This window comes from Equus caballus, chromosome 5 (assembly GCF_041296265.1).
Source record: "Equus caballus isolate H_3958 breed thoroughbred chromosome 5, TB-T2T, whole genome shotgun sequence".
Classification (NCBI taxonomy): Eukaryota; Metazoa; Chordata; class Mammalia; order Perissodactyla; family Equidae; genus Equus; species Equus caballus.
The window spans coordinates 103,302,927-103,781,481 of record NC_091688.1 but is presented as its reverse complement, the minus strand read 5'-3'; the positions used below and the strand labels follow the sequence as shown (position 1 = coordinate 103,781,481).

General features: G+C 45.7%; 4 protein-coding genes and 4 long non-coding RNA genes across 36 annotated transcripts; 3 read left to right on the top strand and 5 right to left on the bottom strand.

Moving 5' to 3' along the window:
* Positions 1-474: 474 nt before the first annotated feature.
* On the bottom strand, positions 475-38,530 carry TM2D1 (TM2 domain containing 1). 8 transcript variants are annotated; one of them, XM_023642019.2, is made up of 7 exons: positions 38,352-38,509; positions 36,563-36,636; positions 27,418-27,526; positions 21,801-21,892; positions 13,570-13,643; positions 2,474-2,615; positions 475-800 (listed from the first exon to the last, which is right to left on the bottom strand). In XM_023642019.2, exons 1-6 carry the CDS (start codon positions 38,477-38,479, stop codon positions 2,505-2,507), a joined length of 588 nt encoding a protein of 195 aa, XP_023497787.1. In that variant the 5' UTR covers positions 38,480-38,509; the 3' UTR covers positions 475-800; positions 2,474-2,504. The 8 variants fall into 8 exon arrangements, with proteins under 8 accessions (XP_023497787.1, XP_023497786.1, XP_023497788.1 ...); XM_023642018.2 differs by having other exon boundaries at positions 2,486-2,615; XM_023642020.2 differs by lacking the exon at positions 2,474-2,615 and having other exon boundaries at positions 38,352-38,510.
* Positions 38,531-44,761: 6,231 nt separating this feature from the next.
* On the top strand, positions 44,762-347,250 carry PATJ (PATJ crumbs cell polarity complex component). 11 transcript variants are annotated; one of them, XR_011438911.1, is made up of 46 exons: positions 44,778-44,862; positions 54,216-54,272; positions 54,373-54,539; positions 56,402-56,596; positions 61,257-61,396; positions 66,472-66,667; positions 68,642-68,770; positions 77,585-77,803; positions 79,663-79,765; positions 82,172-82,263; positions 83,504-83,645; positions 86,523-86,669; positions 89,902-89,975; positions 91,995-92,051; positions 101,530-101,664; positions 106,854-107,015; positions 107,334-107,405; positions 110,148-110,279; positions 128,881-129,090; positions 132,840-132,959; positions 134,813-135,220; positions 139,938-140,061; positions 144,252-144,426; positions 148,911-148,982; positions 150,297-150,474; positions 155,246-155,356; positions 159,046-159,123; positions 169,118-169,217; positions 212,609-212,805; positions 235,793-235,884; positions 253,392-253,464; positions 279,744-279,818; positions 283,890-284,007; positions 287,099-287,232; positions 306,420-306,503; positions 311,110-311,303; positions 313,512-313,659; positions 314,572-314,658; positions 318,024-318,138; positions 318,235-318,417; positions 318,830-318,867; positions 322,373-322,495; positions 323,227-323,331; positions 337,824-337,930; positions 340,911-341,034; positions 345,137-347,250. XR_011438911.1 is itself a non-coding variant. In XM_023642011.2 (45 exons), exons 2-45 carry the CDS (start codon positions 54,251-54,253, stop codon positions 345,281-345,283), a joined length of 5,721 nt encoding a protein of 1,906 aa, XP_023497779.2. In that variant the 5' UTR covers positions 44,778-44,862; positions 54,216-54,250; the 3' UTR covers positions 345,284-347,250. The 11 variants fall into 11 exon arrangements, 8 of the variants coding, with proteins under 8 accessions (XP_023497781.2, XP_070123665.1, XP_070123663.1 ...); XR_011438912.1 differs by lacking the exon at positions 340,911-341,034; XM_023642011.2 differs by lacking the exon at positions 318,235-318,417.
* LOC111773633 (uncharacterized) lies at positions 126,702-135,115 on the bottom strand. Of its 2 annotated transcripts, none has more exons than XR_002808315.2 (3): positions 134,588-135,115; positions 132,253-132,310; positions 126,702-127,046 (listed from the first exon to the last, which is right to left on the bottom strand). It is a non-coding gene; the product is annotated as an uncharacterized lncRNA (long non-coding RNA). The 2 variants fall into 2 exon arrangements; XR_011438915.1 differs by having other exon boundaries at positions 133,600-135,107.
* On the bottom strand, positions 193,605-194,730 carry LOC138924169 (uncharacterized). The gene is made up of 3 exons (XR_011438916.1): positions 194,633-194,730; positions 194,166-194,241; positions 193,605-193,723 (listed from the first exon to the last, which is right to left on the bottom strand). It is a non-coding gene; the product is annotated as an uncharacterized lncRNA (long non-coding RNA).
* On the bottom strand, positions 217,777-219,418 carry LOC138924168 (uncharacterized). The gene is made up of 3 exons (XR_011438914.1): positions 219,286-219,418; positions 218,352-218,411; positions 217,777-218,272 (listed from the first exon to the last, which is right to left on the bottom strand). It is a non-coding gene; the product is annotated as an uncharacterized lncRNA (long non-coding RNA).
* An 18,711-nt stretch (positions 347,251-365,961) lies between the features above and the next one.
* Positions 365,962-377,300, top strand: L1TD1 (LINE1 type transposase domain containing 1). Its single transcript, NM_001433613.1, is given in 4 exon segments — positions 365,962-366,095; positions 371,633-372,712; positions 374,963-375,265; positions 375,626-377,300. Coding segments are annotated over 3 exon segments (2,661 nt in total). The 5' UTR covers positions 365,962-366,095; positions 371,633-371,740; the 3' UTR covers positions 377,012-377,300.
* Positions 377,301-399,234: 21,934 nt separating this feature from the next.
* Positions 399,235-463,542, bottom strand: KANK4 (KN motif and ankyrin repeat domains 4). 11 transcript variants are annotated; one of them, XR_011439398.1, is made up of 12 exons: positions 435,520-435,624; positions 433,143-433,267; positions 431,148-431,235; positions 424,088-426,019; positions 422,696-422,807; positions 419,934-420,152; positions 418,449-418,536; positions 416,179-416,398; positions 410,205-410,347; positions 408,396-408,685; positions 406,837-407,037; positions 399,235-401,060 (listed from the first exon to the last, which is right to left on the bottom strand). XR_011439398.1 is itself a non-coding variant. In XM_070269004.1 (11 exons), the coding sequence occupies exons 2-11, from the start codon at positions 431,161-431,163 to the stop codon at positions 400,956-400,958; spliced, it is 3,144 nt and encodes a 1,047-aa protein (XP_070125105.1). In that variant the 5' UTR covers positions 431,164-431,235; positions 463,215-463,542; the 3' UTR covers positions 399,235-400,955. The 11 variants fall into 11 exon arrangements, 10 of the variants coding, with proteins under 10 accessions (XP_070125105.1, XP_070125109.1, XP_070125110.1 ...); XM_070269004.1 differs by lacking the exons at positions 408,396-408,685; positions 433,143-433,267; positions 435,520-435,624 and adding exons at positions 426,692-426,799; positions 463,215-463,542; XM_070269008.1 differs by lacking the exons at positions 408,396-408,685; positions 435,520-435,624 and adding an exon at positions 436,558-436,684.
* On the top strand, positions 436,937-441,611 carry LOC138924354 (uncharacterized). Its single transcript, XR_011439399.1, has 2 exons — positions 436,937-438,374; positions 439,028-441,611. It is a non-coding gene; the product is annotated as an uncharacterized lncRNA (long non-coding RNA).
* Positions 463,543-478,555: the final 15,013 nt, after the last annotated feature.

Sequence of the window (478,555 nt, the reverse complement as noted above, 5' to 3'; positions counted from 1 at the left end):
GACAGGCGCGGCTTCCTTCAGGCTCCGGTGCGTCACTTAAGGCAGCTGTGCTGGCGGTGCGAACAGACAGCAGGCATTAATCGTCTGTTCGGTGCTCCCACCTTGTCGGTACAGCTTCAGCGATAACTGCACTGAGCTAGGTGAGGCAGCATCTGGTCTGCCAAGAGCTACTCCATCACTCCCAGAGCAGAAAGGAAGAAGTGCACCCTCCAGAGGCCTGAATCCACCAGAGGCGCCGGCGTTGCCTCAGGGTTTCAGGCTCCTGATGATCTTCACCTCCCCGGATACCAACGCAAAAAGCTGGATCTGAAAGCTGCAGACAAACAGGTGGGCTGTCACACACAAGCCTGCAGCCTCAGGCAATATAAATGTATTTGTTCACACCATGGATTAACTGCTTTCAAGGATCAAAATGCAGGAGACAGCCACATTCAACATTTAAGAATGTTTTCTTAATAAGAAAGCACTAAAAAATGTGAGTAAGTCATACTTTTATTTTTCAGAAGCATAAATGACAAGTGGCAACTGTCTTCAGAAAAGACATTAAATACAAGGGTAACAAGCTGTCTATCTCACGGAGACAGTAGCCTGAGAAAGACACCATTACCACACAGCTCTCAAGAAAGTCCTGTTAAATCAACCTCAGAATAATATGCTTTTAACTAAAACAACAAAACAAAAACATCAACCACGACAAAAAATTATACAGAATCCATAAGGTGGTATGTGAAGAAGGAAAAAGGAAAATCTGGAAGTCCACAAACTGAGAGGTCTCTATTAGAATCAAGGAGGCCCAAATCCTAAAACAGAAAAAAGAAATACGTTAAAACACAATATTTTACAAGAGTCTAGTGAGGTTACTGGTCCAATGCAGACGCACGTTTTATGCTTCATCTGCTCAGGACACGCCCTCTTACTTTTGCAGCCCTTCTCTAAATACTGCAGAGGGCTCACCGGAACGACAGCACAGAGACCTGCCTTCTCAACGGGCCCTTCAGTCTGAATTTCACATTTGAGTCTGGAATTCCAATTAACTGTTTATATAACAGGCTACAGAGAATGGAATTGCTTCTTAAATCACATCTGCTTAACTTTTACACATTATGGTTTAAACACAATCTATAAACTTTCGAAAGAGAGAGAATTTACAGTATGAAAATAAGGTTACACGAAACTACACAACCCTTCTCATAAGCAGGAGTAGCAATTTCCGAAATGAAGATGCTTAATACAGAACGATACAGCAGTGGGGGGGAGGGGCGGCCCCAGAGGTGCGCACAGAAGACCTCAGCTCCACATCCTGCTGTGCACTGATTAGTTGTGTGTCAGTCTCAGCTTCCCTAGGTCTCATTTTGTTCCCTGGTAAGAAGAGGCAAGTGGATCTCTCAGCTTCATTTCCACTTTAACCCCAAAGACTCATCATTTACAAGATTTGAAAAACTGTTTGGACGATCAGTTGAATAAATTCCTCAGGTCTTGACCGGCTCTGTCACTGTTCAACTCTCACGACAATAACTATAAAGCGATTCCACACTTTCGCTGTGATGAAAGGGGAAATCTACCTGAAGGACAAAATTACACTTCACATCCTACTTATACACTACAACACGGAGAATAAACGTCCGCTCCCTTGCTGGCCTCTAGAAGCACTCTCTGAGAGTGAAACTCTCAAGTGAAAACCCTGGGTCTACAACTGCCGCCAAAACAGCCAGCCTGACTTTCCCTCCGAAAGGACCCCGTTCCTATGTCACACGGGACTTCTCCCTGGCAGAGAATGAGTGCACTTGGGAATTGTTTTCCTGATAGTCTACCAAAATTCTGAGAAGAATCTAGCATCATTGGAAGATTACTTATTAGGAGACTAAGGTACAGTCATGGAAATAAACACCTGTGGTAGCAGAGTCCTAGAGACCAGAGAGTTGAACCAGGAAGACCGATGTTGTCCCTGGCTTCTCCAGGTGTATTATCTAGTGAAAGCCGAGGCCAATCAACAACTCTCATGGGCAGGGCCAAACTCTGGGTTAGAACAAATTCTTACAGTTCTTCAGGGTTGAGAATCTATTCACTTTCAGGCTTAAGGAAGGGGAAGAAAGAGGTTCAAGGGTCATATTGACCCAGGAGAGGACAGCAGAAAAGATGTGCTGTATTGCACTACCTGCAACACACACTTTTGTCACAACCATCATACAACACTATGGAACATCTCGCTTTGACGTGATTTTTTTTCTTGTGAACTTTGCCCTCTAACCATATTCACTGCAAAGAACGAGAGTCTGAACTGAGAACTGCAGGAGCGATGAGCACACACAAAAATACTCTATGGAAGGGAGAGATGTCTTCGGCATATGCAGACCTGTGTTTCTTGACAAGCAAAATGAGAGGTTTACACCACTAGATGATCTCTTAAATGTCCTATGGTTCTCAAACTCTCATAATTTTATACAGATAATAAACTATAATTAAGGTTACATACACATTCACTTACTGTTTCTTTTAGAAAATATTTACGGATATAACTGCGTCTTTCTAAACGTCTCATTAGTAATACTCAGTCTTGTAAGTCTGGTTCCATAATAATCTATAATGTAACTACTTCCATCTGAAGGTCCAACAATCTAGAAGAGAAAATTTTCAAAATTACTCATTTTACAAAAGATATTTTCACAATACTTTGAGTTTACTTTTCTTAGTTGTTAATAAAATTATTTCAGTAGCACCAAAAACACAACTAACTCAAACTAACTCAAGCAAAAACAAATTAATTCAGTGGCTCACGCAGCTGAAAAGGATACTGGGGAGGGTCCCAGGATCAGAAGAGTTGCCAGTCCGTGCCCCACGCGGCGCCCAGCGGCCTCCCTGCCTCTCTGCTTGGCTCTGCTGCCCGAGCTCAGCAGAGGCGCTCCCAGCGGGGCGCCAACGGCTCCAGAGGCACATCCTGGAAGCGCAGCAGCTCCCGACAGGAAGAAGGTAAAATCTCCCTGCTCAGTGTGTATATACCAATCCAGGAAGGACTCTGACTCATCTGCTTGGTTTTCACGCCTATTGCTGGACAAATTACTGTATCCAAGGGAAAAGGATTAATATGATCAGCCAAACCAGAAGACGAGCGAATGTGACTGCCAGTCCCACCAGAACCACACGGAATGCAAAAGGAGGAGAGACAGAAAAAAACCCACACTCTCATCAGTCCTTTTGTCCACTTAACCACATTTGCGACAATCCGGTTAATATGACCTCCACAAGCTATCGTTCAAGGTAGCAATCTTCAAACGGTAGCCTTAGGGGTACACAAAGATTCACCAAGGTGTGTGTGAGCCCAGACAGTGTTAAGAGAATCAACTCTGGGACCTTAACTCCCACAAACACTCTCTGTAAAGCTGACCCGCCTGATACTACCACGGTGGAGGCACCACGCGAGTCCCCCTTCACTGCAGTCCTTCTCGGCCTGACACACACTTCCCATCAGAGCACACCCTGAGTCCTATGATGGCACGCTGCCGTGAGGATAAGGGCCTCTGCTGTGCCAAACAAAGCGATCGTTCAAAATACTGGACTCCGGGAAATCTCCTCTAATCAAGAGTCCAAAAGTAGGGTTTGCCACATCTTGTTCAAAAGACGCATTTCCAGTAACATTTTACATTTTTTTTATTAAAAATAATTTGCTAAAATTTGTAACATTTATGCTGTTTTGATCAATTATATATCATTAATAACTATAATGACAGCTCAATCCAGAAATCACAAAAAATTTAAAAATGTTTTAATGTAAATAAGATGATCAGTAGATTTCAAGCATAAATATATATTACGTTAGGATAAAATGCTATGGGAGAATAGGAATAGAATAAAAATTCAAGGAGAAAAAGAAACAATGTAAAAATTATAACAGTTAGTGAAGGGTTCATCAGTGTCTTTTTAAAGTGAATGCTGTGAGTATTAAGCCAAGAAAAAGAACGGGTGATGAGAAGTCACAACATGTTTTGAGACTGTAGGAGGAAGACAAAGAAAAGTAAAGCCTGGCCAGCAGAAATAGGCCACACCTTATGGAAAAAATTGCCTAATTTGGAATATGTGCACAGATTGGAACCAGCCTTCTGTCCTATTATCTTTTTCTTCCTATGCCATCTCCCTTGACAATCTCACTTATTCCTGCTGAAAAATTGGAAACAAGGAAAATAGAGGGTTGAGTGACCCTTTAATAGCATGCTTTTCTACTAAGTCCACCTGAGGCACACCTGACTCATGGAAATGGAACTATTTAACTAAAACTGATAGGCCCCAGACGTTCCACAATCTTGTCAAGTTAGCAGCTGCCATGTAGAAAAACGATAAGGGGTTGTTTCTGTTTTGTTTCCCTGTCCTGTGGACAAGGTAGCCCCAAAGCTGAGTCTTACCACCTGGTAATACATGATCCGATTTTGCACCCACTTTAGCCATCAATGGCAGCACTTCTTCCCCCTTGAACTATGCAGTGCCGGCTGCTCAGCACCAGCCCTATCATGGTACTCCAGGCCTCTTTCCAGAGACAGGCGCAGCCTGGGGGGGCACAGAATTCTCACCAATCGCTGGGGGACAAGTTCACTGGGGGCCTTCTGCCCGCAAGAAGACGTGCGTGAGAGGAAACAGGTCTTTTTCTCCCTCTGAAAGTAACTACATAAGCAAATGATGCTAACCAAAGGAACTGAAGATGGCAAGAGAAACAAGGGAGGAGGGGAGGGAAGGAGGGAGGGAGAGAGGACGGGTTTGGGTCCTTCACTATGTTCTCTAGCTCTAAAAAAACAAATCTGAGAACTACCTTATCTCCAGATATATTATTAAAGCCAATTTAAACTGAGGTTTCTGTTACTTGGGGCCCAAAACTCCTGATAACGCACTTGTCTTCAACGCCTCCGACACACACTGCCAGATCACCAAGCACAGCACTGCTGCTATTCTCTGTGAAGAGAATTTGAAGAGCTGCACCAAAGGCAACCAAATCAAGTCAGTGTGGGAGAGCACCGGACTGAAGAGAAAGCTGTCAGCAGGCCGCTGCAGGGTTAATCCTCTCTGGACAATCCACAAAATGAGGACTAGAACAAGCTGATCTCTGTGGTACTTTTTAAGTTCTATACCTTGTATGACTTGTCTGACTATGACGTTTAAATGCAAACACCTCTACAAGGTATTGTCAACATACTTTTCTATGAACTATCCCATCAAAGAAGAAATTGCTATCCCTGCTTAATTTTTAAGAAAACTATCAGCTGCAAAGATTTCAATTCTTCAAATCCATATTCCTTCACCAAAATTAGAAATTAAACCTGTTTTTGAGCATCTTATATATGCTTATGTACAACACCTGCCAATTATGAATTCCTCTATTATGAGTCTATTATTGTATTATTAATTACAAAGTTACAAATTTTAAAAAATAAGCCATACTGGGAATTTTTTTACTCAGTTAAGTATGCCTGTGTCCATTTGTTCACTGACAACAGAGTATGAAACCTAAACCGATGAGTGTATTTCTCTGCTGAGTCATGGCCTGAGGCCCAATCTGCAGCATGAAGCCCTTCCGCTCAACCAGCTGGGGGGGATTTCCGAAGTCTGCTGGGGGAAGCAAGACCACTCATACACTTTACTGCAATTGACCGAGCGAGAGGCTGCTGCAGGCCTTCAACCTTCCACGAGGGGAAACAGGAGGGCCACTACACTATGGGAAGATATTTCGTACAATGGATGTCAATGTCCCTTGTGTGGGCAGCCCTAAAGCCACAAGAAAGCAACTTCATATCCCTCTCTATTATTTCCGTGACTTCTGTAACAAATTACCGCAAATTTACTGGACTAAAACAATAGAAATTTACTCTCTCACAGTTCTAGAGGCCAGAAGTCTAAAATCCAGGTATCAGCACAGCCGCGGCCCCACAGAGACTAGGGGAGAATCCGCTCTGAGCCTCTCTGGCTTCTGGTGAATCAGCGCGCTGTGGCTCCCGGCGCTCCGCTCGTGGCCACACCACTCCAATCTCTGCCTTTGTCTTCAACTGCCTTCTCTTCTGGGTGTCTGTCTTTTCCTCTTCTGTCTCCTATAAGGACGCTTGTCATTGGATTTAGGGCCCACCCAGATAATCCAGGATTATCTTTTCATATTAAGATCCTTAACTTAAACGCATCTGCAAAGACCCTTTTTCCAAGTCAGGTGACATTCACGGGCTCCAGGGTCTGACACGGGCTCTTTTGTTCTCCCACACTCTCCTACGGAGAGGGCTGGCGATGGTTTGGAGGAAGGGAGTGGAATTTAATTTCTTCTTTCATGTCACTTCTGATCTTTTTCACCATGAAATTTTATTTGCAGTGTAAATGCAAAAAATCTTGAACTGTTTACTCAAACGGGTACACTTTTCTGTAGGTATAAAGTCTATAGGAAGAAGAGTAAATCAGAAAACTTTAGAAATACATATTAAAGTCAAGAATGTTAAGTGGTCACCAAATTTCCTGTTGTTTTTCCATTCTTTACCTTTGATCTCCACTCCAATTCTCTACAACCCTCACCCAACCACCCATGGGCACCCACACAAATAATGGGCATACACTTAACTTGGCATATGACTTGGATATGTATTTACTCTTAAAAAGCATGTGACGTTGTTTGAATAACTATGTATTTTTAATTTACTTGAATAATGTTTCTGAACATCTTGGTCAGTTTTGGACTATTTTCACAGTACACTATGATCGTAAGACACTTCCATGTGGCTGTCTGTACACACAGGTAAGTGCCTGTGATTGCCAGCTGGTGTTACAGAGGACACATCCACCCTCCTATTAGTGTGCACAGCCAGGTGGATGCCAACTTCCTGCTACCACAGACATCTCTGCACATGTCCTCTTGTGGACAGGAGCATGAGTTTTCTGGAGTAAATGCCCAGAAGTATCTCTCTATTTACATATGAGTCATGTGGGTGATTCTGTGACTCACCCGTTAGTTTACTGTGCTCATTCAACTACTAGGCTCTCACCATTTTCTTCTGGATTTGCAGAAATCATCTGTATATTCCACATATCAAATCCTCTGGGCAGTATCCATTTACACAGTCTATTAACTGTTACCTTAATCTGTGGTATCCTTTTTAAAAATTAAAAATTTCTTAATTTTAATGTAATCAAATCCTTTTTTTTTTCCTTTATGGTTTATGTTTTTGGACTCTTGTTTAAGAAGGCTTAATCCATCTAAGGTCATGAAGATATTCTCTTCAATTAGCTTTATTTTTTCTTCATTTTTTTGAGGAAGATTAGCTCTGAGCTAACATCTGCCACCAATCCTCCTCTTTTTGCTGAGAAAGACTGGCCCTAACATCCATGCCCATCTTCCTCTACTTTATATGTGGGATGCCTACCACAGCATGGCTTGACAAGTGGTGCGTAGGTCTGCACCTGGGATCTGAACCAGGGAACCCTGGGCCACTGAAGCAGAACATGTGCACTTAACTGCTGCGCCACTGGGCCAGCCCCTCAATTAGCTTTATACATAAAAGTTTATCTTCTCATAGGTAAATACCCGAAAGAATTAAATAGAGATTTAAACAGATTTTGTACACAAATATTCACAGCAGCATTATTCACAATAGCTAAAATGTGGCAACAACCCGAGTGTCCATCAACAGATGAACATATAAACAAAATGTGGTCTACATATACAACAGAATATTATTCAGCCATAAAAAGGAAGGAAGTTCTGATACATGCCACAATATCAATGAACCTTGAAAGCATTATGCAAAGTAAAATAAGCCAGACACAAAAGGACAGCTATTGTATGATTCCACTTATATGAAATACCCAGACAGAGACAGAAAGCAGATTAGAGGTCATAGGGACTGTGGGGAGGGGATGGGGAGCTCCTGCTTTATGGGTCCAGAGCTCCTGTTTGGGATGACAAGAAAGTTTGGGAAGTAGATAGTGGCGATGGTTGTGCAACATTCTGAATGTAATTAACGCCACTGAACTGTATACTTAAAAAAGGTTAAAACTGCAAAATATATATATATATTTTACCACACAAAAAGGAGATTTATTTTATTTGAACTTTATTGATGTTATGGTTTTGTTTGCAATTTATAAACTTTTGATTTTGTTTGTATAAGTTTCAGTAGCATTCTAATAAAAACAAATTAATTTAAAAAAAATGTGGTAACCAGTAAGTCCTTTAACACCTAAACTTAAACAACAGATCTGACCTCCCATTGAACGGCTTTGCATTGTCCTTGACGTCACACTGCTTAGGGAACACAAATAGTTTATCAATTTTAAATTTGAAATGTTGAATGAATTAAGGAGTGAAAGGAAAAAATAAAAATACTTTATACAACTCTATCAATGTGCCCTTTTCCTATATAACCCACTTCTGAGTTTCTCCATATAAAGAATGCAAATATTAACACTGGTGAGATCAAATCGTCTCCTGAAGACCGATTAACCTGGTGAAAACGTAAAATGACTCAGCTGTCTGCACTGGAGGAGAACGATGCACCCTGTGTCCGTCCCAGTTCCCCCAGAGAAGTACATTTACATTCTCTTAAAAGTCAAAGTCCATTTTTGTCTCCATAGCTGACTTCCGTGTGTAGTTAATTTTCATACGAGGCTGTTTAAAACCATCTGATTAGTCACATTTCAATGAGGCATCAAATTCCCAGGGAGCGCAGAGTCACGCCTTCAGAAGCCTGGCTTCACCTGGTCTGAAGGCCTGTTAGTGTCAACACTGAACGGACGGAAGCCCCATTCCTCAGGGAGGCTAAGACTCACATCACCTCTCCCGAGGGAGACACAGCTGTGGGATTGCTCTCAGAGCCAGCTTAAGGAACGTCTGCTGTTGGAACATTCCTTTAATTCACCAAATAAAAATCTGCCCACAGGAGAAGCGAACTGAGTGAAATCTACCTAAACAAGGTCACGGACAGAGCAGAGGCTACACAAATTCTCAGTCTCTTCAGTTTTCCAGTTTATTTTCCCAACAAATCATACAAGGGTTAAATGAATAATGCAGAGAGCTGTTTCAGACTTGACGTCTGTGAAATGTCCACTGGTTCAAACCCTGCTCCCCCTCTAGTGACCGAGCGAGGACTGCAGCCCTCCCGGCGCTGGCAACAGACTTAGCACAACCACAGGCTCGTCCTCCCTGCGATCCCAGCATGCATTTCACGGCCCGGGTGTGGGCTGTGTCTCTGACCAAACAAACCGGCTCGCACAGAAGTGAACCTGGAACCACAGTCTTATTTATGCTCTGAAGTGAAAAGCCAGGGCTTTAAAAAATTTTAGTAAAATTCAAAGAATTTAAACATGATAAAATCAAGATAACTCTTTTTTATCTTAAACCTGCAGTTCCCAAGGAAAGATTTTATTTCTGATAAGTGAAATCTCATTATCAGACCACTCTTGGGATAGTTAGATTGTAAGTTCCTTTACAGCAACTTATTATACTTAATTGGTGCTCACTAAACCCATTTTCATTGCTAGCATAAGACCTACTATTTACAGTTTATCACACCAACTTTTTATTCATTACCTCTCAAATGACTTTATGAAATTTAGAACTTTAAGGTCCTAAAGAAAAGCAATCGCTTTTAAAAAATGCCCATTTTTAGTTCTTCATGTTCCCTGTAATTGGCACAAAGCCACACTTTTCACAGGTTTGCTGCATTAAGTTCATGTCAGCAAAAACTTTTGAGGGCATACCCTATGTGTAGCATACTACTAGTGCCACAGGGGATTAATAAAAGTCTTTTTTTCCTCAAGAAATTTATGTGTGAAAACTCAAACCTGGTGTGTAAAAGTTAAAAAATAATATAAACGCAGTATATAATCCTACATACTTTTATAAAGTTTTAGCAGTGCTAAAATGAGTTACATATATTAAATGCCAAACTAATGAGATATTTTATAAATCTGATAAATTTATTTATAAAATTCATAAATGCATTAGAGATTATGCCTTTCTGTGAATTTCTGCTGCTTATATAATTATTAGTCCTTTAAGAATATCTACTCTCTGATGTTAACAGAAATGAAACTAATTTCTTCCATGATGCATAGAATTGTATAATATTGTCACAAAGAATCCCAACATACTTCCTTCTAACAACTTTCTACATGCCAACTCATATTTCCATTTTCCCTCTACCCATCTTCCTATTTCTGATTTATGGCTGTCCTGTCTCCACTTAACAGAAGAAATTTCTTGTCTTTTTTTTTTGGTGGAGTACACATCAGTGGTTTTGATATAATTAAAAATATCCAGGGATCAGCCCCGTAGCATAGTGGTGGCCAGACTGTTTGGCGTGTCTTGTATAAACGAGAAAAGAGGTTTAAACGAAATTTAAAAATTCTGATATTTTTTTCTCATAAAACAACTTAAACTGTCTAATCTATCCTGCATGATACATATAAAAATATCAAGCACAAAGGAATGAGTGTTTTAAAATCTTCAGAACTGCCTTATGAATAACTATATATACGGTAGTAATATAGTATAGTTACTTATAATTGACTGTGTACTACACATGTACCACTGATCCAGATTTTTGTTGAACACACAAAAGAACTAAATTAATTCTACATATTGTTTCATATCATTCATTCACAAGGTTCCATTTGCATATTTTTTTTTTAAAGATTGGCACCTGAGCTAACATCTGTCACCAATCTTCTTTTTCTCTTTTTTTTCTCCTCCTCCCCAAATCCCCCCAGTACATAGTTGTATATTCTAGTTGCAGGTCCTTCTGGTTGTGTAATGTGGGATGCCACCTTGGCACGGCTTGATGAGTGGTGCCATGTCCGCGCCCAGGATCCAAACCCGCGAAACCCTGGGCCACCAAAGCGGAGCACGCAAACTTCAACCACTCGGCCACAGGGCCGGTCCCATCCATTTGCGTACTCTTTAAGAACAAAAAATCAAAGGAAACTTCAAAAGGTTATTAACAAATAGACAAACTCATAAAAGCATTTTCAGTAAATACAGCAACATGTGAAGCAATACACGCATTATAATTCATATTGTTTGATTCAAAGATGAAATAACTAGACCTACTTTTTTAAGAGGATTTTCCTGGATTTTTGTTATAAACACTGTGAAGCAAAGTGTGTTTTTATAGGTATTGAGTTCATGCACAATATGTTTCTGGGATTGCAGCCCAATAGAAAAACACTGCTATTCACTGGGGAACAATATTTAATGGCAAGAAGAAGGAAAAACAGAGGATGGAGAGAACGAGGAAGGAAAGAAGAATAAATAAAAGGATGATGGACAAACGTAAAAGGTCTATAAGAAATAGAAAAAACATATTTGGGACAAAAATATTAACATAGTTTATGATATTTATAGTAAAAACTTACTTGATTTGCTGAAAAAAGTAATCCTCTCAAACTAACGTAGTCACCATCACACGTTAAGTATATTAAACGACATGTAGAAAAGGCTACAAGTCTTATTTTGCTACATTTGAAAAGTGATTTATTTTTCCCCTAATCTGACAGCAGTCTAAAGTGGCTGTGCCTATTAAAATGTCTTATTTAGGGAAATTCACTGCAGAATTCAAACACTCTAATTCTACCTCAATAATCTCTTAATGTGATGGTCTTAATTCCAGATCTTTAAGAAAAGAACTCAGGGGCCGGCCCGGTGGCGCAGCGGTTAACTAAGTTCGCACTTTCCACTTCTTGGCAGCCCGGGGTTCGCTGGTTTGGATCCCGGGTGTGGACATGGCACCGTTTGGCACGCCATACTGTGGTAGGTGTCCCACATATAAAGTAGAGGAAGATGGGCATGGATGTTAGCTCAGGGCCAGTCTTCCTCAGCCAAAAGAGGAGGATTGGCAGTAGTTAGCTCAGGGCTAATCTTCCTCCAAAAAAAAGAACTATTTGTTCTGAAAAGTTCAGGCATACATATACCAGAAAGCAGTGGCTCAATCAAATAAACTCTACAATTTGATATAAATACAGCTACAAAGCAATGATACCACCAAAGAAAGAACCGAGTGTGAAATACGAACCAAGCAGTTGGGTTTCAGAGACTCTACATTCTGGATATCTTAAAGAATCCCAGTAACATTAAATTCCTTGGATCCTCATTTAAAGTGAGAAACCTGCTTCTGAGCCACGCGCACAAGTACCTCAGCCTCTCCCTGCCTGCACGCCTGCCCACAATCAGAGGGCGGGGTATTCGGTTAGGCACATGTTTATGAATAAAGACAGGAAAATCCCAATTTTAAAGCCAAATATTTTCCCTGTTTAATTCTGGTATCTTATTGGTCCATATGCTGCCTCCTCCTCACAGTATGCTACCAAAAATCTCCTAGATTTTGACTTTCTCTTAAAGCATAAAGATAACGTTAAGCAGACAGAACTGAGGCGCGGAAATACTGCAGGAGAAGGAAGAGCGACTCTGGTGGTGATCTAAACACACGCTGACTGGCTGGCGGAAGACACTGGCTGCTCCATATGCTTCCTGAACGCTGCTTTGTGACATCTGTTGTGATAAATCCATCTCCTTCTCTAATTGAAGAATCCTTGGGAGTTAACCAAAGCCAGTTGAGTACAATTTAATAGAAAACATCTGGCAGACTCACCAACTGTGCCTGCCTCACACCACTGCAGCAGGAGAAAAAGCAGCGGTCACAGGGCTGTCTTGCACACGTCGCTGGGTTATATGGATCTGGCCTTGCCGAGGCCAGCCCTACTCCTAGATTTTCCACAGAGCCCAGACATTCCTTTTTCCTTTTTGGCTTAAGCTAGCTGAATTTCAATTTGGAACCAAAAGAATACTAGTATAGAGTGCCTGTCCAGTGCAAAAGAAAATCCTGTTTCTGACTCCATACATTCATATATAAATATCAGATTCCCACCAATATTCTACTATAGTAACTGACAACGTGGCTGTGACTATCAGGAAAAGAAACAACAAATTTGAGAAATAACCTCAATCACTCTTAGAGATTCATAATACGAATTATAAAGACTCTGAGAAGTTATCCAGTAAAGATATCTCTAACTCAGGGGCCTGGCCCCGTGGCCGAGCGGTTGAGCTCACGCGCTCTGCTTTGGTGGCCCAGGGTTTCGCCGGTTCGGATCCTGGGCGCAGACATAGCACTGCTCACCAGGCCACACTGAGGCAGAGCCCCACATACCACAACTAGAAGGACCTGCAGCTAGAATATACAGCTATGTACTGGGTGGCTAGGGGAGAAGAAGAAAAAAGAAAAAAAGAAAAAGATCGGCAACAGATGTTAGCTCAGGTGCCAATCTTTAAAAAAAAAAAAGGAAATCTCTAACTCAGTTGAACTCATATTTACAATCACATTTGAGTGTAGAATCCTTTTTTTTATGAAGTTCTTATGCCTTTTAGAACTACTATTTGGTCGAGCACAGGTCGAGCAATGCTATTTGGAACCATGGTTGCTATCCTTTAGACCCAGCATCTGAAGAAAAATTGAAACGAATTTCTAACTACTTTCTAACGTATTTAAAGTGCACCAGGAGGTCACAGAGCTCAAATCTGAACGTAAAAGCAGTTCGTCTGCTAGACTGGAACTAACTTACCTGCATTGAAATAAGAATGAAATCAATTAGGCTCCCGATTCCACAAAAGCCCACAGTGCAAAACTTCAACAAACCTAGAAAAGAAGGCACGGGCATTTACAACCTGGAAAGTCTTATAAATATTACAAACTGTGCCATTTCCCAACAAACCCTCATACATGCTACAAACTCTTTATATCAAGAATATAAAATTAACACTTTAAAAAATCAAATCTCCACCTGAAAGTAGGAGAAAAGTTTACAGGACTCTCTATACAGAAAAGTTACCAAAAATTTATTAATTCACTTAATAAATAAATATTAGGAACTGAAATAAAAATTCGATGTATTCTTACAAAATTTCTTAAGAAGAAAGGGCTCAAGAAATAAATCTTTAAATCTCAGTACACCAGAGTTACAGAACATCTTTCAGTCCTAAAATCCTTATTGATTTACTTACACTTATTACATTATGTGGTCCAAATTTTAATATACATTTACAGTAGAGAGTTCAAATAAACAAAGACGGTCAAGGCACAGAAAAAAAAAAATCAGGCAAAAACATTGATCTTGTAGTTAAATTGCAAACTTCATTAGTAACCCAATAATCTTGAATTTATCCTATACTTTTTTTTCTAAAAATCTCCTATTTATCAGCTCTACAGTCAGCATCAACGATTCTGTGCACTATATACCCCCCTGTCCTTGGTCCCAACCTTAGAGCTAAGGTACTATAACAGAGCACAGAATCTGGGACACACGCGAGGATGTAACACAAAGGCACGATGATGAAACCAGGAGAGGTGGGTTGGGGGTGAGTAATCTCTCTTCTATGTTTAAATCCCACCTGAGATATAAAAATGGCATGAAACAAGACTCTTTGTGAAAAGTTAGTTCTAACTATCAACTACAAATAGATGCCAGCTACAGTTGCAAGAGGGGACAAGGTCACCTCCTGCACACAATTTGGAAATACACAAATAAGACCAAAATATGTGGTATATTAGATGATTTTTTTTTTAAGCACTAAGAAGTATTAGACATCTAGCAAAACAATGTAGTAAGTGCTGGGATAAAACATGTTGGAAATAATTTAAAAACTACCAAAATATAGAGATTACTTAAAATTTTGCTTTTGGTTTTCTTCAAGACACTTATTACCACCCTAATATTTTAGTTTTGTTTACTATCTGCATCCTGGAAGCCCCATTAGGGGAGGGTTTTTATCTGTGTTGTTTACTTTTGTGACCTTAATGCCCACAAGATTGCCTGGCACACGGTAGATGCTCAGTATGTGTTGAATATATGGATAAACTTTCTCAGCTTTTCTGTTTCCCAAAGACCCCTAACTTTTTACCCATTATCTTATAACAGCTCCTTGAATTATTTTTTTCATTAGTTGCATTTTACTATAGTTGCCCAAGGAACCTTATCCATTCACGTGGTGTATTACATCCATTCACTCACTCACTGCATTTATGAAATGCATCCCTCTTCACATAGCAATTTAGTGTAAATTTGTAAATATCACAGTTTCCCGTCTTCAATTTGTTTACAAAAATTATATTAAGGGGCCTGCACCATGGCCTAGTGGTTAAGTTTGGTGTGCTCCGCTTCAGAGGCCCAGGTTCAGTTCCTGGGCTCGGGCCTACACCAGTGGTCAGCCATGCTGTGGTGGCAACCCACATACAAGACAGAGGAAGACTGGCACAGATGTTAGCTCAGGGCTAATCTTTCCTAGCAAAAAAAAAAAAAGAAAGAAAGAATATTAAGAATGGTCCAGCAAGTTTGTCTTTAATTAACCGCTACTCTACAAAGAAAATGTACCCATGTTAGAGCCTTGGCCCTCGTCATGCCTTCTTCCAACAACATTGTCTTTCTCAGGCCACTTCTTCTGAGAAGTCTTCCTAACCTGCCTGTCCAAAGCAGCATGCAGCCCCCACAGCCCAAGTGCTCCACCACGTCTTCCCTATGCATTTCCTTTATGGTTCTGGTCAGAAACCTGCCACAGCCTGATCCGTCGGTCTGCTCATTCACTCTCTGTCTTCCTCTGCCATGTAAATTCCTAAAGGCAGGGTCCTTATCTGTCTTGTTCAAGTCAGAATAGTACCTGACAGACAATTTGAGTTTGATAAATATTTGTCGCACGACCATCAAAAAACTAGAAACAATCTAAATGTCTAACAGGGAGAAACTGCCTCAAAAAATTAAGACGCTTCTAACAGTAAAATAGAATACTATGTAGCTGTCTAAAACAATGATATGGAAGTGTATTTACTGGCAAAGTAATGTGATAACACTCAAAACAGAGAAAGATAATGAGGACATTGAAATCTGGATATTCTCCTGACGAACCCCTTCTTCCAGTGCTTCAGAAAAACGAACAGGAGAGGGCCCACTCAGATAAAATGTTAGATGAGGGAATGATAGGTGTGTCTGGAACACTGGCAAGTGTCATCTACTCCCGGAGGAACGCACTGAAAGAAACCATAGAGCAGATCCACGATGCTGTTTCAGCACTTAAGGAATCTGCCAACCAATCCACAGCAACAGACAGCGAGGACTGCCACCCAGGGAAGAGCAGGACAAGAGGGCCGTGAGGCAGGCATCACCAAGGGGCCCGAGGACACTTTTGGGGGTGACAGACATGGTCATGATCTGGACTGTGGTGATTGCTTCACAGGTGTGTAGACATATGTCTACCTTAACAAACTGGACATTTTAAATACGTGCACTTTAATGTACGTCATTATACCTTAATAAAGCAGTTTTTAAAAATTAAGGAACTAAACTGACTGTTTAAAAAAATAAACTTGAAATTTTAAAATCATTACAGTGATTTACCCCCATCTCACTCCCAACCTGTGATATTAACGATGGTCCATCTATTTCTACAAATTTCAGACAAAAGGATGACTGTGCTAATAATGAAGGTGCTGATAATGCTATCTTAAACTTGTTTTAGCTTTTCAAATATAAAAATACCTTCTGGAGATAAGACAAGAAGGATGCTAAAGATAAAAGAGATAACGAGACAAGGTACAAGCTTAGAGCAGTACACGGACACGGCAAGCATCTGAGAAATGCTAGCCCCGCTGCTCCTTGTGCTACCACTATTTCTGTATCTACCACTATTATTATTATAACTGAGAAACTGAGACAGCATGAACCCACATTCTTTATAGTAGCATCATCCAACCTGGTCTCATCTCCTGCAAATTCCTTCTTCCTGTGTCACAGCCAAACTGCCCAAGTTCTCCCTGTGCAGGCACGAGTCTCTCCCCGTCGATCCCTGCATCTCTAGGTGCCACCTTGGGCTCTGCCTTGCCACCTCTGTTCCCAATCATCTAGGTAACCCCGGTCAGCCTTTTAAAACTTCCGGAAGGTCTTCTCTAATGCCCTCAGGATCAATTTAATGCTGTTCCTAGATGCTCCCTGGCACACTGCCCTTAACTCTCAGCATAGCACATATCCCAGGGTACAATTTATTACCTATCTGTCCCCTGTCCTTCTGTGAGCAACCTGAAGTCAAGGCTGCGTCAGTCCCACGCCGAGTCAATGTGACTACTGAAGGAACAAACTATACAATAATAAATTATCTTATTTGTAGACAAACACTGATCAACTTGAACACCACAAAGTAGCAGACATTCTAAACAACATTTACTAAAACCAATACAAACCATTACTCTTATAGATTTCATTATTTTGAGCATCAGCAAGTCCAATTTTTTAAAAGATGCAGTATTTGTAAAGTACCAAAAGTAGACTGACTTTTTTTTTTCCAATTAAAAAAATGTTAGATCTTTTTGTACAGATCCTATTTACTAATTTCTTACTGAGAAAAGGAATATCAGCTTTAGATTTTAAAAATTGTGGGGTTTTTGGTGAGAAAAATTCACCCTGAGCTAACATCTGTGCCAATCTTCCTTTCTATGTTTTGTATGTGGGATGCTGCCACAGCATGACCTGACCAGTGGTGTTCAGATCCGTGCCTGGGATCTGAACCCATGAACCCTGGGCCATCAAAACGGAGAGCTCAAACCCAACCACCACACCACTGGGCCAGCCCCTTAAAAATTGTTTAAAATTCCAAATAAAAGTGTTTGTAATCAAGAAGGATCCATTTTTATCCTGACCCATTACTACTACAGATTTCTTCTTTCAAAAAGATCATGCTGCCGGGTGACATTAATGAGGGCCATGTTTTGAGTGTACTTTATACTCCAGTAATTTAAACATTAAATTGTAAAAACACAAATTCAATAAAAAGGGCTTTGGGTATAAAATAAAAAGAACAAAGATTAACTTTTGGTATTTTTTGTTTTATTACAGGTTGAGTTCTGTCAATACTCGCCTGTCTGCCTAACTGCTTTAGAGCTCACAGGAGACCTCACAGTGAATGGCTGTCTGCCACACCAAGCGCTCTACAACAATCCAGTAACTAGTTATCACTAACGGAGAGCTTTCAAAGCTTAAAAAAGCTTACTCCACAAATCCCTTTATTTGTCTTATGACCTGTGGACATTATGTACCAGAACAAATTGGTAACTTCAAACTTAAAAAAAAAAGGAATAATATAATTAATGATTTTAAAGATTTGGGTTTAAAAACATACAACACTTTATTATTCTCATAATAAGAAAGTATTTACCTTTTAAAAGGAATATCACTATGAAAAGAGTATCTCTACTGCTAACTGCTCCAAAAGAGCTATTATCTTTGAGGATTCATCATCTTTTAATGCTACAGATGGGCAAAACAAAATATGCTAGTTATTGCATGCTAAAAAAAATCACAGATGTTAACACAGTTAAACACACAAAGACAGAATATTATTAGAAAAATAAGGCTCTGTGGTGAGAAAATGCTTCCAGCTAAAGCAGCACTGGTATATCGAGGAACAAATCAATCAAAGGAAGTAAAGGCATACAGGGTCACAGTTGTGGGCTAAAAAGGAATTTGCTAGAAAGAACATTTTTCTTAAAGGAATTTTTAGATCTTATCAAATTTTATTCACTCTCACCCCTCAAGAAATTTCCCTTGTTTAAACCTGAAGTAAAATTTATATAACGAAGTATCACTTTCAAAACTAAAGTACTTAAAAAGAACAAGTTTCATATCTTCATGGTTTACATTATTTATTCTGTTCTTATAAAACTCCAATGATCATAAACAGTATTAAGGAGGTATTTTAAAAAGCTATGTATAAATACCCCCACTGCTATAGAATTTTAGACTCTATCTATAACTATTCTCACACCAGTCAACATTGTACTATCCAGTTAAGAATTTTTTTAAGTGGTAGTAATCATTTCGGTTGAAAATACCAAAACTTCATCTTGGATTCTTAGTAAAAAAAAAAAAAAAGTAATTAAAAACATTTAAATTTCTAAAATTTACATTGTTAATTTTATATATTAGATTAAATTAGTTGATAAAACATCAAAATCCTTAACATTAAGAAACCTTAAATGCAAGTAAGATATGGACAAAAATATTTGAATGCTTAAAGAGGTAAGAGGATTTTCAGGTAAAGATAATGAATGTGACATGCCCGCTTAGCTCCTCCTACTCCAAGACCCCACTAAAAGATGGTAAGGGGTTTTCAAGTCACAAACTCAACAGAATCAAGAGACTGGAAGAGAAGACAACAGCAACAAAAATTCAGAAGCTGCAAAGCAGATAAATAAGAGGTGACAGACTTAATAATCTTGAGAAAGTTGTATCCTAATGCAACAGTCAAAATATCTGTTGAATTAATGAACATCCAAAGGTGGCTGTAATAATAAAGTACGTTACTTAAAGATTAGACACTGGAGCGTAAGTCAAACGTCAGCATTACATGTGCAAGTTTACGGAACCTCAGCCTCAAAGGAAAGGCTCTCTGGCTGAAGCTAAGGACAGATGGGAGCAGCAGTGGCTGGAGAAAGGCCTCTCCTGGCAGGAAATGCACTCACGAACCACAGCCACCACACAGAGGTCTACACAAAGCTTTACTGCCTATAGCTTTATTCTGCATGAAAAAAATTCACAATATACATCCCAACATATTATTATGTGCTTCAGCAAGTCAAATGCATTGCTTACGCCCTACGATATGAGAGCCCATCCAACACACATCACCAGAAGCAAAAAAGTCACTCATTAAGCCAAATATCTAAAATATACTTATTATTCAAAATCATCATAGAAGAAACTGTTCTAACAAAAACTGTTTCTCCTTCCCTCCTAACCTTTTAAAAACTTTTTAAAAGTTAGAAATCTTTGCAAAAAATGCATATGATCCTGTCCTCTTAAAGAGAACAGAGAAGAAATGCAGGACTAAGGCAGAAGGCCGTGGATGGAGTCTAACCATCAGCAAGTCACTTTACTCTCTCACCATGAACCTAGTCGCTCCCTCCCTTCGAAAAGAGAGTTCAACTAAATGATTTTTATTTTGGCAACCCAGAGGCCTTCTGTGTACAGCATGTGGTTTTCAGCCGCATTTCGGAAAGGCACAGTTGCCCCAACAACTGGCACCAAAGTGCAGCTGCACAAGACTCGGGCCAGGACCACTGCACCCATCTCCCCGCAGCCCACTCTGCCACCAGCCTGTCTCTGCTCTGAGCCATTTCCCACAACTCCTCCAGTGCCAACTTCCCGAAACGTAAATCTGCTTAAAAACTTTTATGGGTTCTGATGTCTGAAGGGTAAAGTCCAAACTCCACAAGACGTCAAAGCCTTTGACAGTCTGACCACAGGCTGGCTCTGCAGGCACTTTCCATCTCCTACCATTGTCTTCCCTACACCACACGCTAAATTACCCACCATCCTCTCAACACACACACTTGCTCTTCCACACCCTGTGCCTTTGCACACGCTGTTCCCTGTAACACCCTAAATCTCTGTAACCTGTTCACCCTTCAAAACCTGGTTCAAATGTGACCTCATCTAAGAAGGTCTCCCTCACACCCAAGGCCGACTACCTCAGCCCCTCATAGTGGGACTGCGTCAGAGCTCTCATAGAACTGTCACGGTTCTGTAAGGGCACTGTGTCATAAGTGGCATACCAACATATTTGTGTTGGATTTATTTTCTTTTTAACCAACATGAACTGTGATCTTCAACACTATTTCCAGAGCACTTAGTTACTACTTAACAGGTAGTAGAAACGTTGAATAAACGTTTGTTAACTGAATCAATTTGTGTATATAATTTTAAACTTTGACTTGTCTTTATGGCCTTATGACACTGAGTACAGGTAAGGCTGTCGGAAACATACTTCCCACCAGCCCACAGTACAGACTCCTCCGTGATCTCTGGTGGGTAGCAACATGGAAAGAACAAGATTAGCTTTGCTGGCTGGAGAGCAGAGCATTCAGAAGCTTTAAACTTGCTCAGTGAAGGGCTAATCGACAAGCAGACTACCACAGTGAATAAAGCATGATCTCCTGAGCAAGAAAATTAGGGTTCAAATTCAGATCACTAGTGGAGCGTCCTTGGGTAAATCTCTTAATCGTGTGATAATTTCTCTACCCATAAAACCAGGATGATAACAACAAGTTTGCCACAGAACAAAGCAAGGCCTCCGAGTCAGTAAATGCCTTAACCCCTCTGGTGACAATTCCCCTACCAGCTAAGGGAGATTTAAAGAGGATGATAAACTCAAAGCTCAAACAAGGACAGGCAAGTGAAGGTCTTGTTTACACAGAAGCTATCGTCTGACGTCAACAGTGCCCATCAGCACTAGCAGCTGCGGCAGACGTGCAGACGGCAGCTAGCTGGAGGGAGGGTGGGAAGCTCCGGTAATGGAGGTCGGGCTCCACACCGGCTCACACTGCTGCCCGTAGCTCCAACCCCAACTTCAGAAAGAAGTAGTTTCCACGCCACGGCAACACTGACAGAGGCTCAGGTGGAAGGCAAATACTTTTTGGAGGGATAGGAAGAGAAATGCATCTATTTGTCAAACATTTATTGTACGTTCACTGTGTGCCCAGCACCAGCAAGGACAGCTCAGGTCTGCTCTAAGTCAGTGCCTACACCATCTTGAGTGTTTTCATAGAGATGAAAATACAGGAAAAGTCAGTATTTCTTACCTCAGCTGAACTGTAGAGCCAACTGCTGGCTCTATACTCGAGAAGAACGCTATTTGACTCCAGTTACAGATAACTTGTCGCTGCTAACAGTGTGCAGAGATTTAATCCGTAAGAACAGGTACTTTACCCACAATACCACTTTCACGAGGATTTTTCTTAACGAAATGTACTCACCCAAAGCAGGGTATCCAAGGTAAAAGCGATCTGCTCCCAACCATCCAAGAAAGAGAGACAGTGCAACCGCCACCTTGTATGAATAGCCATTTCTGCACGAAATTAGAACCTGAGTGTCACATGCATGTATTTCCAACATTTAAACACTTCAGGAAACAAAACTGTTAATTATCATTTATTTGTCAATTGGTTTATTCATCCACTCATTCATTCATTCGATTAATGTTTTTGGGGTGGCTACACATGCCAGGCACTATTCTAGGCCACTGGGATATATTAATGAATGTGGCCTTGAAGAGCTTATGATCTAGAGGCAGCAAGCAATAATCATAGACCTATTTAAAAGGTAAATCACACATTATGCCAGAAAGTCAGAAAAGCTGTGAAAAAATGAAGTGGAGGAGGGGATGTAGAGAATCCAGCATGCTGGGGGTACAGACAGGGTCCACTGAAACAGGGCGATCAGAGTGGCCTCATGGAGAAGGTGACGTTTGAGCAAAGACCTGAGGGAGGGAGCCATTCCACACCTCCAAGGGAAGAGCATCCCAGGCAAAGGGACTGCTACTCAGGGGCAGCACGCCTGACACTGTGAGGTCTGTTAAGGAGCCTGGTGTGGCGGGAGTGGAGGGAGAGGAGGAGGAAGAGTAGGAGACGAGGTCAGACAGGTAACAGGGCAGAGGGCAGAGCACGCGGGGGCCTTGGACTCTGGCTTTCACTCTTAGATACGGGGAGCTACTGCAGGACTTAAGTAGAGGTGTCATATGGTCCGCTTTAGACTTTAAAACCATCATTCCAGCTGCTGTGCTGAAAACAGACTGCAGAGGAGTACTGGTGAGATATTGTCACAGTGATGTTGTACAACACGCCACCCAGAGCTCAGTGGCTTACAACAATAAGCAATTATTCTCACACCTGCAGACTGCGATTGCTGTGGGTCAGCTGCTCTATGGGTTCAGCCGGTGATGCTGTTTCAGGCGGAAGTTTAGCTGAGTTCGAATCCAGGCTGTGGATTCAGTTCAAATCAGTTCCACTGAAGTTTTTCTGGGGCCCAGGCTGAAGGTGCAGCAGCTACTTGGGGCAAGTCCTTTTCAGGACATATCAGCGAAGCACAAGAGGAAAGCTAAGCCCTACAAGCGCACGAGTCTCTGCTTGTTTCACACCTGCGAACACTGCACAGGCCAAAGCAAACCACGTGGTCAAGCCCAAAACCAATGGAGTCGGAAGGATACACTGCCCTGTTAACAGGGACTGAGAGGGATAAATTGGCTGAATAAATTCCAACTATCACAGGGTCAAAAGAGTCTGAAGGCTACTTCAGTAACCCAGGTGAAAACTAATAGCGGCTTCACCTGGAGTAACAGCAAAGGAAACAGTGAGAAGTGATCAGATTCTGGATATATTCTGAAGTACAGCCAACTGGATTTCCGGATGTATTAGACTTAGGGTATGAAAAAAATAAAGAAGCAAGGATAATGCTAAAGATCTCATCCTAAGTTACTAGAGGGATAAACTAGCATTAACTCAGGCGGGGAAGACTGAGGATGGACCAGACCCGGGAAGGATGATCAGGATTTCAGTTTTGGATATGTGAGTTTGAGAGGTTTATCAGACATCCAAGTGGAGTTGTCCAACACAGCCAGATTTACAAGCTTGGAGTTAAGAAGAGAGTCTGGGCTGGAGATATAAATTAGGGCATTAGAAGCGTACAGGAAGCACTCAAAGCCATGAGATTTCCAGGTGAGTGTAGACAGATAAAAGAAGAGATTCGCAGACTGAGCCCTGCGATACTCTAATATGAAGAGATCAAGAAGAGAAGAACCAGAAAGGAAACCAAGAAGGAGCTAACAGAGAGAAGTAGTAAAACCAGAAGAATACGGTATCTTGGAAGTCAAGTGAAGACAGTGTGTTAAGGCGAACAGAGTGATCAGCTGTGTCAATGTAACTGACAGGTCACATAAGATAATGGCTGAGAATTTACCAATAAATTTAACCAAGAGGAGATCATTAGTGACCTCAGCAAGGGCAATTCTGGTGACATGGTGAGAGCAAAAGACAGAACAGAGCCAGCTTAACAAAGGTTAGAAGGAAAAACTTGAAGAAAGGAAGTATTAGACAATTCTTTTGAGCAAAGGGGAGTAAAGAAATAGTGAGGTAGCTGGAGTTATTTTTAAAGTCAGATCTGATCCTATCAGTCTCCTGCTTAAAATCCTATGTTTTTTGCACTGTACTCACAATTAGGACATTTTCAGGGAGTTGGGGGAGGTGGTAAACAGCCCAGAGATTCTGTTTACGCATCCAGTATACAGGGATGTCAGACGTTACGTGGAGGGCAGTGGTGCCCCATCCACCTTGGAATGCGGCACCAGAATGAAAGTAGAGAAACAAATGAGGAAGCTTTGCAGAAACTCAAGCTATAACCTACTGGGCAGTAGCAGTGGGAGGGAGAAGTGAACAAAACTGGGAAATATTAAGAAGGCAGAAGCAACCAGAATACATGTGGGGAATGAGGGAAAAGGAGAAGCCAAGAATAACTCCAAAGTCTCTGCTTAAGAAACTGGGCAGGGGCTAGCCCAGTGGCCAAGTGGCAAAATTCGTGCACTCCGCTTCAGCAGCCCAGGGTTTTGCCAGTTTGGATCCTGGGCACAGACATGGCACCGCTCATCAGGCCATGCTGGGGTGGCACCCCACACAGCACAGCCAGAGGGACCTACGACTAGGATGTACAATTACGTACTGGGGGGCTTTGGGGAGAAGAAGAACAACAAAAAAAGAAGACTGGGCACAATGTTAGCTCAGGTGCCAGTCTTTTTAAAAAAAAAGAAAAAAGAAAAAGAAACTGGGCAGAACAGGTGCCATTCACTAAGACAAGGGAGGAAAGGATCTGAAGGAAGAGATGACAGATTCAGTTTGGGGCCTTAATATACATAAAGATAGTGAGAGAAGCCAAAGGAGTGGATGAATGAAAAGAGAAAAGGACCACGGAAACAACCTTGGGGATATCAGGATTTAAGGAAGAAGGAAGAGGAATCAAAGGAAATGGAAGAGTGTTTTATACTAGAAGTCAAGGAAAGAAAGTATCTTCAGAGAAGCAAATGCCAAATGCTGTAGAAAGATTAGGATATGGACTATAAATATCCATTCAACACAGCAACAAAGATGGCTGGTGAATTTCAGCACGCTCAAAAGCCATACTGCATTAGACAGAAAAATCCACAAACGTAAGTACTATAGAAATAAGTCTTTCCAAAAGCTTAGCTGGGAAGGAGAATGAAATTAGGTAAGCAATTACCTAAATAAATAAACTGCCCTAAAGAATAATCAGAAAACCGGGGGTGCCAGAGACTGTCTAGTTGTTCACCAAACCATATTTTTCTCATGGACATACAGCTAAACTACAGATTCTAGCCCACCCTGTAGTTAAGTGCAGCTATAACTGAGTTTTGGCCAACGAAATGGGACAGAAGTGACGTATGTCATTTCTAGGTCCGGCCCATCAAATAGTCCTACAGGGGGTTCCCTCCCTCCTTCCCATCTGCTGGCTGAATGGAAAGGACTCTAAGGACTGGAGGAAGCAAAGGCACAAGACGAAAGGAGCAGGGCTCCTGCACGACTCACTCACTTCACCCAGACCTCCAACCCAACACAAAGTGGACCATGACGTGAGTGAGAAATAACTTTTACGTGTTAAGCCACTGAAATTCTAAAGACAGCTGTTGCAGGAGTAAGCCTGCTCCAAGCATTACGGATGGCCGGTACAAACAGGTGTGTGGCTTGGTAATCCAGCAGACAGTTACTAGACTTCAGCTGCTGAAGGACACATTGCAGAACGGCTGTATCTGCAACACTATCATGGCGTTTTAATCAAGTATCAATACGACATACAGTTTGAAAAAGAATACACTAACATTGACACAACTAGAAGGATGCACAACTAAGATACAGAACTATGTGTGGGAGGGGGGCGGGGGGGATTTGGGGAGCTAAAGCAGAAAAAAAAAAAGATTGGCAACAGTTGTTAGCTCAGGTGCAAATGTTTAAAAAAAAGAATACGCTAACAGGAGTAGAAGGAAAATACGAAAGCTGGAAAGGGACACTCAGTGAATAAGAATTTGTTAGTGAGTCTTTATTTAGCAGCTGAGCAGCAGCTGGCTCTTTGGTGGGCATGCACTGAATGTCCTGATAAAGGAAAATGATATATCAGCTTATCTTAATTTTGTGACATCATTAAAATTATCCATCAACCTAAGTCTCCTTGTTCGGATTCAATGCTCATCAAGCAAATTCTATTTTGCATTTGTAGATTTTACTATAGGAGGGGAATAAGTCAGCCAGTAGACTTGGAGTATCTAGTTTCCTTGAGAGTTTTGTTTCTTATCATAACTGACATCAGTTTCTGGTGAGCATGATTCGCGCAGCTCAGTTGCATTGAGCCAAATCTACCCAGAGATGCCGAAAGAAAAATCAGAATTAACTTGGAAACTAAGCAACAGACCATCGTGGTGCCACCGTGACAGGCAATATGCACCTGCAAGGCCCAACCGCGGTAATTAGCTGGACTTAGCAGACGCCTTCCTAGTTGTTATATTATAACCTGTGATATCCTGGACCAACACTTAATAAATTATTGGTCATCTGGAAGGTTTAAGGTAGAAATACCAGTCTACAAATTTAAAAATTGACTAAACCATATCTAAGTACTTTGAAAATAATTCCTTTTAACAATTTTTACTTTACTAATGAGAAATCTTGGAACCCAAGAAGCTTAAGTGATCGGCTTAGGATTACACAGCAAGATAGAAGTTAAAGCCCCTCATTAACTCAGTGAAGTAGGGTCAAAAGAAAAAAAAGACTCCAGTAACAATTTCTAAGAATTCTAACAGAACTTGTAGAAATAGCCAAACAGTGGTTATTTCTTGATACCACTGCCGATAGGTGCCATCAAATAAAATGCAACAATGTACAGTTAAAAAGGTAAAAATATAGTGCCAGCAATTAATAAAAATGGGTAAACCTAAATGTTTTTATTACAAACAGAAATATAAGAATAAAATATTAGCTTTACTGTAGCAAAAATAAAAAGCAAACTTAAAAGTCCTTTAAACAAAGAACATTCCTAACAAAATAGACATTTGTCTTAATATCCCAAATGAACTTTTGAATTCTGTTTGCCATTACCATTCATCATCCATACCTACTACAAAGAATGAAATCAAGTTTCAAAATGCCCTTAACATGGAAATGATCGATAGTTAGCATTCTTTTGATACTATAGGTACACAATCCCTTATTTGCACTCTAGAAAGCCCCAAGTTTTGAAAATAGAATTTTTTCATAACTCATTTGGTTGTACAAACTAACTGAACTGATGTGGCATAAGCCCATTTACAGTCTTTATTTATCCCACACAGTGAACTACTGAGCTTTACTCAGTTAGTAAATTGCACTTATAAAATAATGTGCACACTTAAAATAGAGGTTTTCTGTCACAAGCAAAAAGATAAAAGTTATATTAGTGCAGGAGTTTCCCCATAAACTAACCCTTTATCTCCTCACTCTATTCAATCAAGATACAACACAGGCAAGTAATCTGAAAATTTAGCTTCAGTAATGTACTTACACATTTCGGCAAGATATGGGCTTGAAAAAACCAACTTCACGTCCAGTAAAATGTGTTTCATTGCCACCAAAATCCTTACAAGTTATGTTGGGTGCTGGAAAACATGGAACTAAACGCAGAAAAAGGTAAGAAACCATTATTGTTGTTCTGTAGGAAAGGACTGTGTTTTTTTTAAGACTAGTAAAGAATCCAAGAAAATAGAAGGTTCTAACCACCTCTTGAGATAACATCTCATCTAACAAGAGACTTTTAGGTAGGAAAAGCCACATTTTATGTATATAAGTATACATATTCATATATAAGACAAAGATAATATGACACAGCGGTCTCAACACAAAAACATAGGAGCCGTCACATTGCATTAGATGCACGACCCGTCTACTTCACTCTCCTGCCTCCGCCAAGGGGACAAGGGAAGAAGTGCACAAGGTCACTGCTCTACTTCATCTCTAGGGCACAGGACACTTCCTAAATTCTCATTGGTAACTCACTGGCTAATTCATGAAATTTAACATAATCTGATTTTGCATTTTCAGTTTATATCAACTGTTGTAGATGATGGCTGCCATAAACCAAGATTCTTTTTATTTATTCTGAACGTATTCTTCTATTCCCTCCAGGATTTGACGTAGCATGCTTTCTCAGCATTTAGCAATTTCGATCTTTACTCACACCCAGAGGACATGGTAAGAAGAGAAAGGAACACTTACGGAGCTTGCCATGTACTAGGCAGGCACTGTCCAGAAGCCTTTATAGCCTCGTTGTGTAAAGAACAAGGACTCTGGAGTGAGAATGCCCTACCTGGGCACTGCCCCTTTCAGAACCTTGGATTCGATGTAGACGAAAACAGCAGTAACGTCCCATGTATCAGACGACCACGGTGGGGGTTAACCATGCTGGAAGGCACCTCGCACAAGGCACAGCACGCAGCAGGCACCCAGCGAATGTTAGTGCCCTTCCTCCTTCACCATCTCTACCTACAAGGCACTCACGTTTCTAGCCTAGTTTCAGTAAATGCTTCTCTCTCTGTTTAGCATCAATAATTAGATTTTTTCTTTGAGAAAATGAAAATAGAACTTCATATAATAGTCCAAAAGACAACAGAGACTCCAGAGTTTTATTATGAGAGGAAAATGGTATTTATTTTCTATCTACTTTATAATTATCTTAAGATTTCCAACAAATCATTGTCCCTTTTTAGGCCAGAGTAGTACACTCAGAAAATGATACCAGGAAAAAACCAATAATGACTTAGCACCATGCTGTTGGGTTGCTGATAGTTCAAACTACATCACCCCATAAATTTTTTTTAATTGCTTTCTCTCCCCAAATCTCCCCCAGTACATAGTTGTATATTTTAGTTGTGGGTCCTTCTAGTTGTGCATAAATTTTATTTATGTATGTATATAGGTATGCATAAGTGTATGTATTTAGTGTATTTAAATTTCCAAACAAGGAGGTGCTGAACACTAAAAGGCACAGATTCAATACAACTGAGAACCATTTAAACAAGAAAAAAGTAATAAAATGAAGGGAAGAGGGAGAGTAAAGAAATAATTACACTAGGAAACAACTAAGGGAAGACAGTGATTGACCCACAAATTTAGCTTAGAACTTCCAGGTAGTTAAGGCAAAAAGCTTTACAGAGCTACTGTGCTATATCTGAAAGAAGGCGCACCAGTGCACCCACCTCTCACTTACGGGGGGAACCTGGTCTGGGTCACAACACAGGGAAAGAGAACGTTCAGAGAGAAGGTCCTCAGGAAGGCCTCTTACAGAACAGAGGCTTTCCACACGGCCACTTCCTACGCCGCTCCAGACACAGGCAAGGGCTTATGTTAACATCTACAGAGAGGCGGCAAAAGTTAACAATTTACACACAGCTGTTTGGCTACCTGCCTTGATACAGGGATAAAACGTATTGACTTTTGTGAATAAATCATCACGTCCCTTAAGTTACATCTCTTGAAAGGCTGCCATCTTAGGTCATGCTTTTGACCAGAGCTCTACAGTAGACAACTCAAAATTGAGACAAGCAAATGTCTGAAACGCTAATACATATTCTACATTACCAGCTGAATGGAGATCAATATGCTCTATTTCAACAACTGGAGGCAATTTTGCTGCCCAGGGGACATTTGGCAATGTCTGGAGACATTTTCGGTTGTCACCACTGGGAAGCTGCCACTGGCATCTAGTGGGTAGAGGTCAGGGATGCTCCTCAACATCCTACAACGCAGCAGACAGCCTCCTCACAACAAAGAGTTGTCTAGTCCAAAACATTAACCGTTCCGAGGTGGAGGGACCCTGCTCCAGATCAGCGGTCTTCAAAAGATTTTGCTCATGTGCTCCCTAAAAATAATTTTTTAGAACTATGTACTCTCTTACACATTTTTCAGTTGACATCTAAAATTTTTCATCATGGTTTTAAGTTGTTCAAAAAAATATAATTTCCAGCATTTGGAAATACTGCCGTTGAAATTGAAATGTTACAGCACTCTTCAAAATGGAATCTAAACACCACAGCAATTTGATAGCCATCAGGATCCAAGAGAGAACAGATAGGAAAGAGATCTCCTTTAAAACTTGGACATTTTATTTTAGAAAAAAGTACACATATAAAAGCTGAGGATCTGGAAATTGAGTCCTTTAAAGACAACTGTTATGGGCTGAATCGTGTCCCCCTAAAAAGAGATGTTGAAGTCCTAATCCTCAGTATCTCAGAATGTGACCTTATTGGAAACAGGCTCTTTGTAGATTTAACCAAGTTAAGATGAGGTCATCGGGTGCACCCTAATCCAATAAGACTGGTGTCTCTATAAAAAGAAGTTGAACACACACACAGGAAGATGATGTGAAGACAGAGGCAGAGACTCGACTGACGTGGTTGCAACTCAGGGAATGCCAAGGACTGCCGGCCACCAGCAGCAGCAGAAGAGGTAAGGAAAGATTCTACCCAGAGTCTGAGAGGAACACGGCCCTGCCAGCACCGTGATTTCAGACTTCCAGCCTCCAGAACTGGGAGACAGTAAATGTCTGCTGTTTTGAGCCTCCAGGTTGTAACACTGTTCTAACAGCCCTAGGAAACTAGCCCAACACCTCTACCTGTTTACCACTTGGAAGCTCTGTCTACCCACAGGAGCACGTGTACTCCAGTCTAAAGACAAGAGTTTAGGCACAAGCATGTAAGTTAGTCAAAGAGATGTCTGGTTTAAAAGTTAAAGTTTGGAGGCTGGTCCCACGGCCAAGTGGCTATGCTCGTGCGCTCGGCTTTGGCAGCCCAGGGTTCGCTGGCTCAGATCCTGGGTGTAGACCTACACACCACTCGTCAGGCCATGCTGTGGCTGCATCCCACACAGAAGAACTGGAATGACTTGCAACTAGGATATACAACTATGTACTGGGGCTTTGGGGAGAAAAAAAAGAGGAAGATTGGAAACAGGTGTCAGCTCAGGGCCAATCTTCCTCACCAAATAATCATAGCTTTAAAAAAAAAATAGTTTTTTGCTTTGATAAGGACCATTACACCTCCACAAAGAAGTAACCTGCAAGAATATCTATAGATAAACACAAACTTTTCCTCAAAAAGCATCTTTAAATTTTTCAAATCCTCAAAGTAGTAAGTTCTGGATTAGAGAACTGTATGATAAAACAGAATTCTATTACCAAATTTTGGATGATTTTTCTCCAAATGTATTACCTTGCACTTGCTCAGTTTGAAGCTGTCACTTTCTTGTGTTATGGCCTTGTTAGATCTTTGTGCAGACTATCAAAAATCACATCTTAAAGAGACAGTAGCAATATAGAACACTATAATTACGATTCCAGTTGGGGCTACTATCCAGTATACCCTGCCTAATAGAAATGCATTGTAACAATACCCTTGTAACGCTATTAAACATATTAAAGGTACGTGGCATGTCAAGCACTGTGCTTGGTTAGCATGCTCAACAAGGGTTAGGCACCCCTCTAGAAAATGGGAGACCGTCAACATTGAGAAGACTAAGAGAATTAACCTGGCATGGAGAATGAATATAACATTGTGAGTGAGTGTCAAATTAATGCAAGATTTTGTGAAATGAAATTATTCCATTCAAAAGAATCGACAACAACCCTGAGTTTATTCATTTTTTATGTACTTTATAGTTTCATTTGACTCATTAAAAAAAAAACCTGTTAAGTAGGCAGAACTAGTAATATGTTCCTTTTTCTTTTTCTCCTTTTACAAACAGGAAAACTGAGCTTCCAAGAAATTAAATGAGTTGACCAGTCTCATAAGTAGGTAGTACTCTCTAAGTCCTAGGCTACCATTCATTATTCTCAATCAACACTCTTTCCATTATACCATGATAATGCCATGCTCACAATGATTTCAGGAACAAGCGAAAAGAAACAAATCAATTAAGATGAGATTAAGGAAGCCAGTTACCAATAAACGTTAACTAGTAGACAAAACTAAGCAACAGGCCACAAGCCTGAAAACTATTCAATTTGCACTTTTCTTGCAAAAAGTTTGGCTCTGGCCAGTATCTGGGATTTACATGGCGTCAATTTAAGCCAATAAATACACACCATTTCTCAATTATTAAAAAAATCACTGTTTTTTAAATGCAAAAAAGCTAAACTAGAAATAATCAATGAAGTTTCCTAACAGTAAAAAGGACTGACTAGGGAGCAGGTGGTTTGGGATCCTACTCCAGGTAACATTGTGCCTCTGGACTCTAGTCTTGATCTGTCAAATGAAAGGGTCAGACTTCACATGAGCTCTGTAACAGGTTATGTTGCATAATGACCAGATAACTAAATGTGCCGATCTAGAATTCAGGGGAAAACAAAAGATAAAGCTGGCAAGAGCCAACCCTCTCTCCATATTTCCAGCACGAAGAGCAGCGTTCCTCTGGGAGTGCTGGAGTTGGAAAATCATCATTTTCCAACTATCACAGTAAAGAATAGTTTAGGCAGAATCATCACGGATCCTAAGTCTGGGGAAATTTTTGATGAGGAATAGGATATTTGCATGGTCTTAATAAGTCTTCGCATTTATTAGTTGCAAAGGAAAAAATATTAACTATAAAGTGGAAAAATAGTGATCAACATTTAACAAATAACATCACTAACGACAGGCAGATGGATATCATGTGCCTCAGATGTCAGATGCTGAGGACAGCCCATCACTTATGTAATTTTCCAGCCTGGAATGTATAACCTAAATCTTAAGGAAATATGAGACAGTCCCAAATGCGAACATTCTATTAAAATAAAGAGAACTGTAGTCTTCAAACATGTCAGTGTCATTAAAGACAAAGAAAGCTTTGGAAATGTGCCAGTTTAAAGAAAACTAAAGGCAAAACCTCACCCGAAGATCCTACACTGGGGAAGATGCTATGAAGGCATTATTTGGGTCATTTGATTAGAATGTGGATGGTAGAGTGAAGTATGTGTATTAATATTAAATTTACTGTGGTTATGTTAGAATATTTCTATTCTTAGGAAAAACACACAAACATACTGAGGGGCAAAATATAAATATCGGAATTCAGAGAGACAGAGAGCATGCATGGGCACACAATGATACAGCAAGAAAGATCACGTGTAGCAACAAGTGAACCGGAGTGAAGGGTACGTGGGTGTTCTTCGTACTCTTTCTTCTTTTAAAAGAACTGTTTTGTTTGTTGTTTGTTTTTGCTGAGGAAGATTCGCCCTGGGCTAATGCTCACTGCCATTTTTCCTCTTTTTGTATTTGAGCCACAGCCACAGCATGGCCACTGACAGAAGAGTGGTGTAGGTCAGTGCGCAGGAACGGAACCTGGCCAGCCAAGTGGAGCATGCCAAACTTAACCACTAGGCCACCAGGGCTGGCCCTCTTTGTACTATTCTTATTCTTGCAACTTTTCTGTAAGCTTGAAATTATCTCCAAATAAAAAGCTGAAAAACAACACATGCTGCAAAACTAATTTATGCAGGTAGAAGTCAGCATAATGGTCACCCATGGACGAAGGGCAGTGACTGTAAGAGAGCATGAGGGGGCTTCCGGCATGTTGATAATGTCGTTTCTAGATCAGGAAGCATTCGCAGGTGTGTTCAGTTTGTGAAAACTCACTTAAGTTACACTTATGTGTACTTTTCTGTTAATATATTTCAATGAAAACTAAAGAAAATAAAAAATGCCTTCTGCCAAAGGACAGAGAAGAATTTTCTGGAGAAGGAGTCTAAATACTTTTGTATTTCACTGATTTTCACTGATTGGAGAACTGAAAACACTTGCTTACATATGTCTCTGTAATCTAAGACAGAACACTCCTCGATTCTGTCTTCTTTCATGTATCATCTACACCACTCAGCAGAAGCCCGCCATGCAATAATTTCTCAATAAGTAAACTAAATAATTTCTCAATAAATAACATTTTATAATCTAAGTTAATTTTCATTAGTGGTTTTATCCTTTCAATTATTTTAATCCATTTAATTATTAAATTATTTATTACAAATACTTCTCAACAAATGAACATGCCTGTTAATTGGCACTGGGCTAACCGGGAACCACTGTAAGATCACGTCAATTTACTATCCTAGTCAAATTTCCTTTGTCTAGGTCCCAGTTCCTACTCTCTACTCCCAAACTTCCCCTCTTTGTAAAACTCTCTTCCCACTCACCCCTACCCGAAGAGCACAGTTGAAGAAAATTAAACTTAGTTTGAGCTTTCTGCAATAGTCCTTCATATAATCGGTGAAAAAACAAAGGAAGAAAAATTTTGGCTGGAGGAACAAGAGAGATTATTTTACTACACTTTTTCCAACTCTAACATTATTCTCCTGCTAATCAGCTCTATGTTAGGACCAAAAAGCTGGTTTCAAGGGTGATTCTGATGTCCTCTCTGGTCAGGACTTGGAAGTGATTCACCACGGCCACTCCACTAGCCTTTGTGTGTTTAAAAAGGGCAATTTAAAAAACCTCCTGTGGACAGCAAGCCTCACAGGTGCTGGGCTGGGATGGCAGAACCCATGCGAGCTCTCGCCTGCACACCGCTGTGTCATGCACAAATTGCACATCCATATGCAGAAGCCCCATGACTCACATTTGTCTCAGAAACTTTATTTTCTTTTAAAAATCATGATAATGATTTAAAGTCACTTATTCATTAATCTACAACATTTTATCTAGGTCCTCACATTCAGCGAGGCATTTGGTCTATTCTCTCCAAAGGAATAACCACGCCATGCCCTTCTATGCAAAGCTCTCCTCTGTCTCCCTGCAGCTCTCCACCCGCATCACCTGAGTGCGCACCGAACCAGCCGAGACCAGCCTAACCCTCCCAGTCCTTCTGACTTCCTGGCCGAGATGGGCCTAACCCTCCCAGTCCTTCATATTTCCTGGCCGAGATGGGCCTAACCCTCCCAGTCCTTCATATTTCCTGGCCGAGACGGGCCTAACCCTCCCAGTCCTTCATATTCCTGGCCGAGGTGGGCCCTAACCCTCCCAGTCCTTCTGACTTCCTGGCCGAGATGGGCCTAACCCTCCCAGTCCTTCATATTTCCTGGCTGAGGTGGGCCCTAACCCTCCCAGTCCTTCTGACTTCCTGGCCGAGATGGGTCCTAACCCTCCCAGTCCTTCAGACTTCCTGGCGTCTGATTACTTGATTCTGTATATGTCTATAAACTTATTTATCAATGAGTGCTTAAGGAGATTCAAACTTACTTCATACAAAAGAGACACCTAACTGGAGGGCAGAGCTGTTTTGGGGCAGAAACTATTCTTTCTAGTTGTATAATTTCCTTCAAAATCCTCAGAACTGCAAAGAACCCTGCCGGCTAGAGAAGGCTCTTTTGAGACAGCTGGCCACCTGCCTCCTAGTGGGAAGTCAGATACCTGAGTCACAGTGGTATGCATAGATTCTCAACATCTCTCATATAATGGTTGAATATCGGGAAGCTGATTCCTCTTTATGTGTGTTAACTCTATTCTCTGTGTTCCAAAAGCACAACATAAAAGACTGAACTGTAGATTCCTTGAAAATTTCCTTTAAGTTTAACACATCTACATTAAATAAATATATATATATTAAACAATATCTGCTATACAAGTCATGTATACATATGAACAATTATTGTTTATATGGTAAATTTTCACTACTTCAGAAAAGTAGCAAAATGTCAATTATAAAAGTTTAACAAAATTTACTTTCAAATCTATCTGCTGACTAGAATTGGGGTAACAGTGCGCCAAAATATAAAGATATAAAAAGATAAAAGGACATCTGCTTTTTAAAATACATACAAATTCATAATCAAGATATCAATTATTTGAATATATTTTTGAAAAAGTTTTCTGCTGTAACAAAAACAATTCCTTTAAGCTCATTTATATAATGAATCTGTTGAAGAGCTTTTCTTACAAAGAAAACATCAATTATCGGCTTATTTCCTAATACACAAAACAATCAGTATACAGTCAACTGGTGCTCTTTTCTCAAAATAATACCATGTAACACCCATCATTATGTACCATACCAAATAAGAAAGCTACAAAGCTCCAACAGACATCCACCTGCCTCCCTTCCAACACAGACTACATGAAACAATTCATTAATTTTTATCTGGCATTACACATATTTTAGAACAACAGAAGCTCCCCAAAATCATCACCAAAACATCTAAGAAAATACTGATGCATACTTAATCCTCACCGTACTGTTTTCACACTTGGGATGCACCTACGTATATTTCACAAGTGTACACTACGGGTGATATAGCTCCTCACCGCACCTTATTGAACTAACAGTCTCATTTCAAGTTCTTTTCGAGTAATTAAAAATCTAACTGAAGAAGCACCTTTGCATAACATAGGCTGGTGAATAAAGGGCATCAAGAAAGCTATATAAACTGATTCCAAAGGTTTAAAAAAACATGAACGAAAATATAAAACTTTCCAGTTTATATAATTAAGAGAATAAGATTCTTTTTAAAATTAAATATTAACAATCCCTACCTATCCTGTTGCCCAATTTTAAGTTGTTGTGGAAACCGAATAATAATTTTCTAACTCAACAAGAACACACCTTTATTAACTACTTTTAGTGACGATACATCGATCTATGAAATAATGTTTAAAAAATTCTTTTTAAAGACAGGTTTCTGGCAGTCTTACCATGAGCTGTGTAGTTTGTACAGTTCACCGGCTCTTGTGTAGCATCATTTATTTTTGGATCTTTACAAAGATATATAAGAAAAGTTAAGGAAATATAAACTATATTCCAACACAAAACATTATCATCTTTAATATCTCATATTATACACTCATGTTTATATTCACATATAGTGTTAGTTTGTCTAAGTCACCAGCACAAACGTACTTTTAGTGTCTCTAAATCCCTGAATGTAAATTCATTACAGGAAACGTGTATTAATATATATTAAAAGCTCTGTAGAGAATGCCATCCTTAAAGAACGTCAGTTAGGGTTTAAGCACAAAGAAAAAATGAAAATAAAACTCAACAAAATTATTATAAGAGAGTTTCAGGTTAAAAAAAAAAAGTTTCCAGAGATTTGGTTGAACTAATTTACGGGGCCCAGGTATTGTCACATACATGTAACCCAAACAACCCTGTGAGGTAGATACTCTTTACTCCCACATCCCAGCCTAGGGCACCTGTATCAGCCCACAGGGAAGACGGTTGTTTTATGTGGGTCTACAGCCTCTCCCCAACAGGATTCTAAGCTTTTGCAAACGTATAAAATGATCCTCTTACAGACATTAGAATACTTGAGTGTGTTTGGGGGTGGTTTTCTGTTCCCTAAATATTTTATTGACACTGAAATGGGATAAATAAGGCATTCACAAGATGTCTCTGGGGAGAGAGAGCCCGACACCTCTTTAAGGTTTCTGACTCACTACTGGAAACCTCATCTTTATGGCAGGAGTCACAGACACGTTCTGGTTACCATCACCTCGGAGTCCTACTAGCTCAGCCTCTCTAGGGTTGAAAAACCACAACTCTGCATAATGCCCAGTTATGTTCTTAAAATCAGAAACACTGGAGCGACTAATCACACAGCTGGTATGCAAACACACCGTCTCCTGCATCACTACTCACAGTACACGCAGCCCTACTCTGTGCAGCATTGTGCTCAGGAGCATTGCACCAACCCATCCCACGGCCTGCACGTTGGCACACCATCACTGTCAGCTACCTCACTACTCAGAGCACACGCAGCCCTACTCTGCGCAGCACTGTGCTCAGGAGCACTGCATGACTCATCCCACGGCCTGCACGTTGACACATCATCACTGTCACCTGTGTCACTACTTGGAGCACAAGCAGCCCTACTCTGTGTAGCACTATGCTCAGAAGCACTGCACTGACTCATCCCACGGCCTGCACGTTGGCACACCGTCACTGTCACCTATGTCACTTCTCAGAGCACACACAACCCTACTCTGTGCAGCATTCTGCTCAGGAGCACTGTATGACTCATCACACGGCCTGCACGTCAACACATCATCACTGTCACCTGCGTCACTACTCAGAGCACACACAGCCCTACTGTGCGCAGCACTGTGCTCAGGAGCACTGCTCTGGCTCATCCCACGGCCTGCACCTAGGCACACCGTCACCGTCATCTATGTCACTACACAGAGCTGGGCGCTGGCACGTCCCCGTTACGCAGGGCGCCGCATCCCGCGGGGTGACGGAGGGTGACACGACGGGTGGCGTGAAGTCGAGGACGACTATTCGTCGCCCCGGTCGGCGCCCTTCCTGGGGGGCCTGCCGCGTTCAGGCCTGGCCCCGGACCCGGACCCGATTCTTCGGGCCACCGCACACGCAGGCGAACATGCAGAGCCACTACGCGGCCCCCGCACCCCCTGGGCGGCCCGCCCGCCCCGCCGGGCCCGGTCTAGAGGCCGCGGTCCCCGCCCCCGGCGCCCCGGAGGATATTGTCCCACTCTGAGGTCCTCGCACTTGAGCGCGTCCTCGCCTGCGGCGGCGGACACGAGCCATAGCACGCCCAGCAGCCGGGCGGCCGCAGCTGGGGCAGCCGGCCGGGGCGCCCCGGAGGCCGCCATGCTGGAGCGGCGCGCACTTCCGGTTCCGCTGCGCCTGCGTGGGGCGGAGAGCGGGGTGGGAGGGCTCTTAAAGGGACGGCGCACCGGTTGGAGGCAGGGTCCTCCCGGCGGGTGGGAGTGCGGGGCCGGCCGGGGTGGTCTTGGAGAACTGCAGGGGGCGGAGGCTCCTAGGACGGTCGGCCGCCCGCCGTGCTGCGCTGGCGCCGAGCTGGCTTGCTGCAGCCTCTCCGTCGGCGGGAGCGGCCTGAGAGGCCCTGCAGGAGCTGGTTTGCGTGGTCCGGGCAGGCTTTGGGCGGGGGATGCCCGCCGGCTCACAGGCTGCGCGGGGACTCAGTGAAGTGGCCCGATCGGAGTCTGCTCTTCCTGTCACCTGGGAGGAGCGCTGTGGGGGACTCCTCACAAAGATGGGCTGTACACACTGTCCCAATAGTGAACGCGGGGGTGAGGGACAGGGCCTGCGACAGGAGACAGCGCTGCCACTGCACTCGGGGAGCTGGCGGTTTCTTTCTCCATCTCTTCTCCCTAAATTCCTGTATAGTCTAAAAGTTCTGCGGTAGGGATAGCTTGTATACTGAACAAAATGTGTACTTTTTAAAATGAAAGTCTAATCCTTTTTCTCGAACGTAAAAATACATGAATTTGAATGGTGCCTCTTCCTGCACAGTAGCTCTGATTTTGAAGAACTGTGTTATGCAATCGTTCTCAAACTTCAGGGAGCTTCAGAGTCACCCGGGGATTTGTTAAAAAGCAGAAGGATGGGTCCCACCTGCAGAGTTTCTGATCTGAAGATGCAGAAGGATAATTTGCATTTCTAACGAGTTCCCAAGGGATGCCGATACTGCTGATCCCAAGAACACACTTGAAGAACCCTGGGTGATAGAAGTATCATTTTGGAACAGGAGGACATGAAACTGTTTGCAATAATATTTTGGTATTGCAACTACATTTAAATTTTTTCTTAAATCAATTTTACAGCATTTCTATGCTAATTTTAAATTGACATTTATGCTTAATTAAAGGTTTAAGTGAAAGGAAATTTGAAATTTACTAGTTAATTTTTAAACTTCCTGTTTTAAGTGGACATCTTTCTTTTCTCTTTCCTTTTTTCCCTCTTTCCTCCCTCTATCTCTTCCTTCTTTTTTTCTTTTTTCTCTCTTCCTTCCCCTCCATAAAAATATTTGTCAGGCATTTATTATGTACCCAACATTAGGTCAGACCCTACAGAGTCAAAAAATGAAGAGAGAAGAACCCAGTAATTAAGCACTTTAAGTCTGATAGCAGAAAAGACAAGCAGTTAAAGTACTGTTTGCTAATTGTTGCAGTAGAAGCACGCACGCGCTATTAGCAGGACAAGGGCTTTGATGAAGATATTTCCCCCAAACAGTACTGGGAACACAATTTTTGTCACTAGCATCAGAATAATTCAAAATTCAGGTCAAAATGGAGGAACAGAGTTGTATCTTCACAGGATACATGACCACCTGAAAATGTACAGACTAGAAAACTAACCGTTAAGTTAAAAGAAACACCAATACTGTGTATAATCTACAGCTCAACACCATCCGTCAGCCTCATCCTGAGATGAAATTTAGGAATCGGGTAGGGGCCAAGGGTTAGGTACAGTCCAGGGGTAAAGATCAGAAAATCTATTGCACGTATTATCTGGTAATAAAAGACAGTGACTTTGCATTTTGACACTCTTTCAAAATGTTCTGGTTTGATTTTCAAAATACAGTCTAATGAAAATCAGAAGGTTATAGAAAGCAACTTTCCAGTTTGACTTTATTGAGATTATGACAAAATTAGATATTTTCCTGGTGACTGTAGGAATATTGCTGATCTCTGTATTTGTGTCATTTTTCATAGAAATTTTGAACAATTGACTATTTGAAAATGCTTATGCTTTGCTAGTTAATCCCACTGCAAAATCTATTTCTATGGTTCTAGTGATTATCTTCATTCTCTCCTGCAGTGTATAAACTGGAGAGAACGACAGAGTCTCCTTGTGAAAGTAGAGAAACAACGCAAGATTTTTGACTCTTAAACTGATGGTATATTAAAAATTTTACTTTCTCTTCTGACTGCCCCTTAATCTATTTTCTCATGGCTCAGTAAAATGTATTACTTTATTTCTTTGCAAGCATATCTCTGATCACATGATTACTACATTGTCTACTTTTAGTAAGAAAGTTCTTAAATCTCAATCCTAGACATGTTTTCAATGCCAAACTTCTTTGTCACATAAAAATTCTATAGAATTCTGTAGAAATTCTATGGAAAGCAAAGGACATGGATAGCACAGCCCGATATGGAAACTGTTGTATAGAAACATTAGGGTTGAGGATTACCGAAGCCTGAAGCAGGGCTTCCTCTTGGATTCCAGGGCTCTGTACATCGGATCTTTCCATTCCTAAGATGCCAGCACACACCTAATTACATCAACAGATGGTGTTGCCCATAGCAAAGCTTTCTGAGGAGACCACCCCAACTCCTGTTTCCATGGTTAGGACAGCAACATTAAAAGATAAAAGATTGTTACTCTGCAAAAATTTCTTTTTTATTTGACTTCGATGGGCGATGTTTTCTCTGGTGATGAATTCACAATATCAGGGCTCTGGCAGGCCTTTATCGCAGTCTTCTGCACATGTAGATTTCCACTAGATCCGTGCTGTTGACTCGCAAGTGTTTCAGATGGCGTCCTCTCTGCTGCACCAATCTAACTGCCTACCGTCCAATGAAATTAGCTCAGACCCATCACTTAATTAGGCCTACTGTATGCCAAGTATATTTCATCTTGATTGTCAATGTAAGATCTAAAACTGACTTTATCAGAGTCCTGCTTCTCAAAAAAACAAAACAGAATAAATGGACTTTTCTCAGTTTCACCACCAATATCTCTTTTATCAAGTTCAAAACTTAGAATCATCTCTGCCCTTGAGTTTTCTCCTCGTCCTTCGTTAATCCCTTTTTCTTGTGAGGAAGCAACTGATGTTTCTAAGTGTTCATTTTTTATCCTGTATCTTCACACTATTTCAGGTATTCATCCTTCCCTGTGCACCTTGCTATATGGCTGCTTCCTTCCTCTTTCTGATTCTACGCCCTGTCCCAAACTTTGTCAATCCATTTTTCACACTGCTTCCAGATTAATCTCTTGTTAAAAAAAACCCAACCTAGATCATATTCAAAATCCTGTTTAACCTCCTTGGTATGTATCCAAAGGAGTTGAAAACTTATGTCGACACAAAACCCTACACACAGATGTTTATAGCAGCTGTATTCACTATGGCCAAAACTTGGAAGCAACCAAGATGTCCTTCAGGAGGTGGATGGATAAATGAACTGTGGTCCATCCAGACAATGGAATATTACTCAGTGCTGAAAGAAATGAGCTATCAAGCCATGAGAAGACATGGAGGAAACTTAAGTGCATATTACAAAGTAAAAAAAGCCAATCTTAAAAGACTACACACTGTATGATGCCAACTGTATGACATTCTGGAAAAGGCAAACTAGGAAGACAGGAAAAAGATCAGTGGTTACCAGGAATTGGGGCCTGAGGGGATGGGGGATGAGTAGGCAGAGCCCAGAGGATTTTTAGGGCAGTGAAAATACTCTGTATGATACTCTAATGGTGAATACACATCATTATATGTTTGTCCAGACCCACAGAATGTGCAACACTAAGAGTGAACCCTAATGTACACCGTGCACTTTGGGTGATTACGACGTGTCAGTGTAGGTTCATCAGTTGTAACAGATGTCCCACTTTGGTGGGGGATGTTGATAACGGGGAAGTCTGTGCATGTGGGGGAGCAGGGGGTAAGTGGGAAATTTATGCACCTTCCTCTCAATCTTGCTGTGAACCTAAAACTGCTCTAAAATAAGTATTTTAAAAAATAAACCCCAGGGCCCAGCCTGGTGGCGCAGCAGTTAAGTTTGTGCATTCTGTTTTGGTGGTCCGAGGTTCACCAGTTTGGATCCTGGGTGTAGTCTTAGGCACCACTTGTCAAGCCATGCTGTGGCAGGTGTCCCACATATAAAGTAGAGGAAGATAGGCACGGATGTTAGCTCAGGGCCAGTCTTCCTCAGCAAAAAAGAGGAGCATTGGCAGCAGATGTTAGCTCAGAGCTAATCTTCCTCAAAAAATTAAATTAAATTTAAAAATTAAAAAAATAAACACCAATCATTAAATGTTAAAAAAAAATCCTATTCAGACATTTTCAGTGGTTCTTTAATTTCTCAGAGGTGAAGGATAAAGCCTCAGAACCTAGTGTTCTCTGTGGTATTCTCAGGCCTCTACCATCTGCCCTGACCTCACCTTAGTTACTGCTGCTCTTGGCTGTCCCCTTGCTGTCACCAGTAACTGTCACGCTCTTTCCCATCTATGTGCTGCTTCATTTATTGAGGACTTTCTCTGTGCCAGGTCTATGCAATACCTGTACTCCTTCATTTTACCTTCAAATCTGCCATATGAAGTGAGCACTGTTCCCACAATTTCAAGAATGAGAATTACAAGGGTTAAGTCACTTGCCAAAGTCACATATTTTAGGAAACAGTGGAGTCAGGATTCAAGCTCAGATCTTTTGATTTCAGAGATGTGTTCTTAAAAATTGCGTTCAGCTTCATTATTCTATGAATAAGGCAGTCTTGAGGGTTCTCAGAGGTAAACATTTTCAGAGTAAACTCATTAAAAAAATGTATTGAATAAATTTAAAAAATTTTAAATTCCAGGTAAGAGCCAAAGGGAAGCACACAGGAAATTAACACGACGATGTGGAGAAAATCAGATGAAATGTGGTGGAGAGAGGGGTCTGGGGTGGAAGCTTCTGGCCAGAAGGAAGATTTGAGTCTAGCCCAGGAGGAAGGGCTGGCCTTACAGGACGTTCCGGGCACTGGGAAGGGGATGGTGACCAATGGACAGTTTTGTTTGGTGAGTCCTAGGACATGGAGCAGGCCTGTCTGGCCAGAGTAAGATCCCGGAAAGGTGAAGTGGGAGATGAGTCAGCAAAGAGGGGCCAGTGTAGAGGCCTTGAATACTTAGGAAAGGAGTTTGAACTGTGTTTCACACTCAACCGAAATCACACTATTTTTTGAGAAAGAGGGGACTATTCCCTTCTCACAACCATCATCAGATGTTAGAGTAAGAAGAGACCCAATGTTTGCAGGTGATGCTTTGAGATCATTGACTTCCACCTGTGTGCTGCCTCCCGACTCAGGAAGCATTTCCTTCTCCATTTGAGCTTAAGCAAAGCCCATACACGTGTTAAGAACTAAGTCCTAACAAATGCTTACAACAAACATAATCTCTTTATTTTCTGAAAGTTCTGGCTTTATTCTAGTTGGTAATTTGTCGTGTGTATTTCCATCAACAGTTTGTTAGTTCCTGAGAAGCACGACCTTGCTGAAATTGTGCATCTTTTTATGGGCCTAACAAGTATTTCCTTTAAAACAAGCAAACCAACAATAACACTATGAGTGCCACGTGCATGATCTTACAACTGATGTCACAGTGCTTAACAAACACCACATTTATTCAAAGAGTACATACATGAAGATTGATTCTCTTTATCGTTAACGTGTGGACGTATTAGACAAAGTAAGCCGCCTGTCATCAAAATTCTCGAGTTAGTTACATTAATGAGAGTGGAATAATGCCATTGTCGTTGTCACACAGATCTTTCTCAAAGTCAAGTTATGATACCAAGGATAAGAATGTTAAAATGTGGAGTGAAGTCAATGCTGGATCTAGAGACAGGAGACCCCGTGTGGGTACCAAACTCTGGGCCAAGCCCTTGAGCTGCCAGGGGAGCGCTTTCTTCAGAGGGCATGAGGTCGTGCACCAGCGGCCGGGCACGGTGAGGCCACTACAGCTGGATCCTCTTTCCTCTGCTCAGCGAGAAGAAACAACCCCGGCGTTACATTTCTGAGAACTCCGCGTGGGGCCGCGGGTAGAGCGAACCCGTGGGAGGGATCGACGACGCGCCCTCGCTTGCCCTCCAGGCTTGGCGCGGGCACACCTGTACAGCCGGCGCCCCTCCACCTGGCGCCTCACCTGGGCACCTTTCCAGCCCCGCAGCCCGCCTCCACCTGCGTGGCCACAGGAGCCGAGCGCCCGCTCCGCCCCACCCGGCGGAGGGAGGAGGAGGGCACGGAGGCGGGGGGAGGGGAGAGGGACGGGGAGGGGGAGGGGATGAAGGGGACGGGGAGGGGCAAGGGACGGGGGAGGGGGGAGGAGAGAGGGGACGAAGGGGAGGGCAAAAGGGGGAGGGGGGAGAGGGGGGTGGAGAGGGGGCGGGGCGGGGGGAGCGAGGGGAGGGCCTCAGGTGAGGCGGCGGCCGGGCACTTCCGCCCAGGTGACGAGGCGGACGCCGCCCCGGGAGCAGGTACGGCGGCAACGAGCCGGGCGCCGGGGAGGGGAGGGGAGGGGAGGGGAGGGCAGGGGGCTCGGGGGCGCTGGCGCCGGCTGGACCTCGGGGCCCGGCTCGGCCCACATCCGCCCGCGAGTCCGCACAGGTCGGGCCTGGCCGCCCGGAGCCGGGGACGGGAGGCGCTGGCCGCCTCGGGCCGGCGGTCCCGGGGGTCGCAGGGGTCACGGCGGGCACGGGGGTCTCGATGGTCTCGGCGGGCCCGGTGGGCACGGGGGTCACGACGGGCACGGCAGCACGTTGGTCTCGGGTCGTCCGGCCCGGCCGGAGCCTCGGGGTGGGCCCCGCGCAGGGCTCCCCGGCTCGGCGCCCCCAGGTTCCCCGCCGCGCCCACCTGCAGGCCGCGTGGCGCCTGGCCGGGCTCGCTGCCCGCGCGCGGGGTCGGCCTCGCCCGGTGCCCCGAGGGTGGCCCCGGGTCGCGCGACAGGCCGGGGCCTCCCGGTGAGGGGAGGGGCCGCCCCGAGAGCAGAAGCAGCAACCTCAGTCCAGCCGGACGGAGACGCCCCTCCCGGGCTGTCCAGGCTGCTCCTGCGGCCGCTCGCTGGCACCCACCTTTGTTGGAGGACCGCTGGGGAGGAGGGGGCTGACGCTCACATTGGTTCGTTCCGCAGCCTCAGAAAAGTAGGGTGAGATCCTGACTTTTAGCTAAAATGAGCTTGATGTTTCTAGGCCCCTAACGGCCTTTATAAGGGCCGTTAAAAATTTAAAATAATTAGAAAGTTAATAAATGTCAGAGCTGGAAGGAACTTTATGGAGAAAATTTATAAACTAAGTTCTGAAGAGATTTGCCCTTGCTAATTGAGATCCTGTTAGTGACCATGTCAAATAAGCGTGGCATCAGAATAGTTTTGTTTCAAGTTGGAAAGAAATTGTATGAAGCCCTCATCTGTGTTTAGAGATGCCTTGGTAAGTTCTTGTATTTATTAATATTTTATAACTATAAAGCTAACATATATTCGTTGTAGAAAAACTGGAGAGAATTTTCAGGAAAGGAACTAAAAGCACGCACAGACCCACGTACTGTTGAAAATAACCACAAATAAAATTGGGGTATGATGTCTTTCAGTCAGTGTTCTTAACAAGGAAAATCGGTATACTGCCCCATAGTGGACTCACCTTTAGAACTCTGTGATTCTGAGACAGTGGCTCAGCGTTAGTAATCCTTGTAATTGTATTTTTACTTAAACGCATTAATAATTATCCTTAAGCTAAACAATCAAGCAGTGTGGGTTTACTTGCTTTGTTAAAGTTTACCCAAAAAAACATCAGGTTGGGGAAGCCAAAATGGAGTTTCGTTTGTTTGCTACTTAAGACTTCACTCACCTTGGGAGAAGAGCAAATTTTTTGAGAAACAGGACTATTCCACCTTAGTATTTGAGAGTGCTTGACCGTTACTATGTTTTTTTTGTGCTCAGATGTGTAGATTTGGAAACCCTTATTGAAGCCCTCATTGTAGGTTGTGGTGCAATTGGGGAGAAATTTAGAGCCTGTCCATACCCCTCCTCTAGTCATCGTTTGGGGCCCTGCTGAGATGTCAAGCCCACTTAATTTTGTGTCTGCACAAGTGTGCAGTCTGGAGTTTGGAGATGTGGAACTGGGCCCACTCACCGTATAAGTCCATCTTGGCGAGTCACTTGACTCTGGCCCGCTGTTTTCCCATTTGTAAACGATCCACCTCCCTGAGCTTTGGGGAAGTTACGAAATGATGTTTAAGAATGTGTCTTGTAAACTGTAACCCATCATTCTCCCACTTTTTGCTCCTCTGTGATGTTTAACAATGATAAAATTATGGAGTTGTGCTATTTTTATTGGGTAGAACTCAAGTTTGTGAGTGTTCTCACTCTGATAGTTACTTGGATGAAAGGCTTAGAGACCGAATTAGCTAATGAACAAAGTCTTTGTTAAAACAATGTGCAGGGATCTTTCTGAAAAGTCATAGGTTAAAACTGCACTGTCAGCGTGGCCAGCCACTGGCACCTGTCACTTCTTGGCACTTGAAATAGGGCTAGATGGAATTGAGATGTGCTGTGAGTGTAGGATACACGTCAGATTTTGAGGATTTACTGTAAAAACAAAGTCTAAAAAACCTCGTTAGGGGCCGGCCCCGTGGCTGAATGGTTAAGTTCGTGTGCTCCACTGCGGCGGCCCAGGGTTCGGATCCTGGGCGCGGACATGGCACCGCTTGTCAGGCCACGTTGAGGCGGCGTCCCACATGCCACAACTAGAAGGACCTGCAACTAAGATGTACAACTATGTACCAGGGGGGATTTGGGGACAAAAAGCAGAAAAAAAAAACAACACAGATTGGCCATAGTTGTTAGCTCAGGTGCCAATCTTTAAAAAAAAAAAAAAATTAAAAACACCCTCATTAATTTTTTGTATTTTTTTACATATTGAAATGATAATTTGTATATATTGGGTTAAGTAAAATACATTAAAAGTAATTTTACTTTTTTTTTAACCTTTTTCATGTGGCTACTAAAAAAATTAAAAGCTTACTTATGTGGCTCACATTATATTTCTGTTGAACACAAGTGGGTTAGGATTCAGTATGGGTATGTTTATCCTTAAGAGGGTTCAGTTTACTGGAGCACTTTCATTCCCATTTATGACCTGATTCTTTTAACTCCCAAGTTACAGTCCTCCCCACATCCCTCTCCTTTGTATTCATTGCATTGCTGAAAGTTTTTTTTTTGCAGTCTTCTGAGAAATCGCTATTATTGATTACACAGCAAATCTCAGCTAAAATAATTTAATTGTTCACTTTTTTGAAACCCCGAAAATATCTTCAATAATTTTGATTGAAAAGAGATAATAATAATAGTTGCTACCATTTATTGAATGTGCACCTTGTGTCAGGCCGAATGCTTTATCTTATGTAGTCCTTTCAGCTGTAAAGATTTAGTAATTTTTATTAACTCTATTTTACAAATGAGGAAGCTGAGGTGTAGGGAGATTTAAAGAAGGGGCCACAAGAACGCAGAGCTGGTCCTGGGACTAGAACCCAGCCAGGTCTCTGATTGAAAGCTCATAGGCTGTTGATTGTCCCATGTTTCAAGAATTGGTTATTGAATCCCCTGGAAAAAGCCGATTATTGAAGTAGATGTTTAGTTCCAATCCTGTTTTTGTGTTAGTGACTAATAGGAAACAACCACATGCTGTCAGCAGGAGACTGGTGAGTCAGTCGAGGATTCCAACAGTGGAATCCTGTTGAGGTTGCAGTGACGGAAGATGAGCTGTGTGTGTCCTCCTGCCGAAATCTTAAACATGTAAAGTTGAGCTAAAACGTATTGCTGGAGGGTAAATATACAGTATGATTACCGTTTATATAAAGACCTGACAAAGAATAATATTGTGAACGAAGATAGTGTGTGTTTTAAGAGATTAGGATTGGAATTCTGTCTGCATTGATTGCATGCGTTGTGAAGCTGTCTTGTGGTTAGAAGAGGTTGGTAAATCTCTGTGAGATAAGCATCCTCCAGTGTGGGTCTTTCTCTTAAAGGAAACTAAACCAAAGACCTGCCCTTTGCTTTGGCGCTCTGCACACCTCGCCTGGCTGGTGGAAAGCTCTGGGGGCCCAGGTTGCAGCCCTGGGGCAGACCAGTTTCCTTAGTTCAGCTCCTAATTGATTGGCGTGGCTTTGGTAATAGGGCCAGGGTAGGGCTGCCTTGAGAAACCCCGTTCTCCTTGGGGTTATTTTCTGAAGCTTCTTCTAATGAAGCTCCAGGACAGAGTGTGGTAAGAGGGGGGGATGCACTAAGTGGATGTTGAGGGTCAGGTTGACAAACATTCCCTCTCCACTGAAAATCAGAAATATCAGACTCTCCTTTTTAAAGTCAAGTCGTTAACACTTGACCGTCTCTCACCCCAAAGTGACATTAACTCCCTTGAATGACATCTATATTGTCTTCCCTGTTATTACCTCTTTCAAAGCCCTTTCCCCCTTGTGTTTTGAAATTGTGGGAAGTTTTCTGCATTTGCAAAATGGAGACGATAATACATTGTTAAGAAGATAAGTGGGATGTTTATACAGAAAGACTTTGCGTTATACATGGTAGGCACCAAAAACCAGTTACTTGACTTGGTGACAGAGAACATGGCTTTTGGGAAAAGACCAGGAGGAGGAAGGGGGTGAGCATTGGTGGGGAGAGTGTTCAAAGCCTGGTTTGGCCTATTTCACAGTTTGCTAGGATTGTTTTGAATATCCCAAGCCTGCCAAAAACAGCTCGACTGTATTTCTGGAGAGACATTCAGGTGCACAGTCTGCAGCGTGGGGAGAACTGAACAGAGAATTTGAGGTGGGAACTGCCCGTAGTGAAGAGTGTGAATGCCTGGGTCTTTTCAGTGAGGGACTGGCTGTGCCATCAGAGATCCTATAAGTGTGAAAATTGTCCAGATTTGGTTTTTTGTCCATCATTGGAGAAAACTGCCTCCAACAGGAGTACAAAAGCATGCCATTAAACAATTTAACTTTGTTCAGACACAGTGGCCAAGTTACAGGCAGAATATTCATGGGCATTGACTGACTTTGAATAGTTCAATGAGAATATTAGTATTTAGCCAGCTGAATTATTCTGAACTGACTCAATTTTCAGTTCTGATTCTGAGTTTACCACGGTATCTTTCAGCTTCCATTTTAACATGTCTGGTATGTCCGGCATTTATTGGACTTAAATATGGTCTATGCCTTAGGTATATGGCCCCAAAATATCAGGATTGTTCTGGAATTTATGTATCTGTTTCCCAGATTCCATGGATCTTGTATTTTGGCAGTAGCCAAAAATAGAGTATTTTTTACATCTGAGGGGTTTGGAAAAGGCTTGTCATTTGGTGGGGGGGGGGGACACGAGGCTAGGTCACCTGTCTTGAATCTGCATTAGCACGGCAGCAGGTGTGTTTATTTGCAGTCTGAGTGAAGAGCTGTTGTTCCTGTTTGTTTTCCATTTAATCAGTCCTTCATAAATGCTGAACTTTGAGGTCAAAGGCATGGTAATTAGACACAACCTGAGCTTTGCACTCCACAGGAAGTAATGGAAACCGAAAGTTGTTCCTGGACTTCAATGTGACTTCGTTAATAGTTAATAGCTCTCACGTGGTTCAGATTCCCTGGTTCCCTCGAGCTCTGGGGAATCCCATGGAGGAGTTCCGTGGGTCTGATTGTGATCTGCCCAGTTCACACCTGCAGTCCGAGACAGATTGCCACTGACCTTTTTCTCCCAAATTTTCAAGATAAGTGTAAGTCTCCTTATCTTGTATAAGTGTCAGCTGCATACGTGTAAGATATCTTAAGTTCAAGATAGGAGTATCAGATGTCTTGGGGAGTTACATTCTTGTGTGCTCCTGGGAGTCTGAAAAGTTCATTTCTTAGGGTCCTTAATTCACCTATATTCTTGAACTGAGGTCGATAAATCTTTTGAATAAGTTTCTTCCAGCGAGAAATTTAAATTTCTGTCTCTGCAGCAGCTTTTTTTCAAATATTCCATTAATTGGTGATGGCTAAGGGCATGGATATTTTAACCACAATATTATAATAATTTCCTTCAGTCAAATCCTACGGTGAACCAGATGTGAAAAATTCATGTCACAGGCCCTCCTGATCCGTGCTGGGGTGGAAGCTGCTGAGCACAACGGGCTCCGGTCCTCGGGGCTGTGTGGCGACAAGGACAGCAGCACACTGGCTGTGTGATGTTAGGCTGGGACTGATTGCAGGTGGCCCAGTGACCCAGCTTTACCATGTTTACGCAAACTTGAAATGCCCTGCTCTAAGCCCTGGTAGTTTCTTAGCCTAGCCGGTAGGTCAGAGTCGTTTGCCTGAAGACTCCTCCCACCGTAAAGCGAGTGAGACAGGTTCACTACCACCCGCGGGGTGCCGGCTGGGTGTTCCGCTGTGGACTTGTGCATTTCTTCCTCTGTCCTCCTGTACTCTCAGGGCGTCAGGCCCTTCCCTGGATGTCACTACACACCGTGGAACCGTAGTAAATTTCCAGGCCTGCTTTTGGACATAGTCTAGCCTTTATTAAACCCGGGGGGAACTTGGTGAGAATGCAGGTTCTCTGGGCTCACTTGAGACCTACAGAATCAGAAAGTCCGGGCTGGCCCAGCCATTCATGCTGGCACAAGCCCTTCGTGGTGATCCTGGTGCGTGCTAAAACAGGAGAACCGCTGACCTAGGGCAGCCCTGTCTGTCCCGATGCAGACCCTTCTGCGAGTGAAATGGAGCTCTGTCAGCTGTGATTCTGGGCAGTCGGACTCTCTAGGCCAGTGAGGACGCACGGTCACTCTTCTTCACAGCCTTCTCGCCTCCTGGGAGAGATTCTGCTGTGCTGCCCCGGCAGAGGCGGGGTTGGTCACCTCCCTTCACAGTTCTGGCCTGGGGGACACACTCCGCCAGTGCTGCACTGCCATATGGACAGTCACCCTGTGTGTTGTCCTCATCTTGCTCTCTCCTGAGGCCATCTGAGCCATTCTCTTTCTGTCCCTTCTATTCTTTGAGTTATAAGATTAATATACGCTTTTTGAATAAAGTTCAAACTAAAATCTGTATGGTAAAAGTCTAATTTGTTATCGCCCCGTCCTCACTTCTCCTTTCTAGAAGTAATCACTATTACTGAATTACTATCATCTTCCTAAATCTAGAAACCTACACACACACAAATGTGTATATTTTTTTCTTAACAAAAGGAGAAAATAATGCACACGTCCTGAAACTTGCTGTTTTCCCTAACCAATATTGTACATTAGGTCACGTCCCCGGGGCAATTGTCAGAGCGACTCGTGTGAGTGACCGTCTTAGCCGGCCCAGCCCTTGCTCATGACCCAGGGCTTCCAGGCAGGCGTGGGTACAGGCCAGGCGCAGACAGTCCTTGCTGGAGGAGTCCCCAGCCGCTGGGCACAGCTTCCAAAGAACATCACTTTCTTCCATATCAGGACATTATCAACACGCTTAAAATACATCGTTACATATAGACTGACATTGTCATTTATAAATGTGTTTCTGGCAGACTTTTACTGCAATTTTTAATTTGTTTGCAGGAGTAAAATTAAACCTTGGGACACATCTTTTTAAATGTTTTGGGTTGCCAGACAAGTTCTGAACAATATGTACAGAAACTTTTTCCTCAAAAGAAGCCTTTTCTGTTTGGGGGATCCCTAGTTTTATCGTCTACTAGTTACACAAATAGAGAATGTCAGTGTGATTACCTCCCATCCTCCATCCAGCCATGCCCCTGACTCCGTACTTTCTCAGATTATTTACAAAAAGCAGTTAAGACAGATGAGATCTTTCCTGACATTTTAAAATGAGGGACTCTGTTATCTGTTAAAAACCTTTGGCGTCCTTTGCAAGGGGGTCGTATCAAGCTGGAGTCCTCGCTGCTCCCTGAGCCACAGGCTTGCTGGCGGCCTTCTCCCTCCCACTCCCGCTTCAGTCCGTTGAGCCCTGCTTCAGTACATTCATGACTGATCGCTCCTGATACTTTAACTTCTCCAGGAGTTTTGTTATTAAAAACAAGCATTAAGTATCCTCGTACACACATCTGTGTGCCCTTCACAGGTGCTTCTTTAGGACACACAGAAGCAGATATTCTGGGTAAAAGAGAAGGTAGATTGATAGATGTTGCTAAGTTGCTGTTCTAAAAGATTGTGCCAATTTATATTCCCACCTGTTTTTCCATGACATCTAGAGTACAGGCCATTACTAATTTTTAAAAAATGCCAATCTCACACTAAAAAATAGCCTCTCATAGTTTCAGCTGCTTTCTTTGATTTAGAGAGGTGGATATATCAATGACCGCAGAACTTCGCTTGTCAGTCCTTTTGGCCGAATGCTGCTGTCCAAGAGGACAGCTCGCTGTGCGTGCCCGTCGGTCCCTCAGTTACTGTCAGTGCGCGTCGTGAGGCCTGCACCAGCGCCATGCGGAGTGCTTCTGCGATGCTCCATCCAGCAGTTCTGTTGCTAGTTCTTGTTGGGTCTAGTGACCACTGGGTAGAATACGTGGACCTCAACGCCAGTGGCATCCCTCACTGGTTTTTAATACGCTTTCTTACTTAATGACCTTGACTTAGAAGATAACGATCTCGTTCAGCAGCTGTATCCAGGGTCCACGTAAGAAAATTTGGGCTGTATGATACTGATATTTCTGTGGTTCAGCACAGCAGTATACTGCTAACAAAAACGACCACCGTGAAAGTGACATTTAGGTCATAGCAAAGGGTCTGCAAGCTTTTTGAGTTTCGATTACATTACGTTTTGGGCTAGTTGAAGCAAATCCCTGGAATTAGAAGCATTATCCCTGGGAAATGCCGTTTTGGGTGGTTAACTTTGGAGATTCTCTCAGATGACTAGGAAGAGTCTGGGATCCTTTTTGGCAGCTTGCGGATTTTTTTTTCCTAATGTCTCTAAAATCTTCTTGATCCCTTAATTTGGGTGTTCTTTCCCAGCCCGGGATCCTTTCTAAATCAACTTTATTAAAGTATAGTTTACACACAATAAAATGTACCGATTTAAAATATATAGCCCAGTGAATTTTGTCAAACATATACAGCTGTGTGAACAGTACCCCATTCAAAACATAGGACATTTCCATCCCCCCAGAAGGCTCCCTCACATCCCGTCCCGGTCAGCTCCTGCCCACCCTGCTCTGGTGGACTAACCTGTGACGAGACCGAAGCTCATATGTGTGGGGTCCTACCGTTTGTATCCTTTTAGTCTGGTTTCTTTCCTCAGTATATTATTTTTGAGATTAATCCATGTGTGTCTATCAGTAAATTTTGCCCTTTTAATTTCTGAGTATTCTGTTATGTTTCATACCGTAATTTGTTTATCTGTTCATCTGTTATTAGACATTTTGGTTTTTCTCTTTTTGGGCTTTTATAAATAAAGATGCTGTGAAGATTTACAGATAGGTCTTTCGTGGGCGTATGTTTTCATTTCTCTCGGGTAAGTGTTAGGACTGGAAGTGCTGGGTCAAGTAGTAAGTTGTATTTTTAACTTAAGAAGAAACTGCCAAACAGCTTTCCAGAGTGTTTGTGCCGTTTTACGTTCCTGCTAGCAACGTGCGAGAGCTCTAGTTGCTGCACATCCGTGTCAACACTGAGTATCGTCTGCTGCTTTGCTGTATAGTTTTAGCCGTCCTCATGGGTGTGCGTGGCACCTCGTGGTTTTAATTTGAATTTCCTGAGTGAAGTCTTCTGATGAAGAATGTTCTTGAGGTTTTCTTTAATTTTGGTACATTTAATTTTTCTTTAATCATTCTATAGTCGTGTATACACTAATGGAAAGTCACCTGTTGTATTTTAAATTTTTCCTCTAGGTTTCTTTAAAAGTGCTTGAAGACAGTAATTCAAAATGCCTGAAAATCCTGCTGCAGGTAGTCTGCATATATGCTTCTATCACTACATGAGTTAACAACTCAAAAACAATATGAGATGGGGTTTAACTTGTGCTCTGATTGTCCTTCTCCAAACAAGACAAACTGCAGGTCCTGCAGGTTCTCGATCGCCTGAAAATGAAGTTGCAGGAGAAGGGCGACGCGTCGCAGAACGAGAAGCTGTCTGTGTTTTATGAGACGCTGAAGAGTCCTCTCTTCAACCAGATCCTCACGCTTCAGCAGTCCATCAAGCAGCTGAAGGGGCAGGTCAGTTACCCATCAGGGTCTACCGTTGATTTGTTCAAGCCAGCAAAGAAAGATGGGAGGAGACAGAGACAGACAAACTGTCTCTAAATACTCTGAATTCGTCAACGAGGCTGTCTTGGCCCTTGTGACCTGTGGGTGGCCTTGACATGGACAGTTTAAAAATGTTGATAATAAATTTTGTGTTTGGCTTTGGGATATGGTTTTTGTACTTAAGTTATTTAAATGTGTAAAGGTCAGATGCTTTGAGAATTCTCAACGTTTTCTTCAAAATTATAAAATAGTGTTTAGCTTAAATATATCTCCTTCGTGAAGTCTTTTTTTCTAGCAAGCGCTGGACACGCCCTTGTAGCACATTGCTTATTCCTCTCAATAGTTATCAGATAGCTATCAAATGTCGTGAGTGTTATGATTAGAAAGCCATTGGAAACGGTGTACCTGGTGTTATCGCTGTGTCCTCCACCACATAGAACATGTGCCTGGACTCCTGCAGGACTAAATGGTGGCTGTTGAACTACGGGACATGTGGCACCACTGCTTAGAGTGAGGTAGATTAGTCGTCTTAACTGTCCGGTTGGTTGCTGTGTTCTGGGGTCAGGGATGGCAGATTGATTTTAAATCATCTGATCTAGAAGCTGAGCTTGAATATTAGCTATCCTGTAGATAAATTTGGGGAGAATTTTAAATGTAATTGGAGATAACGTAGCAGAGTTGTTAAGTGAAAATTAAGAAAATTTGGGAAAAAATGTTTTACTGATAAAATGCCTGCCATAAATATTTAGTGAGTGATTTTTTTTATAACTAATTAAGGATTAAACTCTGCACATATGTCTGTTCCTAGATCAGAATTTATGCCATAATTTTATCACTCCCCATGTCGAAGGTTAGTTTTCTGTGGTGCCTGGTCATGGAATGAGTGCCACATTGCAACAGTGAATGCTACTGGAGGCAATGGAAATTGGAGAAGATCACCCCAAATCTGTCACTCTTACTGGACTAAGAGTGGACTTAACCCACCACTCCATTATAATGACAGTCTTTTGTGTTTATATAGTTTGCAGTTATGTGCATAATTGTATTTTGTCCACTCACTATAAACCCCTGTGATTTTTTCCTGTGGCTGTTTGTGTAGAGTTTCTGTGGTGGTGATTTTTTCTCTGAGGTCCTATTGACATTCGTTCTTGATGTTACCTTTATTCCACTGTGTTGGCACTTGTATCAGCCAATGATATTTTAAAAATTAACCTCTGTTTTCCTGTTCCCCGTAATTACAGGAGTCTCCCTTTGTTACTAATATTTAAGTAGCTCTGCGAACCATTTGCTGCTCATCTTGGGCAAGTTGCTTAACCCCTGTGAGCCTCAGTTTTCATGTTCACAGTTGAAACACTAGAATAGGGCCATCGGAAGGATTAAATGGATAGTATGTAAGAGTTTGGGTTTAGTACCTTGCTCGTAGCACGCATCAGTACACAGTGCCGTTATTGTTATTTTTCTTAACACTACCTGCACATCCTCTGTGGCGCCTACGTTGAAGTTTACAGATCAGTGTAAAAGGGCTCAGCATCTTACACGCGTGTTAAATGACTGGACAGACGGGGAGAGTGATGAGCTGTCATGCCATTAACTTGAGGTGATAGTAGCAGGCAGGAAACGAGAACACATTTAGCCATTAAGCATTTTGTGTAACACTAACTAAAAAATGATAGCCTTGTAAACACCCAGATTCATGTACATCTCATTTCTTTCGCATGTATATGTTTAACATGCAAATTATGTGTGATGGGCAAAACGTATTTTGCTAAGTAGAAATAATTTCTTTTCTATGGGTTCTGTTGATGATTCTCTTTTGTTTTTCTCTCCAACAGCTCAGCCATACACCCTCAGATTGTTCCACAAACTTTGATTTTTCTAGGAAAGGTTTGTTAGTGCTCACAGATGGTGCCATTACAAACAGGAATGCCCACAGGCCCTCTAGTAACTTGACTGTATCTGGGTTATTTCCTTGGACTCCTAAGTCGGGAAATGAAGACTTTCACTCAGTTATTCAACAGATGGCTCAGGTAAGGTTCTATCTTGTTGTGAGAATATTTAGCTTTATATTGCCTGTTACAGGTTAGAAGAAGAACCTACACTCACCCTTTTTGCCTTAAAATGTGTTACTCTGTGTTTTGTTTGCTTGTGTTTTTATATTATTAGGAGGAATTGGTACTATTTTCTGACCTGTGTTTTGGAAATTTATTGGGTTAAAATTACATAAGGAGGGGGCTGGCCCCGTGGCCGAGTGGTTAAGTTAGCGTGCTCTGCTTCGGCGGCCCAGGGTTTCGCCAGTTCAGATCCTGGGCACGGACATGGCACCGTTCATCAGGCCATGTAGAGGTGGCGTCCTATATGCCACAACTAGAAGGACCCACAACTAAAATATACAACTATATACTGGGGAGATTTGGGGAGAAAAAGCAGGAAAAAAAAAGAAGATTGGCAACAGTTGTTAGCTCAGGTGCCAATCTTTAAAAAAGAAAAAATTACATGAGGAAATATCTGTGTGCATGGTGAGGAGAGCAGATAGACCATGACTCCAATTTGACATGTCTCTGCTCTTGTAGGAAAGAGACTCTTACAGTTTTGACCATAGGAGGAAAATTAATGTGTCTGCCAGGAGTGATGAAACTCCTCTGAAACTGTTTTTAATTTTATATCAGAACAGAATTAATGGGAGTTAGAACTAATGTAATTTGGAAAATCTGGGGAAACATTCAGAAGAGTCGTCATCCAGTTTTATCCCTGATGCCTGTTACAAGTTCAAGGACAGACATTGAGCTTTGGATGTGTTGGTTCTGTGTTTATTCACCTCTCTTTCTAAGTGTCTTAAAAAAATGAATCTTGAATTTAAAAGTTAAAAAGACCTTCAGGTGTGGTAGTTAAATAATGTTCTATACCTAATTGGTTTTTGACTTTATGGCTCTCTCCCCTTAATTTGACTAATTATTATTATTTTTATTTTTTAACTTTATTGAGGTCATAATATTTATAACATTGTGAAATTTCAGTTTTACATAATTGTCAGTCACCATATAAATATGCCCCTTTACCCTTATGCCCACCCCCAACCCCCTTCACCTCTGGTAAGCACTAATCAGTTCTCCTTATCCATGTTTTTGTTTATTTTCTATATATGAGTGAAATCATACAGTGTTTGTCTTTCTCTGTCTGGCTTATTTCCCTTAACATAATACTCTCAAGGTCCATCCATGGTTTTGCAAATGAAACGATTTTGTCTTTTTTTATGGCTGAGTAGTATTCCATTGTGTATATATACCACATCTTCTTTATCCAATCATCAGTTGATGGGCACTTGGATTGCTTCCAGGTCTTGGCTATTATGAACAATGCTGCAGTGAACATAGGGGTGCATAAGTCTCTTTGAATTGTTGATTTTAAGTTCTTTGGATAAATACTCTGTAGTGTGATAGCTAGATCATATGATATTTCTATTTTCAATTTTTTGAGAAATCTCCATACTGTTTTCCATAGTGGCTGTACCAGTTTGTACTCCCACCAGCAGTGTCTGAGGGTTCCCTTTTTCCACATCCTCTCCAACATTTGTTACTTTTTGTCTTGGTGATTATAGCCATTCTAACAGGTATAAGGTGATATCTCATTGTAGTTTTGATTTGCATTTCCCTGATTTGTGATGTTGACCGTATATTCATGTGCCTGTTAGCCATTTCTATATCTTCTTTGAAAAATCTCTGTTCATATCCTCTGCCTGTTTTTTGATCGGGTTTTTTGTTGTTTCATTGTTGAATTGTATGAATTCTTTATATATTTTGGAGTTTACCCCTTGTTGGATATATGATTTGCAAATATTTTCTCCCAGTTGGTGGTTTTTTCATTTTGTTCCTGGTTTCCTTTGCCTTGCAGAAGCTCTTTAGTCTGATGAAGTCCCATTTGTTTATTTTTTCTTTTGTTTCCCTTGCCCAAGTAGACATGGTATTCAAAAAGATCCTTCTAAGGCCAATGTCAAAGAGTGTACTGCCTATATTTTCTTCTAGTAGTTTTATGGTTTCCGGTCTTACCTTCAAGTCTTTGAATCCATTTGGAGTTAATTTTTGTGTATGGCCAAAGATAATGGCCTGCTTTCATTCTTTTGCATGTGGCTGTCCAGTTTTCCCAACACCATTTATTGAAGAGATTCTCCTTTCTCCATTGTACGTCCTTGGCTCCTTTGTCGAAGATTAGCTATCCATAGATGTGTGGTTTTATTTCTGGGCTTTCAATTCTGTTCCATCGATCTGTGTGTCTGTTTTTGTACCAGTACCATTCTGTTTTGATTACTGTAGCTCTGAAGTATATTTTGAAGTCAGGGATTGTGATGCCTCTAGCTTTGTTCTTTTTTCTCAGGATTATTTGGCTATTCAGGGTCTTTTGTTGCCCCATATGAATTTTAGGATTCTTTGTTCTATTTCTGTGAAGACTGTCATTGGGATTCTGATTGGGCTTGCATTGAGTGTGTAGATTGCTTTAGGTAGTATGAACATTTTAACTATGTTTATTCTTCTAATCCATGTGCATGGAATATCTTTCCATTTCTTCATGTCATCATTGATTTCTTTCAATAATGTCTTAGAGTTTTCATTGTATAGGTCTTTCACCTCCTTGGTTAAATTTATTCCTAGATATTTTATTCTTTTTGTTGCAATCGTAAATGGGATTTGTATTCTTGAGTTCTCTTTCTGTTAGTTTGTTATTATAGAAATGCAACTGATTTTCGTCAGTTTATTTTGTACCCTGCAACCTTGCTATAGTTGTTGATTTTTTCTAATAGTTTTCTGATGGATTCTTTAGAATTTTCTGTATATAAAATCATGTCTTCAAACAGCCGGAGTTTCACTTCTTCCTTGCTTATTTGGATTCCTTTTATTTCGTTTTCTTGCCTAATTGCTCTGGCCAAAACCTCTGGTACTATCTTGAATAAGAGTGGTGAGAGTGGGCACCCTTGTCTTGTTCCTGTTCTCAAAGGCTTTCAGTTTTTCCCTGTTGCGTATGATGTTGGCTGTGGGTTTGTCATATATGACCTTTATTATGTTGAGGTACTTTCCTCCTATACCCATTTTATTGAGAGTTTTTATCATAAATGGATGTTAGAACTTGTCAAATGCTTTCTCTACATCTATTGAGATGATCTTGTGGTTTTTATTCTTTATTTTGTTGATGTGGTGTATCACATTGATTGATTTGAGGATGTTGAACGATCCCTGCGTCCCTGGTATGAATCTCACTTGATCATGGCGTATGATCCTTTTTTTTTTCCCCTAAAGATTGGCACCTGAGCTAACAACTGTTGTGAGTCTTTTTTTTCTTTCCTTTTTCTTCTTCTCCCCAGAGCCCCCCAGTACATAGTTGTATATTGTAGTTGTGAGTGCCTCTGGTTGTGCTATGTGGGATGCTGCCTCAGCATAGCCTGATGAGCGTGGCCATGTCTGGGTCCAGGATCCGAACCAGTGAAACCTTGGGCCACCGAAGTGGAGTGCATGAACTTAACCACTTGGCCCCAGCGCTGGCCCCAGCGCTGGCCCTGCGTATGATCTTTTTGATGTATTGCTGTATTCAGTTTGCCAATATTTTGTTGAGGATTTTTGCATCTATGTTCATCAGCCACATTGGCCTGTAATTTTCCTTCTTTGTGTTGTACTTGTCTGTCTTTGGTATCAGGGTGATGTTGGCCTTGTAGAATATGTTGGGAAGTGTTCTGTCTTCTTCAAGTTTTTGGAATAGTTTGAGAAGGATAGGTATTAAATCTTCTTTGAATGTTTGGTAGAATTCTCCAGAGAAGCCATCTGGTTTTGGACTTTTATTTTTTGGGAGGTTTCTGATTACTGTTTCAATCTGTTTTCTTTTGATTGGTCTATTCAGATTCTCTATTTCTTCTTGTTTCAGTTTTGGGAGGTTGTAAGAGTCTTAAGAATTTACCCATTTCTTCTAGATTGTCCAATTTGTTGGCATATAGTTTTTCATAGTATTCTCTCATAATCCTTTGTATTTCTGTGGTATGTGTTGTAATTTCTCCAACTGATAATTATTTTTATGTGATGCTTTTGTTGCTTGATTACATCTATGAATTTCTCATGTTGTGAATGCAGCTGTTAACTAAAGCAATAAAATACTTGTCTGTCACAGGTAGAACCCATTTGAACGGATGGTGGCCTTTCTGTAATCTTTCAAATTATCCTAATACAATGGAGTATTAATGCATCACAATAGAATTAAAAAAAGAACCCTAGAAAATGCAGCTGTTCTGACTTAGGCTAATCACTAAACAGAAAGCAACTTTTTAATGTATCTCATTTGCAAAATACACTTTGCATCAAGAGAATTTAGAGATATTCAGTGTAAAAAGTAATTTGAATTTACTGTGGGAAAGCACATTTTCTTCAGGAATTTGCGTCCATCTGGGATTTATCTCGTGAGGTGAATGAAGTGTGGAAATCCCTCTCTGGCTCCCTGAGGCTGCAGAGCACTGCACGTTCCTCCCACGTTCTGCTGAAAATAATCGAGTGAGAGGGTTTCCCGGAATAGTTTATTACTGAAATGCTACGTGTCTTCGGTTTTATCGAGATGACCTAGGAGGAGCTGTTGTTGTATTCGCAAAGGAGCAGTTTCAGTTCCTCAGAAAGGGTGTGTCGGTTCGGTGTCCTTCCCTGCCTTTTCACCCTCCCTTAGGGCCGCCAGGTCGAGTACATCGATATAGAGCGGCCTTCCGCCGGAGGCCTCGGGTTCAGTGTGGTGGCCGTGAGAAGTCACACTCTGGGAGAAGTTGACATCTTCGTGAAGGAGGTCCAGCCAGGGAGCATAGCGGACAGGTGAGGAACGTGTTCATTTTGCGTTTTGCCAATTTTTGTCTGACTGTTCTGACAACAATGCTATAAAGAGAATAGAAACTAGTAATAAAAACAGAACAAGAGCAGCTAATGCTTCCCCTCCCTCTTCCACGCATTGGTCAGGCCGTTGCAGGTGCTCTCACGTATAATTGGGGCAGCGGTGTGGCTCGTGGTCTTGTTAACTGCCTCTTATAGATGAAGACAGAGTTCAGAGAGGTTCAGCAGCGCACCTGGCGTCACACAGCTGTTAATGCTGGAACCAGGATGTGAGCACAGGGTGGTCTGACTACACAGCTCGTGTTCCTCCTCCTCCACCGCTCTCACACGGAACCCGGTGCTTTAGCTGTGGTCTCGTCAGTAAGATGGGAATCTGCACTCTCAGACTATATCATTCATTAAACTTAAGATTACAGTAGCTTTTTTGGTGGTTGTATCACGCTGTTGATTATTTTACTTTTCTTCAATTGAAAGCCCCCTCGAGCCTGTGGGATCCCCCATTGCACTGTGTCTTGGTTTAATTTTTAAGGGGTGTGGAGCCTTGTGCTTTGTCTCTGTTTGATTTCAGGTCTTGAGTTTATTGTTTTTAACAATCACACTGTTCGTTACGTTTACTGCCTGTTAGAATAATAGCAGCAGTAGCAGTGTGATTATGAAAACGTTCTCAATTGGTGATAGAGTTTTGAATTCACATTCTCCACTCATGGGGGATCAGTTCAGGGCTTCCCAACTGGAAATAACAGATTCAGAAACGATGGGTTCCCGTGACCGTGCATCTGCGTTCTGCCACGCAGTGTGGCGTCCCTCACGTGCGTTCTAGGAGCCAGAGCAGCGGTCAGACACGTGTGAGGAGCTCTGTCCTATGCTTGGTGATTGGGTGAACAGAGTTAGGGTAATCGTGTGGCTTACTGTCCAAGCTGGAAAAGTTTTGGGAGCAAGAGGCTGTGCCATTACTAATGACACTGAGACCACAGGTATAAACCAGGAGGGATCTGGCAAACCTGGACAATCCAGGGTGAACCCAGACCTCAGGTCACTCAGTGTTAGCTTGCTCATGGCTGCGCAGTCCCTTGACAAAAAGCCTGTTTAACTTCGGCCCAACTTTTTAATTTTTTTCCTTTTTTTTTTGAGGAATATTAGCCCTGAGCTAAGATCTGCTTCTAATCCTCCTCTTTTTGCTGAGGAAGACTGGCCCTGAGCTAACATCTGTGCCCATCTTCCTCTACTTTATATGTGGGACGCCTGCCACAGTATGGCTTGAGAAGTGGTGCATAGGTCCACACCTGGCATCTAAACCAGTGAACCCCAGGCCGCCGAAGCAGAACATGTGAACTTAACCGCTGCGCCACCAGGCGGGCTCCCCCAACTTTGTAATTTTTTTAAACTTTAAAAAATTATATTTGGGATATAATTCACATAACATAAACATTGTGATTTTAAAGTGTACAGTTCAGTAATTTTTAGTGTATTTTCAATGTTGTGCGACTTTTTTGTGGTCCGTCATTATGTCTCAGTTACTCTGTACTAATAGGTCTGTGATCGCAAATTGGGGTGGGCACTTCCAAAAGAGGACTTTGCTGTTTGGAAGTGTGCAAAAAACCCCGACCAAGGCTGAGGAGTCAGGTGGCCTCCCAGAGGCGGTGGTGCTTGAGGGAATTTGAGAGGAAAGAGTGGGGTCTGTAGAGAGCAGAGGCTGTCGGGAGAGGAATAACGAGACGCTCTTGACCAGCAGCCCTGTGGGCAGAGGGAACACAGCTCATGTCCTTGGAGTGTGGCTGGTACTTGCCTGGCATGGAAGGTTAGTGCAGGATGGTGTGAGAGGGGCTGGGGCGAGGTAGGGCCAGCCAGGCAGGACCTTCTCGATCGTGCTAAGTGGCCTTCACGGTCAGTTCTTCCTTTCTTCTGAGGACTGTCCACACAGAGCTGTGTCATTGTGGGAGCTTGCCTGAGACCTGTTGGCTCTCAAAGTCATGGGAATCCGTTATTTCTGAACGTTGGGATGGAGAGACCAGGACTGGTCTCCCCTTGGATGCAAAGGTCAATTCAGTTTCATAGTATGGAGGAGTTAAATAATAAATAACAGTAGTGGTAAAACTAATTCTGCTCAATTTTAGAATGCATCAAAATCGTATTTTCCAGGAAACTTCTCTGTAGCTTGTTTATCTTAGGCTGAGTTTATATTCCCTGAGCAGATACTAACTGGAAAGAAACAAGGTGTCCTGGAAGTCTCTTGGGTAGGGAAAGAGGAGGATTACAGTAGATCAATTTCCAGAAAATAGAAAACTTGTGTGTGAGCAAACTAAGGACTGATTTATGCAAAATGAGTTACATCAGAATTGAAAAGATTCAAGAATAACTTATTCCTTTGGGATTAAATAATAAATTTTCCTAATGAACAAGCTGTGAATAGGAATTTTGGTGAAGAAGTTAGAGAAAGGACGACACTGGAGATGGGAAGATGAAAGTGATTCCGGACAGTGTCCTGTAGCGGTCACATTTAAAAATACGTGTTTTGGGCCCTGTGGCCGAGTGGTTGAGTTAGCATTCTCTGCTTTGGCGGCCCAGGGTTTTGCCGGTTTGGATCCTGGGCGCGGACGGGGCACTGCTCATCAGGCCATGCTCAGGTGGCGTCCCACATGCCACAACTAGAAGGACCCACATCTGAAAAAAAAAATGCAATTATGTATGGGCGGCCTTTGGGGAGAAAAAGGAAAAACAATTAAAAAATAATAAAAAAAATAAAAATCTAAAAATACGTGTTTCTTTAGGACTAGGGAAAAGTTCGTAGGCAAGATTCTCAATTTTGAAAATATGTATTTTGAAATTGTGAAAATCATTATGAAAGTGATACATGCATATAATAGAAAATTATAAAATAGAGAAATCTAACAAGGCAAAAAAAGAAAAACCCCAAACCTTTTGGACTTTGACCACCCTGAGACAACTAGGAAATACCCTAGAAGGTTTTCTTTTACTAAAGATAAGGTCATGGAGTACATTCAGTATCTTATTCTTACTTCTTAATATACCATAAGCCTTTCCTAATATTAATAAAAGAATATGAAAGCAACATTTTAAAATGCAACATGATCTATTGTGAGAGCCACCCACAGTTTTGGCCCCCAAAATGGAAATATCCAACTTGCTAGTTTCAAAGGAGAATCTAAAGTGGATGAGTCCCTGTGCTCAGAAAGCCTGAAATCGAACAGGAAGGATTTAGCTGGCTCTGTGGACAGCATCGTTAGTGTAAATGAATATGCCGTGAGTGATAAATGAGCGGTTCGGAGCACCAGTGAGGGAGAGAGACAGCTGGACGGCGAGGGAGGTCTGAATTTGGCTGAGCGGAGTGGAAGGGCATAGAAACGGAGGGAACCGTTTACACAAGAGCAGGACGTGCAGACGTGTCTGAGAGGAAAGAGTAGTTCAGAGTAGCGAGAAAAGGCGTTTGTGAGGCAGGAAGCTAAGCTGGAAGAGTGCTTTGGGGCCAGGTGTAGCCGTGTTTGTGTCTTAGAGGTCAGAAGTTATAAATTCGGGTCCATGACAAAGTTCTGCTGAACCTGCTGTGACCTGAGAAAAATGAGGGCAATAGAGTGGAATTTTCATGGTTCTAAATTTGTGAATTAGAATTCTTCGTTCAGAGATTAATCCCTTCTCAGAGAGAAAATGTTGTTTTATGAGACAATCCTGGCAAGAGTTTTTCTTTCCTTGTTGGTCAATAACTGCAGATAATCATACATTTTTGAGTTGGGAAATACCAGCCTGAAGAAAGCCTAGAAAAATAAACCTTGAGGGATTTTCGAGTTCGGTTTTAGGTATTAGACAAGGAGTCTCAGCTGGACAGTTGACGCTGGGGCTGGAAAGGAGGAGCTGGGTGGATGCAGGAGAGAAAGGAGGGTAAGAGAGAGCGGTAGGAACGGAAGAGGACGGTTCTGGGAGATCCTGGAGTCAGGCAGAAATCAGAGCAAGTCCTACTCCAGCACGCACTTTGAGAAGTCAAAGAGTTTACTTCAGGGGCTGGCCCCGTGGCCGAGTGGTTAGATTCGAGTGCTCCGCTTCGGCGGCCCAGTGTTGTGCTGGTTCGAATCCTGGGCGCAGACATGGCACCACTCTTAGGGCATGCTGAGGCGGCGTCACACATGCCACAACTAGAAGGACCCACAACTAAAATATACAACTATGTAGTGAGGGAATTTGGGGAGAAAAAGCAGAAAAAAAGAAAAAAAAAGAAGATTGGCAACAGTTGTTAGCTCAGGTGCCCATCTTTAAAAAAAAAAAGAGTTTCCTTCAGAATCAGATTTCTTGGATAGGATGCTAAGCTTGCCCGGGCTCTAGTTTCTCACGTGTATAATTTAACTACTTTAAAGGCGACTGAGGATTAAGTGAGATCACGTCGGCAGAGCATTTAGCACAGCACCTGGCTCATAATAAGTGCTCAGTAAAAATTAACTAGAATAGTACCTTTTTTTTTTTTTTAACATTTTGCTAATTTCTTTTAAAAATAGTTCCTTTTACTGGGGTTAGCAGTGGGGAGATTGGGGCAGAGAGTAGGGCTCAGACGTAGATTTGGAAGTAATCCCTGTTGATTTTCAAGGAGAGTGTGGCCTCTATTGACAAACGTTGGAGCAGTGAAGGACGTGGGGCCGGGATGCATCTGCCAGGGGGAGGTTGCTGGTGAGGATCTACTCACCCCAGGGTGGGACGTGTTGCAGTCAGGTTGGAAGGGTTCAGGAATACAGGGTATGTGCACGGTCCATACTGCAAAACCTTGGCAGTGGGGCCCTTGACATTGTTTTTGCTTATTTTTCTAGACAAAAGTCTTTTAAAATGTGTGTGGGAGTGTGTGTGTGTCAGGGGGTGCTCTACTTAATTGGTTAATTAGCTAATAAATGCTTTGATGACAAGCACTCTGAAGACCTCTGTTATATTATGTAATTATTTGAGTGAGTGTCCTAAATGAAGTAGTACCATAAGAAATAATCTCCTCAACTTGAATAATAGATTTTTTTTAAATCAGACTACTGTATCACTTAAACAATATTTTCTTTTCTGATTTCATCAAGGGATCAAAGGTTAAAGGAAAATGACCAAATATTGGCTATTAATCACACACCACTGGACCAGCGTGTTTCCCATCAGCAGGCGATCGCCTTATTACAGCAAACCACTGGGTCCTTGCATCTGGTTGTGGCCCGGGAGCCAGTCCACACAAAAAGCAGTGCTTCTACCAGCCCACCCGATACAACCCTGCCTGAGACAGTGAGTTGCAAGTTTGGAAAAATACTCAATTTTGAATTACGCCATTGATTTTAAGGAGTGCGAAGACATTTAGAGGGTGTCATTTTACTTGTCAGAGTTTGAAAAAGATAATAATATCTCCAAATGCAGCATTAGCATATTAAATAAGATATTTCATGGAGGGTTTTTTTTGGTTCTTTCCGATAGTTCTCCTTATTTAAGATTATTATTTAATATAGAGGGCAAATTGTAGTATTAGGTATAATTTATTGGGTGATGGAAAGAGTCTTGTGTTCCTTGGTGATGTAGCCAGTTAATTAATTAAGCTGAGAGTTTTTATTAGAGATTTACTGTTGAGTGTCTTAAGTAAGATTTGGTTATTTCAAAAGCATTATTTTTGTAAATTATATTGGGTGTTTATGACTAGCCTATTGATACTGCAAAATTATGGAAGTTTTTCTTTTTTTCATGTAAGGATGTATACTGAGCAATTTAGAAGAATAAAAGTATGTGTCTCTTTTGGGAATCTTTAAACTTGCTTTATAACATTTTACAGATTTTGGCCTGCATCTTTGGAATGCGAGCTAATAAATCTTATTTTCTTATAACACTAAGTGCTAGCTGATGTATTTAATTTTTATTCATTGGGACAAAAGGGAAAATAGACTGTCTGGGTACAGTACAAGGTCACAACAACACGAATTAATATATGGACGTTTTCCCTGTTGTAATCAGTCATATTTATTCAGCACAATTTACATAATAAACAGAATGAACAGAGTGGCGAGTTGTTTGGCCCTGTGGTTGAGACCCAGGGCTCTGTACTCAGACTCAGGAGTGGGGTCGAGTCCGGCTCGTCCACTCCCAGCCGTGCCACAGTGGGCGGGTTTCCTGACTTCTCCATACCTCAGCTCCCTCGTCTGTTACTTGGAACCAGTAACAGTGTCTGCTTCACAGAGATGTCGTGAGGACTAGTGAGAACGCACGTGGAGAACTCAGCACAGTGCCTGGTGCCACGAATGTTAGCTGCTCTCACTAATTCAACTATATTTTTGCACACATTGCTGCTGCCCAGGTATTAGATATTGTTCCAGACGTGAATTTATTAAATATTCCCAATATTTCTGGTCATTTTAACATTGCACAGTAACTTTCCAAGTTAGTGTAATGGAAGAACTAAGTAGTAAGTACGGCCTGGTGATCTTGAGAGGGCGAATATTGTCCTGCAGTTGGATTCTGCGAGTTTGGTGCGCGTTTCTGATGGAAGCCTGCCAGTGAGAGGGAGACACTCGTGTCTTTTCTGACTTGTGTCGTCCTATTGCTCTATCTTCAGTCGGGCCTGCTTTCCTCTCCCTGGTAGGAGTCTCCTGAACTGGTCTCGGCACCTCGTGTCCTTCTCCCCATCCGACTTCATGTTGCTGCCAGGTTAGCCTCCTGAACCGCCGCTGTGGCCCGGGCTCCCTCCTCTCAGACTGCCCTTCCTCCCACTCGCTCCTCCGGCCAGCTCCGCTCAGACAGTCCCTCGCGCGTGAATGCCTTCTTCTCTGCAGAGCAGTTAAAATGCCTTCTCTCCTTCATGCTTCCCATAGTCACTCACTGGATTTGACTGCTCGCCTCCACCCTCACAGCTTTATAGTATTTTGTGATGCTCTTCCACTTCAGATACGATGTAGCTCTTGGTTCCTACGGTGTGCTGTGCACTATGCCAGATGTTGGGCGTGGATGGGGCATGAGACTGTTCCGTCCTCTTAGGATCACAGTGTCCGATGATCCAGGATTCGGCCCTGTGTTCCAAGTTCTCTCTCTACTGGCTTGTAAGACCCTTAGGGGCAGGGACCATGTGATCATCTTTACATATCCCCTAGACTCTAGAAACTGCCTTCGTTAATTGTAAGAAGGTTTCCTTCGTGGTGTCTCTGTTGCTTTAGTGATCGCCGTGTTGAGAAGCTAAGACTGTTGCTAACACTCTGACTCTTCCTTGCCATGAATCTGTAGGTTCGCTGGGGCCACGTTGAAGATGTTGAGCTCATTAATGATGGCTCCGGCTTGGGCTTTGGCATCGTCGGAGGAAGATCGAGTGGCGTGGTTGTGAGGACGATAGTTCCTGGAGGGTTAGCAGACCGAGTAAGTTGACCTTCTTTGTTTTTGTTTGGTTTTATACAATTTAAGTTGTATGGCTTGAAATGTGATTTTGTAACATGGGTTACTAGGATATGTGATTCCACAACTAGAATTTAAGTAGATCTAAAAATTTTTTTTCCATAAATGTTAATGTACATTCATTCTGCTTTACTTTAGATATTTCCTAAAGCAACATTTTCTTCTTTCTTTTTTTTTTTTTTGCCTGTGATTGGTGGTCTTCTTGATTCCATCAGAGGATGATATTTTTTATTGAAAAGAACTGTTAATGGATATTGTATTCTGAGTGACTGTATTGTTCTCTCCAAGGTTATCTTCCAAGGGCCTAAATGTTAAAATCAGATGGTACAGTGATTGTAAACATGTGCAATGTTGTACATGGTAAATTTCACTTGAATTACAGTTTTCTAGCGTCATAAATCAAATGACTTCACTTCATTATTTAGCTGTGTTTAAACTGAAAGTGTGCCATTTTCAAACTTATTAACTATTTCTGCTTAGTTTTACACTGAAGAAAATGTTAAATTCTACATTTAGTTTTTAGAAAGTGGTTTAGAAATTTGGCTATGAAGTCACTTCGTAATGAGCTCAGATTATATAGACTGTCTGTGATAATCAGAATAATAAGTAAATTTCACTGACTAATATCCAGTTACGTATAAATTTATCCATTCTAACAAACACGTCAAGTGAGAATGAACTTGCTGTGCAAGCACAGCTTTGAGACGAGTCCTCAGCTCCTCATTTAACCAGCATCGCACCACCTTATACAGTGTGGAGCCGCGAACATTCCTACTCTCCCTTCAGCATCCAAGTGGGTGCATTTAGAGCAGTGGCTCTCATGGTTTTGTCTCTGGACCCCTGGGGGTACCTGAGTCTCTTGCAGGGGTTCTGTAAGCTCAAGACAAGTTCTCTAATAATACTGAGATGTTATGAGCCTCTCACTGTGTCAGCATTTGCACTTATGGTGCAGACACAGTGGTAAACTGGACCCGTGGTGCCTTGGTGCGAAACGGGGCAGTGGCTTCAGTCATTGCATTCTTCTTCGCCATGTGCTTGCCACAGAAAAAGAAGCAAAACGCCAGAATCACTTAAGAAAATGCAGTAAAAATTATTGGTTTTAGTAAATTTTGACCTTTAAGTGCATGTCTTTTTAATATTGTGTGACAAAATGGGATGTGCCATACGGCACTTCTGCCGTATACTGAAGTATGGTGTTTGTCTTGAGGAAAAGCATTTGTGAGACAAACCAGCGACTTTTTAACATGGAGCAGCATTTTTCTTTTTTCAATTTATTTTATTTTTTTCTCTTATTCAAAAAAGCTTTGGAGATGTAATTAACACACAACGTTATATTAGTTTCAGGTCTACAACATAATGATTTGCTATTTGTATATATTGTGAAATGACCACCACAATAAGTCTAGTTAATATTTATCACCACACGTAGTTACAAAATTTTTTTTTCTTGTGATGAGAACTTTTAAGGTCTACTCTCTTAGCAACTTTCAAACATACAGTGTGGTGTTATTAATTATAGTCCCCATGCTGTACATACGTCCCCAGCACTTATTTATTTTATAACTGGAAGATTGTGCCTTTGACCTCCTTCACCCATTTCACCCACACCCACCCTCCACCTCTGGCAACCACCAATCTGGAATAGCATTTTTATTTTTGAAAGAATAACTGACAGAAAAATTATGATTATTTAGACTTGACTGTTTGGCAGACATTTTCTTAAAAATGAATGATGTGAGTCTGTTACTTTAAGGAAAACAATTGACAGAATTTATTGGTGATGATAAAATTTGAACTTTCTAGGAAAAAGTTAGAATTTTGGAAAATTCGTGTTTTACCATGAGCTTGAAATTTCCCAGTATTTAAAGACTTGATTAGATTGTTGGTGATGTTGACCTACCTGATTTTTTGATATTATATAATGAAATATGTCAGTATTTGGAAGATGTGCATAACTGTGAATCAATATTTTCTGAAGAACAATGCATGATATAACACAATAATATATGGGTAAAAAATCCATTCAAAATTCAAGACTGATCAATAGATTTTAAAGAAACAGTATCTCAAAGTTTATTGATGTAGTTTAGATTCCACTTTGCAACTGACCTTTAGGAAACCACCACCTGTCAAGTTTTGGTGTGTTATCAACTAAGAATGGGCTGCAAGGGGGATTAAAATGTCCTTGGTTTTCCCGCTGTGTATCTGATTGAGGCCGGACTTTCTTTATATCCTTCAACCAAAACAACATGTCACGACATAGTGAATGCTGAAGCCAATATGAAAACCCAGCTGTCTTCATTAAAGCCAGGCACTAAAGAGATTTGCCAAAATATTTTAAAATACCACCCTTCTCACTATTTTTTTTTGTTTTAGAAAATATAACTTTAAAATAAAAAACATATACATCAATATATATAAATATTTTAAAAATTTCTCGCTGCCATTTTCTAATTCAGCAGATGTCAGCGGAGAGAACCACAGAGAGCAAAGCTCTTTGAGAGTCTCAGTACTGTTTGAGGGATAATTGATATACAATAAATGGCACATATATAAAGTATGCAGTTTAATAAATTTTGACGTGGGTTTACTTTAATTCTGTAGGGCAGACCAGCAGGCCAGACACAGGCCAGAGTTGGTGTTGCAGCCTGGACTCTGAAATTTGTAGGGCAGGTTGGCAGGATTTCTGTTACAGTCTTAAGGCAGAATTCCTTCTTCTCCAGGAAACCTCAGATTTTGCTCTTAAAGTCTTCAACTGATTAGATGGAGCCCAGCCACACTATTGAGGGTAATGTCAACTGATTGTCATGTTAATCTCATCTGCAAAATACCTTCCCAGTAACATCTGGACTAGTGTTTGACCAGACACCTGGGCACCATGACTCAGCCACGGTGACATATAAATCTGCCATCATACCATCTATCCCTGAGTCAAGGGGAGGAATGTATCCTTTGTTCGTGAAACACCCACGGAAGTTTCCCACACCCCTTCGCCATTCCCAGTAATTTCTCAGAGTGTAAAGGGGTTCTGAGACCAAAAAGATTGAGCATGGTCATTTTAACACTTCATATCACTTCATATGGGTCTTTATAACACTTCTATGGCACAAAACAAATAATCATCTTTAAAAAGGGTTTTTTGAAATTTTTTCTAACCTGGGAAGAATGAGATATTGTGGAGTATTTTGATATCTTTTCCCACGTCCCCTCCCCGCTTAGCAATTTTAAAGGCTTGTATGCAGGAGTAACATTTTTCAGCATGCAAAGTGGAGAGAGGCTGTGCAAAACAGAGGGTCCAATAAATTTAGAAAACACCAAGTTAAACAAAATCAGATAGCTCTCTTTACTGTAAAAGTTTTCTGAGCTATTAATATCCTACGGTGCATTATGGCCTTTCACAGGGAACATATGACATGCAGAGTTTCCCAGGTTAATCCCTTTGAGGCCCAGTTGGGAAAAGCCCAGGCCTGACTTTCGCCCTTGACTGGAAGGACTCTTGCTGTTTCAGGGCATCAAGGATGGGGAGGGGTGTGCCCGTCAGAGTCGCAACAGAGAACCAAGGGTTTACGCCAGACGTTGTTATCTGACTATTACCTGTTATTCTCATGTAATCCTTAAAACAGTCATCAACTTTATTCCCAAGTTATAGATATGAAAACTGTTAAGAAATTGCCCAAGGCTACACAGCTGGGAAAGGATGACGTCAGGATTGGGGCCACATTGGTCTGACTCTGCAGCCTGTCCTTTGCTGCTTAAATCTGTTTATCCAAAGTTGATCCTGCTGTTTTCCTGATATGCACCTGTCCGGGGGTGGTCAAGCCCATCATCAGGGAATAGCCAACTCCAGGAGCAACAGAGCTGTATGCTTCCCTGTAGGGAGTACGGGGGGACCTAACAGAGGGCACAGGGCAGCATTCACTCTCTCTTCCCCTAATTATAGCTTTAAAAAGATTAAAGGGGGTGTTGCTTTTAAAGTGTCCTCATGTTCTGAATATTAATGCTCACTGTTGATGGTGGCAGTCTTCATGGTAAGGGAATCTGGACGTCTTAGGTCATTAGTTCAGATGTGACCAAGAATAATAATAAAGTGATAGCTACATTCTGCTAATGGGGTTAATTAATACTACTTTCTTCAAAGACTATAAAATTGTATGATAGAAAGTTAGAAAAGGAAGTCAGTATTTCTTATTTAAAAGGGCTTCATAAAATTGCACCCTATATTTCCTTTTGTGTAGAAACAAGTCAATATGTATAGTTAGAGATGGGAGAGAGTTGAGGGGACGTGGTAAAGAACACTTACCCGAGGTCAGTGCACCTAAAGAGGCCTTGGAAGTGGATGCATTGGAGGACTTGCTGGAAAAGCATAGGCTAAAGATGTTACAGACAGCATTGAGTTTACTGCACACAGCTCCTCAGTGAGAGAGGAATTTATTTCCACTTATTCCCAAGAGGGATCCGAGGTTTAGGGAGGATTAGTAACTGACCTTTGACCTACAGTTTGATCAAAGCAGAGCCAGGATCTGAACTTGGGTGTTTCTGAGTCCACAGCCCTTACTGTCCTTCTGTCTGTCTGCTGCTATACAGTAAATGAAATGTAAAAGTACTGATTTAATGAGCTTTTTGGAAACAGTTATTGAGATCTAGTGACAGTGACCGAGCAGTAGGTATAGTCAGGGCCAGTTCCATGGGTAGGGCAAGGGTGGACCCACCTGCCTGGCGTCCTCAGCACTCCAGAATGACAGTGCCCGAAGCATATGTCTTTTGAGAATTCTGCTCAACTATGGCAAAAATTCCTAAAATTTTCAGCAGCTAGAAGTTTGGTGTCTTTTTTTGAAATTGATAATGAGCAGTGTAAAACTTTGTTTTGCAAGATCCCTTTCATGTGCTCTGGAGGAATTCTTGGGAAATCAGTGCTGACTGACCCCGTTGTGTCTAGAAGGTGCCGCTGGACACGGCCCCTTCAAAAGGTGTCCTGAGTTACTGCCCTTTTGGTGTGAGGCAGTTGTATTGTGAGTCAGACTATCGATCCGGTGACTGTGAATGCTCAGAAGGGTGGAAGCAACGGGGACTGGAGGCTGGTGTGGACGCTCAGGGAGGTTCAGTGAGAATGAGCAGGGCCCAGTGGGGCCGCTGGACTGTTGGTTGTTGCCGGCAGTTGTGCTTTGAGCAAGTCTCAAAACAGACGCGTTCCTCCTCCTTCACGACTGTTCCTTCTCCTTAACTGTCGGTCGACGAGGGCTCTGGGAATTTGAGTAGGACGGGCAGATGTGTTTAGTGCTGTCCTTTAATTCCTTGAGGGAAAGAGTGTTTATTTTATTTTCTGCCAATGACATATTGCCTTTTGATTAAAGACCACTGATAGAACTGGCCTGGAATTAAAACTAGTGATCGTTTTCTGAGTTGGGGAAGTATCTGGTGCCAGTTTTTAGTTTTCAAAGAAACAATCTGATTTCTTTATTTCTTTTGTAGCTCAGGCCAGAATTCCTTTATTTTTATTTAGTTATTTATTTTTTTGGTGAGGAAGATTGTCCCTGAGCTAACACCCGTGCCATTGTTCTTCCGTTTTGTATGTGGGATGCAGCCACAGCATGGCCCGATGAGTGGTGTGTAGGTCCGCACCTGGGATCTGAACCCGCAAATCCTGGGCTGCCGAAGCCGAGCACACAAACTTAACCACTACAACACTGGGCCAGCCCCATGGTTTTCAAATATTGAAATTATCATCCACCCAGCCTATCAGAGAACTGAAAATGCAGAGTAATGTATATTCTTTTTAGCTAATAACTACTAATAATGTATTTTTTTAAACCATATAAATGATACTGTTAGTGTTTTCACTGTAATAGTGTGTTGTCCTGTTACATCAGCTGTTTTAATTATTCTGCCTTCCTTACTATCTTTGCCCATATGCATAATTTTTTTTCTCTTTTGAAAGAGTATGGGTTAATAAACATTTATATTTGGATGTTTGATTAGCACACTGTCTATGCATCTTGGCACAGCTGTTTATTTGCTGTCATTGATTTATGATTTCTGTTAAAGAACAAAAAGGACTCTTTGCCTTTTAGTTTCCTTGCACAGTAGACAGGTTATGGAAGGAGAATGTCAATCAGAAAATATCAATAAAAATCAGCACTTGCGGCTGCTGGTCTTAAACGAGGTAGCTGTCATTTTGGTGTCTTTCCTATCAATCTGACTATGATTGTTTTTGCACTTATGAATTCCTTGGAACACCTGTTTTTCTGGAAGAAGAAAATGTTTGACTTTCGGTGACAGATGCAAATTATCTACATCATTTTAAATGGAGTTGAGGTAAAATAGGAAAAAAATAGTGCCTAGGAAGTGATTAAATATGTACTGACGGTGAAATGCCCTTTTTTGGCCAAGCCGAGTATGAAAACATGCATTAGACATGATCTTTATTCTTTGTTCAGGCTGTAGTTCTGTTCAAGGATGGTTTGAGTCACAGAGGCCGCTTCACTCTTGTTTGTGTCACGACCATGGACTTTCTCTTAAGTAGTTGCTTGTTTTATTTCCAATTTGTTGGCTTGATAAAAATGGAATATCACATTATCAGTGCTCAAAGCAGAAATCCAGCAATTCTTTATCCTTTTCCATCCTAATTTCCTCCTCACATCTGTTTTTCCCTCTGAGTCTTTCCGCATGTTTCTGAGTGGAATTGCGTTTCTGTTTCCTGGCTCTTTGGCTGCCTTCTGCAGAGCTCACAACAAAGCACTTAGCTTTCTACTCGTCATTTTGATCTAATGCCTGCCTTCATTCAGGTTTCTGCAAAATCAGAGAAGAGGAAGGATGGGGAATAGACTTTGTAGTTTTAGGGCTTTTTTCCCCCTTACTTTTTTCTTCTGAATTTCATCTGTGACTTAGAGGTGGTGCCTCCTGGAGCCAGGAATATGGCGGTTAGAACGACACCAGCCCAGTCGGTGCCCACTGCTCCCCCCTCAGGCTGTCCTCTCCCAGCTGCAAAATAGAGATTTTTCATCTTCACTTTATTCAAGTTTTTTGACAGTTATGGCAATTTCTTGGAGAATAGGGAAACAGTGAATTTACTGTCTACTAATGTTACTCTGGAGATTTCGAAGTATAAGGAAGTGACTACGTGAGGACAGGTCTTCAGGAGACAACTGATGTTGAACTTTGGTTCTGCCGTTTATTAGCTTTGTGACCTTGGGCAGGTCAGTCACCCTTTTTGAATCTCAGTTTTCTCATTTGAAAGTTTTCCTTCTCTGAAGGAGATCATGTACGAAAAGTCATGTTCAACCTGTAAAGTGCTCTGCAGGTGTAATTTCTTGTAACCAGCCACGTTTACATTCTGGTATTTTAAATACTGTAGTAAAGATAAGTAAAGAGAAGGCAAAATTTCTGATGGAAAAAATTCAGTGAAAAAGCAGGTTGATCAGCTTTCAGAAATTTCACAAATGAAGATAGAATGGAAAGGATACACATTTTGAACTGATACACTTTTGCTAATTTATTTTTTAAACTCTGTGTATGAAATGTATATATGTGTAAAAGTGTGTATAATGTCTGTACTCATTTTAAATAATAATAACAGTCACCAATGTACATATCCCCAAGTTTAAGAAATAGAACATTTTAAATTATAACAATAATGGTCATAATCACCAATGCACATATCACCAGTTTAAGAAACAGAACATTGCGTATCCTTTCTCTAAACTCCAAACTCATCCGGAATCGGGACTTTAAATACCTTCTGTATGCTAATGACTCCCAAATTTAAATGTGTAGTCTGGACTTCTCTGAACTGCAGATCTGTGTGTCCAGCTGCATTGCTGATGTCTCCACTGGCATGACAGATAGGCATCTCGGACTAGACGTGTCTGGAACTGGCCTCCTGGTTTCCGTGCCCCCCATCTGTTCCTCTGTGGTCTTCTTTATCTCAGTTAATAGCAACTCTGTCTCTCCAGGTGCTCAGGCTAAAAACTTGGAGTCTTGCTTCCTTTTCCCCCTCACACCCCACATGGAAACTACCAGCAGAGCCTGTTGATGGTTTATAGAAATACACCTAGGGTCTCGCTTCTCAGCACCCCCTGTGCCGGCCTAGTCCCAGCTGTCATCTTTTCTAGGTTATGGCTTTAGCCTCCTGACTGGTGTCTCTGCTCTCTCGTTTCCTCTCCTGTGGTCTATTTTCAGTACAGAAGCTTGAGTCATCTTGTTAAAACTCGGTCAGATAATATCCCTTCCCTGGTCATCACCCTCCAGTGACTTCCCTTCCCGATCACTCAAGCAGATGCTCCACACCGCTGACCCAGCCAGTGTGCTCATCGCCCCTTTCTCTTTCTCTTCCAGCCGCACTGACTCCTTGCTGTTCCCTAAAGGTGCCCTGAGCTTGTTGGCCTGTAGCGTTGCCACCTTTATGCCTGGGGCTCCTGATCTGACCCCCTCCTCCTCTGGAGGCCCAGGGCTCTCCCACCTCTTCCTTGTGTGCGTGACCATTGATGTCCTGGCTCCAGGCTGTTAGGCAGGAAGGGGTATCCTCACGTACATGCCTGTTTTAGAATTCCAGTTACTCCTCTCCGTTGAACACCACCCCCCCATCTTTTTTTTGTTTTATAAGGACTTTCTTTTCTCTGTTGCCAATTCAGCCATTCATTAAAAATGTTGTCTTTTATTCAGCATTTATAGATGGCTTCTTTGTCTGCTATTTTGCCAGAATTGAAAGTCCGATGAATTGTTAACTGGTGAAGTTAGATCATTGATTTTTCAGAATGGTTTCGTTTTGATCTTGAACTAAAGGATGGAAGACTCCAGACTGGTGACCACATCCTGAAGATTGGTGGCACAAACGTGCAGGGAATGACCAGTGAGCAAGTTGCACAAGTGCTCAGGAACTGTGGGGATTCCGTCAGGATGCTTGTCGCAAGAGACCCAGTTGGTGAAGTCTTTGTAACCCCGCCCACCCCCTCCGCCTTACCTGTCGCTCTGCCTGCTCTAGCCAACAGCGCCCCGAGCTCTGTGAGTATACAGATCGTTCATTCGTCGTAAATGCAGGCGTGAGACACTGCAAGATTGGAAATGGCTTCAGCTCCAGGTCCCCGTGGGTGTGAGTGGTGTCTCAGTGCTCGCCGGTGAAGCAGAGGAGAACCCAATTTGGAGACACTGGACAAGTTTGATTTTCTTTTTTGCTGTTTTCCAGGGTTAAGTCACTTAACCCTCCCTGAGCCTCAGCTGCTCATCTGTAAATTGGAGAGTAATAATTCTTGCCATTTCTATTTCATTGGAGTGGCGAAGAGACATCCAGATAGTGGAGGGGAAACTGTAAATACTGGTCAATGTAGGAGAGTTATCAGTGATAGGAACAGAGTGGCCAAAGGGAATAGACCTTAATCATGATAATATTATGATTAACAACAATCATAATAATTATATAATAATAATTATCATTACTATTAATTGATATCAAGCACCTGGAATTGTCCAGGTCATCTGAAGTCCTCACGGGAATTCTGCCAGATTGGTCTTACCAACGTCTCATCAGGAGAGGTCTTGCTAAGGTCTTAATAGTTTCCTCATCTAAGACCTGCTAACAGACGAGGAGGCTAAAGTCCAAATAGCTTGTTGAAGGTCACCTGGAGAGTAAGTTGCGAAGCTGGAATTTGAATTCGGATCTTTCTGGTCCATTCCAAGCTTTTGCCAACTACCTCACCGGCTGTGCATCAAGTAGATGATCAGACAAAAGGAAAGAGAGTTTTTGAAAGGAGGGGCCGGGAGGAAGAGGACAGAAAAGAGAAGCGACTGTGGTGGGAAGGGGGTGGAGACCACCGTTCATCTTGCCTTTCCCGACTGGGAACTGTTCGAGTGGAAGTTTCTGTCTGAGATACTAGAGCCATTTTTGTTTTCGTTTCCGACCTCAGGTTACAGCCGTTTTCTTTGCCCTCCGTTCCCCTCGTTCTCTGGAGCCTTCTACCCGGCACTGAGGGACCATGTCGCTGTGTGCTAGATGAGAATTTCATGCGATTAGTTATCTTATAATGTTAATGTTTTGAATTGAAAGCCAGGTGTTCTGTTTTTAGACACCTTGCTCTTTACAGAAACGTTTTAGCTTAGAAGACAAGTAATGAAAATAAGTTCTAGGTCAATATTTTTTGCTCACAATAATTATTACAATAATTAGTCTTACAATTTGTGTGTAAATTTTTCTTTCCATTGAGTTCTTTCAGATTCAAATTTACCCTGAGTGTTTTCTAGGCGGCTGCGTTAGTTTTCTGCTGGTGTGAAGCAAATCGCCACCGGTTTAGGACGCGGAGCAGCCTTCTCTTAGCTCCCGGTGCTCCGGGTCAGAACTCTGGGGGCTTGGCCAGGCCCCCTGCGGAGATTACAAGGCCAGAATCAAGGCCTGGCTGAGCCCTTATCTGGATTCTCTGGGGACGGTCCATTTCTAGGCTCCTTCCGACTGTTAGCAGAGTAAAGCTCCTGGCAGCTGCAGAACTGGTCTCTTTTCTTTGCTGGCTGTTAGCTAAGGACCCTTTCCAGCTCCTTAAGGCCCCTGCGTTCCTTCTCACGTGCCCCTCCATCTTCAGACTCCAAGCCCAGTCCTCGTGCTTCACGTCTTTTTCTGCCACGAGCAGGAGAAAACGTCTCTTTTCAGGGATTCCAGGTTAGATTAGGCTCACCTGGGTGGCCTCCCTCTTGCCTTGTAATGTAACGTAAACCCAGGAATAGCACCAGGGACCAAAGTCATGAGTTCTTAGTCTTAGAATTCTGCCGACCACAGATGCTGAGAAAATACTTGACAAACCACACACAAAGTGACTATGTGCACACGGTTATGTAACTAAACATTATATGTAACTAAAATTATTTTTTCCTTTTAGGACAAATCTGCTCTTTTTGAAACTTACGATGTTGAACTCATTAAAGAAGATGGACAGAGTCTTGGGATTAGAATTATTGGCTATGCTGGAACTCCTAATACAGGTAAGTGAATCATTTCTATTTTATATTTGGAAATAACTGTAAAAGATGTTAAGGTTTCTAGATAGTAAAATTAATATCTGCAAATTTTAATTTGAACATTGAACAATAAAACCAGGACTCTGTGAGAGCAACCAGTTACTTTCCAGTGATTCGAGGATGAGTTTTATCTGAATGGTTTTATGGCTGGCTTGATAGTTGTTAACAAAAGAATCTAATTGTCCGACTCATTGTATAACATTGGATCGAACCTCCTCTTGCTTCCAAGAGACAGATATTTTGAATATTCTGACTGTTACATTATGACATTTTACATGTAATAAAATAGGTACTGCGTATATTTTGTATTATGAATGTCAAAAAAGTATTACTGTTATGTTTAATCACTGGAGAAATAAGATAAAACAAATACTTTAATTACAGTTATTTTCCTTTCATTTAAAGGGGCTATACTGTAAGAGTAAACACATGGCCCGCCTATCTTTGAGTAATCCCCCCTCAGCTCCCGCATGCCAAGCTTTGGTAACTTTCACTGTGAGACTGACTCTATTATTATAAGAGAATCATGAGAGTAAGAAAAAATAAACCTTCTTCCCAAATATCTGCTAGTAACGTGAAAATCCACAGTTATGAAATGTTCTAGTTTTAAAAAATAGCAAGATTAGAGAGTGATTTAAAAAAAATTATTATTTTGCATACTTACAGCAGGTGGAAAGATTAAGAGTGCTAATGTATTCAGAGTCCTGAATGAAATTCATGTCAGACCACCTTGTGCTATTTTAGCCTAATGAAATAACTGCTATCAGACCGTTAGATTTTTCTAAGTGCTACCTTTTTTAGGTTCAGAATTTAAATAAGTTCCGAAAGAGCTGAGTATGGGTCGTATAGTGATGTTGCAAAAAAACTGTATTGAGTAGCTCCCAATATTCTGTCCGGTCAGAGAAATCATGGCTTAGTTTCTAAACTTGTGGCTTATGAACTTTTATCATATTAAGTTTTCAAGGTGTTCTTGTAAACCTAATGACAAATGTACAGGGTAAAATGAAAGTGAATAACTGATAGAACATTGAGAATGTTTGGTGTTTATGTTACCAAATAAAGAAAAGAATCATTTTACTTCTTCACCCTCGAAAGAAGTTTTTGAGGCTGGCTTGGGGGCAGTCGTGAATCCAAAAACTAGAACGTTTTAGAACTCAATATGCTTTTTAAGATGTAGTCTTTCAAAATAATTTCCCCTTTATTCCATTCATTGGAACTTTTGAGCAGTTACTTTAGTGGATTCTGGAAGGGGATAGAAAAATGGATATAAGAAAAGTCTATTCAGGGAGACAGACTTGAAAATAACTCTCAATTGTTCGAGGATAAGTGAAATACGTGTTTCAGCAGAGTTACCATCAAACCATCATCATATGGCATTGCAGGAAAGATTCGATTTGACAGATGGAAATGGAGACTTCGCAAGGAGAGAGCGTTTGTGCTAGGCATGGAAAAGGAAAGGATTTTGATAGAAGGGGTGAGGTTGACAGGAAGAAAAATGAAATGAGAAAAGGGATAAAATCATAAAAATACTAGTTTTGGTGGAATATCGAGTCTGTGTGTCTGGCCTTTGTCTTGTTGGAGGGAGCGTAGTTGGAAGATGAAGTAAAGAAAGGTTGGGGCAGATTATGGAGGTCCTTGAATGTGATTCTATGAAATTTATATTTTATTCTATGGGCAATAGGAATCCATTGATGTTTATTTTTTTTCTATAGACAATATTTTAAGCTCATTTGAAGTTAAAAAATAAAAATATAGAATCATCCAGAGTTGTAGTGTTTCATTTTCCAATTTCCCCTCCAATCTTTGCTCATAGACATGCACAGTTTTTATATAGCTGTAATTTTTCTATAGCCATTTATTTCTGTTTAAATGTTTTATTTTAGGATATAAGGATTATTCCATGTTGCGATATTATTCTAGTTTTTAAGGCTGTGTGTGCTTTCCTGTGTCTGGGAAGCTAACCGGAGCAGTGAGCTGAATATAGGCAGGAGGACCTGTTGGGAGCCTCGTTGCAGTGCTGGTAAAGGATGAGGACAGCCTGTGCCGGGTCCACGGTGAGAAGGAGAAGACAGGACAGGACAGTCCCCCTACCTTGGGCTTCCTGAATCCCAGCTTCTATTGGGGAGCGTTTCATCAAGCTTTCATTACTGATTATGTTTCCAGAAATAGTCATCAGCCACATCATTTCAAATTTGGGTCACTTGTGATGGTGAGAGTTTGAAACAATGCGTCAATTTCTCTGCTTGTGTTCCAAGTGGTATTTATCAAGCCTGCAGTCAGCCTTCAGCTAATGAACCTCTCGATATGAATTTTGCAATCAAGGCCTAATTAGAGCTTTCTTCTCTTTTCCGTATGTTTTGTGCACCTTAGGGGAAGCTTCAGGGATTTATGTGAAAAGTGTCATACCTGGCAGCGCGGCGCACCACAACGGCCAAATTCGAGTGAACGACAGAATCGTCGCTGTGAGTAACCGCCCTCTGTTTAGAATTGACTCGAGTTGGGGAAAAGTTATCTTCATTGCCATGTGTATGAGAGGGGAATGGCTTAATATAGTCTCATAGTATTTTAAAATTTAAATTGTTAGTATGGTGAAATCTCATTAATTTGGACTCTTATGGTCCTAAATTTGGTTTTTATTTACTGTCTGTGACAAAAGGGGTCACTAAGTGTATTGGTAGGAAAATGGTTCTGTGTGTGTATTTGGAAGGTAGCCTAGTTCTCCTCGAGAGCCTTCTGGGAGCCTCTTTGTGTTCCTAACTCACCATTTTATCCACAACTAACAGGCCCTCAGCAGCTCCCTGTCGTCTCTTCATGAAGGTAATTTTTCTAATAACAGCCATTTTGGGTACATACAAAATTGAGATATTTTATATACTGGAGCATATAATAATAATCTTTCATCAATTCAGACTGCTTGTTCCTCCATTGAGTAGAAATTAGTTAAATTTTACAGTTTACTTGAATATTTTTGAAGTAAATACATACACACATTTAATTTAGTGATTTATGTAGAAACAAATGTTCGTTGGTGTAACCTGAGTCTTTCTCCTCCAGTCCATCTGAGGAGGCCCCTTCGTGACTCTTGGCTTTTACACTGTCGCGCTTAGGAAGTGCCCTGTGATTTGCGGAGTTTGGAGACCAGCAGTGGCAGTGGATGCTCTGCAGAAGATGCTGTGGGAAAGCTAAAGGGATGGGCTGGCTAGTTGGCTGGGGTTGAGAGAGGATGGAATGCGTTTCCTGCTTGTGCTAGAACACTGGAAAACCAGTGGAGGGAGAGCAGCGTGTTTCTCCTGGAGAGTGCCGCATCTGCAGTGACAGGGCAGAGGATGAAGTGTTGGATGGCCTCTTCAGTTCTGATGTAATGATTTCTGTTGATACATCCTGGAAGCTGTGTGTAGCAATGACCACTTTTTATGACACTTTGAATTTTGAGTGGCGTCAGAAACTAAGGCCCTATACCTCTCAGGCTTCGGTTAAAATGTGTGACTTGGGCGCACAAGTTTGAATTTGCTTTCTAGTTTTTCGGAAAGTTCATCGGCATGTTTTACTTCTAATTTTGCCTCCTTATTCAAAAATACTTTTTTAGATGTAATACAAACTATTTTTGGAATAAAATGATTGCCTCATTTTATTCTGCCTTGCTAGAATTAAAAATAATAGCAAACTTGAAACCTCTCTTTGGTGTGTCTCTTAATGTCTTAGGTCGATGGTGTGAATATTCAGGGTTTTGCCAACCAGGATGTTGTGGAGGTGCTACGAAACGCAGGGCAAGTGGTACGTCTGACTCTAGCTCGAAGGAAGACATCTTCATCTGCTTCTCCACTTGAACTGCCTTCAGACAGAGGTGATTACTTCCAATGTCCCGCTCCCCGGCTTGTGGTCTGGGTTTGGAAGAGTAGCTCCTTTATGGACTTGGTTCTGTGAGTCTGGGAAGGAGAAACTGCCCGCTCACCCTGTGTAATGCAGCAGTGGAGAAACGCATCAGCTCGTTTGTGCGGTGAAGTTTCCTCTGCCTGCTGTAAGGCGCCGTCCACCTGTTAGAACGTGAGCCCGGCCTGACGTGCACCAAGCTCTGAGAGCTTCCGTAAATGGAGATGGAGATCATCTTCCCATAAAGCTTCCCAATTTCATTTATTGCTTATACTTGAATCATAAAGCTTTGACACCTTCTGTTCCAAGGGCTCTGATTTGTATGATGCTTTGACACTTTGCAAACTTAAGCTTCATATTCCTTCTAACCTTATATTTGATTCTGTCTGTTGATTTACCTTTTGAAATATAGTGAGAGAAAATAAAACCTGGATTTCTATCAAGAGCATTTTTATTTGTAAAATAACACTTGTTATTTTGGTTATAAGAATAGTAAATTTTCATTATGGAATACATGTATAATTGCATGCATGCCAATTTTTAATTATCAACTTATAAATGTATAGATCAGCAAAATTTGACCATCATGGGAACACATGTTCAAGTTAAATGAATGGCTGGTTGTATAACTAGTGAGTCAGAAATAATTCCATTAGAATGTGTCAGAAGATGAATACATTTTTTTCCCCTCTGAAGATATGATAAGCCTGGAAGCCTTTGCTTTCAACTGATATGGATTTATATTTAAATTGGAACTTGTTAAGTTTTATCTGATCATGGAAATTCTGCTGCAGAGAGACAGCCGCCCTGTCGACTGCACTGTACGTGTGAAATTTCAAGTTGCCTAAATGATACACATTGTGCCAGTGCTGTATTGACCTTAAAAGGTTTGCATAAACACTTGTATCAATACAGTGGTTTGAATAGCTCTGATACAGCTCTTGGCCTCCGTCTGCTGTGTCAGATGACTTGTGGCATCTGCGAATGCGCAGTTCTTTACCAGACACACTTGCATTTGACATTGGTGTTGGGATGTATTTTGACTCCTAACCTGGATTTCTTCCTCTGTAGTTTGGGCGCCCTCCCTCTGTGTTTCCCTGGCTCCTTTGAAGAGCACTCCCGGTGCGCTGTAGCGTTCGTCACACTCCGTTGTGGTCACCTGTTCCGTGTGTGGCCTCTGCACTGTAGGAGAGGGGTGATACCTTTGTCCCCTGCCCTACGTCACACGTCTTGTCGTCAGCATTTAAGTCTGTTTTACTGAAACAAACTGCACAGCTTCCAGGTCTTGCCTGATACCTTCCTCTCCTGTTCTTAGTCTTACTTTTTCTCCTCTACACTTCTGCCCTTTGCACACTTTGTATACTTATTTGTGTACCAATTTGTATACTACTTGTAGCACACAATCACGTCATGTACTGCTCCGTACTACAGAACCTTCTCCCCAGCTCTACCAGTGGCTTCTGGCTGGCGTTTCTTTTGCTAGCCTTGGGCTGTGCTTTTAGTGTGTGTCAATAGATTGATAATCTAAAATATCTATGTATCGTTTAAAATCTCATGTTAAGATCATAGGAACTTTTAGCTGGTTATGTTTTTCAACTTTTTATTGTAAAAATTTTCAAACATACAGAAAAATTGTAAAATGGTATAATGAACGCCCACAAAGCCACCACTTAGATTCAACGGTTAACGTTTTGCCGCCTTTCCTTCATCTGTTTATCTTTTTTCCCCGGAGCATTTAAGAGTGAGTAGCAGATGGTGCCACACTTCAGCCCTACGTGCTTCGGTCTATAGCTTCTGAAGGGAAGGATGCTCTCTTACGTAACCATGGTGTCATCATCACACCAGAGAAGTTTAATAGTAATCCCCGGGTGCCCGATTCCCAGAACATACTTACATCTCCCCAGTTGCCCTTGAATGTCTTTTGTAGCTTCTTTTTCCATTTCCCCTCTTTCCCCAAAAAACCCCCATAAAGTCAAGATCCAGTCATGCATTGCCCTTGTAGCATGAGTTACATTTTTTTGGTTTCTTAACCTAGATGAGTCCCCCACCCCTACTTTTTGAAGGGATCTGTCCATTTGTCACTAGAATGCCACATCCTGAATTTGATTGCTTCCTTGTGGTGTCATTTAACTTGTTCCTCTATCCACGTGTTTCCTGTGAGCTGGAAGCTAGATCTAAAGCCTCAGTTAGGGTCAGGTTAAATATTTCTGGTAAGAATACGTTATGTCACGTGTGACTATTTAAAAATAACCTAAAGTGACTCTTGCTCAGCCTCCCCTGTGTGTAAGGTACACACAGACCCTTGCGTGCTTGAGATTGAAAGCTTTGTATGTCCTGTTACTTTCCTTGCCTCAGTTTAGCTCAGGGAGAACCTCTGTGCCAGGGCATTCTCTCCGGGTCCCTCCCAGCTCAGGAGGCTGCCTCTGTGAGTTGTTTTCACACTTACGACAATGTCATGCAGAACCCCGGAGAGCCCAGCGCAGTGGGGCGGGCTGCCCTTGCTTGTATCTTACGTCCTGCTCCTGCCCCCACAGCAACGAGAGCACAAGACTTTGTGCTCTCCCTCCTTGCCAGGCCGCGTGGAACAGCATCTGATCCTCCTTTGTCATTGACTTTAATTTGCTTTTCTCTTCCTATTGCCTGGTTCCTTATTCTTTTCTATACTACCAGCAAGCTGATTTTTTTTAGGAATTGAGTGGTTATCAGACATGGCATTTTAAATAAAGGAATCCTGTATGTAAGTTACCTGAAATGTCTGTACCGAGGTTGTGAGATGGGAGACAGGAGCGGAATGAGCTCAGTGAAATGTGGTCTTCAGCGCAGAGATTCAAGTTAGCAATTCTTCTTTCAGGAGCTGTTGTAGAGCCGCCGAAAACACCAACCCTCTTTCTGACTGGAGCGGTGGAAACGGAAACTAACTTGGACAGTGAAGATGAGGACACTGAAGAAAGAATGGATAACCTAAAAACCAACAGCGTACAAGCCTTGGAAAGATTGGGTAGGCACAGAGCATTCAATGCATAGCAAAGTAATTTGTCTCTCTAGTTTGTTAACCATTTTCTCTCTATAAATGTGAGGAATTTTAGAGGCATTTTGGAGATATAAAGTAGGATATTCTTAATATCAACATCCTAACATTTGTGGCAGTTTGGGACCAAGCATATTGTTGTTAATCTTTGTTTGATTACGTTAATTTTGAATGCCTTTTTATTAGTATGTGATGGCTAGTTTTTGTCAGCACTTTTAACTACCACACACTTCAGTTTGTATGTTCTGTTCCCATTGATACAGCTATAGTGATACAGCTGTCTGTGTACACATGGCAGTTTCTTTTTCATCATAAAAGTCAATAATGTATACATTATGTGTTTCATCAAATTGCCAGGTTGCTGTATATTTATCCTTTAATTTTCTTCTTAATGTGCAACTTTGTCCTTTTTTTTTTTTTAAGCATGCTTTTTGGTGAGGAAGGTTGGCCCTGAGCTAACATCTGTTGCTGGTCTTCTTTTTTTCCTCCCCAAAGCTCCAGTACATAGTTGCATATCCTACTTGTAGGTCCTTCTGATGCTTCTATGTGGGGTGCCGCCACAGTGTGGCTTGATGAGTGGTGCTACCTCAGGGCCCAGGATCTGAACTAACGAACCCTGTGCTGCCGAAGCGGAGCATGCAAACTTGACCGCTTGGCCACGGGGCTGGCTCCAGCTTTGTCGCTTTGTGCTTCGATGCCTCGCTGCCTTAGTCGACTCCGTTCTGCAGCAGGTCGCATAGCAGCTTTGCATGGTTCCCTGCCAGCGGCGCCTGGGAAGCCTGCCAGCTGAGTGAGGTGGAGTACTTAGCGCCATCCGTGTGCTTGAGCGGCTCTGGCTGCTGGCTTTGATTGTCTTGTCTCAGGAAGGAATGGCCTAAGGAGGGAGTAACCCCTCGTTCAGGCTGAAACATTCCCTGTGATTTGGAAATTTACCTTGTTCTTTTGGACCCACGTAGGTGGCAGTTGATCTTTGCTATTTGACTCTAAGTGAACCCAGGTGGATTTTCAGTAAACTGTCAAGCGACACTCAAATACATTCTGAAGTTAGAAATACTTTTAGAAATATTTTATCTGCTCTTTTGGGATCAACCTCACTGTGTGTCTTTTTTCATGAATATGTATAGTTTCAGCTTGAGAGTAAGACCAAAATCTTCTAACTGCTGGGAAGTTAGCTCTCTTTTTTCTTGTTGGGGAGGAAAAATTTTCCCTTCTTCCCTTCTAGGTTCTGTGGCTGGTCTAATAGTTACAATGGCATAAGACAGATTAACAGCAGAAAAACAAACTTAACTGCATCTAGGAGCTCCATAAAAATATGAGACCCCAGGGCAAGTCGGGCAATTGAGGCTTGTGTGCCATCCTGAGCTAAGGAATGCGCCAGGGGCCAGGGCCTCCGAGGGGGCAGGGCAGTGCACGGGACGGTAGGAAGAGAAGATGTTTGCCCTGCCTGCAAAGTCTTTCCGATAAAACATCATCTCTGGTAATGGTTCTTGTTCTGGGACAGGGCCTTTTTCTAAATTCTTTCAGGTAGTTGAGGGAGAAGTAAAAGCTTTTCCTGAGTCTGCTGGGTCTTGATTGTCTTCAAGACCCAAAATAATCCACACGCCAAAGTGGCATGTTTTGGGGTGGCATATTCTGCTCCCCTTCATTGCCATTGGAATAATTGTTTCAGATCATCATACTATTCATTTTTTGATCATTTTGTGTAGCTCAGGATTTATCGAGCTGCTGAAAATAAATTAATCTCTTTCCTCTGGTACTTAGGCTTTTGTGCTGTGCTTTCAAACTCGTGACAGTGTGTGCTCTCATTGTACGACTGAAAGGTAAAAATATAGTTGAAAGAATTACAGGCAAAACGTCAACATTAGTATACATGTGTATGAAATATCATCTTTAAATATCATGTTTTTAAGCTTACAATTCAACAGTACATTGCAAATTTTGTTTAAATTAGCTTCCCAGATAAGAAACTGCTGCCCGGAAGAAATACAGCAGGCGAGATGGTAGAACTCTTAATGTAATTTCTTACGGAAACAGTAACAGGAGGAGGTACAAACGTGCAGGGCCCACATGAATGATATTTGTTTTCAATGGGATCTTTGGTTAATTATTCCCAGAATGTCATCTAGCATATCGGTTAATATTGTTATTTCATGGATCGCCTTTTGTGAATCTGGTAATTTAAGTTCTCTGGTGTTCATTGGTCTTGGTCTCTGATTTCTGAGGTTAGCCTGCTTTACCTAATGATTGAATTATGTAATTAAGCGTTATGTGCGTCCAAGATGAGCTGTCCGTGCCGAAGATGGGAAGAGCTGATATTGCAAGTGATGTTTGATTTTAGACAGATGGCATTGTCAATTGTGATAAGTATTCTGTGACTTGTCCAGTCTTGTGACAAAACGGAGAGAGTTTTTCTTTAACTTAAAAAAGGTGGAGGTTTGTTTATTTTCTGCTACTACTATGGGGTGTAAGTTGAAATTATAGTTTTAGTTCTTTGACTTCTGCCTATTAGGCATTATTCAGACTACCGACTGCACTGAGCTTCCGGCTAAGACCATATTGGGACAGGCAGGACACCTAAAATCTGTCTTAGCTCTTTACTTATCACAAAAGACCCGAGGAAAGTAAAACCCACAAAAGTAAAACCCAAGCTTCTGTTCTGATAAAGCTCGTGCAGCTCACTGGTTGCATTAAACCAGACAAGCCTTTCTGTGGCCCAGTGGAAAGTCTGCGTGGGCTGTGCAGTGTGCCTAGTCGACAGGGGAGATCCTGATGAGTTTTTAGTTTTCCTGTGGGTGAGCGGAAGGTACTACTTCGAAGTGATCAACATTTAAATTAAACCCTTGTTTGTCCTAACATATTATAAAGCAAATCCAGATGCATTTTACTTGTACACTGCAGGATGTTTACATATAAACTGTATATAATTCAAATTTCATTTATAACTCATCATTTCCGTTTCCCTTTAAAATATTCCTTCCCAACGAAAGCCCCTTCGTAATTTGGTCGCAGCCGGTCCTTACATTTCCGTTATTCTTATAAGTCACCTCTGTTTTACTTTACCCGGTAGAGCTCAGTTAATGCGTTTTCCTTTTTATTCATTTCCCATTTACTTACTGAAACTGCACTCTAAGTGAAGAATTTAGTAGTTAAGTGTGTTTGGCTCACAGTAGCTTCAACATTCTTTTTTTTTCTAATTCTGAAGGAGTCCCAGACTTTCCAGAAAATGAGCTGAAATCCAGGTGGGAAAACCTACTGGGCCCTGATTATGAAGTAATGGTATGTTAAACCTTCTAATAAAAACGCTCACGGCTCACTTCATGTCAGGCTCCTAACACTACAATTTAAAGAAATGGGAGAGTCGAAGAATCAGCCTGCCTTTATTTTTTCCTCCTGCCTTTCTTCTCTTTTGGATCAATCAATTCTGTTTTTTTTTTTTTTTTTTTTTTTTTAGCATCTTAAGCTGTAAGAACGGTTAAGGACTGCACACAAGTTTCAGTTACAATTAGCAGACACTCAGTCCACGTTGAAAACATTTAAGTCGACAGTAGGCAGAAAAATGTGAGAGGAGAAAGCGCTGGCCTTTAAATTTATAAGCTGTATCAGCTGCTTAAAATCGCTGGCATTTTTATGATTGCTTTTATGATCTGTTTGTTTTATTGTACACTGAAAGGGCTGTGGATATTAGTCCTATGTTTCACAAAGAATCTTACAGTTTTATGAGAAAAATGAAAGAATGATTATCAGATGTATCTGGGAGAACAGGAAGTAATTTAGGTTGGTATAAGTTTATAGAGCCAGTGGTCCATTAGACTTCCTTTCACCTGTTATTAGATTCATCGAGTGAGGGACTGGTTACGTTTCCCGGTATTAATCCACATGAGAGCAGAAAGCTATGCTTAGACAAGACTCTACAGTGTTCACTAAATGCGTTAGTAATCACACATTCTGTTGAATTCCTGTTGTCACTCACATTTCTGACATATGTTTATCATTAGTACTTGGCTGGTTGGAGATTCTTTTCCTCTTCTTGATCCAGAATATACAGCCACTATCTATTGTCAGAATTTCCCACCGTCATTAGGATGAGTCAAACAGTCCACACTTTCTCTTCTTGCTAGTTTTGTGCTTGCATGTCCTCATGCACTGCTGCTTCTTGACTTCATAGATTTCGGATGCTGTGTTGTTACCAGGCTGTCCTCTTTGAGAAGCATCTGTCACCTGGCAGATGGCCTTTTCTATCCTTAGTGCTTTGATAGTCAAAGTAATTTGGCGAACCAGTATTTATAAACGGCCAATTTTTTGATGGGCACTTTTTGTTAAAATTTTGTCCTCCTTGTAACTACCCTTCCAAATTTCATTGATCACATGGTGAGGTCGTAACAGAGGGGCCAGAAAGAGGAGACAGAATTTCAAGTTGGAAGTTTAAAGTGACAGCTTAGTCAGTGGAGTTGTAACTTGTTCTCAGGGATGAGGAGCAGGCAGGAGAAGCAAGGCAAGATGAATGCATGCACGTTTTCAGCGTTTCTTGTTTTATTTTCTTCCAGAACTTACTTATCTGCAGTGCAGTACTTTTAAAAACTTTAGTTGGGTCATTGTTGAGCTCATCCCTCCCTCCAGATGCACCCTATTTTATTAACAGCTTCCAGATGCAAGTCATCAGTATTTTACTTGCAAGGAATTCACTTCCATGGATGTCCGCCATTGAAGCTTAGAACAAGTTTCAGGCCAGGATTCAAAGCTCTAAGTATTCTGTGAGCTTCCCACCCGTCCAGGTCTTTCTGTCTGTGTCCTCGCCAGCTCCTTCTCCTGGGGAAGTGGTTTGAGCTTGCTGTGGAAAGTTGCATGTTTCAGTTTTTCCAAATTTGTCTGACTTTGCTGACCTTGCAAACTTTTGTTTTAAGGCCTGAATTTAAAAGTAAAAATGACCATACTCTTGGTTTTGTCAAAAGAATAAAATTTTTATGAATTCAGTATAATGGAGGATTATATTAAAATTTTAAGGATGATGGATTTTTAAAAATGGTATATGTATTTGCCCATTACCTTCTGGTTCAACTTCTAAATAATTTAGGAAAAAAAAGTGCTGTGGAGAACAATAAGAACAGAAAAGCAAATATTCTCTGAAATTTTACATTATGCGTTATATTTATGGATTTTAGAAATAGAGAAAAGAGATTAGAGTATAGGTCTGATGGAATTATCAGTATGTTGGTTTTTCAGATTTTTTCAGGAAACTTACAAAGAAATAAAGTTATGCTTTTACAAATATTGGAAATTTTTTTGTTATAAATTTAGGTTGCTACCTTGGACACACAGATCGCAGACGATGCTGAGTTACAGAAATATTCAAAGGTAAGCAGTGTTTTAAAAAATGTTACCAGTTTTTTATTATTTGAAGAACTTTCTTCAAGTTCTTGTCAAAGAAACGAAATTAGTGCTGTGACCTAAGTTTCCAGAACTTCATCTCGGATGTCTCCTGGAAGTGAGGTGAGTTCTCGCCGTTGGGAAGGTGACAGTCAGATGTGCCTGGGGAGAATGTGGTCCCTTGTGCCACGTCCAGAAGCCAGGAACTCAGGTTCGGCTGCTGTGCCCACGGTCAAGGTGGCACAAGAGGGACCTTGTGCCCGCTTGCCTTAGCCTCTCAGGCGCGACAAGAATCCGTTTAATAGGTCTCCTGAGAATCAAGACCACAAGTGTGGGCTTTAAAACATCCTTCAGGTCCACAAGTTTGAGGACAGAAAAATGGTTTATCTTCTGAGTACAGACAAGGTTTTCTCTTGAACTTAAAAAACGTTATAGTGAAAACTTTATTTCTATCGGCAAAATGCCGGAAGGTAACTTTACAGTTTCCCCAACATTTTTAGTGTCCTCTCACTACAAATTAATTTTATAGTTGCTATTTTGGGCAATCAAAAGGCAGGGTAATTGAAACTTAGAGAAACATTCTAGATGGGTGTCTCAACAAATGATGAGAAGGGAAAGGTGTTGTCAGAAAAGTTTCACAAGTTACACTGTCATCCCCTGTGGAGGACACCAGCCGAGCTCAGCCTGAGCTCGGCTGTCACAGGCGGTGTTCAGAATGAGTTTTCTCTGTCCCATGTGGGTTTGGGAAGAGGTTATCTCTTTAGATAGTTCTACCATTTCCTGCTTTGAGTATTTGTGGGGAATTTTCTCTTCCATAATTTTATGTTATATGGACTATAATTTTACAGGTTTGAATTTTCAAGGCTGCCTCTGGAGAGTGCTGCTTTCCTTCTGAGCTTCCCTGCCCTCTGAGCCTGTATGGGCAGCTGCCCGAGCTTCATCAGACGTGCAGTGTGAAAGCAGCAGGGCATAGCTTATAGTTAGTTTTAACTTATTTACAGAATATCTTTATATTAGAGTAGAGCAGTCACTAATTACTGCATCGTCTAAATATGTTGAGATGGACTGAATTCAAAATGAGAGTAAGAGAAATCCCTCACCAAATGTCAGTTGTTATTAATTACTGCAGTACAGTTGACCGACTACGTGGACTCGAGAGCCCAATGCCTGAGTTTGAATTCTGGCTTAGCCACTCACTAGCCTGTAAAGCTATCTAAACCCTGTGTCCCAGTTTTGTTGTCTGTAAAGGGGAGATATTAATTGGTACCTACCTCACAGGTTCTATAGGAATTAAATATAATGTGCCTGGGGTAGTTGCGAGCACATTATAGCCTGTTGTTATTATTTTAATTATCATTCATATAAATCTGGTGCTTTTCCCTAACATTGTACTTTAATTTGCACTAAACTCTCAGAATTTGGTGCTTTCTATCAACCTATCTTCCAGCTTCCTAGATCCTGTACCTGATCTCCTGCAAGGGCCCATCTGCTGAGGCCTTGATTTTTGTCATTATTTTTTTCTACTATAGAATTTCTGTTGTATTCCATTTTAGATAATGATTCTTTTGGTGGAATTCTCAGTAAAAAAGAAATCTGTACTTGCCATCTTTTTCTCTATTTCTTGAACATGTTAATCATAGCTTCTAAAGACTTTAAATAATCAGTTCTAGTATCTGGATCAACTGTAGATGTGTTCCTATTGTTTGATATTGTCTCTAGTTATGTTATTTGATGTATCTCTCATCATGCCACAGAATGTCCAACATCATCTGTGCCAACTACAAAAGGACTTGGGTGATGCTCTCTCGGTCCAGAGGACTCACTCTTTCTTCTAAGAAGACGGCAGAGTGTGTGCGCATGTGTGTGTGGGGGCGGGTGCGTGGGTGATCGTCTGTGAGACAGGCTGAGGTACAGTTCTGGTTCAGACTCTGGTCTGCCTTTGCTCCTGGGACCCAGCCTGCCAGGTGTTCCACATGAGTCTGAGGGTGTTTACCGGTCCCTTCTCCCTGGGAGGACCTGACCTCCACTTCTGTCTCCTCGGTACTTTGGGGCTGCTGACACATCTTTGCTTGGCTCTTGGAGGTTTCCTATTAGCTTTTTGCCTCCTTCCCCACGTGCTGTCGGAACTCAAGATGTCCTTGGGGAGGCCATGCTCCAGCCAGGTTCAGTTCTTCATGTAGTTCAGCTTTACCTGTCTGTCCTGCGTTCAAAGCCGTAGGACCCTGTCTCTCCACACTATGATAAGTGAGAAAGGATGATAACTGTGCTTTGTGGGCGTCTTAAAGAACGGTGTTCTTTCTCCAGGCCCATGTTCTCTCTTTCCTCCGCTCCCCAGCTCCTTGCCACGCTCTTGCTCATTCCATCTTCTTTTCTGATCAACTTCTATGCCATGTGATGTGTGTGTGTACTCAGTGACTCTAGGATGGAGGCGCAGAAAGTCTGTGAGTTGAACAGACTTTCAGAACTGCCTCATTGAAACTCACCACTGCGTTCAGTTGTTCATTCCTTCATCCCTCAAGTATTTTGTAGTATCTGCTCTATGCACGTCCTCTGCTGGTGCTGGGGTTTCAGAAGAGAACAAATGGGAAAAGAATCCCTGCCCTGTAGAACTTATGCTTTAGTGGGGGGAGATGGAAATAAGTAAGTGAGTAACATAGAATGGGTGACGTGTGCCATGCGGAACGTTAGGCAGGGAAGGTGGATAAGGAAGTGAGGAGAGAGAGTGTTTGCGCTTTTAGGTGGGTTGACCAGGGAAGGCCTCATGAAGAAGGAGGCATGTGAGGAAGCACTTTAGGAGGTGAAATAAGCAGCCTGATTCTTCTACATAGATGAACAATAATACATATGTTGTACATGATTACATCTGCTTAATCTAGGCCCTAATTAATGTGGCTCAGCACCAACACGTAAGACTTGTTTGCGCGTGGTGGTTTTAGCTTCCAGTTGTATGCTTCTAGTGCCTTTAGTCTCTAACCTTTTAAAGCCTCCTTTTCTTAAATAAGCTATTTTGAAACATTTCATTGTTTAATTGAAATTTTGTTGTGGCAAAAAGTTTTTGTGCTGGAAGGAGGAGTTTCCCGTGACTGCACTGTCGTCTCTCCATGTTCAGTTGTTGGCTTCCATGACCACATGCCTGTCGCACTGGCACCATCCTCCTGTGTCACGGACATGAGAGAGAGGAGGGAGGTGTGCCTTTTCCACAGAACATTGTCAAGCACATTTACTTTGTTCTACGTTGATTTCTTAGTTATGAATGTCCACAGATTGTTTCTTTATTTTGATGAGCTGTAAACTTCTAAATCGCCTTATAATTGGGAGTTTACTTCTTAACTCAGTAGCCTCTCATTTCTCCCTACAATGTGTAAAGGAGACTTCAGCCTCTCAAAACCCATTTCACAGATGTGGGTCTAAGGTTTGCACAGCTTGACTGACTCGCTCAGATGACACTGCCACATAGCAGTGGCGGGTGGCAGCGTAGAGCGTGTTCACTCACTCCTCAAGCGTTTCCTGAGCTCCTGCTCCCTGCCAGACACAGGGCCGCCAGCCGCCGGGAGCAACGCAGAAAGGCCCGCGCCCTCCTCGAGCTTAGATTCTGGGCTGGGTGGGAGCGTGATCACAAGCCAGTGAAAATAACTCGGTAAGATGGTTGTAGATTCCACGAGGTGGTGCAGAGGAGCAAAGAGTGTGATGAGAGCTCCCTGGGCCGCTGTAGAGGGAGCCGCCAGCAGAGGCCTTGAGCTCAGGCTTGGCGGACAGAAACGGCTGAGCTGGGAGACAGGAGCAGCGGGTACGCAGCCGTGCGGGGAAGGGCTGCGTGCGGGAGGAGTGGGAGCTGTTTCTGTGTGTTGGTCAGGCTCTTTGCAGAGTGGGATGCTGTTAAATGGGGCTGGTGAGGAAGAGCTGGAGCTGCAGGCCTCGGGGTCCTCGGCCACGAGCCGGGAACACAGTGGAAGGTTTTGGACAGGCTGGTGTCGTGATCTGAGGTCGAGGCTGATGGGGTCTCCTCTGTCGCGTCAGCTTTCCGATGAGGAAACTGGTACTTCGTGGCTGAGGCTGGTGTTAGCCTGTAGATGCCACTCGATCACTGCCCACACCCACCATTCTTCGAGGGACTGTGCTTCAGGAATCCTCTGTGGGTGTTCGGGCCCGTGCGCTAGGTAAGGCTTTCCCTTGAGGTGGGTGGAGTTGTGAGGAGACAGGGAGGGGAGACAGGCTTGAGCGTGGCCGCACTGCTCCCAGGAGGCCGGTGGTCGTGACACAGGAGCATAGAGAGATGCGCCTTTGGGGACCGTCCTCTTGGCAGGCGCTCCCTCTCGAGATGATCGCAGGACCGTGAGCAGGAGCGTTAAGCTCCATCCAGTGGTGTTTCTGCGGCCATCAACGTGTGTGGAGAGAGCATAATAGTGTCCCCAGCCTGGGAACCAGAACACCAGGTCCCGTGGTCTGGATTTGACCAGACCAACGGACAGATTTCACTTTATTTCCTTCCGGTGATATTCTCTGAACCAGAGGGCATGAAAACGGGAGTTTCCCCCTCACTCTGATGAGCACATATAATTTCTAAGGTGAGGGATGTGCCAGGCCCTGCAGGAGCCGGGTCACTGGGTTACCAGGCCAGCTCTGCTTTAAACCGTCCTCTCCTCTGTTTCTCACACTCGCCCTGTTGACCAGCAGCTGTTTCCTCCTTCCCATTTTTAGTAGATGGAAACAGAGTCTGCCCAAGATCACATGCAGCTCGTAAGTGGCAAAATTAGGAAACGAGTCGGGGTGTCTGGTTTCTGAGTCTGTGCCATTCTTGGCTCTTTTCTTTTTTCTTTTGAATGGATAGTATGTGGAAAGACATAAAATTAAGCTATGGAAGTATGTCCTGCAAAAAATAAGCTTTCCCCCCATCCCGTGCCCTGCTCTCCCAGAGGCACCTGCCACTGTCACCAGTTCTCAAGTGTGTATTGCACACTTTGCTGCTCTCTTTTTGAGGTGCAAAACACAGAACCGGGTAACTACGGTTAGCAGTGGTTTCTTACTAGGGCAGGTGGCCCATAGAAACATCAGAGAAACTTTTTCAAAATATGCTGGCCCTTTTCTGCTCCTCCTCACCAATATTCTGATCCTGTAGGCTTGGGTGAGGTCCCTAAAGGAAATTGTGGTCCCTGTCTTGCCTCTGTCCGTGGAGAATTCTCGTCCAGGTCTTGCTACAATGCATTCTCTGTATTCATGGGAGGAGGTGTTTCTTCTTCAGGACAGTTGAAGGAGGCTCGTTGGGAGGATGGCATTTGAGTCACTCTGAAGAATGGGTTTGCAGCAATGAGAGCAGTGGGTTTTCCGGGGGGGAAATACCATGAGCAAAAGCAGAGAAAGGGTGGGCCCCGCGAAGTGTTAGGCCAGGTGTCGAAAGCTTGGATCTCACCTGGGCCAGACAGGTGACATGAGTGGTATCTAAAACGATGAAGGGCAGCTGACGCTTGGCCTTGGTGTTGGGTAACTGAAGAGAACCTTCAGGATACTTCCATACAGAAGAGCACGTAGCGTGCGGTGTCTGAACGTTCAGAATTAAAATCATAGATGGGTGAGAAAAACCAACATAAATCAAGCTGTGACGGTCTGGTCGATTGTCTTCACAATCTGAGTGAACGCACCCGATTTTGGAGGCCGTTGTGCTGCCTTTCACCACTAGTTTAGAAGCTGGAGCCTTGCTCTCGGAAAGTTTGTTATTTGCGGTAAATTTAGTAATTCTCCCCTCAATCTTTGAACATAAATGGCTATTTGATATCTTCAGACTTGTGTGTGTGTGTGTGTGTGTGTGTGTGTGTGTGTATCGTGGGGTTCTTTCTGTTCTATTTTGAGTTCATCTGTTTTGGAAGCATCCTCCCCATCCCGCTGACATATCTATTCTTTTCCAGAAGTTTTTTTCCTCCTGAAGCAACATCATTTATATTCCCTCTTGAGCATTTTGATATCTTGTTTTTGGGTCCTAAAAGTAGAGCTTTTAGGGAAATGAATGAGCTGTGATCTGTTTTGTGACCAGTCTCCCCACTCATGGGTCGAGGGCGTCTGGGTTCTTGGTCTCATTTGATCTCCATCATTTTAACACTGACAGTAAATCTCATGGTGGCCGCACCGTCCTTGGATTCATTTTCTTCTATCTTTTGCTTGTCATGTCAGCATCATGAAAATCCTGCTGCTCATTAACTTTGTCAACTTAAATAGGACCCCTTGCAAAGCGCGTGGACTGAGCATCAAGAAGCGTAACGTGCGGTGTGTGAAGGTGTCAGTCACCTGTCGCACCCGCTCCTGTCACTTTAGCCCTCTGCCCCCTAAGAACTCAGCATCCTGCAGGGTGGGCAGCTGAAGGAGACAGGGGAGGCGGCTGATTTGTTAGCTGCTAAAGCAGCTGGGACAGGCAATCCAACGGCCCTGCTCCCGCAGGAAGCCTGCGGCCGTGCAGCGGGGCGTCTCAGAGACCCGGCCGCGTTCTGATTCAGGTCCAGAGCTGATGTTAGATGAGCCTGTTTCAGGCAGATGGGTTTCGTAAACATTGTCTCTGGTTTATTTGTCCAGTGTGATTGCAGATGGAGCACCGGTGTCCTTTTCATGGTTTGAGTCTCCAGGGAGCATGTGGTGTTTGCAGATTCTGGGGGAAGCCTGGAAGGGCACAGCCCTGGGTCTGGCAGGGGGAGTCCCCAGGTGGCCCTGCCACCCTCTGTGCTCCAGCCTCTCCTGACTTCAGCTACTCTCTGGTTGTCGGGAGAGGGGTCCACCCTGCAGGGTTCTCCAGGGGGGGCTGGGAGGCAGATTGGGATCAGTTCTCTCCTTGATCCTTTCACTTGTTACAGGGTATGCCGCTGTCTAAGTCGTGGAGATCTCTGCACACAGCAATGTCTTCATCTTAATTTGGACACTTATTTCTATGCAGAAGTTGCCACCACCATCTACCCAGTTGCTCAGAGCACAAATGTAGCAGTTGTGCCTTTCCCTCACTTTCCACGAACGTCTCCCAGCAACCTCTTCTTAGGGCCGACGCATTCTTCTCCCTCAGTCTCACCGTGAGCATCCCCTCTCTGTGAAGCCTCCTCCAGCCAGCTCTCCCAGTGACCTCCCGCTGTGTCTGATGCCGCGCCCCGGCTCAGTCCTGTCACGGCACTCGTCGGAGTCGTCGCTGTTGGCTCCTCACGACCGTCTGTTGGTGGACGGTTCATTTACTTGTTTGCTGGCTCTGTTGCTTGCTTCCTGTCTGTCAGCCACTCTCGACGCAGTTCCATGGGGAGACTGTGAGAACCCATGTCTTTGACGTACCCTATAATTGCAGCTCATGACTCGAATCCGTGCACGTAGTTCATACCCTATAAACCGGTGCTAGATGAGATGCCCAAACAAGGTGTGGGTCAGGGCTGTGCAGGTCAGTGTCTAACTCTGAAGAAAAAGGGCAGCCCCGGTCTCTAGTGTTTGCCGAGCTCTGTGGTGCGAGCAGTCCCATCAGGGCAGACTTCAAGCTCCCGGAGTGACGTCCCTGGACACTGAGCTGGGAAGCGATTCACAAACACTTCATTTCTGCGGGCTTCTCCGCGGGAGCAGGGCAGTTAATTACCAGCCTGCTCACTGAACAGCTAAACAGATCACTGTCTCGTCCGTCTCTTTCAGCCGCCCACCCCTTCAGGGTCCTCTAAGTTCTTAGAGAGTATTTCTACCATACACATATGACAGGTAGAAGTCACTTCAAGGACATATATAAAATGTGTAAAAATAATTAGGAAGTGATGGATTTTGAGTACTTATTGCATTTATTTTTAATACTATTTAATTGTAACTGTGTAATTTAATTTTTAATAATGGCTATATTTAAGAACTGGCTTGCAGAATTCTTGAAAGTTGAACAGTCTGCTCTCTGAGCAGGCTCCAGTACACCGCTGGAGATGACGGTGGTGGACCCATGGACCACTCTGCCTGATGTTTGGCTCACGAGCAGAGGAGGAGGGGTGTTGGTGAGGTGGGCGGGTAAACTGATGGCAGAGACACTCTCTGAGAGTCTCTGGTCCCCTTTTCCTACCGGAGAGGGTACCCGATGTCTCCTTCCAGCTCCAGGTACAGGATTTGGTATGACGATTAGATGGGAAGAAAGAAATCACGGGGAGGGAACGAGAGTGAAACAGTCTTCGCCTCCCCTCAGAGTGCTAGGACGGTGGCAGATCCTGAAGAGCCTGGCGGCCCAGAGCCTCGTCCTCAGGAAATCACGCAGGGCCTGAGTCCTTCAGGCCTGTTCTCGGTCGTTGAGGTCTTGGTCGGCTGGACTGCTCGCCACTTCGCATTTGTCTGTGTGTCTGTGGTGGGTTGGAAGTGAGCTCGAGGTGGTGTCTGGGGCAGCCCTGTGGGGCTCTGGGGACTCAGAGCAGGTGACTCGGGAGGTCATGGCTCAGAGAGAAGGGGTCACCGAGAATAGGAAGCAGGGAAGGAGACTTGTGGGTGCGTTGCTACCTTGTGTAGGGTTTTCTTCTTGCCAAGTGTGCAGTTAGATAAACAGACTATTTTAGCACCACTCACCATCTTTGAGTTTATACGGCCACAACAAGGAACCATGAGCTCTACCCGAGAGGTCATGGGAACGGAGTTTGGCGAATGCCTTTGACCCTTAAAGCCAACAACACGAAGACACTCATCTCTTCACGTTGACGTTGGCTGGAGAGTCTTAACCCTTGACTCAAATCTGAGCCCATGTGAATCCTTATAACCAGCAGCAGCAGTCCTAGAGTAGAGCAGTGATCGCCTGCCTTATTCCACACCCATGCCTCCCTCCAGATTGGAAACTGTTCTCGCTTAGGTTGGTGAGGTGGAAAAGGACACCTTGAGCGAGGTACCATCTTTCATGGGTTAGTTCAGATAACATTTAGTGAGCCCATGTTTAGTGCCTGGCACTGTTGTAGCGCCTTAGGTTATGGAGAGAAAAGACACAGACTGCGCTCAACCAGGGGAGCAATGAAGAAAGTCAGAATTTTAAGCACAGTATGTGTGAGCTGTGATAGAGGTGTGCACGGGGTTCTCTTGGACCCCAGACAAGGCCCATCAACTCACCTATCAGGAAGGGCTTCCTGGAAGTGACCCTGCCTTGGTATTGAAGTGTGAGTGGAAGCAAGTTAGGTAATAAAGCAAAGCTAGAATGTTGCAGGGGATGGGAAGCCTGCAGAAAAGGGAAACAGAATACATACTGGCAACTGTAGCAAGTGCGGAGCACCTGTGAGTTGAATTAAGTCAGGACTGTGCATCTGACGCTCCATTCCCAGGGTTTCTGAAAGGAAAAGAGTGAGAACAGGAAGACAAGTGACTTCGTGTTCTACCTGAGGCTGGTTTTCCCATTTTTGTCCTCTGGGGATTTTGGTGATCTGACTCGAGAGGTGGGGCTTTCATGTCAAAATAATTGTCGATGGAAGATTAACAGCTGGGTGTGTCCCTGTCATGTTTGATATTATTGCTGCAGCTGCTGCCCATCCATACCCTGAGGCTTGGCATGGAAGTGGATTCCTTTGAAGGACACCATTACATCTCCTCGATTGCTCCCGGTGGTCCTGTTGATACGCTGAACCTCCTACAGCCAGAGGATGAGCTTCTTGAGGTAAAATTTATGAGGAAGAAAGTCACAGGGTAGGGGTTTCTAGGTTGTAGGAAAATGTATTCTCACCAGAAATCCACTGAGTTATGTTATCACCAATGCCGGTGTAACGTGAGCTATTTAGATTGAAAAATACTTGACTATAGTTAACAATACCGCATCGTATACTTGAAAGTTGCTAAGAGAGTAGATCTTAAATGTTCTCACTGCCCCCCACACACATATGGTAACTAAGATGATGGATGTATTAACTAACCTTATGGTAGTAATCATTTCACAATACATATGTAAAATCATATCATCACCTTGTACACCTTAAACTTACACAATATGTGAATTATATCTCAATGAAGCTGCAAAAAGATAAATAAAATAAAGGCAAAGAAAAATACTAACAGCCTATGTAATGACAAAGAAAGTAGGTACTATGCTTTCAGTTCATTTTCCCCATCTTTTGGGACTCCTGAGATGTGCTTTTGAGTGCTGATTTAAATGATTGACTAAGAAAAAAGCTGATGTCCTGTTTCAGTCTGATAGTGTAATTAGTATTTTTGTAAGCAACATTACTTTTAAGAATATAATCTTTGACCCTTGTTTGCAACATGTAGTCAGTTTCATTTGCAGGTTTTGTTGATTATTTCTGAAAAGCATTGGATCTGGACGACCTCAGGCTTATGCACTATTGACTGGTTTTCAGTGGTCTCCCTGGGGCTCCCTCCCCAACGTGGCAGCCTCCCTGGGCTCACTCTGGCTCCAGCCTCTCCTCAGTCAGAGCAGTTCTGGAGCACTTGTGCTTTTATGTGACTTTCCTGAGACATTTGTAGGCTGGAAAGTTTGGCAGTTGACACAACAAACAAGCCAAACAACATTGGAACCCTTAATTTTACAGTTGAGAAAATAAAGCACTGACTTCCCCAACTTTACACCCTGGTGGAATAATGGCTTTCATTCGTGTTTTCTGATTCCCATTTCACTGTTTTTTCAAATATATCACAGTACCTCCTCAGCTCCTAAACAAATGACATGGGGAATGGTCAGACTTAGAGAAGGCTGTGTAGACCAGGATTCTGCCAAGAGTTAGGATCCACAAGAAGCCCCAGGTTGGGTTTGATGGAATCAGCCTTGTAGCCAAGATTGGAATCCCCGGGCCTTGATTATAGAGGTTTCTTCTAAAGTTTCTTTGCTCACGGTGGGGTGACAAGGATAGCAGATAGGTTTTTTATTGGGTGCAGCTGCATGTTTTTAACACTGTGGCCACTTAGGGGAGCGTGTTGGGAATTCTGGGTTGGATCTTGAGGTCAGAAGGAAGAGTGCTCTAACTAGGGGTCAGATTCTGTCCGAAGCCTGGGAGAGCAGGCTGTCGGAGTCCTGTTTTAAGCCGTAGTAAGTTGCTTGTTTGTAGAGGTGTTCAAGGAATGATGTTGGGCTGCCTGTTGCAGGTTCAAGCCCTAGATTTTACTGCGTCATTCGTGGTTTTTATTTGCTTGATCATGTCCTTCTCCTCTGACGTGTAGGGCATGTGGCAGAGCTTTGTGGGTCTCACACATGGTGATCTGTAGGTTGCAGGCAATTTGGAAACCGTTTCTAAGAAAGTAGTTGTTAGGTATTAAGAAATGAGATTGATTTGTTTAGGAGATGTGGAAATATGAGTAAAAACTGATTTACTTCACCTTTTTCGTGGCAAAATATACATAACATATAATTTAGCACCTTAAGCATTTTTAGTGTATGGTTCAGTGGCATTCACTCTAATTCCCTACTGGCACATGGTGGGTGTTAGATGTTGGCCGGATGTGAGGGGCCCGAGCGGGTGAGCCCAGCCAGCAACTGAGCCCTCTGGGCCTTAGCCGAGATCAGGATCCCATGGGACAGACTAAGGTGTGGTGTGAGAAGCAGCATGTAGACTTGGTGAATTCGTATGCACAGATTTCTGGTGAAAGACGTGGGATAGGGAGAGAGGCACAGGAGTGAAGGAAGAGCTGCTTCTGGTTCTGAATTTGTCACAGCCTGGGGGTCCCTGGACGCGCCACTTAACTGTGAGAGTCAGTTTCTTCAATAAATACCTGCTTCACCCTGTGTACGTGAGCATCTAATGGACTGTCGTCCCTGTAAACCATGAGGCATTGTCTCACTGAGAGATGGTGGCAGTACCGTCACTGAAAAGGCGTCAGCAGTCTTGTAGGACAGGACGAGTGCAGATGGAAGGAAGGAAGGTAGGGAGCAGTACTCGTACAGCTTCGTGTCCTCTGTGGATGAGCACCTGTACACGGTTTCTGACCACAAAGTCTGAATAAGTGAGACTTGGCGGCACGGCAGAGGGTGTCAGGGCCTGGAGAAATGCTGTGAGCTCCAAAACGAACTGTGAACTCCAAAATGAAACTTGCCGCCTTCTGAGGAACCGAACGTAGAAATAAAAAATCTCCGTAAAGTTAGCCAACTAAACTCCTGAACTTGAAGTGTGCATGTGTGTGTGTGTGATGTGCTCCTTAGAGCTTGAAGCCAGAAACACAAATCGGTTTGGGGTTAGAACACTGCGCGGAGTCTGAGCCAGGGCCGCTGTTTACAGCAGCCGTAAATCCCCTCAGATGGGGCTGGCGCTGGGAAGGTGGCCAAACCCTTTAGCCTTGCAGAGCAGTGAGGAGGACTCCCAGGCACGGCCATAATAACTGGAGACAATTCAAATGAATAAATAATGAGCTAAATAAATACTTAAATCTACTCCAAGATAAAACCCTGAAATGTGATTTTCTGATCTCTTGACAGTGTGAAGCTCACACTGATGCTCGTGCGGGCAGATCCTCCTGGACTGGGTCGCGAGCTTTGTTTTTAGGGTAGCTGACCACCCACCGGGTGGGTTTTAGAGCTTTCCCTGCTGGTGGCTCCAGCGGGCACTGTGGATGTGGTGTGGCCAGTGACGGTGCCTCCCTGCCCATTTTTTGTGTGAAGATTGACTTGTTTCCAAGGAAAACCTCTCCGCAGTTTGCTGTCCTCGGCCCTCATCATCAGTCACAGTCTGGGGAGAGGATGTTGACTGCTCCGCTCGGGCTGGCTCCTGAAGCGCGCGGGGGTCTCTACCACGTGGTGACTCCTTAGTAAATAGTTAAGATGCAGGGAGCTTGTGTCTGGCCCGATGGCTAAGTGCCCGTGTTCCAGGCCTGACGGTGGTTCCCAGGGAGGGCTGCCCCAGGGCTCCGACAGCGGCTGACCGGGCTCTTCCCCGCCCCCCACACCCCGTGCTCCTGCTCCCTGAGCAATGACAGGTTTTGTGGACAGCTTCCTCCCAGGAAAGTCGGCCCTGCCCGTTAGCTGGACATTAGCACTGCACCTGTCAGAAATTAGTGCCAGAGCAGAAGTATCTTCAAAACTAATAATAATGCTGCTGAACCCCCCCAGGAAGGTAGGAGGAGTCAGATGTCAAAGGTTCTTTGTGACCTGGATTCTGTTCATACCTCAGCTTTTTTGGGAGTAGCAGACAGATCAGCTTTCAGTGACTTTTAGTCAGAACTGAGAGAGCTCCTGGAGCTAAAGTCATATATATGAAAAATTAGGATAGACTTTTTTCCTAAATCATTTTTGGTGCGAAGTATTGTTATTGTGCACCAAGAATAATAGGAAATTTAGGAAGTTTTCTGGTGATAAGCATTAATCATTAAGAAGAAATAGTTATCTTTTTGTTCTTTTAAACATATGCGATGTGTAAAATAATGTGAAAAGTAACACACTGCCTGTGCTTGACGGCCGTGTTGGTAGAGCTTGTAAGAGTGGAACTGATGCAGAGTTCTGTGTGTTTCTTTTCTAAAGAAGTGGTTTCTCTAGGATGGTATTATGAGTTTATGGCATGTGAAAGAAAGTTGTGAACTATTGCTAAATTGTGACCGCTGAGTATCCTAGCCTCGACTGTTACAATCGTTACAGTGTTACCTCTACCTTATAAGTTGATGGTTCTTAACAGCCTTAAAATTAGTGCTAAGGTCCTATCCTAAGAACCTGAAATCAGCAATTCCAAAAGTCCCATGCACCCCTATGTTCATTGCAGCATTATTCACAATAGCCAAGTCATGGAAGCAACCTAAGTGCCCAGCAACTGATGATTGGATAAAGAAGATATGGTGTATATATACAATGGAATACTACTCAGCCATAAAAAAGGACAAAGTCGTCCCATTCACAACAACATGGATAGACCTTGAGGGTATTATGTTGAATGAAATAAGCCAGACAGAGAAACACGAACTCTGTATGACTCCACTCATAGGTGGTAGTTAACATATGGACAAAGAGAACAGATTGGTGGTTACCAGGGGAAAGGGGGGTGGGGGGAGGGCACTAGGGGTGAAGTGGTGTACCTACAGCATGACTAATAATGATGTACAACTGTAATTTCACAAGGTTGTTAACTATCATAATCTTAATTAAAAAAAAAATTAGTGCTAATGTCTATAGTGATACTCTTATGAAAAAGCAACAGGACACAGTCTCAGGAAGGCTGTAAATGGGACTGAGTGTGTGTAAGGAGCTGGGTGGAGGCAGGTGCAAGAATACGACATTGGAGGGTGGGAAGGGGAGACCACAGAGGTGGGAAAATCAGGCAGGGGGCTTACCCAGTTGTACTCTGCACACATTTTATACTTATTCACCCAAGTTCAGTGAAGGCGTAGCCTTAATTTTATAAATTTTAAGGATCTCCAGTGTTTAGTTAGTACTAAATATGATTTACATATAGGCCCTGTGTTTCCAGGGACAGTAAATCGACATCCTGTTTTCGTGTTGGTGGATTGCTACAGCGAGAGACTGTTTTCTCACTGGGGCCTCCCGGTTCTCACTCTGCCCTGTCCCCCAGGTCAACGGTGTGCGGTTCTCTCTCTGCCCTGTCCCCCAGGTCAACGGTGTGCGGTTCTCACTCTGGCCTGTCCCCCCAGGTCAACGGTGTGGGGTTCTCACTCTGCCCTGTCCCCCAGGTCAACGGTGTGCGGTTCTCACTCTGCCCTGTCCCCCAGGTCAACGGGGTGCGGTTCTCACTCTGCCCTGTCCCCCAGGTCAACGGGGTGCGGTTCTCACTCTGCCCTGTCCCCCAGGTCAACGGGGTGCGGTTCTCACTCTGCCCTGTCCCCCAGGTCAACGGGGTGCGGTTCTCACTCTGCCCTGTCCCCCAGGTCAACGGGGTGCGGCTCTCACTCTGCCCTGTCCCCCAGGTCAACGGAGTGCGGCTCTACGGGAAGTCTCGCCGGGAGGCGGTCTCCTTCCTGAAGGAGGCACCACCCCCCTTCGTCTTGGTGTGCTGTCGCCGGCTGTTCGATGACGAGGCCTCTGTGGACGAGCCGAGGGCCCCCGTGGCCTCCCCTCCCGAGACACAGGTGAAGAGTTGGGGATGGCCGAGAGCATGTTGTGATGTGACGGGAGGAAACTTCCGCCCTCTCTTATGTGGCCGTAGTAGCTCTCAAAGGCAACGATGCTTAGCTTTTCAAATGGTTCCTTTCCATTTGACGTCATAAACCTTTCCTTTTTTTCCTTGGAGTGTTGGTGACATTAACGTGCACACAGTTTGGTTTAGGGAACCTTTCTTTTATAATTGCCTGGGCTCGTTACTTTCGGCTCCCACTTCAACTCAGTTCATCTTAATAAGTTTAAGATGTTGGTGAGTGTTGAGTATCTAATGGACTTCCCTTTTTCAGAGCCTTAAAAATATGAAGATCTATGACCAATTTCGAAGAGAGTCTAACGATTGCTGTAACAGCCGTCGGAAGGTCAGAGGATACAGAATACTTTCTGGGCTCTCTGTCCTCTTGTTGAAGAGCATCGTGACTGTGAAACCATTTCAAGCACGTGCTTTGCCATCTTATGCTGGCTGTAACCTCATCTTTTATGTCCCTTTCTCCCTTTGCAGGCTCTTTTAGACTATAATTCCATGAACACCAGTGTTGATACATGGGGCTGTCCCTTTTACCTGTCTGTGGTCTGGCTTTCGAGATATGTGGGCCCTCGTCCTGCCTCCCCTACTATGTACTGTGTATCCTTAAGCAAGCACCTTGACTTCCTGCTCACGTTCCTCCTCTGGGAGCACTGCCCCGCTCGTCAGTTTACCTGAGAGGGGAATGGAGTAACGTGCTCCGAGTCCTTAGTGCAGCGTCTCGCACGGGGAGAGTGCTCCCCAGGTGGAAGCTGGCTCTGCGTGTTCTCGACTCCTCCCTTGTCTGTTTTCTCATTTCCTAAAGTGCAGGGGAGTCTAGCACTGTCTCATAGTCACACATGGTTCCATGTGATTAAGCTTGTTTTTCAAGAAAACTCTTGGCTCCTGTGGGCAGAGGCTTAACATCGTTTTGTATTTCACAGGGTTTTTATTCTGTACTGGGCATATAAGAAGTGCTTAGTAAATTATTGACTATTGATTGAAAATCTTTTTTTGATATTTATCTTTGGTAAAACATATTTCAAGGAAAGGACTCTAATGCCAAACTTTTGTGATTCTTGCTGTCTTTACTAAAATTAAATGTGGGTGATGGCTTACTTCTAAAGGCTGATAAAAATGCCTTCAATCTAATCTTACAGGGTGTGTAAGTCACTGACCCGGCTTTCTGACTCTGTGCTCCCATCTGTCATACTTTACCACAATGGGTAAACAACAGCTTTGAATTATGCTAAATGTCAACCTGGCTGCCCATTAGTTGATTGCTTTCCATTCTGTGAATTCAGGAGTTATGCAGAATTGATATAGTGATATATTTTAGTTTGGAGCATAATATCTTATGTACCTTGGATGCCTTGAAATTTCTATAAACTTGGGTTTTATAGTTGTGTGAGGTTTCTTATGATCCTGGCTCTCTTTTCCATCTGACTCTTTTTTCATTTATCCCCAAACCATCTTAGGTTCTTAAACCCTATCTGGTGAGGCAGCTCAGCCAAAATTCTAATGCTCATTAGTCAGTGAGGGTGTTAACTGCCCCAGTAGAGCATCAGTCAAGCTGTGTTAGCTGTTGGAACTTTACTTTTTATTGGAAGGTGTAAGTGTTTTCTCTTCAAGTGTATCATAGCCTCCCGTCAGCCTGATATATACAGAGGTTATTGATCCAGACTGTTCCCACTAATGTTAGGTTTTGTAATTCAGGAACCAAGAAATCGTTCCCGTGTTTAGATTCCATCCACCATGGATTCAGTATTGACTTTCCGTGACATGCAGGAACTGTCTGAGAACTGGACCAACCCTAATTTTAAAATGTTTTTGTATTAGCTCTGGTGCCTTACTCTTCCGTATTAGAGGTGTAGCCCTTTGGTTCCATTAAATGGATTTTTCCACAGGTCACTCAGTTACGTTTGTGGGAATGATGCACTTTCATTTTGTTTACTAGGATCACCTTAAGTTTTTGGAAGTCTACTTTTAAAAAGGATTATTTAGTCAGTAGCTTTATTAAAAAAAAAGAGTTTCAAAGGAAACCCACTCAAAGATGAATGACTCATTAATGTATGGAAAGAATATTTATCTGGGCCTACTGTGCGCCAGGCGTTCTTGTGGGCTGAGTGGACGACCGTGGTAGACTCTGCAGCCGCAGTTTCCATTCTAGCCTGGAAGCCAGGCATTTTGTCAGTTGCTACAGCTACAAAGAAAGCCAGAGTAATTCTGGAGCTTCAGACAGAAGTTCAGAGCATTTGGGGGAAGATAAATTGTGTGAAAACAACAATTCAGTGCCATAGGTGGTATAAAAACGGAAGGTTGGAGCAGCTCTCCTGCTGCGCAGTTGACTCATTCCCCCTCCATCACTTAGCTTCCTGGTTCTGTGTGGCGGTGACTTTTCTCTGACAGGAGGGGACCTGGGGAAGGCGGCTGGGGGCATGAAGGCAGAGAAAATAACCAGGGACCTGTGTACTGGGGAGTTGTGCTGACCTGCTTCCTCCAAGATCAGATTTTCGTTATTTCAACTCAGTCATTTTTACCTGTTTTTAGACTTACCTGACTCCCAAACATGTGGGTTTTTCCCAGCTTATTTTTCTAGTAAAGTTTTCTTGAAAACTTCTGGGAGCCAGCAGAGTGTTATCTGTGTGTCCTGCTCTGGTTCCTGTCTGTGTTGGCACCTTTCTCTCTGTCTCTCACTGTAATTATGAAGTCAGTGCTACTTAAGTGTCTTATAAGCTTTGACTTTCTTGATGTTCTTATTTTTACTTAAATTGCATATTTTTCCTTTTATGCTTCTAATGGGATGACGAACTCATTGAAGTATAAGAGGTCAGTGTTAATACTTTGAATGAAACAGGTACTTTACATTAAAAAAACTATGAACAGTCTGTGTTTTTAAGTCCTTGAATTTTCATGAAGATCTTGTGCTAGAGTGTATGTGCCCCGGTGCATGCCCCTTTTAAAAAGATTAAAAAGAAAAACTACGCATGCCAAAGAGAATCCCCAGTGTGAGAAGAAGCTATGAGATCTCTGATATGCTGTTTCTTTCCAGAACTGAAAGGACAGTGTTTCGAAGCATTTATGTTCTTTGTTCTTTCAGGCTGACCACAGCGTAGACGTCAATCCTGAAGAAGATGATGATGGGGAGTTAGCGCTGTGGTCTTCTGAAGTCAAGATTGTTGAACTAGTGAAAGACCACAGAGGCTTGGGATTCAGCATTTTGGATTACCAGGTATAAGAACCTAAATAGAGTTTTTTGGAGCAATTAGTTTATATTCAAGTTATGTTGATTTAGGCAAAGCGCAATGGTTCGATGTGTACACCACTGTCCAAAGATGGGGCTGTGGTTTCCACTGTTACCTTCACAACTGCTGGCTCCCTTAGTGAATCAGTGGTGGATGATGTAATGACGGGGCAGTAGGGAGGCAGCAGTTCATGCCCCTGGGTGCTTTTGGAGACTGGGACTTGATGACTCTTTTTTTTTTTTTTTTTGAAGAGACAAACGTATTTATTCTGCTAAAATCTCAAGCAAGCGAAAATTTACCAGGAGATTCTTTGTACAAACAGTGGGTAAGCCAGTAGCACCATCTTCAACTGTGGCTTCGCGAAAGCCAGAGGACTGTTTTTCCAATAGATCTTTTTTTTTTTCTATTTTATTTTTTATTGAGGTTATGATAGTCTCCAATCTTGTGAAATTTCAGTTGTACATTATTGTCTGTCAGTTGTGTTGAAGGTGCACCCCTCACCCTTTGTGCCCACCCCCCATCCCCCGTTCCTCCTGGTAACCACTAATCTGTTCTCTTTGTCCACGTGTTTGTCTATCTTCCACATATGAGTGGAGTCCTACAGAGATTGTCTTTCTCTATCTGGCTTCTTTGACTTATAATTCCCTCAAGGTCCATCCATGTTGTTGTGAATGGCACGATTTTTTGATGCGTTTTTTTATATGGAGGGTCTTTTTCTCCAGCTTTATTGAGATATATTTCACATACCGTAAAATTCACCCATTTAAAGTGTACAGTTCAGTTGTTTTTAGTACAGAGTTGTGCGACCATCACCACCATCTAATTTGAGAGCATTTTCATTACCCCAGAAAGAAACCCCGCACGTGTCAGCAGTCACTCTCTGTTCTCACTGCGCCCCTTCCCTTCACGCGAAGGTTGTTACCGTGTTGCTTACCTATTAATCTCAGTGAGTTTAATTAAGTAGAAATGCTCACGGTGAAATTATGTTTATATTTATATGTAATATAGAATGCATAATGTTTATGTATTTATATGTACCCCAGTTATAACTAGGGTAAAGTTACTGATACATTTGGGGGGGATGTGAATGTTCACAATACCACATCTATGTTTATACCAGTTTACTGGTTTATAATATTTCTAGACCTTCTGATTATCATGGGGAATTAAAACTGTTGGCAAGAAATCTCTTCACTTTTAAGATGCATATTTTAATACGTTAGTGCTGCCTAAACACATTGTGGTTTAATAAAGCAAAATGTACTCTATCAAAACACATAAAATGCTAAGTGATATAAAAATCAATTCTTTTTTTTTAATATAGTAAAGCAGTTGGGAACAGATTAAAAGAAAAGTACTTTGAGCATTATGTAAGAACATTCAGTTCCATATTTTGGCAGTGTGATTTAAGATTACTGAAATAGATTATACCTATTTTGTTTTTGCTGGCATATTTCTGTGCCAGTACACTCTGTTATTAGAATTTCTCTTTGGAATATTATTGAATTATGAGTTTTTGATTCCAAATAATGCATATTTTGGGAAATGTTTTTGTCAAGAAATATGCATACTGTAAGATTCTGGAAGTTTATCTATTGGTTAATATTAGGGCATAGGAAACAAATGGCAGGTCTGATCTCATTTTCTCCTCCCCACTGTAGCCCTGTCAGCTCACCCAGGGCAGGTGACTAGTAAATATTCACACAGTGATTGAATAAAGTTTAGGTTGGGCAAGATTAACTGGGACTAAATGAGCACTGGGAGTTTTGTTGCCCGTTTTGATAGGTGGAGTTAGTTTAGGAAACACCTTTCGGTTGTGAACCTAGCCATCCAGTGCCTCTGGATGTTTGTGTTCTTCTGTAGTGAAGATGTCGTGAGGCTCACTCCTGCCTCCGTAATGGCATCACCTGCAAGTGTTATTTTTGACTGTTGCACGTGTCGGAGCAGAGACGAGCTTCAGAAATTAAAAACAAAACTAAACCAACTTCAGTAAAAGAAGGAAAGAAAAAGTCTGTCATCCTTAACAGTTGAATCTCTAGTTAACGGAAAAATTCCTCTATCAGCACTGACTTTACACTTTTTAAGAAAATATACAGTCAGTTCTGCATGTGGATGGTTTTTTCTTCACTGCATTCCAACAGGTTTGCATTGTAACATACCTTTAGTTTTTTGGAATTTTATTTTTATGTATAAAATTCTAGGGTTTTCCCCCCTCTCGTCTTCCTCACCATCATTACACATACTGACGTTTATTTCTGCGCAAATTATATAAAGTAATTTTGCTGCAAAAGAAGTGTTAGATATTCCTTTTGTGCTTCTCAGAGACCTGATAGAAAAATGCTTCATTTTCTAAATGCTACTTTGACTCACATTAAAGGGCTCAGCTTATTTACTTCTGTAGCTGAACCTTAGAAGAAAAAACATTCAGTCTTAGACTGAATGTTGTTCTTTCGTCCACCTTAAGTACACGTGTAGTTATATACAGCACCTTTTCACCATTTGTCAGTGATAGGTAGAACTGTTATCCTCTGTGACATTTAGATGATACGTAAACACAATTTAAAATTTGGTTTTGGCAAGTTAATTAATTGGCTATACCGTTCCCTGTTCTAATTAGGTAATAAATTCTAAAGTTCAAAACGTTTTTCACAAGGCCAGGTGAAGGTTTAGCAAAAGCCGGGAAAGGCCAGCTCCCTGGTTATTATGGTATCTGATGCATCCTGTATGAATTTATTGGGTGGTTGCAGAGGGCCAGTGCAGATCCCCGCCCCCGGGATCCAATCAGAAGAGCCGTGGAAACGTCTTACCACAGGGAGAAAGTTTCAGTGGAGTGGAGAGCTTCCAGGTTGTAAAGGACTGGCATTAGGAGTATTGAAGAGATTGAAAATTTCCTTTGGAATATTAATTTCAGTTAACCACTCTTCTTGCTAACTGGTTTTTCTCTAGAATAGTAAGAACTTCCTTAGGAGCCTGACAAAATTATATACAACATCTATTTCATTGGTGCTTATGCAATTTCCTCATCTATAAAGTGGGGATAATAGTGTCTAACTCAAAGGATTGTTGTGGATTAAGGAAATGAATGTGTAAAGACATAGGAAATGTTGCATTATTGTGGAAATGTGAGTATTATTATTAATCATCCAGTTTAGAAAATAAGCACAGAAAGTTTTGATATCCTCGAAGATGGAGCCATACCACAATATGTTTGTACTCTATCAATTTTTAACTATATAGTTAGATTAGGAAAATTAATAAGTAGATGCCTTTGTTTAGTGAAGTCTAAATTTTTTTTTTTTTTTAAAGATTTTATTTTTTTCCTTTTTCTCCCCAAAGCCCCCCCGGTACATAGTTGTATATTCTTCATTGTGGGTCCTTCGAGTTGTGGCATGGGGGACGCTGCCTCAGCGTGGTTTGATAAGCAGTGCCGTGTCCGCGCCCAGGATTTGAACCAACGAAACACTGGGCGGCCTGCAGCGGAGCGCGGGCACTTAGCCGCTCGGCCCCGGGGCCAGCCCTCCGTGTGCATTTTATTACAGAGCATCCCTGTAAGAAACACTGGGCGGCCTGCAGCGGAGCGCGGGCGCTTAACCGCTCGGCCAGCGGCCAGCCCTCCGTGTGCATTTTATTACAGAGCATCCCTGTAAGAAACACTGGGCGGCCTGCAGCGGAGCGCGGGCACTTAACCGCTCGGCCCCGGGGCCGGCCCTCCGTGTGCATTTCATTACAGAGCGTCCCTGTAAGAAACACTGGGCCCCGGGGCCGGCCCTCCGTGTGCATTTCATTACAGAGCGTCCCTGTAAGAAACTTATTACGGCAGACCCTCCTGTTTTTCCAGCTTGCAAAAAAATTTCGTTTCTTAGAGACAAGCTGCTACATAGTATTCTCACTTTTAATGCTTATATGGAAGTTTAGTAGGTATTAAAAATTAACATAGTGGGTTCATATGCATTGTGTAAGAGCTAGTGTTTATTGCTTTAAAAGAAAATAATTACAAATTTAAGAATCCTAAATTAGTGCAGGTAATTTTTTGTGGGTTAATGTTCAGTGATGAAGCAGTTACTGGGTAGTCTGAGAGTCTGTAATTTTCAATTTCTGCCAAAAAGCTTGAAATAAATTTAGAACCATGTAGATTTTACCTTCAGTTGACCTTATAAATTAAACATGGCAAGTGGATATTTTCTGGTGTTTTGATTTATGTTGAACTTTGAATAACCCCTCATGATTATAATTCACTGGAAATGTTTGACTTTAGCCAATTTTTGAACATTAGCCATGAGATTGCCATCCTTGGTACTTTTGAATTTCAGTGATTTAGAAGGTAGAATTTATTAACCAATAACCCTCCTCCCACGTCTCCTTCCTTGTTTCTCTCCCCTCCTGATATGGATGGACTCAATTTTTGCCAAAGCAGATATTTTTGAAAGACTTTGGGTTGATCTCAGACCCTGTGAGAGAGAAAAATAGAAAGTGCGATAGCACAGCCACTGAGGGGGGTGGGTGTGTAAACACTGCTGGGAATGCTCTGAAATTTGCTGAAAGACCAAAGGAAATGATGACTCATTAAAAAGAGTAGTGAAAATATTCCTCCCTATAAAAATTAACAGTGATTAATTTTTCTTAATGGAAGAAGTGGGATATAAAACCCAAATAGCATGAAAATAAAACGGGGCGGCATTGCGGAGTCCTGGGAGTAGTACGCCTTCGTCTCTGCGGGAAAAACTTGGTGTGCAATTCTGGCCTGACTACTAACTCTGTGAGATGGAATCCTCTCTGAAAAGGATTTTCGAAAGTTGTAGGAAGGGATTCTATAAATTTCACGCGTGTGGCTTTTTTCATATCATATGTGCATTTCTGAGCACATTTGAAATGTTTTAAAACCACATAATACATACTTATGGCATAAAAATTCAAAGGTACATAAAGGTACCCCGTGACAGGTAAATTGATCTCTGACCATGATCCCTCACTTCTCCCAGTAAAAATGCCTGTTTTTCTTGTCCATCTTCCCAGAGATATTTTATACATACATGGTTATGTCATAATGTTGTTTTATTGCTTACTGTTTTTTTCCCCCACATAAATAGCATAGGTCATACACACTTTAAGCACGTTGCTGTTTTTCTCAATTATCTGTTCCTTCACTTTGGTGTTTATAGACCTACCTAATTCTTTTTAATGACTGTATGGTGTATTATTGTCCATGTACAATAACTTATTTGACCCATCTCCTGCTCCCAGTGGGTAGGCGCTTCAGATGAGGCTGTGATGGATATCCTTGCCATACCCTTTTGTAAAAAGCTGATACTAAATCTTGTGATAAATTCATAGAAGTGGGATTGCTCATCAAAAGACATCTTTTAAATTTTGGCTCATTTTTACCAAATTTCTTGAACATAACTGTTTGTGAGACTCGCGTCTATTCAGATCACTTAAAATTGATGCTTTCTTATGTGGAGTCGTTTCTTTATTCAGATAATTCTCCTGGAAAATAAAGTGTAAGCGGGTGTACAATTCATGAATTTGCTAATGGTTTTCCATGATATGGACAGATTAAGTGATTGCAATAGACAACCATCAATTTTGTTTCAACTTTGTATTGGCAGTAATTAATTTGTTGACTTTGGTAGCTAAGAGGGCATAAAAAGTCTATTCCTATTTAATCTTATCAGAAAATAGAATTTAGAAATGGAAGAAATTAAGGACTTTAATTTTTGCTACAAGATTTGAGATTTTGGGTGAATGCTACTGTTCGTACACAGCGTTCAGTCGCACGAGGAAGCCCAATATGTTTGTGTTCATATCAGCTGATTAGTTTGTGGAATCTGAGATACAGAGTTCTAAGTATCGACATAACTTTGGCATATGATAGTACAGGTGTTAGTAACATTAAAAAGTTAGATACAAACCTGTCCTGTTTCCAGAATCTAAAATAGAGAAGGCCCGTAATGTATTGCATGTTACCATGAAGTTCCGTGTCAGTGCTCAAGGGGTCTCATGACATGGCCACCAGCATCTGTTGCTTGTTTTCTTTTTGTTCTTGGTTTTTTTTAGGAACTCTTTGAGTCCGATTCGCCCATGTAGGATTAAGATATTGGTACTAAGCCAAATGCAGTCAGTCTGCCACTACTGGCAGTCTCCGTGCTCTTGCAAATGCAGCGTAGAGCTTGCTGTTGAGCAGGCCACGCAGCTGCGTGCGAAGGGCGCTTCTGCTGGATGGAACCTCAGGAAGTGATAAAGGCTGCTCTTTGCCCATCGTCATTTCTGCCCACATTTATTTTTGTTAGCATCAAAGCCTGTAAGCTGCAGTGCCAGCTGGGCTGGAGATTTCTTTTCACAGAGGATTTGCCGCCTCTCCCTCTATGGGAAAGTTCCGTATCTTTTAAATCATTTTAAGCTGCTTCCTTGGAAGAATAATTCTTAGTAGTGTGTTCCTGGAGTGGATTGATTGTGGCTGCTGGGGAAGCTCTCTCAAGGCTTAAAGATTGCTTTTTAAGCCTGCGAAGTCGGGGAACGAAGGGAGCTCGCTCCTGGTGTGTGGAGTTCGCAATGTGCTCAGGATGGTGACTGACTTCCGAACACCTCCGTGCAGCAGGACCAAAGGCATCAGGAGACCAGAAGCCACTTAATCAGAGATCAAAGAGGCTGTGTGGACGTCAGCTCGAAGTCCCGACGGTGCAGATCAAAAGCTCGCCTTCTCGCAGTAGCTGCAGGGATGGGTCAGCAGGCGGCCTCGGAGATCTTAAGTCAGGCCCGGTGTTGAACTTGGCAGGAATTTCATGGCTCCTCTGGAATACGAATTTGGCAAAAAACCCTTTTGTGTCTAATGGGGGAGAGAATGGAGGGCAGGCAGCAGTGCTCATCCGTGGGACGGTGCTCCCTCCTGGGCCAGCTCTCCTTCCAACAAGTGTCTCCACGTCACGCTGGAAGGCGTTGCTGAGGTCCTGGAGTGACGGATCTGCTCTATTACCTTCAGCGAGTGTTTCAGAAATGGCCAAGCTTAAATGTTAGTCTTATGAAATGGCCATGGACAGCGAAAATAGAGGCATGAAGGTGCTCATATTCATGCAGTATCTGGTAATTACGTCTCTCCTGTGAATGCTCAGGATGTCCACCAAGTTAGTGGGTGTCAGTCTGGCTGTGCATCTGTCTCTCCCATGTAATTAAAAACAGAGCAGTAACTCAAAAAGAAAAAAGAGCGTTGGTTTCAGAAGACTCTCGGTCTCTTCTGACGTCCTGTCACCAGCTCTGTCGTGGTGTGTTCTGGAAGTTCCCCGGTTCTGACGTCAGTGCTAGGAGATGACAGTCAGCCCTTCCCAAGGTGTGGCCGAACGATGACTCAGATCCACAGACAGGCCTGCGCTGTGGCCTGCTCTGCCCTGTTTGAGGGTGTCGTTTGGAGCCAGGCAGTGACCCAAACACTGGGACTGTAGCGTCTTCACGCACATAGGAGCAGCCATGCTCTCCCCAGCAAGGGCCAGGGGGTGGTGCTGCCTCCTTCTGGGCCAAGGGCCTAAGTTGTTAATGATGCCTGATGGGATCGGCTGCCTGATCCTCAACCAGCGTTTTCCAGGGCTCAGGTTCCCCTGTCAGCTGTTCCCGCTGTGCCTTCCTTTAATCAGGTATTACATCCGCTGGGACGCTGCTGTGAACACGGGACGGTTGAGAGCACTGCATGCACGTCAGAAAGGACCAGTATTTGCGTTCTGGCTGTGAAACCCTGCTGGGACTTTGGACAAGCTTGTTAGTCATTCTTATTCTTGGTTTACTAAAACAGAAATCCCTCAAATAGATATAATGTTTGCATTATAAAGTTGTGAAGACTAAATAAAAGATGTGTAAAGGTCCATGCTTTTCTAGGCATAAAATAATGTTACTGGTTACTGAAAAATGATGATGATAATGAACATTTTAAAAAATAGAATCTGAGCGCAGACTTGCTACACCTGTTATTCATTCTCTCCTTCAAAAAAATAGTTTCTAATATGAGCTGGTTTGGGGGTATAAAGATGAAAAGATATGCTGCCTTCAGAGGTCTTCTATTTAACAAGTGCATATTGAGCATCTCCTGTGCCAGGCACTGTTTCAGACGCTGGGAACACAGCAAGGAATGAAATCAGTGACAGACTCCACGTCCTGGTGGAGGTTAAATTCAATTGCAGGTAGAGAGAATGGATGAATAAGCATATGTTAAAATATAATAAAGGAGACAGACTTGAGAACAACTCTCTGCAACAGGTCAACTATTTTAGCAATGGGCGAAGGAAGATAAGAGCCTCTGGTGATGGTTTCTTAGGATCCGGAGAGGCCTCTCGGGAACTGGCGCAGGCCTTGTAGACAGACAGGAATGGCCTGGAATTGATAACTTGGTCCTGATTCCATGTCTTTGTTTTCTTTCTTAACTGTGGACTGTTTAATTTCTATCTAAACTTTCAAATTGTATTCCTCTTAATGAAAATCCTTTGAGAAACTTTGTATTCTAATATTTATTTGGAAAACATGACCACCATTTCACATGGCAATAGGAGCCGGTAATTATACACTGCATGCTCTGCGTCGGGCACGGGGAGAGGCTTTCTGTGTGTATATGTAAACCAATTCATCATCTCCACAGCCCCCTGAGGTGGGCCTGGAATCGTCCTCGTTTTATGAGTGAGGAGACTGATGACACAGGTTAAGGAATTGGCTCGAGATCACCCAGTTCTCAGGCAGTGGAGCTGGCTCCTCAGTCTGTGGTCTGGTGGCCAAACCGTCTTTGGACCAGGAGCAACACCGATTCTTCATACTGTGGCTCAAGTGAAAGATGGTAGAAATTTCCAATTGTCTTTCCAGAGAGACACACTTACTGCAGTTCCAGAAGATTTGTTCAGGTTACTGCTGACGCCTGATGGCCCCTCGCCCTGCTCGTCCCGCCTGGACAGAGCTCTGTCCAGACTAATGGCTTTTCCACTGCAGCGAGGAGAAATTGCGTGTTCCGCCTGAGCTGTCCCGGCGGGACCCCTTGGCCTTTTCCTGTGTGGTTTCCAGTTCGGCGGAGTTTGTTCTGCACGTTGTGTGCTGAACATCACAGAGAGCTGGTTGCCCTTTCAAAGATTCAAACAAAATCGTGGAATCTTGTCTAAAGACCGTGTCCTTGATGTGGCTGGCACCAGTCGTCAGAGACCCCCTCAGCCTGGAGAGGGGTCCCGTCTTTCAGTGCTGCCCGACAGGAGAACGAGGCCGCGGGACTCCGTGCTGTTCCCAGCCTCTCTTCCTGGGCAGGGCCTGCGGATCTGGAGTGTAGGGTCAACCTTTTATTTTCGTGTGTTAACGTGGAAGCTTCCCATCTGAGTGGTTAGCAACTCATAGCTAAGTCACACCTGCTAAGCTGAATTTCGAAGGCATAGATGAGAGCGTAATTGTTGACTCCTGAAACCCGTTTATCCTGGAACTTCCTCTCCATCATCATCTTCGTGATAACAGGAACAGTAGCGGCACTTACGAAGTAGTTACTGCGGGCTGGTGAGCACTTTGTGTGCCTTACTTAAACCTTCTAATGGCTGTAAAATCTGTGCTGCTGTTATTTTCACGCACAAGTGGGAAACCCGGGTCTCACAGATCAAACAACTTGAACAATATCACTCAGCTAGTATTTCTAAGTGTTTAGGTTGAGAGTTGGAAAATTAAAATAAATTCTAAAACTAATGTTAAAAGGGCTTTTAAAAGTTTTGTGTGTCTGTACTTTCCCTGCATCATAATAACTTTTAACTAATATAGTTTTTTTTTTTTTCCTGGAAGATATTGGCGTATTTCTTATTTAATAAGCTCATTTTCAACTTAAAAAATTTGGGGGGGCCGGCCCAGTGGCATAGTGGTTAAGTTCACATGCTCCGCTTCAGTGGCCTGGGGTTCGCAGGTTCTAGTCCTGGCCAGGGACCTACACACCACTCATCAAGCCATGTTGTGGCGGCATCCCATGTACAAAAAGTAGAGGAAGATTGGCACAGATGTTAGCTCAGGGACAATCTTCCTCACCAAAAAAAAGAAAGGAAGAAAATGGAGGGTGAAATACACATAACATAAAATTTACCATCTTAACCATTTTTTAAAAATTTGTGTGTGTGTGTCCGGAAGATTGGCCCTGAGCTAACATCTGTGCCAATCTTCCTCTATTGTATGTGGGCTGCTGCCACAGCATGGCTTCATGAACAGTGCTAGGTCTGCGCCTGGGATGCAAACTCATGAACCCCAGGCTGCCAAAGCAGAGCGCCCAAACTTAACCACTACACCACTAGGCTGGCCCCATCTTAACCATTTTTAAGTGTATAATTCAGTAATGTTAAGCATATTCACATTTCCACTAATGTAATTGTAACGGAGGCTGTAACTTCGTCCTTGGGCACTGCTCCCTGCCTGCTGGAATCCCAGCCACTGCAGCCAGATGATGGGGCTTTTAGATAACAGTGTGGTTGGTTTGTTTTCCTTACAACCAGCAAAAGTCCCGGGCCAGGAGTGAGTGGTAAACATGTAAACAATTACAGCACGACATAAATTTTTCAAGAGAAGAAACATCTAAGATGCATATTTAATATCCAAGGAAAGTACCTAATAGGAGACCAGAAGGGGATCAGAGGAAGCGGTTGTCTTCAAGGAGTGATTTCCGTGGGCTCCTGCTTGAAACATTTTAAGTCAGGTGCTTAAAATAGATTTCAAAAAAAATTTTTTTTCTTGCTTTTTCTCCCCAAAATCCCCCCAGTACATAGTTGTATATTTTAGTTGTGGATCCTTCTAGTTGTGCTGTGTGGGACAGTGCCATGTCCACCCCAGGATCTGAACCGGTGAAACTCTGGGCCACTGAAACAGAGCACGCGAACTTAACCACTCAGCCACGGGTCCGGGCCCCTAAAATAGATTTTTAAAGTGCTAAGCTATACAGAATAAAATGACGTGCAAGCTCATGTATTTTTTCCTCTTTAGAATAGATTTTGCCCTTCTAGCCAATTTCTCTGTCCACTTCTCTCCCACTGCACTTTTAACTGCCTTACTGACTGTGCTGCTCAGAGACTGCTTAGTTCCATGTGTGATGGGTGGAAAAATCTATTCCTAATGCCTAATAGTATTTAGGAAGTCATAAGACACAAGGAGCCAGGAGCCGTATCGGTTTAATCTGTCTTGAGTGCATTGAGTGTATTTTGTGGGTACTTTGAACATGATGGTGTTGTGGTAATTGGTATGGTTAGTGTAGTCCTTGGCTGTATTATAAAATAGTTAAAAATGGGGTTAGATTCTGATAAGATAGCTTGCTCATTATTCATGAGGATCATTTAGTTATTGCCTTGCATTCACCGTAAATACATTTATTTCTCTTTCCTAAAAGTAAATGCTTAGCTCCTTGGTCAGATCAGAAGCAGCTCTTATAATATAATTAATTACATCCGACTGTCTTAAACCAGAACTCTTCTAGTGATTTTAATTCAACTGATAGTTGCTGACGTGACTTTTGTTGCTATCTAAAAATGGCAAAGGAAAAAAAAAGTTGTTTTAAGATTCATCTTATAAAAAAGGGCACATACATATATTTGTTCTTTCTTTTGTTTTGGTGTAAAGTTGTGAGGAAGTTAGACCTTGTGTGGTCAGTGGCCTTTTTATGAGTTCTTTAAAAGAGATCACGAACTAAAATTACACCATCTTTGTGGCCACAGTGTACATCTTCCTTGTGGGTGCTGTGTTTTGAATTAACCTCCATCATTCCCTACTTTTTATAGTGGTTTTGTGGATGTTTTGGTAGAAATTAATGGCAAATTTGACTCAGGATCCTCTGTCAAATCTAGTTATGGGATGTTGGAGTTGGGGGAACAGATCGTAACTGTCGTGTGTCCAATGTTCTCGTCTTACGACTGAGGAAACCTACTCAGAGACATGGTGGACGTGTGCACCTTTGCGTGGCCGGGCTGGCCCAGGCTGCGCTCAGAACAGGAGCTTGACTTCCCGTCCACACCTGCCCCGCCACCAGTGGGCTGAATAGCTGTCCTCCTTGTCTCTCTTCTATGTATATTTTCTCCTTTAAAAAAAATCTCTGGATTCCTATTTCTTGACTGACTTTGCTAACAATGGAAATTTTAATTCAATGTAGCTGTACCTCAGAGCTTGCGCGGATTGCTGTTTCTTCCTTAGGATGTGGCTGTGTGTGTGTGTGTGTGTGTGTGTGAAAGACCCTTTCCTTTGCCTTTCTCTCTCCCCAGTTCCTTGTGCCCAGCTGTCTTTTAAATTTAATGGTTTCTTTCTGTAGTCTTCATTCTTGTGACTTCCTTGAGATCTTGTGTCAAAAATTTACTTAACTATTAATTTATTTAGATTTTAACTCAATACCTTTTAGTTCAAAGAATGATGCCACATTTAAGGGTGTGCTTTTCAACGCCTGAACATTTGGCTCCTGCTGCTTTCCTAGTTTTCTCTCCATTGACCACTGTTGAGTGGAGCAATTCTCTCACCAAATGTAATGTAGCTACTGGCTCGTTATCCAGACATTAAAGTACAAGATCCTTTACAATTATCTTTGAAACATACTTCCTCACATTAATGAATGAATATTTGTGGAATGAAGCTCAGTAGCCTAATTCTGTAGTGACGTGCACCCCAACACTGAGTTCATTGGCTGGAGATGTGTTCATTTGTAGAGCACTTTCTGTTTCCTGGTTATCTGAGCTTGTTTTTCTAGTCATTCCTTGGGATCGTTTCCCTTTGGTGAAGGACTCTCTTGATGCAGGAGAGCAGGCGTGTTGTGGTGAGCTATGCAACGGCACAGAACTTTGGTGACATAGAATGGACACCATATGAATTAACCCTGTTTCCTCTCTTGACTTATTGAAGACCAGTTTTATGTATTAATATACTCAGTTGACAATAAGTGTCAAAATTATCAAAAGGCAAAGTAATTTGTACATGAATTTTTACCTAAAATAAACCGTGGTCTCTCTCTTTGCCATCCCACTCTGGTCTCTAAATTGTTGTTACATTACTTAAGGTTTTTAAGTTCGTTTTGGATACAGAATAGATTTTTAAAAAAAGAACCCGAAAGTTATTCTTTATTTTGAGTCCATGTGGGTGAGTCATTGTCACACCTCAGTTTCGTTTCCTTTGTTGGAGTGATTGTGGAGCATACACATGACGAATGTCAGCACAGCTCGTGTCGTATGTCTCATGTTCCTCTTATTTTCAAAAACACCTCACCCGTGCATTGGCCATTGTATTAAAGGTGACCACTCTTCGTGTTTGTCGTTTCTCTGTCTGCGCTTTGTGTACCGTTCTGCTCCGTGCCTTCCCGCCGAGCCCCCGCCCCTACGTCTGCAGTCTCGGTCCTGGGCAGCCTCGTGGCTGGAGCTGCCGTGTCTCCTCGCTGAGTCTGTCTCTGATGGAGCCCACGTCTCCGTGCAGCCCCTCCCGCCCAGGTGGCACCCTGCACCAGCTGCAGTTTGTGTGAGCTCTTGTCTCTCTGCCCTGGGGGAATGTGCGCAAATATACATTTAATATATTTTACAGACACTTCAGAAACCTCAAACCCTTTCCATTTGGGCATAACGATTGTCACGTGTTTGCACCTGTTCATGTAAAAGGGTTCTTAGCTCGCCAATGAGTGAGTTCCTGAGAAAGTGAACGTAAAGTTTGGTGAACAGATGCGTGTCCTACCTGTACGTGCAGGCACGCCGCACGTTCTGTGCTCTCTTCCTTTCCGTCAGCTGGGTCCCGAAACAGAAGCCTCCAGTGGCCAAGGGTGTGATGTTTAAGGGGCTCAGTTTTAAGCCCTTTGGCAAGGAAACAATGATAACTTCCAACAGTTCACGCCTTCTTTCAACATTCGTCACTTAGCAAATACTCACCTGGAGGGAGAGGAGCCGCCTCGCTCGGTGGCTGAGAGCATGAACCCGGAACTTAACCTGCTGGTTCAAGTTCTCATCCTGCCGTGTGTCAGCTGTGTGCGTGGCTAAGTTACTGAGTCTCCCTCCGCCTTGGTTTTCTTAGCAGGAAGGTGGGGATAGTAACGGTGCCTCCTTCACATCGGTGTGAGGGTTAAATGGGTTCCTAAGAGTGAGATTTGGGCGCGTGCCTGGAGGATCGAGGTGGTGGTAGCAGTTGTTCCCAGATGACGGGACGTGGCCTTTGCCTGGTGTCCTCAGAGCCCGGGGAGGAGAGAGACCAGACATGCAGCCTTTCACTGTTTCCACTGCTGTTCAGTTCCTGCTGTGTGGCGGGCATGGTCGTGGGCCCTGGAAATACAGCGAGTAAGTAAACACCTCCAGGGTGCTGTGCACACGTCTGCAGGGGCCCCGACTCGTCCCCGGAGTTCAGGACAGCGAGGACAGTATGTCAGGACAAAGCTGTGTGGATGTCACAGAGCAGGGAGTGCCTGAGTCTTCTTCCGGGAGTCAGGGACAGCTTCTCTAGGGAAGCTCAGGACTGCCGGCAAGCCTGTCGATAAGGGGCAGGGGCGGGGAAGGCCTGCTGGGCAGATGGATGTTTGTGGGCCGTCCCAGAGCAGGCCAGAGCAGCTCACAGTCCCCGAATCGGCAGTTCTGTGCTGTGGGGTACGGGGGGTGGGCAGGGGTCCCCGTGGGGAGGCGGGAGGAGCAAGACGATGTGCAGATCTGAAGGAGTTTCTCCACAAGCAGTGAGGACTTTATCCTGAAGGAATCGCCATCACTTTTTTATTTTTAAAGATCCTTATTTTATCTCTGTAGAAAAAAGGGCAAGATTGGATACAAGTAGACCTATTGGGAGACTGTAGTACAGACGAGAAATGATGAGAAGCTGAGGTGAGGCGGTGGCAGCTTAAGTGGAGAGATGGGATCAGGTGGAAGAGGGAGACTCAGGTCGACACCCCCCAGCACTCGGGGAGGGGTGAAGGGAGTGAGTGAGTGCTCGGGGCCAGAATGCCGTCAGGGGTGCGGGAGGAGAGGAGTCTGTCACCCTGGATTCTCCCTCATGGACACATCCAGTGTTTATAATAAACATCAAACATGAGCATCACTTCGGGACCTCAGAAGTCCTGACACCGCTTTCTGTCAGGCAGGTACGGTGAGACGAGGCACCTGGATGGGCCGTCTGGGGTTTCAGAGCTGGGTACCAAGGGGATTCAGGTCAGATCTCCTCTCTTCTGGGTGGTGTTCTGATGGGAGTTGGCTGCTGTTAATTGATGGTAGGAGTTTGATGTATTTTTGAGAGCTGTAGGGCACAACTTTCATAAATGGTCGAATTGAAGCCAACATATGGCAGGCTGTTGGAACACGTATAATAATACAAAGCTTTTGAATAGAGAGGAAACAGCCCTTCAGAAGAGGAGAAGGGCTTGCGTGGTAAGAGAGGCTATTTCTGGTGTCTATGGTTGGTCTTGAGTGCCGTCTGCTGGCTGTTTGGTCTAAAACAACATCTTGATTCTTGAATACAGTGTTCCTTGCAGTGTTATTTACCAAAACAAGAAAAATTAGAGATTTTTTAAATTATGATAAAGGTGGTAAAAACTGATGGGAACTTGAGAACTTGACATGGGGTCTAGGAGTTGGATGGAGTCTTGAGAAAGGTCTTTATAACATTTTGTTTGATATAACACGGGTATGATATTGTGGGCTGTTTTTTCAGAAAACAGACTTTTCTGAGGAGAAGCAGCCTGGGTCAGGCTGGTTCTGGAGCATTTTGGGTGCAGCAGAGCCTCAAGGAGAGCGGCCGCCCCAATGGGCTGTGGCAGCTGCCGTTTTTCCGTGGGGCGGCTGCTCCGAGAGGACGGTGAAAGCAAGTGACTGTTGCTCATCCCAGCAACATCGTTCAGGCACACGGGAAACCAGTCCGAAAAGGCACCCTAGAAGACCCAGCCCTGACCACCCTTGGTGGGGCGTCTCCAGGAGGAAGGGTGTGTCTTTTTCTAAGTGAGAAGGAAGCTACCGTGGGGTTCTCTCCTCCAGGGAGACTGAGTGTGGAATGACTGGAGGTCTGAGCATGTTTTCGTGAGCAGGCACACTTGGTGCTGATTCGGGGTCTAAGCAAGACTGTGCCCACCACGACTTTTCTGTATTAAGGGAAATCTACTAATCTTTCCGTTTCCATTATTCCCTGGTTAATCTTCCTTTGCAATGTTTCTAATTATCATTTCAACCTGTTGCACTTTGAAAAGCTACTCACCTGTTTAGGTTAAAAATAGTACTTTTTGACTCAGCGTTACACGAAACTGCAGAGATTGCTCTCGCCATCCCAGTGAGATCATTTATTTGCTTTTGGTATATTTTACAGATGCAATTTTCTCTGAGAAAGTGTAGTAATATTAATATGAAGTAGTGCTCGCTGCTTGCGCATTTCATGAGGGGAATAAGCTAATAGGTAGTTTCCCTTCCCCCCAAGTAAAAAAGCCTTTCATCAAACACTGACATCCCAAATGAAGGACGTAATTGTACAGCTTATTTATTAGCGTGTCAAACTTAAAATGTAATGGTTTCATATTTCAGGATGGAAAGTGTGTCGTGATTCATGGTTGCCGGTGACAAAATAGACAGCTCCTTTATATTGCTGCTCTGATTGCCTGCTGATAGCCCGCTGCACTTTTTTGGGTTCTTTTCTGTTCTCTTCCTGTGTAATAGCTCCCTCTACTTGAAAAGATTGGTGTAATTGTAGTTTAACAATGTGTGCTTTATTAACGAGCACCCATGACTGTTTTTACCTTCGGTCCTCTTCATAAATATGTGATGTTAGACAGCAGATCGTGTTAGAAATTTACCAGGAATCTCTTGACCCTGGAGCGGGAAAGGAGAGTAAGGAAGTTACTAGTTAAGGAAAGTAGGAGGAGTTCTGTTTGAGGGCATTTTTCAAGGAATTAGCTGGGTAGCCTTTGTTGACTTAAATATAATTTATTTGGTTAAAATTCCATGCAGTACTTGAAAATGTGCCTTGATGTCTGAAACACAGACGTATACAAAACCGGGTCAGAAAACTTCAAAAGAACCGTCAGCCCCTTCAAACTGACAAAGCCTGGAACTTGGCAAATTCTCACTTTGCCGATTCCACAGTCTTAGGATTCCAACACAAAACGGGCAATTTCTCTCCACTTTTCCAGGAAGCGTTTGATAGAAACCAACAGTAGTGGGATCTCACGTTACCCCCTTTATGGAGCAGTGTGTGCATAATGAAACCAAAATAGACGAAGCAAAGCGAAAGCTGATGTGACTGGGACTTAATCAGTTTTTCTCTCCCTCACCGGGTGGGGTTTAGCAGTGGTACCATGTACCTCCACCACTAGGACAAATTAAGATGCTCTGCTCAGACATAAGATTTCCGTGTCAGCGGATCACAGCTCTGTTTCAAGTTTCTTCTGACTCTTATCTTGGAGGAGCAAGTGCCAGAGCATGGTAGTCTAGAGCAAGGACTTAGGAGCCAGGCTGCTTGAGTTTGAATCCTGGCTCTGCCACTAACCAGGTGGGTGATGTTGGCAAGTTTCCTGAAGTTTCTGAGCCTCAGTTTCTTCATCTGTAAAGATACAAACAATAAACCCACCCACATCGTGGAGTTCTAAGCATTAGATGAGTTAATGATTCCCAAGGACTTAGAACAGAGCCTGACACCCAGTAAGTGCTCTGTATCAGAGTTCGTTGAATAAAGTAAAACATAATAGTGGGGTTAGAAGTGGATTTTTGTTAACCAAATGTATTTATTGAATGTCAATCTTATCTTCAGTGCTTACTGAAAAGAAATATCGGGCCTCCCAGTGGATGAGAGGTGTTTGCACGTCGGTTTTGTTCGTGAATTGACACTCATCTTCTATGTACTGGAATAGTTCTCTCTATGGGGCACCAATACCATGTCACGATTTTAGGTTATGTGTTTTTGTTTTTTTGATGAGCAAGATTCACCCTGAGCTAACATCTGCTGCCAGTCTTCCTCTGTTTTTATTTGTATGTGAGCTGTCACCACAACGTGACCTCTTGACAGATGAGCGCTTAGGTCTGCGCTTGTGGACTGAACCCCGGCTGCCGACGCGGAGCGCACCAAACTTAACCACTGGGCCACCAGGGCTGGCCCTGGTTCTGTTATGTTTAAACATACTTTTTAATGCAGTGGAATATTCCATGGTTTCTGTGTCTTGTTTGAACTTAAGTGATTGAGCAGGAGGCTGCTCTGCTGGTGGAATGCCTCAGAATGGAGTGTCGTTTCCCGTGCTACACTCTCCGGCAGCCCACTGGTTGCCCACGAGCCATAGTAGATGGGCTTTTCTTGGGTGTGTAGTGTGACCATGCTTGAGGCTGTCAGAGAATCTTGACCAATTGTCCCCAGACCTCTTGTGGTCCAACAAAATACCAGTCACCAAAAGTTTAAAGTAGAAATTGATATGTATCAAGCACTCAGACATGTGGTTGAAGTTGTTCGGGCTGTGTCTTCACCTTGATACAAGCTGATATTTGTGTGGATATGCAGAGTGATATTTTAATAGGTTTTTTCATCTTTGGAAGACTGTCACCAGAAAGCTAGACACATGCAGTCAATAGATGAGATTCATGAGTAAACATAAACCGTCTGAAAGCTGTGTATTTGTCTTCAGGGAACTGACGTGTCTCTTCTTGGCTTGACCCCCAGGACCCCTTGGACCCCACAAGATCAGTGATTGTGATCCGCTCCCTGGTGGTGGATGGTGTCGCAGACAGAGGTGGGGAGCTGCTACCTGGAGACCGCCTGGTCTCAGTCAATGAACACAGTTTGGACAACAGCACACTTGCTGAAGCCGTGGAGGTGCTGAAAGCTGTGCCACCAGGCACTGTGCGCCTTGGCATCTGTAAGCCTTTGGTGGTAAGTGTTGAGTTTTGTTAACATAGGAAGTGATAATAGTGTAGGATTTAAGAACATGGATTTTGAAGACAAATACACCTGACCTCGAATCCTTGTTCCACTGCTTCCTACATGTGTGTCCTTCTGCAAGTTTCTTAATGTCCTTGACTTACTGACTCAGGGAAAATAATGTCTACCTCACAGGGCTTTGGGGAGTAAAGATGACAGTCACTCAGTGCTTAGTACATTATTCCGTAAGTGCTGGCCGCTGGCGTTCCTAGGCCTGCGACTACAACTCACTGCTAATTTTATCTTCGTGCTTTTAGCACAGACTTGTAAGGTCTCGCCACATTCCTTATGACGTAATTAAAATAAGTCTATTTATGCATTTTAACCTTGATTTGGGAATGACGTTGAGATGCATGATCAGTTGAAACCCAGTTCATACCATTTTAACCATATGGCAGTGAGATTCCAATAAGCTTTTCTGGCCATCAGGTGCCTTGTAACCACAGCATCGAGACTCACATCCGGTGAGGCCATCGGGAAGTCACTTTACTGCTTAGTCTCATGTCCTGGGTCTGATTACTATTAGGACCGAAGGCCGCATCACTGTTCTGGTGCTGCTGAGGTCCCCAGCACAGAAAAATACTGATGATAATTTTCAAGCAGCATTGAGGTACTGTTGAGTGCCTACTCTGCATCCGTATTTTAAGCCCTTACATGTATTAACTAGTTTAAACCTCAGAGCTGCTTTAGTCCTCTTCTTACCCCCCTTACAGATGAGTCAGTCAGAACATGGGGAGTTGAGAACTTCTTCAAGGTGAATAACTGTGAGGGGCAGAGTTGGAGTACAGACTCAGCAGAGTGGCTTCAGACCCTGTGCTCTTGGCCACGTGCTGTGTGTTGCGGCTGTGATTTGTCGTCAGTGGGTTCGTTTGTGTGCAAAGTGTCTGAAACAGCATGGCTGTAGTGGGGCGTTGGACTGGATTTCAGGAAATCTGGGCCCTGTTTCTATCTTCGCTGTGAGTTCGCCCAGTGGGTTTCAGACTCAGAGAGAAGTGATGGAGTCACTGGGAGATGGTTAAAGTGCGGTGTCCCAGGACTCACCCTCGGGGGTTCTGGTTTGGTGATTCTGATGTGATGGTCTGGAACCTGCTCTTCAGTGAATCACCTACTTGATTCTGATGCAGAATTTTCCTCTTTGAGAAACATTGTACTGGTAGTTTGATCATAGGTGTACCACTTTTCTTCTCCAGGCCTCTTTTTTCATTTCTGAGAAGACTGAACAAGACTAGAGAACTCCTAAGATCTTTCTTAACTCTAAAATTCTTTTATTCTGTGAAATATATTAACACACTACAAGTCTTCAGATAGATCTGTTCACATATAGGTGTGTAGGTGTAGACATAGATTCTGTATGACACATGGTGCTTTTGCATTGGGGAACCTCACCATGCCCTTCATGCATGACCTTTTCATTCCTCAGATAGTGCACATAAAGATGCCTGTGTACTACACCTATCAGACACCTTAAACACTTCAAAATGGAACATAGCACCCAGCTAAGTCAGGTTCTTGACTTTATATTGTGTCTTTGGTGTGGGTGTTGCCATAGCCAATATGTACCATGAGATGCTGGTTTGATTTTTGGGCAAAGTAAGGAGGCAAAACTTGATATTTTTATGGGGACCTCCTCTTGGTGTTTTGGATTGTGGCAGGAACTTTGTCTAGATTTTCCCTGATGATTATTTGCCTGATTATTTGGGCTGCCAGAGGAAATCCCCAACTACTTATGGCCTATGGGACTTAAACAGCATGACTTGAGTTGGAAGCAGTTAAGGAAGATTCAGGCCCTGTAAAAACGGAGCTTCGTACCAGCCCGCTGGGGATCCTGAGCTCTTTCTGCAGAGGCGGATGGGAGGAACCTCGGACCACGAGCCTCACTCTGAGGGTCTTGGAAGGTGGTGCTGATGAGGGGGACCTTCACCAGGCTTCCCTCGGGGAGAAGAAGGCTGCCCGGCCCTTGGGAGGGGAGCCAGGAAAGGGATGGGAGAGAGGTCGCTTTGAAGACTTTGAAATGTTGTAAGTCCTTTTTAATGTTCGGGTTCTTGTGGCAGATCTGTCTGCTCGTGAGCTGTGAACAGTGACGGGTGGACCTTCTCTGAGCACTCTCTCGCTCCCTCTCATGGTCCGGTTGGTGGCCACGTACCACCTCGTGTTCAGTGAGCGTGGGCTCCTTCCTCAGCAGAAGGGGGATCGAGCATGAACAAGAAGGTCCCAAGTCAGATTGGGGCAGAAGGACTGTGAACATGCCACAGTTAGGAGGGAAAAATCATTTTTTATTGTCTTGACTCATACAGATATGTATTGTCCATATATGTATAGATATTATATGATGTTGTATTATAGAGCTACATATTATCTATACAATATATTTTCATGTTAACCATAAATGTGACTTACTTTCTCTTTTCTACAAACTCACCTCAAATGTGCCAGATCAAAAAATGAATGAACTGACTTTAAAAACTCCATTGTGTCTTCAGAACTAACAAGACAGAGCTGGCAGTGGAGTTCTCGGGCCAGATAGCTGTGGGCTTTTGCTTAGTTCTGTGGTTTGCGAGGCTGTGTCCTTGGGCCCATTGTGTAACCTCACCAGCTCCTGCTTCCTCATCTGTGAAGTGGGGTTGCGTGGCGTGGGGGTTGAGACCACAGGCTACACAGCCCTGCAGCCAGGTTTCTGTAACTGGGTGTGTAACCGACTAGTTACGTAACTTTGGGCAAACTACTGTGCCTCTTTTACTCATCTGTAAAATGGGTTAATAGAGCTCCTACTTCCTGGAGTATATATTAATATAGTAAATGAATTGCTATGTTTAGGGTGCCTAAACCTGTGCCTGTGAGAGAGAGATATGTGTGTATATGTTTGCTGTTATTTTTATATAAAAATGCAATATAAAATCCTGACCTTAGAGGGTTGTTGTAAAGATTAAGCTGAGGTGAAGCGTTTGGAAGTGTTCACTGTAGATTGTGATATACAGCCAGACTCGATAAATAGCAGCTGTCAGCACCTGCTGCCCGTGCTGGCTGGTGAGCACTGCGTGGTCTCCCCCTCCTGATGGAGAGCAACCACACTGTACCATTATTAAATATGTTGACTTTCACTCTGTCGATACTTACACATTTCTTAATATTAAGATCTCTTCCTGAGAAAGTGATCTTTTTCTTTAAGGAATACCTATAAAGAATAAACAGTTTGAGAAGCTTTGACCTGAATATGGCTTTCTTTTTAATTATTAAAGTTTGCTCTAATAAAACAGTTTACGTAAATTTTATTGTGTACTTGCGCTTAATGAAAAGATGAAAATTAATCCGAAGAGAGTTTGAAACTAGGTATTTTCTTGATTATAAAAGTGCTTCTGTGGTTGCCATAGGTGAGGGATCTGGGGTGGGCAGAATGGGTGAAGGTAGACAAAAGGTGCAAACTTCCAGCTAAAGGGTAAACAAGTCCTGGGGACATAACGTGCAGCACGGCAACTATGTTAACGCTGCTTTATTGTGTGTTTTAAAGTTGCAGGTGTTAACCAAACTTAGTGTGGTGATCACCTCACAATATGTACATATATCAAATCGTTATGTTGTACACCTAAAACTAATACAGTATTAAACGTTAATTACGTCTCAACAAAAAAGGTAGCTTCGTAGTTGACAAAAACACTTCTCCAATCGTGCTAAAAAAAAATAAAAATAATTGCTTCTATTTTCAGGAAGATGATAACGAGGAAGAAAGTCATTATATTTTACAGTCAAACCATCATGAAGACAGGACTGAAATTTCAGGAACAATTCATGATATAAATTCATCTTTAATACTTGAAGCACCCAAGGTATTTACCGAATTTATTACCCATTCGAATGTTTGCTGTGAGCTAAAGTTTCTATAAAGAGGACAAAAGCCTGTCCCCACTGTCTCAGCTAAATAGATACAAACTAAATAACTCCCCCCTCTCTTTATTATTATTGTTTCTTTTCTTTCTTTTTTTTTTTTGCTGAGGAAGATTTGCTCTGAGCTAACATCTCTTGCCAATCTTCCTTTTTTTGCTTGAGGAAGATTCGCCCTGAGCCAACCTCTGAGCCAGTCTTCCTCTGTTTTGTATGTGGGTCACCACCACAACGTGGCTGACAACTGGAGTAGGTCCACGCCCAGGAACTGAACCCAGGCCACCAAAGTGGAGAGCACCAAACCTAACTACTAGGCCACGGGGCCGGCCCCTCTTTATTATTATTTTTAAACTGAAATCTTTTCCCTCTGGTATCACATTGCCTGCCAATATGGCATAGGCCAGATGTGAGGCATTTTCAAAGAACAAACATACCCTATTTTATATCACTAAAATAGTCTTAAAATTTTGAGAGTAGAACATACTGTTGAAAATAGCCCTTAATTTAAAATGCTGCAGAAAACAGAGCTACACAAGAGAACTTACTGAATACTTTCTAGAAAAGAGTTATTTAGTCAAACCCTACCTTACGCTTTAATTTTAGAAAGTCTATTTCAAAGCTTTTCTTTTTTTTTTCTTGAAATGGGCTGTGCTTGGTCTGCTCATTGCAGTTGGGGTATGGTTTTGCTTTACTTGATAACAGCTGTCTTCGGATATTCTCTGCATATTTGTTGACGTCTCTCAGCTGATACATAGTCCTGTAATGTCCACTATATTTTTTGAGTGAGACATTTTTTGTTAAAATTTCATAACTGCACGACGTGTTCAAAGATACTCCCTAAGCACAGCTTTTCTTTTTTTAAAAAGAAATAACTGAGTGCAGTATTTGGCATACTGTGTTAATTGAAGCTTCCCCACAGTGATGTTTAGCTGCGAGGGGGGAAGCAGTGGGAAGGACTAGATGCCTCTCGGGAATTTCCCCAGGTGACGCTTAATGAATAGGACTTAAAATAGGCAATGTCATCAGTCCCTTGGAGGAACTGGGCCTCACTGTGCCCAGCAGCCCCGTGAGGTCCCTCTCAGCAGATCCCTCCGCTCCCCAGGCCGTGCCTACGAACTCAGCAGAGTTTGTGCACGTGGATGACTCTTTAGCTCCTGTTGTATGCACTTGCTCTTCTGATCATGAAACGTAAGTTAGTTTAAAAGTCTACTGTATTCATTCCCTTTTGCCATATATTTTCAAGGAAGAGGAAAAAATATCTTGGTATTATGTGATACATTAGAAAAGAGTCGTACTCAAAATAGTGGAGACATAACCCCCGTATCTTTAGTTTGTAATGTTTTTTGAACATTCGAATAGCCATAATTTCTTTTGAGTCACATAAGCTTGAAAATCCTGACCTTTTAAGTCTTTTCGTCCTTAAGTAGCAGTATGAAGTGTATCTATACTTATGTACTACTTTTTCAGTGAGACGCAAGTTAAGTACTCAGTGTAGCAGTTTAACAAAATAGGTTTCTGGCTGAGAATTTTCAGTTGGTTAATGTATAATGAACCTTCTAGAACAGTCGCTCACCTTGCCCAGGGCAGGTTTCTGCCTCTCACTTGGTTGTTTCTCGCTTTCCTGGGCAGAGGCTGTGCGGTGGTGAGCTTGCGTTCGCGGTGGAGAGCTGTTCACGGGAGCCACGCGTCAGCACGGAGTGTAGTCATTTATGCCGCTGGTTAATTTTTCAGTTACTGTGCAGAGCGCAGCCTTTAAAACAGGTGTAGTCTAAAATTTTTTTGCGCCTTTTGTTTCCAGGGATTTAGAGATGAACCCCATTTCAAAGAAGAACTTGTGGACAAACCGTTTCTAGATCTGGGGAAGTCTTTCCAGTCCCAACAAAAAGAGGTCGACAACAGCAAGGAGGCCTGGGAAATGCATGAGTTTCTGACTCCTAGATCGCAGGAAATGGGTGAAGAGAGAGAAATGCTCGTTGATGAAGAGTATGAGCTGTATCAAGATGGCTTTCAGCCCACGGAGTTGTATTCCCCCTCGCGCGTTCAGGAGGCCGCCCGCGTCCCGTCTGTGGAAGAGCTGCACTTGGGAGCGCAGCGGTTACACGGTGCGCGTGAGGATGGCGAGCCTGCGCAGCCTCAGGAAGCCAGGGCCCTGCTGGGCGTCTGCCCCCCGGAGGCGCAGCAGTGGGGCTGCAGCCCCGACGACCTGGTAAGGGGTCTGGACACGTCTGCCACGTCCTCTGTCTCCTCCCCAAGTCATCAGGCTTTCAAAAAACAAACCGAAAGTAATGGATCTTTTCATAATTAATCCTTGTCCCGAGACGCACCACACAGGTCCTGCCACGAGGAAGAGCTCGTCTTCTCTGATGCGCGGCTCCCCGCTGGCCTGGTGGGCTGCAGCTGCCTTGCGATGTTAGCGATGCTTTTCTCCTAACGGCCCATTTCAGCAAAGAGGTCTTTTGGCGTTGGTGACTTTTCTTTCCCTCAGGGAGAGACAGCTGTGTATTTCTTGCATAGTCTATTTTCAGGGAAAATCAGGGCAAAGTTTATTAAAGATATGTTGTTGTTTGTGTCTTGCTTATCCACATGTCCTCTGAATTATTTATGATACTAAAGAGAAAGTCACTGAACTCTAGAAAATTGTCTTCACTTTGGTGATATTGCCTGTTTACAACTTGGCAGGAAAGCATTATATTTTAATAGGTTTGCCCTTGCTATTAAATCACCAATAAAGTTTGTTTTTTATAAAGTTAGAATTAACTGACCCCCAATTGGGATCTTTCATTAGGGACTTTTTAAAATGTTTTATTTTCGTTTGTTTATTTCCTGCCCTAAGTTAACTTCCAGGCAAATGAAAAATAATGTCCTGTTGAGGGGGATACGCGGCTGGTGGAGGTGCGTGTGGGCCTCTCGCTGGGGTGGTGGCTCCTGCAGTGGGTCAGAGTCCGCCTTCCTAGGCTCTCAGGGCGGGTGGAGCGGGGTCTCCTTGGCTTCCCTGTGAGCTCTGCTGCCTTGTCCCTTCTGCAGATGTGTGTGTCCCTCTGCTCTGCTGGGCGCTGTCCTAGAGCTGTTTGTGGAGCCCTGAGGATTCCCGGGCCATCTACCGGAGAGCAGATGTCTGGGATTATGCGAGTGGTGCCCGGGTGTGGGAGGAGGCGACCCGGAGGCCCCTGGTGCTTTCTGTCTTCGCCAGTCCCTCTCCTGTGTCTGCGTGCTTGAACCCGACAGAACGTTCAGTTACGCGGAGCAAATTCTAGTCACAGATTTGTGAATACTCATAAATGCTCCCTTGTTGAGGCTGTTTTCTTCTATAAAAAGAAAATCAGGCAACCTGAAATGTAGGCCCATTGTAACATACAAGTTTCTGGGCTATAGATGAAATAGTCAGATGTATATTTACAACATTTACTTCATAAATTTAAATGTTCGTATCTTGAAACCTGTCAAATGTTAATTTTTTGCCTCTTCTCACATTTAATGATATAATTTTCTTCAAATTCTTTCAATGTGTGTTTAATGTCAGTATCTACGTCATCACTAGAGTCACTTTTTGGTCATTTAACGCAGCTTTCCAATGTTCCGTCTTCATTCCATCTAGGTCGTTTGAAATACAATGTTTCGAATCCATATTGTCAGTCAAAATTTTGTCCTGATCTCGGATACTCATTTGCCTAACATTAGGTTTTTAAAAAAAAAATTCCTCTTATAAGTTTATAATGTAACCAACCACTTTATTGTTTGTTAAAGTGTTCTTTAAAAAGCTTGTTTATAACAGCATTCGGTGCTCATGATGAAGGACATGCTTCCTCATTATGAAATCTGTGTTGAATTTCCTAGCTCTGTTTCTACGAGGTGAGCTCTATAAGCTCCCTACACTGGCATTAAGATTGCTTCAGCCCTAATGTGTCTAGTCTACACAGTATTTTGTTTCCTTCAAAGAATTGTATGTTCTTGCTTTGGGCATCAACTCTTTTCCTCCATTCCCACAGTGATGACAGTGTAGGGGAGGAAAGAATCTTCTCCTCTGCCCTCCTAGGTCCTCTGATGGGGCCCTGGAAATTAAACTGACGGAAGGCAGACTAACAAAAGGAAAGCAGTGTATTAACGCCTGCAGCGTCCATATACGCAGGAGAAACTCAGTAACGAGTGACTCGAAGGGGTGGTTAGAACTCGGGCTTGTAGAACGTCTCAGCAAAGAGCAGTAAGTTTGTAGAGAAGTGAAGAGACAAGGGAGAAGGGGTTGAGGCTTTTAGGGTCGGCACACTGGGAAGGTAAACGTATGGGGGAATCGAGGGAAGATAAGGGTTATTTTAGTGAGGTTTGTTGTACATTCCTCTTAGTGCCATCTCTGAGCTGAGAAGTCTAGAGTCTGACTGAGAATCGGGAGGATAGTGAGCTTTCCTGAGTCTGCTCTTTCTCACTGTCTTCAGCTCAGAATAATCTTTATGCCAAAGTGACTTATTTCTGGGCAGGGTATTCTGATCCCCTATAACAGTTATGCCCACAGGATCAGGGTGGGCCTGGGTCTTTGTTGGCCGTCTCTCATTACTGATGGATCCCTGTGATGATAATTTATTATGTAATGTTACAAACTGTGCAGATTTAAAAAACACAGTCAAATGCGTTAGAATTACATAGTTCCTGATACTCTCCTGTTTCGAGGGTGCCCTTTAGAAGAGCAGAGAAACATTGTCACTTCTGTCTTTATTGTAACGTCCGTTTTGGGCTACATATATAGCTGTATTTGTGGAGCGCAAATAATGCCCAATTACTTCAGAGTTTATTTTTCTCTACCACCCTCTTAGTCATTTTAGTTGAAGGGTGAAACCATCAAGGTTTATAGATCTGGTTCTTTATTTTTAGTTGTTGTAAAATGTACATTATGTAAAATTGACCATTTTTACCATTTTTAGGCTTACAGTTCCAGTAGCATTAAATACACTTACATTATTGTCTCACCATTGCCAATATCTGTCTCTAGAACTTTTTCATCTTCCCAAATTGAAACTCTGTAACCACTGAGCAGTAACTGCCCATTCTCCCCTTCTCTTGTTCTCTGGCAACCAACCACAATTCTACTTTCTGCCTCTAAGAATTTGACTACTCTAGGTACCACATAGAAGTGGAATCATACAGTATTTGTCCTTTCGTGATTGGCTTATTTCGCTTAGCATGATGTATTCAGGGTTCATCCATGTTGTAGCACATGTCAGAATTTTCTCCCTTTTTGAGGCTGAATAATACTCGCTTATATGTGGAACCACATTTTGTTTACCCATTCTTGTTGATGGACATCTGGGTCGTTTCCATCTTTGGCTTTGTTATGAACATTTGTATACAAATACCAAAAGTTTGGGGGGTGGATACCGGAAGTAAAATTGCTGGATAATATGGTAGTTCTATGTTTAATTTTTTGAGGAACCTACGTACTGTTTTCCACAGTAGCTGCACCTACATTCCTACCAGCAGTGTACAAGTTTTCTCCACGTGCTCACCAACATTTGTCTTCTGTTTTGTTTTTTAAAAAATAGGTGTGAAGTGATACCTCATTGTGGTTTTGATTTGCATTTCCCTCATTATTTGTGTTGAGCAACTTTTCTCGTGCTTCTTGGCCATCTTTAACTATTTGGAGAAATGTGTGTTCAAGTCCTTTGCCTATTTTTTAAAGATCTGATTCTTTTTACCTGAAGATTCTTTATCTCAGAGAATAGTTGTATGTTCTTATTTTCTTCTCTATTTAGAAAAAAATGAATTTATTTTTCTAAAAATTTAACCTCTCATACCTGCTGTATTGAAATCTCAGATTCAGGTATCAATTATCTTGTTCTTCAGTTACATAATAGCTGTTAACTTTTTAAAAAGTGTCCAAACAGTCAAAAACTTGCTGTAAAATTTCTTCTTAGTCCACAGTGCCTCCCATCTCTGCCTTCCTCCCTTCTCTAAGAAGTCCTGTGGGCTTGTCTTATTGTAGGCAACTACATAGTCATGGTCCTTTGTCACCCTGTTCAATATTAGAGTTGATTCTATGTTCTGGAGGCCCCACTGGGTATCTGATGTGGTTGTATACTTAGCTATATTCATAATCTATTTGGAAAGCTCTAGCAGTATTTGGTACATCAGTATCTGAGAGGTCCTTCTCTTACCGTTGAAGTTGACCAGTATAACTTAGTGAAAGAACATGGACCATTGTAAAAGATATAATTCACATTTTTGTTTTGAACAACCTAAATTTCCAATGATAAAGAATAACACAGTTATTCTAGATGAATATGTTATGCTAAATGAATTAAGGTATATCCCTGTGGTGGCCATCATGTCATCATTTAATTTTCTGCTTATAAAAGCTTTATAAATATCGTAATAAAATACTTCAGTGAAAACTGTACGTTCTGGGAGATTGTAACTTTGGAAAACCGAGAGACATGTATAAAAGGAAGACGAGGAAAGTGCGGTAGGTTGCTGACTGTGCTTGTCTGTAGGCTTTAGCTTGGGCAGCTCAGAGCACTAGTGAAGTCACAGCAAGGGAGACAGCTGTGAAAATACACCGGGCATTTTGGGATCGGCGGTGAAGCTACTCAAGTTGTGATCCAGCCCGGTCCAGGACGTAGTGTGTACCAACCATTGACCTTGCCTGGCTCGGTAGATCTTTTTTCCTCTACTTTGGTGAATGCTTATTTAAATCCACTCCTTAATGTTTATAAAACAAATTTTTTGTTTAAAAGAATCCATTGTTTGGAAACAACAGGTTTTACCTGCCTGTGCTCTTGCCGACACTAAGTTACTGCTCAGCATACTGTAAACCGCGTCCGGAGGAGGCCTCTGGGCGGGGCAGTTTGCCACCACCTTTGTTATCTGGTTTGAACAACATTTCGTGTTCCCCATTTTATCATAAAGTACTAACGCATTTCTGTTTTCTTCCTCTCGAGATGAAAGAAGATTTTGGCATCGATGCCTCACCCTCCGTGCCCTCACCTGAAGGGAGCGGTCAGCAAGGCAGGTTTGGCGGTCTGGAGAATCTCAGTTCGTTCCCACAGAGCTCTTCGGATTTAGGTTTGTGGTTTTTGTTTCTCATAAACAGAAGTTACATTATTTTGCAATCTTTCAGTTTCATTTTTGTTTATGATGAATTTTATTGTCACGCTTTTGTTCATTATGATGTTTTGAATTTAAATCTGCTGATTAATTAATCTACTTCAAAATGTCTGGAAGAATAACGTGGCTCCTGTTTCAACTCAGCGCTTTCAGATCCTGGTCTCTGAGAGGCCTGCGTTTTCTCTGCCTCGCTCTGCCTTTTATTAGCAGTATGGATTCAAGCTAAGACCAGCACCTTGCATTGAGTCTGAAATAAGCCTCTACTAATATATATTAAAATGTCTGATGCTATTAAGTGGTACTGTTAGCTCATTGAATGGGGTTGTTAAATATTAATAAAGATAGGCATATTTTAAACATTTATGAAGCATTTTTATAGCCATACATTATGGTCAATTTTGGTACATTAATAACTTAGTTTCCATTAAAGAATCCTAAAAGTATAGTGCTGCTCCCTGTCTCCCCCCGATATTGATTCTTATATATTTTTGAAAAGTTGACGTTAAGAAATAATTTTTCTTCATCCAAGACTGAAATATTGAATGCCGTTATAACATTGAGATCCCTCGGTGAGACTGTTAATTCTTTCATGGCCTGAGATTTATGGAGCCATTGTCCCAGATTTATGCTGTCCTTCATCTGTTATGACTCTACCTAGAGGAAAAGTCTTTCTCTGGGCACTTCTCGTGTGGTGTGGTAATGTGTTACACAGGGACAGAGGGCTCTGGGAAGTTATGTAACAGTTTTATAGGAATTCAGCAGTCTGTGAAGTAAAATCTAAAGAATGGAATCCTTGATGGTTAAAGATCAAAGGCACCTGAGAGATGATAACACTTGTCATTTCCTTGCAGATTGAAATAAAGCACAGATAGTTAAATTTTTTAAAATTTTGTTTAGGTTAGTTAATTTTGAATATCTAAGATTAGATGAGTCTATCCAGTTTTTTGTGTTGTTTAACTGATTGTGACTAGGAGAAAAATGGGACTTTTTCACCAAAACTCTCCCAGCTTGCTGTATTTTAATCCACTGCATTTCTGTAGTCCTCTGACTACTAAATGCTTGGAGCAGATCTACGGCACAAATACGTGAATAAGTGAATTAACGTACTGTGGAGGCTTCATAGCCGTGCCAGCTCTGCTGGGACCAGATCCTTCTTTGCCGTGGAGGGCCGGCCTGTGCAGGCCAGGATGGCTGGCAGCTCCCCCACCCGCTAACCCTAGACGCCGTAACCCCACTCCCAGTCGCGGTCAAAATCAGAGTCTCTCCAGACATGGCCACATGTCCCCTGGGGACAACGTTGCCCCTCCATGAGGACCACTCACTGTGTTATGCTGTCGGGATTGGAAGGAGCAGATGAGATGTGTGGGGATGGGCAGTGGAGTTGGGAAGAAGAGAGGGAAGGGGATGTTTTCCTCATGGGATGATGCAGTGCCCCTGACCCCTGCTCTGTGTGTCATCTCGGTGACTCCAGTTGTTTCCTCTGCCTTCTGCTGCCTGAACAAGTTTCCTGTGGCTCCTATAACAAACTGCTACACACTTGGTGGCGTAAAACGACAGAAATTAATTCTCTCACTGCTCTGGAGGCCGGAAGTCCTGGGTAAGGTGCTCTGCTCCCTGAAGACTCTGGGGGAAGCATCCGTTCCTTGCCTCTTCCAGCTGCTGGGGGCTCCCGCGCCCTTTGGCTTGTGGCTGCATCACTCCAGTCTCTGCCTCCGTCTTCCCACAGCCTTCTCTTCTCCCTGTCTGTGTCTTCTCCTCTGTCTCTTAGAAGGACCTGTCATTGGATTTAGGGCCCACTCGGGTAATCCAGGATGGTCTCATCTCAAGATCCTTAATTTAATTACTTCTGCAAAGACCTTTTTTCCAAATAGGGTCATATTCACAGGTTCTGTGGCGTGGATGTATGCTTTAGGGGGCCACGATTCTACCATCTCTACCTTAATCTAATCTTTTTCAAGGCCCTGGGAATTTATTTTTAGAAATTATAGCTTTGGGAATTAACGTAAACTGGGTATACCTCAGACCCGTCCTCACAGGAAAAGCATTCATGACCACACAATAGAAGATAAATTCCAAATCAGTCGTACGTCTCGTGTTAACGAGATTTCAGACAGGAAGCGGTTCTGTTTCGCTGTCTCTGCCCGCCCCTGCCTGGAGCGAGCCCTCAGGGACCTGGTGAATTGCTGTTGTCCACTGAGTCAGGCGCGTACCCTCCTTTGCACGCCTGTCGTGGGCTATACCTGAGCTTCTGGAAGGCAAGCCTTGTACCTGCTGATGTTGCTGAAGTGGGTGCTCATGAAACGTTTGAGTGGGAAGGTGGCACGCTGCTCACGGTGGGCATTCAACAGCTAATCAATTCCTTGCTGTCTTTTTTTTTCCTTCAGTTGCTGAGTGTGTAGCAACCCACGCTCCTTTTTGCTTGGATCTTTCTTGTCTTTATTTTGTTTACTATTCTGTTCTTGCCGTTCACGAACTATAAACCTTTTGAAAGTTCCCCCTTTCCTCTCCTGTAAGCATTGACATCCATTTATCCAGGAACATTTTCCTAAATTCCCTGCTTTTCTAGCCTTGTGCTCCTGTTGTGGCTGGTGCCCCACATCCACACGGCCCTTGAGGACCTGGTTTGTCACCCTGGCCCCTGGGTGAGCAGCTCGTGAAGTGTCAGGCTCTGGAGAGATGAGAAATGGTGCCTGAGCACCCCCAGGGGTCCAGGAGGAGGAGTGGGCCGAGGATCCTAGTGGCCCTTGTGGGAGCAGGTAATGGCAAGTTTTAACAAACTGCAGCAGCCTGTGAGACCCAACTGTAATGTAACAAGCTTCTGCTGCCAACATACTCGGATGGAAATGGCTCTGCAAAGAGCTGGTTCCTGTTCTTAAAACTCTGGTTTCAGGCCATTCCTGCCAGAATCTCGATCCCACCCCAGGTGCCTCCTCAGTGGGGAGGAGGCAGACAGGCAAAGCTTGCGCCGGGGGCAGTCATGTGGACTTAACTGCTCTACAGGAATGAGGGCGCAGTGGGTGGCAGTGAAGGGGGCCGGGGGATGGGGAAGGCAGGTGAGACGCCCTGGATGCACCTGAGCGTCGCAGTGATGCGCGCTCCTCTTCAGATGCCCCGCTGCGTTACCAGCCGATTAGATCCTGACTCAGGGTTTCTAGACAAGATAAAAAGCAGGAGCACTAGTGAGTTTACTAGAAAATCTGTTCAGTATAGAGAAATGGAGAGTTTAGGTGACGCTTCTAGGAAAAGTTTTGGAAGAGAGTCTGTAGATCATTTCTAATTTTCTGATAAGCCAGATCTCCAAATTATGCTATGAATGTATGGATTTAAGGAAGGCATTTGATACATAGTTCGTCGTATTTGTATAACATGATGAGGAAACATTGGCTGGGAATTTGTGATGGATTGGATATAATGGATGCTGGGGTGTATCTAAGAGTGGTTAATGGGCTGCACTCTGCCAGCATGGGTGCCGTCCCTGACCACGTGCCACAGGACTCTATCACAGCTCTGCCCTCGTTATTCTTTTTTCAATAAATGGGAAAAGGACACAGATGGCACGTCAGGTAAATTTGCACGTTCTAATTGGCAAAATCCCTTAGCCTGAGTTTCCTCATCTATAAAATATGGTTGTTAGCAGCTTTTCCCTCCAATTCATAGTTTGATGTGCGAATTAAATGAGATAACAAATGTAAAAGAATTCTGAAATTTATAAACAAAGCTCCTTTAAAAATCTGAGTGTTTTTATTTGGTTATTTGTTAATCTGTAGAATTATTTTTTAAATCAGTGAAATGTTGGAGTGCCCGTAATTGGGACAGTTTAGGTTGATAAAGGAAAATTAGTAGTAAGATTATAATACCATCATAAAGGGGATTTTTTCAGTAAATATTCATGTTGCTAAGAAGTCATCTTTTCAGTGAGTTAAAATTGTACTCTCTTCTACTGAGCAGACCCTATCCCCTTCCTTGCTTCATTTTTCTCCACAGTGCTTGTCGCCATCTGACGTACTACATATCTTACTCATTCGGTTTAATGTTAGTCTTCCACCTGCACAGGGCCTGCCCACAGTGGGTGCCCGTAGCTGTTTGTTGGTCGGGTGAAGGATAAATGTGAGCATCTTGTGTTCACTGTCGTCTGGCTTGCTCTTTAGGCATGATGATTCCAGATGATGTCCAGGCTCCTGGCTTGCTTGTTGAACTTCCTGCTGTGGCTCAAAGAAGGGAGCAAGAAGATCTGCCTTTATACCAACTCCCCAGGACCCGAGTTGTTTCCAAGGCCTCAGCATACACAGGAATCTTATCTTCTAGATATGCCACTGATACATGGTATGATACCATTTATCTTTGCTTTCGCATTATAAAATAGTTTTCTTTTTGCTTCTGTAGAAAAAAGGCATGATTATGGCAGAACGTTTGGAAAATACAGAAAATATTATGCATAAAATCCACCATATTAGACAGTTGCTATGAGAATTTCACATACTTAAAATTGAACCATATATACAATTTGTATTCTTGCAGTTGTGTGCCAAATGGATTACACAGAGTATTTGCTTAGAGAATGGGAGATTAGTTAAGAGTTTATTGTAACACCTTAGAGACGCACTTGAAGACAAGGAGGGGATGGATTTGAGTTTGAAAATCTATCAGAATTGGTGACTGGTAACATGTTGAGGGTGAGAGGAAGTAGTTGGAGATGCCTTGGGTTTCTGGACTGGGAAACTAGATGGATAGTCGGACCATTAATTCTTTGACACAGGATTATAGGAGCATGACCAGGTTGGAAAGGAAAACGATGCATTCAGCTTGGAACATGTTGAGGGTTGAGGCATCCACAGGAAAACAGTGAAGTGGAGTCAGTTGGATACATGATCCTGGGGTTAATGTTGAGGGCTCTCCTGACGTGGGTAATTGGGGGCAAGATCAAGTGTAAGAGAAACTTCTGGATTAGAATGGCCATCCAGGAGAAGCTCAAATAATAAGAGGAGGCTAGGTCCAAAAGTGGAGCCCTGCAGATTTGAGATTCTAACTGACTGAGCTATTGACCATGTTTAATCACAGTGCAAATTATAAAATCTGAGGTTAGAAATCTCGTTAAGGTTTTAAATACGTTTGTGCACGTTTACATCTTAATGTGTGCAGTAGAAGTATTTTACTTTCTCAGTTAAATTTTATTTGAGTTGAAAGGTGTATGCATTCACCAATGTAAAGTGACTACATTAATTTGTGTAGTTGCTCATCTCCTGTGACTCTGTTTCCAAAACTGATCACACTGTCTGGATAAGCTTTTGCAAGTTTTATCTCTCTCTGAGTGTGAAGTAATCTGAATAAAATGTGTGTATGCCAACTTCCTGAAGAAAGATAGTATGCTTTGAAAAAGTCAGTGAGTTTCTTCCAACATAATAATCCTTTTGTTACACACTTTTATCAGAGAAAAATTAAAATTTCCATATTCTAGACAGTGGTTTTTTTCTCCCCTTCTCTTAAGTTGTATGTGAGAGTCAGCAGTTTAAGAAATTTGGGGTTTTCATTTTTCTTAAATAGAAAACCGAATAGCCCATACTAATGTTAAAGCTTGGTTTCCATTCTATTCTAGGTTTTTTTAAATTGAAGAATTCCTATAATGATAGTGTACATGTACCATAATAAAAATACATATATTTTTTCTTAATGCCTGTTATGAACTGTTTTTGCTCACGACACTTCTGACACTAAATGCGTGAGTTTTTCACTCCACCCCACATCCAGTTGTCTAGACACTAAATAGCTGGGTGGTCTGCAAGTCAGTTCAGTTCCAACACTAACTACTCGGATTTAGTACAGACCCCACAGGGTGAGGGCTCAGTCCCACAAGACCGCTCTGACCTCTGATGCCAGTCACAAACCCCAGGCTGCCCACTGCACTTCTGACCGGCCAGCTGTAAGGTGGGAGTTCCCACGGCCCCTCCCTCAAGTTCAGTCATTCGCTAGGACGGCACTCAACACTCAGGAAAGCGCCTCACTTACTGTTACTGGTTTATTATGAAGGTGCAACTCAGGAAAACCAAATGGAAGAGAAGCAGAGGGTAAGTGTGGAGGGAATGTGGGGGATGCACAGCTTGCATGGCTTCTCTGGGCACATCTCCCTCCCAGCCAGTACATCAAGACCTTGATGCATTTTCCAGCCTGGAGGCTCGCCAAACCCTGTTGTTTAGGGGTTTTTATGGGGCCTCCACCACCTCCGCATGGTTGGTTACATCATTGGTCATTGGCGATTGGACTCAGTCTCCAGCCCCTCCCCTTCCCAGAGGTGAGAGTAGGGGTGGGGCTGAAAGTTTAGCTCTAATCCCACGTTTGGTTCCTCTGGCAGTAGCCCCCCTCCCCCCCCAAGCAGCGAGGGGCCCACCAAGGGTCACCTCATTAGCATAAACTCAGGTATGGTTGAAAGGAGCTTGTTAGGAATCACGAAAGGTGCTCCTGTCACCCCCATCCCTCGCGAAATTCCAAGGGTTTTGGAAGCTCTGTCAGGAACCAGGGACAAAAACTGAAGATTCATGTCTGATTATCACACCTGTCATGATTTGGGGTACAGGAAAGTGGAAGATGTAGAGGAGGAAGGTGTCGGTGTTGGGTTGGTTTTTAGTTTTCAGTCTTACTTCAGTTAATATTTATTTAAAGGGGAATTCTAAAACACCGCAGAGCGTGAAGATATTCCTTGCAGTAATGTCCATATTCCAAAAGACAGGGTATGATCTAAGTGCCTCGTATTTAGGATAACAGATAAATTAAATTATATCAGGATCATGGGCTAAGATGTTATTAAATAAAAACTGATGAAGATTATGATAATATGTAAAGAAAATTTTGATAAAAATTCAAGTAAAAAATTCATGAAGGAAACAAATATTGGTTGAGCCTCAGTTAAATGCCAGTCACATCTCGTTTAATCCTTGTTACTATTACATAGGATAATCAAAATGTGACAGTTTGTGCTATAATTACACCTAGCCGATAAACGTATATGCACATGTGCAAAAGTAATAATGTGATAGGACAAAGTGAAGACTTCACTTAAATTGGTGGAATCATGGTGTATTATTTAGAGATGGCAGTCAGCTGCTCAGAGACAGAAACCCCACTTAGTGTGGCTTAAGCAAACGGGTTAATTTTCTCTGTATAAACACTCCTGAAGCAGGTGGTCTGTCAGGGTTTCAACACCTTCTTCCTTTCTGCTCTGCTGTCCTTAAGGCCCTGCTTTAGTCCTCACGGTTTCTTCCTGGTTTTAAGATGGATGCATCACCACTCCTATCATCTCTGTCTTCTAGGCAAGAGGAAGGGAAGGGCACAGAGCAGACGGCTCCTGCCTGCTGATTCTCTCTCCATTTAATGAGTTTTCCTGGAAATCTCATCCAGGGACTTTTGCTTCCATATCCCTGATCAGAACTACGGTGCAGTTACCGTTAGCTGAAAGGAAGTCCAGAAAGTGTGTTTTTTCAAAGCCGGGCCTAATGCCACCTGGAATAAAGGGTTAGGTTGGTAGGAAGAAGGGGAGAGAAGATATTAGGTGAGAAACCAGGCCAGCTGTCTTCCCTGAGTGCTCTGCTGCTGTCCGTCCTGAGATAGACTGACCAAGGCGAGGAAGCCGTCTGGCAGTGGGCGAGACGTTACTGATCACTAGTCGTCCCAATTTCTTAACTGGTTCTTGGATTGTCTAGATCCTCTCAGTTTCTCCCCTTCACTCAGCCTTAGACCAGGCTATCCTAGAAAGTCTGTAGAGTGGCAAGTAGCGTAAGTGTTGCTGCTTTTTACAGGACTTATTTGAGAGTTCAGAGACAATGAAACATTGAAACTTAGTGCTGAAACAAAGATCTGGAGACCGTGAGGAGGTTGTGGGTATGTCTGAGCCTTCTCTGGGCCCCGGCTCCTCCTGTGGAAAGTGCACGAATATGACCTGCCGTGCTCACCGCCCAGGGGTTGGTGAGAACGAAATGTTAGGGGTGGTGCACACTCTTTTGTACAGAGTGCTACAGTTTACAGTACCAGAGGCAGCATTTCTTTGGTGGTCTATTCACACACCTATCTCATGGTGCAGGTGAGACTGGAGCTTAGAACTCCTGACTCCTCTTCTGGAGAACATACGGTAATGTCTCTGCCCTGTTAGACAGTACTCCTTTTCTAACTAACCCCTCTGTAATTCAGCATTTTCTGTTGTCCAGTTAAGCGGTTCCACACACTAACTGAACTTGGTGGGTGAAAGCGTCTGGTGGCAGGTGGGAGGATAGAGTGGATAACAGAAGAGAATCTCTCTGTAAACTGAAAAGTGCTTTGAAACTACGCAAGTATTCAAGGGATACAAATGACAGGGTTAGAGTGAAAGAACAGTCTAGAAAGAGGGGCCGTGTTTGCTGATTGTTTAGCCATGTCAGCTGTTTATGTTGGTTTATACTGGCTGTTCTCTCCTCTGGTCAATCATTACTAAGTTTTAAGGAATGTATTTTATAATATTTTATATGTTGATGGAAAAGCAAATGTGAAATTGTGCAAATCAAATAGATTTTAGCAACATAAAAATAGCATCTAGAGTGTTACCCATAAAATTGTTTATAATAATTCTCTGATTTTCTGGTGCTGGATATATGCTGAGTTGAATGTTAAAGCAATATATTTTTGCTTTGTATGGACAGTGAACCATTGATGTAAACATTTTTAAGGCTTAAAAATTAAGAACTATCTACATATAGATTGTGCCATTTCAGAACTTGCCAAGATCTTTTGGTAACAGGAGTGTGTCTTACATGTTGCGTGTGACTTTTCCCTCTCTCCCTCCTCAGTGAGTTACCTGAGAGAGAAGAAGGTGAAGGAGAGGAGACTCCAAACTTCAGCCACTGGGGTCCACCGAGAATGTATGTTTGCGACATCGCTGGCATTCTCATGAGGGGAACAAATCAGTTGCTCTTTGCTTCAATTTAGTAGCGACATTCAGTCATTCTCTAATGAAGGAGAAATTGTCATAATTCACATGTAGGCTGGCCTAAATTTTAGTTTCATTGTGTCTTATCCAGAGATTTTTAGCCAGCAAAATGACTATACCCGATATTAGGAAAATCTGTCTCACACTCTTTCCGGAGAAAGCAATTTGCGAACGTCCATCTAGGACAGTCACTGGCGGACTAAATCTGGTTATCACTGCGCCACCAAGCAGAGCAGACCAGGCTGCGCGGAATGCCGGAAAGCTGCTTTTCTTGTCATCAGCAGCAGTGGTTGAGGTTTCTGTGGTGTGTCAGCTTCTCTCTCCCTTCCTCCCCTGCCTTAGTCCAGTTTGTGCCTTGTTGGAGCTGACGGAATGTGCTGGGCCCCTCACCTTGGATCCTCTCGTAGCTTTGAGTAGTGACCAGGCTGCACTTTGTTAAGATTGTGAGAGTCTTCCTTGCGCTGCTCCCTGTGTTCTTCCTGCAGGATTAATCCCACCATGCCCACCCAGATTCTCTGGGTTTTTCTTACACTCCTGAGTTTTGTCTTAAAAACTCTTGGGAGCTGTTTTGTGAGCTACTTTTTTAATTTGAGTTAATTATTGGCCACATCTGTGCAGTTCGAGCAAAGTTCTTCATATTTTGAGGGGCAATTTTCGTTCCATACTTTCTTTTTTAAAACAATGTGGAGGAAGGAAGAAAAGAAAACCTTCCAGCATTAGGAGCAGATAAAGTCTTCCCTCCGCCTGGAGAACCACAGGCGGACCAGCAGACTGGGGAAGCAGTGTGGGCAGCCGGCCTCCCAGTGGCAAATTCATTCCATTCTGAGTCTGTGCTTTTTGCCAAAATGATGTGTGTGACTTTCTTGATTTTTCACTCATTTATTGTTTCCTTAATCGATTCTTCGCTGATGTTACGGCTGTAGATGAAGAGGACTCGCAACAGGTCGAGTGTGGTGGTAGGAGCTGGGACGTGAGGCCGTGCTAAATCCCTTAATATTAAGAGTTGTATTTACTGACTTAGCAGTCTGCCTTGTTCAGAATTTAAACTTTTACATATGTCGTGAATTTTTGATAATATAATTTTTGAACTGGGTACAATTTTTGTAACATTTATAAAAGTATATTTAGAAAATATATTTATATAAAATGGGTCACAAGGATATGGTACAAATTGAACACTTACAATGACAGTCCAACAAATTAAATTAACTCGTTCATGAGTGAATTTTGTTTTTTCTTTTTACAGTGTTGAGATTTTTAGAGAACCCAACGTGTCTCTTGGTATTAGCATTGTGGGTGGACAAACTGTGATAAAACGCCTGAAGAATGGAGAGGAGCTTAAAGGGATATTTATCAAGCAAGTTTTAGAAGACAGTCCAGCAGGAAAAACAAATGCTCTTAAAACTGGAGATAAAATACTAGAGGTAAATGATGTTAAAATTCTGTTTCTGTTTGAAACGTGCTGTAAGACAGTAAAATAATCATTTAGCCCGAAGTCCTTTCTGTGTTGTTGGGGTGTATGTGTGGGCAGTGGGTGTTTTATTTGGTGCCTTGGTTTGTGTGTTGTTTGCAGATGTTGTGAGGTTCTAGAGTTGGGGTGGTCGCATATAAAACGATACAACGAAAAGCCTCAGCTGACTGAAAAAAGCGGTTTCACGATTTAACAGAGTGAGACGTGGCAGGCCTCGTGCTTCTCCCGGTCTTAACAAGCTCTAACGTTTTTAAGTTTGTGTCAGTGGGACAGCCGTGCTCGTCCTCCCAGAGTGGACCCTGGCAGTCAAAGACTCCAGTGGGGCCTGGGGGAATCCGTCTTCACATGCCGTAGGCTTTGCCGAGAGGAGTTCTAAGGGCCCGTCAAGGCACTGAGAATGTCTTGAGGTCCGAATCTGATGCATTTCCTTGCATTGGGCTTATTGGATGACGCCATATTGAATATCTTCAGTCCAGAATCTGCTTGTTCGGGATTCGTGCTTTATGATGCTAAACGTCAGCTGTGGTGTTTTAGCTCCGAGAGAGGAACAGGAGCTCTGGAGGTCATGGGGTGAAGTCGAGACTGTCCTGTTTATTTTCTGTTTGTTCTTGGACAGATTATTAAGCCCACCTTATTCTCAGTTTCCAAATAAAATGGAAATGAGAATTTAAAACCCTTTGCTTCATAGTGAGGATTAAATCAAAGAATTGCATAAAACTGCTCTGTATATGCATGTTTTAGATTATATTTGTGTTTAAGAAATTTAAAAAAGACAAACATTTTAAACATACTGGGGATGTGTCCATGAGGAAAATGACCAAAAATCATGATAGTGGGGGAGAAGGACAACACACAATATAGTCACATGTAGAATGTCAGATTGTAGCGGGTAGCTATGGAGAAAAATAACAGGGAGGAGAATAAGGAAGACGGGTGGTGAAGGTGGCAGTTGCAATTAATGGATTTGTTAAGGAAGATGATATTGGGACAAGCAGGAAGTGAGAGCCAGCCGGAGGTTGTAGGGGGAAGAGGCTCGGGCAGACAGACCTGAGTGAAAGGTCTGAGGCCCGGCTTGCCTGGATGTGTGAGGGGAACAGAAGGAGGTCAGCGCTGCTCCGGTGGGTGGAGTGGACAAGAGAGGACTGAGAGGAGGACTGAGGGGACGGAGCCGCGCCCTGAGGAGCTGCATGGTCCTGACACCGGTGCGGTGGGACCAGGAGGAGGGGAGCGCGAGTTCTCTGCTAGGGTCGCTCTGGCCGCAGGGGCACGTGTGGTTTCCATTATTAAGCGTTTCCAGGGCAGGTTGTTTCCATTTCTTCATTTTGACCCTTAGTTGTGAATTTGAGTTGGTTTTACTTTTGTAGCAACATATAATTGGAGTTTGGTTTTTAAAATCTAAATTGATAATCTTCACCTAGTAAATAAGTGACGTTAATTGTTTTTATTTTGGTTACTGATATATCTGACCTTAAGTTTAAATGTGTGTTTTGTATTTTCTTTTATCTTTTTGCCCTTAACTTTCTATTTTGAAGTAATTATAGAGTGATAGGAAATCTCAAATAAATGCCCAGAGTCCCGTGGCCCTCCGTCTGCTCCCCGTGTTCCCCTCTTGCACAGCTATAGCACAACAGCAAAGCCAACATCCCCACGTGGGCACAGTGCACAGCCCGCGTTCAGGTCTCTCCAGTTGTGCGCACACTCACTGTGTGCGTGTGTGTAGCTCCAGTGTCATCTGTGCACCCTGCACGCCCAGCACCCCAATCAGGACACTGGGCTGTGTTGTCCCCGCACGGCTCCTGTGTCCCCTCTCTACAGCCACTGCCTTCCCTCCCCACAGCCCTAACCTCTGGCAGGCAGTCGTCTGTTTCTCCACGTCTATAATTATGTGATTTCACAATTGTCACATCGCTGTGACACATAATTTGTCGCAAATTATGCAGTATGTGTCTTTTCGAGATTGGCTTTTTTCATTCAGCATAATTGCGTGTAAGTTCATTCATTTGTGTCTAGCACCAGTTCACTCCTTTTTGTGGCTGAGTAGTATTCCATGGAGCCAACCGTTCAGCCACTGAAAGACATCTGTGCACGTTCCACCTCCTGGCTGTTGAGATTGAAGGCCCTGTAAACATCTGCACACAAGTTCCTGGGTGAAGTCTGTGTCCGTTTCTCGGGGTGAAAGCCCAGGAGTGCAGTGACCGCGCTGTGCTGAGTCCACTGTAGCTTTGAAAGCCACCATCGGACTCTCTTCCTCAGTGTCTGCTCCCTTTTCCACTCCCACCAGCCGCGTACGGATGATCCAGTTTCTCCACCAGCATCTGGTGTTGTCACCGTTTCCTTTCAGCGGTTCTGATGGCACGCAGCCATCTCTCGCTGTCATTTCAGTGTCTGTTTCCCTCGTGGCCGATGAGGAAGGACTCTCCTGTCTGCCTGGTCCTCTGCTCTGAGAAGTTTGTGTGTGTCTTCTGCCCGTTTTCTAATCAGATTGTTCATGGTTCTGTTTTTTTAAATTTCAGGGTTTTTTTTCCCTCAACTTTTTCTGCCATCAGTTGAATAGAAAACATTCTCTCGCTTCCACACCGTCACTTTCATGTCTACTGTTAAGAACCCACTGTTTTGTCTCAGATGTAATAATTTATATTTTTTCAAACTCACAGCAGACTTGAAATATTACGCTTTAATATGTAGAGTCATTTGTTTACTTTATTCCTGTGGAAAGTATTACTTGTTCTGTTTTTAAGTAAAGCTTAACAATCATTTCTCTTTGTCTTAAAACAATTGCATGAAGGATTTAGGTCCATATTAAGGAGAATTTTTTAAATACAAAGTTAGAGTTTAATTTTTTAAAATGGGTCTTCTGGCCACACTTTGGGTTGTAATTTTAAAGCTGAGAAACACTAAGACTATTTATTTTCCCATCGTACTGTGACGGAAGTCCATTTTGCCTGACTTCTGGACCTCAGTGGTCCCCGGTGCACACTGTGGAGTGCTGCACTGCGGAGACAAAGGCGATTATTCCTGGAACATGCAGTCCTTCTCATCTGGTCTCTACTTCTCTTGTTGAATGTTGTGAGGATTAGGTTTTTTCATAAGAAGCTTCGTCAAACTGTTGTGACAGCTTTTAAGCTTCACTTTAAAGTTTTTCTATGTTTTATTCATTTACTGTCCTGCACCTCTTTCCTCAGCTCAGATGGGAAGAGAGCTCTTATGGAGCGTTAAAATTTCCAGTGACGTCTGTTAGGATAAAGGCCGAGGTTCTTACCCCGGCCCGGTGGACTCTGCCCGATGGGCTGTGGCCCCTCCCTGACTCCACTCTGTCTCCCGCAGAGGCCCTGCCTTAGCCCTCTCCCACCACACGCTCCCGCCGCCTCCCATGGGGCCCCCGCTGCTCTGCCCTCTGTCCGCACTCTGCTCACATCAGTGACTGGTCACTCCCTTGCATGCACTCCCCACTCCTCTGAGCCTCTTTCCTTCACTGACCTTCTCTGGGAGAACCACATCCTGGTGAAATGCAGCTCTGCTTATGTCAGGGCTCTGGCGCGACTGGAGAAGATAACCAGCCATGCTCTCTAGTCTCCTTTTGAGTTCGTGACCACGCCTCAGGTGGGTCTCTGCTTCTGCCCTGCAGTTCTGGAATGCCTCCTCCTACTTCCGTAGGTAACTATTTCAAACCCCCTGCACCTTCTTCCTCAGTCTTAATCGCAGTTTATGGTCCTTTTTCTTGTTTCATTGATGAAACAGAAGCCCCTTGCTCCCACTGTGTACTAGATCTTTGTTCTGACTGTGTCTGTAACAGCAAATGAACTTCTGCCTAAAGCCGGTCTCTGACCCGTGTGGTCGAAGTCCTTCCCTCTTCCCCATCTGAGGGTTTGCTCCTCCAGTTGTCCCTTCTCTCTCTCTCGTCCATTTTCCTCTCCGCGACATCATTACTGCTGTAACATCTCCCATCTGAAAAACAGACACCAGCCTTGATGCCGCATCCCTCTCCACCTGCATTCCTATTTCTTTTGTTTCTTTATGGCAAAATAGTATTCACAAATTGTCGCTGTGCACTGACCATAAGCCACCCCAGCATTGACCAAGGCTTTGTTATGTTATCAGTTTGAGAAGTTGGTTCTGTTAAGTATGCTTGGTGAATACAGAATGCTCTTAGAGATAATGGGCGTGTTCACAAGTCAGGTTCTCTGAGATTTGAATAGTAGGAGCTGTTTATACTTACGTTTATTGAACACAGAAGACTTTTAGTAAAAGATCTTATGGATGTTTCCATACTTCTTTTTTTAACATAATTTGAGAAATGTTAAACTGCTCAGTTGTGATAATGGGCAATTTGCTTGACACATGAGCGACCCCCGGTGACTCCCTGCCCCCACTCAGCATTAGGTGCTCAATTAGGGGCAGAGGTGACATTACAAGCTCAGAAGCTTCTTAAGGTTCTGGTACTGACTGAGCTGCCTTTTGGATAATTATATTTAGCCGGGGCCGTTGTTATTAAGATCTTTGTCTTACCTGCTTTTCTTGAAGGTGAAGCATTATTTTCCTTAAACATACCTTCCTAAAAGAGAAAGCTTTTTATGGGCCAATCTTACTGTTTTCTGGCTTTGTTCTGACTCGTTGGACCCTGGCTGTTCTCATATATGTGCATAGATAATACACGTGACCTTTGAATTGACCTCTCCACAGTATCTCCGGCTTTCTAATTGAAATAAATTCCTTCTGTGCTTTAGGTGTCTGGAGTAGATCTGCAGAACGCCTCACACAGAGAAGCAGTTGAGGCCATTCAGAATGCAGGAAACCCGGTGGTGTTCGTTGTGCAGAGCCTGTCACCCACTCCAAGAGTAAGCTTTTATTCCTGTTTTCAAAAAGGTTAAAAATATCCTCTATATCTGTGGGCCAAGCTTTTACCTCCAAGTACTTTTCCACGTATTTTCACTGTTACTCTCCTATTGCCTAGAAAAAGCATTAGCTTCATAAAAATTTAGTTATGAACTTCAGTTTCCCCTTTTTTCTCTGATTTTGAGCTCCTGGTCAAATCTGAGTAGTTCCTGTGTGCATTGGTTTAGCTCACAGGCTGTGGGGTCAAGCAGACCTGCTCTCCATTCCTGAGTCCCTGATTACCAGCTTTGCTACTTTGGAGGCAACTTACTTAACTTTTCTGAGCCAGTTACTTTGTTTACAAATATGTTGAACATAAAGAGGGTCAGGTATAAAAACATCCTAGAAGTACTCTCACACATTCTGTATATTTGTTAAAGCATGCGAAAACACAAACATGTTGTAGTAGATAGCAATATCTAATCATGAAATTTCTTTCTGTAATAAATTACCCTTTTGGTGTGGAATTAGAACTCTGACATGCAGATGTCAGCAGCAGGATATGGCTTTTATATTGCAATGTGCAGCAGAAATAGCACCCTTCAGCCCTGTAACTGGAAGCTGAAATGTTTATTTTTCTTTACTTTATGATGGAAGACAGCCGTTCAAAACATAGGTACTTTTGAACAGTAGAAAAACTGCATATTTAAGAAAAATTGGCTTTTTAATATAGTAATGCAGTGCTTTTCAACCTTCTGTATGTCGAGGCACGTAGAAAATAGTATTCATATGGCAAACCAGGCAGATAGGGGCTTGGCTGCCCTGAGGGCGGGGCCTGGACGTGATATTCCCACTGCCTCCTAGGCTGCCTGCACCCAGCAGGCTGTGGCCTCACCCCGTTAGAGTGGCTGCTGTGGTGCATGGTGTTGCAGCACAGTCCCCAGCAGTCTTGGCACTGTGCTTACACCATCCAGACTAATTGAGAGAGGTGACCTGAATGAAGTCTTCTCATTTTCATGCGATTTGAAATTCAAGATATTTTGGAATTCACTTTTTAACTCTTATTACATTGAGGAAGTAATTGAGGCCATCACTGGAAACTGAGTTCAGTAGGAAAATTGGCCAGATTCTTCCTTGCCAAATGATACTTCCGAAGAAACAGTTTTGAGCTAGAATGAGACAATCAAAGTATACATTTATGTGGCCACTTGTGAATGCCCTGCCTAAAAACACTCAAAGCGTTTAAGTGGATTATAAAGTCCAGCAAAAAGGCCAAGCTTTCAGACCAGCCTTTGCAGGTGAGCTGAGCTGGAAATTTCCACTTGGATGACCTAGAGTGCAGTTTCTTTCAACTGTTGAGACCAGGAAAGTCTCAGCGTCATGCCACGTCCAAGTCACCGTCCCCGTGTGGCCTGAGAGGCTGCCATGCTGTGCATCGGCTCCGTGGAGCACCGAGCTGTCTGTGGGCCCCGCCGAGGGCACATCAGGTGATGGCGTCGGTTGCTCTGACCGTGCTTGTTCCATTTTTTAGCACAAAGTGATTCCTGTTGAATGAGACCATGAAAGGAATCTGGTTTCATATCTTTGCAAAATGGTGCTCTCTTCAGCTCACTTATTGTCGCAAGTGGTATTGATCATCACAGGAATAGAAAACATAGCCAGATGCTTGATCGTTTTACCAGTTTACATTAAACTTTGAGACATTCCTCTGAACCCCGGAAGAAGTCATTTCCTAATGTCGGGCCCATCAAAGGCCCTATGTCTGAACGTGCCTCTGGTCGCATGGAAGTTCTCATCAACACCATGAATTGAGTGGTGGTGTTTATATTGGTACTTTTTTCTTTGATTTGTATTTTATTTTTTTTACGTTTGTGCTTTTAACAGATGCTTTAGGAATACCGCCAATACGTTACCTTTTTAAGCTTTTTCTCCTGAATTTCTCAAATGTTTTCAGCATGCTAGAACGAAATGTGTGTATCCACTTAGACTTCCTTGCCAGATGCTTATCTGAGAGCAGAACCCATGATTTATACTGACTCCTCTGTAGTTTCTAGGCCAAGGTAATTTTTTCCACTTAATAGTATAACTACATTTCACAGTAGCGTCACATTTTTTTTCATATTCAAAAACAAACCCTTTTGGAATTGGGGTCATCCCTTCAGTTCACTAAATTTATTATCATGTGTTTCTTTTTTCTGTGTTTCATTTTTCCTTCCCTACTATCATTGTTTCATAATCACATCTAATTTTTCTTGACACATGTACATTTTGCATATTAATCATATACAAATCTATTTTTCACTTTCACAAAGAAGATGCAGTCTTCCTGGTGAGCCTTTTGTCTTCCAAATTTTGCTAACACTATGTGTATGGAAATATATTTCTCTGCTATTCGAAAAACAAACAGTGTAACCGTATGAATGGCAACTGACATTTTGTCGCAACCCAGAGCTTCTGCTCCTCAGCGTCAGCTGGTTTTTCTCTGGGAGAAAGCAGGTCCAATGGAGGAAGATATTCCGACTTGTGAGAGAGGCAGTGTTTTGTTTTATTTTAAGATTCTTCAGGGTAAGAAACACATGCCTATAGACCCAACCATTTTTGAACCCTGCCTTAGGTTGTCGTGTGTATTAGATAGAGAAGTAAATATCAAGTTCACATGGGAAGCAGTGAATATATGTTGTTGTATGATTGCTATTGTTTTACTTAAATGAAGCATTTCTGAGACTTTCTCATTTAGTCCAAAATTAATTTCATTCTTTAGAGTTTCTATTAAAAGTGAAAAAAATTAATCTTAAATATCATTTAGAGAGAAGCATATTTTGGTTTTGTTTTTTAAATTTTCTCTGGGCAGGCGGTTCTTTTAATGTTCTGAGAAATGAAATTTGTTTTTTCTTTTAATCTTCATGTCTCTCATCACATTTTATGCCAAGATTATTTGTCTTAACTATTTGAAGATCCTTAAAAAATCAGTAAAAATTTTACATTTTCTTAAGATGTTTCATCGGCGGTTGTACAAAAAGAAATGAGTCAAAAGTCTGCTGTTGGCACCATTCAGAATTAAAATTATTTCTATGGAATTGAACTGCTTCACTCATGTATAAACGTTTACTGAGGCAGCTGTGTGAGGCTCTCTCGAGCAGCAGGGGGATGGTGATGCTAACACTGAGTCCCAGCTCCCGCTGAGCTCTCCTCCGTGGTGTCACAGCACACAGTTCATCCAGATGCTAGCAGTGAGTGTGAGCTATTCACTGAGCGTGCGCAGTGTGCTAGATAACGTGCCGGAGCAGTGAAGAATAAGGTAAGTCTGTCAAATAATGGGGCATCCCACATTCTAGGAATTAGGTCACTCCTAAAACTAGATTTTGCAAAATGAGATGTTTGGGTGACGATCCTCACTGTGACCTTCTTTGTAGTCGTGTTCATCTTCACTTTCTGGATCTACGCACACATAAGCTTGTGACTTTGTTGCCCCTTGATGGTCCACACACACACACACGTGTGCGTGCACACACGCAGTATTTCAAGTTGTATAGCTTGCCAGATTTTCCAAGTTGTGTTGTTCCTGGAGTTGTACTTCATGTCTTTACTATTTAGATGAAGTCAGAGAGTTAGTTAAGTAAAATTTTAACTGTTTAAAAAAATACATTGAGAAATGTAATGATCGTGACATTTAAATGTTTTCCTCCTCCCCCCGCCCCTTTTGGGGTGGTAGGTCATTCCTAGTGTCCATAACAAGGCCAACAAAATCGCTAATAACCAGGATGAAGACACTCAAGAAAAAAAAGAAAAGGTAACTTGAACCTCTGAAGCTTTTCAAAAGTGTGTTTAGTTTCTTTTGCACATCTAAGCTGTGTTACTAAGAGTGTCAGGGTAGAGCTACTATATTTATCGTATTTCCTTTATGTGAACACGGCTGATTCTGGCCGGGATGAAGGCCAGGAACGCAGTGAAGCGCAGGTGTGAAATGTTGCGAAGTGCCGGTCAGCCATGGCCGTCCTCTCTCTCTTCAGACGGCTGGATGTCTCTCTATTCCCAGAAACGCCCCTCACACGTGGGAGTCTCTGAGACTTTGATCTTTCTGTTCTCTCATCCTCGAAGTCCATTCCCACATGGCTCTTGCTTTTCGTCCTCCTTCTCATTTATTCCTGTCATTACTTCTATCAAACATGGTGGAGGTCTTAGCAGATATAATGAAACAGGAAAAAGAACGATTGGAGAGGAAAAAGCAAAACTGCCTTTATCCGAAGTGGGTATTAGTACTTATATAGAAAATCCAGAAATAAAGATTGACATATATAGTATTAGAATTTGAGATTCATGTTCTTATTAAAAATACTCTTTACATATTTAGGGATCACATACATGAAGACGTTAGAAAGTTCTGCATGAAATATTCAATAAGGTTATCTTCAGGTGGCAGGTTTATGAAAGATTTAATTTTTTTATTTTAGTGTTTTGATTTTCCCAGTGTTCTGGATTGGATTATTTTATAAAAGACTAAGAGAATAATGTTACAAGATGTCAAATAAATATATAAAAGTCAATTTTATGTCTACACCCTAGCAACACAAGAAAATGCAATTTAAAAATATTTAAAAGCAACACAAAATATAAGAATATCTAGGAATAAAGTAAACCAAAGATTTATAGTACTTTTTTCAAGAAAATTATGAAAATTGAAAGAAATAAAAGACTAATAAATCCTAAAACGGTGTATAAAAGGTATACCATGTTAACGGTTAAGAAGGCTCAATATCATAAAAAGGTAAATTTTTTCTAGATTAATCTTAGATTCGACACAATTCCAATCAAAATCCCCAAAGAGGTTTTTTGGTGGAATTTGACAAGCTAATTCTAAAATTTATATGAAAAAGAAAAAGGACACAAATAGGCAAGACACGTTGCAACAAGGTTCCTTATGAGGCCTCCACATCTAGCTGTGCAGCGTCTGTGCTGGGACAGACACACGGCCCAGAGAGCGCTCAGACAGACACCTGACAGCGAGCTGGGACACAGGGCCTGCTGCAAGCCATCTGGCGCAAGAGGGCCCGGTTTCAACAGGGGACAACTGGTCATCCTTCCGGGAAAAAATGAAAGTCACCCCTCCTGACACCATATCCTAAGATAAATTTTAGATCAACTAATTCTGCTAGAACAGAGGTGGGGAGACAGGAGTGGGTGGTTACTTCTGATGGACGGCAAGGAAGGTTTTCTCAGTAGAGATGACTTTTCGGCCTTTTCCTTCTGATAGTTAAGAAATTGCTTTTATTATTTCACCATTGAATCTGATGTGTGCTGGGGGGTGTTTGTAGATAATCCTTCGGGTTAAAGAGGTATGCCCTTTCATTCTTATTTTGCTAAGAGTTTTTATCGTGAATGGCATGGGCCATTGAATTTTATCAAATGTATTATCTACATTCACTGAAATAATGTGGGTGAGTACAAATTTTTTTTCTCCTTGAATCCCTTAATGTGGTAAATTACATTAACAGATTTTGTAATTTGAGCCAGTCTTGAATTAGACTTAATTTGGTCGTGATCTCTTTTGCCCGTGGCTGGTGTCATTGCTTTGGGGATGTTTGCCTCTGTGGTCAGCAGTGAGGCTGGCCCAGGACTTTTCTGTCGTGTGCTGTTGTCTCTGGCTTTGGTTATCCGAGGCTCCCGCACTGACGAGAAGTAGTGCTTCTTCTCTTGAGTTCTCTGAGCGTTTGAGTAGGATGGTGATTAGCTGTTCATTAAATGTTTGGTCGCTCACCTGGGAAGCCGTCGTGGGCCCGTGTTTCCTATATGGGAAAAGTCTAAAACCCTGAGTCAGTTCTTTGACAGTTAGTGAACTGTTCAGATTTCCTGCTTCTCCCAGAGTCAGTTTCGGTTGCTGGCTCTTTTCTAGGAGTGTTGACGTCGTCTAGTTTTTCATGTTTATTGGCGTAAAGTTATTTGTGTGTTCTCTTCACTCGTGTTATCTCTGCTCCAGCCAGAGTAGTTGTTTTTCATTCTGAATCTACTTTATTATTTTAATTTTTCTTTTTCTTAATTAATCTTGAATGTAATTTCCCATTTAACTCGTCTTTTTGAAGAATTATCTTTTGAACTCTGTTAGTCTCCTCTATGTGTCTTGGTTCTGCTGACTTAGTTTTGTCTCATCTTTATGTCACTTAGCTTCTTTCTTTGGGTTTATTCTCCTGTTTCCCCCTAGTAATCTTTAGCTATTTGTAGGGTTTATTGATTTTTAGCCATTCTTCTTTTCAAAAATAATCATTTAAGACCATACATTTCCTTCTAAGTCCCGCTTTACCTGTGTCTCAGGATTGTAGGTTGAATTTCTGTTGTTTGGTACTAATTTTTTTTTTAGCTCCCCATAATATGGTTTCTTTTTTACCCAAGTTTATTTAGAAATGTAAATTTAAATTTCTATATTAATATTTTTTAAAAACTTATTACTGTTTTCTAACATACTTCAGTTATAATCAGAGATTCTGGTTTTTGTAATATTCTTTTACGTTAGTTGAGACTTTTTTATGGCCTAGCACATTGTCAGTTATTGTAAATGTATATTTGTGATTTAAGATAGCTATTATCTAGTGATAGATGGTGTAGGTTTTTATACCAAGTCATTAGGGAAAACTAATTAATTGAGTTATTCAGATATTCTTTGTACTAACTGATCCTTTTTTTGTCAGGGTAACCTAAAAGTCTCCCATTTTGATGGTAAAATTAATGTAGTTTTTCAGTTTCTATTTTACATTTTTTTAAGTTAATTTATTAGGTGTCCACAAGTTTAAAATTCTTATATCTTCCTCGGGCATTGATCCTTTATTAATATGTGGCATTCTCTGGGGACGCCTTCACATCTGTTCCGTCTAACATCACTGAAACAGTGTCGGCTCTCTCTTTGTGTTGGCCGGATATTAGGGGAATTTTTGAGCCGCAGTGAGCGCGTTCAGCTCTCAACCTGGTGAATCTGAGCTTGGAAGGAACTCTCCGGGAACACCTTTTCTTCTGCTTTAAGCCAAGGCCAAGGCCAGGAGATAACCCCGGCTGTCTTCCGTGATCAAGATCTTGGTCTTTTGGTTTTTAACTTCATTGTAGGTTTCACCTTGTTAAAGAAAATAAAAAGCTGGAACTGAGTTGAACGCTTGGCAGAACTTTGTTTACAGATGTGGACATGGGGCGCCCCCTTGGGAGGCTGAGGAAGGTTCTTGGACAGGGAAAGGAACAGGGCTGCTGACCATGTTATAGGGCCATCTGTTTTCACCTGGCTGCCACCTTCTTTGAGTCCCTTTCCTAATTGGAGATTCAGAGTAAAGATACAAAGTAGCATGACTGGGCCTTCAGGATTCTGTGGTCTGTTTTTGGCAACTGATGCTAAACACAGATCATGTGTAAGCTCTGGAGGCCGTGGTTCTGCTGCAGACGTGTGAGTGTGTGCAGATAGTGTGGAGGCCCTGGAAGGCCATGGTGCTGCTGCGGACGTGTGAGAGTGTGCAGATAGTGTGTAAGCTCTGGAGGCCGTGGTGCTGCTGCAGACGTGTGTGTGTGTGTGTGTGCAGATAGTGTGGAGGCTCTGGAAGGCCGTGGTTCTGCTGCAGACGTGTGAGTGTGTGCAGATAGTGTGGAAGCCCTGGAAGGCCGTGGTGCTGCTGCAGAAGTGTGAGTGTGCAGATAGTGTGGAGGCTCTGGAAGGCCGTGGTGCTGCTGCAGAAGTGTGAGAGTGTGCAGATTATGTGCAGGCTCTGGAAGGCCGTGGTGCTGCTGCAGACGTGTGAGTGTGTGCAGATAGTGTGGAAGCTCTGGAAGGGCGTGGTGCTGCTGCGGAAGTGTGATTGTGTGCAGATAGTGTGCAGGCTCTGGAAGGCCGTGGTGCTGCTGCAGAAGTGTGAGTGTGTGCAGATAGTGTGCAGGCTCTGGAAGGCCGTGGTGCTGCTGCAGAAGTGTGAGTGTGTGCAGATAGTGTGGAAGCTCTGGAAGCCGTGGTGCTGCTGCAGAAGTGTAAGTGTGTGCAGATAGTATGCAGGCTCTGGACGGCTGTGGTGCTGCTCCAGAGGTGTGAGAGTGTGCAGGCTGCAGGTCATTACTGTACCATTCTTCCCAGCGTTTTGGAGGAACAGCTTTCTTTGCTGGGACCGAGGTTGGGAGGGTGGTGGCCATGCTTCCTCCTCCTGCCTGGCTTGGCCTCCGGTGGAAGCTTGGGCCGGTTGAATCCCTGGCCTTCACTAGATGAAACAAGTAGAGACTGAATGATTACGTTCATGTAAATTCTAGGAGGTACAACCTGTAGTGCCAAAGGGTAGATTAGTAGTTGAGGAGAATGGGGTGCCAGGGGAAGGGCAGGAAGGAGGGTTAAGAAGAGGTACGAGGAAGCTTTGGTGTGATGGTTTTATTCATTATCTTGATTGTGGTGATGGATTCAGACTGTACACTTTAAGATGTGTGCAGGTTTTAAATGTCATTTGTATCTCAGTATACTGCAATGAAGCTTTTGCAGACAGACAGACATTCCCTGCCTCCTGGACTTGCATTCTAGTCAGGCATAGCAGACTATACAGCACTCAGCGGCTGCTACTTAATGCAGCTGGGGACAAGACATAAGACCCACAGGATGTGGCATCTGGAAGGGGCTGGAATGTGAGCCCCGTGAGAGCAGGGTCTCTTCTGTCCCACACCCACACTGTCCCAGGGCCCAGAACTCTGTCTGGGACCTGATGGGCACACAGTACATCCTTGATGAATGAATAAAGAATCCTGGAAACAAAACAAAACAACATCTCTGGTGTCATCACCAGGCATGGCATCTGTCCTCTGGGCAGCGCCACCTTCCAGTGCTCCCAGAGCCCCTGTACCTTCTTACTGGGGACTCATGGTTGTTTCTGGCCGCAGTCACATGTCACAAAAACACATTTTAGAAATTTAATCTGTCATTTTTATGAGGTTGGTTAGGGTTTTTCGGAATATGTAGTCTGTCCCGTCACTGGAATTTTGTCAATTCTTACGTTGATTCTGAGATCTGAACATTCGTCGTCTGTTTATTGGAAGCCTGTCGTGTGCCAGATACTGTGCGATGTTGTGGGGCTAGAACATCAGAGAGGAAATAGGGATCCACGTGGGGCTGCAGACAATAAACACACACAGATGAATAAACTGATTACTAATTTAATTGCTTTGGGGAACGAAGTAACGTAATTGATTCAGGAAAATTCCACATAAGATCCCAAGAAGGAAAAAGATGAATGTCTGATTCTTATCAACGTTGGCCTGTTCCATTAAACCAAATTGAATTTCAGTATATTTGAAGGATATTTGCATGCAAATAAAAAAAATCCAGTGTGAGCCCAGTAAAACCAGAAGTCAGTGTAAGTCTCTCCAGCTGAGTTCTTTGGTGTAGCGAACAACTAACCACTACCTTAATATTGCAACAGGAGAAGTCATCCTGGCATCCACATCTCCGATTATGTTTCAGTGGTTACAGGAAGTGCTTTACTCTATTGCTCTTCTCTGAAATTATATCCTACGTGCCAGGCATTAGACTACATTCTGCAATGACAAAGCACTTTCTCTCCAAGAGGCGCACAGATGAATGTGACAGGTAGGCAGGGAGAGCTTCCCAAAGCTGGGAGGTCAGGTGACGACTGCGCTGTTTCTGTAAAAATTATCTTTAGAAGTAATTCCCTTTATGTATTTTCTCCTCCAAGACATGGTCTCTAGAATTAGTGACAAGCAAAAAGAAGATAATAAAAATCATCTGAAACTCATTGCTAGTCGAGGTCTAGGCTAGAAATCTAAATTTTGGCGTGAGGTCATTCACATTAAAAAAAAGAGAGTGACTAAAAAACTGAAAAAAATCAATAAGCAGGTCTTGAATAAATGCCTGATTTTTCTTTTGTTTTCTCAGTTCAGTCTTTTCTGACCTATTTGCATCATGTAGGGTGTGAAACGATAGGCAATCGGGATTCTAGAAATACTAATATAACTGCAGGTTCGTAACGGCTCCATTGTGCTTTCTTTCTAATTTTTTCTTCAGCGGTATTTCACGTACTCTTTTTTCCTGAAGGAGTTGTGGCCACTACTCACGACTGGGAGATGTTAACTAGTAGACAAGCCGTCTTCTGTTATCTTTGTTTTCTTTTTAGGTGTTGCACAAATGCAAATGCTGTCTCCCACCAAACATAATAGTCCCTAAAATATAGTCATATTAAACTTATAAAAATGTATCTATTCCAACTGAGTACTTCGAATGAGAACACTTAATTTCATGTAAATTACACCTCAGCAAGGTTGATAGGGAGCCGACCTCTGTTCCAAGTGAAAGATCCGACCTCTATTCCAAGTGAAGGATCCGGGCGTGCTAGACTCTGGGGCTCAGGGGAACGCATGAAGGCATTTTGCAGAGGTCAGAGTGACCTTGAGACCTGTTGGCACTTGGAGTGTTGGAGGACGCATGCTGTCTGATCACTGTTAACAGCAGCAGATAATACAGCGTTCCACCGGTGCTGTTCCACAGCGTGCTGGGCCTTAGAACTGGCTGATGACTCTCAGGTTAATGTGTAAGTATGTGTGGTACTCTTACATATACGAATGTATGTGTGTGTGTCTACATGCATAGCACGTAGACGTGAGTATCATGCAACATTGGTATAAATGTTTTTATAGTCATATATTTGTTTTATACTCCACACCAATAAGACCAAGGAGATCAGGGAGAAAGTACAGCTGTTTCTAAATTAAAATGACCAAATCACTTTGATTTTGTGAATCTGGATTCTTGTATAAAAATGCTTCTGAGTTATTGGTTTCTGTGAAAAGTTTTGTTTTTTTTTTTAAATTAAAAGGCTGCACATCTAAAGTAATAGAAGTTTAGTTTCACTATTTTCTGGAAAACTATTATTAGGAATAATAGAGTTTATTAGACTTTTTCTATTAAAATTTTTATTTAAAGTTTATTAGAATTTAGAGACTATTAGATTTAAATAATGTTTATTAGTCCCTATAAACTAATCTGAAGGAAATTCTTTAGGGGACTTACATCTTGTTTGTTAATACCCTCTGAAGATATGAAAATATTTCACACTCACAGTGAGAGACAAGGGCTTTTCTCCATCTCAGATACATAGAGTGCTTTCAGCTTCTCTACAACTTGAGCCGTATGTCAGAAGTAGACACAGAAATGCAAAAGCCCACTGGTTTGTACATCAAAAAGCTGTTCTCTCAGTGGACCGAGGACACATTCTTGTACAGAAACACCAGCAGGCAAACAGAAAGACTGGCAAACGCATTCACTGTTGTTTCTCCACCGATAGAGAATAGATCCCTGTAGAACCAAGATCCTACTGAGTAGATTTGTCTGTTGGTTAGATTCAGTAGGTCCCTATAGAACCAACATGTGATAGAGTCTCATCATCTCAACAAATAGCACTCAACTGTCAGGACCATAAAAACAGACTCATTGGTTGCTGCTACTAACGACAAGTAATTTATTGCCCAAATGCAGATCAGAACCAAACTTGGCTTAGAATGAGAAACAAAAACTTAGAATTGGAAATAAAAAACAGAGAAACAGAGTCAAAAAGACAAAGTTCTGTTGCCACTGTGGATTTACTGTGGGAGCCGAGAAATCACATCTCTGGGCGTAACCGCTTGTGATTGCGTCTCAGACGCCACTGTTTAACTGGTTCTGGGAGCTGAGCTGTTTGAGCGTCGCAGTGGGACATCCGCACCTGACAAAGTGTGGTTTAAGGAGAAATGAACACATGACCTATAAAGTTATGCCAGGTCTGCAGGTGCCAAATCTCTATTTAACTCATTAACTAGGGAGCTAACCAGATGGTTAGCCTGGTTCAGAGAGAATTGGAGAGAGTGACATATTTATAACTGTTGAAAGAAAGAATGCTCAAGTAAGATCCCAATTTAGGTACAAAACTGGTTAATGCCTTACAGGGCAATAAAGCCGTAACCTTTGGAGTTATCCTTTCTACAGAACTAAAATAATTTGCATCTCTACCAGACAAAACTAATATGCAATGCTATTGGGGGAGAACCATTTGCATCATTGTCATTTTTCTAAAAGTTAGTACGTCAGGAGACCCGAGAAGCATGACTGACAAGCAGTGATTTACTCCTTCAGCAGATAGCTAAGAGAGGCCTCCTCTGTGCCAGGCACTGTCCTCGGAGCCGAGGATACCACACCGTCTGTGTTCTCAGCCCTCATGGAGACCATGTTCACCCAGCCTCCCTGTGTATCTCCTGCTCCAGCCTTCTCTGCCACGGAGAGCCTGGCCCTCCCTACACCCTTCTCTCAAGTGCAGGAGAAAGATGCCCAGACAGCTCGCAACGCACTTTCTGACTTTAGGGGGAACAAGACGTGAGTGTCCTGTCTTCTTTTTGAGAGTATTGGTAGAAGTTAAATCAGTTGCATGAGCAGCTTCCCCTTAAATATAACAGAAGTGCTATCAAAGAGGATTCATATCTCTTAATATTCTTTTAAAAGCTGCCTGTCTTTATTTACTGTCTTTGACCTAGAATGGTCTGGCTCTGAGGAAAAGGTTTACTGAAAAGAATTCATTTGCCTTTTTACTCTTCATTTAACTCACCTTTAAGGCTTTTCAAGCAAGAATTAAAGCAACACTGATCAAGTTTCTGAATCTTTTTGTTGCTTAATTAGCATTTTGTATTTGGCATCTTCTCTTCCTTCATCACTCTTGGATTTTCTCGATTTTTGGATTTTCTGCATATATATGAAATGCTGCTTTGGTTAAACATCATCTTAAATAAATTGGAGTGTGTGTTTTCCTTTATGGATTTTGAATAGTGTTTTCTATTTTGGAGGCATTTATTACATGCCTGCTTTCTGTAATGGACCAGTCGCTGTCCATTTGCTGAAGTGTATCCTGCTATTAGTGGTTTGGTCATATAAAGCATAATTGAATGTCCTGTGTTGAAATCCTGTGGCAGAACAAATCTTGACGCCGTTATTCTGGTATTTGCCGAGTGCTTGGGTATATCGGCTCCTATTCTTTTTAGCAGCTTGGATCTCTCCGTAGAGTTTGGCATGTTTTATTTTTCCCAGCGTTCAAGAAAATGTCTACATTACATGAAGGTAATCTTATCATAGAGTTTTGTTCTACTTTAAGTCAGTCTGTTTGAACTAAATGTTGCTGTGCTGTATCATTTGGTGTGTAAATTTAAAGAATACTTACACAGAAATACAAAAAGTATTCATCATAAAGAGTTCTTCCTTTTTTAAAACATTGAAATGTGTGTTGACTATCTACAGATTATGGATGAATAACTTCTCAGTTAGAAAAATCTTTATTTCATTTCAAATATTTTTTTAAGAATGAAATCTGTGCCTTCTACAATTGAATACAAAGTTTAAATGTTCTAGAATTAATACAGTGGGTGGCTTTTACGTTTAGGCTTATTTCGGAAATGTCTTTCATTTGGATTATGTGGTTAGTAACAAAGAAATAAAGCTTTAACAGTATAAAGAAAATATGTATAATTGGCTTTCTCACTGGGGAAAGGAGCGCACTCCTCTGAGCGGGTCAGCAGTCCTAAAAACTGTGCTTTTGAGTTCCTGTTTTTGTGTTGGTGTGTTTACCTCACGGAGTCACTTTTACGTAGTAGCATAAACAAAAGAGAATAAATTTTACTTGTTTTACAATCCTCGTGATGTGACTGAAGTTGGATACAGTCAAGATATCTACCGATCATCCTTCTACTCTGTTTGTCCTTGGGGAAGAGGATTGTGCTAAGGCAGTTAACCCTTCTCTCAAATTTTTCATCTCCAGAGGCGAGGAACTGCCCCTCCTCCGATGAAGCTGCCGCCTCCTTATAAGGCCCCATCTGATGACAGTGATGAAAATGAAGACGGAGACGTGTTTACCAACAGTGAGTTCCTTCTCATTATTCGAAGTGGGTGCAGAATTTATTAAATTGTACTTTAATGAGTGTTGCAGATTACCAAATACAATGCTCTGGGTTCTTAAAAAATGTGCAGGAACGTATGCTGAAAAAGAAAATCTACGTCTCCATAACTTTGGTGACTTTATCTCCCTAAGCTGCTCTCTTGACACTATGTAACACTAGAGTGAACAGCAAAGGCGCTGGGCGTACGCTATGTGATCTACACTCCCTCCTGGTCTTACGATTTGGTTGTGAATACAAAAGCACTAAGAAGTCCTTGAAACTGCAGCTTGACGCACAGTAACCTGGGTGGGATGTGGACGTGAGCTCTGGACTCGCCCTGCTCAGCTCTTGACTCACTCTGCTCAAGCATCCTCTTAGGATAGTGATGTTGCTCAACATCACGCAAAATCAGTGAAGGCCCCCAAGTCGTCCTTTCTCCTTTGGAATTGCTTTCGTGATTTTCTTTTGCATTAGCTGTGTCAAATATACGTTCATATGTATATTTAATGGAGGCTTTATTTAAAAGAATTTGGATTTCTTTTATGCGTGGAAAGTATACAGGGTTAGATCTGATTGCTGTTTTGCATGGAATTTCTTTTTGGGGTGATGAAAATGTTCTAAAATTAGATTGTGATAATGGTTGTACAATTGTGAATATCCTAAAACCCACAGGATTATGTATTTAAATGGGTGAATTTTATGGCTTGTGAAACACATATCTTTTAAAAAATAATCTTTTTCCTTCTACAATATAGAAAAGGAGTTTGATATAGAAATTGAAAGAGTTAAAATCCTGGCTCCAGCACTTCCTAGCGTGTGACCTTACGCAAGCCGTGTTCCCCGGGACGATGGTCCGTCCTTCTCGGGCTTGTGGTGAGGACGCAGATGAGGCAGTGCGACCTTTAGCCTGCCGTGAAGTGAATCCTCAAGTATTACGGCTCTTACTGTTATTGATTATTGTTATTAAGTTGACTCTATAACTTTATATTTTTCTAAATATCATATGTAAATATAAGTTTATAATGATTTAGTCAACTTTATGAGAACTTGGTTTGTACTTTCTGATTTTACAGAGCCCTTTCTCATGCAGTATATTCTTCATTTATTCACCAAATCTTTGTTGAAAGCCAACTGCTTTTTACTAACACTGTTAAGCGAGTTTGCTATGAAATGAATAAAACTTAGCTCCTTCTTTCTTGGTGGGGTCACCGGCCTGGACGGGAGGCTGTAAGGGCCTGGGAACAAAATGTGATAAATGTACCATGGTGCCTTGGTCCTCAGCTTCTTTCAGAGAGCTACCCATGATGACGTGCACACGTGTGATGTCACCCCTGTGCCAGTACAGATACTGGAGAGCTGCTGCGGAGTGGAGATGGCTTGTCAGTTATTCATACTTTCTGGGATGCTGGAACACCCACATCTCCATGGTTGTTAGGAAACCTGTTAGGCTGTGACTAAGACAACTCTAACCCTAGTTCTCCTACTTAATTGTGAAGTCAGGGACTAGTTACTTAACCTCCTCGTGGGTCACAGCTGCTCTCTAGAGCGGGGAAGGGATGTCTTATAATAACCTGCTTCATAGGACTGCTGTGAGAATGAGAGGAGAAGCATTTGAAGAGCTCAGGATAAGGATTGCGATGCCTGGTGAGCACTCTGCTCTCTGTGTGCCAGGCTTTCCCGTGTGTTATTAACTCAGTGCATGTATCAACTGTGGGAGGTCTCTAATTATACAAATAAAGAAACTGAGTCTCAGAGAAATTAAGGAATATGTTACACAGCTGGTAAATAGTGGCATGGAGTTTAAACCCCGGCTCTCTGCCTCCAGAGCCTGTGCTGTCATCTGTACTTCCCATTACTTAAATCCCTTTCCGGCAGAAGTAGGCACAATGTGATTGGGGTATCTAGTGAATAGCACTTTGAGGCTGTAAGATAGGCAGAGCAGCAGCACCCTCCCCAGAGTTCCACGATCATGTGTACATGTGTATTCACACGTGCACAGACACCTTCACGGCATCAGTGGGGTTCAGGAAGCACACCAGTTTACACCGAATGCAGAAGATTTCTATTACCTAAGTCATCTTCTAGCCGTAGCATTGTGCAGGTTCTCCAGTTCACCTCTTTGGGCTGTGAATATGACATTCCTCTCCATTTGTTTTGCTCCCCCATTTTTTCCTCCCGCTGTACGTTTCCCTTCCCGTTTATTTACTGTTAGCCTTCTCCAGAAGAGTGAACTGTACAGGGTGGTATTAGGTGGTTCACATTTAAATGTGAGTGACCCTAAAGGCTCTAGCTTTCCTCTATTTCTTTTTGAAATGGACCCCATGGCTTTTTCTTTGTTCCTTAACTCTTGTGAAATGACTACTCTTCTCATCCATCCAAAACTGAAAGTAGATTGCCTCAATGTTTCATCGGATTCTTATTGTCGCCAAACTAAGCATTCCTTTTTGCAGTGGTGAAACGATAGTTACATCACTTTCCCATGGTCCAGGACTATGAAGTGGACTGTGGACCCAAGCATTACACCACCAGGATTGTATCAGAGAGATCACAGGCATGAGATACACATGATTTTAAAGTGTAGTGAAATCCAACCTAGATGAACTTTGGTAAATTACTTGTTTATAAAGTTCCTCCTGCCAAGAAATGTTTATTGAGTGGATATTACAGGTAGGCAGACACTGTTCTAACTGTTGGGAACACAGCAAGGAACAAGATTTCTCCTCTCATTAGCTTATATTCTAGTGGGAGGGTGAGATCATAAATAGTAAGGTGTTTAAATATTGATGAATAGTATAAATAACTAAAATAAAACAAGGTAGTATGAGGACAAATGCCTTAGAGCAGGCAACATTGAGCAGAATGGGTATGAGGCCAAGATAAGAGCTGAATGACAAGGAGGAACCAGACACGCAGAAAGCTGCCTTCTACAGTCACATGTAGATCCATTCAGAGAGCTGGCTTCTACAGTCGTCATGTAGATCCATGCAGAGAGCTGGCTTCTACAGTCATCATGTAGATCCATTCAGAGAGCTGGCTTCTACAGTCATCATGTAGATCCATGTAGAGAGCTGGCTTCCACAGTCACCATGTAGATCCATGCAGAGAGCTGGCTTCCACAGTCACATGTAGATCCATGCAGAGACCTGGCTTCTACAGTCACATGTAGATCCATGCAGAGACCTGGCTTCTACAGTCACATGTAGATCCATACAGAGAGCTGGCTTCCACAGTCATCATGTAGATCCATGCAGAGAGCTGGCTTCTACAGTCACATGTAAAGCCATGCAGAGAGCTGGCTTCTACAGTCATCGTGTAGATCCATTCAGAGAGCTGGCTTCTACAGTCATCATGTAGATCCATGCAGACAGCTGGCTTCCACAGTCATCATGTAGATCCATGCAGAGAGCTGGCCTCTACAGTCACATGTAGATCCATGCAGAGAGCTGGCTTCTACAGTCACCATGTAGATCCATGCAGAGAGCTGGCTTCCACAGTCACATGTAGATCCATGCAGAGAGCTAGCTTCCACAGTCATCATGTAGATCCATGCAGAGAGCTGGCTTCTACAGTCACCATGTAGATCCATGCAGAGAGCTGGCTTCCACAGTCATCATGTAGATCCATGCAGAGAGCTGGCTTCTACAGCCATCATGTAGATCCATGCAGAGAGCTGGCTTCTACAGCCATCATGTAGATCCATGCAGAGAGCTGGCTTCTACAGTCACCATGTAGATCCATGCAGAGAGCTGGCTTCTACAGCCATCCTGTAAATCAGATTGTTTCTTTCAGACTGTGATCTACAGTAACATATATTTCACTTATCAACCAAGTATAAATGGGTATACACAGACAAACATGTATATATAATTGAAACAGAAGTTTCTTGAAGTATTGCTTACCTTATATAAGAACTTTATTCTTTTTCTATTCAATCCATTTAATTTTTTAAAATGCTGTTTGCAGGTCAGTTTATTTCTTGACAGAGTAATGAGTTGTGAGCTGCAGTATGAAAAACACTAATGTAGCTCAATTATTTTCAGACTTTAGTGTGCATCGGAAACACCTGGAGAGCTTGTTCAAACCCCCAGTTTCTGATTCCTTAAATCTGGAATGACCTGATAATTTACATTTCTAATTAGTTCCCAGGTGAGGTTGATTCTTCTGATCTGGGGACCACATTCTGTCAACCACTGATCTGGGTGGTCCCCAGGAGAGGCTGGCTCGGTGGCTCAGCGGTTAAGTTCCCGCACTCCTCTTATGCAGCCCCAGGGTTCGCTGGTTTGGATCCCCAGAGCAGACCTACACACCACTTGTCAAGCCATGCTGTGGCAGCCATCCCACAAATAAAAAATGGAAGAAGATGGGCACGGATGTTAGCTCAGGGCCAATCTTCCTTAGCAAAAAGAAGAGGATTGGTGGTGGATGTTAGCTCCGGGCTAACCTTCCTCAAAAGAAAAAAAAGTCATGGGAGCTGGTGAATTTACTGAGGAGTAGTATGTAGAGAGCAGCAAGCAGCGAACCCCACACGTGCCCTGTAAGCAAGCAAAGGAGCACCTCACATAAGAACACTTCCAGGTGGTTATGGAATTAGGTAGTTTAAGTGAAGAATGTGTTTCAAGAAGGGTTCTGTCGTTGAACACAGTGCTCGACTGCGGAATGATGCTTGGGGGTTGAGGAGGCTGGAGACAGAAGTAGCCATTGGACTTAGCAACACAGAATTGATAAGAAGAAAGAGATGTACTTGGCAAAATAAGCATAGTAATTGTTGTTCAGATTGTTGTGAGAATTAAATGTTACAACCAATATAGGGAGTGTGGTACATAATAGGCATTTATATCATAGATCACTTATCTTGCGTAGTTGAAAATATTTCATGACATTCTGGTGTCAAATTATCATAAGAAGTCTTATAGCCATCAAGTGAAAGAAAATTGCTTGAATTTTAATTGAGAATTACAAAACAGTTAAGAAACAATATCCACATAAATGCTTAGCTGTTGACAAAACTGCCATCATCACACCTGCACAGCTTGTCAAAGGGAGGTATCGAGGGCGCAGAGCTGTTGACTTGGCTTTATGGTAATAGTCTCTGATACCTAAATTTAAAACTAGATTGTCTCGTCAAGGCTCAGAATCACTAAGGGCATGAAGTGGTCCTCAGTTCACCATCACCTGGTGACTTTCAAGCCTTTTTAAGGTTTCGAGCCTTAACCTCGCTCTGCTATCCTGTCTGTCTGTCATCTCTTCCTGACGGCAGATCAACAGGTGTGGATGATCTTCATTCTCTCCCACATTTGCAGTGTTCTTTCTGTTTTTTTGCCACGACTTTGGTAGCTGTATGGGGCTCGTCACGTTTCGTGAGTACCCACTATGTGCCGCACATCCTCCTCAGCTCTTTCATGCGTTCGCACTTGATCTACAAAAGAGCCTTTGAAAGGAAACGTCATCTCTTCTGCTGACTTCAGCTTCATGTCACCTCACCTTCTTTGGAGAAACTTGTCTGACTCCTTATTCTAATATATATCCTGTGTTTTTCTTTAATAGCTCTTAACAAAATGTAATTATTATGTAATTACTGGGTTAATGTCTGTCTTCCCGACTAAACCTGTAAGTTCCATGAGGCTAGTGGCCCTCTCTGTTTTGGCCTGGCACATGATAGAAACTCAGTATTTGGTGCACATTGATGACGAGGGTAGTGACCTGCACAGTCACAGTGGGGCTGGCTGAAGACCCAGGGATGCGGGATTCCCTTCCTGCGGTGCTGTGGTCTCCGTCTAGTTCAGAGCATTCCGTCCAACACAGCTGACCTCTTTCCCAGTATACCACCCCGCCCTTTATCTAAAAGTTTCTGTCCCCAGGGAGAGAGGCCACCATCTCCTACTTTGTTCCATTGTGGTCCCAGAGGTTAAATGCTTTCACCACAGTGGGGTCTTTCTAACCCGTTGGCATTCCTTCTTTCAACCAGGTTTTCATTTATTTTTTATTGTTTTATTTTTATTTTTTTGGTGAGGAAGATTGTCGCTGAGCTGACATCTGTGCTGATCTTCCTCTGCTTTGTATGCGGGACGCCAACACAGCGTGGCTTGATGAGTGGTGTTCCGGGCTGCTCCTGGGATCCATGTGATATATGTGTATATATACCTACGAAGGTGTTTACTGCAGCATTTTTCACTAGTAGCAATCATAGCGATATATGTGTGTAATTAGTACATAATATAGCCTTGAGGAAGTCACTTAATCTCTAAGCATCTCTAGCCATTTGACCTGGAACAAACTGCACCTCTTTAGTTTTCTCATTTCCAAGAGGGGGGTAGTAATGTACTCCTCTCACTGGGTGGTGGTGAGACACTAGGAGAGAGGTCGTATGTAATGTGCTCGTGGAGGAAGTTCTCCAGAAATGCTAGCTACGGCCCTTGAATACAAAATTCTTCAGTGTTGGCCAGATATTCCATTATGGAATGAAATTCTGGCATAAGTATATATTAAGGTTTTATCCAAAAATTATTATAATTTAATTTTGAAAAATGTTAGAAGTCAGTTCTTTGGAGTTGAAGTTATTGTGTAGGCACAGTACGTGATTAACAGTGTCCACACTGGACTGCTCCCTGATCACCGCTGTGTCACCACTGAGATGCTTGTCACTGCCCACGGTGGACTGCTTCCTGATCACCGCTGTGTCACCACTGTGATGCTTGTCACTGCCCACACTGGACTGCTCCCTGATCACCACTGTGATGCTGTGTCACTGTCCACAGTGGACTGCTTCCTGATGACCGTTGCATCACTACTGTGGTGCTGTTATACTTTATCTTTCAATTGAGATTATTAGAAGAGAAGAATTTGGGGGTACTTCATTTTTCTCTAATACATTTTCTCTTCCTATTCTTTATCTTCTCTGGACCAAAGTTGAAATTGTCATGGAAGTATTTATATATGATTTTGTAATATTTCATTCCCGTGGAATTCCAATGTTGTAGGGTTGACATTTAACTTCATTCCACCCAATGCAGAAAGAATACACAGGAGAATGTTTTGAGAAAAATTCATGGTCTAAATGGAATTTAGGAGCCAGCCCTGTGGCCTAGTGGTTAAGTTTGTGCGCTCCGCTGCAGCAGCCCAGGGTTTTGCCAGTTCCCAGCCTGGGCACGGACATGGCACCACTTGTCAGGCCACATTGAGGCAGCGTCCCACAGGCCACAACTAGAAGGACCTGCAACTAAGATATACAACTATGTACCAGGGAGTTTGGGGAGATAAAGCAGGGGAAAAAAAAAAAAAGATTGGCAACAGTTGTTAGCTCAGGTGCCAATCTTTTAAAAAAAAAAAGGAATTTAAAAACTAAAAATATAGCTTTTAAAGGCTACTTTGTTTAATATGAGTGCTAGTTGCTGAACAGTATTACAAAACTTATGAGATAACTTAATCTCTATTATTCTGCCTTATAGTATTTAAATATTTATGAACACTTATTGATTCACGAAGGTTGTAATGTTCTTTGTAGAATTAATTATCTTAATATTCATATTAGCTGTCAATATATTTTCCTGTTTAACCTTTTAAAAAAATTATTAATTTTTCTTTCTTTTCTTTTTTTTGGGGGGAAGGGGAAGCTTGGCCCTGAGCTAACGTCTGTGCCAATCTTCCTCTGCTTTTTGTATATGGGATCTCACCACAGCATGGCTTGATGAGCAGTGTGTACGTCCATGCCTGGGATCTGAACCTGCAAACCCTGTGCCACCAAAGTGGAGTGTGCGAACTTAACCACTACGCCATCGGGCTGACCCCAAATTTAGTAGTTTTTTAATATAAAAAATTAGCAGCCTTCATCCTCATCTTTAATTATTTGTAGTATTTTAGTCTTATAATAATAAACATTTATGCTTCAATAGCTGATAGAATTTCAGTATAGCAAACACTTAAGAAATTTTCCACTTCAAGTTACACAGGAATTCTAATTTGAGTAGTAACAGTAAAATGAGATGTCAGCCTTGTTTGAATTATTGCCGTTAATACACAGTTCAGTCTTTATTGTTGATCTGTGCTGTCCCAGGACGATTGATCCTGCACTGTTCAGAGGCGCCTGAATCATGTCCAGACATCTTTCAGACCTTTGACCTTCTAGAGGCCAAAGCCAGAGAGCAGGTTTTAGCCAATTTCTAAGGCCAAAACTGAACCCCTAGCATTTTTTAATTGGAAAATGTGCAGAAGCATGTATACGAAACTGCTTTGAGAGGGTAGTTTTGAGGAAAAAACTTCCTCTTTAAACTTTATTTAATCCGCTTGAATTTTGTATAATAAAATAGATTTATTTGGAATGAAAAAAGCATTGTCTTACAGCTCAATAAGACAACAAGCAAACCGATTTTTAAATGTGGACAAACTTGAAATGACATTTCACAAAGAATATATCTAAATGGCTGATAAGCACATGAAAATGCTCAGCATCATTAATTATTAAGGAAATGCAAATTAAAACCACTACACATCCACTAGAATGATTTTAGTGAAAAGACAGGCATACAATTAGAACCCTCATACACTGCTGGTGGGAATGTAAAATGGTTCTCACTTTGGAAAACAGTTTGGTAATTTCTTAAAAAGTTAAACGTAAGTTTACCATATGACCCAGCAATTCTACTTCTAGGGGTATACCCAGGAGAAATGCAAGCATATGTCCACACAAAGACTCTTACATGGATGTTCCTAGCAGCATTATTTGTAATAGCCGAAAACTGGAAATAGCCGAATGTCCATCAACTGGTAACTGGATAAACAAAATGGTATATATCCGTACAGTGGAATACTATTCAACAATGAAAAGGAGCAAAATACTGATGCGTTCTCGTTATATAAGTAGAGGAAGCCTGATGCAAAAGAGTACATGCTGTGTGACTCCATTTATGGAGAATGTGCATAAAAAACAAATTTATAGAGACTGAAAGCAAGTCAGTAGCTGCCTGGAGTTGGGGTTGAGTTTGGGCTGATGGGATGTTTGGAGGTGTTGGAAATGTTCTAGAACTGGATGGTGGTGATGGTTGCACGCCTCTGTAAATTTGCTAAGAATCGTTGAATTGTGTGCAGGCAGTGGATGAATTTTATGTTGTGTAAGTTATAAATAAAGCTGTTACAATTATTGCAAAGTTAAATATTTTAAAGAACCACATTTGTAAGGCACAGTGAAGACATTCATTCTAAGAAGGTTTATGTTAAAGGAGGACGGCGATCAAATAGCAAATTCCTTTAAAGAAGGGAATAAACGTAGCTCAGTGTCTGCCTTGATGGTGGTGGGTTTTGAGAACCTTAAAGCTCGTCTGGTCTAATTTCACAGTCAAGAATCCTAACACCCAGAGTGATTAATTTGGCCAAAGTCACAGAATCAGTCATTGTAGACGTCAGGGCTGCAATCTCGGTGTCAGTTGGTGGCAGGGCCACAGTTAGGCGCTCCCTTCCTGTGTGCACCATACCAATTTTTAACATGAAGTGGACCCACCATGATCAACGGAGATTTATTGAGCAACTAGTAGTTTTTTTAGCTTAAAATTTTGTTTGTTTTTTGTTTCACTGTGGGCTCTGTGGTTGATCTCTGCCTTGCCAATAGATGTCACTACAGTCAACAGCACTTATTACCCAGGATTTAGAGAATGCCAGAATGTTCACCCCAAACAAGCAGACAGCATTCATCAGTGTCATTAGTGCCTTGTAGCGGTATTTCCATGTTCATTTTACTAAGTATTTGGGTTTTTTTGCTCTCTCCTTTTTCCTTTTTTTGTTTTTGACAGTGCAGAATAGGAGGGGACAGATTAAGAAATAAAGGCTAACGTTTAATTTTTTAGTTTTATGTAAATTCTTTTTCTCTTTTCCTATGTTCATCATCCTCTTCTGGACCCTTCATCTTGATAATTAAGTCAAATCAGTAGAATTCTTATTCCATCCCTATAATTGGAGACTGGTGAACGTTGCTTTTTATTTTAGTGGGTTTTTTATTCTGAAAACTTCTCAGGCTTTAGCCCTTGGTATAATTTGGGTGCATTTATTGTAACTATAAATAAAAAATTGTTTAAGATCTTTTGAGCAGCATTTAAATTACATTCAGGCTATATTAGTCATCCATGTGATCGATTATCAGATAGATGAATTCTTACTCTAGATTTTACAAAGAAAATTCGGAAGATACTGCAGTGATTGATAGAAAGAGAATTCTGAAGCAATTGCAGTTGGATATATGATTGTAGTCAGGTATACTGGGGGTGGGACTGCAATGTAGCATTTTAAGTGAAGTTTAAGAAACCTCAGCCATTTCTCTAGTGATTTCTCTGAAGCTTTTGGTTCTTTTCATATTCTTTTTTTCCCCCAGAAATCTTACTCGAAGCCTTGACTGCTCTGGTAGCATCTTTACTGCATGTTTAGAATGTTGCTGAGACACAAATGCATCCCACTAGGGGACCCCGCGCGTTCGGTCTGCTCACCAGCTTCTTTGTTATGAAAGTGATTCAGGGCTGAGAGCAGTAAGGAGGGACCGAGTTGATGGCTGTCCCCGCACTTCGGACAGGCTAAAACCAACTGCCATTTCCTTTTAATCTGCACTTGAAAGATGCAACTAATGGGATCACCTCTTTCTCAGCGGGAAAACGGGGTCATTAAAGTGATCCTAATTGAAGCTGGCCGCAGATAAGTGGCCGTGCTATCCTGCCTCCTGCTCTGAAATAGAGCTGTCATCCTGGCGCAGGGTGACTGAGTGCCAGTCGGCAGTATGAGGCATCCGGGGTCAGATGTGGGAACCAAGGATTCTGCTTCTCCGGGCACACTCTTCCAGGCAGCTGTCACCTGCTGACAGATTAGCTTGAGGAGTAGCTTAATTGATTGCTTCTCATGATAGAAGTAGAGTGACAACTTGCCCTTAAGGAGAATAAAAGCTGAGGGGGAAAAAACCAGGCCCAAGGTCGACAGAAGAGAGAGGACAGAGCCTGGTGAGGCTCTGAGCTGCCTCCAGCGTTGAATGTGATCAGGAGTGCAGATGCCCTGAAGGGAACGCTGGCACAGCAATGGTCCAGGGGGGTTTCCCAGGTAAGAGATCTGTGCCTCTGTGGTCTGTGCTCCTTTCCGAATGCGATCGTAAGCTGTCTGATGGTGGTGCAGAATGCAGTTTTAAAGATTTGAACAATAGTAAGCTAAGGCATTTATCTTAAGCGAGAGAGCAAGCGTACATATGCCTGTGCAAGGCAATTATATGTTAGAAACAATCCTTTAAAAATTTCCTTTCATGGAATCATCTCCCTAATGTTTTTGAAAAGTAGAGCAGTTTATCAGACTGTCAAGAATCTACGAGTAGTTTCAGTGCCAAAATTCTTAACACTGCACTCGTGCAGTATGCTCTCCTTCCAGAATTGTCACTGAGAAGCAGATCTCCTGGACATTTATTATGATTGTTGTTATTTGTGACTTTGCCATAATCAAAAGGGAAGATGATTTACATTAGAACAATGTTATTCTGATTAATTAAAAAAACTGATCATTCAGCATTTTGTTGTAGCTGAAAGCAGAATATCATTGAGGAATCGGGGTAAACAAAAGCCTCCTTTCTCTGAATTGTAAAATAGCACCTGAAATATTAGCTAATTGTGATTGAGGTCCCATTCATCTAAACCTACAAATTCAGATTACTTGGGGTGGGGGCTCAGTACTTGGAAGAATTATCAGGGACTTCTTGTCAACATATAGTTCTTGAAATCATTGCTAGATTGGTAATATAATTCCATGCAGTAAAATACTCTCTTTAGTGGCTACTTTTGCCTGACTCTTAAGAAATTAATTTATCAGAGCTTCTTTTTTGTCTAGGTAATATGTGGAACATTTAGACGTAATAGGGGTCTTCTTGCCTAAGTGTTACTGCATAAGGGAGGGATTGTAAACTCAGAGATTAGACATCACGTTATAGCCTTTCTTTTTATTTTCAGCAGCACACACGCAAATTAGGTTATTTCTACTGCAACAGCAGGATGTATGCTGCATTCCTGATTTAAGTGAGCAAACCTTGTTCCTGGCTATGCTATCAAATAATTGAATAAGAACTTTCCTTTTGCCTAAGATATAATTTCTGAGGATCTTAGCGTTGGAGTCCTGAGTTATATGGTCTCTAATTTTCATAATTTTGATTTAGAGGAAATGTTATAGCTCTTAAGTAGATGCGTCACAGATTCCCTATGGTGACAACTGTCTGTACTGTGTTTCTCTCATTCTATAGTTGGAATTGCTTTCAGCAGTCTAAATGTCATCTTTTCAATACTGTGGCTCAAACGTGTGTTGACAAGGCACTGTAGGAATGATCCTGAATATTCGTGGACCCTACCTGCTTTTCTTCAGACCCTCTAGAGTGATTTGTTCATTTCCCTTCTGTTTCAGGAAGTTTCTTGGTTTTAAGTTCTGTTTCTCCAGATTAAGAATGCACATGTGCTTTAGTCTCCTGCGTATAACCTTCCATCCCTGATCATTTCCTTAATCTCTCTCTCACGTCTTGAAGTTGCTGCCATCCCGGCCTCAGACCCCCGGGAGAAACCCTCCAGCATCCTCACAGGGGGTTTTCCAGAAATTGAAGAGAGTATATCTAGTCAGTAGGAATTTCTGTGTGTTTTGCATTTTATTCAAATAATATATGAACTTGGTTTTTAAAAAGTGTTCTTAGCTATAAATGTGTCTCATAGTAGATGTATGTTTATGTGTTGTATATAAGTTACTTTTCCAGTGTTCCTGCTCAGGATGAATTTTCCATGATTTTCATAATAAATATATTCAACATTTATTAAAGGTTTCTATTTATGTATACATAGATATGTATTAACTCCAAAGTATTTTAATCTCTGTAATAGTCTTTATGTTGTGTTTACTGCTCTGCATTCAGTTAATTTTAAAAGCATCTTTCTATTTCATGTCTCTTTTTGGCATATTTTACAAAAAATTATACAAAGGATGATAAAGGATGAGCCCTCAGTCTGCAGAGAATTTACTTTTTCTTTTGTCCTTGCTTGGAAACATGTTATTTCAAATGGGTTTATGCTGCTCTAATATCAGTGGTTTTATGTACTTTAAAATATTTCAGGTTTGCGTATGTGGATATAGGTTAAACATTCATCGTTTTAATTGATCCAGTGTTGAACAAAGAGAGTGTTGCGATTTGAATTAGGGAGGTAGTGTGTCAAATATTAAGTAGCATTTAAAGTTATTACAGGGAATGGCCCCTTTTTGTTTTTTTTATGGGGAGAGAAGGTAAGAAAAATTACTCCTAGGTCTCTATTCTATTTTCTTATTTAGAGATTATGTATTTAAAAAAAAATTGACTCTTATCTCTTGTCCTTTATATTTATTGTATGTTAAGACTCTAAGATACTTGCATAGTGTGAAGCATTCATGTTGCATATTCTGAATATATCTGTCCCAAGTCAGTTAGTCTTATTATTCCCATTTTATAGATAGTAAAGCTGTTTTTATAGAAAGCTTGGAGTGGTTTATCCGTGGGTTGGTGGAAGTATGACGTAACCTCAGTTACTATGATGATATAACATGAAAAAGTTTCGGAGCCTAATGCAGTCCTGAGCCTAAGGGGAGAAATGCTAAGGTGACGTCTGCCCTCAGGAAGTTTACCGTCTTCCTGAAAGAGAAGTGTGTTTAGGTGCAGAAACAGACGCTTCGAAAGCCATCTAGAAGACGCTGAGCTGGAGAAGTCGGTAGACTGGAGGGAGCACGGCAGCTCAGACTCGGGAGTCCACTGAAGGAGAGGAATGTCGGCAGCCGGGCGTGTAGGAGGGAAGGACAAAGCCGATCAGTGTCAAGAGGGGACACGTGCAAGATACTAGTGGGAAAGTAGAACCGACAAAGTAAGATCGGATTTTGAGGAGCAAGAATTCTAAAACCTAAAGCTCAAGACTTATTTTCTGAAATGGAAGTCATAGTGGTAGCTAACCCATCAGACTCCTTTTCAGAACATTGAAATAAAATTTACAGTTTATCTACTTTTTTTGAGTACTTATGTTCTAAGCACTGTGCTAAATTCTTTACATACATTATTTTCTTCAATATGTGTAATTTTGGGGTTTTTTTAGAGTCTCATTATTTTGTGGCTGAAGTCTAGATGACTCCAAAGCCTGCACTTGTTTGTAACAAGTTTTAACTTTACATGTTTTCAAGGATCTTCTCAAGTAATCCATTCCATTGATGAAGACAAATTGATGTCTATCCTCCTTTTCAGTAATTGGGCAAACAGACATGGAATCAGAATTCCAAAAAAAAAAGGCATACTGAAGTCCCAAATTCTGAAAAATGTTCATTGTATTCTTTAGCAAACTACATTTTAATATTCAAAATTCCAATTTAAAAGAAAAAGTCACAAACCAAATGAAGCTGAATTGGGGAAAAACACAGTAATGGAGGCGTGCCACTGGTCCTCAGGGCACACGTCCTGTGGCATCGCACTCTCACAGCGTGAATCAGGCTTCTCAGCGGAAACAAATTTCTCTCCCATTACTGAAAGATTTCTGCATTTGGAGAGGAAATAGCAAGTCTCCTGATGCTAACCAGAGGGAATGGGTGAGTTCTAAGGTCCATCAGGTGTGTAGCTGTCGCGTCACCCCACGTTCCTGTGTTCGTCCTCCGTGAGATGGAAGCGTGTCACCGTTTTGGTAAACAGTTTGAATTGCGTTCGAGTTTTGGTTCAGTGTTGCCTGTACCTGCTTCAGGTTTTTGGTATCTGCTCTCTCGAGTATTTCCAAAGCCAATACAGATGTAAGAGATGCTGGGAATGAGAAGGAAGCACCTTTCAGCTTCATAAAGCAAAAGATCATCAGGTGTAAGAGGTTAAAGAAAAAAAGAGAAATTTCTATCTAATGGACAGTTCCCTGGCTCCCCATCTAAGTGTTTGCTTCAGTACCTCTGAGGTTTCTTGGAAATGTTTTGGCTGCACGCACATAGTGACAGTCTAATAACAAACAGCATTACATTGTTTGTGCCTGCTCATCTGTGCCATGCGAAGTCTCTGAAAAACAGCTCCCTGCTCCTGTGCAAAGTTAAGTCAAATGCTTTGGTTCCTCAAACGACAGACAATGGATTTGCTGGATTGCCGAGGCACATTTCTATAATAATTTGCACGTCCTTAGTCCACTGTTTTGATTGTTCTTCAAGAGGAATCCTTTTGACAGGTAGCTAATCTGTGTTTTGACAGATCTCAGAACCTACAAAAACTAGCTTCCCATTCTTCAGTCCCTGTGGAGTCTGTAACTTTCACCATAGGTCTGTGCTCTTATTTCTTTCAGTTTGTACTTAAACAATCTCTTCCCCTGTGTATATAGGGCTCTTAATGCACTTATGATGCCGGGCTGAGATTAGTTGTGTAGTATTACTCTTTTGGGTCATTGTAGATTTTGATAAATGTTCTTTGAACTGATATAAAAAAAGCCGTTTTTGCATGTAACCTGTTGAATGTTCAAGAGAGAATGGCCAGATCTTTTCAGTTCGTACAGGGGGCGTTCTCCTGGAACGGTGCTCCCTGAAGAAGGTGGTCATCCTACCGTCCACATGTGCCACCTAGAAGGCTCTTTATGGGCTACATGGTGCAGTGGTGGTATCTAAGGAAAGGGCGTTTTTTCACAGTGGACACTGGTTTTTCTTGGGGAACATTTCCTCAATGATCATGAAGTTCTGAGGAATTTGTGCACTTGGGAGGGTGCACAGTAGGACCACAGGCACACGAGTCTATTTGCCTGTTCTCGGTCTTTTTTTACTTGCTCCTTCAGTGGTCTCTAGGCAGCTCTGAGATGCGACGGATGCTCTGAGACCAGTTCAGGGAAGCAACAGGATGCTTTCCTGGTCAAGTCGAAGGAGCAGCTTTTCCATTTTCTAACCAGCAGACCTTTGGTCCAGGGTGAGCTAATTTAAAAGTAGCCATTTAGGGGCTGGCCTGGTGGCACAGCAGTTAAGTGCACATGTTCCGCTTTGGCGGCCCGGGGTTCTCAGGTTCCGATCCTGGGTGCAGACATGGCACTGCTTGGCAAGCCATGCTGTGGCAGGCGTCCCGCATATAAAGTAGAGGAAGATGGGCATGATGTTAGCTCAGAGCCAGTCTTCCTCAGCAAAAAAGAGGAGGATTGGCAGCAGATGTTAGCTCAGGGCTAATCTTCCTCAAATTAAATTAAATTAAATTAAATTAACCTTTTATTCCGGAATTCAGCAAACACGGCCTGCCGCGTGTTTCTGTAAATAAAGTTTTATTGGGACACAGCCACACCCATTCATTTACATGTCATCTCTAGGGCTTTCGAGTTACAAAAAACAGCAGAGTTGATTAGTTGCAAGAGAGACCATATGGCCCACAAAGCCTAAAATATGTACTGTCTAGCTCTTTCTAGAAAGTGTGCCAACCCTTGAGTTACACCGCAGAAGCTAAAGCTCTGACTCAGGTGTGGGTTCAGATACTGCTTTATGGCTTGCTTACTGTGTAGCCTTGCACAAGTTACTTGTTACAAAACTGTCTGACCGTTGATTTCCTTTCCTATAAATGGGAATAATACCACCTGCACCATAAATTTTTACTGGTGATTAAATGGCAAGAGATATATAAAATATTTAATATGTTGATTTTTTTAAACGGTTAGCCCTCTGAAAAGGTTAAGCTATATACAAAAATATATATGTTAGTTGGTATATTATTTTTCCTTCACGCAAGATTGAAAGTTAACTTTTTTGCAGTGCACTGTTAATGTGAAATAATTTGTCGGCATGTTTGTTGTTATATATTTATCTTATAGATACAATTGGTGATATACTCACTATTTCTAACTCTGTGTACTTTGGTAGCATAAATTTTATCAACAAGGCTAGTTATTTAGGTTTTTCCCATGTTGTAAAAAAGTCAGCTGTCCAAACCTTAAATTAACTTAGAGTTAAAACATGACCCTGATTCCGGCAAATGGCAGTATCAAATATTTAATCAATTTAATCAGATTTTTCTTTTTTTACTGATCAGAATATTTTAATATAAAATATCGTTATATTTCATTATTCCGTCTGTGCTTGTTTAATGTTTGGGAACTATTTATAGACCTGAAGTCCTCAATGGTTAAAGTACCCTATGATTTGAAAATCATATTTACTTTGAAGACTTCGCCAAGATTTAAGCAGTGTTTTCTGGTTCATTTGACAAATCATTCTTTCTTTGTATGGAACACCCATTGTGACTCGGACCTCAAATGTGGACTCTCATTTTCGTCAGGGAACAGAGAGGAGAAACTGCTCCAGAGAGAGCACCCAGTGTCCTTGGTATGGCAGAGAGTGAGGCCCCGCAGCCTCCTGTTCACTTGCGGCCCACCGCTGGCTCTCTCAGCCTTACTTTCTCAGTCTCTAAGATGAGTGTTAGCCTAGATCATCCTCAAGAGTATTTCTAGATCGTCCTTAAGATTCCTGCTAGGTGCATGACTTTTAGGGAGAAGGGATATCCTGTTTGGTTAGGGCGACAAATCCTTGAATGTACCTATTTTCAATTAAAATTAGGAGCCTAAATTTGGGCTTTTTAACTGGGGTCCATCAGCCCACACGGAGTCCAAGGATGACTGTCAATCCCTTGAATTTTCTGTGTAAATTTGGAATATGTGTCTTTTGGGAGGAGGGAGAGGTAGTTCTTACGTCTGTTATGTTTTCCATGAAACGCATGGCCCCAGGCAGGTAAAACAACACTGCTCTAAATCTGTAAGAATCATGAGGGAAGGATGAATAGACGACACTTCAGATCAGAACAGGCTAAACAGAACCATACAGTCCATATAACACGACTTTTGAAAGAAACGAGTATGGGACGAATGCTTAAATAGCAGATAACAAATACGTATAACGTTTTATCTCCAAGAATTGGTCTAAACTGCAATATAACTTATGAAAACTAAATAGAGGAATTTTCAAACCTTAGGAAATAACAGTTTCCACTTCTATAAAACACTTTGCCACCACTTGAGAATGGTCACACGTCCCAACACAGTCCTTTGTACGTGATAATTGCTTTTTGTTGTATGAAGGAATAAATGTTTTGAAGTTATTTTTCAATGTCAGTATTAGTTGCATATTTTGCTAATGAAAGTCTGGTATCTGACCATATAAGTTTATATAATTCATAATGTAGTGGTTGAGAGCTTGGAATTTGGAGTCATATCATTTTAGACCAGGTCATGACTTTACTAATCCCTCTGAAACTCTTTCCTTAACGGTAAAGTGGAGATAAAAGCACCTACCTCACTGGGTTGTTTAGAGGACCGAGTGACGTATGCGCATAAAGCGTATAGCATCCTGCCTGCAGGGAGCAGGTATTCCGCACATGGTAGTTTGTTTTTTGAATTTTTTTTATTGCAATAACGTTGGTTTATAACATATATATTTCAGGTGTACATTGTTGTATATTTTGAATTCTGTGTAGATTGTCATGTTCACCACCCAAAGACTAATTACAATCCATCACCACACACATGTGCCTAATCACCCCTTTCAGCCTTCCCCTGCCTTTCCCCTCCAATCCAATCTCTGTTGCTATGAGTGTGTTTATCGTTGTCTTCATCTTCTACTTATGAGTGAAATCATACAGTATTTGACTTTCTCCCTAACTTATTTCACTCAGCATAATACCCTCAAGGTCCATCCATGTTGTCACAAATGGCTGCATTTCATTATTTCTTATGGCTGAGTAGTATTCCGTTGTGTATATACACCACATCTTCTTTATCGATTCGTCCCTTGATGGGCACCTAGGTTGCTTCAAAGTCTTGGCTATTGTGAATAATGCTGCAGTGAACATAGGGGTGCGTGTATCTTTATGCCTTCGTGTTTTCATGCTCTTTGGATAAATACCCAGCAGTGGAATAGCTGGATCATATGGTAGATCTATTCTTAGTTTTCTGAGGAATCTCCATACTGTTTTTCATAGTGGCTGCACCAGTTTGCATTCCCACCAGCAGTGTATGAAGCTTCTTTTCTCTCCACATTCTCTCCAACACTTATTGTTTCCTGTCTTGTTAATTATACCCATTCTGTGGGGCGTGAGGTGCTGTCTCATTGTAGTTTTGATTTGCATTCTCTCATAGTTAATGATGTTGAACGTGTTTTCATGTGCCTGTTGGCTATCTGCATGTCTTCTTTGGAGAAATCTCTGTTCAGGTCTTTTGCCCGTTTTTTAATTGGGTTGTTAATTTTTTTGTTGTTGGGATGTATGACTTCTTTGTATATTTTGGATATTAAAGCACTTGGTAGTTTTTAATCATCACAACCAGCCCTTCCCTCAAGCTTTCCTATTCTATAGATCTAAGCTCCTCATAAAAATTGTTACCTTTGAATGAAGTGTAATTTTTATGGAGAACATTTCAAATCCCCCTTGATTGTCAAGAAACTTTCCAGTATCTTGATGTCAATTAGTACTCCAGAAAAGATCATTTTACTAAGCATTTTTCTCAGTGTTCTTGGTTTCATTTAGTTCAAGATAGGGGAAACGCTGATTTCAGTTGCTTTAGTTTTAGCAAGAGACATCTTCCCTGAAAGGGGCAGAGTTAAAGATGGAAGAATTGATATCTTGTAGCAATGACTAAGCGTTCAGATGGGAAAGAAAGAGGCTGCCCATTTTAAAGATGGAGAGAGAGACCCTGGTCCAAAAGATGCTTAAGCTCTGAAAAGGAGTCTGAGAAGAAGTCAGTCGAATGTTCTCTTCTCTTTACTACCATTAATTCTGTGGCATATCTGCAACTGTGCCTTCGTGTGGACTGGAATCAGCCCCCCGCTTTGGAAAGCATTGGCATAGAAGCGCACGGATGACTTAGAAGGTGAAGGCCTTCAAGCAAAGGAAAAGTCACCCCTAATCCTTTAGACAGTCTCTCACGGGGCACACCCTCCTGGGTAGAACGTGGAGTACATATCAGCCCTGCTTGCTCTCCGCCAGGCACCCTTGTGCAGTGCTCGTGCTGTACAACCAAACATGAATGGCTGGATTACTGAATCTTCTGAAACCTAGCTTTCTGACATGCTGACCATTCCAGCCTGAACACAAAGCCGTGAGAGAAATGATGGGAAGTTTCCAGGTGCCAAAATAAAGATGACTACATTTGTGCTCATAGCTCATTTACTTTGCTCAAAAATGAGTCCCTGACTAGATCTTGTTAACTACCAATTTGCAAATAAATTTTTCACTTCTAATGTGTCGTATTTTACACTCGCTAGGATGAGACAAAAACTCTCTGTCAAACAGACTTCAGGTAGGCCCGCTGACTGCAGGATCCACAAATGAAAAGTATCAACCGACGGCAAAAGCAGAGGTGGAAAACTACGTAAAGCAGACCCGAGGAGCACGAACACAGCAGCCTCTGTTTGGCTGCACCGGCAAGCAAGCAGCCCTTGAGGCCACGGCTGCACCCCTGCCGTCCTTTCCTCCTGCTGGGCACCCCCCCACCCCCAGCATCTCAGTGGGACGTGGGGTCTCTGTAGCTCCCTCTCCTGCTGCTTCCCTAGTCCAGCTCTGCTCGCACGGCTACCCTGGTGCTCCAGTTCCTCCGTGTATTTACAGCTCCGTGGAAGAGCGCGTCGCGATTCGTTTTAATCCAGCGCTTCTTGTTAATGCCTTGTCTGAAGGACACACTCAATACTTACTGATGAGAGAGCGAGTGCGCGAACCTCGGGATGTGTGAGTGACGCGGGGGCACGTGAGCGGGAGCGGTCTGGGCACTGACTGTTTCCTGATACTTTTTCTTCTTGAAATATTCCTTTCAAGTGTGCTGTCTGGAGTTGAGTGTTGGAGTTATTTGTGCAGAGCAGTTTTATAGTTGACAGGACAGAGCCGAGGCACGTCAGCCTGGATTGTAGAGCAGTGGGACGGGGCTCGTGGTGTGATACACAGGGTTCTGAATGAGGACAGACTTCTTGTAGTCAGTGGAGGACTATTAAAGCTATCGAGGCAGAGGTGCAATCCCCTGACCATGTTCTTGACAGAGAATTGACGTGTGGACGGGTCACAAGGGGAGGCTATGGGGAGCTATGATGACGTATCAGTTAGGATGAAGTTCCAACCATGCGTGAAGAAACCCCAAGACAACAGTGATTCTAGGGGACAAGAGTTTATTTTTCTTGCAGGTATGAGTCTGGAAGTGGGCCCTGCACTGTCTGGGACCCAGGCTCCCTCCATATTGCTGCTCTTCAGTGCATGGCCTCCCTTCCCTGCATCCCCTCAGCGTACAGAGGACGCTCGCGCCAGCTATCAGCATTCCAGCTGCCAGGGAGGAGAAACGAGGAGAGAAGGACAACCTTGCTCCTCTTAAGGATGTTTCTGGGAAGTTGCACATGGCCTTTCAGCTTAAATTCTGTGGTCCAGAGTTGTTATACAACTGGCTACAAAGGAGGCTGAGAAATGTTATTTTTCTTCTGTGCAGACATGTGCCCAACTAAAAATATTGGTTTCCATTACTCAAGAAGAAAGAAAGAATGGATATCAGAGAACAAATTAACAGAATTTCCAATGGCAGGTTTTTTTAATAATGTAGGAAATATGGAGAGAAGGCCATAAGCTCATATAAGTAGAACTTTTCTTAGAAAAGAAGGTATGCATTCATTCATTCATTTAACAAGCATTTATTGACGTTGTCCTGAGAGCCGGGTACGGTTCTAGGTGTGGAGGGAGTCAGTGGGGGAGAGTCCATGATAAAGAGCTGACGTGATCGTCAGGGAGAGCGTGTATGGCCTGGCACACATCCCCGGGGAACCTCAGAAGGAACCTTTAAGAGCGATGGGAGGACAGTGCGGGAGAGCTGCGGTGTGTGACCTCAGGTGAGGTGAAGAGCACCTCTTTGAATCTCACCAGAGGGGCCACAACCCTTGGCCTGAGTCCACATGAGAAGGAGCCCACCAGCCTGAGAAGGTATCGACTTCTTTTCCTTCAGTTCTGGCCGTGACCTCGTTTCATGTTTACGTCATAGGTTTAAAACTGTGGGCGCCAGGCTAGGGAAGACCCTGTGGTATGATATTCTGTCTCCTCCATTCTGACGTACACGTTTTTATGTTCTTGGAAAGAGACCAAAACGTACCTTCTCTCTAGGACTTTGAGCACTTTGCTGAAGGAGGTGAGAATAAAGGCAGCGTGCTCACCCCTTTTTGTGTGTGTGTTTGCTTGCTTGAACTTATCTTTCCAAACCAGGAGAGAGTGGAAATTTTGGCCTACATAGTATTTTGATTCTCCTAGAGCTATTTTTAAAGGTTTATTATTTTAGTTGAATGTTGTTTATGGTAGTATGATGATTTCTAGACAGTAATATGTATTTTTTAATTATTTATCAGAGTTTATATTAAGGTATATCTAAAAGCAATATACTTTCTTATGTGTTCTTTACCCAGTTAAATAAAAATGTGGTGGATTGGCAGATTTAAAGCTTTCAGAGGAGATTTCTTTGATGTAGAAAAGGTGTTTAAATTCTGCCTAAGATGTAATTCGAAAAGAAAATAAGGCAGCACTTATTCTTAAGGGAATTCGTAAGTTAGAGCTAAAAACAAATCATGGGTACCTGATCATTTGGTTATTTATACTTAGAAAAGTGTAAAACCGAAAAGGGTATTAGAGGGCCCGGCCCCGTGGCCGAGTGGTTAAGTTTGCACGCTCTGCTTTGGCTGCCCAGGGTTTTGCCGGTTCGGATCCTGGACGTGGACATGGCACTGCTCATTAGGCCATGTTGAGGCCGTGTCCCACATGCCACAACCAGAAGGACCCACAACTAAAAAAATATATACAACTATATACTGGGGAATTTGGGGAGAAAAAGCAAAAGAAAAAAAAGGAAGATTGGCAACAGTTGTTAGCTCAGGTGCCAACCTTTAAAAAAAAAAAGGATATGAGAAAACAATTTTGTAACTCAAAAACTTTTAAAAGCCTCTAATCTGTGGTTGCATGTATAAATAGGATGTTATATTGATGCCTGAAGTATTAAAATGTGCTGTTGGTGATTTTTTTTTTCTTTGCTACAAAATCTATGTCTGCCTGCCTCTTTGGAGGTTAATGGTATAGTGGTTTTAATTTAATTGCGTCTGCGTGGAGTCTTTAAGAAAGCTTTAACTTGTGCTTTGACGTGGCTGCTCGTTTGGGTACGTTTGCGCATAAGCCATCCACTGTGTTTAGCGGGCAGCCCCCCCCCCCCACCCCACTGGCTTCCCAGCGTAGCTGTTGAAGGCTCTTGTGGGTGACCCCAGAATTTCTCTCCATGTCCCTCAGTGTCTTCTGTGCCCCTCTGTAGTGGCAATCCTTCCAGCATCCCATACTCTGCCTTGCCTCCGAGCCTTTGACGCACCTTCCCTGCCTAATAGTACTCCCCTTCAACCCCCTTAGCTCCCAACCTCACTTCCTGGAGGAAGACCTCCCTGACTTCCAGTTCAGATGCAGATGCTTTTTCTATAAGTCCCCTGTGGTGCTTTTTCTTTCTACTTTTCATCCGAGTTCCTCTTAGGATTATCAGGTGAATTCTCTCTCTTCCAGGGCCAGGTCTGCATTGCCCGTCAGCACCTGGCACCATGCTTGTCACGTGAGGGGTGTCACTAAAAGCTGTTTTGAGGGAGTGAACAAGTGAGCGTGATTTTCAGCCTTTATACTTTATACCGGAGAGCTGAGCAAAGTTCACTTTCACATTACTGATCCTGATCAAGAAAAATACATAAATTTAACTCATTCTTATCTTTGGAATTAAAAAACCCATATAGTATAGTCAAAAGAGCCTTTGTGTCTAGAGTCAGGAGGTCTGTATTCAGATTTCAGCTCAGTCATTTTCTCGTTGTGCAGCCTCAATCAAGCCACGTAAACTCTCTGGGCTTCGGCTTATTCATCCTCAGCGGACATGGCTAATGCCTACCTCGAATGTTAATTTGAGGATTAAATGAGGAAAAGGTGTATGGCAGAGCCTGGTGCAGTGCCTAATTTAAAACTCATTCTCAATAGATGGCCTTTGCTTTTGAGTATAATTATGTCTTTAATATCTTCTGCATTCATCTCATAACTGTTTTGATATCTCCAAGCTAAAAGTGACATTATCGTTTAATGAACCCAGTGGTTCTCGAAGTGCAGCCCCCCCAACATGTCAATCAAAGGAAAATTTTTTATTTTTATTCTTTGATCTCATGCAGGAGAAGAAGGGACCAGGGAGTTAACTGGTTCAGTTGACCGGGGACAGAGTCAACCAGTGACGAGGGCAGAAGGCGAGGACCAGAGAGGGCACAGCCGTCTCTGGGCCATCTCTGGGCTGTGGGGTGATTCGCACGTGGAGCAATGGCAGCTGGGGGTGCTCTGGCTTCTGCAGAGGAGGTGGAGTGAGGGCGAGAGGTGTTGCGTTGTGCTTCTAAGCGCCGCCTCACATGTGTCCGCAACAGCTCAGCTGTAGTTGCCGTTATTAGTTTCACTTTACACACGAGGCAACGGAGGAAAGCAGGAGGGCGGTCAGCCCAAGGCTTCCCAGCTGCAGGCGGCAGAAGTAGAATTTGAACCCGCAGGCTGACTCCAGAGCCCCCTGCTAAGTCACTAGGTGTTACTGCACAGTTTAACTGAGGAGGCTCTGCTGTGCGTACTCAGAGGACAAGGGATGAGTACCAGGAGAGGCTGGGAGAGTGAGACAGGAAGATCAGGCTCCCCAGGAGCACTCCCCGGGGAGTCCACCCAGGAAGCTGTCATACAGGATTTAAAGTGGACTTTGGGTGCCCTTTGTACCAGGGAACTTGGCTTTTCTCCTGCCTTCACCCCCTCATCTTTGTTTTTGAATGGTAGTCTGTTAGAGCCGTAGAATTACATCAAAATTTAAGCAAAAGTGAATTGCTGGGAAAGGCAAATGTGCAAAAATATTCAGTCTCTCATCCTTCACTTCTAGAGGCTGCAAGTCAAGTATCACTTAACTGAATGCTTACTGTGTGCCCGGTGCCACCGTCGGTGCTGGGGATACACGATGAGTGAGGCCCAGGTCTGTTCTCAAGGTCCCCCGTCCTACAAGGAAGACGGATGAGTCAGATTTCACAGTGGAGGAAGCCCTGTGATAGAGGACGGCTCTCGGGGTGCCTTGGAGAAAGAGAAAGGACTCCGAATCCTCTGTGAGCATTGCACGGTCGCTGAGGCCTGGAAGAACGGAGGAGCCGTGACATGGCAGCATGGCTAGAGAGCATCATGCAAGGGAGCGTGGCGGGGAACGGAGCAACGGGAAGCACTCACTGCTGAGCACTCGTGCCTCTGGCACAGAGCGAGGAGAGTTATGGACAAATATGGCTCTCAAAAACATAAGGGTTCACTTTATTTTATTCGGCCATACTAAATAAAGAACTCTCCTTTTATTCCTACATATTTTTTCTAAACTTGCTTTTGAACCTTTTATCAATTTTACCTTAAATTATCTCTTTAGAGTTGAACTTTCTGCTCCAGGAGAGGTACCTTTAACAAGCTTTCAGCACCCGCTCTTCGCAGGAACAACTTGATGGCATGTTAGGAGAAAGAGAGGAGGAGTGCTGAATGCAGTTTCACATGGCCTTTTAAAGAAGTTCATGTGGTTTATAACTCGTAAGGGAGAGGGTGATTTATGTTAAAATATCGACTCTGCCCTTTCCTGGCCGATGTTCTGGGCCGTTCACTTAATCCCTCCCAGCCTCTGTGCTTCTCTTTTCCAGAAAAGACTGTCGAAGTATCAGATGAAACCATTTATTTGAAGGCAGCTGTCACTCAAAAGGCAGCGTCTGTCATTACAGATTCGAGTCAGAACTGCCCGCGAAGGGGTTCGAGTTGTTTCCAGCAGACGCCCCCTGCCTGCTTTTCTGCTCTTCTCCTTCTGCCTCTCTGTTGAGCTTGCTCCTTCCTCTCAGCTCCATCCCCTCTCATTTATCTTGTCTTTTATCTTCTGAGACAGCAGCTGGTCACTGATGTGCCAGATCCTGTCCAGGTTCTGACTGTCAGCTGCTTTCAGAGTGTGATCAGTCTAAAGACAAGACACATGAGAACAGACTGATACCGTCCTGGGACTAATTCCTTTTCCATGTTACCCTCTTGACTGCCTGAAAAAAAAAGCCAAAAAGATACTAAAGCCCACAGGGTAAAGTATTAAATGGTGCAAAAAGGGCGACACCAGAGAGAAGACAAGTCTCTGTCCCTCTGTGGGAAGGAGATGAATGATGAGTGTTGTCAGTTTATTTTGAGTCTCTGTTATCTTTTCTGTGTCTTTACTATAATCGTCTTAGCTACTAGCTTTTTTAGAACTTAATCCTTTTTGTTGGCTTCTTTAGGTATACGGGACAGATGCTTCCTTTCATTCCACAGCTTTTCTGCAGGATATATGTGGTCTCCTTCCCAACTCTCGGCTGTTGTTTTGGCAAATGCACATCCAGGTCACAACATAACCTTAAACAAATTTTCAAGGGTTAACTTCTTTTTAATAGACTATTTTATTTGTTTTTATTGTGATGGAAAACTGTTGTGAATAATGCTGCTATGAACATGAGTGTGCAAATCTCTCTTCAAGATTCTACTCTAAATCTTGCTGGATACATACCCAGAAGTGGGATTGCTGAATCATATGCTGGTTCTATTTTTAATTTTTTGAGGAACCTCTACGCTGTTTTCCGTAGTGGCTGCACCATTTTTCATTCTCACACACAGTGGACTAGAGTTCCAACTTGGCCACATCCCCACCCACGCCTCTTATTTGCCATTTTTTTAATGCTAACCATCCTAATGGGTGTGAGGTTATGTCTCATTGTAGTTTTGATTTGTAGTTATCTGATGATTAGTGATGTTGAGCATCTGTTCATATGCTTGTTGGTCATTTGTCTATTGTGTTTCAAGAAATGTCTATTCAAGTCTTTTGTCCATTTTTTGAGTAATTTTTTGTTGCTGAGTTGTAGGAGTCCTTTATATATTCTGGATATTAACCCCTTGTCAGAAATATGATTTGCAGATATTTTCTCCCATTCCGTAGGTTGCCTTTTCACTGTGTTGATTGTGTCCTTTGATAAACAAAGGTTTTAAGTTTGATGTCGTTCTGTTTGTCTGTTTTTGCTTTTGTTGCCTCTGCTTTTGGTGTCATATCCAAGAAATCATTGCCAAGTCCAATGTCATAAAGCTTTCCTCCTGGGATTTCTTCTAGGAATTTTACAGTTTTTGATAATATACTTTTTATTTATTTATTTACTTACTTATTTTAGACTTGAGTTTTCAGAGCAGTTTTAGATTCACGGCAAAATTGAGCCGAAAGTACACAGAGTTCCGGTATACCTCCTGCTCCCCAACACACGCTATTTCCCCCACTATCAACATCCTGCGTCAGTGGTACATTGTTACAATCGATGAACCTACACTGATGGGTCATCACCACCCAAAGTCTGTAGTTTACCTTAGGCTTCACGCTTGGTGTCGGACATTCTGTGGGTTTGGATAAATGTGTAATGACGTGCATCCACCATTATAGAATCATCCACAGCGTTTCACTGCCCTGAAAGTCCTCTGTGCTCTCTGTGCTCATCTCGCCCTCCCCCTAAGGAGTTGACTTTTAATCAAGAAAATTTTGAACCGTTCAGAAGATCCCACCATCAAAGTGTTCAGTCCCAAACTGCAGAACTATCAGCTACCTCTGAGATTTTTCAGTCACCTGGTTCAGCAGCCATTGAAGTAGAAATTTAATCAGGACAGTGTTCCCTTTCTCTCAGGAAATCTTTACTAACAAAAGCTTCAAAACCAAAAACTTTATTTGAGAATATTTCGAGCTCCTTTACGTTGTTTTAGAGGATGGCAGCTTTTAAGGTAATTTCACGAGTGCTCTTCATTTTATCATTTTAAAGTCCTGTGGGCCAGTTCAGGCAGGCAAGGTTATTTTCACTTAACTCATGACCAGACTGGGGCTGGAAGAAGGTAAGCCGTGTGCCCGAGATTTCATGGCTAGCCAGCAGGGTCGAGTCCCGGTTCTTGACCCCGGGTCTGCTGTGTCTCTCCCTGCACCCATGCCTCCTCTTGGCCTTGGAGACATGCGAGTATGCTCTCGGCCTGTCGCAGAGGTGAAGCAGAGCTTCCTAGCGGCTGCTTCTTTGGCTGGGCTCTGTTTAAAACATGCTGGAATCTGACCTGCTGTGTACTGTGCAGCTTTCTGCCACTTAAACTCTCTAAGCCTGTTTCCTCATATTTAAAATGAAAGCAGTGCTATGTAATTAAAACTGGTTTATGTGGAACTTTAAGGAGCTCTCCAACTGCAGGAGACAAGGAAGGAGAGTTTTGGCTGGTTAGCAAACAAACCTCAGGTACATACAGCTGCTCTGTGCTAGGCCATTAGGATAACACTTCATGTCCTTTAATTTTGTCTTCTCGAATTCCTAGCATAAGAAAGGTTATTGTTCTTTTTTTAAAGATGGAAATGTGAGGTTAAGTAACATGCAGATACAACGTGGCATCAGTGGAATCTGAGTAGAGTTTTTTTTCACATCACCATCTGCCTTTTAGTGAAGAACTTTCTGACTCTAAAGCACCTGCACTTTTTTTCTGATTGACTGTGGTTTGACATAACTAAAACATGGTGTTTCTAATAATGGTGAAATGTCTGAATTACCCAGAAAAGGTGTTCTTCTCAGTTTAATCCTGGAGTTTTTTATTCTAATTTAATTCTTAGGGAAAGTAAAACTCTGTATTAATTAGAAATTTTAATTAACCTAAATAACCTGTTTCTTGACCAATTCAGATAATGAAGAATTTGTAAGTTTGTGTTTCCATAGTTTATTCATGTATTCATGCTGCACCTACCCTGGGCCTGGAACTCTAACTAGACAGAACAGAGGTAGTTTCCTCCCAAATGATGGTGGGGGCACAAGCAATAAACTGAAAGCCTACACAAAATACTGTCAGATCCCAGCTAGAGTTCTCCTTCCCCAAATCTTGCTCTGGTTCTTGGAACTAATCCGTATGTACAGGCCCTGGGCAGATATCAGCAGATGGTTCCGAAGGAGGTGTGCACCGGGGGACCAGGTGAACTTGGCAAATATCATATTATATTCTTTTTCGACATTCTGCCACAGTTCCCTTTAGTTATTGGAAACTGCCATTTTTTTCCCTCCAGAAAATATAATTAAACACCTCAATGCTGTCGGTGCCACCGCTGATTCCCGTGATCTCTGCCAGTGTGGGGCTTTTGTGAGTGTTGTTGCCTGACTGGCTAAAGCCCAGGAAGCAAATTCACCCCCTCCAGCACGTTTTTGCTCCTCTCTAACCAGAATGAGCTTGCGACCGAATGCCTTTGTAGTGATTAGAGAGCCATGTTCTATGTTCGCCTAATATTTAAAATGTACAACAAATCTTGGTAAAGCGTGTTTTTAAAATTACCTTTGGCTTTTCTTGGTTCTGTTTTCAAAATCAAAATGTTTTTATTGGTTTCTCCGAAGGCACTAACAATTTGAGGTCAATAATGATCAAACCCTTTGTTATACCTTGTTTTTAGGCATCTCTCAGGGCCGTAAAGGCATTTTGAGCTTGGATGGGGACTTGTCTTGGGTTTTTAGACAATATCCCTTAATGTGTTTAAGAATTACATAGAGATCTGTTTATGAAAAAAAAAAGATGGTGATTCCTTGACTGCATCCCAAGATTTAGATTCTGCAGGTACGACACGGAGCCCAGACAACCGCACTTCATACAGAACTGCCTCGGGCACTCCGTGGACCACACTTTGGGAACCACGAGTTTGGATGTGATGGTGCTCGTAAAGAGAGGCCTCCCTGGATGTATCTGTCAAGACTGACACTGAGCCTGTGTGGTTGAGCCTGGTGCACACAGGGCCATCTTCCCTAATTAGGGTGGACGAACTTTCCTCCGTGCTAAACTAACTTCCTTTGATGTTTTAAGCCTAAAGGTGGTCAGTGAACTTTGTAGACAGATCGTTTGCCAGCTGCATCTCCCCCACTGAATGATCACCTTACCCCACATCCCTCATTATCAGAGGGATTTAGCCAAGTGGTCAGTTTTCTCATGGCTTGAAATAAAGAAGGAATTGGGGGGAATTGTGAAAATGAGAGAGGAAGATAGCCCGCCTGTAACTTCAGTTTTGACCTGGCCTAATTGCCCCCCTATCTGAGACTTAGAGGGGTAAAACTGGCTGAATTAGTGAGAACTTCTGGATTCTGTTCCTGGTTTTGCCATTGGTTTGCAATTAACCTGTGTGATCCTTGGTGTCCTTGATTGTGAATGCTCTGGACTGGTTTCTCTCCCTCACCAAACTAAATGTGATTCTTAAGAGTTTAGGTCCTGATTACAGAAGTCGAATCTTTCTTTGTCTGCTGTCATGTGACTGAAGTGTGGAACTTCTTATGCTTTGATATGCCTAGTTCAACCTTTATTCCTCTCCCTTTTAATTCACTCTTATCCCCTTAGTGAGTAGCGTAATGCCTGGCCCAGAACAGGTGTTCAATACTGTTTCTTAATGAGTGAATGGAGTGAAGTCAGCTGTTACTCCTGTCTCTGACTCCTTGAGTTCCTTTTTCTGTGCCAGTTGACACCTTACCCCAGTTTGTGTCCATTACCCATCACTCTTGGGTGCCTCGCCATGGCCTCCAACGTGGTCAGGTCCCTGTTCTCTTCCTCTGAGTGGTCCTGCCCACTGTTGAGTGGTGACTTGTCCTCAGACGTTGTTCAGGGTGTTTCTTCCATCTCTGCCTCATCCAGCAGCAATTCCAGGCTCATCTTCTCCTTCACTCTTGAGCTCCAGGCTGCAGTCAGCAGCTCTCTGTTATTGATACCACAAACCAGGCCATTCAGACTAAACTGTCACCTCCTTGGTCTTCATCTTTGTCTCTGAAGATCAGACCTCGGTTTCCTCATTCCTCTTCCTTTACCTCAGACGTTCCAACAGCCCACAGGCGTTGTTGACTTTGTCCGTCAAATTGTCTCCTACCACCACATGCCAGCTTTGCCTCTGCTGTACTGTCCACCGTTCTCGTTTTGTAGTCTTCGTCTCCGTGCCCTGTCTCCCCTCTTCAAGCCATCCTGTGTGTACTGCCGCTAAATTAAACATCCGGAGGCCAGGCTCGGGGTTGCCTGTGTGGATTCCATGTCTTGCCCTACATCATAAATCCCACGAGAACTGAGGCAGGTTTTGACTTCCCTCCTGCCGCTCTAGCGGACCCGAGCACAGCACACTTCCTCAGCTGCCTTACATGGCGAGTGAGCATACGGATTTGGAGTGACACAGACCCGAGTCCGAACCCCAGGTCCACCAGTCACTAAGCGTGACTTCGGCAAGTTCCACAACCTCCATGAGCCTCTGTTTCCTCATCTGTAAAATGGGATGACTGGGTCTTATAGGGTTCTTAGGAGAGTTTTGTTTTTGTTTTAGTTGTGAAAATTTGCGAACATGAAGAGAACAGTCAGCGAATTTCCATATGTTATTCTCTCAGGACTCAGTAATTACCAAGGCTTTGCTGTATTTGTGTCACCTATCCCTTATTTTTCTTGACCTGAAATATTTTAAAACCATTCCCAGACATCATGTTATTTCATCTGCACATAAGCATCTCTAAAAATACAACTCTCGTATTGTTAATGTACCTAACACCATAATTCTTTAGTTTTATCTAACATATAATCCATAATCAAAATCTTTGTTGTCTCAAAATGTATTTTTACAGTTGGTTTGTTCAAATCAGAATTCAAACAAGGTCCTCACATTAATACTTTATTTTGTTAAGTGTCTTTAAAAAAATGTATCGAAATAGATACAAACAGAACACTGAACTATAGTTTGATAGATTTCCACCTGCCACCCAGGTCATGAAATAGAGTATTGCTACCACCAAGAAGTCTCTTTGTGCCCCCTCTGATTCACTGTTTCTTCCCTCTCCCCAAAGGTCAGCACTGCCCTGACTTCTGAAACCGTAGATTAACTTTGCCTATTTTTGAACTTGATAAAAATGGAATCATGTGGTGTATACACTTTTCTGTCTTGATGTCTTTCACTCAACAGTATGTTTCTAATAGTCAAACATGCTGTTGCCTGCAGCATTAGTTTGTTTTCATTGTTGAATAAAGTTCCATTGCGTGAATATGCCACAATTTGTTTATCCAGTCTGCTGTAAATGGACATCCTGAGGATTATATTTCATAATACCAAATATGCAAAGGGATCAGCATAGCGTCTAACAGTGAAAGTTCAATTAATATTAATACAATGCCTTGTGTTTAAAAGTTGCTCATCGCATATTGATTGGTTTGAATTTTGATTCGTCTAATGGAAAAATTTTAGATTTTCACCATTAGTTGAGGCTTTTTTCCCCCTCACTCTGTGGTCTCTTAGGGAAATTATCTTAATGATTCTGGTTCTACTTGATAGCCTGAATTTTGTCACTTTAAATTTGTGGTTGATTCTCTTTTCCATTCTTATATCTAATATGGGCTGAATTTTTGTGAGTGAAAGAAAGGAAGTGGTTTAACTTCTCTGTGTTTTTTCTCACTTCTATGTTTAATACTTTTTGTTTAATTCCAGCCTTGATTTTCACCTAAGATCGTGGACTCCAGAGCCAAATTCTGGATTTAAATCCCAGCTTTCCCATTCACTCACTGTGTTACTGAGCAAGTTACCCATCCTCTCTGTGCCATCTGTGAAATTGGGGACAATAATACCTACTCAGAGAATTTTTTTATGGATCAAATGGTTTAAACTATAGTAAAGCGCTTAGAACGATATCCAGCTGCTATTATTATACTTACTCATGTTTTTGTGTTCCAGTAATTAATTTGTATGCATAAATCCGTAAGATATTATGAAGTTTATATACTGGCAAAAATATCTACTACCTTTAAGAAGAAAGTTTGTTTATTTGCTGTGATGTCAAATGTAGCTTTTTTATGCTTGCGTTTTCGTTATTTTCTCTGTGGTCTGAACTTTCGCCTGAGATTTGCTCCTTCCTGGAGTTCAGAGGCTGTTTCTTCTGAATAGTTACAGTTTTCTTTCATATATTTTTACTTCTCAAATCTACGTGTACGAACTGACTCTCAGAGAATTAAAGTTGGTTACTACATAAGAAAATTAGATTGAGATGCTTATTATAATGTGATTATTTTAAAGTACCATTATTGTATTTAATGTATGGGAAAATGTATTTAAATACTTCTCTGTATTGTATTATTCTTTGTCACTTGGAAACAGACCCAGTAACTAAATGCTCCTGAAGATGTATTGGGTCATTATTCCAGTGTGTTGAACATTTTCTTTTAAAATACTGGGCAGTGACTTGAATTAAATAAGTTTCTTTCTTGGGAGAAAGGCTCTGTTACTTAGCAACTCCTAATATCCTGTGATGATATTACACCCTGAGACCCTCCTGGGGGATCTTATTGACTTTCTTGGACGAGGAAGAGGCATTGATGCTTTGACACAGAATTATGAGCAACTTGGGGTTCCTTTCTTCAGAGAACATTGTCGTGAGGCTAGAAAATCCCTGTTTAAAACAAGCATGACTCTTTAGCTGAGTCAAAAGACTGTTGGCTCTCCCCAGTTGTTCTGTCCTGATGTTCACACAGGCGCTTGAGGAAAGCCTGGTGCCAAAAGAGGCGGGCTACTTATATCCTAATCTCTGGTTTTTATTTAGAAACGGAAGGGGCATCTAAGTTATTTGAGATAGGAACTACTGCCACTTGACTATACATTGCAAAAATCAATGGAAAATTTGTATAAAGATTGGCTGTTCATTACAAATATTTCCAGGAAATACCAGTAACAGGTATAATAAGATCCCGGATCATTATGACAGTTTTAACATTTTGTTGCTAAAAGCTGGTACTTATATAATTTATGGGGGGGTGGAGTGTACAGGAAATAAAGTACGAGTTCTTTGAATTTTTTCCTTAATTTTAGGGGAGAACCTCATTGGCTTCAAATAAAATAATACTCTTTACCTCTTTAATGTATTTTTAGTGAAATTGAAATGTTTTAAGAGAACAGTTTTCTTAAAACATTTTCTTCCCACTTACCCCCTTCCCCACCCACTGGTGCCATGGAAATGCCCCCGGGAGGCCTCAGAGCAGACGCCAGGCAGCAGGGCCCCCTGTGGCAGAGCTGGAGCGGGGTGTGTGCTGACTCGGCATGTGCCGGAGGACTGACCTGGTTCTCTCCTAAATCCTGAGTCAAGAGATGGACTGGCAGGCCGAGTCCTGATCTTTCAAAGACGCAGGTTCAGTTCTGCCTTCCCCCCACACGCTTTGTTTTCCTTCTACGCTTTCGAAATTCTAGTTCACCTTTTATTATACCTACTGTTTAGAAGTAATTGTTAATGGAAATTACAAGGACCCGCTGAGATTTGAGAGGGCAGGAGGGTGGAGATAGAAGGACAAAGGCTGAGATTGAGATTCTGAAGTCATCTACTGCATAGACAGAACATGTTTCTGATTTAATCCAGAGGCATGACTGTGGAGCCAGAGTCTCCATATCAGATTAGTCTTGTGAAGGGCATTCAAAGCCGCCTTATATTTTGGAATCTGTGAACTTTAGGGTTGGCTCTCATGATGCCTGTAGGGAAAGTTTTTGCATTGCTTGGATATTAGTCTGTTAGCTGTTTACAAACCTAGCTGCCCGTGGGACTCATCTAAGGACCTTGTTCCAAAGGGAACTTTACCCCGTTCCTAAACTTGAGTCCGGACTCACTGGCTCAGATCTCAGCTGGCAGAGCCCAGTCGTGATTCTGTTTTATAGGCTTTAAGGGTGACTTTTAGGGAGCCAGCCTGGTGGGTCCTGTAGGGAGATGAGACCTGAAACCGTTGTTTGAGCTCCCTTAGGGGAACCTCTTATTGAAAATTCTAGGGAGCCGGCCCCGTGGCCAAGTGGGTAAGTTCATGCACTCCGCTTCGGTCGCCCAGGGTTTTGCCGGTTCGAATTCTGGGTGCAGACATGGCACCGCTCATCAAGCCATGCTGAGGCGGCATCCCACATGTCACAGTTAGAGGGACCCACAACTAAAAATACACAACTCTGTACTGTGGGACCTTGGGGAGAAAAAGGAAAAATAAAATCTGTAAAAAAAAAAAAAGAAAATTCTAGCAGTCTCAGAGAGAGCTGTGGAGTGATGGAGCACCCAGCGCTTGGATTCAGGAGACCTGGCCCGGACGCTGGCCAGCTCACGCTGTCAGTCCGCTCACCTGCAAACGGAGGTGTTGACAAAGGTGTGGGGAGGATTGAATGACCTGGTGGACTGTGAAGTGTTTCTTTCATGTGAGGAGGTTTTATGGTAAAATGAGGACTATAAAGGTAGCTTCTTTAACTGAGGGACAAATTTGAAGTATTTTTTTCCTTTAAAATGTTAGAGAAATTTAATATGGTTTGATAGGGAAAGAAGACTTTAGTTTCTAGCTATAAATTAGCTTCATCACCTCATTCAGGATCTCCATTTCCTCAGCCTCATTTCTTTCTTTGTAGAATGGAGTCAGGGTGCGGAAGCTGCTGTGAGAGGAGGTAGCTGTATGGGATTCTTAGTTTGTTTTGCCTGAATTAAAAGTCCCTGATCCCATGATATGGTGAAAACGTAACGTTTAATGTACCTGAAGAGCTGGACCTGTGTCTTTTAAGCCCCTTCCACTTGTGAGTCTGAATAAAAATTGTAGGATAACCAGAATTCACGAGCCTGAAGATCTATTAAGTTTAACTGGAGATTAAAGAGCAGATGTATTACCGCGTCTGGCACTTTTACTGCCTTATTACTCTTTCTGTTTTATGATGCACTGAAAAAAATGATAAACTAGAAACCTTTTTGCTTTTCAAGTTTCTTCAGTTTAATAGAATGGATTTTAAAAGATAACATACACATAGTAATTTTTTTTGTAGTGGTCCTAATGGATTTTATTACTTTTGAATATAAATCTAAAGAAGAAACCATTTTCTTCTACTTCCTTTAACTGAAAGAATGCATTGTCTTTGGAAAAAACTGTGTATGTCTAATGCTTTTAGGTCTCAAATCACTTTTCTATCATATTGTTTGGGGCGTTGGCAGCACAGTACAGCATAGCAATTGAAGAAGACCTTAGGATCTGTCCATTTATGCTTTTGACAGGCATCTGTTGCATATATTAACAGCCTGACATATGCCAAGCACTGTCTCAGGTGAGAAGACGGCAGTGATCTGGATGGACAGGAGCCCCATGGAGTTTATATTCCAGGATGGGGAAGTAGAAATAAATAAGTAGTGTAAAAAGATACTTTCAGATATACTGTGAAGACAGACAGACAAAACTGGGTTTGCATCCTTATTGTATGAGTCACTAACTGGGTGACCTTGGGCAAGTTATTTAACATCTCAGATCTTATTTCCCACATCTAGAATGCAGACGTGGTAATTCTGACCTGATAGAGTAGTTTTCAGCATGAAAGGAGAAATTTTATTGAAAGATTCAGCATAGTTTCTGCCACTTTAGCGGGTCCCCAATAAATTATGAAGAAGGCTTGATCACCATCCAGGTATGCGCAGCCCTTTATTGTTATGGGATTTGCTTTTTCGCTGAGCTTTATTCTGTTGAGCTTACTGCCTTCTCCTATAAAAGTAATGATAATTAAAAGCAGTCAAGGAAAGCTGCATTAGTCATTTGTTAGTATTTAGGCAAACGAAGTGGGAAGAAGTTGGATGCAGGATTATTGGAAATGTCGACTAAAATGAGGTTTGGGCCTGATGCAGTGGAAGGTGTATCTGACCGACAGATTGAGAGCTGGCTAGATTATCTGTGATATTCAGTGTCATTTGCAGACTTCAGTTGGTTTTCCTGACAACTCTGTGAAACAGATGGGTGACTTCAACTGCTGGTGTTTTTCTCATAGCTCTTGTCTCTCTGAATTATAAGTAGTTATATATGTGTGCTTGTCTCTCATGATAGATTTTAAGATCCTTGAAAACAAATTCCATAGAGTTCCGTTTGTATCACAAGCCTGAAAAGAATTTGGATTCAATCAATATTTGTTAATTGAGCAAATGGGATTATAGTCATGTCAGAACAAAACATTGGACAGAAAAATAGAGCTGCTGGTTTTAAAAATTCAGGATAATAAAGCTATACCTTAGTCCTTGATGGGATTCTGATAAGGGAACCAATTTTTTGAAGAGTCTTTTAAGCCTATAGATAGGTTTTGTGTGTGGCGGGGGCGGGGGGGGGGGGGGGCGTGGTAAAATATACATAAGAAAGTTACCGTTTTAACCATTTTTAAGTGTAAAGTTCAGTGGAATTAAGTACGTTCACATTCTTGTGCAACTGTGACCACCATCCATCCTGAGAACTTCATCTTCTCCACCTGAAGCTATAGAAAGGGTTTTAATTCTGCATTTGACTAGCACAGAGTTTTGTTTTGTTTTTTTTGTTTGTTTGTTTTTGCTGAGAAAGATTCACCCTGAGCTAACATCTGTGCCAGTCTTCCTCTATTTTGTATGTGGGTCACTGCCACAGCGTGGCTACCAATGAGTGGTGTAGGTCCAGGCCCGGGAACCAAATCTGGCCCGCCCAAGCAGAGTGTGCCGAACTTAACCACTAGGCCGCAGGGCCAGCCCCTAGCACGCAATTTTAAAGCCATCTCACTGGCCTACATAACATGGGGACAAACACTGATCCGGTGATGTGATTTCTCTGCACTTGCAAAGTTGTCCTGGGGACTCCTCCATATGAGTAACTCAGGGAAGAGATTTTGGGGGAGAGTGGAGCCAGCCCCTTCCTGCAGTGGTTCCCGCTGGAGGACTGCGTACCTGCTTCTGTCATGCCATCGTGGGGGAGCCATTGCTTCCTTCCTCAAGTCTCAATTTTCCTCAAGACAGACAAAGTTAAAGAAGAAAAGAGCAGCTTCATCACCAACTGAAGACTAATGTGAAACCTCAACACAACTAAATCCTGGAAACAAAATCATGGGTTTTTCCTCCTAACATATTTGGACCCCTGTGTCCCAGGAATTTTTAGGTAACATCCATTTTTAAGGTAACCCCCATTTTACAAATAAGAACTCTGCAGTTCATAGAGGTTCAGGGATTGGTCCAAGGATCCAGTGGTGTCAAGTGCCTCAGCTGGGATTTGAACTGACTGCCAGCCCTCAGCCCTCAGTATGGCCGCTCTGCCACGAGGACGTGCTGATGAGAGATGCAGCATTCACAGCACGATCGTGATGGAGCCGTATTTTACCAGAGGAGGATCCCTCATGTCATTGATCATCTGCATGCCTGAGTGGTTGAATATGTAGTTAGTGACTATGACGGCTGTTTTTTTCTCTGAAGGTTGAACAGGTAGAGGAGTTTTGAACCTGGAAGTCTTTCTGTATTAATACAACACCAAAGCCTTTCTCAGCATCATTTTTTTTCAGACCTCAGGGGCATTAAATATAACCCTTCCTCATGGCACATTGCCATCACTGGTCTGCTGGCGCCCTGTCCAATTTTCTTTGCTCCCTTTTATTTCTATTTCTTTCTCCCCACTATAATTCTAATGTGTTCAACATTTGTGTCTTTGTATACGCACTTCCAAAATATGATTGTGGTTTTTTGCACAGTAATCTTAATTTTCATAAATGGTATCACATAAATGATACTGACCCCATGCTGTTTTTCCTCCTTTTCATTCAGCACTGTATTAAAAATCTCTTTGTGTTACTACTTCCAATTAATTGCTTCTGTCTGCTGATAGCGCACTGCAATGTCCATCCAACACCTTTCATCCATCTTCTCTCCCAGTGACAGGCACCCAGGTTACCACCAGCTCCCTGCTGTCTCAGTAGCGTTGTGATTAACATCTGCCCATTGTCCCCTCGAGACTGTGTAAGAGTTCACTGGGATGTACATCCCCAAGGGTGGACTTGCTGGTGTGTAGAGCGTGTGTATGCTTAACTTGATGAAGTCGTGCCAGGCTGCTCTCTCAGGTGGCCCCACCGTCCAGCCCTCCCGACTCCAGAGCGTGAGTTTCCAGGGTCCTCCTGTCTCTGCTAAGGCTTAATGGTCCAGATCTCAGATGGTTGCCAGTCTAATAGTTTAAACTGGGATCTCATTTTAATCTGCATTTCCATAATTATTGATGACTTTGAGCATTTCTTCACGTCTGTGAGCCTTTTGAGTTTTACATCTTTTGACCAGATTTCTATTGGGGTTGCTATCTTTTTCTGCTTGATTTGTAGAAGTTCTCTGAATGTTAATTCCCTATTTGTTTTAGATGCTGCAAATATCTTTTCCTGTTGTATTTTCTATTTATAAATTCGAGTTCAGAAAGAATCTTCTAGTTTGTCAGCCGTTTAGGGGTAATTAAAAAAAATCTTAATAAATGTTATACCTTCTCAAATGCTTTTTCCATCTATTAACATCTTTCAGCTTTTCTGCTTTAGTTTATTAATGGGATGATTTTCATTGAAAAAATTTCTGATATTTAACTATCCTTGCATTCCTGGGATACACTCTTCTTCATAATGTGTTCTTAGATTGAATCCTATGAAATTGCTATTTCTTAGGTCAGAAAATAGTCAAATATTGGCTATATCATAGAGGTCAAATTAAATATTTTTAACAAACTTGATTCAATTATCTTTTTTTAAAAAAGGTTTTTGCATCTATAATCAAGATTAAAAAGACTATAATTTTTTTTTCTTGATTTGTCTCTGTTTTTAAAATCAGAATCAGAATTCTACTAGCTTCAAAAAATGAGGTGGATAGCTTTTTTTTTTTCCTACATTTCCGTGTTCTAGAACAACTTACATAGGATAAAAATTCATGAAAACTAGAAATCTGATAGAATTCAAATGTAAAGATATTTAGGACTGGGGACTGGCCTGGTGGCATAGTGGTTAAATTCATGCACTCTGCTTCAGCGGTCTGGGGTTCACAGGTTCTGATCCTGAGTGCAGACCTACACACCACTCATTGGGCCATGCTGTGGCAGCATCCCACATACAAAATAGAGGAAGATTGGCACAGATGTTGGCTCAGGGCCAATCTTCCTCACCAAAAAAAGAAAAAGATACCTAGGACTGTGTTGGCTTTTTTTTTTTTTTTGAAAGAATATCCTTGGCTGTCATTTCAGTTTCTTTAATAATTACTGTTCTGTTGCGGTTTTACATTTATTCTTGCACTAAATGTGGCATTTTAAATTTTGAGGCATTTATCTGTGTCATGTAGATTTTAAAATGTGCCGGCATTTAGTTCACGTTGATATACTATCCATAATAATCTTATTTTTAAAAATCTGTGTGTAGTTATTTCCCCTTTCTAGTTCTGGAATTGATTTGTATCATCTATTTTTTTCCTTGATCGGTTTTTGCAGTGTTTGTCTTATTAATGTTTTCAAAGAACCAGGTTTTAATTTCATTAATCTTTATTGTAGCATTTTTGTTCTGTGTGTGGTTTAGTTTTGACTGGGGGCAATGGTTCTATTTTCATTAACAGATGCCCTTATCTTTACTATTTTCTCTCTTCTTGTTTCTTTACAATGACGAGGTAGCTCTTTTTCTAACTTCTTGGTTGTAATGCTTAACTTAATTTTTTTAACTTATTTTCCAAAAAATTATTCAAAATTATATATAGCCTTCTAAGTTCTTCTTTAGCTGTGTCTCAAGTTTGATATCTAGAATTATAATTTTTATTCAATTGTCAATACTATATTTCTTAATTTCCTGTATTATTTCCGTTTTAGCTAACTAAAAGGACTTTTAACTAACATTAATTCATTTCTAAACACAAGGGAATTTTAAAGTTATTTTGTTGTTAATTCATAGTTTATCATAGTCTTATTGCGCTATGTTCAAAGACACAGCCTTACGGCATTGACTCTTTGAGAGTAACTGAAGTTTCTTTTATGGCCCAAATCACAGTCTGTTTCTTTAACTGTTCTGTGTATGCTTCCCCAAAATGTGTACTTTCTGTCTGTCAGATATGGAGTTTTCTTATCTCTGATACCTTGAGCTCATTGTGTTGTTAAAGTCTTCAGTATCTTTTTTTTTTTCCTGAGGAAGATTCGCCCTGAGCTAACATCTGCACCAATCGTCCCCTGTTTTGTACGTGGGTTGCCACCACAGCATGACTGCTGACAAGGGGTGTAGGTCCACGCCCAGGAGCTGAACCTGGGCCGCTGAAGTGGAGTGTGCCAAACTTAACTGCTAGGCCACGGGGCCGGCCCCTTTGGTATCTCTTTTGAAGAATCTTTTTCTGCTTTATTGTTTTCTGAAAGGGATGCATTACAATTTTGGTTTTATTTTTTTTCTTAGCTGTTGTATCATTTCTTAACTGTCTTACCCTATAATCCAATAAACAAAGCAGGTGAAAGCATGATTGCTCTGGTTGGATCTGGCAGAAGAGGTCTTAAACCCAGTGTCCTCTCGAGGCCCCATCCCTGGGCCTTCCAGGCACCTCTGCAGAGTCCCTGAATTGGGATATTATTTCTGTAAATAATCTATGAATTAACCTTTTAACCTTAGACTTAGTTCTTATCACCCACCCGCTAACCCAGAGAACTTTCAGTTCAGCCAAATGGGCCCTCACATTCTCCTCCACCTCCACCTGCACATCTGCTTGTCCACTTCCATTCCACCTGTGGGATTCTTCTCACATGACCAAGTCCTGTACCTTGTTCAAAGCTGCGCACATTCTTCGAGCCATGTCAGTTCTTGGAACCCTAATACCAGTTGTTGCTAGCACAATTCATTTAGTGTCATTCACTGAGCTAGTTCAGTAATAGAGGAGTATTTATGGCGTGACCAGCACTTGCAGTAGTCAGAACTTCTGTTTAAATAGTTGTAGTTGTTTGATATTTTTTGTGATAATGTTTGCCGGCCCTGTTTGCTGTGAAGCATCTCGAGGGAAAGGCATGTCCTGTAGGTCTCTGTTCATTAAAGCACCTGCTTAGCATCTTGTTCTTGCTGTTGAACAACAAAAATACATTGAGTTTATTTACTTCATTGTTAATGTGGCTTAATTTTTTTCCGATATAGAGGACAGTTTTGTTACATTCTAAGTTCTTTATTTTGCTGTATTTTGCTAAATGTGTCCTTTATTGTTAATAGTAAGCTTTATCAGTGAAAATTCTTTAAGATTCTCTTCAAAATCCTTGTAAAGCAGACAAGGTTATTCTCTTTCTAAAATAAGCAGCCATTTATGGTTAATTCATTTAATGTAAATTTATGCGTAAAGTAGTTTTTACAAGTTTAAATTTGTGTACTCTTGTAAGGCGGTGTCTCTTAGGTGTCTCTTACAATGCACTAGGCTGTCTTCCTCCCCCACCCCCTAAAGATTAATTATTTGAGCTAAGCTTTCAATTTGCAAGGTTCCCTCTGAGGGCAGTCAGCCTAAGTCGAGCATTCGACTGGCAGAGAGAGTTCCAGGACGGCCACAGCGTACTGACGTGTTACGCTGCTGCTGAGGCGACTGCGTTACCCCAGCGGTGATGGCAAGCCTCGGAGCCCCGGCAGCACCCAGGGCCTGAGCTGGTGCCATGGGGGGCAAGACGTGCTCACAGCAGTATCATTTTTCTCCTTGGCCTGCCAGTGTGGTTTGTTGCACAGAACCAAGATAAGTGAAGCGCAGTCAGCCAGCTCCTAAAGTAGGTCATTTAGACCTTAGAGTGGAGGTGGCAAGGTGAGACACGAGGCGGAATAAAAGAGTCACAGAAGACTTATCAGCCATGAGCCACTGAGTCCTTTACTGTGTGTTTTATTTCATTTTCCCAACATCCATGTAGTGGGTATTATCCCATTTTACAGATAAAGCAGTAGAATTGCGTAGACATAAAATAGTGCATTAATTATTGGATGTTGACTAAGTGGTAGATTTGAGTATTGAATTCAGATCTGACAGCCAAACCAACATCCTCAATTCCTCTTGTTTTTAGTCGCATAACACACAATATTGTTTTGTACCCTTTGTATACTTTAAAGAAATGTAATTGTTCAGAAGTTAATTGTTGATTTTCTTTCCTACTGGACTGCAAGTCCATGAGAAGGGGAACCGTGTCTGTTTTGTGCAGCATGGTATCTCCAGGACCGAACACTTGTCTCATGCTCAGTAAATACTCTTTGCCCCACCCCCTCTTTTTTTTTGGAGAGGGGGTGGGGAGGCCGGGATTTCCACCACATTGTGTTGACTGTCTTAGTTAAGAACTTGGTGGGTGGACGGTCTGGGCCGGTCTGACCCTGGAGAATTAGAGAAGATGTTATGGGTGAGCCGACCTTCTTAGATGGGAATAAAATCATTTCCATCTGTAAACTGTGCATAAGGCTAGAAGACCTCAAGCACTTCATTCTCAAAAAGGGACCTTTCATTGTACAGGAATCGCAGTGAGGATGGGGAAGTGTTGATGTCTCTGTAACATAGATTCTGCAGCTCTATTTAAAATTTTTTTACCTTTTTTTTTTAAATAGAAAAAATTAGACAAAGATATGCAGACCTGCCTGGAGAATTGCACATTATTGAACTGGAAAAGGATAAGAATGGACTTGGACTCAGCCTTGCTGGGAATAAAGACAGGTCGCGCATGAGCATATTTGTGGTGGGAATTAACCCGGAAGGACCCGCTGCCACGGACGGACGCATGCGGATTGGAGATGAACTGGTAGAGGTGAGGGGCGCGTGTTCTTCCTTTCTCTTCGGGTGAAGGGAAAGGGATAATGTAAGTGGATAATGTAAGGAAAATGAGGGGAAGGAGGTTACTAATTATGTTTGCTTAAACTATTGAAAATCGTTTTCCAAAGCAAAAATGTAAATCATTTTGCTGCTTGCAGATGCTATTTGCTGCTTGAGTGAAAACCAGTCTCACAAAATAATTTAGGAGCCCTTAAGTAAAGTCTCATGGAAACATTTTACAAGAATAGGGCTTGTTTTTAATATAAATTCCAAAATGTTCAAAACTAATTTGTGTATTAATCTAATATTGCTAGTGTTTATCAAAATTCTCTTTGGGTTTTGAACTGACCGTAAGTATGGATTTGTTTTTGTTGTTGTCATGTAGTTTTTGGGGAAGGTATTAAAGCCAACAAAACTTGGTGAACTGGTTGTCAAGGATTGGTTAGTATCTGTGAAGCAGGTGATGGGGTTAAGGCCGCATAGGTTCCTTACTTAGGAACAGGGCAGAGATAAGAGAAGCTGAGGAGGTGACTGGTCCTCTGCTGGTTACTCTCTAGATGATTTCATCAATAATCTGCAAAGGTTATTCTTATTTTCCTAAACTGAAAGTCAGGGTTTCTGTTCTGAGTTTATCTTAGTTTGATACTCATTTGCTTGTTCAATCACTCATTCATTCAGCTAACATTTTTTGAGTGTCATTGAGAACTGAATGCAGAAGAAGAGATGAATACGTCCGGTCCCTTCATTCAGATAGCTCACAGTCTAGAGGAAGAAAACAGACATGAAGAGATTGTTGCGCTACAAGATAAAAAATAATAATAACAGCTGATATGTACTCGATAGCAAACACAGCAACCTGTCTCACTGGCGAGCTCCCAGAGTAAACGATGGTGCTAGGATTCAGTGTCAGGCATTGTGACTTCTTGGCTCTGTGTTGACCAGTGCGCTCTGAGCCCTCGTGGATGCGATGCCCCAGCACCGCACGTTTAGGGAGCTGGGTCACCAGGCACCAAGCATCTGACTGCTGAAAGTGAGAGCTTGCTGATTTTGCATTTTACAGTTCCCTCTTCAGTCTACTCAGAGTAGAATCCACAGTCATCTGTAATTCGACTTGCCTGATAACATCTACAGCCCAAGCTAGTCAGACACAACTGTCAGACCCTTAGTGTCCACCTGTTTTCCAAGCCCTGGCAGTTTCTCCCTGTTTAAAACCTGTTTCCACGAAGAGTCACTTCTGGAGTTACCTTTCTTGTCTTGTTCTTTTGTAAAGGAGCGTCAGGAAAGGGACTCACGTTGGGTAGTAGTACTGACTAACAGTCATTAAATAAATAAAAATTGAAGGGGACAGTATGTATTAACCAATGTAATTCATCACTGCAAGTTTATTTCCTCAGATGAGACTTAAGTGATGGTGGTGGTGACAATGTTGAACGTAAAGTTGATTTACTGGCAGTAGCCAGCACCACGCCATGCGCACGCACGTTTGAATTCAGCGTTCGTAAGAGCCCTATATAGTGAGTAGCATCATTATCCCCATTTTATGGATAAGAAAACTGCGTAGCTTGCCTAATATCACAGAACTAAGGTACCAAGTTTCAGTAAGAACCCAGGCTTGCCAGACTCCTAGATCGGTGCTCTAAGCACTGTGTCCCCCGTGTGCTTCAGCCAAGCCTCGTTTGTGCAGACCCTTGAGAATCCTGATTTACGATGCCCGATCTGTAGGGAATCGCATGTGTCAGGTCACCCCGCTGTGTTGTGCGCACACAAGTTTCCTGCCTTGCGAGGTGTGAAGGAATGTTCCCGAGGCTCTGATTGACAGCTCGAAGACTCCACGTTTGTGCTCTAGACCTCGTTAAGACTTGAGGTGGAATGGCCTATGGGATCCAGACCTGAGGGAGCATTGGTGCCTTGTTTCTCCGTCTGAAGTTTTATTGGGTGCGGGTAACAGACAAGCTGAGGCTGCGGGGTAATGAGTGTTGTGCAGGCCGTGTGCAGAAGCCGACACTGTGTACACGGCTCGAGCTCTGGACTTGTAAGACCTGCTCTGACCTTTCCCAGTTCTTTCAGTTATTGGCTCCATTTCAGAAGGGGCATAACGTAGTGCGTCGCACAGAGTTGCCTGTTGGTTAAGTCACATTCCTCCCTCACAGACAGAGATGTTAGGTGTCTATTGGCCAGGCTGGAGGCAGAAGAGCTCTCCTGGGTGAGAAGGAGCATTAACCTCTTGCCATATGGGACCCCTCCAGTTCCTGCCCTTGCCTCTGAGATTGGCCCTTTGTTGCTATTCAGCAACTTGACCTCCATTCAGAGAGGGGAAGAGCAAGAAGATCAAACCTGGCAATGAGTTAATCCCCTTGTACTCCCCACTGATTCTCCTGTTTAAAAAAAAGATAACAGATAAAAATATGTTGGGACACAGATGCCTGTGTCATATATCTTTGCCTAGCTGTTTATCTTCTCTAACCCTCAGTTACTTCCTTTATCAACGGAAATTATTTATTCATTCGCGTGTATGGTACGTGCACCTGTCGTGTAGGAGGCAGTCTGTGAGCAGAGTGCTGGCTTTACCTGGGAGGGCGAGAGCCGCACCGCCTGCCCTCGTAGACTGTGCACTCTAGTGATGTCGCCTCGGCCTCAGAGGGTGTTGCTGTGAGAATTCATGAGAGAGGATTTGTCAAGTTCTGCACGGTGTCTGGCACAGAGTGACGCCGTAATGCATTTCAGCTGATGTTATCTATAAAATAATATTTTCATGTGGATTTGTGTATTTCATTCTCCTTAGTTTGCCTGCATTAATACACTTGTCTCTGAAGGCTTCTCCCAGAGGGCAGCCATCTTCTTCTTCCTCAGCAGCTCCGTGCGGCGTCTTGAAAAGCCGAGAGGATGGGAAATGCACATACTGGATTTCTAAGCAGTTATAACCCATCTTCTCACGTGACTTTGGCTCTAGGTCAGGGATGACAGGGGGAAAAATTGTGTGGGAAACATTTTCCTGGTTACTTTTTATAGCTGAGGAATTGAGGTTAGTTTTCATAGCTGATATATGAGGAATTTGTATAGAGCATGCTATCACATCCAGTGTGCTTTTAAACTGAGAACAGGAAATTGATTTGACCATGAGTGCCAGGAGAGCTAACGCCAGCGTTCCCGGAGCTGTTCTCGGGTGTTGCAGGGGCTCCACTGTAGAAGGACGCCGCGATATGTGGGCGGCTCTTACCTCGGGCCTCAGCGTGGCACTCACTAGGCTTCTGGGCGAGAGCACATCTTGCCTTTGCTCACCCACCCACAGTCCGTTTAACTTTGTGCTTTCTCTCCTCAGTTGAGGTAAAGCTATCGTGTCTTGATTATTTTTGCAGCTCTACCATTTGCTCTTGTTATTTCTCATTGTCGCTTTGTTGTTGCTGTTATGTTGTTACTTTGCTCACAGCCTCCATTTATTAAGAGTTGATCTGACTTTTAGACCATAAGATGAGGTTAACTTATGGGAGGTAGAAAAGAGAGTGGTCGAATGTACGTCGTGGCCTCTTTGAAGTCAGAAATTCCGCTTCTTTGTAGCGCCATTTCCGGTTTTTGGCACGACATTTGCCGCAGTTTTGTAGCCGTGGGACTGCATTGTCAGCGTGGAGGAGCAGTCAGCAAGTTCTCTCGACCGATGGCCCAGTTCCTGTATAAAGGAAATCTTGCGTTAAGCCCCCAGAAGAAAACGTGATTAGATCTCAGCTTCCTTACCCTTTACTGTGGTGCTAGTGTGGGGGTTCCGAATTAATTTCCAACGGCATTAGCATATAATTACCATGTAGACTGGAATGAGGCTTGCACTAGAGTGTTGGCTTTCCCTAAGCAATTAGTGCCAGAAAATACACAGGCCTGGGCATGGTGCTGTCAAATGAATATAGGGTTTATTTATACTCTTCCCTACGGTGCGAGTGTGGGAAGAGAGAGCGGATGGAGCTGTGTGGGGAGCTGGAGTGATGTGTCAGGTTGCAGAAGCAGCCGGAAGGAACAGCGTGGGTGGCACAAGAAGTGCACAACTGATTGGGCTGGCACGAAGAGCTGTGTCTTGTCTGACTCCCACACCCTTCCAGACTGACGAAGTCCGTTCCCTGTGTAACATTTACCTGCAGGATAACCCAGATTAAATCTTGTTGTTTTTGCATGCATATAATGTGTTTGTTTCAGAACCATTAAAAATAAAAGGCATTTGGGGCCAGCCTGGTGGTCTAGTGGTTACATTTGCACACTCCGCTTCAGCAGCCCAGGGTTTGTGGGTTCAGATCCCAGGTGTGGACCTATCCACCGCTCCTCAAGCCATGCTGTGGTGGCATCTCACATACAAAATAGAGGGAGATGGGCACAGATGTTAGCACAGGGCCCATCTTCCTCAGAAAAAGAGGAAGACTGGCAACAGATGTTAGCTCAGGGCCAATCTTCCTCACCAAAAATAAATACATACATACTTCCTGTATTTGCCAGGAGTTAAGACATAGAACTACAGATAAACTCAGATCTTACTATCTAGTATTTATGAGAGGAAAAACCTGAAACGATAGAAATTAAGTGGCTGCCCCGGGTACACGTAGCTGCTTCATGACAAGAGTCCTACCTAAGGGCCCTTCTCACTGCACCAGCCCTAACGGCTGATCCGTCACACTCTGTTTGTTGCCAGTGAATTATTTTTGAGATCTTTCGGAAGACTTAGGTGTGATTTGGAAGCACAGTGCAGTAGTCATAAACCACTAGCTTTTGTGCGTCCACAGGTGAGGTTCTTTCTGATTTGCCGTCAGGAGCGTCTGTCATCTTAGATTGGCAGTGTTAGGTCCTCACCACACGGACGAGATTTTATAAAGTGTACTTCTGAGTGCAGTAATTACACCCTGGGAGACCTCGTGGAATAAAACGTCCCATTGTAGAAACACTGCTTTGAGGAAGAGAAGGAAGAGTGAAGGATTTCAAAATTGCAATAAAATTATTTTTCCTACAGTTTTATTAAGAGACAGGTTTATAATAGCTTAAAATGTGAAAATGAACTGAGCAAAGTTTTATTGTGGCAATGGTTTCATGAGTGTCAAAACATATCAAACTTTACATTTTCAATATGTGATTTATTGTGTGTCTATTATATCTTAAGGTTGTTAAAAAATTGGTTGACCACACCTGACAAAAATAAATACAGTGGGCAGGTCCTGAACATGACCTTTCCGTGTGCAAAGCTAAAGGCACCCCATTTTGTGACTCTTGAAATAGCCTGTAGCCTAATTCACCACTCTGAGTCAACGGAAGACGGTGGTGCCGGCTGAGTGGTCAGCCGCATGCGGGGACAGTGGTGGGAGCTCTGCTGCGTGTGCAGCATCTCCCTTTCTTCAGTGTGGTCCTCTGGTCATCGCAGCATTGCCACCAGTAGCTCTCTGAGTCTTGCTGAATCATCTTCCCTACATAATCCATCGTGTTGTATCCAGCTTGAGCTACAAAGAGACGTGCACGTTCGAGAGCGTTGTGGGAGGAGGAGCTGCACGGGGAGTGGAGCCGACACTGAGTACTCACTTTTGTGAGGCCGTGCTGACTTCTTCACGTGCGTCCTCTCTGTCAGCTTTCACAACAACCCTGTGAAAGTCATGCTGTTTTAATCCCCATTTTACTGATAAGGAAACCGAGGCATAAAAGGGCAGAAACAACATGCAATACTGGTCTTTCTGACCCCAAAGGCTGTGTTCTGAAGTTCAGTTCTGGATTAAAGATTCTAGAAGGGAGAAAGCGAATCTCTCATCATTTTGTAGTTTTGGTAGATCCCGATTAATGCAGTCAATCCAGTACCAATTTAAAATATCTGAGTTAGTTTCTCACAATACCATTCTGTGTTACTCTTTTTCTCTTAAAATTTAATTCCACTTTGAATTCATTAAGAGAAGAATGCTAATCAGTGAAAAAATACCCATCTCTCAAGAACCAAAGAAGAAAAATAATCTGTTTTGAGTCTGTTTATTCTTGCCCAATTTGAGAGCTTCTAAACTTCATAATTTAAAAGCTTCCCCCTTAGCACCATTACAGAAAAGTTTTATTTTCAGGTTGCGGGAAATACTGTGTGCGCCCAGCTCATACTGGGTGATCTCATTCTTCTCTGTGTTCCCTGCAGGGAGCTTTGGGCTCTATTTCTGCAATTTTTGTTTCTGTCTCTAGCTTGTTGGGGGAAGAGTTTTGAATTATTTAGTCATACTTCATTGTCCTTATGCCACTGAAATACTTAGGCTAAAAATCTATGTTCTTCCTGATCTCTTAGAGGAATGAAGTCGTTTCATTTCATTATTGCCCTACAGAAGCTTTATGTGGGATCTCTACAGTGAGCCACGTTATCTTAAATATCGGAGAGAAAGTACCATGAAAGCAGAAAGTAAAAAATGAAGACGATTGGAGAAACTTAGATTGCTGTGAAAAAATAGAAAAATAGGGATAGAGAATGTGTGCTGGGGAAGAGACTTGCCGTTTGGAAGGGATGACTGGTTTTCAGCAGAGCTGCTGGAGGCTCTCCTGCAGTTTTCCTCAGGTCTCATGAGCCGCGTTGGGCTGGTTCCCCCGCTTCGTGCCCTCCTGTCTCCAGGCTCCTCCCCACTTCCTCGTGGGTCACCGTGACCCAACTGGAATGCAGTCTGGGAAGATATGCTTTTAGATTACAGAGAAGGATTTTCTTATATCAGCCTCAAGATATAATTTATTTTTGTATTTTGCTTTATTTGCACAAGAGAAATTTCTCACAGTCACTATGCAATCATAAGGCACAAAGCCTGAAAGAAAACTGTTAATGCAATTCGTATTCCAAATTTGACTAACAATAGCAAACAGCTGTTTAAACTCATCAAAAATGTGGTTGTGTTTGTGTGTTTTCATTACAGTTTTTAAGAAGTAGGCCTAAAATCAATAATCCAATCTGAAAATCAGATGTTCTGCCCAAAACAGTAACCATGAGCTTATTTCTCATTATTTTAAGTCAGGAAAAATTGTTACGTGTCGAACCTCCCCCCCGCCCCACTAATTTCCTAAAATATAGCTAAAATACAATAAAAATAATTATTATAGGTTACACATAATCATGTTAAGATGTAAAGTGTCTAATATCACATCAGAATCAGCAAATGATGTGAGTGCTGACACACAGTAGCTCGCGTCGGTGACGTGGTTTTTGATGCTCCCCCAGCGTCCACCGCACGTCCTTGCTGATGCTGAGTCTGTGGCTCAGGATGTCTCCCTGTGATTCGTTCTTGGAAGGCAGCTTGGGACTTCCCGCACAACGTTTTGTTTAGAATGTTTTACTTTGTGTTAGGAATGTGGATATAAATTTTTCCTGTATAAACATTTACTGGAAAATATTGAGAGGATATGTAGACCTTATGAAGTATGAGTGTGTATTAAAAATCAAAAAGCGTTCTATCAGGAAAACTTTATCTGGGGATGGAGACCCTTACATGTTTTTTCTTCCTTTTGCAAAAACTTTTATTATGGTTATTTTTTAACGTCTACAAAGTAAACAGAACAGTACACTGAAATGCTTCTGTGTAGCCGTCACGTGGTCCCATGGTTACCAGCACCCTGCCATTTGTGCAGCCCTGTACCTCCCTGTGCACACCCCTCAGCTGTTACTATTTCTCTAGTCCTGGGTGTGGTGACATTTACAGAAAATGAAGTGCACAGATTTTATCTGTGCAATTTTGACAACTGTATACACCTGTATGACCCAGACATCCATCATTTCCACCTTCCCAGAAGCCCTTCTCACGTGCTTTCCCGGTGGAACCTCCCACCCCCATCCTGGGAGGCAGCCGCTCCATTGGTTTTTGGGTTTTTTAACCTTTGATTAGTTTTTCCTGCTCTAGAACTTCCTATAAATGAGCTCGTGCAGTATGTACCCTTTTGTGTCCAGCTTCTTTGACTCAGCACGTCTGAGTAGTTCACTGTGTGTCTTAGTTGTTGCATGTATGAGTAATTTGTTCCTGAATAGTATTCCACTATATAACTGTACCACAATCTGTTTGTCACTTTGCCTGTGGATTTTTTCCGGAATTTTGACAATAGTAAATAAAGTTGCTATGAACATTCATGTGACAGGTCTTTTTGAAGACAAATATTGTCCTTTCTCTCAGGTAAATATTCATGATAAATTACTGGGGCACAGGGAAGTTGTGTGTTTAACTTAAAAAGAATCGACCAACGCTTTCGAAACCCAAGTGGTTGGGCCATTAAACATTCCCGCAGCAGTGTGCGTGTGTTCTGGTTGTCCCACATCCTTAGCTGCTCTGCTGGGTCTGTAGTAGTTCCTCATTGTGGCTTTAATTTGCATTTTCCTGACGACTCATCATGTTCAGCATCTTAGCTACCATTCTGATAGATTCTTTTATAGAGTGTCTATTCAAGTCTTTCCTCATTTTTGATTAGGTTGTTTGTCTTTTTATAATTGAATTGAATATAGGAGTTCTTTATGTGTTCTGGATACTAGTTCTTTATCAGATTTATGATTTATGGATCTTTTCCCTCAATCTGTGGCTTGTTCGTTTTCTTGATGGTATCTTTTTACATACAGAAGTTCTTAGTTTTTTGTTTTTGTTTTGGTGAGGAAGATTGGCCCTGACCTAACATCCGTGCCAGTCTTCCTCAATTTTGTATGTGGGACACTGCCATAGCACAGCCACTGATGAGCTGTGTATAGGTCTGTCCCTGGGATCCAAACCCACAAACCTCAGGCCACCAAAGCAGAGAGCAGGAACTTAACTACTACGCCACCAGGCCAGCCCACAGAAGTTCTTAGTTTTGATGAAATCTTATTTATTCATTTTTTCTTTCATAGTTATTGTCCTAGCTAAGAATCTTGACCTACCTCCAGGTTGCAACAATATTCTATTTTTCATTCTAAAAACTTCATAGTTTTAGCTTTTCTGTTTAGTTCTAGGATCCATCTTGTATTAATTTTTGCATGTGTGAGACAGAGGTTGAGGTTTATTTTTTCTTTGTGAATATCCAGTTGTTCCAGCACCATTTGTTGAAAAAGACTCTTCTTTCCCGTTGAATTCCTTTGCACCTTTGTAAAAAATCAAATGACCACATAACTGTGTCTGTTTTCAGACTCTCAGTTCTCTTCTGTTCTTCTGTTTTTCCTTTGTGCCTTGATTACCACATTGTTGTAGCAAGTCTTGAACTCAGATTGTGCCAAGTCCTCATTTGGTTCTTATTTTTCAAAATTGTTTTGGCTGTTATAGGTCCTTTGAATTTCCGTGTGAATCTTGGAACCAACTTTTAAATTTATATTTTTGGAGAAAGCCTGCTGATGTTTTGATTGAGGTTGTATTCAATCTATAGTTTAATTTAAGAGGGCTAAACATCATAACAATATTGAGTCTTCCAAATTATGAATGTGGTATCCCTCCGTTTAATTGTTCGTCTGCATTGTTTCGTAATTTCCACTGTAGGACTTTTGCATTTTCAGTGAAGTGTATTCCTCTGTATTTTATATTTTTCCGTGCTCTTATAAGTGAAATTTTAAAAAATTCTCCTTTATTGCTGGTATACAGAAATACAGTTGATTTTTATATATTTGTATATTGACCTTGTATCCTATAGTCATGCTAAATTAGCTTATTAGTTCTAGTTGTTTTCTGTTGATTCTTTAGCATTTTCTAGAGGTAAACAATCATTTCATCTGTGTATAGGGAGTTTTATTTCTTCCTTTTTAATCTTTATGACCTTTTGTCCTTTCTTCCTTTTTGCTCCCCTCCTGCCCTTTTTCTGTTTTGTTTTTTTTTTTTGTCCCCAATCTCAGAGGAAAGGCCTTTAGTGTTAGATGATTAAATAAGATCTTAGCTGTAGGTTTTCATCGGTACCCTTGATCAAAATGAGGAAGTTCCCTTACATTTTTAATTTGATAAGTGGTTTTTTTTTTTAATCAAATGTGGCATTGTATTTTGTCAAATGCTTTTTCTGCACTATTTAGGTTATCCATGTACTTTTTTTTTTTAAGATTTTATTTTTTTTCCTTTTTCTCCCCAAAGCTCCCCAGTACACAGTTGTATATTCTTCGTTGTGGGTCCTTCTAGTTGTGGCATGTGGGACGCTGCCTCAGCGTGGTTTGATGAGCAGTGCCATGTCCGCGCCCAGGATTCGAACTAGCGAAACACTGGGCCGCCTGCAGCGGAGCACCGGCACTTAACCACTCAGCCACGGGGCCAGCCCTAGGTTATCCGTATATGTTTTTAAATGAAATTTAAATACAACGCAAAAAGACAGTGACTTATGGGGTAGTCAGACCCCTTATCATAATATTGAAAGTCCTTCAACAGATGTCCTTAACTCCCTTTCCAGCTTCTGCCACTGCTTCTCCCCTTCTCCCCTTCTCCCCGTGGTCCTGCCATACTGAATGCTTGACCTCAGTGTAAACGTGCATTTCCCTGGTCCCTCTGTGCCCGTGTGTTCTATTCGGTGTACTTCCACAGGCGTCCTTAGGGCCCAGCTCATCTGTTTCAGCACAAGTTCATGCCATTTTTCATTATCCTAAAGAAAACTCTCATTTAGATCTCGTATCTCTGCTTCCTGTAGGTTTTTTGAAATGTTTATTAACTCCAGGTAATTGACTTGAAATTCAAAAGTAAGGATGACAGAATGGAAAAATAAGTATTTTAGTTTTTATTTGTTGAAAATGTACTATTTTGTGTAAGAGAGATGGCTTCTAATACTAGATATGTTTTTAATTAACTGTTTTTCTTGGATAAGTCCCTTCATCTCTCTGATCATCTCTTAACTGTAAAATGGAAGAAAAGTCAATAATATCTTTAAGAACCTTTCAAACTTCATGTCTTTTGATTCCAGGATACAAATTTTTTGCTTCTCAAACTTCAGCATTTCTGATCTCTTTTCTGGGGAACATGAAAGCTATAAATCCTTTCTCAGAAATTTTGCCAAATAAATCTCCTCAGCCCTGTAAGTTGCTCTCAAGAAAGCTGCGTGTCAGAATCGTAGGACAGCTTCTCCCCTGCCCGCGAGGTGGGGCCCTGAAGGCGGAGCCCAGCGCCTTGTGAATGTTCCCTGGTGGATATGTGCTATAAATCTAAGGCTTCTAGATGTGAATTTTTGCTCTTGTCGTAGGAGAATGTTAGCAAAAGTACCAGGAACCTCTGTAACCTCACTGTAGAAGCATTTGCTGTTCAGTGCAGATTACACAACAGTTGCATGAAATAAGATGGTATGCTCAGTGATAAAATGAGCAATTTGGGGGGCTGGCTCAGTGACGTAGTGGTTAATTAGGTTCACGCATTCCACTTCTGTGGCCCGGGGTTCACGGGTTCAGATCGCAGGCATGGACTTACGCACCCCTTATCAGGCCATGCTGTGGTGGCATCCCACATACAAAATAGAGGAAGATTGGCACAGATGTTAGCTCAGGGACAATCTTCCTCACCAAAAAGAAAAGGCAAAGGAGAGATCTTTGCGCACTCTATAGTACTTCCTGCTCTTCAGTTTGGGTCTCTGTCTCCATCCATCTCTTCTAAATGCCAAGGGAGTGGGGTTGACCTAGACGTAGGGGATTTGGCTGCAAAAACGTGCAGGCAGATAGGATGGTTTCTCAGCTAAAGGCCCAAAATTTTGCACAATATTTAAATATCACAATTTAAAATTATTTTGAGTCTCTAAATTTTATTATCTATCCTTATTTATGTTTCTGGCTATGACTCAAAAGTGTTAGGTTAGAAAATAGATTTTAATTCTCATTGATTCCTTGACATAGTGAGTTATAAAAGTGTTGCTTCTTATTGCTGTTTTTCTCTTTTTTAACTTATACATTATACCTTTTTTACATGTTTTTAAAGGAACATGTAATCATAAAAAATTCTAATTGTACAGGTGAAAGTAATAATCTCCGTTCTTTTAGCTCTGTAATGTTGCTCTTCCAGAAGTAACCCCCGTCCACCCACCATCCCTCCTGTTGGTCTCACACATCTGTGCAGACGGATTTTATAATATACACAAACAGAATCTTCTCGTAAACCACATTTTCCATGTCAGAACAAATAATACTGTAACAAACTGGTATATATGTCTTTGTGTAATTGTTTGAATAAATTGGTGGCATAAATTATATCAAATTATCTTTCTTTAGTGTTACACAAGTTTTCCGCCCCACTAACAGTATATAAGAGAGACTATTCCCCGCAAAGCCGGCAAACCCTGGATATTATCAGACCTTAGCCAACCTCACAGGTGCACTTTTTCTCATTGAAAGAAATTCTTCACATGTGTGTCATACATGTACACGCAAGGAAGTGACTGAGAAATTGGGGCTATCCTCTGGGGAGGCATAGTTTTAAAGCTGACACTTGAATTGGATTTTTCCCTGGCTTGACCACTGTGCAGAGTTTGGAATGAGAATTGGGTGCTGGGGGATCTTCTGGAGAGGGTGGGAGGTGGGTGGGGATGGGGTGGGGGTAATTAGGATGAATATTAAGCAAAGTAGCAGGCATCCCGTGGCATCAAGTTGAACATACGTGTCCCCATTCCTGAGGCCCCATGCCTACGGAAGACGCTTTGGGACTGGGAGACCAAGTTTGGATTCTGACTCTGCACTGATTTCCCTGCAAGCCGTGTGCAAGTTGTGGAGTTTGTGAGTCTCCGTGTCCTCTTACAGAGTTCACGGGCGCCTGCCTGTCATGTGGAGCAGGGGGACATGCCCGACGCCATGGGGGTGTACTTTAGATGCAGTTAAAGGCACAGGACATAATCCTGCCTCTGCAGGACTGACACACTGGCGAGTTTAGTGTTTAGAAAGGAAAGAAACTGGGGTTGGAAGGAGGGGAGCTGGGGGCGTTGATGATCCCTTTGATGACTGCTTGGGTTTGTGGCTTTGTCTGTAGAAGCAGCACGGAGAATATTTTGAAGGCAAGAGAAACTTCTGGTAACAGAGGGAATTAGAGCATTTGCATGCAAGAGGCACACATTAAGCTGGGCATCGTCTGGGGAGTCTTTGCTGAGGTACTGATGTCTTGGAAGGAGGAATTCCAGGCCACTGGTCACCGAGTCCTGTTTATTTATGTGACTGATGATCTCACTGCCAGAGTCAGCTGTCATGGCTCGGCCACCCGGGAGGACATGCTCCCCTGCAGTGGTTCCGGGCTGTTGGGAGGCTGAGGGTCCTTCCCGTCGCTGTTCCTTCCCACACCCTGAAGGTGACGGGGATTTACCCACAGGCACTGCCTCATCTCATAAAGAACCGCCTGGAGCAACTGCGGCGAGGTCTACAGAAGCTCTAAAAATCGGAGCAGCACGTAAGCACACTTCTCTGCTCACCTCCTTCAAGTCAGTAGTTTTCAAAATTGTCAGCATTTAGGATTCAAAAGAATATCTCACTATTTTCCTAATATATCAAATTTAGAAAGATGTGAGCTATATGTTACTATTACTTTGCCTTTAGAAGGTATTTCGCTTTAATTAGTTTGAGAGAAAATAAACATCTCACGCTTAAGCCTTTTCAATGAACATATTCTTTTGGGAACATTGGACTTCACGAGAAGTAGATTAAATCGAAGTTGCCGGAGGCCTCATTTTGGTACTGCACCGATTAAACTGAGTCCTTAAAACCTGCTCCTTGGCCCAAAGTATTAAGATATCGGAGCTTGATGTATATTATTTTGTTGTTTTGAAAAAAGAATTAATATACTAATTTATTCAGAAATGTTTCCCCCTTCTGGTGAGGTTGTGTTTTCCTGGGCGTCATTCCAGTCCTCTTCCTGTTCCGTCCCTGTCCTCTGTGCCCCTCCCACTCCAGTTCTCCAGTCTGCAAACTGGAGCCGTGCTTGGGAAGTGAGGACCACCCTTTATGGGGGCTGGTGCCCAGGGTTTTTGGAAGGGAAGATATTCTACAGTGCATGGGTCTCTGGACAGGGTCTGGTTACCTCTCTCCTCGGTTAGTCTCCTTCCTCCCGAGAGGGCCGTACTGCATCACCTGTGGTTCCTAGAAGGGACTGGGCGGCTTCATCCTGCAGGTCTTTTCACATGCTATTCCCAGTCCTGGTGCGCACCTGCCGCTCGGTCCCCCGTGCCTGCTCCTCCAGACCAACCCACGGCTCCAGGAAGAGATATCCCTTCTTGCTTTGTGCCCACATCCATCAGGTGGCAGTGCGATGATTTGTTCCCAAGACTGTCACTTATTAGAGTACCAGATGCTTGAGGGCAGGGACCATCTCTGACTGACTGAAGTAATTCCTACAAAGAGACTTTCAGAGAATCTGGTGTCTGAAACTTACTTACTGCTTGGTACATGCTAGCTGTGGGGATGGTGGTGATGAAAATTTCCATATCCTCATCACGTGCACAATGACTGTTGAATAAGTGAATAAATCGATAGACATAACACGCATCTATTATACTTTTACTAGAATATTTCTTGGTCTGGACCTTCTATTTTGCGAGGCCCTATTAATTGGATTTAAAATTCCATAAGATTAAAAATGGGTTATTTATCCCATGTTTTTTTTTTTTCTACCCCAGGTAAATACCCTTAGGAATGTTTTCTAATTAACAGGACAGGCTTTTGGACTCAAATAAATTTGGCTATAAATACTGGCTCTAGACACATGATATTGGTCAAATTCCTTGAGCTCACTTCACCTCAGTTTCTCCGTCTGTATAATGAGTAATAATGCACCCTCTACTGGTCTGTGTGAGACTTAAATTATGTATTCAAGGCGGGTGTGTGTGCACGTATGTCTTGTGTATTGTAAGCATTTATTAAATGATATTATTCCAGAGTAGTTATAAAACATCAGTGTAGAAAAACAAACTGGAAGTCACCTTAAATCCCAGCGTCGGATACTGTTGCTGTTGACATCGGGTAGAGACACTCGAGCTTTCTTTAGACTCAGACAGAAACTTCTACGTCAACGAAAATAATGTGATAAATAGATTACGTGCTACTTTGTCACTTAGTGTTTTCACTCAGTAATGCCACCTTTTTATGGCAGTGGATCTACGCCGATAGCACCCGCCTTCACCTTCTTTTAATGGACAGTTTTCCATTTGTTGATGTACGATGGCAAATATAATAAACCTTTTGTTGATGAATGTATCGTTTTCCATTTTTTCTGTATTATGAGTGTGGCTGTGGTAGGTGTTTTCATGCCTGGGTTTGGGTTTTTTCTTTCTGAGGTAGCATTGGTTTATAAGGTTATATAAATTTCAAGTGTACATCATTATATTTCCGTTTCCTTGTTGACTGCATCATGTTCACCACCGAAAGTCTAGTTGCCGTCCATCATCATACGTATGTGCGTGCCCCATCGCCCCTTTCACCCTACCCCCACCATCTTCCCCTCTGTAATCACCAATCTGTTCTCTGTATCTATGTGTCTGTTTATCTTCCACATATGAGTGAAATCGTATAGTATTGGGCTTTCTGCATCTGACATTTCGCTTAGAATACTACCCTCAGCATCTATCCCTGTTGTCACAAATGGCAAGATTTCATCTTTTTTATGGCTGAGTAGTATTAGTATTCCAGTGTGTGTGTGTGTGTGTGTGTGTGTGTGTGTGTGTATGTGTATCACATCTTTATCCCTTCATCTGTTGATGGTCACCTTGGTTGTTTCCAAGTCGTGGCTATTGTGAATAATACTGCAGTGAACATGGGGGTGCATACATCTTTTTGAATCTGTATTTTTGTGTTCTTTGGATAAATATCCAGAAGTAGAATTGCTGGATCATATGATGATTCTATTCTTAATGTTTTTTTTTGAGGAAGATTAGCCCTGAGCTAACATCCACTGCCAATCCTTCTCTTTTTGCTGAGGAAGACTGGTCCTAAGCTAACATCTGTGCCCATCTTCTTCTACTTTATATGTGGGACGCCTGCCACAGCATGGTTTGGTAAGCGGTGGATAGGTCCACGCCCAGGATCCAAACCAGTGAACCCCAGGCTGCCAAAGCAGAGAGCATGAACGCAACTGCTATGCCACTGGGCCAGCCCCCTCTATTCTTAATTTTTTGAGGAATCCCCATACTGTTTTCCACAGTGGCTGCACAAGTTTGCATTCCCACCAGCAGTGTGTGAGGGTTCCTTTTTCTCCACATCCTCTCCAACGCTTGTTATTTCTTGTCTTGTTAATTACAGCCATTCTGACAGGCCTAAGTTGATATCTCATTGTAGATATCATTTGCATTTCCCTAATAATTAGTGATGTTGAACATCTTTTCATGTACCTCTTGGACATCCATATATCTTCTTTGGAGAAAAATCTATTCAGATCCTCTGCCCATGTTTTAATGGAGTTGTTTGGTTTTTTGTTGTTGAATTGTATGAGTTCTTTATATATTTTGGGACATTAACCCCTTATTTGACACCCAGGTTTTTAATGTTTTCAGGATAAATTCTTAGAAATGAAATTGTTAGATTAAAAATTAACCTATAAAAAGATTCATCAAGTTATAAATACTTACTATTTGTTTTTTCCTGCTTGTGTGTTATACTCAATAAAAGAGTATATTAGAGAAAAAAAAGTTACCCTATAGATTCTACTGTCTTGAAATGTAAAATGTAGGATATATTCAAGAGTGAAGTCGGGAGGACTCTCAGATCTCATTATCAGCCCTTCCAGTCGCCTGAATTGCAGCTCAGTTCTTTAGCGATAACTTGTCGCTGCTCGTGATGAATCCTTCTCCTTTAATAAAGCTTGTGCAGAGGAGCTCTTGCTGAATATAACATATCACAACATATTCGAACCTCAGGCAAATCTGTTCCTTGAACTCAGTTTTAATTTTTGTATAATTAATATTTCTAATCTGAACTTAAGTAAATTGTTTTACTCCAAATTTGGTAAGTTTTTTGAATGGATTCAGCTGAGCCACTCTCCAGCATGAATTTATATTCATGTTCAGTTGAACTATGGAAAATTAGGAGGAGTTGAAAATCTATCTCTTCATGATATTTTTGAATAATTAATTTTATTGAAACAAATCTCAGAGACCTCTAAAGTGAACATTTATGTAGTATAACAGAAGGATTTACACCCATTTACTTTCCCTGAATCTTTGCTGGAGTAACCCTAATTCTACTTCTATAAATTATAAAATATTGCAATTAAGTATCCTATCTCTGGTACCTAAATATACAGAGTTTCCCTAAAATAAGTGTATATATTTTTTTTTCCACTACAGTAGCAGAAACCAACCCATGAGGGGAAATATGAATCACAATGAAAACTCATTAAAATATGACATAACTTTTACAAATACAGATGTTTCTCATTTGGTGCTGTTGTCTTCAGTATCTAGAGCTGCTATAATTTTCTCCTGAATGATGATTCATTGCACTGGAAATTCAGAACTTAGGAAAAGATGAGCTAACTTACCTGTGATAAAATGTTAGTGACTTTCTGGGACCAGGGATCATGGAGCCGAGATAGAAGTTACTGACCACGTGGAGGATCTCTGAAGGCCCATTGTCAGGAATCAGAAGAGGAAGCCAAACACAGATAAGAAAGCCAGAACTGTAGATAAGAGCATAGAAAGCTCCTATGGACAGAAAGCCTTCATTTGGGGCCAACCCAGTGGTGCACTGGCTAAGTGCACACGTTCTGCTTCAGCGGCCCAGGGTTCGCCGTTTCAGATCCCGGGTGTGGACACGGCACCACTTGACAAGCCTTGCTGTGGCAGGTGTCCCACATATAAAGTGGAGGAGGTTGGGCACGGATGTTAGCTCATGGCCAGCCTTCCTCAGCAAAAAAAAGGAGGATTGGCGGCAGTTAGCTCAGGGCTAATCTTCCTCAAAAAAAAAAAAAAAAGCCTTCCTTTGTCTCTCTCTTCTTTTTTTCCTTTTGAATGCCTTCAGGGAAATTACTGAGTGTCTGAGCAAGCACAAGACCAGGAGATGGAGGGAGGTGTGTCACCTGGATGCATTGATCAATATTTAAAGTTAGAAGGGACCCCAGATACTGTATTGGCAGACTTTTCGATGGCAAAAACCAGAAATTAGTTCAAGGTAATTTAACCAAAAAAAAGGAGAGTTCACTCCCTTTGGTGAATGGTATGGCTGTCCCTCCTGGAGCCTGAAGATCAGGATGTGTGGGGGCCTCGAGAAGTGACAGCTTTTCCTGCCCCTTCATCTGTGTGGCAGAGTATGGCCATCTCACAGAAGCTCAGAGATGTAGAGAATCATTACCTGTGTCTCAGCCACCACTGAAAACCCCCAAAAGAGAGACTCTGGATGTCCCAGCCTGCATCATATAGCCTCCAGCTTCAGCCTGGAGTGACATAATTAGCGATATAAACTTGGATGCCCATCATTATGGATGGTATTTGTGACCGGAAGGTTTAAAGGACCATCCCTTGCAAAGAGAAGTGGTTGCGTGCTGGCCAAGGTCCCCAGTCTCTACTGCATCCCCTGTCTGGTCTGGCTTTCTCATTTAGTGATGTGGAAATCAAGACGGAATGGCATGAAATACACTTCCCGTAGTCATGGCTTGATGAATGTAGGATAAAGATATAACTTATCATCCAAACTGGGTTACTTTTGAGAGGGAGCACTACTAATAATTGGAACAACATGCACAAAGTGCACTGCTCCAGAAGAATTAGGATATATGGTTACCCTTGAACGGAAGAGTTGTAGATCTCAGATTTTAAGATAATAGATTATTTGGGTGGAGTGGAAATGCCAAATCAGGACTTCCCGCCATTATAAGGTAAGATCAAAGATAAGGACATATCTGAATTTATTATTCTTTCCATATATCGAGTCACCTTTGAAAGGAGAAACTTTGGGAAAGGTACTTAGTTTCTCTACTTCTCAGTTTACTGGAAGCAAATGGAAAATAATAATGTTTGTCCAGTTTCTAGATAATCTGAATGATTACTCATATTCTGAAAGGATGGGAGCAGTGTTTGCCCCAAAATGAAATATTTTGATTGTTTTCCTTTGGTTTGGGTCAGACAAATTAAAAGGGTGGTCAATCCATATATATTTGTACAATGAAAAAGTGTATAATAAGTGTATATTATTGTTCGGGGTGCAGTTTGCACAAAGAGAAAGGCACGGTCTTATGGGACTCCATAGTGCGTTTGGGCCTTCAGAAGCCCCACAGTCAGCCAGCCCGGTGGTGCAGCAGTTAAGTTCGTGCTCTCTGCTTGGGTAGCCCAGGGTTCGCCAGTTCGGATCCCAGGTGTGGACCTATGCACTGCTTGGCAAGCCATGCTGTGGTAGGTGTCCCACATATAAAATAGAGGAAGATGGGCATGGATGTTAGCTCAGGGCCAGTCTTCCTCAGCAAAAAGAGGACTGGCAGTGGATGTTAGCTCAGGGCTAATCTTCCTCCAAACAAAAAAAGCTGCAGAGTCAACAATGGGGCATTTCCTCTGTGCGCTGTGGGGAAGTGTTTAATTCTAACGTCTGTAACCCAAAACTCCAGGAACTAGGAGAGTGGGTGAGTAGCATCCTGCTGTGGCTGCTCAGTTTACTTAGTACACATCTTTATAAAGACGACCTTTAGAGATCATCTGACTTTTATGCACACCATACAGTTGAGGTGACCTCTGGGTGCGCCTTAGCGTTACAACCTTTTAAACTAGAGCTGAATCAGCTTGGGCACGTTCCTCAAGCTCTTGGAGGCTCATCATCTGGTGCAAGTACGTGACACCCGTTGTTCTGAGATCTCAGTGAGACGCTGTGCAGAGGGGGCTCCGCTGAGCCTCTGGCACAGAGCAAGCACTCGGTACATGTAGCTATTATTAATTAGAATTAGCTTGAAAGACTTCCAGGAGATGAAGAGTGCTTCCTCTTTCGCCTGTGCCGTACTTAGAAGGTCTCCTACATCTGTTGCTTAAAGAACAGTGCCCTCGGGGAGCAGCAGGTTCTCGGAAATAGAACAAGTGACGGTGTAAAGTTAATTGTGCAAAAAATGAGTCATATTCTTTCTAATTACTTACTGAGTTTTCTCTGGAGTGTGTTTCCTTTAGTGATAAAGAAATACAAGAACTGCTTATGTCGTGGGAAGCTATATACCTTTCATGTAAATAATGAAATTGTTTCATATTAAAGAAGGTCTGAGAAAACGCAGCTCTGCTGAAGCCCAGCAGCTGCTCGTGTGTCATGTCTGAGGCCAGGAAAGAGGCTTCGTCTTGGATTTTTTTCATCCCGAGAGGTGCTTTTCCCTTTTAGATTTAATCCAGTTAAGCAGCTTCCACTCCTTCCTGTGGTCTTGTTCTGTTCCCAGTTTTCCAGCGAGCGAGGGGACTTTCTCCAGAGGCCTCTGAACGTTGGCGGGGGCCAGCTGCCGTAGCAGTAAACCCCACAGTCCTTGGCTCTGGAAGAGCATCCACGGCAACGCACTGCTCTACCTTTCCGCTGCCAGAGCCTCTGCCTGTTCAGAGACGGTGCCACCGAAGGCATTGCTGCAGATTCACTCTTAGTAAATTAAAATTAACGATCTGCTTTCTGCATTTGGGCTGTAATTTTTCCCTCTCAGAATAGTAGGACTGTGTGGTCTATTCTATCAAAATGGAGGATCATGGCTAAAAAGCAGGCATCTCAATAAACATGAAACAGCTCAATTTTCTATACACTCAAGCTTTTGCTAATACAAAAAAAAAAGCATTTTTCTTTAATCTTGGTCACTTTGAGGTTGGAGCCCACCTCTGAGAAAGCGCGCTAGCAGTTATTAATGGAAGTGCCACTTCCATCCAGCGCCCTGTGATTCGGTATCTTCGTTGAGTGCCACTGTGTGCAGGCTGTGCCTGAGCATCTGGGGGTGCAGGGGACACTGGCTCCTGCCCTCGGAAGTTCAGCTCAGCTCAGTAAATACGTGTGCACTGATGCTCACACCCAGCGAGGACCGCCTTTGCCATGTCGGGTGAGGTGTACGTGCAGAAAGAGAAATTTTATAAAGCTAATACCATAGAATTCAAAGACAGGAAGGTTTGACGAGTTGTGGTTTAGAAAGACTTTCTGAACGCAGAAGCCAGGAACCGCGGGGGAGACATTCGTGAATAATTACCTAATGCCAGGCATTGAATCCAGCATATTCCACGCATCATCTCACTCCAAAATTGGGATTTAAAGATCTTTATTTGTAGTTCATTGTAAATTAAAGAGATTGAAAAATATGGTTATGCTAGACATAATATTTTATTACCAGGTTTTGCCGCGTGATACATTTTGGACATTTCCTATGTCATTAAGTCAGCTTTTCCACATTACTCTGAATGACTCTGTGATTTACATACCCTTATAAGTTAGATAAGAAAATGTAAACATAAGGGAAAAAACCTCATGAAAGTATTAGGAGAAAATATATAATCTAGAGGGTGGGCATGTTTTTTTTCTCTGAATACTTTATTTTTTATCTATTTACTTTCTTTGGTGAGGAAGATTAACCCTGAGCCAGGCTTCCTCTATTTTGTATATGGGATGCTGGGTAGTTTTGAACACACAGAAATTAAAGATATTTTGTGTATCAAATTTTATTACTCAAAAATACTTAGGGGCATTATCTTATTTAATTCTCACAACAGTTTTATGAAGTAGGTGCTTAGGTTCCTTTTAGAGAAGAGGAAACTGAGGCACAGAGAAATGACAGCGTGGAAGATCAGTGGATTTCTGTGTGAGTGGTTGTCTTGGTGAAGAATGAGGGCCGGTAGGAGAGGCATAGTGAGGAGGCAGCTCGAGTGTGGTCTTTGCCGTGGCCTCGGGTGTGAGTCGGGGCTCTGCCACTTCAAGGTGCTGGAGCAGCTTCATGTAGACGGTTCACAATATTGTATGTTCATTCCATCCTTTGAACTCTTCGCTTCCGTACGCTTTTTCATTACAGCTGTGATGACAAAAATGATGCCTTTTTCAGAGGTGTCTTCAAATGCACAATTTCAGAGACCTTAAGGACAAATTAGATGCTCATTACAAAAAGCATAAATCCGGGGCCAGCCCAGTGCAGCCCAGCGGTTAAGTTTGCACACTCTGCCTCAGCAGCCTGGGGTTCGTGGGTTCAGATCCTGGGTGTAGACCTACACACCACTCATCAAGCCCCATGCTGTGGCGGCGTCCCACGTATGAAAAAAAAAGACGGAGATTGGCACAGATGTTAGCTCAGGGCCAATCTTCCTCATCAAAAACAAACAAACAAAAACCATATCCTTTAATCCCTTTTTCTATCCCTTATATAGTATACTGTACTATCCCTTAAATGGTAGAAATTATCAGGGCCTCAGTTAAATAGGGACGCTAGGATAGATCATTAACTACTTATGAAAGAGATGGGGGGGCAAACTCTGCCAGCTGTTCTCAATAGGATGAAATAAAATAAAGGTTGATTATGGCCATCATGATAGCCATATCAATGGAAAAATCTGGAGTGAAAAAGTTTAGAATGTAAATATTTTTAGACAATATTCAGGTGAATTCAGTCAAGTTAAAAACCCCACCACATCTTGAATAAAATCAGGTGGCTCATTGATTGTGTATGGGAAAATCTTTCTGTGTAATTGATCAAAAATTTGACTTAAAATGGGGACATAGTATTTACCTCCTCTGTGGTAACAAAATGCATGCTATGTAATCACCTTGACGCGTTTACAGAGTCTGGTGAACGGGCCCTGCAGAGCTCTGTGGGCATCTGAGTGTGGTCTGTTTCCTACATTGTGTAGGAATCTGGCTAAGTTGTAGGACATGGAGTATCCATCATAAACTTTCTGCATCCAGCTCAACCACTGCTCTCTTGAAGTTTAGAAAAGGGTCACAGGCTGTCTGTTCTTTATTAACTACACTCAAAACTAAACTTAAGAGATTGTAATAGCTGTTTAGAATTAGTGTTTGACTCTATAATACAAAGGATATAAAGATTTTTAGCATTAGTCTTGCATGTGCCCCCTTAGAAATGACTTCTCTCTTGAATTCCAAAGATGTACGTACAAACTTGTGTACATGTATAAATGTACCTTTTGCATTTTACAAGTGCATTTTATTTTTTCCCCATCAGATCAACAATCAGATCCTGTATGGAAGAAGTCACCAAAATGCGTCTGCCATTATTAAGACTGCCCCGTCAAAGGTCAAGCTGGTCTTCATCAGGTGAGATAGATACATCTGGTTTCCTAAAATCTAAGATCTCTCCTGGAGATTTTATTATTTGTGTAACCAAATGACTGTATTCTAAAAATATGTTTTCCTTTTGTAACTGTAACTAAGTGAAGGATGGATTGTTTGATTATGAGGTTTCCCTGTTATTTACGTTTCACATGATAGAATTAGTAGTTGAGGCTGGCATTTGTACTTCAATTTAAGAAAATTCTTCCCTTCTTGATCTGATTACCCTGTCTATAAATAGAATAGAACCATCTAGGTTGTCCTCCTCCTGTCACCATCGTTGGGTGCATTTGCTGACTCATTGACATCTTCACCAAAGAACAGGCAGGACAACAGAACTCAGGGAAGTTTCAGGAGCTTCGTATTGAGGGCACTGAGAAATCCGGAGTGGAGGAGGTGGAGCCCTCTGTGTGTGTCTGGGCCCCTCTGTCCCCATCCCTCACCTGCCAGCTGAAGGAGCCCTTTGCAGAAGTGACTCAGGGCTGGGAGTCCTTGTTGGTGGCCGTCGTCGCCACATCAGCAATGGAGTGAGGCTTTATTTTCTGTTAATGGACTAGTGAAATAGTGAATTATTTTAAGTGATGTAACTAACCCTGTGTGTTAGCTGTGGCTCTGCTTCTTTTCCCTCTGGGCCTCACTTATCATCTGTAAAATGGGGATAATAAAGCAAGTACCTCATTCTTGTGATATTTCAGAATTTGAAATGCTCAGCACAATGTCTGGCACAGAGTGACGGCTGAAAGGGTGTCGGCTGGTGTTTAGTGACAGTGGTGGTCATCATTATTCTTCCTCTTCTCGTTCCTTAGCTGTCAGTGAGGCTGTGCGTTCCCGGGGGCCACGGGGTTCAGGGGTAGTTTTGTTCCCAGACGTGGGCACTGAGGCAGGTGATGAAATATTCCTGCTCCTGAAGAAATCCCACTGGCACCTTTTCCTTCCACTCGGGAGCGCGCTCTAGCTTTCCAGTGTCACTCCTGCTTTTAGAGAGGGAAGCCTTCCCCTGCTCACGTCTCTTCCTGCTGAGACAGCCCCTCTGGCTCACTCTCCTGAAGCCCTCGACCAGACACCGACCGGCTTTCGGGGTTTCTCTGCCCTTCCTGCTGCCAGAGGTCGCAACATTCCAGTTAGATGATGAAAACAGGAACAGACTTGAGGAAGGGACATCTGCTGTGTTTGTGGGCCTGCATCACCCATGCTGGGCCATCTCATTTTATTATTTATTTATTTATTTATTTTTTAGAGCTTGGCACCTGAGCTATCATCTGTTGCCAATCTTCCTTTTTTATTTATGTTTTTTTCTTCTTCTTCTCCCCAAAGCCCCCAGTACGTAGCTGTATATTCTGGTTATAGGTCCTTCTGGTTGTGCTATGTGGGATGCCGCCTCAGCATGGCCTGATGAACGGTGCCATGTCCCCGTGCCCGGGATCCAAACCAGCAAACCCTGGGCCACTGAAACAGAGTGTGCAAACTTAACCGCTTGGCCACGGGGCTGGCCCCTGGGCCGTCCCGTTTAAAGAGAGTAAAAAGAACATGGAATAGTATCCAAAGGAAATCATTTAATGCAATTAAGTAGTTAGGAAATAGGACCTTCCTTCAAAAAAGAAAGGTTAAATGATTTGAAATTATTTAGAATACAGACAAGTAGGCTGAGTAGCGTTTTAATGACAGTAATAAAGCCCCTTTAATTTTGTGTATGATGATTTCAATTTTGATTGTTCAGAAGAGATCAGGATCAAGGAAAGAAGTTGTTGAGTGAATTAATAGTGTGAGCAAGCTGAGGATGCTGCTGAGCACTGACCTACTGGATGCAGCTTTAAGCAATTTAGAAGTATTAATGTACATTCAAAATATATAACCTGAGTATGCGCCTTTTCTGCGTGGTCACTGGATTATGCTGCCTAGCACATAGTGAACATTCAGAAAGCTTTACAGGATAAAGTCCCTTTCAGCTCCTACCAAGCAAGTCTAGATTATTTATTCTCCAAAGGCAACTATCAAAGTAAGTTAGTTTGACTTATTTTGTGGATTTAAAAATGCACGTAGTCTATAACTCATTATTCTACAAAATTCCTCATGCTTTAGTCCCTTTCCCTGCTGCTTTCCCAAATAGTCTAAGTTAGGAAGATTTTCTGTGTCTTCTTTTATAGGAGAAAAAAGATGTGGGTGTGATTCTGAACAATCTACTGTCATAGTCCTGTCTAGACTGTGTGAAGGAAAACGAGCTTAAATTGAATCGAGAGAGATGCTGACACCTTTCTTTGAGTCGGTAGATGTATATCTGGTTATCTATGTGCCAACATTTTATTAATTAATTAATTAATTAATGCTTCAGTTTCTGTAAGAAAAGGAGCTATTTGTCTGACTGAGAACTCTTGCCTGAATGATGAATTCCTGTCTAAAGCATGACTAAACTCTAAGATTTAGTGATTAAAAGAAGGAACTCTGGGTTCGCCCTGCCTGGGCTTGGAATCCAGCTCTTCACTACCCCAGGTATGTCAGCTGGGTCAGTTTCCTGACCTGTAAAATGGGGATAACATAGCTATCTCATCAGTTGTCTCATGTATTAACACATATAAATTGCCTAGCAGTATGGGCTCAACAATTCACTGCTAGAGTGATGATGATGAAGAAGATGATGATGATGAAGATGGTAGAAAAACGTTGAAAGGTGGGTAGAGAAGCGAGGTAAAGGAAAAGGAAAGAAGTCAGGGAGAAGGAAAGAAGAGGAAAAAGAAGAACTCTTCCCTCATATATACTTCATCTAACTCCAGAATCTCGAATGCTTTTTAAGTGAAGCACATTTACCGTTTAAGAATGCTTTAATTAACATCATAATGATTAAAAGCTGGAAGAGATAGCTACGGACATTGTGTAAAACCATTTCTGGTAAATGTTCAATAAGAGACATGGGCACAGCCTGCCTGAAACATCTCTTTTAGTTCTGTCAGCAGCTGCTGCTGCTGCTTTTTTAATGATGACCTGATAGTCTAACGAGGAGTAGAACGCTGTTTAATTGAGGGATGTACAAGGAGAAGTCTAATTAACACAAACTAATCCCATGTCCATAAAATATAGTGTAATAGATTTAACTGAGGCAAGTGATATCAAACAGTGTCAGAATTTAAAGCACTTAAGGAAATCAAAAGAGGAAATACGTTGCTGCTCATCAGTTCTGCCTTGTGTGGGTTGGCATCCTGCTCAGGTGTGCGTTCAGGTGCGATGCAGCCTGCCCTCCTCTCTCTTTCAGGCTGACTGTCTGGCCTATTGCTCATTTCGGTGCATCTTTCAGCCTCTGCTTATGTATTACCTCCTTCAGACCTTTGTTACAAGAACCCTGATTCTGCCTATTTGGGAACCAAATCCTGAAGCAATTAAATATCAATTTGTTACCGAGTTTTAGGAAGTTAACACTTAAATCATCTCATCAGACAGATGTAATTGTACTTCTCTTTAAAACTGCCTGACTTGTTTGTGTTATATAACGTTACTTTAAAACTTGACTTTTGTAAATTGTATTTCTTTGCAGGTACTGCTTCCATTTGACAATATTTCCTTCCTTAGTTGAAATTATTGTTGCTCTGTGCAGTTCCATTGTACAGAAATTTTTGGCTTTTATACCTTGGCAGCTCTTTTTCAAACTTACTGACAATTGAGATAAAAATGGGAACTGGCCGCAGTCTGGGAGTGTGATCAGCAGTACAGTAATTGCAGAAAGCTGTTAAAATACGCCACAGGCAGTGTCTGAGTGAACAGGGCCTCTGTCTATGGTGACGTATGCGTGTGTGTGACCACGTCCTTGTCATATTTGTTTAACACTTGTATTTACTCACAGACTAATTGATCTATAAGTCACAAGGGGTCTGGAGTCATTGGTGAAAATTAGCAGGTTGCTGCCATGTGTACATGACTTACATAATCACATGTCCCCGTTTTTTCCCACATCATTAGATTTTGGACAGTCCTGTAATTGTGTAATGGTGCCCTGTGGCACTCATGGACTTGGATAAACGACACTGTTCCACTCTGGGTCATCCAGATGTGTATGGCTGTCTAGGCTCTGACCACATACCGCAGATTCCGTTCTCTGGCTTTTTGTGTTCGACATCATCCTCTCTATGCCAGCACGCCAGTTGAAGAACAGGAGGAAAGCTGTGTGACAGGTGGGGTGCATTGCTGCGTTTGGCTGTGCGGGATCCGAGGAGACGGGCAATCTTGCCTGCAGCTCGTCGCACCTTCCCCCACTGTGGAAAATTAAATGTCACGTATAGCAGCTCGCTCTCCCTTACTTAATTACATTTACATGTGGAAAACGTGGACTGTGTAAAGTCTCCCGGCGCCAAAGGAGGCCAAACGAAGCTGAAGCCTTTGGAAGGATTTAGTGCCGGCCATCAAGCCCTGCCAAGCGGAGCGGACTCGCTGTGGGACCCCCTTACTGTGTCAGTTGGACATATGTCTTGTCTCTGTAATTAAAAATGTAGTGAGGGGGCCGGCTCCGTGGCCGAGTTGTTAAGTTCACGTGCTCCTGTGTGGCGGCCCAGGGTTCGGATCCTGGGTGCGGACATGGCACCGCTCGTCAGGCCACACTGAGGCGGCGTCCCACATCCCACAACTAGAAGGACCTGCAACTAAGATATACAACTATGTACTGGGGGAGATAAAGCAGAAAAAAAAAAAAAAAAGATTGGCAACAGTTGTTAGCTCAGGTGCCAATCTTAAAAAAAAAAAAAAAATGTAGTGAGGCCCATCATCCTCCAGCCATGTCTCTAAAAGATGGGATTTACTTGAAACCGATGTGAGCATCAGAGTCATCTCTGGGAGAAGCCTACCTGGAGAAGGAGACCGAATGCCTCTTTTAAAGTCCTGCCTGTGCTTTTGATTCTTTATATTGAGCTTTGACAAATAGGAGGGACAAAACATTGTGGGAACAAGCGTGAGTTTTACATTCATAAAGAAATACTCATCATTTGTCTGACAAGTATTTGCCAAGTGCCTCCTTGTGCCGGTGTCGTGGGTCAGTGATGGGGAGGACACAGTCTCTGCCTTAGAGGAGGAGGCAGAGAGTGAGCTGTCTGGGGCCTTGTGCGGTGGCAGAGGTGCGGTAATCACTGTAGGATGTGCTGTAGGAGCTGTAGGAACATGTAGGCGACACAGCTGACCTAGTCTTTGGAGCTACGGGAAGGTGCCACAGGGAAAGCTACTTCAGCTCAGACCTGAAGGGTACGTAAGCAAAGGCAGGAGGTACAGAATCCCAGAGGTTTCTGGAAGGAGATGCTACACCCAGTGTGCTGGGCCTTTCCTTGTAGGAGAAAAGCAGCCCGTCCCCAGGACTGTCCCGTTGGGTGAGAACTGCTGTGCACGCCGTTTGTTTTGAATTCGGTCAGGAAGCGTCTTTCCGGCTCTCGTGAACCGTTGAAGAATGCAGTGCCCTTTCCAAGTGCACAGTGGATTCTCATCCAGGGTTGTGTGCCAGGAGGCTCGTCGCTAGCGCTGAGCTCTGTTGGGAGACGCAGGGAGGGCGTCTCACAGGTTTAAGGCATGAGAGACCCGTAGTTTCCCATGCTCTCAGATGCTGCCTCCACTTCATTTCTTCAGTACTTGTTCGTGTGCTATCTATTTTAAATAGTCATTTTAATTATCTATTAATTTTATATTTGTAAGCAGAATTTATAAGCCTTTTAGTTCAAGAACAAGGTAGATTTGGAGTGTTTTGATCTTTTGTCAAAGACATTGGAATTTCTATATCCAAATAAGAAGCGTTCTTCCCTTTGACATTGTGGTAACCTTGGGAACACGTATGTTTCATCCAGTTATGATCCCATTGGGTCATAAATTTCCAGAATCATCTTGAGAGCCTATGGCATATTGTTTTGAATATCCAGAGTAACCATAAATTTTACTTTTTTGAGGTTGGTTATAGTTAGACAATCTGAAGTGACCAAAGATTTTGCAGAGCCATTCAAGCCTTGGGTGAGTTCAGCGAGTTAGGTAAAGTGCTGCTGCCAAACAGCAAGCCCGTCTTTCTTGTTATGACTTGTAAAGTATCTTTGAAAATCAGGTTTTTTACTTCGTAGGTAGAATTGGCAGTTTTTCCTTTGCTTCTTCCTTTCCTTAGCATAGTGCCAGCTTGTGGGAATTATGACAGTATTTGTTTACTTCTTGGCACTCAGAAATGACCGATTGTGATGGTCACAGGGATGATGTGGGCCTTTCTCTTCCTTCCTTCCTCCCTCCCTCCCTCCCTTCCTCCCTCCTTCCTCTCTTTTCTTTTTTTTCTTCTTTGCTGGTCAGTGTCTATACTCCTTTCCCTGTAGAATGCCTATGTCCTTAAGTGGACTCCCTTCCTGAAACAGACACATGCTCGCAGGCACACACACATACAGTGTATGTAGGATGGTGGGCCAGTAAAAACGGTACATCTAGATGCCTCTCTCTCTCTCCATAGAAGCTGGAGGATCCAGATCTTTCTTTCAGTACCGAGGTGTGGCCAGTGGGTGGTCATGTGACCCCAGCTTGGGCAATAAGATCCCTTAGGCTTAGAATAGGAAACAAGTAAGACGAGTGAGTCTGTATGAAAGGTGTTTATTCGGGGAGCCAGAGGACCCTGAGCAGACGTTCCTGCTACAATGTCACTCTGCTTCCTGCTTCTCTGTCCTTTGGGGGTCTCTGAGCTCCTGTCTGTCCCCAGTCTGATCGAGTGGCCTGCCTGTGTATTGTAAGACTCCAGTATCCCTCTAATAAATTCCCTTTTGCTTTGGTTGGCCCGAGTACATTTGTGTTGCTTGCTGCTGGAGAATCCTAATGAAGGGGAAGGGTGATAAACGTGAGCAATCCAAACAAACCGTGAGCAAATAGAGTGAGATGTTTGGTTCCTTCTGCACATCTTCTTGTCACATGTAGGCTTTTGGCCTTGATTCTGGGAAGCGTTTATCCTTCAGACTCTGTTAGTAGAGCACCAGACCCCCAAACAAGTCTCCAATATGACACATTTCCATTGCCAAACCATCCCAGCTCTTAAAATGAGTTTACCATGATTATCTCGGAGGAGTCAGGCAGGATTTATGCCGGGGGTGGGTAGGGGAGGCGTCACCTTCCCCAGCACAGGGCCGTATGGTGAGGGCTGGATATCTGAACAGCGTTGGGGCTTCGCAGCCAGGATGGAGAGGTTAATGGCTGAGGGTGTCTACTACACTGTCTTTTAGAAACAACCTCTGGGAGAAACTTAGCAGGCTAAGTTGTCCATCCTATCCGGGCCTGAGCTCCCCGTATTACCCCCCGCCAGCCTGCACTGCCAGATATTTTGTGAGCCTCCTTTCCTCTGCATGGCTGGCAACAGTTCTTCAGAACTTGCCTGGGGCCCCCTTTGTAATGCTGTGGGTCTGGGTACCCTGTGACTCCTGCAGCCCTCATTAGGGGTGACATTGTTGGAAGACCGAGTAAATAAATAAAATTCACAGTTCCACTGTGGCTGGACATTTACTTCAGATTCAGCATAGTCAGCTGTTTTGGTGGTTTCTTCCAGTTGGAAACTGGAAACTGTTCAATCTGTTCACATAGTTAGAAATACCTACTAGAATCTCTTCTTCCTGCTGAGATGTCGTGATTTGCTTTGTTTTATATGTCACTTCTGGGTCATTTACATGGAGGTTTCCTGGGTGGATGTTAGTTCACTGTCTTCTTCCAGTTAATATAAGAAACGCAGAGTTTATTATTTTTGTCCTCCGATGTCTCACATCACTCTATTTGGTACGATCAGAAAATGATCTCCAGGCCTGTTTAGTTGTGTTTGTGTGTTCCTCGTTTGTTCACCTTTTGTGGGTGCCTAACGATGTGCTGGACACTAGATTGTAGTTGTGCTCATTTTAGAACAGGTGGCAAAAAAATTAAGTCAGCCGACTCAGGATTCCAGGCTGAATTCAGGCACACAACTTCTGCTTTCGATGCAGTGCTATTTTCTTGGCATAAAATAAGATCCTGTGGGTTTAGTGAACATGAATTTCCAAGTGCCAGGACCAGAGTGGTCCTGGAGACAATAATGATTTTAAGTGATAATCTAAATAATTCAAACATACTCTCATCACACTTGGACTTTTCTTGTCCTGCTTAGCTAATTTTTTTAAATTGCGGTGAAATATGCATAACATAAAATCTATCTTAACAATTTTTAAGTGTACCGTTCAGTGGCATTACGTGCATTCATGTTGTACAACCGTCACCATCGTGTATCTCTAGAACTCACTACATCTTGCAAAACTGAGAATCTATACGTGCCTGTTAAAAAATAACGCCTCATCCTCCCTCCCCTCGACCAGCCCCTGACAACCACCATTCTGCTTTCTGTCTCTGAATTTAACTGTACTGGGTACCTCATAAAAGTGGAATCATACAGCATTGTTCCTTTTGTTACTGGCTTATTTCACTTACCATAATATTTTCAAGGTTCATCCATGTTGTAGTATATGTCAGAATTTCCTTCCCTTTTAAGGCTGAATAATATTCAAGTGATGGATGGACCACATTTATTTATCCATTCGTGTGTCGAGGGACACTTGGGTTGCTTCAACGTTTTGAGTATTGTGAATAATGCTGCTATGAACATGAGTGTACAAATAAATGTCTTTTTGAGACTCTACTCTCAATTTTTTGGATATATACTCAGAAGTAGAATTGGTGAATTGTATGGTAATTCAACTTTTAATTTTTTGAGGGACCACCATACTGTTTTCCGTAGCAGCTGTACCATGTTACATTCCTCCCAGCAGTGGACAAGGGTTCCAATTTCTCTACGACCTCGCCAACATTTGTTATTTTCTGGTTTTTTTGGTTAGTAGCCATCCTATTGGATGTGAGGTGGTATCTCATTGTGGTTTTGATTTGCTTTTCTCTGATGATTAGTGATGTTGAGCATCTTTTCATATGTTTATTGGCCATTTGCATATCCGCTTTGGAGAAATTTCTTTACTAATCCTTTGGCTATTTTTTAATCAGGTTGGTTGTTTTGTTGTTGTTGAGCTGTAGGAATTCTTTATATATTCTGGGTATTAAACCCTTATCAAATATGATTTGCAAGTATTTTCTCCCAAACCATAGTTTGTCTGTTTACTTTCTTGATTGTGTCCTTTGATGCACAGAAGCTTTTCATTTTGATGTAGTCTCTTTTATCCATTTTTGTTGTAATTGTTGTGCTTTTGGTGTCATGTCCAAGAAATCATTGCCCAAGTTCAATGTCACAAAGTTTTTCCTCTGTGTTTTCTTCTAAGAGTTTTATAGTTTTAGCTCTTGCATCTTTGATCCATTTTGAGTTAATTTTTGTATATCATGTAGGAGAAGAATTCAACTTCATTCCTTTAGATATAGAGATCCAGTTTTCCCAGCACCATTTGTTGAAAAGATCATCTTTTCCTCATTGGATGGTCTTGGTACTCTTGTTGAAAATCGTTTGCCCATATATGTGATGGTTTATTTCAGGGCTCTCTATTCTATTCCATTGGTTTATATGTCTGTCTTTATGCCCGTACCACACTCTTGATTACTGTAGCTTTGTACTAAGTTTTGAAATCAGGAAGGGCAAGACCTCCAACTTTGTTCTTCTCTTTTTCAAGATTGTTTGGCTATTCAAGGTCCTTTGGATTTCATATGAATTTTAGATGGAACACACTTTCACTTGGAAAAGAAGTAGAAATGTTCCTTGGAGATACCTCAGACCCTGATAAATGAAAAGCTAAGGAAAAGTTAAGGCATTCTACAAACCGCACATTACATCAAATGTCCTTTCTTTGCTCCTCGTTCAGAAATTGTTGTCATTGGCTCATTGTGGTTTCCTGAAGGATATGTATGTTCTCATAGCCCACTAATCTTTATTTTGACCACAATTTGTAGTATTCTTTTACAGTTTATATTGGAGAAAATATGTCATATTTATCCTAAGGAATTAGTCAATAGTTGTTGGATTGGTGCTTCAAATAACGTGTTAATGAAATCTCTTATTACAATTTGAATTATGGTTGCAACTTTGATGGATGAAGAATAAACCTACAGGGTTTTATCAACAAATCCCTGTATATGACATATGTGGGCTTCCGAGAATGTAGTGACCTATTATTAGAAGAATAGGAGGAAGTTGCTGAGAAAAGTCGTGTACATAGTTTAGAAATTCAGAGGAGAGAGAGAGGTCACTGTTAGAGAAGTGAGTACAGCAAAAGCTGGTTAATGCTACCTGGGTAGACTTAAATAGGAAAGAATTGAGTCCAAGCTGCATGAACAAATTTAATTCAGGTGTTTATTGAGTACCTTCAGTATGTCAGATGCTATATCAGACCACAGCATTAAGTAAGAAGTTCTCCAAGTACTCGCAAGACGTGCGCATAACTAATTACACAACGGGCAGAACAGGCATCAGCAGAGGGAGCTGGGGGTAGAGGGGCAGCAGGTGCACTTCCAGGCGTGGCTGTCCCAGTGGAGGGGGGAGTGATCTGGATTGGTTGAGACACAGAAAAAGCAGAACAGGAGAAGCAGTAGGGACGCCGTTGTCATAGTACAGACAGTGCGAAAAGCACATGAACTAGGATGGAGACGGTGGGACGAGAAGAAAGGATGAAGTCTTTAGAATGGAAGCATTAGACTCGGCGATTTCTTTGATCTAAGGATTGATGACTGAACGAATTAAAGGTAATTGAGGACTTAGCACCTGGAAATTTGAGCATCTGAGACTGAACATCCTCAAACCATAAGACATTAAATGTTAACTATCATTATTGTGCTTTGACATTTACATTATCTCACAGCAATTCTATTAGAAGATATTATCCCAATTTTATAGATTAAGAAGTCAAGATTTTAAAAAATTGTTTAGTATCTTATCAGTGAGAGAATCTGTACCTTTGCCTAGGTCTGCCTTGATCTAGATTTCTTTCCGGAATAGTATAGTTGTCTTATACTCCATATCATAATAAACTTATTTTTTAATTGGGGTACAACTTACACTCAGTGCAATAGGCTTTAAGTGTTCAGTTTATTGAGTTTGATAATACGAAGCATTTCCTGTGTAACCATCACCCCAAACAAAACTAGAGCGCCTTCCTTCACCCGAGAAAGTTGGCCGGTGCTGCTTTCCAGTCAACCCCTCCTCCCCAGAGCCAACACTTCCTGATTTCTATCACCCTTTATGCTTGTGTGGTCTGGTTTCTTTCATTTTACATATTTTTTTTAGATTTATCCGTGTTGTTATGTGTGTTAATGGTTTGTTCCTTTAAATATTGAGTAATATTCCAATCTATGAATATGCCACAGTTTGTTGATCCACTCTCCTGTAGGTGGACATTGGGTTGTTTCCAGTTTTTAGCTGGAGTAAGGTAGAAGCATGACTTTAAAAATAGGTTTTGGGGCTGGTCTGGTGGTGCAGCAGTTAAGTTCGCACGTTTGGCTTTTTGGTGGCCTGGAGTTTGCCGGTTCAGATCCCGGGTGTGGACGTGGCACTGCTTGGCAAAAGCCATGCTGTGGCGGGTGTCCCATGTATAAAGTAAAGGAAGATGGGCATGGATGTTAGCTCAGGGCCAGTCTTCCTCAGCAAAAAGAGGAGGACTGGTAGTAGTTGGCTCAAGGCTAATCTTCCTCCAAGAAAAAAAAATAGGTATATATTATGGAATAAACTTAGAGCATGTTTGAGTCAAGATAGACTCAGTTATGCTTCAGTAACTAACACCTGCAAAACTCAGTGGCTTAAAACAAGTTTCTTTCTTTCTCATGTTACGTGGCTGTCAGTGCTCAGCAAGGGGGCCTCTCTGCTCACCGTGGTCACTCAGCTACCCAGGCAACATGGTTCCATCTCAGCGTGTGTTTCTGGGATTACCAAGGCAGGAAAGGAAACCTGGTTCATCAAGGCCCAAATTAAGGAGGAGGAAAAGCACAAGCCAGAGGATTTAGGAACATCCCGATGACCGTCACAGAAGAGTGGAGGGACTCACTCCACGGTGTCTTCACCTCTCTCCCTGCACTGCCGTCACAGTGGCTGTGTCACTGATTTCACAGTCATTCTATCCATCTAAGGGGTGGGTGATATGGATATGACACTCAACCTAAGTATGAAAAGTGGGTGGAGTCAGGGCACCTGCGTCTTACCCTAAGGAAAATGAGAAAGAGCTTTAAGAGTAAATTGTGACCTAGGAGGACTTTTCCCCAGGATGGATCTGGGCATATTCGCCTGGGTGTTGGAGAGAAGACTTATGTGGCTCTGGGACGGGCTATTAAAATGAGAAACACTGTAGTGTAGTAGTTGAAAGAGTAGGTTTTGAAACCAGACTGCCGGGTTTGCATTTCAGCTCTGCTATTGATTAGCTTTGTGAGTTTGGTCAGGTTACTTAACTCTGTGTAAAATGAAGAAAATAATGTGACTGCCACATAGAGTTGTCATGAAGGTGAAATGAGTTAATCTATGAAAAGCGTTTAGAGCAGTGGTACATGGTGAGAACTCAAATGTGATGTTTCTGATGACTGTGTTTTCCAAATGAGAGTTTTGTTGTGTATTAGTTTTCTCTTGCTGTGTAACAAATTACCACCAACTTAGCAGTTTAAAACAACACCTATTTATTGGCTCACAGTTGTGTAGGTCAGAAGTCTGGCACAGCGTGGCGGGGTTCTCTGCTCAGGGTACCACAAGGCAGAAGTCAAGTGTTGGCCGGGCTGAGTTCTCTTCTAGAGCCTTGCGGAAAAATCAACTTTAGGCTCGTCTTGTTGAGCCTGTTTCCTTGCTGGGTCTCAGATGGGGACGGCCCTCAGCTCCTCGAGGCCGCTCACGTTCATTGTCTCGCGGCCCCCCTGTCCTCGAGCCAGCAGTGGTGCTTCTGATCCCTCACCTCCTGTCTCTGGCCCCCAGGTGCTCCTTCGGATTCTGTAAACCAAGCTCCTGACTTGCAGATCCAGACACTGAGGCTCGGAGAAGTGGGGTCTCCAGACGTAAAGGGCGTGTGTGATTCACTCACACCCAACCTGATATTCCCCCTTTATGTTAAAGTCAGCCGTGCTGTTTAATATAACCTAACCGTGGAAGTGACATATTCCTGCTCACGGTCTGTAAACCAGGTCAGCAATTTGGGAGCCTTAGAATCTACCTAACGCGAGCTGCATGATTTTTACCAATATGAGTGTATTTTTATAACAAAATAGAATTGAATTCAGGATCCAGAATGTGTGTTTGTCATAAATATAAGTATATTCTGCAAACAAGTTGCTGAATTTGGGGGTATTCCTAACATCCTTTTGGAGAAAAACTAAACTGACAGCCTCTGGATAGTAATGCCAGTATTGTAATTGTCTGTTTACTTAGCTGTGTTCCTCACTAATTGCTAATATCATCAAAGGGAGGAATCATGTTTTATTCATCTCCGTATCCATAGTATAAATATTTAGTAAATAAACTAACATATATTAAAAACAAAATCAGAGCTCTGTTGTTGAGTTTCAGCCAATCAAAGTGACCTGGAGCCAGCTTAAATTAAGAGGAGAATGTATTGTAAGAAAGAGTCTCATGGACTCTTAAGAAGGAGCCAAACAGCTAAGACTCTGAAGAGAAGGAGCTGGGTGACTCTGGAGATGTCAGGAGAGTGGCATTCCGGCCCTTGTTTAGCCTGGGGTGTTCCCGTTGGGGTGTCTGCCTGTTGCGCATCTGATCTCCAAGTGTCTGTTCTCAATGTTGAGGCCCTGGGAGAGAGAATCTGATTGGCCCAACTGAGGCAGGTGTCTGCCCCTGCATCCACTGAGGGTGAGGCAGGCTGTCAGTGATGCACAGTGCAGACATTGCTCCCGTGGCCCAGCCAGGGAATCGCTGTGTGCTGGCTGACTATAGGCAGCACGCGGTCATGAACCCGTTGAAACAGCTTGGAAAGCACAGGGCATGGTTTGGATAGTTCTGCTTTCATATCTTTCTCCTGCCTTTTAGGATCTCTTTCATTGCAGAGACATGTCCAGCGCACCTGCTGTCTGCCAGGTACCCTGCTCCCAGCTGGGATGCAAAGAGATAAGGTCCCGTGCCTGTACCTGGAGTGGGAGGAGGAACAGTACAAATTGTCATAGGGACAGCGACACGGGCAGGCGCACCCAGGGCTCCGTGCTCTGGAAAGCTGTTTTCATCTTATCTGTGTCAGAACTCTGTCACCACTCCCCCAACAGCTGTGAAAGATAATTGTAAAAACACCAACAAACATTACAATTCCTGACTATGTCCTGCATGGGGCACCCGGGCCTGGGAAACTTACGTTAATTATATTGGAGAGGAAAGGTTAGTTATAAAGCAAGCAGATTTTGTTCCTTGTGAGAGTCGTAGAATCTGGGGGCCAGAGGTCCCCCAAGTCCTTCGGGTTAACTGCTTGTTGGAGCATAGCTGCCCTCTCTCCTTCGGTTTCCTCCCCTTCCTGCTTCTTTCTCTTTAAACTTGCTGCATGTAGGTCCCCCCTCCGTGATGCTGAGGTGCGTGAACACTCACGGGTAAGTGGATTGTAGAGGGTTATGAACTGTGACTTATGCCAGCTTTCTTCTCTCCACCGAGAGTAATTGCAGGTTTTCTGTTCTGAGAGGTTTAAAAAAATTAATATAGACTTTAAAGGCCATTAAAGTCATACTAATTTGGGGAAAACCGTTAAATTATAAAAGGATGACTTGGCTGATTTGCGCTAACTTGGTCCAGTTAATCATGATTTCTCAATAAGAATTTATGTGCAGCCGTATTTTTAATGCTGGTAACCTTTGAGAGAGAGATGAAAAGCTGTCTGCTTAATTACTGCCGAATATACTCCGCCCCATGAGGAGCTCCGAATCTGCAGCAGACGTGTCCTGTTGTCGTCCAGCTCTAAGCTGGAGTTGAGCTCTCTCGTGTTATTCGATGGGGGAACCTGATGGGAAAGGGAATTACCACCGGGAAAACGCTGTGGCTCACCCGGGGGTGACTGCTCACTTCTGTGTATGAGCAGACTGCTGAGGAAGGCGCCGTGCGCCCGCAAGAGCAGTAGCCGTCTCTTCACTTAATAGTGCATGCTCAAGGCCTCTGTAACACCGTCAGGAAAGATAGATGTATTCTTCATGCGCCGTGTCACTTTATGGTTTTAATTTTTCTCCCTTTTGCTTTGGTTTGGCTCATGTGCTAGATAATCCAAGAATCTGAAAAGGTTAGAGCAAGAAATGGCACCTAGACTTCACCTCTTTATTTATACTCTGCTGCATTTCACAAAGAATTTGCATCAACTTAGGATTCTTACAGTTCAACCCGTGTACTTAAGACACCGGGAAACTGAGGCTCTTGAAAGTAGTCCCCAAATCACACTGCTGGTTAGTGGTGGTGCTGGAACTGACACTCCTCCCTGTGTCCCCTTATTGAGTGAGTGATCAGGACCTCTTTTTTTTTCCGGATAACTATGTTCAGTACAAACTCTTTGCCAGGCAGTGTGTTTGCCCTAGATGATGTCATAGAGAGTAGGAAGGACGTGAGTCCCATCCCTGGAGTGCTCGCCATATGGGGGAAGACAGATTTGAGCAAATGTTCCTACAAATCAGGTAAATTGTGAGCGCAGCAGAACTGTGATTGTTGTATAGGGTGCTACGAGCACATAGTGGAGGTCCTGGAAGGCTTGTTTCAGGAAATGACATTTAGGGTGAGCTATGAAGAAGAAATAGGAATAAATCAGACAAAGGATTTGGGCAACAGGCATGCAGAGCGGAGGAGAATAGGTTGAGAGAGGCTCTGAGTGGATGGAGCTCGGCTCAGCTGAGGAGTGGAAAGAAAGCCTGGGTAGCGGAAACTGGAGCAAGGTGAGCGAGGAGAAGAGACGACATGAGGGGCGAGGGACAGGAGCTCAGGCCTTATAGCCTCCCCAACAGTTCTGGACCTGATCCTAAGTGCAATAAGAAGCTATAGGAGGATTTTAAGCAGAGGATAGAAAGAGAACCAGATTTATGTGTTAGACCATAGTAACTCTGCTGAGTGAAGAATGGGTTGGAGAGAGAAGGATGAGTGTAAGTAGAAACCAAATAGGATGCTCTTCTGTTAACTCAGGTGAGACATAATGATGGCTCTAGGATAGGGTGGAAAGAAGTGGAAAGATTCCGGATACGTTTTGAAGGTAGAATCAACAGGACTTCTGGATGGGTTGGATATACAGTTGAGGGTGAGAGGTTTTAAGAATGACTCCCAGGTTCCTGACTGAACAACTGAGGGGAGAGTGTTGGCATTCACTCGGGTGAGGAGGGTTGATTATGGAGCCCGCTGGAGACTGAGTGGGACACAGAGCTCTGTTCTATTTGAGATGCTTGGAGGCATCTAGTGGAGACGTAAACCAGGAGCTGGACACGCAGATCCTAAGCTCAGGAAAAGATCCAGGCTAACTGAATTTGGAACACATCAAGATGTAGATAGTCTTTGAACTTAAGGGATTAATTCACCTAGCTGAGGTTGTTGAACTCACACTGGAGAAGGATGGGTGAGTTATAAATTTAATAAAGAAAGGCATTTCAAGTAGAGGCAGTGATATGATTAAAGCACCGGAGCAGGAATGACAAGGACCAGTGGATCTTTTCCAATTGGTGAGCAGTGAAAAATAAAATGTGGCTGGATTTCGAGTGCCCTCCCACGTCAGGTAGTGGCAGTCCCACATGCACTGGTCATTTGGAGAGAGATCAGTCTTAGATCTTTGCATACCAGTAAGACGCATTTTTGTGAGCTTCCTCCTTGGGTTATATTATGAAACCTGACTCAAACTTCGCATAAATCTTGAGATAATTATATTGGTCGTGCATCATGAATGATAGAAAGTCAAGGATGGACCTCGCACAGAACCCCTGCCTACCACTTGTTAGTGATGTAGTGGAAATAGGCCCACATAGTCGGAGCTGGTGTTCTGGGAGCCGTTCTGTGCCGGTCGCTGTGTGATGAGGGATCAGCTCCCACCTTCTCTGCTCCAATTTGGATGAGGAGGAGAATTAGCCTAACCCACAAAGCACTGTCTGGATCTCTGCTGTCGCCATCCATCACTCCTCCTCACAGTGTCCACCCACGCGGGGCCTGCTGTACACAGCGCATCATTCTTCATCTGGCAGAACAAAGTTAGAAGCCAGATGGGGCTGGGACCCTTTCCAGTTTGAAGAACAAAATGCTCTAGATGTTAATGGGGCCTAGAGTTTCCATCCACCCATTTGAAAAATGTGTACTCCCCAGTGCTGAAAGCGTTGATGCCCTTCCAGAATTGTGCTCCGCAGCTCCTGAGTTGCTAAGCAGGACTTGGCTGACTCCTCGCCTCATCATTCTTTGTCACTAATAGTTGTCTCTCAGGATCCCTTGAGCAGTGCATCTCTTTTTGTGCCTAATGGCTTTGCCTGCTTGAAACCAGTATATGTTTATATATACTTTTTATTCTGAGGTGCTTTGTGTGCCTTTTCAACTGAGAACTGAGGAAATGATTTGAGCCAGGACGTTAGCATTTACTGTGTACTGATTCTGCCTACTTTAACATCCACAGAAATGAAGATGCGGTCAATCAGATGGCGGTCGCTCCTTTTCCGTTACCGTCAAGTCCTCCATCTTCTCTTGAGGTAAGGTGGCTCCTAATTAGCTTGAGTGACTTACATGGATTTGTCATAATCGCTTTTCCCAAATCTAACATGTTTGATTTTCAGTATCTGGTATTCCAAACTCATAGAATTTATTAACTAGGAAACTTCCCTAATTAAAATAGAAAGTATTTGAGAGATGATTATAAAGTGATATTAAATAATGTTACACAAACATATTAGAGCTTAACCAAATGGGTATTACCTTCCTCAAAGTTCCTCGAGGTTTCTTCTAGATAGATAATTTGTCCTAGTTGGTCATTTCAGAATTTATTAGAAAATTCTCTCTTTTTTTTTTTTCTTCCCAAAGCGCCCCAGTGCATAGTTGTATATTTTTAGTTGTGCGTCCTTCTAGTTGTGGCATGCTGCCTTAGCATGGCTCAATGAGCAGTGCCATGTCCATGCCCAGGGTTCAAACCGACGAGACCCTGGGCCGCCGAAGCAGAGCACGTGAACTTAACCACTCGGCCACAGAGCTGGCCCCCGAAAATTCTCTTTTTTAAAAACGTGAATGAATCGTACCTTTCTTTATGGTTGCAAAACACTTTAATGCCTATGATCAGAGGTACCTTTAAATAATTACTTTCATCTACTACTGGAGAAATTACTAGTCAACAGGATTGCTCTCATATCTGTCTGCTCCTAGAGTTGCACAGACAGACACTAGAAAGATAGAAAGATAGCTGACTAGTTGCGTAATCAGTGTGCCTCTTGTGCTGAGAAAGATCAAATTCTCTTCACATTTCTTATTTATCATACTTACTGTAACTAATGAAACAATGCAGTGTTCTTAGAAGAGAAGGTTGACTTTTGCTTCCCCACCTCAACAAGGAAGTTACTATTCACTGTTTAGTATCTTTCCACGCTTTTTCCTTTGCTTCTACAACGAAAGTAAATGGCTATACGTGAATAGTGTCTCTTTTAGTATAAACCTGATCGTATAAGACACGTTCTTTTAGTTCAACAAGTGTTCAGTGAGCGCATATCATGTGTCAGGTGCTGTGTTGGGTACTAGAGATAGAGGTGTGAATAAACAGAAGAGGCTCCTGCCGTGGTGCAGCTCACATCCTAGTGAGGAAGTTAACTAAGAAATAAGTAAATCAGGATAATTGCCAGTAGTATTGTGCCTTGCAGAGAATTCAAATAGGTGGCTCCCTGATGGGCCATGCGGAAGGTGACCCCCCCTGATGAGTCGTGCAGAAGGCCTCTTGGACAAGGTGAAATTTAAACGAGAGCAAGATGGTGAGAAGGAGCCAGACAGGCAGAAATAAGGGGGGATAGCCTTCTCTGTAGAGGGGACGAGAGAGCTCTCAAGGGAGGATGAGCTGGGGCCTTTCAGGCAGGTGCCAGAGCGAGTTGGGAGCCTGGAGAGTAGTGGCCTGTGAGATGCGGGGGCTGGGGTTTTATGTGTCAGAGTAAGAAGCTGGGGTTCTATTCACCGTGCAGTAGAAACCACCAGAAGGTTTTAACAGGGGAGTGAGGTGACTTGATGGACAGAGAATGGACTGCAGGAAGGTGAGAGCCGCATGCCACAGGCAGAAGCCCAGGTGAGACCCGAGTGCATTTAGACGAGGACTGGGGGCCGGTGTCAGAAGCAAAGGAAAGTGAGCTGATTCTCGGTGTTTGGCACGTTGACTCAGACGTGACTGACTAAATGGGGGAGCTGAGGGAACTAGAGAATCGTGGATAAACCCAGAATTTTGGCTTTGACCAACTAGGTGGACAGTGGTGGCATTTATACAGTCTGTTGAAGAATAGCTGTTGTTCAGCAGAGTTTGAGGTGCATGTTATATATCCTTCTGGAACAGATTCTGTACATTAAAAGCAAAAACCTTGCTCTTTTCGTTTAATATAATGATCACATTTTAATATGCTCTATTATAATTTTTTTCCAATTGACTGATCAATTTTTCCAATTGATCAGTATTCAGATGATCTTCCAATGCTTTGCCAGTAAAAGAAATGCCAAAATAAGCATCCATGTGCGTGTGTGCCACGTGTGTCAATCATTAGGTACTAGTGCTCTTACTTCTGTAGAAAAGATCCCCCCAATGTACAATTGCCGAGTCAAAGGCTATATACGTTCAAAATTTTAATCCCTTTGACCAATTATCTGAAAAGATGGTAGTGATAGATATTGACTTCCCACTAATAGCCATTTAGCCACAGCTTTGCCAGCACCGGTGTTCTCCTCGTAATTAAGATTTAGGGTGGGCAGTTAGCACGGTGGTGGGAAGGAGGGGCCCCAGAGCCACGCTACACACAGCTCAGACCCAGCACAGCCATGCTGTAGACGCACGGCCTTGGGTGGTCACGACCACCCCTTGTGTCCTCCCTGCACTTATCTGTAGGGAGAGAACGAGTCTCCACCTCGAGCGTTGTGAAGCTCGAATAGGACAGATCTCGTGCTGGCACACGGCAGCTGCTCCGTGTAGGTCAGTACTTCGTTCCTGATTCTGCTGTGTTTACAAAATGTCATAAATCTTTTTTGGGGGTGAGAGGGGAATAGGGGGAGTCATATTTTTAAATAATGTTTTCTCTTGAACTGTTAGTTATGAGTGTTCCCATCAGAATATCATCCCCTTGGAACTGAATTTTAGGGAGATGATTGACCCCAGTGTCCACTGTGGGAAAGCATCTTAGATGCTTTCAATATGTCGTCCTGTGTCCCACTTACATCCAGACCTCTGAGACTGTGTTATTGTTTCCACCGTACAGAAGAAGAGACGGGGTCCAGAAAGGCTAAATAGCATCTCCCTTTGCCCAGAGGCAGGGGTGTTATTCACCATCAGCTTCCTCGTCTGTCCCTCGGGGTTTCCACCGCCAAACCTTCCCAGCCTTGTGAAGAGTGAAGGGAGTGATGTAGGCACAGCATTCAGTGCAGCTCATGCTGCAAAGACATGATCAATAAATGTAAACTATTCTATTTATTCAAACATTGAAGTGTATTTAACTCAATTTTTAAGTATATTATTGGTATTAGCTACTACTTTCATTTTTTAATTGTGCTAACCACAGAAATGTTTGTAATCATTCAGTCACCTGTAAGAAATAAATTTTACCATATTGTAATTAATATGTATGAATTGAATTATAAAGAGAGTTTTTTCATTTCTCTCTGGACTGTTGGCCTCCAATAGCTGCCACCACGTTAGGAGTAATGCCCTCCTGCGGCTGTGGGGAGTGGAGCGTGCACTCTGCTCACTGTGCACCTCCTTGTCCCTTCCCATTTGCCTGTGTGACCCCTCCGCCATGCCTTTTCCCTCTCGGCTGTTTCTAGTAAGTATGTAAGCATGGCTCATATCTGACATATTGCTAAGAGAGCTAAGCCATTTAAATCATAACCGAATAGGTGAAGTATCACCGTATCATTATTAGATGGACCTGAGAATAATAACTCGGCACGTTGGATAGCACTGGTATTATAGACTAATGGGATTCGTATTCATTCCTTCATGGGGCCCTTTTTGTGTGTCAGGCGCTGTTCTAAACACCAAGGGACTACTCCGTGCAGTTGTGTGCTAGGAGAGTGAAGGGGAGTGCTGATGGAACACTCAACAAGAAGGCTGAAGGTGTGGGTTCCTGCTCTAGTCTCCCCAGTTGCTGTTGGGCATCTGACCTTGGCAAAGGCAGTTAACCCCTCAGTCTGCCATTTTCTGTAAAGTCGGGTTAACGGCCTCCCCTGCCTGTGTCAACAGGAAGTTATGAGGCGCAAGTGCTAAAGGCAGGTGAGAGTATTTGTAATCCGTGCGGCTGTGTGCATATGTGAGGGACTGTTAGCGTTCCTACTGCTGTCCTCTTGGTGATTCTTGCTGCAGCTGCGTGGCGCAGCGATTAAGCACACAGGCTTGGAAGTGGGACAGAGCCGAGTCCTGATCTCTGCTGCCGTTGACCAGCAGCATGACCGTGGGCCACTTCAGCTCTGCAAGCTTCCATTTCCTCACGTTTAAAAGGGGTTTGATGGTGATAATTAATTCCGTGGATCGTGGAGGAGTTGAATGATGTTTATAAAATGCTTAGCATTATTCTTGGCACAGAGTGAGCATTTGTTTTAGTTGTGATTATACTTGTTTTATTACATCCCTCTCCCTTCCTCGTTATCTCAGTGTTTTGAGAATGTAGGACTATAGGCACCACACTGAGCTGTAAGCTTCTGTGAGACCGAGCTTATTGTCGTCGTCTTTTTCTTTTTTCTTTTTTTTTTGTTTTGCTGTGGAAGACTCTCCTTGAGCTAACATCTGTTGCCAATCTCCCTCTTTTTGCTGAGAAAGATTCACCCTGAGCTAACACCTGTGCCAATCTTCCTCTATTTTGTGTGTGCATCTCCACCACAGCATGGCCACCGACAAGTGGCATAGTTCTGTGCCCAGGAACCAAACCCAGGCCACCGAAGCAGAGCACACTGAACTCAACCACTAGGCCATGGGGCCAGCCCTGCTTATTGTCTCCTTGACCACTGACTCCTCAGTGCCTGATCCATGGTACTTGCTTAATAAATGTTTGTGGAATAAGTGAATGACAGGAACCATGTTTTGGCTTTTCCACTGTATCCTTGATTTTTCATTTCAGTGTTGAATACTTACTTCTTATTGATTCAGTTCATTCTGCTGCTGTTTACCAAATATCTACTTTGTAAAGCATGTAAAGATTAACTGTGCATAGTGTCTGCCCTCAAAGAACTGGAGCCTGAGAGGGAAAATAAGACGTGAATGTTACTAAAACAAGGTGCCCCAAGAGGTAAAGCTTCCGGAGGAGTTCAGAGAAGGTGATAATATTTGCTGGCAGGAGAACAGATGTTTCTGATGGATAGATTGGATTTTGCAATGAGAATATGGTCAGATAGGAATGTAGGAACAGTACAGACAAAAACACCAAGGTAAGCAAAAGCAGGGTGTAGGGTGGGGAGAAGAGCGTAGGGGTGTGTGAAAGGGAGAGGCGAGAGATGGGGCTGGGAAATTAGTTGCGGTCGAATGAGAGCGGCTTGAGCTTAAATCTCAGAAGGCTTGAGTTTCGTGCGTTAGGCCTTGGAGCCGGTGAGGGCATCTTGAACAGTGAAAGGGTCTGATCAGGGCTCTCTGCAGGGAGATGAGTCTAATAGCAACATCAGGAATGTCTTGAAGAGGGAAAGCCAGTTAGGAAGCCACTGTCGTCTCGTCGGAGGGACTGAGGGCTCCCGTGTACTTGGCTGCGAGATACTTACTCCCTTTCCAACAAGGCAGCTGGGGCTTTTAGAATGCCTTTATAGAAGCAAGAGCCTTCATTTTCCCTTTTTCCTCGGAAGTCGTGCTTTTCTGAATACTGAATGAGGCGGAGCAGGCCTCGTAAAGAAGGAAGAGGCTCATTACCCAGAGACTCCCAGCATCATCCTTTCCGTTTTATCTTAACTGTGCACAGCCTCTCTGGTATTCTGAGCAGCCTGGAAGGGATGCTCGTGACTGGGGGTAGAAGAAAGAAATTCAGTTTATCACATCTGGGAAACATGACTTTGCAGAAACAAGTATTTGTGAGTTTAGGCTGCAGTGAGGCGATAAACCATTTTGTGGTTTTTTGAAGAGGGCATTGGATTTGGGAAACGTGGGATGATAAAATTTAAACAAACATCAGGTTTATTTTTAAAGAGGACCTTTCAATTATATCAGGAAGGTATAGTTGCTGGGTTGTTTTTTAATTGCTTAGGAAAATCTTAAGTCAGTTAAACGTAAAACAGTTGTACATGCGAATAGACACTTTTGTCGTGTCAAATGAGGAGGGCAGAACAGAAGGGGTGGTTCTCCAATCCTCATTGCCAGCCTTGACTGACTTAGTTTTGACTGACAGCCTCCTCTCAGATCAAATCCACATTCCTGCTCTCAGGCTGCTCACTGTCTAGTTGGGGGAAACTAGAGACACATAGTGGGCATGAGAAAATAAAGTAGTATAGAAACAAAATAAGACCTGTCATCCCTTGTGTAGAAGATTTTGGAGGAGCCCAGGAGGGAGTTTAGAACTTCCTAAAGGTTTAGAAGAGACTTCTCTGGGGTGGAACAGCATGTCTTATCAGTCTTTTTTTTTTCTCTTTTTTGGTAAACGCTGTGCTAAACGTACAGTCACGAGCTTTGCCTCTTCCTGATGCTCATCTCTAAAGCGTAATTCACTGTGTGGTCTTCGAGGGGAAGGGCCCTTCTCCTTGAGCAGCCTGGGCTGAGCAGGCAGCTTTGGACAGGTGGCTTGAAAATGAGCAGGAGAGGAAGGGAGCACCTGGCCATCGGATTAGCTGACTCATCTTGGGTGTCCGTGGGCCACCATCCAGGAGCCAGATGGTCGTCACACCACCGGGATCCAACTGTGCTTTGGAAACCATGCTTTCTGACCTGTTTTCCCTTCCCGTCTCTGATTGCTGCCTGTTTTCTAGGCTCCTGGTCAGTGGGGTACTTTGAAGGCTCCTTAACACATATGAGCCCTTCTGTTCTCCAGACAGAACCCATTGTTGTGTTGTGTGCCTCATTTGAGCAGGAAAACCCTTCTAACCTTTGCCCCCCAGGAAAGTGAGTGTTTTATTGCTAACTTCTCACAGTTCCAACTTCCTTCTTACCTGACTCTTCTCTGCAGTGAGACCCTCCTCTGTGAACCATCTCAAACTAAACCAGTAACTAAACACAGAAGGAAAGCTTTAGAAGGTGCTCATGGTACAGTTAGAAAGAGCACTGACTCTGAAACAAGACAGACCTGGGATGAATGTAACGAGTCAGACGAAGGATGAGAATGAGGCAAGAGAGTCTTCTCAAGGGGACCAGTTCCGTGCAGACAAGACGAGGAAAAGCGATGTGAGAAGTTCAGGTGAAGTGTTGGGTGAGTCTAGAGGGAGAGGAGATGTCTTCCAGCAGAGAAGGACGGGACTTATGGAGAAAGCGGCACAGGAGACATGGCGCGTGGGGATGAAAGGGTATCCTTTTCTGTATTTATTCAAGTCCTGAAGGCTACGTAAAGCATTTGCAGCGTTGACTCCCTTGCCCATGTTTTCTTAGATTTTCTAAGTTGAAACATCCAACAGCTGTTTTCTCCCCCACTTTAGTGTTCATTTTATAAAGACCTGAAAATCTCATCTTCTGTGCTCACATTGCTGAGAAATGTAAAAGGTTCCTCTGATTTATTTAGACAACACTTCCCCTTCCCCAAGGAGACATGTGCATAATGAGATGGCATCAGCTGACCACCGTCCTGGTGAAAACGACACCAAACCCTCAATCTCAAGGTTGTGTGCCTGACGTGCAGCAGCCCAATCCCGAGATGGGTGCTCGGAGATGGAGAAAGGCCCCGTTCGAGCTGGCCAAGCCGAGGAGGCCGGAGCATGGGCTCACGCAAATCCCCCTTCCCCAGAGCAAAAGGCAGGGGGCTTTATAGAGCTGAGGGGCTCGGCAGGAGGGGCTTCACAGAAACTAAGGGGTCCCTCAGTAAGCACCTGGGGGACCAGCCATCTGGCAATCGCAGCCTCCCCGAAGGCATTCGCTGTCTTCCACAAAACAAGCTCACAGATCTTGAGATGAGTCACCCCTCAAGTTGGAGAAAGAAACAGCAGATTGACAGGATTCATAACAAGGTCAGAGGCAGTCCTGTTCTCAGTGAATATCCACAGTAACCCTCAGGTGCGGCCTCAGAAATCTCCTCTCATCTGGGGCCAGAGGAGGCGACCACTTGCAGAGCTTCTCAAGGAGCTGCCTGCTGGTTTGCTCTGCCGTCAGATGTGCTGCAGTCACAAACAGACTGTCAGACCTCCAGCTGGACAGCCTCCCCCGGGACTCCTCGGGCCCCGCAGCATACAGAACCAGGCGCACTGAGTAATTGGGACATTAAGGCTTTCCAGGACTAAGTATTGGTTTTTGAAAGTTTCTTCAGAATTTTCCTGTCTCTAGAACTCACCCATCCCCTAAAATGCTGAAAATCTACATATTTTCAAGCTTGTTTCTTAACTTGGCATTCTTGATTACCCGAAGTTCACTGAGAGGAAGGCTTTGAATCCTGGGGCCCCTCTCACTGGCCAGGAGTTCTTTAGCAAGTTGTTTAAGCTGGATCATCTTCCTTACCCATGAACTGGGATCCCGGTGGTGCACACTCATACAGGGATGTTGTGAAGACGACGTGGAACACGGCGCGGATAAGGCACGTGTCTCAGCAAGAAGCCAGACACGGAAATTAACGCCCCCCGTGCTGCACTCATGGACGTTTTATGTGCTAGTGCCTTGATCCTCAAGGCAGCCTGATGGGGCGGAGTTTGTAATCTGGTGTTTATATCTGTACTTTAAAACAAGCACTCAGATTTAGAAAGTCACTTGCTGAAAATCACACAATTCTAAGTGACAAATTTGAGATTTGGACCCAGATCTGACCAGTTCTAAAGTTCATGCTACTTTCTTTCTTTTAGATATTTCTCATAGCTCTCCTCTATTTTTTTTGTAAATATGGAATAATACAGGGTAATTCCCCGTAATCAAACAGTACAGAAATAACTAGTGCAGAAATTTCCCAGTCCCTAGTTCTCATCACCAGAAGTAAGGAATTTTAAAATTTGTTCTTTATGCTTACAGATGTTTTCCCTGTATATATCTATCTCTCTCTCTATATATATTGAGTATATTTGTTCTGAAAAGATTGTCCTAGTTTCCATTCTTTCGATGGTGTGTTAGAATCCCCGTTTCCCTACGACGTTGTGAAATCTGGGTGTTCTTTCTGTTCTCTCATCTGTTTGATAGATGAACAGATGTTCTGTCTTTGCTTTAACTTCCACCTCTTAAGTTGTAAGTGAGGTTGAATGTCCCAAAATCAAAACTGTTTTCTCTGTAAACAATCTCACCCGAATTTGTACTAATCCGAGGATAGCGGTGTCTTAAAAGTCCTGATCAATACATGTAGATACTCCATTTATCGTCCTTGTTCTGCCCTGTGTACCCGCAGAAAGTAAAGAAACTTCTGGTTAATTAACTGTAACATTTAATACATCATAATTCAACTGAGGAGATGCCCAATGTGTTTTGGGATTTTAATGGGGCTTATTATTACCAGATGTCTCATTTATATTAAATAAATATTTTTAGGATTCTGCAGAAAAAAATCATCATGAAAACGAGTACTCAGTTCATTCCTTGGTTCTACCAGTGTTTGTTGAGTGTTTTCCATGTGCCAGGCAGGGTGCTGGGTACTTGAGTTTCAGAAACAAGATAAAGACCGTCTCTTATCTTGAGCAGTTTAGTCTTGTGCAGAGATAAACAAGTGTCTTGGAAGTTCTGGCTGGAGGGAGCACAGTGGCTAACTCACACAGCTGAAACAGTGAGTAACTGGATTAGCTCTCTTCAGGGGACCTCTGGGCCTCAGGCGGGGCTCCAGCTCTGGTTGATCCAGCCACCTGGTTTTGCCATCAGAGAACCAGTTCTTCACTCTGTCATTCCCATGTCAGCTTCATCCTAAGGCTGGTTTCCTCATGGCTGTGGGATGGCTGCCCATTGCAATTTGAGCTTCATGCTTTCTTGTTAATTTGGGAGCTATGGGGACTTCTTGTGGTTCTTTTAAGATCAAAGAAAAACTTTTCCAGAAGTCTTCAACAAACCTCTTTGTGCCTCATTGACCAGAGCGGGTTACATACCCATCCCTGACAAAATCATTGGCAAAAAGGATGGGATCAACCTCAAGGTAGTCAGTCCTGATCTTGGAACAGAGAGTAGGAGTCAGCTTCTCTGAGGCAGGTCTCCAGCTACAGGGGCAGGTCCCTGGGAGATAAAATGAGCTTCTTGTGGAAGGAAGAGAACAGGGGAGGCCTCTGGGGAGGAAACTGCACTGCAGCCGTGAAGAGGCGGCTGTGACCGAGTGTCTGTGCCGCTGGGGGTGGTGTGGGTGAAGGACGAGTTCCCCATCTTCCCTGTGATGTCCTGTGGGGTCGGAGCGCCCCGAGCCTGTTGGGTGAGGAAGACAGCAGTCTTGAAGTCAGTGTTAAACCGTTGCCCGAAAGTGGAAGCTTCTTCCTGGTGGGAATCCTGGGCATTTTTCGTCCAGTGTTCTCTTTAGGGACATGTAATTTCTATCTCGTTCCACCTTGGAAGGGCCAGCTGTTGTGTCTGCTTCTCCGGGGTCTCAGTCTCTGAGGCAGGGAAGCTGTCCCGCACAGCGAATGACCCGCTCACTCCAAGAGCAGCGCGGTCTCCTTCCTTCACCCTCGCGTCCTGCTGTCTGGGATGAAGAAGGCATCCCTCTCTTAAATCTCATTAAGTACTGGGTTTCTGTGAGCCTGGGGCTGTGCTGAGCTCGTCCTAGCAGCACAGAAAGAGAGGTTCAAGTATTCCACTGATTCGTAGTAAAGACACTTGATGTCCCCGGGGAAGGAGCTTTAGGAGAGAGCAGTTTAGAGAGCTCTCCCTACGTACACATCCTGACGTCTGCAATTGTCTTAGAATTCACTGATATTTTGCTGCGTCCCCACACTGTGCTGCGTTCGGCATTCGCTTCCTATCCTTGTAGTGTAGGTGGCCATATTTTTCTTCTGCAAATGAGGAAATTGAGGACTGGAGACATTCACTAGCTTTCAGAGACCACTCACTGGTCTCTTGTAGGCCTGGGGCTGACCCCGTGCCGCTCTCCTGATCTCCCTTTCTGTGTGCAGCCTCATGTGTCCACAGCTGGACTACAGGTTCTAGAGAGAAATGTGGGTTTTCCCCGTGTTTCAAAATGTCTTGCAGATATCGGAGAATTAATCACCTAATTCAGGAGCGTCACCCTGACTTTATGACAGCACAGAATTCTTCATTCTACTTTAGGGAGTTTGAGAAAGAACCCGTTTATCTTCTTTCAACTTTTAGAAAACGTCGATTGGCTTTGGCTTAGACTCCATGTCCTAGACACAAGCTTCTTTCAGGCTGGAGGGAAAGGACGTCTCAGCAGAGTGGGAATAGTGATGGCCACTCTTGGAGAAACCCTGCACGGGGCCTGAGACCCTAGGCTCGGGAGCTGTGGGACTACCCGATACGCCCACTGCTCCTGAGGACGATGTTCAAGGCCCCCCCGCCCCCTTCCCGCAACACGAGCTGCATGTTTGCACTGCAGGAGAGTGAGTGACATCAACGAGTTTCAAACTCAAACTCCGTTGTTTGAAAATACTATTAATTTGTTCTTTTTGGCTCTGTGTCCTCAGATAGTTAGGGAAAGTCTTTTGAAGCGACAGGGGTTTGTGTAAGTAGGGCCCCACTTCACCCACAGAGGAAACGGTCAAAGGGCGAGAACCCTCCCGTGCTTGTGGGGCTCACCGGGAGGCTGCAGCACAAGCCGCCCGCCATTGTCCGTCCCCAGAAAGCTGCACCAGCCACGGGGCCGCCAGTGTGAGGCCAAGGGAGGGCCCCTCAGGCAGGGGCCCGAAGGAGCGCGGTGAGTTTCAGATGCTGCTTCATCCTGCGCCTCACCAGGAATGAAATCCCCCACTGGACCCAGGGCCTGGTGGCTCCTTCTCCCTCTGCCCCACCCCCCCTCGCTTTGTGGTGGTCCGCAGTGTCCCTCACCACCTCCAGTAGACTCTGCGTGTGGTCTAGTCAACTGAGGAAAGATAGCCTGAATTTGAACAACTTTTATAGCATGACTAAGTGGCCCAGCGTGAAGTGTTGGTTGAGAGTGTGGTGCGGGACAAGTTTCTTGACCTCACCAAGCCTCCGTTTCCTCATCTGAAGAGTGACAATCGTCAGGATGTTGTGAGGAAACAAACAGAGCCCGTGGTGAGTGTGAAGCAGACAGCCGGGGCTCAGTGAGCTCATTCAGTGCTCCGGCAGGTCCATGCGAGATGCCACGGTCGTCCAGGCCCTGGAGGTACAGTGGAGTGCAGAATGTACAGAGATACCTGCCCTGGTGGGCAGGAGGGAGGGAGAGAGATGATACCCAAATTAGCAAAATATTAGATTGAACCATATGAAATTGCTGTTTTTGTAGGTGAAAATTTCATGACTCAACCTAACATATTTGTGAGTGTTATCTTGTTATAACATACTAATAACAGTTTGTCATCACTAGTCATCATCTGACTGTTTCTGTTATAAGATGCTGCACGTCCTGGGATTGTTGCTGGATGCACCATGTCAGGGACAGCGTGTGATCTGTCTGGCTTTCACTCTTAAAGATTTTATTTTTCCTTTTTCTCCCCAAAACCCCCCATACATAGTTGTATATTTTTAGTTGTGGGTCCTTCTAGTTGTGGCGTGTGGGACACTGCCTCAGCATGGCCTGATGAGCGGTGCCATGTCCATGCCCAGGATCTGAACCAGCAAAATCCTGGGCCACTGAAGCAGAGCGCTGGAACTTAACCACTCGGCCCCGGGGCCAGCCCCAGGCCTTGACTCTTTTACCTTAGTTTATGTCAAGATAATTGGAAACAGTCAGCTCTAACCCTCTAGAAGTTGCTCTAACTCCCTAGCATCAGTGAGGATAATAGAGTTTGTATCTGGAAAATCATACCGAGTAGAAGTGTAATAGAGAGACAAACCAAAATGTTATAGAAGTTCGAAAGTGGAGGGACAGCCATCTCATTCAGGGATTAGGGAAGGTTTCTTAGAATCCTGGCCCTCAGTGTGAACCTTTAACAATGAGAAGGCAGTTGGCTGCTGAGCTTGGCGTGACTAGGAGGTGTACCAGGTGCATCGGTGTGAGTTCCGGAGCAGCGATAAGGGTTGGGTTTGTGGGGCAGCAGTGGGAACAGTAGAGTCACAAAGCTGAAGGGACTGTGGGCTGTGAATTATAGATCTGTTTATTCATCTTTTATCCTCAGTACTCAATAAATGTCCCCATAGCTAGATGGATACATGCAAACACGAGGTGCTACCTGTGAGAAGCAGTACTCTAAAGAGCTGTTAGATTGCTTCTCCAGGATTACCTGTTTTCAGAGCTAAGACCAAGCCTGTGTCCACACGTGCTCCAGAGCTCTTTGCACTATTCATTATGGTTGGCTGTGGTCCATGTCTCAGTGGTCCCCAGATGCACAGCAAGGAGTTTATAATAACTCCAGTAAGCATTAGATTTCTCTAAAATATTTTTAAAGGGAGAACAACTTGTTTTTAGACAACTGGTCCGGTGATGGTTTGTGGGGCATGGGTTCCAGTTGTGAGAGACTGGAGGCAGGGAGGTGTCTGGAATCTATTTCAGAAGCCAAGGTGTGAGCCTGTTAAGACTGTTTGTGAAGCCTTTTAAAAGGAACTTTAAAAAAACTGTTTGCACAAAGCTTTGCAATTTGCAAAACAAAGTCTTGTCTGTTATCTCATTAGCTTAATGTCTTTAATATCTAAATTTTTTCTAAAATGGTATTTAGTTTGTGATCTTATTCAGTGTTATCCCCAAAATAACCTTAGGTAAAAAGTAGGGCAGGAATTGTTTATCCCAGGGTTATAATGAGACCTTAATCTGCTCAGTGAAAGATCATAAAACTGGAAAAGGCAGGAGCTGGAACTCATCCTGGAGGGTCCTTGATGCCCTGGTGTCTTGACACAGAAGATCATGAATCCCTAAAACAGCTCTTTGAATCTTTTGGTATAAACCCGTGTCTTTATCCTGTTGAGAATGTCTGTGTTAGTGTAATAGACTCTTCTGAGGCAGCATAACTAAATTACTAAGAGCACAGACACTGGAGCCAGGTTCCTGGATTCAAATCGTGAGCTGGCAGTTTACCCTAGGGGATGACTGCCTGCCCTGTGCCTCAGATTCTGTGTCTGTGAAACGGGGTCGGCTGGGGGCTGGGGGGTGGACAAAGGGTTGTCGTGAGAACTGAAGGAGTTGGTAACTGTAAAGTCCTAGCAGAACCACACTGGATACTCGGGAATCACTGCCTCGGGGCGAGTTGTCCTGATGAAAGCGTTAAGGGTGAACTGTGTAAAGATCAGCTCTTCCTAGTGATGTGTTAAAGTGTAACTTAACTGAAAATTGAAGTGAATTTTTCAACCTCCCCCGCCAATTGCTAATTGCTAGTAATAATAGCCGACATTTATTGAATGCCTAGTGCCGGCGTTATTCTAATCTCTTTACCAGCACTGACTCATTTACATGACGGTCCTGTGAGGCCACTACTACTGTTACCCCGTTTAAGAGATGAGGAAACTGAGGCACTGAACCATTGAGTAAGTTGCCTAAAAATCTCCCCGTGAAGCCCGGATGTGGGTCCATGCACTTGGAGGCTGCACTCTAACCCACTGGGCAGTACCACCTCTCAGAGAGACCCGACATGGAACAAAACCGAATCAAAGGACAGCAAGAAGATCACCCCGGGGTCTGAACTTTGTGATTCTCACTCCCTTTCGTCTCGGTCTTTTCCAACGTAGAAAATTAGGGTACAGAAACAGACAGTTAAGATTCTGAAAGTAACCTTTTACATTGGCAAATAAAGTTTATCGACCTCCAAGCAGATGTTTCGTAAATGAAGGAAACTCAGATTTTTCAAGCAGCTACCCTGTGCTGGGCATTTTCGTTCTGGCGGTCTTATTTACCCCGGTGATGCACGATACTGAGAAGGAGGTCTGTTCCCAGTGGTGAGTGGTATGGCTGGTTCTCTTGCCTCGTACACCCATCTTCTCTTCACTGTGAAGTTTGCATCAATAGGTTTTCTTGAATATCAGAAATGTCACTGTGTGATCTGTTTGTTCTAACAAAAAATGTCATTTGGTATCTCTTACCCGTCAGACAATGCTGTGTGCAGGGGATTCAGTGATGAGCAAAACTACCAGAGCTCCTTGAAGGGCTTGAGATGTTCAAGGGTGAGTGTTCACATCAGCTCGCTGTCTTCCCAGGCTCCGTGGTTAGTGGGAAGGAAGGAGCCAGAGAAGGAGGGGGAGAGCACTGTTTTCTTCTTGTAAGCAGCTGACCTTGGTTCTGGCTCCTGCCGTTGGCTCTCTCACCCTGGCCCGTTCCATAATTGTCTGCTTGGACGCAAAGCCAGTTCACTGTTTGTTTATTCTTGTCCACCTCCTTTTCCATTCTGTTACAGATACTAATAGTCAGTAAAATAATTCAAAACCAACTAGCTTACAACAGTATAATGAAAAGACACCCAACTCAATTAAAAAATGGATAAGGATCGAAACAGGCGTTTCTCCAAAGATAGACAAGTGACCACTAAGCACAGGAGAAGATTCTCAGCCTCGTTAACCATTAGAGAAATACTCATCAAAACCGCAGTGAGATCCCGCTCCACCCGTGCCAGGATGGCTGTAATCAAAAGGACAGTGACAGCGCTGCGAGGATGTGGGGACACTGGAGCCTCATACGAAAGGACAGTGACAGCGCTGCGAGGATGTGGGGACACTGGAGCCTCATACGAAAGGACAGTGACAGCGCTGCGAGGATGTGGGGACACTGGAGCCTCATACGAAAGGACAGTGACAGCGCTGCGAGGATGTGGGGACACTGGAGCCTCATACGAAAGGACAGTGACAGCGCTGCGAGGATGTGGGGACACTGGAGCCTCATACGAAAGGACAGTGACAGCGCTGCGAGGATGTGGGGACACTGGAGCCTCATACGAAAGGACAGTGACAGCGCTGCGAGGATGTGGGGACACTGGAGCCTCATACGAAAGGACAGTGACAGCGCTGCGAGGATGTGGGGACACTGGAGCCTCATACGTCACTGGGGGACATAAAGTAGTGCCACCAATTTGGAAAACAGTTTGCACTTCCTCGAAATATTAAACGTAGTCACCATGTGACCCAGCTATTCCACTCCTAGGTGTATACTCAAGAGAAATGAAAATGCACATCCACACACACACGTACAGGAATGTTCATAGCAGCATTATTCATAGAAGCCAAAAAATGGAAACCACCCAAATGTCCACCACTGATGAATGAATAGATAAAGTGTGGTATATCCATACAATGGAGTGTTACGTAGCAATTAAAAATAATGAGGTACTGATATATGATGCTGCAACCACATATTGTATGATGCTGTGTGTGTGAAATGCAGAACAGGGAAATCTGTAGAGACAGAAAGTAAATTAGTGGTTGCCTGTGGCTGGGGGTGGGGAGGGGACTGCAGAGTGACACTAATGGGTATGGGGTTTCTTTTTGAGGTTATGAGATGTTTTAAACTTACATTGTGATCATGTTTGTGTAACTCTGAATGGTAAAACCATTGAATTGTACCCTTTAGATGGGCGAATTTTATGGTATGTTAATTATATCCCAATAAAGATGTTTTAAAAAAAAAAAACAGGAGGAGGAAAGACGGGAAGAAAGAATGCAGATAATCTACAAACTGAAATCAAAGCAGAAATGTTCTGGACTGGAAATGCTGTGATCCTGCTAAATGACTATAATACCAGCCTATGCGTGGAGCTGTTAGTGTGTAGTCTCTCCACCTTTTGGAATAGTTTGCAAGTGTTCCATAAAAATTAAAGCTGGACTTTATCTTTTAAATTGTTGCATTCTGTTGTTACTACACTCTCTGCTAGATCCTAGCACGGTAGGACTGGAGGTAAACAGACACAGTCTCTCTTCTTCCGTTGTTTACTGTCTTCGTGGGGGAACCACATCACTCAAATAATGTCACAAATACATTGAAATCCCAGGCTTGAGCAAAGCTAAGGACTAGAGGTGCTTGGCGCTAAGAGAGCATAGAATAGGGGGATATGACCTTGTTGAGGGGGCTTCCCTGGGGAAAGCTGAACTGAGATCTGCAGGAGAAGCTGGTGCTACCTGGGAATGGGGCAAAAGAAACAAACGAGGGTGGTGGGTGACCTCAGAGCCTGAGGGAATTTAGTGAGCTGAAAGGACTGGAAGTTAGGGCTGCCAGAACTGGTGAGATGGAAACCAAACTGGAACGGTTGACAGGAGCCGGGCCATGTTAACCACGTGGTCTCTGTGCGGACAGCAGTGGGAAGGCCTGGAGGGCTTCCGGAGGTGACCCTAAACTGTAGCCGTGCGTCGTGATCAGATTGGACAGGGGCCAGAGTGGATGCCGACCTACTGGTTGGGAGTTTTTCACAGCAACGGCCGTCGGTGCAAGATGTCAGCAACTGTGTGTGTTCTCACATTCTGCCTTTGCAAAGATCGTAGCAGAATGAGCAGCGAGGTAATGTTTGTGTTTACCAGGGGAGTTCCACAGGGCTGCCGGTGGAAGGATTTACCTTTCTTGTCCCTAGTTTCCAAATCTGCTGTATGCGCTCTTTAAAGCTTTCCTCTGGATGCAGGTTTAAAGCTATTTAAATGGCAGTTTTGTGCCATCTGGGTCCTGGGAGCAAGCTTCATCCCAGGGCTTGGCCTGCAGCCTGTGACAGCCCTGTTAGGAAGTGCTTCCAATAGGTGTGCCTGCCTTCGTTCCCCGTTGTGTGAAACTGCTGAGCAGCGACGCCATCCATGTGTCAATCGATCCTTGTCGTTACAGACCTGGTTCACGTACTGCAGCCCCAATAACATTTAGATTTTCCAAAATGCTTAGGTTTTCAAGCTATCTGGAGTGTTCGTCTTTTCTGTTGTCTTTTTCATTGTGAAATATAATTTCTGATGCTTAGGGCAAGAATTAAAAAATGAGAGTATTGTAGGCAGCTCAAGGTGGCATTCAACCTGTGGGGTTTTTGTGGGGATTTTAGAATTTACGGGGTAGCAAGCTGGCTGAGGAAGCCCGAATTGTTTCTGAATTAACCATGGCTAACCTGGATGGACTGTGACGTGCAAGTTCACACTGCAGCTATGTGCGTTCCCGTGTCAAAGTCCCCACCAGCCAGAATGCCAGCGTTGTGGGAACACTTCTTACTCTCTACCTTGATACGCTGGATCCACGTAAAATTTCCAAACATACGTATTGAAAAACCAGTGTCAAGTGTCATAAGCAGTCCCCGTGTTTCCCAGTGGCCTGGCCGTACTTGCTTTCTCAGATGAAAAAGGTGACAGACACAGATCGTGGCCCTGCAGCGAACAGACTTAGCTGTCACCTCCTCCAGCCCCGGCTCTGACCTGGGAGAGTGACTCACCCTGTCTTCATTTCTTCATCCAGAAATGGGCGGGGGGTGGGGCTACCTCTTTGCTGTGAGGATCCAGTGTGATTGGAGGTGTGAAACTCTGAGCACAGTGGCTGCCATGCAGCCAGGGCTCAGTGCAGGGCTGTTGTGATTGCGCATTGTGCCCTTACACAGTCTAGGTGTGCCAGGACTCAGTTTCCGGTACACAATCCTTAGAACCTGTGATGTGTCCTGCTCCAGAAATGTAAACATAAGACACCTTTGGCCCAGGAGTGCACCGTAGTAGGACCACTGCAGAGCTCACAAACCGGTTGTCAGGCGTCAGATCCAGGTTTCATTTAGCCTCCAACATGTTCTCAAGATGTTTGAGCTAATTTTTATAATTCAGGAGATTTTACATAAAAATCGTGGTTTCCGTTTTCTACAGAAGCTGGCCCTTTAACCAGTTGTGCACTTCCACTTTATTTCAATCCCTGCCTTTCCACGGTTCTCCTTCCCCAGCCTGCTTCCCTCGCCTAGCGCGCCTGTAGGCCCCGAGCCTGCATCCCTGGTCTGCTGCTGGAGACCGAGCTGCAGCCGTGTGGGTGGAGTGGCAGGAAGTAGATGGGCTGGGTGGTGGACCAAGAGAAGGGTCTTGATCCCAAGAGAAGCCTTGGAGCAGTTTCCAGCGGGGATTTAATGGTGAGATTAGCCTTTGTAAAGACCCTTCTGAGGGCCCTGTGACCCTGCAGAATCCCTCAGATGAGTCAACGCTGAAGACCAGGAGAGGTAACAAGCTGTCGGAGTAACTGAGATGGAAGTTGACAGCGACCTGGACTGGGGGCCTGGCAGCAAAGACAGATTTTCGGGAGGCGTGCGGGAGTTAGAGTCGATAGGACTCAGTGACTGTGTGCATTCAGAGTGGAAGGAGGAGCGCAGGCGAGAAAGACTCTCAGATACTTCGTGGGCAGCCGGCGGGCTGGCTGCTTGCTGCTGTCTGTTTACAGAGAAAAGAAACAGGAGGAAGAGCAGATTGTGAGGAAAGATGAATGATGTGAGCTGAGTATAAAACAGCAAACTAGGGAGAGCTGCTCAGCCTAAAAGTAGCCAAATTCAAATTCAAGAGTATTCAAATTCAACAAGTTTTAAAACATGCCTCTCAGACACATAACAAACACAAGTTGTCTACTGTTGATTTGGGTTCTTGGACTTCAACTTGGTAGCCATTGATGACTCTAGAAAAAGACCACCTTGGCTTGGATCAGCCCCAGCCTGACTCCCACACACTCCTCTAGCCTCCTGGATAGGTGAGATCACATTAGCGAGGGCCCCTACCTTCATTTTCCCCTCAGCAGGAGTCAGGAACACTAAGATTGCTTGTTTAAAGTTGATTCAGATCTTGGCTGGGACACTTGAGTGTTTCTGTGCTTCAGTTTCCTTATCTATAAAATGAGGATAATTATAGGTTTGATCTCATATAAAATATGAATTAATACATTTCTAATGGTGCCTTCTGGAGCACATAGTAAATACTACAAGAGCGTTAGCTGCCATTATGCTCATTCGTTCCTGCTTGTTTGTTGAGTTTTAGATGTCTCTGTAAGACAGGAAATATTGCTGTAGTAGGCACTTTGAAATATTATCTCATGTATCCTGACAAAAACAGTAGTAGTAATAATAATGATGCCAGCCACCATTTATGGAACACTTGGTATTTGTTAGGAACTGAACAGAGTGTATCTCCCTCCTCCCCACAATGGAGTCATTATCGTTATCTCCACTTGCAGATGAGGGACCTGAATATTCCGGAAGTTAACCCACTCGCCCCGTGGCCTAGGGCAGTAAGTGCCACGGGACAGATCTGAGCTGTGTGTGTCTGACTCACGAGCCTGATCGTGCCGGCTGCCCCTCCAAGAGACAGCTGGGATTAAACCACAAAGCAGCTGAGGTTCAGAGAAGGCTGACTTGTCAGAGAGCACGTAACCTCCAAGTAGAAAAACCAGGACAAGAGCCACCAGCAGACTCCAACGGGCAGACCTTCTCGTCTGTTCAGATGACCCTAACAAGTCACTAATCACCCCTTGATCTGTGACGGTTTTCACTGATCTGTGGGAAAAGTGAAAAGGAATAACCCCACAGTGAGTTCTTCATAAAGCTAAATCTGTGCAGTTTACAGGACCCCCCTGGAAGCCCGTGCCCACCTAAGTTTTTGGTTACACTGGCTCTTCCTGTCTGACGTTATGGTAACACCGTCTGGCAGTGTTTGGGAGGAGAAAGGTAACTCTGTATCCCAAAGTTCTTTTGAAAATTGTCTGGTCTGTGACATCCCAAAGTCTGAGAAAAATCTACTTTGCTTACGTTGTGTTCCTAGAATCAAGAGCACTTTGCAAATGATTAGAAGAAAGCAGGCAAGGAGAGAAGTTAGTGGAGGCTGACTGTGGGTTTAAACCTGGGTAAGTAGGAGGTTGATATTGTCACCAATTTAAAAAAATAGACTACAACATGATAAAAAACAGATTTATAGGAGAAGATGATGCGTTCAGTGTGGAATCTTAACTTTTTTTTTTTTTTTAAAGTTTTATTCTTTTTTTTTAAAGATTTTATTTTTCTCCCCAAAGCCCCCCGGTACATAGTTGTATATTTCGTTGTGGGTCCTTCTAGTTGTGGCATGTGGGACGCTGCCTCAGCGTGGTCTGATGAGCTGTGCTATGTCCGCGCCCAGGATTCGAACCGACGAAACACTGGGCCGCCTGCAGCGGAGCGCGCGAACTTAACCACTCGGCCACGGGGCCAGCCCCTGGAATCTTAACTTTTAAAGGAATCGTAGACCATGTGATTTCTGCCACAGGTTCAGTTTATCAGTATTCACTGCTGTGCGTGATTAAAAATTATTCCTAAGTTTTGGAGAAATAGCATAAAGTGTGTTTCTAATGATTATAGCCTTCTCGTTAGGTCTTCCTTCCAGGCTGGAATTCTCAGATGTATATCCTGCTCATTTTTAATACAAGGCCCTGGAATGTGTGCTTAAAATCCGTTTTTACCCCGAATTTGTCACCCATCAAGAAGTGCAGGACTTCTAGTTTGGCTGGGGGAGCAGATGGCCCTGTGTGGATCTTGTTTCCTGTTTCACATTCAGTATGAAAACTGCATCTATAGCAAGAGTCGAGGAGTTGGCTGTAAGGAGCAGGAGGGAATGCGTCTGAGTCAGCGCGGGCCTGTCCCTCGTGACCGTGTGCAAGTTGCCCATGGCAGAGTTCAAGTGCACTCAGATATGCGGCGTTTTTCACAGCTCATTGTATATCTCATATTTCTGAAAATCACTTGAGATTTGCCTACATGATAAGTTTTCTTTCCTGGTCATAAAAAAGACAGTAGACTTACATCAAGTCAATTTCCTTCACAAAAGTCACAAGAGAAAAGCTTTTGACTTTTTCCTCCATTCTCTTCCATTCTGCGTTGTAAATGAAGATAAAATGGAGACTCGAGAGTCACAGGTACAGTGACCTCGTGAACTCAGAGATGAAGAAATACAGGTGCACGTTGTAGCACACATCCGCATCCCAGACGGCTGCTAGGTGCTTTCACTCCCAGTGATTTAACTGGTCCGCTGTGGCGACTTGTTTTTCAACCTGAAATTCAACTTGCCTGGAAGGAAGCTATTGCTTATCAGACTTATCCAAATTGAGAAAATAATCTTAGAATCGTAATTATTAGCACTAAGGACCCAGAGAAGGAAAACGACGTGACGACCCAGAGCCCAGAACTCAGACTTTCTTGCCTGTGCCTGGTGCCCTGTCTTCTGAATGCAGAGCTGGTGGAAGCCTCGTGTGCTGACGTGCTTTTAAGACCCTACAATCTAAACCCTGTGTTGCTTATCTCATCTTTTGAAGGGAGCAGAATGAGGTAAGTCTGTACTGAGGCCTGTGATGTCGCAGGCGCGGTGCTGGCCACAGGGCACGTCGCGGTGAGCATGACGTCGACCTCGCCGTGAGGCAGCTTCCAGAACTGCAGGGAATAGTGTCGGCCAACGCTTTCCCAGCACTTACTGTGCACTGTCATTCTAAGTGTACGAATTCATATCATATGTGAGGTCCAGCCTATAGTTATCCTCATCTTCTAGATAAGGAAACTGAGGCAAAGAAACACTCAACTCAAGTGTCCCAGCCAAGATCTGAATCACCTTTAAACAAGCAATCTTAGTGTTCCTGAGCCCTACTGAGGGGAAAGTGAAGGTGGGGGCCCTCGCTACTGCGATCTCACCTGATCCAGGAGGCTAGAGGAGTGTGTGGGAGTCAGGCTGGGGCTGATCCAGGCCAAGGTGGTCTTTTTCTAGAGTCATCAATGGCTACCAAGTGGAAGTCCAAGGACCCAAATCAACAGTAGACAGCTTGTGTTTGTCATGTGTCTGAGAGGCATGTTTTAAAACTTGTTGAATTTGAATACTGTTGGATTGAATTTGGCTACTTTTAGGCTGGGCAGCTCTGTCCAGTTTGCTGTCTTATGCTCAGTTCACATCATCCATCTCCGCTTCGCTGCCTTAGGGCCTGACTCTGTGAGTTTGTTACCTGTTTGAATCTGGAGTCTCTTGGCTGCAGGTGATGAAACGTCAGCCTGACCTTGTAGACGAAGGGGAAACGTACGGACAGGCTGCAGGTTCCTCCTGTATCGCTGCAGGAGGGCGGTGGACGGCTCAGGGACAGTGGGACCAGAGGCCTGGTGCTGCGGAGACGTCTCTGCGTGGCTTTCGGACTCTCCTGCAGACTCGCTTCCTCCGTGTGGTGGGGGCATGGCCGCCAGCAGCGCCTGAGCCTCTCTCCAGAGGGACTGACCTCTCCCCTGGGTCCCCTCTGGAACATCCACAGGATGCTCTTGTGTGGTGCAGGTGTCCGCCCTCGGGCCAGTTACTGTGGCCAGACGGGCCTGTCGGTTACCCGGCTTTGGTGATAGTAGCTGGACGTTGCTCCCGTTATTGCCTGTTCTATAGAACATTGCCAGTGTTGCCTCTATGTTCACGCATCAGAACTACTTTTCTTGATCAGAGTAATTGCCAGGCCCGCAAAGTGTTTTCTCTCAGGAGCTCACGGTGCTGTGCTGAGGACCATAACAGAAGGTGCCTTATCTGTTTGCTTCGTAAAACAAGGTAATCTTTCCACATGGTTTCCTCGTCTCCTTATTTAGGGGTCTTCTGTGCAAAGTCAGCGCCTTAGAAGGTCCCAGAACCTCAGCTTTGAAGGCACTAAGAGCTGCCCTGGTGCACTACTTGGGAGAAAAGCATGCTCTAAATTTATGTTTAAATGCAAAACATGGAGGAAAGTGACTCACCCGGGGTCTCTGCAGTGGCCGGTGCCATGGCCTTTTCCGTGCCCAGGCTCGGACTAAGCAGGCGTGGCTTGTTCTGGCCGGTGCGGGGAGGCTGACTCCCGGAACCTCGTGTGCAGCACTGGAAGAGGAGAGCAGCACCCTCCGTGCCCTGGTTCTTACTCCTCGCGAAGGGCAGGGCTCTGGAGCAGGGTGCATCTGCGAGCAGAGCTGGCTCAGCAGCTACATCAGCCTCTCTGCGCCTCAGCTGGCCCAGCTCCAGAATGAGGACAAGGACTGGACCAGACGCACACGTCTGCTGTGCACATCAGCATCTAAGATCCGAAACGACCCTCGCATGGTCGCTGGTACGGTCAGTGCTCCCTAAGTGTCAGCTGTCGTTATTTTTACCCTCGCTGGGTGCGGGCCCTGCCCCATGGCCCAGAGGTTTGAGGGTGATCAGTATAAGAAACGGGACAGTGTGGGACCAGATGCTTTTCAGAGCTCTGATTTCCTCATCTCCTCCATCCACATTTTTGAGGACAAATACGAGACAGGAAGGAAGCTGACCCTTCTCAGACACCTGCTGTCTGCCACACGCCTTCCCAGCTGTATCACTCAGTTGTAATGCAAAGTTTCCCCGACTTTTTCTCTAAGATCTGTCTCACCAGGTATGTCAGTGTCGTAGCGTGAGGCTCTGTTAGCCTGTCGCTGCTGGCACAGAGCAGACGCTCCACAGGCACGTGCTGGACTCCTCTCTGCTCACTGCCCCTCGTTCAGTTGCTGCTGCTCAGAAGGGGCGGCACAGCCTGAGCCAGGTGTTTCTGGCTGCTGTTCCAGTGCTCTTTCTTTTTGTTTACAAGTACAAACAACGAGGACGAATTCAGCCAAATTAGCTGTCCCTCTGTGTGATGTGCAGGTCGGGATTTTCAGTCTTTAGCGGGGAAGTCAGCTCTGGGTCTCCACAAAGGTGGAACTGCAGACCTGCAGGCTGATTTTCAAATAGAGGCGGCTTTGCCCTTCCAAAGGCCACCTGATCCGCGCTGGAAGGAGTAACAGCACTGTTGCCATTGATAGGACAGTTTAGGACTTTTATTCTAAAAATTCCGTGAGCACCATTATTGACTTTTCCATGTCTCTCTTCTCTCTTTTCAACTGTGATCCTTTAAAGTGGAGGCCACAGGGTGCCCGTCACTGTGCGTCCCTCCTTTCACTGCTGGCTCTGAAAACCACCTGGGGGCACTTGAGGCGAAGCTCCCAAGCTTTGGTTCCTTCAGCACTGGCCCTTTCTCAAGCTCCTGTTCTGTTCTGCCAGGTGCTGAAGAAACAAGACAAAGTTGGTCATATTAGTGTATGGGAGACAGATACATAAAAAGATGCAACGTGATGTCACCAGATCGTGACAAGGTAAACCAGTCGCACTGTAGAAGGGGCACTGCCCAGGGGCTCAGGGAAGAATCATGGCATGAAGGAACTTCTGAGTTCATTTTATGTCATATAGTCTGTTTAGGAGCAAAGTTTAAAAAAAAAAAAAAGGGCCGGGGTAGGGGGAGTTCTGGGATCTTTCTCCCATGTGGGAGAAATTAGAAAGGATCTAAATCTAAATGAGAGAGAGTTCTGATCCTAAAACATAAGCTGCAAGAAGGCAGCTAAGGGTAGTGACAGTCATCCAGGGACCTCGGCTGCAGTCCCAGGACGTTAGTGGTGGGTTAAGTCTCTCAGGTTGGAAACCAATAGGGAATTGATGAGGCGGCATGAGACTGTAGCCTAATCTAGTAACAATGAATGGCTGCGCGTAACCTGATCATTATCTGTTGTACTGTTACAAATTGGATGGGAGCCTGTTGAAGAAGGCTGTGTCAGTGTGCCCAGAAAAGAAACTGGGGCAGGGAGGCTTGGGGGTGTCAGATAGGACTCCAGCATCCCCCAAAGGAGAAAGAGTCCAGTCCAGGAGATTATTTCCACCGACCCTATGGTAGAGTCAGGAACCTGGGTTTATCGCAGCTCGATGCCATTTACTATCATCATTAGCATCTTTATTAAATAGTAGTTATCTGCCAGATACTGTGCTAAGTGCTTTTCGTGTATTGCTTCACTTAATCCTTTCAGCATCCCTATGGTGTAACTACTCTTAGTTTTCCCTTTCGATGAGGAAACTGAGGCTTGGAGATGTCACATAGCTGCTCAGGGCTGCAGAACTCGTAGGTCGAGGAACTAGGGTCACAGACTCCCAACACTTGGTTGTTCGAGTCACACCTCTCCTCTCCAGGTCGCTTACCTTCCTGCCATCTGTGTCCTAGACCTGCTACCTGGGTGTCTCAGACATGTACCGGGGGCCAGTGTAAACCCATCTTTTCTCCTATCCAGGGCGCTCCCTGCCCTGCCCCAGTCCAGACGCAGGAGTGCCTGCCTTCAAGTAGACATCAGATGATGATTCCTCTGTAAACTGCCCGTAAAGAGGCTGGGCTGTGTTGAGAGGCAGCCAGAAGCATTCTGGTCAGTTGATTGGTGTCACCATTTATTTCAATAAACTGCCCTTGAGCTCGGCATTGGTTTCCACATGTTTTAGTAGTTTACTTCTCTCGAAAGTCTGGACTCTGCACTTCTCTGTAGGGTTCAAGACTGACTTATCTTTGTATCTCCCAGTGTTTTCAATGAATGTACTTTTTTGCCTCTACTTGAATATCTTAAGGGGGGAAATAGTACTAATTACATCAGGATCTGAACCCTGAAAGGATGTAATATTCAGTATAAATACAGACATAGGGATTACTGGTGCAACAGAGAAGAAGAAACTAGCTGAAGTGACCGTCAGAGGATGTCTGAGGGTCTTAAAGCCTGATTGATCGAAGGAGCCAGAAGAGCACTTGGAAAAGACAAGCCCGTGCTCATTTCTAGGGTTCGTCCAGATGGACACACAAAACTTTTACCCCTGGTGTGTTGGTCGTTTGCGTCGTAGACTGCAGCCCCATTTAGTGGTGTTTGCTGCCATTGGAGAGTCAAGCTACAGTGTTGTTAACTGGTTGTGCCTTTTGCCTTTCAGGAAGACGTCCCCCAGCTGGTTGGTCAAGGTGTGGTGGCGGGTCAGCAGCAGGCCCTGGAGTGCCCAACTGACAGCGTACGTGTCTTGCACTTTAGGTTTGCTCTCCTGAGGTGTGTGCGTTCTGGATGGGTTCCAGAAGAAAAGGGGGTGATGGCAATGAAATCAGATCCTTCATTACTGGGCAGGAGGTTATGGTGTATCTTACAACCTGAAGTCAGCCCACAAGTGTGTTACTGATTCTGGGGAAGGCTTGTGGAAATATCCTGTGCACCTTTCTGTCCGATCCCCTAAGCAGGTGTCTGAAGGTTGGGCATCCCTGAAAACACACTGCACTTAAACTCTGAGGGTGCTGTCTCCCATGACGTCATACATAAGCTTTTAAAATGGGAGAAATTGTAGTTCTATAAACATAAATGCAAGACTTTCATGTTCCTTGCATTTTGAGTCTCACTTCTCAAAAAATAACTACAAACTTCTGTCTGTCAGACTTTTGTACTTGTTGCTGTTGAGTTTTTTCTTGTTTTTTCTGAATTCCTGATTCTCATTTCTATGTGCTAGTTTATACTTTTGTGCTGCTAAAATTTACATTATTACTCTATTAACTATTTTTATGTTTAATGAACTATAGATTACTAGAGCTTACAGGAAATATGTCATATTTCAAACATTGCCAAAGAAAATGCCTTTGAAAAATCTCCAAAATTATATGCTAAAAACCTAAATAAAGAAAAGTAGGTGTAGAAAGAACCTTAAAAATAAGCATTCAGTTCAACTGAAAACCTGTAAGTAATTATTTTTAAAATTTAAAACCAGATTTTTTGCTTTACGTAATGCATTTGAAAATACTATTAATATGTTAATACTTTATGTACTGCCACCTGTCTTGGGGCACACATCAAAATTTTATAACTAAAATTTTATAACTGTAGAATTTTCAAGCTGGGACAAATCTTAAATGTCATCTGACCTTTCTTTTCCTGATGAAAACTGAGCACTTATATATCGAAAGCATTCTCCTTTGGGAAGGTGCCTATAGCCCAGGACAGAAGCGGCCCGGAGATCCACGGGCAGCCCCTGCAGTGAGCCTGTGTCAGCCACTGCTCTCCAGCCATCTGAGCTCTTCCAGGACGGATGAGCTTCCATGTGGACCTGGAGCCTTCTGTCCCTGAAGATTCTCACTCAGAAGCTGGCCGATTTTGTTAATATGTTGGCAAAGCACATAAAATATTAATAGCTGCTGTTAATTCAACTCCTCAGTTGTTCCTGGCACAGCAATAGACTTATTTGTGTGCTTTTCTCTTTAATCTTCACAACAACCTTGCAAGATACAGCAATCCCGCCACCGAGTCACAGACAAGGAAGTTGAGGCGGGGGGGTGAAGCGACTTGCCTGTGGTCGCACTGCTCATTAGTGACAGCAAACTCAGCAATTCATAGCTGCTTCTGAGTAGTGTGGGGTTTTTCCTGTCATGAAGACCTGATGAAGTATAGACCCTTTCCCCAGAAAAACACTAAGTATAATTTTGATATAACCACAGAAGTTTTATAGTTCCCAGAACTCCCTCTGTGAATCTCTTGGAAACTCATTTACCATGGGTTAAGAACCCATGGTTTAACTTTAATAAATAAGTCTCAATTAAAAAAAAACATACTTGCCTGGGCTTCACACCCCTAGGTGCCAATTTATTTGGTCTAGGTTGGAGGTCCCAGCATCCATAAATTTTAAAGGTTCTCTAGCAGTTCCTATTATGAAGACAGGGTTGAGACCCACTGGCTTAGTTAGGTTGGATGTCCTATAGAGTCCATTCCACTGTCATATTCGAAAATAGTAACATTCAACAGTGAATCCCTTCTTTCTGGTCTTTCATACTTAGTAGTTTGGTTTTGTGCCAATGGATAAGTCAGAGGAGCGCATGCATCCATCACAGGTACCGACAGCAAGAGGTCTGCGTCTAAACGTGTGTGTTTGGATGTCTCACTTGGTTTCTATGAACCGTTTCCTTGTTTTTCAATTGAGCTCAATGCTACCAATATCTGTTGGAGACTTCTGTGTACAGTGAAATGGGGTACTGCACAGAACTGGATCTAAAGACGGGCAGCAAACCTTCCCCGCTGTTAGAAAAAGTCCTAGTATAGTGATTGCTGTCTCTTGTGCTTTGCTGTTTTAAAGTTCACATGATTGTTTCATATAAGAACTCTGTGGCTTGCATTCAGGTTTGTTGTCGATGTTCTTTCTTGAGCTGATGCAAACGAAAGTTGGACATAAGTACTTATGAGTTAAGGTTAGACTCAGTTGCTGCCAGAAGTTTCTCCTTTGCATGGCAGTCTGGGTGTGATCAGTTTGAGGATGATATGGTGTCTCCACAGTGTCACGGACCCAGGCACCTCTTCTCTGATTACTGCACCGTTCTTATTTAGTTATGCTGTCATCCTCAGAACATGGCATCCATTTCTTGGTCTAAGATGACCACTCCACTTATTGCCATCCCAGCTGCATTCCAGCTAGGGAGAAGGGAAGGCAGGATCCTTCTTATAGGAGAATGACCTGAAAATTGTGCAGTTCATGTCTGTTTACATCTCATTGACAAGAACTTAGTCTGTGGACCCATGTAGCTTTGAGGAGGCTAGAAAATGGGATCCTTAGAGTAACTGGACATCTAGGTGGTTCCATTGTTCACTTTTCTGATGGTCACCCCTTATTTGTCATTTTCTCCTTCCCTCTTTTTAAAATCACTGAAAATATGTATTTGAATAAGTCTTTTTAAGTAAGTATGTGGTCATTATTAAATGATGGTGATAGAAAAACTATAGGGAAAAAATGAATATGCGCAGAATCATTGCCAGCTGCCGTTTCATAAGCTCTCTAAACTTGTAGCATTCTTCAACTACTGACTTTTGTCTTCCTCTAATTAGCTGTGTGGTTTCAGATATGTCACTTGACATTTGGGTCTTGGTTTCTTTATCTGGAAGAGAAAGTAAGATTGTCTAACTCTCAAGCTTGTTCTCATGATTAAATGAATCCATGGTTGTGAGAGTGTTTGGAAGCCTGGACAGCACAGTTCACGTGCGAGGGGTGGCGGTGTCTAGTTGTTACCTGCTGCACAGTGCCCTGTGTTGAGGCACAGCCTCCCACTGACAGCATCTGGAGTGTATTTGTCCTGGAGCAGCTGCCTTGATCCTATTTCTGGACTCGAGGGGCAGCCTGGTGCTTCACCGCCTGCACCAGACTCCAGCCGGGGACGGGTTCCCTGGCTAATTGCTGATCCGGAAGGCAGGCCAAGTCACTACTGATATTTCTTACCTGCCTGTTAAGCAAGCATGGAGTCCTTGTGGGGTTTTTCTTGGTTTTCTAATACTGATATTCATTGGAGGTATTACCAACAGATATCCAGAATTACAAGTTAATTTTCAATAGCTCCCATGGCAGAGGTCTCTGCACCTTCATTGACTCACGATTCATTTCCCTCTCTGAGTTTCCATGTCTTCAGTTTTGCTCTTCTATAGCCATTCCTTCGCTTACTCATTCATTCATTTATCAAACATTTATTGAGGTCCTACTGTGTTCCAGGCACTGGGAATCAAAGGTGAGTGAGGGACAGTTCTTTTAGGTGAATTAAATGTACCTGATACCCTGGCACTCAGGGCCTCAGTAGATGTTTGTGGTTCCTGCCCCCGTGTTGCTCTTTAACTCCCGCCTGCATCCTTGGCTGTTGTGAGTGTGTCCAGCGGAGATGGGCGGTGCTGTATGCGCAGAACATTTGCAGCCTAGATTGTCTTTCAGTGGAGACAGCACTGATATCTGGACTTCACATTGATTTCATCAGAATGAATAGAAACTCTGAAAATTTTGTTCTGCTTCCCAGCCCCAGCTTCACCTGTAGACCACGATGATAGAGTATCTTCAGCTTTATCCTTCTTCCCATCCTTGATCCATCCTTCACTGAAGCATTTTAGACATGAAGTTAGATAGAAAAGCGTGAGGAATGGGCAAAAATCTCCCGAACCCCTCTTGCCACCTCTCCCGCTCTAACTTCTCGAAAGACGTGATTGGAGGGCACCATTGTTTTGGGAACAGCACCAATTTGAACGTCTTCTCTTGTTACTTTGCTCCTCTTTGACATTCATCTAATTTTCCTTCCTTTTGTAGGCTGTCAGCCAGATGAAGCAGCAACAGTATTCAGCACAAGTCTCCTTGGGTTCACAAGACATACCCTTAGCACCAGCGCCCTCGTACTCTTCCACAGATGCCGACTTCCCAGGCTACGGTATGGCTCTCTTTCCCAGCAGAGCTGAGTTGGCTCATCAAACCTTAGAGAAGGAAGGGATGGTGATGTTCTGAAAAGAGCGCTGGACCGGGGTCAGGGCGCCTGGCTTGTGTCCCTCTGCCACGCCCTCAGCTTTGGGACTGGGCCAGGTTACCACTTCCTGCTTCGTTTTCCTCGTCTCCACCAGTGGGATTGCCTAGTGCCTGTTCAATAGAAAAGAGCCGGCACAGAAAAGGCCTCAGTAAATGCTATTTGGATCTGAGGCTTGCAGATTATTCTCTAATCTCTCCAGAGGCCTGCATTTAGTTCATAAGTAAGATCTCTTAGAAATCATATTGAACCAAATTGTCAGCTTTGCATATGTTGAGGAAAGCTATTTGAACACTGTTAATTTTCAGTGCTTGAAGAAACTGGTGTTCACTTTCTCTCTTTGAATTCCTGGCTTGAATTATGCTGACTGGTGGCTGAAAATAGAACTTCAAAATGAATAATAAGTATTTCCATTTTGCTTTTATGCACTATAAGTCAGTTAAAAAAAATGTACTGTTTAAAACACCATGCTCACCAATGGCAAAGCATAACTCTGCATGAATTAGCAAGCCTGACACCTTTAAGGTGTGGTCTTTTAGGTATTTTTTCATAAATATTCATAAAAACTTTATCAAGCAGGTGTTCTAAAGCACTAGATTTTTACTAAAATGCTTGATGAATAGGTCAGGAAACTTTGACCCGTGGGTCAAAATTTGGCCCGCCATCTGTTTTTATGTGGTCTGCAAGCTAAAAATAGTTTTCATTTTTAAAAGGTTGAAGAAAATCAAAAGAATATTTAATGAAGATTATGTGAAATTCAAATGTCAGTGTCCATAAATAAGGTTTTCCTAGAATACTCGTTTGCTTACTTTCACACTGTAGTGATAGAACTGAGTAATTGCACCAGAGACCATGTGGCCTGTAAAGCCCAAAATGTTCACTACCTGCCTTCTACCGAAAGGGTTTGCTGACCTCACTGTCGACTAATTGAGTTTTGATAATACATATCACATATTTATACCTTGATAACAGAAATTAATCCTCTTACAATTTAATCTCTGAAAACTTCATTCGTTTAGTCATCCACGTACCAATCGTTTCCTAGGGGCTTGGTGTGAGTCAGGCCTTGGGCTGGATTCTATGAGAGAGACATTCCTGACTCGGGACTGGTGAGGGGGAGGCGGAAGAGGAGGAGGGAAAGAAAGGCGGCCTCCAGGATCTCTTACTGTTGTTCTCTCCTCACTCAGGACTAAACGAGTCATTGGCAAGAGGAGTAGAGACTTTTTAGAGCATCCATGAACTTCTGCCACTATTATGCATTGTTTTTATTGTAAATTAATGGAAAATGTAGCATGAAATACATATGCTGCAAAACGTCTAGAGACAGGTTTACAATTTAATATTCTACTTCTAATACGGCATTTTTTACTGTTACTGAGGTTGTCACTAAGTTTCCCATTCTTAACCAGGAGGCCATTAGATTAATAAACTCCGTGTGGTCAGGAACAGCAGCTCCGTGGATGCCTACACTCTGCCAGGCCCTGGGCTGGGGGCCTCACGACACATCCGTGCGTTCAGTTCCTCTGACAGCCTATTGGATAGGGGTCACATGCGTTTTTCTAATGAGAAGTTTCGCCCACCTTCTCAGTCCCTCTTGGGAACTTCAAGCCACGTCTGCACCACTCCAAAACCTGTGCCCTTGTGCCATGAACACCATGATTGTTGCTGAGTCAGAGCAGGACCCCCCACAGGCTGACCTTGAGCCTCTTTCCCTTTGTTTTATACCAGGGATTGGCAGACTTTCTCTGTAAAGTGCCAGATAGTAAATATTGAAGGCTTGCGGGCCACGCGGTCTCTATCGCAGCTGCTCGACTCCACCGTTGTGGCGCGAGAGCAGCCATAGACCAGATGTAAACAGATTAGCAGGGCTGTGTTCCAATATGACTTTACTTATGGACATTGAAATTTGAATTTCGTGTAATTTTCACATCTTGAAGTACTATATTTCTTTTGATTTTTTTTTCAACCTCTGGAAAATTTTAAAACGATTCCTGGCCCGCAGGCCATGGTCGGCCGCCCTCCGTGTGCAGTTTACTGAGCTTCCTGGGTCTCAGCGTGGCCCTGTGCGCTCACGGCAGCGACCAGCAGGGGGCGCCCTCTGGGGTCGGCCCGCTTGTGAGTCACGCCAGCGCGGGGACCAGAACTGGTGATGGACCGGTTACCGGGAGCGGAGACGTCCTCTGGCGACGTTGTTTGTAAAAGATTCTCCTGAAACTGACGTTCTGAGTGTTTCGGTTTTTCAGTGGTCAGGTTCAGTTACCTGGACAACACACATATGTAGAACTTATGCTAAATGGTTATTATTAAACATCTTTCTTAGCCTGTAAATATTTTGTTCCCAGTTTTTGGAAAAACCAGGTCTAAAACAATGATTTTTAAGAAGTAAACCTTTGTAAAAATGCAGTGACTCTTAACAAGCTTTTCAGTTACAGACCCAGCAATTAATTCTTGAATGTTGTGTTTATAATACATTTTTTTTCCACTGTATACATAATTGGAGATAATTTTTAGGTAATTGTTATTCTTTGTTACATCATACTTTATTGATTAAATCCTTTGTACGTTAATTCGTATGATGGGCTCTGTAACTATTGAAGCCTTATTTCTTAACTGGTATTTATAACTGTAACTCAGAATCTTCTGTCACACTAGTCTTTATTCTCGTGATAACATATGCCTGTATGAACTTGGTCATTTAATCATCTTAAATTTTTCCATACCAGTTTTTGTGGTGTGTTTTAAGATTTAAAAAAATTTCAACTATACCTAAAATGTGTGATTTTGGAAAGGGAATCAGTTTATTGTTTTAGTGTCAAAAGTGTGGTAGGAATATCATGTTTCGTCCCTGGGTGACTGGGCAGTCGTGACCCAGCTTTTCTGTCGTGGGGCATGCAGGAAAGGAGTGCGATGGTGCATGTGCGGACCCCGCCCTCCTGGGCCCTGAGTGCCAAGCTGAGCTGCGCCTTCCACCTGCCTCTCACTTTGTTCCATCCTTGTCCAGGTGGTTTCCAGGCTCCGCTGTCAGTGGACCCTGCCACGTGTCCCATTGTCCCTGGCCAGGAGATGATTATAGAAATATCCAAGGGACGCTCGGGGCTCGGGCTCAGCATCGTGGGAGGAAAGGACACGCCCTTGGTGAGTCTCCGGAAGTGAAGTGTGTCCCCTGTCACACGGGTAGTTGCTGCGCCTCGTTATGGCCTGTGTCACGTCTGCGGAAGATTTGCCTTTTTCCTGGTCCGGAAAAGACCTAAGTGTAAACAGCATCCATATGCTGGCCAGCTCTCAGGTGTTTCTCAGTCTTTAACATCCACTAGGGTTTTCTCCATCTTATAGATGCTCCTTAGACCAGCAACATAACGGCATTCGGAAATGTTACGACAGGATTTAGGATGGTGCCTGGCATGTGCTAAGTGTGAAATAGGTATGAACTACTATCATCGTCATCATCATTATTTAGTGGAATGCAGCATCGAAGCATACTGCACATTCCACCATTCCAGCCCAACAACTTAGGCTTGCTTTATTCTGACCATATTCATGTCCACTCATAATCTTTTTTAGAAATTGGTCTAGAACATCATTTTTTGCTTGGATGATGGATCTTTGATTATTTGGTACCTTTTGATTGTCACTAATCAATAGTGCCATTAAAATGTAAAACTTCCTGGGTTTTGATTTACTCAAAATTGAGTTAATCAATGCACAGATATTTGAGTGGGTAAAACATGCACATTATTCAATGTTAAATTGACACGAAAAGATATAAAGGGAAAAGTAAACCTCCCTCGTACCCTTTCACCCTGGCTCTGCCCTCCACCCACCCCATGCAGGGCCTCTCCCTAGAGATAGTCACTCATTGATGCGTATGCTAATTCATAGTCATATAGAAATGAATATGTTTAGTGAGGAATAAATTGTATTTGCCAGATTTACAGATAAAGCAAGTATAATATGATCAATAAAGTGATTTTTTCCACTTTGGGTGGAACATAATGTTCCTGTGTTAGTGCTGTTGGAGGTAGGAAGGGCCTGCTCTGTTTTTTGTAATAAACATTAGTCCTGACACACTAGGCAGCTCAGGAACAGCATCTGCTGCAGAACCCGAGTCAGTGCCTTCCACACAGCTCCTGGTTGTGGTCCCCTCTCCTCCTGCCCCTCCTGATCTAGAGAATCCTGCTGCTGACTTCAATCCTCCTAGGAACCCCGGAACCTGGATGTGCTCAGAGGCCGCTGTTTATTTATTAGAGGATTTTATCTCCTTCGGCTTCATTAAAGTTCTGGTAGCACTTTTCTCCAGAGCTGAAGATAATTTATTTCCTGAATTACTCTCCTTTGGCCTGTGCAAGCAGGAACTGCTGTGTGTGGCTTCCCCCATACACTGTGCTGTTGTCATCAGCTTGGTGGAACTGGGAACACCTGGAGTTCACGACCTCAGCAGCCAGGTGTAGCTCCAGCCCTTTCCTGTTGGCCTCCTTATGGCCCTGGAGCTTTTCTGCGTCTCTTGTGGTCTGGCTTGGAAGGCTCTCTGTTCAGCTTTCGTCATTGAGGAGAGGGGCAAACTGTTCCTTAGAAGTAAGTTTCCATTCAAGTGAGTGGCTCCAGGCTGTCTTTTGAAATCATGTTTTTAGTAATGCCTTCTAATTATATGTGAGCTGGTGTTTGCGCAGTTCATGGAAACACTTTGGCCAGCCTTTCAGCCATCCTGCCAGCTCCTGCTGTGTGAGGAGGAAACACACCACCCACGTAAGACCACACCAGACCACTGCTACCCAGACCCACACATGCAGTCCAGCCTCTCAGACTCTGCTCCGCTCCCTGGAGACTGCTTTCCTTCTGCCTTCCCCCAACAAGATCCTGTGCCTCCTCCAGTCCCCTCCCCGAGGACGTCTTCCCCATCAGGATCCTGTGCCTCCTCCAGTCCCCTCCCCGAGGACGTCTTCCCCATCAGGATCCTGTGCCTCCTCCAGTCCCCTCCCCGAGGACGTCTTCCCCATCAGGATCCTGTGCCTCCTCCAGTCCCCTCCCCGAGGACGTCTTCCCCATCAGGATCCTGTGCCTCCTCCAGTCCCCTCCCCGAGGACGTCTTCCCCATCAGGATCCTGTGCCTCCTCCAGTCCCCTCCCCGAGGACGTCTTCCCCATCAGGATCCTGTGCCTCCTCCAGTCCCCTCCCCGAGGACGTCTTCCCCATCAGGATCCTGTGCCTCCTCCAGTCCCCTCCCCGAGGACGTCTTCCCCATCAGGATCCTGTGCCTCCTCCAGTCCCCTCCCCGAGGACGTCTTCCCCATCAGGATCCTGTGCCTCCTCCAGTCCCCTCCCCGAGGACGTCTTCCCCATCAGGATCCTGTGCCTCCTCCAGTCCCCTCCCCGAGGACGTCTTCCCCATCAGGATCCTGTGCCTCCTCCAGTCCCCTCCCCGAGGACGTCTTCCCCATCAGGATCCTGTGCCTCCTCCAGTCCCCTCTCCGAGGACGTCTATCCCATCAGGATCCTGTGCCTCCTCCAGTCCCCTCCCCGAGGACGTCTTCCCCATCAGGATCCTGTGCCTCCTCCAGTCCCCTCCCCGAGGACGTCTTCCCCATCAGGATCCTGTGCCTCCTCCAGTCCCCTCCCCGAGGACGTCTTACTCATCAGGATCCTGTGCCTCCTCCGGTCCCCTCCCTGGCTACGTCTTTCCTGGCCCCCCAGCTGCCATGGTCTCTCCTCTGCTGAATGTGGAGCTGATGGTCGGTGTTCCTGTCTTAGCTCTCAGTCTTACTTTCTCTCTACCATTCACCAGCTGAGGCAGGCTCCTCAAGCTCTGGAGCCTATTTCCTGGTCTTTAACAGGGACAGTCATGCCTTGTGGAGCTGTAGGAGGGTCAGCGAGGTACCTGGAGACAGTGCTTGGCCTCGTCCCAGTACATAGTGAGAAACTGCGCATGACACGTACTCCCCAGCCTCTGTTCCCACAGGTGCAGCCTGAGCTTCATGGTCCTGACTCACAGGGTGGTGATGAAATCAGACTTCATAAGCAGCAGGACATTTTGTATGTATGTGCACATGTGTAGCTGTTACACTAAGGCCGTTGGGAAGTTTCCAGAAACTGCTAGTTGACCCTGAACATGGGATGTCTCCTCCCAGGGCCTGTTTCCTCATTTTCCCAAAGAGATGTTCCTGAATATTAAATAAATTGAATTTGTACAAATAAAGCTATATTTGAAATGAACCAGAGAAATTACATTTTAAGGAAATTCTGTAGTGAATTCTTTCATAAAGAAAAACTAACCCTCTGATTTATTTTTTGTAAAATAAGTGTCTTTCTACTGCTTAAAATAAGGCAGAACTAGATTTCCCAGAGGAAATCAGAAGAGTTTAATCAGCGTTTCTGGCCTGGCTGAATGAGTTTGTTAGTTGATTCTTTTTTTTTGCTTTTGTTGTTGTTCATCTGATTTTGCTTTGTGTGGGTGGTTGGAAAACCTGAATAAGATGTGCCCATACTGCTCCTGGGTCTTTAATATTCAAACGTCTGTGCTGCCGGCCGCCAGCTTGGCACCTCCACTGCTCGGCATCGTCTCCTGCCTCCTGGGTGTGAGGCTGTTTGCTGAAGTCTGTGCTCAGCTTCTCTTACCACCATGAGGCAGCCAAAAAAATTCTTTAAGAGCATCTTGATCTTCATAAAATATAGGTCTGCCTCCTGAGACTATAAATCCCGCTGTCCTTGGAAGGATGGCACCACTTAAAAATGAGCAATGGGACACAGCCTGCATCTCCTAACCTGGGTCTCTTGTCGAGAACGTAAGTTAGATAACACCGGCAGTCGCTGGGGGAGGCTGACAGCAGGGGTGGGAGGCGCTGGAACAAATAGAACCATTGTTTACCACAATGAAGATCTTCCTTTTTTCCCCCCTCTGAGTTTTGACAAGGAGCACGCAGCCTCGTTGACACTCCAGGTCACCTGTCCGGTCAGGTCTTGGGCTGGCGTCCACAAGAGGAAATTAGCAAACAGAGCGTCTGAAGGGACAGGGGACAGCCCTGGGACCCACAGCCGAAGCACCTTTGCACTTGGCTCTACACGTTTGTTAATGTGGTGCATCCTTCCTTCAGCTCTGGTGCCGGGAAAGAGCATCCTGCTGTTGGTGACCCTCCCAGTTAGGGTTTCTGGGCCCTCTTTGTTGTGTGTCCAACAGGAATTTTTGCTGTCTTTGGAGGAATCGAGCCTCTGGGACTCGGTCTCGACACCACATCAGTCCTACCTGCTGTAAGTAGTGTCTCTGGAGCCAAGACAGGTGGTTTCTGAGATCACAGAGAGAGCTCTCACTTAGCATCCGTTGTATTTGCAGCCAGTCACCTTTTAAGATACCAAGATAACAATGAGGGTGAGCCTCTTGGGAAGTCTGTGAGCACGCCTAGCCCCAGTCCCCACCGACTTCTTGTTGCTTTCATCTTGTGATGTGCTCGTGGGCCTGCTTTTGGTGAGGGGGCTCTTCTGTGATGGGGTGCACGTGTTTGCTCAAAGGCTGCCCTTTGCTTAGTGCTAGGGGTATGAAATTGAGTGAAATAACCCTGTCCTCAAAGAGCTCCCACATTCATTCAAGTCAGTTCTACTGCCTTTGATGTCTACGGTCTAATGTAGAGGATCAACCAAGGAAAAACCATAATGTGGACTATTCAAATAGGACTTTCTCTGGAAAGTAGAAAAAAGTAGAGCTGTAGTACACACTTTGTAGACTAAATTAGTATGGGCTACTTTTTATATGCTTCTCCTAAGCCAGTGTCCTGTAAGCAGTTTGGACCGCTATGACAAAATACCACGGACTTAGTAGCTTATAAACAACAGAAATTTATTTCTCACAGTTCTGGAACCTAGAACTCCGAGATCAGGGCGCCAGAATGGTCAGGTGAGGGCTCTCTGCTGAGTTGCAGACTTGTTGCTGTGTCTTCACGTGGTTAAAGGCTCAAGGGAGCTCGGTGGTGCCTCTTAGAAGGGCGCTAATCCCATTCACGAGGCTCCACCCTCATGACCTAATCACCTCCCGGAGGCCCCACCTCCTAAGACCATCATGCTGGGCTTAGGATTTCGATGTGAATTTGAGGGGGCCACACAGCCAGGAAACCACACAAGGCACATTGCATAAAAAAGATATTTTTTATTTTTTATTTCCTTCCATCCATCCATCCTTTCATCCTGTCCCCTCTTCCCTTTGGTCTTGGAGTGGTAATTTGCATGAAATCTTGCAGCCCAGAGGACCTGGCACATTCTGCCAAATGAAAGACCAAGGACTCTTAGCTCTTATGATGCTTGAACCATTTTCCTTAAGCCTCTCCCTGAATCCCTCAGTGTCCCCGTCTCAAAAATGTTTGCTTACTGGTTAGAAGTTTTATCTCCAGTGTCCTCAGAAGAAGTAAAATATAGCTCTGCAGGGTCATCTCTTGGAGTTATTTTGTTATCAGCCTTGGGAATTCTAGAGAAGTGAAAGAAAAACTTAAGAAATAAATCTTTTATCTTAGAACATTGGCAGGTGTGAGTTGTTCTTGGGATTGAGCAGATGAAGTGGAGAACGAATGAGGAAGGGTTCCCAGGACCCGCACCCTATGCATCTCCCTTTCTCTGGGTACCGTTGCCAAAGGTCCCGGACCGTGGACACTGTGTTCCATCAAACCTATGAGGCAGCCTCGCAGAGGAGGGATGCTGAGTCCAAGGCATCAGAATCCCAGAGCTTTGACTGTGGGGCCTTGGGCAAGCGACTGAACCTCTCTAAGTTACATCTGCTGCTTTCTTCGTTGATGCAGTGGTGGTGGTAACAAAGTCGGCCTCTTCAGGTTGTCTGTGGATTAATTAAGATAAACTTTTCCCAGCTCCTGTCTGTACCGAGTTCACTTATTATTTGTTGTTATTAAACATTCCTGTTAAAGTAGATCCTTTGCTCCCTTCGTCTGTGTGTCTGTGGTGTGTTACCCGCACACTGAGAAGCATGACTTCGTTTCTAGATAATTAGATGTTTTTTCAGCATCAAACTTTTAAAAAGTGATTCAGGCACTATTCTTAATGTGTAATTAGTATTTATGCTAATCCTCACAACAACCCTAGAGGGGAGGAAGTAGCACTATCCCATTTTACAGATGAGGAAACTGAGGCACAGATGAGTTAGGTAACTGCTCCAAGGACATAATATTAGCAGCTGGTCCAGCTGTGGTTTAATCAGACATTCTGACTCCAAAGCGACACGATTTGGGCCCTTTTCTGGCATTACCATTCTGTGTCATCGACCTTCATGTGTGAAAGGAGTTATCCCTCTCACCCAGCAGACCCTGTGCTGCCCGAGGACAGACCTGTTTTATTTTATTTTCTATCTTCCGTGTCCCCATATAGTGCCTTGCACACAAAAATATGACTGTCTAGGGGCCGGCCCGGTGGCACAGTAGTTAAGTGCGCACGTTCCACTTCAGCAGCCCAGGGTTCGTCGGTTCAGATCCCGGGTGCGGACATGGCACCTGCTTGACAAGCCAGGCTGTGGTAGGCGTCCCACGTATAAAGTAGAGGAAGATGGGCATGGACGTTAGCTCAGGGCCAGTCTTCCTCAGCAAAAAGAGGAGGATTGGCAGGAGATGTTAGCTCAGGGCTCATCTTCCTCAAAAAAAAAAAAAAATTATGACTCTCTATCCAGCCTCCTTGTGCCACTCTGAACTCCAGCCATGCCGGCCACACTCAGTTCCTTTAAGAAGTCTTGTTCCCACTGAGGCATGGCCTTTGCACGTGCTGTTAGATCCAGCTGGAGCGTGTCTGTGATCAGTATTAGCTGTAGCTGCAGCATCCCCTTCATCTCTGGGTGAGATCATGTGACTGACAACAGCATTGCTGAACCACATCGTTTGAGGAAGAGTTGAACGAATTGGAAATGAGAAGGCCAGAAAGGACAGTGAGGACTTTCTGCAAACACGTAGGGTTATCTTCTTGTGGGGGCTCTCTGAGGGCTCAGTGAAGACAGCGTGCCTGTTATTGAAGGAAAACCTTCCAAGCATCAGCTGGCCGCACCTGGAAGGGCCTGCCTGGGGAGGGAGAAGCATTTTGACAAAGACAGGCAGCCGCTCCCCAAGGAAACTGTTGTTATTTGGGGAGGGACCTTTACGTGTATGACTCTCCTCTCCAAGATGATGGTCGTGCAAGAAAACTACTTCTCTCTCTCCACATTTCCATCTCACAAATTCCTTTCTTTCTTTCTTTCTTTCTTTTTTTTTTTTGAGGAAGATTAGCCCTGAGCTAACATCTGCTGCCAGTTCTTCTCTTTTTGCTGAGGAAGACTGACCCTGGCCTAACATCCGTGCCCGTCTTCCACTTCTTTATATGTGGGACGCCTACCACAGCCTGGCTTGTCAAGCAGTGCCATGTCCGCACCGAGGATCTGAACCAGCGAACGCCAGGCCACCGAAGCAGAACGTGTGCACTTAACCATTGTGCCACCGGGCCGGCCCCTCACAAATTTCTTAAAACTCCACAGTCTTGAGTTTTTTTGACTAGAGAATGAGGCCTAGTTACTGTTTTTTGTTTTGTTTTATGGGAGCTAGTAATTGTCATCACTTTTGGAAAAGAAAGTTTGTCACCCTCAGCCCCAGTTGCTGTTCTCTGGGCTGGGGGAAGTGTGTCTCTTTGCAAGAGGAAACGATCAGACCAGGGCTTTTGTTTGCCTTTGTGCTCTTGGCACCCTCTGATCGTGAATGAGGTCAGGGTTTCCCAGGATAGATTGTAAAACTTAGATATTCTTAATAGGGCAAAGGCCTGGGAATGTCACGTTCAGAATCTTGTCATTTCTCTCCAAGTTTCAAGCCTGTATTTTTTTTCACCACCGGATTTCACACTGATTTAATTCATTCTTATTACACAGAAGTTCTGTGGGGCAGGCACGTTAGCAAGAAGCCTCAGGGTGGGACCCTCCCTCTGGATAGTATGTGGCAGAGCTCGTCCATCCAGAAACTGAAAGGCGGAGTACCTGTCCCTGGCTGTCACCATACGTCCCGTCCTGAAGTGACCTCATGTAACCCTTTGCCGAGCTGCGTGCCATGGTTTGGCCGTTACTGCTTTTGGCCATTTAGATGTAGGACTGACCACTGGGTACTTTTAAAGCGAACAGGAGGGAAAGCTATTTTGCATTTGAGTGAGTGTTTTATTGTGCTGTTCCCCTTCAGATGAACTCTGCACAGTCTGTTTCATGAGGCGTGTGGTCTGCCTTGGCGTGTAATCCCCCAGAGCCGAACTCCTTTTATCGTTATTGCTTAAGTCATATATTTTTACACAAAACATCTTATTACCTTAGTTTTATTTTAAAATCAAAGCAGAGTTTGCCAAAAATTCTATGAATCACACTGAAAGAATGTTAATGAATAGTACCTCTGAATTTCCAGATTTGGGCATTTCTGATCTTAAAGAATATGACTGTAAGCAAAAATATTATGCAAGCTGAGTAAAATTTCGATAAATAAGGACCAGATGGAACTATAGGGACTTATAAAAGTATAATGCCAATATTATCCCGTTTCCTTAATAAATCTGTATTTCAGTATGAAAAATTATATTCGTATTGATGAGCATCAACTTTTTGTTAAATCAGACTTGGCAAGGGAACTCCATTTTAAGTAAATATAAAACCGTTTATTTTTTGAGCTTGAGAAAAGAAAGCTTTTCAGAGTCTTAAAATGTGAAACGTTTTTATATATTCACAACAATTCTTATATTAACTGTTTTATTGCTGTGATTTTCATTCCACATTTTAGTTACCTGTAAATAGTGTACGAGAGTCTGCAGTCCTGAGTTTGTGTGGGATAGCTTACATAGTCCATTGCTTTAACGCACACACACACACGCACACACACACAACAGACTCGTGTTATTTCTTCCTGCATGACTGATCATTTAATCTTACTTTTACTTTTATGTCAAAAGAGCCTCGGGGCCTGCCTGGTAGAATAGTAGTTAAGTTCACACACTCCCCTTCAGCAGCCCGGGGTTTGCAGGTTCGGATCCTGGGCACAGACCTACACACCATTCATCAAGCCATGCTGTGGTAGGTGTCCCACATACAAAATAGGGGAAGATTGGCAACGGATGTTAGGTCAGGGCCAGTCTTCCTCACACACACAAACAGAGAGCCTCTACATCTGTTGTGGTTTAATGCCCATTTATGTGTCTGTAGTTTATTACCTGAGAGTATTCCAGTGTTCCAGAATAATAGGGACTGAACCTGTTTGCAGGGTTGGTAGGTGCGATCTTCGTACCCCGCCCAGCACGCTAGAAGAGACGGGTGCATCGAGATTCGGCGGTGTGGACTCTGTTCCTGTTGTGGCTGAGTTTTATGGGGCTTAATGGAAGTCTTGACTGTGTTCTGAGATTCTTAGAGTCTGTGTAGTGAACCGTAGTTCATTGGTGAGCAGAGTAGAGCATCCAGATGTTAAAAACTGTGAATCCACGTCTGAGGGGGGAGCGCCTCTGACTCTTGCTGGCACCCCTGTACTGTACAGCTGTGGCCCCTTCAGGTTTCCGAACAGAAGCGATTGTATATTCAGCCTATGGAGTTGGCAACCAAAACTATATCAATTTGACAAATATTGTATTTCTTCTAAAGTAATGGTCTTTTGTTGTATCCATGGTGGGAAAGCAGCACATTAAAGGTTCGCTTGACCATGAGACTCATCCAAATTACAAAACTGTAAAACCAACGAGAAAAACATCATCTTAGAATAAGGGAAATATGGTGTTTATCGACTGCCTTATGCCTCACGTCCTGCATGTTCTTATGAGATATTGAATTAAGGAGCATCTTGACCTTTTGCTTCTCGTGAATCAATGAGGCTGTGCCAAGTATCTTGTGCATCAGAGAAGAGAAAGTTCCTGGTCTGAAGGTGGGGAAGATTAGCCACTTTGCAACTTGTCTCAAATCATCTTTGCATTTAATCTTTGTAATTACTTCAAAAATATAGATCCACAAAGCACACTGAGTATATACATAGCAACACGTGCCACAGCATGAGGAAAATGCTCTAAGTTTTCCATCCTTGGGTTGATCGACCCACTGCTCCGCTGTAGCAAGGACAGCAGAGAGCTGCCTTTGTCGGCATGAGTCCTGCCGTCTGTAGTGTGGATGGCATCTGTCTGTGCTTCAGCTTTGTCACCTTTCACGTTGGGCTGCCCATTTCTGCTGTAGTGAAACAGCAACAGGGAAAAGTAGCTGTGGGAAGTACAGTCAGTTCTGTATTCGCAGTGGCTCTGTTCTGTGACATCACAGCAGACCTGAATTAGTGGATACGCAGCCATCACGTCCAGGGGAAACACAGAGGAGATTCCTCCGAGCCTCTGGTCACAACGTTTGCGACAGCAGATAAATATGCGATCTTGTTTCATGCGTGTTTCTGTTCAGAGATACTCCATTTAGTATCTGTTCTGACTCATTCACGTGACCACATGGCTGGCAGCACCTCGCAAGCAGAGGCAGCTCATCCAACACGCGTTCTGTCTGTAAGGCACATCACAGCCTTCTCTGCTTAGGAAGATCACTTCAGCCCTGTGCCCGGGGCCATTTTAAACAGTAAAATCACCTATAAAAAGCACAAAAATGCAAAACACGTGGTGTTAAATAGACCACGAAAAGGACGCTTGTTTACAGTATGAGAGCTGAAACAAAAGGCAAGAACGTCGCCTTGTTCTACCTCAGCTGAGAACAAGTAAATCAGCAACTCAAGTTTTTACCACTCTGCACATATCTGCAGATGACAGGAAAGCACCAAGAGCACTGATTTTGGGGAGCAGAGAAATTCACAAATGTGGAAACGGTGGACAGTGATGATTGACCGTGCTTGACTGAAACAAGAATCAAACTCTCTGGGACAGGACTCTTGTAGTCTGGCTTAGATCCTGTGGACATTCAGATGGTCCCTTAGACTCAGCTCTGAGCAGTCCTTGACTTGAGAAAGAATAATCTGAAATACCCTTGTAGCATAATCTTTCTTGGAAAGAAGCAATCGGTTATCTTCTGGGACGACTAGGATAACAGACAAATTAGAAATTAAAAAATGGACTAAGACTGGTGTCATTCATCCTCAGAATCATGGCTTTTGACGACTCTGACAGATGTGTATTCCTTCCTTTGTCTCCCAGATATGCCCTTGAACCTTGGATATGTGTGTATTAGGAGCCCTCGTTAGCGGTTACTCAACATCTGTTTGGCTGACACATCGCTTGACATTACATACATAATTTCATTTCATCTTCAAACCATAAAAGGTAGGATTTATTAGCTCCATTTTACAGAGGCAGAAACACTGGCTCAGGGAGGTTACATAACTTAATGCAAATGTCACAAAGCTACAGTAAGTGGTAGAGCTAAAATCTGAACACAGGTTTATGTGGCCATAGCCAGCGCTCTTCCCACCCTACAGCGCTGCCTCCCATTATTGACAGGCTGGAAGACTCCTCTGGCCGACTTTGATAGAGTCTCTAGTAGATTAAAATTAACCATAAATTTTGTTCAGCTCTTTCCAGGTTGCTTGAATTGGAGCTGGCCCATTGGCTTGCTCTGACCCATAGTAATGAAAATGGCTTTGTGGGCCCTCCAAGCTTTGGCCTGGAGAGGCCTTGTACTTCAGCTCTTGCCCTTCTGAAACACCACCACATGGCAAACAAGCCCGGCTGGCTCCTGGAGGATGACACGCCATGTGGAGAGAGCATGTGGAGGGAGAGGGCCCCGCCATCCCAGCTGAGGCCCCAGACGTGAGAGTAAGGCCGGCCAGGACACAGCCGGCCCAGCCCCCTGACTGCACTCACGTCTGGTCAACTTAGAGCAGAAGAGCTGCCCAGCTGAGCCCCGCCCACACTGCCAATTCACAGAATTACGAGCAAACAAATGGTTGGTTTTTGTCTTAAGCCATGAAGTTTTGCAGCAAAAGATAATTAATGCGGAGTCTGCCCCAGCCCCTGTGTCTTTCTGATCTCTCTCTGCCTATGGGAGCTGGGGTTCTTCTGGTCTGCCGTTTAGAAGGGTCTCATTCCTGGGCAGGGCCCAAGCATCTGTGTGACACAGTGGCTCTCTCCGCTTCACTTTGCACAATATATGTGTTCATAGGAGCCTGAAATGGTAAAGCTGGGATGGCTTTACAAGCCCTGTCGTTCTGCTCCATGCTCTCCTGATGCTGCCCAGTATAGTGAACACAGCGGTCCACGCAGAGCCTCGTGCGAAGCTGGATCCCTGCAGAGCAGTCTAGAGATGGGACCCCTCTCACTCCCGGCCCGAGCCCTCTTCCACGCCCACTGCCCTTGATTTGCCAATCACATTCTAGTTGAAATACAATAGAGAAGCTTGGTTTTTAAAGAATTTGTCACAAAGTATTTGGGACAGGGAAGAATCATGTCCTCAGACCCTCCTCCCTTTGTTTATATAAACACAGATTGAGCCTTTCAGCTTTCTCCAAGTGAGATGGACTTCAGCAGTTTGAACCCAGCGCCTCCTTTTTAAACTCCACAAGTGCAGTAGACACTGCGAGTCAGGAACGTAATTCGTCTGCGTGTGTTTTCCAGTGCGGGGCTGTGTGGTTTGGGTTTGCACGGCCTTGGACTGAGGGTCTCTCCACCCACTCTGTATCATCGCCCCTCGTGAGAAGGTCGTCTACTGTGTATAAGGCGTTTCTGTAGGATTTCTGAACAGTGACGGCCACAGGCGGGAACGCTATTAAATGATGTTTCAAAATAGCGCTGCTGCTCTAAGGCCATGGATCTGAGCGTGGTTTCTTCCAGAGGAAGGAAATGATGCCATTTTATATACAATACTTTTATTATTTCTTTTGGTCCTCGTGGGTTTTCTTGTTAGGAGGGATTTTTCCCATAAAGCAGGGAAATAAGACATAAGGCTCTTTTTGAGTCACTGGTTAGCATGTTTTCCACCAAAATGTGAAATTTAATGTGTAACTTTTCTGTAGTTCAAATGTCCCTTGGGACTTTTTTGTGGAGAGTGGGGTGGGGACTTTTATGAGTATGGCAAAGATGGTGTATAATTCCAGAGAGATCCAAACTAAGTAAAATGTGCCTACAAGCAGTAAAAATCGAGCCATATATGCATAGTCCTTTATAATAATGTCTACCTTATAATTCTCTATCAAAGCTTTGTCCTAAAGTGCTTTCTGGAAGAATCTGCTGAATATCTGGAAGTGCAGCGTATTCCGTCTTATTCTGTGCAAAAAGTGCATCCGCACGGGTGCTCGCTCGTGTCCTCGTCCACGGGAGACTCAGTTAATTTTTCTAACACGTGGCTCTGTAGTGTTATGGACCTATTGTGACAACGGTAGAATTGCCTCTTGCCGAGTGATTGGTGTGTTTATGAGTTATGTTACCTACTTGTTGGCAGCTGGAACAGTCAAGAAAATGGTGATTGATGGCCTGAAATATCTGCTGCCTTTACCTGGGTCTGAGGATACGTGACTGACTGCGTGTCGCGAAATTCTTTCCCAGCAATTCAGAACTTAAGTCCCCCAGAGGAGTCTGTGACTTTTGTGGGGTTCAGGGATAATTAAGTCCCTCATACTTGGCTCCTTGGAACCACTCTCTGAACTAAAGTAAATCCTCTGGAAATTCAGGTGGATTGAGCGTCCGTGTGTGGTGGGCGTTTGGGTTGAATATCACTGATTACCATCAGAAGCTTGGTTGGGTTAGGATGAGATTATGACATGCTAACCCCATCAGCCTCCTCTTTCTGGGTCATTTTGATGCTTTTTTCTCTCTCCAACCAAATTTTTGATACTGGTTTAGCAGACATTTATTGAGTGCCTGCTCTTGGCTCAGCACCAGGATGCAAAGAGGAGTTGGAAGCAGCCCCCGTCCAAAAGGGTTCCACCAAGGGGGAGGCTGCACAGGACCTAGACCCAGAACAAGCCCTTGTGATGCTGTGATGAGCTCAGTGGTACCCAGAGATGGAGCAGAGACTCAGAGAGGGTTTCGTAGAAGAGGTGGCACTGGGCTTTCCAGCAGACTTTCATGAAACACAGGAGGCAGCAGATAAGAGAGGGCATGACCTGCAAGCATTTGGTGCCCTTCATACTTTCCAGTATAGATACAGAGACTGTCTCTGTGAAAATACACAGGAAACTTAGTGCTGCGTTTCTAGCTCGGGAGCTGGGAGGCTGAGCGACAGGTGCTGGCGGGAACCTCAGTGTAGGCTCCTCTGCGTCTAGTAGCGCATGCACGTACTTTCTATGTTTAACATAAATAAACCCTTGTTCTTCTAGGAATGGAGACCTTAAGACAGTGCTCCCTTAGACAGTAGGAGGAGTTTACCAGTCAGCTGCTTCTTCCTGGGTGTCCTTTTTTTTTTTAACATTATGCCTAGTTGTGGAATAAGGGCATTGTCCTCAGTGAAACGTGTTTCAGACATAGGCTGGTGAGGGAGAAGCTTTCCAGCAGGGGACTTTTCCTGCATCTCTGAAATCCTGCCTGACCCTTCTCGTTAGGGAAAACCCACTGTCTGAGAGATTGTCCACCTCGCTATCAAGTTCTTCCCCGGCTCGAGAGCTGGCAAGTCGAATGCGTAACTTAGAGTGTCCGGAGGGAAACTGTCGGTCTTGTCTCGGCGGTCAGTAAACAGCACATCTGACTTAAATTTCTGTTGTTGCAGTGAAATCACACAACTGCCATTAGGAAATCAGTTTTGATTGTATGTCAATCTTTTTTTTTTTTTAAAGGGTGGCCCTGAGCTAGCATCTGTTGTCAATGTTCTCTTTTTTCCTTCTTCTTCTTCTCCCCAAAGCCCCCCAGTAAGTAGTTGTATATTCTAGTTGTGGGTCCTTCTGGTTGTGCCATGTGGGACGCTGCCTCCGTGTGGCCTGATGAGCGATGCCATGTCCACGCCTGGGATCTGAATTGGTGAAACCCTGGGCCACTGAAGCAGAGCATGTGAACTTAACCTCTCAGCCACGGGGCTGGCCCCTGATTATATGTCAGTCTTGATCATCTATAAACAATTCTCAATTCTATACCATTAATTAGGAGAAATCTGTTTTCTTGGACTGAACAACTTTTTATTTTAAATATCAGTGTATTGCTTGTATCTATTGTAATGTTTTATATTTGCTCCTGTAGAAAAACATCACTCAATGAATAACATGGGTGGACAGAAACAGGACTGAAAAGATGAAAGGAAGGAAGACAGAAAGAGACAAGAATAGCCGATAGAATTAAGAGAGAGACCGTGTTGGGTAGGGAGAGGGCCAACCCGTCCTGCTGTGTGGCGTGCAAGGGCCTGATCAGGTGCTGACACTAGTGAAGGGATCCACAGAGCCTCACCCCACCTCGCTCACCAGGGGCCTCAGTGTCCACTTCCACAAGGCATCTGCTTGTTTACCCTCTATAAAATGATCAGCTCATGTCCTCAAGGATTTTGCTGTGGAGTTGAGGAGACACTCTTTCAAGAGAATTAATGCCATATGGAAGATCCCATTAGCTTTTGTACAAGTACAAGATGAAATATTCACACTGACAAGGAGCTTGCTGAGCAACAGGAGCACAGGCTCTGGTGTTAAACTGTCCAAGGTGGAATTGCTTCTCTCCTGCTTAGAAGCCGCAAAGACCTGGTCAAGTCTGAACCCTTCGGAGCCACTGTTTCCCCAGCTGTAAACAAGACTAATAATGCTGAACTTGCTGGGTTGTTCTGTGAATTAAATGGCTCAGAGGGGCGTGTGTGGCATCCTTGGCACATAGATGTTGACTAGATGAGCAGTTCTTGCTTCCTTCTGTGTGCTGGCACTGTGCGTGAAGCGTCATGCGTGGCTAGTAGTGTTGAAGCCGTATGAGAATGAGGACGCTGAGGGCTGGAGAGGTTGCCGTCTTCCCAAGGCCCCGGCCAGAGGTAGCAGGGCCGGGATTTGGACGAGAAGTCCGCCACCAGAGGCCTAGCTCATGACCATTTGTTTCACAGCCTCTCCTCAGTGTCAGCCAGCAACCCACCCACAGGGAGATGATAAATAGCCTGCTTCTGGAGTCGACGAGCTTTGGAAGTCGTTGGTGTCAGTAGACAGAGTCTCGGAGGTATTCTGGGGTGCAGGAATGTTATTTAAATACGCAGAGAGGGGAGGGTGCTGGTGGGGAGGAAGCCCTCGGCTGTGCCGAGAGGCAGTTTTGCTTGGACACCTCCAGAGCGTTTTAACTTAGGAGGATCCACAAGGAGGGGATCAGAATCGTGTGTATCATCAACTCCAAATTTTTTATTTAAAATAATAGAAGTCATTCTTTCATTAATGACTCATTATTTCATTTAATCACAATTTTTTCAAAGCAAGAAAGAAGTGAATTTTTAATGTAGCCTTATCAAATAGATGCTTAACATATCCCAATGCAGTATGTTTTTTACAGTTCTGTCCTACCCTATGAACTACATAACTTTTGAAAAATAAATCAAATCCATTTTTATTTTGAATTTAGCAGTGCACATTTCTAATTTAACCATTAGTCCCCGCCTCTCACTCTGCCCCCCCCGGTTAATACAGCTGTCTAGAATGACAGCTGCACAGGATGCTTCCAGCACGTGGTAAGAAATTCGGCCTTTGACCATTCCGAGCGTCTCATGTTGTCTTTTGTTTCCACTGATAACTTTAAGAGAAATTATAGCAATAGTCAAGCAAAAGGAAAAAATAAATGGGGAGTTTTTCACACAGAAAGACTTATAGACTGAAAACAGATCATTGGCAGTGAGTTCAGCATTTGTTTGAGTCTATTAACAGTATATTTCTTTTATGTATGATCGTTCACTGAGCACCCAGAAAGTAGCCAAGAGTTTTGGGCTCAGGCAACTTTTATGGACTAAAAACTTCATGGGCTTTTTCTTCCTTTGGAGCATGAACGGAGAGAAATTTCCCATTTGACTTTTGTAATGTTCCAAGATCAACAGATTTTATGCTGAAAATTGAGCTCTGTAAAACCATGTGTGGTACAAGCTCAGTCTGATTCTCTCAATCCAGTGAAGATGGGGTGTTTGGCCCCCAAACTCTGCAAACTAACATTGTTACACAGAGAGTTATCAGGAGGTGGCATTAGTTTCTCCCTGCACTTCCTTCGTGAAAATGGCCCTTGGTGTCGTCTTGGCCATGTGGCTGGGATCGCCTCCAGCCACTGACCCTGCAAATTTCCTCAAAATCATTCCCCTGAAACAGTTCAGAGAAACAAACTCTTGGCAATGCGAATGCTCCCTGGGTCTGGAAATTCCATAAGTCAGAGTTAAAACAAAGAATGGTCTAACTCTATTGCTGGTATAGAATCTGAAACGTAAATTGTCTGGATCGAGGAACCTTTCCCGGCTCTTGGGGGCTGCCTCTCTAATTGCTATAATAAAGAATGTTTTCAGAACTGCGTGGTGCTAAAATGAGAGTATTTAGTATTGTAAAGACATGGGAATCCAGGTGGGTCATCTGGTACAGATTCTAATTTTCTTTTGTTGCTTTTCTATCCAGAAGTTGCGTGGGAACCTTTTTTTTTAAGGAATTATGTTTGGTTTGGATTTGTTTTTCCCTATCTTATTTGCTATATTTTCACAAGAAATATTTTCTTTCTTTCTTTATTTACTTAATGTCAATTTAATTCTAAGTCTGAGGCCCCAGACTTCTGGACTAAGTCAGAATTCAACCTCAGTCATCCTAGTGGCTCGTTAACTCTCGGGGTTCCAGTTTCTTCACGAGGCTCCTAGTCGTTGGCAGGCCCCGGTGGTCATTGTCACCAGTGCACCCTGGTCGTCATCAAGCCCCTACGTACATGGTCTCTTCAAGTCCAGAAGTCCCGCCGCCTCTGGGCCCCGGTTCTTGGGACCCAGGACTTCTTTCAAGGCGGGATCATGCCTAATCCACGCCCTGGACCATCGCCTGCAGGGTCTTGCAGCCTGAGTGGGTGCTGGGGGCCGGGGAATGGGCAGGGCAGGGCTCCAGTCCTCACATGACGGGACCGACAGATCTCTGTTTCCAGTCTCCACTCAGAAGCTCTGTTCCTCCCCCAGCAGCCTGCAGGACGCCTACGGCAGGCCACTCAACTGGTTTCATAAAACGGAAAGAACCAAGGACTTTTGGTTGCTTCCGTTTTCAGCTCCACAAAAATCCCGGCAAGGAATTTCAAAGCTTGACTACTTGCCCAACCTGAGGAGAAAAGGGGGAAAATTGTGTGAACAAACTCAGTTGAATATTTTTAAAATAGTATCACCAAAACGTGTAAAATTTGGGTTTATAGGTGTAGATTGTCTGGAGGGAACCTAAGGTGTCTTGGGGGTGTCTCGGGGGGAGTCACTGAGGGCCCAGGTGGGAGGCGGTCTCCTGTGTCTACTGTGCCCAGTGGTATTGCCCCAGGCCTTCACATTGGTCATGTTATTTTTATGATTAAAAACATAAGGTTATTAATTTGAAGAAATATAAATTATTTTTAAATTCATTAACCATGAAACATTTTCCTCACCCAAAGCTTACCTACCTTAGATGTTGTCCTGGTTTTATGGCTCAGAATGCTGAGTTCAGGAGTTAATTTGCCCAAGAGAACACAGTGGCAGAGTCAGGATTCAAACACACAGCTGCCTTCCACTGAGGACCACGAACACTCTTTCTCCTGCTCCACACTTTGTCCCCCGGGGCCAGTTCATTACACGAAGTTCTTTTCTTTCATTACCAAGTAATGAGGCCTGACAAACCCCCTTCTTCAGGCCACACATCCATGCCAAATCCTTGAATACCAATAAATACCTGAAACCATGTTTCAGAATATACCGTAAAATGTAAATAAGAATGACGCACAGTTCCCTCAAGTTCACACGCAGCAGCGATGTACAGGGTTGACAGGAAAACACATGGGGGAAGTGACTTGAAATATGAGGTAAAGCCAGTCCCAGAGGAGTGAAATAATAAACTTAGGAAAAATTAATTGTACCTCTGAATATATCATAACTGGATTCTGTTTATCTTTAGGTCAAATGAAATATGACATTATTAGCAAATATCAAATTATGGGTTGATGGGCTGACCCGGTGGCACAGCAGTTAAGTGCGCATGTTCCACTCCAGTGGCCCAGGGTTCGCCGGTTCAGATCCCGGGTGCAGACATGGCACTGCTTGGCAAGCCATGCTGTGGCAGGCATCCCACATATAAAAAAGTAGAGGAAGATGGGCACGGATGTTAGCTCAGGGCCAGTCCTCCTCAGCAGAAAGAGGAGGATTGGCAGCAGATGTTAGCTCAGGGCTAATCTTCCTCAAAAAAAAAAAAAAATTATGGGTTGCTGCCTGTGATTTGGTTGTTTGCTTTAGGAAGCATTTGAGGTTGTTGAAAATTAATAAGAATTTGTTTTTTTAGGATGCTATAGTGATACACGAAGTCTATGAAGAAGGAGCAGCAGCCAGAGATGGCAGACTTTGGGCTGGTGACCAGATATTGGAGGTATGTATGTGTGGATTTTATGTTATACCAGTAGATATGGTTCCTTCACTGATCTTGATCTGCGAAGTCAATTTATCTCTTCTCTGTCTTATCAACTACAGCCTCACTTATTTCTCTCCCACTTAACAAAACATGCACCTTATTTTTTTTAATGTATATTGAATCTCTGTCATTAGAATCATGACAGATTATCAATCTAAATCTGTCTGTGAAAACTTTTTTTAATTAAAAAGAAAAGTACAACTTACAGTTCTGTAATCTTAACATCAAATGAGACTGTCTAGTATTGTGGTTTGATCGTCTTGCCTCTCCATCATGCCTTACTCAGGTTCCTCCTAAAGCACAGACCTGTGGACCCTGGTGGTTTAAAGACTTCATCGCAGCTCTCAGTATTATCTTGTTATTCCTAATGAGTCGTCATGTCAGACGCAGGCTCATGCCTCGGCCCCTTGTTTTCTAGTTGATGGAAACGTGAATCTTCTCCATTTAGGTGGTATATGGTACTTGTTAAAAATTGAGATGCTTAACCTGCCTGTTTCAAATGGAGTCTCATATAGCAAAGGCGTTGCAGCCTTTTAAAAAGTGCCAAGGCCGGCGGTGTCGGAACTGGGGAAGGGTGGAGGGAGAGTCAGTGCCAGGCGCCCTGGGAGGTGGGACTGAAGAGCTGTCCCGATGGTGTGACGCCTCTGGTCCACATTGACTCCTCTCGTTGGAGGAACTTAATGAGCAGTTGGTGCTTCATGGGGGGCACGGGCACGTTCGCCTTGCAGCTTTAATGTAGCACGTTGTGAATGACATCAGAGCGTTTGACTTTTCCCTTCGGTGGTTCAAGTCTGCCTCCCAAGATGAAATCAGAGAGATAATTCAGGCCAGAAAATATAGGCAAGAAGGAGTTAAAGGAGAGGCCAGGCTCCCTGCAAATTAAATTGAGGGCGAGTTCTAGGGTTTCTCTGCAGGCCTGGCTCTGCTTCGTCGTTGGATTAGGACCTATGCCCAGTGCGGTCATTAAGGTACGAGCATGTGCGGCTGGAAAAGCAGGCGAGGCCTCTCTGGGAGCTGGCCGGACTGCTGTGGCAACAGCACCGTGTTTTAGCAGTCAGGAGTTTGGGGGTTTTTTTCCTCCCTAGATTTTCTAATTAACTGGCATTGTCTCAGTTGGCTTTGTAAGATGAGCAGACTGAACATTCTGAAGAGCACAGATGCGCACTTGCCTTGATGCTGACGTGATTGCTAACCCCACAGATTATTCCATAATGGCCACTTGAAACTAGTAGGTGTGTTATCGTGACTGTGGCAATGGGCACAGAGATATAAGTTCATATAAATTCACAGCATAATTATGTATAATTTCATATGCATAGTTAAATATGTATAGTTTATTTTATAGCAGTTACTCCTCGATAAAAAAATTTTCAAGTATATTTATTTATTTGTATTGGATGGACCCTGAGCTGTAGCTGTTCTCTTCCATAAAGCATATTCGTGTACAAGCGAACACTCAGGACAGGTTAGCATGAAGAAAGCAGATTTGTTGTAAGTGGAAGGAGAATTTCAAAGGTCAAGTAAACCATTTCCTGGCATCTAGCCAAATTCTATTACCCAATATGCCTGGATGGTCCACACTTCTCATTCAAGATGGCCGAGACAGGCTCTTCTCTTGCCCCAGACAGGATCTAGTCCACAGGGCAGATCGTGTGTTTAGCTGGGAAACAGAGCTCCCAGTGTGGTCGAGTAACGTGTTTCCTTTCTAAGCAGTGTGAGACCCCGTGTTTGCACCTGTGCCAATGTGGTCGCCGAGTATAGGTGCGTGATGACGCGTGATCAGCCGTGCCTACAGGTCGCCTCGAGAAGATGACAGGCCGGCTTTGGTGGTGCACTCAGGGACCGGGAACCACGGCAGCTCTGCATTGGTGCCTTCCAGACGGCAGACTTCCTGCTCGGGCGAGTCCCGCCGTTGTGCAAGCTGGCCTTCCGTGGTTTTAGTGCTATCCTCATGTTAAATTGGGACAAGCCAGGTCTTGCTTTCAAAGAGGGAATCAAATTTTTTAGCATGGCAAGATTCATGATTCTATGATTAGCATGGACTGTCCTCTTTCTGGTTCTCCTTTTAGGACCAGTCCCTCTTTTTATCCTACCCCTACTCCCATTCTCTCCTTCGATTTTTGTGCAAGTGGGAGCAGAAGAGCAGAGGGCTAATGCCTGGTTTTCCCTGTGGGATAAAACAGTGAGGAGCTGCTGCCCCAGGCTGGTTCCTCTTTCTTCGAAAGCGGTGGTCACTTGCTTCCGCTTCCTCACATGCCTGTCCCACCCAAGGGCATGATGCACCCCGCTGACAACAGGGCTTCTTAGACCCTTCTTCCCAAACAGGGAGCCCTGTCCTGCCACCCCTACTGCTCTGCACTCAGGTTCTAAATAATGCATATGGTGCCTCTGGACGGCTCTTAAGGCAATCAGTCACTCCGCGGTATTCTAGCCACACGGTGATATTTCCTTGTGATTGTCGGTGCACTTAGTGGTGTCTCTTGATAAGCAGGGGAGGAAATGAACTGTGAACGCAGAGTAGATCGTGAGATTCCAGCAGACATCTTGATGCTGGAATTCAGTTCAAGTGGTTTTTGTAATGTTAGAGTTTAAAATGACCATGCTCTTAGTTAAAAGTATAATTCTTAGTGCCTTTCACAAGATATTTTACAGGCTTAGAGAATTCCACCCCCGGAGGTAACTTTTTTCCACTAACAGAAGTGGTCTTGTGTGCCATCTATTGGAATACAGGAAAATAATCAGCTCAGACCACGTTTTCTAGAGACAGTTTCCCCTTTGTTCTGTGGGTTTACTTCAGCAACAGTGAGAATGCGTTCCTGGGCCTAAAGCAACAGTGAATCTGGTGCTGAGACAAAACAGCCCTGGTGCAGCCGCTCCTGTTCCCTGTAAAAGCTCGACTCTTCGCTCACCTCAAGCTTGCCTTGTGTCAAACCTTGTGCCAACGCACGTCAGGGTTTATGTCACTTAACCCTCATGACACTAAGCAGATACTATTATTATCCAATATTAATCAGTTATTATGTCCAATTCATAGATGACACAGTTGAAGCTTGACTTGAGGAATTTACCTAAGGTTTCACGTGGTCAGTAAGGTGGAATCAGCACTCACACTGCAGTCCATCTCTATCCCATGCATACCCACTGTTATCTAAGCAAGTACACAGATTCGCCAAGATATCCAGAAAAGAAAAAGCAGCTTGAAAATTAGGCTTGTAGACATTTTCTCGGCCCACGGAATCAGCTTGAAATGGTAGCTCAGAAGTCACCTTCTCCAAGAAGGGCTCATTCCTCTTTGCCCCCTTCTCTGTAACTGTTCCATATGCCACGAGTCCTGAGTCTTCGGAATGTTAGAAGTGGGAAAGCCCTAGATCAGCCCCTCACTGCACAGATGAGGGAGTGGAGGTCTGGAGATAGGCTTGACCTCCCAAGACATGTAGGGATGGACCAGAACACAGAGTGGAACCAACGTCTTGAGGGACCTCTTCCATTCTGCCATCTACAGGCCATGGCTGGGGCCCATCCTTCCCTTTGTTTGGCTCTTTTCCTGGCTGTGACCTGGAAGGACTGACCCATGACTCCCTTCCTTTGAGTCCCAAGCTACTGTGCCACTCAATTTCTCCCTGTGTTGGATTCACTAGCCAGCATCAGTACTTGACTTTCTCTGTGGCAAGGGCTCCTATAAGCCATTCTAAGAGTAAGATGAGACAGCATGGTATAGAGACTAAGGGTGGGAAGACAGTCTGGGTTCAGGTCAGGGCACCTCCACCTGCTAGCTGTGTATCCTTGATCACTTAAGCTCGCCATGCCTTAGTTTCCTTATCTGTAAAATGGTAATAGTACCTATTTCAGAGAGTTAATATAAGGATCAAAGGAGTAAATATTCATAAAAGGTTAATGCACAAGCATTTGTTGGGTAAAAAATAACTAAGTTGGATGTGATCTCCATTGAACAGACAAGGAAACAGGCTCTCCAAGGTTACACGACTTGCCCACATTCGCCTGATTTGCCCAAAGCTGAGGCATGGCTTACTCGGTGCTGTTCCTGGCACAGTTTGCCATCTAATGCATGGTCCTATCTGTGCTCACTCAGATCAGGATCAAATGAGTGGGCTTCAGCGAGTCTTTGACACTGTTGGAAGTACTGGTCCCTCATTTCCTTCTGGCCTGTTCTGAAGTAGTTATGATATTAGCAATTAGGAGTGAGGATGTCAGATTCAATAAGCAAACTGAGTCTAAAAACGCTGACCAAACACTGACGCTTATTTCCCTTTTGACCTCAGTTAAATGAGCCAGTTAGGCGGCTCGCTCTCGTGTTGATACCCTGGTAAAGTTTACGGCTACGTAAAATTGCATCGTTGTGTGTCCTAACCCACGCTCCATGCTTGTGGGTAATATAAGGGTTACCTTCTTTAGATTTGAAGCAACCATAACCGCTAGTGTCACTACCTGTGTGCTTTGGAAATGGGTGGAACTTTCTAGACGTTTTTCCCTGGTTGGAGCAAGGAGCTCCAGCAGGCAGAGGCCTCTGCTGTCAGCAGCCCGTCTCAGATGCCCGTTGTTCCAGGTTAACGGGATTGACCTGAGGAGTGCCAGCCATGAGGAAGCCATCACCGCCCTGAGGCAGACCCCGCAGAAGGTGCGGCTGGTGGTGTACAGAGACGAGGCGCACTACAGGGATGAGCAGAACTTGGAGATTTTCCCTGTGCATCTGCAGAAGAAGGCTGGCCGAGGACTAGGCCTGAGCATCGTTGGGAAACGGTAAGGAAATGCCCCGCAAGTCAGGACCGATGGCGTTTTCCTTCAGGGTTCTGGGGACTGAGGCTGCTAAAAAGCTTAGTGTGATCTGATGATATGACTTCTAAAACGAACATACTTATAAATATTTGAATGACATAGGTCATATTTCTGAGCAAGATCTTAGCCAAACAAGTGTCATATAAAGATAGAACTCTAAGCCAAATCAACCCAGACTGCCCAGACTTATTCCCATATAGAGTAAGAAGAGAGTCAGCAAGCTTCTTTCAACTTGAAGCTCAGACCTGGGGTTCCTAGGGGTTAAAGTGATCATACCTGAGAAACCGCTAACAACAAGAGGGATTATATGACGATGTTGGGTTAAGAAAATTGCTCCACCATGAGGTACCTTGTTAATTTCATACCGTGTTAACTAACACTAGCTGAGTAGACACGGTTGAGAGACAGACATAAATTCTTCATGACAGTAGTTTTCTATTAAGAAAACTATTGACCCCAAGATAATAGCTTGCACCAAAAGCTTAGGTAGGTCGTCGTGGCTAGGCTGCTGTTCGTCGTGGCTAGGCTGCTGTTTTGAAGCCCATGCTGCTTACACACGTGGTGGGAATCACGGTAACTGTTCGCAGTCGTATGAGAATATCAGAGAAGGAAGTACTGTCTTGGCACTGCAGCTCCAGCTTCCAGGGTTTGCTGGCTTTAGATGTCCAGTGTGAGCTGCTTCCAACAGGGCTGTGGGATTTTCAGGGGATATCCCAATGTGACCTTAAATGGTGTCAAACATCTTCTTTGGAAGAATCGAAGTTGGTTTTGTATATATTATGTCATGTGCCCTCAACAGCCTCTCATGACTAGCCTAATGCTTCTGTCTAGCAGTCCAAGCGGTTATTAAAATAAAAATATTAGCTGCCATTTTTGAGCACTGATTTTGTGCCAAGTACTGTGCTGTCGTGATCTCATTTTTTGCTTCAGCACCATAAAACCATCCATCTGAAAATACATTACAAAACAAAAAAACTGAGATTCATATTTCTAAACAAACTCAACACACATCTGGGTGCAGAGCACCTAACAGAAACCATGTTGAAGCTTGCCTGCTTGTTGTGACACATACACGTGCCTGGGGAGATTCCACTTAGAAATGGGTGGTACTTTATTATCTTGTCGTGGATCAATGAGATAATCTTCATACCACGCCAGTATTTCAGATTGAGTTTGTAAGGAACGTTTACCTTCTTTAGCGCAAAAGTTCCATTGTAAGGGATCAGAGGTATAAGCTCTCAAAATTCACAGCTCTCTGAAGAGCAGTTCCACGACTCGGAGTGAATCCTAACAATGTGCTTGTAAGTATGTTATTCGTTGCACATTGTTTGCAATAGTTAAAGAATGGAAATAACCTCTGTGTCTGTCAATATTTTACCAATAAGTGAAAATAAAGAACGTCTGTAAAATAGTATGCAGCCATAAAGAACAATGAGGACGCTCTCAGTGCTAGGAAGGACCAATTGCCAAGGAGTGTTGAGTGGAAAAAGCAGAGTTAAAGAAAAAAAAAGTATGTGTGCATACTCACACGTTTGTACTACACGCACATGCACTTGCTTATGTCCACATAGAATATCTCTTGGAGACACTGAGACACCCAAGAAACAGGTGACCTTGGCTGCCTCCGAGAGGGACTTGGGCCTGGGGAGAAGGGGTGAGAGGGAGACTTTTCAAGGTCCCCCCTTTTTAACCTCCTGAACTTTGAGACATACGTTTATTTATTCATCAAATGAATAAATATGATTAAAACCATAAAGTCATAAAAGCAGGAAGAAGGAGAGTGAGAAAGAGGCCAGAAATAGATCAGATGTAATAGCTGAGCCGATCTCTAAGGAAATACCTGTACATTTTAAGAGTACTTAGCTCTACTTTTTTTCAAAGTGAATTTCCATTTCATTTCACTAAAATTATCTTCTTGCAGAAATTATGCCTTTGGGCCAATGAAAATGAATATTACAATAGGCATCATAAATAGGCAAAAATTATTTAAAAGGCAAGCACTCTGAGCTCATCATTTGGGAAGTTAGTGGGTTATCTCTGGGTTAGATGGCATTATAGGACCCTTCTTCCAAGTTTTAGGATTTAACGAATCTATATATAATGTCAGTAATCTCAGATTTAAGAAAGAATTATCAGGTTGCGCCATTACCCTCTGCTTTATGATGTTCACAGAAGTGGAAATGGAGTGTTTATTTCTGACATCGTGAAAGGTGGAGCCGCAGACCTGGATGGAAGACTGATTCAGGGAGATCAGATCTTATCTGTGAATGGGGAGGACATGAGAAATGCCTCACAGGAGACAGTGGCCACTGTCCTCAAGGTGAGTCCCTAGGCGGCTGTGTGCCCAGCTGGCATAACTGAAGCCCAGCGGGAACAGTTCTAATCCAGCTTGATTATAAAATGGGTTGGATTTTGCATTGGCTCTAGTTTTTACTAAAGATCTAATCTCTGATTACTTTAACCAATCAGGAATAGCTTTAAAAGAAAGCTGTTATCTTCACTAATGGGATTGAAGGGAAGTCTGTTTGGGGATTTCTAAGCTTTTTTTTCATGCTTGTGAGAATTCCAGGGATCCACAATTGTCCTCTATAGGTTTTCCTACCACCCACCCTGCCTCCCACCGAAGTTGTAGAGATGCTGAGGTTCAGGATTCCCTTCCGAGTGTCACATTCCTGCCACGTGGACCCCACCTCCCTTAGAAGAAAGTAGTTAATAAAAATTCTTGTAAATTTCCACTCAACTATAACCCATTGAATCTTATTCTGTTTCGCAAATAGCTGTGGAAGCTTTTGCAAAGACAAATGGATTTTGTTTATTTTTAAAATCCTGATTTCCTAATATAGTCAATTATCAGTTATCACTCAAGAGAGGATTGTATTTGCAGATTATCTCTATGTTTGATTTTTCTGTCCTCCTTTTCACCACTTCTTCTTAATTATTTTACTGCTCATTAACACTTTCATCAGACAGGAAGGAAGAGAAAAGAGGTGAATTGAAATCTCATCCTTCTAACATGTTTAAAGAAGTCATGAAGTCATGAGATGAATACTGTTGAGTTGATGAATTTTTGTTATTTTGTGTGATGTTTTGATTACTGAATCTGCTCTTTGCCCGTTGCCTTCATCACCCGTTTACAGTTCTTGGCTGCCGAGATGAGTGGAGGCTCTGCCATAATAATTTAGAACGTAAATGCTGCCATTTTTCACCTCTGTTCTTTTCTTATCTTCCCAAGTGTGCGCAGGGGCTGGTGCAGCTGGAGATTGGAAGACTCCGCGCTGGCTCCTGGACCTCCTTGAGGAAGACGTTGCAGAACAGTCAGGTTGTTGATGGCTTCCCATCAGACTGACTCACTCAACTGTCCCCATTGGGAGAAAGTTCCCCATTTCCTAAATGATTACTTGGAAATAATGTGTAATATACAGCATATTCACAACACCAAGCTCAGTGTATTTTAATGTGTTTGAAATAAAAATGAAAGGTGGGATGGAAATTCATTAATCTCTAGATTTTTCTCTCCTTTATTGCCTGCAAATGTTTTCTTAGAACCACTTTTCCCCCCAGTATTAGTTCTATATTGCCTGTGCATACATGCACACAGCTGTGTTTATTCTTAAAAAAACAGAAAGAAGCAACATCTGGTGGCAATTTGACCCTCATTAGCACAACATTGTTCTATTCATTCAATTAAATATGGCTATAAAGTTAACTTGTGAATAGCCACTCACACATGCTGAGGGCAATTAATGGTGTATTGGTGTATTCCTAGGAGAGTGAAGTGTGAGGGCTTCTCCTGTGGGAGGGCGGCCTTAATGGGTGATATTCGTGGGTTAGCAAATATCTTATATTTATTTGCAAGGCTGATGTAAGTGCTACTTCTTTTTTTAACAAAGTAGATTTCACTGCGTTTTTTTTTTCATTGTAATGTCTGACAAAATTAAGATGGTAGACTATATTTTAGTCCCATGTGGTACATACTGAAATGGTAGAAATTTACATGTGACCCCGTAATCCCCTTTGTGGGTTGTAGATAGGCCTTTGTTTTGAGGTTAAAAGCATGACTTTTGGTGCCCTCTCTGGTCACCTCAGACGTAAAGCCGCTCTGAGGCCTTCGTTCAGAAGATGTTCTGATGTTGTGATTGACACACGAGTGTTTCTGGAATGCTGTGAGCTGCCTCTTTTGCCTCGTCGGGTTAGAAAATGGGTGAAGAAAAATACCATTGTTCAGATAGGATCACAGACAAGCTGGCTTGTCTTAGAGAATCTTCAAAGCAGTCAAACTCAGTAAACATCACATTAAGTTTGCAACTTTCTCCCGTTTCTGGCGTCTGTAAGGGGTAGCAGATACTGAGCCGCAGGGCTGCTGTGAGCGTCCAGGAGGGAACAAGGGTGCTTCTGACCAGAGCTGTGGGAACCTGAGATGCAGCATGGTTATCTCAGCTTCTTCCTTAACGGGAGGTTCACTTGTGGTGATTCCATTAAAGCGTCGTTGCACACGGGAGGTTAGAATGCAGTGAACAATGCGGAGAGGGAACGTTTATTCCTGGAGAGGCTACACGGAGGAGGTTCCATTGGATCTCACTCCAGAAGGAGTTTGATAGATTGAAAAGAGGAAGAAGGCATCCCAGACAGGGAGTAGCATATGCAGAGGCACAAAGGGGTGCAAGGAGCTCCAGTGTTTTCAGAAGAGTGAGGACTGACAGGGGCGGTGGTAGGCAGAACTGGATTTCCATCCTTAAGGAATGTACATGAGCATCATAGTGATTAATAAAGTTCACACTCAGGTTAAATGCAGAGCTAACAAATTTACAAGCTCTATCATTAAGTGTCCAAAAAACCGCCATTACCGTTTATCTGGTATGTAAATGTGAGCTGTCATATTTTGGCAACCTGGGCCAAAGCATCAAATACTTTTATCTAACCTTCTTTGCACAAAATTTTTATTTCAGAGGGTAGAAGTTTAATTCCATTTTAAGAAAAACGATAAATATACTTTATCCTTAAAATTATGGCTGAGATGATATGAGCATCTGCACTGATGTTGGCTAGTTGGAAGAAGGCGTCTAGCTGGCTGTGAAAACGACGTGTCCTCCATCATCGTGACTTGAAGACCAGCCCGTGGCCCAGACAGAGAAAAACAGGCTCCAGTCCCAGGCTTTTCCACTCCAGACCCGTGTCAAGCAGTCAGGACCCTGCAGGGCACAGATTTCTTTCTGGGCAATTCTAAGATAGGGAGATGGATGCCTTCTTTTGAGGGCCAAGGAGAATTATAATTTGTTGACTCGGCCTAGAGAAAGTGGGTTCATAAGAGAGGTCTTCTACCTTGGGGCCCCAGGCCTCTTCTTTTAAAATGTCTTTTCCCACCATCTGGGAAAGAGGTCTCCATCCTGCAGAGGGAAGTGTGTAATGGAGATAACTCCTGAGAAGTCTTTTCCTCAGACTACTGAGGCAGTGCTGCCCAGCGAAGTCCATATTTATAAAAGTCCTGGCAAACACATTGATCTGAGATTTTTTTTTTAAGCAAAAGCTGTAATATGCTATACTTCCTCAATTCTGAGTAGTTATCTGTTATGGCACCATTGACTTAAATCATATCCTTTCAGAAACCATATGAAAAAAACTCCTTTAAATTTATATATCCATCATAAAGGGTATTGATGTCTATAGCTTACTTTGAAATCAATTTTTTAAAAAAGACAAATTGATGAGTAGAGAAATATATATGTAATGAAGGAAATATAGCAAAATATCAATTGTAGAATCTAGGTGATGTGTGTATGGATGTCTTCTGTATAATTCAACTTTTCTGTATATTTGACAATCTTCATAAAGAACGTTAAAATATCTAACAACTTGCATCATAGAACTAAGGAAATGGATCAAATTATAATTTATCAGGCGATAATTGTGATTTAAGTTTAGCTTAAAATTTTGAGGCAATTAGGCGTCACCTTGATAATTTGGTAGAAGAAATTCTTTATTCGTTGTTGGTGAATTGTTTTCTGCATTGGAAAGGCGCTTCACCATGTATGCAATTTGCAGTGAGTAGCCACTAGCCATCCATGACTATACATTGTAGACCTCAAATATTTATTTAAATGAATGAAAGGACAGGAATGGAGGTATAGCAGATTGGGCTGACTTATTATTGACTCTAGGGAAATCTTTGAGAAAAAAAGTTTAACATATTCCTAAAACAACATATCGTTTTGATATTTGCTGCTTTCTCTTACAACTGAGGGTCCCATTTGGTCAAGTTTCCCTTGATCAATTTTTTATTATACTTGTTTTAGGCAAATAGATCATGTCATTTGGGTAATAAAGGAGTGAATGTTGACTGTAACCCCAGATGGCACATAGTAGCACTAACCTATCATGTAAAAACACCATGTAACAACCTAGAAAATGGTTTTGATTTCATGTGGAGTTAAAAAAGCTTGTTAGTGCATATTTTCCACCTTGATGATTGAAACCATACATAAAAGCACATACAGTAGAGAAAACGTGCTCTAGGCTTGTGTTAGGGCGGTGAGAGTGAGTTTGGGGGATTTTTTGTTTCTTTTTTAGTCTCTCCAGAATTTTCTCTTATATGGTGTGGTTACTTCCGTAATTAAAATACTAATAATAAGGGTGAATTTTAAGAGCGTGTCGGTGCTTCGCTGCAGCTGACCCCGGCTCTCGTTTCAGGGCAGTCAGCACAGCACACACAGCAGCTGTCACCCTCCCCTGCCTCCTGTCGTCAGCAGCCTGCAAAACCTGGTCGGCGCAAAAAGAGCTTCCGACCCTTCCCCCCAGAATCCAGGTATTACTGGGACACACCTCCAGCAAAACCATCCTGCTACCCAGTTATTTTTAATATTAATATTTTTAAAAAACAATCCCTTTCCCTTCAATAAAGATATTTTTACATCACTGAACCTGGCCACATAAGCCTCAGCTTCCTGAAAGGCCTGTTCTGGAGACGGAGTCACAGAGCTTCGTCTGTGAAATGTGCCCTTAACTTTACACAAATCGCGTGAAAAACAGAAGAGCAGAAATCTAAAGTGAAACCATTTACAAAGAGAAAATTTAAAAGTTACAGGTCAGAAGTGCATGTGCCACTGGGGGTGGGGTGGGGCAAGGGGTCTTTTCAAGTCTTTCCTCAAGTAGCAGGTTATCCTTGATTAAATCGGAAAAATATGCAGTGAATGGCTAATGCCCCCGCTCCGCGCCATCCAATCACACATCCCAGCCGCTACCGCTCTGGTCAAGCGGCTTTTGTCAGGCCAAAGGGTTATGGCCACATGTGTCTCAGACCGGGGTGGGGGGGGGGGGGCACAGCCCTGCTCGGTGGCTGCACCTGTGGCTGTGGAGAAGGGGCACAGTGCCTGCTGGCTCCAGTGTTCTCTCTCGAAGGCCTAGGAACTGATCCCATTCTCACGAGACAATATTATAGCCTAAATATGTTATCTCTTAATTTTAAAAAGTTACTTGTGTTGCTTCTTTATTTATAGGCATGGACGTGGGACCAAGGACCGTTGAGATAATCAGGGTAAGTCAGTTATTTTGTTATTTTACTGGTTTGTGTTGGATTTGCATAACATGTACATTTTCCCTTACTGCAATTTGTTGGATTGGTAGTGTGTTCTTTTAAGTTACCGAGGTGAGTGTGTGGTCTGTGGGACATACACAGACTTAGAAAAAGAGAGTAAGGCGTGGAGATGACCGCTGGATTTTTGGTGCATCCCATATACTGCATTTTGTGCATTGGTATCACATTAGACTCTCATACCTCATCTTTTTCACTTTAAAGCATGAACTTTTTCTTTTTTTTTAAGATTTTATTTTTCCTTTTTCTCTCCAAAGCCCCCCCGGTACATAGTTGTATCTTCTAGCTGTGGGTCCTTCTAGTTGTGGCATGTGGGATACTGCCCCAGCATGGCCCGATGAGTGGTGCCATGTCCGCGCCCAGGATCTGAACCAGTGAAACCCTGGGCGCCAAAGTGGAGTGCGTGAACTTAACCATCCGGCCACAGGGCCGGCCCCTAAAGTATGAACTTTTTGCTATGTCGATGAGTATTTTTTTGACAGCGTATAGCATAATTTTTGTTGGTTGCGTAGTATTCCGCCCTGTGAATATGCTGTGACATTCTTAACCAGCTTCCTCTTACTAAACAATTAGCATGTTTCTCAACTTTTGCTATTTTTTATAGTAAAATATCTTTATATTTTCTTTTTTGCCCATATTATGGGTGATTTCCTTAGGATTAATTCCTGGAAATGAAATTGTTGAGTCAAAAGCCACACTTGTTTAAAAAGCCTTTCATAGGAACTGCGAAATTGCCCTCCTGAGGAGGTTGTGTAAGACGCATTTCAGTTCATAAATTTGTCAAGCCCTGATTTTGAAACTCCTGTATGATATCCAGAATATTGGAAAGTAGACTTCTGTTTTGATCTCTTTGACATTAAATTTGAGATTCCAGAAGTATTGAAAAACAGTGTGAGCTTGTTGTAGCCGTAGTTCGCCTGCCGTGCAGTGATGTCCAGCGTAGCTCGGTTCTCTGGTGTCAGTCATGTTTGAAGGCGCTGTGTCCTTTATTAGCTCTGCGACCTTTGGCAACTTACTTAGCCTCAGCTTTCTCGTCTGTAGAATGGTGTGATAACACTGTTTGCCCCCCAAGGCACATGCTGCGTCAATTAAACGAGGTGATGTGTATAGCGCACTGGGCGCGTTGTGAATGCCCGGAAGTGGCATCGTTGTTCCTGGCCACAGCTCTGGCCAACGCTGCCTCGTTTCTTCCCAGTGTCTTTCCACCAGGGTGGCGACCCGGATGCCCCCGTGATGGGGAGGTCCAGTGCACCAATGTGCACGTAGTTAGGGGTGAGCGAGGGGAACATCAGGAGGGATTTGAACAAGGCCAAATTATTTCATAAGTTTCTGCTCATTCCAAGGCTTATAAAATAATATTTTATGTTTCCTTAGTCATTTCAGCCAATTGTTTTGAAAGGCGTTTATAAAAAGGCCTCTGCTACCCACCCTGTTCTTCTCCACGTGGTCCAGGCAGGAACTCCACAGTGAAACACATCTTGCCATTTTGCGCAGGGCTTCACTGTCGGTGCATTCAGAGAATATAGGCTGGACACAAATACTCTGGAAAACAGGACACAAGCTACCCGTGACTGGTGAGGTCAGCACTGCCATCCTTCTCTCTTATAGGCATGACCTGGCAACACTAGTAATCATGTTAATAATAATGAATAACTTGTCACACTTATGTGACACAAGTTTTTGTTTTTCGTTTTTTTGAGGAAGATTAGCCCTGAGCTAACATCTGCTGCCAATCCTTCTCTCTTTTTTTGCTGACGAAGACTGGCCCTAAGCTAACATCCACGCCCATCTTCCTCTACTTTATATGTGGGACGCCTGCCACAGCATGGCTTGATGAGCGGTGCCATGTCCACACCCGGGATCCAAACCAGCAAACCCCGGGCCACCGAAGCGGAACATGTACACTTAACCGCTGCGCCACCGGGCTTGCCCCATAGACACAAGTTTTTAAAGCTCTTTCACATAGGGTTTTTGTTGTCATTTTGGTCTTTTTCCTTTCCCAACTTCATTGAGGTTACATTGAAGCACACTCAACTGTGTGTGTTTTTAAGCGATCGACTCCAACTGCAGAAGCCTTGCAACCATGTAGGTCCCTTCACCGCGACCATCATGCGGTTCTGCCACAGCTGCCGTGCGCTTAATCCACATACACTGAGAACCCACCAGGCAGTGGTTGGTGTTTGCCTGCAACTGTCCTGCACCTTTGAAAGGACTTAGGAAGAAAATTGGTCGCATTTTCCTGGTTCTTTGCATGTGGAGTAATTTAGGATTTTATCCTGGACCTGGTGAGTGTTATGCCGTGTAGACTGAAGAATGTTGATATTTTATCAGGCAGCTGACCCAGTCAGGTTCAGACCCCACGGTCCACCTCAGCTGTTGTGGGCGGTGGTGCAAACCTCAGCTCAGTTCCCTGGTTTGGCTCTGCGCGCCCACGTGCCGCTTAGCACTGAGCCCACGAGTTCCGTGGTTCACTCCCGCGTTGGGGGAGCCCCTTCTCCGGCTCTCTGCTCTGGTTTCCTCTTTATCCTCAGCCACCGGGGCTCCCCCTCCTGGTTCCGGCGAGTTTTTGTGCGCGTCTGAGCAGCTGCCCCACGCAGGCTCGCCCTCGGGACAAACCTGGGACACGCACCCCTGCTCTTGCTTCTCCAAGTCTGGCCTTTTTCTTCACAGTTTGAGTTTCCTGACTTTCCCGGAGCCTTGGGTGGTGGTTTTTGCGTTTTGACGGGCGTCCTTTGTGTGGATCGGCAGGAGACAAGTGTGTAGCGTGTGTGTGCTGTCACGCTGAAACTGGAAGTTGTCATCTGCTCTTTTCGTGGCTTTTAAAACATTGATGGTGCACTATAAATGTGGGAAGACGTGGACCAGAGTGGGAGTCTCCTCACCGTGGCCGAGTGAACCACGTTCCTCCCCTGAAAATCTGTCTCGTTTCCTTCTCTCCCCAGGCCCTATTGTCCCCTGTGTCCTCCAGATCCTGTCTGCTCACGCAGGCGTGCGGCTCTCAGAGCCAGGCGTGTTTGTTCACACCCACAGGAGCGTGATCTGTGTGGCAGTGCAATCGTCAACACCATATGAGAACAGACTTGCCAAGTCTGCCTCAAAATTGGCCGCTAAACTGAGTGGCAGCACAGGGTTCGGGTTTTTTTTACTCCTACAGTTGCCTTTTCTCGAGCTTTTCTGTCAGCCAGGACTGCACTGCATCATCTCAGTTAACCCTCAGGCCGGTCCTGAGGGTGTGTGTTGTATTCCCTCCGCCCCCGCCGTGTTATGCTTAGAGGTGGAACTTCCCTGAGACCCCCAGCTGATCAAGGGCCGGAGTCTCTGACTGTACTTCGCTCCTCGTCACCCTGGCCTCCTGCAGCACTGCTGGCTTTGTTCCTCAGCCGTCTGGGGACAGCGGGGTTGTAGCTCTTTATTAAATATGTGAGCGTCCTGTTCCCTTCTTTTTTAGGAGCCCAGTGATGCCCTTGGAATCAGCATTGCTGGAGGAAGAGGAAGCCCCTTAGGGGACGTCCCCATATTCATCGCCATGATTCAGGCCAGCGGTGTGGCTGCGCGAACACAGAGGCTTAAGGTAAACAGGAGGGAAAGGCAAGGTGCTCACAGCTCGGCCGCGTGGGAGGGAGTTGCCGCCACTGGGAGCCTCATTTAAAGTTGAATTCCAGTGGCCGTGAGAGACCCACACTGAGGGCAGAATGCATTGGAGAAAGCTTATGTCTGAAATTCATTGCGTCTCTGGGCATATAAAAATATTGTTTATATCAGAGCTTCTCAGTGGAAGGATAAATTGGCACCCATTTGCACAGCCCCCTGTGGTATTTTTAGCACCCTGTTCCACCCAAAATCGTTTTCACTGAGAGGTTTCACCTTAGAATCTTCCTTCGACCAAAAGATTCAACATTCTTATGATTTTTTTTCTGCATTGCCCCTGAATCTTAACTTGGGTAGAGAAATAAAGCAGAAAATCTTTGGCTTCCTGCTCAGAGCTTTATTGAACAGTTAATTTGTACGCCCCACTATTACTGGTGATGGATGTATGAACCACCACCATTTCCAAAATACAGCAGTGGCCTGCTGTGCCTTTTCATAATCAAATCTGACCCCCTTCTTGTTACTCTGATTGGTCTGCATTTGGGGAAAGCCATAAAAATTCCTCATGCTTCTGGAACATGCATACACAGTAGAAACACAGAATCTTCATAATAGCCACAAATGGGAAATATGACTTACAAAGAATTGTAAGCATTCTTCTCAAATTTAATTTTTCTTAATGATAGTGATTTTCTACCACTTTTGTACTTCCAGGTTGGAGATCGGATTGTCAGCATTAATGGGCAACCTTTGGATGGGCTGTCTCACGCGGACGTGGTCAATCTGCTGAAGAACGCCTACGGGCGCATTATCCTGCAGGTACCATGGTCAATGGGACACGCAGCTGTGCGAGGCAGATAAGTGGTGTGCAGAACAGATTGAGCGTCGCTGGCAGTATGCACCACCGCCCAGCAGGGCGCCTGCCGATGTGAATTATGAAGGTTGAAAGCAAGAAATTATTATTTTTATTCAGAAATTCTTTAATGCCACCCATACAGGCAGTGAACATGATTATATGAAAGCATAACAAGGGGAGAAAAATTACTCTTTGCTGCACATGATAAATCAACAAGGCTTTTACCTTCCAGCATTCTTTTGTACATCAGAGTTTCCAAGAAATAGGAAATGATTTCTTTTCTTATGCCCAAAAACTGTTACTGAACTGCCCACGTGCTGTTTCTTCCACCCCCTTTAAAAGAAGGGGAAAATACAATGCTCTTTTTCCTGTGGCATAAATGATTGCCAACACTGGTAAATTCTCGCTACAGAGTAGTCGTCCACTAAGGCAGACAATTGTTTATCCACTGTGGTCCCCAGGAGTGTTGTCCAGAGGCTCAGGGAAGGATGGCAGGAAGTCACAGCGAGCTGTGCCGTCCGTTACTCCCCTTACATTTCAGCACTTCAGGTGTCTCTGAGGCTGGAACCGTGCAGTGAGTGAGGGGCTGCCTCCTGGCAGTGAGTTTTGTTAATGTTTCCCCAAAAATGTCCGATTATAATCACCATACTTCTGCAGAGGCAGTAAAATGGCTTGTAGGTAAAAAAATAAAACCCCCTATTTAGCACCTTATTAAGCAGAGGGCCAGCCAGCACCTCAGATCATTCAAGCCTTAAAATACTAAGTTCAAATTGAAATCCCATTACATTTGGAGAACCAGTCCACAGTGCCTGGCACTCACAGGTCAAGGTCTCAGTCCAAAGTGCCCAACAGACGTTTAATACGTGAGTGGCCTTCAGCGTAAGTGGAGGGAATCATGAAAATTCTGTCAGTCGTTTCCAGAGAGTTTGTGTGAAAGGCAATGTATTGTTCAATGATTTGGGTCCCCCAGTTTCTGTTGAACTCAAACTGGAACACCGTGTGGACGGGCGCCGGGCGGGCCTCCCCGCCTCCCCGTCCTCCCCCAGGGGCCGCTGCCTGGTCCCTCGCCTTCCATCCCCGGAGCCTGCCGCCCTTCCTTTTTCTCTGCTGCGCTTGCTCTTCCCTCGCGCTGCGCTGACCCCTGGGGCCTGCAGGTGCAGCTCTTCTGTCTCAGAGCCCTGGACCGCTGGTTGCACAAAATTTTAGGGGGAAGTTATTTCAAATGATGTCAAGAAAAAAAGTGTTTCCCTTAGCAAAATCTGGTATTATTGCTGTTTCCACACACTGATATAATTTGTTCAGTTCCACCTTCCTCAGAAAGAAATGAGAGGACACAATGTAAAGGTGTAATATTAACTAAATATAAAGTACCTTAAATGAAAACGAACTCATGCTCTCCCACGCAGAATTAACACTTCGCTCAGCCAAGTTGCCACAATTAACATACTTTTGAAGGAGTTCCTTATTTTTCCTATTTCTGTATTTTACAAAGGAAATGACATTTGGTTTCAAACTGTTCTTTTGCGTTAGTCATGTTAATTTGTGTTGTTTCTAACACGTGCTATTAGAAGCTCCACAGAATCCTCTGGGGTTTTGACAGTTGTAACCTACACCACTGTGGGTGTGGAACATGTGTCCCACCAAAACCCAGGGGACTCTGTGTCCTGTGTCAGACGCCTTCCAGGTGTGTAGTGTATTTGCTTTAATTAACGCGGTGTGCCTGGAGTAGAACCAGCGGTATAATTGTCTCACCCGCCTTGCCACTAGGTAATTATTTTTATTGTCAGGTGGGCCAGTCCATTGGCCGAGCAGTAGGGGAGGTCAGATAGCTGCCTGGTTATGTGGAAAAGACTTAGTGTCGGTGTACCATGCAAGGCAGTCGGCCAGTGCATATGGCACAGAGAACACTAAGGTCTGGGTCAGCAGACTGCAGGGTGGAGAAGGAGAAAAGAGTGGAAGAGACGACACTTCTGGAAGTTTCTCTCCACTGTTAAAATTGCTCTCTCTAAGTGTAGTAAGGAGGTAGATATCTCTGCCCGATAAGTCTGATGGCTTCTGACTCCCAGCTACAGATTAGTTAATAGAGATTGACTTGGTTATTGAGGTCGTTTAAATGTTCCCAATTATATATGCTTCTGTAGTTTGCTGGTTTGCCTGGTTCAGCTCTTTTGTCTATGGAATTACCATAAAACCTTTTTTGGACAAAATCAGGTAACCCAGACTCTGCTAGAAAGTTTTGTTGTTTTTACGTCTTTCTTTGAGAACATAAAGATAAAAAGAACCTATCAGGAATTTTTATCACAAAAGGAACTTGTAGGACTTGTTCTGGGTCGATTAGGAGATTTTCCATCACCCTAGAGCGTAGGAGAATGGAGGATTGAGGTGGCATTAACCGAACCAGGGAATACAGGGGGAGTGTGTCGGGAGAGAAGAGAACCTTGTCGTTTGAGACATCCAGGTGGAGATGTCCAGCAAGCAGAAGTGTGCTGCCCGTGCTCGGGGAGACTTCAGTGCTGGGAACAGAGGAGGTAAAGAGCCATCAGAGGCTTTCCCGTGTTGGCATCCCCATCACCTGGCTCGTTACGCTTCATAGATCTTGGTTGAGTAAATGAATGAGAACAGTGGAGACAGACCAGGGACAAAGGCTTGGAGTCAGCAGCAAGTATGGAGGGCAGGAGAAGAGAGTCTGAAATCAGGGGAGTAATTAAGGGTCGCAGTTTGGGAGGCCCTTCGAGGGCATCCTCCAGGGCACAAAAAACTAATCAAAGAGGGCCCAGCTGCTGGTTAGAAAGGGAGACTTGTCGTACTTCTTAAGATAATATACAGAAAACGGTGATTTCTCCTATGAACGCTAGATTGAAAGTGGAAGAGAAAAATAAGACGGGATTACCGCAGCAGATCCAATATCCAGCAAACAGGAGGTGCAAAAACGAAAGTAGAAAAATCACAAAGCAATGAAATAAATTTAGTTGAAGGTCCATTAATCGGTGAGCAAGATAAATAACACAAGGATAATACCTACATACAGCCTAAAACTTTTAAAGAGAAAAGTATAAACTACTTTACAAAAGAACAAGAGATTCAAATGGCGCCTGACTTTTTTTTCAGTAATGTGTTTCTGAGAAAATTATTTTAGGCTGTACTCCAGCAAAAGACAAAGTGAGAAAGTGGGCAGCCAGTGGATCCAGTGCTGAAGAGCATGAAGCCCCAGGCCAGCTGTGCAGCAGGCACAGAAATCTGCTTGTCCAGACTGGAGCCAGAGGAGACGAGGGCTCCAAGGGAGAGACCTGAACTAAAGAGGAGAAAGAGGAACAGAGAGATTGTCTCACGTGGTTGACTGAGTTGGAAGTTTGAGATCAGCTGGAAAGTTTGGGGCAGAATTATGATAAGTATATAAAAATGAAAAGGAGAGCATTATTAACCTTGGGGAATATAAACTTGTACCAAAAAAAGGAAATGTAATTATAGTATAGTATTTGGCTCAGTATGAATAACACTTATATAGATAGTACAAGTCATAATAATAAGACCAATACAACCAAACATCATGAGGCATAAAATATTAGTAGCATGGGGGTTTTCGGTGTATTAATGGAAAGAAAAATATAGAGAATTAAATCTTTAAAGTTGAAGTAAAAAGAAAAGAGATAGTTGGAAATTGTTAGAACTACAGAGGTTAAGTATATTTAAAGAAACACAGGAAACAAGTAGAACTTAAAAATAATATAAAACTGAAGTGGAAGAGTTTGGCAAGCTCAATTTTCACCTGTTGAAATAGGGAGTCGATAGACATCAGGAAGATGATAAATTTCAAAATAGACATATAAGCATGTTACTCGGCTTATTCCTTTTGAATTGAAAAGAGAAAAGTTTAGTGTGTCTCGAGGGAGTAAGAGTGCTGAATTTTTAATCATGTACTGTACTATTTAATTTTTTATCATGTGTACACAGAAAGAAATATCCTAGAAAAAAGAATAGAAAAGAACCAGGAGTCAAGAATATAGGCCCTAGACGCTAGGGAGAAAAGAATTTTAAGAATAGCACACTCATCAATGAGGCAAAAGTAAACTGTGGAAAAGTCACTAAACTGGCAGATAAATCGCCAGCAATCTTTGATAGTACTGGGTGCTTTCTTTCCGCATTGGTGGCAAATCAGTAGAGAGCAAGGGAGTAGTTGGGAGCAAAGGAGGCAGAAGAAAAGGTGGGGATGGTGTTACTTCTGAAGAAGAAGGAAAGAAATCTTGCAGGGGAGTTTCAGTCTGGTGGCTTCCCTTTTAGGATGATCATTTTCTAAGAAAGAATAACAAAAAGATGCTGGTATTTGAGAGAAGTGCTTCTCAAACCTTAGCATGCTCCAGAATCCCCTGGAGGGCTCGTTAAACTCGGTGCTGGGTCCCACCCCCCAGAGCCTCTGATTCTGTGGGACTGAGGTGGGACCCAAGAGTTTGCGTTTGTAACAGGCTCCCAGGTGTTGCTGATGCGGCTGGTTCAGAGACAGCCTGAGCCCGCTGGAGCGATGCATTACTCGGGGCTGAGGAAGGGTTTGCACGTGCTATTCTTTATGCCTGGAGTACCCGTCTCAGCCCGCCCTCATCCCCCCTTTACAAATCTTGTGAAATCCTTTGTTTAGAAACTCTCCAACCAAGAACAGAGAGTGTCTGGGGGTTAGTTTCCCCCCAGACCATGAATTTATCCAAAACTAAGGCAGCGTCTGTGCTTGTAGCACAGGGCCTGGCCCAGAGCTGACGCCTAGTGAGTGCTGGCCACATCGAGTGGGTTGCTGAGCCATGCTGATCTAGCTGAAGGACGTGACCTTATAGAGGAAAAATCAGCACAGTTACCAATTTGGTCCAGAAAAACCCCAGTAGAGAAGAAAGATGGATTGGGCTGGGAATTGAAAAGGCATGTGGTGGAGGATGCAGGGCAAGCGTCTGAAGGCACCTGTGAGTGTCACGAAAGGGGTGGTTGTGAGCAGTCCTCCACCGTGGCTGAGGAATAAAATCCCTGACTGCAATCCCCATTGCTGGGTCTCGGCCAGGATGTAATTGGTCTAGGATGTGGCACGGCCGTGGGAGGCTGAAGCTTCGCTGGTGATTCTCTTATATAGCCAAGGCGAGACCCGCGGCTCTGGGGTTCGTGATGGAGACAAAGCCAAGTGACGCCAGGAAGGGGTGGTAAGCTCCAGGAAAAGGACAAGGACCTAAAGATTTGGAACTTGAAATGAAGACCTAGTAGAAATTCTGTAGCACAGGGCGGCTTCAGTGCCAGAAAGCTGTGTGTTTTGAATCCCTCACCCATCTCTTCAGTTTCCTCTAAATAGGGGTCATAGCTCCTTTCTTCAAGGTCGCTGTGAGGATTCGATGAGGTGTAACGTTTAGTAAAAACAGTGGGTTGCAAATGGTAAGCATTAAATAAGTGGTATTTTATTGCTTTCATTATAATAAGAGGTTTCCTATATAGTCATGAAGGGACGTGGTTTTCTCGGTGGCAGTTGAGATGTGCCACTAGATGCTGATGTGGTCGCCATCACTTTGCCCCTTCTTCTCTTACTCTAAAGTGAAAACATCGCACTCTGCAGACCATGGTATTTTAAAAACAGACACATTATAATCAGTATATTCTGATGTCACCGAAATCGGTGTCCCTGGATTCTGAACAAAAACGTCAAGCAGATGTGCTTCCTGCTTCATTGGGTTGCACCCGTGCCAGGCTGGGACAAGGCAAGCTTTTCTTGACTGTTCTTCCATCTTAAGGTGCAGCTTTCTCAGGGACCCTTAACTTGACCGCCGTCCTGTCCGTCTGCAGCACACTGCACCGTGGACCTAGGACCCGGGCTGGCTGTGAGCGCTCAGTCTGTATTTCGTACTGCGAGATTTGGGTCCTGACACCTCTAAGGGCTGGTCTTACTCCTTCACAGGATCAGCAGCTCCAGAAAGTTCTGAGCAGGGAGCTCAAGCTTTTGTGCATTGTAACATCCTAACTTATCTGGAAGATGTTTCAACTTCTCAATTCTCCAAAATGTAATTCCCTGGCCATTTTTTTCTTAATTGAGATTATGATAGTTTACATCCTTGCGAAATTTCAGTTGTACATTATTATTTGTCAGTCATATTGAAGGTGCACCACTTCACCTTTTGTGCCCACCCCCCTTTCTCCTGGTAACCACTAATCTGTTCTCTTTGTCCACGTGTTTGTTTATCTTCTACATATGAGTGGAGTCATACAACGATTGTCTTTCACTGTCTGGCTTATTTCACTTAACATAATACCCTCAAGGTCCATCCATGTTGTTGTGAATAGGACGATTGTATCCTTTTTTATGGCTGAGTAGTATTCCATTGTACATATATACCCCATCTTCTTTATCCATTCATCAGTCAGTGGACACTTGGGTTGCTTCCATGTCTTGGCTATTGTGAATAATGCTGCAATGAACATAGGGGTACATGAATCTCTTTAAATTGCTGATTTCAAGTTCTTTGGATATAGATACCCAGTAGTGGGATGGCTGGGTCATATGGTATTTCTGTTTTTAACTTTTTGAGAAATCTCCATACTGTTTTCCATAGTGGCTGTACCAGTTTGCATTCCCACCAGCAGTGTATGAGGGTTCCTTTTTCTCCACATCCTCTCCAACATTTGTTTTTTTTTCTTTTGGTTATTTTAGCCATTCTAATGGGTATAAGGTGATATCTTAGTGTAGTTTTGATTTGCATGTCCCTGATGATCACTGATGATGAGCATCTTTTCATGTGCCTATTGGCCATCCGTATATCTTCTTTGGAGAAATGTCTGTTCATCTCCTCTGCCCATTTTTTGATTGGGTTGTTTAATCTCTTGTTGTTGAATTGTGTGAGTTCTTTATATATTATGGAGATTAAGCCTTTGTCAGAGATATGATTTGCAAATATTTTTTCCCAGTTGGTGGGTTGTGTTTTTGTTTCAATCCTGTTTTCCCTTGCCTTGTAGAAGCTCTTTAGTTTGATGAAGTTCCATTTGTTTATTCTGTCTATTGTTTTCCTTGTCTGAGAAGACATGGTGTCTGAAAAGATCCTTTTAAGACTGGTGTCAAAGGGTGTACTGCCTATATTTTCTGCTAGAAGTCTTATGATTTCTGGTCTTACCTTTAAGTCATTGATCCATTTTGAGTTTATTTTTGTGAATGGCTTAAAGGAATGGTCTATTTTCATTCTTTCACATGTGGCTGTGCAGTTTTCCCAGCATCATTTGTTGAGGAGACTTTCCTTTCTCCATTGTATGCCCTCAGCTCCTTTCTCGAAGATTAGCTGTCCATAGATGTGTGGTTTTATTTCTGGGCTTTCAATTCTGTTCCGTTGATCTGTGTGCCTGTTTTTGTACCAGTCCCATGCTGTTTTGATTACTGTAGCTTTGTAGTAAGTTTTGAAGTCAGGGATTGTGATGCCTCCAGCTTTGTTCTTTTTTCTCAGGATTGCTTTAGCAATTCGGGGTCTTTTGTTGCCCCATATGAATTTTAGGATTCTTTGTTCTATTTCTGTGAAGAATGTCTTTGGGATTCTGCTTGAGATTGCATTGAATCTATAGAATGCTTTAGGTAGTATGCACATTTTAACTATGTTTGTTCTTCCAATCCATGTGCGTGGAATGCCTTTCCGTCTCTTTATGTCGTCATCAATTTCTTTCAGGAAAGTCTTGTAGTTTTCATTGTATAGATCTTTCACTTCCTTGGTTAAATTTATCCCAAGATATTTTATTCTTCAGGTCAGTGGCCTCCCTCTCCTCAGGTGGGCATTCATTAAATGTTTGATCCTAACAAGTTTGGGGAGGACATGAGGATAGAAAGTACTGTCATTAAATGCATGGGGAGAGTTTAAACTGGTGCAACCACTTGGCAGTTTAGGAACGTCTGTTAAATTTATTATGTTTATACCCATCACCCGGCAGTTCTGTTATCTCGTTATCTGCCTTAAAGATCCACCCAAGGTGTCTATAGCGACACTGTGTGCAGCAATAGGGAGGAACATAAGTTTAAAAGACCCACAAGTGTTGAACCAGGTTAATGGTTTGGAAAGGTGAGTGGTGAGCAGAGGACATCTGCCACACCTCCAGGTCCCTGGGAATGAGGGGTGAGAGGACAGGTTGCTGATCCGAGGAGTGTAGCAGCCAGACCGTGAGCTGCAGATCGTGAGAGCTGGAGCTGGCCCTGGCCAGTCCAAGGAGCCCAGCACCACAGCTCTTAAACCACATATTCACGTCGCACTGGCCTCAGTACCCATCATCTAAGGACCTCAGAGCGACCCTGCCTTCCCCGGGAATCCTGTCCTCCCCTCTCCTCCCTCCACTTTGCACGGCGTGTGTCCACGTCTGCCCCCCACACTAGATGACATCGATTCTGAGCCCGTTGGAGAGTGGAGACCACATGTGCCTTCCCTCGGTTTCCTCTGCTCCCGTCCCTATCCTCAGAGCCTACCACAGAGGTCTGTACCCAGGAGTTCAAGATTTACTTTAAAAAGTGAGCGAACATCCTATTAGCCTGTTTGTCTTCCCTCTTTTTACAAACATACACATAGACCTCTCCCAGCCTTCCCTCCACGTCGCTCAGTCCCTGGTGTTGATGGGGGGAACCCTCAGATGCAGGGTTGGGCCAAGACTCGCAGACTACATTCCTTGAGCTTGTATCCAGCTGAACATACACACCCTTCCGCGATCAGATTGTCCCCTCTTGCAGGTCAGTCTCTGGGAACACCAGTCAACTCTGAGACCAGGATGGTTGATGCAAATGCCTTTGGCTGTAAGTGACTGGAAAGTCATTCTGGAGGTGACAGACTGCTGCTCTCCTTGTCTTCCTGCAAAAGACCAAGCTGTGGGTAAAAATCCTTTGCTTTTCCCATCCAGCCCCTTGGCTTCCATTCCTACAAAATGAGCCTGGGCCTGGACAGCTCCAAGGATGCTAGGTGGGTCTCTAGAATCTAATATTATCAGTGGGTGGGAGCCCCTTTTTTATTTCAGGGTTAAGGGGTAAGCAAGAGGCCTTCATGTTTTGGAGAGATGTGAGTTTTTCTTTAAGATAGAAATGTTTTTACATTTTTCTAGTTAAATAAAAAAAATTCAGTTTTTACCCAAATAGAACTATATGACCGGTTTCACAACTTACATGACTGATTTCATGGACTCTTGAAAGTGCGTTTTCTTTCTAACATTAAAAGCTATCCTCCTAGAACATCCGTGGGTGTGGACCCCCCCACACCCCCAGCCTTCTCCTGGTGGTACCTGGGTCAGGGGAGGGGGTGGTTTTCCGACTGGTTGCCAAGCACAAGCTATGATGACCTCCCATGCTGCTTGCTGCTGCTGGTTCGACTGCCTCTCTGCCCCTCTGCCTCTCCTTGTCACCTCTGTCAGTCTCCATGTCTAGACTGTAAACTCTGTGCCCACCAAGTGGCAGGTCTGTACCTTCACACCGGATGGTCTGCCACGGACCGCATGTGATTCTAGAGTGAACCGGTATGCATTTGAATCCAGGCTTCACTCCTTAACTGACCTTGGGAAAGTTACTTAACCTCTCTGCTCCAGGTTCCTCTGTCTGTAATATGGGAATAATAACGGTACCTCCCTCTGTAGGGACCCAGAAGGGTACTTAGCAGCAAGTAATTGCTCTTACATTCAGTGGTTGTGACGCTGTCATATATTGAATAAATGAGCGAGTGAAGGAGGGAGCAGATTGCCATCAGATCTTGGCTTTTGAAGGCACCTTAGAAGAAACAATATTTTACTGACTTTCCTCCCCAACCCTGTAGTGGATGGTCTGTTTCACGGTCGGCTGAGCATGCCTGTCCAAAGCCCCACCGTGTGTAGGAATCCTCTCCCCACATCCCACTGGCCTTGCTGGATGCTCACATCCCAGAAGCTGTGCCATGCCGTTCTGTACCTGCTGAATTATTAGGGTTTTTTCCCTTGAAAGGACCCACGACCAATCTCCTTGTAACCTCTGTCAGTCTGCCTCTGTTCTGTGGAAATTCAGAAGACTGAGTCCCATGATCCCCATTCCTTAGGCAGGTTTTAGAGTCATTCCTTCTCTCCGCAAATACTCCCTAGGCAACTGCTGTGTGCCAGGCACGTTGATGCTGAGAAGAGTCCTTAGCCTCGTGATCCTGCGATTGGGTGGGAAAGAGAGCTAACAGTCACACAAATATGTGTCGGCACAATTTGTGAGGAACACTTTGAGCATGCTGTGGAGAGAGAAACAGGAGAAATTAATATAAACACGGGCAGTCAAAGAAGCTTGTATGACACAAGTGACTTTCCAGCTGACCCCGGGGCCAGGCCGACTGGGCTGTGGCAGGTGGCTTCCGGGCCCAGGGAACTGGAATGCGGGGCACACTGGGACGAGGAGATGGGATGAGAGGGCGGGCCTGGGGGAGAACCTTCGTGTGACCAATTATGGAGTCTGAATTTTGTTCCAAGAACAGAGAGAGACCGCTGAAAGGTTTTAAGCAGGGGAGTGCCCTTGTCCATGTTATATTTATAAAGATAACTGGCTGTTGTGTAGGAGAGACTGGAGGAGGGTGAGGGGATTCCAGGTAAAAGGCAGTTGACGAGGATGGATTGAATCAGGAGGTCGCCGTAGAGATGAAAAGTCAACAGATTGGAGACGTCTTTTGGAGCTGGCATCAGAGGACCTGGTGGTGGATTCCAGTGGCAGGTGAGGAAGGGAGGGAGGCATCGGGTTGCTATTCAGAGACTAAGCCCCTGTACAGTTAGATCCTTTCCAATTGGACAGTCACCAGCCAGCAATCAAGTATTTTCAATATTATACCTCGTAGATTTCTAATTAGGCAGCTGGAGGAGCCATCTACCAAAAGGAGGAAAAGTGTGTCGACGCAAAATAACCAATAACTATCCTATAGGTAAGAGAATAAGCTGAGTTTATTATGAGCTAAGAGAATAAGCTGAGTTTATTATGAGCCAGAATGAAGATTATAACCCAGGAAGGCCTTAGAAAGCGTTCCAGAAAAGCATGGGTTTCAGTACGGTCTTATATCTTTTTAGAACAAAGAATGTACGTTAAACACACCCGGGATACATTTTCATCAGAACTTCAAACAGGTGTTCAGTTGCAAATTAGCAGGTCAACATGACCCTGATGTCAGGAGAGGCACTAATCCCGGCCTTGCCAATATGGCGTAGGAGGGGCAGTCTGCATTCTCATCTTAAGAGAGTACGTTCTTGACTTTGATGGTTAAGCAGAGTACAATGTATGTTTGACAGGCCATAAGTCAGGCTTTTTAGTTCAAGCCGAATCAGTTTTGAGCCCAAATAGTTACTTTACCCCGTATACCTCAATAGGTGAAAACCTCTTGTCAAGTGAATTGAGGGGATTTGGTTGTTGGATCAAGATTTTGGAGTGCAGGGGCCGGCCTGGTGGCACAGTGGTTAAGTGTGCACATTTCACTTCTCAGCGGTCCGGGGTTCACTGGTTCGGATCCCGGTTGTGGACATGGCACTGCTTGGCACGCCATGCTATGGCAGGCATCCCACATATAAAGTAGAGGAAGATGGGCACGGATGTTAGCTCAGGACCAGGCTTCCACAGCAAAAAAGAGAAGGACTGGCAGTACTTAGCTCAGGGCTAATCTTCCTCAAAAAGAGTTTGGAGTATTAATTTTAGTAAACCTTTTGCTAGCGCCTACAAACAGGTTCCCTACCCACCACACAAGAGGGGTCAAGTAAAAACTGGACAACAGGCTTATGGCAAGGAAAGGGTTTTTATTTCAGGTAACATCAGCCAGGAGATGAGAATGAGCCCTCAAATTTGTCTCCTTTCCTCTCATCTCCCTGAAAGAGGGGAGGCAGGGGTTTTAAAGGTTTGTGAGGAATGTGGCCACTGGTAGGGATGGGGGGAGCCTGTGGCCTTGGGCACTTTCCTGCCAACCTGTGTTCAGCCGTGGGAGGCTGCTTACAGGGAGGAGGATGATAAGGGCATTTGCAGGTGGGCCACCTTGGCTCTTGTCTCCATGGCGACTAGTGGGGATGGTGGATTCTGGAGCCTGGAACCCAGGGAGCAAGCAGAGAAGGAGTGCTTTGGTTTTAACCCCATATGTGCTGGGTTTAATGTAGGGGAACTGATGTCAGGTCCTCATCACCTTGAGACATTAAAATGCAGATGTTAACTGGTGTTTGGATATCACAGACTGGGGCACGTCAGCATGCTGTTGGTTTAAAGCTGTGGGAATGTGGCTATGCGTCACCTGGACCCCTCATGTGCAAGTGGGAAGTGGGCCCCAGCTGCAGGAAGAAAGCCAGAAAGTGTGGGTTGTGGAAGTCTGGGCCGCGGGATGGGAGCTGCACTGGAGTGGATTTATGAGGCTGGTGTGGGTCAAGAGGAGGTAGATTACAGAGGTCACATGCAAAGACCACTCCAGTACATTCACTGTGAGGGAGGACAGAGAGGGCTGTGTGAGTGGAGGGCTCTGTGGTCAGGGAGAATCTGACTTCCTCGGTCTCTTATCCTAAATATTCCCCCAATTCATTCAGTCATTCTTTATATGAGGGTATTTCCAGAAGATCCTATAACTTGTACATAGCAGTGTTTCCCCCAGAATAGGATGCTTCACCCAAAGGGTGTTCCTACCAGTCGGCCCTTTGCTTTCTCTGCTCTAAACACTCTGTGACAGATGCGGCTGAGCTGAGCCGTCGGGCCGGCCGCGCCCTCTGTGGGCTGGTTCTGAAACTGCAGTCAGGTCCAGCCCGTCACCGTCCCTGTGCACTGAGTGTTAGCACCTTGATCAGAAGCAGAGGTCCCACCAACTTTTGAGAAAGGAGCTCTGATAATGAGCTGGGTTGGGAGACCACTCAGGGTGGGCAGACAAGGCAGGCTTTTATGATGCCGCTTAACAGAGGTGGAAGCTGCAGCAGGCAGAGCCTCATTCCCTGGGGAGAAACAGCTCCGGAGCTTCGTTCATGTCCTGGTTTGGGCTGTCAGAGCTACGCTGTGTCTCTTGTGAATGCTTTGGGATGTTATTTGAGGAAGATACAGTGGATGTTTTGGGGGTTTTTTTTTTAAAGATTTTATTTTTCCATTTTCTCCCCAAAGTCCCCCGGTCCTTAGTTGTATAGTTTTAGTTGTGGGTCCTTCCAGTTGTGGCATGTGGGACACCACCTCAGCATGGCTTGATGAGCAGTGCCATGTCCGCGCCCAGGATCCGAACCAGCGAAATCCTGGGCTGCCAAAGCACAGCGCACGAACTTAACCACTCAGCCACAGGGTTGGCCCCCAGTGGATGTTTAAATGGCTTTATTCTACTGTACTTTTCTTGGTGACCATTTAAAAGGCAAATCAGAGGGAGTCAGATGTTCGTTCTTTCTTTCACTCACCAGATGTTCATTGAACACCTGCTGTATGCCAGCTCTGCTCTGCGTGCACAATGGGGGCACCGTAGTGAACAAGCAGACAGACCTGCCTCACGTTCCAATGGGAAGTGACAGGCAGGAAATGAGACCCATACAGCCCCTTGGTGATGGCAGTAGGAAGGAGACACCAGGCAGGGAGAGGTGGGCGGCTGGGCTGCGTGCGGGAGTGGAGGTTTTAGTTAGAGGGGCTGGGAAGGCCACTGAAGACCTGAGGGGGAAGCGCTGGCCGTGCAGAGTGTTCCAGGCAGAGGTGCAGCCGTCTCGAGTGCTGAGGCGGGGTGGTCTGGCCTTTAGAGGACCAGCGTGAACACAGGAGGTGGTCAGGAGACCCAGCAGGGACGGGACGGGGCAGGCGCAGCTCCAAGTGCAGACTCAGCTTGTGACCTGAGGGAGTGGGGGTCCTCTGGGCAGCTTCAGGTGGAGGAGGGAAACAGTCTGCGGGCTGTAGGCTGCGGGGCCACCAGGGAGGGGGCTAGTGTGAAACACAGGCAAGAGGTGGTTTTGTAGAAAGACCAACAGGATTTTATGAGGCTTGAATGTGGGTTGTGAGAGAAAGAGTGGTCAAGGATGACGCCAGGTGTTTGCAAACTGAAAGAATGAAGTTGCGATTACCTGACGTGAGGAAGGCTCCGGGAGTGTAGGGGGTGGGGAGGGCGCTGCTCCGTGCTGGACACGCTGCATTTGAGATACCTACTGGACGCCCGAGTAGAGACGTCAAGCTTGTGAGTGGATGTTTGGATTGGCGTTAAGTAAGAGATGGTGCTGGAGAAACAGATTCGGGAATTATCCTTACACTTGCACAGATGGTGTTTAAATTCATGAGACGCAGTGACCAAGGGGCTCTGTTGAGATGGAGAAGATGAGCTCCAGGACTGAGAGCTGCGGCTTTGTCACTGTGGTGTCACAGAAGGCAAATGAAGAAGCAGCTGAAAGACAAATAACCTGCGGTGCCACACGCTGCGGATCGGTTGCATATGATGCGCACTGAGAGCTGGCCTCTGGGGGTAGCCTGGGTCTTGGGTTCTCCTCTGACTTGCGATGCGTTGTCTTGTGCTCATTCTTCCCGCAGGTTGTGGCAGATACCAATATAAGCGCCATAGCCACTCAGCTTGAAAACATGTCTGCGGGCTACCACCTCGGTTCACCCAGTGCCGAGCACCATCCGGATGACACGGAGTGAGTATCCGAGATGTGGAGTGCCTGTTCCGTGTGTGGGCAAAGCTCAGGGAGCCCTTTTACGGATTGTGTTGATGGAGAGGAGTGGGACAGCGCACAGTGCCTCTCCGACGCTGGAGGATCCCCAGGGAAGCACCAGGGTCTCTGAATTTCTCACAAGCACATTCCACGTGTGAGTTCTGAACAGGCTTGTTGCAGGGCCTGCACATGCTCCAGCTGGTCACTTTGACACCGTGCCTGTGCCTTCTCCCCTAAGAAACCCCACATTTATAGCCCAGGGGCACCCTGCTTTATTACACAAGGAATCAGCTTCCCTCAGTTTTCTAAGCTGAAATCTTGTTCTGGGGTTAAATCTTGTTATACTTGCTGGTATTCGTCATTAATGCCAGTCAGTGCAGCTAAAGTTGCTCATTCAAGCAGAGTTTCTCAAACTGGAATGTGCATAAGAATAAGGTAAAGAGCATATTTAAAAATGCCGATTGCCCTGGCCCCTTTCTCAGAGATTCTGAGTGGGTGGTCTACACTGCATTCTCCAGGGAGATTTTTCAGCTAGGGAGAGGATCCAGGCAGAGCGTCTGTCCTTCGAGAAACGCTGCCTGGAGTTTCTCCTCTGGGTCCCACCGGGCCTGGTCACCAGCAGGTGCTCAGTAAACGGTGGTAGCTTATTGGAGGATCTGATGATCACAGCCGTTCCCAACTTTTTCCTGAAAGTTCATCAGCTTAAGTGACATCTTTGAGTTTGTTTTTCTGGAGGAAAGAATATAAAACTAAGCTCATTTTACTTTTTCCTCATTATGAAATTGAGGAATGCATGCTATTAAAATATGGCAAATACGTGAAAGTATAACATTTTCAAGTTACAGTGGCCCTTCCCTTAAAAGACTCAGGGCCCTTGTAGGACGAGAGGACGCATTTGACATCCTTTCAGGCGCGTGGGACACAGAGATGCCCTTGTAAGCCTGGCCTCTTTGCTGTGATTCCACAGCTCCTGGCAGGTTGGGAGCCACTAGCATAAACAATGGAAAATCACTTAGAGTCCAAGTGTTAACATTTGGAGATAGATTTTTTACTAGTCTTCTATGTGAAAGTACATTAAACCAATTAAAAATGTGAGTTAAATGGCGGCGACTCCAGTGAGGTGACCAGTGGACGGTGGAGCTGACTCCTCCCTCTCGCCCGGAAGCGGGGCTCTGGCTGTGAACGGGCACAGTCGGGAAGGTCTCTCCTGATGTGGTGACCCCCAGGGGCTCTGCAACAATGGCTTTGGACTTCTAGGTTCCATTTCAATATCCTTGGGAATGGGGCTGTGGGTGAAAGAGGAAACACGATCGAGTTCACGTCTAGCCAGGGGCCCTTACTGAGCATTTACACGGCCAGCAGGTGGTGAAAGGTAGAGCCTGTCCATGACGTCATTGCCGCTCCACCTCGGGGGCACTCGTCATTAGTCCAGCAGATGGTCACTGACCCTTCCAAAGGCTGGACGCTGTGCAAGGGCAGGGTCCTGAGGATTCAGACTTAGAAACGTAGGGGAAGGCATTGCCCCAGTCCTCAGGGAGCTCCAGAGAACTAGAAACACAGCCCCATCCGTCCTTGGTACAGGAGAGAGCTGAGGAAGCTGAGGGGCATGACTCACGAGGGACTGTGCCTGGGGGCACGAATGCTTCAGCTGAGTTTTAAAACAATTGGCAAAAGCAGGGGTGGCGTTCAGAACAGTGGTTGCCGGCTATGAACAATCCGTGAGTCCGTCATCAAGAAGTGGTGTCAGTGTGAACCATCTGAAAACTAAGCCTAAAATAAGCCAGGCCGAATTGACAAGGGGGACAGGGAAGAATATCCTAGTCAGACAGAACCACATCTTCACAGATTACTCATGTCCCACTTTTGCAAATTTCTCTAAACACATGAGTGTTGAGTTCGTATCGGAGGGCTCTGCCGCTCGGATACACAGGCTGCCGCACGACCAGCGGTGCTGCCAGCACACAGACGGACCTCTGTGCACATGCGGACGACAGGGTCTGGGTACCAGAGCTCCCTTAGGCTCCCACCCTTCCGACAGCCACACCTGGGATAGGAAACTGGCGTAAGCTTAGACTTAACTGCTTGAACCCACGTGGGTGGTTTAATTTTGAGCCATGTTGTTTCGAGAGAGAAGACTTCCACACTGGACGAGCCTTTGAAATCCAAATTCCGCATTTGAAACGCTGGGTGTTACCCATTTGGCTTCACCTCGGTTTCTCTCTTCTCCTGGATTTCAGCTCTCCTTTGCACAGTCATGATCCTGAGTTTGTGACAGGCAGCATGCGCAGTGCCGGGTATACTCAGAGGACTGAGACTCACGGGGTTCCGAGTCTGGCAGAGGAGAAGGATGGTCCAGTAATCCCCATAGACTTGAGTGCCGTGTGGAAGTCGGGACCAGGAGCAGAGGGAGCACAGCAGACTGTGTGGCTCACTCTCTGAGGGAGTCGGGAAAGCTGCTCAGTGGAGGGGGCTGGAAGAGGGAGCTCCCACCCCAGGGGGTGCGAGGGTCCAGGCAGGAATACTGAGCTGCCGGGCTGCCGTCACCCGTGGTGGACAGAGGCCACCTGCAGACGACAGTCTGTGCCGGGCTCGGGGTGGCCCCGCCTCCGTCCCCATGCGCCTTCCTCAGGGGCGTCAGCACAGTTCACTCTGCTTCAAACTCTGAGAGTTAGAACTAAGCACACAGAAGGTACTGTGACAATTTCAGCATCATGGCTTTATTTTTAATTAGAAAACAGTGAGCTTTATGTAAGAGAACTTCCTGAAACGTCATCAGTGTTGGTCGTTAGTGCGGCATGAGGTGGGAAATTTAAAAATGAGCTTGCTCTCGGAGTGTTTGATTTGATACTCGAGCCTCCGCAGTTTCGCGGTATGAAAGTCTCTCTCAGTCTGTGTCCTTCTGTTAGAGTGACGTCCCTGCAGTGCCTCTTCCTGAACTAAACGGCGTGCATTGTGTTTTCAGAACGCCTCCGCCTAAGACCATTGCCTTGGAGAAAGGCTCTGACGGGTTGGGGTTGAGTATTGTAGGGGGTTATGGAAGTCCCCATGGAGACCTGCCAATTTATGTCAAGACTATATTTGCAAAGGTATTTTTTCCTTTTTACTGTCCTTTTGTTTTCTTATCAAACCTAGGTGAGATTTTCTCAAGTGCTTTGCTGTGCTGTGCTTTGGCTGTCCCTGGGCGTGTGATGTATGCTTACTTCATCTGAATCTTCTAGGAAATTCCCGCACCAGACTAGCGAAAGAAGAGTTGTGTGATAATATCAGAGGCACAAGAGGTGTAATGTTCTTTGGACCCTGTCACAAAAGTAGATGCTAACGGATTTTAAGGAAGGTCTTCCTTCGGCAACACAGTATAAAGGGCAGTGCCACGCTCTTTGGAAGCTGGCCTTGGAAGTCTTGTCCTGGGCGAGACCAAAGATGTGGCTTTCTCCCTTAAGAAAAGAGAACAGACGCCAGAGGTCTGTGCCACAAGCTGTGAGCCAGCCGCCGCTCAGTGCAGCATTGGGCTGCCCGACACCAAAACGCCGGGATGCTGTGTAGCTTATGGCACTTTCTCTTTTCCAGTCCTCCGCCAAGTGCTTTAGGATCAGCCTGAGAGGCTACACTAAGACTGGATGATAGAGTGTTTTTTAGGAATTAAATGTTTCCATAAATCCTATTTAATTAATACCCAGGTCGTGGCGTGCAGCCCTGCTGCTGCCTCTAGGTGGCTCTTAGATAAGTTATTTTTAACTCCATTGTGATGTTTAAAGTTGGAATTTAGTTTTCTTATACATTTTGAAGATCTCTGAAAAGTATTAGTATTGATATTACAACTTTATTCCTCTTTATTCCTTTATTTATTTATTGGTTTTATCACGGTCAGTCATTCATTGATCAGATTGCTTCCCACTGCTTTATTTTCCTAAAGAAATGAAGGTCTTCGAAAGAAGACATAAGATAGCTTCTGTCTCTTTCTGGAAAGCCATACTGTACCCTACTCACAAGGTGGCCCCCACCCTAGCAGACCCCATCACCTGTCAGTTGGGCCTGACCGAGACCCGAGCACGATCCTAAGGTCACTTGGCAGGTGCTTCCGGAGCACATTAGACCCCTGCAGACTGCCCGTCTGTTTCCATCCTGCGAGGGTGCCTGTAAGACAGCACGTCATTCCCAGCACGCATCTGCTGACCTGGAGGTGGGCTAACGGAAAGCGGGCCAGCAGACCAGAAGCACCTCGGACGACCGTGCTGCCCGTCTATAACTGCCACGGTGGGTGGGCCACCTACAGACCCTCCTTTTCCCAAGAAGGCGCCATAAGTAGTTGTGATGATCATTCTTTGGGGCATTATCATACATACTCTGCTTTTACAGGAGGCAGCCATGTAGTAAGGATGGTGGACAGGCTGCAGACTCAGCCCCATGTGTTAGCGAGTTCTGCCCGCCTGCCTTCACCTCCGGAAGGGCGTCCAGAATGTTTGTAGTCATCTCACCTCACAACTGTGGGTTGAGCAGCTGCAGTCCAGAGAGAGGACGGGTGGGCCTCTGAGGTTTTGACCCGGAGCCCAGAGTTCTGCAGACTGCCCAGCGGCACCTTGCTGCACCCACACGTAGACGGGGGCCGGAGTCACGCACCTTTGCCGGGGCACCGGAACACACAGCCGGAGTGGAATGGCCGTGCATTGCTGGTGGATTTTTTAAAAGAAACCACCTCAAATCCTATTGGGACCTCAGTAGTGGGATCTGAAAGGACTGCAGCTCATATCGGGTGCCCTTTCCAAGGTCCCAACTGGAAGTGCTCATTTAGGAAGCACCTGTGCGAGCAGGAAGACGGTCACAAACACTGAATATCCTTGGTATGCTTCATTTTTTAAGGAATGGACCTTTTTTGTAAAGTGAGCCACACCTAAAAGTGAAAAGCCCTGAATTAACAAAAGAAAAAGTTCTAAAGCCCTAGCTAAGGCCCCCTCAGTTCAGTCAGTCTTCCAAGGCAAATAATTGCTACCATTATTATAACTTAGATGGTTCTCTAGAGTTTACTATAGTAAGAATTAGTTTAATGACTTTTTCTCCTCTTTTTGTTAGAGTAAGCCAATATATCCAAATTTAGAGGTTTTCTGTAGAGAATCAATAAACCAAAAACTAGCAAATGAGATTTTTCTTTTTTGATGGTGAAGACTTTCTAAAACAGATTCTGACACTGAGCTGAGCTTTCGCCCCTAGGAATTCTGAAGATCTGGGAACTATAGGTGTATGTTTTTCATGTTTTTTAACACTGAACGTATCTCCTTAAAAATATTTGCTTAGGTCTCTGGATCGCAGATGTCCACAGGTGTGGATTTTTATGTGACCTTTCTGTGTCCTAAACCTTCATTAAGTCTCTTGCTCAGCTAGGACACTAACTCGGCCCATCACGGTGTTTTGCCCCCACAATGTGACGCATCCCCGCCCTCGGGGCGTGCACGGTGTGTGAGACTCGGTCGATCTGATTATCAGGCTGTCGGGACCTTCCATTTTCTTTCAGGTGTTCAGTTGGGAACTCCAGACTTTGATAAGAGAACCTTCGCTCGTAGTCCCCTCAGCAGCCGAATTTTACCATAAGCCAGCAAGAGATTGGCTTAAAGATTTCAACAACCCTGAAAGTGGAGGGGTGTTTCAGAGCCTCTGAAAGCATGGGTCCGATCATCACTGGAGCTTCACTTTATTATACCCCCCATCACTGAGTAAACACCAGCTGCCACACGGTCATCCTGAGCACAGGGAACAGTCGATGGGAGATGCCCGTGTTCCGGCATCAGGGAAGGCTGAGTGACAGGCCAGCTCACACAGCAGGCTGCGTGAAGCCACATTTCCCAGCCAGGTGCAGGCCTGTCTGTGAACACCTCTTTCTTCCTTCCTTGCTTTGTCCACAAGTGCCACGTTGAGAAAGCAGGAGGTGACGTGCAGGTCAGGAAGTCATCGTCAGTAAGCACAGCAATGCCTGAAATAGAGCATAAAAACTACGCGGATGCCTGAGGTTTACTGAGGCCCTTAAATCTGAGCATAGAAGCCTGATAAAATCCAGTTACCTAGTGACTCTGATTCTCTCCATTAGGGTTACTTGTTTAATCCTGATTTAGTGCAGTTAACACCCTCCCTAAAAGAAAAAAAGATCTGAGTGAAGTTGCATGTTATTTAGTTTTGCTATTTTCCCCCAGTATAGACCTGGTTTTGAATATTCTTCATTCCAGAAATTCCAGATAATCCTCCTGCCACCTCAGGACCCACGCTGCATGGGACAGAGGTCCCTGGAGCGTCCGCGCCTCATCGCTCGGCTTCTGAGCGAGTCCCTCAGGGACTTGGTGCCTCTGGGCCTTAGTTTCCCCACTAGTGGAACATCGTTTAAAGGACCTCTGGCACTAACTTTTCAAGGCTTTTCCACAGTGACCCCAACAGATGGAGAAAGCTGCCTGTGAATCATTTTCTAGGTCTTGTCTTCCCTGACCAGTCCCAAATATTTCTAGTAATACCACGGCATTCTTAGATACTCAGCTTTAGGATGAAAAAGCCCTCACTTGCTTTGTGCCATTTTGAGGAGCCATGCATGGCTGGGCATATAGGGAAAGTGGTCATTTAGAAACCCATTTAGATGATCAAAGATAAAGTTGGAGCTTCTAAATATGATACTGCAAAATTTCAGAGATGCTACATGTTTGTGTATTTTTATAGAGAACAGCTTTCCTGAGATAAAATTCACACGCCACGCAGTTCACCCACCCAGAGGCTAGGCTTCTTTTGACAGATCACCTCAGTGCTGAGAGCTTAGTTATGCAGTGGGAACCAGATACAATGACGCATTGGCGCCAATAAGACTAGCACCAGACTGGGTCCTGCCTTAGTTTGTGGATTACGTATGCATGAATGTGACACGATGGGACATTCAAATGGCATTCAGTACTGAATATTGAGTTAAGCTCCTACTTGTTAAAAGAAATATGAATGCCAGCACTTTAATACTTGTTTGTTATTTAAACAGTGCATAATTATGGTTACCATTCACCCATTGTCAAATAACAGAACTTAAAAACATTGCTTAGAGCAACTTTAGTTGGTAGTTTTTAAAGTTATTCTTTTAATTTGCACACCAGACACAAGGTAGAGGTTCTCATGTGATTTGGATAGCGATTGACGAGCCCCGGGCTAAACTGGAATGTTTCTGGTTTGTAGGGAGCAGCTGCAGGTGACGGCCGACTGAAGCGAGGTGACCAGATTTTAGCCGTTAACGGTGAGACTCTGGAAGGCGTTACTCACGAGCAAGCTGTGGCCATTCTGAAACGCCAGAGAGGGACTGTAGTCTTAACGGTGCTGTCGTGAGCCTGGGTCCTGATCGCAAGACAGGTGTTGCAGACTGTCACCGAGGATGCAGTTCTGAAAGAGGACGGAAAGCAGCCTCAGCTAGAATCCACCTTCCTTCTCGCTGCTGTCCCCTCAGCTCAGGAGGGATGGCTGAGGTTTCATGTAAATGTCCCAAACCAACAGTCGCCTCCCTAATATTTCCCAGCTTCTGTTACCTCGTGATGAGGTTAATTTCTAAAACTTGAGTGAGTCTTACCTGTTTTGCATTTAACGTCGATGTTTATCAAGTAGTAGTAACCAGTTCTGATTGATTATGTGCGCCGAAACTGAAGTTAACAACCTCTCATTCCTTATGCGCTTTTCTCCCCATCCCAACTCATACAGAGGCTTCACGACAGCCTCGTCTCACCCAGTGAACAGAAACAAATGTTAAGCAACTTGTCATCTCGCTCGTAATTTACTCATGCTAATGTCTCCTCCAGTACACCAGAAACATTAGCAGTGTAATTAACTTCCCAGTGATCCTCACGATGAAACACCAGATTCTCCTGTGGGAAATTACTGTGCTCTCTTCTGAACAACTTACGGTCAGATAACTCTCAAATTCATTTCTCTGGATAGATCTTTATAAGTTAGTCATTGGTGATTATGATGAGTCAATTTGCAGACTGTAATCTGAAAATTCTGAAAGGCTTTCTAATTGTTTTCTTAGCTACACAAATCCATACCACTGAACAAATGCACCTTATTCTCAACAGGAACGTGTTCTGAATTCTAACAATGCCACATTCTGTTCAATTCCAAGAAGTGCACCTGGAGTTGATGGCGTCTCAGTAGGCGAGCGTCATTCCCACCCCTCCGTCTTCAGACGAGGCGGAGGAAGCTCCAGAGATCAGCAAGCTTTGCCTCAAGTCAGACGAGGTGTAGATGGCCTTGGCCTGGTGCCAAGTAGAGTGACAAATGTGAGTCTCCTTCTCCTCGGCTCCGTACCCGTCAGTCAAGCAGCGTAGACTGCAGGAATGTAGATGGAGTGACGTGCTTAGCCACAACGCGACTGAGCAAATGAACTGAGCCTAGGAGCCCGTGCTGGAAACACTTGGATCATGTTTCCTGGTCTCCCGGGAGCATCCCATTTCTTGAAATTTTGCATGCTAAGAAAGCAACTACAGCAGAAAATACAAGTATAAAGTTGGTCAGGGGCCTCCTTATTCAGGTACCAGCAGGAAGAGGAGGGAGATGCTTATCAGTGAGTTCTATAGGCTCTGCTGTAAAAAATGTGCCATGAAGGATGAGCACCAGGATCAGTAATAGACGTAGTTCAGCATTATTTAACTAAAACGCAATGCTGCAGATGGTGCACAGTAATTATCAAAATATAATGGGAAAGATAGATTTTAATTGAGAATAATCTTTGAGTAGATGTGATCATGAAGTGCATTAACTCTTGTTGGAATATTTTGTGGCTCTTCCAAAGTTTTGAGTGCCTAAATCTTGTGTTGAAAATGTCTTTCATGACTGGCATTAAGTTTTTTTAAATTACACACGGCTTTTGGAAATTCTAATGTATCCAAAATATGTGGTGGTGTTAGGATCTTGTCTTTCAATGCATGAGAAGCTATCAGCCTCAGAACGTTCTATGTTAATTTTATCCGCAAGAACACCTCAGGCAGCCAAGAAGAAATGAAGCCCAAATAAAACTTGAAAATGCACCTTAAAAATATATATATATATATATGTGTGTATGTAATACTTTTGAAATGTGATTCTGCTTGATTTTGTTGGAACGGCCATTAAATACACATTTTGAAATAACACGTTGTGTTTCTTTACACATTTATCCTTTCAGGTCATGCTACTAAATGTCTATTGATAAAGAAATTGTGATGCTTTATACTCCGTGCTGCTGTAAATTGACAGAAGCAGTGCTTCTCATAACTGGTTCTGTCTGCTTGCATGACTAATAAATAATTGCCTTGTCAAAAACACTTCTTTGCATCAGAACTTTCTGACAAGCTAAGGGGATATGAAGATGGGAATTTGTAAAAGGAGTAGTTCTCTCATAGCCACACATATCGTTTTGGCCTCATCTTTTGGGCCATTTATGTATCGTAGTGATATCACTTGTTGGAGTTAGCATGAGAGGAAAGTAAACCAGGAAAAATAAATTGCTGAATGTCCATATGTGTGAGATGTCTCCAAAGATTCTAAATAAATGTAGTTGCCTGAGGAGCAAATGGCGTCTTATTATATAAGAAAAAGTTTAATTTCTGCATCTGATTTTGGTTTTTATTCAGCTATTTTGTTCCCTCATAGAAAAAAAAATCCAACTTTTCACAAAGTTTTCCAGTGTCCTATTAAAATCTGAGGTCCATTAGAAGCTATCTCACGTATTGTCACCTGTGTTGTCAGGCATTAGAATAGATGCTTTACAAGGGAGCCAGTATGTAGCCCAGAGGGCGTGTCCTCGCGTCACCCTACCTGAGTTCGAATCCTGACTCACTAGCCATGTGGCCTGTCCAAGTTGTTCAGTCGCCCTGTGCTTTAGTTTCTTCAGTTAGAAAGGGGTAGTAAGGGGGCCGGCCCGGTGGTGCAGCGGTTAAGTTCGCACGTTCCGCTTCTCGGCGGCCCGGGGTTCGCTGGTTCGGATCCCGGGTGCGGACATGGCACTGCTTGGCAGCCATGCTGTGGTAGGCGTCCCACGTATAAACTAGAGGAAGACGGGCACGGATGTTAGCTCACAGCCAGGCTTCCTCAGCAAAAAGAGGAGGACTGGCAGTAGTTAGCTGAGGGCTAATCTTCCTCCAAAAAAAAAAAAAGAAAGGGGTAGTAGGGGTGGGGGTTTCTAAGCATGATAATGAGTAAAATTCAAGTAGAACCCTTAGTATGGTGCCTGGCTCATAGTAAGTGCTCCATAAATAAACAGCAATAAACCTCTCATCCCATTTATGGAGGTGGCCTGAAATGAGACACTTATGCTGATGATTCATGGTTTCGATCAGTAATGACCTTTAAAAATACATTTCTAAGCGTGGCTTACCTCTGAACTCTTGCCCAAAATCAAGTGGCAAAGTGTGTCAGTGATTATAATGATGTGGGCTTTTGGAACTAGAGCCTGTGCTGTCAAAAAGCCACAAGGAAGCTGAAACCAGGGCCTCCGTTATCAGCCATGCCAGGGGGTTGGGAGTGATACCCACTCCGAGTGCCTGCCCCCCCACCACGGGAAGCAGGCGAGGCACTTCAGATACGAGCAGCCCTTTGGCAAGGAATGTCAACCTGGTCCACACCTTAATTCCAGGAATTTGGAATTGCAAACTGCTGTTTTTCTAACCCAGCCACACTTTTCTTCACGCCATCTCCTGTCAAAGACGTCCACCTCCGCCAACCAGATGACGAGCTTTGAAACAGATTAGTTTAGATTCATCTTCATGTTAATTCCACCCAGGATACTTCTCAAATACTGTATGTCCTGTCCGTAGAAGTTTTATTTGGGTCTTTTTTGTTGTTTTGTTTTGTTTTTTTTGGAGGAAGATTAGCACTCAGCTAACTACTGCCAGTCCTCCTTTTTTGGCTGAGGAAGCCTGGCTCTGAGCTAACATCCGTGCCCGTCTTCCTCTAGTTTATACGTGGGACGCCTACCACAGCATGGCTGCCAAGCAGTGCCATGTCCGCACCCGGGATCCGAACCAGCGAACCCCGGGCCGCCGAGAAGCAGAACGTGCAAACCTAACCGCTGCGCCACCGGCCGGCCCCTTTATTTGGGTCTTTTTTTATGTCTTCCGTTTCCCTCCTCACGTTCATGTTTTCCTTTACATCAGGGGTCAGCAAACTTTCGGTGTGAAAAACCAGATGATAAATATTTTTGGCTTTGCAGCCCTTTGCAATCTTTGTCAAAACTGCTCAGCTTGGCCATTGTAGCACAGAAGCAGCAATGGACAATGCGTAAATGAGTGAGCTTTGCTGGGTTCCAATAAAGCTTTATTTGCAAACACAAGCGGGGGCCACATTTGGCCCACAGGCTGTACTTAGCCCCTGTGTTATATCCCGGATCATGTTTTAAGACCTACAGTAATACTTTAAGATCCTTGTCTACTATAGTATTCCATCATCTTTGACATTCCTGGGGCTGTTTCTGTTGATTGATTTATCTTTCCTAGTTATGGATGAGTCTTATTTTTATGCCTCTTTTCATGCCTGATAATTTCTTATTGGATGCCAAGCATTGTGAAATTTATATTGTTGGGTGGTGGCTTCTGTTGTACTCTGTGAAACAGCGGTGGCCTGTTCCTGCCTGCAGTTAAGTTGCTTGTGATCAGTTTGATCCTTTCAAGTCTTTTTAGGCTTCTAGGGTGGGGCTCATGCAGCCTTTAGGGCTAATTTTGCCCCACGTTTAAGGCATTATTCTGAGAGTTCTACCCCATGCCTGTATATTAGGTGTTCTTTCCTGGCCTTGAGGAGTTCCCTCTGAGGCATGTGGAGATCAGGGTCCCAACCGAGGCTGAAGGGCCCCTCTGCAGGTCTCCGTAGGCCGTTCTCCAGGTAGCTCCATCCTGTCCAGGACTCTACCTCACAAATTCTAGCCCTTGGCCTCCCTGAACTTTGATGTCTCCTCTACTCACGGAGGCTGTTCGGTTCCCTTTCTGAGCTGTGGCCTGGACGCCGCCTCCTGACGGTGACGTGGGGCAGGTGTAGACCTTGCCTTGTCTCCCTCCTTTTAGAGATCAAAATCCAGGGCTGCCTCTGGCCTGATGTCTGAAAACTATTGTTTCATATATTACGTCCACTTTTCTAGTTGTTTACTGCCGCAGGAGGGCAATTCCTGTAGCACTTAATTCCTCATGGACAGACGCAAAAGACCTTTATCCTTGATCTCATCAAAAGGATTTAAGATACTAATGGAAACCAATTTCTCACAAAGTGGTGATTTGATTTTCTGTAAGCATTTTACACTTAAAGAAGCTCTATACCACTGAGCTCCTGGGTTTCTCCCAGAGTTGCAAATTGACAGCCCATTTGATTCAGTCCTTGGGGTCCCTCCCCCACCCCTGCCACAGCCACCCCTGCCCAGGTGGCTTAAGAAGGATATCCCTTTTTAGGTACACACTTTCAGGATTAGAACCACCACCATCTTCTCATGGGAGATCACATGACATTGCCTGTCTTTCCTTACAGCGTTGGTTTTCAAACTTTATAAGCAACTGAAACTTTTTGCCCCCAATTTTCCTCCCCCCAATTTAATATTTATAGATTTCTATTAAAGTCAATCAAAATAGAATTTTTGGACACAAAATTTAAAATTTAGGTAAGAGTTCCAGTTTTATGTCAGCCTAGTGTAAACATTAAGTTTTGACAGCTTGACTCACAATCTTCATATTCTCCATATTTAAGTAAAGACAAAAAAAGAAACATTTTACTGTGTGCACGATACAAAAATAAACTGGAATGTGGAAGAGAGGTATGTGTGTGTGTGTGTCAGTGTGTAAAGGACTTCAACCTCCACCTGTTCTGCACAGTCACTTTACGGAGCAAGTAGGCCGTTTGGTCGTGGGCCCCTGAAAGATCGCTGGCAAGTGTCAGGACCCGTGCTGGGCGAAGTTAGCCTGGAGCATACATTTCTTTGATCCTCTTTCTAGAATCAGATTTTTAGAAATGGTGGCAGCCTCTGAACTGGAGTCTGTCTTGCCCACCAGCCCACTCCCATTTCTCAGGGGGGAGGACCATACCAGAGGGAGTAAGTGGCTTGCCCAGGCACTCAGCTAATTTGCAGGCAGGAGTCTTCAGTAAACCTCAGTGGGAAAGCCATCCAATTTAGCTAACTATTGTAGAGCACCCACGCATGGCTTCTAAATTACCCTGAATTTTCAAAAGCTTGTTTCTGTACAGGAGGAAGACATTTCCTCTACCCACTCTGGGTCCTTCTGACCAGGCTACCAATTAAATTGACATGAGGCAGAATAACAGGAGAAAATCAAACAAAGCTTTATAACATGTATACATGGGAGAGACCCAGGAAAACTGAGTAACTTGCCAAAATGGCAGAGGCTCTCATCTTAAATACCATCTTCAGCTACAAAGGAGGATGCTGGGGGTGGGGGAGTCAGTTACGGGAGGTTACCAGAAAAGCACTGTAAACAAGAGTAAGGTCATTACACAGATTTAAGTCCTTGCCTTCCGCATTGATAACAGTTTCTAGAGATAAGGTCATGACCCCTTCTTCCTAGTACAGAGAGGGAGACACCCTTACAGATGGAGATTTCCCTTACAAGTGTAAATGTCTCTTGCAAAGGATTAAATTCTACCTTTTAGAGTTTCTCTCATGTCTACAGTTTTTAAAAGTAACCAGTCCAAAATAATCCTTTTGCCAAAGAGACACATTTTTGGTTGGCCAATTCTCATCCCCCTCATTTCAATTCTCATTTCAATTCTCCCTAACTTAGCTCTACAACACAAGGCACTTACAAGATAAAAATAAAGGTTAGAAAACAAAGAAAAATGGACACATTTTTTTGGATGTTGACAAAGAAGACCTGATTTATCAACTCCCCATGCATCTCTACATTCTGGCAAGAATGCCCAGGTCAGGACACCCAGGATCCCCTCGTGAGTTAAGCATTCTTCTCAAGGGAGCTGTAGCTGATGACAGGTGCCGTGACAGTGGCCCCTCCTGCCTAACGTCCTGACTAGGCATGTGCCCAGCTCCCCTCTCCTGGGAGAGCAGGAGAACTGGCGATGGCATAAAAGGTACCAGCCCTTCAACTCCACTCATCTCCAGAGCCTTGTTTCATTTTCCTGGGAATTTCAGGATGGCTGTCTGAAAACAGGGTCCCATGGCCTCCATACCCTGAGGGATGGGGTTCACTCGTTTTTAAAGGTTGGGAGTAGAAACTTCCTGTCTGACATTGGAATAGCCAGGATTCTCCAGAGAAACAGAACCAATAGGATTGTCAACGCAAAATAATCAATGTCCATTCTATAGATAAGAGAAATGAGGCAAGTTTACTTGAGCCAGAGTGAGGATTATAACCCAGGAAGGCCTTAGAAAGCATTCCAGAAAAGCATGGGTTTCAGTACAGTCTTAGATCTTTTTAGAACAAAGAACATACGTTAAACACACCCAGGTTAGATTTTCATCAGAATTTCAAACAGGTGTTCAGTTGCAAATTAGCAGGTCAACATGACCCTGATGTCAGGAGAGGCACTAATCCCGGCCTTGCCAACATAGTGTAGGAGGGGGAGTCTGCATTCTCAAGAGAGCGTGTTCTTGACTTTGACGGTTAAGCAGAGTACAATGTATGTTTGACAGGCCATAAGTCAGGCTTTTTAGTTCAAGCCAAATCAGTTTTGAGCCCAAATAGTTACTTTACCCCGTATACCTCAATATGCGAAAACCTCTTGTCAGGAGAGATGTGTACATATACATATATTTATTGTAAGGAATTGGCTCATGCAATTATGGAAGCTGGCAAGTCCAGATCTGCAGCGTGGGCTGGCAGGCTCACAATCCAGGAGAGTCAGTGGTGCTGATGACGTCTGAAGGCGTCTGCTGGAGAATTCCCTCTTGCTCCTGGAGGCCAGTCTGTTTGTTCTATTCATGCCTTCAACTGATTGGATGAGACCCACCCACGTTACGGAGGGCAATCTGCTTACTCAAAGTCTGTTGATTTAAATGTTAATCTCATCCAAAAACATCCTCAAAGTTGACACATAACAGTAACCATCACAGACGTCACTTGGGACTTTGAAGGTAACTCCTCTGGGGATGGCCTTGCCTTAGGGTAAGCACACAAGTGTTCTCTGTGTCCTCAGCTGTGGTGCAGTCACCATCAACACTACTACCTCCCAAAGCCCCCAGGAGCAGACGGCTCGAGATCTTGCCTCTGCCACCCCACCGTCAGGGACCCTGGGGACTTGCATACCTCCCCTTGTAGAGGTGGCTTCTCATTGCGCTCAGGTGAAGCTCGATCTCAGCACGCCTCTGAGGCATGCACTTCGTGAGTTAGCTCCCACCGACAACTCCAGCAGTAGGGTTACACTAGTGTCACCAAATGCTGCCCAGGACGAGCCCAGCTCTCTTGCCTTGGGCCTCTGCACACATGGAGGGCGACGCTGCCCAGGTACAACCAGTCAGGCATCAGCAGAGTCACGGGGGAGAAATGCAAACGTCCGCTCTGCCCTCCACCAACTGAACCAGAGTCTCTGGGCTGGCCTGGAAATCTGTGTTTCACCAGGCTCTCCAGCTGATTCTGACGCGCACTAACGTTAGGGAATCACTAGACCAGCGGATCACCCTCCTCCTTGTCCTTCCGTCTGTGGTCATATGCAATTGCCACGTTCCTTTTGGAGAATGCCGGCGGCCTCTGCCTCCAGTGGCTAGAGGCAGACAGGAGTGCAGCCTGCTCCCCCACTGCCTTGCTACTGAGGTATGTTATGCTGAGCGCAGGGCTGACCGAGCCAGCACCTGTATAAACATTTATTATCCGGCAGGCACGACACAGCCCCACCTGTGCAGAAAGCTCCCGGAGCTGCCCACCTTTTTAGGCCAGCGGTTCTTAACCCTGGCTGTCCGTTAAAGTCACCTGGGGATATTTTACATGGCCGGTGTCCAGACTACACCTGAGACCAATTAAATGGGAACTGGGGGCAGGGAGAGCGGGAGCCAAGAATTTATTTTTTAAGCTCCCCAGGAGATTCTAATGTGCAGCCGGAGTTAAGAACAATTGTTTCAGGTCCTCCCACAAACACCCGGCTTGAAAAGTTTCGCTCCCAGGCAGTTGCAAGAACTTGCAGACTTTCATCCCATCAGATAACAAACTCCTCCTGAAGAGGGAGGGGTGGAGATGGGAGGGGGAGCGCAACACTGGAGTTCAGCGGGGAAAGCTCCTGAAGGTGTTGGTCTTCAGACGCTTAGGCCCCGTTTGAGCAAGCAGGTCCCTCACCTGCCGTACAGGTACTGGCCCACCTTTCTCCCAACCGCAGATCCTGAACAATTTTATTTCACTAATTTAAAAAGTCCCCTAAGGTAATTAATGCACCTTTAGTGTTGCTTTGGGTGATGATGTTTGAAGCCATCCCAGGAGTATATGATCCTTCAGTTGCTAATTATCATTTTGGACATAGGTTCCTGACCAGGGGACACCTCCAGTGTTGACTCTCCACCCTGGGGTGTAGCGTGAAGCCAGCTCACGTGCGCATCACGCTATGGGTATTACAGTATTTACAGACTAAAGTCTCCTCTGAAATGTCACTTCCTCCGGGAAGCCTTCCCTGGCCCCAAAGACCCCACGCAGCGTACGTTGCTGTCCTCTGCTTGGGGTCACCCTAGGCTCCCCTTTCACTCCAACTAGACGGTGGGAGAGTTCGCGTCAGCCGGTCCCTTTTCCAGCCAAGTCCTGAGCGCCTGAAGGGTGGAAACGGCGTCTCTCACGCTCGCACCCCAGCACCTGGCACAGCGCCTGGCACACACTGAACGTTCAGACGTTTGCTGACTCGAAAGATCGGGCCAAGCCCCATGCCGGGTACAGTTTCTTAAATTGTATGGCAATTGTGCATAATAAAATCTTGGGGGAAACCCAAGGAGTGTTCACAACGACACTTGGGGGTAGTGTTCACAGTTGTCCCCGTGTCCACACAAGGCGAAGCAGCTGGGGTAGGTGAGCACCCGGCGGGCTCCGGGCGGAGGCGTCCTCGGCGGCAGGTAGGATGCGATGGGCGGGCTGTGGCCGTGACCCCGGCGCCCTCCGACGGCTCAGGGGGCTTCGCGAGCCGCCACGTGTGGCCACTGGGTGGGACAAGGGCCCAGGCCGGAGCCCTCTGCCCGGCGGAGATGCTGTCAGGCCCCCAGACTCCCCCGACCGCCGGTTCCCAGGGCCCCATGAGGAGGTGACCGCGCCCTGCTGAAAACAGCAGGCGTCCTCACCGCCGAGGATGGACGCGGATCCCGCTCCGCCCCGCGCCCCAACCCGCGGCTCGCCGACCACCCGGGGCCGCGGCCACGAGAACGCAGACGGCGGCGCGCGGGCGCCCGAGAGAGACGCGCGGGTCCCCCGGGGACGGGGAGGGGGACGGGGGCCCCGCGGGAGGTCACGTGGTCCTCGGCGGGACTGAAGCCTCGGGAGGGCGGCTGGCGAAGCCTGCAGGACCCCCGCCGGCGAGAGCGCGGAGTGTGGGCGCCCGCCCGGCCACGTGGTCTCCTGCTGGAGGGTGGACAGCACCCTCACAGCCGTCGGTTGGTCCCGACTATGGCTGGCTTTTCCGTTAAGCAAATTGGATCCTTTTGCCTGGCCCTTGACACTGAGCAATAACTTAGAGACGTGAGGGTGTCAGGCTTGGGCGTGGATTTCAGTCCTTAGGTGCCCCCTCCCCTTATCCGGTCCCCTTCCAGGACCTGCACTCTGGAGGAGCCTTGTTGCTGGAACTTATCATTTTACTGTGCATTTTAAAGAAAAGTGCTACAGTAGGATGCACTTGGAAAGTGCTAGAAGATTTGGCAGTCATTAAAATTGATTTAAACATATATGAGGTACGACAATACTGTTTCAGTTACTCATGTAACTCTTGTTAAGAGCTGACCGCGTTAGGTTCAGGAGATACAGAAGTGAATAAGACGCGTTCCCTGCTCTTGACTTGGTTAGTGGAAAGGAGAGGCAGATAAGGAAACTGATTGCAATAGAGGAGATGGTGCTGTGATAGAGAGAGACAATATTATAACAGAGACAATGCTGTGATGGACGGAGATGATGGGGCTCTGTCAGGGGGCCTAGAGGGCCCTTCCTGGCTTGGACCCTGCCTGTCTGCCCAGTCACGTCTCTTTCCACTGCTCTTCTCACATCTTGTATTCCAGTCACACTTGACTCTCGGTAGTTTGCTGAACTCACCATTCTTGATTCTCACTTTGAAAATGCTGCTGTTCTCCCTGGACCCCAAGCCATATCACTGCCATCACCCCTTCACCTGGCCGCCTGGCTAACTCTTACTGCTCTGCAGCCTCTGAAGGCAGCTCCCATGACACCCTGTGCTTCCCTCCATCACCTGGGGCTGGAACATCTCAGATATCTGTACCAGTGTTCAAATTAGTCCTACACTCCCCTTTGAAACTGGTTTGCAAATAAAATAGGGGTAGATGAGGTGACAGACTTACTAATTGTGAATGGGGAGGGCTGGTTGGGAGTTCACCGGGGAGTAAGACTGAAAACATAATAGCTCCCTCAAAAAAGGGGACACATGGGTGACCCAGCCAGCTAAGATCCCTGAGCTCTCAGAGTTCATATTCCCCAGTCACAGCATAAGAGCCTACAAGAGGAAGGAAAGACCAATGGGCAGGTGCAAGGAGCCTGCTCTGGGAGCTCACTCATCCCCTTCTCAAGACAACAGGTCACACTGCTTACTATTGTCAGGTTAATGTGATTGTTTTTAGAGCTGGGAGAGAGGATGAGCCAGGAGTCTGGTCCAGACCACCGTGATTTCGTGCCTGGAACTGCTTCTGACTGCTCTCTCCGTTTCAATCTCTCAACCCTCAGGTCATACTCCATGGAATCGAATGACTGTCGTGGCATGTTAATAGCACTTTGTACTTTCCTCTCCACCTCTGCTTCAAAGCCTTCACGGACCTTGGAGTAAATTCGGTTTCTTTAACGTGGCCCAGAACAATCTGTTCTTACCAACATCTCCCTTGCCGTTGTGACCTCTCTTCCAGTTCCTTGCGCCCCAAGCTCCTGCCCCCAGGACCCAGCTAACTCCTCCTCATCCTTCAACTCCAGACTTGAATATCACTTCCTCAGACAGGCCACTCATGATGCCACCATAATCTCATACCCCCTCCTCATCCTGTAATTATTATTTTTATATTAGTACTGGGTTCTTTGCCTTCATTACACTTTTACAGCATGCAATTATGTATTCATTTGTGTGTTTATTTGTTTCCTGTATGGCTCGCCCAATAGATTGCAGACATAACAAAGGCAGGCACCTTGACTTTTCACCACTGAGTATCCAGCCCTTTGCACATTGCTTGCCAGATGGTAGATGCTCAATTGACATTAGTTGAAAGTATTAATTTTTTTAAATCCTTCTTGATCCTCCAGAGTTATAACCCTTCCCTCCTGGGTGTTACAGAGAGACATTATTGTTTTGTGGTTATGTGCACGGACTCTGGAGCAGGAACAGCTGGGTTCAATGCTGGATCTTGGGACTCTGGGCAGGTTACTCTGTGCCTTAGCATCCTCATCTGTAAAACTGGGGTTGATAATGTGAATAACACCTTCACAGGATAAGGTAACATGGGATGAGTACAGGAACTGATACAATGTAACAACACCAGTGCTGGGCACAGAGTCAAAGTAGCTGTTGCTCCGGTAGGTCATTTTAGTGCATCATCGCTTCTTTTTGGAATTATATTCCTACATGAGTCACTCTCTGGGTCATGGGTCAGATCACTGCTTGTTTCCTGCCCTCGGGGTCAAAGGTGTTCCCTGGCCAAGTCGGTACTCAGTCACGTTGGGCTGAACTTGGTGTATTGCATAATGTTGGCTTATGAAAATTGTATATCATTTCTTTTTCTCACCACACTCTCCTATTATTCCAACCTCTTCAGTAAAATTAGGCTAATAATGAATAACTAATCATCAAAATCCAAGTTTCTTTGTGGTTTTTTTTAGCTTGGGGAAAAGGAGGAAAAAACAAAGCAGAAGGAGGAGAGTACCCCTGGAGAGGGCCCTATGTCTTGAGCTGCACAATTCCTTGAAACGTTCGCAAGGATGGTCTTTATTATTCTGATGAGAGAGTGTTATGTCTGCAGAGGGATGGACTCCTTTCATCTATGCAATTCCACGTTTTGGAAGTTCTGGCTAACATAGTAAAAATTAAATGTATTAAAACAAGAAACAGTGACATGGCAATGTTACCAAGAATTGCTCTGTACCATAGTCATTCCCATTATATCCTGAGGAAATAATGAAAGTTGTACACAAATATTAATGTAAGCGGATGGTCATACCAGTACCACACTACTATGTATGACGGTGGAAACAGGCTGAAGGTGCTCCCGGCACCCACGTGGGTACATTTAAATGCCACGCGGCACAGCGCCGCCCAGTGGAAAATGGTGCAGCTACTACAAACCATATTTTCCAAGAAATTTTTGTACTAGGGACACAAAACTAAAAAGACATAAAAAGATTATAAAATGGGGCTTTTCTCTGGGATTATATGTGATTTTAATTTTCATCTTTAATATTTCTGTACTCCCCAAACTTTTATATTTTAATGAGAAAGTGTTTTTTAATCATAAAACGATTTTTAAAAACCCATTATTCATCCCACAACTAGAAGGACATGCAACTAAGATATATAACTGTGTACAGGGGGTGCTTGGGGAGATAAAGCAGGAAAAAAAAACCCCACTATTCGTTTTCCTTTTTGGCCTTCATCCTGTCATTGTTACTGTTTCTCAGAGACAGTTTACATCTGAATCCAGGTGCGGGCAGGTGCACGGATAGGACTCAGAACCTGCATTTTATCCTGGCTCACAGGTGAGTCTTCACTGCCCGTGCGGTGAAGTTGGCAGAGCCTCAGATTTAGCAAAGAAAGAAGAGAAAAACCCGCGTTGAGTCTTAAGGAACAGTGGGTCTTAAGAAAGCTACTCACACTCGTGGCCAGAAGATGGCGCGGGTTTTCCATTTACCTGATTGCTGTGCCCTTAGGAGGAAATCTTGTTCTAAAGAAATTGCTCAATCTCGTTACAGAAACCCAGGAACGCATCCCCACCTCGAAACTGAGATGGGAAAGGAGAAACTAGAATCTTTAATATCAGGTGGGATGAGGCGTCCTGTCTCCACAGAAGCCGCTCCTCTCCAGAGAAAGACGAACAGATGAGAATATTCCTCTGGGCTGAAGCAGCACCATGCCCGGGAGGAAAGCTCTAACCAGCCCCTTGTGATCTGGCTGCCGCCAGGGCCAGCTGTGAGGACAGGGGGTCTCCGCCGCAGGGAAAGGAAGCGGGGTCTCTAGTCCCAGGTGGAGGTGGAGGTGGATGCAGTGGGCTCCCTCCCTGGTGACTGCACGGCCGTCTCTTCCCTTGCTTCTACTTCGTGCCCTGGCCTCAGGCTCAGCGTGAGTGCAGGCAGAGCCCACTGCCGCGACACCTCCCCTGGGGAAGGGTCAGGCAGGTGTGGCCGCATGGCACCCACGAGGTGCCAAATGCCTGTCCTGCGAGGCTCAGCCCCCCTATGGCTCCCCAGCACCCTCCCCAGCCCTCCCCTGCAAGTTGGCCCACAGCCCTCTCTGCCATTCACCCAATCCTCTGCTCACCTGTATCTGTTAATTAACAGGTCATGTTCAAGTTCATCCTTTTACAAGATCCGTCTTTCTAGGGAGACGCTAGGCAGCCACATATGAGCAATAGACTAGGGGAAAATATCATTCACAATAGCAATGAAAATAATTATTACCCAGGAATAATACCAACCCGCAAAATGTGTAAGACTATGATTTTAAAAACCTGCAAAAAGTTTAAACAAACGCTGATATTAACAATATTAACAGCAAACGTCTGTGGGAGGCCCTGTGCCCTCGGCGCTCTCCTGAGCACTTTTGTGAGTTCTCTTGCATTTGATCAACAGTCTGAGGTGGGGACCACGTATTTCTTATTCTACAGGAAGCGGCACAGAGAGGTGGAGTGACTTCCTGATGAGAGTGCATCTTCATTGCTGGAAAGCCTGAATGAGGCACAATTCTTCTCCAGGTGTTTTTCTATTTAACTCAAATCTCGTCAAAATCCTCTAAGAAGGAAAGTTCACTGATGTAAGAGGTTCGTATTTTATGTAAGTACAGGTGTGCATAGAAAAAAAATCGGAAAGAATATGCATCAAATTGTGGGAGGTAATCTTTGCTCCTATCCTTCCTGTCTTTAACAGATGATGCAATGTGCATGGATTACTGAATTCTAAGTACTGTGAAAGGCACTTTCACTTAATTATCTCAAGTTCTCCCAACACCATGAAGTAGGTACTACTTTGCCTACTTTATAGATTTAAAAAATGGAAGCACAGAGAAGTTAGCTTATTTATTCAAGGTCACACAGCTGGTAAAGTGCTGGTTTATACCCAACAGCCTGAATCTGGAGCCAGCTCTCTTATGAGTGGGCGTTACTGCATTCCAAGGAAGCAATGACTGTGCAAAGTGATGAGCACCTTAATAGCAGAAGTCCGAGGATGCTGGAGCTCAGAAGAGTCCCTAATTCAGGCTGGAGAGTCAAACAGGGCTGCTTCTTAGAGGAGGCATCATCCAGGCAGGACTTTAAAAGAGCAGAGCCTGCCACACAGTGCGTGCCCAGTAAACGTTTGATGGAGGAGCTGTGAAGCCAGCACAGAGGGAAGAACTGGGGTGAGGCAGGACCAGCATAAGAGCGTGTCTCTGCCGGGGTTCCAGGCTGGCTCTTCACCATTCTCCTGCCTCCAGTCCAGGGACGCCTCTCCCTTTCGACTTAGGGTGTCAAGTTGACAATCAAACTGGAACCAGGCGAAACCTTCTATTCCGACAGGCCAGACAGTTCTGAGAAGCTGGGCAGACGCAAAGGTGAACTGGTATCAGGCAAGGAGCCCACTGCAAGGCTGTTCCCAAGGATCATTCGGGACCACGCAAGGGCCAGAGGGACAGTGGTTTTCCAAAACTTTTGCTCATATTCCTTGCAGAATACATTTTTAGGTTGACACCTAAAATTTTTAAATCATACGTTTAAGTAGTTTCAAAGGATATATTTTCTAGTGTTTTTTACATTGTGAACACACCTTAAATGTATTTTTTTTTTTTTTTTGTCGAAAACAGATTTAGTTCATGGAAAGTGATCTCTGTATAACCTAGGTGGCAAAGCCAGTCCTATCAGACAAATCATACTTTCTGTCAGGAAAAGCTGGACTTCATATTTCAGTTCAAATAATGGTGTTAAAATATATCCTGGGGACATCTCTCTCACTTCTGGTTCTCAATCCAAAAGCGACAGGGAGGGAGAGGGGGAGGGAGGAAGAGAGGGGAGTGTGGGAGGTAGATGAAGGGATGGATAGATGGATGGATGGGTGGGTGGTGGATGGATGGGTGGGTGGTAGATGGATAGATGGATGGATGGGTGGGTGGATAGATGGATGGATGGATGTGTGGGTGGTGGATGGGTGGATGGATGGATGGATGGAGGGATGGATAGAGGGATGAATGGGTGGGTGGTAGATAGATGGATGGATGGGTGGGTGGGTGGATGGAGAGGCTTGTTGTCTGGATAAGATGAAGTATCTCTCTTTTCAGTATTTTTCATGGAAGCCTCCAGGCTGGACATGTTAGAGATTCCTACTTAGAAGCAGGCACTCTCAACCAGATTTTTCTACCCGGGGGGAAAGGCCCACATAGTGAGTCCAGCAATCATTTTGTAAAGTGGGAGCAGAAAGATTGAGGGAGAGGCAGGGCAGGTAATCAAGTAGAACCCTCATCCCTCAGGCACTTTCTCAGGCAGATTGGTTTTAGAACAGATACGTCTGGAAGCTGAGACCCTGGACACCGAGGCCATTAAAACTATTCAGGGGCTGGCCCTGTGGCCTAGTGGTTAAGTTCAGTGCATTCCACTCCGGTGGCCTGGGCTCGGTTCCCGGGCTTGGACCTACGTCACTCGTTGGTGGCCACGCTGAGGCAGTGATGCACATACAACATAGAGGAAGACGGGCACAGATGTCAGCTCAGGGCGGATCTTCCTCAGCAAAAACAAAAACAAACTATCCACACACTGCTGACCATGGGTGGGGGACTGTGGGACCAGGGCCTTTCCCTCTGCCCTTCCGCAGCCCCTGGTGGGTGTTTGCAAAGACAACTCAGCGAGCAGACTTTCCAAAGCTACAGGGAAAACGGTGGAAAAGTCACTGTCACCATTGCCAGAAAGAGTGATTCATGCCTTTCTTCTTTTCTTAACCTTCCGCTTTGTCTTCATACTGATGTGGGGTCGGTGAGCCGAGGAGTCGAAAGAAAGATTTCTTGGGCTCTCAAGATCTGGCAGTAGTGCTCTTTTATTCAGAGAATAGTGTGGAATAGCATGGGGACAGGACACACGGGCAGTCAGAGCTGCTGCTGCCAAAATGAGTGGAGGGTAGGGCTAAATTTAAGGCATAGGTTTGTGAGTTATCTCTTTACAAGACAAAGGAAAGAATATGTAAAAAGAGTTGTTAAAATGGTACCAGTGCCAGTAGGGTCTGGTTATTGGGTGGTCCTATAACTTTTAGATAAGAATCAAACCGGATTGAGTAAATGGCAGAAGCCACCACTTAAATATTTTCAGCTAAAGACAAAGGAGGATGTTGGGGGGGTCAGTTACATGAGGTTGCCAGACAGTAAACAACTTAAGTTCTTGCCTTTGGCATTGATTAAGAGTTTCTAGAGATAAAGCCATCCCCCTTCTTCCTGGCACAGAGAGGAGGCATCTTCACAGATAGAGGTTTCCCTTACAAATGTAAATATTTCCCAACAAAGGGCAAGCAGATTCCACTCCTCAGAGCCTGCTTCTCACCTGTAGTTTTAAAATTAACCAGCCGAAAATCCTTAAAAATCCTCATCAATACCATATCCTGTGTGGCCTTCTCTTCCTGAGTCTTTGCTAAACTTCTTAGGCTTAACATATTGGCCTCGACAATACCGAGCAGCTGAATCAGCTGTTTACCTCCCTGTAACTCTGGCACCTGGCTCTGTGTGCTTTTCTGGAATTCACAAGATGGGGACCTCTGCCCTCAGCTCCATTGATAGTCACAGAAGAAACACCAAGGAGACGCCCTTGCTGCGCTGAGAGGTGCCTGTCAGTGGACTGAACCAAATGTGCTTTCTCGAACCCAAGGAACTTTCCAACCAAAACTGTTGACATACTAATCATTTGTAAGTTTTTGGTGTTATAATCTTGACCGTAATTATTTTGACTGTCTCTCTTATTGAGATGTATTGAGATAAAAAAGAAAATGTAAATCAAACTTCTCTTAAAGTTCCATTAATATTGTAAATGTTCTCAAATATTAGTTACTGAAGGATGGAATAAAATACTACATTACTATAAATAATACCCAGCTGGGCATGCCCACTCGCCGTCTGGAAGGTCTCGGCGGACCCCAGAGCCACCCGTTGGAAGACCTGCTGTCGAGTGGCCACCAGCCAACTCCAGTTCTCACAACAAATAGGCCTTGATTGGCCCACTGAACCCAGGGCCCCAGGCTCAAATCTTTTCACCTTTCTGTCTCCTGGTGCTTGTGTGTTGAGTCAGGATTCTAACAGGCTCCACACCCACCGCATTCGATTAATATAAATGATACGTCGTTTAAGTCTCTTTAAGTGATTAAAGGTTTGTGGAAGACGCAGTGAGCGGGGCCATATTACAGCAGAGCTGCGGCAGCCTTCTCAGGGGGACTGTCCTGCGCGGCATGCTTCGTCTTCCAAACCGGACCGAAGCGCCGACATTCCGAGAAGTCAGTGAGAACAAGAATATCCTGTTCGTAAGGACTGATGCATTTCCCCGAAAGTGTAACTCATATGCAAGGTTGATACTTTTTTCCTCTGCCACTTGTTGCTGCCATTTGATTTTAATTTTTTTCATTTAAGTGATTTTATTAATAATGCCGGGGAGGTAGAAGGGATTTTTTTAAAAGACTAAATACTCTTGGCGTATTCCACATACACGGACTGGACGCCCCCACCCCCGAGATCGAGGCCTCCCTGCTTGTTATCGGTACAACCTTGAGCAAGTCGGCCTCCATCAGAGCCTCGTGCGCCCGCGGGGGGAGCCCGGCAGCCCGGAACGCCAGCATCTCCATCTCAGCACAGCCCTGAGCTCCTGGCCCACCTTCCTAACTGGAGAAGGTCCAGGAAGCATTTAGGGGTACAGTGAGCTCCGCCCGAGTCTGATTGGCAAGAGGAGTTTGCCTACTCACTCGTTCCTTCCTTCAGCACGAGTGCCTAGCCTGTCCTCGCCAGAAGTCTAGGTACAGGAGATACGTTGGTGAGCAAGAAAGAAAGATTCCTGCCCGTATGGGGTTATATTCTCTATTCTAGTGGGGAAGTGGGAGAGAGACACAATAAGGAAACAGAATTGAATTAAATGGATACCTTCAGATTCTGACAACAGATCATGCTAATCTTCAGATTATGACACCAAATAAAGAGGGTGATGTGATGAGAGTAATGGGATGGCGTGTGTGTGTGTGTGTGTGTGTGTGTCTCCTTTAGAAAGGAAAGAGTGGTTGGGAGGCATCTTAGAGGAGTTAACATGTGACCTGCAACCTGAGAAGAAGTCAGCCATGAAGGGAAAGTAACTCTGGAGGAAACAGCTGGTGCAAAGGCCCTGAGGTGGGAATGTCAGTGTTTTCTGAGGAGCGGAAAGGAGAGGGTTTCTGTTATGACCAAGACAATGTCAGAGGGGAGTCAGGACGGGATGAGGAGGTGGAACTTTACTATCCCTGAAAAGGGAAGCCACTGAAAGGCATTAGTGGGGTGCAGGATGGCACAGGGGCCAGAGGGGAGGCCAGGAGACCAGTGGGAGCTGAGGGGGCTCAGACTGGGTTGGAGCCACGGAGAGGGAGAGGAGAGGACAGGTTCAACGGTCTGGGCGGGATTAGCTGCGAGGACTGAAGCAAAGTGGGGAATCAGGGATGAGCCCCCGGGCTACGGGCTGGGTAAGGAGGCTGTCCTTATTGAGAGTCAGGCCCCTGGGGTGGGCGGTGGGCGGCACGCCCCGCTCAGGTGGCCGCCGCAAGGGGAGGCCCGCGATCGATCGCTCCGGGGTGAGGGGTGGGAGTGCGGTCGACAGGCGATTGGCGCCGTCGAGTCCTCAAGAGGAGGGAGGAGCCTCGGGAGGCGCGGAGTCGGCGCGGCCTCCTTCCTGGCGCTCGCGTCTGCAGCCCGGCGGGACCCTTCCCCAGGTGAGGCTGGCCCGGGGTCGGGGGAGGCGGTTCCAGGATCCAGGCTGCTCGGGCCGGGCCCCGCGTGTTCCTGCCGCACCTCCCCCGAAGCTCGGGCCTTCCCAGAGCGGTGCCCGGGGGGCTGGAGGCAGGGCCGGGCCGGGGGTCCGCTGAGGCCGGGGGCTGCGGGTCGGTGGGCGCCTTGGGGCGGGGCCCCCCGTTTCCTCCCGTGCCGCCTTGAACTTCGCCTGCAGCCCTCTCCCTCGGAGTTTCTCTGTCTGAGCGGGAAACAAACCGGGAAGTAGGGACTTTTTGCTGCATTTCACTCATTGTTAGGAAAGCTGATTGCGTCTCAGACGACAGGAGGAACACGCGTTTACTGCCAAAATGTCGGAGAAAATGGCCCCCAGGCCCGGGCGCTCTGCCCCTCGGCGGCCCCGGGGCCTTCCCTTCCCGCGGCGCTGTCCGCAGTCCATCACCTCGCGTGTCTGTCCATCCTCACTTCTGTGATCACATAAATTTAGCAAACACAGAGCTAAAGCGCCTTTTTTCCCGTGTATAAGATGGGGTCCTTTTCTACGCATTAAACCCTAAATTTGGATTCTCTACTGTGCTTGAACTGCAGGCGGGGAGACGCCGCCGTCCGGGGGCCCGAGTCCCGCCCCGCGGAGAGCCAGCCCCTCGCCTTCAGGGACCGCCAGCGGGAGGGCCGTGCGGCCCGGTGCGCAGCGCTGGGCTCGGGACGTGCAGGGCGAGCGTGCGCGTGCGCGAACCAGGTGCGGCTCTTTAGGGCGAATGAGGGAGCTGAGTTTAGGCTCGATGGGGAGTGTCCTGCAGCACCTAATCCAGGGTGGGGCTCCCTAACGCGCCCTTTGTTAGTCTGACCGTATTAGCAGCATCCAGGACTTTCTCAGCACCAGAAAACACAGGTATTTTCAGGTCACGTTACAGTTATTTGCGGGGTCATGAAACGGAATTTTACACTCCACGGCAGGATTTAAAAGGTAGTGTAGACCTGCCACTCAATCTTGTTAATAGGTTAAGGAGCTCACATATTCTGTGTCTCAGATTTATTGTTTTGATAACTTTATCAAATGCTAAATTCCAGTCAGAGATTAATGAAAATAAACGTGGTCTCTTTCCCACCCAACACCCTGGACACCCTGAAACTGGTCCACTCTGGGTTCAGAATCCCTAATCGAGGTGGGGAGTGGGGCAAACTTGGCAAGTCTCAGGTCAGGCTTGACCGCCTGCGGAGGGGGTTAGCAGAGGAAGGCTCGGGGGTCTTAATCCCAGCAGCGGTGAGCTCCGGTTCCTGTTTGAAGACACTCACTCTAATGGGAGGGGGAATATGGGAGAAGGGAACCAGCTATTGAGGGCGGGAAGCGTTGAGCAGTTCACACCCCCAGGGCATTGCGGGGTGGAGGGTAGATAAATTCCCCCCTTATCTCCTGGACAAAAAAAAAGGCTTGTCTTGATTTGCATGTCCTTGGTTTGTGATGCCATCTTTTCATTTGTTTATTGTCTACTTACCTCTCCTATGTGGTGGATAAACTTTTCCAAACAGGCAGCCTGCCCTTGGTGTGTGCTTCTTTTCTGAATTTGCTGGTGGTATCGTGAACTTCCTTTGAGCTAGAGAAAGACCAGTTAATACTCCGCACTGCCTTCTCTGTGGCCACCAGAGTTGGGGCGGGGGGAGGGGGTCTCTCCGCCACTTGCAGGTACTTGGGCTTTTTCTGAGTGCAGGGGGAGGAGAATAAAGGGACATACTAAGTTTAAGATACGTTTTTTTTTTAATGGCATATTTTTCACATTTTAATTACCCCAAAGGTTCTAACAATTCCCAGTGCTCCTTTCAAGGCGGAGAGGACGCATGTCTGTCTAGCACTGGCTGTAATCCGCTTTTTCAAACGCTCGAGTCTGTTTCGGTTTGCATTCCCCTGACCAATCGAGTTGAGGAGCATGTCGTCCACGTTTCCTGTCCATTCTCCTTCCTGTGGTTTCGTGTGTATTTACAACAATGGGATTGTACTCTGTGCACTTTCTGCAACATGTTTTTCCCTTTACTGTATCAAGGACGTCCCTAACCAGTGCGTGATGTCTCTGTCTCTGACACGCGTCCTCTGCTAGCTACCTCCAGCTCCACAGGGCACAGACCTTCGCTGGTTCTGTCTCTCAAAACCAGAAACCAGTTTAAGAGGTAAAGTGTTTATTTGGGATCAAGGAATTGCAGTTCTGGGAGCACAGATTCAGGTGGAAGCCCCAGTACTGTCCATTTAGGGAGTAAAAGTTAGAGGCTTTTAAAGGCAAAGAAGAGAGGTTTTATTACAAAGAATTGTGGACGAAAATAATCCATAACCAATCTATAAATGAAAATTTGAGTGAGTTTATTCTGAGCTGAAATCTGAGGACCATGGCCTGGGGCCTTTCTTCCCGAAGGAAGAAAGGGCACCAAGGAAGTGAGGTGTACAGAGTGGTTATATAACCCCATATAGGACGTTTCACATATGATTGAAATGTCCCTCCCACAATAGTCACAAGATTGCCCTGTCGGCACAGCGCTTGCTGGACACAGCAGGTAGTGGGACTGCTGTCTCGGTGGGCGGTGGGCGTAGCAGGAGGCAAGTCTATTGTCTTGAGCTGGGTGGTCACAGGTGAGTGCAGCAATCAGTTCGTAGCCTAAGGAAAGATGTTTAATTCTTAAGGGGAATGCCAACGTTGGGAGGTGGAGGGAAGTTGCACCTTTATCTCAAGGGCCTTTGTTCTTGCCATAGGGAATATCTAAAGCAGACATACAATGCATGCTCAACAGCCACGGTCAGACCCTTTTGGAAAGACAAGGTCAGGCCGAATTAGGTTTATACCAAATGGCTTCCTCATATTCTCCAATATATCCTATTGCTTGCCATTTTTATTTGTCAGAATTTTAATTGAAGTTGGAGCCAGAAAGCTAAACATTGACTGACTTGATTCTATCTTCAGAAAGTCCTGGGGCTGGCCCTGTGGCCAAGTGGTTAAGTTCATGTGCTCTACTTTGGTGGCCCAGGGTTTCGCCGGTTCAAATCCTGGGCGTGGACATGGCACCACTCATTAGGTCATGCTGAGGCAGCGTCCCACATGCCACAACTGGAAGGACCCACAACTAAAAATATACAACTATGTACTGGGGGGCTTTGCGGAGAAAAAGGAAAAATAAAATCTTTGTGGGGGGGGAAAGGCAGAAAGTCCTCAGTCTTGGTGATCAGCATGTCTTTGCGCCTGCTGACTTCTCAAACAACGGCTGGCATCTGGGCGGAGGAAGATCCCCTTTCTACCCTTTCCGTGTTCCTGTGGGTGGACTAATCATAAAATTGACAAAAGACCAGACTAACAGGAGGAAAACCCGGGTTAATACAAACGTGTTGGAGATCATAGAGCAATGAAGCTCAAGGGAGTAAACAAAGCAGGCCGTACATGTAGATCTTTGACATAGAGAAACGGTGATTTGTGAAGAATTGACAGGACCAAGAAACTTAGGTTTGGGTATGTAAATAGTGAGGGGTTTAAGCAAAGTTTAGGCTTGAGGTGGTAAATTAAATTAGCGAGGTTTGTTGTGCAGTGTCTTGGCCCTCTGTCACCACCTCTGGTAACGAGGATGCCGGGAGAGCACCTGTCACACGGGAGTTCATTTCCTGCTTTCAGGGCAACAGAGACAGGAGACTCAGATGCCCCTTTTGCTTCTCATGTCGCTTTAATTCAAAATAATTGATAGGCTATTCTGGGGTATTTTGGAGTGGCCTGCCCTGGGCCCCAGTACTAGTAAAACAATTGCCATTTGGGCCCTGTCCAAAGGTTCGGCCCAGTCCAAGGTTCAAGACATGGCAGTTTTTCTGGAAGGGCAGCTCTAACTCCATTTTAAAATGTCTCCAACTATGGTCAACTTTATTATTATTATTTTTTTTTTTTTTTTGAGGAAGGTTAGCTCTGAGGTAACATCTGCCACCAATCCTCCTCTCTTTGCTGAGGACGACTGGCCCTGAGCTAACATCCGTGCTCATCTTCCTCCACTTTACATGTGGGACGCCTGCCACAGCATGGCTTGGCAAGCAGTGCCCTGTCTGCAACCGGGATCTGAACCAACGAACCCCGGGCCCCCGAAGCGGAACGTGCAAACTTAACTGCTGCACCACCGGGCCCGCCCCCTTGCCTATTTTTTTAATCAGGTTGTTTGTTTTCTTATTAGTAAGTTTTAAGATTTCTGTGTATATTTTGAGTAACAGTCCTTTATCAGATGTGTCTTTTGCAAATATTTTCTCCTGCTTTCTGGCTTGTCTTCTCATTTAATGAGCCTCATGCTGATTTGATTTTTCTTTCTGGAATGTTTGTTAACTATGGAATTGACCACCTATGAGCAGATGATTCACAAATGTCTATCTGCAGAACAGAAACTAGCTCGGGTTCTAAACTCATTTATCCCATTCTCTAATTATCTCAAGAGCACCTCAGACTCACTATGTGAAACAAAATTTGTGCTCTTCCTTTAAAACCTGGTTCTTTCTTGGTCTTTTCTGTTTTGGCCTATAGCAAGCATGACCATTCATCCAGTCGGGAAGCAAGATTACCAGAGCCCTCCCTTTCCTGCCTTTCTCTGTGTCTTACCCTCAGCAGGTGGTGGCTCCAGCCTTGCACACAGGGTTTCTTCTCCGTGGAATGTACTTCTTTCCATTCTTTGCTGTAACTGCTGCTCATTTCTCAGGTCCAGTTTGAGCCACTTCCCCAGGGAAGCCTTCCTGGATCCCCCTGAATGCATCAGATAACCCCTAGTGTAGGCACTCATGACTTCACCCTCACCTTGTAAGTTGGCGCAGTTGCAGTTGTGTGTTTGTTTCTCCCTAGATGTTAGCCCCCTTGAGGGCAGGTCCCATGTCTGTTTTTGCTCAGTGTGTTTTTTCTACTGGCATCTGGCACAGTAACTAGCCGATAGTCTGTGCTCAATAAATGTGAATATCTGGGAATTTGTAAGGTTTGTGCCTTTACAAGATTGGCCGGGATATATGTAGATGTATATGCATCTTTTATTAACCTTGCACCAGATCTGGTGATTTTTTTCAATCAAATGACTAGAGTCCAGGGAGGTTTTCTATTACCAGGTTATATGTTTTTTTTTTTCTTTTTGCTTGAGGAAGATTGTCGCTGAGCTAACATCTGTGTCAATCTTGCTCTATTTTTTGTATGTGGGACGCCGCCACAGCATGGCTTTGTGAGCAGTGTATAGGTCTGTGCCCAGGATCTGAACCTGCAAACCCCAGGCCACCAAAGTGGAACATGGAAATGTAACCACTATGACACCAGGCTGGCCCCTATATTATGTGTTTCTTATCCTCCTTCCATTTGCTGCCTGGGAGCTTTTCTGGTTCTGTTCCTCAAAGCTACGGTCAGTGCTTGTGAGCTCCATTTCCTGTTTCTCTTCTGTTATCTGCTTCCATAATGGCTGCTGGCTTCGATTATTTACCCTAGTCTCCTTCCCTTGCGTCACTGAATCTCCTTAACAGGGGTGTAATTTTTCTTTTTGTACCTGCAAGCTGAAGCAGTTTGGGTCTTGAGAGTGGTGAGGAGTCAGCCAGTGGTAGCACTGTTAGGACATCAGCAGGAAACTCAACTGGCAGAACGTACATACTGACAGGCTCTGCCGAGGGAATGATTCAGGAACTGGCTTCCCAGCTGTTGTCCAGAGTGCATGTCACACTTTCCCACTCCTCATCCCGTCAACTGAGTGAGGAAGGAAAGAGGGTTGTCTCTCACTTCCCACCATGCAAGGTCAGGCAGTTATGCAGTATGGTGGAATGAAGAAAAGCAAAAACGGGCAACTCAGTGAGGCTCCTTAAGCAGAGGTGGGGCCCTTGTGAGGTGGGAGGAGGCATGGAGTTCAGTGCTGCTCCCCTCAGGATATGGCTTAACATTTGCACTCTGGAAAATAATATTCTGAGTTGACTTGACAGCTGGTTTTGAGAAAAAGTCTTAATGTTAACTATCTGCAATCATAAAAAGGACTTCTGTTTTACCACTTTGTGTCAGTTTCCATTCATGTCACCTTAGACTTTGAAAACTTGATATGGTACACTTTTAAAAAAAAAAAATACTGTTTTTCTTGTAATTAATATACTTAATACAGAGAGCATGATAGCAAAGTTAATAGTATGAAAAATCAGCCAATCTCCACCATTTTTATTCATCTACTGTTTGGTTGATGAACTACATTTAAGTCTTTACTTGAATGTGGTTTTAATGATAATGTGTGAATTTGGAGTTCTGATACTTTTGCTTTGTTTTAGTGTACATGTACGGTCTTCTTAGTGACCTTTTATATTAAATTGTTATGGCATACACATAGCATAGTTTACTTAGTAACCAAGCTTACATTCTTGATTTGAGTTTCTCAAGATAAAGAATTCTTCAGTAAACAGTTTTTCTTTTTTTTATATTTCAGAGGATATATTTTTTTAAGGTTTTTGAGTTTGGGAAGTCTAGCAGGCCTGAAGAACAAAAATTACTCTTCAGGGAAAGAAAGCAATCCAGTCTTAACAATATATCCACAATGTTCAGTGTACAATCAAAAATTGCTAGACGTGCAAAGAAACAGCAAAATATCACACGTGTAGAAAGAAATCAGTTGATTGAAACTGACCAGGAGATGGCCCAGATATTGGATTTAAAATACAAAGACATATCAACGGCTATTATGAAGAATTGTGAAGTCTTGATGGAAAAACTGGAGTTAATGATTGAAGAGAGAAAGGAATCTCTTAAAAACGACCTAAAGGAAATTTCAGGTGTAAAAAGTACAATATCTGACATGAAAAATCCAAAGAAATCCAGTACCAGAAGAGACTGGGAACGAATGAAAGATTTAGCCTCACAAAAAACAGGGTTGTTAGAGAAGCTTAGAGAAAACTCTAAAATAGTTGAGGATGTTGAAAATTTGACCTTTAAAAGAAAAGGAATAAACAAGCCAAGTAGCAAATTAGACAAAGCTAAAGAGTACAGTACTAACCAAGGTAAGAAATTGTCCCCAAATGAATCACAAAATCACAAAGTCATGGAAAGTTTTGAAGAAGCCATATGCATTATTGATGACCGTTGTAGAAACTGCAACAGCCGTATAGAAGTTACGGTTAGAGAGAATCGAGAGGACGAACTAGTCGAAGAAGTGAGAGAGGAAAAAATCCCTCAGAACTTCAAGACTAAAGAGAAAATTCTAAAAGTCGACAGAGAAGATGAAGCAGCAGGACTCACACTGGCAGCAGACTTTTCATCAGCAACACTGGACGTCCGTAAGCGATGGAGTGATGTCTTCAACATCCTGAGGGAAAATGATTTTGAGCCTAAATTTCTGTGCCGAGTTAAATTAGCATTTAAATGTGATGGTGAAATAAGGACCTTTTCAGACATGCAAAGCCTCAGCAAATTTACCAGCCAAAAATCCTTTATGAAAGAATTACTGAAAGACGTACTCCCACAAGATGAAAAAATAGAAAAAGGAAGAAAATACGGGATTCAAGAAAAAATGGTAAGCATACAAATATGTAGAGCTTATGTATAAAGTATAAGTGATAGTAAAGGTATTTGAAGGTTAAATGAATTTTTAAGAAATAATTCCTTAAAAGTGAAAGTATGACATTAAAAGTAATGATTTGAAGCTTTTTTTTAATGGATGGTGTTGGATGCTTGGGAGAGGTGAGAAAGAGTTAAGAGTTGTTTGATGGGAGATAGTGTGAGGTATGAATCAGGTATTCATTCTAGACACTGATAGAAAAATTAATTTATATGTTGAATATTTAAAGGTAAACACTAGAACAATGGCTTTTAAATCATTAAAGGGAAAAATAGAAACAAAGAATTGAATGAATTTAACTAAAAGCCTTCATGCAATAGGAACAAGAACAAAATTTCAAGCAGAAATAATTAGGTTCAATTTTCAATGAATAAAGCACTCCTGCTACAGCTTCTTCGTTAGTAATCAGGGAAATGCAAATACAACTAGTTTATTAAAGCCGAGAGATTGTTGATTAATGTTAATAGATAGCTTTTATCCATTCCCTGTAAAAAGGTTTTTGTTTCTTATAACATACTGGAGTATGTTCCCATGTACTTGATTCATTAAGAATCACTTTATCTTGTTTTCTGAGTATTTTTCATAATCCCAATCTTAAAAGGTAATTCCTTTGATATACTGTAGAGATTCTCTTTCTCTGTCTCTCTTTCTTTCTTTTTTTTCTTTGAGTTGATTTTTGTGTATGGTGTAAGATCGTCGTCTAGGTTCATCCTTTTGCATGTGACTGTCCAGTTTTCCCAGCACCATTTATTAAAAGACTATCCTTTCCCTATTATATGTTCTCGGCTCCTTTGTTGTAAATTAATTGATCATCTATATGCAGGTTTATATCTGGGCTCCATTCTGTTCCATTGATATATGTGTCTGTTTTTTATGCCAGTACCATACTGTTTTGATTACCATAGCTTTGCAATATAGTTTGAAAGCGGGAAGCGTGATACCTCCCGTTTTGTTGTTCTTTCTCAAGGTTTCTTTGGCTATTCAGGGTCTTTTGTGGTTCTAGGCAAATTTTAGGATCATTTGTTCTATTTGTGTGAAAAATGCCATTGGAATTTTGATAGAGCTTGCACTGAATCTGTGGACTGCTTTGAGGGTAATATGGACTTTTTAACAATATCAGTTCTTCCAATCCATGAGCAGGGAATATCTTTCCTTTTATTTGTGTCTTCTGAAGTCCACATTCTTCAGCTGGTATGTTTGACAGTTTCTAAAAACAACACCAATTCCCCTGCCCTTCCAACATTTTCCAGTGTAACCTCTGTGCAAAATGAGAATCTAGAATTAGAAGATACACTTGGATCAATAAATTCTTTATTTAAGAATCAGCATTTAATCTCAGAAATTAGCTGTTCTCCAGAGATTTACACAGATGAGGGCCCAGTCCTGGAGGGTCTGGGAAGGTTAAAAACAAATAGCAATCAACCGGCCCTAAATGGAGAAAAGTCCTTCCTCACAGAGGGGCGGTCAGTGACAAGCTCAGGGGCCAGCAGAGGGTTTCAAGAAATATTAGGAAACATCATTTGTGTTGCAGACATTGTCTGAAGCTCGGCCTCCGTGTCACCCTAATTTAACCCTCAACAATCTGAGGTAATGCTGTCATCAGACTCGTTTGAGAGAGAAAATGAAGGTCCAGGAGCAAACGTGGCAGCTGGATCTGACCAACACAGTCTTGAATTGAGCCTGTTCTCTTAAACAAAACGCGTTTCCTTTTGAATAACATGGCTAGAGTTTGAACTGCAAGTGGGACCTTTGAAAGATATTAAATTTGCTTTTGTCTTATTTAGGGGAAAGGTAAATGTGAGTTTTAGGGCTTTTTTTTTGTAATCTTAAAGTTAGATAGTGGGTCTGTTTACCGTAGGGTCATGTGTATAAGCAGATATTCACTAGTACAAGTCATTATCGACAGGCAGTCGTGCACAGAACAGAGTGTTGGGGAAACAGAAGGAACACAGTAGACGTTATGACCTCATGGAAACTTGTTGCAGGTACTACACAAGAAATTGCAGGTGTGACAGGGTAACCATAGGGGAAACTTGGCCCGTTTAGGGACCCAGGCCTTCAAAAACAATTAATATTTAAACAATTTTCTAGATATATACTAATTGTCAAAATGGCAGTGATAGTAAATTTAAGAGGGAAAGCTTTAATTCCTTTAAAAGACATATGATTTAAAGAAATAACTTTTTTTTTTTTTTAAACTTTCAGGATGAAACTCTAATACACTCACAGTATGGAGCTGGGGGAACAACCAGTGATGGCCTGAGCTTTCTATTTATTAAAGAGGTGAAGGTCGCTGAGCCAGAGGAGGTGGAGAACTTAGAGACTCAGGAGCAACAGTCTTCAGAGTGGAAGGAAAAAGAGACCCTCCACAAGGAAGGAGCCTCAGAGCTGGAAAAGGAGGGAGAAGGGGCCTCAGAGCTGGAGGAGGAGGCTGAAGGGGCCTCAAACCTGGAGGAGGAGAGTGAAGGGGCCTCAGACCTGGAGGAGGAGAGTGAAGGGGCCTCAGACCTGGAGGAGGAGAGTGAAGGGGCCTCAGAGCTAGAGGAGGAGAGTGAAGGGGCCTCAGAGCTAGAGGAGGAGGGAGAAGGGGCCTCAGAGCTGGGGGAGGAGGGAGAAGGGGCCTCAGAGCTGGGGGAGGAGGGAGAAGGGGCCTCAGAGCTGGGGGAGGAGGGAGAAGGGGCCTCAGAGCTGGGGGAGGAGGGAGAAGGGGCCTCAGAGCTGGAGGAGGAGGGAGAAGGGGCCTCAGAGCTGGGGGAGGAGGGAGAAGGGGCCTCAGAGCTGGGGGAGGAGGGAGAAGGGGCCTCAGAGCTGGGGGAGGAGGGAGAAGGGGCCTCAGAGCTGGGGGAGGAGGGAGAAGGGGCCTCAGAGCTGGGGGAGGAGGGAGAAGGGGCCTCAGAGCTGGGGGAGGAGGGAGAAGGGGCCTCAGTATTATGTGAGGAACAGGACTCAAACTTTCAGCATCATACTGTGGTAAATCCAAAGCTTAGAGTTGAAGAAATAGCCAGTGATGACTTGAAGGTTCCTTTAATTAAAGAGGGAGGAGATTCTGAGCCAGAGGAGAAAGAGGGCTCAGAGTGGGAAATGGACATGTTCTTAACATGGGAGGAAGGAAAGGAGTCCGAAGCAGAAAAGGTAAAGACTGCCTCCCAGATTGAGAAAAAAGGGGCCTCACACACACTTAAGGAAACTGCCTTTAGTTATTTGGCTTCGGACTCTAAGAAGGAAAAGTTGACAAAACATCAGATGGTACAAAAAACCCAGAACAAAGAAACAGCTATGCCCAGAAATCAAGGAACTGGGACACTCTGTCCAAGCTTATGTTTGGCCTCTCCCCCCAAATCAGTAGAGATAAGTTCTGATAAGCAGAAAAAACATGCGTGTACAAATTTGAGTACTCCATCAGGAATTACCAAACTTTTAAGGAAAACTGAGAAAGAGAGACACAGTACTCTGCAAACAGAAGAGCTAACATCTAAAGAACCAGACTTAATACAAGGAACAGAAGAAAATTTTAGAACAAGTGTAATTAATGTCTTCAGAGAGATACAAGAAGAGATTGGAAATATTAAAAATTGCCATCCAGAAGTCTTGGAAATAAACTCAGTAGATGCTCTGAGAAGCAGAATAGACGTACTTGAAGAGAGAATGAATAATCTGGAAGATCGAATAGAAGAGTTCTCTAAGGATACGATGGAAATGGCCAAGTGGGTAATAAAGAAAGAAAGATTAAGATACATGGAGGATAGATCGAGAAGCTGCAACATCCGTTTGATAGGAATTCCAGAAAAACATAATCAGGGGAATAGAGCAGAGGATATAATTAAGGAAATGATCCAAGAAAACTTTCCAGAGCTAAAGAAAGAGTCACGTCTTGAGATTGCCTGTGCTTACCGAGTACCCAGTAAGATTGATAAGCAGAGACTCACTCCTAGACACATCTTGGTGAGATTTTGGAATTTCGGTGATAGAGAGAAAGTCATGATGGCTGCCAGAGAGAAAAAAGAGGTAACCTACAGAGGAAAACGGATCAGACTGACAGCAGACTTATCACTAGACACGCTGGACGCTAGGAGTAAATGGAGGAATATCATAAGGGTTCTGCAGTCAAAAGGCTTCAACCCAAGAATCCTATACCCAGCCATACTGGCATTTGATTTTGAGGGTAAAGCAAAGGCATTTTTTGATGTCAAAGAATTCAGAAAGTTTGCTTTTTGCACACCCTCTTTGAAAGAATTGCTGGAGGATATAATCTAGCAATCCAGGGTGACTATAATAAACACGTGCACCGTATATATTTTCCTTCCACATCAAAAATCCACAAGGAAAACTGGAAAATAAAATGCTGCATTTCTCCCCAGAAGGATGGACAGCTAACAGTATGCTTGGGGCTAAGAGGGAAGGGAGGGTTAAGATAGTACCTGGGTGTTGGTAAATTTAAGGGGTATCAAAAAATTGCGTGGTAACCATCCTAGCTTGTGTAGGAGTAAACTTTCTAAACTACTGGGGTGAGGGAGGGAATCCATGAGTGTAACCATGGACAGTAATAGAAAAGTGTAGGGGAAAGTAATAGAAAAGCACAGGAAAAAGATGGCTGGATAAATTAAATAGAAGAAAAAGCAAAAGTTGAATTCTCATCAAGAGAAGAATATTTAATTTTATCATTTATCATGATGTGAATCTAGAATCTTTATATTAAACCTTTTTCCTTTGTGCTTCATTTGCTTATTGTTTTTCTGTCTTGTATTTTCTAAAGTATTTGTCATTATAGTTAATAATTTTTGCGTTTTGTGGCATAAACCCATCCAATGGAGACATCTAGTGTCTTCCCTAATGTAGTGTGTTCTCAGTTAATTACCTAAGAATGAAATGAACTGACTTGCAGTATATAGATAACCAAGAAGAAATGAAGGAGGGGAGAATGATAGAACCATTTTATGGTTTTTGCTACAAGTGCTCATTTAGTGTATTCAACTTATAAAAAATAAGTATACATAATCTCTGCACGACATTTGAAACCAGCCTCTCCTGTTCTCAGTTCAGTCCTTCCAACCCTGGCCTTCAAGGACCTTCTGTGGGGCTGGCCTGGTGGCGCAACAGTTAAGTTCGCACGTTCCACTTGGCAGCCTGGGGTTCGCTGGTTCAGATCCCAGGTGTGGACATGGCACTGCTTGGCAAGCCATGCTGTGGTAGGCGTCCCACATATAAAGTAGAGGAAGATGGGCGTGGATGTTAGCTGAGGGCCAGTCTTCCTCAGCAAAAAGAGGAGGATTGGCAGCAGTTAGCTCAGGGCTACTCTTCCTCAAAAAAAAAAAAAAAGGGACCTTACACAAATTGATTACTACTTTAAATGTCCTGGCCTCAGAACCTGGCTTTGAGCTCCAGTTCTACTGTGTGAGCCCAGCCTAGTTCTAACTTCTTGACTCTTACGTCCCTTCATCAGTGATTCCTTCCTCACAGGCTTTTTGTAAAGGTTCTGTGAGGTGATGGTTATGCCTAACAAGAATCCTCAGTAGACGGAACAGCCCGCTTCCAGGCCTACAAAGCCCGAGCAAGGCCGGGGTCCCTTCTCGCTGCTGCAGGTTTTAGAGTGAGCACCACAGAAGACCATTTTCATTTGGGTTGGAGGTGAGTGGGTCAGAAACCTGGAGAAATTAATCGTAGGTGCTCCGTTAGCTTTCTGCTCTGCTGCATTGCTGTTAGGGGTGGGTTTTGGTTTTGGTTTTCACTTTCTTTTCCCTTTTGTAAAAGAGTACTTTTTACTTTTTGCTCTTGTGAATTTGAAGAAATAGTATAGTCCCGCATACCTTTCACCCTTGTACCCCCAGTGATCACATCTTACATAACTATACGATACCCAAATCAGGAGATGGGCGTTGGTCCATTACTGGCAATCTGATGTTTGGGGTTGATGTGGCCAGTATAACAAATTACCACGTACTTGATGGCTTAAAGAAAACGAGTTCGTTTTCTCCAGGTTATGGGGGCCAGAAGTCCGAAACTCTTACGCTGGACTGAAATGAAGGTGTCAGCAGAGCAGTGCTCGCTCCCGAGGCCCTGGGGGAGAACGTCATCCTCAGGTCTGGAGCTACTGGTGGCTGCCGGCCTGCCTTGGCTTGTGGCTGTGTCACTCCGATCTCTGCCTCTGGTAATACTGCTTTTTCTCTTTGGTGAGATCTCGCTCTGCCTCTCACAAAGAAGCTCATTACTGCATTTGGAGCCCACCCAGATGATCCAGGAGCATCTCCCCATCTCAGGATCCTTAACTTGGTTGCATCTGCAAAGTCACTTTTTTTTTTTAGGAAAATTAGCCCTGAGCTAACTACTGCCAATCTTCCTCTTTTTTGCTGAGAAAGACTGGCCCTGAGCTAACATCCATGCCCACCTTCCTCTGTTTTATACGTGGGATGCCTGCCACAGCATGGCTTGCCAAGCGGTGCCATGTCCGCACCCGGGGTCTGAACTGGCGAACCCTGGGGCTGCCGAGAAGCGGAATGTGTGAGTTTAACTGCTGCACCATGGGGCCGGCCCCTGCAAAGTTGCTTTTGCTGCATGTGAGGTAACTGCATAGGTTCCAAGTATTAGGACTTGATGTCTTTGGAAGCTGTTCTTGAGCCGACCACGCCAGACCACAGGCCTGCCTCAGACAGCACCAGGCATTAGCATGCACACCTGTGTATGTGGGAGAGCGCTCTGCAGTTTTATCTCCTGGATAGATTGGTGGAACCCAGCCCCGTGGCCAAGTGGTTAAGTTCATGCACTCTGCTTTCGTGGCCCAGTTTCACTGGTTTGGCTCCTGGGTGTGAACGTAGCACTGCTGATCAGGCCCCGCTGAGGCAGCATCCCACAGAGCACAACCAGAAGCACTCACAACTAGACTACAACTATGTACTGGGGGGCTTTGGGGAAAAGAAGAAGAAAAAGATTGGCAAAAGACGTTAGCTCAGGTGCCAATCTTTAAAAAAAAACAAAAAGATCCAGCACAGCTCATCACCACCAAGGAGCTCCTGGTGCCACTCTGGCTCCTGACTGTACCTGGCCCTAACCCCTGGCCAGCATAGGTTCTTCGTTTAATTCTGTCATTTCAAGAATGTTACACCAATGGAATCCAACAGTATGTCACCTTTTGAGAGTGGCTTTCTAAACTCACTATTACGCCTTGAGACTTAAATTGTCAGTTTGAGGTTGTTAGAGCCCTTTCTTGTCTCCCCCGCTCCCAGGGGATGAACCTACCCCAGGAAGAGGTGAGGCCCACTTCAGTCCCTCTGGGTGTGCAGTGATTTTTGATAAGGCTCTGGCAAAGCCTCAGAGCTCCCGGTGGAAACTGCTGAGGTGAGGGGAACCGGGGCTCACACTGGCTGAGGTGGGCTTACATCTCATTCCTGCTCCAGGTTCAATAAATCCACCTTGGTGCCTTGAAATGGGCCGTGGCGGGAGTCTTTACCACGGAGAGGCTACAAATAGGGGTGCTTTTTTTTTTTGAGAGCCAATTAACTATTTACTAGGAAATCACTAGACAAATCATATCTCTAATGGCTGGATGCAAAAGATGGAGAGAGATGCCATGGGCGGGGGAGGTTGACTATGCCCCCCGCCCTGAGGGGCTTGAAGCGGAGGGGAGGTGGGGACTGGAGACTTCGATGCTTTGAGAACTGCCACATGGAGTTGTTGACAAGGCCCCTCCACACGCCACTAACCTCCCTCACTGCCGAGGGGAGCGTTTTAGTGGGGAGTTTTAGTGGGTTGAGTACGGTCCCTCTAAACTCATCCCCACTTGGAATCTCAGAATGTGCCCTGTGGAAGAAGGGTCTGCAGTTGCAATTAGGTAGATTAAGATGAAGTCAAGACTGGATTACTGTGGGCCCTAATCCAATGACTGGTGTCTTTAGAAGAAAAAGAAGACAGTCCACACACGCACGGGGGGAGAAGGCGGAGAGGGGAATGACACATCTGCCAGCCAAGGAGGAGCACGTATTCCGGCCACAACCAGGAGCTGAAGAGACATGGACGGGTTCGTCCCTAGATCCTTTGGAGTGAGTGTGGTCATGCTAACACCTTAAGACGCCCAGCCTCCAGAATTGTGAGAGAGTACGTGTCTTGTTTTAAGCCACCTCGTTTGTGGTACTTTGTCACCACAGCCCAGGGAAACTTCATGTAGTGGTCACGAACCCCGTTGAGCCCCCAGCACTGCTGTCCCCCAGCACTGATAGCCCGTGCCTGCGGAGATACAAGGGCTGGAGGATTAGAGGAGGGCAAGCAATGGGATGCCGCTGACACTGATGTACTTACAGTGACCAGACGGACACAGACCAGCCCGCACTGCCGCAGCGCCCTCGACACAGTGCGCACGTTGACGTATTTATACAAGGTCAAGACCCCCTCTTTTCTTGCAGGACTTACTTGGGTGTAGTAATTAAGCTGCTTTTTTCCAAGGCTCGGGGAGAAGGAAGAGAATTTCCAGTGCAGAAAGTAGACAGAGCTGATAATCCTTCAGTCTGTGCTGCTCTCCTCAGGTCTGTGCGGGCTCCCTCCTGATCTTCACTTTCATCCCGTCTTCACGCCATGCGTCCCCTTCCCCAGCATTGACCCACTGTAACAGGTGCTGGATATGTGTGTTTCTCCCAAAATGTGTCATTTTGTGGGGGATTGTGTTCTTTATGTAAATGGAATTATGCTTTAGACTTTATGTTCTGACTGTACTTGACAGTTTTTCAAAGATCTACATATGTAGGTTGTTACGCACATATAATTCATTGTTTCTAAACGGAATCACAGTCTGCATCCACCATGTTTTGTTTAGCAGTTTGTCTAGTGTGGGCACCAAGCTGCCCCCAGCTTCCCACCACCACAGACGATGCTGCTTGTACCCGTCCTCATGCCTGTCCCCTGGGGGCCTGGATGGGAGCACCTCTCCTGGCTCCTAAAGCGAGCTTATGCTTCGTTCTGCTGAGTGTTGCCGTTTTGTTCTTCAGAGTGGTTCTAGTATTGTGAAAATAAATGAAGGCCACCCAAGTGAGAGCCAACTCAAGCCATTCTTTCAGGGCTTTGCTACAGCAGAGGAGTCAGCCACCATTGCTAGTATTTGGCAGAGACTCAAGGCAGTCGGGATGGGAAGCTTTGTGGTGGAAAAGAGAAGGTTTGCGTGTGCCCCGTTTGGAGGTGGCCGGCCTGGGGAAGCCACTGGAAGCAGGGCATCTCCTGTGATGGTTTGCAAGCTTATTGTCTTTCTCTGGTTGGTCCTGAGTTGGAAATGGGAGCGATAATAGGGAAGCTGGTAGTCGTTGAGCAAGTCTAACTGGGCCAGTTGCTGCAAAGGTGGTCATTTGACCTCTGGGGCTAATTGCCACAGAAGCTGTTGGTCAGAGTTCTGTTGTCATATATGGTTTGGCCGTTGTCATTTGTGTATGCAACTGGGGCTCCTACTCCCCTGCATCCTCACTCGTTGTCTAATTTTTACCAGTACAATGGATGTGAGTATCCCATTGTTTTGATTTGTGTTTCTCTAATTAGTGAAGCTGAGCATCTCTCCGTGTATTTCTTGGTCATTTTAGAGTCCGCCCTCTGTGAAGTGCTGATGCCTATCATTTGCTCGTTTATCAGTCAAAAAAAACTTTCTCTCCAGTCTCATCAGCACTGGGTGTGGCTTTACATTTTCATCATTCACATTTCATTCTCTAATCCATCTAGAATCCATTTTCATATACAGTTTAGGGCGGGAATCCAGTTTTATTTATTGCCAGATAGTAAGCCAGTTTGTCTGACTCTATTTTTTTTTTTTTTTTTTTTTTTTTCCTTTTTCTCCCCAAAGCCCCCCAGTACATAGTTGTGTATTCTTCGTTGTGGGTCCTTCTAGTTGTGGCATGTGGGACGCTGCCTCAGCGTGGTCTGACGAGCAGTGCCATGTCCACGCCCAGGATTCGAACCAACGAAACACTGGGCCGCTTGCAGCGGAGCGCGCGAACTTAACCACTCGGCCATGGGGCCAGCCCCTGTCTGACTCTATTTTTTAAAATCTGTTTCTAATTCTCTATTCTGTTCCATAATCTGTTTTTATGAAATTTATAATTTCTACCTTTTCCAAGAAAGAAAGGAATACAATGATTTAAAGTATGATAAGTGTTAATGTTACCACCCAACGGGGGGGTCCTCTGCTCACAATAAGACATGCCATTCATCAGGAGGCAAGGTGGTAGGAAAGAAAGGGTTTTTATTACAGCTTGCTAGCAAGAGGGAAGATGGCTGACTAATGTCCAAAGAACTGTCTCCCAGGACAAAGACGACAGGCCACTTGTATACAGGGCTGGTCTCTGGGTGGGGCCTCCATCTGATCTCCAGGTGGGGCAGACATCTGGTCCCCATTCCTGATAGTCCTTTGTTTTACTGGATACAGAGACTGGAGCAACGTCCTTTCTGTTGTCATTGATGATGGCTATCAGCTTAGGCTCTCTGCCCGGGGGTCATCACATTCCTAAGGAACTCAAAAGAACAAAGTTATCATCTTAAAGCACCTGGGAGGGGCCACAAAATCTACAGAGCACATCTGGGCTAGTCAGAGGTCACTCAAAGTCACAGTATGGTTTCTTTTCTACAATATGGCTTACCTTATGTCGACCCTGTGTTGAGCTGGTATCATTAAGGGGATTTCAGGCTAGAAAAAAGGGAGGCGGACTGAGTCCCCCAGAAAAGTGCTGTAAGGAAGGCAGAGGAGGCATGGGCTCCAATTTTTTGTTTTTATTTTTTGCCACAAAGCAAAAGTTATAAAATTTTATACACATGAAAAATAAAAACAATCTCTGATTGCGCCACCTTGAGGAGAGGCCTGACACTGCCGGTCACCCACCGGGTGAGCCCAGCTCCACCCCGTCTCCCCAGGCAGGAACCATCCAGGTGAACTGAAGGTCCCTTGACTGCTCTGTTTGAGTGTGGGGTGAGGGATGAGAGACTCAGAATGACGGTGACATTTATGACCTAGAAGGTTGTTGGTTTCATTACAACATTGCCCTTCTTTAAAAAAAAAAAATTATACAAACAGCTCCATTGTTGAAAATTTGATAAAAGCAAAATATTCCTTTTCTCATCCATAAATTTTATTTATTGGGCTTGTAGAAGAGAAAGCATGACTTTTATTTTTATTGCTGTAACATTGGTTTATAACATTATATATAAATTTCAAGAGTACATTATTATATTTTGACTTCTGTGTAGATTACGTCACGTTCACCACCCAAAGACTAACTACCGTCCATCCCCACACACAGGAGCCTAATCACCTCTTTCACCTTCCTCCCTCTACACGTCCCCTCTGGTAACCACCAGTCCAATCTGTTGCTTTGTGTTTGTTTGTCATTGGTTTTATCTTCTACTTACAGTGAGATCAGAAAGCATGTCTTTACATGCTGTTGTATGCCGCATCATCTGTGGAACCAACCTGCCTTTGTTGGACATTGGGGTTGTTTCTTCCCTGGAGTCAGCTGAGCTCACGGGAAGCCTGGTGAGTGATGAGGATCAAGGCTGCCCCAGGGAGAGAAGCCCAAGGCTCCTGCCTACACACTGATCCACATCATCCTCCAGGAAGCGTAGGACGTCCTGACTTAATCCGATCTGATTCTTATCTAAAGTTATAGGACCACGCAATAACCAGACGCCACCTGCACTGATACCATTTTAACGATTTTTTTCATCATCTTTCCTGTCTTGTAAAGAAATAACTAACATACCCATGCCTTATAAATTTAGCCCTGCCCTCAACCCATTGCAGCTGTTTACTGCCCACGGGCGCTGTCCCCATGCTGCAGCTCTTCACTGCCCACGGGCCCTGTCCCCATGCTGCTCCATGCTATTTTCTGAATGAAAGAGCACTACTGTCAGACCTTGAGAGTCCAAGAAATCTTTCTTTCAACTCCTCAACTCACTGAACCCGCATCAGTGAGGACCAAGGAGGGGAGAGTGAAGGCAGCTGAACCTCCACTGTGAGGTAGACACGGGGGCGTCCACCCATACCTCTCTCACCACCACTGAAGTCTGTGCTGTTACCCCATTCTACAGAGAAGGAAGTGAAAACTCATACATGCTACTTGCGCAGATGTACAGAAGTAGATAGCAACATGGATGATCTGAAATTCTGCATGGTTGTCTACACATCTTTTTCAAACTTATGTTATTTTTATTTGAGTACATTGCCTCCAGGGTTTAGAAATTTTTAAATTTTAATTGTGGTTACAATTACGTAACATTAAATTTATCATTTTTGTTTGTTTGGTTTTGTTTTTGCTTTTGGTGAGGAAGATTGGCCCTGAGCTAACATCTGTGTCAGTCGTCTTCTATTTTGTATGTGGGGTGCCACCACAACATGGCTTGATGAGCAGTGTGTAAGTCTGTGCCTGAGATCCAAACCCGTGAACCCCAGACACCAAAGCGGAGCCCATGAACTTAACCACTATGCCACCAGGCCGGCCCCTTATTTAAACTTTTGAGATAATAAAACAGTCCAGAAGTGGAGAGCTTTGTGAAATGTTGATTCTTGTTTGGTAACCTGATGATTAAAGAATAAAATAAGCAAGAGTGCTCAATAACACACTTGAAGTCAGGGAGCCTGCGCTGTCACCCGCAGACACAGCTGAAGTTTCAAGGGCGTCTGGACGACATCAGGATCCATCAGAACCGCTTCAACAGACCAACCTCTAAATGAGCAGCCCTCCCCTCTCGGCCGCAGGGTTTAGAATAGACCTGTTTATTCTTTGAACATTCACGTGGATACTGTAGAGATGGCAATCTTGCATCGCTTCTCTGAAACTTCGTGCCTTCCTTCGTGATTTCCCCAGTCTTTTTCCCAGTGCCTGAAGGATTTCCTAAAAAGTCTGAATCGTCCTAGGACAGTTCATGTAAAAGCTGGCCTGTTGCATCAGCAGTTCATAATGAAAATGGCGGCCATCTTTCTCTCTCTTCTAACACACTATCCAAACAAAACTCGTGCAAATCAGAGAGAGAGGCAATATTTCCGGGTCTTCTTATTTCATAGAAGAGAGGGCATGCCAACCAAGATGTCTTTAGATATGAACCTTTGAGTTGCGTGTTGGGGAGAGAACCATTGGCAGCCCAACACCTCCTCCACATAGGGGACAGGCTGCAAAGGAAGGCCATGGAAGCAGTGGTCTCCAGGGCACACGGATGGTGGGCCAGATGCCGCCAGGGGTGGGGCTCGCAGTGGAGGTGTGTGCGCACAGGCGAGTGGAGTGGTGCAGGTCATGGTAAGGAGGGCGGGCTGGGTGGCCAGGCAGCTGCCTGTGCTCAGGCTGAAGCCAACCGGGTGCCACGAGGTCCCAACAGCAGCATAGCAGCCTCCTCGGAGGCCTCGTGGATCTGCCTGAGTTCTTTTAAAGAAAAAATTTTGTTCTAAAATGTTTTATTGTCAAGTTACTTCTGCCAAGCTTTGTGCATATTTAACCTCCTTGGGCTTACAGCTCCTATGCAAATAAAATGGAAACAGACTTACATCTGAACTACAAACAAAGTTGCAAAACCCATGAAATTAAAACCATTAATATAACCTTATCCACAATATTTTTTTCCCGGAATTTAATAGTTGCTCACAGTGTGGCTGTGGTCCCACGCCCTCCAGCACGGGCTCTTGAATTATGCTGTCTTTGGGAGACCTCATTCTCACGGGGCATTTCTCTCTTCACCAACTGGGGAGCCTTCCTTCCCTCATCTTGCCAAGACAGAAACAGCTCTGACGCTGAGCCAGATGCCTAGAAGATGCTGACATCAAGCTTTTTTCTCATCCTCTTCAAAGTAAAACACAAAATTAAACTGTCCCTGAGAACACGTGGACTCCCCCAGATCCTTTGTTTCAAACATTCTGAACCCTGCTAGCAAATTTTCAAGAAATTAACACAGCAAGATTTGATGCAAGAAGCGGTGGTCCTGCCCCCTCCAGCCCCAGAGCCCCCTCAGCTCTGCGGGGGCCTGAGCAGCAGACGCTTCTGTGTTCTGAGCAGAGCCCAGGTGCACCCGGGGCAGAAGGCTCACGGGCCTTTAGGGATGTTAGTCATGGTCCGTTCCTGCTCCCAGTGGTTCCCAGTTGGGGCAGGCTGCCCAGTAATAGGGCTCCCCAGACTCGGAGACAGCTCTGCTGGGAGGAAAGATGCATGTCAAACTCTCTGACAGCCGAAACGAGTTTAAAAATTAAGTCAAGGCAACAAAGATCTTAGAGAGGCTCTGAGCAATTCTCCCTTCCCTCATCGCACTGCACCATCCAGCCTCTCTGGGCCGGCAGTTCCCTGGATGTTGTGTTCTCTCCTCTGCTCCCTGTGCTCTTCCCGCTCCTGCTGAGCGCTTCCTCCCAGCTCACCTGGAAATTCCCGCCACTGAGCAGTTAGCTTCTCCGCTCCAGGAAGCTGTCTCTGACGCCCAAGGCTAGCTCAGTGCCTAAGACCACAGGCCCTTTGCCTCTTTGAGCCTCAGCCTGAGGCCGGCAGGCACTCAGTGAGGGACCAGGTTGGCGAGACCTGGAAGATTGAGGTCCCCTGTCGACAGACAGCGGGGCCTGGGCTGGAGCTTCTTAAGTGCCGTCTGAGGGCAGGGCTGGTCCCAACCTGGCCAGATGCTGAGAGTCAATTGGCCCCACCAAAAGCCTGTCAGCCAAGGGGGTCTGAGAGTGACAGCTACCAGTTTCCTAGCCAAGCACTTTAAAAAGTAGATCCGAAAACGGGAAGGCCATGCTCTCACCCGCACTCCCAGTCTGCCTTCTCCAAATTCCACAGGAAATTGCCCCTAACTGTCTGAGGGGTTCGGGAAAGTGCTCAGTTTTCCAGGCAATGACTTTGTCCCTGCCGCAGAGACTGTGCGGTCCCCTCCCGGCTTCCTGTCTTTGCCCCTCTCCCTCCACCTCCCTGCTCAGCCTTGATTGCATCTCGTGGAGCCGGGACAAGAAACCAGAATGAGACTAGCTCCAAGTGGAGCATCCCAGCAGTGTCTGTCTGCAGAGGAGGCAGCTGCAGGTGAGGACACTGCAACCTTGCCCAGACCTGCCGCCGGCCTGGCAGGCATGAGTGCTAGCGACGCTGGAGAGGCCAAGCTGGCCTGTCACATGAGGGCCCTGGACCTCGCAGGCTTCTGTGAAAGCCATGAGACTGTTTTCCAGCAGAAAGAACCCGGTTTGGTGCCACTGAAGTGGAGGCGGCTCTGCTCGGCCGCGGGTTATCAAGGATCGGAAAGTGCTTCAGCACAACAGGCTTGGGCTCAGCTCGCTCCGCTGGGTCACCGTGCGATCCGGGGACAGAGCCGTGGCTCCCAAGTCGGCGGTTGGCACCACATTCTTCTTCCTGATTTCCGAAGGCAGACTCCTAGCTTTCAGGAAGCAGGTTTACTGTTGTATGCTCTTCCAGAACATTAAAGTAAGTTTGTGTCTGCCCAGTTCCTGGTGCTCACAAACGTGGACCCAAATCAAATAAGCTCACACGTGCAAATTATTCTGCATACTGAGTCGTGTGTGGATTTATATAAAAAGTGTGAGGCATGGCTGTTGACTCGAATTGTAAAACAACAACAGGAAAGTCCAGAAGCAGTCACCACGGAACAGTCGCTGGGCAGGCTTGAGGAGAGGGTGTAACGTTTCTGTCTCCATTCAGGCTGCTGCCCCTTCCTGCTATCCTTTCTGATGCCGGGCTCTGGACGGAGGTGGCAGGGTGGCCTCAGGAAACGAGGACCTTCCAGTAGCAATGGATGGAGGCCCCTTCACAAGCCCTTCGATTAGAAATTTCTATGTAGGGAATGCTGTTGGAGTGGACTGTGGCGCCTTGACACCCAAGGATCCCAAAGGGGAAATCACATTGCATGTTTGCAGAGGGGGTGGGGGCCATGGATGTGGGTCCACGGGACCTCGGCTAGGGGATTGTGCTGGAGAAAGATGCTGGCAGGGCAAGAGGCTGAGGCTGGAAACCTGAGTCATACTCCTAGAGCGTCACCTCCTGTTCATGCTTAATGGCACTATTCTTTATGCGAACATCACAAGTGTATTTATTTTAATCCCTTTTTAGATTGTTCTAGTAGCTCTGCTTCTTCAGGAGTGAGTTCTCCCCTTTAAGGATGTAGATGGTACTAAAATGGTGTCTGTCGGGCTTCCTCACAGGTGTTATGGTTCTTTCTCAAGAGATTTCTCCTCACGTGGCTTGTCTCCGCTGGGGCATCTCCACTTGGTTGCCTCCGCTCAGCTCCTGTTTTGGATTCCCTGAGTCTAGACAATTTTTTGCTTTAGTGGATTGGCTAGGATTTTGCCAGCTTGAACACTCAGGTCCCACAGGTATGTGACACAGACTCAGGATTCCAATTTCGTGGTTCCAGCGTGGGAGGGCTGACTCCATCTTCTGGCTAAGAGAGGAAGGACATTCAGATTCCCATTTGTGGATGGGCAGCTTGATCCTGAGTCTGGTTCCAGCTCTTCTTTAAATGCCAGGGCTGTGGGCATTTTAACTCTGGCCCTTACAGCCTGTGTCTGTCCCTGGCCCTTCCACGGCCTGTACAACCTCAGCTACTGCTCTGTGTATCTCACACCTGAGGAGTCCCCTTTTCTTGCCTTTGAGACGTGTATTCTTAAAATATTTTGTACTCAAATATTTTAAATAATATTCTATCTAGTATTTCTATGTATTAGGCATGGATGTTAGTGTTTTAGAATGGGTCCAGTCTACCATCTCGACCTAAATTTTTAACTAGAAGTTATTTTTAGTAAAATATTGATTTTTTTTACATTAATTTTGTAAACAATCTCTTTACTCACCTCTTTTATTTTTCTGGTAAGTTCAAGCAGTTTCTGGGTTTTTTAGCTGTGCAATCACGTGATCTGTGAACAGTGAGTTTTACAACCCCCTCTCTACTAGTTACATATTTGATGGAGTCGTTGTCTAATTGACTTGGCAGGAACTTCTAGAACAATATTCGATGATAGTGGTACTGCCAGGCACCCCCTGTACCAGACTTTATGAGAAATGTTTCTAGTGTTTTAGCCTTAAACACGTCCTGGCCTTGGTCTTGAGAAATAGGTTTTCATTAAGATAAGGAAAGATTCCTCCATTTTTGTTTTATTAAGAGGTTTATAAGAAATGGAGGTAGAAATTTTATTAAATGCATTTTCAACATTAATAAAGGTAATCATATAATTTCTCTCCTTTGACTTATTTAAAATTAATTTATATTCCTAAATTTCCTAATATGGAGCCATCCTAGCTTCTTAAAATGAACCCCATGTGGTCTTGGTGTGCTATTCTTTTAATGTATTGCTGGTTTGATTTGATATATACAATTTATATGTGATTTGTACATATATGTATAAATGTTTATAGAACTTTTTTTCTTTTTCATTTCTATTCACAAATAAAATTGGTCTGTAGTTTCGTCTTTATTAGGTTCTTGGATTAGTGATTTGTTGATTTTGTAAAATGAATTAAGGTATTTCCTTTATTTCTCTATGCTCTTAAACAGTTTAAACAGTATCAAAAATATCTGTTCATTCAGTATTCGAAAGAGTCACATGTGAAATAAGCTGGGACTAGAGTTTTTGAGAATTTTCCAGTTTCTTCTGTGTTGTTAATTTGTTTGGGTTTTCTTCTCTCTCCGGTCCAGTCTTGGTAATGCGTATTTTCGTAGAAGGTCGTGGTTCCCGGGTTCTCAGAGGGATGGACGCGGCTGAGTGACCGCCTCCCTCCCGCCTTTCCGCTGTCTGTGGGGTGCGTCTATATCCCGATATTGTGTTTTTCTGCTTTCTCCTTTTGTTTCTTCTTTAGGCTCCTGACACCTACATTGTTTGGTATCCAGCTTTTAGATTTATAAATTCGATTCTTTTGTTTTCTTAATCGTTAGTTTCTGATTTTAACTTTTTTGCTTCCATGCTGTACTTTCTTTGGGTTTATTTTGTTCTATTTCTAACTTCTTGAGATGGGTGTGTCCTTGTATTTTTTCTGTAACGGCAGGTGCTCTAACTGGATCTCCCTCTGAGGGAGTGGATATGCGCCATCTCTTGACCTTCCAGGATGTCCCACCCAGCAGAGATGGCCTTTTGCGATTTACTTAATTTCCACGGTATTCAGGTGCCTTAACCCGGAGGACTAGATAAGAACCCTGGGTGAGATCTGAGCACGTGGAGACTGTAGGAAAATACCGTGATGGCAGAGGAACGACTGTGAGCTCGTGCTCAGAGGCAGCGGAAGGACAGAGGTGTCGTCAGCTATTCAGAAGCCAGACCACTGGACCTTGATCCAAGGCTGGAGTTCGGAGATTTTCTGTGGGCAGTGGGGAGCCATCGATGGCTTTCGTCTGGGGCAGGATGCCATGAGCTCAGAAGGGGCTCAGCCAGGTGCCAGGACCAGGGTGTCAGACGCAGTGGACGGGGCAGGACAGCAGGCACTCCTGCGAGCTCTGTGCTCAGTCGGGTGCTCTGTGCATCCCTGGAGCTCCGGAGCGTCAGCGCAGAGCCGTGGGAGTGGAGGTGGTGTGGACGAAAGGAATCACAGAAGTCCTGAGCGTTCCACGGGAGAGGAGGGAGAGAAGGAGAGTCGAGGATGGGACCTTTCAAACGAATTCAGAGAGGAGCTGAGACGAGACCTGCAGGAGGAGACCAGAGAGCAGAGTCACAGAGGCCGAGGGACAGAGCTGGCATGGGTGGAGGGCAAAGAAAGGTAAGGAGGGGCGGCGCTGGTGAGGACCCCTTTCTGGAGGGCTCCCTCAGGCTCAGTGCTGCCGAGCGCAGGAGTGTCACAGGGCAGAGCGGAGGCATTGAGGGGACCTGGGTTCTGGAAGGAATGGCTCTTCAGATCTTCTCATTTTATTCAAATTACAAACAGAGTATTAGAGAATTGCTGTCGCTGTTGTTGGGACTGGGAGGTCAAAGTTCACCTTTCCTAGCTGGGTAGCACGGATTCAGCAGAAAATAGTGACCGGGGCTTTCTCCAGATAACAGATTTTGTCAAAGAGACATCAAACTAGATGAAAAACACAAAAACAGGGAATATCTCCTCCATTTCAGAGAAGGTTTGCTCCAAGTTTCCTTTAAACAGGTCTCTCCTAGGGTGTTGAAAATATTGTTCAGAGGCTGGCCCTGTGGCCAAGTGGTTGAGTTTGCACACTCCGCTTCAGTGGCCCAGCGTTTTGCTGGTTCGGATCCTGGGCGCGGACATGGCACTGCTCATCAAGCCATGCTGAGAAGCTGTGCCACATGCCACAACTAGAAGGACCCACAACGAGAATATAAAACTATGTACTGGGGGACTTTGTGGAGAAGAAGAAGAAAAACGATTGGTAGCAGATGTTAGCTCAGGGCCAATCTTAAAAAAAAAAAGAAAATATTATTCAATTTACAAAGATTGTGGCATACTGAGCTTTCCATGGAATGGCACGTAAACATGCCTTGCAGGCCCTCAGTACACGTTAGCCATCCCCCCTCCCGCTCCCAGCCGTTTCTGGGCGAATCAGGCCTGGTGTTCGTCACAGGGAGCTGTTCTCTTCCTGCTCAGAAATTAGATTAGGTCTTCTTGCCTGGGCCAGACGCGGCTGTCTCTCCCAACCGGAGGCCGCGTGCTCGCCTGCACTGCTCGACCTTTCTGCCAGCGTCAGCACTCACGCAGCCAGGCCTGCTCATTTTGCCCGTGTCTGCAACAGCGAAATTACTTTGGAAGCTGTGGGCAGGCCTCCTGCTTCCAGACGGCACACAGACCGGAAGGCGCGTGGAAAAGGTCACCGGCGCAGTCATGTGTGACTCGTCCACAGGCAAATACTCGCACAAACCGTGGAGGCTCTGCGAGGACCGGGAGGCCAACCCAGATCGTGGGCACCTATTCTAGCCCGATGATGGAGTCAAGGCTAACCAGGGCCAGAGGGAGAGGGAAGATGGAGGAGAAAGACCCAATGGCTCCCATGGGGCCAGTGACTAAAAGTTAGTGTCAGGAGAGCCGTGACCGTGCACTCCAGTGGCATCATTGTGTTATGTGGTTATGAGGGATGGGAGTTTCCCACCGCAGGGTTATTTTTAAGCAATCAATAGGTGTCCAGGCCCCCCAGCCCCGAGCCTCCCCAGCTCTCTCCTCCCTCAGATGGGCCACCTGAGTCCAGAGAACTGAAACCATCTACACCACACAGCGACTGTCCATGTTAACACGACTTTCCTATTCTGTTGTCTCCATCGACATAACTTGACTATTGCAGGAAACTCTGGCCCAGAAGATGAAAGTTGAAATAACTCTCGTTTATTCCTGGAAGTTTCCAAAAAACTATTTAAATGATCATCGAACGGTTCAACTCTTCAACAGAAAACGTCAAATGACAGTTTACTCCTCAAGACTCTGAGCTCCTCGCCTTAAAAATGCTCCCCTTGCTGTGGCCACTGATGCTGAGCTACGTTGTGGTCCTTGCCCAGTCCTGATCCAGCCCGCATTGGAAGACCTGCTTACACCAGACTCCGAAGCCTTGTACACACTCCCCTCCACCACTCTGCTGAGACTCGCTCTACTGAGAAAAGACTGAAGCGGCTGCGTCTCATCAGCAGGCTGTTCTGGTGTACTGTGGGGAGGCAGCCTTCCACAGCCTCACCTGTCATCTCAGCCTCTCCCAGGTCCTGGAGCCTGTCCTGACTCTGGACAAAGGGGATGTGGGTTGGAGGGACTCGTCCAGCAGGACAAGGGCCTCAGTCTTACATTCAGCATACATGGCCCTGGGTGATCCGGGCTGGGTCTGCATGTTAATTCAATTTATTGTGTCTACCATTTTTCAGGTCAGAAGCCAGGCAGTGGGAATTAAAAGCTGAAGCAATTTGAGGTCTCCTTACCTGCCCTCAGTCCACAGCTTAATGGGGAAGAGAGAAATAGAAACAGATAAAATACAACGTGTTATGTGCAATGACATTATATAGAGAGTTCTTCTTAAACAGTTTGTGGTTATGAACCAATTTCTGCCCCCAAATCCACTGCAGACCAGTACTTTTGTAAAACACCATTGTATTTGTTTTAATAATATTTTATTTTACTTTATTTTTTATTTTATTGGTTTCAAAATAATTTTCCCTCTACCCTTCTAGATTCTTGGCCGAGACACCCCTGTAATAAAAAGACAGATTAACAGAAGAGAAACAAACAGAAGCTTAATAACATGTATACCTCCTGTATACATGGGAGAGACCCACGAACACTGAGTGGCTCTCTGAAATGGCCCACGCCATCGCCTTAAATAATGTCTCCAGCTAAAGACAAAAGAAAGACGTCAGAAGCCCCAATGACAGCCTGGACTTGTGACTGACGTCTGAAGTGAGTCAGGGGCGGTCTTTAGGACCTGACGCTGTCTCCGGGTAGACACCGTCAGAATTGAGTTGAACTGCAGGATGCCCAGCTGGTGTCAGAGAACTGCTTGGGTGTGGGGAAACCCCTCTCCTCGTCACTGGGGTTGGTGATCAGCATCTCTGTGCCCCCAGGGCCGGGCCTGCCCTGCTGCGCTGACCGGGGATGGAGATCGCACCCGTGTGGTCCTCTCTGGGTGGGCAGGCAGGGCAGAGACAGGGCCTGGGCTCTGCTCCCTTCCTGCTCTGGGCCTGACCGCTGGGATCACAGGGGAGGGGCTCTTGGGACGGTTTCCTCCCATAACTTTCCCTTCTGGGGAGAAGAGTGGAAATTTCCTCACTTCCAAGGCAACATGAGGATTGGAGAACGTCTCCCCCAACCCCACTCCACAACAGAATGGTGGTTTGCTTCGGAGCAAAAGCCCAGCGCTGCTTCCAGACCTTTGGGGAGTGAGGAAGCAGGATGTGGAGAGATGGGCAGACAGGAAGTCAGCGGGGCCCTCGGACACTGCTGGGCTCCCTCTGTTCCAGGCCGTCTCTCTCTGGGTTGGGAGAGGGGTGAAGGAACTGATTTGCAAGCACAGGGAATTCCTCCCGAGGGGCAGTGGAGGCAATGTGGGTTCAGACCACTTGCGCCCTGGACAGAAGGCTGCTTTCTTCCCCGGGAATCCTGAGCACAGCGGGTCCCGACCCCTCGGCTGTTCCAGTCCCAAACACTGTTTGTCTCCTCTGTGCTGGGCCACTGCAGGTCAGCCGCTGACTTAATGCTGGTCCCTGAAGCAGCTTTGTTCCCTCAGAAGTGTCCATCCGCAGCTGCTGGGGACCCCTCCCAAGCCTGGGTCACTCAAGGGAGCAAGAAGAGCTCTGGGTGTACGGCAGGCAGTGTGGAGTCGTCACAGAGCCAGATCTCCGGGCTTAAAATCCCAGACCTGCTGTTTACCAACTGTGTGGCCTTGGTTGAGTTCCTTAACCTCTCTGTGCTTCAGTTTCTTCATATGTACAACAGGGATAATTTAGTACTTATCTCTTGGGGTTATTGTGAGGAGTAAATTATTTCATACAACGCCCTTAAAACTCATGCCTGGGTACTCAGTGAAGGCAAGCTGCTGTTTTTATGGGTCCAGGTCTAGGGAAAAGGGTGAAATCTCTAGGGGAACGGGGAAGTGCTCTTCTGTGTATGGAGCTCTGTCTAAGGGCTAGCACGCTGTGGCCTTCCTCATGAACTGCTCACAAGGACAGAGGAGGAACCACCGTCCCCTACATTACAGCGGTCCAGCTGAGGTTCCACGCCTGGGACTGTCGGTTCCAGACCCCATGCCCTTTGCTGCCTCCCCCATGCTGGCCAGCCCCGAGAGAGACTGGGACAACATAGGGTGTTTATGGTATTGAGGGGTAGCTGCTCCTGGGGCCTCAGGGAAGGAACAAGGCTGCTCCGCTGAAGCCAGGGGTCGGCTTCTGTCTTCCTGCTCCTCGGTCCACAGGCTGAATCTGGCCTCTAGCAGCTTCTGAGCCCAGATACCCAGAAGGGACTGAATCTCTCTCCTTCTAATCCCAGCTCCAAAATTCCTGGGAGAGGGCCCAGGCAGTGTCCGATGACCATCCTTCAACGGCCAGGACCTAGTGTTCTCGTGGGAACGTGGCAGGTCCTGTGCAGTCACATGGGTGCTGGATGGGGCTGGGGAGGGGCTGCCCCGGAGAGGGGGAGCCGGTGGACAGTCCAGAGGTGTCTGCTCAATGGCTCGTTTTTCTCTTCGCTCTCCACCTTTGCCTCCGTGCACTCCTCCTTCCTGTACTTTTCCGTCTTGGCCTGTGTGCACGCGGATCCCGCCTCAACCTCACTACCCTCACGCTTCTCCCTCCCGAACTGCAACCCGTCGCCACTGCCTGAGACCCCACGTGTTTCTTCATCTAGGTTTCTCAGACATTTCAACGGTTCTGCCCTTATTTCCACACCAGGCCAGCTCGTAGGCTGTCTCGCTTTGGGACAGGCTGCCTTGTGGTGCAGAGCCTGCGTTCAGGAATCTGCTGGGGTAACACAAGGCCCCCCTCCAGCAGGGCCGTGGCTGGGTGACTCCACGTGGGCGTGGAACAGGGCGGTGCCGTGCGGAAACAGCCCTTATAGTGGCCACCAACAGGACGCTGCTTCCGAGAGCCTTCTCATACTTTCCCTCCCAGGCATCCCTTGAGACGGCCCGGGATGCTGAGGGCATTTGTCCAGCTCCTGCAGCAACAGAGACTCAAACGTATGACAGCTTAAACACATTAGAGGATTATTTCTCGTTCGCGTAGGAAGTGGGGAAGAGCCAGTCCAGAGTGGATTTGATGGCACTGTGGCGTTGGGTACCCGAGCTCCCTCTGACTTGCTGTTCTATGGTCCCTGGGGCTCTGGCCTCATCTTCACAGATCGAGATGCGTCACTACCACATTGCGGCCAACAGGAAGGGGACATGCGTCTCCCTTTCCTTGGAAAGCAGGAGCCAGAGTTGCTCACATTACGCGGCCACATCAAGCCACAAGAAGGCCTGCAGACGGAGTCACTAGTCTGGGTGGCCGTGTGCCCAGCTGAAAGTTGGGGAGTCTGTTTCTAAGGAGGAAAGGAAGAATAAATACTGGGGACAGTGCCTCCACCATTTTCCCATCACTCATCTTTGCCCCCTCCCCACCATCCTGTTGTCGTCACCTCCTGGCTCATCCCCACTCCTGATGCCTTCTCGTGGGGCTCTATTCCTCATCCCACTGATGCCCCCGTGGACGGGGCCCTACAGCTCCACCCCCAGGGTCCCCTGAGAACTTCCTAGCTGGTCGCTTGCCTTCAGCCCCTCTCTCTCCACCTCCCTCTGTGATCATTCTGAGGTGCAAATCTGATCATGTGGCTCCACTGTTTAGACATTCTTCAACGGCTCCCGCGGCCAAGAGCAGTGAGGTTTTAACCACAGATTTCTGAATCCCTGAAATTACATGCAAACTTTGCACGTGTGCATTTTTCTGAAGCAGGCTTCAGATTCTCAAAGGGGTCTGTGGTTCCCCCTCCAGTTCCACGCCGAAGTCCAAATGCTTTCTCTGAACACACAAACAAGACGTGTCTACCGACATCCCCCAGGTCTCCTCCCCAGCTCTTCCCTCACAGAACCTGAAGTCCCTCGGAGCTTCTCTCTGTTGCTCAGCGGGCACGCTCTGTCACTTCCATGTCCCCACACCCACCCTTCTACCTAGAGCACCCGGCGGACTCCTACGCATCCTTACGTCTTGACTCAAAAGCCACCGCTCTGTGAGGATCCCTGATGCCCTGTGGCCGAGCCAGTCTCCACACACCATTCGGACCTGCACCACACACCCTACTGTCAGCCTACGTCTCTCCTCCACCGACCCACGAACCCGGAGCGCAGGACCTGAAGAGACGGTCCCCCGGTGTCTGTGGAATGAGTGTCACTCGTGCCCGGCGCACGGGAGCGCTCTTTCTAGGGGCAGGTGTGAGCGCTGGTCCCTGCCCTACCCTTTCTCTCGGGTCTCAGCTCGAGGCAGTGGTTGGTGTCTGGTTCTTCCAACACCCCTCGTCAGTGGTCCCTTTCATCTTGAGGCTTTCTGCATGCTTCCTCCTCGGCTCTTTGCCTGGCTAAGGCCTGCTCTTCCTTCAGACAGCCTGACTATCCGCCAGGAAGCCCTTGGGATCCTCGCACCCTCAGACAGGCCAGGCTCCCCTGAGCAGCCCCAGGGCACCTTGTCTTCCACAGTTACCACAAACCTTATACCGAGCCAAAGTGCCTTGTGCATCTTCCTTCCCTGCTCAGCCCAAGCTCTGCGTCCGCCCCGCCCACCAGCGCGGCCCCAGCCCCACACGCGGTACTTGGTGGAGGCGGGTAGCTGAGAGGTCTGGGTTAAGTTGAGGGTTAGACGGATGAGTTTCTCAGTCATAAATCTGGTCTTCAATGGCCTCCACTGCCTTTAGAACAAAGCCTCACGCCGGCTGCAGGCACCTTGCGATCCGGTCCCCACGGCTTTTCAGCCTCCTCTCCTCCAAGTCCGCCCTCTGGTCGCAGCGTCTCAAACGGTATGCGGCAGTCCCACTGAACTGCAGGAGGGTCCCCACGTTCCAGCCTCGCAGTGCTGGTCCCGCTGCCTGGCACGCGCTCACCTCCCACTCCTCTTCTGATTCTGCGTAATCCACTAATCTTTCAGTTTGCAGTTCAGGTACCTCTTCCTCCAGGAAGCTTCCCTCGGCTTCCTGAGACCAGCTCTGGGGCCCTTTTGGGTGCCTCGGCAGTATTCTGGGCCTCTTTCTCACCATGCTATTTTCCCCAAGAGATGGTGAGGTGGCAGTCTGAACCGTGTCACTTGACGTCTCTAATGCCAGCCCAGCGCCTGCACACAGTGGGCACTCCAGAAACGCCTGTGGAGTGAACTGTCACCTGGCCTCATTCCTCACTGTCAGCATATGGGTCCTGTCCTCCACAGCGGCGTGTTCACTCCATGAGGGCAGTGAGGGGCTGACCTATCTGTGGGTCTCTCCCCAGGCCTGAACTCAATCCTTGTCCCTGGTGAGCCTGACACGTTGCTTGGAGGCTGTGTTGTCAGGCGCTTGACACATGTGTTAGTCAGCAGAATTGGCTTAGGGTCTTGGAAAGCCCAGGCTTGGGATCATGGTAACTCAGATACTGTTTTTGCAGAGGGGGGCCAAAGGTGCCTTCTAAGGCCAGTGTGGGTCAGTTTTGATGGCTGTTTGTTGACTGGATTCTAGAGGAGAATGACAGGGAGGGAGGCTGCTCATCTTACCGTGTTCCGGGATCCGAATGGGACAGTTACCCCCGAGGGATCATGTGTTCACATTCCAAACTCAAGATTAAAAGAAACATTAAAAATCTCAGAAAAGATGGACAAAGTCTTATTGATAATGACTCCGTGGCTTTGATCTCTAGGAAAACCAGTTTGCCTTCTCTAGTAAATATGCAGATTTTAACAGCTGGACTCAAATGAGAGATTTGTTTTAAAAAAAGTGCCCAGATGAAAGTTGCCTCCCCCTCCCAAGTGAGATGCAGAAAGAGACCCCAAGCTGGCAACATAGGACACGGACGCCCCTCTGCCGTCTGCAGACACACGACAGCAGGACCCCACGCAACTGCCCGAGAACCACGGGCAGAGAAAAGCAAAGAAACTTTGAGACAAAAGATTGAGAGGCAGCATTTTAATACACAGTCAGGACAGGCCAAGGCCTTGCTACGCTGGGTGTGGGGCGGCCCAGCTGCATCAGCACCCCCGGAACTGGCTGGACATGCAGACTCTCAGCCCCCCCAGACCTGCTGCCACCTAGCCAGCCTTCCAGGTGATCTGTACGCACATCAAAGTTGGAGGAGCACTGGGCTAGGTTTTTGCTTTTAAAATGTGCTTTGAGGTCAAAATAAACCCATTTAAAGCATTTTTAGCTCATTATTGGCTCCACTCTCTCCACCCCTGAGTCACACCATCCTGCTCTGGGGCTTTGAGCCTCTTGTGAACCACGACGGACACGGACGTTCCCACTATTTCCGTACCGTCTTTGTGCACTGGATTCCAAAACCTCCATCAGCGGTTTCCTGCACAACACCCACAGGCAGCCGGTTGTAGGGTGATTCCCACTTTTAGAGAAGATAGAACTGGGGCCCAAGAAGGCTCCGTAACTCACCCAAGAGGCACCAAGCAAATCGGCAGCTGAGTCAGAATGAGAACTCAAGCTTCGGAGTTTGTAAGGTGAGACGGATGCACCCAACTTTGACGTCTTTCCTTTTTTGATAAGGGACATTTTTTGCATAAGAGACTCAGGAAAGAACGAATTCATAGATAACCTTGTGTGAGTTACTGAACATGAGCTGTGCACATGTGGCCCCCTGGGATGATGAAAGTTTAAGAAAGAACTGTCCCGTGGAGAGAGATGTCAGCCCAGGGCGGGCCCTGCCGGGGTCCCACACTTGTGCTGCAGCCCAGGCCAGCAGGTCCTGCAATTGGAGTCTTGGAAACCTCAGAGCCTGGGGAGGAGGGCTCATAGCTCACTTCTAAAGGCTATGAGGGCAAGGAGGGGCATTACCACAAGGTCATGTGTACAGCTGTGGCTTCTGGATGACCATAACCGGCCCGGAGGATGCTCACTCTGATCCATTTGTTTCTTTCACAGATTCAGGACAGCAGACGTAACTGGACTCTGCCTAAATACGAGTGTGTGCTTCACTGGATTGGATTTCTTGGTTAATTCCAATTTCCCTAGAGCGAATTGGACCCACTCGATGACTCAGACATTGTCAAGACTATATGTCTGGCTCTGACACCAATGTGCTTCTTCCTACCTCGTCTGAATTTAAGATTTCTGTCAACCCCAACCAAACAAGGGCCCCAAAGGGGGCTTGTTGCATTTCACCCGTCCACGTGGCGATTCTCCCTGGGTCCTCTAGAGGAGGACGGCCAGGGTGGCTGCAGGACCCCTCCTCTCTACACATGCATATGCAGCAGGACATACCCATATACAGTTGATCAAAAAACAAAAAGACGGTGGACTTTAAAATTCCATGTCAAAAGTATTGCTTTGCTAATGTGCTCCTGCCCGGCTGCGTGTTACACGGCGCTACACAGGGTAGAGGCACAAGGAACTCAAGGCTAGAGATGTCTGGGCCGCTCAGATACCAGTGCCCCCTGCACCTGCAGCCTGCCTGCAGCCGCATGATGGGGGGCTTGGCCTAAGGCAAAACTACAAAGCATCCTAATGAGCAGAATTATATGAGGGGAATGTATGTGCATATTTGACATAATTTCTTCTCTTGAGGGGTGGCCCTCGGGCTACGACCCCTACCCATGCCCTCTCCGGGGCGAGGGAGGATCCAGAAAGGAGGCCCTTTGTTCCCCTGGCCAGCTTTTCCGCAGCCCCTATGGCCCCAGGGACCTGCCCTGCTCCGCGTGGGCCCGCAGAAGCCCTGCAATTTCCACATGGGCGGGTGACTTCAGGACGATGGACAAAGCCGTCCGGCCAGCCTGCAGAGGAGAAAGAAAAGCAGAAACAAATTTCATCCCTGCCCTAGAGAGGAAGGGAGAGTTGGGAGCAGGTGACGTGCAGGGGGCGTGGCTCTACTCCACGTGTCCCCAGACCCACGGAGTCGAGGAGGCTCCTAGGCCATGAGGCCCGTGAGCAATGGGCCTCGTTCCAGGAAACGGCATTCACCCCTGGGAATCCGTGCAATGGAAATAAAGACGTGTTGCTTGGCTTTTAATACATTTTTTTAAAAATTGGGAAAAAAAGAAAAGACAAGAACTCTTCCATTATTCCATTACATGGACCTAAATGACAGTTCGCATTTTCATGTTTCCCTCCAGTCTTTTCTCCTGTGCACATTCATTGTTGGTTTTTAAACAGGAATGATAGTGTGTACCAATTTTGAATCTGCTTTTTTTTTTGGAGGAAGATTGGCCCTGAGCTAACATCCACTGCCAATCCTCCTCTTTTTGCTGAGGAAGACTGGCCCTGAGCTAACATCCGTGCCCATCTTCCTGTACTTTATACGTGGGATGCCTGCCACAGCATGGCTTGATGAGCAGTGTGTATGTCTGTGCTCAGGATCCGAACCAGCAAACCCTGGGCCGCTGGAGCAGAACATGTGAACTTCACCGCTGCACCACAGGGCCGGCCCCTGCTTTCATTTTTAACTTATGGTATGCTGTAAGATTTTTCTCTGTTCTTACTCAGTCATCCTAACTTTTTCCCCCCTGTTCTTACACAGCCATGATATAATTTTTCTTAGTGGCCACATAATATTCCATAATTTACTAAATTATTTCCCTTCTATTGCAGACTTATGTTGTTTCCAAGTCTTCACCATCATAAACTTAGCACAGAAAGCATTTTCTCATTTCTAATTTCTTCCTGAGGACCAACTTGTAGAAGTGGGCTCACAGCATGGAAGGACATGCACTTTTTTTGTGTGTGTGTGAGGAAGATTGGCCCTGAGCTAACATTTCTTGCCAGTCTTCCTCTACTTTGTACGTGGGATGCCACCACAGCATGGCTTGATGAGCGGTGTGTAGGTCCGCACCCGGGATCCGAACCCGTGAACCCTGGGCCACCGAAGTGGAGCATGTAAACTTAACCACTATGAGACCATGCACATTTTGACCTCGTGGCGCAGGACACCAGTGTGCTTTTTACACAGCCGCCACCATGCAGGAAGCTGCTGGTCCCACTGCCTAAAGCAGCCACCGTCCAAGGGGCTCTCGGCAGCAACGCCGGCCACTCTCTCCAGAGAGAGGAGGGGACGGCCAACAGGACGAGTGCATGCTGGGCTCTGCGAGGGCAGCCAGTCTCTTAGGAGTGGGGTCAATCCCACAGCCAGAATTCTGAAATCTAAACAGCTCCGCAAACCAATTTTTTGGAAACTCCTTTGGAGGTGAAACCCGACCTGATGCTGTCTATGACCCTTATTCAACCTACTGTGAACATTCTTGCATTTTGCTGCATAAACATTAGTGGGTTTGGTATGTGGGGGGCACCCAAGACCCACCAGGTTGTTCTTACTGCATAAGGGCAGGCCTGCTTCCTAAAACATGAAACGTCCACAGAAGCAGGTGGGAAGGGTTCACACTCAGCTCAAAACGCTTCAGCCTCTTCTCTGTGCACCAGGAGGAGTCCAGCTGCCGTGGGCTCCACACACGTGTCAGTAACTATAATGCAGGCAAAAGGCCAAGCAGTCCAGAAGAGGAACAGAGTTTGTCCACTGTGTGTGTGTGTGAGTGTGCAAGTGTGTGTGTATGTGAGTAGGGGGGAACGGAACAGAGGAAGGAAGGGGTGTTTCAGCGGGACCCCAAAGGATGGCACACGGGCTTCACAAAGCATACAAGCTTCTTTCTCTGAAAAGGCCCCGTGCCCTCCATGCCTTCCTTTCACCCCCTCTATGAGCTGCTGTCATGGGTTATCTGATACAGCTGTCTTGTCTCCACGAGGTCGGACACTGGCTGCGGCCTCTTCCTGCTGGCCCAGCACCTGGCCCAGCGCCTGCCTCTGGTCGGCCCTCGATCAGCTCTGTGGGGAAGGGGAAGCTGGATGATACCAGAGTTATCCCCTTCAAGCTGATGGAGAACCAGCCCAGCAAAAGTCTTCATGAGTATTTTCTTAGATTGGACATGTTTGGAACAAAGCCCAGACTTGCAGCGGAGGAGTCTTGTAAAAGGCCCACAAGAGAGGGGCCTGGTCTGTTTAGGCCCATCCCCCTGCACTCTGGCCTCCAGCCCTGGACTCTGTCAACCCCAAGGCTCCACATAAACATGCAGGCAGTGCAATTACCGTTACGATGGGAGAGTACGGGGCCAGGCCCAGGGGCACGCGCACCTCTGAGCACAGCCCGCGTGGAGATGACAGCCTGCGTCTGCGGGTTCCCCAGCTGCGGACATGGAGAGTAAGGGACCACCTTCAGCTCAGAAAGTGTGGCCAGAGAGACCACCTGGGAGCCTGTGTCCCTCCCATGGGAACAAGCCTACGGTGTGCAGCGCCAGTGTGACCAGGCATGGCGAGCCCTGCTCTGCAAGACTGCAGGTCCGAGAGGTGCAAGGGGCCCTGGCAGCCAGCAGACCTGTGTGTGTGTGTGCATGCACGCGTATGTGTGTGCCTGTGCACGCACACATGTGTATGTGTGAATGTACGTGCACACATGTACGTGTGTGCATGCATGTCTGTGCACATATGTGCGTGTGCACATGCATGTGTGTGTATGTGTGCGTGTGTGCGCATGCGTGCATGTGTAGGAGGTGGGGGGTTATCTTTCGACAGCAGCAGAGCTCACCAAAAACCCACCATGTTGGCACAAAGATGAGGAGGCGTGGTCTCTGCCTTCAGGAAGCTCTCAATTGGACGGCTGCCAAAAAGCCTTCAAGGGTGAGCCTGGGCCTGGCTCAGTCCTCACCACCTCGTGTCCTATCACCCTGGCAGCCCCAGGAGGCCAGGTGACCAATTTCTTGAATGACCTTCTAACCCAGGGGCCATGCCTTGCCAGCTGTTCTGGGGGCTCTGCATTTACATCAACCATCAAATGCTGGTAGGATGAGAGGAACCAACTTCAGGTCCTGAATTCTCTCAGTTTTCCATGGGATGATCGAACAATCTAGGCCACATCGAAGCCTCCGTGGGAAAATGAACACTGACATGATGCGGCGGCCCTGACGAGGACAACTCCCCCCGCAGACGCAAGCCCAGGGCTCCGGGCTCCTTGGCTAGTCAACGGTTCCACCTCCCACGGGAACTTCTCCCCAGGTCCCCTTTGGGCAACTGGGGTGTGACTCCTGTGTCAACCCTGACCAAGCAGGCAGCAGGTGCCCGGATCATGAGTGAGGTCCAGACCCTGTGGGCCTGCTGCCCCACCACCTGGGTACCCTGAGCCTGCTGGCTGCCCTGACTTGTCCACCTTCCACAATGGCAAGCTTCTGCCGCCATCTCCTGTTGGGCGGTCAGTACCCCCCTCCCTGAGGCTGCGAGCCCGGACCTGCAGCCGGCCTGGTCTCAGACCCTCGTCCGGCTCTCCCTGACCCCGCACTTGACCGAGACGGCCGCCTGGTACCACCTGGACTTCGGCACTTGCCTACACCGGCCTCCTCATCCGCGGCACTCCTGACCTGCTGGTGGGATCATCTGTAATTCTCCGTGTTCCCGTGCACTGCAGGATGCTTAGCAGCATCCCACCTCTACCCACTGGGGGCCGGGGGCACCCCTCCCACACTTGTGACAAAAAAAAACGTCCCCAGACATTGCCGAGTCTCCCCCGGGGGGCAAAATCACCCGGATGAGGGTCGCTTCTCCCTTTGGGGGCCAGGCTCCTCTAACCCCAGACCCTCATCCTCCCTGCTTCCTCCAGGCACTGCGGACAAACGCCCAGGCCCCACTCAGTCCTGTGGCCACTGCTTCGCGTCAGCCACCACTGTCGGCCCCTCCATAACAGGGACAGTTGCCGGCCAGTGAGCGCCTCTCGGTGTCAAGCACAGGCCTCACCAACATTCCCGTTCTCAGGGATGGCCTGTTGCTGACCCCACTTACCGACGAGCACCAGAGGCTCAGAGTGGCCAGGTGACCCGCCCGAAGGCACTGAACGCACTTTCACACTTGCGAGTGTGTAAGTCCCTGCTTCTCACGATCGCTCCACTTGTCTGAGGCATGGTGAGCCCTCCCACCACGGCCCTTCCTCGCCTCCCAATACAGCCCCTGAGCTGTGTCTGTGACCGACCCGCAGAGGCGTCCAGACTCACTGCCCATCCGCCAGCTAACCAGGGAGCCCTGTCCACGGGCCCACCTCTCAGGCCTCCGTGGCCACTAAGGGGGCCCTGGCCCACTCCAGATCGGGGGCCGCCTCCTTCTGCCCCAGGCGACCCTGCGGAGCTCAAGAACGCAGATCGTTTGTCTGACTGAGTGATGCCGATACAGGAGGCTCCTGTTTCCAGCAGCCCACCGCGTTCCCACGCGCATTCCAGGAGGGTCTGTGCTCTCTCTCGTTATCTCAGAAATGGCTTTGGGTGGAGCTGGGCTCACTGGCCAAGACACTGGACTGGGGTGGCTGCTCCCGGGGGTGGGTGAGGGACCAGCAGCTTGAGTCCTGATGGAATATTCTCGGGCAGTTCAGATGAGGCCTAGTATGAAGGCTGCCAGTGGGAGGGAGGGGAAGCTCTCCCCTCCCCAGGCCCTTGTTCCCCTGAACTGTGGATGTTAAGTACGGAGGAGTCTGTTGAAAGCGTTTTGTTCTAGTGCTGACACTAAGGACACTGGAGTCAAGCCTGGGCCTGAGTCCCTGCCCCGGTGATCAGCAGCCTGGACCTGTGACAGCCTCATAAACTCTCCAGGCCTGTTTCCTTGGTGGTAAAACGGGGCCCGAAGTCCCCACCTCCCGGTGTGATTGAGAGGATTAGGGAGGTAAGATCCCGTGAGGACTCCAGAAATACAGCCTACAGTGATGACCAAAGGGTCACGCCCCACAGTTCACCTCTGAGGCTCCAGCGGTCATTCATTCAATGTCGATTCATGCACCTGACATGTGGCAGACACTCTCCTTGGTGCTGGGGATTCAGCAGGAACCAGAGGCGTGGACCCCACAGGGTGACAACAGGGACGATGGTGCAGAGTTGTGTGTGGGCTTCAGAGTGTGATGGGCTGCGTCCACCCGCTGTGCCATCTTGGGTCTGCCACCCGACCACGAGCCACAGCTCTGTTCCCTCATTCCCACAGAGGTCACCTCTCAAGGCTGGTGTGGGATTTAAATGGGACAGTCTAGGGGAACGTTCAGAACAGCACCTGGCAATGAGCTCCTGTTGCACGTTAGCCGTCACCATCATCACCGCTGTCGCCTCACAACGCAGTTTATGTGAGAAGCGTGTGTCTACAACACAACTCCGAGCAGCCGGCTTGATGGAGGGGCCACCCTGTAAGTGAGTCACTGCCAGGGCGTGGACACTTGGCTCCTTCACCCAGCCTTTCGAGAGTGCCCACAGACAGCGGGGGTCCCCGTCCAAGCCACCACCTCAAAGCCACGTGCTGTTATTGCCGTGACTGAAGGAAGCTGAGGGCCAAGGCCAGGCCTGGGCACATCCCCTGAGGATGCCGTGAAAGGCTAGGGTTTGGGGTTTCCCAGCATTTACCCAGATCACCTCATTTAAATCCCACAACAGCCTTAGGAAGCTGACTCTGTGGCTGCTGCCAGATGGTTCCTGGAATTCTGCTGGCTGGCAGGGCACTTTTTAGGAAGAGAAGTGAAACACCTACTTGTTAATTGCCTGTGAGTCTCACCTTGTCAGTCAGGCTGCTGTTGCAGGCCGGGTGGGCCAGCAGCAGCCGCACCATGTCCGCGTTGCCATGGTGACAGGCCAGCATGAGGGCCGACGATCCGTTGTGGTCCTGCAGGTTGACGTCTGCCCCGCAGCTCAGGAGCGCTTGGACCATGTCCCCCCGGTCGTGGCAGACTCCCAGCATCAGCGCGGTCTGGCCCCCCTGCACACAGAGCACAGGGGTGTGGTGAGGCGGGGGCTGACCGGGAGGGACCCCCTCCAGCCTGGGTGTGATCTGGGAAGACCTCTCCAGAGAATGACCCTGGACATGAATCTCCTTCTGCCCTTGCATGGGACACATTCTCCTCCGCCTGGCAAACTTCTCCTCCTCTTCCCAGACACTAGTCCAGCGCTGCACCTTCTCTAAAGCCCGCCTCTTAACGCCCCAGTCTCGGTGCTCACAGCACAGCACTCAGCTCTTAGTACTGCACCCTGTCAACCTCGCTCCTTCCCAGGGACCCAGTCCTCTTTATGTCTGTCACCCCAGTGCCTAGCACCAAGTACGTGCTGACAAATGTCGAACAAGGGGATAAACGAAGGGTCGAATGCTTCAGTACCACGACTTCCTACTCCTGCCCCAGCCCAACTTCCTCCGGAAAGCCTTGGTCTGCTCTGAATGCCTCTGGTATTTTCTGTTTAATGAGACCCAGAACCCTCTTGTCTCAACACGGTCTCTGTTCGCATGGTCCTGTGGTCATTTCTAATCCACAGCCACTGACAATAATTTTTACGTCCCTGTAACCATCAGTGGACGTGGCAATGGATTAGCACCAGAAGGTGCGTGAGGACAAGCTCTGGTTCTGCTGTCTCCTAGTGCAGGACACGGGCCACGGCACCTGTCTTCCCTGAACCTTGGTCTTTCTTATCTTAAAAATTAACATAATGATGGTCTGTCCAGTACACCTCACAAGGCTCTTTGGGAATCAAATGGGATAAAGGCGGGAATGCACTAACGTACGGTAGTACTTTTTCTGATTGCAAGTGACCATCATTCCTCACAGACTTTCCTGTAGATACACAGTCCTCTCACAGGACTGATTATACTTTGCCCTTGTGGTTGTCCTGGGTTCCAGGCAGGTCAGGCTTGCCTCTCTGACTGGACATCAGGCTTGGTAAGGTGGCGAGAACGAGGCAAGGACCACACTTCCTCTCCTTTCAGACCCCCCATGGCTCTGAGCACAGCGTCTCGCACGTGAAATGTGCACAGGACGTGTGTGCTGATGTGTTCACTGATTACGCTCCAGTCTGCAGCCTCCGATGGATTCTGCTTTCCCGCCCAGGATGCTGGGCAATCACAGAAATCCTGGCTCTGCCACTTCTGACCTGTGAATCTGGACAAGTTAAACTCTCGAAGACTTTTCCTGATCTGGTAAAATGGGAATGCTTAACAAGGTGGGCCCCTCACGGGGTTGTCGTGAGACCCGCGGGCTCAACAAACGCTCTGTACTTAGGAGCTACTGCTGTCATTCTGAGCGTTGGGGACAACGTATGGCAAACGCTCAGGATGTGGGACTGTCTTACCAGGTGCCCTGGAACCCAGACAGATCTTTCCAGAGAAGGCTGTTTGCTTCTGGTTTGTTCATACTCAGCCTGAGGTGACGGTTGGTTTACTGGACCAACCAGACCCCGAGGGTGCCATCCAGACCCCTCCTTCCGAGTTAAAGCCAGACAGCATATGCAGACCGTCTCCACGTCTGCCCAGCTGCCTGACCGGGGATCCTTCCTTCCTCCGCTCCCTCCTGGTCCAGTTCAACACAGTTTAATTCAACAGCAATTTACAGAGCACGGCTATGTCAGGCGCTGCGCTGACCCTGGAGATATGAGGGGAGATAAGCAGCTTAGCCAGGAGACTCCCAGCCTCCCAGCTCACTCCCATTTGACCTGGTACCTGCCCCTCGCCTCAGAGGTAAGGCTCTAGGCGGAGCTGATGGGAGGAGCCGAAGCTGTGAATTCCCGCCCCTCCTCTGGCCACCTGGAAGGAGCATCAGTTTCTCCTCTATAAAACAAGGGGGTTGATTTTGGTCACTGGAGAGCATCCTCTTGCACGAGGGCCAATTTAGAAAATAAAATTAATGTGTTTGGGAAACACATTATTTAAAATGAAAACAGCTTTACTGAGTCCTATGGGGTAGGAGTTGCAGGTGGGTGAAAATACTGTGAAAACCAGAATGTGACCTGCGGACATCTGTTTCTTACCATCAGTAGGATTGCTACTAGATGAAGGGTGCAAAGTGACTTTGCCATCAGGTCAGGCTACTGTCTGCAATAACTTTGGGGGAGGGGTGGGGAAGAGTGGAGTTAAAATATTGTTGGGAGACAATTTTCCACGGGTCTCTAGACTTTCTATCTGCCCTTTTGTCCTAGACTATCATTTTAAGCGTGTTTGTTCAGTCAATGGCCTTGGAAGGTAGACATGCTGTCTTCTCCAGGGCAGAGGGCAGGCATGCCTACTGTCTGGTATAGAAGATTCAGGTTCCTAAGCTCAGGGTTCCTCTCCAGCAGCACAACCCACTCTGTGCACAGGGATCTGGCCCTCCCCACATCGTCCTGTGGGAATTGGGAATTGGGGCTCAGGGAAGTGGTGTAAATGTTGATGTCGTGGCTACTGCTCCTACTCTGAGTAACACACAGTCCCCTGTCTCTGGCACAGGAGTCTCGTGTCTTCTGCCAGTATCCATGACGTACCAGGCTAACCTGTAGCTTTAAGGTAGAGTGAGAGCTAAGATCCTTCTCAGTTTTAGGTAGTTAGGCTACACCTGTGAACACTCTAGGGGGAAACGGAGAGTTGAATGCACTCTACCTGTTCTTGTATTGGTCAAAGATGGGTAAGCGGCCTTTTGAGGAGTTCCCGTTGTTCTATACGGAGCCTTGTCTTACTCAAAGCCGTGCTGAGTAAAGACGTACCCTACTCTGTGTTCTCAAGGAGAGGGCCCCAGAGGCAGAACAGAGACTCCCAATCTCTGAACGCACTGTACGTCATGATCACGGTGGATCACCTGCAGTGGCTTCCTGGAGCAGCCGGCTAGCTCATGCCTTCTCAAGGTGCTACCTGTGGGAACACTTGGTTTGAGAGGTCGAGTCCAGCTGGAGTTTGCCCACTTGCACACTGGATTACAAGCTCACTGACCTCTGTCCTGGTCTGTCTCTGGATCTCGGGAGCCTCTGAGGAAACCAAATGGTCAGGCTTTGGACAGATGTCATTTGGAGAGCCCAGACATCTTGGGCTAAAAACCCTAAATGGATCTGCATGGAATTTCTCACCCCACAGGCAGAATAAAACTGGCAAGTGTCCACAGTTATGAAAGAGGAGATCGTGTTCACATCTCCTACCTGAGTAGCTTGGATGTTCACGTTTCCTCCCCTTAAGAGCTTCCAGACGACAGCCATGTCTTCATCCGTCTCTGCGGACGCCAAGGGAGTGATCATCACGGCGGTATAGCCAGCCTTATTCTGAGTGTCCACATTGCAGACACCTGCAAGAGAAGCAACGCGCACTGGAACAGCTCCCAAGGGGCCAGAGGGGCAGTCTGCTTTAGCCTGTTCAACAGGATGCTGCCTGCTGGTTGGTTAAAAGGCCACGGAATAGAGCAATCCCTTCCTAGGGGTGGAATCAATGTTTTGACATTTTTAGTAGCCTTTCAAAGTGGCCACTTTTCTTTACAAGCTTTCTGAGGCTACCTAGCAGGAAAGGTCCACAGCAGAGTCAGAGATGGCCGAGGGGGCCAACGCCACGGCTTTCTCTCCTAAAGCAGAGCACAAGACAGTGCGCCCATTTTACAGATGCGGACACTGAAGGTCAGGGAAGCTGCATGAGCTGCCCGAGCGAAGGTGAGATGAGGCCCTAGACGCACCACTCTCCTGGCCACATTGCCCAGAGCTGCGACTTCAGGTCTCACCCTCTCTGTGTCTGGCTGTACCTCCTAAGCAGATGGCTGTGTTTGCAGGTCCTTCCGAAGGCCTAGGGATATGTTGTGCAATGTACCGGGGGGCATGAAAAACGCCACAGGGTAAACCTGGGGAATATCCCAGGAATAACCATCTCATTTGAAAAACAGAGGGGAAAAAAATTCCATCAACTTTTATTTTAAAGCCATTAAGAATATACATCTCACAACAGAAGGAAAAACTGGCATATTTTTAAGATGAAGTGCTAAAAGAGAACTCAAGGAAATTTCTGCTTTGTAACCCTGGCAATGTGCATTCCCAGCCTCCCCACCAAAGGAGGCGCAGGAGGTTAGCAGCCCATTATCTGCTGCAGAAACATGCCGCTCTCAGGGGTGGTACGTGTGGAAAAGCAAATCTTCCCTGTACTACTACTTATCCGAAGAGCCTGTTTGGGCAACAGTGAAACACCTCAGTAGATGAAGTCGCTTGGCCTTTCTTAGCATTTCCTCTGTGAAATGGGGATAATAACAGAAATTTAATGAGTTTATATCTCAAAAGCACTTAGAACAGCGCCTAACACAAAGCAAACACTCAGAAAGTGTCAACTGTTGTTCCTGTTACTGTCCACAACGGTATTCTTGTCTTTCTATCCTTGCTACTTGCTCCTGAAGACTTAGGTATTCATTGCAACAAATCTGGTTTATGAAAAAATGTCCGTCAGGGCTACTTCCAAGTTCCGTGCAAGGGAAAAACCAACTCTGGTTGACATTCCCTCCAGCTCACTCCAGCGATTCTTCAGCAACGTGCCACAGTGATACCCGGACGCCAGTGGATACAGAGAAACCCGCTCGGCTCGTTGATCAGCACTTTCCTCTCTGAGGCCCCCTGACCACTGTCACGACCAGCTGGGCCAGGAAGGCAGAATCACACTGCAAGCACGGCCTCACAGCTCCATCCTGGTAAAGACGGGAAGGGCCACACTGCCTGTTAAAGACTTTTCTGTTTTTACCCCGTGACGGTTTTGCTTGCTTTTGAGAGGTGTGAACATGACTTGTAGGTCAGCAGAGCGAGGCCCAGCCCCTCCCCAGCGGCTCGGAAAAGGGGCTGAGGACCCAGGGCTCTCACAGCAGAAGCTCCTGGGCAGCCACCAGGGAGCCTGGGGGGAGGGGAAAGCTCTCGCTGAGCACACTCCGACTCAGCCAGCTTCCTCCTCCGTGGTGGCCACCTGGCGAAACGAAGGACGGCTCACAAAGGACTGAGCTCTGCGCTCCACCGTGACAGGCCACTTCTGTGCAGCCCTTTACAGTTTGTAATGCACTTTCCTGATGCTTCACGACTGCGTGGGAAGGGAGCCCAGGTCCGGGACTGTGACCCTCCGTCCCCCTCCTCAGCCCTCTACAGGGAGCGGAAGGGATGGCACTCTCAGCATGTTCTTGCTACCCCCTTTCAGACCTTATGCTCTGTGGCTCTTCAGCTATTTCGGTATGTTAAAGGGAAAAGCTTCCAAGCAACTTTAGGGTTGATGAGTACAGAATGGATTCTCAGTCAACATCGGCGAAAATTTATAACAGCCGAATCTTAAGTAGTCCATTCTCTGGCCCGGCCTGGCCCACCCGGAAAACTGCTAACAGGCTGCACGTCTGTAGCTACTTAAGACGACAGCTCCACGTGACCCATCTCTGGATTCTTGGTGCACACACGAGGTGCTCCTGAGGTCTCACACTGTCCCTGAAACCTAGTTTGCCGTAGTAGAAAAAGCCCAGGTTGGGAGGGTGAGAGATCACGGTTGGAATTCTGGCTTAGCTCCTGACTGGCTCTGTGACTCCAACCACATTACCTGACCTCTCTGAGCCTCAGTTTTCTCACTTGGAAAATGCAGTTCATATCTGCTTGACAATCCCTGCAAGGACCGTACATGGTCGTGCACGTGTGTGTCACACCTGGCACTGTGACTGGTGGGGAAAGGCACTCAGAGAGCAGTAGATGTTGCTACTCATGTGCTGTAATGAAAGCCTCCGACAGTGAACACGGTAAACAGAACACGAGGTGTGTTCCACTCAGGTATGTGCCTTCCTCAGTGGAGCTACCACTCTTACGGTACCCGTGAATCCATGAAGAGCTGAAACCCAATAAAATTGCCTCAAGGTTAGAACCATATCTTCGTCTTCGCTTGATGGTGTGAGAAGCAGAAAGGCCTGGGGGCTGTGGTCGCGTCCATCACCTACCCTCTCAGGGGAAGAGCCACAAGGCTGCTGGATGCAACTTTGGAGAACTGGAAATTTACTGGGACTTCACCTAGCTCCCAGGAGTCATCTAACAGGTATATTCTCTCAACACCTACTATGAGCCAGGAACTGGTGCGGGTGCTGGGGACACTGAAAGGGACAAGACGAGAGGAGTCCCCGTGACTGAGCTGAGTTCTTTGGGTAGAAGTGAGGAGCACTGATCATCGAAACAAAAAAGCAAGGTGTTTCCCTAGAGGGAGGAGACATGGCGGCCACTTTAGATGGACTCATCAGGAAGCCCACTGAGGTGCATCTGAGCTGTCACTCAAATGATAAGGAGCCATCATGAGAAGAGTTTCAGGGAAAAGGGCCAGACAGAAAGAAAATGCAAAGGTCCCAAGAAGGGAACGTGCTTGGTGAGTGTGAGGCCACGTGGCTGGAGTGGAGGGGAGGAGGTGCCTGCTGGCAGAGACAGCAAAGGCAGGTGGCAGCCAGCCATCTGGGACTCCAGGCTGAGGAGGCTGCTTCCATTCTAAGAGCAACGGGAAGCTATGGGAGAGACGTAAGCCGGGTAGACGAGATCCAAGTTGGGAGAAAGCTGTTGGATCCAGAATTCAGACTTCCTGATGCCCATTTAAACTCCCCGTCCAGCCTCCTAATAAGGCCTACAGATCTAGCACGGGCTCCACTTCCTGGACGCCAGGAACGCAACGGTGTCAACCTCAACCCCAGCAGCACGCTTAGTCATGATGGGATCTCTGGCAAGTCTGCTGACTTTCCTGAGCTTTTATCATCCACAGAACAGGGATGATCATCCCTATTAATGGGATTGTCACAAGGATTAAATGAGATCTCATATGCCAGGTGCTTACCAGAGGGCCTAATTTGTGGAGAGCATCTGGTAGTAGCCTCCTGGTATCCCTCACACAGCATCCCTAACTCAAGATGACGTCCGACAGGGACCCGCACATCTTCAGCCAGCCCCATCACCCACCTGTCCACACCGTCACTCCCAGGTGGCTTGATGTCACCCACTCTGCTGAAAGTCCACTCTAAGCCCTGCGGTCTAGTCTCAGCGGACCATGGGGCCGCTCAGCAAACCACGCAGAGTTCTTGGCTTGACTACTAACCACCCCTTTCCAGACTCCACAACCCAGATCCTGCTTCCACTTTCCTGAGAAGATCGAGGCCATCTGAAGCAAGGGGACTTCACTTCCCTTCTCCCCTCCCCAACATCTCTCTGGACCTTTACCACCTTATTTTCCTTTTGCTTCCCTCTCAGAGGGACAGCTATCCAGCTGCTTGCCTAGGCTGACTTCATCCGCCTCTGCTGTGGATTCCAGGTTTTCCCAGCTCCTCCAAGACCTGGCTCCATCAAGCTTCTCTCTCCTTTGTATCTTTAATCTCTCTCTCTGTTGGTCTCTGTCTCTCTCTCTGTCCCCCAACCCCTCCTCGGATTCTTCTTCTCAGACAACAAACGTGCTCAGGTTTCTTCTATCCACAAACACACGCTAACTCTCTGCAGCCTCTCCTGCCTCCTTCAGCTGCAGCATACATCACTGCCTTCCCAACCCACGCACTTCACTCCTCTCACCTCTGCAACCTGGTTTCCTCCCAACATCCCCATGAAAGAGCTGTTTCCAAAGTCACCAGTGACCCCTTCCCAAATCTGCCACGGCCAGGCATCATCCCTCAGGGACACTGCAGTATTCGACCCAGTGGACGACACTCTCTCTTCAGGACGCCTTCTTCATCATTGGCCCCTGTCGGCCACTATCCTGTTATTTCTCCTGCTTCTCACACAGCTCCGTCTGGGTCTCCTCCACTGGCCTCTATCATTCTCTCTCTAAATGCAGGCCTCCCACAGGGCTTCTCTCGGCAGCCTCTTTCCTTCTCCATCTGCATTCCTTTCCTAAAGGACTCCATTGGCTGTGCTCTAGCTGGACTCACCCAAAACTCTATTGCCCATTAATTGTGGATCTGGAATTCTCAATCGTCTTCTGGACATTTCCACCTGGATACCCCACTGGAAACTCAAAATCTGCGTCAAACTGAATTATCCTTTCTGCTTTCCCCACACGTGTCCTCTCCTTTTGCACCGCCTTCTCAGCCATCCAAGCCTGCCACATCAGAGAGCTCCCGCTCCCCTCACCCCTCAGCCAGTCCGTCACTAACCCCCAGTGGCCTTTTGCTCCTCTATTCCTACTACCCTCCCCTGTTGTGAGCCCTCACTACCTCTCTGTGGACACTGCAATGGCCTCCTGTCTGGCCCGCCCCCTCTTGCCCCTGCTGCCTCCACTAATTTACCCTGACCGGCAAATTCACTCTGTAGGGAACTCGCCTGGTTACGGCGCTCGCCGCTCATCACCCTAGACTGACTCCTGGTGCTGTCAAACGGGCTCCCGCTATCCAGCCCAGCACTCAAGGCCCACGCTGCGTCCACCCCACCTCCCCAATCTGAATTCACACCCAGTCCAGCTGGAAGCCTTCTGGTCTCCGGTTTTCCCCTTTCTTACCTCTCCGGGATCTCCTTCCTGGGACATTTCTCTCTGCTGGAACCTACCGGCTTCAGTCCACCTTCCCTGTTCCCAGAACGGGACCTCATCTCGCTGCTTCTGAGCCCTGGAATCACGTTCTGTACCTCTCTCTTGGGAGCCGTCCCCCTGTTCCACCTGATCATCAGGCTGTAAGCTCCTGAGAAGCAGAGAGCTCCCACCTGGCTCACCTTGCCTCCCTGATGGTGGCCAGTAGGGACCGCATGTGTAGTCCACAACTATCTGATGAAGGATGAATGAACTGATCAAGTCAAATTGATCAGATGGAGCCGTTGGCCTTGTTAAAAAGTACTTATGAAGATGATAAAATGTGGCCTCTCCTAGGGGCAGTTGGTCTAGCTCTGGAGCTGGACAGACTGTATATAAAGTCCAACTCTACCATGTACCAGCCTTGTGACCTGAGCAAGTTTATAACTCTCTGAGCCTCAGTTTCCTCCTCTGCAACATGAGAATATTAGTAACCACATCACGAGACTGTTGTGAAGAATAAAAGATACCATAAAGGCAAAATGGTCTCGCCCAGCTCACAGGATACAGGAGGAACTCAGAACAGCGAGGAAGCTCCTTGCTGGAAAGAAGTGGGTACAAGAACTGCCTTCCCGGAGGGACCCAGGCTGCACAGATGCAGCCGTCTCTGACCTGTCTCCAGCAGCAGCTTCACGATGGAGAAGTTGGAGTGGGATACGCTGTAGTGAAGGGCTGTGTTCCCGTTGCCATCAGCCAGGTTGACAAGCAGCTTGAGGATGCACTGGGAGTGAGGCTGGACTCCCCGAAGGTAGGCGGCCACCACAGCAGGGCTAGACGACTTCCGGCTGGAGACGCGGAACCACTCTTGACTGATGGTGTTCAAGCTCTGCCTCTGAAACACGAAAAGATTCCAAGTCCAGCAGGTCACCCGGCCTGGGCGCTCCAGCTGGGGCGTTAGTTTCCACTGGGAAAAGCTAGCTTTGGGTGCTTTCACCTCTGTTCCTCCAACTTCCCATGCAACTTACTCCTGGAGGGCTCAGAGCTGGTGGGGTTGGGGAGGCAGCGACACACTGTGAACCTGTGCAACTGGCCCCCACTGAGGCAGAAAGGAGCACTGGGGGAGCAGCACAACTACCAGGAACGAAGCACTTCACTGGGTGGTGACTGTGTCCACCGCAGGCTTGGATCACATCCCTGCACGCACAGGACGACCAAGACCCTGTCTTTCACACGCACACAGCCAGCCTGTACTGAGTTCGCCCCAGGCTCTACCAGGATTTCTGTGTGTTTTGAATAGGCATAGCTGGAAAGCCACAACATTTTACTAATGGGAAAAATGCATGCTGAAAGCTAAGAAAAACAGCACGCTCAACTTATGCTTGAAATAAAACCCAAACAGCTGTGCTTGAATTATTTTTGGCTTTTAAGCTTTGCTGTGACCTTCAGAGAAGATGGTTTAAGAACCCATGGCAGGACCCCAGTGTCTGCAGTATTCAGCTCCTTCGGAACCATGAATGAGGAGAGTTCCAGAGTGTACGACATCCCCTCTGTGTGTGACACGACCTAAGCGTTTAACATGGAACAAGTTTAGATCATTTATCTAAAGAGAAGGAGGAACTACGGGGATGGGATTACCAGAAATGATGTCACACTCATCGTGAAAAAGGCCCTGGGTTGGGAGTCACTGAACCACCGTGGCCAGGGTTTTGTCCTGGCTCAGCTGTGTGACCTTGGAAGCCATATAACCTTTTCGAACCTTACTTGTCTCATCTACAAAGTGGAGGTGAAGAAGGGGCAGGCTGCCTAACTTCCCTTGGCTCTGGAGTGAGGTCCTTGTACACCTGCTCTGTCTCTAAGCGGGGCTGTGACCCTGGCTTGGTGTGGTGTCAGATCTGCGCCTCTGATCACTCATCTAGGCAGAAACAGTGGAATCCTCTGTGGCTGAAACACTTTTTATACATCAGAATATCTCCTTGATCCAGGGAATCTAGAGAAAGACTCTAATGTTAAGAAACAGTGATGGATTTTAAATGAAGAGCTAGGAATTAAGTTATTCTGCAATTCACTTAAGAACAAGTAACAGGAGTTTTGATCAACATCCACGTTGCATATCGGCTCTTTATCAATCTGGGAACAGTTATTTGCCAAATCAGCTAAGGTAAAATAACAAAAATGGGTTGGGCTGAATCCATTATTTTTACTCCTAAGGCTCTTCTGCAAAGAAGAACAAAATGGGCTTTAAAAATGCTTACAAGTTGTTACGTGCTGGGTTTTAGCAGCTGCTCTCCTAACTTGGGAAAATGTGTCTGTGCCAGTATCTCTTGATTACAAGTAGAACCCACTCATTCTGTGTTTAATCTCCGTGGGCAGGAAGTTGTTAAGGAGCAAACAGGTGTATTTTCTTGTTTGTGGTCTCTTGACCCACAGGTAGACTTCAAGAAAACCAGTGAGGACTACAGAATTAAATGCCAGGGCTTTGGGGTAATGGAGACATGCTGGTCACCACCCTCATTTTATGAATGAGGAAACTGAGCCAAAGTTGAGCCACTTTGCCCAGCATCTCGCAGGTGGTGATCCAGGGAACAGAGCCCGCGGCTCCCCTTCCAGATGCTCTTTTCCGCTCTACCCATAGCTCTCTCAGATCTCGAGGCAATTTTGAGCTAAGCCACAAATAGCTTTAAGACAGGGTGCAATGCCTAACGCCAGTCAGTAAAGACCCCAGCACAGGCCTGCCCTCGTGCAGTCATTTCCCTCCCACCTTCTCAGCACGGTCCTCCACCTGAGGCAGGAGACCCTGCACGAATGAGAGAGCGCCCAGCGGAAAGGGACTCCTGCGTGCACAGCCACATGTGGACCCGGTGGCAAGGGACCAGAGCCGCCCAGTGGGAACTAACAGCTCAAACAGAACAGAAATCTCTACACGAGAACGAAAGTCAGGGTACCAAGAGGTGGTCGGTGGTGGTCCCAGTTTCTGGCAGATGTTGGCTCAATGCCCGGCACGCGTTGAGGAATTCTTCAGAGGGTTCATATCTGAAGAAAAACAAATATATGTCTATATCAGTCTCCAAGCTGATGAAAAAGAAGGTTAACCCTACGTCGACTTTCACTTCTCAGCAGCAAAAACACCCAAACTGGGCAACTTCCCGGGCAAGGGGCATTCCTCAGAAATACGGGTGGAGACAGCCTCCTAGCCACGAGGCTTCCAAACTCACCTCAAGTGTGAGTCAAGCCCATTGCCCTTTTCACCCTGCTGTTTTCAGGGGGCAGGAGCAGATCACCAAGTGTGGCCCACCGAAGTGAGGGCCACGGGCCCAAAGGCAATTCCTGACACCGGGAAAGGTCTTTCTGACTTTGGATCAAACATTTTCTGCTTGAGCAACTTGAAAAATCCAAAGAACCCAATGCATACCAGCAAATTTCTTCAGGTTATTCTTCCATGAAGGACACCACAGTGCTAACAGAGTCAATACAACGAAAATCGATGACGCCGGGCGCACTCGATGGCGAACGCCCTTCCCGTGTTAGTGTAAGGGCAGACGCAGCAGTGGAGGCCAGGGCGGGACTTGACAGCACTGGTCACAGGGAGCTCTGCTCTCATCTCATCTTTACGGGGCTGCCACCTGGAGCAGCCCTGCCCCTCTGCTGGACCATCAGCCACACTCACTGCTCGTCACCTCTTTGGCAACCAGGCTGGGGATGGTGACAGCGATGACAATGGGACTTATTATTCCGACTTCTACCACGCATTGGGAGCCCGCTGTGTGGCAGGCACGGTGCTGGGCATTTTCCTTACTTTTCTCATCCAGTCCTCAGAACACACCTAGCAGGCTGCCATCAGCCACATGCTACAGATGAGGACAGTGAGGCGACCACGGCTTAAGCACCTTGTCTCCAGTAACATGCGCAGCCAGAGGATTTAAACCCAAGAGGGTGGACGCTTTCATGGGGCACACGACCTCCCCCCTTCACAATAAAAGGCAGGGTGGTGTCAGCAAGGCCAACGGGACAGGCAGAGAGGAGGTGTGTGGGAAAGATCGGAAAAGCCGGGGTCGGGACCCCACTCTGCCAGCTGGGTCGCCTAACTTCTCCAGGCCTCTGTTTCCACATCTTTAAAGTGAGGATTGTCATATTTTCTACCCTGCAGGATTGTTCAAGGGGTCACATGAGATACTACACGTAAAGTGCTTCACGTTTGCAGAGTCAGGACGACGTTAGCTTTATATGTAGACACGACGGTCTGTGACAACACAGCCAGTGAAGGCAGGAGTCACATCTGTCCAGTCCAACCGGCGCTCAGTACCTGGCAGAGAACAGACACTCAAGAATATACTGCTGAGGGGACAAATGAATAATTGGACAAAAGAGTGAACAACCGCCCTTGTCCTTTCTTGAGGACTGAGCGCCCGGATGGGTGCCCTCTGACTCACCTCTCAGCCTTGGGGTGGGGGAGCTCTTCCCCAGGCCCGCTCTCCTGGCTTACGCGGCAGATGCCCTCGGAGACAGACTGCCCGGCCCTGCCGTCGGGGTGGGCATCCTTGCCCCGTCTGTGTTCCGCGCCCTCACACTTCTTCTCAGCCTCACTGTCTGACAGGTCCTCCGGGGAGCTGTCCTCACCGCTGGTCTCCTCGCTCGAGGTGGTCTCGTAGCTGGGGAAAGAGACAGTCACTCGTCTGTGCATCCTGCCCAATGCCCGCCCGCATGAACACATATGAGGACTAGGTGGAAAGCTGACACTTTCCAGCTTCCTAACCTCATCCTCCATTCTCTACACCCACAGGCCCAGGAGGGGACTCCCAAGAACCTGAGTGTCAGGGAAACAGGCGGTCAGGGCTTCGGGCTCGAATGCTGGAGGCCATTTGAGGAGAAAAGACAACTAAGCCATTTGCCAAGAACACACCAACAGCCCGTGCCCTGAGTGGCCTCTGTGTTTGGAGGATCCAGACAGGCAAGGTTCGCACAAAAGCATTCGCTCCTGCCATCCTAATGCCAGTCTCTGGGTAGGCAGCCCCTCCCTGCCCCAAGGTCTGAATTGCGGGCTCTGGGCCCTCTGCTGTCGCACAGCTTACACCCTCTGAGAAGGGAGGAACCACCTGCGTCCCCTCCTAGCAGAGCTCCGGGACGCCTGCACCCAGCCTCTGCCTGTCTCGGCTGCAGCCTGTTTAAACTACTGCATGCAACAGCAAAAGTGAGGGCACAGGCCTCCGACGTGTGGCTCTTCCTCCTTAGCAGTGATCCCTACGTTTACTCACACGCGACTCTGGTGAGGTGGCAGACCAGAGAGCCCTGGGAGATCTGTTGGTCCCCCTGCTTAAGGTCAACAGGAGACCCCAATGGGGGATGCCAGGGTTAAGAGGAAGACTTCAGGTTCTGAGGCCCTGGGCCCTGCCACAGAGACCAGGGGCCACGCTTCCACGCAGCCCCCAGCTCTCTCTCTGAATGTGGCCCTGGGGTTCAGTAGAATTGCAAACCCAGCCACTCTCTGCTATGCTCGGTTCTGTCCTGTTTAAACCCAGCTATTTCTTCCTCTCTTGTGCATGGAACAACTTTTTGCTTTTGTGATTAAGAGAGTGGGAGACATATTACGTTTAACCAGCAGTGCTTGTCTTAGAACTGCTCCCAAAAAACCTCACCTGGAAGTTCATTCATTCATTCAACAGAAATTTATTAAGCACCTACTCTGTGCCAGGTGCTGATCTAAATGCGGCACCGAAGTCCCTGTCCTGAGCTTCTACTCGAGCAAGGAAAGGCAGAAAATCAACCTGTAAACAGCACTCAGATGGTGATCAGAACAGCAAATGACACAGCAAAGGGCCTGGGGTAGAGTGATGGGGGAGGGGCTGCTTGAGTCAGGGCAGCAGTCTTCAACAGGAGAATCACTCGGGGGAGTTTAAAATCCCCAACACGTCTCCCGCATCCCAGACTAACTGAATCAGAGTCTCCAGGAGGACCTGGGCATCAGTATTCTTTAAGGTTCGCCCAGGGTTTCCAAGGTTGAGCCACTGCACCAGAGTGACAAATACCTAGGACTGCCCGGGGGAGGAGCTCTTCACACGGGGCAGTAGATGCAAAGGGCCTGCGACGGGCCTGACAAACCTTAGAGGGAAGAAAGGCAGAAGCTGGCGGGAGGGGCCGAGGCAGGCTACGGCCGGGAGATGGACTTCCAGGTTTGGGTACAAAAACTGTGGGGCCGTTTAAGCAGGGAGAGCTAGTGCCTGCTTCAGACTCTGAGAGCAGGCTGATTCCCTTTTCTGCACAGGAACTGCGGACAGCTCAAGACAAAGGTTCCTCCCCGCCCCAAGATCTGACTTTAGGGGGCGTGGGAACAGCAACCCTCCTGACATCCCGTTCCATCGCTTCTGACATTTCCCTCACAGAACCTACAACTGTGACGTCACCCTTGTTCGAATCTGGTGTCTTCCTTCTGGTCCGACCCAAATTAGCAGGGTTCCGGCCTCTCTACACAGCCTCCCAGGCCCTCCACTGGCTGGGGCCCCACTGTGGGCTTCCTCCCCGACTGGAATTCCCCTCAGCGTCTCAGCACTGTCTCCACTTCTTGTCTTATCTCTGCCCACATTCCAACTGTGGGCTAAAGGCAGGGACCATGATTTATTTGGCTTTTTTATACCCACCACCTAACACATGTAGGCATTTAATAAATGTTTGTTGAATGACTGATATAGGAAATATTCGAAATCCAATGATCTACTCTCTAGAATATATAAGGTGTGGTTCACGCTCTGAGTCAATAGACATAGGCTGTTTTTCTTCATCCTAAAAAAACATTGGTTTGGTTTGCAATAAGTTAGTAAAAGGAGAAAAAATTAAATGGATGAAGTTTGAAGTTTAACAAATCAAGAGTTTGTCCCAGTTTCAGTGTTGTGGTTCAGATAAAATGTCTTCCCTAAACAGCCATGTGCCCCCCCAAACTCCCAGAAGCCACTGGCCTCCCGGCCCCGGGGGCACACCACAGCCGAGACATATTCAAAGCACAGGACCCGACAGACCACCACCACTGGCAAGGCACAAACACATGCAAACCCGAGATGGAGTTTAAAGGGCCGTTAAGATTGATTCCCTCGAAGAAGAATGAAAACCAGATGCTTCCCCCTAGGAAAAGAGAGAGCGAGGACAGCGCGGGAGAGCGAGTGTGGAGGGGGCAGACTGGGCTCCGCCAGCGAGCGATGCTTACCCACCGTTAACCCCAACAAACTGAAGGTTCTTTTTGGTCCCATTACCTCCTGCACGGAAGCCATAGTCTTTCTTTTTCATTATGGATTTAAGGCTGGTCGACGGGGAGATCTCTAGGCAGACACAACATCACAGGTTAGAAGGATCTTGGGGATGCCCCAGAACGCAGCAAAACCAGACTCTCGCTTTGAGAGGACTCAGACTGAAGGTGTGTGAGGAGGTAGAAGGGGACAAGAAACTTGATGATGTCAATCAAATATCTGGAGGGTCCCAAGGAGGCCAGCCTTCTGGTCAACGCCAGCCGAGCTGTCCCTGATCACACACACCCTCCCTGTGTGGCTCACAGATTGGAGCCCTCTGTAGGAGGGCCAGGGGTTGTGGGTGCCTTTGTTGTCCCCATCTCACAGCTGGGACATCGGAGGCTCAGACTTGCTCAGGGAAGGGCAGAGCCGGAGCCAAACTCGGCTCACAGACTCCTACTCCTGCCTCTGCTCCAGGCACCTATGCCGTCCTCCCTGGGTCACGTGCCAGGCGACACCTGTGATGTGGGGTAGGCAGGGCACACACACGAGCAAGGGCACACGTCTTCTGCTGCTGGACTCAAAGGGACAGAGGGCAAGACTAGAACCAGCACCAGGTACTGAGGCAGCAGCCGGTTTGTGATCTGTGGCAGGAAGCCGACTTGCATGCTGCTGGTTGAGCAGAGCCAAGTATGGTTCCACTTTACTCGTCAGAGAAGAGTACGTGATCGCTGACGAGCGGAAGTCCCGCTCAGCCACACACTCGACCGCCACACGTGTGTATCACTCAGTCTCTCTCCTGCACCCACACACCCCCCCCCTCCACACACACACGCACACAAAATACTCAGCGAAATGTTTTCAGATCTCGGTATCAGGTTCCTCCAAAATCAGGCCAGAGAAAACCCCTGGTGTGCAAGAACCAGTGAGGACCACAGGAATGTAAGAGCCCAGGGAACGAGGAAGGGGCCGAGGTGGGCGGCACCCACAGCCAGGCCCTTCATCCCATATGTCGCCTTTGCGCAGTGCAGCTGGGACAGAGGCACCCCTCTCGGTGGGTGCTGTGCTGCAGGCTGGGCGAGTGACGTGTGGGCTGGATTTCAGCTCCCGTTGCCCCTCCCTGGCTGGTGTCTTCGTGCCCTGCGCTATGTGAACAGCTGTACCTGGTGGTCCTGTAGTCAGTCCCAACTTTAGAGCAAGGACGAGAGGACAGAATGGAGCCCCCACTGTTACATGGATCAGTCTTTATCCCACAGGGTTCCTGGAGGGGTTTAAAGCTTTTAAAAAACATACGCATGCAATTAAAACCCTTTTTCCCTTTGACTCATCATAAAAAGGAGAAATGGCTCCCTGTCTCAGCCACCAGTATTTACCCATTGGTGGAGAGGTGGAGGGGGCCGGGGGCTCCTTCTGGGGCGGAGCCTGGGCCGAGTAGGCGGACAGCAGCAGGTTGAGGGAGCTCAGCAGCTGGCTCTGGATGCTGCTGAGCTTGGAGGCAGGCTGCTTGATGGCGCTGGCCAGCTCCGGGTACCCGTGCTCCAGGCAGCTCCACTGCTCCTGCAGGAGCTCCTGGATCTTCTTCACGTACTGCCCAAGAGTGGCATCTGTGGGTGAGCTGGGTGGCCCTCCTGGGCGGTCCTTCCCTGGGGGCTCTGAGCTGGTCTCCTCCCCCCTTGCTGGAGGCGCCTTTCTGTCGCTGCTCCATGAAGTGCCTTCTGCTTCCCTGCCCAGACCCTCGGCTCCCCGCTGAGGGTCTCCCTCCTGCTCAGAGCCTGCTTCTTCGATCCTGAGCTCTGTGGAGAGGCAGCTACGCAAAGAGGGGGTGAGGACCCTCTCAGGTCCCTGTGGCAGTGACAGCTGGGGTGGTGGCACAAATTCCGCTAGGCTCTGATCCTTCTGTTGGTGATTGTCCTGTCCCCACAGAGGGCCATTCTCCTCTCCTCTGACCCCCCAGCTTTCGGATCCCGTGCTACCCAGAAGATTGACCCCAGTGCTCTTGTCACATGACTCCCTGATGAGGAGTGCGCAGAGAGGGTCAGTGCTGACTGTGGCGTCAGTCTGGCTCTGAGTGTCCTTGGTGTCCTTGTGGCTAAGCTTCTCTGCCAGCTGAGCCACAGTGCACTCCAGCTCCCGGATCCTGTGCCCCCTGGCCTCGACTTCCTCCTCCTGCTGCTGCAGAGCAGCTCTGACCCGGGCCAGCTCCTCAGCTCTTCCAGACAACTCGCCCTTAAGGTCCGAGAGCTGCTGCTTCAGGCTGGAGATGCTGCCCGGGGCCACGGTGGCAAGGCCCAGGCTCTCCTCCGTGACCCGGATGCCAACGCTCCGCACGTCCACCTCTACAGGTGGGGGTGGCGGGATCTCGCTGATGTTGAGCTCGATCTCGTCCAGGGGGAGCTCATTCTCAGGAATGGGTGATGGCAGAGGTGGGGGGCTTGGCGTTGGGGATTCAGGGCTGACCACCACCTCGGCTTCCCTGGTTTCGCGTTCACCTTGTGCATCCTCTAGGACTACAAGTGCATTCTGGGAAGAGAAAGGAGGACTTGGGAGACAGAGGTGATGCGCAGCCTCTTCTTCAACCTCTGGATGCTCCGCCCCCTCCCGGACCAGCTCCGGGATCCCTGGCACCAGGTCTCTAAACTCTCTGACTTTTGGGTGGGCTGCTGCTCGTGGGGTGGAGCTGTGAAAACCCGCAAATCCTTCCGCAGGGCCAAAGGTGCCATCGCAGACACTGCCTTCCCCCTGCAGTGGAGGGAGCGTCGGGGGTGTGGGGGAACCTGAGTTTAGGCTGGGGTCCTCGGAAGCCCTGTTCTGTGGCAGCGTGGCTGGCATGCTGCACGCTCTCAGAAGCTGGGGCCGTCCGGCCCCGGAGGCGAGCTCAGCCTCCACGGGAGCCGCAGCCCCCCACTGCCTGGCAGTCTCGGCCAGCAGGGTGTTCCTGTGGAAGCTCAGCTCACTCCCGCTGGTGGAGGCCCGGGGGTGGTCCCCGGGTGGCAGTGTCTGGGCTCGCTCCTCTGTCCCCAGCGACACCTTCCTGGGCACCACTGGGGACCAGTTTTGGTGGGGAGGTGCAGCGTGGGAGTGCGCCCCACTGTCAGGAAGGCTGAAGTTTCGGGGCAAGGTGCTAAACTTGGCCTGCTTGGCCCTCCTGTGGATGGGAATCCTCTTGATGGTGTTGCCCTTCTCGATGTCATCCACATACTTGAGGAAGTCCAGGTCTAGGTGAAAGCCGTATGGGGTCTCCACGGAGTACGGGTGGCTCCTGGGAGGCTCTTTCTCTTCATCCCCCTGAGAGGACTGGTCTTTGGCTGGGAGACAAAACACACGTAAAAAAGCAGCACACGTTAATAAGAATTACAGGGTCGTGAGGCCCAATATCTGTGACTTTGACTTAACCCTCTCACGTGAGACTTCTCCTAAATGTTCCTGCCTCTAATTTCGCAGAGATGCACACCACCTCACGGGTGTGCGGAGAAACCATGTTATTAAACAGTGTGTACTCAGCCAGTGTCTGCAAGGAAGCAAGCAGGGGGAACGGTTTCCAGTGTGCAGTGTGTCATCTCAGTTATTACTGTGGAATCTGCTGGCAGACCAGCGAAACAAAATTGTCTCATGCTGGTTTCCCGGGTTTCAGTCATGTAATTGCTGAACTGAAGTGGCCAGGAATTTGCTAAATCAACGTACTAATTACGAATACAGATGGTTTCAAAGGATGAGATACACAATTGTCTCAACATTGAAAAAGAACCTTGCATTATTCAAATAGGTAAACACTAGTAAATCTTGCTAAAGCCAGCAATATCAAGGCCTTCTACATCATTGACGCCTCCTCAGATGCCTGAGCCTCTAGATGCATGAAGATCAGAAAGAACTGGGACACGTAATCGTGCACAGCCCATGCTCTTTGCCACCTGAAAACTGCTTAGTGCTTAACAATCACAAATTTCACTCCCAAAAACTCATGCCAAGTGAAAAAATACCACATTTCAGCTCAGGAGAGGACGCTCGTGGAGAGCACAGAGGCCAGGAATATGGACTCTGCAGCCTGGTCTGTGTCTCAGCTCTGTGACCTCCCTGTGCCTCCTCACCTGCAAGATGGGAACAGTAACAGGTAGGATGAGATCATTGTGAGGACTGATTAATTAATACACAGAGTGCTTAGAACCATGCCTAGCGTATGATAAACATTCAACACGTGCTCCCTACTGTAGTCATTATCTTTGTGGAAGCCCAAAACATAGAGAACTGAAGCCCCATAATGGAAGCCGATTTGCTGGATACACAGGAGGGCTCCACCAATTCTTTGTGACTGACTGACTGCTAAGGACAATGGCCCTGGGGGCAAACTTACAAAATAGCAGTAATTCAGTCCACTTACCTCAACCACTATTTTTTGAGCACCTATGTGTTGGCTGCTAAGCTGGATCCTAAGGACATAGAGATGAATCAGGCATAGCCCTGCCCTTAAAAAATGTCTCATCACGTAGGAGAAACACCAAGTGCCATGCAGTGTGACAAGGATCGTAACAGATACAGGCTCAAGGAACAGTCTTCCTTCCTGACTTATTGTCCCAGTTTCTCCAGAATAACTTTCTCAGACTTAGAGGTTAATTCTGCCTTGGTAGCAGAGGGATGACTTCACGAGTGGCATACGACTGGGCGTTAAATGAACAAATAGCAATTTTCCAGGGGAACAAGACAGTGGAAGACATTGTAGCTGTCCACCTCCAAGATGGCACCATCAATTCCTACACCTCTAGACAGGCAAGGGAACCCCGCATGGAGAGGTGGGGCCTGTTTCTTCCCCCCTTTGAATCTGGGCTGGCCTGTGACTGCTCTGACCAAAGAAAAAGGCAGAAATGATGCTGAGAGAATTCCAAGGCTAGGTCACAGAAGCTTGTAAGTTCCTCCTGGGTCTCAGAGTGCACACTCGGTGGGAAGCCAGATGCCACGTGAGAAGTTCACCTTCCCGGAGACTGCTGTGCTGCGAGGAAGCCCAGGGGTCCCAAGGAGAGGTGATGGGGGGGGGGGGCGATGCCCAGCCATCCCAGCCCAGGTGCCAGGCAGGAGGAGAACAGCCTTCAGATGACTGTGGCCTCAGCCACCATCTGACTTCAACAACAGGAGGCACCCCAAGTGAGAACCACCTAGCTGAGCCTCTGTTAACAATCCATGATTGCTCCAAGCCACTAAGTTTCCGGGTGGTTTGTTATGCAACAATAGAGAGCCAGGACAGATTCTAGTTAGATGTCTGAGTATGTGCGGAGGCATGGAGCTCTGCAATTCCACGGTAATTCGGGGTTCCATAAATGCCATTGACATGGCCGGAACTGAAAGTGTGTGTCGAAGGTGAGGGTAGAAAAAGACACCATTGGCAGGTCAGCAAGAGCCAGGTCACAGAGCATCTTGTGTGCATGGCAACAAGCTTTGACTTCACTCTGGGGAAGGGGGGCCTCGGGGGGCTTCACACGAGGGAGGGACCTGGTCAAGTGTAGCACTCCTGTAGAGCATTACAAGGACACACCAGAGGCCCGAGGACCAGCTGGGAGGCTGTTGACGTGGTCCAGATGAGAGAAGCCGAAGGGATGGAGGGAAAGGGGCAGATGACAGAGAAGGTGGAATGATGGTGTTACCTGGGGCACATTTTGGCTGCATTTCCCCCAAGGGTGATGACAATCAAGCCTTCCACCTCAATGCTGACGAGAGCTGCAGGGCCTGCGGGCAACGACCTCAGACCGCAGCAGGGGACAGGATGAGGCACTGGTGCTGATCCTGGGGTGGTCCCTGTTGGGTTCCAGAGCTGCTGTGGCAGATACCTGGACTCCAGGCGGATAAGCAGTAAACACTCCTCCAGGACCCAAAAAACTCCAAATAAATCCCCGTTCACCCACACAATTGTTTACCCATCTGCCTTCACCCGAAGAGGCACACTGGGAGTCTCAGCAAATAAGAGCAACTGCCCTCTGTCAGCTTTCCCAGCTGCACCCGGCTGTGCTCCTGGCCTACAGGTCCGCTCAGCAGCCTCCAGATTACAGGGACAGGCCAAGTCAGAGAGGAGGAATTTGTCTACAGTTAAGTAGAGAGTAGATTTATGACCCAGAAGGCAACGAACTCTTCTAAAGGAGAGGCTGCATTATTTATCTGCTTATTGCCTCAATTCAGTAGAAATGCACTGATTTACCGAGTGGCCTCTGGGAGCAGGTCCAGAGCACAAACACAATAATAGCATCAAATAAGAAACTGCAGATTCAAAGGCAAAATCTTCCACAAGGGAGACCGAGGGGAACCAAAGGTGTCTGGAGCCTGAGCAGCTATCCAGGATGATGGGTGTAATCCGCACTTTCCTAAACTAGCCCTACAGGGCATCGTGCACACACACACCGACACACACACACACACACACACACACACACGGAGTGATCGGCTGTGCCGCGTGCCTGCCAGCTGCCACTCTGCGTCCCTTTCTCCCAGTGCAAGAGGAAAGCTGGACCTTGAATGAGCGTACTTGACTGGATAGGCTGGGAGACCTGCGCTCCCAGTGAGCTCTGCTCCTCTTAATTCTACCTGGTGACGGGTATGCAGGAGCTCGGAATTCCGGGCACGAGGCCAGGGCAAGAATTAATTAGGAGGACCATCTCTGCTCAAAATGAATTTCACATCAGATAAACCAACACAGAGCCAAACTGGCTGAGAGCTGCACGCAGACGCGGGAAAGGGGATGGGAGGGCACAGGGAAGGAGGGAGGGACCCCGTAATTATCTTGAGGGACAAAGTAAAGTGCAACAGGTGAGTGAACCAATCAGAGGCAGTTAAAGTGAGAAAAAAAGTCCAAAAGCCTATATCAGTTTCTGAAGGAAATGGGAAAAGCAGAAACTAGAGGGAAAGTGGCCAAAAATACAGCTGGAAAGACGGGGAATTTAATGAGCCTCTTTAACAAGCAGAGACAGCGATGGAAGCGTCTCACTCTCCTGCCTTTATTTTGTGAGACGTTTGTGCGTGTGTGCCTGGGGGAGCGGGCCTGTGCTGGGCGGGCTGTGAGCGATCACGTGGGGAGCTGCAGTGCGGGAGGCTGAGCAGGGACAAATGAGGCAGGCAAGGACGACAGGCCCTGGGGGCATTAAGGGAATCAGCTGGGGTTCTGTGCCACCACTTCCATGGATGCACTGAAAAGGCAGCTCTCTGGGGAGAAAGGCAGACTCTTGAAATATACGATGACTGCATTTGGAAAGAAGGAAGAGGCAGGGCTGGAGCTGCTGTCTGGTCCCTAAGTCCTGCGCCAGCCAGGGAAGGGTCACGTGCTTCAAGGGGGATTATAGGCTCTCCTGTTTCCTGACATTTGGTGATCTGGAAAAAGCATTTCATTAGAAGTCAGGAAACGCGGGGCTAGCCTATGACCTTCAGCAAGTTTCCTGGGGTGGGGGGGGGGGAACATTGATGGAGATATTCACTGTGCGAGATGACAGTATACTGAACAACCCTACGTGCATTATCTCATTTGGTCCTTTACCAACCCTGTGCAGTAGGTGTTAATACCTGCATATAGACGAGGTGTGGGAGACTGTTTCCAAAAATAGCCACAAGTATACCCCACCTCTGGGTGCTCCCCTCCCACAGTGACCCTGGCTTGGCCTTGTAACTTGCTTTGGCCAGTGGGTCCACAGCAAATGTAACATACGCAGAGAGCTGAAAACTGCTTGCACGCTGGGGTTTGTCTGTTCTTGCTGTGCTAGGAACCCTTCTGCCACCATGAGAACAAACCCCAGCTAGCCTGCTGGACAGCGAGAGACACGTGGCCAAACCACCAACAATGCCCCAGGAGACATGGGGCCAACCTCCAGACATGGGAGGGTAGCGATTCTAAACCATCCAGCCAAGTCACCCAGAAGACCTCCGACACGTGAACAAGCCCAGCAAAGATCAGCCAAGCCGGCCCAGACCAGAATAACAGCCCAACCCACAAAATCTTCTGAGAAATAATGAATACCTTTAAGTCAATAAACTCGAGTGGCTTGTTACACAGCAAAGCTAACTGATACACGAGGGGACGGGGGCTCAGAGAGGGTAAATGACTTGGAGAATCACACAGGTGTGAGTGGAGGCTCTTTCACCACATTGAGCCTCTTTCTTAGACCACAGGTCCCTCATGTCTAAAATGAGGGTAATGAGCAAGAGCATGCTGCTCCCTCCTTGGTGCATGGACGAGATGCAAAAACACTCTGAAAATTACACAAGTCCGAAATAAATACCTGGCTTCATGCTCATTCCTTACCGCCTTCTCTTGTTCATACCTTAAATATATGGTTTGGGTCTCCCAGCACCACCTGTGTGCGGACCGTGTCCTGCAGGTCCCCTGGGCTATTCCAGGATTGATGGTACCCATCCCTTCCCAACCCCTTTTGCCCACTTTAACCCAGGGATAGCCCGCAGCCTGCCTACCCTCTGTCTTCTCCATCGTAGGGAACGCTGACCGTCAGTCTCTCAGGCACTCTTCATCTGACAAGTCTGTAAAATCCACCGGAGAGCCCTGAAAGAAAGGACAGAAGAGTGGAGATTCTCACTAGAGTTGGAATAAGTCTGGAGGGAACAGAGCACCTGAGAAAGTAACACCCATCCCTGCCTTTCTCCCAGGGGTGCCCATGAGCTCAGAGTCCTCCAGGAAGGGAGATTAAAAGCCTGTACACACCCCCGGAGTCCGATCCTGGGTGTGTCCTCATGGAACGGTAGCAATGGTTGGCAGCAAAGGAACATTTGGTCCAAGCCCTCAGTTGGCAGAGGAAACTGAGGCTCAGAAGTTGACTGCTCTGTGCAAGGCCTCAACACGACAGTGAAGGAGCTGGAGCCAGAGCCAGGGCTCTGACGACCAGCACGGTGCTCTACACCACACCAAGAGCTGAAATCGACTCAGCCCATCGTGGTAAAAGAACTTCAATCCATTTTGTGAGAAAGCTGGGATCAGAGTACCTATAAACGACCTGTGACATCCCAATCAGGTTCAAGACAGAGATGATGTCATTATAGGCTCTGACCGGGAGCTGACACCCAGAGGTGACTTCTGATTGTGTTCACCTGGATGGCCAGAGGACATCAGGAACTATCAAGCAGAACACTGGCCTGGCTCTGAATTTGGGTACCTTGAGGTTCAATCACAAATTCTCCCCAAAGTTTTAATCCATTCCCAGGACTCTTTCTTTGAACGGTAAACAAAGTGGCTCCTGCCCCCATTACAATAAATCCCCCAGGAAATCAGTCTTCTATGGTCACACCTCCACGCACATCGGAGTAATGAGTTGTCTGTGACAAGTCAGCTGTGGGTGTGGGGTTGTTGTAGGAATTCCAATGTGCTTGACAATGAACTCCAGGGTTCGGGGAGACTGGGAGTGACAGGTGGGTGAGGGGCGGCCCCCAGCAACCAAGGATGCACAAGGAGGGAACAAACAAGCAAACCGGAGAAGAGGGCAGGGAAAAGCAGGCCCACCAAAGAGGAGGTGGTCCCAGGCTTGCCTGACTGGGAGTCCATGTGCCCTCTCCCCATGAGCACTGCTCCAGCCCTGGCTCCCCCAAACCACGGGCACGCGGCCACCAGAGGGGCCCTTCCCTGAGCACGTGTGATGGCTGGAGGGCAGACGGAGACACTCCCCACAGAGGGAATGCCAACACTGAGTCCACCGCTCCCCTTGGAGGCGACAAGCACTTGGTTTGGGTGGCACAGAGCTGGAGTAGAGGAGGGGTGAGGGATAAGGAGATGGAGTGAGGCAGTCCTGGATGCGGAGACTGGCCACCCAGAGGGGTGGAAAGTTCTAACCTGGATAAGGAGATGGAGTGAGGCGGTCCTGGAGGCGGAGACTGGCCACCAAGAGGGGTGGAAAGTTCTAACCTGGGGCGAGGGAGGTCTCCCTTATTAGAAAGAGAAGGTTCTGAAACAGCCCAAGTGTCCTCTGACAGGTGAATGGATAAAGAATGGAATACTACTCAGCCACAAAAAAGAAGGACGTCCTGCCATTTGCGACAACATGGATGGACTGAGGGCATTATGCTAAAGGAAATAAGTCAGACAGAGGAAGACAAATGCTGCATTTTTATGTGGAATCTAAAAAACGAAAAATCGAGCTCACAGATACAGAGGACAGACAGATACAGTGGTTGCCAGAGGCCAGGGGGTGCAGGGGTGGAGGAAATGGGTGAAGGGGAGCAAAAGGTACAAACTTTCATTTATAAAATAAATAAGTCCTGGGGATGTATGTACAGCAATGGGGACTATAGCTAATAATACTGTAGTGTATATTTGAAAGTTGCTAAGAGAGTAAATCTTAAAAGTACTCATCACCAGAAAAAAACATTTGATATATGTGTGGTGATGGATGTTAACTAGACTTATTGTGGTGAGCATTTCAGAATACACGCCTGTATCAAATCATTACGCTGTACACCTACCACCAATGCAGTGTTGTATGTCAATTACATCTCGATTAGAAAAATAAGAGGTCACTGCGGCTGCTCTCGGTGCCCAGGTCCGTGGTCTGCAGTGGGCAGAGAGGTTCAGCAGCTCCAGGGTGAGCCTGGGGAGGAAAAGCATGAGGCCACAGGCCCTAAGCTGGGCCCCGGGCCTGCCTCCCATCATCACAGCCTCTCCTCTGCCCTCTGCCCCTTCCTGCCACCCCATAGCATGTCTGAGCATGGGGCAGGCTCAGAGCACTGGATGTGCACAGATTGTCTCAAGCGATCCTCACCATAACCCCAAGGGGACTGTTATTGTCCCATTTCTCAGATAGGGAGACTGAGGCTGGCGGAGGTAACAGGGCTCCCCAAGACGCATAACGAGCAAGTGTTGGAGAAGATGTGCCCTCAAGTCCAGCCGACGTCAAGCCTGTGCTGGGGACGAAGTGACCTGTGAACATCTGCCCGCCCCATGAGGCGGCCTGCTGCTGTGACGGACCTGAGCTCTCATCGGGAGGGAAGCGCTCCTGAGCCATGTTCCTCTGATTCCCCACAAGTGCACCTGAAACGCCCTCTGGGTGTGAGGCAGGGAACTGCCCTCCTAGGGCCTTCTGGCCAGAGGTGTGGCTGGCTTCTCCAAGGCTGGACTCCAAGCAGTAAGGACCCCCCCAAGCAGAGGGGGCCCCCTGGTGCAGCTGGAGCTCTGGCTGCACAAGCTCTCACCCTCACCTCGGAGAGCTCAGTCAAGCACTGCCTTTGGTTAGATTAGGATTCAGCCCTTCGTACGTCACATCACGGAGATCCAAACAATTACACAGCGCAGAGTAGGTCAAATTCCATTAAAAAGAACTCTATAGAGACCTCTAATAGTCCTCTTTGACTTGAGGTTTACTGAAATTTAATCATTCCAAGGCTACGGAAATTAAACGGAGCTGACACCCCGGCTCTGAAGGGGAGGGCCCAGCAGGCTTTCACTCTAAAGGGCTCTCAACTCAGGAGGGAAGGGGAGCTGCCAGCCCCCTAAGGCCCTTCCAGCCCTTCCACCCCAGCTTCTCCACTTTGGCCCACGGTCCTTGCGGCGGACACCTTGGAATGCGGCTAAGAGGGCTTTCTTCCAGCGGGTGGGCGTGTGCTGGGGTCCGATGAGCGGAAGGGAGAAGTAACTGCCACATCAACACAAGCTGTTTCGTTTGCAATACAACAGAATATGAGGAATAGCTTTGTTGGACAGAAATCCCCTTTAAAATGGAATTTTGCAACCTTCTGGAGCATTTAAAATTCTGACATAAAGCAATTTATTATTCGTTCTGTTAAGCACGTTCAGAGCCTTGCAGTACCTGGTGTCATGCAACTTTTCATCTGTTTATGGCCTATCCCAGCTCAGGGATGCCCGATGAGGTCCCATCTTCTCTCAGTAGCTCATTCTATCCCAGATGTTTGAGGATACACGGCTTTATCTCTCTCTAACCCTTCTCCCTGTGAATCTGTGAAGGTCAGAACTCCTGAAGGACTCATTTCTGTCTCCCCCACCTCCACACTCCCTGTCTCCTAACATGTGGCAGTCACTCAGTCCACGGGACCATCTCCAAGCTACAAATGAGGAAACGAAGTCACAAAGAGGCCGTGTGGCCAATCCAGTTACCCGGTTTACTAGGGGTAGGACCATTTGTGCGACTCCATCACCCCACATGGCCGTCAAAGCCAATGGGCAGTGAAGAGGGGGGACTGACGCTCCCCATTCAAAGCCCGCCGAGGAGGCGGCACTGGCAGACTGAGTGGGGCCACGTGTAACCACCAGGCCTCCTTGGACGGTTCTGCAGGGTCCACGCCCAGCAGCGTGGCTTCCCCAGGTCGGCCCAACTCCGTTGAATATGCCCACTCCCATCCCCCTCCACATTTATTTCCCTTATAGTGCCATTTTCAATCTCATTTCTAACCTCAAAACCGAATGCAAAGAAACCTTCCTCAGTCCTGAAACCGAAACCCAGTTCTGTACTTTTGTTCTCCTCAAACCTCTCTTTATTCTGCAATAATAAAAATGCCATATTTCATCTCAGAACGGGCTACATGCCAAAACAAACAGCACCTTGGATTTCCTTGAAAAGAAAGCTTGGCTCAGAGCACAGCCTTATTGCCATGAGAATTCTTGGAGAATTCAACCTTACAAAGTCAAATATTTAGCAAGGTAGCACACCCAAGAGCCCTCCTGTCAGTTCCCGCATGATCTCTTGCAAAGACAAAGCACTCTTTCCGAAAGAGAAAAAATATTACCCATACCTCGTAGAATCCTGCCAAAATGAGGACAGTCTCCTGTCCCCTATCCCAGGGCCCACACCCCCAGCGCAAGGGCCCTGTGCTAAGAAGCAGGAGGCACCTGACAGCGCTGCTCCACACGGAGGGCTGCAGCCCAGACACGGGGTGAGACGCACTCCTGGAAAAGATTCCACCAGACGAGTTCTCCAGCCGGCTCTCCTCCCGCCGACCCGGGACACAAAGAGATAACTCACGCTCAATAAACGACACATTAACACAACCTCATTAACTCCATCCCCACATTTTTCTGCAAGTGCCGGTGGTTTTTGCCTGCATTGCAGCAGCTGAATCGGGGCTTCACGAAGAAGAAGAAACTGGGAGCAGAGACGCTGCCACCGCATCACCTTCCCTTGGCATCCTCCCCGCCAGAGCCTGGAGCCAGCAGCCGGCTCCTCCCCGAGGGCGAGGCTGCCGCTGGACCGGAGCGATTGCTCGCGAGTTCAGCGCGGCCGCATCGGCTTCCCAGCTGTTAAGGGATCTGGTCAGGTGATCCGTGACCTTGCTGGAAAAGCAAATCCTGGCTTCCTTTTCGCTCCCAGGAAGAGGGGAGTGAGGTCAGGAAGGCATTCAATGCTCAATAAGCTGCTACTGGATCTTGCAGAAAGAGCAAGAAAGCGCAAATCCTTCCATTGGAAAGTTAGTTCCCAGAGCTGCTAGCACTGGGGAGGGACACATCTAAAGACGGCGAAACAGCACACACCCGCTTCCCCCCGCATCGAGGCGCTCACCGTTAATTAGGCTTTTCCTCCCGCCTTCCCGCAGCTGATGAGGCTCATTAGTAAAACTCTTCCTAACAAGGACACAGCTTCCTTAGGAGTTGAAACCCTCCCGTGGTACCTCTCTTTCTTCCAGGCTCGCCCCCTGTCCCCACCGCCTCCTGCAGCCCCACAGCCCGCGAAGCTTCCCTCTGCGAAGAATCCCAGACCGCGGGCTGCCCTGGGCACTCAGGGGCTGGAAGTCCGCCGGCCGAGCAGCAAGAAACAACGAGACCGGTGAGTCCCCGCCAGACTGGCCGCTGCTGCTCCCTGCCGCTCTCCCCGTCAGATGCCCCAGCACTGAAACGCCCCCAATCCTGGCAGAAAGAAAGGCGAGCAGGTACCTCCTGGCAGGACCCGGCTCGTGCAGGGTCCCTCGCTGCAGTGCGGAGCAGTGACTTCAGAGGGCGGGCGCGGGAGCCAGGGAGAAGGCAGCTGTGCGGAGGAAGGTCCGTGTCCGGGCAGGCGCCGGGGCAGTCCCAGCCAGCCCGCTGCCCGAAGCTCTTTGGGGCAGGGGCAGGTGTGAGGCGCGGGCACAGCTCCAGGCTCGCGGAGCCCAGCACCACTGCTGGACCTGAAGGAGATCCGGAGGGCGGGGGCGGTCAGAAAGGGGCCGGAGAGCGTCTGGGCTCCTGTGGGCAGGCTCAGCACTAGGATTTCAGGGTTAGGCTCTCGCCAAACGCGGCTGTCCTGGGAAATGAAGCCCTGTCAGTAAGGCATGTCCCAGCAGCTCTGACCTTCAGACACTGCCTGTCAAAGAGATGAGCTTTCAAAGGTCGGGGCAGATTCCTGCCGGGCCCACGCTGAGACAACGCCAGAGCCGAGCATCACTCCAAAATGCTGCCTGCATCCGGCCCAGTATGCCCAGAAAGCATGCACATCCTGGGTCCCACATATCCTCGAGCCAGCTTGGGGCAGCCAGACGGGTCTGAGCATCTCCATCGTACTGGGGAAGAGAGACAGTCCAAGTGCCTTCTCTTGGCTCCCTCAGGAGGATACCTGGATTAAAATGAAGATTCCTGGGGTAGAATTCTGCGTTCTCCCCACTACACTGGATCACATTCCTTATTTTCCTTGGAAGGTTCCAGAGCATCTTGCTCAAGAGGGAGGTTAAGAGACTTGCCAAAGGGCAGAGGATGATGCCACGGACAAGACTATGGAACGCCGACCCTCACTTTCTCAGCTGCTCAAAGTATTTTTCTGTGTTAACTAACTACACAGAACAAATCAGCAGAATTAAAAAGAAATCAGAAATATAACGTGAATTCTGAGGTTCTATGAAAAAATACGCTGAGGAGGAAACTGCCTCCCTGATAGACTGAAAGTAGCCATCCCCCACGCCAGCTAGAGAAGGCGAGAGGCAGCTGACACTTCACCGGGAAGCTGAGAGACAAGAGCGCCCCACTCTCCCAGGTCCCATGGCTTTGCGGCCCCCCACTCTTCCCCTCTGGCTTATCCGTGTAATGAAGATCAGTATTCTCTCCGGGGATAAATTCTTCCTTAGCCAAGAGAAAGAGCTGCAAGGCTTACTTGTAGAGCTGTGCCTTTCTCACAAGACCCAACACTCGTCGGGAACACTGGCCAGTCCCCACCTGTCCTCTGAGCTCGGTCGGCATCCCTTCCAGGGGCAGCGGCCAGCCTCCCCGCTTCCATGGCTCCTGTCTGCCCTCTCCTGCAGCAGGAGTCACCTGAACTCCAACTGCTGCCTCTGTGTGCGTCTCCCCAACCAGACACTCCACAAGGTTTGTGAAACGGAACTCACCCACAATACGGATGGCTCTACACCCAGGAGACCCCTCCAGATACCACCTTAAGGACCAGGGGAGCCCCCTGCTTTTCCAAGAGGCTCCAGGCCTCCCCTCAATTAAAAAGACAGCGGAAGGAGGGGAGGAACCACCAGCCCCGGGAGGGCCACCCATCAGCCCGGCTCAGGGGCCAGGACAGAAGACCCACGGGGAGCACACACAGCCCTGACCCAGCTCCTCCTCTTTTCAGACCTCTTTCTGGAGAGAAGCAGCACTCGCAGCTCCTGGCTCCACGAGGTACGCTGGGACAGGCCGCGTGCTGACTGCCACAGCTCTAAGAAGAGGAGAGATTCTTGTCTTCCGTGTCTCTCTGACTGACCCCGTGCACTCACTCAACTCCACGGTCAAGCAGGGAGGTGAGCAGAACCGGGGACGTTACCCCGTTTGCCCGAGGAGGAAGCAAGGTGGGTTCCCAAGCTTACAAAGCTGAAAAAGGCAACTGGAGCCCACATCTTCTGCCCCCCAGCCCAGTCCCCTTTCTCCCAAACCACACGCCTGAACCCGGGTATGCAGGGGAATGCCGGAGACACACCAACACCAGGAGTGAGCCTCGGAGCTGGGGCTGTCTGGGCAGGAGGGGCCTCACGTTTAGGGGAGGTCTTCATAGGAAACCCCAACCACTCTTTCTAGGGGAGTCCATGCTTCTTTTTGGGGGACTCTTTCCATGACCCCTGACCCTTGCCATGTCTGGGATGCCAGCACGCCCCACCCCTGGGCCTCCCTCAACATACGTCTGAAGACTAGTGGCCAACTTCATGTTACCCCAAGCCCCCCAGAGAATCTCCTGCACAAATGCGTTTATCCACAGGAGCTCTTCTAGCAAGAATCATTTGGCTGAGAGGGCGCTGCCTCGTATGCAGAGAAACCTCCAGCTTCTACGGCCCAGGTCCCTTCGGCCCCAGGATGGGAAAAAGGTGGACTGTCCGAGCCAGGCAAGATGGGCACTTGGTGAGCGGGGAAAGAGCCAGAACTATTTTAAGAATGTGCCTTTTATGTTGCCGTCCCTCAGGCTTTTGCACTTTGCTCGGGAAGGTCAGCCGCTGGACGTCTGTGCGATGACACGGGGCGGAGGAGGAGTGAGCTGCTCAGGTCCCTGAGCAGCCCGGGACAGCCACACCATCCTGACCCGGTGCAACTTGGACAGAGGGAGCGAGTGATCACGTGTGAGGCCTGCGGGGGGCCTGTCCCGGGGAGTCCCCAGTCTGACCCTCTGAAGCGGAGGACGCTTCTCAGAGAGGAAACAGGACCAACTGCAGGAGAGAGGCGGCTGCGCGAACCGGGACAAACGCTCCTCGGAGAAAAAGACGCGTCAGGGCCACGGGAAAAACGGCACCCCTCGTCCCTCCCTCCACTTAGACCTTTCCAGAAGGTGCCTAGTCCCTGGCAAACACACTGTAGGATGGAGACGCCAACAGACAAATGAGGAAGGGGCGTGAGCAGGCGACCCAGAAGAGAAGAAATACCAGCGGTTAATATTTGAAACACTTAACCGCATGAGTCAGTAATCAAACAGATGCCGGGTAAACACGGCAGCACCATGGTCTTAATGCAGCCCACACGTGCCAGGCACTCCGGGTCCAGTGCAAACGCCCCCGGTTCAGGTTCCTCAACGGCCCTCTGAAGTGGCACCGCTGCTTCCACGATGCGAGGACAAAGCCGAGGCTCGGAGCGGCTGCCGGGGGCGGGGACCAGAGCCAAACCCAAACCCGTGAACGTGCCGCTCCAACCACGGTGCCACGCCAACCGCGGCGCCATGCAGACGCGCTTAAAAGTCAGAAAGAGACCTTTCAAAGGAAGGTCCTCAGTGCTGATCAGAGTGTGGTGAGAAGGGGACACAGCCCCTCGGGAAGATTGCCACAGAGTGGGGGCAGCCCAGCCCACAGGGGAGCCCCACACCCGACACAGGACGGGCATCTCCCAGTCCATGCCCGAGCGGTCAATACAACAAAGTAAAACGACGAAGTAAGCACATGAAAAAGGTCACAGTGACATGTGAGTTCTTTTCTTGGTCTAAAAAACACCGCTATTACGATGTATTCTTGGAAACTAAAAGACAAATTATTTTGGGAAAAAGGTGGGAAATCACCATAAACCTACCACCTCAATGCAAGTAGTTTCATGTCCACCTATTTTGCATATTTTAATTTAATTGAAGAGCAAGTTCTATGGTGGTTAAGAGTCTGGGCTCCAACTCAAGGAGCCATAGTTGGAATCCCAGGTCTGCCACTGACTGCCTGTGTGACCCTGAATAGATTACTCAACCTCTCTGTGCCTCAGCTGCCTCACTTGTAAGATAGGAATAGTAATACTCTCTTCACATCGTGGATCTGTCAGGAGGATTAAATAAGATGATAATACACATCAACCACTTAGAACAGAGGCTGGCATATAGTCTGTGTTCAATAAATAATAAACATATTAGTTATAATAATATAACTTCAATTATGAATTCAATTTTGTATTTAAAATTATATCACATAACCATTTAAAAATATAGTTACACGTGCTTTATAATGATTATTGTAAATGGCTCTGCAGAGTCCACTGACTTTGGCCTTATTTTCCAAACCCACTCCATCGTGGAGGTCAGTCCACCTCACGTTTACTTCTGCCTTCAATGCTCCCGGATCACTCCGCCGTCTTAGACAGGAGGGCTCAGGGCAGGTGTTGGGGGAAGTCCCCCGTTCCAAGTGGCCAAAACCCAGCTGCCACTTACGATGATGAACGGTTAAGAGCATGGCTTTGAGGTAAGGCAGACAGGTTCAAGCCCCAGCTGTGTGACTTCGAGCAATGTCCTGATTCAAGAAGAGCCCAGCTCAGTGCACGGTTGTGGGGCCACCTGAGATAAGTGTGTAAAGCGCTTGTGCTCGCGATGTAATAAGGCTCACTAAGTGTTAGCTATGATTACTTTTTAAACCCACAGTGTTTTAAGCGAGGCAAGGGCAGGGATTGTGTCTGTGTTATTTACCACCCTATTCCTAACAGTTGGTGTGACGGGAACCCAACAAAAAAGTGTTGAATCAACGAATAAATAAATGGATGAACAGATGGATCCTAGAGACCCAGAGCTGGAGAGGATTTCTGGCTCATTTCACTTAGCACGTTTTCAAGGTCCATCCAAACTGTAGCACACATCAAAATTTCATTTCTTTCTATGGTTGAATAATATCCCATTATATGTAAGTAGCACATTGTTTATCCATTCATCTACCAATTAACACTTGGCTTGCTTCCACCTTTTTCGGCTATTATGAATAATACTGTATGAACATAGGTGTACAAATATCTGCTCAAGTTCCTACTTTCACTTATTTTGGATACATCCTTAGGAGTGAAATTGCTAGGTCATATGATAATTCTATATTTAACTTTCTGAGGAACCACTAAACTGTTTTCCAAAACAGCTGCGCCATTTTACATTCCCACCAGCAAAGCATGAGGGTTCCAAATTCTCCCTATCTTGACTAACAGTTTTTTTTTCCCATTAAAAAAAAATTATTATAGCCATCCTAGTAAGTGTAGTAGGTATGAAGTGTTATTTCACTGTGGTTCTGATTTGTATTTCCCTAATGAATAATGACTGTTGAACACTTTTCATGTGCTTATTGGCCATCTGTATATCTCCCTTGGAGAAATGCCTGTTCAAGTCCTTTGCCCATTTTGGAACTGAGTTGTTTGTTTTTGTTGTTGTTGAGTTGTAAGAGTTCTTTATATATTCTGGATATCAACCCCTTACAGATATGTGACTTACAAATGTTTTCTCTCATTCTGTAGGACATCTTTTTGCTTTCTTGATAGTGTCCTTTGATGCGCAAAGGTTATTAATTTTGACGAAGTCCAGTACATCTGTATTTTCTCCTGTCGCTTGTGCTTTTGTATCATATCCATGAAATCACTGCCAAATTCAATGTCATGAAGATTTTCCTTAATGTTTTCATCTAAGAATTTTACAGTTTTAGCTCTTAAGTTTAGGACTTTGATCCATTTTTGAGGTCATTTTGGTATATGGTTTAAGATAAAGGTCCAGCTTCATTCTTTTGCGTATGAATATTCAGTTTCCCCAGGACCATTTGTTGAAAAGATCACAATCTAATTTTAGAACATTTTCATCACCACTCCCCAAAAATCCTCATATGTGGGATTTCATTTTTAGAGGGAACTAGGAATATAAGTGAGTTATTGAGAGTTAATAAACCTTGGCATTCATAAACAAAAATTAGTTCACTGAAAGCATTTACTGAGAGTTTAATTCTCTGTCCTACAAAGAAGTGTGGCTGCCATCCCTCACCAGACGACCCTGCAAAGCTCCTGTGCGTGCATGCGGGCCAAGAGCCGGAGCCCACGGTCCTCAGACACGAGCTCTGTTATCAGTGCAGAAGGCACCTGTCTGCTTTCCTGGGCTACCGAGCAACTTGCAAACACCGTCCTGGGCTTAGCTTATCTCCTTCCCGAGGAGTCCCACCTCCCTAGGCTGGAAAGCAGGATTTGCAGCACGAGCCTCCTTCACAGCTGGGGCTGAGCCATGGGACGCACGCTCAGCAGGGAGAGGCGCCCAGGCCAGGCCTCTGTCTGGAAGAAAGTGCTCTGGAAAAGGAAGGCTGCAGGCAAGCGATGCTGGGGAGGGCGGTGGAGCGACCCCCGGTCCTTTAATGAATTCCTCCTCCACGCGTGCTTGCTAGAATTAATCGGCTTGTTGTTTGCGGCAAGGACCCTTGACCGCTACAATGCAGCATCAGCGTTGGCTTGACGTTTAATCGCCTCAATTCTATTAATTTACATTACTGGTAGAATTACTTTTCGGAGTTTCTGTTGATTTGTCCTGAGCATTTGCTGCATGACCATTTTGATTATTTCTCTCTTCCCCTTTCATCCTGTGTTATCACCAAATTCCTTCCCACTGGAAAGTGGGTGTCAGTGGGCTCAGTGGGCCACAAGGTCTTTTGTGTCTTGGCTGAACTGGGCCATGGTCAAAAGGGCCTGGGAACCACAACTTGGAGTAAACCGAGGAATCAGCCTCCCCTGCCTCCTGGGTCGCTTCAGTGAGGTCACCTCAAGGGCAGGCACAGACACAGCCTCCGCAGTGCAGCGCCCCAGCACCCCTGGCAGCTCTGAGCCTGGTGAGAATCCAGCGACGCCGTCACAGGCGTCACCCGGCTCCAGAGCACGGCTGCAGGTGCAGACACCCCAGGGCTGGCGGGGGCCGTGGCATCTGCCCTCTGGGTTGGGAGGAAGATTTTTCTTGGCACAGCCTGCACATTCAGGAAAGTCAGTGAAAGCAAACTGAGCCTGATAAGTAATCTCGAGACACCTGGGTGAAGCCAGTGATGTTTGCAGATTTTTCATCAAGTTGGAAGGCGTTTATTATTATTTTGCAAGGCCCCACCTGGCCCTCTAGGCAGCACAGCCAGAGAGGAGCGGGCACAGTGATGTGGGTCAAACAGGGAGGATGAGCACTCAGCCCCAGCAGCAGGCACCAGAGGCGACCCAGAGAGACACAGTGAGAGAAGAAGGCTCCAGAAACTTCTATCCACGTCAATTTTTCCTTGGAGGAGATGGGGTTCGTTGCCAGGGTACCAGCTGGCAATACAGAGGAAGGCCACCTGCTGTTCTGGTTTGGCTTTGGTTTTGGTTTTAACGGGAGTAAAGTCACTAAGAAAAGGTGTTGCTGAGATTCACATCCCACGTCTGCATCCCCCACAGCAGCTTGAGGTGTCACAGAACGGTGGGGCACTTGGAACACAGCACAGACTTTCGTTAGGTAACTGTAATAAAAAGATTAATAACGATGCTGCCATCTTTCCTTCCAGCCAGATTATGGGGCTTTTCAAGTCCAGGCCCCTCTCTCATGCTTCTGGGTATCCTTGAGGGCACCAGCCTGGGGCCCTGCAGGTGGCCGGGGCCCAATCCGTCCTGCTGGTCTGCCACTGTTGGGAGCAGAGAAACATAGAGCTGGCCTTGGACATTATCACCTTCACTTTCTCGTGGGGAAACCGAGGCTCAGTGGCTTGCCCGTACCGCACAGCAGCGCTGCCTAGACTCCTGATCCACAGCTTTCCTTTATTAACCTCACACTGGCGGCACTGGTCTGCAGGGTGGACACTGAATTGATGGCGTCTTTGAAACCAAACCACGTGGCTGGCATCCCCATGGGCCAATGGCGTTACTGTGGCGAGACGGCAGCGAACTGCGCACACGCCACTTAAGCCCTTATTCTGCACTGAGTCCTTCCCCTCCTCCCTCGGCCCTGGGCTCTACCACCACGACTCCCCATCAGCGAGGCAGGAAGGCCGCCTCCCGGCCCAAACTCGGCTCAGTGCTGTGTTCAGAGAAACAGCCATCAAGGAGGAAAAAGTGGACTGGAGGCCCTCCAAACCTTCCGGCGGCCTCTAGAGAGGACACTAGAGGGGAGGAGCGTCTGAGCACAAGGCGGGGTCTCCACACTTTCCGCACTCTCTGCTCCTCTGGGACCTATTTCCATCAACGCCGCCCTCTGGAGGGGGTGCTCTGTTCCAGCTCCCACGCACCCTTCACTCTTCACCTCGCACCTCAGGCAGCTGCTCGTCCATCCTCTGCCAGCCTCTCGACCCGTCAGGAGTTCCAGCATTAGCCCCATTTGTGCACTGCTTTCTCATCACCGGGTGACCGCAGTCTGCACGATAACGAGGGACAACAGCCAAGCAAACCATGCAGACATTTCCTTAGAAGGGCATTACTTGAAGGCTCCACAGAGAAGTTTCGACTGCTCACGTGTTAACATTTCTATTCTCTGTCACACCTGTTTTACAGATGAGAACTTGAGGCATAATAATATTAATAACGAATAACTATGCTGTTATTATAATAATAGTGATTACTAGCCAGACAGCGTCCGATATTGTACAAATGATAGATAACCTACTTAATTTCACAGTGACTGTATCAGGAGGTGCTGTTTTATCCTTTGCACGGATGACAGGTTCCAGGCATAAAGCTAGTCAGGGGCAGGGCTGGAATTCAACGTGAGGGGTGTCTGGCCCTGACCACAGTGTTCACTGCCTTCCAGGTTTTAGCCCTGCAACCGCCTGTGAAGCCCGTTGCCAGTGGAGCCCAAATAGAGAAGGAACCAGATAAAAGGATCTGGCAAACGAACGAGTCTCGCGTTAATTCCACCACCAGCTACGCTCATTAAATACTAGATGATTATTAAATATAAACAACGTTTTGGGGGCATGCAATAGGTCTATAGATAAGATAAATTTGTTTGCAAAAGAACAGACTAAAAAACGCAGTGACTTTCTAACTAACTTACAAATTATTTAATCGATACAACACAATTACTTTTCAAATAATCTTTGAAAGTTCCAAGGAGGCTTGAGGTGTTTAATTGCTATTTAACCAGCGAGCAGCAGCCGGCTTACACAGACATCAATTTCAGAGAAAATGCTCTCTGCAGACCTAGCACTCGGTCAAAATTTCCATCAGAAAGATGCATTTTCAATCCAGATACAAGGGTTTTGGGTTACAAATTAATTTCCTTTGTCCGTTGTTCACCAGGGCGGGGTGGGGGGCGGGGCTGACGCGGGGTCCAGGCTCCTGCCTCCTGTGGCTCAGGAGAGAGACGTCCCTCCCTGCCAGTGGGGCAGTTTCCCCCAAAGCAGAGGCAGGCCATGGCAGTGATTCAGGGAGGACCCAGGTCCAGCTCAGATTTGCCCTAAAGGCTCCAGCAGACATAGAGCACGAGCTACCTGGGGCCAAGCCTTGAGCCTGGAGTTTGCCCGGGTCCCACTAACGTGCGCTGTGCACTCGGAGGAGCCCAGGAAGCAAAGGCAACAGACACTAGCGAGGAGAGCAGCAATGTCAGCAAAGTCAGCAACTCTGGGGCTGAACCTGCGTGTGAGCAAGCCCGCCAGGCGATCTTCACACACAAGACAGTTTGAGGAGTCCTGCCCTAACCAACTTCCAAGGGCACTGTGTAAACCACGGTTCAGGGCTGTTCAAACTGATGCGCGTGCATCTCCCCAAGAGCTCGCTAAAGCGCAGATGCTGCCTCCAGGCGTGTGATGGGTGTGTGTCTGGCTGGGGAGGGCGAGGAGGGTCGCACAGACCCCGGCAGGCTTCCTAGCCGTGTGACCTTGGCCACGTCACTCCACCTCTTTGAGCCGGTTTCCTCGGCTGTGAAAGGGTCTCTACGCACCTTATAAGGCTGTTCAGATGCCACAGGCCTGTGCTTAAGGCAGCACCTGGCATGTCGAAAACACTCCAACAGAACTGTGGTTGCTGTTGTTTCTGAGGGAAGGACGGACGAAACTAGTAAGCGCTCAGCAATTGCTCATTGTTACTACTTATCGGGAGCAGCCGTGTGGCGTGACAGGCACTGTGACCCAGGCACCTGCTGTCATCCCTCTTCGGGGGGCTCTGTGTGTGAGGGCAGGTGTGATCTGTTCTGTTCTGCAGATCAGAGAGCTTCAGTAACTCGGCCCAGGCCACAGGGACTGTGACAGGCAGAGTGAGAGGCGCATTCGGGTCTTCCTGCCAAGCTTCCCACCGCCCAGGCGGAGGCCTGCTCTGTCCATACCTGTGCGCAAGGCCCGAGTCGAGGGGAGGGTGGCGGGCTGACTGCACGAGGCTCTGTGCAGGGGTAAGTGGTGGTCCAGGTGCAGGATGCAGGCAGGAACGCTGAGCCTGGAGGGACCTCAGGCCCGAGAGCAGCAACCGGGCAGGTTCGACAAGGATCTGGACCCCGGCAACCAGGAAAAGCCTAGGAGGGCCGAGGACCACCTCCCTGGAGCCTTGGACAGTGCTGGCGACGGCAGCTGCAGTTGTAACTGACCAGTGAACTGACGGATTCACAGACTGGTTCACATTTTGGAGGCAGCAACTGATGTGGAATTGGTGGGCAGGATGTGTTGGAGTTGGAGAGAGATTTTCACTTCTGGACTTTTCCTCTTTAAAAAGGGAGCAGTTCAAAATAGAAGAACAACAGGAATATTTCCCTTGGAGCGCAGCCAGCGCACACAATGCCTCCTTTTCTTCCCAGGGCGGAAGGCGTTTGGGGCTGGGCCCCTCGGCAGGGGTGCAACCGGGAGCCTGTGCTCTGGAGCACAAAATCCCTGCCTGCCAAGCCCAACACAAATGCCCCCTTCGCCACAGCCTCCCTGCCACCGCCCCGCGCACGCGATCCAGCTGCCGCTCCTCCTGGAGGGTCCCCCAGGGCCAATGCGAGGCTCTGTGGCCTGTCTCCCACACCAGTCTGCAGACTGGAGACAGTGATGCTTTCTCAATCATCCAGTCACCTTTGCAGGCCACGGGGCACGAAGAGAAACAGCCCAGCAGCTTGAGGGGTGCCGGGGAGCCCGGTCTGTTCAAAAATCAGTCATTCATCAGAAATTCCTGTTCAGGCAGAAGGCCAGGTGCTGTGGATTCATGAATGAGGGATAAAGAACCTTTAAGGACTCATGGTCCAAAATGGGAGCCAGAGACCGAAGCAAGGACGTACGGTGCACAGAGGTGGGCGAAGGCATGACAGGGGACCGAGAAAGCATCCCAGGCAAGGGATCTGAGCTGGGCTTTGAAGGCTGAACAAAAAGTTCTCCAGGCAGACTGGGGAAGCAGCCCTTCGGCTCAGAGACGAAAGCACAGATGGTGGGCTTGAGAAAGGACCAGCGCACCAGGCCCAGGGAGCAGGGCAGGGCAGAGGATGAGGATGGCAGGGGCAGGGGGCAGCTCACTCTATTCAGTGGAGAGCGGGAGCCCTGCAAGGTTCTTCCACGGAGGAGGAGGAGGATGAAGGCGGATTCTGGACACAATTCTGGCTGCAGTGCGCGGGGAGGGCAGCCGCCCCAGAGCCCGGCCCATCGGCAGACAGTAGCTCACCACAGAACGAACAGACAACTTCAGGAGAGGGAAGAGGGTAGCAAGTCTGAAGAGAAGTCTCGCCCGACAATGCTTCTCACCAACTGCCCCCTTTATGTATTTTTTCTTTTAAGAGAACAGCAGCTTTTCTGCTCCTTTATTGAACTATCGCAAATGTACATAATCTGAGATTGCAAGCATAATTGCATAATGTCTTCCACTGTTTCCTGAATGTTGGCTTTGTCTTCTGGAAAGATTCTGGCAGCCCCTCGACCTCGGGCACTGCCTCCTGCATGCTCTCTGCCCTGCCCAGCAGCCCCTATCGTGTGCTGAGCACACAGGGGGCCCCGGACAAGCAGAGCCAGGAAACAGCGTTACAGAGCATCAGAGCTGGACTCTTGCAAGGAACTGGTCCCCCTCTCTCATTTTACAGACGGGGAGACTGAGACCCAGAGAAAGGGAAGTACATGCCCTATTTGAAGATGTGCTCTCATTCCTCCTTCTAGGCTCCTGCATCTCACAGTCCAGACTCCCAGGTGCCAGCACCAAGCACAGAGGCACAGATTCTGAATACACCAGTGACGAGCCTGGATGACAGCAAGGTCAACAACACTGACACACAGCGACGGGCACAGAAGGATGTGTACACGCACACCCATGACATTCAGCATCGGGAGCTCAGCCTGGTGCTGGACCTGCTGGAGGCAGGAGCGTGCAGAAGTGGAGAGCGTGGGCTTTGGCGTCACATGGGTCAGCATCTGAATCCCAGCCCTGCCACTTCCCAGTTCCCACAGCTCCCCAGCCCCAGTGTGCACATACCTGAAACAGGCAAAACACAGCTCCCTCCCTATGGGGTTGTAGGGCAGAAGATATCAGATGCTCATCCCAGTGCCTGCAGTGGGAACAGACAGGTGATGAACTAAAGAGGAGTAAGAGAGAAAGAGCAGGAGTCCCGAGCAAGCCACAGATTCACCGACCATCCAACCCGGGGTCAGTGAGCACCAGGGAGGGAGGCATCGGAAACTCCAGGGCCTCCAACCCGCGAACTGGAGAGTGGTGGCAACAAGAAGCGAGTTAGGAAAATCGGAAGAGAACCGAGTTTGGGAGGAGGAGGTCGGACAGTCTGTCCTTGGGCATGTGGAGTGCCTGACCAGGGTTCCCCCACAGAGAGGGTCATCTAAAGAGAGCTGCCCAGCAGACAGTGGAGAAGGTGGGCCTGGGACAGGGGAGAAACCTGAAGCTTAGCTGTATGGATTCTGGAGTCATCCATGTCAGTGCGACCACTGCAGAGGCGAGGGGAGGGAGGAGCTGGAGCCAGCAGAGGAGGAGTCACCTGGGGAGCAGATGAGGCAGAAGGACCAGGGGCGCCTGCAGCCCAGGCATCACTGGGGGTGCGTCAAGAAAGCTGGCGAGGCCTGAGCCCAGTTTCCACAGAGCAGGGGAGAGGCCAAGGGCTGACGAGATGGGAGCAGCAGGAGGGGGCTGCTGTGTGTGACTTCGGTAGGATTCAGAGAAATGAGCAGCAGCTCCCGGGAGGAAAGGCGAGCCACGGGGAGCATAAGCCCTAGAACTGAGATGCGAAGCCAGGAGCTCTGGCTCCAACGCGCATGGCCAGTTTGAAGGAGAGTGAGTGTTTCTAGAGGTGGGAAGGGAGGACGCTGAGGCAGGGCTCCAGGGAGGGAGGGAGGGGAGGGCAAAGATGGAGAAAGGGCCGTGAAGCTAAGACCTGAGGCCATGCGACCTCCCCCTCTGCTGCGACCTCCGCCTCTGCTGAGGCAGGAACAGGCCGCGTGCTGAGAGGGAGCCCATGTGGAGCGATTTGGGAGCTCGAGGAGAGCAGACGAGGTTTGCAACCGTCAGTGAGGAGACTGGGATGAGAGATGATGGAGACAAACACGGGGAATGCCAAGCAGTGGCTGAGGTCAAAGGGCATGGATTTAAAAGACATCCCGCAGTCCCAAGGCGGGATCAGAGAAACGGACAGTAAAGTTAGTCTAGGACTGTGGGTTACAAAAGCAAAAGGTGTTAAGAGGGGAGACTGCAGGGTGCAGGGGAAGACACGTGGCGCGAGGGGAGGGGAATGTCAACGCCTTGTCATCCATCCCGGCAAGGCAAGTAGCACACTGTGCTGTCACTGAGCCCTGCTGACCGGCCACCCCACCCCAGACGCCCTGAGCACAAGGGCGTGAAAACACCCCGCCACTCACCCCAAAATAAGTCTGCTTGGTTAAACAGCCAAGCCCACGATGACGCTGGCCAAGACCATGGTGGCCATGGAGCACGTGAAATGTGGCCAGTCTGAAGTGAAACCTGCTGTCAGGGAAAATGCACACTGGATTTCGGAGACTTAGTATGAAAAAAAGAAAGTAAAATATCTCAATTTTTTTTTTTGGTATGATTACATGTTGAAATGATAAAATTTGGGGTATATTGGGTTAAATAAAAATGTCTTCCAAATTAATTTCACCTTGTCTTTTTATTTCATTTAATGTGCTACCAGAACATTTAAAACGTGACTCGCATTATATTTCTAGGCAAGAGCTGGTCCATGAGGCAACTGTGACATGAAACGTGGGCTGAATGATCGGGCTAGGCCAGGATGCCTGCTCAAGCCCCCGTGAGCGTACGCCCACAGCCCTCCCAGCGCTTCTCTGAGAGAACAGGAAACAGAACTGGGGAGTTCTGAATTGCTGGATGTAGGAACAGAGGGCTAGGGATGCGAGCTGAATTAGGATGCGGGGATGTTATGGTGGGCCACTTCCCTGGGGCACAAAAAGGGCCAAACCGCCAACGTGAGGCCAAATGCTGGAGAAACCACAAACCACTGGCGAGGACAAAGGCCAGCTTCCTTTGCCATCCCAGCTCTGCGCCAGGCCATCCTCAGCCTCCCAGCTCCCGTCCGCCCCTCCTATGACCTTGGGTGCCCTCCAACCCTGGCCACGCATCTGCTCCCACCAGTCTCGCAACACGAGACGCCCAACAGCCTCACGAATTCCAGAAAGGTTTTCCCGGCTGGCCTGGGCGAGGGGCCCTCAGGTAGCCCCGCTTTCAGGAGCCTCCTGCCCACAGTTAGAAAGAGGCACCGTGATACAGCACAACTAGCACAGCCCACAGGCCAGGAAACCCAGACCCGTCCAATGTTTGCTGTGTGAGTGTGAGTCGTATCACAACTTCTCTGCTTCACTTGTCAATAATAACACTGACCTAAATCTACTGACTTGTCGGGGTCCAGGGGGAGAGCGGCGTGAGAGGCTTTGTCAGGCATGTCACACAAATGACAGGGAAGCCGTCATCCTGAGCGGAAGGGGCGGGAGCGAGGGAAGGGGGAGCAGGAGGGGAGGCAGCGTGCACAGATGAGGGTGAAGCCCTGTACTGAGAGGGCCCCCCGGAGGGCAGGCCCAGGTCGTGGCCTCCTGTCAGACACGCCTCCTGTCCACACCTGGCCTCAGGAATCGTCCTGCAGCTGAGTAAACGCAAGAGAGTCCAAAGAAAACCTCAACAAAACCTAAACGCATCCGTCAGTGGACCGCTGGCAATCTCAGCGTTACTCAGCACCGAAACGAGGGTTCCAAATTCCACTGTGAAAAAAGGTCTAATTCACCCCAGATCCGCTCCTCCCACTCCTCTCCCAAGGGGTGAAGGGTGGAGAACGAGGAATCCCAAGAATGGAGGATGTGAGCAGGGCTGGCTGCCTCTGAAGGCAGATGGGCTGTGCTGAGCACATCTGCATTTGTTTAACCCTCATCCTAAGCTTGGAGGGGAGGAATGACTACCCCATTCTACAGCGGGGAACCGAGGCTGGAGGGGACAGCATTAACGACGAGCTCCCCCCACCCAGCAGTGTCTTCCACCGTGGGCTTAGAGGGGACGTATGGCCTGAGATGTGTTCAAGACAGAGCAGTAGGAGGGAGCCAGAGCAGACCTGTGTGCACAACCTCACTTTGATAAACATTTTCTATCTGGATACATATATGTGGATACATATCTAGATCTATGTAAGGATACAGTTACAGCTCCTAGAGGCATATACACTCCAAGCTGTCCCCAACGCCCTCGCCGCCAATTTTTGACAGTTTGGAGTTTTCTCCTTTTTATGTTTCTATATTAATTTAATTTTATTTATTTTTTTCTTTTTTGAGGAAAATTATCCCTGAGCTAACTGCTACCAATCCTCCTCTTTTTGCTGAGGAAGACTGGCCCTGAGCTAACGTCCGTGCCCATCTTCCTCTACTTGATATGTGGGACGCCTGCCACAGCATGGCTTGATGAGCGGTGCCATGTCCGCACCCGGGATCCAAACTGGTGAACCCCAGGCTATGGAAGCAGAACATGCAAACTTAACCGCTGCGCCACCAGGCGAGCCCCTCTATATTATTTTAAATGTTTGCTACTAACTAGTATGATTTTTAAAATATTTTTTTAATAAAAAATTTCCCAGTGGGGTTTCAAATTGTAAAGACCACCTGCTCACACATACAAACACACACACTCTAAAAATTATTCAAAAAATGGAAACAATTTCTCTTTTCCATTAGTTTCCTTATGAATTAAAAAAAAAAACATACACACGTTTCACCTTGTCCTTCAAGGGGCCCATTTTTTAAGCTTAAAGGGCAATAACGTGAGGTGTGAACCGTCTTACAATGCAGCAAGTATTTGTTGGGGACAGGTGTTCAGTGTTCTTCCCCATAGAGATGCCAGACGCCGAGGTGGAGGGGAGCGGGCAGAGGACTGGCCAGAGGCTGACATCCCTCTTTGCAGGTGTCCCCTCCCACCCCCCTTCACTTCCTAGAGTCCGCTTCCCACGCCGTCCTGCCCGGAGCCTCCCAGTTTCCCCTCCTCACTGCTTCTCCACAAGGACAATGTTCCGCGGGGAGCAGTAAAACTCCCTGCCTAATCTGATGAAGGGATGACAGTGTTAACGTTTAGAATTTTCTTTCTCCCCCCTAATGCATTAGCATTTTCTAGGAGCTTTCTGAACACACTGCAGTAACTCGAGAGTGACTGGAATGGTGGAGGTTCAGGCAAGCTACCTGGCCAGCGGGAGATGCAGCCTGCAGCTGGAGGCGGCAGTGGCCGCCTGAATGCCCAGCACTCACCTCCCGGCCAGCTGTTGCCACGTGGGGATGAAGTCAAGGCTCGTGTTGCCAGACCTGATTTCTTTCAAAAGAAGCCAGGAATGTGGATTTATGTAAAATCTGATTTTTAAATGTTGATTTAATTCTTCTCTCTCTTTTTTAACCTGTGCAGGTCAAACAAAACCTCCATGGGAACCAAATGCCGCCCAGATGCCCACCAGTGAGGCACTGAAGTGGTCTCAGCTCACCTTTCTAGCCTCGTCTCCACGCCCCTGCCCTCACAGAGGCAGCCTCCACACTGCACCCAGCCCCCCGAACCCGGCCCAGTGCCTGGGCGCCTCATGCCTTTGCTCACACCATACAAACCCGCAGATGGCCTTTCCTGTCTTCTCTACCAGAGTCTTCCCATCCACCAGCTCCTCCTGATCCTCAATACGAATCTCAACTAACACTGCCCACCCTCTGAGGTTCTCTTCAAAAGCTACTTCCCGCCATTGTATTTCCACTGATTCCAGCATTTCTCACATCTGGCTCTCATTGCCATGACTTCCACATGTTTAAATCTTTCTGGTAGATCATAAATTGGAAAAAAGGAAGCGAGGATTTTTTCTGTGCCAGCTGTGACTTTGGTAGTATTAGCCTCATTTTACAGCAGAGAAAACTAAAACCCAGTGGACAAGTGACCTGCTTGATCCTCCGGCTAACAGCACAGCCTTGCATGGCCCCAGACCTCCTTCACACGTGCCGGGTCCCTCCTCCTTCCTTCTCCATCTGGCAACTGCCACAGCTTTCCCCACCAGCACCTTCCCCTTCTCCAGACACCAGTGAGGGCTGGCCCCCTCTCCTAATTCCGCGCTCCCAGGGCACCCGGTAAGAACGTCTCAGAGCATCCCTCCAACTGTCTTGTAATGAGCTATCTGATTCTCCATCTCCTCTGTTGACTGCAAGCTCCTCGCCCTGCACAGTCGCTGGCCCAGAGTTAAGGGATCAGTCAGTATTTCCTGGATGGCAGGAAGGAAGAAGGGAAGGAACGATGGAAGGAGGGAAGAAAGAGGGAAGGAAGGAAGAAAGGACGGTGACAGCCCGCAGGCAATGAACAGACATGAGGTGTATGGAACCACATGGCTCCAAGCCCCACGTCTGGGCTGGAACTGATGCTGGCTCCTTTGTGCTCCAGGCCCAAAGCAGATCGTTGGGAAGCTTCCAGCTGCACCCCCTTCTCCCCGCCCTGTTGCCCGCCACTGAGTTGGGCAGGCAGGTGGCAGGGTGCTGCTTGGCTTGGGGCCCCAGGAACAGCATCCACCCCCACTCTTTGCTCCTGGTCTCTGGTCCTCGGGAAGGTGGTTACCTGCATCAGGCAGGCTTAACTTCAGTTATGATAGATGACGGTGGGGGAGCCCTCCCCAGAGGCTGGCAGGAGCTCGCAGGAGGCCAGAGCAGGAGAAGGGCTGACAAGGGCTCTCGCTGCCCAAGGCAGTCTGGGGGGAGGGGAGCACCCTCTTCCAGGGACCCCTGGAAGTGAGGCTCTCTGCTCTGCCGGTTGCCAGAAAACTCCTATGATGCTGCCCCCACGCAGCCACCCACCCCATTCACAGGCCAGGAGGCTGGGCCAGGCTGCTCCTGATCCTGGACCCTCTGCCCTGCCCAGGCCCCAGAGAACCATCCTGGTCTCAGGAGAAACCACAGAGAATCCAGCCGGGTGCACGTTCTCAAAATCCCAAGTGCCCCCTCAAAGGAGCAATTTACAACCCCCGCCGACACCCCGTGAGATGAAAAGCGTGGGGGGACGTCTGGCCTCCTCCACCCCACTCTCCAAGACACACCAGGGGCGGGAGGTGGGGGGGCCCCTAGGAGACCGCTCCTCCAGGGACTTCAGAACCTCAGAGAGCTTGCCGAGAGGGCGGCAGGTCTGGGCAAAGGCCTCGGAGGGGCAGGGTCCCCCTCATTTCCCTTTCTCCTCCCTCCCTGCTCCCCATCTCCTCCCTGGGGACCCACCCAGAACCTCCCCCCGCCCCAGGGGCTGCCAGTCCTCACCCCAGAATAACTCAGCACCACGGGCTCTCAGCGGGAGCCCTGGGCTGGCATCCGCGGGCACTTCAGCTGGGCCTACGCCCAACAAACCAGCAAGGGAGGAGCTTTCCCCTGTTTCAAAGGCAAGAAAATGAAGTTCGAAAGCATTTTATAACTAGAAAGGGAAAAAATCTTAAAACGAAAGGAGACCACTTTACCTAAATAAACGAAATACTTAAAAACACTGTTAGGAACCAAGACTTCAGCTGGAGAACTAACCAAATAATCCTACCACCTTAGAAAGAAAAAGCAAGCTAATTTTATTGACTGCTCATTATGTGCACTTTCCATTTCATCCCCTGGGTAACCCCCACATACCCTCCTACTATCCCCATTCTACAGACAAGAAACTAAGGGACAGAGAGGTGACACAACTTAACCAAAGCCGGGCCACTGCCCTCTCCACAGGGCCATGGTGCTGGTGGGTTAACAGCTTCCCCACGGGGTAACATATTTGCCTTTTAACAATAGCTCTCTGGAGAGGACAAAGTAATCCAAAGGAATGACTCCAATGCGGGGAATTTCAGGCCTCAGCTCTGCCAGTGGGCAGGGTCCTCAGGACAAGAGGCTCTGGCACCACCGGGCATCCCCGAAGGCGGCCGCCCACGGCCTGGCTAACACGGGGCTCCATTCAGCAGCTGGCAAAGCAGAGGGCTTGGGGGTAGAACGAGGGAGAAGAAGATCAGATCAGGGAAGGCCAGCCCTGAGGCAGGCACAAGAGTGGAGCAAGTAAGTGACCACAGAAGAAGTGACCTCAGGTGCCCCACACACGTCCCCTCGCCCCAAACACCAGCCTGCTTAACGGTGGGGAAGAGACACCTTCAGCGTTAGTGTCAGGGCCACGTGGCGTGCTGGCGCAAGAGGCCGGGTTTTCGCTCCAGCTCAGTCACTCACTACCCGTGCACCTGCCCTCACTGGTCCTCAGCGTCCTCATCTGTAACAGAGGGGTGCTCTAGGTAACCAGAGAGGTTTCCTAGCAACAAGCTCTAGGTGATGGGACCCAGAACAGGTGCTAAGAATGGACAACAGGCAAAAGGGATGGAAGGACCTGGTTCATTTGCTTTTACCAAGATTCTGCTGGACAGAGCTCCATGCCAGATGCAGCAGGAGGCACAGGGAGGGGAGAGGGAGCTCACATCCAAAGGGGACGCCCCACGAGTAAGGCTTGTGAGCTCCACTGAGGCCAGACCCGGCAGCTCCAGGGAGTGACCCCTGCTGCCCATGGGCAGGTATGAGGGGCTCAGAGAAGCCCCCCAAGAGGAGCCCATGGGTGAAGAAGACAGGACGAGGAGCCAGTGTGAGCAGAGAGCAGAGGCACTGAGGTGGAAAGGGTGGGAAGGCTGTGGATGCCCAGTAAGCACTCCCTGACCGAGACAGAGTGGCCACCACAGTTTTCCCGGACTCTGTGGTCATCTGTCCTGGTGTTTAAGAGCCCAGGGTGCCAGAACCAGCAGACCTGGGCTGAGCTCCTGGCTCCACCACTTAATACTCTGTGACCCAGAGCGAGCATTCCACCTCTTAGAGCCTCACTTTACCCGCCTACACAATGGGAATAGTAACACTCAGGCCTCATCACGTCGCTGGTAGAGATTAAATGATGGCTCTATTGAAAGGGCCGGGCAGAGCTGGAACAGGCTACATGTTCAGTAAAAGGCAGCAAAAACCAACTGCTACTCTGATGTTGCTCCAGTAGGCTCTCCTCTCTCCAGCCTCCTCCTCGCAGTCAGCATCTGGCTGGTCCCCCCACATCCTCCCTGACTCCCCCCTCTCCCGCCTCCCTCTGCCTCCTCCACATTCCCGCGTTTCAGAACACACTTCAAGGTACTCCTCCTCCTTCCTAGGATCCTAGCTCGCATCTGATCAGCCGAGTCTCCCACCAGCCTACACAAGCTCCTTAACCACTCAGGCACACACACACGTCCCCCATGCGGTTGTTTCAATGGACTGGTTTGCATGGACTGAGCCTGCTGGTCTGTGGGCTGATAGGAATTACCTACCCAGTCGCCCATGTGTGCCTGTAATTTGTAAATTAACCTCTGGAAATACATCAAACTTTCTACCCAAACCACAAATTATGTGCTCTTGCAAATTTGCCAAACTATTAAATGGAATTTACTGCTGCTTGAGGATGTCCTGCACTAATTAGGCGGAGATGGACGGTATATGAAAGATCAGGGGACGGAAGTTGGGAATCAGAACCAAAGCTCAGGGACTTCCTGTCGGCGGGTCTTAACCCTTTTGTACCATGGACCCCTTCAGCAGACTGACGAAGCCTATGGACCCTTTCTCAGAACGTTTAAAATATATAAGGTAAAATGCACAGCTTGACTATGAAGAAAACATTGCAGTGAAAAATAATTACTAAAATTTTTAAAATGCATGTGCAATATAGTAATGAGTGTCCTCTATTAACGCGTGAAACAATGAGCTCTTGCAGCCCTGTAACAATTGCGGCAATCCCAGAGCTGCGAGGGCACGAGTCACAGCTAAGGTATCAGAGCAGCTGAACTGCGACATGCAAGTGTCTGTGACCTCTACTGGTGGCGATGTCACAGGAACTGCGAATCCACCGGTTCGTGCCTCCATTCATAATCGAAGAAAATGCTTAACAAAGATGCTGTCTTCCCCCCTAAGTTCACAGACTCCTCTGAAGTCGGCACACGGGCCCCTCAGGGCTGTTACCCCAAGTGAAGGGTCCCTATGAGGTCCGTGCACTCAGCACGTGTGCGCACCGGGTGGATTCCTGAGTTCAGCTGGCCTCCATCTCCCTCTGGAGGAATCTCCACCCACAGCCCTTCCTGCCCTAACAGGTCAAGCTCTGTACCTATGACCCCTCTGCCCTCCCCTCCCATCTGACCGGCCAGGGAGGACGCCCACCTCAGCAGCCACCCAGGCCCAGGCTGACCAGGGACCAGCAGGGACACGGCCTGGAGAGAAACCTCAGCTTCCAGGGACCCGAGCTCAGACAGCAGGATCCTCTGGAACTTGAACTAAGTGACGTAGGAGAGGTTTGTGTGACAGCAGGATGAGGCGTGGGGCGGGCAGTGCTGAGCTGAGCCGCGGGCGCTCACAGTGAAGACAGTGACCGACTGCACCAGCGGGACAGCCTCAGCTTCAGAACCCTCTGCACCACCTCCAGTCTGCCTGGCCCGCTTCCGGCCCGTGTGTAGACACCATCGCTGCGTCTGTGGCTCCTCCCTCTTCATTAAAACCAGCTTCAGCGCATCTGCTTTCCGTAGCAGAGGAGCCTAAGTTGGTACAGACGAGGAAGCTGACGTTGAGGACACTTGAGCCATCTGCTCGCGCTCAAGGGGCTGGTACAGGGCAAAGCCGTCGCCCGCTCTGACCCGCTTCCTTCTTCTGAGGAGCAGAGGGCTTTATTTATTTATTTATTTAAAATCACACAAATGATACATGAAAACGATCTCTTAAAGAACTCAAGTGTTGCTGACAAAACGCCCCCTCCCACACAGTCAGTACTGTACCTCCTAGATGTAGACCTTGACCACACCGGGTTGCATTCAGCCACCACCCAACTCGACATTCCTGTCCCTTAGACCCTTCCCCAAGCCCAGGACGGCCACACTTTCCCAGGCGGAGGGCGGGGGTGGGAAGCCCCTCAATGAGCTCCGCCAGCACCTGGAAGCACTCAGCCCTGGTGACCTGCTGGGAAAATCAAAACCAACTTCACTGAAAGTGTCTGGGCTTCTGGGCAGAAACCAGCTGTGCCGGGAACCGGCACCCGTCCTGCTCTTTCATCTTTGCACGGAGCGAATTCTCCCCACTGCCATATGCCTCTGCCCTCCATCACCTGATGCCAGAGCAACAAACTGGAAAGACCCGGCAAAGGGGGCTGCTGACACAGGATCCTTCCATGCAGCGACAGCACAGCCACATTCCAATAATATACATCCGACCTCTACGTTTTATTTACTTTTGGGGAAAAAAATGGGGAGGGGGATGGGCCTTGGGATTTATGTTTTCTCCCAAGATGCCTGTGTCCCCAGAAAGCTCTGTGAAGGGCAGGGCCCAGGACCTAAGGCCCCAGCCAGACAGGGAGGCGTTCCTTCTAAAAACAGACTCTCTCGCTTGGAGAAGGACGGCTCAGCCAGCTCCTCCAGACACCAGCGATGTATAGCTGCTTGCGTATCACGCTAACCATATCCTTGAGATTTGGGGGCAGCGTTTGTTTATCCTGGAAACTGCGACAGGCCTATTTTTAGCGGGACGGCCCCCCTTCCTTCCTTCAATCCTACTTTGAAATATTATCCATGTAGACTGGAAACTCTTCCCAGAAAGGCCTCTTAGTCTAAACTCAGGGTCTGGGAGGTTAGCATTCTGAGGCATGGGGAGGGTGGGGTCCGGTTCTAAACCACACAGCTGGTGAGCAGCAGATCCAGGCTCCAATCCCGGGATGCCACGGCCTCCCAGCCCGCACCTCTCCCCCGACGCCTGACTACAGAACGGCGCGAGGCTGGCCGTCTGCTCCAGAGACAGAGCTCCCTCAACCCCAGTTTCATCACGTGTTAGTTTCACAACCCTAGGGAAGTCACTTAGCCTCCCTGAGCCTCATCGACACATCTGGGATTACGACTGTAACATCTCGAGGATTAAACATGCCAGGGCTTGACCCACATGGACTGTCATTATGCAGCACTGCTCTGGTTCCACATACAGAGTGCAGTGGATCTGCCATCAGAAATGAGATAACCAGATCAGTATAACTGCCCAGAGAGAGGCAAGAAACCAAGAAAAGATGGTTATCAGACCCAACTGACAGTTAAGAAAATTCAGAGAGGACATAACTTGCACGCGATCAGAGTTTGAAAAGGGAACGCGTCCTCGGCATTAGCACACCTTCCAAGGTACGGCTGAATTAGGAGGAGACGGACGTCTTCCCTCCCCCGCAGAGCAGAACCAGACATCACCACTCCCCCCCGGACCCCTCCTTATAAACTGGAACCAGCACACCGCCTGGTACAGAGCAGAGACTCAACGCAGTTTGATGAATGAATGAACTGCTGTGTGAAAGGAGAGGCTGATCTGCAGACAGGAAGGCCCAGCAGCCGGAAGTAGGTGTCTTGTTGCAGAAAGGGGGAAGCAGGCAGGCACAGGTCCGGAGTCAGCAGGCAAGACCCCCTTCTCTTCCTTCATTCCCACAGCCTGCTCTGTGGCGAAGACGCCTTTGACAAGGCCAAGAGCTGGGCCCTGGTCTCAACAGTCGGGTCCAGAGTGTTTCCAAGTCCGGCCCACGTGGCTCAGTCCAGGGCCCAGAATATAAGTGCAAAGTGCACGTGACGCTCCTCCAGCTGAAACAGATGTCACAACACTGCAGGCCAGGGAGATGGCCCATCCGTCTTCCTAACTGTCAGCTCTGCCCATAATAGATTTTTCTCCCTGTCACACCTCAGGCTGCTACTGAACTGAAGCAAAACCAAGATATCCATCTTCCCGCCCTGAGCAGTGGCCTTCACAGGTGCTAGGGACAAAAGGAGGCTACTTGGTTAAAAGAAGCAGAGGGAGCTGGAAGGAGCCCTGGACGGAGAGTCGGGAGCTCGGGGCGATTGGGCGGAGGGTCCACGCTCGCAACCAGCTGTCGGTGCCTAGGCAGCCGCTGTACCTCACTGGGCCTCTGTTCCCTGTAAAATTAAAGCTCAAAGTTCTGGAAATGGGGTCAACGTCGAAGGCAGGGCTGTGAATCATGAGATATCGTGTGCAAGATATTTTAGGTCACATGCATTTGGAGGAGAGCATCCATAATTTTCATCAGAATCTTAAAGATATGTGTAACCCAAGAAAAAAGCTAAGAAATACCAGACTAGACGGTTTTCACGCAACAAGCACTGATGGGCCACCCTCTGCGTGTCCCTCTCTGTGCTGGGTACTCGAGACACCACAGGACAGGAGCGCCCTGCTCAAGACGAGAGCGGCTGATGCTCACGGGGGCAGAGGCATGTCCCAACTTGGGAAACACAGAGAAGGCAGCATGTGACTCTGGTCAGGAAAGGTCTTGGGGAGGACCTCACGTTAACGCTGGAGCTGGAAGCTGGGTGCGCGTCCCCTGGGTGAACAAGGACAAAGGGCACTTCAGACGAAGGGCAGCAGTGTTCCAGGAACTGCCCGAGGGCCACCGTGAGTAGAGCATGAGGGTGCTCGCCGAGGGGGCAGGCTGGGGGAGACAGCAGGGTGCTGGAAACCAGTACCAGGCTGCAGAGGTGGGCCAGGCCAGATAAGGAAATGCCATGGGAGCCCCCTAAGGAATTTTACACCGTGGCCAAGCAGTTCCTTCTAGTTTTAAAGTCTAGGATGAGCCGCCACTCCCAGCACAGGTTTCCTGAATGCTGGGCAGAGGCCTTGGTCAGCTGAGAGCTCAGTGGGCAACACGCAACAACTGGAGGAAAGAACCACTGCCTTGATACCCTGAGCAGGCGTGGGCCATCCGACCCAGGTGCAGGCAGTCACTGCACGCGGAGGGTGAGTCCCGCACCTGCCTGACAGTCTCTCCCTCTCTCACCCTGCACTGTGACCCAGTGAGGGCAACTCCAACTGCCCATCATCACGGCTGAGAGAGGAAGGCACTGACTGGCCCAAGCGATGGGATGCAGAAGTAAGGGCATGCCCAGCTGGGCCCCTGCTGGTCACTTGGTCAACAGTCTTTCAGTTCCTCTAATGGACTCTACTGCCCGCCTCAGGGCCCTCTCACATGCTGTTCCTTCTGCCCAGAAGGCTCTTTCCACCCTCTTCAACTACTAGCCCTCTGATGGAGCGACTGCCGTACCTATCACAGGTTCTCAGCACACCTTATCCTCTCCTTTCCAAGAATCCAGCACTGCTCGGAATCCTACATTTATTCGAGTGATTTGTCGGTCGTGGCCACTGGTCTGCGAACTCCGTGAGGCCAGACAGTGCCAGTTTTGTTCCTTTCTGTATCTCACAACCTAGCAGGATGCCTGGCACGGAGACAGTGTTTATTGATTGAATGAGAGCCTGGTCTGGACCCTGAGCCATTCCCCCAAACTCACTGCCGCTAACAGTCCCCATACTTCACACCATGGTCCAGGGTGGAGTTTGGACAGGGCAGGAGGGCTGGACTTGGGAAGGCAGTATGGGAGTGGACTCTGCTTCCACTCGACGTGTGGCGCCCTGCTCCCCTGCCTCACGTCCTGAGAGGCTCTGAGGAATCGCCCTCCATTCACCCAGGGGATTGGGTTTAATTCAAGAGGCTTTCTCCACAGGCCGCAACCTGGTCACTGGCTGCATCTCACCCTCCCCTGACCCGACTTGGCCAGTAAGACTTTACCCAGGCTTCAGGGGGTCATCCTCATGAAAGGGTGGACTCTTCTCTGTCTCCTGGAAAACGACACCTCCTGGCCCTCCAGGCCTGCACCCCAGGGCACTTGGGACCTAAAACCGCAGGTTCCCGCAGGCCTGGTGGATGCCCAGGGCAAGCACACATTCAAACCTGGTGTCAGGGCCCCGGGCTCGACTTTCCAACTGCCACGCTAAGTAAGTGGCCACTCTGCAGGGACAAAGTATTTGGGGTCAAAGGTTTGACCTTAAGGGAGAGATGAGAGGGAGGGAATCGCACCCAGCGGCGCGGAGGCTCGGCAAAGGCGCCCTGGGCGGCCGGCGCACCCGCCCCGAGGCCGCCCCACTGCCTCCAGCCAAGGTTGCGGCCCGACGGGAGCGCCGGAAAGTTCAGCCAGGGGCCGAGAGGCACCGGGGGGGAAACCGGAGGAAACCGGGGACCGGCTTTTGCGAAAGGAGGGAGACGAAGAGCTCGAGTCCAGGCAGTCCTGGGAGCCGGCGGCAGGGCGCCCAGGCCCGCAAGCCGCATGCGGGACCGCAGCGCCCGGCTCGGCAGCGCTGGGCGGGGGCTGCACCACCGGAGCCGCAGGGGCCACGCGGGCTCCCCTCCCCTCCCCATCGTCCTCCCCTCCCCTCCGGCTCCCCTCCCAGCACCGGGGCGCCGGCCGCGGCGGAAGGGGAGCGGCGCCCACCTTTGGGCAGCCCGCGCAGGCCGGCAGCCCCCTCCCCGCGCTCGCGGCCCCCGGGCGGGGCGCCAGGGCGGCCGCAGCCGCTGCCTTGTTGGAGCCGGGACGCGGCCCGGGAAGGGGCGAGGCGGGCGGCGGAGGTGCAGAAGAGTGGCCGCGCGCCGGGGCCAAGAGCGGGTGGCGCAGGCCGGGTGCCGCGCGGCGAGGGTCGCAGGCGCCTTACCTCGGCGAGCCACGGGGGTGGCGGGGCGGGCGCGCAGCGGCTTCGGGGCGCACGCAGCCTCCGGGGGCACGAGCCGCGTCCCGGGCGCGCACACTCGGCGTCTGGGGCGCGCACACCCTCGGGCGCCCTCTCGCCGGCCGCTCGGCCTTGGCCCGGGGCGCACAGCCTTGGAGGCGGGACGGGGGCGCACCCTCGGGGCGCACAGCCTTGGGGCGCACACCCGGAGCTTCGCGCGGCGCCACCGCTGCCCACACCCCGAGTCCCCGCCTTCGCTCGCGGGAAAGAGTCCTGACGCGGCGCGGCTCGCCGTGTAGGAAGGGGCAGCCTTGCGAAACCGAGGGGAGGGTCTTAGCCCTGATAAACTCAAAGAGCCCTGGGATACAGTTTGACAGAAACGCTTGAAAAGAGACCCGAAAACTCCTAACCTGTGTATAGCGCTTTTCAGATTTCCAGAGCGCTTCCACATGCGTTTATCGTGCTGGAGAGTTAGTTAGGAGGGGCGTTTCTAGCCTCCTCTCATGGTGGGGGCATTTCTATCCACCACACACGGTAATGAGCCGCCCGCGTCCGACTGGAACCCAGTCCCTGGGACGGAATCCGAGCGCAGCAGGCGGTACGCAATCAGCAGATGTGGGCGAGTGAGGGTGGGCGTGGATGTGGCCGAACTTTTCTCTTTCCTAAGTCATTTCTTTTCCCGTTTGCTTTCTTCCTTCACGGTGATTGCTTTGGCCACACTCAAGAATCCTGTCTTTCCCTTCACACCCCCACTTCCCACAACGCTCTTTATCAGTTGGAATGTTTGCATTTCAATCGCTAACCTTAAACGACCAGCTTACCAAGTGCCTTACACACGTTGTGCACCATAAATCCCAGAAAAAAGAGCTGCTACTACCCATCGTCCAGATGAGGACAAAGAGGCGTGGGAGGGGTAGGATGTGCGAGCCTGTAGGACTCGAACCCCAGCTCGACCCACCAGCACAGCTTTCAAAGGGCGCATTCGCTTCGGGTAAAACCTAACCAAAGAGGCTTCATTTGTGACCTTGAGACCCTGAAGGTGGAGATAACTTGGGGCAAGGGACACTTCTCAGATTTTCATTTTGATGGAAACGTGGTTATTATAACGATTTCGCTCCCACTTGGGCTCTACTAAAAGCAAATCAGTAGCCCTAAAGGAATAATAAATGGTGGCCGAGGCTTGGCCTCAGTGTTGGGAAACAATAGGGAGTGGTGCGGACTGTGGTGAGCTGGAGGGCAGCTTCGGGCTCCTGTCCTAGTGGGGGAGCTAATGCTATGCAGTTCTAGTCCGTTTTTGTCATTTCAGGGCAAGGAATTAATGTGGCCCGACCTTCCCATTTTTAAAGAGAAGCTGTAAATCCAGATATTTAAGTGAAGTCTCCCAATTTGTTAATAACTTGTTTTAAAAATGCTAAACACTTCATATATGTCAAGATTGTTCAAACCAAATGAAATGAGTTTATGGACCAGATCCAGCCCATGGAGCAGGGGTTTGTGTCCTGAGTTTGGGGTACCTCCCAATGCCCCTGTAGGAAACGCTGGTTCAGGAGGGTTCTGTGACTAGCTCAAGGTTGCACCAGCCAGCTGGTAGAGCTGGAACTGGAACCCAGGCATTCCGACTCCTGGTCCTGGCGCCTTTTCCTTCTGCATCCTCCAGCCTCATTAACAACCTGTGTCTGGGCATTGAGAGCCAAGTTAGACGTGGGGCTGGCACTGGGGTGTGGAGACATAGCACCTTTCCCCGGAAGATGGAGCAGGCGTGCCAGACTGCTGTCCTCGAAAGCTCAGCCTGATGACTCAGAGGAGCAGCTGTGTCTGGAGGGTACAGCTGAGTCAGAGGAAGCCAGCTCTGCACTGGGGCAGCCGGAGCTCCTGAACCCCAGATTAGGATATTGAGAAACAGGATGAAAAACGGACCAAGCAAATACACCCACTCCCAACCCCCCACAAAACCAGAAGCTACAGACACAGAGACGCCGGCCAGCGCATCGTGCACTTCTTCTGTCATAACAGGAGTCAGACTAGAGGGTGGACTCCTATGCGGTCCCGGGAAGAGAGAACTCCTTGCAGCAGCAGGTCCAGAATCTCAAGGGTGGGCATCTCCACTGCAAGACCCAGCCTGGGCCCTTCCAGCAGAGTGAGTCTGAAAAGCCGATTTAGAATGATGGGCACAGCACTGCTGGGCTAGAAGCTCTGTGATGGAAGGACTGAGAAGCAGGCAGAGGAGAGAGGGCCTCTTTGTCCCCACCCTCCGATGGAGGTTGGGGTGGGTATGGGAGGACCACCTACTGCGTAAGTGCGAGGCACCAACTGAGGCGAGCATCTTACATATATGATCTCCTCGGGACTCCTGGTACCACGTGTGAAGTGGCTGTTACTCTCCTGTCAAGGATGCTTACCCGAGGACACACAACTAGGAAATTGGGGAGGTGGGACTCGGGCTTGGGTCTTGGTGACTCCAAAGACAGCACCCTTCTAACTGAGGGCCTGGAAGGTGCACCCAGCACGGGGATGTGTCCCAAGACAGCCCTGCCCAGCTGAAAGCAGCATGGTCAGCTGACTCTTCCACAGGGAGGTCAGCTCCTGCAGGGTCTGCATCCGTCAGTGGTGTGTTGGTAGTGTTTAGCAACTGGCTCTCCGGGGGAAATGTGTGCACAGATACGATCAATGCTCATGATTCTCAGTAGTCCCATAAAGTGGCAGCAAACACTGAAATTGCTAGTATTGAGCCATTCTCCATGGGGAGACACCGGTTAGGTCCCTACAAGCCTCTGGGCTCATTTTTATCAACTGATCAATACATAACCTTGTTTTATGTTTTTGTTTAAAGACTACATACACACATATATATATACACTCACACACATTACATGTTCAATATATATTGTTGATTCATCAACATGGAACTGATGGCCGACAGTGCTGTGGCTCACGCCTGAATGAAGCTCATCTAACACCCAAATTCTCGGCAGAAGGCGCATCCGAGCCCTCTCGTGCTTGGGGACACCCTGCAGCACTGTGCACTTCAGCGCTGAGCTTTGGGGCTATTTTAAACAGCGAAATCACCTGCAAAAAGCACAAAAACACAAAAAAACTTCCACTAAATAGACCACAAGAAGGACACTTGTTTACAGCATAAGAGCTGAAACAAGAAGGCAGAGGGTCGCCTTGCTCAGCCCAGCTGGGAATGTGCATACCAGGTGACTCAAAATGGTCATCACTCAGCACAGGTCGGCGAATGACTGTGACCGTGCCGCGAGTATTGATCTGGGTTACAAATCAGAGTGAGCAAGTACGTGAATTCGCAAGTGCGGAATCCACAGCGTGAGGCTGTTCACATATGCATCCATGTGTGCTTCCCAGGCCTTCGTATCGGCAACCTATTCTTGCAGGTGTATCTCCCGTTATCCTGCAGCCAGACTGGACAGTTCGCCACTCTGCAAACACGTCCCATACGCATCTGGCTTTGTAACTACGCCTGGACTCTGCCTCCTCCACACCCCCCCACACCCATCCTCGCGTGTCTGAATCATTCTGCTGGGCAACCGTGCCTCCATGAAGGCCTTCCTGATGCCCCAGATGGTGGGATCTCTCCATCTCTGGGACCACCGTGGCATTTTGAAGCCTACGTCAGACACGGCTCATATTCTACCTTGATTACAAGGCAGCCTTAGTGAGCTTCAAAAACCACAGATCCGATTGTGAGCTCCCCTGCTTCAAACCCCTCAAAGCCATCCCCTTGCTCTTGGGATAAGCCTGGATTCCTGCGAGAAGGTTACAAGTCTAGCCCTTTCCCCCCTCGCGACTCTCACCTGCGTCCCCCTCGCCCTCTCTGCTTTGGCCCTGTGAGACTTCTCTGAGTTCCCCTGACACACTGGGTTCTCACCTGCCTAGAGCGTCTTCCTCTGCCTGGAATTGCCCCCTGCTACTTCTTTGTCTGGATAGTTAATACTCATCCCATGAGTCTCAGCTTAGATATCACTTCTGCGAGGACCCTGACCCCGGGACAAGTTGAGAGTTCCTGGTCTCGACTGCCGTAGCATCTCTTCTTTTCTTTCATGATACTCAGCACAATTCAAATGACGTGTTATTGCTCGTTTCTCCCACAAGATTGTAATTACGTGAAGAGAGTCCTATCTTGTTTGCGTATTTCAGCACCTCGATCGGAATCAGGCACATACAAATGCAAATCCTGGCTCTCAGTGAATGTTTTATGAATGAATAAATAACTAAACCTCCATTGTCTTGAGACCTATTGGAGAGCGATAGGGTAGCAGATAAATGAAATAATTATGGAGGTTTCAAGTTTTCTTTTACTTACTTGTGATGTTAAATTACTACTCTGTTGGTGTTTTATACTGCACACAATTCTAAACTCAAGAAGTCATCATTGTTATTAAGTTCAAAAGGAATGTGCCCCCAAACATTATGTCATACATAAAATCATTTAGATAAAAATGTGAAAGATAATCAATAAGCTTCTAGAACATAACGCAGGAGACTACTCATGTCCTAGAAGGGACAAATATTTCCTAAACAAGATACCAAAAGCATTAACCTTAGAAAAACATTGATAAATTTGGAATACATTAAAATTAAGAACTTCTGTTCACCAAAACTTACTAACATAAACAACAGCCATTTTATTCCCACTTATCTTCCGGGGGGTGACTGGGCTGCTGGGCCCACCCGCTGCTCCACCGATGCTGGTCAGGGTTGAGTCCTCTAAAGCTCTGGGCTGCAACGTCCAAGCTGGCTCTCTCACGTGGCTGGGTAGTGAATGCGGGCCACGGACTGGGAGCACAGCTGGGCTGCTGACCAGGAGTGCCTACACATGGCCTCTCCACATGGCCGCTCGGCTCCTCACAGACTGGAGTCTCCAGAGACGTCTTCCAAGAGGGAAGAGGTAGAAGCTGCCCGGTCTCTCAGAGGCCAGGCCTGGAACCGGGGCAGCATCACTTTCAACACGTTTTATTGGTTAAGCAGTCACAGAGCCAGCCTAGACTCAGAGGGAGAGAGCAGTCAACACCGGCTCCCAGTGAGGAGAGTGAGAGAGAGTTTGTGTCATCTTTAATCTACCGCAAGACCATGAAGAGAGTGGAACAGCAAACCACACGCTGGGAAAGGATGTTCTCAAAACATGTATGTTATGGGTTGAATTGTGTCCCCCCCTAAATTCATATATTGAAGTCCTAACTGCCGGTACCTGAGATTGTGATCTTAAAGTCACTGCAGATGTAATTAGCTAAGATGAGGTCATACCGGAGTAGGGTGAAATTCTTATACAGAGACATGTACACAGGGAGAACGCCACGTGAAGATGAAAGCAGAGACCTACAAGCCAAGGAACACCAAAGATTGTCGGCAAAACACCAGAAGCTAAGAGAGAAGCATGGAACAGATTTTTTCTCACAGCCTCAGAAGGCCCAACTCTACCAACACCTTGATCTCGGCCGTCCAGCCTCCAGCACCGTGAGGCAACATAATCTGTTGTCTGAGCCCCTAGTCCATGTACTTTGTTATGGAGGCCCCAGGAAACTAATACAAAATATAAAGAATGCCTGCAAAGCACTAAGAAAAACAAATCCAATAGAAAAATGAGCAAAAAGTTCAAACACACATTTCACAAAAGAAGATATTTGAAAGGTCAATTATATGAAAAAGTGTTCAACATCATTAGTTATTAGAGAAATGTAAATTAAACCTCGATAAGGTATGACTGCACACTCTTCAGAACAGCTTATAGTAAAAACGTTGATAATTCAAAGTGTTAGCAGGGATTAGAGCAAATGGAACCTGTAAACATTGCTCTGGAGTGGAAATTGGTATAACCACCTTGGAAAACTGTCAGTATCTACGAAAGCTGAATATATGTGTGCTCATGACCCAGCATTCTGCTCCTAGACATAGACCCAATAAAACATGTACATATGTACTCCATAGGGCAGAATCATGAATGGGTATAGCAGCACTGTTCATAATTTCCCAAAACTAGAAACAATTTACATTTATGTCCAGTGTAGAATGGGTAAATAAACTGTGGTTTGGTCATAGAATGGAATACCATACAGAAGTGAAAATGAACCAACTATTGTCGCATGAAACAACATGGATGAATTTCGCAAAATGAATGATGAGCACCAAGCACAAAGAGTATAGACTGTATGATTCCATTTAATAAAGTCCAAACACAAGAAAATACTCTATGATGACAGAAGTCATGATAGTGGGTATCTTTGGAAAGGAGAGAGTTACTAATAGCTGGCATCAGGGAGATTTAGGGGGGTGACAATGTTCTATTTTTTTGTCTGGGTGATATTTACAAGACTATGTTACTTTGTGAAAATTCACTGAATTGTACCTTATTTATTTGTGCGCTTTTCTGTGTGTGTTATAGTTCAATGTAAAATTTTATTTAAAAATTAAATAAATGCATTCCAAAGTGTCGGTCGTCTCCACCCACTGATAACTGGAAATACTAGTCGTGCTTTTCACATTTGTAATGATTTATAAATGTGCTCTGCTGGAAAATCATTCTGAGCATTTCTGAGGTTTTCTAAGAGGACAGAGATTGTAAGTTCAATTTGTTTGTCATTTTATCTAATGAAGCTTTGTTGTGTATGTGAAATATTCAGTGTTGATTAACTGTTTAAAACTTGGTTAAATCGTAGGGTGGACAATAGCACATTAAACAAGGAATTTGGCATGAAGTTAACAGGCACACGTGACCCACTGGATGACAGAGTTAGTGCTCAAGCAGCTCTCAACATCACTGGCTTGCATTCTAATCTCTGCGCAGATGGCAGCCTACATCCAGCCTTCCTGAAGACACTTCCTCTGTCTCTCTCTTCCAGGTGGTTTCAAGTAAAGCGTGTTCTGCCTGGGACAGTCCTACAGAGCTCTTTACCCAGCTTCTCCACTTCTGGGTCTGGTTCGGGTATCGCCCGACCCCTGTGACAGACGGTCTCTGGGGTGGCCCCAGTGACCCCTCCTCCTGGTGTTCATGCACTGTGCAACCTCTCCCCTTGAGTGGCGGCTAGTGACTCACTTCTAACATGGCAAGGTGATGGGTGTCACTTACGAGATTAGGTGACAAAAAGACTCTGGCTTCCATCTTGGGCTCCCTCTCTTGTCCCCTTACTCTCCCTCTCTTTCTCTCAGAACCCTTGGAAGTCAGGTGCCTTGCTGTGAGCAACCCTCACATGTCGGGGGGAGGCCCATGTGGCAAGAAGCTGATGTGTCTGGCCAACAGCTGGCGAGGACCTGAGGCCTGCCAGCAGACAAGTGAGGGCTTCAGGGTGACGCCTCCCCGGTCAAGCACTGAGATGACGGCAGTCCCAGATGACCCCCTGATGGCAGCCTTCTGAGACCTGGAGCCAGAGGCGCCAACTGAGCTGTCCCAGATGTCCAACCCACAGAAGCTGTGAGCTGATACGTGCTTATTGCTTCAAGCAGCTAAAGTTTGGAGTGACTTGTTACACAGTAATAGATCACTAACGCAGCCCCATCTCTACCCCTCCGACCCCAGTTGGATTCATTGATTCTCTGCTTCCCCCAGTCGCCGCACTGACCACAGCTCCTAGGAATCCACTGCTGACTGCCTCTCCTTCTCATGAAAGGACCAGGGACCGTGTCTTACAAGCTTTTTCATTCCAGTTCCTAAAACTTCGTTGTACCGAACACGTGTGTGATTAACACATGAAGGAATAAATAGATGATGGCTGTTTAACCTCGGAAACAACAACCTCTCTGATTCTTAATCTTTGCATTTGTAAAATGATAACAAATAAAATTTGTAGAAGTATTTAAGAGACAAAATGAGCATGATTTGGTAAATAATTAAATGTGAGAGGGGAGGGAAAGGAAGAGTCAAAGTTTGGACAGCTGGGTACCCTAAGAGAGAGAATGGACACCAGAGATGGAGCTGGTTTGAGAGGAAGATGGTGAGTTCAAGTTCGGACATGTGGAAATTGAGGTACCTGTGAACACAGACACCAGACTGGGGGGTATAATTGGATGCTTAGAGAGACGTCTCTGGCGGGATAGAGTTGGGAGTAAACGGCATGTGGATGGTAATGGGAGCCAGGGGAGGGAGGCCAAAGAGTGAGGTGAGCTGTGGGCTGAGGATAGACCCTAAGGGAGCACTCTCTTTAAGAGGAGGACAGAGGTGCACAAGAAGGTGGGAAAGCGACAGAGGGCTGTCTAGAATCGGAAGAGTGTGGTAGCCCAGATGGATGCATGTAGGCAGCTTCACAAAGCAGAGAATGATCAACGATAACAAATATGCCGAGATCAAGATGTTAATTGAAAAACACCCCTTGGATTGAGTCATTGGAAGATTGTGGCAGGTAGTGTTCTTCAAAGATGACTGCAACAACATTTTCCATCCCACACAGTCCTCTACAATGTGACCTCACCACCGTCCCATTGAGAGTCGGGGTCTATAGTCTCTCCCCTTGATTCTGGGTGGGCTTTTGACCATTTTAATGAATTATGGTGGATGGTGCTATGGGACTTCTGAGGCCATAAAAGTCACAATGACTTCTGAGTCCTGGAAGGCAGTGCCTCTCCTACCTTGTTCCCTGGAACAGTAGAGTGGGCCGTGTGAGAAGCCAGACTCCCCGGGGCCGCCATGCTGTGAGGAAGCCAAACCCCAAGAGAAGCCAAGTACACGTCTCTGGCCACAGACGTCTCAGAGCAGAGATAAGCTGTGCTGCATGACCAGCCTGACTTCCTGACCCTCAGAATGCATGGGCATAATGAAATGCTTGTTTTATGCCACTAAGCTTTGGGATAATTTGTCATTTATTCCACAGTAACAGTGCCTAGAACAATGACTTTAGAGAAAGCACTTTACATGGCGTGGTCAGGACAGAGGCCAGTGCACAGAGGGCTGGGAGGGTGCAGGAAGTGAGGAGGAGGGTGACGCAGGAGTAGACTGTAGCGGGGAGGTCAAATTGGAGGGTGCTAGAGGGGCTGAGGGGGTTCCCCTCAGATGGAGCGGACTGGACGGACTCCTGGGACAAGAGATGTCGGAGTGGGAGAGTTGAGGCAGAGGAGAGAGGTTCCAGCAGCGGAGTCAGAGCAGCGGAGGTGCGGGCCCAGGAGGAGGAGCTGGGCTTGCGTGGGGTCCACTGAGACCCAGAGAAAGAACTGGACTTTGTTGGGGGAGGAAGGCCGAGCAGCCCAAGGGAAACGGGGGCACTGAGGTGAGTGCAGTTCACATGCTCACCTTTGGGTCTGGACCATCAGCTGAGGAAATGGAAGGACAAAGGACAAGGGTCTCTCGGAGGTCAAAGGGCAAGTGTCACGGCCATGAGGTCATGAGATAGCTAAAAGGATGGGAGAAGGCAACCCTGAAGGAAGTTACTGGAATCTAGATGAGCCAGGCCTGGTCCTGACACGAGGCAGGGTGGTCTGGGAGTGGTGGTTGGGTGGAGTGGAGATGACACCCCTCAGAGTTAAGAGGATCCAGGAAGTAACAGTCCAAGCAGGTTCAGCCTGGCACTGAAATCTCTTATCTCTTAGGGTTAGGACACAGTGCTGGAGCCGAGAGGAAGACCCAGAGCCAGGCCGTGGGTGATTCCCTCAGTGAGCATTGGGCAGTTTAAATGTTTAGGGGAGAGTGGTTGGAAGGCTTGAGGCTCAAAGAAAGATATGAGTGTGGACGAGCCGTGGTGTGGAAGTGACAACGGAGAGCCGGGACGACCCAGCCCCCACCTCTGCCACAGGGGTGTAGGGTGAGGGTCTGGGAGGGCAGCAAGTTTCTCTGGGGCCACAGAGAACGTGAGGACCGCTGTAGGAGGAAGATGATGAGTGCCTCAGAGAGGAGGCGGGGTGGGGGAGTGTGTTCAATGGAGAACGTTCTGGAGGGTGTAATGTCTACACAGAGTTGGGGAGCGGAGTGAGCAGGAAACACAAGGAGGGGTAGAAATGGAGGGGAGGGGGGAATGTGAGGTTGAGGAAGGGACTTTTTGTTACAAAGCCATTGCTCTAGGCAGGGACCCTCTTAAATAAGGTGTTCAGAATAGGTGCAAAGGCCGGTTAGGCATGCAGTGGGGCCTTTTCTAGGTCAAGGCCCTTGCCCCCACGTCCAGGGCCCCTCCCCTGGGCAGGCCCCTCCCACTGGAGCCCGGAGGCCCCTGTGCTTGGCAGGTGACCGTCTGCCAAGGACACTGTGAAGGGGTGGTGGGCGGTGGGGGGTGGCGCTTGACTGTGAGACCCCGCAGGCAGCCTGCACACCCTTGACTCAGGAAGTTACACAGGGCAGTGGATCTTCCTGTTATGACTGTTCTGCTATAAATGAAACAGAACAATATGAGAGTTCTTGAACTCTCCTGAGAGGAAGACAATAAAAGGCGATCTGACCACCCACCTGGAAGCTCATTTTAAATAACTTTCTCTGGCTATTTTAAGACAGAAATGGACACTCTCCTGTTAATAGGCCTGGCTGAGCGGGCCTGTCTGCGGCCAGGGCGGCTCTGAGGCCTCTTTCTCCACAGGTCCCTGAGTGACAAAGGGCAGGGGTCCAGCACCGGCTCTGCCTCTCCCACCGTCTTCTCAGTCTCACCCACGCCCCCCTTCCACTGCCCCGTCCTCCGGCTGCTCCGTCTCTCCTCCTCGGGCCGCAGCTCCGACTCCACTGCAGAGAACCTTCCAGCGCCTTCCTGCGGCCTCCAGCCCTGCTGCTAACTGCCTGCAGGTCTCAGTGGTTCTGGGTCCGGATTCCTGAGGTGGAGTCTGAACGGCCAGCTCCCTTTTTAGGCTGAGCCCTGGGTCATAGGTCACGGCTGGCCTGAGTCGGCTCAGATGACGTCCCCTGCTGTACTGGGCAGGCTGAGGGGGACAAAACCGGCTGAGGAGTGTCACTCCCCCTTCAGCCGGGGCTCTTTGTTGAACTGGTCCTTTCAGGAGGACGATGGGTGGCATTTGTGCTGCGCTTCTGAAACCTCCACTGGCCCTGAGGCAGGAACGCGGCCTCCAGAGCCGTTGTGAGTGGGGTTCAGCTGGGGAAGTGACGCCTTACGGAGCACACTCCCATGGCTGGTTCACACTGCACAGCCCTCCTCCCGCAACTGCTCCCCCGCCAAGACGAGCCTCATCTCTGGGAGCTCCCAGGCGGGCTCCCGTGCTCTCAACGAGCCCAGGCCACTGCCAGGCGAGCTCTGGGTGCTGTCCCCTTCTGCTCCTGCCACACACACACATGCACACACATGTGCACACACACCCACTCCCATCCTGGAGGAAACTAAGGAGTACATCTTCCTTCTGTATCTTTCCTTAGGGTGAGTCAGGGAACGAAGACCTGCCTGCTGGCTGCTGTGGGTCTGCAGCCCCTGACCCTTCCTGCTCCCCCTCCTCCACTTCTCTCTACCTGTTCCTCTCAGTGAAAGAAAAGAGCCTTAGGCAGGCTAGACTGGAGTTTCTCGGAAGCCACTGAAACGAAGCCACACTTCAGAGGTCACCCGGAGTTGGAGTCGCCTTCAAGTTCCTCATGACAGGAGAAACTCATTTCCTCTTTGGCTACCTGGGCAGAAACGATTCTGTTCTCACCCCCAGGAGAACACAGCCAGGTCTGTTCTGGAGCAACTCAGCACGTCTGGATTTTTCCCCCTTCAAGGGAGATTCTCATCACTCTTGGCTCCTCTCTGCAATGGTTTTCTTGTTCCCTAGCAGAGAGGGGAAAACTGACTCATATTTAACATAAGTATTTGTTACAAGTATTCAACAAATATTTATGTTTGAGTGACATCATTCAAACCTCGCACTGTGAGGTTGAGTGGCGCTCCATTTCACAAACGAGGAAACTAAGCACAGACGTGTTCAGTGACTTGTCCGTGGTCACACAGTTAAGTAAAAGGTGGAGCCAAGACTCAGATTCTTCTGACTCCAGGGCTGCAAGTAGAAACGGTGACAAATTCTCTCTATAATCTTAGGTCCAGGAGCAGCTGTCCAGGGTGTGGGCTTGTCTCCCACTGGTCCAGTGACAGGTACACCCCTTCCCTGTGAGGGGCTTCAATACGAAACCACAGGTGACATGGCAGCTCTGCTGTCCAAGGAAATGCCACGACTTCCTCTTTACTCTGGAAAGAAGCTTCTCCATCCATCCACCCATCCACTCAGCCACCCTCCCATCCACTCAGCCACCCTCCCATCCATCCACCCACCCATCCACTCAGCCACCCTCCCATCCATCCACCCACCCATCCACTCAGCCACCCTCCCATCCATCCACCCACCCATCCACTCAGCCACCCTCCCATCCATCCACCCACCCATCCACTCAGCCACGCTCCCATCCATCCACCCACCCATCCACTCAGCCACCCTCCCATCCATCCACCCACCCATCCACTCAGCCACCCTCCCATCCATCCACCCACCCATCCACTCAGCCACCCTCCCATCCATCCACCCACCCATCCACTCAACCACCCTCCCCTCCATCCACCCACCCATCCACTCAGCCACCCTCCCATCCATCCACCCACCCATCCACTCAGCCACCCTCCCATCCATCCACCCACCCATCCACTCAGCCACCCTCCCATCCATCCACCCACCCATCTACTCAGCCACCCTCCCATCCATCCACCCACCCATCCACTCAGCCACCCACCCATCCACTCAGCCACCCTCCCATCCATCCACCCACCCATCCACTCAGCCACCCTCCCATCCATCCACCCACCCATCCACTCAGCCACCCTCCCATCCATCCACCCACCCATCCACTCAGCCACCCTCCCATCCACTCAGCCACCCTCCCATCCATCCACCCACCCATCCACTCAGCCACCCTCCCCTCCATCCACCCACCCATCCACTCAGCCACCCTCCCCTCCATCCACCCACCCATCCACTGAGCCACCCTCCCATCCATCCACCCACCCATCCACTCAGCCACCCTCCCCTCCATCCACCCACCCATCCACTCAGCCACCCTCCCGTCCATCCACCCACCCATCCACTCAGCCACCCTCCCCTCCATCCACCCACCCATCCACTCAGCCACCCTCCCATCCATCCACCCACCCATCCACTCAGCCACCCTCCCATCCATCCACCCACCCATCCACTCAGCCACCCTCCCCTCCATCCACCCACCCATCCACTCAGCCACCCTCCCATCCATCCACCCACCCATCCACTCAGCCACCCTCCCATCCATCCACCCACCCATCCACTCAGCCACCCTCCCATCCATCCACCCACCCATCCACTCAGCCACCCTCCCCTCCATCCACCCACCCATCCACTCAGCCACCCTCCCCTCCATCCACCCACCCATCCACTCAGCCACCCTCCCATCCATCCACCCACCCATCCACTCAGCCACCCTCCCCTCCATCCACCCACCCATCCACTCAGCCACCCTCCCCTCCATCCACCCACCCATCCACTCAGCCACCCTCCCCTCCATCCACCCACCCATCCACTCAGCCACCCTCCCATCCATCCACCCACCCATCCACTCAGCCACCCTCCCATCCATCCACCCACCCATCCACTCAGCCACCCTCCCCTCCATCCACCCACCCATCCACTCAGCCACCCTCCCATCCATCCACCCACCCATCCACTCAGCCACCCTCCCATCCATCCACCCACCCATCCACTCAGCCACCCTCCCATCCATCCACCCACCCATCCACTCAGCCACCCTCCCATCCATCCACCCACCCATCCACTCAGCCACCCACCCATCCACTCAGCCACCCTCCCATCCATCCACCCACCCATCCACTCAGCCACCCTCCCCTCCATTCACCCACCCATCCACCCTCCCATCCATTCACCCACCCACCCACTCAGCCACCCACCCATCCATCCACCCACTCAGCCACCCACCCATCCACCCTCCCATCCGTCCATCCACTCAGCCACCCAACCATCCACTCAGCCACAAATTCCACAGCCACCCTCCCATCCATCCATTTATCCTTGAATCCATTCATCTGTCCTTCCACCCATCTAACTAAAACCTCTCTGAGCCCCAGTTTGCTCATCTATAACATGGGAATAGTTGATATCAGGTTAAGTGATGTGAAACTTGTTCAATATCCGACATACAGTAGGTTCATTAATGTTTAGTCCATAGATGTCTTTTGCCTTATTAGGGTTCAATTTCAGGAGGATTTTAGCTCTTTGGAATGTCCCATCCCTGTGGCTGGATAATGTTCAGGGAGCTCTGTCTGGTTCACTGTTCTGGGGGCCTGGGATGAGGGGTGTACGGGGTCCCTTTATTAACCAATGCATCTCTCTGGCTTCCACAGAGAACACTAAAAAAATCCAGAGGAGACACAGTGGGCAGGGGCCTCGTGAACAACGCAGACGCCAGGAGCTTGTCTTAAAGGAGTCAGGCGTGGGGGCGGGGCTGGGGAGCAGGAAGTTAGGATCGGCTTCCCCGCCTTCCCTCCAGACTGCCTGTCTCTCCAGAAGGAAGCTTGTGTGAGGACGTGGAGCTGTAGGAGCCCTCAGCTGGGCCTCTGCTTTCTTCTCTGAGAAGCCCAGCCTGGCCCCAGGAGAAGGAGCTGGAAAACTTCAGGCCTGGCTTGGGCTGCCATGAGGAAAGTGGATAAGGCTGCAGCCCGGATTGTTTCCTGGAGACGACGATCGTGGAGATGGTTATGCCTGACCTTTGTACAGCACTTCACAGTTGGCACAGAGTTTCCGCATGTGCCGTACCGTCACAACGCTGTGTTTTGGGAAGCACAGGCAAGTTTAGACCGTCGGGGATCAGAATATGCCACCCTTGAATCCGCCCCTTGAGCACAAAGATCATTTTCAGCTGAAGAAAACTCAGAAACAGCAGAAATCAAAAGAAGACTCTTGGCCCTGCCCCCTATTTGCCCATATGCAGAACATAAATTTCCATCTGTCGGGGTATCTCCCTCCCCTGTACCAGGAAGAGGGGGACCTAGGAAGACACTTCCTAGACTCGATCGCAGGGGACGACTGTAGACTCGCAAGCCCAGAGAGGAGAGCTTCATAGCAAACCTCGCTAAAGCTGCCCTTAGCCTCCATCGGCTTCCCCATATGTTTACCTTCCCATGTTTGCCCACCCTAAAAGCCTAAGCCTCTTTTCCTCTGTCTTGTCACTTCTCTACAAATTTGATGTTCCTTGTTAAGATGCTGTATCAGCCAGAGTTCTCACCACCCCTCGGTGTCACTCATCACTGAGTTTCTCCTGCCTGTTTGCACACATTATTAACTGGTTTTTCTCTTGTTAATCTATCTTTTGTCATTTTAATTTCCTGGGCCCCAGCCGGAGAACCTAGGAGAGTAGAGGAGATTTTATTCCTCCTCTACAGAGGAAAGAGATG

What these genes read in the sequence shown, in the direction of transcription:
- TM2D1 (XM_070267565.1), bottom strand. Translation starts at nt 38,479, where the DNA reads ATGGCGGCCTCCGGGGCGCCCCGGCCGGCTGCCCCAGCTGCGGCCGCC. An exon ending in GAGGACCTCAGAGTGGGACA is followed by an intron (nt 36,637 to 38,351) that starts ATATCCTCCGGG and finishes AACTTTTCTTAT; the next exon opens with ATATCTTTGTAAAGATCCAA. An exon ending in CCCATATCTTGCCGAAATGT is followed by an intron (nt 21,893 to 27,417) that starts GTAAGTACATTA and finishes AATTTCGTGCAG; the next exon opens with AAATGGCTATTCATACAAGG.
- PATJ (XM_023642011.2), top strand. Translation starts at nt 54,251, where the DNA reads ATGCCTGAAAATCCTGCTGCAG. An exon ending in TGGAGTGCCCAACTGACAGC is followed by an intron (nt 279,819 to 283,889) that starts GTACGTGTCTTG and finishes TTCCTTTTGTAG; the next exon opens with GCTGTCAGCCAGATGAAGCA. An exon ending in AGACGTTGCAGAACAGTCAG is followed by an intron (nt 314,659 to 318,023) that starts GTTGTTGATGGC and finishes CTCTCGTTTCAG; the next exon opens with GGCAGTCAGCACAGCACACA.
- KANK4 (XM_070269004.1), bottom strand. An exon ending in CTCTCCTGAGCTGAAATGTG is followed by an intron (nt 426,020 to 426,691) that starts GTATTTTTTCAC and finishes TTTGTCTCCCAG; the next exon opens with CCAAAGACCAGTCCTCTCAG. An exon ending in TGAACATCCAAGCTACTCAG is followed by an intron (nt 407,038 to 410,204) that starts GTAGGAGATGTG and finishes CTCTGTGTGCAG; the next exon opens with GGGGGCCAGACCGCGCTGAT.